The 576716-nt window shown below is 47.7% G+C and overlaps 6 protein-coding genes and 2 long non-coding RNA genes across 11 annotated transcripts; 3 read left to right on the top strand and 5 right to left on the bottom strand.

Annotated features, from left to right (window-relative positions):
- Positions 1-119765: 119765 nt before the first annotated feature.
- COL4A1 (collagen type IV alpha 1 chain) lies at positions 119766-258356 on the bottom strand. The gene is made up of 52 exons (XM_041731386.1): positions 258138-258356; positions 197903-197962; positions 174421-174510; positions 174288-174332; positions 173158-173202; positions 172988-173050; positions 172436-172489; positions 172255-172281; positions 171272-171355; positions 171128-171190; positions 169887-169922; positions 168999-169040; positions 167721-167807; positions 167229-167255; positions 167020-167070; positions 166295-166339; positions 166160-166213; positions 164136-164177; positions 162630-162714; positions 162224-162259; positions 160095-160259; positions 157704-157799; positions 155580-155663; positions 155030-155100; positions 150689-150880; positions 149952-150120; positions 147058-147150; positions 146865-146969; positions 144995-145092; positions 143902-144052; positions 143350-143463; positions 142531-142698; positions 142353-142442; positions 141362-141514; positions 141133-141231; positions 140935-141024; positions 139783-139922; positions 139232-139358; positions 139057-139137; positions 138548-138646; positions 137506-137556; positions 135992-136177; positions 135315-135448; positions 133992-134064; positions 132953-133024; positions 131711-131839; positions 130635-130733; positions 129474-129686; positions 128432-128609; positions 124465-124579; positions 122884-123056; positions 119766-121121 (listed from the first exon to the last, which is right to left on the bottom strand). The coding sequence occupies exons 1-52, from the start codon at positions 258219-258221 to the stop codon at positions 121040-121042; spliced, it is 5010 nt and encodes a 1669-aa protein (XP_041587320.1). The 5' UTR covers positions 258222-258356; the 3' UTR covers positions 119766-121039.
- A 187-nt stretch (positions 258357-258543) lies between these two features.
- COL4A2 (collagen type IV alpha 2 chain) lies at positions 258544-428461 on the top strand. Its single transcript, XM_041731385.1, has 48 exons — positions 258544-258694; positions 258989-259076; positions 259180-259234; positions 305238-305318; positions 360676-360810; positions 360897-360941; positions 363934-364050; positions 365442-365513; positions 365879-365914; positions 366022-366084; positions 367560-367595; positions 369860-369901; positions 371691-371789; positions 373652-373687; positions 374185-374235; positions 375176-375220; positions 380128-380181; positions 381027-381093; positions 384380-384490; positions 384971-385120; positions 390068-390160; positions 391172-391335; positions 394139-394211; positions 394303-394409; positions 396040-396241; positions 396600-396659; positions 398181-398237; positions 401090-401197; positions 403916-404137; positions 408302-408463; positions 409207-409377; positions 410120-410263; positions 411758-411880; positions 412174-412355; positions 414298-414361; positions 414766-414840; positions 415536-415643; positions 416288-416395; positions 417120-417191; positions 417508-417633; positions 420396-420512; positions 421287-421448; positions 421562-421660; positions 421988-422134; positions 422281-422397; positions 423618-423809; positions 424884-425170; positions 427433-428461. The coding sequence occupies exons 2-48, from the start codon at positions 259033-259035 to the stop codon at positions 427688-427690; spliced, it is 5139 nt and encodes a 1712-aa protein (XP_041587319.1). The 5' UTR covers positions 258544-258694; positions 258989-259032; the 3' UTR covers positions 427691-428461.
- LOC121477153 lies at positions 314795-331475 on the bottom strand. 2 transcript variants are annotated; one of them, XR_005984112.1, is made up of 4 exons: positions 329958-331475; positions 329381-329584; positions 324334-324485; positions 314795-318765 (listed from the first exon to the last, which is right to left on the bottom strand). It is a non-coding gene; the product is annotated as an uncharacterized LOC121477153 (long non-coding RNA). The 2 variants fall into 2 exon arrangements; XR_005984111.1 differs by lacking the exon at positions 329381-329584.
- Positions 428462-432901: 4440 nt separating the features above from the next.
- RAB20 (RAB20, member RAS oncogene family) lies at positions 432902-461646 on the bottom strand. Its single transcript, XM_041731197.1, has 2 exons — positions 461181-461646; positions 432902-433958 (listed from the first exon to the last, which is right to left on the bottom strand). Exons 1-2 carry the CDS (start codon positions 461350-461352, stop codon positions 433423-433425), a joined length of 708 nt encoding a protein of 235 aa, XP_041587131.1. The 5' UTR covers positions 461353-461646; the 3' UTR covers positions 432902-433422.
- A 27668-nt stretch (positions 461647-489314) lies between these two features.
- Positions 489315-510816, top strand: NAXD (NAD(P)HX dehydratase). Its single transcript, XM_041731165.1, is given in 11 exon segments — positions 489315-489446; positions 493128-493278; positions 497588-497633; positions 498430-498518; positions 500565-500673; positions 506420-506470; positions 506556-506660; positions 507341-507461; positions 508574-508694; positions 509580-509601; positions 509603-510816. Coding segments are annotated over 11 exon segments (1044 nt in total). The 5' UTR covers positions 489315-489346; the 3' UTR covers positions 509732-510816.
- LOC121476992 lies at positions 496042-497574 on the bottom strand. Its single transcript, XR_005984067.1, has 3 exons — positions 497064-497574; positions 496838-496974; positions 496042-496189 (listed from the first exon to the last, which is right to left on the bottom strand). It is a non-coding gene; the product is annotated as an uncharacterized LOC121476992 (long non-coding RNA).
- Positions 510817-511875: 1059 nt separating the features above from the next.
- On the bottom strand, positions 511876-556201 carry CARS2 (cysteinyl-tRNA synthetase 2, mitochondrial). 2 transcript variants are annotated; one of them, XM_041731173.1, is made up of 15 exons: positions 555649-556201; positions 555382-555432; positions 552476-552593; positions 543418-543489; positions 543196-543301; positions 541235-541318; positions 539021-539150; positions 528075-528208; positions 526083-526150; positions 517140-517206; positions 516385-516523; positions 514723-514846; positions 514111-514209; positions 512325-512531; positions 511876-512038 (listed from the first exon to the last, which is right to left on the bottom strand). In XM_041731173.1, the coding sequence occupies exons 1-15, from the start codon at positions 555858-555860 to the stop codon at positions 511949-511951; spliced, it is 1701 nt and encodes a 566-aa protein (XP_041587107.1). In that variant the 5' UTR covers positions 555861-556201; the 3' UTR covers positions 511876-511948. The 2 variants fall into 2 exon arrangements, with proteins under 2 accessions (XP_041587107.1, XP_041587106.1); XM_041731172.1 differs by having other exon boundaries at positions 511876-512043; positions 555649-555900.
- A 4897-nt stretch (positions 556202-561098) lies between these two features.
- On the top strand, positions 561099-566651 carry ING1 (inhibitor of growth family member 1). 2 transcript variants are annotated; one of them, XM_041731357.1, is made up of 2 exons: positions 561099-561385; positions 565699-566651. In XM_041731357.1, exons 1-2 carry the CDS (start codon positions 561250-561252, stop codon positions 566400-566402), a joined length of 840 nt encoding a protein of 279 aa, XP_041587291.1. In that variant the 5' UTR covers positions 561099-561249; the 3' UTR covers positions 566403-566651. The 2 variants fall into 2 exon arrangements, with proteins under 2 accessions (XP_041587291.1, XP_041587290.1); XM_041731356.1 differs by lacking the exon at positions 561099-561385 and adding an exon at positions 562922-563212.
- Positions 566652-576716: the final 10065 nt, after the last annotated feature.

The following is a 576716-nucleotide window of genomic DNA, read 5'->3' as shown; positions in this document are numbered from 1 at the left end:
TGGCAGGACAGTCCTTGGAAATGTATTCTTAGCACAGACCCCCATGGTGGAACTGAAGCGTGACCCCGGGCGAATACAGAGGCTGGGGTACAGCATGAGCAACTGGCCCAGCACGTTGTCTGCGACAGATCGTGGGTCCTAACCCCAGCGTGCGTTAGGGGCACATACTGCAGCAGGGAGCTCTGGGAGCCAGAGCATCAGGACACCAGGGCCACCCCATCCAGGGCGGGGACAGTAGAGATATCTACGCCCTGGTTCCTGAGTCACTGGCTGGTTGTCCCCACCAAGCTCTGGTCTGACGCCCCAGATCTCAGCAGTGTCTGCTTCCCCTAAAGAGGAGATGTTCTCAGACTCACAGCATCCACTCAAATTACCCAAATAATTGGACAAAGGATCCTGGTACTGGGAGAATCAAAATGACTTTGGTTTCAGGATTGCTATAAAATAGTCCAAATTTCCCAGATAGGAGTTGGCCTCTGTGTGCACCATGAACTACTACAAAGAAAACACACACTGATGCCCTTTTGCAGAACATTCCATGGAAATTAAATCAGATAAGCCCCTCAAGGGATCTGGGGCCTGAGTTCTGCATTGGCTGTTGGGTTTGAAGACAGGGGAACGTGTCCTCTTAGCCTCCATCGGGGCGAGGAACCTGAGGCCTTTTCGAGCAATCGGATCTGGGAACAAAAGTCAGTGGTGGACACCACAAAGTTCCCTGCACTTGTGGAGAGAGAAGAGGTGGCCACTGAGGAAGAGAAGCCATGAAAATTCTAGAGAAAAGTAGAGAAGGTGGTCCCAATGGTAGAAGAATGAGGACTTTGTTTAAGTCTGGCAAGCCAAGAGCCAGAGCACCCATGACCTAAAGACACGACGCCCCACGTGCCGTCCAAAGACAGAGATGAAGGAGGAGGTGTGTGTGCCGGGGTGACCGCAGTCGTGCCCACCAGGCTGCAGGTCCTGTACCCGAGGGCCACACAACCGAGAGAACAGGTTTCACGGAAGAGCAGCTGCCCGCCCCCCCGACCCCAGTCACAGGCCTCATCCTGCAAAGTGAAACCCACTTACATTCTCCTTTCTCCCAGGCATGATAGAACTTTTGATTTCAGAGCCGAAGTTTGCATTTGCAGTAAGCTCTGACTCCCACATCCACAAGCTTTCAAAATAGCTGCAAGTCCCACGTGGGCAAGAAGTATGTGCTCAGAAATGGTAACAAGGAGGTCCAGGCTATCCAGTCCCCTGTGCGCTCAGATCCCACAGCCTCTGTACAATTTTACTATCTATTTGACACAAAAATAATGTTTGCTCATGTATATCATTCCTGTAAAAGTCCACCAGAGCAGTTTCCCAACAATTACAATCTGTACCTGCATGTACAAATTGGAGTATTAAAGCATCATATTTTTGTTCCTTCCAGCATCCATAAAATCTCAGAAGCATATCATAACCACCAAAGTGTTCTCTGCTCTCATAATAATTCATTAGGATATTAGTAGGCTGGAGCTCTCTGCAAATGTACAGCAGAAGGCAGAATGTCAGTGTCCCACAGAACGTGATCTTTGATTTTCTTCCGATTTTCCTCAGAGAATCGGTAACAAGAAAGAGTCCTTTCCTTACATATCTGCTGCACAGGAGTGGGGCTCAGTGGGTCTAACTCAATAATTCCACCTAGTTCCCATCCAGGACAGATTTTCCGATGAGAACTTTCTCTTTGTTTGAACACAAAGGCAGCATGTATGTGTGATTCTACTGCTAATAAGAGTCACAGAAGAACCCCTCCCACGTCTAGAGAATATACTACCAAGATAAGTCTGCCATTTTCATGAGCATGCCATCTGTCCATTTGAAAAACACCATGGTCGTCCCAAAGGTGATGCTTTCTTAGTTGCCATGACAATTTAAGACTAGACAAAGTGATTTGGGCCTGAAGTAACTCACCTCAGGAATGTGAGGGCACAGAGGTGCCAGGTGAAGAACTAAAGAGCATGTGACATCCAGTCCATTCTAAGCCATGATACCCAGATATTTGGCCAAAGACGGATGTGAATGTATTTTTTTACATGAGATTAACATGTAAATCAGTACACTTCAAGCAAAATAGATTATCTTATTTGGGTGGGCCTCATCTAATCACTTGAAAGTTTAAAAAAATGACTGACCTTTCATGAAGAAGGAAAGGGACTTCTGGCAACAGTTACCCTTCAAATCTGAACTGTGACATTGGCTCTTCCTTGGCTCTTCAGGTTGCCAGCCCACGTTGCAGATTTTAGACTCGCCAGACCCCACCTACAATCCTGTGAGCTACATGAGCCAATTCCTCAAAATCTCTCTCTCTCTCTCCCCTCTCCCTCTCCTTTTCTCTCCCTCTCTTTCCATATATATGCCAGAACTCCATGGCTTCTCATATATTCGGGGCGAGTAGAGTGTCTTTCGCCAATGGCAGCCATGCCTCTCAGCCTTGGGGGTGAACAAAATGCTGAAGGGTCTGTGGGAGAGAGTTTGAGGTTATTGTAGTTCTGGCTCATGCCCTGTAAGAATGTGGCCAGCTCATTCTGCAAGCCAGCTTATTTTGGACCCTCTTCCCTCACTGGGCAGCGAGGGGTGGAGGGGGGTATGAAATTCTCTTGCCCTGTGCCATCAGCCAACTTCTCATGGAAGGAGCCTTCCCACTAAGTCAAGGTACACCCCACTTATTTGATGGCTTCAGGAGTTACAAGGGGGCAGGGGACGGGGACCCAAGTCCATCTCCAGGTGATCAGAGAAACACGGTCCCCAGAGGCGAGCTGCAGGCATTAGGCTCCCACAGCTGCCACCACAGAAGCGTACATGGGTTTTCTAAGAGGAAGACATTAAGAGGCACCGTAATACTTGCTGATGCTGACTGAAGGTGCCCACGGGCCAGGTGCTCTTCTGCTGGCTCTACTGTCACACTCAGCATAACTCCCCAGTAGCCCCCGAGGCACATATTTATTAGGGTCTCCACTTTGCACATGGGGAAAGCAAGGCACAGAGCCATTAGATAACTTCTCCAAGTCACAAACAATAAGTGGTGAAACCAGAAGTCTGGGGACCCCACCCTCCCCTCAGGCCAAGAGTAGGTGACATTAGAGACCCAAACAGGTGTGGAAAACAGGGCTGCTTATCAGTAAACTCACAGACACTGCCTGTGCTAAAGGAAGGTAGGGCCCCATTTCCATGAATGAGTACGGTAATGGAGAAACAGGAAAAGGCCCTGTCCCAGAGCCAGCCACCAACCAGGGACAGAAAGGATTTATACCCCAGCTCCCCTGCTATTAGCTGTGAGACTTGGAGCAACTTTCCAAACCTCTGAGCTTCATCTGAATATTAAGGATAATATTTGCCACCTCACCTGGCTACTGGAAGGATTACGTGTAAAACTAGACTGGTTTCAGGGAAAATGGGTACTTGGGATTATGCCAGGAACAAAATATAATCGTGGTTACGATGCACGTGGCATGCAGTCACTGGCAGACACACACTGAGTCTCAGAACCACACTAGGAATCAGAGCATGGCTGGGGCTAGGGAGAGGAGGGGGAGGTGTCCAGGACGGGCAAGTATGGGGTCGGCACCGGAGAGTGAGTGCTCCTTCTCTAGACCTCTCTGTACCCCGTGCCTGGACTAGCCAGGCAGCAGTGAGGCTGTGCCTGATGGGGTCGGGGGAGGACACCCGCAGGGAGGAACATTCAGTAGACAGAAGTAACAGGGCATGCAGGACCCAGGCCCAGTCCAAGGATTCAGACAACTTCCCTGTGATTAAAATCCAGTCATGCCTCAAAGCAGAATTTTTGGCTTAATCATTTAGGTGGTTATCTGTACTGCCTTAATAAATCAGCCATCTATTCAGATTTATGCTACAACATTACCAGGTTGACTTGACCTAGGAATTGATCTATTGGTATAATAAAGCACAGTATCTTAACTAGAGCATGGGAACATCCTTTGAGATTTGGATTTGGGTATTATATGCTGACCCACTGGGTAACTTGCTAACATGAATAAATCTTATACACTATACACTCACATGGAGAAAACATCTTAAAACCCAGGGATGAATACAAAACAGACTGTCAACTAGCACACACATTAGTAGACATTATTTCCAGCCACCGTTAAATGCCAGTAAGAAATCTCAGGTTTAAGCAGGGGCCCTTTATACCACACTCTAAATTTTCCCCACTCCACTTCCACAGCACTAAGTTGCTTTAAAACACAAGGAATTTTTTACTACCAGGAAAGTTTGACCAAGCTTTAGTTAAAGGAGAGTTGAAGTGTCTGAGGTAAATGAGGTTGTACAGTGGGATAACTAATAGATCCTAAAATGAGAATAGTGCTGCCAATCTCAGCCATAATGGGTTCTATTGTAATCACTCTGGACGTGCTCCATAACACACGTAATGACTCAACAGCTCCATGCTGGCAGCACCTGAAGGAGGCGTTCTCCCTGCCAGAAAGACTGTGAATGAAGTATTATGTCTGGTCTAGCCAAGGGGATGATATGTCTTTCCTCGTTTTTGAGCAAATTGATTTCTTTGTGTCTCTGACACAGTCAGAGGAACACAGTCTCAAGCCTTCTCCAAAGTATTGATATGCGTCACCCATGGAGCCCTCAGCATTCTGCCTCTGGATTCCGCTCCTTCCATCACGACCCAACCACATCCTCACAAGATGGAACAGATACACCATCCAACCTCTTCTCAACTCCCTGGAGACTGCTACCCACCAGATCTAACTTAGACCAGTGAGCCCATGAGATGTGTAGCTCGAGAGACCTCAGATCAAAACAGAAGAGCTCAACTGTAACTACTCTAAAAGGGTGGCTAGCGCCTGTATGCTCCACATAGTCTTAAACATCTTATTCAAGCAATCATTTTACTTTTAAGTCATGAATAACTAGTGCTTCTTGAATTTTAAAATTGAATGCACATATACCAAATAATCATTATTAAACTCATAAAGGCTCTGATTATACATGAACTGCATCTGCCACAACAAGATTGAATAATGAAGTGAGTGGGGTCCACAAAATTGCCACAAGTGCTAAATTTATAAAATGAGAACAATTTGAAAATTGTAGACTTATTAGATTGCTCACTGACTAGTTTCCCAAGATTTATACAAGAGTTTGAGAGAAGAAATAAAGAGATCCTGTGGGAATAGGGCCTTTGATTGGGTCGATGGTTGTGACTTTCATAAGAACTGTTCATTTATTTGCGCTTTTTCTAAAATTTACTCTTGAATTTTACAGTGATGAGAAATGCAGTCTTATCAGCAAGTCTAGAAACCAGCAAAGTGTGGAGAGCAGAGGACAATAAAATTTTTGGAGAAGGGGACTTGGGTGGCTCAGTTGGTTGATTGTCCAACCCTTGGTTTCAGCTCAGGTCATTATCTCATGGGTTGTGAGATCAAGTCCCAAGTCAGGCTCTACTCTCAGCAGGGAGTCGGCTTGTGGATTCTCTCCCTCTGCCCCATCCCTGCTCTCTCGCTCTCTTTCTCAAACAAATAAATCTTTAAAAAAAATTTTTTTTGGAGGACACATGTCCATGGGAAGTTGGTCCATTTGTTTTGACCTGTATTATATTAAGTCCAATTTATTGAGCACCTACTAAGGTACAGAGACTCCAGGTGTTTTATATTACCTTACAAAGTAGACACTGTGTCTATCATACAGATGAATTAACTAAGGTTTAGATAAGCAAAATAGCTTGCTCAATCACAGTCAGAGGCAGAGCCTTGATGTGAAGATAATTCTGCTGTGTTTCACTTTAAAAAAAATTAGATGTCTGGGTAAGTGGGAGCCAATCTGCTATATCTCCGGATTACATTCTATAGGATGATTCTCTTTATGGATATTGCAAATAAAACCTGCCAGTAGTCCTCAGAGAAAAAGAGTAAATTAACAATGGTAATCCATATATTTAAATCAACCAAATATTCTTTTTTTTCTTAATTTGAGAGAGAAAGAGAGACAAAGAGCATGTAAGCAGGGAGAGGTGCAGAGGGAGAGAATCTCAAGTAGACTCCCCACTGAGCAGGCACCCTGATGCAGGGCTCCATCCCAGGACCCTGAGATCATGACCTGAGCTGAAACCAAGAGTCAGATGCTTAACAAACTGAGCCACCCAGGCACCCCAAAATTCTATTTTATCATGAACCTTGGCTCCTATAAAAAATGACACAAATTTTAAATATCATCACAGCTACTTTTCTATTGCTCTTTTTTCCTTCCATTAGCCAAATGAGAATGAGTAGTAGGGTGAGGGAGAGTGGCCTCACATCACCCACTGAATGAGTTATTTAATTGTATGAGACAGTGTGACAAAGTAATTGTCCTAGAGAACTATTACCACAGAGACAGTGCTTAGAGAGTACATGGTGCACTCTCCGGTTTATTCCTAGGAGGTAACATCTTATGTGTTTTCTAGGACCTTCTCATTTTATTCGACAAACATTATAAGAGGTCAGAGGCACAAAAATGTGGGTCCATCCAAACAGTAAACCAAATAAGGTGAAAATAGCCTGGTTGCTAAGAATCTTTTAAATTCCATAGCCTAAACCTCTGATAAAAGTCTAACACCTCAAAAGAGATGACATCAACTTGTATGATATTAATTTAAATTATTTGGGGGGGCAAGATGGCGGAAGAGTAGGGCCCCAAGTCACCTGTCCCCACCAACTTACCTAGATAACTTTCAAATCATCCTGAAAACCTATGTATTCGACCTGAGATTTAAAGAGAACACAGCTGGAATGCTACAGAGAGAAGAGTTTGCACTTCTAGCAATTACAACTCGTTTTTAGCCACTCTGCACTGAACAAAATGACTAGAAAGAAGAACTCACCACAAAAGAAAGAATCAAAAACCATACTCTATCCCACAGAGTTACAAAATTTGGATTACAATTCAATGTCAGAAAGCCAATTCAGAAGCACAATTATAAAGCTACTGCTGGCTGTGGAAAAAAGCATAAAGGATTCAAGAGACTTCATGACTGCAGAATTTAGATCTAATCAGGTGAAAATTAAAAACCAATTCAATGAGATGCAATCCAAACTGGAGGTCCTAATGACGAGGGTTAACGAGGTAGAAGAAAGAGTGAGTGACATAGAAGACAAGTTGATGGCAAGGAAGGAAACTGAGGAAAAAAGAGAAAAACAATGAAAACATCATGAGGATAGGTTAAGGGAAATAAATGACAGCCTCAGAAGGAAAAATCTATGCCTAATTGAAGTTCCAAAGGCGCCGAAATGGAGAGAGGTCCAGAAAGTGTATTTGAAGAAATCATAGCTGAGAACTTCCCTAACTTGGGGAAACAGGCATTCAGATCCAGGAGATAGAAAGATCCCCCCCCCAAAAAAATCAATAAAAACCACTCAACACCTCGACACTTAATAGTGAAGATCTTTAATAGAGAAGATCTTTAAAGCAGAAAGAGACAAGAAATCCCTAACCTTTATGGGGAGAAGTATTAGCATAACAGCAGACCTCTCCACAGAGACCTGGCAGGCCAGAAAGGGCTGGCAGGAGATATTCAGGGTCCTAAATGAGAAGAGCATGCACCAAGAATACTTTATCCAGCAAGGCTCTCATTCAGAATAGAAGGAGAAATAAAGAGCTTCCAAGATAGGCAGAGACTGAAAGAATATGTGACCACCAAACCAGCTCTGCAAGAAATATTAAGGGGGACTCTAAAAGAAAGAGGAAGTCCAAGGAAACAATCCACAAAAACAGGGACTGAATAGGTATTATGATGACACTAAATTCATATCTTTCAATAGTAACTCTGAACATGAATGGGCTTAATGACCCCATCAAAAGACGCAGGGTTTCAGACTGGATAAAAAAGCAAGACCTATCTATTTGCTGTCTACAAGAGACTCATTTTAGACCTAAGGACACCTACAGCCTGAAAATAAAAGGTTGGAGAACCATTTACCATTCAAATGGTCCTCAAAAGAAAGCAGGGGTAGCCATCCTTATATCAGATAAATTAAAGTTTATCCGAAAGACTGTAGTAAGAGATGAAGAGGGGCACTATATCGTACTGAAAGGATCTATGCAACAAGAGGACCTAACAATCATGAATATTTATGCCCCGAATGTGGGAGCTGCCAAGTATATCAATCAATAACCAAAGTTAAGACATACTTAGATAATAATACACTTATACTGGGAGGCTTCAACACAGCGCTTTCTGCAAATGACAGATATTCTAAGCACAACATCCCCCAAGAAACAAGAGCTGTAAATGATACACTGGACCAGATGGATTTCACAGATATTTACAGCACTTTACATCCAAACGCAACTGAATACACATTCTTCTCAAGTGCACATGGAAGTTTCTCCAGAAGAGACAACATACTGGGTCACAAATCAGGTCTTAACCTATACCAAAATATTGGGATTGTCCCCTGCATATTTTCAGGCCATAATGCTTTGACACTAGAACTTAATCACAAGAAGAAGTTTGGAAGGATTTCAAACACGTGGAGGTTAAGGACCATCCTGCTAAAAGATGAAAGGGTCAACCAGGAAATTAGGGAAGAATTAAAAAGATTCATGGAAACTAATAGAATGAAAATCTATTTTCATTTCTATTTTATCTAGTCCTGAGGGGGAAATACATCGCAATACAAGCATGCATCCAAAAACTGGAAAGAACTCAAATACACAAGCTAACCTTGCACCTAAAGGAGCTGGAGAAAAAACAGCAAATAGATCCTACACCCAGCAGAAGAAGAGAGTTAATAAAGATTTGAGCAGAACTCATTGAAATAGAGACCAGAAGAACTGTGGAACAGATCAACAAAAGCAGGAGTTGGTTCTCTGAAAGAATTAATAAGATAGATAAAACATTAGCCAGCCTTATTAAAAACAAAAGAGAAGAGACTCAAATTAATAAAATCATGAATGAGAAGGGAGAGATCACCACCAATACCAAGGAAATACAAATAATTTTAAAAACTTATTATGAACAGCCATACGCCAATAAATTAGGCAATCTAGAAGAAATGAGCGCATTTCTGGAAAACCACAAACTACCAAAACTGGAACAGGAAGAAATAGAAAACCTGAACAGGCCAATAACCAGGGAGGTAATTGAAGCAGTCATCAAAAACCTCCCAAAACACAAAAGTCCAGGGCCAGATGGCTTCCCAAGGGAATTCTATCAAATGTCTAAAGAAGAAACCATACCTATTCTACTAAAGCTGTTCAGTAAGATAGAAAGAGATGGAGTACTTCCAAACTCATTCTATGAGGCCAGCATCACCTTAATTCCAAAACCAAAGACCCCACCAAAAACGAGAATTATAGACCAATATCCCTGATGAACACGGATGCAAAAATTCTCAACAAGATACTAGCCAATAGGATCCAACAGTACATTAAGAGGATTCTTCACCATGACCAAGTGGGATTTATCCCCGGAATGCAAGGCTGGCTCAACACTCGGTAAAGCAATCAACGTGACTGATCATATCAGCAAGAGAAAAAACAAGAACTATATGATCCTCTCAGTAGATGCAGAGAAAGCATTTGACAAAATACAGCATCCATTCCTGATCAAAACTCTTCAGAGTGTAGGGATAGAGGGAACAATCCTCAGCATCTTAAAAACCATTTATGAAAAACCCACAGCAAATACCATTCTCAATGGGGAAGCACTGGGAGCCTTTCCCCTAAGATCAGGAACGCGACAGGGATGTCCACTCTCACCACTGTTATTCAACATAGTACTAGAAGTCCTAACCTCAGCAATCAGGCAACAAAAAGAAATAAAAGGCATTCAAATTGGCAAAGAAGAAGTCAAACTCTCCCTCTTTGCAGATGACATGATACTGTACCTAGAAAACCCAAAAGACTCCACCCCAAGATCGCTAGAACTCATACAGCAATTCGGCAGTGTGGCAGGATACAAAATCAATGCCCAGAAGTCAGTGGCATTTCTGTACACTAACAATGAGACTGACGCAGGGGAAATTAAGGAGTCAAGCCCATTTACAATTGCACCCCAAAGCATAAGATACCTAGGAATAAACCTAACTAAAGAGGTAAAGGATCTATACCCTAAAAACTACAGAACGCTTCTGAATGAAATTGAGGAAGACACAAAGAGATGGAAAAATAGTCCATGCTCATGGATTAGAAGAATTAATATTGTGAAAATGTCAATGTTATCCAGGGCAATGTACACATTTAATGCAATCCCTATCAAAATACCATGGACTTTCTTCAGAGAGTTGTAACAAATAATCTTAAGGTTTGTGTGGAATCAGAAAAGACCCCGAATAGCCAGGGGAATATTAAGAGAAAAAAAAAAAAACAGAGCTGGGGGCGTCACAATGCCAGATTTCAGGTTGTACTACAAAGCTGTGGTCATCAAGACAGTGTGGTACTGGCACAAAAACAGACACCTAGATCAATGGAACAGAATAGAGAACCCAGAAATGGGCCCTCAACTCTATGGTCAACTAATATTCGACAAAGCAGGAAAGACTATCCACTGGAAAAAAGGACAGTCTCTTCAATAAACGGTGCTGGGAAAATTGGACATCCACGGGCAGAAGAATGAAACTAAACTATTCTCTTACTCCATACACAAAAGATTAACTCAAAATGGATGAAAGATCTAAATCCATTCTTGGAGACAAGAATCCATCAAAATCCTAGAGGAGAACACAGGCAGCACCCTTTTTGAACTTGGCCACAGCAACTTCAAGATACATCTATGAAGGCAAGGGAAAGAAAAGCAAAAATGAATTATTGGGACTTAATGAAGATAAAAAGCTTCTGCACAGCAAAAGAAACAGTCAACAAAACGAAAAGACAACCTACAGAATGGGAGAAGATATTTGCAAATGACCTATCAGATAAAGGGCTAGTATCCAAGATCTATAAAGAACTTATTGAACTCAACAGCAAAGAAACAAACAATCCCATCATGAAATGGGCAAAAGACATGAACAGAAATCTCACAGAGGAAGACATGGACATGGCCAACAAGCACATGAGAAAATGCTCCGCTCACTTGCCATCAGGGAAATACAAATCATAACTCCCATGAGATACCACCTGACACCAATGAGAATGGGGAAAATTAACCAGACAAGAAACCACAAATATTGGCGAGGATGTGGAGAAAGGGGAATCCTCCTGCACTGTTGGTGGGAATGTGAGCCGGTGCAGCCACTCTGGAGAACTGTGTGGAGGTTCTTCAAAGAGTTTAAAATAGACCTGCCCTATGACCCAGCAATTGCGCTGCTGGGGATTTACCCCAAAGATACAGATGCAGTGAAGTGCCGGAACACCTGCACCCCAATGTTTATAGCAGGAGTGTCCTCAATAGCCAAACTGTGGAAGGAGCCTGGGTGTCCATGGAAAGATGAATGGATAAAAACGGTGTGGTCTATGCATACAGTGGAATATTCCTCAGCCATCAGAAGTGACGAATGCCCACCATTTGCTTCAACGTGGAGGGACCTGGAGGGTATTATGCTGAGTGAGATAAGTCAATCGGAGAAGGACAAACATTATATGGTCTCATTCATTTGGGGAATATAAAAATTAGTGAAAGGGAATAAAGGGAAAGGAGATAAAATGAGTGGGAAATATCAGTGCGGGGACAAACCATGAGAGACACATAACTCTGGGAAACGAACAAGAGGTAGTGGAAAGGGAGGTGGATGGGACGTTGGGGTGACTGAGTGATGGACACTGAGGGGGGGGGGCAGTTGATGGGATGAGCACTGGGTGATATGCTTTTGTTGGCAAATTGAACTCCAAAATTTTTTTTTTAATTTAAAGTATTCAGTTATACTATTAATTAGTTACAGAAATCATCCCAATTAGATGTGATAATGGAATTGAGAATGGAATGATTTTAGCTAATTACTAAAATGCCTTTTCAAATACACACAAAAAAATAGTTTCATTTCTTCTTACTTCTATTTCTCATGAGCAAGTATGGCAAGTTACATACCTGCATTTTCCACTTCATAACTAACAAGGAATGCCACTTCATAGAACAAAAATGAAACGATGAAGACCTGGTGAGAAGTCCCAGAACATCCTGCTCAACAGCTAATATGAATCAGGAAAGAGTAAATGCATAACGGGTGACACAGGATGCAACAGTACTTTTTCCTTTCAGAAGCAGTGGGTGGAAAGTTTCAATGAAAAATTACTGGGGTTATATTATACTGTAACATTTTGTTCTAAGCAGTCTGTTTTCAAAGCACATTCTTATTCCAGGGCTCATTGCTCATGGAATTTCAGACTGATTTGTGGCTTTTCTTTATGCCTGAAACACAGGTAATACTTTGAATTTTTAAAATACATTTCATTCTTACATTCTTAGAGGGGGCATTGTATCAGGATCTTTAGCACACTCAGTTAACGATCCATAATAAAACCCCATTATCACTCAAGGCTGTCTGTGTTCAACTTCATAAACAACTGATAGAAATCTTTGTTAGCAGAAAATCCAGTGCTGGGTTTAGTCATGTATAGTAGCTGATAAAGGAAGAAATAGCTAGTCCTGGCCCTTGGATAAGGAAATACAGCTCTAGAAATCCCAAGAAGGTGTATATGCTACTAAACATAACCCATCCATCAACATTGTCTAATTGGGAATTTCTCCATGGCCTCATGAGAGTCTGTGTTTCAGCCTCTTCTTAAGAGCCATAGATCAAAAAGCTACTTGCCAGTCATTTCCATTGTTAAGTTATTGTGTTTTATCTCCACTGTATTATTTATGTGTCAACCCAGTCCCAGAGTGGCCTCTGAGGACTTTTGGAATTGGAATGTTGCTCAGAGTGATCAGGCTTGAGATGAAGTGTAGATAAAGCTACTTCTTAATTCAGATGTCTTTTGCCATCACTCATCTTATGCTTCTGCCACCAGCGCAAGTTCTACCATGAGGTTATGTTGTCCTAAGATCAAGAGAATATGCCTTGGTTCCAATTAGATTCTTCTAACATTCTGGTGACTTTGTGCCAACAGGTCATTATTCTATGGACATATCACCCTAATGAAGAAAGAAAAGAATAAAGACATCTCGAATGTGGATGATATAAACTCAAACACAGTATCACTTTATCAGTCAATACAAAGTCAGAGCTATGAAAATCAGCTTATGAATTACTAAAAAGAAAGTGGATAGATTCTTTTTTTATTTTAAAAACTTGAAGCTACATCGTCTTATGAACTTGGGACTTTATTTAAAGATAAATTTGGCAGTATTTATAACTTGAGGACATAACTGAGGTTGAGCTGTAAAAGCCATATAATTAAGAGAGGTCCACAGGGCAATCTTCACTTCCTTAGGAAGCAGGAATATCGGAAAGAGGTTTTCAGCCCTCAGAGATTTCCATCATGGAATCTGAAACCACCACATCCTACTCCTATTTGCTGGAGACTTCCTGGTGATAGTCACTGGTCCTCACCACTTCAAGTCCTTCAAGAAGAAAGTTCCATAATGCTTATAGGAATTCAGTTCTGTTTGTTTCCAGGTGCTCGACAGGACTTCTCCCCACTTCAGTTGTGGGAATTAAAGTAAGAAGCTGCCACCAAAGGACCAGCACCAGCCTGCTAGAGGACACGCCTATTAGGAGAGTGCCAGGTTCACAAAGGGATTTGGAAAACTTTCCCTGACATGATTTCTGGTATTTCCAGTTATTAATCTCCTGCTTTGAAAATAACCCATTTATTTCAGTTTTTTCCTAACCCTTTTACTGCTGCTCCTTAAGGATGCTGAAACTACCTTGATTTACTGTGTTCATCCATCAAAAGAATAGCAACAATATGCTCCTTCAGCTTTTGGTCTGAGGCCGAAGATATCAACTCACGAGGATGAGGACTCCAGCTACATCCCTAATATAGGAAGCACCTGTTTATAAGGTGTTTAAAAGATGTCACTGCATCCACACACCACAATCCTCATATAAGCATTTTTAGGAGTATCAGAATCGCTTGTCAATAAGTGAAAGGAAGTGTGTTCAGCTCCCAAAACAAGTGGAAGGCATGTGCCTTTAAAACTCACTCAAGAACATTTTCAACAGCACCAACCAAATTGCTTAACAAGGCAGTAGACAGGAGGCAGGAGGCATTGTAAAACCAATTTACTGGAAACCCAAATAAGACCATCAAAGAGGAGAGTCTGGTCCAAGCTTCTAAGTAAAAGAAAATAGGTACTTACTCCGTCTCCACTCACAATGGAGGCTGTTTCATACACTCAGTGATGATCTGTATGCAAATGGTTCCAAGATTTAAACTGTTGTGCTCTTTTTTCCTCACTGGGATCCTTGCTTAAATCAATGGGAATGCAATTGACTAAAGCAGTTCATTCTCTTAGAAATCTTGTCTTCATCTTGAATTGGTTGGTCCAAAAAACATTGTGAGGACAGACTGTCCTGATTTTATTCCTCATGTTCAGGAATAAGTCATTTGAAGGAGCAGATTTTTTTTCCTAAGTAGTAAAATATCAGTACACTGAGGGAGGTAATGAAATAAAATGTGGCTGAAAAAATCTCTTACTCTTAGGGCTAACATTTGGAGGGTAATCTTCACGAGAGGTCTGGAAATGTTTAGTTGATTTACAAATGAGACACTGGTATTGTTACAAAATTTGGTAATAGGGATAAAACCATTTAAATATGTCACAGTGCCAGTTTTTAAAAACTATATGGGATAGAAGTGATTTTAGGGAGAATGTATTTGCCTATGATAAAAGTGGTTTTGGTCAATCTTTGATCAATTAAGACTGTACACTCAGGAACATGATGTGGCCATGGCATTCCACTGACATTGACAATAAAGAGGTAGTTAGCACCAAGAAAGTCATAAGAAAAATTAAAATATATCAAAATGTCATGGAATCATTGAGTTTTAATGTGAACAACAGGTTTATCTAGGTGGTTAAAAAGATGAGCTTCTAGGACCAAGAGACAATAGGGTTAACACGGTCATCCTTGGAAATGGGCTGGGATTGGACCTCTCCAAGAAACTACAGGCTAAATCCTCATCTCTTGCCCTCTTGGCAAGCAGTTCCACTAATAGACAATGTGCTTCTCAGGCATTTCCAAGAAGCACATCCAGAGGCTATGACTGTCACTGGGGATGAATTAGCTCCTATGTTACCAGTAGCACTCACTCTGCAGCTTGTCTGTCCCAAGCCTTTGGTCTTGGACAGCCTATAAGAAGTAAGGAAGAGTAGGGGAAAGAGAACCATAGGTCCACAAGATAAGCCACTAAATGGTGGCAGGGAAAGAAATCTTAAAGAAGAGATTCTTCTCAAAGAAGAAATCTCTTCTGTGGTTGAAATGATGGGGCAAGTCAAGAACAAGGGTCATAAGTCCTCTCTTCTTAGACCAGAGTTTTTAATCACGACTTGAAACCTTTGGCTCAGCCCTGTACTTTCTTAATGCAGATAATGAATTCTAATGTTTGAAGCCTATGAAATTCATTGTTTCATATTTTTAAAACATTTTTTTGGAGTTCAAATTGCCAACAAAAGCATATCACCCAGTGCTCATCCCATCAACTGCCCCCCCCCTCAGTGTCCATCACTCAGTCACCCCAACGTCCCATCCACCTCCCTTTCCACTACCTCTTGTTCGTTTCTCAGAGTTATGTGTCTCTCATGGTTTGTCCCCGCACTGATATTTCCCACTCATTTTATCTCCTTTCCCTTTATTCCCTTTCACTAATTTTTATATTCCCCAAATGAATGAGACCATATAATGTTTGTCCTTCTCCGATTGACTTATCTCACTCAGCATAATACCCTCCAGGTCCCTCCACGTTGAAGCAAATGGTGGGCATTCGTCACTTCTGATGGCTGAGGAATATTCCACTGTATGCATAGACCACACCGTTTTTATCCATTCATCTTTCCATGGACACCCAGGCTCCTTCCACAGTTTGGCTATTGAGGACACTCCTGCTATAAACATTGGGGTGCAGGTGTTCCGGCACTTCACTGCATCTGTATCTTTGGGGTAAATCCCCAGCAGCGCAATTGCTGGGTCATAGGGCAGGTCTATTTTAAACTCTTTGAAGAACCTCCACACAGTTCTCCAGAGTGGCTGCACCGGCTCACATTCCCACCAACAGTGCAGGAGGATTCCCCTTTCTCCACATCCTCGCCAATATTTGTGGTTTCTTGTCTGGTTAATTTTCCCCATTCTCATTGGTGTCAGGTGGTATCTCATGGGAGTTATGATTTGTATTTCCCTGATGGCAAGTGAGCGGAGCATTTTCTCATGTGCTTGTTGGCCATGTCCATGTCTTCCTCTGTGAGATTTCTGTTCATGTCTTTTGCCCATTTCATGATGGGATTGTTTGTTTCTTTGCTGTTGAGTTCAATAAGTTCTTTATAGATCTTGGATACTAGCCCTTTATCTGATAGGTCATTTGCAAATATCTTCTCCCATTCTGTAGGTTGTCTTTTCGTTTTGTTGACTGTTTCTTTTGCTGTGCAGAAGCTTTTTATCTTCATTAAGTCCCAATAATTCATTTTTGCTTTTCTTTCCCTTGCCTTCATAGATGTATCTTGAAGTTGCTGTGGCCAAGTTCAAAAAGGGTGCTGCCTGTGTTCTCCTCTAGGATTTTGATGGATTCTTGTCTCCAAGAATGGATTTAGATCTTTCATCCATTTTGAGTTAATCTTTTGTGTATGGAGTAAGAGAATAGTTTAGTTTCATTCTTCTGCCCGTGGATGTCCAATTTTCCCAGCACCGTTTATTGAAGAGACTGTCCTTTTTTCCAGTGGATAGTCTTTCCTGCTTTGTCGAATATTAGTTGACCATAGAGTTGAGGGCCCATTTCTGGGTTCTCTATTCTGTTCCATTGATCTAGGTGTCTGTTTTTGTGCCAGTACCACACTGTCTTGATGACCACAGCTTTGTAGTACAACCTGAAATCTGGCATTGTGACGCCCCCAGCTCTGTTTTTTTTTTTTTTCTCTTAATATTCCCCTGGCTATTCGGGGTCTTTTCTGATTCCACACAAACCTTAAGATTATTTGTTACAACTCTCTGAAGAAAGTCCATGGTATTTTGATAGGGATTGCATTAAATGTGTACATTGCCCTGGGTAACATTGACATTTTCACAATATTAATTCTTCTAATCCATGAGCATGGACTATTTTTCCATCTCTTTGTGTCTTCCTCAATTTCATTCAGAAGCGTTCTGTAGTTTTTAGGGTATAGATCCTTTACCTCTTTAGTTAGGTTTATTCCTAGGTATCTTATGCTTTGGGGTGCAATTGTAAATGGGCTTGACTCCTTAATTTCCCCTGCGTCAGTCTCATTGTTAGTGTACAGAAATGCCACTGACTTCTGGGCATTGATTTTGTATCCTGCCACACTGCCGAATTGCTGTATGAGTTCTAGCGATCTTGGGGTGGAGTCTTTTGGGTTTTCTAGGTACAGTATCATGTCATCTGCAAAGAGGGAGAGTTTGACTTCTTCTTTGCCAATTTGAATGCCTTTTATTTCTTTTTGTTGCCTGATTGCTGAGGTTAGGACTTCTAGTACTATGTTGAATAACAGTGGTGAGAGTGGACATCCCTGTCGCGTTCCTGATCTTAGGGGAAAGGCTCCCAGTGCTTCCCCATTGAGAATGGTATTTGCTGTGGGTTTTTCATAAATGGTTTTTAAGATGCTGAGGATTGTTCCCTCTATCCCTACACTCTGAAGAGTTTTGATCAGGAATGGATGCTGTATTTTGTCAAATGCTTTCTCTGCATCTACTGAGAGGATCATATAGTTCTTGTTTTTTCTCTTGCTGATATGATCAGTCACGTTGATTGCTTTACCGAGTGTTGAGCCAGCCTTGCATTCCGGGGATAAATCCCACTTGGTCATGGTGAAGAATCCTCTTAATGTACTGTTGGATCCTATTGGCTAGTATCTTGTTGAGAATTTTTGCATCCGTGTTCATCAGGGATATTGGTCTATAATTCTCGTTTTTGGTGGGGTCTTTGGTTTTGGAATTAAGGTGATGCTGGCCTCATAGAATGAGTTTGGAAGTACTCCATCTCTTTCTATCTTACTGAACAGCTTTAGTAGAATAGGTATGGTTTCTTCTTTAGACATTTGATAGAATTCCCTTGGGAAGCCATCTGGCCCTGGACTTTTGTGTTTTGGGAGGTTTTTGATGACTGCTTCAATTACCTCCCTGGTTATTGGCCTGTTCAGGTTTTCTATTTCTTCCTGTTCCAGTTTTGGTAGTTTGTGGTTTTCCAGAAATGCGCTCATTTCTTCTAGATTGCCTAATTTATTGGCGTATGGCTGTTCATAATAAGTTTTTAAAATTATTTGTATTTCCTTGGTATTGGTGGTGATCTCTCCCTTCTCATTCATGATTTTATTAATTTGAGTCTCTTCTCTTTTGTTTTTAATAAGGCTGGCTAATGTTTTATCTATCTTATTAATTCTTTCAGAGAACCAACTCCTGCTTTTGTTGATCTGTTCCACAGTTCTTCTGGTCTCTATTTCAATGAGTTCTGCTCAAATCTTTATTAACTCTCTTCTTCTGCTGGGTGTAGGATCTATTTGCTGTTTTTTCTCCAGCTCCTTTAGGTGCAAGGTTAGCTTGTGTATTTGAGTTCTTTCCAGTTTTTGGATGCATGCTTGTATTGCGATGTATTTCCCCCTCAGGACTAGATAAAATAGAAATGAAAATAGATTTTCATTCTATTAGTTTCCATGAATCTTTTTAATTCTTCCCTAATTTCCTGGTTGACCCTTTCATCTTTTAGCAGGATGGTCCTTAACCTCCACGTGTTTGAAATCCTTCCAAACTTCTTCTTGTGATTAAGTTCTAGTGTCAAAGCATTATGGCCTGAAAATATGCAGGGGACAATCCCAATATTTTGGTATAGGTTAAGACCTGATTTGTGACCCAGTATGTTGTCTCTTCTGGAGAAACTTCCATGTGCACTTGAGAAGAATGTGTATTCAGTTGCGTTTGGATGTAAAGTGCTGTAAATATCTGTGAAATCCATCTGGTCCAGTGTATCATTTACAGCTCTTGTTTCTTGGGGGATGTTGTGCTTAGAATATCTGTCATTTGCAGAAAGCGCTGTGTTGAAGCCTCCCAGTATAAGTGTATTATTATCTAAGTATGTCTTAACTTTGGTTATTGATTGATATACTTGGCAGCTCCCACATTCGGGGCATAAATATTCATGATTGTTAGGTCCTCTTGTTGCATAGATCCTTTCAGTACGATATAGTGCCCCTCTTCATCTCTTACTACAGTCTTTCGGATAAACTTTAATTTATCTGATATAAGGATGGCTACCCCTGCTTTCTTTTGAGGACCATTTGAATGGTAAATGGTTCTCCAACCTTTTATTTTCAGGCTGTAGGTGTCCTTAGGTCTAAAATGAGTCTCTTGTAGACAGCAAATAGATAGGTCTTGCTTTTTTATCCAGTCTGAAACCCTGCGTCTTTTGATGGGGTCATTAAGCCCATTCATGTTCAGAGTTACTATTGAAAGATATGAATTTAGTGTCATCATAATACCTATTCAGTCCCTGTTTTTGTGGATTGTTTCCTTGGACTTCCTCTTTCTTTTAGAGTCCCCCTTAATATTTCTTGCAGAGCTGGTTTGGTGGTCACATATTCTTTCAGTCTCTGCCTATCTTGGAAGCTCTTTATTTCTCCTTCTATTCTGAATGAGAGCCTTGCTGGATAAAGTATTCTTGGTGCATGCTCTTCTCATTTAGGACCCTGAATATCTCCTGCCAGCCCTTTCTGGCCTGCCAGGTCTCTGTGGAGAGGTCTGCTGTTATGCTAATACTTCTCCCCATAAAGGTTAGGGATTTCTTGTCTCTTTCTGCTTTAAAGATCTTCTCTATTAAAGATCTTCACTATTAAGTGTCGAGGTGTTGAGTGGTTTTTATTGATTTTTTTGGGGGGGGGATCTTTCTATCTCCTGGATCTGAATGCCTGTTTCCCCAAGTTAGGGAAGTTCTCAGCTATGATTTCTTCAAATACACTTTCTGGACCTCTCTCCATTTCGGCGCCTTTGGAACTTCAATTTGGCATAGATTTTTCCTTCTGAGGCTGTCATTTATTTCCCTTAACCTATCCTCATGATGTTTTCATTGTTTTTCTCTTTTTTCCTCAGTTTCCTTCCTTGCCATCAACTTGTCTTCTATGTCACTCACTCTTTCTTCTACCTCGTTAACCCTCGTCATTAGGACCTCCAGTTTGGATTGCATCTCATTGAATTGGTTTTTAATTTTCACCTGATTAGATCTAAATTCTGCAGTCATGAAGTCTCTTGAATCCTTTATGCTTTTTTCCACAGCCAGCAGTAGCTTTATGATTGTGCTTCTGAGTTGGCTTTATGACATTGAATTGTAATCCAAATTTTGTAACTCTGTGGGATAGAGTATGGTTTTTGATTCTTTCTTTTGTGGTGAGTTTTTCCTTCTAGTCATTTTTCTCAGTGCAGAGTTGCCAAAAACAAGTTGTACTGGTAGAAGTGAAAACTCTTTTCACTGTAGCATTCCAGCTGTTTTCTCTTTAAATCTCAGGTCGAATTCATAGGTTTTCAGGATGATTTGAAAGTTATATAGGTAAGTTGGTGGGGACAGGTGACTTGGGGACCTACTCTTCTGCCATCCTGCCCCGCCTCCTTGTTTAATTTTTTGGTATAAAATGAACACATCTCAGTAGAATCCATGACAAATGTGACCTCATAGTAATGCTCAGGGACACTTTTTTAAGGGATTAAATGTAGCTTTATTTTCAACATAAAGCTTTCCATCTGTGTATAGTAGGGATTTTTAAAGGGAAGAAAGCCAATCTCATTATAGCTCTCCTTCCCCTGGTCAGAACTTATTGTCTAATTTTTCCCCACGTGTCTTTTTGAGTTTTTCCTGTCTCATAAATAACTCTTTGTAGGGTTTGGCACTGGGTAAGAGTATTTGCACCCTCCTTTCTAAAAAGATTAAAATAAAACCTAATCCTCATTTTTACTACTGTGTTCAAGTAAGAGGATTGCTTCTTTTCTACTTTTTGGGTAGGAGAGCTGAATGAAGATGACAATCACCTACACACAAATAGCACCTGAAGAAGTACTGCATTTCTTGATTTCTAATACAGTGACAGGCAGCTCTTGCCCACCATCATGGGGCTGATCTGAGGCCTACATTTAGCATGTTTACTGTTCAAGAGATTATGTGAAGGACAAGTGGAATCTGTGTGGTTTGCCATCAGGACAAGAACAATCTCTGTTCTCCAAATGACAACATGAAACTTTTTGGAAATAGAACACTGTTTTCATTCACTCAGTGCTATAGTCTTATGGAAGATTAAAGAGGATAAAAATAAGCATAGGTGACCCCACCTATGATGTCATTTGTCTTCACAACAAACCTATGAGATAAATCTAGAAGGCTTGAGATAAATTAAAAGGCAGCCCTTATTCACAACCAAAGATCATCCACTCTTGGCAGGATGGGCTTTGAAGACTCCATGTTACAGTACTAAATGTTGAAAGATCTAACCAGTTGGGATAAACACACATCTGTCAAACAATGGTTTGGGGAGAAGCAGCTCTAGTTTGTGGTCATGAAACTGAGTGAAATGGGAACACATTTCACAATCCCAGCAAATCTGATCCAAAGTAAAATAATATTTTTTGGATTACTAGATGAATGAATGATGGAGTGTTTGAATTAATTTTAGTAAGATAATATATATAAGAGTTTTGTGTAAACTATTTTAATAACTAGCTTGTAAATTATACTTATTGCTATAATAGCTATAGTGTAGAATTTTTCAATGCACTTTTATTCTGGATACTACCAAGGACACACTGGACTGAGATCTTTCCTAAGCAGGACTATGATAAGACTATTCACTGTCTTCCATCCCCATATACTTCTCTCTATGCCAATACTTTAGGGGCCCTTTTGTTATTTTCTTTGAATTTCATCTGCTATCTTGCCAAAACGACCATCAAAATGATCTCATCATCTTTCAGCCTTTCTAGAATGTTGGTGTCCTGCTCCCCACAGACCCTTTGCCTTGCTCTCCCCTCAGCCTGGGGTTCTCCTCCCCAGATTTTATCATCCCTGGCCACATCCTGTTGTAAACTTCTCTGCCTAAATGTCATGTCTGCCAGACACTGACTCTACCCAATCCTGCTAGAGCTAGCACTCACTCCCTGCACTCCTCTGTCTACCCTAGTGCCTTCTGTGCTCTACCACCCTTCTTGGAAAGTGAAATCACCTTATTTTGTTTCTGCTTCTCCCTGCCACATCCTAGATGCATGAGCTGGGGGAGGAACGCTTTATCTGCCTTGCATGCCCACATCCTGGAAGTGCTCACAATTATTTACTGGACAAATGAATCTTGAACTTCAAAGCCAGTGTTCTATCCCCTGCCTCCCCTAAAATAAGATTTTTATGCCTCTGTTTCATGCCTCTCTCAGCTAATAAAGGCAGCCTGGATACAGAGGTTGTCTCATTTTGGGACATCAATCAAACCTTTCATCTTCCTGTATGTCATATGGTCACTTTCCCTTTTGTGTCCCACAAGTACAACGAGGAATGAGATGGGGTGATAAATACTGTAATTGAAAAATGAAGTGAATGAAAATCAGCCCAATGTGGTTTACAGGCATTTAACTAGGAAAGTTTCACCCTTTTCACTTTTGCTTCTTAACCTGTGAAATGGACAACAGTTTCCTAGACTACTTGGGACCCTAGAGTGAGTTTTCACTCTGCTATTGTATGTACTGGATAAGCAGCCCAGGCACTCAGGACAGAGAAGGGATCTCTTGTTTTGGTGCCAGGACTATTTGCTCAATGAGAGGACTGCATTCGAAAGTGAATGCACACAGACTCAGCAGCACCTGTTAGACCCTGTATGAGATGGTCGCTTTCAACATGATGTTAGTAACACCTTAAAATGATTCAAACAGAAGAGCTCCAGCTGGTCATGGAGCTATAGGATGCCCTATTAGGAGGTGCATGATGCAAATATAGATGTGTACATCACACAAATATAGATCCCCATACAGCATACTCTGTGCTGTGTTCTCTGCACAGGGAGAAAAAGCTCACTCATTTTAGTAAAGAGGATGCCTACCAGCCCCCTCACTTTTGAAGTTTCAGTTACAGTTGCAAAGGAAAAGGTCTCAAATGAAAAGTTAAAAGAGGAAAACTTCATTTCATAAGAAACAATACAATTTAATGCTAAATGCATAGTAGCACTCTGTTTCTTTTTATTTAACCATGTTTTTAAAATTAATAAATAATTTCAATGAGACATGACAGTAAAACTAAATAAAAAACAAACCAGAGCACATTCACTTTCATCTGTTTACCTGTCCAGAAAGCAAATGTGGGGATTTGAGAACATATGGAAGGAAGCCATGTGATTGCTTTCTACAAATAAGGCCCAAACTTCTTGAATATAAACTGTCCAAATCCAGAGACCACCTTTCTGTTACTTTGGCCCAATTCCATGAAACGACTCATTTCCTTGGGACTCCTTCAGGAAAAGTTAAATTCAGTCCTTTTTTTTTTCTCATAGCTTTTTTAATTTTTAGATGACAAAAGTAGTATCTGTTCAATGCTGAAAGCTTGGAAAACTCATAAGAACACGAAGATATTTTTATAATCATCTGACACTCATAATACTCCACACCTCACCATTGTAATCACCTTTAGCATTGGTACATCTTTCTAGTTATTTCTCTGGGCTCCATATACATATCAAATTTTCTGTCCCTGATGGTATCTTTCCATACACCATTAAGGTGGTCTAGTTTTCCCTGAATAGTACTTTGTAAAGTTTTGCCAAGTTTGGAGTATCTCTCTCTGGCCTGATGTTTATTGATTTCATGGTGCTCCATTGGATGGATCATTAACACTTCTCTGAGCCACACTCTTAATTTTGGAGTCTTTTAGTTGCTTCCCACTTCTGTCTATCTATCTATCCATCCATCCGTCATCTGTCTATCATCTAACTACTTATCGCATAAATGTTATGTACATTATATATACAGTACATGTAAAATATTTGTGCAATCTTTAGTAATTACTGTCAAAGATACTAACTTGCCTACCTGACGTGTATTTTCTCTTCTTTGCTAACAAGATTTTGATTTTGTTCAATGTGATAATATCCCTCGCTAATTGTTTCATCTCCCATGTGACAAAGTCTGGTCCATACAGTGTGAACAGGAAATGCTAAGTGATACTTCCAGGGCAGCCCTTTCATGAGGGTCACATGTGGCTCCCATTATTTGCATGGTTTTGTGCATTTGCTTTGTCTTCTCCTATTTTCTTGCCTGGGAAGCAGATGCAACGAGTGGAGATGGGTAGCCATTTAGCGACCATGATAACCACCTACTTAGGCGGGAGTGGTGGGAAACAGGAAGAAAATTGGATTTCGATGGCATCATGGGGCCACCAGTCTAACGTTGGCTCCTCGCCTCCAAATTTCATGTTAAAGGACAAAAATAAGCTTCTATTTGAATAAACCCACTGCTTTCTTTGACTTTCTATTATACAAAACAGAACACAATACTGTCCATGGTATTATTAATAATACTACCCATTTAGAGTTCCTAAATGTGAAATCTTCCAAATGGAATAGCAAGATCTCAGGTGTGCAATTCTATAAGTTTTAGATTCTTATCATCAATTTGCTTCCTAGAAAGTTTTTATCAATATTATCTCTGACCAGCTGTGCACATTAGCCATGACCACCATTGGGTATCATCTTCCCCATCACAATTCCATAGGTATAAATGTCCTTCCTTATTGCTTTCATTTCGATTTTTTGTGTACTGATGAATTCAAACATGTTTTGGTTCCAAATGTCTTCTTGAGCTTTTATTTCTTCTGTGAATTTATCGTTTGTATTCTCTCTTCTATTATTTTTCAACGAAAGATGAATCTGGAGCTTACTATTGTAAGAATCATTAGGAGAAAACATGGAGACCATTGCTAAGCACCCAGTAGATGCGTGTGGCTGCTGGAAATCTCTATCCTGGGTGAGAGAACATCACACTAAAACAGGGTGATAGGCAGCTGAAATTGGTATCTTATCCCAAGTGAATCCAGACATCTCAGGTGGAAATGTGGGAGGCTTGCTACAGAGGGAAGTGTCTCAGGATGCCTCTGGGTCAAGCTGAGGTTGCTGGTGGCCATGTAATGTTTATGATCCTTCTTCAGGGAAGTGGGGACATTTCCCTGAGGATTTAGAGATAAGAAGCAGAATCACCACACTTTTCCAGTACCTCATTCCTGAGGTTCCAAGTGCTTCTGCTCCCCTCACACTCCTGTCTTGAAGTGTTTGCATCATCCTGCACAACGGTGATCATTCCTCCTCCAGGGATATTGAGACAGCTGTGTGGCTTTCCCCTTACCTTCTGAATGTACAGGGAGGTGTAATAAGCCAATGTCAGCAAAAGTTCTTTTGGATTCTTGCAGATTAGAAAGTGAGATCATAGATACTAGCCAATAGGATCCAACAACACATTAAGAAAATTATTCACCATGACCAAGTAGGATTTATCCCTGGGACACAAGGCTGGTTCAACACTCGTAAAACCATCAATGTGATTCATCATATCAGCAAGAGAAAAACCAAGAACCATATGATACTCTCATTAGATGCAGAGAAAGCATTTGACAAAATACAGCATCCATTCCTGATCAAAACCCTTCAGAGTGTTGGGATAGAGGGAACTTTCCTCGACATCTTAAAAGCCATCTACGAAAAGCCCACAGCAAATATCATTCTCAATGGGGAAGCACTGGGAGCCTTTCCCCTAAGATCAGGAACAAGACAGGGATGTCCACTCTCACCACTGCTGTTCAACATAGTTCTGGAAGTCCTCGCCTTAGCAATCAGACAACAAAAAGACATTAAAGGCATTCAAATTGGCAAAGAAGAAGTCAAACTCTCCCTCTTCGCCGATGACATGATACTCTACATAGAAAACCCAAAAGCCTCCACCCCCAGATTGCTAGAACTCATACAGCAATTTGGTAGCGTGGCAGGATACAAAATCAATGCCCAGAAATCAATGGCATTTCTATACACTAACAATGAGACTGAAGAAAGAGAAATTAAGGAGTCAATCCCATTTACAATTGCACCCAAAAGCATAAGATACCTAGGAATAAACCTAACCAAAGAGGTAAAAGATCTATACCCTAAAAACTATAGAACACTTCTGAAAGAAATTGAGGAAGACACAAAGAGATGGAAAAATATTCCATGCTCATGGATTGGCAGAATTAATATTGTAAAAATGTCAATGTTACCCAGGGCAATTTATACGTTTAATGCAATCCCTATCAAAATACCATGGACTTTCTTCAGAGAGTTAGAACAAATTATTTTAAGATTTGTGTGGAATCAGAAAAGACCCCGAATAGCCAGGGGAATTTTAAAAAAGAAAACCTTAGCTGGGGGCATCACAATGCCAGATTTCAGGTTGTACTACAATGCTGTGGTCATCAAGACAGTGTGGTACTGGCACAAAAACAGACACATAGATCAATGGAACAGAATAGAGAACCCAGAAGTGGACCCTGAAATGTACGGCCATCTAATATTCGATAAAGGAGGAAAGACTATCCATTGGAAGAAAGACAGTCTCTTCAATAAATGGTGCTGGGAAAATTGGACATCCACATGCAGAAGAATGAAACTGGACCACTCTCTTTCACCATACACAAAGATAAACTCAAAATGGATCAGAGATCTAAATGTGAGACAAGATTCCATCAAAATCCTAGAGGAGAACACAGGCAACACCCTTTTTGAACTTGGCCACAGTAACTTCTTGCAAGATACATCCACGAAGGCAAAAGAAACAAAAGCAAAAATGAACTATTGGGACTTCATCAAGATAAGAAGCTTTTGCACAGCAAAGGATACAGTCAACAAAACTAAAAGACAACCTACAGAATGGGAGAAGATATTTGCAAATGACATATCAGATAAAGGGCTAGTTTCCAAAATCTATAAAGAACTCATTAAACTCAACACCAAAGAAACAAACAATCCAATCATGAAATGGGCAAAAGACATGAAGAGAAATCTCACAGAGGAAGACATGGACATGGCCAACATGCACATGAGAAAATGCTCTGCATCACTTGCCATCAGGGAAATACAAATCAAAACCACAATGAGATACCACCTCACACCAGTGAGAATGGGGAAAATTAACAAGGCAGGAAACAACAAATGTTGGAGAGGATGCGGAGAAAAGGGAACCCTCTTACACTGTTGGTGGGAATGTGAACTGGTGCAGCCACTCTGGAAAACTGTCTGGAGGTTCCTCAAAGAGTTAAAAATAGACCTGCCCTACGACCCAGCAATTGCACTGTTGGGGATTTACCCCAAAGATTCAGATGCAATGAAACGTCGGGACACCTGCACCCCGATGTTTCTATCAGCAATGGCCACAATAGCCAAACTGTGGAAGGAGCCTCGGTGTCCATCGAAAGATGAATGGATAAAGAAGATGTGGTTTATGTATACAATGGAATATTACTCAGCAATTAGAAACGACAAATACCCACCATTTGCTTCAACGTGGATGGAACTGGAGGGTATTATGCTGAGTGAAATAAGTCAATCGGAGAAGGACAAACAGTGTATGTTCTCATTCATTTGGGGAATATGAATAATAGTGAAAGGGAATATAAAGGAAGGGAAAAGAAATGTTGGGAAATATCAGGAAGGGAGACAGAACATAAAGACTCCTAACTCGGGGAAACGAACTAGGGGTGGTGGAAGGGGAGGAGGGCGGGTGTTGGAGGGGAATGGGTGACGGGCACTGAGGTGGACACTTGACGGGATGAGCACTGGGTGTTTTTCTGTATGTTGGTAAATTAAACACCAATAAAAGTTAATTAAAAAAAAAAAATAAAAAAAAGAAAATAAAAAAAAAAAAAGAAAAAAAAAAAGAAAGTGAGATCATACTCCAGAACTTCATTCTAGTATGGTCAAAGAAGTTTTGCTGCAAATGTTAAGGAAAGCATAAAGGATCCTTTCTATTATACAGATGGAGACAAAATGCCTGTTGCATAACAACACAGAGAGTCAAATTACATTATTTCTCTTACTTTTTTCAACAGTTCCTAAGTAAGGTGATTTGAGAAAACATCCCAAACAGCAGAAACCCAAGTGCTCAGGTATTCCTAACCATACAATTAGGTATGGGGCTCAGCAAGACCTGGGAACACCTAGGGATTGTAATTACATTGAGTGCCATGTGTGGTGGTTCCTGGACTGGTGCATTCCATTATTTATATGGCACTCATCACACCAGCAGTTAAGCATTTTCTCAGCATCAGCCTTTACACTGGTGGACAACAGAAGGGACTGAAAGTTCTATGGTTTCTCAACATCATCAGCTTGGACTGAACACCTACTCTGAGCCCAGAGTCAATCACATACGAGTGACCACATGCGAGCCAGCAGCTTCTGACCCAGAAGCTTTTGGGTCTGTGGCTTTTGGTTCTGTTTTTCTCTCTCTCTTCCTTCTCAACCAGGCTCTTGCCATCTAGTATATAAATTACTGCGGTGCATACCCTCTGCCCCCACCCCAACCGCAACAACCTTCACTATTCTCTTTAGTTTTATTTCTTTAGCACTGCACCCTTATCATTGGAAGCCACCCCCTAGCAACAAAAGAGCGAGTAAAATCAAAGGTGGTGAGCTTCTTCTTTTTTTTTTTATTGGAGTTCAACTTGCCAACATATAGCATATCACCCAGTGCTGATCCCGTCAAGTGCCCCCCTCAGTGCCCATCACCCAGTCACTCCAACCCCCCTGCCCACCTCCCCTTCCACTACCCCTTGTTCATTTCCCAGAGTTAGGTGTCTCTCGTGTTTTGTCACCTCACTGATATTTTCACTCATTTTCTCTCCTTTCCCTTTATTCCCTTTCACTATTTTTATATTCCCAAAATGAATGAGACCATATAATGTTTGTCCTTCTCCAATTGACTTACTTCACTCAGCATAATACCCTCCAGGTCCATCCACGTCGAAGTAAATGGTGGCTATTCATTGTTTCTAATGGCTGAGGAATATTCCATTGTATATATAGACCCTTCTTTATCCATTCATCTTTCCATAGACACTGAGGCTCCTTCCACAGTTTCGCTATTGTGGACATTGCTGCTATAAACATTGGGGTTCAGGTGTCCCGGCGTTTCACTGCATCTGTATCTTTGGGGTAAGTCCCCAGCAATTGCTGGGTATTAGGGCAGGTCTATTTTTACCTCTTTGAAGAACCTCCACACAGTTTACCAGAGTGGCTGCACCAGTTCACATTCCCACCAACAGTGCAAGAGGGTTCCCCCTTCTCCGTATCCTCTCCAACATTTGTTATTTCCTGCCTTGTTAATTTTCCCCATTCTCACTGGTGTGAGGTGGTATCTCATTGGGGTTTTGATTTGTATTTCCCTGATGGCAAGTGATGCAGAGCATTTTCTCATGTGCTTGTTGGCCATGTCTATGTCTTCCTCTCTGAAAACAATCATCTTAAGATTTGTGTGGAATCAGAAAAGACACCGAATAGTCAGGGGAATATTAAAAAAGAAAACCAGAGCTGGGGGCATCACAATGCCAGATTTCAGGTTGTACTACAGAGCTGTGATCATCAAGACAGTGTGGTACTGGCACAAAAACAGACACCTAGATCAATGGAACAGAATAGAGAATCCCAACGAATTATTGGGACTTAGTGAAGATAAAAAGCTTCTGCACAGCAAAAGAAACAGTACAGTCAACAAAACCAAAAGACAACCTACAGAATGGAAAACTAAAAGACAACCTACAGAATGGGAGAAGATATCTGCAAATGACGTATCAGATAAAGGGCTAGTATCCAAGATCTATAAAGAACTTATTAAACTCAACAGCAAAGAAAAAAACAATCCAATCATGAAATGGGCAAAAGACATGGACAGGTGGTGAGCTTCTAATGCAGAGATGGAAGGCTGTCTGCTTTGCTTCATTTCTCACCAACCAATCCTCCCTTCCTTCCAAATTCAGTTAAGAATCCACCTCCAAAAAAAAAAAAAAAAAAAGAATCCACCTCCAAGAAGCCTTTGAAAGTAAAGCCAGTCAAGTGTCTGTCATTTTAGAAGTGTGTATTTCCACCAAACTGCATTTCCTACACCTGTGTTGCTTTAGAATAATTACATATTGGCCCCTTGCTTTTGTCAGAGACAATCTCCATCCCCTCATTCATTCAGGCTCAGTATTTCTAAATTGCAGTTGGTTTTTCCTTCAACCTTGTCCTCAACATCTATCTCTGCAATCACAAAAATATGGAATGGACTTCTGGATTGGGAAGGTTTGTAGGCCCTGCTAAAGCTGTAGCTCAATACAGATCAGAAACAAAAGTCTGGAGGAGATGGAGAGCCTTGTTATAGCATCACTGCTGGAAGAGAAGAGAATTGTCTCTGCAGAGAAGCTCATGGATTTCATTCCTGGTACCCTTCTTATTGTATCCCCCTTGCTTCCTGATTGAAACAGTGCTGACACCATCATTGTGCTCTGTCCCCAAAATATCCTTGATCCCAGAGTGGCCTACTGGTTGATACCAAATCTTTGTAACAAGCACTTTGGTTATGAGACCTTTAGTAGCTATTGAACTAGGGTAGAATTAAGCCCAAGCTTTATGTTTTAGGTCCTATACTACCTCGCAAGATATATCCCAAGCTTTCGTTCTGGTCAAATTAGCACACTCACCTTTCATTTTCTCCCCTGATGACACATGTCACTCTCTTTGTTTGCATTTGTCTAAAATACTTTGCATGCCATAGATGAGAGCCTTTCTCTGAGCACTTCATTTGCAGGTTTACCTTGCGTCACATTTCATTCCTGTCTTTAGAGAATTTAATGTATGTGTTACCTATTGTGGTGCTCAAGGAACTCAGACCATTAACTCCATTAATGGCGATGATGATGGTGAGAAGTAATCACCGTCTTTATGGAAAAGAAATGAAGGGAGATAATATCTCTAAAGCTCACCCTCAATGTCTGCCAACTTGTATTTTCTGCTTGTCCAAGACAGTTTTCTTTTCTCACTCTCACTTCAATCTGCCACTAGGACATAGTGTGAGGTGCAAAAAATTGTTCCATTCCCAGCAACTGTATTCATTGAAGATGCTAAAGGGCAACTTTCCTTTAAAAAGAAATCTTGGAATAAAGAGGATGATCCCTTCTTTCTCCTTTTTTGTTTGTCCAGCTCTGGGCAGAATGGTTCTCCTACCTCCAGTCCTCCTATCCAGGAGCCCATAGTCACAACTCATACTCACTCAATACACAACTCAATACACAACTCACTCAATACACAACTCATTAAGAAGTGAGATTTTTCCAGACTTGTGCCCAGCACCAGGGAAATAAATATGAATGAACAAATGGCTTCTGCCCTCAGGAGTTCTCAGTACCTAGAAGCAGAAATGTACACACATTATTGCAATGTAGCGTAATAAATGCCCTGAGAATTAGACCAAATTCCAGCATGGCCACAAAAGAATTGCAATAAACCCCCTCTGGGAAAGTAAGGGGACTTCCTGAAACAGTGGACGTATGGCCGGGCATGGAGGGTAAGCAAGCATTCATTCGTTGAGTATAAGGAAAAAGACACAAAGGAAGGGTCTTTATATGTTACAGGGATGGTGGGGGGCTACACATGGATGTAGGCACCATAGCTGGAGTGTCAAACACAGATGAGGGCAGTGAGAACCTTGAGGTGCCAGAGAGTCAGTGTCCAAAGAGTAGGCAAAGGAGTTCAGATCTCAGCCTCTGGACAAGAGGAGACATTGAAATATTTTAAGTGGAAGGAGGAGGAGGATATCTGTATTACTTAAAAACTCTCCCAGCCACAGAATGAAAGATGATTCCAGGAAGCAGGATAGTGAGCCTGAAGACCATTGTGTGATCAGCACAAGAAGAAATAAGAGGTAGAAGCATGCACAGAAACATTTAGAATAGGAACCAAGTGGTGCTTTAAGGCAGTATCTTATACATATTATGAGTTGATTGAATACTTGAAGGTAGTACAAACATTTATGGCAAGAAATTTGAGAGAGAAACTAATTTACATTTGTTTTTCTCTGTTATGGGTATACATTTAAGATTTTTTCCCTCTCTTAAGGCATCCCTGGCCTAAGGGGTGTCAATAATAATTGTGCTTTAAGGTCAGGTGGGACTTACCCAAAAGACCCTCACCCTTCACTCAGGCATGGGATTTGGAAGTATATGCTGCTTGTGGAGAGCTGGGATCAGAGCAGTGTTGGCCCCAACAAAGAAGTAGGGAGCAATGGTAGAAGATTCCAGAATGCTTGAGATCTGTGTCCCACTCCCACCTAGCAGCCTAGGAAAGGCAGATCATCTGATGATTTGGCTATAAGCAGAGAGAGGGAGTGGGATACTGAAGAATGATGGCCTCGGGAACGCCAGAAAGACAGCCCCTCACCAAGGTGTGGTGCCCAGGAAACAGAACCCTCTGCCTCTCCTGCATAATGCCAAGCAACTCCATTCCCACCTTGAGGAGCTGAGATAAAGGCCACGACAGTCCCTAAGCCTAACATGGGTCACTTTGGAAACCAAATCCATATCATTTCTCTTCTGTTTAACTTTGTGTTCCTCACCCCTCAGCAGTCTTCCAACTGTTGAGTGAGGCAGAGAGAAGCATTCTGGGAACAGAAGGCTGTGTGGGTATGACCACAAATGACTTGGTAATCATTATTGACTTCTCCATTCTGGATTCTCTGCCCTTTGTACTGTTCTAAGTAATGATGCTCATTTTGCTCTACATTTTGGAAATGGCTAAGGATGCAACCTCTGCACATTCTCTAGACATTTCACCTTGGGCTTCTTTCCTCCTGGCTTTTTCCAGTGTCCCTATGGAGAAGTTCAGCCCCCAGGGACTGAAAATGCAATGCAACACTGTGGGGCATTTAGCAAGGCCCGCAGACTATGTACATTGGAAACCTGGCCATGTCGATTACTAGCATATCGTCTCAGGTAAGTTACTCCATCCCTTTTGCCTTACTTTTTTCCATACAAGCTGGATAAAATACTAGTTCTTCCTTCCTCGGCTGCTTGTTAGGAAAAAGGACATAATGCAAGACTTCATGACGAGCTCTTCCCCCCAACACCTGCCCAAGGTTATAGGAAATGTAAGGAAGCAGTTCTCCATAATGAGAGCGCCCTGCCCCAGTCAGTGAGGACTTGTGCCCTTGGGGTTCTCTGGTGTATCGCTTCCCCTACTGGGAACGAATTCCCCTGCCAGTCATAGTACAAGCTCAGTGCCTTTCCTGGGAAAACTGATGAGAAGGGACAGAGCAAAATCCCACAGTATTTTCAGCTCCTGGATTCCAGTCAGCACAAAGGCAGCATCTACAGTTAGGACCCTAAGACTCCCTATAGCTGACCAAGAGAGCTGAGAAGGTATGTTGAGTGCTAGTTCCAGAATCTACCAGAAATAGCTGAGAACTCTCTTAGGCAACACTCAGTGATGCGGGGGACCTGCCTCTCTGATGGCTGGTCCTTTCTCACTTCGTTCCTTGGGACAGTGTGTGTTTCCTTTGCAGTTCCCTATTTTGTGGGCCAGGGGCTCTGCCACAGATTTTTTGAGAAGGGAAGTGAATGCTCTTTCTGTGGATCTGAAATTATTTGGTGGGGAGGTTATTTCCCTCCCCTCTTTGCTCCTTTTCCTCTTTATTAAACCTGACAAATGGGGAAGAAAATGAAAAAGTAAAGAACAAACCCAGTATCACAGGATGCTGGGAAAGTGGCTTCTATTTTTAGCCTGGTACATTTTCAGACACGTAAACACCTCTGTTAATCGCCGCCCTGCAGCTAGACTCTGGGGATTATTGAGCTGCCCTGGAAAGCTGGCCACCATATATGGCAGAGCAGGGAAAGGCTTGACAGGGCTAATTGTGCTCCAAGTTGTTTTCAGAAACAGTGGGGAAGAAGGTCTGTGTCCCACCCGCCCGGCCCAACAGCAATAGGCCACGTGGGCCTCAGGCACCTCTCAGGGAAAGCAGAATGTTGGCACACACGAAGGCTTTGGCAAGGTATAATCAAGAACACCCTGGCCAACGCACCTCTAATGGGCAGATCTAGTTGACAATGTAATAGCCGAAATCCCCACGCTGAGTGGCAGCTCCAGCACAGACCAGCTGTGTGAGGTCGGACAGTCACTCTGTCCAGTGGGAGGCTCAGTCTGCTCATCAGTGATCTAGAACAATGGCTGCCACCTCACCAGGTAAGTATGAGAACTCGATAGAAATAGTCAGGTGTTGTGTGGCACCAGGAGAAGCTGTGACCTTGGCGTCCAGGGGTCTGGAACGGCTCCGTAGAGAAAGTAACACCTAGGTTCAGACTTGAACACTTCGAAGAAACCAGCAGGCAAAAGACATAGTTCTTCCCATCAACTTACTCCATGGACAAAATCGAAACACATAGAAATATTATCTTTTTACAGGTGATGTAGGACATATTTTCTGCTATCCTTTCCAACCAGTGAAAGAAGTTCATCTGTCATACTTTTTGGATGCACCACAGGAAAATATCTGAGCCACTTTCGACGCTGAGTGTAAATGCAATAATGAGAGAATTATAAAATATTATGGATCCAGAGTTAAAACCACAGTTTTCCAAATGTCCTATTTATACAGAAAAAAATAAACATTTGTTTAATTTATTTTTGGTCCAAGAAATAGAAACATGATTTGGGCATAGATAAATCTGGTATTTGATACGGCCAACAGGAGCAGTAATGTGCTCATTTTAAGGCATCAATGTGTAGAATAACATTCTTATTCTCATGGAATCGCTTCTGACTTGATTCCAATCATTCTTTTTAAAAAATCACTACAAAAAGTGGCAGGACTTAATTGTTGATTCAAAGACAGTAGGACTATCTCAAAATTCCACCTCCTTTCCCGGCTGCAGCCCCAAAGTTCAAACATCATGTTTCCAGAATTTATCCCAAGGATTTGAATCTCTTAATAGGCAAAATCTCCAAAAAAGAATAATGCTTTAAAACTCCACATGTTATGATAATGCAATTTCAAAGAACATATTCCCAAAAGGGGAATCGAGAGAACAGAGTGCGAGCTCCCCAGAGGAATGCAGGAAGTTGAGGCTGGGGGTCAGGAAGGTAGCTCTCTTCTTTCCAACATCTTCCTTCTGTCCCCCCCAGAATTGAGCCGGCTCAGTTCGGGGAGCCTCTGGTCTGGGTGTGGACAACAACATCCACCTTCTGGCCCCCTTCACTTGACTAGGTTGGCCTTCATACCGTACTTCACCCTTCTTTGCACTGTATTCTCATCTCAAAATGGAAATATTAGTATATAGTGATATATTAGGAATGGGAATTGAGAACAGGAGAAACTGTGGAATACCCCCAGAAAGCCTCTCATGTCTAAGCTGCTACAAAGGACTCAAGCTCTCATCAGAGGAAACCCTTAATAAGTAACACTGGCATTTGGATGATTTGGCCCCTGTCCCAATAAAGAGTGTAAGTAAGTGGTTCACAAAAGAATAAATATAAATGACTGACCAACATATAGGAAAATGACCTCTCTGTACCTTAAGAATAAGTGAACTATCAACTTTTACCTGTAACATCAGAAAAGCTCTCTCTCATGGGGAGAGAGATTGCCAACCGTCAAGAACCTGTACAATGGTGTATACATCCCATTCACTAAACCACACTCTGAATGTGCTTTCTAAAGCCTCAGAAGTGTTGTTTATGAGGTTTCCTAGAAAATGAGGAGATATTTGTCTTATGTAAATGTATATTTGAACAGACCAAAAAAACCAGTAGAGCTACAACAAGATGTCAGTGTGGGTTATCTCTGACTCTTGAGATTATACATTTTTTTCTTTCCTTGGGTCTTACTCTATTTTCCCAATTTGCTATAAATAGCATATGTTTGTACTCAGAGGGAAAATGAAATGGTTTCAGTGGCATAGTTCTAAGTGTTCGAGCCTCCTTGTTTGTCTGTTGCAGAGCTTCTGTGGGATTCCATCTCTGAGCTTCATCAGAGTCTATGAACCAGTTTCTGTGCTTATCAGTGAAACAGTCTAGAAAACATTATCCACAGTTTAAAATAATCAAGAGCACTATTTTCACTTTTTTGTTTTATCAGATGATGTTTTCCACCATTGCTTTGCCAACATTTAGAGATTTGTAAAGTTGATTTAGGAGGTGAGGCTCACTTGGTATTTTAAATGTATTAATGCAGATTTATGTGCAATTGTAAGAAATGATAGGGAAAGAGCCCATCAGGTACCCTTCATCCAATGGCTCCAGTGATAACATTTTCAAAACTATAGTACAGAACCACAACGAGGGTGTTGATACTGATACAACCCACCAAATGTCCTCCACTTCACTTGTACATGTGTGTGTTCTCAGTTCTACACAATTTATCACACGAGCATGTTAGTGCATGCACCACAGTCTGGACACAGAGTCCCCATCATTGTCACAAGAACTCTCCTGCTGCCCCCTAGAGAACATGGTTTTGCACTCTCAATTGTTGGTCATATGACCTACCACTGCCCAGCTTGGGCACTCACCTTTGGGGTTCCTATTTTATATTACTCATTTGAATTTTACAGTCATAGCTTGTCAGGTGAATAAAGCCCTGGTGTACAGCACCCTAAAACACTGAAATTACTATTACAGAAAAGGATCATGAAGGGGGGATAGTGAGGGGGGTCCGCATCCTACCATGGCTGTAACCACATACAGTGGAATAGACTCTGAATTTATGAAGGCACCAGAAAATGGTGCTTTAGCTCAGGACATTCTCCCTCTCAAAGATGCTGGAAGAATTTTTTTAATGTCCATTAATTAGGCCAAGTTTTATAATATTATCTATGCAGAATAAATAGGCTCTGCAGTACTCAGAATCAGTTCAACCAGGAGTCCATTGGTTCACACCAATGCTAGTACTTCCTGAGATGGAAAGAATGATCTCCAGGAAGGAAGAGGATGTACACCCTCAACTTTCTTTAAAGCTCCCAAAAACTTTGAACCAGGAGCATGCTATCCACAATGTGCAGGAAAGACAGCTACTGGACAGAAGACATCACCCAGAACTTCCTGAGCTACCTGTAAGTAGCAGGTGTGTACCCCCTGGGTGGAAAGCCCAAGAGAAGGGCGGCCAGAGGGCAAAACTTTCTTGGAAGTCATTGAGCCAGGAGCTGAGCCAGATATGTCCCTATCCCATGCGGTGAGCAGAAGAGGGGCAAGTGTCATTAGTGATCTTCATTATCCAAGGACAGTCAATCCTGCCAATTCTGGACTTTCTGACTCATCTATGAATCCAGAAACCCCTATCCATGGGTCAAGAGTGAGTCACTTAATTGAACATTGTTGACCATGACTGTTGTAATGAGCACACACAGCTATAGGGAAATGCCAAATGGAAGAGCTTCAACCAAACACAATGTAGCAGCCTAACAGTCTTTAATGTATATTAAGCTAATCATCACTTTTTAAAACATAGTAAAAATAATTGTTAGAAATAATGGTGCAACATCTAAAGCTCCATAAGTGGTTATCTCCCACAGAGCACCCCTAGGTGCCAGAAAATGCCCAGTGTGGGAAACTAAGGTATCCTGCTATTCCCTTTCATGCTGGAGGTCTGTTCCAGTGGTGTATCAGTCAGCTAGAGCTGCCATAACAGAACACCATCCACAGTGGCTTAAACAACAAGTTCTGGAGGCTGGAAGTCTAAGACCAAGGTGCTGGTGAGGTATGTCTCTGCTGAGAAACCTCCTTGATTCTAGATGGCTACCTTCTCCTACATCCTCATATGGCCTTTCCTCTGTGCATGTACATCAAGAGAGGACTGTGGTGTTTCTCCCGCTTTTAAGGGCCCCAGCCCTATGGGATCAGGGCTGCATCCTTACAACCTCATTTAATTACCTCCTTAAAGACCTATCTCCAAATACAGTCACACTGGACATTAGGTTTGAACATCTGGATTCCAGAGGGAGACTCATAAGAGATGGCTGGGATATTATAGGTACTGACCAGCTTAGAAGAATTGCCCATGTATCATTTTTAAAAATAAAAAAAGATTTATGTTTATTTGAGAGAGAGTGTGTGTGTGTGAGCAGAGGAGGAGCTGACGGAGAGAGAGAATCCTCAAGCAGACTCCCCACTGAGTGTGGAGTCAGATGCAGAGCTCGATCTCATGAAAATGAGATCGTGACCTGAGCTGAAATCAAGAGTTGGATGCTTAACCAACTGAGCTACCCAGGTACCTGCCCCCAACGCCCACTGCCATGCATCATTTTAAAACATCCAACACGTTTCTCACTCCCAGAGGTCTGGCTTCTGGAGGAAAAGCCAAATATTCAGAGGGATGTTGAAAATAGCAAATCCTAGGGATGCTTCCACACTTAATAAAGGGATGAAGGTAAGCAGGAACTTAAAGATGAGTCCCTGAGACCCCCTTCCCTCCCAGTGCCCCTGCCCATGTCCAAACTCCCCAAAAGCAAGACTAGAGAGGTGGTGTCAAGGTGTTGTTACAGCTGTACATGTTACATTGATAAAGTATGCAAATATGCATTTAACCTCTCCCGCCCTGTCACCACAAGAATACTGTTAGGATTTTTATTTCTTTCAGCTTTGTTTCCTTGGAATACCCAGAATCTGCAGCTGTGTGTGCCTGCCTTATCCATGACTTCCGGTTTCTGCAACTCTTTTCCTTTTAGACTTTAGGGAATCAGGAAGGGGGGATGTGAACCAAATGGCAATCTATTTTGGGTGAAAAGCAGATAAAATCAGATCAAATATCTACTGAGTTTGATGTCAGAACTTAAGGGGGCTCCCTCTTCTCCCTCCCCACTGCCCCCACAACCAAAAACAAAGATCTACTGTGGCACTTTCTGCGTTGTTTTTTAAGTTTCTTTCCTTATCTGTGGCCATCACAACTCTGTGAGCTTCTTTACAGCAAGAACTGGATCTAGACTATTTTTCTAGCATCTTACATATCTCTACCACCTACAATAGCTCAGGCCGTATAGTCACCATACAACCAAAAATTTACCAAATTAGAATTAAGTAAATTCTTGAAGAGCTAACATAAGCTTTCCTCTAAGAGTGTCAGTCAAAAATTGGAAAACACAATCCAAGACACTTTTGTAGCTTCAGATGATTATAAAATAGGTCTCAGGGGATCCCTGGGTGGCGCAGCGGTTTGGTGCCTGCCTTTGGCCCAGGGCGCGATCCTGGAGACCTGGGATCGAATCCCACGTTGGGTTCCCGGTGCATGGAGCCTGCTTCTCCCTCTGCCTATGTCTCTGCCTCTCTCTCTCTCTCTCTCTCTCTCTCTCTGTGTGTGTGTGTGTGTGTGTGACTATCATAAATAAATAAAAATATTTTTAAAAATAGGTCTCAATGTATTAGTACAATAAGCAGTTATTAGCATCTGCAATATGCAAAGCATTACACTAAATACCATGAAAGATACCAACAAAAATAAGAAAAGATCTCTGTTTCCAAAGCACTTAAGAAAAGGATGAGAGAGGACATTTGCATGGGTATTTGTGCTCCAAAACTTCAAAATTACTACTAGATGGAATGTTCCCAGGGGTTCTGAGCATGCATGACACCCATCAGCAGTGGTCCACCAAAAGGTGTAGCATGAGCAAGCTAAAGTCTTAAAAAGTCTTCATCCTTTCCTCCAAATGGGGAAGATTGAAATTCTAGTGTTGAAGATTTGGTGCCAAAACCAGGACAGCCAGGCTTTGATGTGTGTAGGATTTAACACTGGATGGGCATTGCCAGTTTACCCTCCTTTGCCCACTTCCCACGCTTCTGTTTCTTCTTAAGGATGCTACACAGCTTTTCACCCCATTATGCACCCCTGCTCCACACAACCCATGACCTCTGGAAAGGCCGAGTCTTCTCCATGTTTGAGGGTAGTCAGTCAGTGCTTGTTCTTCCCTCACCACGCATCTGCTCATTTGATGGGCAGTCACTAGGGATGACTACCGGGAGTGTCCTTTGGAACTACAGGATGGAAATGCCTTCTGTCTGTAGGTTGTCCTGTGCCATTTCCAGAAAACAAGGGAACCACCTTCCAAATGAAGTGTCAACCCCAGACAGTGGAGCTTAATCCGAATCTCAGTGGTGTTATCTGACATCTCAGTCAACCAATACTGAACCTCACCCTCCTCTCTGCTTTCAACCTCCTGAATGCTAAACAAGAATCACCTCCAATGCTTAACCACTTTGATTTGGCTTCTCTGTTACTTGTAAACCTAAAGAGTCTTGCCTGATATGTACTCTATGGGAAGAAAGTCCCAAGAGATTCATGCCATTTCGTATCATTTCCTTCAAATACCTAGTCTTTGGAAGGACAATGGTGCTGAGAAGCCTCCACTTGAAGCCTCTGTGCCAGTGAAGAATGGAGAGGGCTTGACATCTGAAGAATTTAATTGTTTGGCACTTATTGTTAGGAGACTTAGTCCTGAAGATTTGCTTATCAATTTTGAGCTTCAGATTCATAAGCTGCAAAGTTGGGGTATGATAGAGGGCTCTACTCAACAATGAATATGGTTGGCTTGGATAAAGCATGGGATAGAAGGGAGATGTTAACAACATGGGCCAATATTCACTTAAGTGGAATTCACTTTGATGGAAGATAAAACCAACTTATCCATTTACTTAAAATTTTTGCTGTATTTGGCAGGTCATTAATAACCTCAAAAATTGTTCCACACAAAAAAAAATGTTCCACATAAGCTAGAGCTATGGCTGCCATGCAAGTTCACATCTTACTCCTCAACACAAGCAGCAAGATGCAAGACCTCCCAGGGGAACCACTTTCAGAAAGGTGGTTGAACGGCCCCAGCCTCTGCGACTTCCCCTTTCTGTGTATTTCTTAAATCTCAAATAAATCAAAGTTCAAGGTTACAACTACATTATTCAGTCTGACATCTAAGTAAGGCAGGAAGCAGTGAAAACTTGGAATTGTCCTTTTATGGACGTACGTTTCCACTTGGTAAACATTTTTGGACATGGAAGCCACAGAGTTCATAGAGAAGAATGTAGAAGATGTGAATTTGCTTTGACTGTGTTTTCTGTGTTCTTGGCATTCAATGTCTCTCGTCCTGAATGTTCAATCTTATTTCACCACTGATGCCAAACAATTAACTCAGAAAGATAAGATTCAAGAAGATGATGAGGATTGTTTCGTCCTCCCTACATGTGTACATTTCTTTTTGCTTTAAAGGGGATTAAAGCACACACGGAAAGGGGCGAATGTGCTCCTTGGTGTCCCAAGTAAGATTACATACAACTAAATCACAAAGACTTAAAGTAATAAATCTTCCTTTGTGTGGAAACCAAACCAATCACACAGCTGAGCTCCCCAGAGAACGCAGGGTGGGTGGAAGGGAGGATGAAGGGAGAAAGGAGAGGTTTGATGGAGGACATTAATTTTTTCCCTTCACCAAGAAAAAAAAGCCATAAACCTGCTGTTTCCTCTATTGCTCATTCATTGCTGACCATTAAATTCTATTGCAAAAGTGTGTCCCTTGGGCAAAGCTGCCTCAAAACTAAAAAATTGCACGGATGAGATGATGCAAATTCAGAGTTTAAAAGATAAACCTCTCAAAATGAGATCTCAAAATTATTGATGACAACCATCCACAAAAGTGAAAATGTAATGAGCATAGGGAAGAATTTTAATTACTTCATGTACAGTTTATACCTTTGTAAAAAGATGCATGTTTGCTTTCAGGTGTTGTCATAGAGAAAAGGAAAAGTCTTCCTTATTGTAGAAACCTACTCATATCATATCCTTTTACTAAAAAAAAAAAAAAAAGAAAAGACAAAATAAATAAATGGAGGTAGAAAATTTCAACAATCACATCCCAGATATTAACCCAGATGGAACCATGGCAACATTAGAACGTAAATCATGTGGAATAAGTGGCAGCCTCTCTCCTAGAACACTTAAAACATCTTCCGACAGATCAAGGCAGTGGGGAGGACAGAACTGTGCACCCTTTGAAGCCAGCACCAGCCTGCCAGGAGCTTGGCCACACCCCAGCTTCACATGGGATGCATCCGAGGGCGTCCCAACAGCAAGGAAGTCGGAGAAAGCTGCCCTCTGCCCACATCACCAGTGTGCAGTGTTTTGAGTAATAACTACATTCTCCCAGTTGTTAGCAGCTAGAACTTCTGGAGCACACATCTCCAGTGTATTCACTTACCATTCATCATTGCAAATGCATGTTGATGCTAAGCAAAATAAAGTACAAACACGAAGCCAATGTATCCCTCCCCTCAAGTAAATTCTGAAGGCAAAAATGTTCTCCTGATGATTATTCACTCTCTTTATTCTTTATTTTTATTCTTTAAACACAAATAAAGAGAAATTAGGTTTCTAAGTACATGCTATGTCAAGAAAAGGAGCTTATTTAGAACTTAAAAAAAAAAAAAGGAAAGGAAAGAAACAACAAACAGCTAGTGTCTGAGACCTTGCTGGTATTCAAAATGAAAAGATGTTAGAACCCTGCTTAATAATAGTGAGACACTCCGGTTTTGTGAGTTCAAGTCACATAATTTGACATTGGCGCTTTGGGGATATTAATATTCACAATGTGCCAAGAAATGTGATATGTGGTGTCCCCTGACTGCTTTTAAGGGAACAGATTTTTATATATATATATATTCATTCATATGTAACCTAGCTGTGTATTTAAGGCCTCAATAAATTCAACTCCATGCTTTGATACATGAACCACATTCATCTAAGTTTTCTAGGAATTGAATTTAAATCAAATATTGCATAAAAAATGGCGGACTTCCACTTCAAACCCTTCTCTTATGAAGCTTTATTTTTACGAAATCGAGTGTGAATATTTACTATGTTTTATAAAGTTCAAAGGATCTTGAGTCAACAGAGCCTTTGGATAAACAGCTTTTTTTTTTAATTTTTATTTATTTATGATAGTCACAGAGAGAGAGAGAGAGAGGCAGAGACACAGGCAGAGGGAGAAGCAGGCTCCATGCACCGGGAGCCCGACATGGGATTCGATCCCGGGTCTCCAGGATCGCGCCCTGGGCCAAAGGCAGGCGCCAAACCTTTGCGCCACCCAGGGATCCCTAAACAGCTTTTTTTTACCTCACTCAGTTCCACTAGAAATTCTGAGTCCCTTCAAGGGACATTCCTGTTGGTCAATTAACTGTTTCAGTCATTAAACTCCACTTAAAGTACAATTTACAGACTCCTAAAGATAGGGTGACCACATATGCCAGGTAGTGCTCTTTTCTGAGCATCGGTTGGGCCCTGCATCCCAGAAGTGTGCTAGTTTGGAAGATAAATGTGCACATTACTCTAGCCCGTCTATTCAGTGGGACACAGACAAGATGGAGAAAAGGCTCAGCAGAGGCAAAAGCTCAGAATTCACGGAGCAATCCCTGAAGAATGCCCAGGGCCCGTCCACTGAAGCAGGTACGTACAGGAGCGCAGGAAGAAAGACTGGATGCAGGTATGCACAGACTGCCTGAGAGAGATGTAGATAAGTTCTACAGGGCTGAGCAATATAACAAATTTGCAGCTAATTTTGATCCAAGTAATGCTATGAAATTGGGTCAAGCCACATTAAGGTACCACTACCTGCCATACTTCCACCCACTGATCCACACACAGACGATTCCAGGGCCTGAGTGCCCAGGTGGCTCAGTGGGTGAAGTGTCTGACTTTTTATTTCAGCTCAGGTCATGATGTCGGGATCATGGGGTCGAGCCCCGTGTCAGGCATTGAGCTCAGGGTGGAATCTGCTTGAGATTTTCTCTCTCTCTCTCTCTTGCCTCAGCCACTCCTCCTTCAAAAAAAAAAAAAAAAAAAAAAGGATTCCAAGGCCTTCTGACCACACACACTATGTGTCTGGCATCACTAAGCCACAGACAAGTTCAGGCACACGGACATTTGGAGAATTGAGTGGAAATCATGATGTCCTGGTCAGAGTGATCTGGACAGTATTAGACGACAATGGTTATTGGATGACAATATCTATTTTGAGGCTTTTCCAAGGGTTGACGTAGACAGATTTTTTCTAAATAATATGTAAATAAAATTGACAGTTGACCCTGTAGCTCACATTGACCCTCACATGTGCACACACTCTACTAAAGCAGGCTAACTCTCTAAGAAGACAAACAGGGATCCCTGGGTGGCTCAGGGGTTTAGCGCCTGCCTTTGGCCCAGGGCATGATCTTGGAGACCTGGGATCGAGTCTCACATCAGGCTTCCTGCATGGAGCCCGCTTCTCCTTCTGCCTGTGTCTCTGCCTCTCTCTCTCTCTCTCTCTCTCTCTCTCTCTCTCTCTCTCTGTCTCTCATGAATAAATAAATAAAATCTTAAAAAACAAAAAAGACAGACAAAAAGGTCCGTAGTTTTCACTTACGGGGAATAGTAATGGACTTACAAATAATTGAGGGGATAATTTAAGGAGGTGACATGAGAAAATCAAATGTCTTCCCTGAAATATATTTGCCTTGTATGCGTGTATGAGGATGACCAGGTGGCAGGAAGTACCTGGTTTGAGTGGAACAGGAAACCCAAATAGCTCACCTAGTAAAAACTGACATAGCACTTCTTTCTCAATTCAAAGAGCACCAAATCCATCACTAGCATACGTGTGTGTGAATGCATGCACACACACTTCCTGTGTTTAAGTGTCCACTACAATCTTGGCTCAAACGTGCGTGTGCTCCTCACTAGACACAGTAGTCCCGATGATTCAGGGTAAGTGGGGGGCTCTCCGTGGGCAAAGACATTGTGCTAGATTTTAAAATAGGGAAATAACACCTCCATGATCAACCCCATAAATATGCTCCTTTCTTGAGTCATTGGGTGAGTCAAGTACCATCTAAATTCTCCAGCGGAGTTAAAAAATAAGCTGGCCCACCTTCTGTTCTACAAAAGAACTGTAAGATTCCCCAAATAGAATAAAGTATCACTAAGTGAGCCACAGAGCTTCTGTGCACTTGCAGCTGTGTCGCTAAGTTTGAGAGGAACGAAGAAAAGCCAATAATACTCAAAAATCCTGTTCGGTTCTCAAGTTTCATAAGAATTTAGATTTTTAAAACATTGAGTTGCCACAAACAGTAGTTCTTCATACACATGAATACAAATATGTGTCCAGTTCCCATGATCTGTACTTGTAAAAAATAACTATAGAAACAGAAAAGTCTCAGTGGGATGACATAGGGAGCAGTGCTGAGAAGCAGAATATTTCTTAACACCCTTGTTTATAACAGCACCAAAAGCCAGAACATTCATGTTTCACTAGCTCAGTCCTACTATTTTTAAAACAAGGTGCTGGGGACGCCTGGGTGGCTCAGCGGTTGGGCATCTGCCTTTGGCTCAGGGCATGATCCTGGATTCCTGGGGTCAAGTCCTGCACCGGGCTCCCTGCAGGGAGCCTGCTTCTCCCTCTGCCTGTGTCTCTGCCTCTCTCTGTGTCTCTCATGAATAAATAAATAAAATCTATAAATAAATAAATAAATAAATAAATAAATAAATAAATAAATAACAAGGTGCTGGAGCTGCAGCTGGTGAGGTGATGGCTCTGCTGTTGCCCCTGAGAAATCAGTGTAGAGAGCAGAGGACTCAGCTGGGAGCCCCAAGTCCTGGCCTGGCCAGGCTCAGAGTCTGGGCCCCACCACGTCCAGCACTGCTGCAGTGCTCACTGTAACAGCACAGCAGTGAGCAGCTCCCACTGAAACACCTGGGTACCCCGTACCATGAATCCAGGAATGGGGCACCTTGTTATCCTCATCCCCAGCTCCAGAGACAAGCAGGAAGCCTGGCAGCCCGACCCCCACAACCCAGAGGCCCCGGTTCCAGTTCTGCAGAGCAGAGCACGCAGGGTGCCACTCCTTCCACTCGATAGGACAATGAAGGTCGGTCGGGAAGCTGACTCTGGAACACACGTCCAAGGAGGAGACGTGATTTTTTTTTTGTAATTTTTTATTTAAATTCAATTTAGTTAACATATAGTGTATTATTAGTCTCAGGGGGTACAATTCAGTGATTCATCAGTTGCATATAACACCAGTGCTCATCCCATCAGGTGCTCTCTGTCATTCCCATCCAGTTACCCCTCCAGCGACCCTCAGTTTGTTTCCCAGAGTTAAGAGTCTCTTAAGGGTTGAGACGTGTGATTTTAAACCCCTCCCAGCCTAAGAAAGCTTTCATTCACCTGCTTTTGGCCTCTGCCTCCCAAATCAGGCAAATGAAGTTCCCCTGGATTCCCTCACGTCCTGTGCCCCTGGGGGTACTTTGCATCCTTCACGTCTGTCTCGGAAAGAAAGGGAGCACGTTCAGCAGGAACATAACTCTGGGGTCAGACCAAAGGCTTAGCTAGTGTGGCCCCGGGAGCCCCCGGGACCTGCAGCCTGGGCCACTCGCCCACCCCACTCACCCAGTGCTCCTGCAGCCTAGACACATGCCTCCCAGTCTGTGAGGACAGGAGCCAGGGCCTGCGCTGCTCCCCAGACTGGCCCACAGGAGACCACACTGGGCTGCTGCCCAGAGGGTGGATTCCCCACAGCCTCAGGAGGTATCCAAGGACATTTCTCCTCAGTATGAGCAGTCCCCCCTTAAAGGTCATTTCTCGGCTAGCCAGGGGAGTATAGCAGCCCCTAAAAGACTTCCAACACTGTACTTGGGACCATTGGCCCCAGGTAGACCAGGACAGCCTCTTGTTCCACTGGCTCTGCTGCTTCACAAACATTCTGGAATGGCCCATCCATTTGCACTTGCACACAATGTTGTTTGCATTTTTACAGGACAAGCAAGTCACGTTCTCTACAGAGGGGGGCATGTGCTACCATAGACATCATAGGTGAACTGTAAATGTACACAGAATCCTAAAAATGATGTGTGATAAAGAGTAGAAAATGTCCATTTGTAAATAAAACTGAGGCTTCTCCCCTATCAGCAGGCCCTCTGTCATCCACAGGTCATCCTCAGGTCATCCACAGAGCCTCAGGTCATCCACAGAGTGGGAGCAAAATTTTAGGGCTCCCCTTCTATTCATCAGCATCAAAAGAGTGAACCCCACGTCCTCCCTGAGGGAAGGACTTCTGTACTAAATGCATACAAAAGGCCATCTCATTAATTCTTACTTTTTTAGCAGGATTTTTTTAATCAAGTTTTTGTCTGAGCACAGTGATCATGGACTTTTTCATTTTGTATGTTTAAGAAAATTAAAAATACAATTCTCTTTGCAGTCCCTGCCATGTCCCCTCCTTGCTAATCATTGTGAACTCTGAGGGGTGGTTTCCTTTAAAGTTGCTAAGCCTTTAAAAAATGCAATTATGGATGTAGCGGTTGGGGACACTTGAGAAGTCAATCACATATCATCCAGAGGCCTCACCCCCGGGAACTAGTCACTCTGTGGGTGTGACAGTGGGAGGCACCATTATGTCAGTGCAGACCAGCCCAGGGCTGGATTCCAGCCTCCCCACCTCCCGCTGCAGCCCACCCAGCAGAAAACTTCCCAGGAGCATTCATACCACCAGAGAACTTAACTCACAAGCAAACACCAGTTTCATTAAGTATTTAACCTATTTTAAGATTTCATTTCCACGTGCAATCCAAAAAACAAACAACGAAATAGGTTGTCAGAGGGGAGGGTTGGAGTAGGTGAAGGGGATTGAGAGGTACAAACTTCCAGTTATAAATAAGTTACGAGGATGGACAGCACAGCATGTGACACCGATGACAGATGGTGACCACACTTACTGCAGTGAGCATAGCCTACTGGGTACGACCGTGGAATCACTGTGCCATGCACCTGAAACTAATATAACTTTGCATGTCAGTGATACATCAACATAAATAAGTGAATAAATTAATGAATGAATAATTACTTACTTTATGAACCTAATAGAACTGTTTGTGTTGGTTTAAATCGAAGCAAAAACAATTTCACTTAAAATTCTCAGCTCACTCACTGCCATTTCAGTGGGACATTCAGACCGCGTACCTCCTAAAACCATGGGACAGTTTCCTCCATCACATCACAAATTAATGCAATGTTGGAAGTAGGTGACATTTGAGACTTGCACTGGGTTCTGTATTCCGATGCCACCATTGGTCTAATTATGCCCAGGTGACTGCTGAGTGACACTTGCTCTGGCCTCAAGCACTCCTGTGATGTGCAGTAATTAAAGACGCAACATATTTGTCGCTCACACCAGATACCACAGCTGATTTCTCCGGGTCTCTGAGCCCAAGGAAGAGAGTGAAAACAAAATAAAAAATCTGACCTGAGCTGCAAGGACACTTCTTAAGTGTCCTGATGGGATTACAGCCTGCCCCGCTCTGAAAGGAGGGTTGCAGGAAGAATTCCTGACCTCAGCCTTCCTGATGAGAGGGTGATTGCATGATTGTTAGTGTCAGGTTTAGGGGCATGTGCTCACATCTTCTGGACCGCGTTACTGTGCTGGCACGCTGCAACAATATAGTAACCACGGGCAGGGCAGAGCGGCTCCAGCCCAGCCAGAGAGCCGGCCCAGGAGTCTCAGCTGTGCCGGCGGTCCCCACCTGATCCCATGCACTCTCCCTAAGGCCTGTCCTGCAACATCCGTAGCATTAACCTGGCTTCATTGTATGCACTGGGTGCTCACTGCTTTCTAGGAATCCATGGATGACTCCAGAATCCCTCTACACCAATGCAGGGTGCATTTTACTCGTGTCACTGTTTAAGGAGTAAATTAAATAAATAGTAGCGCCATAAATGGTCAAAATCAGTTTGCAGCTCAGACAGCCACAGAGATGGAAGGAGAAGCCCGGAAGAGCCATTTCCAACGACGGAGCTAACCTCCATCTCAGCCAGCTCCTGATGCCCTAGAACTGCTGGAGGTGCCCTGGCAGAAGGTCCGGGAGAAAAAGGTCAGGAGCCAAAAGAAGGGCAGCTGTAGTGCGAGGCTGACAGCTCCGTGGGGATGCTGAGCCCTGGTGGATTTTCCTCAGATCTCTCGCCTCATCTTCAGCACACCTCCTTCCTTCACCGCCACTCCTCCTCCGAGGCATCAGATTCCCTCTCAGCCCCGAATCTGCCCCCCACGGGGGTTCCACTGAGCTCCACAGAAGCAGGAGCTCTGACTTCTCAGTTCAAAACTTACTTCTGTTTGTTGAAAGTAGTCAGAGAGTGGCATCGATGACAGATGAGTATTTGTGATTCTAGAGGATTTACTTGATGTGAGGAGCTCTCATGATCACCTACCACCAGCAAGGAGCAGCCTTGCGATTCCAGGATGATATCTTCAAGTGAAATGTCAGGTATCCGTCCTGTAGAGACGGAGGTCAGGGTGTTGGTTGGGCACAGCTGGAATGTCGTTCAGGAATGAGCCCACCTTCTCCTGTGAGGCTGGTGGCTGCCCCATCACACACAAGCTGATGTCAGCATCAGATGCACCAGTCTTCAGGGATAGTCTTCATTTTGACCAAGGACAGACAGACAAATAACCTTAGATTTTAAATGATTATAGAGATTCTAGACATTATTTGGCCACTTCCCCCAACAGCACTGTGTTGTTGGACTAAGTCCTTGGAAAGTATTTGCCAATAAGAAGAGCCATATAGAAGGAAGAATGATGAATCTTATGTTACATATTTAATTAAACTGTTGGCTTAGAGAAACTCACACTTGGAAATAAAGCCATTCGTTTAGTAAGGTACCTCCACTTGTATCCCCATGTCACCCCATACTGACCTATCATACAAAACATACAGCACATACCACCCAGAAAAACATGTGAGTAGAAACATCACCTCTAAATTTCTTTCAAAATATGTGTATCTACCTAGGAATATTTTTGAGCAATATCTTATGTTATGGTCTCTACAAAAAAAAAAAAAAAAAAAAGGAAGAACATAGCTACATAGCTTCTCCTCCTTAACCAAGTGAGCCCTGCCCACCCTGCAAAAAAGGAAATATTCAAACAAGGCTTCCAAGAACTCCTGGCCTAACAGAGCAAGCTTCGGCATTGAAATGCTTTTGTACCACGTGGGTTGAAAGTATGAGAGGTGCCGGTCATGGCTCCATGCTGGTCCTGGAACCTCTGCTTAGGAGGCAGTGACCTGGACTCTGCCTAATACCCAGAATTGTAAACTCGACCCAAGTGGCCACATTCTCAAACAGCTTCTGAGTGATAGAAGCTGGCCAAAGCCGACCACACATGACAAACACATATTGATTACGCACAACTCAACTGACATGTACCCCAAAGCAGTCATAAATATCATAAACAATCTCATTTGTGTCATAGTGATTTATTTCCGAGCTATCAAATGAAAAAACTCTGACTTTTCAGGCCTTCTTGAATGATTTTGTGTCTTACCTTCCTCCCTGTTGTGGAAATGAATGTGGATCACAAACAGGTACACTACCACACCGCCGTGCACGCCCAATCAGAGGACCCTTTCTGCAGGCTCTCCACAGCAATCACACAACTACTTTGATTTAAAAAGTCATTGGAAAGCTTTATACTTGTGGTCTTGAGGTTTTAAGGTAAAAATCTTACACACACACACACACACACACACACACACACAGAATCCATAAATACAAGCCTTAGAAATACCATACAGACAGAAGTGCATAAGACCATAGCAGATGAAAACTCGGGGGCAGCCCGGGTGGCTCAGCAGTTTAGCGCCACCTTCAGCCCAGGGCGTGATCCTAGAGGCCTGGGATCGAGTCCCACGTCAGGCTCCCTGCATGGAGCCTGCTTCTCCCTCTGCCTGTGTCTCTGCTTCTCTCTCTCTCTCTGTCTCTCATGAATAAATAAATAAAATTAAAAAAAAAAAAAGAAAACTCGGGCCTTCAGACAGGTCTCCTGGAAACACAGTTGTCATGGGAATGGTTTCCACCCCCCAGCACAGCATGGTCCCTGGCCCCTGATGTGGATGGAGCCGACAGCCTTCTGCTCCTTCTCCAATCTGTGACCTACTCCTGCTAACGCCCAGTCCACAGCCCTGACTGCAAATGCCCTCTGGCCTCTCTCCCTTCTGGTCCCAACCATTCCTTCCTTTTCTAAAGATTTATTTATTTATTTATTTATTTATTTATTTATTTATTTGAGAGAGAGAACAAGCAAGAGGGGCAAAGGGAGAGAGAATCCAAACTGACTCTGTGCTGAGCATAGAGCTCCATGTGGTGCCTGATGGACTCTGGATCACGATCCAAGCAGAAATCAAGAGTCAGCCACTCAGCAGACTGTGTCCGCCCAAGTGCCCCCAACCAGTGCTGCTCCACCAGTCAACATGGTCTCACCCACTGAGCCATGGGGCACCTCCCTGTGTGCAGCTATGTCACAACAATGTACCTTAATATGATAATGAGGAGCCACTGGGGTCTCTCACACAGGCACCAATGACACACTGCAGAGCCCCTACATCAGCTAGTGGTGTTGAGTGCTTCTCCTTACAAACATTGGCCATTCATATATCTGCCTTCATGAATTGTGTTTTTCACCTGTCATTTGATTTCTATTGTCACCATCCTACTTTACATCCCTATCTGTGATGATCAGATATTCCTTAGCCTTCATGCTGAATCTGTTGAACAACTGCATGGATACTGGTCTAAGCTTTGCACCAAAAGCACTTTGCTCATGTGTCTACCAATATGAGAATCCTGTGAGAGCTCCTCGGCTTGACTTGTGTTGTGTCTTCTGCAAGGCCCAGCACAACACCCTCTGCAAGGCAGGCAGACAGGAAATATAACACCCTCTGCAAGGCAGGCAGACAGGAAATATCTATTCAAGGCACTGCTGTGATGGGGCAGACTTTAGATGAAAACCTTGGCTTAGTAAGAAAACCACAGTCTCACCAAAATGGAGTTGAGTGAGCTTGCTCCATGTCAGCCAGGCTGCTCACCTCTGTTCAAGGATGGGGAGGGATAAATCAGTGCCCTGATCTCCAAGTGGAAACCTCAGCAAACAGTGTGGCACAGGGGACCCGCCACAGAAGAAAGGCCACAGTGGAGGGAAGTGCTTCTTGCAGTTGTACCTGCCTACTGAAATTCTGGGCCAGAAGTCTCAACCCTGGTTACTGGGATTGGCCACTGAAGAGATTTGCTCAAGGTATGAACTGTGATATTTGCCCCTTCTGCAGATTCAGGCCATTTTTCTCTTGCAATGACAGACTTTAATATAGATTCAGGAGTGGTTAAGATCCCAACAGTACTTTTTTTTTCTCTGAGCTTATAAACTAGTGAGTAACTATGAAGGTAGAATAGTTTCTCTGAGGAAGGGAATCAACTGGCTGGTAACAAAGATTTGAGCAAGAAATAGGAGACATGTTTTTGTGTCAGTATTGAAAGTCATTCCCAAGCCCTTGTGTTTGCAGCAGACTTCAGGTGCCATGGAACTGCTGACCCTTGACCATAACCCTGTCAGTTAGGTTCTCCACAGAAAATAGAGCCAATAGGAGATGATAAATAGATGACACATATATAGATACATAGATAGATACATAGATTGATAGATACATAGATGTAGGGATGGATGGATGGATGACAGATCAGTCAATAGACAGATGATAGATTGATTCATAGATTTTAAAGAATTCACTGACTTGGCTGTAGGGGCTGGCAAATCTGAAATTCATAGGGCAGGTCAATAGGCTGGAAGTAAGCAAGAATTAATACTGTTGTCTTAAGGCAGAATTTCTTCCTCTGGCTGCTTGCTTTGACACTACATATACTAAAGTTGGAATGATACACCCCTGAGTGAGGATGACATGCAAATGCATGAAGTGTTCCACATTAAAAAAAAAAAAAAAAAAAAAAAAAAGCATTTCTTCTGGTGGGGAAATCTCAGTTTTTGCTCTTAAGGCCTTCAACTAGTTGGCCGAGGCCCACCCACATTATGGAAGGTACTCTCTTTGCTGAAAGGAAACTGATTGTAGATATTAAGCACATCTACAAAATGCCTACACAGTAATACCTACAGTAGTGTTTGATTAAATAACTCTATTCTATAACCTAGACAAATTGACACGTACAATTAACCATCACAGAGATCTTGTAATCTATAGAAGTAACAAAAAGGGGTGGCACCTAATAAAATAAGTCCTAGAACTATCCTATTAAGAAACACCAGGAAACTTAATTAAGTTTTCCTTCAGTCAGTAGCATCTACTTAAATTGTGAGGCCTGCACACGAAGACAATCCAAAGAGAAAAATCCATTTAGAAAGGCTCTTATTGGCATGGGGTAGCCTTGAGCTTCATCCTGAGAAGACTCAAGAATTCAGAGTGAAGTTTCAAGACCCTTCCTTCAGAAAAGCTGGAGTCTAAAATCAGCATGGTGACATGGCCCAGGAACAGGAATTTGGATTCTGAGTCAGTGGGAATGGAAAAGATTGTGTAAGGATACTACCTATTTGACATCACCATTAATTTCAACATGAAGATATTGATTATGTTTTCCAGCTGCATTTCATTTCATCAATGCATTCCTCACAAGTTCAACAAGATTTCCAAGCCTGTGATCACTTCTATTCCTCAGTAAAGCCTTGCAAGAACATAGGAGGCATGTCATGGGAGCCACTACATACGTGAAGAGGTTCCCATCACCATGTAGATGGCAGCAGGTGCGATGGGGATTGAAGCCTTCCGATCTGCACACACACCCTCTCCTGTCCTTGCCCAGTGCCCTATGTACCACCAAAGTGGTGGAAGGAGATTAACTAAAGGAGTGTCCATAGCACAAATTTGGTTTTTTTAATGATAAATTTATTTTTTATTGGTGTTCAATTTACCAACATACAGAATAACACCCAGTGCTCATCCCATCAAGTGACCCCCTCAGTGCCCGTCACCTATTCACCCCCACCCTCCGCCCTCCTCCCCTTCCACCACCCCTAGTTCATTTCCCAGAGTTAGGAGTCTTTATGTTCTGTCTCCCTTTCTGATATTTCCCACACATTTCTTCTCCCTTTCCTTCTATTCCCTTTCACTATTATTTATATTCCCCAAATGAATGAGAACATACAATGTTTGTCCTTACTTCATTCAGCATAATACCCTCCAGTTCCATCCACATTGAAGCAAATGGTGGGTATTTGTCATTTCTAATGGCTGAGGAATATTCCATTGTATGCATAGACCACAGCTTCTTTATCCATTCATCTTTCGATGGGCACTGAGGCTCCTTCCCAGTTTGGCTACTGTGGACATTGCTGCTAGAAACATCGGGGTGCAGGTGTCCCGACGTTTCATTGCATCTGAATCTTTGGGGTAAATCCCCAACAGTGCAATTGCTGGGTCGTAGGGCAGGTCTATTTTTAACTCTTTGAGGAACCTCCACACAGTTTTCCAGAGTGGCTGCACCAGTTCACATTCCCACCAACAGTGTAAGAGGGTTCCCTTTCTCCACATCCTCTCCAACATTTGTGGTTTCCTGCCTTGTTAATGTTCCCTATTCTCACTGGTGTGAGGTTGTATCTCATTGTGGTTTTGGTTTGTATTTCCCTGATGGCAAGTGATGCGGAGCATTTTCTCATGTGCATGTTGGCCATGTCTATGTCTTCCTCTGTGAGATTTCTCTTCATGTCTTTTGCCCATTTCATGATTGGATTGTTTGTTTCTTTGGTGTTGAGTTTAATAAGTTCTTTTTTTAATAATAAATTTATTTTTTTATTGGTGTTCAATTTACCAACATACAGAATAACACCCAGTGCTCATCCCGTCAAGTCCCCCCCTCAGTGCCCGTCACCCACTCACCCTCACCCCCCACCCTCCTCCTCTTCCATCACCCCTAGTGAAAGGGAATATAAGGCAAGGGAGAAGAAATGTGTGGGAAATATCAGAAAGAGAGACAGAACATAGCACAAGTTTTAAGGGAATTGGTTTTAAGTTTCAGCAAGAGATACAAAAAGGCCATTAACATATAAAAATGGCTCAACTTTGCAAGTCATCAAAGAAATGCAAATTAAAACAAAATCCCACTGTTCACTCTTCCAGTTGGCTCAGATATTGTTGTTCATCTGGTGTTTTTAGGACCCAGGACTGCCTCAAAAGTCCCATTCAGGGACAGTCTTCGGGGGAGGCTGTGGCCTCCTTAGAGGGCAATTTAACAGTAGCAATCAAGAACTCTCCATAATAGCATCCATCCAAAGCTTCTCACCCATGCCTTGATTAGGTGTCAAACAGCTCATTCTTGCATTGGAATCCATCTAAAAAGGCAAGGAATGATTTCTGCCATCTAGGCTGACAAAGAACCAGCTAAGCAAGCATGGGTATAACGCCCTGGAGTCCACGGAGAAGCATCCTCAGAAGCAGGGTGCTGCTGCAGGGTTGTGTCTGAGTACAGACAAGTAGGACACAAGGCGGCAAAAATGGAGTCCTTCTCCTCACCCTACTGATTTCTAAGGCTGCTCTGGTTGGACTACTCCCCTAGAAAGAATACTTGAAAACATTAAATTATGAGCTGCAAGCGTAAAATGCCAACCTGAAATTTATGAATCTTGCTGGGTCTCCTCTTGGCTTCCTTTTGACCCCTATGGATGCTGCCGCCTCCCTGATCTGGAGACACTAATTTGAGGGTCCCAATAAGGTGAAGCACTGTACCATACAGAGCGGCACTACTGTGCTCCTTAAAATCAGCCGTGGAGGATAAAGAATAAACAAAAAATGGGCCACAAAGTTGGATTTGTTTGTTTGCTTGCAAGTAACATAATACAACCTAACTATGTGCAAAATTTGTGCAGGAGAAAAGGGTGGGAGACTACAATCAAATTAACCTTAAAAATATATTATCTCCTAGGAATGCCCAAGTGGCTCAGTGGTTGAGCACCTGCCTTTGGCCTGGGATGTGATCCTGGCGACCTGGAATCAAGTCCCATGTCGGGCTCCCTGCATGGAGCCTGCTTCTCCCTCTGCCTGTGTCTCTGCCTCTTTCTCTGTGTCTCTCATAAATAAATAAATAAAAATCTTTTAAAAAATTATATATATATATATATAATCTCCTAGAAGCCAGACGTCAGGAGGAAAGTGAAGAAATAATCAGTATATATGATCTCTCTCTCTCTCTCTCTCCCTCTCTCTTTCTCTCTCACACACACACACAAAGAACTAATGCATGACTTAAAAAATGCCATAGACAAACTAAAAATTCCATTAAAAAAAACATTTTCTTTTTTTTTAATACAGATGGATTTGGTGCAGGTAGAGACTTTTAATAGACTCCACTTTTTTTTGAGATTTTATTTATTTATTCATGAGACACAGAGAGAGAGAGAGAGAGAGAGCCAGAGACACAGGCAGAAGGAGAAAGCAGGCTCTATGCAGGGAACCTGACATAGGACTCGATCCCAGGTCGCCAGGATCACACCCTAGGCCAAAGGCAGTGCTAAACCGCTGAGCCACCCGGGCTGCCCTTAAGAAAAATATTTTCAACGTAAACAGTATATCAAGGCCTAATTTCTCTCCTACACAAATGCTTCTCACAGATCAGCAAAGAGAAATGTAAAGCACCTTGTATAAAATAGGTAAAGGTAAAGTTAAAATATAGACATTATAAAATATATAAAGATATTCAACATCATGTTTACCTAAATTTAAATCACTACCAGATTAAAGAAAATAAAGAGCTTGGTAAACCCAATTTTTAGCAAGGCTGGGAAGAAACAAACAGCCTGGAGGACAGTTTGACAGCATTGAAGAACTAATGATGCACATCTCCTCTGTCCTGGCAAACCCACTTCCAAAAACATAACCCCTGCTTACATATGCATGCAGACCTATCTTCTATAACATCCGTTCAGCCTTCTTTGGAACTGGGGAGCCCACTGGAAACAAGATAGGTGTGTCAGATTTCTTGTAGAATATCCTCCCCAAGAGTGACATGTAATCTTTCAAAAAGAGAGAGAGCCAAGACATGAGGATGGTCTAAATGATATTAAATGGGAAGGGGGCAAATTGCAGAAGAGAATGCACAATATAATAGTACTTGGGTAAAAATTTCTGGAGTAATGCACCCCAAAAATGTTCACAGGGGTTGCAGAAAGGGGGGACTTCACTTTTTTACTTTGGGCCATTTTGTAACTTTTAAAATTTAAAATATATATACACATATAACTGAAAAATTAGAAAAGTTACATGAAAGTGCTAAGATAGCCCTTCTATACTGATACATGTTAGTGATCTGAATTTACAGGGATGATTTGGCTTGGAAAAGGTATGGGGTGAAAGAGCCCAGCTGACATGACAATTTGATAGGCTCTCTTGTTAAACGGGGTTCCCCACTACTCTTAATGAGGATATACAGCTAAGGCATGCTACTGCCCTCGCTTGCACGTCACACCACATTAGTAAGGCTTGTTTCCCGCCCACAGTATAGCTCCCCACTCCCAAAGGAAGAGACCTGTCATAGTTACTTACTCATGGTAAATAGTCAAGAATTCATTCTATCGCCTCACCTGAAATTTGACATTACCTTTCCCTCTTTGAAAACGGTACATACTCTTCACATTTCTATCGTTTCACCAAATGCCCGCCTTTTATCCAAAGCAAAATTAGAAGGCAGTCCATTTTTCTTCTGTGCAGAATATCTTCATGCCTTTTGGGCATCTATGTTGAGTCCTATGGTGATGAGACTCATTTGTTGCTCCCAGACATAAAGGACCTTTCCTAATCTGGACAGTCCACAGCATTGCACTTCTTAATAAGTAAGAAGCAGCTTTCAAGGGGCGACTGTGGTCCTTTGCAGGAGTCTATGAAGAAGCCTCCTTCAGGTAGATATCTTCTCTTGCATTTCCTGCATGTAGCCAGAGTTTAATCTGCAGTCCACCCACAACTCCCAAACTTGGAATCATTAATTAATTTCTTTTCTTGGTTGGCCACTTCTTTATTTCTTCTATTGCAAGACTAGAAAATAGTTTAAAGTGGAGTAGATAGAAAATAGTAGAAATATCTCCACCTATGACACAATTCATCCCTTATAAGAATCCCAGAGAATATTCTGAGTGGAGCCTATTTAAATGCCCACCACCCTACCCCTGGGGAAAAACATGTGTCCTGGAAAGGGACCCAGAAATGGGCCCCTCTGCCAGCCTACTCCCATCCCCAGGCTGAGAACCACAATCATTGGCAGTAGAACATTAAGAGTAACATTTGTTTTAAAAGCTATGGATATCTCATAAGCTAGTCTTAATTATAGGCTTAAGAGGATTTTTGGCCTTAATTTTTTCTCCAGTGATATGTTCTTCCCTTTGGCAGAGTTTGCTAGAAGAACTCACAGTGTGAAATGAGGGGTAGATGCTATAATATTTGAGATTCGTTTGCTTGGGAAGCCATAGATAAGAAAGAATGGACGTGATCATGTGCCCCACACCAGAGGAACATGCAGTGACTCAAAAGCAGTTGCAGGGTGTCCCCACACAAGTCCACTGATCTGAATGAAGTCCAAGGAGAGGTGAGGTGGGACACATTCTCTCACTATTCCCCACTGTATGAAAAACATTATTGACTTTTTACAACAAGGAAAGATGCTTCAACCTACATTAAATTGCAAATTTTTCACAATGTTAAAAAATACTAATGAAAGTCATGAACACTTTGTCCTAACTCAGGGATGCCAACCCGATGGGCAAGCTTATCTGTCCACGTCAGCACCCGTTCTTTCTAAACCACCTCGTGCATTGGTTTCTGACTCTCCTTTTGTCCTTCAAAGTTTTGGTCATGGTGCATGATGTTTGCTTTCTCAATAACAAGTTCTAAAGCAATCATGAAAGGGGTCCTTCATTTCTCTTTTCCTGGGGCCTTTCAGGGCTCTGTTTCTCCAGTTGGCTTGGCTATTTCCCTTTCTTTCATCCTTCCATTCTCTTCCAACGCTGTCTTTTTAAAAAACAAAAAACAAAAAAAAAAACAAGTAGACTTTATTAAGTAAAAAGTACAACCTTCTCCCAGCAGGAAGTAATTTCATCCTTTGAAAGTAAAAGAGGGTTAAAAGAGAGTCTGGAATAGTTTCCTAGCTTCTGTCACAAACACAAGTAGGCAGTTGGACTCAGGTGCGTGAGGCTGTCCACGCAGGCTCTGAAGGGGCACAAAGGGCCACTAAAGCCGGGGGAGGGAGGCGGGGGGCTGGACAGAGCTGACGGGATGGCCTCCTGTGACAGGGACACACACGGGGGGGCAGAGATGGCTCTGACACCAGAAAAGACCACTTCTCTGTTCAGAATCCTTGGGAGAGTCTACAGAAGATTTTGAGCATCCTGGATTTCTACAAGCCAGCTCTGTGCTAGCCCAGAGCAATGGTTCAGGACCACGAACAGTTACCCATGTGCCTGGGGCAGCGCCTCCCCACACAGCTTCCTGCTCTTGCCCCTGTGCCAGCGAAAGCCATGTTTCTGAGGTGCGGCCCCATGGAACAAAAAATGCTTGGGGATTAGATAAGTTTGGGAAACATTGCACATTCCACCCACCAACTTTATATGTAGAAGTTGTGAGAGGTCCTGCTGGGAAGAACCTGTAATCCTTCATGCAGCTTTTCCTAATGTTATTTGACATTTTGTCAAAAACAGATCAGAAGAGATAGCCAAGGAATGGGAAAGTACCTTAATAAATAAGCCATGGGTAAGCCAAGTCACTGACAGCTGTTGTATACTAGAGCAAATGAGCTCATCAGGTCACCCCTCCTCAGAGCTGCTGAGTGGGCTCAGTGATCTGGGGATGTCTTCACTCAAGAAGTCAGGAGAAAACAGAAAGTCTCAGTGTTCTTACATCTGTGAGTGACAGAGCCCCGCAGAGGCAAGGGTGTGGCCCCAACAATCTGCTTGGGGAAGAGGCTCCAGGGTCAGGAAGCATGCCAGCAGTGCCGGGGAGCTGGACTTCCTGGGTAGCAGAGACCTTGTGCAGCAGGGTGTGCTATGAAGGCACCTACCACAGAGGCCCTCGGGTCTCCCAGAACAATGGCTCCAGTGGGAGCAGCATTGGCTTTGGGAGGTGGCAGCAGGGGTGCACACACTCAAGTGAGCATCCGAGTCCCTGGGAACTTTGTGGAACACAGGTAACTGGCCCTGGCTGAGTTTCTCACTCAGGATGTCTGGGATAAGGAAGAGAATGTGCACTTCTTACAAGTGCCCAAGATGCTGGGCCTGCTGGTCCAGGGACCCTACTTGGGTGCCACTAGTGGGCAACCCTCAGACTAGGTCATCACTCGTGTCCTTCATATTTGCCATGCTCACCCCCTCCAGCCTGGCACTTGCCCCCACTCCACTCCACCCCCATCCTTCAACTTGCTATGCACTCACCTCTCATTCCTGGGCTCACTATGTATGCTGTCTGTCTCCTGGAAAGCCTTTCCTGACACCACAGGTCTGGAGTAAGGGCCCCTCTTATGCCTGAAAATACATGGCTTCTACTCCCAGGACACCAGTGCGTTTGTGGGTCTGCTGCACGCTTGGCCATCAGACCCCACTTAGCCATTCTTTGCAGGATCTCCTGATTTGGGCAGTGTCTGCCAACTGTGATGGATTCAATAAATATTGGCCAAATCAATGAGGGGATTCATCTAGCTTAAGGCCCTCCCTTACAAGAGGACATTTGATGGGCCCCACTAGATGTGACTCTTCGGCTTTTTCAGACTTGCCCTGGTGTCTCTTCCAGTGATAGCTCTCTTGACTCCCTCCCTGTGTCACCCTTCAAACTTTATAAACCTCACAATTCAGCCAAATGCCCAGCAGTGGAGGTAGGGTGACCACCGTCTGAACTGGAACACTTCTGGGTGTGAAAAGGACAGTCTTCACAACTAATTCAGGGGGAGAAGATGCACATTTGGGCTGTCCTAGGAAGAGCAACACACAGGGTCAGCCCAAGTGTGACCCTTCTTTGTGGGGCTGCTCTCTTGTGCTTATAAGGCTGTCTATGGAGGGCCCCTCTGGGACTCATGTCCATCCTCAGCCCAGTCAGCTGTGGCCAAGTTGACAGACCCACATAGCATAAAACCTAGCAGCCTATGATTAGGTGAGCACATGGTCGGAGGTCCGGGGACACTTAGCCATTGACAATATAACTGACAGGCATTTGGCACAGTCTGTCCCTTAAAATATACAGAGGCTTGCTAACAAAAAGACTGTGGAAACCAGGGGCACCTGACTGGCTCAGTGTTTGAGCATCTACCTTTGTCTCAGTCGTGATCCCAGGGTCCTGGGATCAAGTCCCGCATTGGGCTCCCTGCAAGGAGCCTACTTCTCCCTCTGCCTGTGTCTCTGCCTCTCTCTGTGTGTCTCTCATGAATAAATAAATAAAATATTAAAAAAAAAAGATTGCAGAGACCACACAAGTCCCATCCAACAAATCTCCTCAGAATATTGGTGTCTGAGTCTATTTGGCCTGCTATAACAAAATACCACAGGCTGCATGCCTTATAAACCAGAGAAATTTTGATATCACAGTCCTGGAGTCTGGAAGTCTGAAGTCACCTGTTTCTCTCTTCTGCAGGAAATGGCCTCTGTTTCCAGATCCCAGCACTTAGATCAGGACCGTTCAAATACACTGCAAAAAGCGGCCCAGGGATCAAATCATCTTTTATTACCTTGTTTGTCTGGGGGAATCTTCCAAATTCCAAACAACAGACTTGAATGTGAACTGTGGGACATAACCCACTTACAAGTTGGAGCTGTCTGGAAAGGAGAGTACTGATCTGACCTCAGTGAAGAAAACAATCTGGTCGAGTTCTTTCTGGCAGTGATGGGAATTGTTAGTGTTTTAAATAAGACAGGAACACGAATGACTACATGCAAGACTTTAGAGGGAAAACAAATGTTTCTTTTTGAGAAACAACTATATGCAATAATAAGCAATGCTTACTGATCATTCAATGGGGAAAAAAAAATAAAGACTAGGAAAGGGAGCCCAGAGTTCCCAAGGAACACTAATTATAAAGATTTTAAGCGAATGAACTCCAGATCAAAGCCCAGAGTCCTCTGATAAGATCATGTACTCGTTAATGGAACACAGTGTCATCAACTTATTTTTAACTCAGGAAACAGAAGACTCTCGGTGTCACATGATCATAGTATGACACAGGTGGCCCAAAATCAGGACAGGTTTTGTTTTTTCTCTCCTTGGGAGCAAAGTACTAGGTCTGTTTTTAAAAACTAGAATTCCTCCTATTCAGCAATGATTTTTTTCCACCTCTGAGGCCATGTTTTTTTTACTGTATATAAATAGTTGTATGTGATTAAGCAGCTCCTTCTATGCTTAAAAACATAGAGTTCCTTCACATATGTATTCAAACATAAACTAAGAATACAAATGTCATCACACTACATGTTTTAAAAAGCCACTTAGTAGTTTATTATTGTAACAAATTACTATCAACTTAAATAATACAAAATTATTGTGTTACTATTCTGGATATCAGACCTTCAAACTGGAGATCAACATTCAGACTGGGCTCCAGTCACGTGGGAGCAGGACCACAGTCTTCTGGAGGCTCTAGGGAGGAGTCCAGTTTCTCAAGGCCACCCCCTTCCTTGGCTCACAGCCCCTAACCCATCCTCAGAGCAGCTGCATGCTGGCGGGCCGGACCCCTCTCGCCCCGCCATCTCCCTGGTCCTCTGCCAGTGGGGAAGGTTCTCAGATCTTAAGGCATCCTGCAATTACCTTGGACCCACCTGGATAACCCAAAGTGACCCCCCCCAATCGAAGGTCCTTAACCTTAATCATATCCACAAAGTCCCTTTGCCACGCAAGGTGGCACACTCACAGGGACTAGGAATCAGGGTTTGAACATCTTGAGGTGCCATTATTCTGCCTACAATAGGCACTATAAAATTTCTACTAATTCCCCCCTCTTCAGTCTAACATGGGCTTTCTTTCATATTAAGGCAATAGTCAAGTTGCCTATGATCTTTGCCCTTAATTCTTTTTCTCCCTGGATCTCCACACTGAAGCTACCGTATATGTACCCTCCAGCCATATATGTCTCCAGCCATATGTGTACCCCGATAGCCGTCAAGTTCTCACTTTTTATATCCAAATGGGACTTTCTCTCTACTCCTTACTCAAAAAAAATCATTTTAACTTTTGTGTTCTCAAGCCTGGCTAGAAATATCATCATCACACACCAAATATGAGAGCCTTGCTGTCAACCCAGATTCTTCTCTCTCCTAAAATAAACACTTTTAATAAGTTTTCAAAATCTGCTTGTTCTATCTGAGAGATGTCTTTCAAATCCAGTCTTTCATTTCCTTGAAAAGACATAAGATGTTAAAAATGGACACATAGAAAAGCAAAACACTCATTGCTTCCCAGGTAACAGTCAAGGGCACCTGTCCAAATGTTTAAGGGTGGAAGTCCTTATGGTCTTATCATGCAATGACTTACCATACTTACAAAGTTCCACAAAATAAAAGTTCCCAAGATAAATCAAGAGGAACATGCTATCAGAATGTCATTTCTATTTGCTATGGTGTTTTTATGTCGGCAGGGATTATTTTTAGAGCACAGAATGTTTTTAAGTGGGAACTTTGGAAAAATCCATTGTAAATGCAGCAGAAGTGCAACTATAATGGTGTTGCCAATATAATTTCTGCCACCAAAATAGCTGATGACTTGGGGTTGGGGTGAGGGATATTGCAAAAATATCCTTTTGATATTGTGAAACTTTAGCAGTCATAACTCTGCTTTTACAAACCACCATGCATTTCATAGCCATCCAACAATTAAATGTCACTAGGCACTTAGCATTTTGATCACTAAATCTTGTTTTGCTCCAGGCACTACCTGAACGTGACATTGTGCATGTTGAGCCTTGGCACTTCCTCCTCACAGTGTGCTGCAACCCTGTCAGAATTTCCATTTGTGTCTCTGGCACAACCCTTGGTCCTGGGACCCATTGCATGGGTTTCAACCAGGATATGCAACAAACAGGTGTTTACAGTTTCATGTAAATTGGCCACAGCTATCTCTTCAAGGCTGACAAACCCAAGAATATCTCACTAATTAAGACAGATTTTGACATTCTCTGCTCACATCACACACAAATTGACAGTCTTTCATCAGAGCTATTAGTTATCTTACTGCCCTCATTTCAGTGTAGGGACTAAACTGATAAAATGCTAATTTTATTCTGAGGTCTTATGATATTTTGTTCTTAATGTCACATTTATTTCATTTTGAATTGACATGTTTTTGTAGAAATTACTTTGAAGTATCTTACAATGTAATTCCCAAGAATTTTAGAAATTATGATTATTTGATGATGTAATAGACTAGTCCTGCCTTCCTAATGACATTTTTCCAATTAGTAAAAGATTTCCAACTATATATTTCATTTTTTCTAGTTTCTTTTACCTCTTTTGAGATTTAACAGCAACTCTGTTCCACAAAACATTGCAAAGTTAAAGTGGTTTTGAGTGCATTTTATTTCATTTTTTTTAAATCAGGGCTTTTTCACAATTAAAAAAATGCCTGTCTTTTTAAAATTATACTTTTCTACTAAAGAGCATTCAAATGTTAATTCATTTTTATTTAATCATAAAAATAATGCATTCATATGGTTTTAAAAGTACACATTTTTATCTTTCATTTCTCTCTATTATAATTTTTTAAACCACACATTCAACTACATTGCTTTAGGCAATGTCAACTGAATCACACTTTTGATGTTAAAGTAAATTTATGTTACTGTATAACAATTACATTCTATTCTGTAACCCTCAATAAATCATCCACACTTTATCTAAAGGACTGTCTTAAAACTAAAATACTATAAATAGCATTTATAATATTAGGATTCTAGAAATATTGCCACTGCAGAAATGAGTGGTGCAGTCAGACTCTTGAACAGGAAATGTCATCAGACAGTACATGCATACATCATACATACTCATATATCATGTGAACACATCATACATCACATGCATACATCATACACACATCACACTATACATCATATATACATTACATAAGTCATGCATCACGTGCGTCATACATCACATCATGAAGACATCATACATGCACCATGCATCACAGTATATGTGCACCATTCATCACTTCATGCATGTACTATGCATCCTATCATACATCATGTATCATTGCCAGAGAATGACCCACCCATCAAACATTTGTGGGACTAGCATTAGTTTAATTTATCTTCTTACTTTTTTGGCTGGTTTTTTTGTTTTTGTTTCTGAGTTTGTCTTTCGCCTCCTTCTGAGCCAACTTCAGCTGTCATTATTCCTTTATTCCAGGTCATGTTCTCTCCTGCACTGTTTCATGTCACACAAATGTATCTGGATAAGTTTTTACATACACGTGTGAGGATGGAAAACTCCCCCAGCATTGGCATGTGTAAAATAGTGTTCTTATTTTTATTCTGGGTATTAATTGGCTCAGCATGGATTTCTCAGTTCAAAACTATTTGCCACAGAGCTAGATAGACAAGCCCCTGCTTTCCAGCCTCATGGCAGATGTCTCTGCCAAGAATGTTCATGCTCCAGAAGCCACATGCCTGCCTCCTTACATCTTTGGGACCTTTACTGGAAAGGAGCTTCTGAGGGAGGCTTTGCCCTGTCGCTTCTGTATACCACCACCCCTCTCCCCAGTCAGCATCTCCAACCCCTTTCCTTGCTTCTTTTTCTCTCTTTTAAGCCTTTAATGCCATCGCATAATCAATGTATTTTACTTGTCCATCTCTACATTGTCGGTCTGAACTATCTGTCCAGACACTTGGCACATAGAAAACACTATATGAATATTTATTGGATGAATAAGGAAACGAAGAAGCCACAGTCCTCCTGTCTTCCAACGTCCCCTAAAAATAAGACCTCTGATGTTGGTCTGTCACCCTTGTTATGTCCTAGATGACAGGCATGTGTACTTTGCTCCCTGTAAGTGTTCAGGCTTTTGTCTTCACCCTCTATCTTCCAAACCACAAGTCATACTCCAGGTTGGCTCATTGTTTGTAAATCATTCTCCTTAGCGTCCCCAGCTGAAAACTGAAATCTTTTTCAGCTCAAGCACATCTTTCCCGTTTGCTCTCCTTGATCTACCTACCCTTTCCTTCCCGTGAACTTAGCTCTCCTCTTGGAAAGTCCTGAATCTATTGCCCACCTCTCAAAACATAGCTACCCTACTTTTGTTTGATGAGCTGAAATCTCAGCATTCTTTTCCAGATCACAGTTGGCTCATTGGCCAAATCCATTCTACTGTTTAGCCCATCCAGAAATCTTTCATTTCAACAACCATATTTAATAAGGACTCTTGTTCTCCTATATTTCCACTTTCAAAGCCACCTATTCACATTTTAGGAAGGAGTTATCCTCTCATTGCTCACTAAACATTAATTAGAAAGTTTTATGTTCTTTTCTGTTCCGTGAAATGTCTCTGCTTCCTCAAGGGTTGACTGTTTTGCTTGATGGTCATGACTGCTTTTTCGAGCTCTTGAGTTCTTCGGCTAGCTGGTGATCCTTGGAGTGCTTGCATGTGTTACGGGAAGGCTTGTGCCATCTAGAGCAGACATCTGGCACGTGTGGCTTCTGTGGTTATATTGTTTCTGTTCCTCCAGGGTGCCTGGCCGCTCACCATGAATCTCGGCAGGTGAGCTCAGCTTATGGACAGCGGGCAGATAGCTCCCCGGGAATCCTCGGTGGCTGCCTCAAGCCCCAGGTGACTCTAGGGTATGACAGTCCCCTGTATTTCTGGCTTAGATGGAGCTGCTTCTCTTTTATTTAATTTCCTCTCTTCTCTGTCTTCGGCAGGGACTGGGCTAACTGTAATGGTGGCTCTCCGTCTTTCGGCCTTTCCAGGCTTGGGGTCTGCTTTCTCCAGACAGCTGTGTGCCAGCACCAGCTGAGATAAGTTCCTAAGGACCAGCTGTGCTAAGCATATCTAAACTAATCACCTCTGTTATTCAATGTCCAATTCTCACCCTGAAACTTCTCTGAGGATCTCCCGGGAAGGCCTGTGCTACCCTCTCCTGTTGTAGAGAACGGTAGTTCTCTGCTTCTAGGTCCCTGCCCCTGATCCCAAATGTTTTCCCTTTCGTGCAAGAATGTCTCAACATTTCTCGCCTACTGAAGATCTGTCTTATCTCCTAGTATGCTGTTATGGTTTTCTCCATTTGAGGAAGTTTTTTTAAGGTGTTTTTTTTTTATCATTTCAACTAGATATTGATGAGGAGACAAAGTAACCCAGTTCCTCCATTTCTGAACAACAAAAAAACAAAAAACAAAAACAAAAACAAACAAACAAACAAAAAACAGCCTGAGAGCAAGTGCCATGGTTATATTGGAGCCATCAAAATCTCAATACTAAAGGACTCTAAAACCTAACAATTTTCCTTAAAATTTTAAAAATTTTATTTTGATATATTTTTCATTATTGCAGACTGTTAGTACATTGTGGTCTATATAGCCTGACATCAGGTGCTCAGTGATTAATGACACATAAAGAGAACTCCTAGTCAGGCTACACAGTTCAATTAATAATATCGCTTGATTTTTAGATGAACACTTAATATTTTTGCTTGAAAAAAGAAAATAACACAAAATTTGTTTTGACTTTATTTCTAAATAATGATACTTAGCAAGAAGAAACTATAACACTTCCAACAGAAATATCAAAAGACAGAAGAAGATGGAGAAATGTGCTTCCCAGGTGATGCTAAGCTATTCCAGAGCTGAGGTCTACAAATAAGTCAGGGAAAGAACATCAGCCAGGCAAGAATTATGTCACTCCTAAACAACTTATATCCACAGGCTTTTAAAAGAATAGAAACATGATTTCCATTTCTCAAGTTAAATCTGATTTCATGTATTTTTGACAGGTAATGCATATTTAGAAGAGTGGTTTTATTGCTCTAAAAATTTGCTTCCTCTCTCCAAACCTCTTTCAACCCCAAATTGCTAATTATTTGCTTCATTTCATCCTATAAAGACAGCTAACAATCTTTCTCCAACTCTAAAGTGTTCCTGTATTTTATGTGATATTAGCCATTTAAACTAAGAAATTGTAAAGCACAATAGTTGTCCTTTAGATTACTAGTTTAAAAATCATTCATGTGGGAGTGGCTCACTTGGTTAAAGCTTCTGTCTTCAGCTCAGGTCATGATCCCAGCAACGTTAACCTTCTGAGAGTCCATCTTAGCCTAGTAAAATCCACCATCTCTTTGCCCTTCCTGCTTCCAAAAATGGAAGAAGACTCAACATCCATTAAAGTAGTGAAAATAAAGGAGAATAAAAAAGCCAAGGGATTGTCCCCAAGATGGGGACACTAACCAGGGTGACATAAAAAATAAGGAAATCTCTAACAGATATTAAATTGTGCTGTCCTTGCTGATATTACATATTTATCTGTTTTTTAGAAAACCAACATTAAAAATATTTTTGTGAAAATAAACAGAAATTTAAGGTATCTGAAGCTTCTCATTATGCAGGATTATAAATGTCAGATTACTTAAAGATAAGTACAAAAGTTCTAGGATCTTGAGAATACTCTGATAAAAATATTGTCTAAAGATATTACAGACTTCACAGTCTTTAGTGGAAACTGAACTTTGATAGATCCTTGTTCACAGAGATGAAAAAGACACACAGGGAATTCTAATAGGGCCCTGCAAACTGCCTAAAATACCAGAGAAGACCCAGCACAGCCCCTGTCCCACCTCTCACCACACATGCCAATTACAAGGGCACCCATCTTTGTCCTTACTCTTGACAGCTCAATTCCAAAAGCCAAGTCAAACCCTGAAGCTACTGTGGGGAAGAATAAATGGTGTGGAAGAACATCGCAACCCTCCATGCAGAAAAGCCACCAGATCAGGGTCTAATCTTTGCATGGACTCAGGTAGGATTCACATCCTTCTGGCAGAGCACTGTAGTTCAGAGACTGTCAACCATTATTCATTCTGTGGCTCCTGGCCTCCCACATGCTTTAACAGAGCTGTTATTATTTCCAAAGACAGTAGGAGATGAATCCAAAAGGACTGGCTCTCTCTAAACCCTAGAGATTCAAGCAAACCTTTGGAAAGTGCCAGTAGTCTTCAAGCCCTGGTGCCCAGATGCCAGCAGGGTCATGGGGCTCTTTCCACCTCCTAGACATTCCCACTCATCCCTGGTCCTCCATAAAACCCCACCCACAGATCGTTCCCTGGTCCCTTTGCACCCTCCAGTGAGGAGGGGAGCCTCCAGCAGGCAGTGGCTGCCAAGGGGATAGGGATGCGTCTGAATGGTAGGAAGGGCAGACTCTTTAAGAAATAGCAATGCATCTTAAAAAGCATGATATAGGAACTTGACATGCTTTGCACATGAAGCAGCTGGCACAGAGTCGCTGTGAACTCCACACGTGAGTGGTGGAGACGGGGTACTGAGACGGGGTAGACCAGCTGACCACACTCTGCCCAGGCTGAGAGCTCAAGGTCAAGCAGGGGAGCCAGTGCCCTGAGCTTGCAACAGCTGCTCGCCCTCCACTCCAACCACAATGGGTTCACACAGAACACCAGAAAACATAAAAGATGGTGCTTCTATTGACTTATTTTTAAAAATAAAACATAATATCTTCTCCTCTGACAGCTGACAAGGCTTCCAAACCTCAGAAGAATTAGAACCCCGCCCACTACAGCACATCATCTTTGGTCGGGGTCTCAGGACACGTCGGCCACTTGCACCCGTTCTCTGCACTCACTAGGCAATGCTCACCCCTCTAGAGTTCTGATGGCCCCCTCTCCCAACACAAAGAGCGAAGGAACCTTAGAACACATGGACTCTATCCCTGGGCTTGCAGAAAAATCAGCAAAATAAGGATCCATCTTAGTTCATGCTGACAGAGTCTAGTATTTTCTGTTTTATTTTCCTAAGTATGGTCAATGACTAATTGCATTTTTATAATAATACTTTATGGTTTAATTGTGCACATCCTAAAGAATGTTTTCTATTTTGAATGTCCTGAGCTACAGAGCTGCAGGCCTGATTTTCAGAACTTCCTCCTTTTTTATTTTTGTTGAACAAGTATATATATTAACTCAGAGTAACTTCTTAACTCAGATAGAAGATAACACTGTGCATATGACCTTGTGTGTGTGTGTGTGTGTGTGTGTGTGTGTGTGTGTGTATGCGTGCATGTGCGTACACAGTGTGATGAGGACTCTACACACACTGATGCAGTTGAGAAGCCTGGGTCTCAGGCAGGTTCTAACCAAAGGTCTTCAGGACCCAGCATGATCTTACAGGTCAGATGGCTTGCCACAACCCATCCACACCTTTGAGGAAGAGCCAAGGCCACCTTTCTGGGGTTTCCTTCCTCATTCATTTCTGGCCTAGAGTCATCCAAAGAGAGATCCTAAGCAAGTGGATGAGAGGCCTCCTTCTCCAGTGGACACATTTGCCGCTTACCAACTGTTCCCCAGCACCAAATTAGTCCTTGGACCCTCCCTCTTGGGACACTTTCCAAAGATGTGTCCTGGTTATGAGAGTTGCAGCTAGAACCCCAGAAATGCACAAAACAGGGCTAGCAGAGAAGTGATGCAGGGTAGGAGATAGAGGTGGGGAAGAAGGTGGCCAAGCCAGGAGCCTGGTTGCTGTCTCACAGGTAGGCAGTATAATCCTGCTTCATAGATGGAAAAGCTGAGTCCATGCAATCAGCCCAAGGCCACCCACTTACAAATGTCAGAGCAGAAATCCAACCAATCCCACAGTCCCTGACCTCATACTCTGTGCTCCTTGGCCCTAGGAATCTGCCACTCTAGAGAAGGGACTGGGGCAGGTCACTATGTAGAGGTGAGAAAGATTGCGGTAGGATTTCAGGGTGAGATCGTGCTGGGTGTGCATGGGAAAAGTCATTTGCCAGAAGGACAGTAAAGGGAAGAATGCAAGCCTGCAAAGGAGACATTTGTTGGTGTTCACAAAGAACGTCTAAGGCAACAGTAGAAGCAACATGAACTAGGTACGAGGTCTGGGGCACTCCGACCTGAAACACTCCAACACCGCCTGGGGGTGAGCAGCAGAAAGGTCTGAGCAGGAGGGCCAGACCCCAGAACGGCTTGGCACCCAAGGGGCAGTATTAGAGGAGCGTGCTCTAGGAGATCCGGCCAGCCATGTGCTCTTTTGTTCTTCACTCTTCATATTTGTATTTCTGTAATGAGGTGAGTTTTTCACCTGTAGAACAAGCTCCTGAGTCATTTACTACCGCCGGCTGATGCCACACCACTTACTGACTCCCGCCTCTCAAAACGGAGCAGGTGCCAACAGGGAGGAGCCTGCTTCTCAGGCAGGTTCTAACCAAAGGACTTCAGGACCCAGCATCTCTCAAATCATGAAAAGGCAGCCTGATATTCAAAGTCGCAGCATCCAGAAGACAGAAGATAGGGTGACATGCCTGCATGGGCTCCCCTGACCAAGAGTCTGAGTGCAAGGAGGCCCCTGCACACCGGTCTGCCTGCACGCCACATTGCCTCTGCTTGACCTTCCATCTGTGCTCCTGTACTTTGGTCTGCCTCCATGTCTCATGTTTGAGACTTGTCCTTACCTTTTATCAGATCATATTATATAACTACAGTATATTTTTTATTAATTTTAGCTTGGTCTTTGTTCCATATTCTTGATTTAAATTTATGGTGACTAGAACACTTAATTTGCTTTATAAAAAGGAAACAAAAGGATGTAGCTTTTTATTACAAGCACTAATTGACTTCTCCTGCAGTGTGCTTGGTAGGCAAGAAACTCCCTCATCTCTGACATGTGGTCCACAAGGAAGAGGACCCATCCCACTGTCACTTCTGTCTCTGCACAATGTGACAGGGTAAGGAGTAGGGGTGTCTTTCCCAGGAGGAGCCCCTTGGCGTCATTCCAAGGCATTGGAACTTCCAGCAAAAGGAAGAGCTGGTGCCATGGCCCAGATAACACATGGGAACCCAGACAACTGGGGTTTGTGAAGAAGATCGAAGGAGAAACCTGGTTTCTGATATTATCATCTAGTAAAAGACACTTCCAAGCTCTGTGTGCAAAAACAGTCGTCTCTTCCAGTGGCATTTAAAAAACTACAAGCCAATTTAATAAGATTCCCTGAGGCCACTGGCAATGCTGAGAGATGAAGAATCAATAGATTTCCTCATGATTATACATCTTCTAAGAATCTCGTTACACATAAACTCATAGGTAAAAATCCACAAAGCATTCACCTGGTAAATCTGCTCATGTATTTGGCCTCAATTAACAATTTATGATAATGTTTTCAAATAGGACGCTGACTCCAAAAACCAGCCACGGGTATACTCCCAAGGAAGGGGATCAAGAACACATTATTTCATTTCAAATTGTGCTTCTTTTCAGCAGGAAACTACAAAACTCTCAAACCTTAGTGGTCGGTAACAGGGCATATGGTCCTCAATGCCTTAAAGACAAGCATGGGGCAGCTTTCTGAAACATCTGAGGGGAAACTTTATCTTATATTTTAAAAACCTGGATATGTTATGCTGTAGAAAACATCATCCCAGATATAAGATAGAGCACCAGATTTCAAATGCCCCCTATTCACCATGGCGTATTACGGACGGTGCCCGTGGTTCTCAGGACCCTCTCGCCTCAGCTGGGAAGGCCCGTGGGCAGCTGTGTTCTTTCCTCCTTCCCTGTTTCTAACACAAATACCTGTCCTCTTGACCTGTCTTCAGCTTTGTGTGCTTTCTTCTGGTTACTTGCTATGTCTCTGTGCCTCACTGTATAGCCATTGAATCTCCGACCTGGAAAGATCTTGGGAATCAGTGTGATGCCGTCACCTTCCAGTAGAGCAGTACACCTGAGTACCTGAGATGCTGTGGTCGATCAAGGCCACATGGCTGGTTAAGCCAGGGTAGGGTCAGCAATAAAATGTCCCTATCCCCATGCCTCTCAAATACTTGCTCTCTGGGATTGTTTTCAGAGATGCTCAAAAGTTCTCCTAACTCATAAGAAATTGAGGTTCTCCACCCACATGTGGAATACACATCTCAGAGCAATGGGGTTACTTGAAGTAATGTTAATACTACACCAGAAAGGCTCCCAGAAGCAAACCTTTCATGTAGATAAGGAGTCCCTCTGCCCAAAGAAGCCTGGGGCAGCTGACAAGAAGTTGCCCAGTGCCAGGGCTGGAGAGCTTGCTGCCCACCAGCAGGTGGCTGCCTCCGAGGCCAGAGACCACTGATTGCTTCTCCAGGTCCTCCAGAATGGACGCCCTGGCTTCCATATTCTCTTTATTTGGGTTTTCATTCAATAAACACAGCCTGGAGGGAGATCGGGTCTTTGAAGGGCAGGGAGAACCCTGGTTTCTGCTCCTTTAGATGGGGTCCCAACAACTTACATCCCACTTTCCTGTTGACAGGATTTCTGCACATGACATTCCCACGGGGGTCACCTTCCCAGAGTGTGCAACCATCCCTGAATAACGTGCCCGCAGATACTCGATCGTGGGCAGCAGCCCCAGGGAGGACATTCTAACAGTGGGCTCTTGCCTGACTACGTGCAGATGAGAAACCATGGGCTTTGCATGGAGCATGTGCTTGCTTTCACTCAGCACAGCTCCAGACCTTTCCCTCTCGCTGCCCACACGCTGGACACCTGCCTGCCTGTGCCTTACATGGGGACTTAGCTGTGGGACCAGCGAGCATTGTCTGTGCTTCCCATTAATAAAATAGGCTTAGTCTGAAGAGGAGACAATGCAATTCACCAACGTGTCACTTTGTTTGTGTCCTCATGGACGTGATGTTTCATTTTAGATGCATAACTGCCCGTTAGAAGGAAAATTTATTTCACTTGTAATGCTGATGATGAACAGGTTCTAAATATGTGCAAAAAAACAATGCATCAACACCAGTTATGCCCTCTCAGGGGGTGTTTGCTGCATGTTAGCAATGGTGAGGATGACCGGGGACTCCTGGGAGCTGGACTCTGTCCCTCCACCAGATTCATAGACTGATGTCCCTACCCCCAGCACCTCATTGTGACTGTGTTTGGAGGTAAGGTTCCCAAGGAGACAATTAATGTAACATGAGTTCCCACGGGCTGGCCTGAACCCAGGATGACTGGTGTCCTCATAAGCAAAGCAGAGGAGGGCACAAATACGCAGAGAGGGACAGCCTCGTGAGCATACCAGGAGAAGGCAGCCGTCTGCAAACCCAGGACTCAGGCCTTAGCATGAAACAAGCCCGGCCATGCAGGACGCTGGTCCTTTACCCAGGACACTGTGGGATCAAAGGCTGCAGGCTGCTGGCTGCCCCCATGGCCAGCAGGTCTTCTCCCTCCAGGACAGTGGCCCTGTCCTCCACCCACCCCATAGCCAGCCGGTCCTCTCCTTCCAGGATGGTGCCCCTGCCCTCCACCAGCCCCACCTCCTCAGTGCTGGTCAGATTACATGGGTCTCATCTGCTGAGCCCTCTGCAGGACGAGCCAGGTCTGCTAGAAATGGTGCACATAGCCCAGTTCTACATAATAGCAACATGTATATCCGTTGTGCTCTTTCTCAGAACCTTCCAGTGCACCAGGAACTCGGAGCTGCCTAAGAGCTCTAACATGAGCCCGGGGCTCCCAGGAACAAGGTGTGGTTGTGTTGGACCAAGACCAAAGCTCCTGGCCCTCCTCATGCTGGCCTGTCTGCGGGACAGCCACCTCCACTGTCACCCTCCTTCCTGCCCTGTCCGGGGCTCTGGAATCTGGGGTCTGTTCAAAGCCGGGACCCTCCAAGCAATTGCCACCCTGACAGAGGATGGCACAAGGAGAGAGAGCGGACACCATCCTGCACACAGGACTGGAACACCTCCCTAGACCTGCCAGCTACGATGCTTCTATTTTGCAGCCTGCCATGTATGATAAATGACAGCTCAGAAGTTCCACGGCCTCCCAGAGAAACAGCAGCCCCAGAGCCGGGAGCTGCGGGCTGCTCTAACCCTCAGCTTTGTGGGATGCGTCCTGTCCCCTCCTATGCCCCCACCTTTCCTCTGATCCATGAACAGTCCCTGTCGACACTACTCATTTCCCAAGGTCTTACCATGGAAGCTCTCAGAAAAACGGAAGGGCCATGGGTGGTGGACAGTCATATACTCATCGCCAGGGATCAGCAAGTCATAATTTCTCACCAGCTATGATCCAGCTGTCCCCTCTCTAGCGATGCATCCACCTGGTTTAATTTTTATGCATTTCAGAATAAGTTTCGGACATCAGCACACTTTGCTCCTTAACACTTTAACGCGCGTATCCTTAACTAGAGTTCAACAATGCTTTACGGTTCTCTTTCCCAAACCCTATCTTTTAAATTTAGTAATGTATGGGGTGATTTTTTTCCGTAGAATTTCACAATACTTCTAAGGGGAGCTGGAAGGGCTCCCGTGAGGAGCAAAAACAAAGTTGGAAACTTCAGTCGATGGCAGGAACCCTTCCTGCTCGGCATTTACAGAAACGAGGGTTAGAACTGAATCAGACTCGTTGGATTCAACTCCTTATTATATGTGAGGTAAAGAAAACAGGATCCAGAAAGCCCAGAGGATTGGTTCAGGGCACACAAGAAGCTCCTTCTTGCAGGCTTTCCCGCCCAGCCCTGATGGCCTCTGTTGCTCTACATCTCCCCTCCCTGCCTCCCTGCCTCCATGGCTCTCTGTGGCTCTATGGGTCTCTCCTTCCCTCTGTCTTTCTCTGTGTCTCTGTCTCTCTCTCCTCCTCCTCCCCCATCTCCTCAGTGTCTCCTTCTCTGTATTTCTATCTCTCTCTGTCTCCACATCTCTCTTGCTGCATCTCTATCTCTCTCTTCCTCCCCACACCCTCGTCTTCAGTGACCCAGTGTGACCCATGGCAGGTGCTGGGTGCATGCTGGGGGGCCCTTGCCCTGTCCCAGACCCTCACACCTGAAAGCCTGGCACCTGACACCTCAAGACTAACATAAAAACAGGAATCGTACCAAGACAAGAACACAGACGTGAGAATTGCCACAGATAATGGTCTGGTTGTCTGGGCTTTCTTGTTATTTTAACTCAAAGTAAATGGGGGATTTCTGGGCAAATTTAAAATTGGCACTAGAAACAATAAAATCTGAGAAAGTGACTTCATTGAATAGTAATTTTGCTTTAGGAAAACCGCAACAGCAACAGAGTGAGGCCTTGTAAAATCCACTTTCTGCCTCAGCCGGCATCATTACGGATAGCTGTGTGTGGTGACCCCCTCACGTCAGGGTGCTAACGAAGCAGCGAACACAGTGGCAGTGAGACAGTGGACCCTGTGTGTGGGCTCCCCAGGCTCATGACGGACGTCCCCCACCTCATAACGGCTGATTCTAGGAGGAAGCTCCTACTGAGCCACAGGGAACCTCCATCCCTCTGTCCCCTCCCTGCTGGACAGGCCCTCTGGGACAGACATGTGTGTCGGGAGGGGGTGGCTTCCAGAACCTTCATGGGGCAGAGCTGGGCCTGTGGCCCACACCCCACAGCGGGGGTTTCCTGCTCCCTCTCCTTCCTGCCTCTTGGGGGCACTGCGTGGCCGTGGGGCTCTGGCCTCCCTCTGGGGCATCGCAGGGCTCCTGGGAAGCCTCAGCCTCAGCCCCCTCAGCACGAGCCATCGACAGCCTGGTCACTTGGCACCTCTTCCCTCATCACCACCCCTCGCCCCTGCACCTCCTAACTCTGCTACCATGCTGGTACGCTGTGCCCCAGACATCAGGAATTGCCACACAGGAACCTTCCCCTCTGGGCACCGGGTGGCCCAGTTGGTGGAGCGTGGAACTCCTGATTTCTGCTCAGGTCATGATCTCAGGGTCTGGGGATCGAGCCCTGCATCAGGCTCCCTGCTCAGCACAGAGTCTTCTTGGGACTCTCCCTCTCCCTCTGCCTCTCCCACTGCTCCAAATAAATACATGCATAAATAAATAAAATCTTTAAAAAAAAGAAAGAAAGAAAGCTCTGTCTCCCATCACAATCTCCTTCATTAGTCCTGTTCTTCCGCATCCTGGGAGCGTCTGGTATGCAAAGACCCTCTTCCCGCCGCCCCGCCCCGCCCCCCCCCTCGCCCTTGGTAGCTTGTCTGCTTGTCTGTAGGTTCGCCTCTCTCTTGGGGCCATCAGGCCCACTCCACATCCAGGCAACCCCTCAACGCCCCATCCTCGGCCATCCCCCCCTGCGCCCCACAGAATCCCAGTGAGCTAAGCACCCAGCCTCTGAATGTGTGTGTGTGTGTGTGTGTGTGTGCCCCCTGCCATAAGCTGAAGCAGGTGTGCTCCCCAAAAATTCATGGCCACCAGTATCAATTGGAAGCTGGAATGTGACGGGCAGCTCAGAGGACCTCCCACACAGGCTGTAGCTTAGGGAGTTGAAAGGTTTAAGGACATGCGGGAGAGGTCACACTGCAGGACGGAAACTACTTTAACAGGCATTAGAGCTCCTCGCTGCTCAGTACCCTTTGGCACCTCACCTTGCTGCCCTTCCTTCCTAGCAGTGAGGCTGCCACGTCTCGGGCAGAGCAGCTAACCACCTGCAGCCCTGCAGTCATCCAGGGAGCCTGCTTTCACCAAGTCTGGGAGGCTCCCTTGCCAGGGAGAGGGACTGCCCACTTGGCTCTCGCATTGCAGAAAGACCCCACCGTCCCCACCCTGGTCAGACACAATCCTGTAGGCATTCACATAGTTCTGTACTTTCTATTTCTCTTCCTTCTATCTGTTCAATTTCTATACACAGGCTTCGGGGCAGAGGAGGGATGTCATCCATGCCCGTCTCACCTGTACCTTCCCTAGCACTGGCATAGCACTTATCCCTGGCAGGCACTTGGGAAAAACGTGTTGGATAAACAGAGAGATGGATGGACAGATGGATGTGCAAACAGTAAGTGATGCAGTGAAGGGAGCATCTCATGGAGGCTGCAGGGTTTAACCACACTCATTTTTCCATGCCCCTCCTTCCAAAGGGAAGCCCCAAACCCTTCCCTGCTGAGTGTGGACTGCATGGGAAACCCCACGAGGCATGGCCTCTGGGATTCGGACCTAAAAGGCCATTGCTTCATCCTTCCTCTGTTTCAGGTCACTCACCCTGGGGGAAGCCATGTGATAAGGACACACAAGTAGCCCTGGAGAAAGCCCTGTAGGGCCAGGAACCGAGCCTCCCACCAGCAGCCATGGGTGTGAGCCTCGCCCAAGCCTTCCACAGAGGACCACAGCCCCTGACTGTCACTCCACGGGTCACCCTGAGACAAAACCAAATCCCAAGCCATACGGAGTGTGATGCAGTAACTGCATATGGCTTGGGCTGCTGCTCTGGAGCTGCTTCGTTTTGCAGCATTAGCTAGCTGACATGGAAACCAAGATAGGATAATGCAGAGAGGAACAGGCCTGCACACAGGGGAATGTGGCCTCAACCATGAGTGGTGAAAAGCCCGAGCATCCCCAGGCCCTGGATGCAATCCTGATCCACACTCGCTCCATGTGACCAAAGCTGGTTGGGAGCCATCGGGATGCCATGGTGCCCAGGTACCCCGCCACTCCTTCATCCCAGCGAAAAAAGCCCCATTCAGATGCCATGCTGCATCACATGCCAATCTCCCTGCCATGCACGGGATCCAAAAGAACACTGCCCTTGGTTCCTTGGTTTGGATATTTCCAGGGAAACTGGCTCCTTTCTTCATGGTCCTTCTTTTTCCCGAGTAAAATGAGCAAATACATGTTTTAAGATAAGAGAACTTAGGAAAGAATGGCAAAAAGAAAGAAAGAAAGAAAGAAAGAAAGAAAGAAAGAAAGAAAGAAAGAAAGAAGAAAGAAAGAAAGAGAAAGAAAGAAAGAAAGAAAGAAAGAAAGAAAGAAAGAAAGAAAAAGAAAAAGAAAAAGAAAAAGAAAAAGAAAAAGAAAAAGAAAAAGAAAAAGAAAACCAGCAATGCTAATCACCGTTGGATTTGGGGAATGACTGCACCCCTCAGTCTCTGACCCCCGGGCACGGCACGCAGTGGGCCTGCCCTGCAGCTTGTCTTTTCTGGCACAGGAGGTCCCTTCTCTAGGTCTTCTGGCAGTATCAGAAACTGCGGAATCATGGTCCCCCTGTGCCAGCTGCTGTCCCCGTGGGGGCTTGGCAGTCCCCACAGCCAGAAATGAACAGAAGCACGGCTGGGGAATGTCAGGCACCATCTCAGGGCCAAGGGCTGATGGGTAAGATCCCTGCATTCACTTCCCTCTGTCCCTTCATCTTTCTGTCTTAATTTCTCACACTCTATCATTCAAGCCATATTTTTTAATTTATTTTTTTATCTATCAATCGAATATCACCCTCAGCCAATGATTACCAAGAGTGCTGCAATGGTTATTAACCACCGACTCACAACCTCCTTAATAAAGTGAACGTGTCTGGGGACGGCAATGATGCGCTAGCCTGACACCTCCAAATTGGCACAACTATAGACAGCTCTGGAGAAGAACCTCAGATGACTCAGGTTTTCTGAGGAGAAATTAGAAAGAGATTAAACTATTTAGTCTGAAAATAAATGCTATGAAGCGGCTTAATATCTCCAAGCATCATGAAGCCTTATGACTTGGTTACCATGGAAGACAGACACGAGGAAATGAGCTTATATGTCAGCATGATGAGGACAGCGGGAGCCGCCGGGACAGGCAGACATGGGCCAGGGCCCAGACAATGCCATGGGTGCTCTCTCTGTCTCTCTCTGTCTCTCCCTCTCTCTTTCTCGTGTAATTTTTGGGTTTTATTTCTCTTCACTGAGTTACTTTAAAATTACTAAATACACACCCATGTTGTATATTTTCCAGACACAAATTGATGAGCGTGTTTGGGTGTACACCTGTTCCCTCCATCTACAAATGCAAACGAGACTGCATTCTACACTGTTGTGCAGCTGGCTTCCTGCCTTTAACCACGTCTGTTAGATGCCTTTACACACCAGTACACATCACACTACCTCATTATTAGACAGTGTAGACTGCCACGTGTGGGCATTTCCTTCACCCTGGCCCTTTTGAACACAGCTTCATGTTATTTCCATTTTTTATAGAAGTCATGCTCATATCTTTGCACACTTCTGTGAGTGTGTCCATAGAATAAGTTTCTAGAAATGAAAATAAATTCCTAAAGAGGGAATAACTGGATAAAAGAGAAGTTTATTTTTAACTCCCGTAGCTTTGAGTGAATATTTGGCTTCAACCTGATATTTAAATGAAGCAGAGTTTCTCTCGTGCCAACCATCCAAAACCCTTGCTTAAAATGGTTGCTGGGACATCCTTGGAGATGCTCATCTGGAAGATCAGGGTTGTGGCTCTGGAACCCATATTGGTGACAAGATCCCCGCTGATGCTCTGCTGGTCCAGGGACCACACCTGGCACACCATTGTGTTGGACCCTCTGCTTCCTTTTGGCACATAAGTGACACTGATGTGAGCAGTGGAGGAAGTAATGTCTGTCCTCTGGGAGCCAGACTTGGAGTCCTCTCCCTTCTCAAGGCACTGGGTTTCCTGGCCCTGTTCCCACGAGGGTGAGCTGGAAGGCAGGTCCCTGGGAGGAGCCCACCGTCCCCTGCACCATGACCCTGACCTCTTGCATTTCAAGCCCCCTGCATGGTGCATGCTCCTTCTCAGAAGCTATCCTGGGCCTTGCAGATTCCAGTGATATTTAGCAAGCCATCTGTGAATTTCTCTTCATGCCTTTTTAATGATGCTCAAGTTTGATCATTACCACTACCGCCACCACGAAAAGTCCTGCATTCCTCACACACAGTTCCCACAATACTTTAGGAAAAAAGTCTTCCCCCACAATATGGCAGGAATACTACACATGGTGCCCTTTTCAACTTTATGTGGAAAGCTATCACAGCCTACCAAGGCTATGGCCAGTATGAGATTAGGCGCCATGACCTACCAGCTTGTTTGCATTCCAACATGCCACATTTTAAAGCACGGGACAGGAGCCATAGGTGGGAGGGATAAGGACACAAGCCTGCTGGGGGATTTGGCCCTTTAAACACTCACAAGAGGGCCCAGAGGAGGTCAGCCCCAAGTCTCTCCATGCACAGGGCACAGCTACTCATTGTACACTTGCTTGAAAAGAATGAGCCACTCCAACTCAAGTCCTAAGTCCCAAGTCTCGGCCAGCCTCTGAGCCTCTTCAGGACCCTCCTACCAGCTGGCTGGGACCACCCCTACTCAGCTTCCCCAGTCAGGAACCTTCTTGCGGCCTTACTTATGACACGTACAGCTTGGCACACGACAGCCTCATTCATTCTATTTCCCATGGACATAGTAGATGTCAACTTTCTTTCATTATAAGCAATATCGGAACAAGATTTGCATGTCTTCTTACTGACTGGAAGCTCATGGCACTGAGCGAGGACTGTCACCATTGTCCCATGTGAGGGACGCCATGGCTGAGGTTGGGAGCAGTTGTACAAACCCTTCTGAGGAAATCCAGTGGGAGGGTGACAGACTCCATTCCAAACCCTGGGCTTTCTACCATTTTGTCTCACAGTTTGTCTCCACAGTTTCTGTGAATGCCTATATGCCTAGGGTTATTTGTATCCAGTAGCTTCCACGCAGCAGGTAACGGGTAAGAAACCAGACACAGGTTCCCACAGGGCACGCTCAGGAGACAGGTCCTCCCAGTACCCCAGTGGACGCGTGGTCAGACAGGGCCTGGTGGTGGCACGCCGGCCCTTCGCCGCAGAGCTGGTGGGTGACCGGGCCAGTCTCCATGCCCAGCAGCCTGCCCTCGGAGCCCCGTTCACTGTGGCCTCAGGTCCTGGGGCTGTTAGCTTTACGCCAAGTACTTCTGATTCATTAACGGCTCCTCTCATTCCTTCCAAATGTGAGGCCAGCTTTGACAGAAATTGGCATTAATACTGGCATGATGTTCATGTTGGTCCACGGACGTGGCCTTGTTAGGTAGTTGCGGGCTAACCTGTCCCCACGACAGCAGCTGGGGCACATAAGTGGCACTGATGTGAGCAATGAGGCCCAGGTTAAGAAGAAAGTGCAGAAACAACAGATGTTCTGTGGAATGGTCACGTAAGAGGACAGGCTGGGGACGCCGGGGTGGCTCAGCAGTTGAGCATCTGCCTCTGGCCCAGGGCATGATCCTGGAGACCAGGGATCATGGAGCTTGCTTCTCCCTCTGCCTGTGTCTCTGCCTCTGTGTGTGTGTGTGTGTGTGTGTGTCTCTCATGAATAAATAAATAAAATCTTAAAAGAGAGAGAGAGAGAGAGAGAGAGAGAGGATGGGCTGCCTGTGAGGCTGCAGGGCAGCTGCTCTCTCACATAGGCAAGGGAGCTTCACCTGCGGTGGGCGGTGCTGGGAAGCAACTGAGATGGCGTGGGCTCGGCCGTGCGGGTGGCAAGCCTCCTTCACGGAGCCCCACAGGCTCTCCAGGACACCACACTGACTCTGTGGGCAGTCTCTGCATTTCAGGGAGCCAAGGCTGGGACAAGACCACCGACCATGTTCTGGAAGGCCCTGGTGCCAGGAGCTCTGCAGCAAGCGCTTGCAGCTGGATCTGGGTCGGGGGCTGAGCCGTGGCCCCCAGGAAGGAAGCCCTCTATCCACACCTTCTTCAGGGCCCTGGCCCTCCTGAAGGCATATCAGACCTCTGAGGGTCCCTGGGGAATAGGAGCCAAGCAGACCCCGAGCAGCAGGAGACCAGAGAAGTGCTGGGCTGCCCCTCACGGGGCTTCCAGGCAGCTCAGGCACATCCTCCAGGCCTCGGGATGCGGGCTGGTGGGCAGCTCCCAAAGCTGTACTTCCTTCATTTACACCATTGATTTTAAAGTTATGGGACAGCAGGATTGTTGGTTAGCAGCTCAGTAATAACCTCCAATGATGCATGATCTGCAGGCCTCACAATCTTGTTGACTGAGGTCCCAAAAGGGGGAGGTCCACGACCCGACCCTGGGACCTGCAGGTGAGGCTGTTTGGAAACTGGGTCTTTGCAGATGCCACCACATTCAGATGGGGCCGTACTGGAGTAGAGGGGCTCTAACCTGGTGACCAGGGTCCCGGCACAGACGTGGGCAGAGGTCATGTGAGCAGAGGCCCAGGAGGACTGAGGCCACCAGTAGCCCAAGAGTGAAAGAGGCCCAAGGTCTCAGCACCTTCAGACAGCACCTGTCCCAGCCAACACCTTCAGACTTCCCACCTTCGGGACTGAGACAGTCAGCTTCTCTTATCCTAGGGCCACCCCTAGGAATCAGAGACAGTTGTGACCTTGGTTTTCTAGTGAGGACAGTGGGGCCCAGAACACTGTCACTCCACACAGAGGCAGCACCGGCCCTCCCAGCCACCCAGGAAGTGCCAGGCTCATCGGGCCCTGCTGGCATCTGGTCTCCAAGGCTCACTCCTGGCCCTGCACTAACGGATCACTTTGTCACAAGCCTGGCAGCCGCCCAACAAGAGGCTGTAGGAATTAGGATCCAGAGGCCTGTGGTCACATGCTTTGGGTGTTTGCAAGTCCAGAGGGTGGTGCCAAGGCCCTGACGGACTCGTTAGCATTTCTGGCATCCCTGGTCACTCTCTGTGGATGCCGGGTGAGTCACCCACGAGGCGTCCCCCCAGCGAATGTCAGGGGCAGGCCCGGGGGTGGGGCAGCATGCCACAGCACCGCAGAGTCCCCTAATATAGACCTGGTGTGGGGCTGGAGGCAGGCGGCCCCAGTCAGCACCTCCCTGTCACTCCGACAAGCTGGAGCCCTCTGGTCTGGGGATCACTCAGGGAAGCAAGTGCAGGCCCCTGTCACTTAATATGCTCAAAGGTCATTAATGAGATGTTGACCAACAGTGAGACTGACCCAAGGACAGGGCAGCCATAGCCACCATCTCCCTGACCTTCAGAGTGACCAGCACAGCATGGTCTAAGGGGGATGCTGGCAGGGGGAGTGTGCCCACACCCCCATGTATGAGTGAGTCTATGGGTGTGCACGTGTGTGTGCCCCATGAGTACCCAGCCCATTCTGACTGCTGGAACGAGGGTTCACAGACAGGACGGCTTGTAAACAACAAGATGTATTTCTCATGGTCCTGGGGGCTGGCAACCAGGATGGGAGTCGGCACTGCCCAGGAGGGCCTCCTCCAGCCACAGCCTTCTCACTGTGTCCGCACACTGTGGAAGGGCCCCGGGGGCTCTCCAGGGTCTCCCTTACAGAAATGCTGATTCTATCATGGGGGCCTCCCCCTCAAAACCCCACCCGACCTGAATCACCTCCCAAAACCCCACTGCAAATACCGTCACACTGAGGGTGGGGACTCCAACATGTGACCTTTCAGAGAACACATGCATTCAGACCATCACAGGGTGTACACGCATGTGTATACATCTGTGTGTGCAAACACCTATGCACTACTGTGTGTGCACGTGTGTGTGTGCTTGTGTGTTTCTGTGTGTGTGTGTGTGTGTGTGTGCACATTCGAGCATGGGAGCCGGCCGTGGCAGTGGCCAGGCGGGAGCACCACAGAGGGCGGCGGAGGCCAGGCCTTCCCTCTGCAGAGCCGCCCTCCCGGGGAAGGGCACTAGGTTGGGGGGGCCTCCACCCGCTTTTCACGGAGTGTGCTGCCACCTAGTGGGAGGGCGACCGGCGGGCCGTGCTGGAGAAGGCCGGTGGTCTCCGCCCTGGTCGGGGGATGCCCATGCAGCCTCTGGCGTGGGGCAGGGAAGGACGCATGGGGCCATGGTGGTGGACAGGAGCCAGGAGCCTGAGGCCGCACTCAGAAGCACCGCTGGCTTATCCATCCCCATGCAGTGACGCAAGTGAGGGGCTTGCTGCCCCCGTGTCCAGAGGGCCGGGTGATGTGGCCTGCTCCCCACTCTGTGGCTTCTCACGGCCACACTGCGCCGTCCTAGGACGTGGATCCTCCTCCAGCTGTGCACCAGGCAGCAAGAATGGAGCCAGCGCCCTGAATGCATGTGAAGCCCCAACCAGTGGTCCTGTCTGCTGCAGCCGTGTCACATCCCTGCACCGTGGACCTCGCTGGAACCTTCAGGGGCATCAGGAAGCCCACTAGGGCCTCTCCGGAGGCCTCCTGGTCTGCTCAGGGCCTTGGGCTCTGCCAGAGAGACCAGTCGGCCAACCTCACATTTCTATCTTCCTCTGAGTCCAAGAAAATGGCTTTATGCTGTTTCTAAGTCCAGTCGGTTCTAGAAGCATACTTCTCCCTGCCTCATCATGGTACTTACACCATCCGCTGGTGGTCTGTGGTTATTATTACCCAACCGATCTGCTCCGGTCCCTTCTCACAGGCTACAGCATAGGAGTTCAGTTAGGAGTGTGCAGGCGGCACCCTCAGATGGGAGCGGCCGCGCCGTGATGCCCAGACTGTTAGTGCTTGAGCCATCCTGGGGCCGGCCCTCCCGCCCACTCCTCCTGCTGCGGGGATACCCACCGGGCCCAGCCTGTGCTCCAGAGGGATGCCTCCGGGACACAGGAAGGGGCTGCCAGCTTGGCCCCGCACCTCATCTTCCCAGTGCAGGGAACACGCCCCCCCAACACACACACACACACACACACACACACACACACACACATTTTTAGCGCTGACCCTCAGGTCAGGCCTTCTCATGTCACTAAACTAAAATAAGGCAAAAGCCACAGGGAAGGAAAAAAATCACAAGGTGTTTGGACTCTTCAGAGTGATTGGGGAAAATCAGGTGAGAAAGGACACTTGCCAACACCGGGTCTTTGTTGGGATGGCCCTCCAAGGGAAGTGTCACCGTAAGAGGCATTGCCGAGACAGAATGCTTTGGAGGGTTGCAAATAAAATAAGTCAACCACTCCTTACGTTCTTTTCAAAGTTATAGACTTAGGCCACAGGGTTCAGAGGTCTTATTAACAAGATAACGGGCCAGACCTGCCATGTGGGTCTGTGGGTCTGGCAGGTGCGCCCTCTCCTACCGTCTCCGACAACTGCCAGAGGTGCCGTTTCTAACAGAAATGCAGAACGTTGTTCTCCTTAAAACCCCTAGCATGCCCCTAACTTCTAAACCTGTAGGCCTTCACAAGTATCCGCTACCCGCTGCTGACAGCATATGGCCACAAAACTCACTGCTTCCGACAACAAACACGTATCATCTCACGGTTTCCAGGGCACAGGAATTTGAGAAGAGGTAAGCTGGGGATGTTTCAGATGCAGGTTTTATTTTTGTTCAGGTGTGCTGAGGCCCACAGATCAGAGGACAACAATCGCCATTGGAAAGTTCTGCTCAGAGACCCCCGAGAGGGGGGCACCATGCCTGTCATACGGGGCCGCAGAGGAAGTGCCAGAAAGAGGCTCTCACCCAACACAGAATCTGCCAGAATGCTGATCCCTGACTTCCCAGTCTCCGGAACCTCGAGAAATGCATTCTGCTCTTTCTAAGCCCCTGTTGGCAGTATTCTAGTTGTAGCTGCCTGAATGAACCTTTTAGGAAATGGCCAGCCCTGGCGGGGTGGGGGTCAGTCTTTCCAGGGTCAGCAGGACCCCCAATGTCAGACATCAGAAAATACAGAAAATGCAGTATATGATGAATATAGGGTGTTTCTGGCTCATGGCCTGAGAGAGCCAAGGACCTGCCTTGAACATTGTTCCCACAGCTGGTGGCTGGAGCACTCAAGTCCTCATCACACGGTCTCTCCAGAGGGCCACCTGAGTGTCTGTGTGGCATGCACCTGGCTTCCTGCAGCGTGCGTGACCCCAGAGAGACTGCCAAGCAGAACCGTGGGGGACTTCCTATGACTATGTCTCTGAAATCACACATCATCCCCTCCACCTGTTTCTCTGTGTTAGAAGCACATCACTGAGTCCAGCCCACCCTCAGAGGGAGGGTAATTGAGATCCACCTCTTAAAGGGGGGAGAAAGAATTTGTGGATGTATTTTTTTATAGATTGTATTTATTCATTCATGAGAGACATTCACAGAGACAGAGGCAGAGGGACAAGCAGGCTCCTCTCAGGGAGCCCGATGCAGGACTCAATCCCAGGACCCCAGGATCATGCCCTGAGCTGAAGGCAGATGCTCAACCACTGAGCCAGCCAAGTGCCCCTGTGGATGTGTTCTAAAGCCACCATATGGTCTGTGCCAGGCTCTATTTCCACTCCTCCCTTGCCCAAAACCCACAGCCCCATCCCTTGCTCTCTAACCAAAGGCTTAGAGCAGAAGCACCAAGGAAGGTAGCTCTCAATCTACACGCCAGGGATGCACTTTCTGATGGTGAAAACCACCCTGGAGCCACATCCAAGTCTGCCACTGCCCCCAGAGACTGTACGTGGCATCTCCACGGGCTTCGTAGGTAGCTTTCTTGGTCTGTCATGCCCTCTGTCCGCATTATCTCGGGAACACTTTATATCCATCCTCAGCCAGCTTCAATGCCACCTGCTAGGTGGACCCCTCTCAGAGCCCTTGTTTGGCATGGGGAACTGCTTCCTGTCGGTATCCCAGGATCACTCTGGACATACCTCCAATGAGGCCCAGAACACGTGATGATAAAATCAGAGAGAGGGTGCTTTTTATTTATAGCTAGACCGGGAGCTCCTCAAAGGGAGACACGGACACATTTACACTGGTGTCCCCCGCATCTGTCCCTTGGGGGTTGGTGAAATTATTCTGGTTAAATGAATGACCGAGGGAAAAGTAAGTGTTCAATGTCTGAAAACAACTCTAGGAGACATTTGGGGAAAGGGCAAGTTTCCCTTCCCAGGCTGAGCTAAATCCTCCAAACATCCAACTTCCTGCAACTGTGCGCTGCTGTAAAGACCTCACATGAACTAGCCTCCTATTCAAGGAACTAACCTGGCACTAGCCTCTTCTCATTCAAGGTCTCTGTCCCCTGTCCTACTATGGGCCAGTCCCATTTCTCTCAGGAAGTTGACCATTTTGTGTCTGTCAGCTTGCCTCGCCGCCACCAGGCCTGCGTTCCCTGGATGACCCATCCATGGGTAACATCTCACACTGGTGTCTCATCTCACGTGCTGACCTCTCAATTGTTCGGTCAACTCTGGAGAGCAGGACTGTGCCTTCTACCCATCTGGTCTTCCACCTACCTGGTCATTGTTGCTTTGACACAGAGCATTCAGCAACAGGATGGATGTTTCCAGCAGGTTCACCCCTCAGAGCAACATATTCTATCTGCTGTACAAAGATTGATTCCAGCTTCATAAAATTCTTGCCATTTTTCAAAAAAAATACATGTGGGACATCCTACGTGTGAAGAGTACTGTTCTGCTATATTCTGAACAGCAGCACCTCATGAATGTAATGAGCTTAGTCGTGGGTGCTCTTAGGAACAATGCAAGAGCCTGGGAGATCCCAGGTCAAGATCCCAGGTCCTGGCTCACATTCCTCTTAGAATAAGGACTCCGTGTTTCATGCCTGTCCCCCCGGTCAGTGATGCCCCTCTATGAGTTAGGCAGGGCAGGACCGTTCCTTTGGTCACAAATGAATTGAGGGTCTTGCTCAGGCCATAATTGGACTCTCTTCTTTCCTTCACTACATGGTGGCCTCTGGCCTGAGAAAAAGCAGTCAAAGGGAAGACATTTGCACTGTCTACACATATGGGGAGGATGTCGTAGTAATCTGTGAGGAGTAGATGCCCTCTGTGCTCTGCAGGGCATGACCAGTACTAAAAAGACACAGGAAGGGCAAGACTGGCCAACAGAAAAAAAAAAATCCTAGAAACATGATCTGACTAGTGATGAAGTAGGCTGCCTAGTACCAAGGGATGGTACCTGACGTGTTCCTTAGCATTTAGGTAGATGCTACCTGAAGATCATCTGTCAGAAGACCTACAGATGCAGCCCAGGAGAAGCAACTGGATCTGATCAAAATTTTCAGGTTTGTGCAAGTGGCAGAGTGCATGAAACTTTATAGAACACCGTGGAGGGCTGAGATAGTACATAGTCTACATGAGGGTAAAGTATGCCTACATGTATGTGCTGGTGCGTGCCTGTACATGGCAGGTACATATGTGTACATGTGCCTCTACACATATGTCTGTGATAAGTAAAGTTGTGGAAAGTGCTGTGCTTGATAGAAGAGAAAAAGCAGGCACCAAAGATTTAAGGGAAAATGGAGAAACTTTTAATGAAAATCTTGTATCCATCCTTCCTTTCTTCATGTGTTTTGCTGCCATTGCTTGATGGTTGCCAGCTGAATGCAGGCTCTGGTGGGGCTCAGCTGAAGGGCTCTTGGAGCAGGTGCACTCTTAGTTCTCATCCATGACTTAAATTCTACAGTTTTATGGTTTGAGTCCTTTCTAAAAGGTGTCCACAGTCCACCTATGGGCAAAAATGTCTTCCTTCCTGCAAAGCCAAGAACTAATCATTTCCTCAGTGGCTCCAGCGAACCATGCACACATATGTAGATACTCAATAACTGACCAAGAGCCAGTCACCAGTAATCTGAGGAGAGAAAACAGTCACTTCAAGTGGAAATTTGTAAAGATTCCACCTCTCCGAGTGCCCCGAAGATGCTACTTCAGCACCTAACTAAAAACTCTGGTTCTAACGTCCTGTTTGACATGTCCTAGAGTTCAGGCAAATGTTGGTCTCCTGTCACAGGTCGAACAATTGCTATGAGCAATTCCTTTGTGCTATTCCTGCTTTCACATGATCATGTTTCACCTACTTATAAATGTGTTTGTGAGGAACTTTTTAAACTCTACGGTGGTTAGTGATTCAAAGTTGCACGAACAATATTTTTAGTGTATAGTTTTCCGATGTGGACACGACAAATTCATTTCTTTCAGTTCATACAAGCTGCATCCACTGTCTTGTTTCTCGAATAGTTTAATAATTCATCGCACTTCCCCACCACCAACAACAATAGAAAAAACAAACAATGCAACACTCTCTTATTAACTCAGTAGTTTTCTTCTGGAAAATGGGGATCTGGGGAGGTGAACTGTGCCAAGTTTTTTGAGAGCTGCTGTTCAAGGGCTACAGCCAGGGTTCCCAGCTCTAATTCTACTTCAAAACTTCGTGAGGACATTGCTGTGTTCTTGAATTCCATGGTTCTGTGGCAATGCACAGGAGGATATACCACAGTGAAGAGTGGTTCTATCACTGGAACTCACTGCCCTCCCAAATTCCTACCACATGCCTGTGTGTAAGGCTTGCCCAGGTGCCCAGCCACACAAGGTGATGCCCTCTGGCCATGCTGGCACACCTCCTGCGTGTTCTCTTGCTTTGCCAAATGCAGCAAGCCACATCTGCGGGCTCTGCGGTTAACAGAGCAATGACCCCCTAAAGATGTCCACGTGCTAGTCCCAGGGACCCCTGAATATATTCCCTTACCTACCAAAGGACCACCAAGGTTTAAAAACGGAATTAAGGAGGCTCATCGGTTGACCTTAGAATAGAGAGGTTATCCTGGCCTATCCTGCATGGACCCATGATAAAGCCATATGGTCTTCAAAAGTGGAAGTGGGAGATGGGAGAGGCAGATGTGACTACAGAGACAGAGTCAGTGTGGAGAGTGTCAAAGGAACCCGACCAGCCCTTGCTCACATGGAAGACAAAGGGAATGGGTCACGGCCAAGGAAGATGGCAGCCTCTGGACGCTGGAACAGGCAAGGACACCAATTCCCCACCGAAGCCTGTAGGAGGAGGCAGCCCAGCTGACAACTTGATTTCCATTCAGACTTCAAACCTAAAGAGCCATAAGATGACAAACATGCATTTGTTCAAGCCCCTGACTTGGCACCGATCTCTTACAGCAGCAATAGGAACCTAATGCCAGCCAGCCTTATCTCTGGGGAATATGTTTTCTTGAGATCCTAGGGAGACACAGAGCTCGAAAGATAGGGAGGAAGACGCAGTGAAAGACCAAACAGTTTTATCAGCGTTACCTCAAATTTTTAAATAAAGAAAATTTGCGAGATGTCTGGGTGGCTCAGTGGTTGAGCGTCTGCCTTCAGCCTGGGGTGTAATCCCGGGGTCCGGGGATCGAGTCCCTCATTGGGCTCCCTGCATGGAGCCTGCTTCTCTCTCTGCCTGTGTCCCTCTCTTTCTGTGTGTCTCTCATGAATAAGTAAATAAAATATTTAATTAATTAATTAATTAATTAATTAATTAAATTTTGCAGCAAATTAATTCCTCTTCTTTCTATTTTCTCCCTGGCTAGCAAAGGTCATCTGTGCGTGCATGTGTTCATGTATTCACTCAATTAGCTAACATTCATTTACAGTGTTTTATGTACACTAGGCTAAAATCAAAGGAAATTTTTAAAAACAAAACAAAAATTTTTTTCTTAATTTTCACCCATCCTCAAGAAGTTGATAATATAATAGCAGAGGGAAATGTGACATCCATGGTGAGTGTGCAACACGGCACGATTGGTGAGTGATGCAACATGACATGATTGTTGAGTGTTGCAGCAGGATGTTATTGTTGAATATGCAACATGACCTGCTTGGTGAGTATCGCAGTAAGACATAATTGGTGAGTGTTGTAGCACAACCTGACTGGTAAATGTAGCAGCAGGACGTGACTGGTGAGTGTTGCCGTAGGACATTATCACTGAATATGCAATATGATGTGATTAGTGAGTGTTGCAGCAGGACGTGATTGGTGGGTTTTGCAGCACCAGTGATTGGTGAGTGCTGCAGTAGGACATTATTACTGAATATGCTACATGATTTGATTGGTGAGTGTTGCAGCAGGACGTGATTGGTGCTCTCAGGGAGGTGAACAAAGGTGCAGTCGGTGTTGTGCTGAGAAAGAGCCCAACAACTTAGAAGGCTGGGTGGGGAATGGGTGCTGCAATGACAGGATGTGTGTTCAGACTGGCAGACGAGCAAGAGTCTCCAGGTGGATGGAGAGGATGACAAGAAGAAAAGCACAGAGGCATGAGAGGCCAAGCTGGGTGCCTCAGGGTCCAGCAGTGTCTGGAATGTTTGGGGCTCTTGTAGGAAAGTTCCTATAGTGTCTAACATGTTTTCCAGGTGAAGAAAGGAAAGAATTTAAAGAGAGAAAATGCTTTTTGTGTTTGAGCCCAAGTAAAAGGCCATTTTTATGAGAACTACCTGATTCAAAAAATAAATCTTGCTGAGGACAGGCACCTGAATGGCTTAGTTAGTTCAGCCTCCAACTCTTGGTTTCGGCTCAGGTCATGATCTCAGGGTCCTGGGATCAACCCCATGTCTTTGGGCACCCCGTTCTTGGGGGAGCCTGCTTAAGGCTCTCTCTCACATACCCTACCCCCACTTTCTCTCTCTCAAATAAATAAATAAGTCTTTTAAAAATTTTTTGCTGTAGTGACAACTCCACCTAGGGCCATTGCTACAGGAGTTCAGGATCCCTAAAACACCACTGACTGCCTCCACCGAGCATGTGTTCATGAAGGAATTCAGCTTAAACGGAATATGAAGAAAACCATCACAGCTGGGCAATCCATGGTGAGCTTGAGAAAGAAGGGGAAGGGCATCCCTGCCCTGTCACCCCTATGGACAAGCAAGAGGGGAAAGGGAGCCTCCAGGAGCCAACACTTGTGAATGCTTCTCACTCGGATGCCTCTCTGGTCCCTACTTGCCTGAATGTCAAGGAAAAATGAGGCATTCCTCAAAGTAGGATAAAGTAGGATGTGAAAAAATCCAATAGCTGGTCATACTCTAAGGTCAACCTTTCTTCCACCATGTTTCATTCGAACACATTCTGTGCTGCCCCCCACAGACACCCACTGAGCCCGGATGTCCCACGGACGTGCGTGAGGAGCTGGCTTCCTCACTGCCCTGCAGTGTGGGTAAGCCTGAGCAGTCCCTCCAGGGTCTGCATGGTGGGGCTGCAAGGGTGGCCCACTGTGTGGGTGGCAGGTGTCAATGACAACAGAGATGGCCCTTGCTGGCACCTTCACTGTGCTGGCTGCAAGCCATTGACTGCCTCCTGCCCTAGATGAGGTCATTACCCTAAAGTGGTCAAGTACATTATTTGTTTAAAAATCTAAATAGATTAGGGGATACCTGGGTGGCGCAGTGGTTTGGGGCCTGCCTTTGGCCCAGGGCGCGATCCTGGAGACCCGGGATCGAATCCCACGTAGGGCTCCCGGTGCATGGAGCCTGCTTCTCCCTCTGCCTATGTCTCTGCCTCTCTCTCTCTCTCTCTCTCTCTGATGACTATCATAAATAAATTAAAAAAATTAAAAAAAAATCTAAGTAGATTAAAGGCAGTGGTGGATTCCCAAACACTTTACTAACTGCCTCTCAAAAAAAAAAAAAAATTGTTGCGAAGTCGTGATTATGCAGCATGGCCAATTTCCACACTGTAAACCAGTCTGCTGCTGATATCAAGCCTTCGCAAGCTGGTGGGAGCTGGCCCCACCACATCCTGGCCTAAGCATTCAAAGATGAGGAATGCAACCATGAAAGTTTCAGGAGAAAACAGAGGGGAGTCCTCCATCATCTTGTGACAGAGAAGAACTATCAACGTAATGACTGAATATACTGAAGCCATTTTTAAAAGATGAAAAAATTGAATCCAAGTAAAAAATTCTATTTTTACAAATTACATTTAAATTAAAATTACATTCAAAATTTTAAAACCATGAGAAAAAAACAAAGTTAAACTAATAAAAAATATTTGCAGTTTTATCATGGAACTTCTCAAAATCACTTTCATAGAACCAACAACCTAATAGAAAGTTACAAAATGATGTGAACCATAGTTTCAAGAAAAAAGTAAAGTCAAAGAATCCTTTATTATATTAAATGATGCTCAACCTCACTTACCATAAGAGAAACAAAAATAGGTATTTTTGACCTACAGGCATTTATGTAAAATAATATACACTGTGTTTTGAAGGCTAAGAAGTCATCTGTGTGCACTGCTGGTGGGATGTAGGCTGGACCCCTCATGGAGGGAACATCTGTCAGAACATCTATCAGGGGCATCTGGGTGGCTCAGTAGGTGAGGCATCTGCCTTCGGCTCAGGTCATGATCCCGTGCTCCTGGGACGGAGTCCCACGTCGAGCTCTGGGCTCCGTGGGGAGTCTGCTTCTCCCCCTCTCCCCCTGCTTGTGCTCTCTCTCTCTCTCTCTCATATAAACAAATAAAATATTTTTTAAATGAAAGGATAAGGAGCTCTGTGTGGTGGTATTTTAAAATCTCCAAAGTAGATCAAATTCATAATTTTTAAAAAGCAACATACAGAAGTGAGCATATTATACAAACTTTTATCTAAAAGAACAAGACGGGGAAATTAAAATGTATATTTTCAATTTTCTGTTTTGTGCACTGATAGGTGTTTTTGGGGTGGCGTGGGGGACATATGAGCAGGGAATGGTGCAAGAGAGATTTCTCAATGTTTCTCTTTATAGATATTTGTAGACAAAGCGAATATGTTACTTATTCATAAATACACATTAAATATTTTTTAATAACTAGCTAAATAAGTTTCTCTGGACTCTGCTGGTAAGCACTCCCGACCTGGTATGCAGCCACCCTGCCACATGCAACGTCTGTGAAGATAGAAATAACACTTGGTAGCTAAGAGCCGATTCCTTCCTGTTCGTTCCCTGAAGATACTAAAATAGCAAAGGAAGTATTGATCGACCAGGCAGTGTCTGTGGAGCACAAGTTACATACGGGGCCTGGGGCTGGGCAGTTTGCACATCACATACTCCAGGGTTTTATTATGTTGCAAGCCCATTTCAGGGAGGAATTTCCTGAGGTGTAGAAAGGCAGAGACAATAACTCAAGTTCACACACTTGGTCAGGGCAGAGCAGGTGTTCAGATCCAACTACAGGTCTCTCCCAGGCCAAGGTGTCCAGGGGCTGCCACGCTGCCAGGATGCCCCCACCTTCCCCAGGGCACATGGTCCACCCCAGAGACCCCAGCCCTCATGGCTGTGAGACCTATCACGGTAGGAGCAGTGTGTGTTTTGAGGAGACGCTGGGGTTTGGAGATCCAGAAGCAGGCATCCACTCCACTCAGCTTCTCCGACAGACTCCGGGTGACCATGTGTGAGGCTGTGTCCACGCGTACAACAGAAAGCCATCCGACTCGGGCAGGTCATCCCAGGATGCTGCTGCCCGATCGCGCTCCTTGGAAACAGGTCCCGTCTTTCCACACGCTGTGCGCACCTTCAGCCTCTCTGGTCTTCCTTCTGCATGGCCACCTCTGTCCTGGACCCCGGCTGGCTCCAGTGAGGAGGGAGGGCAGGCTTCTGCGGGGGCAGGGGCAGCCACCCCTCCTTCTCAGTCCCCACAGCCTCACACAGAGTTGAGTGTGGACTCAGGGGCACGTGCACCTGTTCCTGATGAACAGAAGTCCTAAGATGCTCCCCAAACCCGTGTTGCTTTCTAGCTACAGCTCCCGTAATATTTGATTTACATGGAATGGAGGTGACTATTGGTGAAATCCAGCAAGAACATTCTGTATTGAAGCAAACACAGTGTATCAGCACATAGAGTTTGGCCTAGTAGCCTGGCCTGCCAAGGACTGCTGTGACTGCCTCGTGGCCGTGAGCACAGGGTGTGCTCGACCCGTGTGTGCACGTGGCTGCAGGTCGGCCACCTGCCAAGGCCTACGCACCACATGTGACTCTGTCCTGTTGCTAAACCACATCTACAGGGAGGGCAGGAGCACCAAGCGTGCCCTCGTGCCCATGCGCTTCACAGATCCCTTCATGAACAGCTTCTCTGTTGCTTATAAAGTCCGTTGTGCCTTGACCCAGGATTTCACCCCTAGATATTTACCCAAGAGAAAAGAAACAATATCCTCAAGGCTACACAAATCCTTACAGCAGCTTTAATTAGAATGGCCGCAAGCTGGAAACCGCCCAAGTGTCCACCATCGGGAGGATGGATGAAGACGTGGTGACTCGCCACTAGCCACAGCAAGGAGCCCAGCCACTGACACGCCTAGTGGCATGGGGGGCTCCAAAACGCACGCAGAACAGAAGACAAGACAGCAAGAGTACCTCCTCGACGAAGTTCCAGAACTCGTAGGTAGTGACAGAATCAGGCGGCAGGGGTAGGCGAGTGGGAGCGGCTGGAACCCACCGGGAAGGGGACCGAGGGGACCCTCTGAGTGATGGAATGTTCCATATTGTGATGTGATTGGAGATACACTGACGTCTTCACTCGTTCAAACTCAATACGTAATGTCTGCAAAATATGCCTCAAGACGTTTGTTTATCATTTTGTGATTGTTTCCCTCACAACCTGGAAACATGGTATCTTTCAACAATCAGAAAACAACGCAAAACCAAGAAATCAGAATGATGGCAAACAGCCCAAGTACCAGTTCTGCTCGAGACACAAGCTGTGTGACATCAGAGAGATGCACGACCTGTCTGAGGCCGCTGTTTCCTCTGCCCGATGGGACAACAGCCTACCCAGCAGGGTCAGTGTGTTCAGTAAACCATGTGTTGGAGTCCTGGGGCTGATGTAACAATGCAACACGAACCAGGGGCCTTAAGACAACAGGCATGTATTCTCCCATGGTTTTGGAGCAAGTAGTCAGCAAGCCAGGTGTCTGGGGGCAGCTGTCCTCTGACGTTCCAGGTAGGATCCTTCCCGCCCCTGGTGGTGATCCTCGATCCTTCAGGCTCCTTGCCTGGCAGCAGCACGGCTCCAATCTCCACCTGCATCATCACATGGCATTCTCCACATGCCCTGTCTTCACACAGTGTGTCAACCCCAGACATGTCGGATTCGGGCCACCCTCCCGCAACATGACCTCGTCTTATCTAATTACATCTGCAACAACCTTATTGCCAAAGAAGATCGCATCCACAGGCAACCAGATCGAGGATGTAAATCTCTCCTTGGGAGACACGACTGAATCCCTAACAGAACATAATAGGGGGGCTAGCAGTTTTGTGTTGTCTGATTCAGATAAGAACCTGTGGGACTGAGTCATTAAATTACCCTTGGACTAATCTATAATGCTAACTTCAAAAAACATATAAACCAGGAGAGGAATCTGACAAGAAGCCTTCGGGCATGCACTAGGCAGGACAAGGGTTTGGACTTTCCCCACAGAAGCGGAAAGAGTCACTGAACTGTAAGCTGGATGGAATTACCCGTGGAGAGCAGAGCCCAGGTGAGGCTAAGTCCAGCGGGTTCCAAGAAGCCTGGGTCTCCCCGCCACCACCGTGGGATGGCCCAGCAGGGCATGCTTCCAGGGGCTGTCCTGACTCCTGGGAGATGACATTTTCTAAGAAAACTGAAAGGCCAGGGTAAACGGACTGGTCACAAAGACTCTGCAGGGAAGCTGGCCTCCCACACCCACGCTGGCCTATCCCGTGGACTCATGGCTGGGTCTCAGAAAAAAATGAAAAGTGTGAGTAGTAACTGCAAGACCTCTTCCAGGAAAGAATTTGTAAAGCCAGGGCACGATTCACACTGCTTGGGGGCCCCCCGTAAGGGAGCACTTGGCTCCAGGAGGCCTCGCAGACTTTGCATGGGTCCCAGCTATGTCAACTCTCCAACAGAGGGCTGATGACTTCAGGTCTGCAGTGTTTCTCGCCATCCCCAGATTCCCCTCAGTGAACAGCTACTGGCAAAACCCATAACCATGCAATCCCACTTCTGGGAAAGCACCTGCCAACACGGGAGAGAAGGGGGAACGCTTCCTACTGCCAGGTGTGGCCTGCGATTTCAGACAGTTGGAACCTCAGTCCCATAGGCCATCCTGGAGTCCTCAGTCCCTATCTCTGTGGACAGAACAGTTGCCAACTGTACAGCTGGTTTCTGCAGGACTGGGGGCATCCTATGCCAGCACTGTGCCTCCCCCAGCCTGTTGTCAGGAGTCTTGGGATGGAAAACCCTTCCTGTCTACAAAGGGAGTGCCTCACTTCCTGAGTTCTGAAACACTGACTTACCAAAGCAGATTTGAAACACAACTCATCTGTATGGTTTCTTTGTGTGTGTTGATGTGTTAAATACAAGTGCTTATAGGTTCCCCAACATTAGAATAAGGCCTACAAGGATGGACACCTACACCCCCTGGGAAGCATCTGCTTTGCACCAAAGGGGAGGGCCCTGTGGCATGATGGCATGATGGCATTACAAGGCCGGTATATGCCACACAGCAACAGAGGTCCACTAGATCCCCGGGAGTCTCAGGACTTGCAGTCCAGTGTGTGCGCACGAAAGTCCGTGAGGTCTGTGATCACAAGGGCTGCCTCCCTGGAAACTGAAAACCATTCCAGCCCCCGAGGGTTTTTCACTTAATGGACTTTGCCTCCCATAATTCAGGAAAATGTCTTTTGTCGTGCAGATGGAGGCTGATTGCTACAGAGAATGTGGGTCTGACAAAGGGCCTGGCGGGCCTGCTCCCAGGCCCCCCCCCCACTTCTGGAGGTAGCTCTCAGTACAGATTAATGATGGGGTGCCAGGAAGCAGTGCGGTCCACCCATCTTGTGGAGGAGCTGAGCTAATCTTCTTAAACCTTTTTACAATAGCTTAGCCAATCACCCAAATGATGCTGTCAATTTGCTTTTAAAACCCCACTTCAAAGAGAGAGATCCAAAGGAGATCATTGAAAGGGACAGCGATGTGGGGAGGTTACTCAGATTCAACTGGATGATTAATATTAATAGGGCGCATACCACCCAAATGACACTAGGGCTGTGCGCGGCGGTAGCTCCTTCAGGAGGAGCTCCCCAAGAATGATGCAGTGTGTATGTGTGTGCGTGTGCCTGTGTGTGTGCACCCTCTTTTCACCAGGCTTAAAGAAGAATGTGATTCTCCAGGAGCTGACCCTGGGCTCCTGGCCCTCTAGGGAGAGCACTCTCCTCCGGGGCCCGCAGTCTCTGCAGCCAGAGCCCTGCTCTTCTCAAGCCCAGCCCTGAGTGCTGTATTCCCTTTGTGCCATCCCAGCCGCCCAGGCTCACTCTGCATCCAACCATCCTGAAATCAGCAGTTTGTGCTGCATAATCAAAGGAGTTCTAAACACCATAGGCTCCTTCATCCTTGTTTCTCATGCTCAGGGGCCCGTGGGGGCCAGAGCAATTCCACCTTGAGATGGGTCACCTGGGAGGGATTCAGTCTGCCTCCCTGACCTGTAGCTACTTGAGCCACACTCTTCTCTGGGCCAAAATCAGAAGGGCAAGAGAAGGGGACAGAAGCATGTAGTGGAATTAATGTGGCATGGGGCCAGTCCCAGCAGCAGCGGCTGCCTACCTCTGAGGATAGGGTTAGGATGTTCCAGGGAGGGCATGAGGACCTAGGAGCAGCAATGGAATCTGCTCCAGACCCTCTACCTCTTACAACAGGACCACTGAACGCACAGGACATAAATCCAGCAGAAGTAAGGCCGAGAGCCACAGACAGCAGTGGGTTGCTTAGCCTTAGGGACAGTCGCCTCTCTAAGCCAACCGCCTGCCTTCAAGAGCTCGGCACCTTGATTCGGCTTGGTCAAAACACTCAGATGCCACTGTTAGGGTCAGATGTCATCCTCAGAACATCTGTGCTGGCCCCTTACCTGACTCTCTAACACCCCAAAATAAGGGACTGTTAAACTCCCTCCAGACACCACATTCCCTGGACACACCCTTGGCACATCTCAGGCCTTCTGCAAGGATCCTCGGCACCTGTACCTGCCCCTGGGAGTTTGGAGTCCAAAGCCAAGGTCCTTCCTATGTTGGCACGCTGTGGCATCTGACCCGGAAGGTAATCCCACACCCTGACTCCTGGACACACAAAGAAATCTCTTCTCCATTGAAAACGCAAATACAGGGGCACCAGGGTGGCTCAGCGGTTGAGCATCTGCTCAGGACATGATCCCGGGTCTGGGGATTGAGTCCAAGATCCGGCTCCCCACAGGGAGCCTGCTTCTGCCTCTGCCTATGTCTCTGCCTCTCTCTGTCTCTCATGAATAAATAAATAAAATCTTTTTAAAGAAAAGAAAATGCAAACACAAACACCCAAACTCAGCTGGAAGCCACAGTCACACAAGAAAATCTTGCTTCCACTGTTCTCCACATTTTGACAATAAAACACAGAAAGCACCCAAAAAAACATAGATGATAAGAACATATTTTCTTCTTCTCTTTGTTTCCTTTCCTTTTTCTCCCTTACAAAAGCAGCTACTTGTTTGGACCAATGGGTCATAAGGACAGGCAGGAATGAGTCACATCTGAGTCACAAAAGTGGTTAAGCCTTTTAAAAATCTCCATGTAAAACCAGCCTCGCCATTCAGATTTGCCACGTGGCAGGAATCTCTGTGACAGGATGGCAGTGAATTATGTGCCCAAGCTCCCAAAGGCACCAGCCTTGGGTTAGAGAACCCCTTCTTAGGTTGTCATGCCTTCAACAAGTGTACCTGGAGGAGGCTGGCATGCTGGGAGGGGCACATTACCCTCTTCACTAGAGCAGCTCACGAGCATCCCTCACAGAGGGAGACTTTCCCTCAGGGACCTCTTTCCTCATCAGCCTGCTCCTTCCTGGGTGTTCAGTTCTCATCAGCAGAGCCAGCCGAGAATAGAAACCGTGCAGTGACTCTTTTGTTTTGCTGGGACACTTCAGCAGATTCTCATGGATCTTTCAAAGCAACGCAATTATCTGATCATTCTTGGAAGCAGTTAAAATGTGGAAGGGCACATCCTGCTTCATCCCCAGAGTCTATCTTTCCAAATCACATGAGCAATCATTACAACATAAACTCCGCATTGCCCTCCCAGGAGGGGCTGTGCCCTGTGTGGGGCGGGATGGGGTGGGACAAGACACGGTTCCTCCAGCAGGATCCGAGGCTGCAGTCATGCCCGTCGAGAAGGGATGTTTAAAGATGCATTTCAGAGAGTCTGAGTGGCTCAGTGGGTTAAGCATCTGCCTTCAGCTCAGGTCATGATCTCAGGGTCCTAGGATTGAGCCCCACATTGGGCTCCCTGCTCATCAGTGAGTCTGCTTCTCCTTCTCCCTCTGCCCCTTCCCCTGCTTGTGCTCTCTCTCTCTCTCTCTCTCTCTCACTCACTCTCTGTGTCAAATAAATAAAATCTTTTAAAAATAAAGGGAAAAAATAAAGATGCATTTCTAGTTGCAAGCCCTGGAGCAGGGCAGGCCATCCACCCTGGGTTATTCTCAAGTCTGGGGAGCAGAGAGCAGCAGAGAAGCTAAAACAAGAAAAGAGGATTAGTGGGTCCCCTGAATTGATCTTCAGTTCTGGTGATGATTGATGTTCCTGAATATGGGAAGTGAGCTCACTGGGAGCTGCTCCAGGCATCGGCATCGTGGGGGGGAAAAAAAGAGGAAAGCTGGAGTTCTAATAGTCCAAGCTGTGGGTCCTTCCAGGAAGCCCAAGGAATAACGCAGTTTCTTCACCTGTGCCCATGCAAAGAGGCAGATCCTTAGATCCTCAGCACAGAGGTTTGTTGACAGTCTCAGGGCAATCTCTTGGCCTCTCTGTAGAGGTGATTCAGAGACCACCATCTACCTCACCCAGTTGTTGTAAGGGTACACAACATGGTGTGTGCAAAACCCGTAATACGCTCCTGGCACACAGTAGGCACTCAGCAAAGTGGCTACCTGGCACGCAGTAGGCACTCAGTAAATAGCAGCCATCAAGGATATAGTGAATCTGAGCACTTCCCTTACTGACTTGGAAGGTTGAGGTATTCACAACTATCACTCAAAACGGAGCAGAAAGAAATCTAGGATACTTGTTTAAACTACTTAACTTTGGTCTAGAGAAAAATGCAACCTTGTCCTCAGTCCACCATTTCTTAAATATTATTTTTACAGGAGGCTATAGTCTTGGTTTGGGGAGTGAGAGTGTTTTAGGGTGTTCATTCAGATAGCTTTTAAAGAAGAGAATGGGGAAACAGACCTTATTCAGAGATGCATTTCTCAAGACAATGGTACCAAGACGGGCTGGGGAACAATCGCCGGTTGCCCTGCCGGCCGTCACTGTCTAGGCTTCCTGGTCCTCACCCCCCTCACCATGGAGCTAGGGTGGGACTGCCTTGCTGTCTTCTGAAACACCGACCATCTTATTGCCAGCTTTAAATAGAAGAGGACCAAGGGCAGGATCCTCTTTTTCAGAACCAAAATGCCCCAAATCATAGACCCCCATTCTAAGACAATAGAAAACAGGCAAGATCTTGATTGAACCATTCTCTTCCCACTCAAAGAACTGGATGCTTAGCTTCAGCAGACTGGAATGGTGCTGGTCCCATGCGGGCCCAAAACATGGCACTCCTGTATCTCTTATTTTTCACTCTATAGCTCACTTGTGTGGACATGCTGCCTTCAGTTCAAGCCTAGGGTATGAAAACCTCTCGAACTTTCATCAAAAGGCAAATAAAAGGCAGTAGGGATGTTATCAAGTCATGAATAATAAAGAGAAGCATTATTTGGAGGCTTTCAAATTCTAATGAGCAGAAAGGGTGTTTTGGAAAATCTGTTGCAGGGAGTAGTATACTTATAACTCAGACTTGTGTGGCATTCAGCCCAAACTCACTCCCAAACCTAATGTGGTGTTTGAACAGCACGCTCCTCTGGGAGAAGTGTGTGCGGTAGATGCATTTCCCATCCACTTAATATAAATTATAAACTTGCCAACATTTGAGAGCAGCACAGAGTCCTTCCTTCTTAAGGATAAAAACAAACTCACCATGTCGTCAGGCCATGGCTTTGACATTTTTAAAATCAATACAGTGAAAAATAAGCTCAACCTCTAACATGAACTAGCATTGGAAATCCTTTGAGAAGGATGCCTCAGAGAAAGAGCTCTAGGGCCCAATGCTCAAAACACTTTACTTAGGCATCATCATGGTTTGGATTGTGTCCCCCAAACAGGACAGGTTGTAGTCCTAACTCCAGCACCTGAGAATGTGACCTTATATGGAAAGAGGGTCATTGCAGATGTGATTAGTTAAGATGAAGTTACAGTATAGGGTGGCCCTGATCCCATAGGGCTGGTGTCCTCGTTAGAACAGGAGAGCATCATGTGATGATGGAAGCAGAGATTGGATCAAGGCTTCTACAAGCTAAGGAAGGCTACAGATGCAGAGCCACCACCAGGGGTGGGAAGACGGAAGGAAAGAAGGACTCCACTCAGAGCCTCAGAGGGGGCACAGCCTGGCAGATGCCTTGATTTCAGAATTCTGGCCTCCAGCTCAGTGAGACAATAATTTCCAGGTGTTTTCAGCCCAAGGGAACCAAGGCAGACACACACACGACATCACTATCATGGAAGGTTTTGGTCTCCAGGTGCGGATGTGAACCGGCTCTCAGACATTGACAGATGTGTGCTGGGTGCTCCTGAACTGGGGCACTATTAGGGGTGAGCAGGTGCTCCTGCTTCTGCTGTCCCCAGAGTGGCTCTTTCTACAATATCCTCGGCACCTCGGTGGATCCCTGCTGCCTTCCTTCTAGGCCTTGAGCACAGTGGGCTGGCGCAGTTGACATATCCAGCACTGCTTGTCTGCGTACCTGGGCATCCCAAGTCCCCAGCAGACCTGGATTTCCATTCAGTTGACCCTGAACTACCCACAGAGGTGCCATTTCTGCCCATCCAGTTTTCATTTCCCCAGATGGTCAGCACCCTGAAAACTTGATCTCCCTCTGCCCTCCTTCCCTCCAACACTCTCCTGGGGCAATCTGGCTACACCTGGCAATGTGCTTGGGGTGCCCACCAGCACCTCCAGGGAGAAGTACATCAGCAGAAGTGATGGCCCTGCCCTCCCCTCCCCTCTGCTGCTTCCAAAGGCATTTCAGATTTGCTTCTTTCCATTTGTATGGAATGTTGTCCAAGCTACATACATGTGGATGTGTCCTTTCCTTAATTAGATGTATTTCTACTCCACTATTTTCTTATTAGACAGGCTCTGGCTGCAAGCAACCTTGGCCCATCTATGCTTAGTCTTTTTTTTTTTTTTTTTGCTTAGTCTTTTTTTTTTTTTTAAGAGTTTATTTATTTACTTGAGAGAGAGCACTAGCAGGGTGAGGGACAAAGGGAGAAGCAGACTCCCCACTGAGCAGGGAACCCTCAGACCTGGGACTCTGGGATCATGACCTGAGCCAAAAGCAGACACCCAACCGACTGAGCCACCCAGGCACCCCTCTATGCTGTGTCTTAACCATTCAACCTGGTGTTATGTATGTAACAGGTGATATGTATGTAACAGGTGATGGGTATATAAATGAAAACAACAGGTTAAGAGGATGTTCCAAGAAGCATTACCATACACACACGTACACATACACATACACACACACACACACACACACACACACACACATTCTCTCTCTCTCCATTGAAGATAATTTAGTGGGAACACAGAGGCACTTAAGAATTACTTTGCAAGGTAACTATAGTAAAAAAAAATCTATAATAAATCCTGTATTCCATTTCCTCTAGAACCTTGGAGTCAAATTCGTGGCCCACCTTGGGGACCCGTTTGGAAGTGGGGGGGATTTTAGCTTGGGCTGCTGTAACAAAGGACCACAGTCTGGGGCTTAAATCACGGAAATCTGTTTCTCACGGTTCTGGGGCTGGAGGTTCAAGATAGGGGTGCCCACACAGTCTGGTTCTGATGAGATCCTGGCTTGAGACGGCCACCTGTCACTGTGTCCCCACACAGCCACTCCTCAAACCCTGTGCACACACATTCTTTTCCTCAAAAGGCACCTGCCCTATCAGATTAGGATCCATCCCATGACCTCATCAAATCCAATGACCTCCTCAAACCGCACCTCCAACTGCAATCACTCTGGGGCTTAGGGCTTCCACACAGGAACTTGAGAGGGGACCCATGTCAGCTCACACACAGCAGAGGATACCTAATGTTTTGTGCAAATCATCACTGTGGTCTTTTAAACCACTGTTGCTTGTTTCTGACTCACCCTTGTCTTCGCTTTAGGCTCTGGTCTCCAATTTGTATCAGGCAGGGCCCAGCAGGACCCAAGAGGCACAGGTGAGCAGGTGACGTGGAGGAGGATTTACCCAAGAAACTGGCGGCCAAGATGAAGCTGGGTTGAGGGAGCAGCAACATTCAGAGCAAGAGTGGGGCCGCCAGGCTTGGGGCTGGGACACAGGGGAGACACAGCACCCAAGGTCCCAGAAACGGGAGCTGCAGCCTTCAGAGGATCAGCACAGCACTCCCACCTCCTCCCCTCCCCCCCAGTCTTCCATCTCCTGTGACAGAGCCAGGCAGAGGGCAATGTGTCCATGGAGCCGGCTGGAATGGGCCCCCTGGTCACTGAGCAGGGTGGGAGGCTGGGTTGCAGGGGCAAAGAGAGGAATCCTCTGGTCCTCTGCAGAATGAGGGGACAGCTAGCAAACCGAAATGTAGCAGGGATTCACGGTGTGGCTTTCACTTCCTTTGGGAATTTTAAGCATCTAGGAAAGCCTACAGTTCATCACCCTGAAGACCACTCCGGGAACCACAGGCCTCCAGGAAACCACGTAAGCATTCCAGCTGCTGAAAGGGAGCCATCACAGCCAGCAGTGGATGTAGGCCAGATGCAGGCTCACAGGGTCAGGGCTGCCAGCCAAGAAGGGACAGGCAAAGGGGTGTCCCCTTGGGGCCTCATGGAACAGGTTGCCGAGCCATCACCTGGGGCAGGACTGCACAGGGCCCCCGACAGCGGGCAGGTTGCTAATCACAGAGGAACAGACAGGAGTAGGGCACAGAGGGACCCCCACTTATAGCCACAATCCTGCCAATCAGGGCCCAGAAGTGTGTCCCCTCTGTCCCACTGCTGGCATGACCCTCTTGATATTGCTCATCTGCCTTCCCGACTCTGTGCTCGGTAAGAGTTCACTCACAGTGGGTGTCACCCCTTTGCTCAATTGCTTTGCTTTTCTAAAGATGAGCCCTCCATTCAGAAAAAGAGCGGATACATGCGGCTCATCTGTGAGGAGGGCTGGACACCTAGCTGGGAAGTGTGCAGGAACTTCCTGAAGGGGCCACCCCCAGTCCCCCATCCCAGAGACCCCAGGCTCATGCATGCACACTTCCCACTGGAGCAGCAGGGCCCTGGGGGAGCCAGCCTGCAGTGGGGCCACCTCCTGACCACGGCCACGTCCATGCAAAAACTTGAAAGCCATGAGTCTGCCCAGCAGCCAGAAGGGGAAGGGCCTTCAGTGGAGGTGGCAGATCCTACTGTGCCTCTTCTTTTCCTGTTTGCAAGCTCATGGCAAGATGGCTTTTTAAGCAGATGCCATGATGATGAGAAACCCAGCAGCACACATGTAACTGATCCCTTTGACATGGGCCCTGATGACCAAGAACCCTGCCTTCCCAGAATTCCTTGGGAACGCCTCATTTCTTCTTTATGTTTCTAAAAGTTCAATAATTTTGTTAGTAAAGACGAGGGGAGTCAGAGGGAAAACTAGCCAAAAAAAGAATTTTAAATAATGGGGAAAACTCTTGGGGAATAAGAGTTTGGTTTTATGTCTAGAAACTTAAAGTATTTACAGTAAGACTGTAAAAAGATGAGGATCCGGGATCCCTGGGTGGCGCAGCGGTTTGGCGCCTGCCTTTGGCCCAGGGCACGATCCTGGAGACCCGGGATCGAATCCCATGTCGGGCTCCCGGTGCATGGAGCCTGCTTCTCCCTCTGCCTGTGTCTCTGCCTCTCTCTCTGTCTGTGACTATCATAAATAAAAAAAAAAAAAAAAAAAAAAAAAGATGAGGATCCTATAACCCGATTTCTCTGTTAGGATTCTACGATCCATCTTTGACATCATACAATGGAAGAATCTATGGCAAACAAAAATGCCACACACCCTTCTGCACCCACACTCACCCCCTCGCTGTGTGACACCACACACCCTCCTCCCTGGTAGCTGTTCCAAACCGCCATAGGTTGGCTTATAAACAGGAAACGTGAAGTTCTCACAGTTCTGGAGGCCGGAAGTCCAGGATCAAGATGGCAGCAGCTCCGGTGTCTGGCGAGGGCCTCTTCCTGGTCCGTTCAGCACTTCTAATGGAGCATTCACACAGTGGGAGGCGTGAGGCAGCTCCACTGCTGCTAAGGCACTACCCCCAGTCCTGAGGGCTCCATGCTCATGACCTAAGCACCTCCCCAAGGCTCCGTCTCCTAACACCACCAGGAGTGGGTGACTGCAGTTTGGTTCCAACATACAGATTTCGGGGGGACACAAATAGTGTAGAACAATCAGCAAGTACAGCATCAGCAGAGGCTCACAAAGTTCTCCTGCACTGGGGCCTCCCTCTACTGGGGCCCCGGGGAGCTCTGACTGTGCCGTAGAACATGCCAAGGGGAACCTTCAGGATGACGAGTGACACATGTCTCCAACCCCAGCCAACACTGCTGGCTGCAGATGTGTGAAGGAGCCACATGAGGGAGCCCAGCCTAAACTACCTGCCCCCGAGGATGCGCTAGCCAATATGTGGGCAGAAGTCATGTTTGGAGTGCTTTGTTATTCGGCCACCTCTAACAGATACACATATCCCTTCCCACGCTTTTCTTGGTGATGGAGCACAACAGAAAGGTCAGGTGACAGACACAAAGTCTGAAGAGGGCCATGAAACTCTATACACAAAATTTGCCTCTTCATTTCCCATGAGAGTGCAGGGCGCAGGGGGCACGAGCACGGGTCATGAGCTGTGGTTGGGTTTGGGAGGTCAGGAAGGGTGGGTCTTACTTCCCAAATAAGTTTCGAGATGATTGAAAAGCAGACTATCTGGAATTGCCTTTTCAATTTTTCAGAAGCAAAAAACTCCTTTTCCTATACAATTGTGTTTGGTTAATACGACTGTCCCATTGGGAAAGATGGAGGGAAACACCAACGTGGGACAGGAGGGTCTATCATTGCAACAACTAAAGGGACCTGAAACAGAACGAATGGTTCTGTATTTGGTAAGGGTCTTATACTAGAGGTAGATGTGTCTGTATTTGCCATCACTGTGCTCTTGCATGAACACCAGAGGGAGTGTGAACAGACCAGCAAGCACGTGGGCCTTTGTATTTTAAGAGGGATGTCCTTTAGCACAATTCATCTAAGACAATTGGGAAAATTGAAAGACCATGAAAGTTTATTGTCATTTTCCTATAAATCTGATATTATAAAGCAGGACATTAAGGGATTTAAAATGGGTGGTTTCTGTGCTGATTATGTTTGAATCGTAGCACACTCAGCTCCCAGTCCTACCTGATAAAGCATGCCTTATCCTACAGAATGTATTAGATACATGATGGTGTCCGCCGGCCTGTTAGGAGGTTACTTTGCGGTGACAAAGGCTGGCCTCCCTGGGACACTGTGTCATGTGAGCCATCCGGGGCTCACACGGCAGTGAGAGGACTGCACGCACACGCATTTCTATTTATAGCCAGTTTGTTAGCAACTGCTGAGTGAAGAGAAATGGATCATGGAATGTGCTGGAAAGGTCTAGGATCGTTTTGATTCTTCTCTAAACCCACAGATGGATGAGAGGTGAGGATCGGGTACCACCTAGGGAAGCACAAAGGAAAGACCCATGAGATGTCCGAGCATCTGCCACAGGCCACATTCTGTTCTAAGCTCTTCACACAGATAAGCCAACTTCCCTGTAGATCAGGAAACAAGCTGGGGTGCGGAGTGATGTTCGAGAATCTGAAGCCAGGCAGTCTCGTCTCAAAGCCTGTACATTCCTCTTGGACACAATGCACAACAAAGAAATTCACAATGAAATAAAAGTCCAGTATTTCACAGTGGACTGTACAGAGAACATACTTGAGAAGTGTTCTATTTCCTCCAGATGGTCCAAACGGTGCCTGGGTGAGGTGACCTGTCCCTCCATAGTAACTTGCCTGACATGGGACCTTCATGCTCCCTCCAGTGACAAAGGGAAGTCTGTCCTGCAGGATAAACACTGGCTGTACAGTTGCCCACCCGCTCTGTGGCCCGGGGCAGGGTGGCCGTCCTTCCTTCCAGAGATCCTTCCATCTGGCTCCATGGAATTCAGAATTCATGAACTTAGAGAGGAAAATAAGCACGCATTTGTTTTTTTACCAATCTCTCCTTGAAACATAGCCTTTCTCCCAGTTATGACTACTGTCCACAAACCACTACAGGATGAGGGAATCTGTGATTTGATCAGCAAAAGTAAAAATGGATATTATCACGCTCCAGTATGATAACGTTAGATATTAACAAACATCCCTTGTGTTCATCCGTACTTTAAGATGTGATTATACCAGCCTCTAGATTGTTTATTTAATGTATTTACAAAGCAGTACATGGGGTGCCTGGGGGGCTCTGTCAGTTAGGCCTCCGACTCTTGATTTCGGCTAGGGTCATGATGTCAGGGTTCTGGGATGGAGCCCCACATCTGGCTCTGCACTCAGCGGGGCATCTGCTTGTCCCTCTCTCTGTCCCTCAGCCCATCCCCCAGCTCTCTCTCTCTTTCTCAAATAAATAAATAAATCTTTAAAAAACATATGTGTGTTACTATATTAATTTTTAAAAATCGTTTGATAAATTCATTTAATTAGTAAGTTTCTGTATAATGCTCTCTACGTATTCTGCTTTATACATTTTTTGAATAAACCATTTTTCCTGGGAAGAGTTCTGCGGACGTCGTTGAGGCACCCAAGGTCCATAGCACAGAGCAAACAACAAATGAAAATGGGTCTGGGAGTACATGAAGGGCTGCAGACAGGGTCTTCCCTTCTCTGTCCTGGTCCTGGGTCTCAGGGATGGGGCCAGAGCCTCCCACTCAGCCCTGCTTGTGCTCTGAGCCTTCTAAGGCCCCCAGGTGGGCTGCCAAAGGGCCCATGAATGAGTTTCCGTACCTCTCTGTTCTCAACCCGGAAAGCCAGCTCTGGCTGGAAAGATCCAGAACAACTCAAACCAGCCCTTCCCCCTCAGTCCCCTAGATGGAGCTCACACCTCCAGGCACAACTGTCACATCCTGCTGCTCCTGCCCCAAGCCCCACGGTGCCTCCTCTCCCAACCATGGCTGAGATGTCATGCTCTACCTCTGGGGGGCATCTATCAAGTCTGGAAAGGGCCCTTGGCATCCAGGCTTGAGGGGCAGGCCTCGCTGAGATGAGGGCAAAGCAGAGCACCACCCCTCAGACTGATGGCTCACACTCCTTTGGCTCTCCTCCTCCCCTCCTCCTGGAAGGGGGGCCAGCAGGTGTCGGGGTAGGGGTGCAGCAGGGGAGGGCTGAGGGAGCTGGGCTGTTTCAGCTGGATGGGCTTCTGCCCCCCTGATTGTTGGCAGCCACCTTCAGAATACGTGACGCTGGATGCCTCTTTCCTTGGTGGGTCCTGGTTCCTACGGAGGGTGGCAGGGAAGGTCCCACTCCCTCCGCATCCTGCTGCTGCAGCTCAGGCTCCCAGCAGCTCAGAGGAGGAGCCTTTTGCCACGCTGCTCCTGGAGGCAATGCTTCCCCCCCCCCCCCCCCCCCCCCCCCCCCCACCGATGCTCCAGCCTTAGGAAAGCCCTCCAAGAACTTCATCTGCCGCTCCTACAGGTAGGAGCACAGAGACAGCCTGGGCCAGTGACAGCAGGAAGACGTAGGCATCAGGGGCGGCAGTTCTTTAAGTACGGAGGAAGGAAGTCACGCATCAACAGATGCCCGCAGTGAGAGCAACGCCCAGTCGTGATTCTTTAAAGATGGATGTTTTCACTACATTTCACTATTCCAAATGATACTCACAAACTCTGGTAAGAGACTTCATGCTGAATAATTGGAATCATTCTCCATCCACTTTCTTATTCAGTTGCATTAAAAAAAAAAATGAACGGACTTGGCCATGGAGTCTAGTTGGCATCTAGCGATTTGCTTCCAAGTCACCTCGTTAAATGCTGCATGAAAAGGCACAGTGCTGCCACGGAGGGTAGCAAACCCTTCCTACCTGAGGAGCTCAGGAAATCGGAGGGTCGAGTGCCATCTGCAGTCTGTTCTGGAAATCTCCCCTGCATCAGAAGAGATCTGATGTGCACACATACCATTCACTGAACAGGCCAGCAGAGGCACTTCCAGAGCAGTCTGCGGCAATTTCTCATTTGCATCAGAGAAACAAATATCCCTGGAGGCAGAGTGCCTGGGCATCTCTTGTGTGAAACCTTCCCCAAGCAGCAAGGACAGGAAATCATGTGGGAGAGTTTTCTGCTGAAAGCAAGCAAGGACTGTCGGGGGGAGAGGGGGTGGGCTGGAAAGGATTGATGAAATGCAGAATGGAATCTTGGATCTGGATCTCGGAAGTCACCTGCTGCTCTGCTTTAAACAGAAGGCTAGAAAAGGCATTTCCTGACAGTGGCTGGGTGACTCAGGTTCTCGGTGACTCAGCGCGGCTCCTGGTGGCTGGGGCGGGCAGGAGGGAGGCCAGATGCTGCAGCAGCCGGAGGCGAGGTCCTGGGAGCGCGCAGCTATTTCGGGCCAGGAAAGGGGACGGGAGCTCAGGAAGTACAAATAGGGCATTAATGACAGGAAACACTCCACACACGGAGCGTGGGGACGATTCAGAAGTGCCAGGACCAACCTTTCCCGGCACCCAGCACGCATGCAGGGGGAGGAGGGGGGGGGCGGCCAAGCCCTCCTGCAGGGATGCAGCAAGCCAGCTCTGGGAGGGCTGCGTCAGCCCTCCAGCCCTGCCCCCAGCCTGCAGGCATGGGTGCTTGCTGGTCAGGTGGCCCCCGGGAGCCCCACCACTGCGGGGACAAGCCTCCCTCTAGCATCCACTGAGCTCCTCAAGCACATTTATCTGTAAAACTTGGCTAGTTTGTTTCCCTGATTCCAAAGCTTCATTTTTAGCCTGGAGAGAAAATGATAAGTTTTTGACTAATAAATTACAAATAAATGTGAAATAGCTGAATAGCACAGAAACAATGCCCTTGAGGCTGAGTGATCCAGAGGTGTGCTGGGCGGGGCAGGGCACAGAGGGGGCATGTCTGTGTCCTCGGAGCAGTGCCCAGGGAGGAACCCAGGGGTGTCCCCTCCCCGTCCTACCTCTACAGCCAGGTGTCCCCACCCAGTGCCAAAGTGTAAGCACAACACAGAGACAGTTCGGTAATGGACACGGGAGGAAAGGGTACTGGAATCAGAATCATTTCAAAACGTGTTCTGAGAAGAACCGGCTGGATGGTGGGTAACAAATGCAAAGCTTTAAATGCAGCAATGGACCATCTCTGTTCCTATATCCAGAGAGCTGGGAGAGGACTTGGCAGGACAGGAGGAGAAAGCCCCTTCGGGCAGCCCCAAGAAAGATGGAGCATAAACAGAAAAATGTGTATTCCAGAAGTTACTGAATAGGCTTGCAAAATATTTTTCCCTTGATATCTTTAAGAGTTACTCTCCTATCTTTGGCATGAGAGATGCACATGTGATTTGCAAGTGAGAGAGGAGGGGCTCGAAGTCTGGAAGCTCACTGCCAACTTGTCATCCTTCAGGGCCCTAATTATTGACTATTTCCTGCATCCAGGGCTTCCCTTCCAGGTGATCTGAATTTGTAAGAGGAGATGGGTTTTACTGTTTTGTCTCCTCTGGGACTCAAGAGAGGACCTGAAGAGTAGGGGTGCTTAATAAACGTTTGCTTGGTTACCTCCATGGGACACATCATTTCCATTTGTGAAGCCTACAGAGGACAAAGTGAAATGAGATAGACATAACTCACATGGTGGGAAGGACAAAGCACTTCTTAAAATGTGACTTGAAGACACCTCCAATCTAGAATAACAAAGGTTGGAGAGGCTGGCTGGGTCCTACCCATAAAAGGTAGGATGTTCACAAAATCCTAGATATCTAAAAGTGGCTCCAGGAGGCACCTTTTCATTCTGCTGAGTGATCACCTTAGATCTAATGAAACTAAGTGCTTTTTGCATTGTGGGGATTAAGTTTAGGGAAGACCGTCATCCAGGTGGAAATGATACTGAAAGGAGAAGGTCCTCAAAATGATTTAGACAAAAATGTGGGTGGAAGACACAGATAGAGGGAGGAAATGGTCTCCAGCCTGCACTCCTCGAGGCAGGAGGGTGTGCTGTGACTCTGTGCCCAGCCTCGCTCAGGGACTGGATGAATGAAGATCTTGCCTCTGCACTTCCCTGGACATATTTCTCATTTACTCTCATCTCTCATTTCACCTTCAAGGGCACATTCTCAAGTAGGCAACTCTCATGATGCCCACTTGTCGTCTGACCCTCATCCCACACTCATCTTTTGCATGACTGTGGTTTTCAGATCTATAACCTCATTTTACATACCAGAAAAGTTACAGGTTTCTCCCAGAATGATTTTTTAACAGAAGAGTTCTTAAGAGGTTGATATTGTTCATTTCTATTTATCCTATTCCTAACCCGGTAGCTGGGAAACAGTAAGCACAGTATATAAATGATGGAGAGGTGGAAAGATGGGTGGATGGATGAATGGATGGATGCAGCAAAACAGGTTTTTCCTTTTCCTATAAATTCCTCCCAGCCTAGGATTCTGGTTCAAAAGAACTGCAACATAAAAATGACTTAGGTTATGCAGATCTCTGTGAGATTATATATCTTGCCCAAGGTTGTGAGTTTGTAAGTGGCAGGGTCAGAATCTGAATTCACATCTGTCTAGTTCCATGAGTACAATAGAATGACCTTTGGATCAAATACAGATTATCAAAGACAGACCCACCATCTGAGCCCTAGGACACAAGAGGTCTCATAGGAAGATAATGGTCCCAAAATGAGCATAAGCCAATGGGTACTATTTTTTAAAGATTTTTATTTATTTATTTATTCATGAGAGACACACAGAGAGGCAGAGACATAGGCAGAGGGAGAAGCAGGTTCCCTGCAGGGAGCCCGATGCAGGACTCAATCCCAGGACCTTGGGATCATGCCCTGAGCCAAGGGCAGACGTTCAACCACTGAGCCACCTGGTGCCCCAAGCCAGTGGATATTATTGACAGCACAGTAAGTTAAAACCAAAAAAGTGTTTGGGAAGAGCTAGCACATATCTATTAACAAAGAAAAGCCCCTGTGTAATAATTAACTAAACCAATGAATTACAACACATTCGAGCGCTAGAAACAAGAGTGAAAAAATGTTAAAGTCAAGCAAAGTCCAATCATTTGTTCCTCTTCTGTGCATCACCATCATACTCACCACCATCAAAACTAGTACTCTACGTTTCTAAACTGTGATCACATTGGTACTGGTACCAGGTGAGATTGAGTAAGCGCACCTTGGCCTGTCTCTCCCACCATGGAGCAGCTATCAGAGGAATGGTAGCAGACAGACTGGTGAAGAAAACCGGGTTTTCTTCATACTGGGTTTAGACATACCACTGGGTTTAGACATACCCAAACCGGTGGGGGAGTTTACTATATTTCTCCTTTGCTCCTGTCCTCCTGTCCAGGTGTGGCTGTAGTCACAGGAAGAGTGCAGAGAGTGACGTAAGTAAAGACCATGATTTTTTAGACAATCAAAAAGAGGAAACTCCAAAAACTGGAAAATAATGGGGAGATTACATGGAGGATAGGCCTTGACAAGAAGCCTGCAAAGTAGTGTATAAATGCTTAGACTTGTCTTGGTTCTGTGCAGACAAAGCTCTGACGCCAAGGAGCATGCCAACGACATTGAGGACCGACCATACCACTCACACCCCAAGAGGCACAGGGTGGCACTGACGTGGGACAGATCCAAGTGGCACTGCAGAAACAGATCTGACCTGGAACCACAGACCATGGGAGCTAAGCTGGAACCTGGAGTCTTGAACCTGACCAGATCAATGTCTTGCCAAATATATCAATATTTCCCATAGGAGAAAGACATAAATCCACAGGTTCAAAAGGTTCTGAGAATCCAATTCATGACCAGACATGTCATAATCAATAATATGAAAATTGAAGACAATGAGAAATCTTAAAAGTAGCCAGAGAACAACACATTATTTATAGGGAAGTAATGATTCAAGTGGCTGAGGATTTATTATACCATGACCAGTGTGCTATATCCTGGAAATGTGAGACTAGCCCAACTTTTGATCATCACTCTTGTCCACAATATTAACAGTCTAAAGAAAAAACCTCTCATAACCATAACAGTTGATGCAGGAAAAGACTTTGACAAAATTTAACATCCACTTATGATAAAAACTCTGAAGTATAAAGGCATCTATATAAAAACCTACAGTTAACATCAAACTTGATGGTAAAAGACTAAATGCTTTTTCCTTAGGGTCAAAAACATGGGAAATATGTCCGTGCTTACCATTCCTATCCAACATTGGACTAGAAGTGCTAGCCAGTGCAAAAAAAGCAAGGCAAAAAACAAAATGGGCACTAGAGTAGGGAAAGGAAAGAACAGAACTGTCCCTATTCATAGGGAACATGATTGTCTATGTAGAAAATCCTAATAAAGCTACCAAAAAATCCTCCTGGAACTATAAATTAAACTTGGGAATGTCACGGGATCCAAATCAATATACACACAAAAAACCAATCATATTTCTACATACTATATATGTACAATTGGAAATAAAAAAATTTTAAAATAATTCTACCTGCAATGGCTCTTAAAAAAATAAACATTCAAGTACAAATCTAACTAAAATGTACAGTCTGTATGCTTAAAACTATGAAATGATAATTAAAATACCAAAGAAGATCTAAATCAATGAGAAGACATACCATGTTGTTGAAATGTAAGATTTCAGTCAAATTGACAATTCTTCCCAAACTGATGAATAGATTTAATAAAATTCCGATCAAATTCCCAGAAGGATTTTTCCATAGCAAATCTCAAATGTATATAGAAAAGCAAAGAAATTAGAATTGCTAATACAATTTTGAAAAGGAAGCACAAAGTAGAGGAATCACACCAACCAATGTAAAGACTTACTTTAAAACTAAATTAATCAAGCTTTACTTTAAAGCTAAATTTAACCAATTAAAGCTTAATTAATCACTGCCTTGGTGAAGGGCGTCACAGAGATTAATGAAACAAACTAGAGTCCAAGAAATAGACCCACACAGAGCATTGGCCATTAGTTTTGACAAAGATGTAAAATCAATTAAGTGAAGAAGTGGTAGCCATTTTCAATAACTAAACAATTGGATACCTGTACACGAAATAATAAACCTTAAACTAAAACTTACATTCATTTAAAAAACTAGTCAAAATGGATCATAGAACACATGTATCTATGGCCAGCTGATTTTTGGCAAAGTGTCAAGACTATCCAATGGGGAAAATATTGTTTCTTTAATAAATGGTGTAAGACAACAGGATATACACAAGCAAAAGAGTGAAATTGGTCCCCAATGCCATATACAAAAATCAACTCAAAGTGGACCAATGACCTAATATAAGAGCTAAAATCATAAAACACAGAAGAACGAACATACAGGTAAATGTTCACAGCCTTGGATTTGGCAATTCATTCTTTGATATAAGCATGAGCGACAAAAGAAAAATAGATAAATTGTACTTAATCAAAATTGCAAAATTTTGTGCATCAAAGGACATTATCAAGAAAGTAAAAATACAACCCACAGGATCGAAGAATATATTTGCAAATCATGACTGTGAGAAGGATGTAGTATACAGAATAAAGAACGCTTACGAAAAAAAAATTTTTTTTCCAGTGGACACAGAACCTGAAACTCTTCAAAGAAGATAAATACGTGGCCAATAAGCACATGAAAATATGCTCAATATTATTAAGGATTAGGGAAATGCAAATCAAAACCACAGTGAGAACCACCTCACACCCGGGAGTAGGGTTATAACCAAACACCAGAAAATAGTAAGGATTGGTGAGGATGCAAAAAACTGGAGCTGTGGCATATTGTTGGTGGGGGTGGAGAATGAATTGTCCAGCTTCTGCAGAAATAATCTGAAGTCTCCTCAAAAAGTTAAACATAGAGTAACCATAGGATTCGCCAATTCCACTCCTCAATACATACTCCAAAGATCTGAGAACAAGGATTTAATACACATGCACACACGTTCAGAGCAGCACTATTCACAATAGCCAGAAGGTCCCAACAGTCCACACCCAGCACTGGGTGAATGGGTAAACTGTGTACATCCACCCAATGGAAAATTTTCAGCCATAAAGATGAATGAAGTACTGCCACGTACTACAGTGTGGATGAACGTCAGAAACATTAGGCCAGGTGAAAGAAGTCGGACACAGCAGTCACACACTGAATTACCCAGAGTAGGAAAATCCATAATCAAAGAGCAGACCGGGGATTGACAGGGGTTGGGAATCATTGCTGAATGGGCTCTGGATTTGAGATGATGAAAATACACCCAGTTTGGGAAATGGATGTAGTAAATTCCCATTGTAAATGTACTAAATGCCATTGAATTGTTGACTGGTGGTGAGTTTTAAGTTATGTGAATTTCATCAATTAAAGACATTTGAAAATGGATCACGGATCTAAATATACTCAGTAAAACCATAAAGCTTTTAGAAGAAAACAGGAGAAAATCTTAGTGACCAAGGGGTAATCAAAAAGTTCTTAAACATAATACCAAAAGCATGTCCCGCAGAAAAGATACTGATAAACTGGACACCATAAAAATGAAAAATTCTTACTCTGTGAAAGATACTGTTAAGAGAATGAATCTGCAAATCACTGATCTAGCAGATGACTTGTAAGCAGAATATCAAAGAATTTTCAAAACTCAACAGTAGGAAGAGAAACAATTTTTTAAATGAGCAAAGCTTCATAGATACTTCAAAGAAGAGGAATTGTTGATGGCCAAAAAAATTCATGGAGATCGTCAACATCCTTGGGCATTTGGGAAATGCAAATTGAAAGCATGGCTAAATGTCACTACATGTTACAATGACTAGCAAAAAAATACTGACAATCCCAAACATCGGGAAGAATGTGGTGCAATTGGAGCTCTCGTACATTGCTGGAGTAAATGTAAAATGGTACAGCCCCTCTGGAAAACAGTCTGGCAGTTTACATACTGTCAAACATACAATTACCCTGTGACCTGGCAATCCTAGTCCTGAGTATTTACCCTGAAGAAATAAAAACTTATGTTCACATGAAAACCTGAACATGAATAAACATTCATAATCAACAAAAACTGGAAAGAGCCCAAATGTCCTTTGACAGGTAAATAGACAATGCGCAGCACATTTATATAATCCCACTCAGTGGGGCACCTGGGTGGCTCAGTCAAGTATCTACCTTTGGCTAAGGTCATGATCTCAGGGTCCTGAGATCGAACCTCACCGTTAGGCTCCCTCCTCAGAGGGGAGGGGGGGGCTGCTTCTCCCTCTCCCTCTGCCCCTCCCCTTTGACTCATGCTCTTTTTTTCTCAAATAAAATCTAAAAAAAACAAAAAACAAAAAATCTCACTCAGCAATAAAAGGGAATAAACCACAGATGCCACAATATTTTTGGAGGACTGTCAAATGCATCAAATTGAATGGAGGATGGTCTCAAAGGTTACACACTCTGTTATTCTGTTCTTGAAGAGACAAGTCATAGTGATGGAGTTCGGTGGTCAGGCTTCCACAGGGTAAGAGCTCAAGGGGGGCATTTCAGTATGAACAGATTCTGATTTTGCTTACATGAACCTATACATGTTACAATTCATAGTGGTGTCCATCAACATAAGTCAATTTTACTGTAGGAGAATTTAAAAAATTAAACATAAAACCTGCTCTCAGAATTACAGATATAAAATGCACAGGATGTAAAGGTTGGGATTCAAGGTGTCATCACCTTCTTTGCACTTTCCTAGGTACACCAACCTGTATCTAGTAACTAATGACTTATAATAAATTAGTTTTATACATAGAAACAAAATGCTCCCAAATGGCTTCCATATGGAGGTGCTGCGTTATCTGTGACTTCACAGTAGGAGCCAAGCCTGATGATTCAGTGTTCTCTCCTGTCCCCTCCTATATATTAATGAAAGCAAATGAACCCTTTTCCTGTTTCATCACAGATGGGTGGGAGTGACCAAAACTAGACCTTAAGTGAGATTTCCTGATCAAGCACGTGAGGTCATGTTCATCCACTGTCCCATTCCATCCCACTACAGCTCTGTCAGGTGTGATAACCAAGAACATTGCAATATTTAGATCTTTTTCCTCAATACGCAGGGTCACACTCATTCCCCAGGGATAATGTCTTGATCAAGTGTAAACTGAAACTTCGAGCACCAGAGAAAAAGAATCTGCCACGTAATACTTGGAATCCAATGCTCCACCTAACACCCATCCATCCCATAGCCATCATCTCGGTTCTAACTTCCAACACCCCATTGAGTCTGCTCTTATTTATTTATTTATTTATTTATTTATTCACTCATAACATTATATTTATTTATTTGAGAGAGAGAGAGAATATGAGTTGGGGGGGAGGTGCAGAGGTAGAGGGAGAAAAAGGCTCCCCACTGAGCAGGGACCTCCAATGTGGGGCCCCATTCCAGGACCCTGGAATCATGACCTGAGCTGAAGGTAGACACTTAACCAACTGAGCCACCCAGGTGCCCCTGAATATGCTTTGAATATAGCTGGATATATATGTTGTTCACCTCTGTTTATCTATGTTGTTCATCTCTAATTATCTTATATCCAACCAGGATTTGAAAAGTGGCAAATCCTTGGTCTACATACAATGGATGCATGTATGATGGATGGATGCATGATGGATGGACGATGGATGATGGTTGCCTGGATGGACAGAGGGGAGGGAGGGAGGAAGGGCAGAAGAAGAAGACCATTCTTTTTTGCAGTAGTTTCTGTAAATTATGACCAGTCTAGCTGTCATTTGGAAGAACTGCAAACTATATATAATCTAAGGTAGGCACGGCTTACCAATTTATCATAGGCCTGTGCAGTGACTTTTAATGTTTCTGTGGCAATACTGGCAACAAATTAATAAAAGCTTAATTTTTATACAAATAATTTTATTACAAATTTGAATTTTTAAGAAATACACATTTAAGGAAATTACATAAAAGGCCCTAGTAGTCTTAGAAACGTTTTGGAGACTTTTGGTGAAATGTCATTTCAGGCATAGTGGTCAATCCATCCGTTCCCTGCTGACGTTTGCACAGCGCTTGCCATAATGAGGAAGCCCCTCAAAGGAGCTTCCACTGGGATACTGACACTAAGATTCTACAGAGCTGCTTTCCACACCAGGCTGCAGAATGAGGAATACGAATAAAACGAAGGCCTTTTACGGTTGCTGGTTTTTGAAGTCAAGTCATTCAGTTGTGATTAGTGTTTAAAACCCTGAAGATATTTAATACAGTATAAAAACAAAAAGCTCAAAATACATGTTTCATGGTAATAGACACGCTCATGAACCCGGGTTTGGCTTTGGCGATACACGAGTTTTGGTTTGGAGGTGAACAGTAAGAACAGATGTTTCCATTCAACACCCGTGTGTTTAAAAATCTATGTGAAAGGACAACACAGTCTTTTCAAAGAAGAAACTATGTAAGCTTTATTTTAACAGTGGAAATGAAACGAAAACTTGACCTGCCTAATTGCTGACATCTATATAAATTACTAAAATATATATATATTTAATTTCTGCCTACTTTTGGACCATCTTTATTCCACAGGAAATTCGTGATTTCTGCAAAAGCAGCTGCATAGTACCACACAGAGCAGAAAGACCTAAATTTATATTTGGGGGTTGGAAGATACAGCCGCTGAGCCCGCCGTGCCGTGGGCAGGTCCAAAACACTGCTGTTACATGACCGCTGTTTGTACAGACCCAGCTCGACAGTGACACAAACAAACATCCCGACTGGGAGTTGAAAATGCACCTGTTATAATACAAGAGTGAAAACGGGCATCCGCACAGAATGGAAGGCCCCGCACACCTCCTAGCACCCTTTGGTTTTCTGATGGAGTTCTCACTTTACACATCAGCGCACCGGATTGTAGAACAGACTTACACTTTTATTTCATCAAAAGTGCCATTTGGTATGTCACTATGACAGCTTATCATGGTCTTTGTTTCTCCTTCAGCAAGTAGAGGCCACCGAAGCAGGGTATGTTAGTTACGCAAATTCCTATAAGGCACTTTACGGTTTTCATACTGGACAGTGAGGTACACAGGATATATTTCTAGGGTTCGTTGCTGTTAAAAAAAAGAAGGGGAAGAGGAGGGAGTAGCACCATGTTGTTCGTTAGCTGAGGGCCGGGTTTCATTACGTTCTTCTCATACAGACTTGGCAGCGACTGACGTGTGTGCGTAGCTCTCCTGCCTTCAAGGTGGATGGCGTGGGCTTCCTACAGGGCAGAAACCAGCCGTCAGCCCCACAGCTCAGCAAGGCAGGGGAGTTCCTGGGGCCCCCCCATCTCCCAGAGATCTCCCAGGGGCTGGGGTCGGGGGGCTAGCCGGTGACGAGCAGCAGACAGCATGCTGGGTGCCACCTGCCCTCACAGTGATCGACAATCACGTGTGATTGCCCTACCCTCTGCCCCACCCTACCCCATCCAGACCGTGAGGCTGGTGGCAGCCTCATGTGCATGCCAGGGAGGGCACAGATACAGCCACCCCACATCTGCTCCATCCAAAGTCTGAGCCACTCTGAGCCACTCCCACTGTGCCCCTGCCTCCTTGGGCTGTGACTTCCCCCTCCATCCTCTCTCCTCAACCACATCATAAACTCTTCTGGGGGAAGAAGCTACTCTTCTCTGTGACCCTTCACACACAGACTAAGTGCTCATGAAATACTGGCTGAATGGTGTGATGAGCAATGAATCTGGAATAATTAACTAGACCTTGAAATACTTATATAAGCTTTTGCTGGATTCTATGCAGGTAATCTGACTGGAGGCCAGAGGGGAAGACGTTTAGTGTCCCAAATGCTCCCTTGATCCTAGAAATTCTACCTGAATTCGACTGTGAGAGAGCTGAAGTCTGATTCTAATAAAATTAAAGCAGCCATTTAATAAAAGTAACTTGTCCTAAAATTAAGGCTGCTTATTTGCAACTTCTGTGAAAATCTTATTGCCCCCAAATTAATTATTTAAATTATTGGGATCTCATCTAATCTTTAGTTCATTATGCCAGGCTGCTGATTCCAAAAAAAATAAAACCAAAAAAAAAAAACAACAACCCATTATGAACCCTATAACAGAAGCCCCAGGACCTGATACACCCACCAAGTGCTCAATTAGGTAGCTGATGTGTAAGCGCTATCCCGAGAGTTGATGTCGACCTTCCAGTTGCTTGAAAAGTCTCGTGTGAGCTACTGACTAGGCACCTGGTACTTTTTTGGTGCTTAAAATATTACAAGTAGAGACACTCTTGCTTTGCCTTTTATGACCTAACTTAGGAAGAGTCAGGCTCACAGAAGAGTTCCACAACATTCTCTCTGAAAAGGCAGACAGAGAGGAGTGTTTCCAGGGGGCAGCAGTCCTTATTTCAGGGTCCCTGCACCTGCCCCAGCAGGGCTGCACGGACAGGAGGTGTGTGGGTGCTCCATCCACCCCCACGGTGGGCGCTGGGCTCCGCTCTGCCTTCAGCAAGCTCAGCAGCCCTCAGGGCCATTGTCTCGGTGGCAAAGTGCAACCGTAATGGGAAAGAAAGGGAAAGTCTCCCCTGTCGCATTCAGAGCGCTTGGGCTGAAATTAGTTTTTATTAGCATGAGTCTACCAAACAGTCTGCTTACATCCCCCAGAGCTCGGCCAACACACACACTAGAGTCAGCATGACAGCTGCCAGGGGAGCAAACGTGGCTCTTTCCTTGCTCACTCACTGGTAAAAGCGTATTTTTAAACGCTCTGTTTGAAGAGGCCAAGGGCTCCAGCTACACTGTGGTGAATCCCCCTGCAATGGATTCACAACCCTCTCGCCAATGAAAGAAGGGAATCTGTCACCTAGGCTCTGCCCTAGATGTGCATCTGGGCTCCTGCGCGCAGAACAGAAGCGAATACTCTCTGCTGCTGGTGGAAGGTGCATTCCTAATTACTGGTTGACAACCCTCTTTAAGGCTCTGTAGGAGAGGGGACATGTGTCCTGAAGCTGCACAGGGGCCCGACTTACTTGAACATCTCGCTTCTCTCGATAGTGGCGAGCCAGAAGCTGTAAGCATTGGCGTAGTAGTTGCAGGTCCCACGGCCGTGGCACTCGATGAATGGCGCACTTCGAAACTCTTCCAGGCAAGACCCAGGAGACGCAAGGGCTTGGCCAGAACCTTCGGCGCCGGCGCTGGTGTGCTGTGGGGTGGCCGTGAGCCGGGAGTCAGGCCCCTGCCTGCCAGCCACACGGGGCCTCACGACGCCCGGGGAGGAGCCAGGGTGCCCCATCCCCAACCGCAGGGAAGCCTCGCACGGGTCATCGTAAAACACACTCGTGCCCACACTGCCCTCTGCCCACAGGCGGTTCCTGCGCAGAACACCGTGACCCAGAGCCAGGACTCCACCGCTGCTCCTCCCCTAACAGGATGCAGCCAGCCCAGGTTCATTAGGATTTAAAGAAATGCTGTCCTCACTATTTATTAGGTTTGAAACACTGAAACCTCCTCTAACCTGGGACGGAAGAAAGAGCCAAAATGTGTAAATGATTTTTGGAACCAATAGATGTGAAAGCACACTTTCTAATCAAAGGTATACAGAATAATTAAAACCCTGTATTTGCTGCATTAGATGCTAAGTGTCCTTTTCTAAGGTACAGAACAATCATCTCCTGCTCTTGTTTGAAAAGAGAAAATTTAAACAAGAGAAAGAAAAGAGTAACAGCTATTGTAACTGTTAAAAAGCACTTGTGTCTAATGGGTTCAAGCAGGAGCGACCTGTGCTCTGAAACCAGGCCTGTCAGATGAACGACCCAAAATGAGATAAGACATCCCCAAACCCGCCATGACTGTTGTTTCAGACAAGAACATTTCAGAGCCACAAAGCTCTGAGGACTAAGCTAACACCCTCCATTCCCACCTGAGGACTGAAGGATGCTACAACATTCTGGGTCTGACCACGGTTCCGGTTTCAAGGCAAAGCACCCAGGCCAGAGCCCCTGCACTTCCTCACAGGCCCCCAATGGCTGGGAAGGGATAGAGAACTTGTTTTCTCAAACACCACTATTTTGGTGGGGCTTGTAGAGAGGTGAAAGGAGCCTCAGGGGCCATGTATGATGGGGGGGGGAGGGGCTCTGCTACAAGCTGACCTTATGGGTTCAGAGCTTTTGTACATGCAACCACTACTTTAAATGGTGCAATAAAGTCAGACTGGTGTTTCGGGGGTGGTACATCGGGACTGGTGATCAGGCCAGCCCAATGACAGGGAAGCAGTATCCCCCTGCATGAAGGGTTTCCCCACAATGCCCCTCGCACTCCACCGCTTCTGCTTCAGGTGTGTGCAAGCTGTGTACTGTCTCCTTTCCTCCTGGGGAGACACTCATTGTGGTGTCTCCACCACCTGGTCCGAGAGTAGCCACTCAAGAGGCAGGAAACAGCTCTGGCCAGGTGCTGGGATGCCTGCTGTCCGCAGCAGGGCAGGCCAGGCCACAGGGGAGGCTCTGGACTGGACTAGCCAAGCCTGAGGACTGAGGATAGGGCTGCAGAGGGAGGAGGCGGGGTTATTAGTGGGCAGCTTTGCTGGGATGGAGGGGGTTTCCCAAAATGCTCACCATCACGAAGGAATAGCCGATCCAGAGGGAGGACCAGCCGCTAGGGCACTGCGGGATCTGAATGGTCTGGCTGTGCACAGCCATCACCATGGCTGGCGCCTCACACACCGCGCACCTGGAAGGCACAGAGCATAGAACCTGAGCACGGCCGCGGGGACTGTGGGGACGACGCAGGACGAAGTCTCTTCCCTGTGCTCTCACCCAGCCTCTTGGCTCATACTCTCCGATCCAGCTTCATGCTGATGACATGGCAAACGTGCCCAAAGCTCAGACTCTGCAGTGGGGAGCCCTCACTGGTTTTACAAGCCCCTCCTGTTGCTAGAACATCCACACCCAACAGGTGTTTGACCACCTGGTTTGTGGGAAGGGGGACATCTGAAGGCCAGGCTGTAAAGTGGCCATCTCCCAAAAGGACTGGGGGCCGCGGACATGTATTTTCTCCTTTGCACATTCCAGTGTTCTTCAATTTTTCAAAAGTGAGCATGGATTTCGGCAAGCACAATGAACACTTCAGACACAAGAGTTGGTGAAACTCAAGTGCTACCACTTCCAGAAGTCAGCTGAGAATCACCTTCAACAGAAGTCCACGGTGACAGAGTCATTGACAAATCCTGCATCTGAGCCTGGATCCAGGCATCCTGGATCTGGGAGCCCCGGGAGCTTCGGACTCATTCCAGCCTCACAGCCAGCAGAGCGGCCGGGAGACCCTGTCCCAGGCTGGGACACTGCAGCTGGAGCGCCTCCCCTGGAACCTGCTCCTGGGAAGATGCTTCTGAGCTTGACTGGCTGACACCTGGCCACTGGCACGGCACCCAGGAACCCAAAAGTAAAGCAACACAGGCTTTCCTGACTCAGACCTGCCCAGGTTAGGAAACTCTTCGGGGGCAAGATAACGTTTTGTGAGAGAAAAAAAAGTTAAAACACCCATAGTCACGTAATTACATTCAAGTCACAAAACTAACAGAGTGTTAGCAATGCTGATAAATGACTATAAATGGTGTTAATAATTACACCTAGTTATGCTGGAACATTTGCATGAAAATGGATGGAGAGGGGGTAGAGGCCTAAATTAGTCATTTGATTTTCCATGGATGTGTGTGTGTGTGTGTGTGTGTGTGTGTGTGTATGCACGCAATTTTCTATTTTATTCGCACAAGTGCAGATGAATTAAAAGGCTCAGTTAAACAACAGTTACTGAAATTGGCCTTATACATCTGCTACCATCTGTCTGCCAGACACAGAAGCCAGAAATAGAGTGTGGCGGACCGAGCTTGGTGTCAAGCTCTCTCTGGGCTGGGCGGCTCATCGAGGAGGGGACCCTGGCACCATCCGGTCAGATGGACAAGAGAACAGAGTCACAACAGGAAGAGCTGGAGGGTGCCTTGAAATTCAGACGGTCCATTCCCCCGTGTTATTCCTGAAAAGGCTGAGGCCACAGAGGGGCGTGTGAGAGCCAGGGCTAGAGCGCCGCTCCCTTGCTCTCACGGCAGAGGCCTTGCCACCAGGACAATTAAACAATCAGCGGCTCGCGATGACTCATGTGTGCGGGGAGCCAGAAATGTCTGTTCTGTTCTCAGGACAAAGGGAGAGAAGTTGCCAGCTTTTCTGCTTAACACGAAAGGATTTTGTGTTATTAACTCTTTCTAAAAGAGCTTTAGGAGCTCCCCCCAAAGTAAGCCCAAAGTCCTGAGACCTCAGGCAACCTCTCAGTGACAGTAACCATGGAAACCACGGGCTCAGAGACCAGAAGTGGGCAGCACCATTCCAAAGGGAAGGAGAGTCTTCCATGTTCTGTCTCCCTTTCTGATATTTCCTACCCATTTCTTCTCCTAACTCTGGGAAACGAACTAGGGGTGGTGGAAGGGGAGGAGGGCGAGGGGTGGGGGTGACTGGGTGATGGGCACTGAGGGGGGCACCTGATGGGGATGAGCACTGGGTGTTATTCTGTATGTTGGCAAATTGAACATCAATAAAAAATAAATTTATTATTAAAAAAAAACAAAGGGAAGGAGAGACAGGGTGGCTTCGGGGGCAGGGGCTCGAGGGCATGACTGGTAACGTCCCTCCGCACTGAGCTACTGTGGGTTCCCTAACAGGTGTAAGAAGCTGAAATGCATGATGCTGACATTTACGAAGTTCATGCTTCCGGGTGGGGGTCTTCCTGAGAGTCAGTAAGGGGTCCGCAGGGAACAGCAAATCTCAGACACGCGCTTCTCGTGGACCTGACTTGGGAATACTGCAAACGCATGCCACAGCCCCTCCCTCAACCAAATCAAGGTCAGAGGTCAGTTTTATCAAGGAGGTAAATAACAAACAAACATGAATAATCGTTTTCTACCTGTGATCCAAGGCAAGCTAAATAAAAACACAAAGGTGGTTAGTTTCCCTCCTGGTGCAGGCGGCAAGGTTCTGCACGAGGACGGTCTCAGCAGAGCAAGTCACAGACACTCAGTGGCACATGTGCACAACCGTCTGTTTTGAAAGGTGCCACTCAAAAGTGTAGTGAACCATTTTTTCCATTTTAAGACCCATAAAGGGAGCTTTCTTACAGCTCAAAAGAAAAATCAAAGAAAGCTATCAGGAGATATTTTAATGTAAGTCATTCAAAAACCTATGGTTTTCCTAATCTCATAGGGCATCTTCGGCCCTTCTGCCCCCGGGTCCTCGCCTGTGGTCCAGCTCCCCCAGATCGTCATCTGCCAGGACCTATTGCCCCCCCATGCCCTTGCAGAGCCAGAGGAGCCAGAAGGGGCTGTCCTCCACCAAGACCCAAACTGGCCTCGGGGCTCCCAGGACCAGCTCCAGCACACTTCCTGCTCACTCTTCCTCTGAACACAGGACCTTGGCATATCTTTCTTCCTGGTCAAAAGCTGCTTGGTTCTTTAGAGGGAATGTAGAAAGGCTAAGGTTAGTCCTTACTCTCACTGCCCTAGGGCAAAACTATCTTGCCTAGTTACTCTGCTCATCCTTTATTATCTTAGTTTGTTACAAAATAAAACTAGAGAATAGCTTCTTAGTCAGATGGAGTCAAACCTTTGCCACTTTTCTATGACTTCTGCTTAGAGCTAAGGAATCAGCTTTTAATTAGAAGGGATGAAGCAAAAATAGGATGATCATGTACTTCTCAGTCATAATAACTTCCATTTCCCACCTTATTTCCTACCAGGCAGACTCTGGGACACCCGAAAACCTACTCCAGACATTAATTAGTGTGGAAAGCACGTAACTGGGAGGCTCCTCAGTCAAACAAATAAATTGTCAGTGGGAATTCACCCTAAGGGAGCAAAAGCTGGTGGGATGGAAGAACATGAAAGAACCTTAATACTACACATCTGTACGTATACAGTGAAGCTGTATGATCTTCCTGGGTATAAACGACAGATACACAGTGTGTCTGTGGTATTACATAGACACCTCAGACCCATATTTGAGTTCCTGCACTGAATGCCACTGAACTGTGCATTAAGAAATGGTTAATGCCACTGAACTGTATATTAATTTCACATGGTGTCTCTTTTACCACAATTAAAAATAACAAAAAAAGTTTTTTTGATTTTATGGGGTTGGGGCAATTCAGAAGAAAAAAACCTGAAAAGGCTCCTTAAAGAGACAATTATTTAACAAAACAAAGTTGAGAGTGCTGTTTCTGTGGCTGCCGAGGACGCCAGGGGCATCACTTCGAGGGAGGAAAGGTGGCCACCCCTTTGCCTTGCACGAACAGGAATTCTCCCCCAAAGCTGGGCATCGCCTCTCCAAGGCAGCACAACATCATTTTGAAGAGGAGAGCTAACTCTTATATCAGATGCTTTTATGGCTGACTTGTGTTATAGATCTGATTTCACAATCAATACACTGAACGGCAGTGGGTCGAACGTTTTTGGGGGAAAATTTTTTAAAAACCATAAACAATCTCTGCCTAGTGTACGAGTGGTTTTTCTTCTCCAATCCTAAAGCCATTCGGACTCACCTGCTAATAAATGGCCTGATGTTGTCCCCGGCGATGGGTGCCATGGACATGGGCATGGGCTCTGGCGTGGATAGCCAGTAGGAGTAGTCGTTTCGGGAGGCGAAGTTACACACGTTGTTGATGTTGCAGAAAAGGAAGGGCATCGTACTGAACTTTCGCAAACAGCTCCCCGCCGTGCCTAGAGCCGTGGGGAGAGACAGCATCAAGGGCTGGCTTTATCATCAGTCCAACTACATGCAATGTAACCATCACAATGGAAATGACAGTGTTTTAAATTGTAAACAGGAGGAAGTAAATACACACACAGACTAAGGTGATTGTAAAGGAGCATTAGATTAAAGTGATCAAGGGAAAAAGAAAACTACAAAGAATTATGTAGGATATTTTAATTAAAGGAGAGAAATCTTTTTATAAACCGGAATTCCAAAAGAAATTTAACAGGTGGCTCCTTGTTCGATGGACAGTAACAACCTCGATGATGCCTTCGACAACAGTTTTGCCAAAAATGTAGGTTCCCTTTACAGGGCTGCTTGTTTCGGAACTCCATAAAAGTCAGAGGTGTGTGTGTCATTAAACCTAACTTGGGGAAGGGTGTCCAGAGGGGACTAGAGAAGTGACAGCCAATGGGCAGCCTTCTGAGTGAAACGAACAAGAGGGATGGGGCTTGGGGTGTGCAGAGCAGTTCTGGGCAGGGGAACATGCACATTATTTAGAATGGGCACCAGCAAAGCTACCCTATTTTAAGACTCTCAACACTAAATGTGAAGTATATGCTCCAGAAATCTTGACCTACTTGATAATTTGAAGAAGAAATGGAAAGCTGCATTAATTTAAAAGGTTCAAAGATTCAACCTTTACATTTGCTTGGCTTCCCTTTGTAACGTGGTAGCTGCTGAACTGGTGGTTTGTTTTGTATGGAAGGAGGGAAACAGAATCAGGCCCCATGCCACTAACTGCATCTTTGTGATGCCCTGAAGCACAGGACACCTGGGCATGCCATGACTCTACGTCAGATGAACACCCTTGTCTCCACCGTTCTCACCCAAGTCCTGGCCATGGGCCCGTTCGTTGCCTTGCACGTAGAGCAAGGAGTACCCGTGGTAAAGAATTTTGGTCCCAGGTGGACACTGTGGGTCGTCTGTTGTTTGACTGTGCCTAGTCACGAGGAAGCCATGGTCCACAGATGGGGTGCCCGGGGGACCCATGGATCCTGGCAACCCATCAGGGCCTGGTGGGCCTGGAAACCCTCTTGGACCTGAAAGAGAGAGAGCAATGAGCTTCTCTGGCTACGAGCAGGCACCCCTGAGAGAGGCTTCAAGGAGGCCTAAGTACAACCACCTCCATGCTGCCCCAGTTTCTCCTTTCTACAGACCACCCAAGATGTTCTATAGACAGTGCTGGGTGCAAAGCAGATGCTCAGAAAATGGAGTCCAATGGGTAAGAGTAACATGTGAAAAGGAACATAGGAGTAAGTAAAATAAATGCCAGGACCCAATGCATGTCACTTAGATAACATTTTGGGGCTCCTCTGAAGAAAGATCACAGAAATTATCAGAGCAAAACTTCCTTCCTTTTAAGCTGGCTTCCCTCCCACGGCAGCCCAGCAATGCACATGGGAATAGGGCAGTAAGGGCCTGGGGCTGGCACTGTGTCCTTCTGTCCCCTGGGTCCCTAAGCTCCCTGCAGAGCTGCTCAAGGACCTTTTGCTGGGCTGGACCCCGTGGCCAATGCCCTCAGCTTGCAGCATCCCAGTCACGATGGGGTAGCTGAGTGTTGGCTTCCTCGGGAAGCAGATCCACTGTGTCCTGTGCTGGACAGTGGCCTCGTGGTCAGCACTGACATTACCATCTATTTCCACTTGTCTATTGCCCAAATGGAGTTTCTGTAGCTACAGCCTGCGCCCCCCTGAGGAAACTGCAGGCATCCCTGCTGGCCATCTTTCAACAACATCTGGGAAACTCCCGTGCTGGTGGATCAACATCTATCTCTCCACACAGAAAAAAGGATGACAACCCTTTAGCTCCTCTGTAAGACCTTATTTCCTCTTGAAAAACAAAAAACAAACAAACAACAAACTTGTTTAGAAACCTGTCAAGTAACGTTTCCAATTCCATTGTGCAGATCTGTGCACACCTGAGCTTCCCTGCTTCTAACCTTAGGATGGGTGGAGGGTGGCTGGGACGGGGGGCCGCAGTGAACCTACCAGGGGGGCCGAAGGGTCCAGTCTCTCCTTTCTGGCCAGGTGCACCGTCAAAACCAGGAATACCTGGTGGTCCAGGTAAGCCCACGGATCCTGTCACACCTGTAGGAAAGGGAAAGGAACTCGAGACCCAGTCCTGGAAGGCAGCAGGCTACATCTTTCCCTTCCCTTCTGGAATGTGTCCTTAGCCTCCCCCAACCCCCACAGGCGGCCGTGAGCAGCATTGAGAGCACTCTCCTGGGCAGCCAGGGGCCCCTCCCGCAAAGCTGTGTCTACACCACCCGGGGCCTCAGCCCAACTGGCGTCCTCCGGCCATGAGCTCCACCATCCAATCTGAAGTCCTCTGGCTGCTCGCTGCTACTATGTGGTGCACAGTTTGGGGAGAGGTGGTTTCATGGGGGAGAGGTAAGGCTGTGACACATCTTTGTGTTCTCGAGCATCTCCCCCAGGCCACATTTCTGTGCCTCAAGTAATTCCTATGCAATGGGTATACCCGCTTGGATAGATTTTTGTTTTCAGGTGCACCCTTTACCTGCAGGTGGTTTAAAGTTAGATTTCCATGGCTGCCCCCTCTCAGCTGGAGAGCTTTCCTTCCCCTTTATCTTCCACCCGCCCTCTGGCTCCTGTAGTAGGAAGTGTTCGGCCTAACCAGGCAGGATGTTCTGGGTCAGGTGTCGGGGACCCTGGGCACGAGCACGAGCCACTCGCTGTCAGCTGGCTGGGACTCCTAGGCCGCTGTCAGGGCCTGTTCTCACGGTTCTAGACCCTCGTCTCCCCCAACCCTGATCTTCTTGCTGGAAAAGCAGCCTCTCTGCCTGCAGCCCAGGTTTCCTGAGTGAGCACAGAGGTGCTGAACCACACATTCCTCCAGCTTCTCCTGAACTTTGTTTTGGCCTCTTTAGTTCCCTCAAAAACTTCATTAGGTTCTGATATCCACTGAAGGAAAACAAGAAAGTCCTATTCCAATATGTGTCTGTACAGTCCCTACCCGGAGACCCTGATGAGACACACACATGCGGAGGAGAGCCTGCGGGTCCCCCAGCCCCCACACCTCCCCTTCACAGTTCGGCTAGTCTTACCTTGCTGTCCTTTGGGGCCTGGAGGTCCCGGGAGCCCCTTCAGACCTGCAGGACCCTCTGGACCAGGAAGCCCTGGCTCGCCTTTGACGATGTCATAGGGCCCTGGGGGGCCCGGGGGACCAGGAAGGCCTGTGGAAATCAAAGGTGCCAGTGATCACTATTGTCAACATTCACAGGAGAAGCGCCCCACATGAAACCCAATCCAAACACAAGGTTTATCAGAATCCGATCAGTATCAAAAACACAAGTCACAGATCCTCATAAGACATACACGTATCTGCACACTTCTGTTATTTCACATAAAATCCTGAATCTCGGGCCTGGAACTGACTGACATGGGGGTCATTAGGATAAACTGGCCGCTGGGTTTTGGAATCCCCAACAACGGCCATGCAGCCCTCAGCTGTACAGACATAGCCGGTGAAGCTCTGTCCCTCCTGGGATCCTACTGGGACCCGGAAGGCTGCGATGTTGTGAGATCAGAAGGCTTCTTCTTCCACTTCTCTGAAATCTGCCTTACGTACGTTACAACCACTCCAATGACACATAAACTTAATCCTTCTGCATGACAGCTCTTGAGAGATGAGTAGCAGCCAGAGTCTGCAAAGGCTCTGTGTCTGCCCCAGTCCTGCCTCTTTAAGACAAACATTCCCCATCCTCTCCTGCCCTCCACACACATCTTTCCCATGTCTTTTGTTCCTGACATCACACTGCTCACTGAGTCTCTTGAAACGTGATTCTGAAAATTAGACACAGCCCTAGAAATACAGTCGGCCAGGCAGAAACTAGAATGGGATGCCTGCTGTACTTAAACTCTTTCCACCAGAGACCTCCTTGGAGTGTGGGAGCCGTCGCATGTCATGATGGTGGAGAAGCCAAGGAAGAGTCTTCTCTGTGTACAGCTACTTGCTGCCCAGCCCCCACTCGGCCCATCCATGCCAGACTGAGCTTCTCTCCACAACAGCCAGGGGGTTGGGCTCCCGAGCCTGTGCTGTGAATCCTGAGTCTGTCCTGCTCCCTCCACTGGATCTACCTCCTAGATCTAATGAGTGTGACTTTCAAGACATGTCACTGGTGAGAAGGTCGACCAGATTAGCCAAACACAGCAGTCCAAAGAATTTTTAATCAACTGTTTACTGTCTCCTAGTAAAACACAAGCCTTTCACATCTGTAAAACCAAACACCCTAATCCATGAGCTCAAACCATCAGGAAGGCCCCACCCTCACAGCAAGAGCTCCTACCTTTACTTCCAGGGAAGCCCTGGTCACCTTGATCGCCCTTGGCTCCCTGCAGGCCAGGGAGACCTTTCTGACCTGGAGGAAAGAAGAATGTTGTCAGCACAGAATTCCCAACTATATGTGGGCACGGGCACACACATGCATGTAGGCACACATACCCATCACAAGTATGTCCACATACACGCATACCTGGTACCTGTGTGCCCATATATACACACAAACAAACACACACAGTGAAAATAGCTCTGGTTAGTTCTCGGGGAAGAAAAGAACATTACTTCTGGTCATAATGAAACACTTTAATGAAACCCTTCTTTCTAGAACCTAGAAGTCACATTTTTCCAAACATGCAACAAAACATACAATGATCACAAACAGTGGGGGCCGGGGTATGTGAATCTGTTTTTGGACAGAACAATCCAGTTCCCACATGTCCCCAGATAGACCCCAAGACACCTGCAGGCTGAGAACTTGTCTTATTCACCCATCATTCATATGTATCCCGTTCAGCAGTGAAACTCAGAGTGCCTGGAGCCTGGGAGGCACCCAATCAATGCGCTGAATATGTTAATAAATTAATGAGTGCCCCAAATCCATGATTTCTTACTAATACACAAATGACTGAGATGCAAATTATCCACGGATTCTTTTTTTTTTTTTAAGATTTTATTTATTTATTCAGGAGAGACACACACACACAGAGAGATAGAGAGAGAGGCAGAGACATAGGCAGAGGGAGAAGCTGGCTCCCTGCAGGGAGCCTGACGTGGGACTCTATCCAGGGTCTCTAGGATCACACCCTGGGCTGAAGGCAGCGCTAAACTGCTGAGCCACACTGGCTGCCCTCACTGATTCTTAATAAGAAGATCAGAGCTTCTTCACACAGCCATTCACTGGGTGATAAAATCAGGGTGCCACAGCATGAAATAGCATTTCAACCGAGAGAGAACACCAATTTGTACCATAATCAGGCCGGCCTATCAGCATGAGAGGCCCAGTGGTTAGGTTATGCCTCTAAGCAGCACCTCCTCTACTGTCTTACCTTGAAATCCTGGAACTCCAGGAGGTCCCATATCCCCCTTCGAGCCAGTGATGCCTGGAGAGCCTCCAATCCCCTAGACAAGCAAAGAGAATGTCAGGCAGGAACTGCTCAGGAAATGGCAAGTCTCTCAAGTACTCTGGTGGTAGGGAGGCTGGGGCAGGCCTTCGGCGTTCTGCAAAGTAGTCTGGTGAACAAATGGTGCCTTGTGCTTTCTTGAGTGACATGAAGGATGACAAAATCTCCATGTGCGTTTACGCTAGGAAGCCGGAAGTCCTAACACCTTGCCTCATTCACTGTGCCCCACTCCTTGTCCATCTACATGGTAAACTCCACACAGCACATCTGCCGTCCCCAGCCCACAGCACAGCAGGCGCAGTGATCAGATCTGGGACCCCCTGAACATGTGTTACCGCGACATACCAATCTTTCAGCACCAAAATACCTTCTGGAAACTTTCCTCCAAACACTCAGGCATAATGCACTTTCTTTAGCATTAGCTTGCTATCTTATCTGAAAAGTGATTTTATTTAATTTTTAAAAAAGATTTTATTTATTCATGACAGACACAGAGAGAGAGGCAGAGACCCAGGCAGAGGGAGAAGCAGGCTCCATGCAGGGAGCCTGATGTGGGACTCATTCCTGGGTCTCCAGGATCACACCCTGGGCTGAAGGTGGCACTAAACCACTGAGCCACCCAGGGATCCCCTGAAAAGTGATTTCAAATATGGAGAGAAGAAAACAGCCAGGGGAGGATTATGTTTCTTTATAGATGTGGCATCATTCATGTATTTTACACATATTATCTCATTTTCTGGCTATTTCAAAAATACTTCCTCCTCTAGCTCCTCTCTCAGTATATATACTAAATTGTGCTGTTTCTTACCTGTATTTGTTTCTTTGCTTTACCTTATTTTAAAAAGCATCACAATGAAAACATGCACAAATACAGATATGTGCGTGCACACACACACACACATACACACACACACACACAGCCACTAACAACACCGAAATACTGAGTGTACTTCTCTTACTGAGGCTTGCTGTTTGGATCAGGAGTGCCAACAGATTTCCTCACCCAGGCACTGAGCTGCAATCCCCAGTACTATAACATCCCCTGTAACGGTTCTTATATAACCAGACCGGAAAAAGTGTTGTGCTCGCAGGCTACGATGTCAGGAAAGATGGCCCAAGACCAGCAACAAGCAGGAGCCCCTCCGGAGAGGATTTAAGAGTGTCACACCCATGTACACACACATATGCACATACATGAATTGTGCTGTGACCCTATTCACACACAAGACCGACACACGGACGACTCACAGGCAGGCCCTGGAATCCTGGCTCTCCCTTGGGCCCTGGAGCTCCGGGAGCCCCCGGCCACCCTGGGTTTCCTTTGTCACCTTTGAGTCCATCAAGCCCAGGGAGCCCTGGAGGTCCCACAGGTCCCGGAAGCCCTAACGGGAGACAAAAAGTCACACATGTGAGGTTAGAGGGTGATCTAATGTACAGGTGTCTTCACCTCCACCTACCTGCCGCCACCAGGAGCAACCACCCCGTACAAGCCATGTGAGCCCCACAAAAATCCCACAGGTCCTAGAAGGGATCCTCCTATCGACAGGCAGAGACTCTGATGTGGATATCCCAACCTCAGCATCCAGTCCCACCATCAGATGGGGAGTGAGATGTGCCAGGATGCCCACCGGGTGGAAAGCCATCACGGTGGCATCTGTGTTCCTGTCGTTCCCCGTAACGGCTCATCTTCCTCTGATCACCTGTCATATATACCAAATCCCTTGACAGGAAGGACGCTGGGGAGCAGTGACCCAGTGGAGGCCAAACAACAAGGGTCCCCGAATATCAGAAGCAGTTTCTAGCTGCAGTCAACGCTGCAAAAATCTATGTTAAAAAGTCCGTTGAGGATTTAAGGGTTTCCATTTGTCACATCTGTGCCTTGTGCTGGTGCTGAACCTGGCTCTGACCCCATCAGACACCCTTACCTGGCAGGCCGGGTTGACCCTGTGGGCCTCGGTCTCCCTTGGGTCCCTCCACAGCGTGGCCTGGGGCTCCAGGCAAGCCTGGCTGTCCTTGCGGCCCCGGGGGGCCCAGGAATCCTGGCTCTCCTTTGGATCCGGGAATGCCTGGACTCCCGGCTTGTCCCGGGAATCCCACATCACCCTTTGAGCCTAAATAACAACAACAACAATTTGAGAAGGTGGCAAAAGGCAGGGGAGAAGAGGAACCATGGCACAGGGACAAGGAGGGAGCAGCTTCCGGGAGGCATCAGGGTGGTGGGGGGACGGGGATGGGAGGTGGACAACTAGAGCTGCGTGCCCTCTCCCTGTGTTACTAAGTGACATGCTAGACCCTGACCACAGTCTATCTACGATCTTCCCAGCTGTCATTCTTTATACTTCTTTAAAAAAGATTTTATTTATTTACTTGAGAGAGAGAGAACATGAGCAGGGGGAGCGGCAGGCAGAGGGAGAGGGAGAAGCAGATTCCCCGCTGAGCAGAGAGCCCGATGCAGGACTCGATCCCAGGACCCCAGGATCACTACCTGATCGGAAGGCAGACTCTCAACCGCTGAGCCACCCAAGTGCCCTCTTTACACTTTTTAGAGGAAGTGTTTAGCCACAAAGCCACTGGACCATAAGCTTAGAGGAGTCTGCAAGCAACCACACTGCTAACCTAAGGGCTTCTTCCCCCTACAGGTGAATGAATAAAGAAGCTACAGTACAGCCACAGCATGGAGAGCTGCTTGGCAAGAAACAGGAGGGAATGACTGGCACAAGCCGCCACACCCATGAATCTCAAACTAATTATGCTGTGGGGGAAAAGGCAAGCTAAACAGAGTGAAATACAGAGGATTCTGCTGATATAAAATCTACAAAATGCAAGCTCATCTACGGTGCCAGGAGACAGACCAAAAGGTGGTTGGGGATGGCAGTGGTGGGCAGCAAGAGCAAGACGGGATGGCAAAGCAGTCTAGGAAGCTTGTGGGGTGATGGATGTGTTGACCTTCTTGATTGTGGTGACACTCTCACACGTGTGCATATTCACCAAAGACTTCCCAAATGGCACCCTCTACATACGTGTACTTTATTGTATGCCAATGATAGAAACACAATAATAAACTGCTTCAAAGTTTTTAAGGTAAGAACTTATAGGGGAAAAAAATCCCTGCATGTGAAGTTTCTAACGTATTACTCCAAAGTTGCTAATTATTAAATACCAAAATTCTAGAATTATTTCAATGAAACAGAATCATTGCCAAAACTGGCCACAGGGTCCCTCCTTGTGATTCTTGTCTTGCTTTTTCAGAAGACAATGAATTGAAGACAATGCACTGGACAGTGGTTAGTCAGGGGCCAGGAGCAGGCACAAAGGAGACCATCCCAGAGCCATCTGTCACCCCCGCCCACTGCTTCCTCGCACCCACTACACTTGCTCTGCTGGTGCCATGTGCATCAGCTGTTAGCGGGAAAGGACGAATGTGTCTCGCAGACCTTACCTTTCTCTCCTTTGGCCCCTGGAAACCCTGGGAATCCTCTTCCGGGCAGCCCTGAAAAAGAAGGGTAAAAAAAAAAAGCAGGTGATCTGCAAGTACAGCACAAAACACTGTCTCAACTCTGCCAATACCACGTGCTCTTTGTAGGATACACGTAATCAGCTCATCATACTTCCTAGGACAATCCTATCCCATGGCTATTCTAAGATGCCCTGGATCATTCAGCACTTCTCTTAACTGTCAGCAAAGAACCATGATGGGATTAGTAGAGACAATCTTACAAATAGGTGTGTATTTTCTACAACTGTCTAGAGACTCACAAATTGGCTTTTGTCAGATGACCATCCAACCAACAGCCTTTCTCAAGGGAGGCGGGGGAGCCAGAAGCATTTGGGGGCAGTAAACACTGGAAAGCCCACTCATGTGAGCAAGGGGCTTGTGGGAAGATGACATGGGGAAAGGACATGTGGGGGATTTAATGAACTGTTTTTATAAGAAAAGGAATGTATGCAATATAAACATAAGGTGTACGGAAGCAAACGATGAACTTCAGAAAGCGGTGGACCCTGACTGCAATCTCCTGGATGCTCCTTTCCGTGATGCGGGGTCATGGATCTCAGATTGTGTCACCCCCCCGCTACACACGAAGTCTACCACGTACACGATTCTCACCATCAGAGCTTGTAGCCCCCAAGGTGACAGGAGCAGATTTGGGGGATGAGAAATGTTCCCAGGACCCTTTCTCGAATGGGGAAAGGCCAGCAGAAGAGGAACAGCCTGGGCTCTTTCTGTGTGTCTCTCTCACATGCCACTGGGAATTCAGGGCAGGTGCCCCCAAGTGCTGGAGGCATTACTGAATGCCCCCACCCCTCTTCTGACCCCAGCCTCTCCCCTTGTCCACATCAGTGTTCAAACAGCCATTAGGACACATGGGGCAGATGTCACTTTGCACCCAGCCCCAGTCACTAGGCATGGACTGAGAGTCTGAGCAATGTGGACCCTAGAGGAGCATCTCGTCCTGCAAGGGAGCAGGAGCTGGGCATACCTGGTTCACCTTTCTCTCCCACTGACCCTGGGATTCCGTCACTGCCGGGCTCCCCTTTCTGGCCGGCTGGGCCCGTGGGGCCAGGCTGCCCAGGAAGACCTTGGAGAGAAAAGCCACATTAGTCAGGCAGAGACACTCTCACAGCACCTGCTCTGCATGCAAGATGCTCCTTACTGACATTCCCCCAGGGAGCTGCTACCCCCAGCACACCTGGACCTCCAAGGAACATACATCAAGCTCCCACAACACACAACCTACTTCTGGAACCTACTGGAGCTAGCTACACAGCCAGCTCAGCAACTTTGGTTCTAGCTCCTAACTGGTGGCTAGGCCTCCAAAAGACCATGGAAGCCCCCAGATGTGGTGGTTTCATCTGAGATGTGGAGGGCTGGGCCCCCTGGGGACATTATGAGGTCCATGACTCGCCACCTTGAGGGAAACTCTCAGCCTCGATAGCCCTGGCTTCGTGTCCACAGGCCCTCATCTGCGTTCTAAAAAGTGGTCTCTACCTGCTTCTCCTTTGATGCCAGGAATTCCATCTGATCCTGGGAGGCCTTTGTCACCTTTTTCTCCGGGCAGTCCAGGGCTTCCTGATGTGAAAAATAAGACACCAGAAGGCCATCAGTTTGGATCTTTGTCTGTCATCCTAAAACCCAAGTTCGGGAGGAGGCCCGGCTGACCTACCTGGATAGCCGACAGTCCCTGGCAATCCTTTGGGGCCTGGAGAGCCGGGTATCCCTGGAACGCCAGCGCTGCCTTTCTCTCCCTTCTCTCCAGGACTTCCCGGAAAACCCGAGATCCCTTGCTCTCCCTGTGAGTAGACATTGGCTCATTATTTTTATATCTGTTCCTGGATATGTGTTTGTGGGCGCTCTCTGGATAACAGTACACACTTTGGTGAAATCAGTGCTGCACTGGAGATTTCCATTTCCAGCTTTCTAACATACAATCTAAAGTCCATGTGTGAAAAACAAGGACAAATAGGAAACCAGAACGAAAGAACCAGCTTTCCGTTTCTACTGTTCACAGTCCTCTTCACCCCTGAGAACTTGCTACTCACTCTGCCTCTCTCCCAACAGCCTCTAGATTCTTCCCAAAGAAGGCGTGGTGGACAGGAGGGGGCAGGAGGGGTAATTTACAGTAAATTGGGGAACCTGTTCTGTGTTATGAGTGACTTAACGTGCTGAGACTCTCAGATGGCCGGGACAGGAGGCTTCCAAGCAGGAGGCTGTTACCTTGTCCCCGGGCCGGCCCGGGATTCCAATGCCAGGTAGGCCAGCCTGCCCCTTCTCTCCTTTTGCTCCTTTCTCCCCAGGTAAGCCAGGGACACCCTGTGGGCCAGGGATTCCAGGCACACCTTTTTCTCCAGGCGTTCCTATAAACAGACAATGAAACGTGAATGTGTGCTTAGAGGGTACTAATATTAAAAATAAAACAGCACCTTGACAGTCGTCAAGAATGAGGTAAAAGAACACATATCCCTTCATTCATCAATCTCCTAGTTATGCAGACAGATGCCAGTCACCACAGCATAGTAGTGCCACACTAGGAAGCGCCTGTCCTCTTTTAGAAACCATCATTTAATAAAGAGAGAGAAGAAATATATTAACCCCTTAGCATATTTATTTTCACAGCAATATGACAAAGGGCTTTTATGTTCTTTATTCTACAATTGTAGCCCACTATCCAGAAGAATCTGAGGGGTTGTGAGGCAGGCCACCAAGAGTAAATGCATACCTGGTTTCATTATGTTATGTTGTTACCCAGACCTATTTACAAACAGGTGTAAACAGCAAGCCTGATGTTTCTATGTCAAATGGGAGTGATCAGATGCCTCTTAAAGGCATAGGGAGGGCCAGCAAGGCTGGCTCCCCCCTTGGCTTTCCCTTCCCACCCAGTTCTGAGAGGCACTAGCCCCGGACCCACTCGAGGCCAGCACTCTCCACCTCTCACCAGCCTCCTGGGAGCAAACGCTGCTGGCAGAGCTGGAGCCAGTTCAGGTTTGGGGCAGAGGAGCCCAGAGATTCTTCTGGGCTGATACCAAAGGGTGCTAGCAGCTGGCCCACACGTGGGGAACCAGACTGCACTGGGGAGATTGTGGCCAGGTGGACAGTCACTTGGAGGTAATCAAAGGTGACAGTAGGCAGCCCATGTTCTATTTTATTGAATTGTGATTTTTTTTTTAAGCAATGGTCACTCTGTCAGCCAAGTGCCACTGATCCCAAAGCAGGAGAACACAGAGAACTGAAGATGTGCATTTGTGTAAAAGACACGCGTGCCAGGATTATCCCCTCAGGGCAATACTCATCACCCTACACACCTGTCTCAAGCAGCATAGGCACATTCTTTTCTTTAGAAAGAAGATACTTTATCTAAATCTGACATACCTGGTAGGCCCATTCCACCAACTGATCCTTTGGGCCCAGGGAGTCCAGGAGCACCCGGGGTTCCGCCAATGCCTGGGTCACCTTTAGGTCCTAGGAAAACAGAGAAATACCTACCAGGTTAAGGCCTATGAAAAGTGTTGACTGACACTTCCTTAGCATGAGCTCCTACTGTGGAGTGAACCTGAACTTCACTCGTACCTGGCTGCCCGGGATGCCCTGCCTGCCCATCCTTTCCAGGCACTCCTGGGGTTCCAGGATCTCCCCGGGATCCTTTATCACCAGTTGGTCCAATTTGTCCTGCATATCACAGAAAAAAGTCATAATGAGCCACATGTGCTTTAAAGGTTGGTTTGCAATCATCAGTGGAGAGCTGGTGGTCAGACCTGTATTTCCAGCCCCACTGCCACTGGACCCTCTGGACACTTACCTTTCTCTCCTTGGTCTCCCTTCTGACCCTTCATGCTGCCCATGTCCACCTTGTCCATGGAGCCAGGCTTGCCGGGCAGACCCACGTCACCTTTGTCCCCCTTGAAGCCAGGGTCTCCCCTGGGTCCCGAGGAGCCTGGGAAGCCGTGGTCTCCTGCAGAGGAAAGAGAGGACACCGCTGAAACTGGCCAGGGGTCTTGGAGGCAGTGACAGGTGTGGCGCTCCTTCTGCCTGGGAGAAGCCACTGCTGAGGGAGGAATGAGGAGCTCACAGCCTGTCCAAAAAGCAGCACAAAGGCATCACATAGCAGGTGTCTAAGCTACCCAGAAGAATCTGGCCCGGGGCAAATGACCAGGAAAAACATTTTTCAGTATTCATTATTTGCTGATAACTATAAAATATATGTGACTCTGCTTATTATCAGTTTAAAACTTTTACACTTACCCTGTTTCCTAAGGACTTTTATTATGCTTGTTCACAGCTCCCCTCAAGTCTATACAAAACCATCAAAATGTGAATTTCCTTGTTCTACTAACAAAATGACTATTTTTATATCTCACAAAGTCAATTTGTTAAAAAAAAAACTTATTTTTGGACCAATTTTAAATAAAAGGTAAGGAATAAAAATTAAGACTTCTAAATTTGCCCAGTTTGCTAATTTGATTCTAAGGACTCAGTTTCTATGACCTCATACAACTGAAGATCCCACCAATTCTAAAAAAACAAAACAAAAACCCCTCAAGTGTGCCAATAAGGAGCACCTGAAAGCCTGCCTTCTCTCTGGTTTTGCAGAGCACAGCCCCTGCCCACACATGCACCGTTCACCATGAGTTCCCACGGGAGGAGTTCCCACTTCCCAACCCTTGTCTGACCTTCTGGACATCTTTCCTCTGTCTCTTGCAATGAAATATGACCTACACCCATTTAGGATTTTCCAAGAGACATGGAGACACAGACATAAGATGGGCTCCTCTGGAGTGCTGGCTCCCTACCTTTTTCTCCTGGCAATCCTGGCAGGCCTGCTGGTCCTGGGGAGCCAGGCTGCCCTGGGGTCCCCATGACGCCCATCTCTCCCTTGGGACCTGTGGCCAGATGGAAGGAGTGTAAACACTGATTGCAGATGCTATGGGTCCATGGACAGACAGGGGCAGGAGTGCACAAATCATTTACCTGGAAACCCTGGAACTCCTGGTGTGCCCTGCTGTCCAGGAAGACCAGGGAGTCCCGACTGTCCTGTCAGGCCAGGCAGCCCTTGGGACCCTTTATCTCCTTTGGGGCCCGGCATGTCCAGGCCTGGAAATCCGGGGAAGCCCTTCTCTCCTTTCACTCCAGGAGGGCCTGAGGTGAGCAAAGAGCAAGCACAGTTAGCAGGATCTGTGGGGAGCTCTGCGGGGCACCCTTCTGGGCTTAGCTGGAGCTTTCTGAGGGCCATATGAGTGTGCATACCCATGCTGGGGGCCAAGGGGCTCCCAATGTCCCGGGTAGCAGCGTTGGAAGCCAAGGTCTGGGTCTGAGACCATGCCCTCCTTTCTGCCATCAGCAGGGAGCAGTCACCCCTGCTAGCACCCCCAGGCCTCTCTGCAGCATTCGCTCGAAACACTAGCTGCCTTTCATCCGTGTTCAGGATCGTCTTGTCAGCCCACCAGCACTGACTTAGCTCCAGGACTAGTCACTAAAGGCAGCTCCTAGCCATGCACCAACTAGTTTACACATTATCCACAACTTACTAACCCCCCACAGAAAGGTAAGATGGAGACGCCAGTCATCTTAAAGGAGATAAAAGTGTCACTAAATAAGGGGAGGCTCTCTTGCACATGAACCAAGCCCAGTGGGAGGAAAAGACACTCACAACTCTTCCTTTAAGTGAACAATCAGACTTGTTGTCACAAAGTGCCTCTTATTCACGAGGGGGCACTAATCCTGAGCCAATCCCTTCCCCTCCGTGAGCATGCCCTGGGGAGGAATAATTCTGGAAGGATGTCCCATCACCTGAGGACCCTGGTGGTCCCTGTCCTCCAGGGGGGCCCATTGCTCCAGGGGGGCCGATTCCAGGAACTCCCGGAGCTCCTTTGGGACCTTGTAATCCAGGTGGTCCTGGGTCACCTGAATGGGAAGAAATTGTCAATAAACTGCACATAGATCACAGCATGTTTCATAGCACGGGCTACCCACCCACATAATAAACCACAACACAAGACCATAAGCTCTAGCCTTTTACGATTTCCATCATTCATTCAACAGACATTGGCAGAGCACCTAATAGGTGCTCCGCAGACACCAAATACACAGGCCCAGCCCCTGCCGCCATCTAGATTTGTCTGTAAGAAGTCACCTTGGGGCACTCAGGTGGCTCTTTGGTTGAGCATCCAATTCTGGATTTTAGCTCAGGTCATGATCTCAGGGTTGTAAGACACAGAGTCTGCTTGAAAGCCCCATTCTCTCGCTGCCCCTCCCCTTGCTCAAGCTTGTGCATGCTCTTTCCCTCTCTGTCTTGCTAAAATCTTAAAAAAAAAAAAAAAAAAAAAAAAAAAAGGAAGTTACCTCTGATTCCCTGAAGGCCTGGGGGGCCAATAGCACCATGCTCTCCTGGAACGCCTGGTCCTCCAATGTTCCCCTTTTCCCCGGGTGTGCCAGGAATGCCAGGAAGACCAGGTAATCCTTTGAGTCCTGGCAGACCAATTCCTGGCTCTCCCTGGAAATTCCCAAAGCACAGAGAAGCCAACTCACCAGCATGTTCCATGATCTCATCAAGTCAAGGGCGTAAGTGCAGATGGTTAATAAGAACACATGTGCCCCTGCCCAAACCACACAGCCTCTACCTGCCTGTGTGCACACCTGCTCCATCCCAACAGTCTCTACCTGCCCGTGTGCACACCTACTCCATCCCCACAGCCTCTACCTGCCTTCCTAATAGAACAGGCCAGGCTAACTCTTTCATTGGCAAGGTGAAACTACTACCCTTTCTCCTATTTCACATGAAGCCTTCCAGCAATTTCACTTCCCTTCCTTTATAATCAGAACAGGAAGAGATGTAACCTTTGATCAGCTACACATGCCGAGCAGAATTTTCAAGTATCAGCAAAAGGCAGGGGATGTGTGAGGTAAGGAGAGTCCCGAAGTCATGCTAGCCCATGGGTCTCCAATCAAGGCCATATTTTTTCCTGGGTGACATTCGATAATGCCCAGAGATAGTTTTGGTTGTCACAGCTGGGGGTGAATGCAGGGTATTCCTCTAGTGTCTGTGGTAGAGGCCACGGGGGAGGTGGCTAAAGACCCCACCATGTCCAAGGCAGCCCCCCAACAAAGAATTACTGGACCAGAATGTCAGTAAAACTAGACCGTCCTGGATGGCTTTCCCACAGCCTTCTCCTGCCACTCCCAGTAAGACACACATGTACCCCGAGACGCGGCACACACATAGGCAAGCACAAACTCCTAAAGCCAGAAGAACTGATTCTCCCACAAACACCAACTACCACGCACCATGCACTTCCTTCTTTTCTATCCTGTGCTATTTCTTTAATAAACAAAGCACGCAGGTGCAATGTGTCCCGATATTAATAAACCACAATCTATGCGTCTAATTCATAACAAGGATAAAGGAACAGCAATCCAGACAATACTCAGTACCCACCTTTTGGCCAGGCACACCTGGGTTGCCAGGTAAGCCATTAAATCCCGGGCGACCTGGACTCCCAGGAGGTCCCACGTCTCCGGGTAAGCCATCAACACCTGTAATGAAGAGTCAAAAAAGTCATTGATGTACTAATGCTATTACCCACTTTCTTCACTTCCTTCATTCTTGCTCAGACGCCCCTGAACCAACTAGACTGGCCAACAACACGGAACCCTATTGAGGTGGTTCTAAGAGGAACATGAGGTCACCCTGGCCATTGGAGGAGCCATCTGCGCCAGCTGGGGCAGCCTGGGTGCCATGGACCTCATGCAGCACCAGCCATCCTTCCCGTCTCTCTCCCACCTGTCCCCTCTTCCTTTCCTTCCTCTCAGTTTCTCCTCCTGTCCCACCTCCCGAACAAATCAAAGACCACCACAGCATGTGCAGCCTAGGGTGGCACTCACACTCTGCAGCTGTATGTGTGGCCATGGTTGGGGCAGCACAACCACCTTGTTCGAGAGCACCACTCAGATCCATGGGAGCAGACCCGCATTTTCACGAGATGCCTTGGGATTCCCAGAAATGCTCCAGTTCGAACAGCACTGCTATAGACCATGGGTCCTTGAACGTGGCCACACCGCAATGGATGTGCATGGTGCATTTATTGAGAGTCTGGGCCCCAACCCTACAGGGCCTGATGGGCTAATAGCTCCCCCATGGCTCTATTGTGCACGAAGTTTCCCCTGTAGGTATGTGCAGGTCCATGGACCACAGTGATTTGCAAGTGTGACCAGGTGCAAACCCGATCACACATGCTGTGGGGCTGTGGAACAAGGGTCTTGACAGAGTGGACCTAACCGCCCACCAGCATCCACACTGCCAACCCACTTTGTGCAAGTAGGCAGCCAGCCTCCAATTAGGAGACCTTACCCGCTAACCTCTCCCCCTTGCGACGGCGGTGTGGCGCTCCCAGGAAAGCAGGTAGGGCTTGGGAACAGGCAAAAGGCCTGGCACTATCCCCGGGAACCTGGAGGGTTGCTGAGGGCCTTCTGCTGTGTAAGCCCGACGGAAGTGGTCATGATCATATGTGTGGGCGTGACGCAGTGCCCAGAGGAGTGTGAGGCCTGCAGGCCAGCCGGCAGGTGTGACAAGCTAGGAGAGCTCTTTCCACTGGGTTTGCTCACATGGCCAGTAAGACTAGGGTCAGGACACCGGCCCAAACAGGAAAGAGATGTTTCTTACTGTGCACAGCGCCTGCTCAGCCCTGGACCGAGGTCTGAGACGGCAAGTCTATGTCTGGGCCCATGGCCCACCCGCAGGATTGACAGACCCACAACCCAGGAAAGCAACAGAAATGGAGAAACTGTCCTTCTTACTGTCTTACTGTTTCCAAAAAGAAGTTGTGGTTCTAACACGTCAGTGCCCCACGTGGACCCAGGCTCTGTGGTGTGGGGACCTTCTCCCCTGAGAGCAAAGCCCCCTCCCCATGGCCCCCAGCTCCCCACCCTCTGATCCAAATCCAGCCTGGCACAGCTCCAGCTGCTCTGTGCATCCCCTGCACCAAGGAGGAGGCCCAGCTCCCCCCGCCGGTGGCTGCGGGTCACAACCCGCCGCCAGCCAACCCGCGCCACTGGGAGGCGCTGCTTCCCCCACTACCTCAGTAACTGAATTCATTGTCCTCTGGACTTTGGCAAGCTCCCCTGAAGGGCAAGTTGCTAACCGGTGTGCTCATATCCATGCCTCCCTCCTCTCCCCTAGAATTCCCACGACAGTGAACAGAACGGCCACCAGCCAGGGACCGGATGCTACGGTGGGGCCTGAGTGGGCTGTGGGCACAGCAGTGGCCCCGTCCCAGGCCCCGCCCCAGGGGCTTGTCCTGCAGGCTTACCTTTGGGGCCGGGAGGCCCTGGAAATCCGATTCCCGGCTGGCCGATAGTTCCCTTCTCTCCCGGGAGGCCCGGCCTTCCTGGGGTTCCAGGAAAACCTCGGTCACCTGTCATGAGCAAGACCGACAGGCAGTGTGAGAAAAACCTGTGAATGTTCCAAGTGTACCTCCGGGCAAAAGAGAACGCTAAAAGTACCTTGCGGCCCTTGGAAACCTGGGGATCCTGGAAGTCCCTGTGCTCCAGGGGGACCAGGTAGGGGCACAACTTTTCCTGCTTCACCCTTGGGACCTGGGGGAAGAGCAAAGACACCATATGAGAGCCTGCATCCTGTCCTCAGTGAGGACTCCATGTGAGAGAGCCTGCATTGTGTCCCTAACACACTATGTACCTGCAAAGCAGCCCCACCTGCATGCCTCCACTTCCTGCTTCTACCTTTCTAGAATCCTTCACAGAGAGCTCTTCCTCTTTTCCCCAAAATTTATATCCACAAGGACCTAGATGTTTGATACATGTATTCCCTAAGAGCCCAACATAAGAGTCACAAAAAAACAGAAAATCTATAGTAATAACAAGAGGTGAGATGACCCCAAGTAATTTCTTAATTAGCCTGTCTCAAAAAAGTCAAAACACTTTTACTGTTCTCTTTCAATTTATCAGAAAAGGCCAATTCTAAGTTGCTTTGAGGCAGACCTAAATCATGTTCATCTGGTGGCAAATTATCTTCAGGATGTGCTAAGTGGGTGACTCAGCATGATCTGCAAGCACGCAGCTGGGCGGCTGTGTGCCATGTGGAGCAGCAGGGGCAGGAGGTCCAGCCCAGCCCTGGGCGCTTGTGCCTGGGAGATCCACTGGGGGTCAGGATTTAGCTGATAGGAGAGGACCACAGGGGTCACCTCCAAGACCTGTCCATGGACTCTTCACACACCCTATATGGATGCAAGACACGTGGGGCCTCCCAGGAAAAGCCAACACATTCTTTAGCTATAGACTCAGAGAAATGTCAACCGACTGACCCCAACAGATACTTGCTATCAGTTCCAGTCTGGGAACAAGCCTTTAATGTCACCAGAGTAAACAGGACTGGCAGATCAAAGAAGACAAGGTTTCTCATCCCATAGATTCCTAGGTCTGGATGGCCAAGCAGGCTGCAGAATGCAGACAGCTGACCAACAGTGTGTTAGCACCTCCATCAGGAACCTTCCTCCTCCCCTTCCTGCTAGGATGCATCTGTGCCCTAGTTGGTTTTTCCAATGGTAGTTTCTGGCCAAGAAGGGTCTGATGCTTTTTTATAGCTCTGCAAGTTTTCAGATTCAAAGAACACCTGAGAGGCTGATTTTGGAGTCAGGCTCTCGCTCTGGGGAAAGAGATCTGAGGTCCCTTTTCTAAGACGAGGGTGTTCCAAGGTCAAACCCAGGATTTCTCAGCCCCCAAGAGGGTCACAGAAGAAACATTTCTGAGATCCTTGCTAAACCCAGAACAATTACCAAGGGAGACGGTGTTTGGTATTCATTAACCACACAAACAATGAGAATGACAATGAGAAATACGTTAGGGTGCTAGGCTTGCACATCCAACAGACAGGCCAACATGCCCTGCGCTGGAGGACATGTTGAATTTTACACTATGACATAATGAGAAAGAGTTGCCAGCGGGATAGGACCTGATAAAACTCAGATAGACTGGCTAGGTATATGGCTTGTGACAGAAGTGGCACATAGGTGAGCATGAAGGCTATACAGTCGTCTCCCCTTATCAACAGTTTTACTTTGTGTGTCTGGTTCCCCGCCATCAACCACAGCGTGGAATCAGATGACGCGGCTCAGAATCTGTACGGTAACCTGACGCTGCATATGTGCCCGTGTCATTCACCTCGCACTACCTCGCCACTAGGGCACGCTGTCACGTCCCCTCATCACAAGAAAAGGGGTGAACGCAGGACAGGAAGGGATGTTGAGAGACAGAGAGACATGCACACTATGTTCATTATGCTGCGTGGTCTTCAGTGCTCTCTCTCAGTCCTGGTTACTGCTGGTCATCTCTTCCTGGGCCTAACTTAATACTAAACTTCGTCACAGGTCTGTACGTGCAGCAGAAACATAGTGTGTGCGGGTTCAGTACTATCCCAGGTTCAGGTCTCCAGAGGGGCCCTAGAATGTGTCCCCCCAAATACAGGGGAGCACCTGTCATCTAATTCCTCCTGCAGAGTCCTCGTGGGTGCTTTGGTCATGCAGCTACTTAGTTACTACTTAGTTACTACGCTGTTCAAGCTTTCCTTACCTTGAATCACCCGAAGCCCTTGAAGCCCTTAATTCATTTTTACAACTAGGATATTTCTTAATACTGGACTCTTCCCTCCCTCCCTGTGCCCACGCCCTTCCCAGCCTCTGTCAGCCTGGGATGCTCTAGGCGACAGGACAGCTCTCAGGAGCCTGCCATGTGCCTAGTCTGGGGTCACCCCTTTACCACCTCTGTCCCCATAACATAAAGGGCATGAGGGTGGGCTGAGTGTGTCGGCCTTGCTCCACATGCTCCTCCAAGCCCCAGACAGTGAGCACCAGGAGGGCAGGCCCACACCTCTCTGGCCACCGATGCCTCTCCAGTCAGTGTAGTGCTTGGCACACACACCCACGTGAGACACAGTGTGCAAGTGGCTGAAACCAGCACAGCATCCAACAGCAATGGTGAGGCTGAAACCACTCAGAATCAGTCAACAGGCACCCACCCATCAGGAGAGATATGAGACTACCTGGCTTGGAACATACAGAAGCCCAAATGGACAGTTCGCCAGGGAGATACAGAGCATAGGTAAAGAGAAAAAAAAAAAAAAAAAAAAAACAGGCTCTTGTTGGTATCCCTTCCTCGGAAAAGCCCAACTTGACCTGGAAGTACTGTACACTTATCATAAGAAAAGGCATCTATAAATTCAAATGCTTTACAGCCAGGGTCTACACATTACTTGGCTCATTTTCTACGTGAGTGAACAAGGTACAGTATGGCTATAGTAGGGTGGGATCTGCCCACCTCCTTGAAGAAGTGACACCAGACTCCCATCCCCAGAGCTCTGTGTACCTGAGGTCCTCAGGCCTCACCTGGCTGGCCTGGGGACCCAGGGATCCCCGGAAAACCTGCTTGTCCTTTGTCACCAACGGGGCCAATGGGGCCAAACCCTGGAGGCCCAGGAGGGCCGATGTCACCGCGACTACCGGGGAATCCAACTCCCCCAGGAGGTCCACGCTCTCCTTTCAATCCTACTGAACCCTGACAAGCAGAGAGAAAAAGACACGTTATCAGCAGACATACCAATGCATGTTCATCTCACATTCTTCCACCATCTGTAGTAAATAAGTATCAGAGTTTAACTGGCTTATGGTGTTTATTGACTTCTACTCTCCTACAAAGGTCAACTGGCAGTTAATAAATAACACCAGCATTCCTGTCTAAGCTGGGCAGGCACCCTCCCTCCCCACACATGGACACACTTCAAAGACTGCAGCATTTGGATCTGGAACTGTCTTTTCAAGTATAACTTGCATGCCACTAACTTGAAACGTCACTATCTGACATCCAAACACCCAACATACAGACGCCTTTCTGATGGCCCAAAATGCGTCAGAGACACCCGTGCACTGCCCCCACACTGTTCCCATCAACAGCATCAACGCCAACGTCTGCAGACTTAAGTGTCTCTGAGAACCACTGAACCAATTCATGTGTTATAATCACCATCCAAGTGAAAATATATAGATAACAATTAAAATAATCCATTTCTTCATTCTTTGCAGATCCGCTCATAAAGTACATGTTTCCAGTCTGGAAATAAACATACCGGGGAGCCTTTGGGGCCTGGCAGCCCCGGATGGCCATCTCTCCCAGGAGACCCTGCTCTGCCTGGCATCCCAGGCTGTCCTGGAAAGCCCGGGTCTCCCTTGTCTCCTTTGAGTCGGGCGTCGAAGTAAATCTCGCCAGGCTCTCCCTTGGCTCCTGGCTGGCCCATCAGCCCCGGTACACCCTGCGGACCCTACAAGCACAAAGAGGAAGACATCAGTCCAAAAAATGAGCCACCATGCTTGTTACATAGCCAACAATGATATTAAGAAGCCACCTCCTTGAAAAATGGCAATATGTTTAATCTTACATATTTTCTATAAGCAGGCCAATAGTTCTGTGACAAAGCCATGATCTGACCTCTCACTTCTGTTTCTCTTAAAAATACCTAAAAAAGGGTCTTTACTAGGTATTGCAAACAGAGACTAGGCTAGGGCACCAGGCACCCAGCCTGGGTAACTTGCATGTCCCTTACAACCGTTGACGTTCAAAAGAACATTCGAGAAAGAGTTGGAAGCTGCAGAGTGTGTGACTTGTTGAGCCCAGGAACTAGAGAAAGGACTTTCGGATGCAGATGGGTGAAGCATCCAAGGGCAGGATGGTAAGAGAGGAAAGTCTGGGGAGTGAGCACCAGCCAGCTCCATCCCCGCTGTTTTGAAGAGTCAGCAGAATAGAACGGACTTTCCCAGGAGACACACCCTAGCACATTTTTCAGTTCCTGGAAAGTTAAATCTTCAAGGAACGCCCACACCCACAGATGGTCTCTCTTCCAGCCACTCTGAGAATTGGGGTTCATAAGGTTTCAAGTAATTGTCTCAAGTACTTGTTCCCTTCGGCCTCCCTGCTGACTTGGCAGGATTCAGACTCTTGGACAATTCACTTAATTTGAATTCTTTCTCACACACTCCCTCTGCAATGGCTCTTGGATGCATTCGAGTCACATGTGCACATGCACTTCTGTGTGGGTGAGCAACACAGAGAGGAAGGAGCTGGCGACAAGGGATAGACCAAAACTCACACAATCTTTGGATTTTAGAGTGGGCAGGATTTATCATGAGCCCACTGTGTGTCACAGCCCCTGGCCCACCACTCCTGACTCTGAACTCAGCTGTGCCAGCAAAATATTGAAAGCACTACCTGGCAGGTGAGGGAGCAGACACTCAAAGAACCTTGGTGAGGGTCATGGAAAATTCATCATTTAATTAAAATTTATTTGTGGTGGGCGCCTGGGTGGCTCAGTGGGTTATGTGTCTTTGCCTTTATCTCAGGTCATGATCTCGGGGTCCTGAGATTGAGCCCCAACTCAGCTCCCTGTTCAGCAGGGAGTCTGCTTCTCTCTCTCTCTGCTTCTGCACTCTCTCTGTCTCCCTCAAATAAATAAAATCTTTTTTTTTAAAAGGTATTGTCATATTTTGTAGCTTTTAATCTGGAGGTAAAATCCCAGCTAAACATAGACCCCTCTGCGAAGTCTTCCTGATGGGTGTCTTGGGTTTCTACAGGACAGTGTATGGTCCACATCACAGGAAACTGTTCTGTTTTCTTAACAATATCTGTTTGCATGTCCCTCTCTGTCCACCGGTCTTTCAGGGGGTTGAGGGTCGGCCTAAGGCCTTCTAAGTCTGCGTCCTTTGTGTCTGCAGTTAGGGAGGTGCTGGTTGAAGTAGGAGTTGAACTGGCAATTTCACCATAAAAAATACACACCAATATAAGAAATTACAACCAATGTATATTTTTCTCAACCTGGAAGAATCAGTGTTACTTTATGGTGATTATTCACAGCCTAGAAATACAGTTTTCCAGGACTGTGAGCATACAGCAAGGAAATATACTTTTTTTAAAGATTTTATTTATTCATGAGAGATGGGGCTGGGGGCAGAAGCAGGGGTAGAAGCAGACTCCCCACTGAGCAGGGAGCCTGATGCAGGACTCGATCCCAGGACCCTGGGATCATGACCTGAGCAGAAGGCAGATGCTTAGCAACTGAGTCACCCAGGCCTCCCAGAAATATAATTTTTTATCTTAATAATGGTGACCTTGATGGCTATTACTCAAGGAAGAAATCTAGATTTTTTTTGGGGGGGGGGGGTAAAGGTGACATTTTGACCCTAGGACATCTCCTGTGGCTTCTCTGCCACAGAACATCTTCATCTTATGCAATTCAAAGGTCTTTGGATCTACATCTCTTGACATAAATGATGAGGAATCAAACGCTGCCTTGAACACTTCACCGTGGCTCCATAAATTGGGAGGAGATCCAATGACAACGTGATCTGCTTCTATAAAGTGCTGCCACTGTGGGGTGTCACAGTTCCTTTCAACTTGTCCCGACAGCCCCAAAACCCGCTCAGGTCCCTGTCAGGAGCCAGCCTCTTCTGCCTGTCTTTCCAAAATCCAACCCTCGGCCTTCAAAAGGACATGTTACAGAAATGCTATCTAAATCAAATAGGAAATCAGAGCATTTATCTCTTCTCATCATCTACTTTCCTGCTCCACTGGTTCACAGGCACCTCTTGTAGCCCCAGCCTCATTCGAAATGAGAGGGTCCCAATCTGTGAGCTAGTTACAGCTTCAAATATGACAAAAATTACACTACCTCCTCAATTAAAGTATTTACCCAAAAAAACAGTTTTTAGAAACCTTGGCCATCTGCCGAGAAAGGAGCTCCTGATGGGGAAGGCAGGGTGTTAGAAGTTATGTAGCACCTTTGCTTTATTTTCTTTTTCATCAGGACTTTTCCCTCTTATCCCATTTTTATAAGATGTGGGGCTGGGGGGCTGGTATCTGGATGGGGTTTCAGGCAGAGTCGAGGCAGGAAGTCTCCAGGAAGGCCAAGTAGATAAAGACCATGTCCAGAGGTTAAAAGCATCCTCTTCTGCTTCTTCAAAGCTCTTCTGTCTTTGATCCCCACCAGAGTCAGGGCTTCCCAGTTATGTGAACTTCTCATTTATTTAGAACTATTTTAAACAATTGCAACTTGTAACTTAGCTCCCCAGGCACCAGAAAGGTTCTGGAAGCAGAATCCCAAGATCTAACTTCAAAAGGAGGAGGTGATTGCTCAATCCCAGCTGCTCTGCTGCCATTTCAACTCACTTCTGCCCTGACCCGCTTTTATAGATGCTGCCAGTAATAGTTTTAAAAATTGCAAATGTTAAAGAGCTACAACTAAAAGGAATAATGTGAAAGATTTGACTTTCAATCTGTGACAGAAGAAGAAAGAAAGGCAAAAGGGAAAGCAGTAATGAAAGAAAGTGTCTCTCATGAATAAATAAAATCTTAAAAAAAAAAAAAGTGCAGAAACTCATTGAGGCTTAGAGCTTAGAAGAACAAAGAAAATACAAGAACCAGACCCTAAGGTTCATGCACTTTAGAGACAGAGCTGATTATGGGCAGTAAAATGCCCTTCAGTGGCTGGGATTATGGCAATTCTCTTCTATTCAATGGTTTCTTTTTTAAACAAACTAGGAAAGTTAAGGAGCTGATTTTCATTTAACTTAAAGGTTTCACGTCGATGTGAGAGAGATTAGTTAATTTACAGATTTGGAAAAGCATCTTCACAATAGATATTGGTGATAGGAATTTTCAAAATACGCCTCTGTGAGAGAAGAATTAAAAAATGTTGAATTCCTCCAAGGAAACAGGCCTGTGTTCCTCCATCTCCCCACCGAAAATGCTGGCGCTGAACTTACTAACATGGTTGTAAGTTACGGGCGTGATGCGCAATGAAGCGGAGCTGCTTACAGGTGGCACCGTTTGTTTCAAGAGCCCCCAGAGCCCCAGCGGGAAGGTGACACATAGCTGCACCTGGACACAGGTGCAGGGGTCAGATAGGACCCCTGACGTGGTTTTGGGGGCAGTCTCCTGGTCACTCTACTCTGTAGCTGTTAAGAGACACACCAATAAGGGGCTGTCCAAGGTGTATAACATGTTCAGATAGGACCCCTGATGTGGTGAGAACCCGCTGTTGCACGACAATGAGAGGAGGATGTGTCCTGGGCTGGTGTCAGAGCAAACACGGGAAAACAGTCATGATAATGCTGAAGCCGAAGGGGCAAGAGGGTGGCCCCAGGGCAGCTGATCTGTTCACACTGATTATTGGAACAGAACAGGTACAGGGCAGGTGAGGAGAGAGGCAACTGAGATGTGCCTTCTGGACTCAACAGTCCTGCTCATCCTTGGGTGAGGGACACAGGGAGTAATTCTAGACTGCTCCACAAAGCCATACTGAACCTGTGCCCAAACCATACAGCAGGAGCTGTATTTGCCAAAGCAACAATATGCGCCGTTCTTAGTCGGTGTGTAGGCAACTTCTAGTAAGCACGCAAACTCAGACAGGTTTACTCACAGGCAATCCTTCCAGACCATCTCTGCCGGGCAAGCCTCTGTCACCCTTGGCCCCTGGCTGCCCCGGGAAACCTTTTGGAAGACAAGGAGATGCAGCACATCACAGATGAGACACATCCTCAAACGCCCCAAACTGTAATTTTCAAGATTCAAGGGCGCAGAGATCTTCACACAAGTGGACGATGTCTGAGGAACCTCCACAGAGTAAGTGGGCCTCAGAGGGGAAGCAGGGGCCCCAGGCTCAGACAAGCACCACTCAAGCAACTGCTGATGAGCCCCCCCATGGGTACACATACCCAGGGACCACTTCAACCACACACATCCCCTTCACTTTGTTTGAGGGAACTGTACACTATTGTCCTTTTACTAAGAAATCTTCATGGTGCTAATTTTTAAGTCTGCTTGATGATTTTCCACAAAGTGGACAAACTCCTGGAAGTATGACTTAAAATCCTCATTATTAGGCTTTAGTTTTGAATGTAGAAACTGAGGTCCCTCGTGGTGCAAAATTTGTTTCACTGTGAGGGTCCCATTCAGCTCTGGGGTCTTACCTATCTCTCCCGGGGGGCCCTGTGGCCCAGGGGGCCCCCGAAGTCCTGCCATGTCACAGATGAGGCAGCTGTCTCCTTTCTGACCTACAAAGGGAACACAGGGGTACACATATGTGCACATGACCATTAGCATCTGCAGTGGCAGAACACAGTGAGAACAAGCTGCCATTAACCGTGTTGACATGCGCCCTGGCACCCCTGCTGGCTGGCCGTGTGCACTTGTCCCGGGGCACACCCTTTGCCCACCCCGCCCCCCCCAAACACCACACACCCACAGGTCCTGCAGGTACCCTCGGAACCTCCGCCCTGCAAAAGGATGGGAACCGCCTCACCAAAAAGTGGCCTGGAAATGCAGCTTGCCCAACCACCTGGAAAGCTCTGATCACTCTAGTTTTATCTTTGTCTCTAAAACATCCCACAGCTTTTCTCCTAGATTGAGCATTTTTCAGCAAACTGAGCACAGAAGCCCTGGCCCTCACACCTGGGTTACAGGCTGAGGGGTGACCCATGGGAGTGAGAAGTCAGGAGAGCAGGAACACACCCCTGCCCTGATCCTGAGGATGGAGAGGAAGAGAGGCTGTAGCATAGAACTCAGGGGAGGAAATTCTGACTAGGGAAATTGTCACATCTCACATCTCGATTTTCAAGCTAAGCTATAAGGCCATGTAGTGTCTCAGATAAACCTGTGTCCTAAGCCTTAAAATGCCTGCCTTCTAGGTACACACCAGGCCTAAGTCAGAGTGCCCCGCACAAGGAGCAACCCTGGCCCAGCGGGCACACCTCAGCCCCAGGCCCTGGTCCTGCACACTACCCACCCCTCACTCCCGTGGGATGGAGACAGTGCAGGTCAGCTGGCAGCCAGCTGAGTACTGGGCCCCACGGCTTTGCTTGTGGGGAGATGCCCCACTGACCAAGGACTGGGCAGGCTGGTGGTTCTAGGGCAGGATGGACGTCTCAAAGGTCCCGTGTCATTAAGTGAGACGGCCCATCTCAGGGAGCACCGAGCAGCTGGTAACTGGAAGGATTCATTAAAAACCAAGTATGTGGGATGCCTGGGTGGCTCAGCAATTGAGCATCTGCCTTCAGCCTAGAGCATGATTCTGGTCCTGGGATCGAGTCCCACATCGGGCTTCCCACGAGGAGTCTGCTTCTCCCTCTGCCTGTGTCTCTGCCTCTCTCTGTGTCTCTCATGAATAAATAAATAAAATTAAAACAACAAGTATGGGTTGGTTTTTACCAACACTGAATGCTCAGTGGCACTCCCTGACAACTCCTGAGACCACTTCCACCGGGGCCTCTGAAATTTAGAGTTCTAAGGTGTTAGCTGCAGCTGTTTTCATGTAGGTTTGTGCTATAGACTTTGGAAAAGGAAGAATCCTTTGCAATCCAAAGCCAGCAATGGTGCCCAGTGGGGTTGGTTTTGGGGGCAGTCTCCTGGTCACTCTACTCTGTAGCTGTTAAGAGACACACCAATAAGGGGCTGTCCAAGGTGTATAACATGTTCAGATAGGACCCCTGACGTGGTGAGAACCCGCTGTTGCACGACAATGAGAGGAGGATGTGTCCTGGGCTGGTGTCAGAGCAAACACGGGAAAACAGTCATGATAATGCTGAAGCCGAAGGGGCAAGAGGGCGGCCCCAGGGCAGCTGATCTGTTCACACTGATTATTGGAACAGAACTTGGAGAGATGGTGAGTGTTCCAGCACACATCTGTGATTTGGCTCGAAAGAAAGATGTTTACCCTTTGAATGTGGTACTCTCAAACTCTGAACCCAAAGGTCACACTAAGATACCAGTCTGAGGGATTAATCTGCTGGCCATGTAGACAGTCAAGAGCATTAACATGACAAGGCCACAGCTCCCTGTTGCCTCCCAGGTGGCGGCTAGCTCTCTATCCTTCTCTCATTCCCCCCCTCTCTCTCCTCCTCCTCTCCTCCTCTCTTTCTCTCTCCCTTTCCCCCCACCTTGGAAGCCCAACAATAGGACATCCCAGCAGCTGGAAGGAGACACATCCTAGGAATGGACTTGGACAAGGTTCCAAGAAGAAAGACCACACTCCTGCCCACCCACAGGCAGAATACACACCACCCCCCAACCAGCCTGGCACAGTCAGCATCTCTCACCTTTTTCTCCGACTTCGCCCGTCAGCCCTGGCTGCCCTGGATTTCCGGGGGGACCCTGATCCCCTGGTGGTCCAGGCTGGCATTCCACAATGCCGTCTGAAATGGATTTTTAAAAGTGACAGGATCATTCTCACCAAACCAAAGCAGACTTGCACGTTCTCTTATTCAATCTCTACTGTAAAACAAACTGCTTTCAGGGGATTTGCTAAGTGCTAGAAACCCAGCTCTAGCTTGCTTTAAAACAGTCCTAGAATGTTAACTTGGAGAGAGGACCCACACAGCACCCATCCGGCCATGTGCCACCGCAAGTTGGCCCTGCTGAAACACCTGCATGACAACCCTAAAGCACATGTCAGCTCATGAGCCCTGTTTTGGATCTTCCTTCATTTCCATCTTGCCAAGTACACGCCACCATCCTTATTTTACCAATTAAATAACTAGGCCGAAAAATGTAAGCCATACACACATGAACTCAAAGAACTTTATTCCTTTTTCTTCTCCTAAGCAAACTTAGAGCAAAGTCATTGTTATTTTGGAGATGCAGACTGTCTGTGGGGACACACCTCTCATGGTTCCGACTCAACTCTGAGCACCACGGAGGTAAAGCAGCACAAAAATGAACTGCGGTAATGCAAACACCATCTGTTGTGGGTTCTGGTAGAAAAAGCAGGGTTTCATAGCTCAGACACACACAGTGAGGGAGCTCCTATTTCCTTTTCCAGTATCTCTGAAGAGAAATGATGCAGTGAACAATTTAACCTACAGCTCCTGCCCAGACGTTCCTCTCCTGACGGTGGCCCAGATGCTGTGCATGAACTGTGTCCCAGCAGGACAGACAGAGGGCCAGCCAAGAGGCCATGCCCAGCCCTGAATGCCGCCGGCCCCCACACTCTGCCCTTGTGCCCTCCCTCTGACCTGATGCAGCGGCTGCAATCTATCTTTCCAGCCCCCTGCTCAGCTCTCTCTGGGTCACCAGGTACCAGAGAGGCAAGAATGGTGGCTTTTCTCTCTCGAAAAGAATGCCAGATGTAAGGCGCAAACCTTCCTGTTTGATGACTTTGCTCTAAGCCCAGAGGAGAAAGTGAGTTTCAAGTGTTTACAAACTGAAGGCCGAGGGAGAGACTATTCGTGCTGTGTTTGTGGGTGTGTGGCTCATGTTTTCCCAAGAGCCCCTGGAGGTCAAGTGCAGGTGGTCAGGAGGCCTGCAATGGCAATCGCTTCACTACTTGAGCTTCACTCCCCACATTTCACAGAACCATGAGAAAAGGGGAGGACATCGCTGGGAAGTCATGGATGATCCACCACCATCAGAAACTCGACAAAGGAAATTCATGCTGGGGGCGGCTGGGTGGCTCAGTGGATGAGCATCTGCCTTCAGCTTAGGTCATGATCTCAGGGTCCTGGCATAAAGTCCTGCATGGGGCTCCCTGCTCAGGGGGAGCCTGCTTCTCCCTCCCTCTGCCCTTCCCCTCCCTCGTGTTCTCTCTGTCTCTCAAATGGATAAATTAAAAAAAATCTTTAAAAAAGTAAAAAGAAAAGAAAATTCATGCTGATCCTGTGCCAGTGAAGCTTCAACCCTGGAATGCACTGCTCCCTCCAGTCTGCACCTGGCCTCTGTGGAGCCTCATCCATGACAACTCCCTTTCTTAATGATGTGTTTTAATTCTAGCAAATAGACTGCCCAGTACTCGCCACAGATGGACCCCCTTCTGTCAGCCCCACAAAAGACGAGGGTCTCAGGTGTTCAGAGGGCACACCCTGCTAATGACACGGCAGGATCTGCCTTGAAAACCTAAGCCTATTCCCACTGGAATTAACTCATCTGAGATTCACTCACATTTTGCACTGACCTTACTCTGGGACCACAGGACCCTGGGAACTGGAGCAAGAGTTTAATATGCTGTGCTTGGCCATGGTGGTGGGCAGGCCAGGCCCATCTCCATCGCACAGTACCCTCATCTCTGAATTCAGTCATCCGTCTGTCACCACATAGACCGTCCCCTGCAGCCCCTTCGTTCATGTGTGTGTGTATGTGTGTCTGTGTGTCTGTGTCCTGGCACTAGTTTGTGTCTCCAGATGAATAAGAGCATGTTTTCAGTAAGAACATAAAACTTGACTGCCTTGCTCCTTCACTTTGATGCTAGGAGACTCAGAGCTGCTTATCATAGTTCTCATTCCTTTAACCACTTCTATTGTTTTTATTTTTATTATTCCTTTCTGCAGCATGACTCATTTTGCAAAGATACCTCAGTGGGATAACTCACAAGTCCTCGGACACCTGGTCTTCTGTGGCACGCGAACTCTGGAATGCCCTCCCCACCCCCTGTGAGCTCTGCCCTGACACCTGCCCTACACGGGACACCACATGCAATGGTCCCAGAGAGAACTTACTTGTGTGGCCTGGCTGTCCAGGGGGCCCAGGAGGCCCAGGGGGGCCTGGGAGTCCATCCCGTCCGCTTGGTCCTGGCAATGATACACCTGGAAACCCCTGGTCACCTTTCTCTCCTCTCTCACCAGGGAAGCCAGGAGCACCAGCCTGTCCTGGAACTGGGAAGCCTGAAACCAAAATTGAACCTCATGGACGTAACCACAGCACAAGTTCCACATCTGCAGCGCAAACGAACCTTTTTAACTGTTCCAAGTGAAATGACCAGTGACTGTCCCTGGAAGAAAGACTGCTCTACAGAAGGACAAACAGGCTTCTCACCCCATAAAGGATGGCGGTCAAACACCTCCTACAAGTTAACTTTAAAGAAAAAAGACTCACAACTTGGACATGAAAAAAATCTGCGAATTTCTCTTGGTGCAAACAGCATTCCCACCACACGAATGAGAACACTAGGGATCAATTTTACCTCCACTTAGTGGTCAGGGCATTAAAATGTCACCGAACACAGGCAAGTGGGCACGAGCCCTAGGGGGTGGGAGCTTGGTTGATAATCCAAATGGAACAGCCATAAAGTAAAAGACAATAAGACATTCTGGGAGGAGCATGATGTCAGGTCTAAACATGAAGAACTGAGTTCAAGTTCGGGGACAAGACGACAGGACCCCTGTGGTGGGCACAGAGAGGGGCCCCCACTAACGCTGGGGAGCACCAGCCTGGGCTGCTCTGGGGGCGCCACCTCTGCTATTCACCCCCACCAGGAGCCAGACTGTGTCTGCAGCCTGGGACAGAGAGCAGAGCTCAGAGGATGCAGGAGTGCCCAGGAAGATGACCAATGCCAGAGCAGGAACTGCAGCTGTGGCTGAAGAAACTCTATTCCACTAAATCTCACGCACACTTGTCAGTGCATGCAGGACTGAGGGCAGACCGGGGGCTCCGGCTGAAGACCCCACAGGGAGCAGAAGCGGGGAAGCACCCAGCTCGGCCCCAGGAGGGGACCCCATGGCCCGGGGAGTGGCCAGGCTTTGACCGGGGGGGAGCAGATAAGGTCAGAGCAACTTCACAGGAGGTTGTCAACACTGCAAGAGGCAGTTGGACAGATAAAAAGGAAATGTGGCACATGCCCAGGAGAGACTCAGAGGAACGTGTCCACTAGGATAGCAGACAGGTCAGCGTGTTCACAGCCACAGAGAAGGAAGTGGATAGAAACAGAGAAGGGCGATTTGAAAGGCAGATCCATAAGCTTTAGCAGGAAGACAGGCAGTGAGGTGCCCGTGGCTGGAGTAGTCCTCAATGCAGGACAAAGCTGGGGGACAGTCTGTGGCAGCAAAAGGAATGAGCTCTGGGAGAGATTACAGCTGAAGAGCTGTCAGAAAGAGAAGGTGAAATAATTAAAAAGAATAAAACACAAAAATAAATAAAAAACATATAAAACCAAAAGAATACAGATTGCAGGTGCTCAGCTGTGGTGCGGATTCTGGGGCACATGTGGGTTTCCCTCATGGCCTTTATGATCCGCTCCAAGGACTGGGAGAGCACATGCAAACACGTGCATAGACGTTAGGACACAGACATTTACACACGCAAGCATTTGCACACACACAGGAATCCCACTACTAACCAAGCAGCAGGTGTGATACAATCACACACTAAGTACAAGCAAGCCATGTGGGAATCCACTGAGAGGCTGGGTCAGAGGTAATTAGACAGGGAGGGAGGTTTCAGCTGAGTGTGGTTCCAAGGGAGAAACAAAGACACCCTGGAGACATGGGCACTGACACCAAGGGGGCTGCGGACATGCAGGGCCTGCAGACACAGGGGGCCAGGGGGCTGGGGGATGCCTGCGTCCTTGAGCGGGGGGCCAGGGGCTGGGGGGATGCCAGGGGCAGGTCAAAGCCAGGGAGTGAAGGTGCGACTTGAGAACCCCCAGGGACATCCATAACCTCATGATCTCCTATGACTTTCAGAGCAAACAACAGCTGTGAATGCACCTCGCTGTCTTAACTAGAAAAACGTGCATCAGAATGGGTGGTCACTTCTTGTGAATCGCCAACATACACGACAAACATGTTCAGGGTATAAACCACACAGATGTTGTACAGCTATTCTAAGCCAATCAGCCAAGGATGCTCACCTGGAGGGCCTGGCTGGCCTTGCAATCCTGGGAAACCTTAAAAGAGAAGGAGAGAGTCAGACAAATGGAACGTGTGTGTTGGTGCCCAGGAGGCCCAGGGTCAGGGGGGCGTGGGACACTGCCCCACAGAGCTGGATGGAGATGGGCTCTGGGAGCCCCCAGTGCCAGGAGTCTGAGAGCCTCAGTCACCACACAATCTTTCAAGGCCCACCAGGGCTACCAAAGCATGAGCATGCAGGTGGAGTATGGAAGAAAGGTAAAGGATAAAAGGAGAGAAGGAAGGAGGGAGGAAGAGTAGGAGAGGGAGGGAAAAGGGAGAAAGAGGAGGAGGGAGGATACAGAGGGAAGGAAGACAGAGGAGTGGAGAGGGAGGGGGAGGGAGGGAAGGGGGAAGTGGTGGACATACCTTTGGGGCCTGGCTCTCCTCTCAACCCTGGGGCACCTGGGTACCCACGCTCTCCTTTCTCTCCCAAGGGTCCAGGGCCGATGGCCTGAATGACAGGAGAGAAGATCACCGTGGGGGCCGGGGCAGGGGCGTGCAGTGCAGGCAGGGGCGTGCAGTGCAGACGAAGACACTAACACCCCTCCAAATTCTTTCAAGAAAGGTGAGAGTAAAGAATAGCGGGGGGAGGGGGGGTTGTGAGCACACAGAAAGTGGGGACAAACACACATACCCCCACCCTGCTCCCTCCTGTAAGGAGCGGCCAGGTAGGAGCTCCACCAGTGACACAACATTAGAACCATATGAATTGTGAGGTTTGGGTTTGGAATTTCTAACTGTCCATATAAACCGTAAACTGAACAGTCTACTCGAAAGAATACTCTCACGGCACCCTCCTATTTCCCCTGGCGAGAAGGAACAGGAACATGCAAATTTTTTACTGGAAGAGGTTTTCTGTTGTGCTGAGTTTTGTTTTTTAATTTTTTTTAATTTTTAAAAATTTTTTTTAAATGGTCCATAGTGTGAACTTCCTCAAGGATGTAGGGACACAGGCCAGGAGGAACACATTACAAAGTTGTGAACTAGGTCACCATGACTCTAAATCAGAGAAATTCAAGGAAAATGACAAAGTCAAACATTGCACAGTGTCCTTAAAATAGTCTGCAGCAATTAAGACAGGTGTTATTAAGATCTGATGAGGTGACTATACAAACAGGTGGCTCAGCTGTGGCTGCGGATCACAGCTATGGAAAGGGGGCCCTGCGACCCCCGGGAAGGAGGTTCTGGCCTCACCCACAGCCATCGGGGTCCTGGGAGTGCAGCCCAAGGAGACACCATTCACGGGCCACGCACGCACATTGGGTGCAGGCGAGAAAGACCACCGGGCTCCGTGCCACCGGCAGCAGCCCCTGCTCCGCAGCAAATGACACAACATTTCCATCATTCCAAAGAAGATTGAGGACAGAATGGGCCAGCAGGCTCCAGCAGCCCTCTCTGACAGGTGACCGGAGATGGTCATTCCAAGGTAATGTGCAAACACGAAGGTTTATTTGTTAAAAAAAAAAAAAATCACTGCATACACTGATGGCCCGCATGTAAAAATATGCACATGGTTAAGAAGGAAAATGCTCTTGGTGGACATAAAAATGTTTTGCTAGGGAGAGCCCAATTATGGAGGATTGGTTTCTTCTAACATCTTCCTTAATGGACCATTTAAAAAAAAAAAAAGTTTCAAAATGTTCTGCTCCTATCGTTATCTACGGGCAAGTCTTGTCATTGTCCGTGGTCGAGGAAATGCAGAAACTATCAAGATATAATAAGAAGTAAGTACCAGACTCCGCACAATACAGAATATAAGCTTATTATCTTAAATAGCGTGTGCCCTCCTTCCACACAGACATCATTCTAGGAATGCCGTGGGGGCACGCAGCCCCAGCTCCTCGGGGACCACCAAACATGACTCTTACTCACAATGCCGGGTGGGCCTGGAGGACCTGCTTCACCTTTGTCTCCCTACAAAAGAAAACACACTAGCGTTTTTTGACCATACAGACTGTCTTGCAGAAAGCAGGGTTCAACTTCCTTTCCTGCAAAAAAAAAAGACTGTGCTCACGGTATTTTCTTTCCTCTCCGAAACACCCCTCACAGTGAAGAGCTTAAAGTGCTGCATACCCATTAGAACAAACATGAATGCATGTCACTCTGCTTTGCATAGGCATGGAAATAAAGATTTCTGCAATTCATAACGGGGAGTCTGATTATTCACATGACAGAGGAGCTCACAGTACTGTGTTTGGTTGCATGCTCCCTCGGGTAACATGAACAGAATCAGTCCTAGGCTGAATTAGTATCTGGTGGCTTTTCAATAAAATGAAAATAAATGAAGTGACAACCTTTGATTCCTAAATATATTCCCTTAAAGGAATCATTTTACTAGAGGTTTTTAGGTATAAGATTCTCTAAACCTGCACTGGAAGTCATAATAAAGGGATATTTATGGTTTCATCGTTCCCCTTAAAATCCAGCATTACCTGAAAACATCGGGTGGGTAAGTTCTAATCACTCTGAGGTTTAATTTCATTCATATTAGGAAAAAAAAAAAAAACAAAGAAATTAATCCCTTTAGTAATGCCTGGATGGCTCAGTAGTTGAGTGTCTGTCTTTGGCTCAGGTTGTGATCCCGGGGTCCTGGGATTGAGTCCCACATCAGGGTCCCTCAGGGAGCCTGCTTCTCCTTCTGCCTATGTCTCTGCCTCTGTGTGTGTGTGTGTCTCTCATGAATAAATAAATAAAATCTTATAAAAAAATGAAATTCATCCTGTTATATGTAATGGTCTTATATAAGTCATCACAGTAATCTCTATAAAAGTCCTAAAATCTGCACAGATTCCATGAATATAGTTCCCCACCTTTAAGCCAGGGTAATAAACTTAGCAGTAAACCAGAATTAGCTGTTTGGATTTTTCTTTTTCTTTTTCTTTCTTTTTTTTTTTTTTTGGATTTTTCTTATTTGAATATGAGACTTAAGAAATATCAATGGGACTTAAATATCTTAGCTAATAAATTCTAAACATTTTTATCTTTTAAAATCTACTGAGATTTGACTTTCCCAAAACAGTTACAGTATCAGTAAAGGATCCTTCCTTTTGTCCCTGGCTTTCATGAACAAGCTCTGAGGTCCACTCCCTGAGTCACTGCTGGGGATGCTATTCCAAAGCTATTGCTTATGTCAGCAAAGATTTACATTACCTAGTCTCATGATTACAAGAGAAAAGTAAAGCATCAATGAGTTTTTTGCTGCCTATCACATTGACAGACATTTTGTAAAGTTTGATAACAAGCAGTTGTCAAAAAAAGGGACCCCCCGACAGAAGAATGTTCTTTTCCAGGGGCAATTTGGTGGCATACAGTGAAAATCTCAATACAAAAGAGTTTAAACATTGACTCCAAAAGGACACTTGTAACAATCCAGGACGTGGACATGATCGGACAAGTAAACAAATACTTGTGCTCACAAGCGTGTGGGTGTGACCCACACATCACACAGCACAAGGCATGGACGCAGGGTGGCCCCAGTGACTGTGTGCGGGCATTCAAATGCATCCACGCCATGTCATTAAGTGAGGAGGCAGGATGCACCACAATCCGCCCTGTGTTAGAGGGGCATGTGCCCGTGCACAGACAGGAGGGTTGCACATTCTGACCACTTCTGAGCGGGTAATGGAAAAATTAGACAAGCTTGCTTTTCTCCACTCTATCTACATTTTTTATTGATTCTTAACCAGGTACCATTCATCTACTACAAAAAAGACATAAAAACTTGAAAGAGCGGAACATTTTCTGTTCCCCTTTTTAAAACATCACGCATAACTAAAACCATGAAATTAAATTGTGCATTGTTCATATGGACGTCAATAATTTCTATTATGTGAGTCCACAGCGCCTTAGGAAACTAACAGACTGAAGGGGAAAGCTTCCACAGCGTCTCGCCTTACCTTGAAACCTTCACGGCCTGGGAGTCCCGGATACCCCGAGTCGCCTGGAAAGCCCTGCAGTGGGACACGGAAAGCACCCATTGTAAGCTGGCCAAGGCAACTGTCTCTTCTTAAAAATTACAGAGAAATACTTACTGGACTCCCTTTTTCTCCCTTTTCACCATCTTTTCCAGGTTTTCCCTGTACAACAAATATGGAGACATCAGTATTTCACAAAAGAAAAAACAAGCACGCCCCAACACCCAGGCTGGGAACCTCTCCGCATGAGCCCACGATACCAGAGGAGTGCATACGCATCTACACAGAGCAACCACAGAAAGGGATAGCAGGAAAGGACTTTTTGACTTTTAAACAACGGAACCTGGTGAGCCCCAAATCTCCCAAGGCCAGCATTCTATCTGCCCACATAGTGAACAATGCAAAAGTTTTCCGAATGGCCAGGGTCTGGTAGCTGGCAGGCAGAGGATTCGTTTTAATAGAAGTTTCTTCCACATCCCTGCAGGGTGGAGGCTGGAACCCTCAGGAGGGGCTCTGGTCACCAGGTTGCAGGGGTGGGAGGCACCAGAGCATCTCAGCTCTTGGCCACTCAGAAAGCAGCGGGAAAGGGTATCAAGTGCTCTGAGCAAGAAGATGGGGACCTTCAACGAGGAGCTGGCAGGTGGGCAGGCTGACTCTGAAATGCAGGCAGCCCCAGCATTCCTGCTCACAGGGCTCAGGAGAGCCCTCCAAGAGAGGACAGGGAGAAACCAGAAGAGCCCTACAAGCCTCTTCCACTCCTGTCTCTGTAAATCTGGGGCCCAAGGAACAGTGGGAACACAATTTTACAGTAAAAGGAGCAAAAAGACTTTGAAGGCACTTACTCGGGGCCCTGGTTTGCCAGGTTCACCTTTCTCTCCAACCCCTGGCATCCCCTTGAAAGAACAAAGAGAGGTTCATTAGGATAGTTAAGTAAAATATTAAATATTGAATGAAGTAAATATTACATGGAAAGTAAGTAAGCTTTTAACCTTAAGCCAATTCTTTATGAACGTTCATTCAAAATAATGATAAACAAGAATGTAGTGCTTACCTGAAATCCAGGTTCACCTTTTTGACCCTACAAGAATTTTTTTTAAAAAGAGCAAGAGAGTGAGCTGTCAGTACTCATGGCAATATTGATTTTTCTATGCTACATTGAACACATACAAGGAAAAAAATCCCTTCGCCTAATATATTAACAGGCAATTCTCTTTAGTGTCCAGTAGTCACGTCCCAACACTGACATGGTTGTGGGTTAATTATGCTGGGTCCATGGCCACTGTGACTCACCCCTCAACCTGTCTCCTTGCTGCTGCCCCCGCACAGCCCCAACCCATGGGGGCGGGGCGTCAGCGCTCCTCCAACCCAGCTGCCTCTGCTCTCAAGATGCTTGTATTTTGTGGGATGGGTAGTCTATAAACCTGTTTTGCATGCCATTGGGGAATGTAACCGGAGAAACTGAATTTTGACCCAGTTTCTCTCTATCCCTTCAATTTGTGCAAAATTAGAAAGCCAGCCTTCACTGGTCAAACCCATCTTGTACCTTCTCTCCTTTAGTGGCAAAGTCTCCTTTTTCTTGAACTTGAGCTTGTCCTGGCACTCCTGGTGGCCCACTGACCCCTTGGTCACCCTGTTGATGCAAACAATGGGAACAAATCAGACATAAACATAAGTACGCAAAGAAGAAAATGCAGAGGTGGGAAAACTCTGAAACAAAACATCTATTTTAAAGAATGAAAATTATACTCTAAGTTTCAGGAGGAAGATGGCACAGTAAGGGCATGAAGCCAGAGACTTTCACCTCTGAGGAGTCAGGAAAATCCCTACACCTCAACTAGTAACAGAACTGAACACCCATTAGACACATCTCTGCATGTGTGTATGTCCGGACCGTGCCTATATTTACACAGTATATGGTCCACAGCAGGACGCATATGCTGTCCTATCGCACTTGGACGGCACGGAGGACGGGGGCCAATAGAGCCTGGGGAGAAAGAAGGTATCTTAGGTACCCCAAAAGGAAGAGAACCATCCAGAACTTTCTTCCTCGGGCATCCTAACTGCTAGGTACAACCAGAAGTACAGAAGAATCCCAGCTACAAATCAATGAGTGAGATCCACAAAATTCAATGGCATGATTTGCAGGGTCACTTTACAGTGAGGTTAATGGAAAGATTGGACCAAATTTGGACATTTTGGCCAATAGTGGGTCCAGACCTGCCCAGGCCTCAGCTGCACCTGGCACCTGCCATTGGTGGTCTCTACACCAGCGTAGACAACAATGGAGAACATGGGCCCTATGGTGGATGTGGCCGTGATCCCCAGAATCCCCACTGGGCTCAGGCCAGTTTCTGTGGTCTGATCCAGGGAACTGGTGGAGACATCATCAGAGGTTCAGCGCTGGCCTCACTTCTGCTCTGCTCCAGGCTGCACATCCTTGCTTCTTTGGCTCCCTCCCTCCCAATTTAGGTAAAATGGCCTTCCATCTTTGCAGAGTTTAGTAGTTATGCTACTAAGAGCCAACTAACTTTTATAATAAAGTCTAGGTCTGGCTTTATCATTGTCTGAGAACATTCTGATTGAACTTGATGTACAAAGAACTAGAATTAATGACCTCATTGTCTTCTCTGCTGGTCAGATGACAGGTAGAAAATGTCAGCGAATTCTAGCTGTACGTTTTAGGGAAAACACTAATAAAGAATATACAGAGAAAGGTAATTATGATGAGAAGGGTCCAAGAGGAGGTCCAGAGGCTGAAACTCCATCATACTTAGAACTGTGATTTCAAACATGAAAACACTCCAGAGCCATGTATACCCACCTTGTCACCTTTTGGCCCTTGAAAACTTAAGCCCATTTGTCCCTGTCAAAGAAAAATTAGGCTTCCGTTATTAGAGTTGTCTACCTTGCTCAAAATCACCTAATAAACATCACATAAAATATCACATAAAATGTAATAAGAGGGTACAGTTAAGGCAAGAGCTTCTAACAATTACCATAAAATTTTTTCAACAAAGGTGTGATTGCATTATATTCAGTATATTTTTTAAAGTTTCTAAAAGTATTATTGAAAAATCTATTTAAAAATTTTTTTAATTTAAGGCTTTTAAAATCTGACCATAGAAAACTAAGGGAAAGATTAGTGATATCAAAATAATAAGGAAGGGGTCAATGGAAGGAAAGGTGGATGGATGGATGGAGATGGAAAGGAATGGATGGATGGATGAGAACAGATGGACAGAAATGGATGGATGGGGCAGCCCCAGTGGCTCAGCAGTTTAGTGCTGCCTTCAGCCCAGGGTGTGATCCTGGAGATCTGGGATCCAGTCCCGTGTCGGGCTCCCTGCATGGAGCCTGCTTCTCCCTCTGCCTGTGTCTCTGCCTCTCTCTCTCTGTGTCTCTCATAAATAAATAAATAAAACCTTTTTTTAAAAAAAAAAAATGAAGCCCTTTAAAAAAAAAAAAAGAAATGGATGGATGGATGGATGGATGGATGATGGATGGATGGATGGATGGATGGGAATGGGTGGATGGATGGATGAGATGGATGGATGGGTGGAGACAGGTGGGTGGACAGAGTTAAACGGAGACAGATAATGAAATTATAATTTTTCAAAACTCTTTAAATAGACTTTAAAGAGTAAGCTATGGTGATTTCGGGGTAGTCTTATACAAATGCCAAAGAAAGTTAAATGAAAAACATCTTTACCTTTTCACCTGGAGGGCCAGGAGGGCCTGGGGGACCCTGTAAGAAAGAGCATTTTAGTTAAATATCACTCACAACCCTGGTAAGCTTTACACACTTCTTTTTACTGGGGTTATCTTACAGTTCCCATGACTGATCCAGTAATATATTTGTTAAATATTTAAATTTTATTTCTGTGCTTTGGATCTATACAATTTGGAAAGTAACTGGGAATTAGTCCAGGACAACAATTAACAGGGATGAAACACCTCAAAGTCTCAGGCACTGCCCTGTGAAATCCAATGATCCAAGAATGTGCCAGGAGCACAGACGCTGAATGCAATTCTCAGCCAAACTCTCCAAGGACCCTAGAGTTTCCAGCCCAGAACAGTGTTCGTCCACATTGGATATAACCATTTATCAAAAAAGTTGAGTGAGCTCTTCAAATTGGTAGGTTTTAGTGAAGTAAAAACCTTCCTGTGTTTGCAACAAAATTTCAGAGTGCTTGTCAACCATTAAAAGCAAAAAATTACTCATTCTTTCCTCATAAAAATGAGTCCATTTGTTCACAAGAATATAAGAGGTTACAAGTGCAAGAATGGGCAGAAGAATTGCTGGATTTGATAGGGAGGGAAGAGGGGAGGGAGAGGAAGGTAGGCAGGCCTGAAAATCTCTCGGACCATGAGGCTAATCCGAGGATGCCACAGTCTGGGGTATCTCGTTCACTGCCAGTAAACAAGGCCCTTGACAAATAGGTGAGTCTCGTTAATATTAACTCTCTTGTGCTCTCAAAATGTGCAAGTGGGAGGGTGGAGCCTGGGTGTGGGGGTGGATTATCTCTGGGTGCTCAGTCCTCATTACAAATGCAGCACAGCTTCCCACTGCTGTCTGGTCTGTGTCCATAGCCCCTAACAGAGCCAGGCCTCTGGGGTGACTGTTCCTACAAGTCCATCTCCAGGGCACAGCTGGCCTGTCCACCTCTGAGCTTGGCCTCCTCAGGCCACAGGATCGCTGGCAGCCGCCCAGCCCCTGTCTGTGTGGGATGTCTTGGCATGTGCTGCCATTGCTAGCCTTCCCCCGCCACGGCTCTGGAATTGGTGCATCTTAAGTGCCAAACACTTGCTCAAGAAAGCAGCTCATCCTCCCAATCCGGATGAAGAGAGATCATAGCGACATAAAGCCGTCATCACACTGGATTTATTTTCATGCCTCAACAGTCGTTCTTTCAATGAGAGATTCCATGAGGTCTCCCCCCCAAAACTTACTGGTGGTCCAGTAAATCCTGGAGGGCCAACAGGACCTTGCAACCCCGGCAGTCCCGGCGAGCCCTGTAAATCATTGAAAACAGAAGAATTAAACAGGAACAAGGAGAGACTGCATGTGCTTATAGTTACTTAGCAAATGCTTACTGGTGTTCCTGGGGGTCCAGGAAATCCTCTTTCGCCTTTCAGCAGGGTCCCAGGCACATGGCCAATGATTTCACCTGGATCTCCCTATGGGATGAAAAAAGGAAAGAAAAGAAAGTCACAAATACTGATATTTCTGTAAAGAAACTGAGAACCTGTTGAATGAGAGGTGTGCATTACAGGTATGATGGAACCTGGGATTTAGGCTCTGTCTACCCTTGGAATACACACACTGCCCACCTCCTATTCACTGCCACTGTATCGCTGACTGGCATTAGGTGCTGCAGGCTCGACTCCGCTGGACTGGGGTGGAGGTGCTAGTGAAGGGAGCTACAGCACCTGCGCGTGGCCATCCCACATACATGGGGAGAGCGTGCAGATCAGGGCCATAGGCTCCATGCCTTGCCTTCTCATGTAAAAAGGATTATCTTTCACAAAAAGACCTGGGATGAGCATTTTTATAAAAGCAGGTTGTGATAGAAAAGTGTCTACTTGGCCAGGCCACAGTTCCCAGATATCTGGTTAAGCCCCAGTCTGGATGTCACCATGAAGGTATTTTTAAGCTAAGATAAACATTAAAATCAGTAGCCTCTACTCAGAATAGCTTATTCTCTGTAATGTGGGTGAGCCTCATCCAATCAGCAGAGGGCCTCAAGAAAGGGGGGAAACCCCTGACTGCCCTCACGGAAGAGAGAATTCTGCCTCCAGGCAGCCTTTGAACTGGGTCTCTGGCTCTTCCCTGGGTCTCTAGCCTGCCACCCTGCCCTGGAGATCCTGGACATGCCAGCCCCCATAATCACACAGAAATTACACCCAGTGTCTCAAGTGTACATCCTAAAATTTGAATTTGTGCACATGACTGAGACACTCTTTCAACAGAGCAGAATTTAGAAGAATATACGAACAGGCCATCAGTCAATCAAGATGACCTGGCACCTGCTTTACATAGACTCCTGCAAGGAACCTAGCCAAGCATAAGTACATACCTTCATTCCTGGTAACCCCGGTGGTCCCTGGAAAAGACAAGGTTGGCATCAGTTTTGTTTCTCCCAAAACATCATTAGCATTAAGACAGAAGTGCAAGAAACAGAAAGGAAAGGAAATGGAACAGAAGAGAGGAATTACAACAGAAGAGGGAAATTCTGATGCAGACAGCGCTATACTCACAGGATTTCCAGCGAATCCAGGCAAACCCGGGGGCCCTAGAGGCCCTGGCTCACCCTGAGGAGACAGCAAAGAGTCAGTCGGGTGCAAGGCACACAGGCCTCATGTCAGGTGTCCTCACCAGTTACTCTGTCCTCCCCTTCGGAGAGACTTCACTTGCTGCTCAAAATCATTTTCTAAGAATTATCTGTTACCAGCCATATTGCTCATTTCTACTTCGTGATAGAAGAACTCTATTCGAGAATATAATTCATGGGGACAAGGATTAATAATAGCATTTTCTTATTTGCTTTCGTAACAGATGATTGATGAGAAATTTACTGTTTAAAGCAACTGCAGGATAAGAGTCCACAAAAAAGCAAGGCATGATTACGTCTTTCTTGAATGTTAAATATGAGGAAACTATATCTCCTCCTCAAATAAAGAGCGCTCCGAGGCAAGTAACTTTCTAACTGGGACAACTAAAACCATGCTCACAGGACAACACTGTCTGCTTCTCAACATGGGATGCTGGGCAGTCTGAACATGGGGGAGGGGTGTTTGTCCCAAATTTACCTTTGTTCCATTGCACCCAGGGATACCTGGAGGACCGGGGGGGCCGTCTTGGCCAGGAATGCCCTGCAATTAATAAAGTGAAAAGGTAGCCAACACAGAGGATCACTCAATGGTGCTGTCACTCCAGTCAAATGTCTCATTAAGGAAGTACACGCATTTTAGATACATACAGGCAGTCCTGGGTTTCCAGGGTAACCCGATGCTCCTGGGGGTCCCTGTAAGGATAGAAATGAGAGAACGCACTGAGTGCTGGGCACCCTCACATACTCCCACTGCACCCACCCAGCTAAGGGTGCCAGAGCTGCTGCCTGCAGCACCCCCACTCAGCACACAGGGCATTCAGCAGGGCAGGCAGCTGAGGTTCACAGCCCACAAGGCAGCAGTCCTACATCCGAAGCTGACTCTAACTACTTCTGAAGTCAAGGCTGCACCCTCACAGAATAACTGTCCTCACTTCACACTTTGTGATTTCTAGGTAAAATACGTTTATTTTATTTTATATATATAATATATATTAATATATGCACATATATATTAAATATGTATGCAAAATATATATGCGGAAACTATATACATATAAATAAATATAAGTTACATAAATATACATAATTTACATTAAAATGTCAAATTGGTGGAGAGAAGTGTTTCTAAGATGAATCATGATTATTCCTAGTTATTCCCAGTGGAACTCTGGGTCTTCCCCACCAAAGAGAGCTCGGGGCCGTGTCCACTAACTGCCGCCCAACAATGGCTCAGGCATGCCAGCAACGTCCCTCCCAACTGGGTAACGACAGCAGAGTGAGACGTTCACAACGTCTTTCTGCTTTTCCACTTTCAAAACGTGCTTTCAAAGGTCTTCATCTCTACATTTCCCATGAACAGAAGTAGCAAAACCAAAGTAGAAGGTGAAGAAGGCAGAGCAAGGCAGGCTGTAGAAATGTCATCGCTTCTCATAGTAAGTGATGCCCTTTCCTTCAATGACTTGTGGACACATCTTCTTCCCTCCCCAAATTAGAAAGCACCCATGAGAACCCCTGAGGAAGAACAAATGGGAGAAGCAGGGGCAAGAGCAGCAGCCACAAGGGTGGGGGTAGAGCCATGGCTAATGCTCTCATCAGTGGTCACGGTCACACAGGCCACGGGTGCACAGAGCTCCAGGCAGAGAGGCAGGGGACAGAGGGGCACAGAGAAGGGATGGTGAGGGACGCCCCCCAGGACTACTGGGAGAGCCCTCTCCCAGAGGCATCACCGCATCATGCCTCATCATACTGTCATCCACCCAAGTGATGACTGTACTCACCCTTGTCCCTTTCGTTCCAGGCAGTCCGGGTTCTCCAGTATCACCCTGGAACCAAACAGAAATGCCACCATGACACAAATGTAGATCACCTTAAACCCACGCCTGTCTCCCCCGAATGACACGGCAAGCTTACCTTTTGTCCTGGTGGCCCATGTGGTCCCTCGGGTCCTTGCATCCCAGGAAACCCGATGACACCTTGCAGCCCTGGGAGTCCTCTTTCACCCTGCAGAGGAGCAGCAGCAGGTCAGACAGAAGGCAGGCTGGATCGGAGGAAATGAATTGGTACTCACCCCTCCAGTGCCAACCAGCACCGTGCAAATCTATACGGGCATCTGAACACCAGTGCGGCAAACTAACTCCTATTTCGGGAGGCTTTTCTCTACTGCATTCCAAGCTCTCTAAGGACAGGAGTGTTCATATCAACACCTGGCACAATGCTTCCTACATACTACATGCTAAATGCTAAACAGTTTATTGGGTAAATAAAATAATGAATACTTGTTTTTTTTTTTTCACTGAATTGATGGAGCTCTCATTCAACGAATGGGATCTTACTACCAGCAGGCACAGCACTAAGACTCGGTAAGCAGATGGACAGTCAAGTTTCTCCTTTGGACCCCGGAAGGTGTGTAGAGAGAGCTCAAGGGGCAAGCTTGAGCATGAGATGCAGACAATACGCAATCTGATGACGGGCTCAAAAGCGTCCTTTAAGTGTTTCTTGCAAAGGTATGATCCAAGTTTAATTGTAGTCTCTACCCTCATGGAGCAAAAAACATAAGGAACATTATTTTTAAAATATTTCTATTCAGGTGGCTGTACACCTGAATACACACGCATGGCTGTAATACACTCAAAAAGGAAAAAGGGATAGTCCAAAAAGGCTCAGTCCTGAGCCCCAACCTAGATGGCAATGAGGTTGATCGAGGCTCTGTGAGCCCAAGAAACTAAGCAACAATTCAATAAGCATGAGAGCATGGAGAAAAGTGGTGTCCACTGACCCTGAAAACAGAATTTCTCCCAGAGGCATTGGAGAGCCTGTGACCTGATTATGCGGTATCTCAGGAAGGCCACCATAGTTTGACTGCCAACATAAAATCACCCACCATCACAATACAAAATCAGGAAAACCTATTTTCTTTACAGCATGTGGACTTAACTCCAACCTTAGATACGAAGGGCCAGATGAAGTAGCCATCGCCAGCTGACTCTGAGAAGCATAAGGTCCTTCGGATAACATAGCGCCCAGGACTTCCTCAGTTATGTTAGCTCAAAGGAAAAATAAACTGACAAGCTATACATGACATAACACCCACATTTGCCCCCCCCCCAAGAAAGCAGACCACCAAGGGTGACTGAGAAGCATTGCACTGTGGCACAGATGGAAGGAGATAGGGCAAGGACTAGAAGCTGCCCTGCTTTCCGAACCACTCAGCCAGTCCTGGCATTTGCTGGCAAATTCACTGCTTGTTACATTTTCAAAAACGCAGAAGAATATGGTTCTGCGCTTGAGACTCCAACTGCTGTGCTTGCATGGACTGCAGGACTCATTGCAGGTGAAGTCAAGAGCCCAGAAACAGCGTGTAAGTAAATGTGGAGGAGATTATTACAAACTCCAGGGGGTATAATAAAATAGTAAATGGATTACAGAAAATTAATCCCTGCAGCTTGGCACACCCCCTTGGACAGCAGTATCCAGAAAATCTACAGAGAAGAGCAGAGGCTGACAGCCCCAGAGCCCTCGGCATAGGATTTGACACGGAATGCTGGCTCCCTCACCCCAAGGCCTGAGACACCTGGGAAGAAAAGGACTCTCAGAGACTTGTTCAACTGGAAAGCTACTCAAATATATTCATTCTTGACCTTAAATAGTAAGAGTGTATTACATCCACAGAACGCGGAGAACATAGAGATACACCACACTCCATCATTGTGTGACCTCCTCCCTAATACTCGGATGTGAGAAAATTCTACCCAAAACAGAATAGATGTGAACTGCAAACAGCTGGTTAAAAAAATTAAATGAGCACTGAACTGCGTCTCCCTAACATGACAAATGTAAGGGGCACATCAATGTAAGAGTTTCCAGTGCATTTGGTGTCATATTTTTAGTACTTAATTAGTACTTGGCTCTATCACTATGAGACCCAGTGCAGATAAGACTTTATAATTCTCATTTTAACCATGGAATGCATGGAGGCTGAGAGCCAGATTAGCTGATTTCTACAAGTTTCTCATTGAGTCAGCGCTAAAACCAAAAATAGAAATGAGGTCAGCCTGCACCACAGTCCATGGTTTTCTAGGTCACTAGAGCAAGCTGGTTCCCAGCAAACTGTTAAACAGTTCGCCAACATTCACTTATCCCTTTTATGTCCATTTCACAGATAGGGGCATTCAGATTCTGACGCTTCACTGACTTTGTCGTATGTCACCGGGTGACCCCCGCATGTTGCTGGGAACAGAACTCAGAAATCTGATTCCCAGTCCTCACTTGCACACAAGAACACATTCTTTCCCAAATGTCACCGGAACACTTAAGCAATCCATATATCCCAAGAGTTTAGAGTTTTGAAATTAAGTAGCTAAAAAGGAAGTGACTCCTCCACCAACATGGTTCTTGTTATCTCCTACATATTTTTTTAATTTTCCCACTCTTCGGTTCAGCCAGAAGTGCACATGAATAATCTAATATCCCATGCCCCGTCCAAGGGTATGATGGGCACCAGAGCAGAGCCAGCAGTCAGGATAAACATTCAAACAGCTATACGGCTAGCTGGCAAACAGTGTACACTGCATGCAAGCCAAATTACTCCTCTGAGCTTTCAGCAAATCTCCACTGCCGCCACAGGAAGAGCAGAGCTGGCCGTACTCATCATGTCCAAACCAGACTATGCAGCTGCAACAAGCAAGACCACCACTGTGGCCACCCAGACACTGGTGCTTAAGGCAGGATGTGCGGAGTCCAAATCCCTAAGAAACAGGACCCTGAGTCATCAGGTTCCCATGGTGTGTTAAAGGCAAGGTCCAGAAGGACATGGGGGCCACATAATCGTGCCAGGCAGAAATGGAACCATAGCCAGTGTTCATCACAGTCATGCACGTTTACAATAGAGGAAAGAAAAGACAAGTTGGTAAAATATTACACAAAAGTTTTGATGCCATTGCACATAACAGCTTTATTCTTCAACATCAGTGCACTGTATTATACTAATTCAAAAAGAAAAGTTTATATACCAACAACAGAAGTGATTACCACTATATCCTCAAATGATGGAATTCAGAGTTTGAAGAGGAAGACCAAACTGCCATCATTAAAAAGACGAAAGAATATAGCCATAGAGAATAATCTTGGCATCAAAATTAGCCATTCTAAATTAGGCATGAAATAGAGTTTCATGGATGGAGTAACTTAAATTTTTTACATAAAATGTGTGTTATCTGAAGCAAGGACATACTTTTTAAAAAAACCCATAAAATACGAGAACAAAAGATTCTAATACCAATTATTCCCTTTCCTCTTAAAATGCTTAAGGAAACAAGTTCATAATGGAAATCAAATGCTAGACCATTAGCCTTTCCTGTCTGTATCAGAAATCCAAATACAGATGAAGCTCCCAGGATGGCTGAAATTGAAATAATATGAAGCTTCCAACTTTGAAGCTTCAATAATTACCAACAACAAACACTGAAGTTAACAAAAAATATATCTAGACTAAGCAGTCATCAAGTCTTACTATTAGAGACCATATTATGCCTATTTCAACGGCCAGCATGGGATCCCATTTTTTTAGTTAAATTTTAAATTAATTTTTCATATCTAAAATATTTCCATGGCTCTTTACTATGGACAGAAGCACAAGCAAAAATGTTTCCAGAGCACTGGGTTTCCCTGCCTCAGGGCAACGTGACTGTAGAGCAAAGAGTCATCTATGTGTGCTTGGGTTCATCCATTACAAAGCAGAACAGACTCAACAAGCGATGTTAACTGGAGAGATTTTGTGGCTGGGTAGCCACCACTTAGAAGTAAATACTTTAAAGGCAGGGATATAGTTTTATTCATTCACAGTGTTTGGCACAATCTTTGAATTCAATAAAATTGGTGTGTGGATGGATGAACTAAGCAGTAGGGTACAGGACAGCTGGCATGAAGCAGGGCTGTGCGTAGGCATCCCGGAAACTTAAAAGTGTGGTACATTTGGTGCCTGGGCATTTGGGGCCCCTTTCCCGGTCTAAAGCCCCGTGGGTACCACTGGAACCTGACTGGCATATGCCTGTGGCCAAAGCAGCAACAGGGAGAGCAAGCCATGGTTAGGACATAACACTGGATCAACTGTTTTTTCTGTCATTGGTGCCTGGAGATTTCGATTTCCAAGCAAAGCTGCAAATGATTGAAGGAATGAAGGAATTTGCTTCTGGAGCCAGAGCTCACCAAGAATTCAGTGATGGGGAAATGATCTCAAATGATGGGTCACAGTCAGTCAATGGGTGATGTGGGGACTCGGCCAAAAATTCCACAAGAGCAATTCTTTGAGCCCAACAACCATCAAGCATCTGCAGGACCATTTCCTGAATGCCGACACTGCTGGGAAAGTGGTGGGAAGTGTCATGGGGTCCTGGAAAAACTGTGTGATGAGGCCCCGCTGGGAGCTCCATCCACACCAAGAAGCCTGACATCATGGCAGCACTGACGGTCCACCGCCGAGGAGAGGCAGGAGGGGGAAAACGCAGCTGGAGCCCTGAACACGCTCTCCTAAGAGGAGGATGTGTACACTGATTCTCTTTTGCACTACCAGACATGTACCCAGGTTCCTAAAAGAACGTACCTATGTCAATTTAAAGTATGCCACGTTTCTTTGAATTAAATATAATACGAAGATTGTTTCATGTAACCACTCTATCACAGATACAGCACTTAACACAGAACCTTCTCCAAGTCTCCATGTCCAAGGACAGATGTCCTTTGGCTAAATCCCAATATTGAGACACTCGAGCCCATAGTAAATTCTAGCACAACTCTTGGAATTTCAGTTTTGCCATGAAGCTGGCTCCCATCATGCATACTATGAAACTAGCAGGGGGACCTTGCGGAGCAAGCAGGCACGCAACACATACATCTGATTGAGGGACATTTGCAAAGTATAGAACCCTAGATACTTCCTGACCTACAAAACTCCACTTTGTACATCAGCCTGTGAGAAAAAAAGAATTGCCAAGAGTTCTTCACAAAATACTAAAGGACTGCCGCTCAACACAAGAACCTGAAAGAGAAGAGCGGCCCGGGTGGCTCAGCGGTTTAGCACCACGTTCGGTCCAGGGCCTGACCCTGGAGACCCGGGATCGAGTCCCACGTCGGGCTCCCTGCATGGAGCCTGCTTCTCCCTCTGCCTGTGTCTCTGCCTCTCTCTCTCTCTCTGTGTCTCTCATGAACGAATAAATAAAATCTTAAAAAAAAGAACCTGAAAGAGATGTAAGTGCTATAAAGTTGCTATAAATCTAAAACTGTTCCCCTAAAGCCACCTGAGAGCAAAGTGTTCAATGTCATCGAGCTGGTGGAAAAAACTTTCTAAAGTGAAAGGCACACTTGAGTGCTGACAAATTGTTGGCAGGAGGAAAAGAAAAATCCCACCTGAAAATCTTCCAAAGGTCCTCAGGACTTAGAGAAAGTTCCTGACACCTCTCCCTCGTCGGAGCCGAGTACCGCAGGCGTCGGCAGCAAGTGTTCCCATCAGTCACGTGTCTTACGCTCTTTCTGAAAAACCAGCCTCACGTGCTTTCATTCACTCTTCCTCTGAAGCAGTAATTTTCTCAACATATTTCTTTTTTTTTTTAAGATTTTATTTATTTATTCATGAGAGACACAGAGAGAGAGAGAGAGAGGGTGGGGGTAGAGACACAGGCAGAGGGAGAAGCAGGCTCCATGCAGGGAGCCCGATGTGGGACTCGATCCCGGGTCTCCAGGATCAGGCCCTGGGCCGAAGGCGTGCTAAACCACTGAGCTACCTGGGCTGCCCAACATATTTCTAAGTATAAAAATTTTAAGTCACTCCCCTGAAGGAGTCAGCTTCCCAAATCAGGAATAAAAATATGGCGGTAACGTGTTTCCAAGTCTCGTGGATCCTGTGTATACGTTTCCTGATAAAGGCAATCTAATCCATAGCTTATTTCCATTTTCCCATCAAACCACAACCTAATGCAGCTTGTTCTCTGGAAGCATTTGTACTTTCTGGCCTCACGCTCTATTACACACAGTCAAATTTCAATGAAAAGGTGCACATTTTTGATGGGTTTTCCGCAAACCCCCCTCTATCTGCTCCTCCCTATGCCGCAGCTGTCCCCCACCTCCTGGGCCAGGGTCCCACCTCGGGGCATCACTCAGCCCGGCTCACAGAGGGATGCTCCCACCTGAAATGTTTGTAGACTGCCCCTGCCATCCCCTAGCACCCAGGCACAGCCGTTTAACTGGGATGTCAGTTAAACATCCTTCCTTGGGGAAGACCCTCCTAGACATAGGTGATTTGGAGAAAACGATTACGTCTAACTGATGAAGGGGCAATAAATACAGGGCGAACGGGCTTTTAGAGGCTCCTGGAAGGAAAGCCCTCCACGGCTGTGGCCTCTCACCACCAGGCGGCGCGAGAGGACTACTTTTTCAAATTAAACCCTGTGGACTCTGAATCTGAAGACTTTAGCCTTTTTTTCTTAAACATTCATTCCATTAATATATAAATATTAACTGTTCAATGCCATTGAAGATATTAGCATGGGCACAGCTCAGAGAGGTTTCATAAGGTCTAAAAGATAACACCAAGGGAAAGAAAGAATTTTAATTAGTATTTAAAATGTAATTAAAATTACATATGAACCTAGCAACCTGAATATCAAGGCTACTGAGTGGCAGGTGAAAGCCGATGACCTCACCAGTAATATGAATTATGCCTATTTCTCAGATTGCTTTTTTCTATTCATTTTATAAACAGAGTATTTGAATCTACAATAACACAGAAGAAAATGGTTTTCTAAATGACCGCACAGAAATACTACATACTGGAAAAAAACTTAAGTCCTACAAAATGGTCATGAAATAGGTTCAGGCAGGACAGCAGGGAGGTCTCTAAGAAAGTACTACTAAATACCCAACTGCCAGGAGTATTTATTTAAAGGCTTCTCTTTGGTCCTTTCTACTACAAGTCTGTAGGAAATATACATAAGGAAATTTACCCATTCTCCTGACTTTTGTCATCTATGAAAAAACAAAAAAACAACCATCTGATTTTTAATGGCTTCCAAAAGAGACGATTAACATCTCCCTTGCTAAAAAAAAAAAAAAAAAAGCATTAATTTAATGACATGGAGTTCTCATGAAAGTCAGAATCAGAAATACTTCTACCTAATCCAATTACCTTACATTCTGCTTCTCATAAGTAGACTTAAAGGGGCATCTGGGTGGCTCAGTTGTTGAGCATCTGCCTTTGGTTCAGGTCATGATCCCGGGGTCCTGGGATCAAGTTCCACATCAGCCTCCCCGCAGGGAGCCTGCTTCTCCCTCTGCCTATCTCCCTGCCTCTCTCTGTGTCTCTCATGAATAAATAAATAAAATCTTTTCTTAAAAGTAGACTTAAAAATGTGTTTTAAAGCAGAAAAACCATACAGACATAAAAGTGCTATACTATAGCTTGGGCCCTTACTGTGACTGTGGCAGATTATGCATGTCACACACTGCAGTAACTAGGAGGCAAAATCCAGAGGCAGCTCAGCACTGGCCCAGCGGGAAGGGGGGCATGCAACTAACATGCACAGGCCTGAGCAAAATGCAGTAGCAGCAAAACCACCCAGCCTGACCCAGACCCTACAAAGGGGGTCTATTTATGCATGAATGTTTATAAAGTTGCACTTGGGGGAGAAGGGATGACCACGCCTGAGAAAAGGCAGGAGTGCTTCCACTCACCAGCACAAAAGCTTTTCTTTGTCTTAAAGTTCCATGAGATTTACCAAAACTCTATGCCATAACTTACAGATCTAGGGGAAGGGGAGGGATTGCAGGGAAATAACTAACGGACAACAAAATAACAAGGTCATTAACAAAGAGCAGGAGGTGAGCAGCTCTCTGAATTTGGACAGAAAAAAGACATCTTTTTCTCAAAAAGACACTTTGCTGTGTTTTCACTATCGCCAACAACCTTGAGGTATAAAGAGATGGTTTTATGTTATCAGCCAACTTGAGAAACAGCAATCAGTGCACAGCACCTAAACAGACTTAGAGGGCTTTCATATTATCATCACTGAGGATGTTATTCACCTGAACTTGGAAGTGTATGTGGGTGTGTGACAAGGTCCTGGAAGTGCGTGCATCCTGAAAAGAATTAGGACACATAAAAGTCAGGAAGTGCCACAATGTAGGTCAGGAATTTGGGGGGAGGGGGTCTGTGTTAACAGTAAGTATGAAAAATGTAAAAAGAAATATCCTGAAAATAATAATCATAATTAATAATACAAAAAGCATGCAAGATAGGCTTCAGATTTAACCTTGAGAAAAACTGCCTATTGGCAATTAAGAGAAAAACTTTTTTCTTTTTTTTTTCCTAAGAAAATGTGGGTTGAATGCAACTATCCATCAAAATTAGGTTTTATGGGTGTCCTGCCAGGGGGCATTCCCTGCTCACCAGCACCTAGCACAGTCAGCACACGGTAGATGCTCACTAAATATTTTGAGGAGTGAATCAGGAAACACAAAGTGTTAAAGATTCCGAGGAAATAATATGAGCCTACCAAGAGGCACAGAGTTGGGGATCCTATTTTCAAAATGGACTGCAAAAACAGGCATCTTTGCTCTGGGTTTGCAAATGGAGGGGGTCTTCCTTCCTACCATCATGATGCTATGTGGTGGGGAGAACCTAGAAACTCAGAAAATGTCTGTAGCTCCAGCACCAAGGCACTGAGAATCTCTGAGGATCAAGTTTGCTGTCTGGAGGATGGGACACCGCTATCTGCCTCATACTGGATGTGGTGAAGGATCAAACCTGGTTGATCCTACTTTGCTCCACATCCAACACCAAGCACATGATCACAGACCACACTGGTCTGGCTCTCAAGTATTTACATACAAACAGTTTGCATTCACTACCAAGATTTCTCAATCCATCAAATCAATTGCATTTCTTCAAAGCCACAGAATATCTTAAAGGAGAAAGAAAATGCAGTGTTGCCTTTTCTCCTTCCAAGCCGTCATGACCTATGACTTATCTCATTCTTGTTTTTGAGACTAAATTTGACAACAGAAAATAAGGATTTCTTGGGTACTGAAAAGACAGGACAGGTTTTCTTTTTTAAAGAAATTCCTCATTTATCTTATGCACAAGGTGTTTTTTTTTCTTCTTCTTAGTAAATACATCGGATACTAATTATTTTCACAGCTCAGAATATTGTTTTTCCCTCCCACATGAGCCTGAGTCTATGCAGCCACATGGTCACCAATTTGTCCCTGTCCACAGCCCCGGGGCCCTGCTCTTTTTGTAGCCCAAAGGTGTCCGATGACAAAAAGCATGTTTTGTTTCCTCTCCCTCCAACAAAGTGCCTTGGCCACACTGCTTTGCTAACAACGTTCTCCCTCAGTGCTTGGCAATACTGTCAAGACATCGTTCGTTAATCATGCTCAGAACCCAAAAGATAAGAACAGTTCCAAAGAGGCTGAAATATGACGAATCAACTTTGCCCATATAACACAATGCAATACTGGGTGGTTTTACAAAACCCATACTTCATTTAAACATATACAGTCACTCGAGGAAAGAAATTAAGCAAGATAGTGAAGGGGTTTCTTGGGCCTAGATTTTGATTTTACACCTGAATAGCTAAGAAAAGAGTACAATGGCACAATCAATACAAAATCATAGTGCATAATGAACACCAAAAATAACTACCGCTTAAATGCTTAAAAGCAGCCTTCCCTTAGAGGGTAGGTCCCCTTCCCCGCAACATCATTCACAGAATTAGCAAGCCTGTGTCCAAAAGATGACATGGAGATATATTTTAACCTAATATACGGCCAGATTCTTTTAAAAATTTAAGTTAGTCAGATCTTACTTAATGCCATTTTTACTCTATATGTCGGAAGTTTTAAAGGTTCAATTTACAAGATAGTTTTTTGCCTTTTTTTCTTAATTACTTAATGCCAATAGACTAAAATACTTTGTTCCTTAACTAGGAGATAAGATGCAGAAATCTGCTTAAATTGCATCTCAGTGTGTAAAATGGAGAAATTACTGTTCTCATTAAAAAAAAAAAAAGATTGCAGACTGTAGAGTTCAACGTGTGACACTTTTCCTTGTAGTCTGTACCCAATTTAAAAAAAAAATCATTTAGAGGATAGATGACCCTACGTGCAGATGTGTTAGGAAGAGGGAGAGAGGGGATGCAGGAAGAGGAAAGTCAGGCCACCTCTGCTGCCTGTGTCTCTCTGCTCCCCACTCTGGGGACATGGGGCATCCCACTCCCACACAATCACCAAGGTGATTTGCCTTTGGCAAAAGGAGGCTGATCAGCCAAATACCCCAAAGTAGCTTTCCCTTGTCCCCTGCCCCAGATATAAAATTGTTAATTTCCCAAGATTCTTTAGCTCCCCCAGGAATTGCAAACCAGTGGGACCCACCAGGCATCTCTGCAAGAACAAGTAGGCTCCAAACTCAATGCTTGTTCATAAGAAGAATGAGCACCTCTGCTTTAGAAACAGACAAGGAATCATCTAAGAGCCGTTTGATACTCCACATAAACACACTGTGGTTGGTTATATGGGTCCAGAGTTTCAGAATAACAAATCCAGTAATGACAAGTTGTTCACTCGCCCTCCCAGGCCCCTAAATCCACTCTTGAAGGGCAGAGCCACCTGGGCCTCCTGGCACCCACCCATGTGAAGTCATAAATCAGGAAGCAGACACTGCTTCTGATGGAGCCACACCATCACAGCTGGAGAGAATAATTGCTAAGTAAAGGACAAACTGCACTTCTGAAATAAGATTTCCCTCGCTCTCCCAGAACCTCTACTTAACTGTGTGATGGGACATAGAGGGTGCTGTGCCAGGAACCAAAGAGCTGACAGGCCTGCACAATGACACGTGTACACTCGTACTGCTCACTGAGCAGAGCAAATTCCTTTTAAACAACAGAACCCTAAACCTCACCCACTGAGTAGGGATCCCTGTGTGAAGCATCACTTGACCTGGACCATGGTTCTTAGGTTCCCACCATGAAGACATCCATTCCACCACGTGGCACTCTGTGTCCCCCAGGGGGTTCCTACCACGAAGACACCCATTCCACCACACGGCACTCTGTCCCCAAGGAGGTGGGAGCCTGGAAGGGATGCTGTCCCCAAGGGTGGGGATCATTCATGCTATGTTTGCACAGATCAACACTTCCATGCTTGGTGCTCACACAGGACTGAGAGGCCACACCTGAGGCAGGCAGGTCACTTCACAGTCGACCATCCTCCAGCCCCCAGGGAAGTCTCAGGGAGGAAATAACTGAATGCGTGAGCAAACGGGAGAGACAGCCAGGGAGAAAGTCATGGCAGCATTTCTGGGCCATGGGTACTCAAGGGGGATCCCAAAGCAGAAAGCCAACAGAAGCATCAGAGGGCAGAGGGGGCTCAGAGCAGGCTGCAGGAGGCGGTGCTGCAGGCGGGTCGGGGCAGCCGTGGTGAGCGCTGGGACAGCCACATCCCATCCTGGGCCTGACCTTCCCCAACCAGGTCAGCACAGTGCTCCGACAGCTCCCCGGGACACCACAGTGTCCCCTGCCCCGGAGGTCAGGACCTCCCAGCACTCGGGGACTGCCTGGCCTTGACCCAGAAGTGCTCTCAGGCCCCGCGCAGGGCCTTCCCCTGGAAGATTTCAACTCTGAATCCGAGTGACCATCGGACTGAGGAATGCGCGCCGGCTCTGGGAACACAGGACAGACACGGGTGCTGAGGGTCTCCAGCCTTGCAGGGTGGGCGAGTGTGTGTGTGTGTGCATGTGCTTGTGTGTGCGTGCAAGTGTGCATGCGTGTGCTATGTGTGTGTGTGCGGGCACGTGTGCTTGTGTGTCCATGTACAAGTGTTGCATGTGTATTGCATGTACATGTTTGTGCACGTGTGTGCATATGTGCTCACCTGTGTGTCCATGTGCTTGTGTGTGTATATGTGTATGTGCATGTGTATGCTCCCCCGTGTGTTCGTGCACATGTGCATTCACATGCACGCGAACACAGACAGGAGGCGAGTTGTCAGGCTGGGGAACATGTGTGAGGTGCACCTGTACAGGGAGCAGAAAGGAAGCCAGTGAGCATCAGGAAAGGAAGAAAACTCGAGGTGGGAGGGAGGGGAGAAGCCACCTTGTGCCCACACAGCCAAGCTGTGAAATCTAGCCCCCAACACTGTTGCATATCCAGAGCTCCCCCACATGCAGGAAGCGGGACACCCTCCAGAGCTTTGGCTCCTGTCCCCATAGACCTGGACCCACAGGGGCCCTCGGCACAGGTCAGCAATCTCAGCTCCACTTCATGACTGCAAATCATACTGTAGAATGTTATTTTTAGCTTTGGCTGGAAGTGTCTGCCCCGGCCACAGATTAGATCTGCCCTGGCAGACAAGGCCATTTAGTTAGCTGTCAGGTCACCGTCTCTTGTAAAGAATTGTGTGTCCTACGTCCAGAGCGGATGCAGGGCCTAGGAACCAGAATGCCCCCACCAGGCCCTCCTGAGACTGGGGGTCACAGTCTCCCCACTGGGCTCCCAGGGCTCAGCCTGTGTGGTCTCGAATCAGAGAAGGGACCACTCTTCACCAAGTGCTGCTGTATTTGGACTGAGACACCAAACCTCTGGTGCTCCAGCTCTGTAGAAGGGAGGCATCACCAAGCCCTCACCAGCCACCCCAGCAGAGTGGGAGGGTTTCTGCACCAACCAGGAGAAAAGGTACTGTGTCCCGATGCAGGAGAAAATATAGCATCCCCTGGCCCCTGGGATAGCAGGCAGACTATCTTGGTATCTTCCACCCTGGTCCAGGAGACACTGACCAGACCAGGGGCAGGAGACCCGGCCACAGAAACAGCAAGGCCCAAGGGCTTTGCAGAAGTACACACACTCTGAATTTTGCCAAACAACTTCACTTTCACAAAACTGTCCTACAATGATTTGTGGGGGACAAATCCCCCCCTACTCATATGGGGAAGTGAGACTGAGGGGAGGGGTACAGGGGTTCAGTCATCCACAGCAGTTTCCCAAAGTGTCCACGTTTCCACCTCACATCTCACATCGGGGCAAACATCACAATAAACAGGGAAACAAAATTGGGGAGAGGTCTAACTCATGTGCCCTGAGTGTGCTGCCTGGATTTTAGGTGCCTGCTAGTGACAAGTCCCACTTGCCTTTCCCTGGCCTGAGACCCCAGCTCAACTCTGGGCCGTACAGGGCTCACTCTCACCACACTGCCTCCCTCTGAGCTGGTGGCAGATGTCCGGTCTGGGGTTTATTGGTGCCGTCACTCTTTTAATGCTTTCTTCTGCCATGAGATCACAAGAGCCATGTGGCCAGGTGTCCCACCCGTCCTGCTAACCACTGCCTATGGCCATCGGCACCCTGCCACAAAGAGCATAAGTGCAGTGAGACCCCTAGAATGATGGGCAGATGGGCAGATGGTTCACTGGATCTACCACGGAGAGACTTAGTTCCTTCATCAATCTTCTGTGGAAAGGCATTAGCCAAGTACTCAGGGTCTCAGAATTCACCTCAGCTTACAGTGAGGATTTCTTTAGAATCAGTGAATCACAGGTGGCCCATGTGCTACGATGGGACATCCATCAAACAGCGCTTGGAGAGAACTTCACGATCAAACAAGATCTGTATCTATCCTTCTTTACCAGAAGCACATTTTAGCTCTTTGTGGGCTTGTCTGTAAGCCCATGGGCTGACACAACCTCATGCTAAGGAAGGAGAACACCCTACAGAAGGACTTTAAGCCAGGAACAGTTTCATGGTGGCATCGTAGCAGCTGGCAGAAAACCATTCATTGTCAGCTCCTCACATTCTCCTGTGAAGAAGTGGGGGGGGGATGGGGGGGCATTTAACCTGGGACCAGATAAGGATCGTACTTTTATAAAACTCTGTGGTCAACCCGTGGAGGCAGGCTCAGCCCCCATGGAGACCAGATCGTGTTCAAGTGCACCTTTAACATTTCTAATGGATTTGCCAAAGGGGGAAGAAGACAGGGGCACCACTTCCCACCATCGTCTGGTTTGCTCGTTACCGCTGACTAATTCTTCCTTTGTTTGATTGCACATTCTGCTGAACCACTTCACAAGGAAGAGGGTTCTGTTAATATCATTTTTGTGGGGGCAGCTCTCCACGCCCACACAGCATAATTACTCTGCCTCATTACGTGCCGTCTGGAAACGTATTTTCAATGTTCGTGATACTTGACCGACCACCAGCAGGAAAACCCAAATGCACCGTTTTCATTTGTCAGGGTCTGTTTTATGCTATCTTTGATCTTGAATTAAAACACACAGTCTCATTTTGCTACTTCGAAAAGAAAACTATATTCCTGACAAGCAATGTTTTCTCAGGATCCTATTTACAAAAGAAAAAAGAAAAATTTCCCATGCATCGTCAAGACGAGGGCTGTCAGGGCCAGCATCGTGATGACAGCTCCACTCACATGAGGTGTTCTGGGCTTTAAAAGTCACAGAACATGATATTCCATTCAGGAAATTTAATTTTCTGCTACTCTTTCTAAACATGGAAACAAAATCAAATCACTATTTTTAAAGCTGTGCTGGATGAGGTGTGTTCCAAATACAGCTGCAAATCAAAAAATGTGGGTTTTTTAAAAAAATATGATTGTAGTATATCATGAGTTTAAGATGTCTCAGAAGCATATGACAAGGGGCAGATGTTATGCAGTGCAGAGAAACTGGGAGAGGGACAGCAGTGGGACGGCACAGCCTACAGTCCCTTCTTTGCTAGGGGACAGCTGGTATCACCGTGGTAGTGTCCAAAGCCTAAGTGAGACATCCACACGGGGCTTGTGTGCAGAAGATAAACCTACTTAACATGGACCTGTTTTTAGTGACTTCCCTGTGGCATATTCTTAGCATTGGAACCCTTGGGTTCAAGCACATTTTTAAACATTCTTTGTTTTCAAAGAACTATTCAAAAAGACAAAAGTAGGTGAATGTGGGAACCCATGTTGATTCCCATGAGGACTCTGCCAGATGATGAGTCATGTGTAATATGTGGAAATAGGAAATAGGAGACATCTGGAAAAAATCTTGGCATTACAAGACACCAGAAAAAACATGGAAAAGGAAAAGAGGGTGGATTAGCCAAGATCTGCCAACAGGAAGAGAAGGATCATGCCACCAGACCCTGCAATGAAGACCAATTGCTCCCAACATGATTAGAGTAGGCACTTGGGGTGCTTGATCCCTCACATGGCAAAAATAAAGGATATTTCTCAGAGGTTCCCCTTTAATAATCTCCACAACAGGGACAGCTGGCTGGGGGAGGAGAGGGGCTCAGACAACGCCTGTAATTACACGCATGTCAGGAAAAGCAGCTCACAAAACCCTGAAGGGGTATTTGGAATGCATAAAGGGAAAGCTAGTTCCCCTTATATTTTAAGGGAAAAGGTTCTGGAAATGGATGATAAAATCACAGGACTGACTAGAAATTGGATGGTGTTTCCAGACAGACCTCCCAAGTGAGAGCATCTCATTTGTCCTGCACTAAAAGCACCCAAAAGCTATAAACATGCTTCCTAACAATGGTCTATGGTTGTGAAAACATCCTCACGTCTCTTTAATTGAGGTTCTGAGAGAGCTGCTGGCACAGGTGTAACCAGTCAGCATCTCTGGTCTCGCAGACTTCACATGGGAACTGGGACGCCCCTACCAGGTGAGGGCTACACCTCTGCGTTTATGTCCAGGAACCCGCCCACAGCTGGACCAGCCAGCAGTCTGTCCCCGAATTCACGCAACTTTAAAATACAGCTACTGCTCCACCAACACGTACCCGTATATGACATTGTCAATTTCCTGAGTGCTTTTGGGCACAATGCCTTCCACTTGACTCTTTTAGCAGCTCTAGGAAGCTGCAGGCCAAAGGCCACCTTCCTCTTTCTTAGGGTAACTGGTTGACGTGACTTGATGAGACATCCTCAGCTGGTAGACAGTAGAGCTCACAGGATAATCAAGGCTTTGATCCAACAAGACATTCTTTCCTAAAGGCTCTCACTGATCTGAGAGATAAAAGATCTATGACCAAATGTATCCGGGGAACAGTACATGCTATGCCACCCCTTAAACACTCAGAAGCTTATTTAAGATTCTGAGATGCCCCAGCATGGAAACAACAACCACTGAACCATAACTCAGTGTTCCCCAAACTCATTTGTCCTTGGAACACTCTTCCTTATTCTGGCCCAAAGGAAACATCTACTAACATCTCAAGATGCTCCTATGATCACTGTTCGGTGAACTACACACGACTGCCTTTCAGAAAAGCTCAAAACACTCATAAAAATAAAGATATCCAATAAGTCTCAAAAATAGCAGAAGTAATTTCAAATATGCTAAACAAATCTTAATTTTATTAAATAAAGCTCTTAATTATTTTGTAGTAAGTAATACTTTCTTCTGCAGTTTGACTTTATATACATCAAATCTTACTGGTAGAAAAATGGAATTTATTTTTAAGTATACTAGATTTTGATATTCTCATTGACTCAAATGTGGTGCAGTGCCTCTCACAAAGTGCTTAGTAAATAAATTGTTATTATCAATGATATATGATTATTAGTCCAAATCAGTTAATTTGCCCAAAGTATCAAATAATTTTCACAAAAAAATGTTTATTTCCATTTACTTGAGAAAAATATTAACTTCTAGGGATAAATATGACCTTTAACACTTAGAACAATGGTTAATATAATTTATGGGAAAGAGATTTTCAATACCCTGATAAAAAATAATAAAAAGATAGTATGTATATATAATTCTATACTAAGAGTGAAAAGCGAGCAACTAGTCATTATACAGAGTATAACATACAAAGCACTCTAGTATTTTTTATTTCATAATGAAATCATGGCTAAGAACATTTCTATTATTAGCCATGAGTAAATTAAAAGAAAGATCAATGAAATAAATACATGAATACATTGAAGACTATTTAATTCTCAAAAAATATCCATTCAATGTAGTCCCTGAATTCCACTGAATATTGAAAGACTAGTATGAGAATACTAGAAAAAAAGAATTTTTTCTGAATATTGAGAGACTAGTATGAGTGTGCTCTGTATTGATGTTCCTAGGAGAAAGTGAGATTCTTTATGGTTACAGTGATGTTAGATCCTAAGGCACTCCTGAGTGCCGTTAGAAATCTCTAGCCGATGCCCACACTCCTCATCCAGCAGATTTGGCAAGAGCAGCTAGTGGAAAATTGCCAAAGTCAAATGGCACACAGAATTAGAAAGAGGGGAAGTTTTGCCTCTTCTCTTGTCTTTAGATAAGATTAGATTTACAGCATTCTTGGCACTTTTTTTTTATCCCTCACCCTTGAGAGGAAGATCCTAAAAATACCTGTTTGTAAGTACCTGGCAAAGTAACAACAGAGAAGTGCATGTGGACGGACTCACGACCACACAACAACTCTGAGCAGACTGTGGAAAGAGAGGATGTATCTTCCCAGGTGTAGATGAGGCTGATGAGCAAGCTGATGACCCAAGCCTCTGGCCATGTTCAGAACACATATGGAATGTGGCCATATTCACCTCCTGGAAAATCGAGGAGGTATGCCCAATACATAAGTAACGGAGTTACTCCCTCTTGACCACAGTGATGGATTTCCTACAGGACAGAGAATGTGCCAGGACTTCCTGAAGGAAGGGGTGGGGGTGCCACGTTCTCCACTCTTGTGGGGCTCTTGCATCTTCTGACAGTGGCTTGAGAAACCCTCCCCTTGTAGTTTTATTCTGAATGCTGTATGGAACAAACACCCCTGAACATTAGCAAACGTGGATTCTTGGGGCTGGGCATCCCCTAACTGCTCAGACGTGGGCACATGACCTCTGACCTGCCCTGTGTCACAGACAAGGTGCCTCCCTGTGGTTATTTGTTGAACCTAGTGGACGCTCATCTGGAACAGAACTGGGAGGTCTGCCCATGGCCCCAAAGGAATGGGTTCCTTTCTCTGTGTTCCTCCAGCAATCCTTTCCATCAATACCCATTTAGAGAAACGCTTTGTTTTCCTTGACAAGTGGCCAGCAGAGTGGTGTATACCCTGTGGATTTGGTTTTAGAGCAACGGGAGCTGGCCCAAGGCTTTAGGATATTCTGAACCATGAGTTCATCCGCTTGGGCTCTCCCAAATCAAGATATTCTTGTCCTTAATAATGGGAGCTGACTAGTGCTTGATTCCTGTTGCTGACCTCATATTCCCTATAAGAGATGGAGCTACTTCAGTGGCTCTCAATCCAGGTCCCCCATCTCTTCCACCACCCCAGGAGACAACATCTGGCCAAATTTGCAGACATGCTGGTTGCCACAAATGGGGGAGAAGGTGCTACTGGCCTCTGGTGGGCAGAAGCCAGGGATGCCACTAAGCATCCTGCAATGCATAGGAACTCCCCACAACAAAAAACTAGCCTACTCAAAATGTCCATAGTACCGAAACTCAGAAACCCTGGACTAGCTGGTTTCTTCAACCATAAAATGGGTATAATAATAATATGCATTAAAAACACTGTGCCTGGGGATCCCTGGGTGGCGCAGCGGTTTGGCGCCTGCCTTTGGCCCAGGGCGCGATCCTGGAGACCCGGGATCGAATCCCACGTCAGGCTCCCGGTGCATGGAGCCTGCTTCTCCCTCTGCCTATGTCTCTGCCTTTCTCTCTCTGTGTGACTATCATAAATAAATAAAAAAATTTAAAAAAAAAAAAACACTGTGCCTAACCCAAAGCAGATGTTCAATTCACATCATCATATCAACCTTCTTCTCTTTCTTGCTCTGACACCCCAAAGTCAGGATTTTCCTGTCCTGCTAAGATCTGTTGTGAATTAGCAGAGGCTACAATTTAATGTTAAGATGCAAGCAGACAGGTTTATACAGAGGTCTGCTGTGGGATATTTATTGATTGTGGCAAATGTATATGGGAACCAACTGGCTGGTAAAGCTCCAAACCATCTACTGTAATAAGAGAAAAGAGTATCCCACATAAAGAATGACATTCACTTCTTCCCAGATTTCCAGGGCCCAGAACAGAACCACTTCCAGATTGGCCAGACTTCCCCACCCTTTCATATCAGATAAGGCACACATTTTAGACAAAAACAAATTCCACTTTCAAAGTTCTCTGCTTTGCAAGTGATCTGGGACTGGCCTCTCTGATAACCTGAGCACCACCATGCAGACTCCACATGTGGAGCAGGGCCTCAGTTTGCAGACAATCTACTCAGCAATAACAAGAGAGTGTGCTTCTTCCCCAAGGCACTGGCAAGGATTGAGGTACCAGCGGGTTCAAGTACACTGAGAAGTCATGAGATACCCACACAGTTCTCGTTATGTAAGAGAAATACTGTAATTCTGTCTAATGGAGACTCTGCTCCCAAAACTATGGCTGCAAATGTCCTTTTCCAGAGTCATTTTATCAGGAACCACCAAGCCTTTTCTACAATCCGTTATCAACTGGCCACAAGAGCTGTGTTCTTGGATTAGTGTGGTGAAATTCTGTGTCTTTCTTTATGCCTGTGAGTAACAGGTGACCCTACTCTATATCCAGGCAAGTCAGGGGCATTAGCTGACACATAATCCACCTGCACCCTTCCATCCAGGAAGCCATCCCTTTCTTTTTATGGCTCTGGGCCATGTCAGGGACGTGTCAGAGCCACTCCTTTCTCAGAACAACTGTACCATTTGTTTTTTTCTACCGTTTCTCCTGAAATGCGATCATTTGCTCCTAATTAACTTTATTTACTTCATAGGCATACCTTGCACCTCTCTGGTTTAATTTGGAGTTCCTGGTTTTGAATACTGCAGGGCCACAGAATAGAATGCTACCTTTTCATAAACGTGAGTTCCCCTGGTGAAAATATCTGAAAAACCTCTTACATAAACTCTGTTCTGGCAAAATATAAATGGCTAATTCCCAAGCATATAGCAGTAACTCTTGGGAATGCGTTGCCATTCCTACTATCTCACATCGCTGAGAAAATCAGGTTATCAAGCAAAAGAAGAACTTAACTTTTGGCTATTTCTGCATAAACAAGCATTCAAAATGCTAATCAGTTTAAACAGATAACATTCCCCCACTGCTGAGGTCTCTGGAAGAAAACAAAGCCATTGTGTACAAACCCAGATTAATGACCTAAGACAAAACACCTGAAGACATGAGTGCCGCCACGAAAGTGGGAAAAACACCAATTCTGCCAAACCCCAAAGTCTTATGAAAGCCTCATGAATTCAGTTGTTGAAGTCACAGCAAGGTACCTACTGTTCAATCAATAGCTACGGGATTATGACACGACCACAGATCTACTGCATTAACACTACTTATGGGATTTGGAGAATATAAGACATTCTGCCAATTAATGACATCTCCATGGAAGACAGGACTTAGCCAAAAAAGATTTGGCAATTGATACTGGACACATTCCAATGTCCGTCAGTGGATTCCAAATAGCCAATCTGAGAAAGGGTCCCTCAAGGAGATGTGGAAAAGATGGATCTTAGAAACCACAATTTCCACATCTCTAAGGCTGCTGACACTCTGTCCTACTTAGGTAACTTCTCTCTTTCTGAGTTATGTGGCTTCTGTTATCCTACTTTTAAAAAGAGGTCAAAATTCATTTAACTTGTAGACATTTGAGAACAGCAAAATAACTCCTAGGAGAATTGAAGACTTCCAGCAGGAGCTCGAAAGCAGGCCCATGACTTGAACCATCAGGTTTATGTTCTGTGATTCTAAACCCTTGGTTCATTTTGCATTTACACCTGATTAGCATGCCCAGGACTCACTCTGAGAATGGGTGGCAGTTAAGAAGGACCAATTTATCTCACTGATGTGCTGGCCAAGAATAAATGTCTCTGTTGTCTGACCTTCGCATGAGACAGGGGTGGCCTGCATCTGAAATCCCAGCTCAGCCGTGCTCCAGTATCTCAGGCCAATACACTGATTATTTTAACATCGATTCCAACACAATTAGTGGAAGTTTAAAATGTCCTCTTTGCATGAGGGGAAAGGACTTCTTCCTTGGTCATACATGCTATGCAAACCATGGGACCTGAAATATTTCTGCCCAAGAGGAGAGGACAGATCTTCAATTTTTGTTGAAAGGACATAATACTAAACATTTGGCTATTCCCCTAGATTTCAAGAGGCCCTCTGAATTCATTTGACCACTACAGTCTTTTAAAACACAAATTCAGAATGGTTTAGCCTACAACTAGCAGGCAGTTTATTTTAAATAGTCTTTCTGTCAAAAAAACATAAAAAATCCAAAGTGGGTGGAGACTGAGTGCTGAGGGAGCAAGGGTCAGCTAGTGGAAAGGTCACAGAGGCCCTGGATTCCGGATGTCTGATCCACTTGCTGGGAAATTTGGAGGCTTAGCAAGGGGGAGAGTAGAATTCTACTCTGTCCACCCAACCCCAACAGGAGTGCTGGGGCTTTCTAATTTCAAAGCTCAGGTGGATTGGTCACACTGCCAGGCTGGCCTGAGCCCTCATCACAAGGAGGGAGCACAGTCTAATGGCAGGTCTTCACCCTCAACACTTCTTCCCCTAAACCTTCCAGCACCCAAGAGGGAGACTGGCCCTACTGCACGTCTCCTTGTCAAGATAAACACAGACCTGGACTCCCCTGAGCATACCCTCAATGCTCAATTTTGACAAGAAATGTTTCAAGACCCTTTCCCTGTGGGGTTGGGTGTAGATGCTGTCCATGACTTAGACATGGCCCTGCCTCTTTTAATGATGTTTAATGAACTTTGAACTAAAGTGTTGGTTCACTAGCTATCCTCAAGTCATGGAAAACTCAGCCAAAAAAACCTGGAAAGCTTCACCTAGATAAATCTACCTGGTTACATATTAATAGGTGGAATTTTGGTAAAAATGAAAATAAATCAGGCTAGAGAGTATATGTACAGAATAGGAAGTCTGAAAAACCAGACCCATGGGAGTGTGCCACCAGGGTCTGCAGCTGCTGGATGGGGCAAGGGGGGGTAGGAGGGAATCCTGAAAGTCTTTGGAATGGACCCTGTTCTCATTGAGAGTGAGCACAACTGCCAGCCTTCCAACCCCTAATGCTTTAAGTTACAAGAAAAACACAACAATGTTGATACAGCCCTTCAATTCCCATTTGTTAACACAGGAAAGTTCTACTTTTTATAGTTTTAAGAATCTCTTTGTTAGTTCAGTGTGCCTATGTGTATAATTCAAGTTAGACCAAAAAGAAAAAAAAAAGATTCTTTGTTATGAACATACTTGCCTCTACCATAAAATAACACTTATGAAAGCACACTGGAACTAGCCAGAAAAATGCACAGAATATGCACAGAATATGAAGGTGAATTGCAGTTGATATGGTTGATAATGAAAGCTATAAATATATTTTCACATACTGCATTTATTCCAAAACTATCCAGGTAATACTGATGTCACCAACTATGAACATATCTTTTTAAAAAATAATGTTGGTACTTTAGCAAGTGGCTAAAAAGAAGCAAAACCATTTTCCATACAAAATTGCTGGTTTCAAGAGTGTGAGTCTGACCCAGTAAGCCTCCAGCAGGCCATGAGCAAGAGAAGGGGCATCCTGGCCAGCTGACACCCTCTGTGCCTGGAGACCAGGGCTCTCCCCTGCCTTCCCCTGCCTCAGGCCCCCACCTGTCACAAGCTGACTGGCCATTCCTCTCACTGTCACACCTAGTTTCCAGGGCCACCCCAGACAATTTCACGATTCTTCACTGTCCCTGGGGAAAACCAAGCAGGCACCCTCTCTCACAACAACTAACATGCACAGATCGACGCCCTCCAGAGAAAATGATTTATCCAGATCTGTGATTCTCAAATGGGAGGTCGGAGCACTTACTTAGAAAAAAAGATATTTTAATTTTACATTTGGGGAACAATAAATATTTACTATTTTTGTAAGTAAATCTGGACAAATGTGTTATAAATTAAAAATTGGTTAACTATACTAATTTGAATAAAGGCCCTCAGGTGCCATAGAAACTTTCTCTTTTTTGAGAAAAATGCTAAGTTTTGTCTTTAGACATGGGTTCAAAAGAATACTAATGGCCCAGCAGATTTTCTGCCAATGAACCCTTCCTTTCTTGAGTCAAAAATGGAAATAAATCAAATCCCTTTTTCTACATTAATTGCTGCTAATTATCAGTCTTTGGGGAACTGCTATTGAGATTTCATAGACACCATGTTCAGCCTGATTTTGCTTCATTCTGGGGAAATTATTAAAATAGTAATAAGGCTTTAACACGAATTGCTGATTATTTGGTTAGGTTTAATATAGTTTTTAATGACTTCCATATTGGTGGCAATCCAAAATGAACTGTTATGACGTAAGCTTTGGCCACTTACCTTCTGTCCTTTCACTCCATGGCAGTCACACTTCCCACATCCAGAGCCAGCACAACCACCCTGGAAGGAAGAGAAAACGTCTTTAAATAGGAGAACTCTTGCAAATTGAGGTCACTTTTGAATTGAAATGATTTTAGCATCTTCACCTATTTATGGGAAACGTCCTACCCCGTTATTTTGAGCATGACCTTAAAACATGAGATCTGGATTTGCTCTAACGGGGTTATCACATACCTCTCTTGCCCTAAGAAATGAAACAGCAAGCCTGGAGTAGAGAAAATTGAAGCATTACTTGGTCCACAAAGTGAAGGCTATCATTTTTACTTTTTGAAATTGCCTCCCCAGGGATGATTTTAACAGGACATCACCCATATTTGCAAACCTATGTTTGTGACTTAGGAATTTTCAAATTCATTCTATGAGGCCAGCATCACCCTGATACCAAAACCACATAAATACATCTCAAAAAAAAAAAAGAGAGAGAGAGAACTATAGACCAACATCCATAATGAACATGGATGCAAAAATCTCAACAAAATATTAGAAAACCAAATCCAACAATACATTTTTTAAAAAATCATTTACCACAATCAGTGGGATTTGTTCTCAGGATGAGAGGGTGGTTTAATACTTGCAAATCAATCCACATGATATATCACATCAACAAGAGAAAAGATGAAAACCATATGATCATTTCAACAGCTGCAGAAAAGCATTTGACAAAGTACAACATCCATTCATGATAAAAACTCTGCACAGTAGATCTAGAGGGACCATACCTCAACATAATAAATACCATATATGGAAAACCCACAGCCAATATCATATTCAATAGGCCAATATCAAACTGAGAGCTTTACCCCCACGGTCAGGAAGAAGACAAAGATGTTCACTCTCACCACTTTTATTAAACATGGTACCGAAATCCCTAGCCACAACAATCAGATAATGTAAAGAAATAAAAACATCCAAATTGCTAAGGAAGAAATAAAACTCTATTTGCAGATGACATGATACTATATATAGGAAATCTTAAAGACTCCACCAAAAAACTACTAGAACCAATAAATGAATTCAGTGAAGTCCCAGGATACAAAAATCAATTTATAGAAATCTGTTGAATTCCTTTTTTTTTTTTTTGTTGAATTCCTATACACCAATAATGAAGCAGCAGAAGAAAACTAAGAAAACAATCTCACTTAAAATTAACTTCAAATTATGCTAAAAACAATACTGTATCTCTGAATAAGCTTAACCAAAGAGGTGAAAGATCTATACTCCGAAAACTGTAAACACTGAAGAAAGGGGGGGGGGGGGAACCACTAATGAAAGAAATTCAAAATGACACAAGAAATGGAAAGACATGCTCATGGATTGGAAAAAGAAATACTGTTAAAACACCCATACTACCCAAAGCAATCTATACATTCAATGCAATCCCTATCAAAATACCAACAGCATTTTTCACAGAACTAGAACAAACAATTCTAAAATTTAGATGTAACTAACAAAAGACCACAAATAACCAAAGCAATATTGAAAAACAAAAAACAAAACAAAAAAGAAACTAGGGACGCCTTGGTGGCTCAGCGGTTAAGTGTCTACCTTTGGCTCAGGGCATGATCCTGGAGTCCCAGGATCGAGTCCCACATCGGGCTCCCTGCATGAAGCCTGCTTCTCCCTCTGCCTATGTCTCTGCCTCTCTCTCTCTCTCTCTCTGTGTCTATCATGAATAATAAATAAAATCTTTAAAAAAAAAAAAGAAAAACCAACTGGAGGTATCACAATTCCAGACTTCAAGTTATATTACAAAGCAGTAGTAATCAAAACAGTATGGTATACAAATAGACACATAGGCCAATGGAATAGAATAGAAAGCCTAGAAATAAACCCACAATTATATGGTCAATTATTCTTTGACAAAGGAGAAATGAATATATAATGGGAAAAAATCTATTTAACAAATGATGTTGGGAAAACTGGACAGCCAAATGCAAAAGAATGAAACTAGACCACACTTTCCTACACCATACACAAAAATAAACTCAAAATGGATTAAGGACCTAAAGGTGAGACCTGAAACCATAAAAATCCTAGTAGAGAGCACAGGCAGACAGTTCTCTGACATTGATCATAGCAACATCTTTCTAGATATGTTTCCTTAAGCAAGTGAAACAAAAGCAAAAATAAACTACTGGGACTTAATGAAAATAAAAAACTTCTGCACAATGGAGGAAACAGTCAATAAAACTAAAAGGCAGTCTACCGAATGGGAGAAGATATTTGCAAATGACATTTCCGATAAAGGGTTAGTATCCAAAATATATAAAGAACTGATACAACTCAACACCCAAAAAACAAATAACCCAATTAAAAAATGGGTGGAAGACATGAACAGAAAGACTTCCAGATGGCCAAAGACATATGTAAAGATGCTCAGTACCACTTATCATCAGGGAAAGACAAATCAAAACAATAATGAGATATCACTTCACACCTGTCAGAATGGCTAAAATCAAAACACAAGAAACAAAAGGCTTTGGGAAGATGTGGAGAAAAAGTAACCTTCACGCACTGTTGGTAGGGTGCCAACTTTAGAAGACAGTATGGAGGGTCCTCAGAAAGTTAAAATAGAACTACCCCATAACCAACCAATCGCACTTCTGGGTATTTATCCAAAAGAATACAAAAACTCTAATTCAAAAGGATACACACTCCTGTTTGCATCATTATTTACAATAGCCAAACTATGGAAGCAGCCTCAGTGTCACTGATAGATGAATGGATAAAGAAGACGTGGTATATACATACAATGGAATAGCACTTAGACATTAAAAAGAATGAAATCTTGTCATTTGGAACAACATAGATGGAACTAGGAAGCATAATGTAAAGTGAAATAAGTCAGTCAGAGAAAGACAAATACCATATGATTTCATTCATATGTGGAATTTAAGGTACAAAACAAACAAGCAAAGGAAAAAAAGGCAAGAGACAACCCAAAAAACAGACTCTCAACTATAGAGAACACACTAATGGTCACCGAATTAAGGTGGGTGGGGGGTGGGGACTTAGAATTGCATTTATCATTATGAAGAAAATAAATAAAATAAATCAAGTAGCATCCTGTAAAAAAAAATATCTGGAGAGGAAGGAAACTAATGTGTTAGAAAAGCTCACCAGTTGTTACAATCACCTACCATGTTGTTTGATCAGCTGTCATTTTGAAGTAAGTGTTACCATCCCATTTTACAGACTGAAATCTGACTTTGGAGGTTCAATATAATATGCTAAGACAAGGTTGAAACCAACTTCAATATAACATGCCAAGACAAGGTTGACACCAACTTTCATTATGTAAAACTGCCAACACGTTAAAAGATAAAAGTATGATGGTGCCTACCTACATTTGTAATTTTCTTAGTCAAACCCAACTAATTTTTATTTATTTATGATAGTCACACAGAGAGAGAGAGAGAGAGGCAGAGACACAGGCAGAGGAAGAAGCAGGCTCCATGCACCAGGAGCCCGATGTGGGATTCGATCCCGGGTCTCCAGGATCGCGCCCTGGGCCAAAGGCAGGCGCCAAACCGCTGCACCACCCAGGGATCCCCAAACCCAACCTTTAAACCAAGATAGACGCAGGTGTTGTAGACAGAATCTAAGGACATGTGACAAGAAAAAGTTTAGTTAATAAGCTTTATTAGAGGCTGTGTCTTAGGTCTAGGACGAAATGTGTATTTAAATTTTGCTTCAAGCGTAAGAGCTTCTCAAACATAAGACAATACTATGAATAGTACTGTGATCATGTGAAGTCTATTTTTTTAAACAATATACTCAAGGCTTTGCCCCGTTGCCATGGAGATCCTCTGCCTAAAACAACTGCATCTGGAGATATTTATTTCATAAAGTGAAATCTGAACTAGCGCCTCCAAGACAGTAAGCTGTTATTAATTTTATATTTTGGAAATGGGGACAATTGACAACAGTCCAAACAGGCTCCAGAGATAATGGGTCTGCTTCTTTCCTTGGCTCACATTTGGGGCAACTTTCAGCATGCAATCTCACAACCTCCTAACATTCTAAATGAAGCCATGTGCACAGTTTTGCTTCACGACCTGGGTTTTGGTGACCACTCAGAATCTTCCAATGAGAGGTCAAAATCTTAAGCCTGTGCTCCAGAAGGTTCAGCCAAAACGCCCACAGCCAAGAACTCAGAGACCCATGAGACATGTCCCACAGTATCACCACCTCCTGCCTCAGCCCCACCTTAGGGCTGCCTGCGCCCCACCCGGGGCTCCCACAAGGGTGGGTGCCACACCTCTATGGCAACACCTGTCCCATGCTCCTCACAGCCAATACTTGTACACCCCACACACACACCTGGGACCCTGAGAGCACTTGGGGCCAGTCCAGAGTCACAACCAGGCTTGATATGGACCGTATTTCCTCTGACACAGCAGAAGCTATAAGACTTGCATTGGGAAATAAAGTAGAGCACTGATGAAACAATGATTCATCCTCAACTGTGAAGATATACAGGAACTTTAGAGTTGTTCAACCATTAATAAATGGGCATCTCAGAACAGAGGAAACAGAGCAGAGGCTACCCGGCCACTGGTGGTCTGCTGCTAGAGGCACTGGCAGCCGTTTCACCAACCTTAAGTAACAGGTGTACACAACAATCCAGGAACACGGGTAGGTAGCTCCCAACAGATGACTGCCTCACTAACAGCACCGTGGATGAACACTCCAGAGAGGAGACCATGTGCCGGCTGTGAGCCTGGCCAGGGAAGTTGGGGGGGGGGGCTCCCAGTGCTGCTGGGTGGGCCCCCAGACCAGGAAATCCCAGCAGGAGAGGTGTCTCAGTCACTGGGCATCCAGGTCAGCCTTCCCCACACCGACCCAGCCCACAGCTCTCCTCCTGCTCCTGAGCCAGGCTTAGGAACATGCCTCTGCTCTTTAAACTCTTCTAAACCCCATCCCACTCCTACAGATGCCAGAAGAAAAACTCAACAAGGCTAAGACTCATTTATCTGGTAGGAAAGAGACTAATTTATTTATCTGGTGGCCCACTATTTGGCCACCTATCACCAGGCTTAGTTGGCCAAAACCCAAGAACAGCCTGAAGCAGGATGGGCTTTTCTACTTTACAGGTCAATACGGTTTCTTCAGAGTAAGCATAGTATCACCTAACTGAAGTTCAAAATGGCTGTTTGGTGATTCTGGGTTCTCTTCTAAAATGCTGATAAAATCTCAGAAGCTTATCTCCATTCAATTTGAGGGAAGTTATAAAAATGAATTTCCTGGAACTGTTCCCTTAAGCTCTCAGCAAATGGTTTCATTGCAAGGGACACCAGATAAGAGGTTACAGGGCCATGGCTGTCGATGCTGCGGTCAAGTTGCTTCTTGTGCCTTTGCTACAGAAACACACCCTGTGTGTGTCCATAACCAATAGCCAGTTTTATCTTGGGCAAGGCTGCAGGTCACGGTAAACTTTCGGAGTAATCTGAGATGAGAAATAAAGGACCAGAGCCTTTATTATAGGAATAAAAGATCCTCATCCTGCCCCCCCCCCCACCAGCTTATACTGTACATCAAGCAAAATTTAAAAAAAAAAAAATCTCAGGCAAAAGACATTCATGGCTCCTTATCTGTTTTATTTTTGTGGGAAATTTTATTAGCAATTCTGGCTCTAAAAGACAATTCCAAAGAATTGATCATTCTAATAACTCCTAAATTATGGTCAGCTTTTCAGAACTCAGGGCATTTTTAGACCATGATTTTCGTTTCACATTCTGGGTGGCCCAGCATTTTACGTAAATGGTCTTATAAAAAAAATTAATTTTTAGACTAACAAAAATCATAAGATGCATGTTTACTTTGCTAAAAAGATCTCTTTTGCTTTAAAAGTTTCTATTTATGGGATCCCTGGGTGGCGCAGCGGTTTAGTGCCTGCCTTTGGCCCAGGGCGCAATCCTGGAGACCCGGGATCGAATCCCATGTCGGGCTCCTGGTGCATGGAGCCTGCTTCTCCCTCTGCCTGTGTCTCTGCCTCTCTCTCTCTCTCTCTCTCTCTCTCTCTCTCTCTGTGACTATCATAAATAAATTAAAAAAATTTTTTTAAAAAAGATGGAGTTTAAAAAAAAAGTTTCTATTTATTTAAGTAATCTCTACACCCAACATGAGACTTGAACTCACGACCCCGAAATCAAGGGTCACATGTTCCTCCAACTGAGCCAGCCTGGAGCCCTAAAATCTATTCTAAAGTATTTAAACTATTCTGGTCCTTAGCATTGCTGTCATATAATGGCCCATGCTGGATATCACCCTGGTACACAGAAGTATTTTGGTTGTGATTCAAGGGTACACTGTTAAAAAGAATAAGGATCCCTCTTCAAGCAGGTATAATGCACGATCTTGAAATAGCTAATTAAACTAAGAGCCTTATGTTATGCACATGTCAACTCTCTGCCATGAATTACTAAGTGTAAAAGGCAAATGAACCATATCAGATTCAAAATTTAATTGGTGACCTCACGTGTTAAAGACCATGTCACAAATCCCAAGATTTCCTAAGAAATTACATTTTGCATCTGGACCTCTCAGCAAAATCAAAAGATGTGCAGGGTCTCACAGACTCAAGCAGCTCCCTACTGGCCACACATCTAAGGGAGTTTACGAGGGCTGCTCACTTTTCCCAGCATCTGGAACATATTGGGCCCCAACAACTAGTGCCCATCCAGCTGTTCCAGATTCTAGAACGGGAAGAATTTGTACATTGTATGAATTGCTCATACTTCGTTCTCCTGCCTTTTCCCTCACTGGAGTGCAAGCATCAAGTCAATTAGCTCCAAGTTCCCAAAGCAAAGTCTGTGCTTTCTTCCCGAGCAGCACATTCTTAAACCAAAAGGTCCTAGCTGAGGAAGCTGGTCAAAAAGACATCCTGCACTTTGAAAATGGGTATGTGGCTGAAGACCCCAAAGGTCAGAAAGTTGTGAGGCTTGGTCTCTCTTGTAGAAGTGGGCTATCCATGGTCAACACTAGAGAGGTCACCCAGATCATGGGGAGAAGAGAGCCCCAGACAGCTCTCGGGCGGCACAGACATCACATCTATATCCCCAACGGTGAAGAACAACCTAACAAAAACCATGTCACTCTTGACAGTCATTCTCGCCTCTTCCCAGCAGGCCCTACAGCCAATAACCTACCACGAGCATATAAGACGCTACCTCCAACAGAAGCAGAACAGAGAAAGATACCTTAGCTCTCAGTGAAGAGGCACATGCCCACACACAACTTCTATAGCCACTTTAAATTAAAACTAATAATACAATTTGAAAGGAATGCATAAAGTATAACAAAGTGACCCCTAAAACAAATATCTTTTCTAGTCTGTTGGGAGTCTCTTTGTACTTTTGAGGACGTGATGAAATAATTAATTTTATAGACATTTTCTTCCATGCCCCAATTAGAGATTTCCAGAGAGTCAAACCATCAGCATGAATGCTACAAAGTATATTAAGCTCTAAAAATTCCCAAAGATTGATGATATGCAGAACTAGTGCCAAAGAAGGAAGAGGAATGATAGAGGTCAGGGACTGTAGCTTGAAATGAAGCCTATTTCCGGCCTTCCTCTGATCTTCAGACCAACAGGGAGCTCTTCTCAACATTAAAGTGAGCTCCATGGGGGAATGCAGGAAGGGGGAAGGCTGGCTAATTCTGTTTAGAGAGCGCTTTTTACTTATCCAAAGGATGCCAAGCGTGGTGTTACTCTGCGTGCGTGTGCATGCGTGGGTGTACAAGAGGGTGTGGGTGTGTGGGAGTGAGAGAGACAGAGATAGAGACAGAGCACAAGCCCATACAGACGCTCTGTTATGCTAATTTGCTAACAGCGACATATCTTCTCTAGAAAGGCATATTTGGAATGAGTTTAACAGTGAAGTCCACAATTTTCTGACATTTTTCCTGCTTCTGATGGAAGGTAGACCTTTAACATCACCGCTTTAACAATTTTTATGTGTTTCACATCCCACCAAATAGGGACATGTGGAGATCTGCCAAGTCTAAATAGCTTATCTTTCAAATTCCTTTGTACATTCCCCATGCTGTGCAAAATGTCAAAATAGTTTTCTGGTGATCTTACCATCCCAATTTTCTTCCTGGTTGTAGGACTTCTTCAGGGAATCTTTGGAATAATTATTCAACTAAAGAAATATGTGGAGACAAAGGAATGTGTTTCAGTACTTGGGTAGAAATTACAAAGGCATGGAAACTAAAAGTGGAGCTTTCAGGTGTGCTTCCCCCCATGGGTCTGACAATTGGGACAGACGCTGGACAACCACTGGGGAGCAACTTGGGAGCTGAGCATACACACGTGGCTTTCCTGGCCAATTCCACACCTGCTGTGCGCCCCACAGGTGTGTGTGTGTGCATGTGCATCACAGGGATATCATGGGAGACACCCTCATGCACTGTCACCACTGAGACCATTCTATTTAAACACCGTGTTTCTGTATCACATGCCACAAGAATTTGATCTCTCCAATTCTATTGTTTTTCATTTTATTTTATTACCTGAGAAGTGTTGATGTGGTAAATCAAAAATAACCACCCAAAGAAAAGCACCATCCATGATGTCACATTCTTTCTGGATGTTAAAACATCAAAAAGAGCACCTGGGGGGCTCAGTTGGTGAAGCATCTGCCTTAGGCTCAGGTCATGATCCCAGGGTCCTGGGATCGAGTCCAATGTCAGGATCCCTGCACAGTGGGGAGTCTGCTTCTCCCTCTGTGCTCTTTCTCTCAAATAAATAAAATCATTTTAAAAGTTTAAAAAGCTGTAGTAGAAAGAATATTGACTTGGAGTCTTAGGAAAATATTTTTTAAAACATCATAAAGAAATACAGAATATGATTAATATTAAAATTTCCTAACTTCCATCCTGTTTGTGGTTTTAACTGGTACATGCTATTTTTGGTAATTCTTATTTTAACTGTGTGCTTACTGCCATGAGGTTCTGCAAAATGGCTCTCCACACCTCCACACCCCATTACCCGGAGAGGACCGCCCTGAAAGAGGATCTTAAAACTTAAAGCTGAAAAACACCCACTGTCTGGTCCCACTGCACTGACTCCAAGAACAGGTGTCATTATCCAGGGTGAAAGAAGCCAGAAGGGTGGCATTGACTAATAAGGGGGTGGGAGAGAAGTTTCTGGGTACCGGTCTCTGCTTGACAACAGGGGTGGTTACATGGATGGGTGGTTCCATCTGCAAAAACTCACTGAGCTGTGAACTTACCAATTTTGCACTTTGTTGTACCCCAAGAAAATAATAAATAAAATAAAATAAAATAAAATAAAATACAATACAATAAAATAAAATAATAAAATAAAATAAAGCATCTTCAAGAAGGTTCCTAGCAACACTACACACAGTGGCCCAAATGGCACACAGAGGAACAGACAGATCCACAACGGTGCATTCACAGAGCGGAGCCCTCTGCACACTTTGAGTAAAGGCGGCCACAACGTGGTTGAGTCTCACACACACAATACTGACTGAGCAAACCAAAGCCAGCCACAGCAGCCCAAGCTGGGTGACTCTGTTTATGCAAAGCTGAAAACTGTTGATTGGCTACCCTTGGGGGCTGTTTGTGAGGGGAAAAGGGTGCAGGGGGCAGGAGGTCCAGGCTTCTGCTTGGTTGGTGTGTTCTGTTTGTGCAAGATGCACTGAACTGTGTCCCTATAGTTTTACACATTTCTTCAATAAAATGTACCCCCCAGTAAGTGTGCAGTGAATTTAAAAATTATTAGCAAAACAGAGAGCAAAATAGAGGCCAGATGTTACAATACAAATAATAACTTCTTAAAAGCTTACATTTGTGCAGCATTTTTGAACTTCCTAAACTACACTTGGCATCATGGGTGTAAGGATGATTAATCTCCAAGGAGCCTACCATCCATGGGCTTTTGTCTGTGTTTACTTAGTTAATATTATCATTGTCTTATATTGATAAATGTTAGAGATGTGAAACTAATTCTTCACCTTTAATCCAATGGAAAGGAGAATTGAGCTAAATAAAATAACATTTCTCTTCCATTCAGTCATGGAAAACATGGAAACCAAATATCCTTACTACTCTCTGGACTTAAAAAAATATTTCTGTTCTCATTTGAAAACAACCACAAGTGTTGATACATTCTTGGCAAGAAAACAAATTAGCATGAAACCTTTGAGAAACTGGGCACATGAGCATCTCTGACTAAGTGCGGTCTGTGGGCGGCAGGGCCAGAGCCTGCGGGCCCGCAGGGGGCTCCCCGCAAACCACATGTGCCCAGGAAATGAGGGTGTCTATCCCAGGGCCCGCCTGCCTGGCAGCATGGTCTCCTTGCACCCACTGCCTAATTTGGGTGGACTCGTTTTCATGACTCTTCTGCCCTTTCCCCTCACTTGGTGGGGGCGGACGTTCAATGTCCCTGCTTGGGGAACGGAATGGGCCAGAGGGAACGGCTGAGGCCGCCACTTCACCTCCAGGTCACTGTCTTGTCCAGCTGCAAGCAGATGTGACTATAATTAGCTGCCCCGTGACAGTGGCTCAGATGTCTCTGTGTGAAATGAGTTGGTGGGCCGCATGGGTGGAGTGAGGCTGGAAGGGACCATGGGGAGGCCAGGGGCTCCCCTGGTGCTGCCCACTTCCTGTCTGATGCACGAGTGCTTGGGAGTCGATCTGGGCATGTGTCCAACCCCAGGGCCCTCCCATTGAATCGCTCCCCAAATGTTCTTCCAGAGTAAGAAGCTGGCCTGGGAGAAGGCATGGACGCAGGGGCTCTTTAGCCCCAGATGAAACACATTTCCCAATTTCAGAGGGGAAACCTTCCACAATAAAATCCTTGGCCTCCACAAGTTCCCGGAACCCTCTGTGCATTGGGCGTCCCACCTGCCACCGCAGCCTCTCCTTCCCCTCTGGGGGCCCCTCCACACCCAGCGGCCTCCTCGGATGCTCCTCAGTGCCACAAGCAGAGATGCTTTTCCAGCCACTCTTTAAAGAACAGCACATTTTAGCCAGCCAGGCAGGAAGGAAAAAAAAAAAGTTGGTCTATTTTCTCCAACTTTGGAAAAATGTGCAAGCCTCTTTTGGGTTGGACTCCACAAAGCAATCCTGGTTATTTTTGTTTTTCGTCTTTCCTCTCTCTATGGCTCCAAAGTACAACCCAACCCAGACTTTACTGCTTCCACATCCCTGTCTGGCCACAGCCTGTCAGATATCTGCCTTCATTTCTGCCTTCTGCACCCCAGGACTTGCCCACACGGCAGGGAGTCAGGAGGAGTGGAAGCAGCCCCATGTGGGCCTGAGCCATCCACTCATTCACACTTGGTCTCGGTACCCCGAGTGACTTATCTTCTGCCGGGTGGGTGATGGTAGGTGAGCACCTGCTGTGCACCTGATGCAGGCCAGGCATGCCCCTGATGCCGAGAGTGCAGCGTTGAGCATGTGAGCCAGCAGGAGGAGCAAGTGAGAGGTCACGAGGTAATGCCTCCTACAACAGAAGTGAGCGGTGTCCCACAGACGCAGAGGAGGGAGCCCTGCGCTCTGTCCAAGTACACAGGGATCTGCAGAGCAGGTCCGATGGATGCTGGCCTGCTGGGGGAAGGCGGGACATGGGGAGGAAGTGTTACTGTAAAGAAGGAGGCAGACACAAAATGAAGCAGAGCAAAGAGGCGCTCAGCCAGGGGTGTGGAACGAGCACCGAACCACAGAAGAGACCACCAGTCGTCAGGACAAAGCCAAGAAAACACACTGCAAAAGGAAGTTACAGGGGAGATGTACTCTCCTAGGAAGAAAGCAGAATGAGGGAGAGCTGTCATGGGACACTGGTCAGGAGGCAGGCACATGTGCCAGGTGGGAAGGTGACAAGTGAGACTGCACACTCCTGAGGTAGGGAGCCAGATCTTGAGGTCTTGGCCACGTAGCCTGAGCCTAAGTAGATGACTCCCTGCAGAACCACGGTCTCTTGTTTCTAACTTTTTTTTAAGATTTTATTTATTTATTCATGAGAGACACAGAGAGGCAGGGATATAGAGGGAGAAGCAGGCTCCCTGCAGGAGCCCGATGCGGGACTCGATCCCAGGACCCCTGGATCACAACCTGAACCAAAGGTAGACACTCAACCACTGAGCCACCCAGGCGTCCCCTGTTCCTAACTTCTGTGTTCACTCCTATACGCCAGTAACTCTGACACCAATCCGTGAATCTCTAATTGCTATCTTCAAGTGAGAACACATTTCCTGGAAGACATAAGTTTCTGACAACTGGCTGTAACCGGTCTTCTTTATTAATCCCTGGTCATAAACACAATGTAGCTTAATCTACTGTACGTGCAGGCTCAGAGCTTCATTTAATTCAGAAGCGTGTTCTAAAGTTGAAGTGCTATGTGCTTTCTGAGAACCCCTGGACCATGCTGCTGCCTGTCTCTCACGCTCACCCTGAATCTGAATCCCAGATTCACATCGTTTCCTCCACACCTTGTGTCACCATGTTGGCAACATCACACTAACACATTACCTTCCAACTACTGTGGCAACAGCACCACCCCTCTCCGCAGGAGGATGGATGGATGGATGGACGGCTGAGGTGAGAGGAGGAGCTCCAGCTGAGGCCACTCCCGCCCTCACCCCCTGCACCTGCCCCAGCACCTTCCCGGCACTACAGCTTCAGAAAAATGCCTAACAGGCTCTACATTTGAAATCAGAAGAACGCTTAGTGAACTTAGGAAACTTTTCCTTTCATGACCCAGAAAAGGCACTCACCTACCATCACCCAGCGGGCAGAAGATAAGTCACTCAGGGTACCCAGACCAAGTGTGAATGAGTGGATGGCTCAGGCCCACATGGGGCTGCTTCCACTCCTGCCGACTCCCCCCCATGTGGGCAACTAAATAAATAAAAATTCCAAACAAGCCGGGGTCAAACACCACACTGCGTGTCCACGGGGCAGCTATCAAGAGGGGTTTGTGCTGAGCAGTCTTCCCAGTGGAAGAGTGCTTCGCGAAGGTGTCCTGAGGGCTCTACACATTCTAGGGAAGTGACAGGGAGCCAGCACCCGGGCGCCAAGACTCACACTACTGGAGCATCGAAAGATGGAGTCGACTTTCTGCGTACCCCATCGTGCTCCACGCCCTAATCCTTTGGGGAACCCCCCAGTTTGAAACACACTTAAAAAGGACTTGTGACCTAAGGGACCAGCGAAATACTACAAGTATTACTAACGTGCAGCTTAACTAAACCCGTGGCCACAAGATCACCACTTTTCCTGCAACAATTAAACATTTTAAATCACAGCGAATATCTTCTCAGATTAACACCATCACCAACCTCCTCAGATGTTGGTTTGAAACGCTACCCCTGCCCCCACCATCACTCTCTGTTTCTGTCCTGAGGATATGCTCTCCTTCTACAAAGAAGACAGTAAGCACTGCCCTTCTGTGGAATTCAGGATCCGCGGTGGCCTGCTGCACCTGCTGCCCAGGCTGATACGCCCTCTCCCCATAAGGACTGACGGGCACGCGCTCTGCTGGGCACCGTCCTCCGGCTTCCAAGGAGAGAAGAGTGGCTTGGACAGGACTGTGCTCTCGAGCCGTCATACCAGGAGGTGACCAGGCACTCAGGCGTGAACCTGATCTCAGCAGAGGAAAGATCAGGTGCACGGAGAACAGCCATGGCTTCAGCACCGCCATAAGGAAGTAAGGGTAGCAGGGCAGAGCACGTTGGGCGGGTGGGGAAAGCAAGCTACGTGAGCCTTGGATGGCAGGCAAAGGGACTTCTACTTCACTCTCCAATAGGCCACTGGGGGCATTTCTGAACAAATTCCCTCCCTGCTAGCCAGTGAGGTTAGTGTGCAGATGGAGGGAGCTCAGTAAGAGGGCACAGGGGTGGGGGAGGGGAGAGGAGGGGTAGGAGACTGAGGGTCACAGGAGCTGCCATTCCACTGATGTGGAGTAGGGAATTGGATGCTCTCCAGTGAGCCTGATGGCAAGGACGGTGGTCCCATCTGAGCACTGGGAAGTGGAAGGAAGGGAGGGGAGGTGGGAAGGGGGGGATGGGAAGGGAAGAGGAGGGAAAGGGGAGGAGAGAGAAGTGGATGAGGAGAAGGAAGCAAGTTAGAAAGAATATGTCTCATTTTATGACAGGACGTGGTAATGGATTTTATTTTCTTGGTTGGCGGTTCTGTCAATTGGACCAATTTCGTGTGAGATTTCTATTCTCTGCCAAGCTGTGTATCTCATACCTTCTTTTTTTTAAGATTTTATTTATTTATTCATGAGAGACACAGAGAAGAGCAGAGACATGGGCAGAGGGAGAAGCAGGCTCCCCATGGGGAGCCCAATACAGGACTCGATCCCAGGACCCTGGGATCACCACCTGAGCCAAAGGGAGACGCTCAAGCACTGAACCACCCACATGCCCCTATCTCATACCTTCTTACTAAAATTAATTTAACTCATAATCATACTCACATTCCCTGATGCAAGAAATCATGTAGTCCTTACCAAGAAGGAAGTAATATAGACCCAACAGACGATCCTCAAACATCATCTCAGCCAGTGGCCCATGAAATGTCCACCTAGCGGGACTGACATGAACATAAGCTTGCATGCTCTTCACATACCAGCCACGGTGAGAAGCGAGGCCATGCACAGGGCACAGCTTCTTCCTGCAAGTGTATTCCAGGTTAGAAGGAGAAAAACATACAAAGCTAAATGAGTCAGGAACATGGCTGTTGTGTGTTGGAGAACAGAAGAAGGAGAAATTATTGGGGGCTGGGCTGATCGAGCGAGCAGGAAGGCGATGGGCTTCACGGAGGAGCACTGCCTGGTCGGGGTAGGCTTCATGGAGGCAGCAGGCCAACAGCATGCAGGTAAGACGGCAGAGCCTGGGCGGGTGGTAGTGGACATTCCAGGAGGAAGCAGAGTGAACCACATGCAGAGGTGAAAGCTCAGAGGCAATGGAAGAACTCTGAGCAACCAGAGGACTGGACCCCAGCAGCACACACCAGGACGGTGGTAGACACGGCTTCCGGCCTCCTGGGGAAGGTCTGCACACTCCAGCACAGCCAGACCCCATGTGCCATGACAGGGAAGCCAGGTGACATCGTCAGCAGCAAGGGAACGGGCAGACGGTCTTTCCTGGGGGGGCAGAATGGAGCCACACAGCATGCATCCGACAAGAGTGATGCTATGATATCAGCTAATTTACTGCTACTCCCCTTTCACAGACAAACTAAAATGTCCTGTTAGGATAGAGCAGTCATAGCTGTTTGCCTTCCTTGTGAGATATGGGACACAAGTTAGAACAATAGGCCTGTTGGGACCCATCCTAGCCAAAATGGAGCTACAGAGTCATTTTCACAACTGCACTCAGACTCATTTGCAAAGTCACTTTGCAAATGCAGATTCATACTCTTTATAATAAAAACGACGAGTCTAAAATGCTGCAGCTCCATCCTCCAAATCCAGAGGGAACATCACCCCTAAGGATACCATTCCTTTATTTGTATCTTTTCAACGAGGTCTGAAAACTCAAATGCAACATAAACAGAAATTTCAGGTAAGCAACCCTGTGGGGTAAATGGATGCGTCGCAGTGCAGCCAGCGCTCCCTGCACCTGACAGAAGGTCAGGCAGGGATGCATCTGGGGGATTTCTCCATGACATCCTTCCAGGTGACATGCAAGTTTTCACAGGGCCTCACCTAAAACCTTCAACAAGTCTGTGGGCTTTTAAGGAACACAACAGATGGGAGACCAACACGGCTACTTTGCCAGCCATAGTGGCACTTTCAGAGGACCTACCTAAACACACAAGCACAGCACTTATGGTGAAAGAAGAGAAGTTGTGGCAAACCCCAGGACAAAGCTAAAGTGCTGGTGGTCAGAGCCGCGGTTTCTCAAAGACAAGCTCTGGTATTTACTCTGTGGCCATGAGGCGATGCCCAGAGACACCTCAGAGGTCCGTGTATGGCTCTGAGGTCAGCTGTATATGTTTGCTCTGTGGAGAGGCATCATTTCCAAACCACACCTCCCACTCTCTCCCTCAACAGAATCCTACTCCCAAACTGAAAAAAAAAAAAATCAGTGCTCCAGTTTGCCAGCACCCACTGAAACCACACAAGCGAACCCACAGACATATGTACGCAGCCCACAGGATGTGTGATGACTTCAGAAAACCTTATCTTTTCCGTGAGAGTTAAGTAAAGTATTGAGCTGATTTAAACCATTCATAGTTTATTATAAAAATGAAATAAGTAAAATATGGAAACTAGAACTCAATCTATTTCCCTGATCCTTCCATTGGAAAGATACACATTTTGCCCTCATTTCTATGTTTTCTCATGTGTAATCATTACTTATTTCCTCATAACAGTTACTGTGCAACAGAGCTTAGGGAGATCTGTGGAAATCGAGTGTGGCATGCTTTTTTTTTAAGATTTTATTTATTTATTCACGAGAGACACACACACACACAGAGAGAGAGAAAGAGAGAGGCAGAGACACAGGCAGAGGGAGAAGCAGGCTCTATGCAGGGAGCCCGATGTGGGACTCGATCCTGGGACTCCAGGACCATGCCCTGGGCTGAAGGCAAGCACTAAACTGCTGAGCCATCCAGGGATCCTGAATAGTGGCTTTTAAAAATGCTTATTCTCCCTTTTGCAGAAAATTCCAGAGGTGGGCAGCCCAAGATCTGTGAGGTGGCTCTGATCAATAAAATCCTTAGAGGCCAAGTCTCTTCTGTCTTGATGGCCTTCATCTCAGTCCCCTCAAGCTTCAAGATGACGGCTGGGATCCCAACCACCACATCTGTATTCCAGTTGCGGCCCTATGTCTGGCCCTCTACAGAAAAAGTTGGCCCACCCCTGTTTGAGGCTGTTGGCTCCTCAAGCTTAGGGAGATCTGTGGAAATCGTAAGGCACGCTTATCAAGTATGTTAACATCTAGAAAATTCTAGGAAAGTTTTCATTTGCGGAGTTAAAAAGAATCCATGTTGAGTCAGGGTAAACTGGATTGTGAACACCATTCAAAGCAAATACTTTCAGGGGGTGTGGGGGTAGCGCATTGGAAACCAAGACCACCCTTGTGCTTTTAATAACGGTATTTTCACATTTCTATGGACATCTTCATGTGCTGGAGGGCAGCTAATCCCTTCTTTGAAAACCTTGAGTCTCCTTGCCATAAACTACTAATTCTACAGTTCAAAACTATAATTCTAAGGAAAGGTTCCCTCTGAGAGGAGCCCATTGTCATTTCTGTACGTGGAAGAACAAAGCATTAGCCAATGGAGAAAACTAATGAGGCAGAAGCAGAAGACCTGGAGGGAGGAACACGGCTCCTGGGATGTGGGGGAGATGCTCTGGATGCAGCAAGCGGAGCCAGTTCACGGAGAAATTAAAAATGGATAAACCAAAAGCTCATAAAAATATCCGAAGGGAGAACCTGACCAACAATGCACAAAAACTGGAATCTGTAGGACATTAAAATATGATGCAATCAGCCGAATTCATGACCAACTGGCAGCCGCTGGGTTTTTCCCTCTGGATGGTGAAACTGGCACTTAAGAGCATCAGCATGGAGTTCTGCATTAAAATACCGGACTCAACTCAACACAGTGGCAAAACTGGCCTCCATGCCAATCCACTTTGTCACCTGCAGATAAAATACCAGGTGAGAATCCAATTCTTTTGAGTTGCTTCTCCTTTACTCATTTCTGGTTGTTGGATCCCAACACACAAGTCCCTCACGTATGCAGAAAGCCACTGTTCTCTCATTGTCAAAGTGATTTCGAGTTGTAAATTATTATCACGTTAAGAATCAACAGTATCCTGATGAATATGTGCATCACAATGTCTCCAGGCCAATGACACATCTTCTAGTGAATCAGTGCTTCAGGGTGAACTCTGTGGTTGCTCCCGACCCTGTTTTCACAGAGAAATATGAACATTGCATGCCCCTTCCTGATGACATGTTCCTTCCTGATGAGCAAATTACTGAGATGTCTTATTAACCTCTTTTAATCAATTCACAAGGGGCAGCCCGGGTGGCTCAGCGGTTTAGCTCCTGCCTTCAGCCCAGGGCGTGATCCTGGAGACCTGGGATCGAGTCGCACATCAGGCTCCCTGCATGGAGCCTGCTTCTCCCTCTGCCTGTGTCTCTGCCTCTCTCTCTCTCTCTCTCTCTCTCTCTCTCTCTCTCTCATGAATAAATAAATAAAATCTTAAAAAAAATAATCAATTCACAGTGTCCTTCCACAGAATGTAGAAATACACTTCTGAAATGCAACAAAGCCAGTTGGTTTTGCCATTAAATGAAGTGGAGTCGTCTGGATTGGGCTGGAGACTGAAATTCCTCTCCATTGTCTTACACAGACTGAAAACAAATTCCTGATGGTCTGGGCTGTGCTTCCTCAAAGCTTACATGTATGCCGTCTGCACATTTCCTCCACCACCTCGTGCATCAGCCATGCAGCCCATGAGAGAGAAGGCTGCTGGTTTCAACAGTGTGCGAATTATGGCTTAACATCCTTTTGTTCCTGTCCAACACATAAAAATACCCAAAATCCAATAGCTTCACTTATAGATGATGACATACGCTTTGAATTCTTTACTTCAGTCTATGTACCCCAACCATGAGCCTTCTGTCCGTTAAAAACACGGTCTGGGATTAGCAGGTGACATTAACAGTAAGGTAATAAAGAAGCTAATAAGTGATACTGGCATAATCTGTAGATTTCCATTTTCCTAACCTTTTGCTAATCTTAACCATACAAAGAAACCTGATCCACAGCAGTTCCCCAAATACATATTTTCTAAACCCTTACAATTATTAAATATTTTCCAAAAAGTAGGAGATGTTCAGTATTGTTTCAGGGAAGATGTATTTCATAGCATTTCATGGCATTAAAATCGGAAAATACATGAAGGACCTATGCAGCCTCGATCAATCAGCCAAAATACTGGTTTCCCAGGAACTGGCAATGCTGAGCAAGCCAGAGGGCTGCCCTGTAACCATCCAAGCTTAGAGTGACGTTGTGCCTGCCAGCACGGCCTGGGGTCCCAGGCACCACACCTGACGGTCCATCCTCACGTATGCACTTTACCCAGCCTCCTGTCTTACCTTTTTAAGGCAATACTCTCCAGACTCTGTTTTTCTTTCAACAAACCACCATTCCTTCCTCCCCCAGGCGCCCAGCCTTAATTATTTCATATTGCTCTTAGCTCCCTGACCCTAATTGGGTGGTTCCATCAGTGACCGACTGCGTGACTCAGCTTCCAGTCTGACATGACACGTTCATTCTGAACTTTGTGCAAATCTAAAACAAACCGTTTGAAAGTGTTTCATCAACAATGATGCTTTTCTAAAAAGTCTTGTCTACAAAACTAGGTGGAGCAAAACATGTCATGGGAAATCTTACTTTAGCCTCAGGAGCTGAAGGAACCAAACTGTCCATCTTTCCTCTTTTGTTTTATTCCGTCGACTAGACAGGAAACTGGAAGAACACAAGTTTCCCCCTCGAAAGCGTTCACAGCGCCAATTGGAGGGGAAAGGCGCTGTCCAGTCATCTGTGAATGGTTTTCATACTTTTTGGTTCATAAAAAAGGTGAAAACAAGAGTTTATTCTCACGGATGTGTTTAGAATGTGGTAAAACACTACCATTTGAAATCAAAACAAGCTCGTCATTCCAATCTAGTTCTGCTCCTCCCAGAGCCACAGAAACCAGAGGTCAGCACTGTGCGCGGGCACACATGGCACAGGGGGGGCCGGAGGCGGAAACCCTACGTGCCAGGCGACACCTTCTTCTCTGTGTGTGGGATACGCAGCTGGGTCCAGTTGTTCGGGTGCCAGCACCTCACCACGCAGACCAACCTGGCTCTGCACGCCGCCTATGCCTGGGATCACAGAGGACTGGCCCAGAACTGACCCCCTCCCCCATCCTTAGTGTTAACACCTGATGGAAACAAGCACCAGCACGGAGAATACAAGACAACACCCTCCTTCCCAGGCACCCTAGAGATGAGCATAGCACGTGGACCTCTCAGACTGACAAGGCTTTGACTTCCTTCTGCTTAACGGGTACCAAGTCTGAAGAGATGGAAAGTTCTGGAGATGGAAGGTGGTGCTGGCTGCACAATGCTTCCTCCTCTGATGCAGGTTCACTCCACCCTGAACTGAACACTTAACATGGTTAAGGTGGTAAATTCTGTGTGATGCATGTTTGGCCCCAACTGAAAAAAAAAAAAAAAAGTGAAAAAAGTTTCCATAAACCTGGCTAACTGTCCCCCAGGCGTCAATGTCCTATCAGCAGTCCTTGGGGCTGGTGAACCCATAGTCACAGGAGATACCCCATCCTCCTGGGATGGCAGTGAGCCCCACATGAGTGCCTCTGGCTCACTGGGCCCCACACCCCTGTCTTCCCACAGAACCCACTGTCTCCACTGGAAATCCACAGCCAAGCTCTTCACTGTTCATTCTAATTTTAGATTCTCTGGAAGAAAATGTTGATGTTTGCTCTCTTTCCACCTATCAGATTTGGGGGCCTGCTGGCATGTTTAACTGGGGCTACATTCTTCTGAAACTCCACCAATTTGTTGTGTTTAGGGAAAGAAAGCCCACAACTTCTTCCTTAATTTCCAGCAGCCCAAGAACTCCAAGCCTTTAAATCAAGTGTCTCCTCAAATTCCACCAAATGTATTTAAGGCACAACTTTGACAAACCAAGAAGGAAGACATGAATGTAGACTTAAATACTCCTAGAAAGTGCTGCTAGGCCACGGCTCCCCAGGGAATCTGCCCACAGAGGATTGCTCAAGGAATTCATGTGCATCCAGAATCTGTCCCAGGCGCAGGGACCCTGGCATCTGGCTGGAGTCTTATCACTGTGAGAAATACTATTTGAAACTGCGTCACCACTTCCTATGAGATTGGCCACCAGAGGCTGGCGTGGGGGACACAGGCACAGTAGCCTCCGGGCCCTGGCCATCACCTCCCAGCAGCACGCATGCTGTCTGAGCAGACGGCCAACCTTCCCTGGGGACAGAGATGACTAACTAAGGTTGGCAGGGACGTGACCCATTTCAGGACCACCAGATGGTGGGCTTACAGGCCAGCTAAGAAAAGGTGGGAATCCGATGAAGGGAATTTCCAAAACATACATGGAACCAGGGCTATTCCGGGGCGGGCCTGTGCTACTCTGACCCCCGAGTGCTCTTCCACCGCACTTTCAACAGGATGCAATGAGCTCGCATCAGAGGAGGAAGGGGAAGGAGGCCAGTGTCTTCTGAGCACCTACTATGTGCTCCCCAGGCTTTGAAAACAGATTGTCAGATTCCCAGTCAGTGTTGCCAAACCATGAGTGGTGCTCAGTTTACAGATCTGCAGAACCCAGTATGGATCGCCCAGCCAGAGAGTCAAGGCTCTGAGGTCCAAACTGGGACCTAACTCCATGGTAAGACTCACTCTTTTCATGATGAGCTGCCTCTGCAAAAGCACCTGTACAACCAATGATCCTGATGGCCCACATCCTGATGGACTTCAAAATAGGGTTGCCCCCGCCCCCGGCCGGGAACTGGTAGACAAACCATCCAGTCGGCAAATGGATTGTACTTATGATCAGAAAACAAAAGTAATTTTCAGAAGTTTCCTGCATGTGGGGATTCAATATGGGATCTCATTCAGTATGGGATCTTAAAGCCACTTTCTTCCTCTCACTCTGAATCCTAGCCTGTATTTGGTTAAGACTGCTCCGTTGCCCCTGAGATGCTGCTTGGCCCCTAGTCCTGCTACCGTATTAGGAAGAGGAAATATGGGGCACTTGACCCCAGGGGTCTGGAGTTCACACAATGGGGAGTTAAGTATAAACAACACATTTTCAGGGGAAACACATGTCTTCTGATTCAGCTGTGCTAATTAATATCCCCTACCTGGAATTTCCAGGCTAAGAGTCTGTATTTCCAGCTGCCCCAATCAACTGCCCTTCTAAATTTTCCACTTCCTAACAATTTCCTCCTGAGGAGTCTGTCTTCCTCATGATACCTCCTCTGTCAAGGACTGGGTTATAAAATCAATATTTCATTTCAAGCGCCACAAAGTCTATCAACACCTCCCGCCCAAAGGCGTGCTCCACACCCCATAGACTTCACCAGCAGGAAGGCACTCTTGATGTGGAAAGGGCAGGTTCGAGTCTGCACTCAAAGTTGTGAATCTGAACTTGAATCAAATGAGTTCAACTTCTCCCCAATAGGTAATGTTAGCCAGCTGAACCCTATACGCTCTTCAAACCTTCCAGGAGAATGTCCATGCATTTGGTGAAGGAGCCAAAGAAAATGTGCTGGGTCCTCCTCTGCTCTAAACCAGAGAGGAAACCACCTAGGCCAAAGACAGTCAAAAGCTCCCGTGAATCCAGGGTGAGCTCTGACCTCCGGCAATGACATTACACCCCCAATCTGGCACTTCCAAATCTGGAATTTGGGTTCATCCAGAATTTGGGAGCACTGTGCCATCAGTAACTGCTGGAGAACCACCCGCCCAACAGTGGGCCCAGAGCAGATTATTAACAGAAACTGAAGCACATGGCCCCTTCAAAATCCATTCTGAAGCCTGCACTAAAATGAGCAACTCTGGATTATTCTCATGATCATCCAAATGGGACTGAAGTCATTTTTTAAATGAATGAAAAGTTTTGTCTGTTGTGTGGGATAATAAAATTCTCATCGATTGCATATTTAGTGAAAATGTAAACTTAATAGTTGAACTGGTGTATTATTTCACAGATCATTTCTCGCAAATGCTTATTACGGTTGCTTTATAAACTGCAAAGAAAGACAAGTTTGGGCTATCTATGTGATGATTAGTAAAACTAAATTCCTAGTTATAAATCTAAAATCCAAAATTAAACAGTTAAATTTTTATATTGTTTTTAAAAAAAAAAGTAGGGCAGAAGTTTTTTCAGAGCCAAGACATCTGTAAAATTTGTATCAAAAGACAAAGTTCAGAACATCCTCATCCCTAATACTGCTTGGCAGCAATGTCCATGCAGCAGCTGTATTCCCAGTTTGCTCTCTAAGATGACTTTCCCAACAGAATCCTGGTGAATGTGGCCCCCACCCTCTCCCCATCAGGAATTCCACATGAGCTCCGCATTGGCATTAAAGCCACAATTCTCATGAGTCTGGATTAATTCATTTCTGAGGCTGAGGCACAGACTCTGGTCCTCATCCATGGAGGAACATTGAAAACCATTAAAGAGCTGCGAACCACAAATGTTTGCCCTCAGTGACACGTTTGCCATTCCGAGGAGAATCCCTGACTCTGTTCCTGGGAGGTGACTGCACCAACTGCCCATGCTTCTCGGTCTCCGCTGAGGCTGAGGCAATTATCTCCGCTCATCTAACACAAACGTGTCCCAACCCAAATGCCTGGGAGGGACAGAGCCAGGGAGGAGAGAGAGGTCAACGATTCTAGCAACGTCTTCTAAGGGATGAGGTCGTTCCTCACTTTTCTGAATGAATCAAGAGATGGAAATTCCATAAATTAAGTCTTAAATGCAAAAGTTCATTCATTTCTAGAAGGAAACTGTTCTGAAACAGCACTTTGCTGGGGCTGTCCTCTGGGGCTGTGCACTAACGGGGCCGCTGGTGCCAGGGCCAGATGGGCTAGGGAATAAGGGATCCCAGCTCCGGGAGGCCCTTTCACTGTGTCACTTTCCTTTTCTCCTACTATGTCCTGAATAACCCATGTGTGCAGGAACACTGGCACGGCCAAGCAAAGTGAGGTGCCGGTGAGGAAGGCTCTGTGTCATTGTGTCACCAGCATCCACCTCCCGGGCTCAGGGAACCCTGCTCTTCCTTCTTATCCTCATGTGCAGGCTGAAGAATCTGGGAGTGGGTGAAGCCTGATCTCATTTCCATTCAACAAGATGAAAGTCAGGATAAAGAAAGAAAGGAGCCAGGTAGAAAATCAGAGAAAGACGCAGGATGGAGAGTGTACTGCAACACACACTGGCCTGATTTCCCATGTGCAGACTGCATAGCACTGTGCACACACCAGAGGACATCAACAATGCCAGACAAGACCAAGGAGCACTTTCAGATAACTCAGAGGATGAACGCAGCTCGAAACAGAAGGCTGAATGAGGACAGCCACGGTCCCAAACAGTGGTGGGACATTGGGGCATCCTCGTCTAGTGTCATACACAGTTATAGTTCATACTGTCAACTCAGAAGTTTCTGACAGCCCACTCTCACCAGAAAGAGATCACAGCACCCACCACGTGGGCACCACACACCCAGACAAGACAGACGTTGTTGCTGGGGGCCAGCGGAGCCAGCTCTACGAGCAGGGGCACAGTTCAGCCAATGGCTATAACCAAGGTGACCTCAGGCAGTAGCAGGGACAGCGTGCCATCCCTGGCTTCCAGGACAGGGAACACCCACTCCCCCCCCGCATGGTGTCTGCCTCCTTGCCCACTGATGAGGAACATGGTGAACAAAAAGATTAATTTTCTGAATTCCCGTGCGCATTCCTGTGGCACTCTGTCATGTAGGCAATCTTGTCTGGGTGCTGCCCACAGTTGCCAAGTGAACCCGTCATTCTAATTCCATCGCAGCCGGGCCATGTGCTTCCTCATCAGGGGGTAGATTCAGACAGAAGCCCAGGTTCAGCAGACCTCCCGGGAATTCCTGCAGATCAACCCAGAGACCAACATGCCCCTTAGGACTCCAGGTAAGGAGCAGAAATGCTTCCTGCTCACCCATCTGCCCATGGGACTGTTGACAGTCTCGATACCCATGACACGGGGGGACAGAGGAGGACGTGTGGGTTCCGAGCATGCACACAGCAAGCGCGGGAGCGGGCTGTAGCCAGAGCGGGGCGGGAGGGGGGGGGGGCTGCTGCATACTCTAAAGAATGAAGTCATGCACCGGCCTGCACTAGGGAAATCCTACACAGCAAAAGATCGCCACCGTGATAAAGAGCTGAAAGCAATTCCCCAATTCAGCTCTTTCAGCAGCAGAGTCTGGAAATGAGCTGACACACAGCCGCGTGCACGCGGCATCAAGCTCCGGGCAACGCCCAAGGACCAGGGGTGGAGCAACTTCCTCTGCGATGTGGGATGGCCATGTCATGACCAGCTTTCTGAGCATGTCCATCACTGTCACCTTGGATCTCACTGCAAGAGAAGAAGAGAGACAAGGACCCCAAACCCAAGACCTTCCACACCAGCCTCACGGTTGTGCTAAGGGAAAGGAGCTCCCTGAGCCGGATACGGATAAGAAAACATTAAATTGCATCTCACAGAAGCGTGGAGGCCTCAAGGAAGACAGGCCAACAGGGCAGCTATGTGCAGGTGTCATCGCGCACTGGACGCTGGCGCCGGAAATATGCAAAGAAGGGCAGTAATGGTTAATGGATTAATTTGAAAATGGACTGTGTGCTGAATATAGAATTGCAACCACGTTAAGTTTCCTCAATTTAATAAATATCCCATGCTTCGGTGAAACAATATCCTCATTCACAGATGGGAGGCTGGCATGCTTCGGGGCCAAGGGGGAGACAGTCTACAACTTACCCAAACGGTCCTGCAAAAACGATAATTTGGAGAGAGAAAACATAAAGGTGGCAAAATGTAAATAACTGATGCATCTAGCTGGAGAGTATTCGGGAGTTAATTCTATCATTCTTGCAACTTTTCTATACGTTTACGTGTTTTGTTTTTTTGTATTTTTTAAAAAAGGTTTTTCAAGGGACGCCTGGATGGCTCAGTCAGGGCGTGATCCCACGGTCTTGGGATCGAGTCCCACATTGGGCTCCCTGCAGGGAGCCTGCTTCTCCTTCTGCCTGTGTCTCTGTGTCTCTCTCTGTGTGTCTCTCATGAATAAATAAAATCTTTTAAAAAGGTGGGGGGCTTAAGTAGGGTAAGGAAATATTAAAACATTGGAAAAGACACAAAGTGAGAAAAGGGTGTGAGGCAGCAGAGCTGTATTCTGCGGCGAACGGCAGCGCCGGGGAAAACAGAAAGCAAGGCCTTTAGAGCAGCCGAGGGTCAGCCACAAAGCAAGCCTCCGGGCGAGGACAGCAGCTGCTGACGAAGGCACAAATGACACAAAGCACCCCGAGAGAAAGGACCTGCAGTCCCCCACGGATGCGGCGGCTCCCCTACATCCACATTGCCTGCATCTGGGGCCTCATCCACCTCATGCTCACTGAGCCCCTTCCTGGCTGGTCAGCCCTGGAGCGCGTGCCCTGCCCAAGGAAACCTGAGACCAGATGCGGGGGCACCTTGCACACCGCCATCCCCTTGGTTGTCACAGGACCCACCTCCTGGACCACAGCGCAGGTGCGGCTTCCCCACAAGACCCTGAGTCATTCAGAGATGTTTTGCTTATAGACCATGTGCTCCACTGAGAACCATAATTTGGGATTATGAAGATAGCAGTTAGTTACTTTATTTTATACTTAGCCTCTATATTTATGACAACCAGTGTCAGAAACAATAAAGAAATACTAAAAGTCCATAGCTTCTGGAGCTTGCAAGACACACAGCAATATCTATCCAAACTGAATTTGCAAGAGCTGGCCATAATTCCTGCACACAGATGATCACACAGATGATCACAACTGGACATCTGTCGGGACGTGCACACACATTACTGAGCCCAGCCAGGTGGGCCCTAGCTAAGCACAGGTCACAGCGTGTCCCAGGCATCTTGCCCCCATGACACCAACTTTGAGAGGACCTTGAGGGAGTTTCTGAAGTGAATACCCCAGGAAGATCTTATTTCAGATCTTCTAACAGAAAGGAAGAACCACCTGAGGTTGTTTGCCTGGGTGAAGGGTCCTAACACCTGACACATGCAGTGAAATACCTAACATACCAGTGGGGAACTGGCATTATGAAGCCAGAAACACAGAAAGGCTCTGATAGCCAGAATGCTTGTGACCTAATTCTGGGAGATGCCAAAATGAAACCAGAGCTGCAAGGTGACAATGCATTCCTCCCCCAACCCCCCCCCCCCGCCCCCACTGCCTCCTGCCTCGGGCGTGAAACTCTCAATCTGGATAGGCCAAATGCTGTGGCATTGGCATTCGAGGCTAGCTTCCCCACTGCTGTAAAGGCAAATGCCATCATTCAGGAGCTGAAACTGGTCCCTCCTCTTCACAGAGATGGCAAAGATAAAGACGAGGTAGAAAGATTAACCTGCCAGAAACTGATCTGTGATCATCCTACCACACTTGCTACAAGTACAGTATTTCCTCTTTAAAATTGTTTTTAATAGCAATGCAATTTTTCTCTTAAAACTTCCTCATCAGATTATGAGAAAGAAAAAAGGAAAAGAAGGATGAAGAAGATAATACCAACACTGGCCAAACCAGGTTGGAAGCATCGGCTACAAGGATCTGATGCACACACACTAGATGGGGAAAGTTGTGTTATTTCCTCCAATGTCCACCCATGACCCTGCGAGGGTCACCTCAAGGCCCCTGAGGCTCAGGGTGGGTAAGAGGTGAGGCCAGGCTACTCTGACATCCACACCCAGGATTTCTGCCACTCCACAAGGCTTTCTGTGAGGCAGTGCACAAGACACAGCTGGTGACCTGGCCAAAATTCTGCCCGTATTAGAGATGTCCTCTTTCTGGCAAACATTAACCACACCACTGGGAGTCTAAAAGCCATGGCACCACGGCAGCCACGAGGACACTCACCTCCCACATCTTGGTCTCTAAACACCATTCATCAGTAGAAGGAACCAGAACTCTCAGGAGGAAGGCTGCTTTGGGGTTGGGGTAGGGAGGATCATGTGAGCCTAAGACATCCATCCTATGTTCAACTACAACGACAGCAAAATGTTAACTGTGCCTTTTCTGAAAAGGCATTTGACAATTACATACTGAACTGTAAAGTTTTGAAACAAAACCCCTCTCCAAACTCAGAGCACTAATCATGCACTCTTTCTAAGAAATGCCTCCACCTACAGAGCAATCCCCAGACACTGAGTACATGTGTGCTTGCTCTGATCAACTGTGGCATGTCGTGTGTGCTGCCTGTCTGTGTGTCCCTGGGTCCTCCCCCAAGCCCACCTCCACTGCAAGCTCTCTCTCAAACATGCCAACAGCTCTGCATTGTACACACAGATGTTCAGCTATGTGACACTGCAGCAGAAGGAGAGAGGAAGGGGCCAGGGAGACTGGTGCCTAACATGAATGGCCACCTGCCCCAGGCCCCTTTCTTACCAATACAAGAGTGAACATTAACAATGAGATGAGGAAGAAGTTGATTTCCCCTTACCCTGAACAATTAAAAGGGAAATCATATTGTAATGTGGCTTTGCTATGCAAATGTAACATAGTTGAGATCAGAATCCCTTATCCCATGTCTCCCACCAAGAAGACAGCCCATGGGAATGATGAGGGGGTACTGGACCCCATAGTCATTGCTCTGGGCTGACAAGGCATAAAGGAGAATCTAAAGCAAAGTGAAATATCTCTTTTCTCCTTCCATCAAGGAAAAAAAGTCATGTTGTATGTGTGCACACGTGTGCATACTGGCAAATTTTAAGTAAGCATAGTTAAAATTTTCAAAATCTTAAATAAGTGTATTATAAACAGTAAATGAATGCCTGAACTTGTCCCAGAGAACAAACGTTTTGAGATCCAGACCACCTTTGAGGTCTTTTTGGCATTACTGGCTGGGTTAATCACTCACTTATTTATGAACTCAACAAATGTCTATTTAACCCCTATTATTGCCAGCCACGGTTCTCAGTACTGGAATGAAGAAGTTGACAAGGTCCCAAGCCATCAGGGGACATATACTTAGAAAGACCTAAAAGTCTGTTATGAGTTTGTCCTGACAGTCAGTTGACATGACACACACGTTTAAAAATGCTTCCCTGACTGCTGAGCGTCTTCCAATCCTATCCACAACAGAGAACAAGCTTTTTCACCTTTGTGAAATCCCTGATGGGTGCTCCATAAACAGCTATTGAATAATTAAGAGAATCAGCAAGCAAAACATGTTTTAAACCCCCTTTTTCTTATTTACCTCAAGGTTTAATTTTTTTTTAATTTTATTTATTTATTCATGAGAGACACACAGAGAGGCAGAGACACAGGCAGACAGAGAAGCAGGCTCCATGCAGGGAGCCCGAAGCAGGACTCGATCCCCGGGCTCCAGGGATCTCCTGAGCCAAAGGCAGAGTTCAACTGCTGAGCCACCCAGGCGTCCCAAGGTTTCATTTTAAAGACAAAATAAAAATAAATAAATAAATAAAGACAAAATCATAAACTCTGAAAGCTTCAAATGGTAATATTCTTTATGATAAAGTCTGTAAACCAAACCTGTGTTTGCTTTATCTCAGAGTTAAATGCTTCATTCGGAAAATGGTTTTAAACTATAAATAAATAAATAAATAAATAAATAAATAAATAAATAAATAAACAAACAAACAAACAGACTATCTAATACACCTGAGTAACAAAGGAAAGCTAAAGAACCACCATTTTTCTTCCTCTTTTTCTAAAATCACAGACACAAGGGATTCAAAGTGGATGTGAAGTCTGTCAAACCACACCTTACAGTTGCGAGGTCAGAATGATCCTTCAAACTGCCCCCAATGTCCATCAGCACTGCCTAGACGTGGATCGTGAGTATTGTCTTTAATGAGTATCGGTGGAACAGAAAGTCATCGGTTCAAGTCTGGATATTCTGAATGCACTTTCATTGCAGTGTAATCACTAAATGACCCCATTTCCCTTCATTTTCCAATAAACTTAAAAATTCTTATATTGAAAAGCAAAAAGACCAATAAGATTTGGGCCAGACAAAATTAAAAACTAATTTTTATTTAAACATTTGCTCTTACAATTGTTTTAATTATGCATTTGCAAACTCAATAATATCAAGTAAAATATTATTCTACGAGGCTAGGATAAATAGAAGGAAATACTAATAAGGCTCCATCTTCAATGAACATAATCATCAATAGGGAGATGACAGTGTCATAAAAATGACAGTATCATGGGCTACTTGCTATAATAAGGCATGGACGCAATGGGAGAGACGTCTACACCTTTCTTCTCTAATGCACACAGCTCAAATTTACCTCATCGAAATCTGCAAGGTAGACTGTGAAGTATGCATCAGGGCATATCAAGTGGCTCTGCCTTAAGAAGCCTTTTCTCCCCAGGGGTCCCTGAGTGGCTCAGTCTGTTAGGTGACCAACTCTTGGTATCAGCCCAGGTCATGATCTCAGGGTAGTGAGATGGAGCCCCCATTAGGCTCCACACTCAGCATAGAGTCTACTTGGGATTCTTTCTCCCTCTCTCTCTCCCTCTGTCCCTACTCCCAACCTCTCACACACTCTGAAAGAATAGGTTTTTTTTTAAGCCTTTTTTCCCCATTAGTTATTAGATGCTCTGCTCTGAAGAATACACCATCCACCGTGAGTGAGGCGATCAAAGGAATACTCGAAGTCCTTTGGTGAGGCAGACCTGAATCTGGATCCAGCCACTCTCCCTCCCTGCTTTATGGCTTAGAGCAAGTCACTCAACCCCCGACTCCCCTTTCCTCTGGAAAACTAGGGGCACAACATCTAACCTGCTGAGTTGAAATGATCAACATATCCTGGTGTGAGGCTATGGGGATGATCCACATGCTGGCAGTGCCTCCAACATCATGAAACCAGCCCTTCCAGTTCCCGGGGTTTTCAGACTCAGACCTGGACCTATGCCCTCCAGCCCCCTGGACCTCAGGGTTCAACCCCAGCTGAACTTCACACCAGCTTTCCTGGTTCTCCAGCCTGCACTTGGTAGATCGTGGGACTTCCCAGGCTCCATCACACTGTGGGCTGGCTAACTGAAATTTCCTCTATACATCTCTCTCCATATCCTACTGGCTCTGTGTCTCTGAAGAATGCTGACACAATCACCGAGAAGACAGGAAACTCTGAATCCTTCAGAGTGCAGATGTGTGCACCTGTTTCAGATGTCACTGTAAATGTGTGCACGTGTGTGTATGCATGTACATGTGGAACATGAGCTAAAATTATTCAAGAACGTTTTAAGCATTTTTTAATTCTAAAACATCTTCAAGTAGATGTAAAACCTTTTTCCTTAAGGATGAATTGCATTACATGCTTTACCTTTCCTATTTGTTCATTTTTATGCCAGAGCTCCATAAAAGCCCACACTGACATACAACCCTAACTTGAGAAACTGTCCAACAGAGCAGAGTAAAACATCTGCATTGTTGTTTCATTGTTGACCCAAACATTTTGTCGTTCTCTTCAATAATTCAATAAACTTCAACTCCACAGATGTTGCCCAGTCTTCTGTGGGGCCCCTGAGGAGTACATCCTCACCTCTGAGGCCAATCTTCCTTGTCCTGCCAAGTGCCTCCGCTCTGCCAGGGGCCATTACACCCTGAGAGGTTTTATCCAGGTTGTTTGGGAGGACTCACAATTTTTGCATAATGCTTAGTACAAGATAACTCTCAACATTATGCCCAGCAATCAATTAGTATATTAGTTATACTATGTATGATCTGGAATTCATTATACACTAATAACTAATTTCTCAAATTTAACAGTATGCATCATATTGGGTATAAACATGCAATTAAAGGCAGAATAACAGTCAAAAATATCAGACCAGCACTATGGTATTCCCTACCAGCCAAACAGAACAGATGCTGGCCCTCAAGATCCAGTCCTCCTACCACTGTGTGCCAGCCCTAACTATAATGTTTTATGTAATGGGGATCCCTGGGTGGCTCAGCGGTCTGGCACCTGCCTTCGGCTCAGGGCATGATCCTGGAGACCCGGGTTCGAGTCCCACGTCGAGCTCCCTGCGTGGAGCCTGCTTCTCCCTCTGCCTGTGTCTCTGCCTCTCTCTCTCTCTCTCTCTCTCTGTGTGTGTGTGTGTCTCATGAATAAATAAATAAAAATCTTCAAAAAAATAATAATGTTTTATGTAATGAATATAACACAGCATGAGACATGGCAATATGAAGATCCCGGGGCTTTCAACTTGAAGGCGAGATAACAAAGTGGTGGCCCATGGACTGGAATCAGCCTACAGGTGCCTCGTTTGGCCTGAACCATATTCTAGAATTTTTAGAATGAATATTGTAACATTAAGACCCTAGGATTCTTACTCTTCCCTAGACTTTTAAAAGCTGGACCATCCTGGGCTCCATCTGCTGGGACACGGGCTCTGTCACGGAGCTGGCTGTATACTGAATGACCTCCAGGTCAGCTCACCAGTGTACAGTGGACTTGTTGACCTTAAATAATTGAAACTTGCATTCCAGTAAGTCCAAACATACATTTATAGGAATGGTCCTCTGGAGCCACATTCCAGGGCAGCAGAGCCCTCTCTATAGTAGTTGTAGTCTCATTTCCCTTTATTATCGATCCTAACAACACATTTCATTATTGACAAATCGGCCATTTCTCTGAAATATATCACAGAACAAATGCATCATTTAAAAATTAGCCCCTGATGTCAAATTTTATTTTCCACATCATTCCTTTTGCTTCTGATAGGATGATTCATCTTTTCTCACTGTCTTCTATCAGGGATTTCAAATTAATTTATATACTAATCCCTCCTGTGGAGCAACTGGGTGATGTGATGGCCAAGACACCAGCAACAGACGCATGATGCCTGTGCCCACCCCGCCGTGTCCCAGAGTCTGCTCTTTCGTCAGCTCTCTCCTCACCCCGGCCTTCCTGCTCCTTCCTAGTGCTGGGGGAATCACGCCATCCTTTGCACATTTGGCCCTCACACAGACTTTGTCCTTTTTGTCCTCAAATCTTCCTTGACCTAAATCTTGCCTGTTGAGCAAGTTAGAGTTCACCCTCACTTAACCCAACGATTTTATTTTCTTGAGATTTCTCAATACCCACTCAGTTTCATTTCCCCTTAATTCCCGTATCATCTCTTCACATTGTTAGCACTCACTCTCGCTTTTCATAATAATCTCCTTTTTTGAACTTTAAACATTATTCCTATCTTCCTTTATTAATATGATAACCCATCCTAACACCACATTTGATGGAAATTTTTTTAAATTTCCTCCATGCTAACCTCTGCTTTTCTTTTTCTTTTAAAACTATTGCAAATGGACTTCTAGTTTTCTTGTTTCCAGCCCCCTCCCCTGAGAAGTATATATGTTAACTAAATGTAAATAATATTTTTCCCTGATAATTCAGATCTTTAAAATAAGTTCCAGGAGCCACTTACAAACATGGTGGCAGGCTATAGTGATGGTGCCATGAAGAAGAGGTATGTTACATTTTGTGAAAAGGTAAAGTGCTTTGCCATGAGACAGCACCCAGGCTGGCAAGGATTTCTCCTGCCCTGTTCTCCTCACCTTCTCTCTGACCCTATTCTCCACTGAGATCTTCCCAGATCTCATTCACAGAATTTTTATGAGCCCATTTAAGACCCTCATTCCTTTTACACATTCTCTGTCCCCTCTCCCCTCCTATCCTTATCATCCTGATTTTATTTTTATGATCTGGACTCTACCTATTTGTTGACTGTTTGAAAGTCCTAGACTTCAAGGAATATCCTGGAGTCTCTCAAGTGGTTTTCTGAAACCACTCTGCACACTTTCCCTTGTGTGTGTTCTCATTTGATTAATCGATTCTCTCACCCCTCTAGTGGACGCCTACAAAGCATGAGGCCCTGGGCTTCAAAGTCTTTTGCTGTATCCAAAAAAAAACATTTTCTTCCTAAATGATATCCATTTTCTGCACATGGCGAATGTTCAACAAGTAACACCTCTGATGGGTATCATAATTGACTCCTCCTGCCACTTCCTCTGCTGTACTTTCCATGCAATGCTTGGAATTTAAGTAAGCTGCATTTCTTAGTGGAAGAAGGTTATCCAAGCGTGGAATGGGGTTCCAACTCATGGAAACTGTGTTGTTCCCAGCCATGACTCAACGCTACCATGCTTTCAATCTGCCCATCTACTATCGAATGCTGGTTACACATTTCCTGCGTTACATGTTTCAGAAGCTCCAAGGCATCCTGCCTTTTTTTTCTCCTCATTTTTTCAAACCAAAAAGCATGTCTTGTCCTGTAAAATGCCTTCTATAAATCCAGGACTATGCTGGAAGCCTCCCCCACCCGTCCCCTTCTGCCTGTGATCTCTGTCGGACAGCTTCAACTCTCCTATCAAGCAAAGGTCTTTGAAATGCACATATTCCTCTATTATTTCTTGTTGTCATGTTCCACAAATGTATCATTATCTGGCTTCAATGATGATAACATTCCAATAAAAGGTTTCCAAGTCTTCAAAACATAAATTATTTAATAAAATTGCTAGACTAAATGCTCATGCCCCTTCCCCAAAACTTTGATGTTGAAAGCCTATCCCCCAGTGTGACGGTCGCAGGAGGTGACCCTTGGGAGGTGAGCAGCTCCTGAGGTGCAGCCCTCGTGAGTGGGATCAGTGCCCTTAAAAAGGAGACTCCCCCCCGGAGCCCCTGACCCCCAACCCCCACCACAGGGCAAGAAGATGGGCGTCCATGAACCAGGCAGCAGGCTCTCTCCACACAGGGGAACTGCTGGTACCTTGATCTTGGACTCCAAGCCTCAGTACTGTGAGAAATACACTTCTGTTGCCTGTAAGCCCTTCAGTCTATAGTGGTTTGTTAGCCTGAACTAAGGCAAAGATCAACTAGCCAATCCTTCTTGTACCAAGAAAGGAAAATTTTTGTTCACCAAGACACATATCACTCCTTCTGGCCCTCCGATGAGTATTTTGGTTTCCGAATTCCATGTCACTCTATTTCCCATCTGTGCTGTGTCTGGAATTACTTCTTCTGCTCTACTTTACCTTGATTTTCTTCTACTAGCACCCAACCTAGTCCAGTAACTGCCTCCCCCTCTGTTGGTGTGTTCAATCTAACTGGCTTCAGCTCATGCCTGACCGCCCATTTGCACGAGGTTGGATCAGGTGAGGATCTGCAATATCACCAACATAACTCTCATCTCTAGGTAGTTCCTCGGGTGTGCAAATCATGCAACCAAAGTATGCCAAACTCTTCCTGTGTGGATCCTCTCTTGCCAGAGAAAACTTCCTAGCATCAAAAACTCAAGAAAGTGTTCAGCATGATTTCCTTCAGATAGTTCTCCCCAGCCTCCCTCAAGACTTCATGTATTTAATTTTGCTATTGTCCAATTTTCTAACCATTTCAGACTTTTGGGCCAGCGGGATCAAGGGGGATCAGGAGGCACCAACAAAATGGCAGCGGACCCCCCACCTTGTTGCCCCCACCTCAGAACTTTGCCACCACCAGAGACCAGCAGAGGACACGTCATCAGGGGGAGCCTGGACCTATGCAGGAAACCTGAACCCTACTTTACCCAGACCCCATATAAGGGCATGGGCAGTTATTGCCCCAGGCTGATTCCACCAGTAATATACCCTAATACCTATCACCCCATACAGACACCCCACCCCTCACCCCTCCCCCCTTAAAAAGCCCACTTGCCCTCCCCTGCGCACGACTTCCCCTGCAGGCTACAGAACCTCCCCGGAGAGCACATCCCATTAAAAGCTTGTTTTGATCAACTTTTGCCGGCCTCTCTATTCCATTTCACAACCGATCAGATTAAACCTGACACAGACCATTCTTCCGTCCACAACCACAACTTCTTTTGCATGCATGGAAAGGGCAGTACTGCCCTCACTGGCACTACCCACTGCTTTGCCTGCGCTCCGCCACCACCTGCCATGTTCCCCTAAAGAGCTCCCACCTTGCACCTGCTTTAGCAGACCTAATATCCTCACGTTTCTTAGTTCTTTCTGGGTCTCCCTGCCTAACCTCCCTTTCCTGTATGTGTCTTCTTTAATAACATTTTCTGTTCCTAGTGGCATATTCCCGCCTTTTAATTTGGAGCCCATTTTTATTGATGAGTCCATTACTAAATGGTAACATTTGCCAGGTATAAATAGTTCCATGGTTTTTAAAGCAAGATTCTAAAAGAACTGAACTACTAGGTGTTAATTTGTTCAGTGAACAAATAGGAGGCAAAGGACCATTCTAATTTTGCTATGTGTTTATCCCGTGCCGTTCTGTGCAATCCATCCAAATCTTCAGATGCAACAAAGAACATATACTTGATGCCCCCTACCCAGCCATAGTCGACCACAACTTCATATAAAGGTCAAAATGCCTTTAGGAGTTCCCTCAAAATCTTAAAATAAAAGTCACATTCCAAACTTCATAATTCTCATGAATACTTCACAAAGTCACCATTATACTATTGAGAAGGAAAACAATTGTGTGCTTGTATTACAAGGGAAAATATTCTAAAAATGAATTATATAGTAAACCCAGGAATCTTCAAGTTCTTGCTCACAAATCATGCATTTGCTTTGGCTTCATCATTTTACATGGCATGGTCTTTACACATCACACCTCTGTAGACGCAGACCAGGGCACTCCCCCATCTGCAGAACTAAATCTGGTGTGTCAGCTTTAAGAGAAAGTTGCCTCTGGACATGCCTTCCAGCAATCCTGCTAGGCTTCCCTTGTTATTCTAACAATTTGTAATCACCCTGGTAATACTGAACATATATCTGTAGGCGAATTTCCTTCCTTTTTATGACTTAAAGCCTTTCCCATATGCTTTGTTAAATATTCTGTATAAAATTTATCTGAATGAGGGATCCCTGGGTGGCACAGCAGTTTGGCGCCTGCCTTTGGCCCAGAGCGCGATCCTGGAGACCCGGGATCGAATCCCACATTGGGCTCCCGGTGCATGGAGCCTGCTTCTGTCTCTGCCTCTCTCTCTCTCTCTCTGTGACTATCATAAATAAATAAAAATTCAAAAATAAATAAAATAAAAATAAAAATAAAATTTATCTGAATGATAGGAAACAAACTGAGGGTCACCAGAGGGGAAGGGGGGAGATGGGGTGACCGGGTGATGGGCACTGAGGGCACATGATGGAACGAGCACTGGGCATTATATGCAACAGATGAATCACTGATCTCTACCTCTGAAACTAATAATACATTATATGCTAATTAATTGAATTTAAATTTTAAAAACTTATCTGAATATCTGGCTGAGGTTTCTCTGTCATTCTGTCTGCCTATATGTATGTGTGCACACGTGTGCTCAGTACATTTACTTATCTATTCGGATGGCCATATTAAATTTTGTTTGCTTCAAGAGTTACCCAATTCTTTTGGATCAGTGAAAGAGACAGGCTTCTTCTCACACCCCCACCATGTGTTCCATTTTTTTAGCTACTTGGACATAAAAACAATTCTACAGCTCCAAGCTTTTTCAGTAAACAAACATCCACTGGCAAGGGACCTCAACATCTTTGACACCATCCATTGGTTTATGCAGCCACCAAACATGTAAGATACTCTCCAATTTTCTTCTCTTGGGATAACAGCTGTAAGAAGCGGCATTGTTATGTGATGACAAGTCTTTAGAAAGGGTTACCCCCATCTCCTACAGCTGGAATTACTATTTCTCAAAACCAAACGTGAGAAACAGAAATACTGAGCATTTTTCAACTTTCCCAAAAGTACTCTGAGCTCCTTGAAGCACATCTTATGACTCTATTTCAAAATATTTTATTAACATCCTTAGCCCCTTGGGAATGACCAGAGGAAAAAGCAAAGAGCAGGAGGCTGAAAACAACCAGACCGCTCCAAAGTTACCATGAAGTATGAGGGGCTCATGGCGCCGAGTCCAACCTCAGGAATGGAGGAAGAGACCCACATTCTGACACGTGGGTTTACACAGAAACTCAGGCTCGGCCAAAAGCTATAAGTGCAATAATCACGGCAACTAGAGATTAGGATTGGGTCAGGCCACATCACTGCGCTCTCTGTCCAGGAGCGATGTGCAACCCACAGACCCACTCCTTTCTGGAACATTCCATTAACTCTCGGCCAAAGACTTTTTGTATGATAAGGGCCTTTTTTTTTTTTTTAGAAGGCTGGGATACAGGGTAGGTCCCCATGTCTGGGCAAGGCTCAACCAGGCCCAGACTGCCCTCGGGGTGTGCACCAGGAAAGGCTGGCCCACATAGAATGTGCCAGAAGAAAAATACATTATGTCTACTGATGTGGGGTCCCTGGGCAGCCTCCCTGAGGCCATGAGCCTAAGTCCACACTCTCACAAACTGGGAGAGCAATCGCCACCCACGCCCCCCCCCCCACCAACACCCCCTGCCGTGAAGCCCAAGGCTATGTGGTTTCTTCTTCACAACTTGGTTCTATTCTCTTTAAACACGAAGGCTTTGTCCACCTCCATTGCTTCTGCACCTCTCGGCGTTTCCAATCCCAAGGCTGAGACGCAGGGACCCTGACCACCTCCACAGGTCACTCACCTCCAGGCCAAAAGGTGTGACTGACTTAAAGGAGCTCAATGGTATCTTTCCCTCTCTTTACTTTGTCTATGGTTCAAAGGCCCTGTTTTATCTGGCTATTGTTTTCAGTTTGAGAGACATTCTTCTTCTTAAGAAAGGGAAAGGCTGAGGTAGTTACAGGATTCTTCCCAAAATCTAGTAATAGGGTATGTTCAGAAAAGTCATCAAATTAGAGATCTGGAGGAGAGACAGGAGAAAACGAAGAACACTATAAGCCAGCAAATGTTATGCCAGCAGCCAGTTTTCAAATCATGTATTTATCTGTTTTTGGTATTTCATAGAAATAGCTAATTCACCAAAAGTGAAATATGTTTCTACTGATGAGAGAGGGGATGAGAACGTGTACTATGGCCAAGGGATGAGGCGAAGCATTCAGAATCAGCTAGAAAAGTGCAAAGGGAAGGGCCAGGGTATCTGGGCCCTCAACCCTCTCCACGTGTGCATGGACAATGTAACTGCACAGGGAAGCACACACACACACACACACACACACACACAGGATCCCCCCCCCCCCAAGATGTCTCGCCACCCAGGCACTCACCAGATGACCCCACACACATTTCCCAAGACAGATGCTGAGCCCCGAGCCAGGATCCGGCTGGGCAGGCCACCCTAGACAGTAGTGCAGGGTGGCATCTGTGGGGCAGGTGTTACCCTTCCCAGCCCCAAAGTCTGTAGGTCTACAGCTGGCTCCCAAAGGCTGGCACTGGCAGGGGGTGAGCTGGGAGGGCAGCCTGGAGGCAGTGACCATGGCAACCCCAACACAGAACAGAGCCCATTGAGGGGGACCCAGTCTAGCCTGCGGGGCTGAATCTATCCCAAGGGAAAGCTTTTCCTCCCACCTCTCAGTCATGGGTTGCCCTGCGGGGCAAAGAGAATTCTGGAGACACCTTTGTCCTGAGCACACCATCTCTCCCTCACATGGGCACAAGGGAGAGGGAGAGATGGGCCACAGGGAAGCAGTAACCCAAGCCTGTAGGTCCCTGGGGGTAGGGCACGCATAGCGCCAGACCGAACCCAGACACAGCATGCTCCCTGTCTGGGAGAAACCTCTGGAAAGGGGTCGTGGAATTTTACCAGTGGTCCCCTTTGAGTGCTCTCTTAATTGTCTCCTATTTAAACATCTGCCACACGCCAAGCCCATGTGCGAAGGAGGCCAGCATTCCGGTGTTCAGGACCCGAAGCGACAGCCCTGCCTCTAATGTCTAATATACGAATGTGGCGACCCAGCGTCCGCTGGCCCTCCGTAAGTTATGTGCCAGCCCAAGTCAACAAGTATAATGTGGCAGTCGCACGGATCTTCTGGTCTAACCTCCTGGAGAATCAATGTGATCTCCTGATCTGAGCCCCTGAGCCCTTAAAGAAGAGGAAAATAGCATGCACGCTCCTCAACACAGCAGACATGGAAGCCCACCTTTGCCGGGACGGTGCCAATTCCATTCAGCAGATAGGGTCACACGGACACAACACACTCTCCACAGCTGTCTCCTGTCTGTAAGAGGCCTTCTTCGTGAACACAAAGAAGTATTGCTCTTGGGACGCTGGGGTGGCTCAGCGGTTGAGCGTCTGCTTTCAGCCCAGGGCGTGATCCCGGGGTCCTGGGACCAAGTCCCGCATCGGGCTCCCTGCAGGGAGCCTGCTTCTCCCTCTGCGTGTGTCTCTGCCTCTCTCTGAGTCTCTCATGAATAAATAAATAAAATCATTTTTAAAAAAATATTGTTCTGTCCTCCTCTTGATATGAAAAAGAGCACTCTGTGGTTCTTCAGGGGCTGCTTGCTGTGCCCACCCATCGGGGCAGCAGGGCCGATGCTGGCGAATGGGACCAGTCCCCGACGTCAGAGAAAACACACCCCGGGCCTGTGGCTAACGCGGTCCGCCGAGTCCTCCTCCCCGGGCACTCCGCAGCCGCACCTGCCAGGCACCGCCCCCGTCGCTGAGAAAGGCCGTGTCAGCATCACCCTCCAGGCCCCGACCCAGCCCTTCGGAGCGCGGGCCGCACGGTGTGGGCAGGGCAAGGGCGACCTGCCCGGGATGCAGAGCCAGAGTGAAGGGCCTCGGGGACGCAGGAGGCCGCCTCCCGGGAGAATGCTACCGCTGGTACTGCTCGCACATCGCCGAGACAGCAGCAATGCGGCTGCCCGTGTCACTGCTGTCCCTAATGCTGCTGCTGCTGAGGCTACTGCTGCTATTATTACTGCCACTAGCAGGCAGCTAGTAAGGCTGCTGCTACCACTACTACTCATATATCTAATAATAACAATACTGCTTATACTATCATCACTATTACTAATGCTGCTACTAATGCTCCTACTACAATTAATGCATCTACTAATACCACTGCTAATGCTACTACTAATACTATGGGTAACGCTGCTGCCTACTAACTCTGCTGCTAATGTTGCTGTTGATACTACTTCTACTACTAGACCTACCAATGTTGCTGCTAGTGCTACCACTACTAACGCATCTACAAATAATACTAATACTACTATTAATGCTACTGTCAATGCTACTATTAATACATCCACTAATACTACTGCTAATACTTCCGCTAATGTTACTGCAGATACTGATGCTACAAATACTACTGCTGGTATTATTAATGCATCTAGGTGATGCTACAGCTACTGCTAATGCTGCTGCAAATACAACTAATACCACTGCTACTGCTATTATTACTAGTGCTAGTGTCGATACTACTACCATTACTAATACTGCTGCTAATACCACCACCACTAATACATCTACTAATGCTACTGCTACCACTCATATTGCTAGTGTGGCAACTCCTGAAACATCTACTAATACTAGTGCTAATACTGTTGCTAACAATGCTGCGGATACTAATGCTAAGAATACTACTGCTGATACTATCAATGCACCTACTGATGTTACAGCTAATGCTAATGCTACTGGAAATACAACTAATACTCTGCTACTGCTACTATTCCTGGTGCTCATGTTAATAACACCACTAATATTACTAATACTGGTGCTAATACTACCACCATTAATACACCTCCTAATGCTCCTGTTAACACAACTGTCGCTGCTGCTAACAGTGCTGCTGGCATCATTCCTGGCACTACTGCTAATAACCATTACTAACAACGGGCTGCCATGTGAAGCTGTCATTTGATGGTCACATCCTCTGTCCCTGGTCTTGTTCTGGATCCTCTATCACTGGGACCCTCGATCCTCCCAGCACAGAGGGCAAAGGTGCCAACATCAACCCCCAGTGCGTGTGAGAAATGAGTCTCGGGAGGCTGTGAAAGGAGGGAAAGGCCTGAATACAGGGCCTTGAACGACCCAACAAGAAAGGTTCACAGAGCAGGACGCTGACAAAGCTGAGAATGACACTGTACTGTGAGCGACTCAAGGCCCTGTCGGCACATGCTGAGGAAAGTGACCTAACTCCAGAGGACAGACAGGAGCTCAGGGCCAAGAGAACTGTCTGGCTTATTGGCAGGAGGGTGTCTGAAGAGCCGGCAGCTCCTAGGAGGGGCGGGAAGGCAGGCCCGGGGGTCCAGGAAGGCACAGGCGTCACAGCTACACCAGGAATGGCTGACCGGCAGTGCTCAGGCCAGACAAGGGCCTCTTCAGGCAGAGCTCCTGCACCGTGGACGGGGATGGTGAGACACGGGCAGTGCAGGGCAGCAGCGGAGAGGGCGGGGACAGGCAGCAGTGGGTCATTCCAGGACATCCATCCTGAGGGAGGCAGGGAGGGGGAGACAGCTGCAGAAAAATGAGGCTGTGACTATAAGTCAAAAAAGCAGGCCACAGCCAGCCTGGGACACACAGCAGAGGCCACTGGGGACAGGGACATGTCAGGTACTCGAGAGTGCCACACAGGCAGCCTGGTGACCCCACTCCCCTCCCAAGCCCCAGATGTGAATGGGCCACAGCGACAGTTCTGTGGGCCTGCTGGCCTCTCCATGTGGCAGGACAAGTGCAGAGCAGGCCACAGAAAACCAGGTACTGGGTGGGCACCGCTGGCGTCCAGCCTGGACCAGGGCAAGACCAACAATATCTCAAACGTTCACTTTTTCCAAGTTTGCATGCTAAAGGGTGAGTGTGTGCTTCCCACCGTGTCTCAAGCCATCAGACCCCTGACCTACACTCCATCATGAACCAGTTCCACGGAATTTGTTTCTGGAAAGAATTCCACTTTACACCCTACAGCAGTTCAAAGCTCTCCTTCAAAATGAGTCTGGAAGCAACACAAAACCGCAGAAAATTCAGGAGTGGCATTTGGAGGAACTAAAGCTGAGGGTGGGGAGGGCGTACCAAGGGGCTCCTTATTCCACATCTTCCTTCACCAGAGGCCACCCACCTAGGGAGAGGAAAGCGGGGACCCTGGTACCCCCTGGGTACATGTCAGGATCACAAGGCCAAAGAATTCAGCAGTGGACAAAAAACAAGGTGTTCTTTTTCCTACCAAGCATCTAGAAGGAAAGCATAAGCCCACTGGTTCCCGTCCCGCCTTTCACCAATAAGAGACGAAATTCCTCTCAGCACCTGTGACATGTCAACAGCAAGCCAGACAACACGTGGTCCCCACCCCAGGGCCCAAGGCCAGCCACTATGGCTGTCTTATCTAGGTTGTTACATGTAGCTGCATATCTACATGTTCCCCCTACCCCATGTCACAAAGGACCCAGTCCTATTAATACCTTATCTTTGTGAAGTTCCCAGAGTCATGGCTCAGTCTTTCAATGTGCAAATGGAACAAAACAAAGTGAATTTACATTTGGGGTTCTTGCGCTCACTAAGCTTTTCTCCCGAGACCAGATGGCTGCAAACTGTGCACTGTCACCTGTGCAGGAAGCTCATCCCACCGTAATAGGCAGAATGAGGTCAGCACATCCTTGGGCGCCGCACACCCAGGCGGCCTTGCACAGCAGCGGCTGGCTGGAGCTCAAGGACGTGGCCGTATCAGGGGGCTTCCGAGCTATTTACAAGTAGGAAGTGCCTTCGGACACCACCCAGCTGCTTCCAAGAGAAAGGTTTCCTGTAAGGGCCCAGTGTAGGAGCTGAGCATCCGCAGGCCACCGTGTGCAAACCACCTCCAGACTCGGGGAGCACTACAGGGACCCAGGCAGCCTGCTCCAGCCTGAGAGCCTGAGGATGCCTCACACTCACTTAGGACACCCATGAAGTAGGCAAAGGTGCCCAAGGAGAGAGGCCTGTCGCCATTTCTGGAAAGAACACATGGTTTCAGAGATAAGAATTTTATCTCTTGCAACCAAACTCTGTTTAAGGATGATCTAACCATGGGGAGAGCAAGTGACAGAACTGTTCCCACCTCACTGTATTGATTTTAATTATGTAGTTGGAGTATTTTCTTTGCACAAACATTTTTTAAAAAATCATGAAAACCGGAGTTTGTTTAACGTAGTTTGAAAGAAATGAAAGATGGAGCTAAGTCCATGATTGCATGGAGAATATGCACAGCTCCTTGCCAAATACTAGTGCCTCTGGCTCCTTCTGCGTGGAAAATTCAAGAAGTGAAGGAGCATGAGCTACACGTGATGTCACAGGTTGTCCCTCACAGAGCAGACTCATCACTGTGACCTCCTCTTGCCAAATCTTGCAGCGGAGAGGCTGCTCTGCCTGTGGACAGGGCAGACCGCAGACTGGGGCTGGGGACCATGAACACTGTTTCTACATCCTCGTGGAAGACGAGCAGGTTGGTTTTCAGGCCCCTGACATGGTAAGAGAGGGCCTGGCTTGAACATGCGGGAAGGAGACAGAGCTGCTGCTGAGCACCAACACTCCGGCAGCTGTCGGCTCTTCTCGAAGGCAATTTGGTGTTTTCCTAAGTGGAAGGGTTCTGTCTCACATTCAGTAAGCTTACGTGCTGCTGTGTACACCTTGCAATATTTTCCCCTCCCACTTAAAGCCTAGTTACGGGCCTTTCAAAGTTTATTTTCCCAGCCATGCAGTGCATATGCACACACTTCTCCATGCAAGCACGCATGAGTACACCGAAAAGTAAAATGTGCCAAATGAAGAGCTTTAGGATTCTGGTCTCCAGGCTCCCCAGGAGAAAGCCAATCTGTGTAGCTTTCATTTTATCATGAAACTGTCATTGTGCTGTTTAAATTTTATGTCCAAGACTTAATTTCTTTTATGATTTACCCTCTTAATCGGTACATCTAATGACCCACAACATGTTTATATTACACTAGAGTTGTCCTTAAAAGGCAGCATAACCCGTAACATTCCTTTTACAGGCTCCCCTGGCTTCTGAGATCCTTTGTTCTCCTCAGACTCAGCTTCACTCCCAAGCTGTCTGCTCCGGCTTCCACCCACCGTCCCCGGGACAGTGCCAGCGGCTGCAGGAGCCCCGCCGCACTCCTCCCCTGAGGAGCGATCTCCCCTGGCATCACCTCCAGCTCACCAACCCCACCCACGTCTCAAACCTCATCTCCCCGTGGCACCCTCACCCCCTACACCCCACCATTTTCTGACATCACCTTCAGCTTTAGCTTCATCCTGCCTGTGACCGTGGGCTCTCGTCTCCAATGGGGCTGGTCAGGGAATAGCTAAAGGGGTCACCAGGCAGCAGAGGAACCTGACAGTTACTGGGCCTGTGCCCAGGCATCGGGGCTCTACACTCTCAGACCAACACAGAAGTGGGTAAATCGGTGGGAAGAGGGGCTCCGGGCTTGGAGCAAGCATGCAGAGAAGTAAACGCATTTGCCTTTCGCCCCAGGCCCATGGCCAACGCCAATGTGACCAAGAATACTGGTGGCAGCCCCTCCTGACCTTAAATTTGTGTATCTAAACCCCTGCCTCCACACTCTGCCTCCAGGAAGAGCTCTTCTGACTCCAAGTACCTGCAGGAGTTAAAGTCACTCATCTCTGACCATCTTTCCCTTGTACACCGAATTCTTCCAAACTCTCAACTCTAACTTTTCATTCCTTCAGCACCTCTGAGCACCAAAGAATGTGCTTTAGTCTCCAAGACCAGGCAGAAAGCTCTCACATGCAAACTCCTAATCAGGCTGCCATACACCTTATTTGCCAGATCAGGACGCTGCTGGGGGTGAATGGGAGCACCATTAATGATTAACAAGCACACCAGGGTCACTGGCGTGGACCGGGCTGACCCTCTGCACACTCGCTTCTGCACCTTATGTGGCTGACGGGCAGGACCAGACCTTGTAGACTCTGCCTCCCCCACCAAAGCAGGTGCTTTGGGCACAGTGGTCTTCAACAGACGTGTAGCGTTTCGCCCTGGCTTGAAGCCACCACATGGCTCCATAAGGACACGTTGCATTGTGTTTCCTCAGAAACATCTCCCCTGTGGCTCAGTCTATTCAGTGGCCCTCTTGCTTCACCCCACTTCGAGAGCTCTGACTTGGGTTTTTGAAGTCATTACCCATTTCCACCATCTGCAGACAGACAAATTCTAGATTCCTATCCAATTTCACCTTCTCCAGCATGGCTTTGCCCATCAACAGACATCGGCTGGGTGTCTGTCCTGTACAGGGATATCCAGAGACTGTGCAAGAGGTGGTGGGAAATCCAAGCAGTTGAAACACAGCTGAGGAGGTAAGGTTTGCACACATGCAGAGAAATCAGTGGTTCCAGGAAGAGATGAACTCCCAACATGTGACATAGACAGTAAGGTTAACATTTGCCAGAACCACTTTCCTTACCAGCCCTCGCAGCACCCTTACAAGGGTCTGTGTCCTGCCTCCTTTTATAAGCCAATTCTTTAGAGGCATTATCAAATGCCTCTGTTCTTCCGTGCTGCCAAATTCAAGGGCCTTTTCCCCAGGACATCCTTTTCAATGGATCTTATTTAAAAAATCAGCTACCAAATCCCTTTAAACCAGTGGTTTGTGGTTTGTAGCTCTTCAAGCATCTGATGAGTCCTCCAGGTATTACTTCCTTAAAAACGCACTACACACAGACTCATTAGATGTACACAGGATTCCCACAGGTTCATGGACCATCCCCCAACCGAAGAGAACGTGATGTGGTCTGGACAATTTTCTTTCACTTGTACACTTATTTTTTTATTTAATTTGGATGTTATGTTTTCCAGGTTTGATATATAACTGATATACATAGTTGCATGAGTTTGAGATGCATCACATGTTGTTCTGAAACATGTATGACAAAATGGCTACTAGATTGCTATTTCTTGAATCTAATCTTTCCAGGGACTCTAATTTGGAAAGGGGTACCCCAAGCCACATTTTATCCTTCATTTATTTTAACTAAAAAGAGAGAGAGAAAGAGAGAGAGAGAGAGAGAGAGATCAAACATCAGGAAGACCTCTGTGTGGTTCTCTCGCTAGGGCTCCACACCTCCCGCTGCAACAGTCCCACCGCCTGGCCCTGGTACAGAACAGACAGGAGCTTGGTGTGGTTTCTGGTAGGGAGGCAGGTAGGATCAACAGGCCATCAAAGACAGGTACTTCCATGTGGAGGATTAGGAGAGGCGCAACTGTCTAGGGCTGTTACGAGTATGCAGAGGTAACAGCTGGGCAATCTCAGGTAGAAACCAAAGACAACACAGCTCATAGGCACAGGCAGACTCTGCAATCATGAGAAAAGAAATCTCTGGTACTACAAGTCTCACTCCCCATCTAGACCTCTTCCCCAGGGCTATTCCTAAAAGTATTTGTGGTCACTTTCCTTCCACTGGTGCTAAACGCTGGATTCCATTCAAGAGTGCCCTACACGAATGCTTCATCCAGCCCGGGTCACACACAAGGGGACCAAGCAGACAAGTGTAGAGCCCAGGTCTGGTGACTCGCTGTGACACTCACCACCCAGTGCCATACTGCACGCCTGTAGTGCCATACTGCATGCCTGCAAGTGCACTGGTTTACTTCACTTTGAGAATTGCCAATTAAGGAATTAAGCTTATTTAGGATCTTTTCTGTAATGATTTTTCCCCAAAAGAGCTCTGCGACATCACACATTTCATCACTGATTTTTATATTACATCTTTCCCCTGCGTTAATAGCACTTCCCAGTTGCAAGATAATATGGGACGGGTACTACCAATTGCCAGGGACAGTTTGCCAACATCTTTTGCCAAGTATTCTGATCTCCATTTTCTTTTCTTAAGCTACTCGATATTTTTACAGAGACAGTCTCTGTGTTTCTGATTCACTTATCCCTAAAGCACACATTCGATTGGTTTTGCCCAGGAAACCTTGTAAACCTTGGTCCTTAGAGCAGGATTTCAATTTTGCCAAGCAGCATAAATCCCAGAAAAGAGCTCAAGTGCCAACTGTAATGTGAACTCCAAGTCCAAGGATGTGTTGGGCGGAGAACACCAGCTCTTCGTTTCTTGGCAGTCCTGCACTTTGCAGCAGCCTGCCCCAAGTGGTTTGCTGTGGGGGATGGGAGAGGGCATAACTGCTGTGTCTTTTGGAACTAGAGGTCTTTGGGGTGTGTCCCTGTGAATTACGAAAGCATCCCTCCTTCTGTTTGCATCAAACCTCTTCACATAGGTTGCTGCTGACTTGGCCACAGGCCAATACAATTTTAAGGCAAAGGACAATATCCTTGCATCATCGCCGTTGTGACATATGCCATTCTCATCAAAACGCCTGGAGTGAACACTGTAGAAACATATTTGCTGTCTGAAGTTCTCATTCTTACATCTGGTATTTCCACATTTGCTGCCTCTGTCCTCTCTAAATGCGAAGCATTCCCCCCTGGCTAGCTTTGCACAACTCCCAGAGCGAGAGGAGAACCAGGCTAACTCATTCCCTACTTTAGAGATATTTTTAAATTCTTCTTTTCTAAATAAGCGGAACAAACCTGAAGGTCTATTAGAGATACAAAGCTGATAATACTTCCTACGAAGGACCTTGGTTCTCTTTCTTATATTTATAGCTCTTTTAACAAAGTTGAATTTCTGAAGCTGAGGCATTCCTAAAAGAGCAAAGAGGGGCATCTTTTAAAATATTTTCTAGTTCAGCACGATGCAGGGTCAAAATTATCTGATTGTATTGATTCCATAAACAATCTTTGAGGGCAGCAATTCTTGTCTGTTTTGTTCTCCAGCCTAGGCTAACATCCAGCACATAGTGAGGGTAAAATACTTACTGTATGAATGATGCATGAATGAATGACCAAGTATCATTAATTATGTCTATATATATATATAACATATTCAAGTTTTGCATATGTATGATATGTGTATGCATGTTTATACCAACATATATATATATACATATGTGCATACATATTCATTAAAGTACTTAATAGACAAAAGCCTTAACATCCTATAAATGATCATTAATGGAGACCGTACAAACAAGACTCATTTCCCTAAGACATGTACAGACCTCTGCAGAAAAACTCTCTATCAAGATATATGGGGCTCTCTCATTTTTAGGCTTTTTAATGGATAAACATGCTCAATCTGTCAGCATGTTTGGATTTTCTTCATATGTTCTCCCACTCTGTGGCTTCCTGACCCTGACCTAAGGTGAATTCTCAAATGGATCTCAGCAGCAGATGTTTATGTGGCTGGAAGACCCACCTCTGGTGCCCCATGGACACTGTCTCTCACAGAAAACATCAGGCCCAAGGCAGAGAGAAACACAGCCCCTCCATGCAGGATCGAACCTGGTGATCATGAGATCTTAGCAGTGAGTGGGCCACCACTTGGATCTGTCTCCACATCTACTCTTTGGCCAAAATGGCTCACCGAGCTCCATGACTGGCTCATTCCAGAAGAATTTATCACTAAAAGATAGGGTTGTTGTCTTTAGGGAAATCCATCAACTCTGGACTCAGTGGATATGATAATTACCAGAGTCAATGATCAGACTCTGAGAGCCCACATGTATTTGGGAAGTTGAGGAAACAAAACTCTGAGAACCCTCCATTTCTCAGGCTAAGGAAAAGATGCCCTTTCTCATTTGAACAAGGTCAGGGAGAAAGTTCTGGAAAGTGGCTCCCACCTTTGCAGAACATTCTGTCCAACCATGCTCACTTCACACTAGCCATGCCTAGGAAGAAACCTAGGGAAGACACCCTCTTCAGAGTGGCCCTCAAAGACCAAGTCAGGGCATCTCGTGAGAATTTGAAATTGTGTGAATGTGGTCACTTCCTAACATGAAATCAGGACAATGCATTTCATCTCAATGTGCTCATCGTGTTAGTTTTGTCTTCAACGTCCAGTTTTCCACCTTGGAATGCTCTAGGTGCAGAACTATCCCCTTCCAATTAGGCAATAAAAACTTAATTAAAGCATGTATGTGAATATCATTATAATCCTAGTATCTATATATTATCCAAGAATTTTAAAGAATGATGTAGAGGTCAAAGAAAGATATTTTTTAAGCCTGCACAGTTTTAGTTACAGGTGAATATCATATAATAATGAAACCAATAAGAGCTAATGTGTCCAGGACTCATGATAGGGCAGTCCTTCATTTATGTGCTTCAAACATGTTATCACGTGAGTCCTATCTTCACAACAACACTGTAAAGGAGTATAGTAGCATCGCTCCTACTTTCAGATGAGAAAACCAGCACACAGGGAGACTGAGCAGGCTGCCCACAGTCAAGCAGCTCATTATTGGTGAACCAAGAATTTAAACCCGTGTGGTCTGGCCCCACATCATCTTTCACTCTGGTGATCTTTCTAGAGTTTCAGAACCTAAGTGAAAATTCTGGAGGAAAAAAGGAAAACAGTGAAGGTTTAAATTTTTCAGTGTAACACCTCTCACGCCATTATTAAAATTATTCTTATCTTGGGCATATATCAAAATACAAAGCATAAGAAAAATTCTAGCTGCTGGCATATTTTCTGACCTCAAGTGAGACTCAACACACATTTATTGAACAGATTTTGAATGCCAAAAGCAAGATTCTGAGTTATGAACCTATTAATTTGTGCTAGGCTGGCACCTGGGCAACTCAGTGGTTGAATGTCTACCTTCGGCTCAGGTCATGATCCCAAGGTCCTGGGATCAAGTCCCACATCGGGCTCCTGTGGGGAGTCTGCTTCTCCCTCTGTAGTCTCTGCCTATCTCTCTCTGTGTCTCCCATGAATACGTGAATAAATCTTAAAAAAAAAGATAGCCCTATGATATGTGCTTAAGTGAATTCTCAGCCTTATTTACTTTCATTGATGTAAAAGGCAGGGGGCTTTGATTACAAATCTGCCTTCTAGCCTAAAACAATGCCCGAAGTTCTGTGTGTTTTAAATGAATTATCCAGGCAAAAGAAAAACATGTGTCTCTATAATATACTCATGCATGGTAACTCCATGGAAGACAAAAAGATTTCTAGGGTCAAGAAGGAATAATAATAAATGGCTAATTGTAAATTTTTTTTAAGTTTTAAAAGCCCAAATTCCAGAATAAAGAAATACAATCTTATTATTTACAGTATTTGGAAAAACAAAATCTAATTATTACTGAGGTACCCAAAGCTATTTGTTTGGAGCTGCTTTAAGGAACTGATAAAAAGCATCTGTTGTTGTGTCATGTTTCCAAGGCAAAAATGTGTGTGAAAGATAAGGTATGGATAAGGGTTGAGCCAAGAACACAGCCTGCTACACACCCTCTATAATAAATAGTATGTACTACCTAGTTCATCAGTGAACAGAACTATGCCTGGACCAGGTTTGTATTCTTATCCAAAATACACCCGACCGAGAGGCTCAATTATCCACGTTGTAGTATTTATCCCATCATCCTGCTTTGGCAAGTTTATCTTAATTTTATAGGCCATTTCCTGACCAAAATTTAGGAGTTATTTTAAACCACTAACCCCAAAAGGTTTTTAAGATCCAGGAAATAGTTTTAGCCATAATAAGATACAGAACAGAAATGCCTCATGGGGAGGCCAAGCAGCAGAGGCCCCCCTGGGTGGTGGCATGGGTGCTACAAGACGTGGTGGTCACACGCTGGGGGGCCAGTCCCACCACTTGCCTGCGTTCTGGCTGGCCAGCCCCTAAGCAAACCACCTGTGCACATTCTCAGCAGGCGTACGGGCATGAACAGAGCCATAAGGATGGCAAAAGCTCTGACTTAACATGGATAATCATGGGAAAACTCATGTCCCATGCCCTGAGGAGAAGAGGACCAGAAGGGACCAGCATCTTCTGTAGGCACCAGCTGCCCCCAATTCCCACCAGCCAAACCTTCTGCAAATGAACTCTCAAGCATCCTGACACTCCACATACATGCTTCTAGAACCTTCTTCCTGCTTCCCCCTATCCAGGTGGCACCGCAGGGCTAGAACTGAGATCACCAGTGGCAACAAAAACCAATATGAAAAGAAGAAAAGGAGAATTGTAAGAGTCATTTTTAATACAATGGTTCAGATTCTATTTATTTATTTTTGAGAGAGAAAGAAAGATAGGGCATGGGTGGGGGTGGGAAGGGGAGGGAGACAGAGAAGCAGACTCCCCGCAGAGTAGAGAGCCCAACATGGGGCTCTGTCCCAGGACTCTGAGATCATGATCTGAGCCGAAGGAGACGCTTAACCCACTAAGCCACCCAGGTGCCCAATGGTTCAGCTTCTCTTGGAAGGCAAACCAATGTCCCAGAACAGCAGGATTACCGCTCACCTGCATCAAGCAGCTGCCCCTGTAAGAAGAGAACAGACAAAACCTAAGGTCTCCAGAGTAGCCGCGGCCGCATCTCCTGTTAGAAATGCAGTTCTCAGGTGCACACCGCACCCACTGCTTCAGAAACTCTAGGAGGGGGGCCTGGCATCTCTGCTTCTCCAATTCCTCCAGGAGATTATGCTGTGGGCTCAAGAGCCAGGACTACTGGGAGAGGTGACCTTCTGTGGTCTCCAGCCCCAACAGCCTTCCTTGATGATAGAGCTACTTTGCTACTTATTCCTCAGAATTCGTTTTTAATTTAACCAAGAGAAGAGTGCCTGTCACTGCATAAATGCTTTCTAAACATTAACTCGTGTAATCTTCACATGTGTCCCCCCAAGCAAGACACTACTGCTATCCCCACTGCACAGATGATGAAATGTGAGTGAAGAGAGGGAGGTCACTGGCACAAGGTCACACAGCTTCAGAAGAGGCACAGCAAGAGATGCAAACCAGCACCCTTGTGTTCAACGACAGTGCCTGCAACCCCATCCAGAGCTTCTCTCCAGATTCTTTCCAAAAAGTTGTGTGAATGTGTATCCCTCTGGCCAAGCCTCCTACAGATTTAGACACTTCTTTTGCGTGGCTAAGTTTAGAGTTCTTGGAAGTCAGCTGACCTCTTAATATACAATTACTTCTATTTAAGATATAAAGTATTTTCCAAATGGACATTACCAAAAAAAATGAGCCAAATTTAAGGTTCTGTGACCTTTTCTTTTCCTACTAAAACCTTGCATGTTATAGGTAAAAAAGACAGTGATACACCTTCACTCAAGCTTTTATCCAAGCTTTTAAAATGTTACTATATTCTCTAAAAAAAATTCTAAAATGCAACTTGAAAGTTAAAGCTAATTAGGAAAAGGGATACTTACATTTTAAAATGACATTTTAAAGCTGATGCAATTGGATGATATAGAAATAAGTACTCCTGTGCTCAAAATTGCTGACTAGTTACATAAAAGGATAATTATGGGGTTTTAGAATAAACTGTGATTGTTTTCTTCATATTACAAAAATATGAAATTTACTTTATAAAAAATTGTTAGAGATGTAAGTCAATGTTCCACTGATTAAAATATACATTAATATTTCTTTAATAGAAACAAAGAAATAATAACAAAAGAGTTATCCTTGGGTTTATTTGTAACATTCTGAGGCCTGCAGAATGCCCCCCATGCTATGCCACACATTAGGAATGTTCACTTCTCCAAAGTGAAGACACACCACTACTCACTACTCCAGCGGCTCTGAACCTCCTTCATCTCCAGGTGTGAGTGGCTGCTGTGAAAAACTTGAGCAAGCAGCTCTGGAAACACTGAGAGTTACAACCAGAAATCCCTGAGTTTTGTTCATGATGAAGGAATATGTTCGTTTTTCTAAAGCAGAAACTCAATAAAATTCTAACAATTTTCACGAAATGTCAAATACAGGAATACTGTGCCTCCAAATATTGCGCTGAGCTGGAAAACATTATTTAAATAGCTAACCCCTCTCTGAGAGCATGTGCAAATGGCTTTTCCTGTGGTCAGTATATTTGGTAAGATGAGAACAGAGCTACTGACATCGTATTGACTTCATCCAGTTCACAGGCAGTATCTCTTGCTGTTATCTGAGCACGAAAGAAATACCTACAGTACACATAGGTATTTATTCGGGAACGAACAATAGTAATTCCAAAGCTCTGAACTAAGTATTGATTCTAAGAGCAGTAAAAGATGAAGAGATTGAAGAATTGTCCTTTATCAGCAAGAGATAAAACCAACATATTTGCAAAAGCCTCGCGGTATGGGAAATATCCCTTTCGTATCTGATCGGGCACTTTGCATTTATCTTTATCTTTTCTTTTACCACAAATCTAGCAAGCCTTAAAACTCAGATGACTAAAATGCTCTTATAGTGTGTGGATTAAACATTAAAAATAGGAAAGCTAGGAATATTACTAAACCACGGGATAAACTATTTACATAAAGAATTCAGCACTGTGTATATTTCCAAGTCATGTTTAGTCTGTCGTGCAATAACTACTCCAAATTCCAAACGAAGAGGAAACACCTTCATTTGGCACTAATTCTCTTTCTGTTCCTAACACTGCCAGGGGGACGGCACAGCACTCACGTGAGCCAGCACACAATCGCACTGGGGCTCTTGCAGGGCTGGTGAGTGAACGCTCGCCAGAAACACTAGCACCAATTACTAGTCATTAGTGATCTCCCTCCATGAGTCAAGTGCTCCTCCACACAGTGGGGAATTTTAGAAAGAAGCTCTGTCCCGTGGTGTCTCAGAAGCCTCAGACATAAGACAATGAGGTCCCAGCCACTTGGCAGTGATAACAACCAACATCACTTAAGTGCTGAACCTGCTTCGGCTTCGGGCGCAGGACCGCACAGAGGAAGGTGAAGGTTTTCACAGACATTGTATGACTGGTTAGGGACCCGAGGCTCAAAGAGATGACATCATCCCATGGAACACAAAGATTGGTCCTTCATGACAATCATCCAGCTTATGGGTTGGGGAGTGATGAAGAATCGGGCCAGATAAACTCCACGGATCCAGGTCATGAAGGCACGCAAACAAAGTCCAAATTAAAGCAGCACAGAGATAGCACTACTATGGAGGGTGGCCCCAACCCAACACTGCCCACAGCCAATGCTGGTGAGGATGGGGAAAGGAACTCTCCCCCACTGCTGGTGGGAATGCAAACGGTGCGGCCACTTTGGGGTACAGCCTGGCAGTCACTCACAAGACTAAACATACTCTTGCCATACTGACCAGCAGTCAATCAGGTATTACCCACAGGAGTCGAGCACTTATGTCCACCTGAAATTCTGCAGCAGCTTTATTCATAATTGCCAGAACCTGGAAGCAGCTAAGATGCCCCTCAGCAGGTGCATGGACAAATAAACCGCAGTCCATCCAGCAAGTGCAACATTACTTAGTGCTAACGAGACAGTAGTTATGAAGTCACAAAAAGACACACTAGAACCTGAAAGGAACATTACTCCGTGAAAGAAGCCACTGTGAGAAGGCCACATCCCACATGATTCCAACTCTATGACACTTCAGAAGAGATCAGAGTAGATGAGGGGTTGCCAGCAAGATGGGGAGGGGTGACCAGGAAGAGCACAGGGGGTTCTGGGGGGCAGTGAAGATACTCTGTGTAATGCCACAGGGATGGTGGCGTGTCACTGCACCTCTGTCCACACCCAGGGAATGCACAACACCAAGAGTCACCCTCATGTAAACTACAGACTCTGGGTGATGCTGATGTGTCATCGTAGGTCATCCATTTGGTGATAAATGTCCCGCTCTGGTGGGCAACATCAATAGAAGGGGAGGCAGTGTTTGCATCAGCAAAGGGGGGATATGGGCAAATCTTGGCACCTTCCTCTCAACCTGAAACTGCTCTATAGAAAATCAAGCAGGAAAAGACAAACAAAAACCAGCCCACCACAAAGGAGAGCTTTGGTTAGACGGTATGCAGCCACCGTCAGAGGCTGCCCGTGACCATCAGTGGGACCCCCGAAGACCACCAGCCGCAGGACAACACGAGGAACTGGCTGGAGGGAGCCTGAGGCTGGAGGAAGCATGGGAGCCAGGAGGGTTTTGTGGCAAAACCCAGGCCGAAGGTGAATAGACCCGAAAGGGGGCCATAGCCTTGGGAGGAGAAAGCAGGTGGGGACGCTGAGAAGCGCACAGAAAGACATGGCAGCCTTGGTGACCGAGTGACACAGCGGTTAAAAAGAGACAGAGTGGAGCCCTGAGGTAAAGCCACCATGTCTAAGCTGGGTGTCAGGAGATACTGGGGTGTCGACGACCAAACGGCAGGACTGGGGATGGGCAGTCAGTATGGGTAAGAAATTAAGTTCAGTTTGGAACACATTTACTAAGTCTGAGACCAAAGCCAAGGTGACATGTCCCATGGGAATGTTGAAGATCCTAGGCTGGAGTTCAAGAAAAAGGTCTGGAACCCCCTTCATGGAATAAGGAATCATGAGAGCAGATCTCCTCAGCTAGAGAAGGAGAGAGGAGCCCACTGGCCGGACCCCACAGCATACCCGCACGAAGGATCTGGGCAGAGCAAGAAGGGAGAAACAGAAGGAAAGCTAGGAGAGACACATGTCACTGGATTAAGACCAGGAGAACAATAGAGGGAAACACAGGATGCAACCAGTTCACCATGTACCAGACTATAAAAATATTAACCCCAAGTAATTCTTACAGCGTTCAATGCCTCAAAAGAAATTAACCATTGAAACGTGTCCTGGTTTATATCCTCTTTCATTGTACGCCTAAGAATGGTAGGAATATGTCTTTTGTATTGTTCTACAGTCAACATTTTTTAGTGGTTGTTTAATAATAGCAGGAAGAACAATGCTCTAATGATATTATTTTCGGCATCCTATTGTTGCTTTTGCTTACTCTATCTCAAGAATTCAAAATACTCAATCTGCTTGAGAGGTATTTTAATGAGGTTAATCCTTTTTAAATTTCTGGAACAAATGTTCTAACAAACACTGTCTATACTTCTTCAAAACAAGTATTATAACTTAATTCTTGATGCCCTCCGGATTTCTACAACACAACGATTTGTTCTAGAGAGTCACTTGTGGGTTCAATTTGTCTGCAAAAGCTTTACCAGCTCTTAACTAAGTAACTGAATTTATAAAGTCATGGCCATCCTTACTGGTCCCAAGACATTGCCCACAGTCTTGTTAATGAATAATGCAGGGTTTTGTGAATTCCCTCATGTCCTTGCCCAACTGAGGGTAGGTTTTCTGGGTCAGTTCCTAAAGGCACTCCAGCATAGAATCAGCCATCCATGTGGCAACCTTCCAAACATCCCAATGTACCTGCAGCCTCAGGAAAGGGCTCTCTGGCTGGGAGCTGGGTGCTTCTTACCACTGGTCACCTAGACCAGTCTCTCAATGTCTCTACCCCTCGGGGGGGGGGGGGGGAGTTCAGCTACCGCGATTGATAAGAGAAGCCATGGCATCTTGGTATCTCCAAGGAGGGAGCCTTAGGGTCATTTTTAAATGCAAAGACCTGTAGGTCTATGAAAGGACAGGTAGATTCATCATACTTCTGAGTACAATGCACCATAACTACTCATGAAAGCAATACGCTGAGCTCATAGTTCCTATTTCCCCCTCACATTTGGAGGCGGATGTCCTCTTAGAAGTTCCTCTGAGTTTCGCAAAGCTGATTAGGTGCTCACAGTGCCCCTGATTTACCTTGCCTTGTTTGCCTGTGGCTCAGCATTTGTTGCCAAACTGCAAGCTTCCTGGAGGCAGAGTGGGTCCCATTCACTGTTGCCTGGCCAGGGCCTGGCAGAGTGCAGGGTATGCAAGAAGGCCCAGGGTGCATGTGTGGAACAAAGGAAGGAAAGGATGGCCCCCTGGAAGAAGGGACAGATCTGCCAAGGGATCAGAGGCACTTCCCTTCTGGTCCAATTCTATACATAATGAACATAATGGTTTGGGTTACATCTTCACCAGTATCACTCCTGACATATTGAGCTGATGTTCATTGTCACTGGGCCCAGAGGAGAGACCAACCTTCTCATTTAAATGACATTTGCCACAGAACAGAGTCCATACTCACACGGGAACTAAATGTCACTTCCCTTGGGTTCTGGGTAACTGAGCTCCATGAGAGTGAGTAATGGTGTGAACATGCCAATACCAGTGGGCAGGCATCACCGCACTTCTAGGCAAGTTCACACTTCTGATCCTGAGAAATCCTCTGTTGACAGGGGGGTCATACAGACTGAGAGAGAGGAGTCTAAGGCTGCATGCCATAGAGACAATTCCCTCCAATCTGACTGCATAACTCAGAACACAGGGCATCCCCAACCCTAACACTCTGAGCACACTTCTATCTCAGGCTTGAACTCCTGTCCTCCTTTCTTGCTTCAGAAACATAAGTTGGGGAAGAGAGTCAGAATAGACTGGGCATGGGGAAAAAAATCACTGGCTCAGAAAATCCATCTAGTAAATGAACAATATGACCATGGCAGATACGGTCAAATATAAAATCAAATAGGCTTTCATTGGGGGGGGGGGGGCGCGCACAATTTTTGCCGAGCACAGGTGATGTTTGGACAGGTACACATGTAGGTGAATTGTGATTCAGATTCTCTTTCAAAGGCATAGGGTAATCCAAGAATCCCTCTTATCATTCAAACGTATTTTTAATGTATTTTAAAATGCATTTTGCTAGGATCAATATTGGAGCTATTTCAACTTTTGGGTTCCAAACAGGTAATTTTGGGAAGTGGTAAGCAAAAAAAAATGTTCTTGATGGCATAAAAAGTGAAATGGTTTTAAAAATTAGATAAATTATTACATTTAAATGGATTTCTTGCATATCCATAGGTTATACCCATATCTCTCTACTTAAGCCAGGAAAAACAAAGTGTAAAGATAACTCCTGCTGAGTCAGTTGGTGACTGATCAGAGGGTGTCACCCATGTGCCAGGTATCTGAAAACACTATAGGACACCCTGAGGTTTAGAGCCAAGCCAGTGGACAGGAATGTGCTTGGGCCTCAGAGAATAATTAAAGGGAAGTAAAATAATCCCAAACAACAGCAATGAGTTTGACTTCCCAGGCAAGAGCAGTCCCCATAAGCATGTGGCTTGTTCTTTAAAGTCCTAGCTGTTTGAAAAGCGAGTTCTTTTAATCAGCTTTGCTTTGCTAGTATTATCAACCAGAAAATCTAAGTCCAAACAGAGGTTCGTATTTCCAAATAGAGAACTTTCTCTCATTTTCTCATCATCAAGTTTAGCAACTTCTCCTTGGAAGTACTAAATCTTTTGGTCACTATTTCTACACCCAAATAAAGACTCCTCTTTTGAAAGTATTTTGTCATCTTTACTGGAGAGCGTTTAAACAACTGAGTATGGTGCTTGGCTGGACTCAGGGCTGGAAGAAACTGTCTGAAGTTAATTGCTGCTGTGATCTCTAGTCCTTTCAACAGCCAATGAAGGAGCTGCCAGTAAAGAGTCAACCTTGCCCTGGGATGAGATGTGTGCGCATACTCCTGGCTCATTCTGGCATGTAACAGTTAATACATTTTATATGCAGTGGAGTCTGAATATCATTCCTCCAGGAGAGAAGGGAAAACAAACAAACAAACAAAACCTAAGAGCAAGATTAGGATCTGAAACGGTAAAACAATAAGTAGGAAATGTGGCAAAGTAGCAAAGTAATTTTTAAACCTCGTGGGGGTGGGGGGAGAATGCAAAATGCCTTTAGAAGCCACACTTCCTAGGGGTTTTGTCTCCAAGGCTTTCACACCGGGGACCAGCGGAGGTCTTTATTCTGTCTAAGAGGAGGAAAAAAAAGAAAGAACAACAGTACATCAAGGACGGTCCAGAGCTGGAAGCCTGTACTCCTGCAAGTCCAGCTCCCAGATCCTTTCCGGGCAAGCACACAGCCGGAGGAAATGAAAACTAGGAAAACAGTTTGTGCTTAGAACAATAAGATGGAGTTTCATTTTGGTTTCACGCTCAAATATAATGTGGTCATAATTTTTTTTTAATGTGCATTAACACAAGGCAACGAGTCGAGTTTGGTTAAGTTTTTGAAAGTGCACTACACGAGAGCCCCACTTCTGCTCTCGAGCGTGCTTCAGCCACAGAACAGTCGTGGGAAAGCACAGATACAGCTGTTTCCAGGCGAGCGGCCCAGCACTGCTCGGCATCACCCAGCACAGTCCCCAAGCACGGCAGAAACACGTCCAAAGCGACTCCCCGGCACGAGTGCGGGTTCGCAGCGGCGTGGGGCGCGCGTGCCCCCCCGCCCGCACCCCCGCACCCCCGCACCCCCCCCGGGCGCCCGGGGCCGCTGAGGCCCCCGCAGCGCGAGTCCAAGGCCCGCAGGCTCCCGGGCGCGCTCGCCGCACCGTGCGCACCGGCTCGGTCCGCTGGCCCAGGGCCCCGGGGACGGTCTCCACCTCTCCCGACCCGGCCCACAACAAAGGAGGCTCCCCAGTGGATGCGGGATGCAGCCCACCGGGTCGGGGCCGGCGGCGCGGGGAGGGCTCCCGGGGCGGGCGGGCGGCTCGGTCCGGGACAAAGGGGCCGCGCGGGGCTCCCGGGGCGCGGGGCGCGGGGCGCGGGGCGCGGGGCGCGGGGCGGGACGCCGGGGAGCGGAGCCGGCTGGGGACTCACCTTGGCGGCGGCCCGGCTGCGCTCCTCGTGGAGCAGGAGGGCGGCGGGCAGCAGCAGCAGCCACACGCCGAGCCGGGGCCCCATGGTGGCGCGCCCGGGGCGGCGGGGGCCGGCGGGGGCCGGGGGGGCCGGGGGGGCCGGCGGCCGGCGCTCGGGGGCCGCGGCGGGCGGCTGGAGGGCGGAGGGCCGGGGCGCGAGCGCTGCGCACCGTCCCGGGCGCGGCCGCTCGCAGCGGAGACCTGAGCGCGGCCCGGCGAGCTCCCCAATTTGTTGGCGCTGCCCCCTCCCCTGCGCGGCGCGCGGGCGGCGTCTCAAAGGGGAGGACCCTGCGGCGCGGGTAAGAGGCGGCGGGAGCGCGCGGCCCGGGGACTGTGGCCGCCGCCGCCGGGACGCCAGGGCTCCGCGCTCCGCACCCCGCGCCCCGCGCCCCGCGCCCCCGCCCCGCGCCCCCGCCCCGCGCCCCGCGCCCCCGCCCAGGCGCCCCCGAGGGCCGAGGCGCAGCGGGCGGCTCCCGGAGCGCCGGATGCGAGCCGACGGCCCCTGACGCCGGGCCCGAGGTGAGGGCGGCCGCGGGGACGCCGGGCCCGGGCCGAGGCTGTGGCTGGGACGGGGCCCCCCGCGCAGGCCGGGGCCGCGCTGTGCCGAGGGGGCGGGGGGCGGGGGCGGGGCGGGGGGCCCCGAGCGGGGCCTAAGTGCGGGCTCCCTCTCCTCCTCCGGTCCCCGCGCGGCCCCGGGTCGGCCCTGCGGGGATGGGGGCGCACCCGCCTGGCCGCCCCCCGCGGAAGGAGGCCCGCGGCGAGGATGCTCCCGCCCCAGCCTCTGCTAAGCCCGCTTTGTGCCTCGCCCCGCAGGCGAGGAGGGACCGCGCGGAGCCCGGAGCGGCCGGGTCAGGAGCATGGACCGACCCCGGTGCTCGGCGTCCAGCCCTGCCCTGCGGCGGTAAGCGACCTGCCTGCGGGGGACGGGGAGGGGGCCCGGCGCGGACTCGGACCGCCGAGCCGAGGCCACAGGCTCATGGCGCTCTCTCCGCTCTCTCACCCAGGTGGCTGCTGCTGGGGGCTGTGACAGTGGGGCTCCTGGCCCAGAGCGTCCTGGCGGTGAGTCGTGGGCCCCGGGCGTGGGCTCTGACTGGTGCTGGGGAGAGTGGAAGGGACCCCGAGTGGCCTTGCCAGGAGGCAGCGCAGGCGTGCTCACCTGAGTGTGCATGTGTGAGCTCACCTCTGTGTGCAGCCCTGACCCTGTCCAGGTTCGGACAGAGCTGCTTTGCCCAGAGAACTTCTCAAGTTTGCTTGCCGTGGGCTCCCCCACTCGAGACCTGTGTGTTACAGGCCATGCCCCCCACACACACACACACACACAGCCAGTAATTTAAAGCATAGCCTGTGGCATCCCCTGCTAAGCTAAAGTGAAACCCTGGCTTCCTAGACAGAAGACTGTCAATCGCATGGCAATGAGGGGCCAGGGTACCCAGAAGAAACACGTTTGTGGTGCTGGGAAGCGGGTGTCTAGATTCCATCCTTGGCAGAGAGTTTTCTGGTGCTTTTAAATGAGAGGCTTTTGGGGAATGGGCAGAGCAGGAGGAGACCAAGACAGCAGTGTACTGTGTTTTAACCCATGTGAGTGAAGAATGGCAGAAACCCTGTGTTTTCTCCCAAGTCTTAGCCAGGGTGGAAGGTGCTAAGGTGCATTCAGGGCTGCTCTGCCCTGTTGTCTGTGTGCTTGGGATTGCACTGTAGAATTTCGTGAATTGTGTTTAAATAGTTGGAGCCACTTTCATTGAGCTTGACATAAGGAGGCTGACAAGCCACAGGTTTGGCCATCCCTTCAGTCTCAGACACAGATGTTTAAACTGGGACCAAAAATGGAAGGAATGCATGGTGTCCCCCACTGCACCCCCCCCCCATCCCCACTCTAACCCAGTACCTGATTTCCCAGGTGGCTCTTGAAGGTTCCCTGTGGGGGTAGAGTGCAAACACAGGACCATGGGAAGCCGCATTTGTGGTTTGATTGAAATTCTGTTATTTTCATTGTTCTGTCCTCATGTGAAACAAACAAGGATTTTCAAGGCAGTGATTGAAAAAGAGCTACTCTAGCTTGGAAAGGACCCTTAGCCTTACTTTTCTGCCTTCTGCTCCAGTTCCTGGCACAGACTGGGAAGTCAGAAGAGGAGTCCATAGAATTTTACCAGAACAGACCAGGCCAAAGCTTTCAGAAAGCTCAGATCTGACTCTTTCCTTTTCACATGTCCTGATTTAAGAAGATAGCACCTACACACTGTAATCACTGACTCTCGTGGTCCTTATGCACATGCACAACATATAGGACTTGGCCCAGTGTAGGAGTCAGAGCAGCACACGTGCTCCCAAAGGAGGAGGATAGAGAGGACAGCTCTGCGACATGCTGAGAGTGTATGCACTGGTTGCACTGACTCCACCCACGCCCCCTTGGCCCCTAGAACCACTTTTGTAATACCGTGTTTTCATTCCTGGGCATGGTGAAAGTCTGATGAATTATATCTGGGACTGATCCTAAAACTGCTAGAAAGGGCTTGTGGGAGGAAGACTGGGGTATACACAGAGCTCTGGCCTGGTCTCCCAAATCCTGAATCCCAGTATTTGAACCTAGAACAGGAAGAGAATATTCACCTGTGTGTTAGAGGCAGGTGCCTACCTCTGTGCCTTCCTCCCAAACCCCTTCCAAGCTACAGACTCACCTGAGTCTCTGCTCTCTGATTCTTGGGCGGGACCGAGAACATTTTTGGTCTGGCAGTGCTTCTCAGAGACCTCACCTTGGAGCCTTGTGCCCAACTGGGGAGACTGGTTAAAACTTCAGATCTCTGCTCTGAACCTATATGAACTTCTTTTTCTTTTTTTCTTCCTCCAAATCTAGATTTTATGATCAGATTCTCTGGGGTGGAGCCTGGGAGTCTGCATTCTACTAGATACCAAAGTTCGGGAACCACTGAATTAGAGTATTGAGTTGGGAGACAGTTGGAGTCACTTGCCATTTTGAGTCATTTTACTAGAGACATGGGTTATATATTCTTCAACAGAGGCACCATTTGTTATATTCAACCATGAATCTTCTACTTACTAACTTTTTATTGATTACTGGCTTTAATAACTATTACTCATGAAATAATTCCTTGATCCTTCACTCTATCCATTGAGAAATCTGTCTTATTCATGGCAAGTTCATCTCCTCCCCTACATGTTTGCCATGCTCAAGAACCCTGTCTCCTTGCCCATTTGTCCCAAGGACTCTTCTCCATAGGTAGGTCAAGCCAGTAAAAAAAAAAAAAAAAAAAAAGGCGTGGGGGCTACTCCTTGTGGTTTGGAGTGCTTTGTAGCAGAAGCAGCCAAAAATGGTTATCAAAAAGAATAGCCAATTATTTTTTTAAATTAATTTATTTTTAAAAAATTACTAGTTTCAGATGTAAAGTTCAGTGATTCATCAGTCTTCTATAACACCCAGTGCTCATCCCATCATGTGCCCTCCTTCATGCATGCCATCACCCAGGTACCCCCTCTCCTCACTCCACTCCCCTCCCCTCCAACAAACCTCAGTTTGTTTTCTATGATTAAGAGTCTCTTATGGGGGATCCCTGGGTGGCGCAGCGGTTTGGCGCCTGCCTTTGGCCCAGGGCGCGATCCTGGAGACCCGGGATCAAATCCCACGTCAGGCTCCCACTGCATGGAGCCTGCTTCTCCCTCTGCCTGTGTCTCTGCCTCTCTCTCTCTCTCTCTACGTCAGGCTCCCACTGCATGGAGCCTGCTTCTCCCTCTGCCTGTGTCTCTGCCTCTCTCTCTGTATGACTATCAAAAATAAATTAAAAAAAAAAAAAATGAAGTACCTGGCTCTGGTGATCACTAGGGCTTCAGCCCTTTAAAAAAAAAAAAAAAAAAAGAGTCTCTTATGGTTTCTCTACCTCTCTTATTTTATCTTGTTTTATTTTTTCCTCTCTTCCACTATGATCCTTTGTTTCATTTCTTAAATTTCACATATGAGTGAGATCATATAATTGTCTTTCTCTGATTAACTTATGTCACTCAGCATAGACAATTATTTTTTTAAAGGCTTTATTTTTAAGTAATCTCTACATCCAATGCAAGGCTTCATCTCACAACCCTGAGATCAAGAGTCACTCATTCTATCAACTAAGGCAGCCAGGCGCCCCTTTTTTTTTCTTTCAAAGAGAAAGTAGACAGTTATTCAATGAATATTTCCTATCAGCCAATCTGTGTGCCATCCAGGCCTCATGGGAAACACATCTACCTGAGTGGATAACTGTTGTTACCCCCATTAGCAGATGAGAAAACAGAGGCACACAGTGTTTACACAGCTTGCTCACAGGCTCTCTCTTTGTAAGTGCAGATGTGGGATTTGAACCAGCACCTGCCTGCTAAGTTACTGAGGATCACTACTACTGGAAGTCAGTAGTGAGGATGCTGCTGAGTTTTAGTCTTTGAGTCTTCTGGTTCTGCTTTCTCTTTGCTCTTGACCGTGACTAACAGAGCAAAGCCCACACCCTGGATTGTAGAAAGGGAAATATGGCTCCTCCTCCCATGCAGCTCTGCTCTGAAGAGTAGGAGCCCAGAGCAAGGTTGAAGTGATATAATCGGATGTCCAAAGGGAGAGAAGGGAGCAGAAGCCCTGCTGGTCAGCCTGAGGTCAGGGCCCAACATGGACATGCATGCTCTGTGCAAGTTGCCCTTCCTGAAGGCACCCTGCCTTGGGTACAGTGCCAGGGCGCTGAGCACTTACACAAATGGCATGTCCTACGAGGCCTGTTGCCAAGGGGTCACCGTGCAGGACGCTGAAGGCAGATCCCCAGGGACCACAATGAGTAGCTGTATTACAGCACCAGCACTCACCAGACCCCTCCGCCCTGGCCAGCCCCCCACCCCCACCCCACAGTGGGCCTGTGAGTAGGGACACGCACCTTCAGAGTGGGGCTATTGGATGAGTGGACACACAGGCCCCAGCCCAGAGCTTGGCAGGGAGTGAGCGCACCAGGGTCTACTGGGCCTGTGTGAGGGAAGGTTCCTGAGGCCGAGCCACCATGGGGACTTGAAAGCTCTCTTTGCAGCCTGTGTAGAGGATTGTTGTTTATCTCTAGAGATGGGGCAACAGCCTTGAAGATTTGTGAGACCAGTCAGCTGTGATTCTGGGAGGAAGAGAATGCCAGAGAACAAAGATTCTCTGAGATCAAATACGCTGTGGGCTGGGCTGACCTCATGACCTCAAGGGGAGATTGGCCACACACTCCAGATTCCCACAGGTGTTAGGATACGTCCAGGAGACCTGGAATGCAGGTGCCGTGTACCCAAGGAAATGCTGGGCCCTACTTTGCCTTCAGCATCAGCTGCAATTTCCGGGCCTCTCCCAGGGTTCCATGCCCTGAAAAATTCACTAATTCACTTGATGCTCCTGCGAGCAGCCACACCTTTCCCTCCCCCTAGCCAAAAAAAAAGGACAATCTATTCTGAGGTTTTCTCTTCTCCTCTTGGCTTATTGATCAGTTGTTAAGAATGTGTTGTACTAAGATGCTCCTGTGCTCTGTGAAGGAATCCATGAGACCATGTCTCTCCCCAATTTCTGAGAGCACAAGGAATCCATGAGACCATGTCTCTCCCCAATTTCTGAGAGCACTAGTCCTATTGTTCACAATTAGGGCTCCTAACAATAGGGGAAGTATCACAGGGTTCCTCCTCTGTTAATGGAAAAACAAGCATGAAGCATGTGTCCAGCTCTGGAGGCCAGGAAAGCTCCCTAGGTGGCCAGCATGACTTGGCCATAGTAAATAACATGAGGAATTTCTCATAACCTCACATAACTAAATGTGGCTGCAGAGGGTGGACAGAAGGGACACAGCCCTTGAACTGTCCTTGGGAATATTTGGAGCCAGAGAGAGAGGGAAAAAGTGAAAAGTTCTAGAATAGAAAACAAAGACTTTGCTAAAATAGTAAATCAAAGGATTATCTTTCTGGGGAGAGGATTAAGAATGGGTGACTGGCTTCCCTTAATAACAGAGACGATATGAGGGAAAAGCAGAGGTGCAGTGTGGAGACACCTTCAACATTATGTTTGATGATGATGTAACGGAGCCTTCATGACACAGAAGGCAGTTTTGGATCATCTTATTCTTTCACTCTGAGAGCTTTAGTGAAAGGTCTGGAATTGGCCTCTTGCTGTGTCTTCTGGGGTCGATGGGCGTCATCACTACTGCCAAGGTGATAGGTGAAGTCTGGATTCCCGGCCTTGGCTGATTAGGCTGGTAAACCAGGCAGCCTGTGCAGTGGCTTGTGGCCTCTGGGGCCACTGACTACACAAAGCCCTACTAACTGGCTGTGTGACCCTAGGTCAAGTCACTTAACTCCTTGGCTCTGGGACATGGAGACATGAGACGTTGTGCTGTATGGGATCACCTGGCTCTAGGACATGGGGAAAGGTGAAACATTGTGTTGTATGGGATCACTTGACTCTGGGACATGGGGAAGGTGGATTGTTGTGTTGTATGAGATCACTTGACTCTGGGACTTGGGGAAGGTGGAACGTTGTGTTGTATGGTATCCATGCTGGGGTGCTCCAGGTGGTCAGGGCACCCACACCCGCTGTAGGTGCTCCCCTGTGTGGTGAGCTGGCCCCCACCCTTCCCAATTGTGACACTGGGATGGAAATACTTTTCCAGGTAAGCATGTGTGCTGCTGCAGGATGTGACTTAAAAATAAATATGCTGCAGTAGGCATTTTATCTTCAGGATGTGAGAAGCTTCTCTGCCCCATGAGTGAGGCTGCCTCTTGAAGTCTTGAGTTCTTTTGTAAATCCTGCCCCTCTAAGTGCAGTGTGGTTGGTATCCTGGATTGGATTCTAGAAGAGAGAAAGAACGTTAACGGGAAAACTGGCAAAATTCTAATAGAGTCTGTAGTTTATTATTGTACTCATGTGAATTTCTGGTTCTGATGAAATGCACCAAGGTTATATGAGGTTGATGTAGTCATCATTCTGGGTGAAGGGTGTTCAGGGACCCTCTGCGCTACCTATGCAGCTTTCTTGCAAATCTAGATTATTTCCAAGCAAACACCTGCTCCTAGAAGCCACTGACCAGCCCCATTAGGTGTGCAGTAAACCAGGCGAGTGAGTGTAAGAGAAAGCTGAGAAGCAGTGGGTCTTACACTAGTGAACAGCTGATGTGACCAGCAAGAGTGAAATATGGTTCCATCTTTTCTGTAATAGACTAAGTAACAAAGGGCACTTCTGTGTGCCTAGAAATACAGCAGCAGTGGCCTCTGCCTGGCGAAGGAGCTTTTGTCCTCCTAACTTGGGTGGAGTGCTTTATGGAAACAGTGCAGGAAAGGCATCCTGATGGAGTTTCCACAGCTCAGCCTGTTTAGGGGGTCCAGGGGTGAGCTACAGTAGCCTCCCTCTTCTTGACTGCCTGACCGGGAAGGAAACATCGCAGACCTTGTGATGCATGACAGGTTTGCACGATGGTGTCGCTTTCAGACAGACGTTAAATGTTGCTTGCTCACACCCTAGTTCTTACTAATATGGGACACCAGCATCCATAGGTCCACGGGCACTGCATTAAAAGGAGAGCCCACCCCTTCCTCCTCACCTATAAAACCCTGTGAACAGCAGGGATGGGAAGGTGGCTCTACCTGGATGTCCAGGGTCCAGGAGCCTCACCTCTGTGTGCTCCTTGCATTACTAATAGCCCCATTGTGGAGTTTAGAGTGCCATGGGCCACATCTCCAATTGGCCACAACCTCCACTCCAGTAATGAGCTAGGGAAAGGGCCAAGAACAAGGATGGCTGCTGGCCAGTGGCTGTCACCTCACACATTTGCCTGTATCACCACCTGCAGGAATAGAGAAGCCTCTGGCCCCTAGCCCTGGCCAGTTCTGTTCTGTAGCTTCTCACACACCCTGTGTCCTCACTGTAGCCCACAGCCCCAGGCACATGAAGGACACCCTGCCCCCTCACTATCAGAGAGCCCAGATGTCAGAGGCCAGTGCCCTGCTAGAGCTTCTGTCCCTTGGAATGGAGACCCATTTAAGAGTCTGAAGTGTCTGTCCTCTCATATTGCTGGGACTTTTAAATTATCATTAGATATTAATGATTTTAAATCATCATCCGTAACATGCATAGACATTAAACATTTGTCTTCACTCATCCTCTACGTAATTGCTGCTCTCACAAATCAAAGTGGAGGGCATGTTTGATCTTCCCTCTGGGATTTGTGCGATGCTGGGTCCTATGCCCCAGGCCCTGGGATGCAGTGAGCCCTCAGTAAAGTGTCTGTTCTAGCAGTGAGCAAGGATGTAGTTAGCTGAAAGTATTCAAACAGATCCTTTGGATGAGGAATACAGTCATGGAACAAGTAATAAAAGATTGAACTGTAGCTTTTCTCACTGTGTTTTTTTGTTGTTGTTGGGTTGGGGTTTTTTTTGGTTTTTCTTTTTTTTTTTTTCCAAATTAAATGCTGCCCCCACTGGACACAGCTAACCGTGCATGATGATAGAGGAAGCGTTGATCTCTCTGTGAAAGATTTGCATTTTTTCCTAAGAATTGTTTCAACTCCACCCATAAAATTCCTATTTTGCTGCTTTTGCCCAGTTCAGTGATCTCCCACGTGGGAGCTGAAGAAGAATGTGTGTTACGGAACACCACAGACCAATTTTCTGGTACCTGGTAGAAATTACATAACAAGATGTTTTTTCTGCATGTCGAGCACTTTTAGATCTGTGACTGTGTTTGCAGAGTGCTGGGGTGCACGAGGACAGAGGACATCTCCCTGGGATGCCTTCAAGGCTCCAGCCTGTCCATCAGGAGAGATGCTGGTTAGCAGTGGCCAGGCAGTAACAACACAGTGCTGTGGGGAAGTAGGGATGCAGGAAACCAGCCAGTGCCACGGCCCCTCTGGGCAGACCCCTCCCCATACCCACATTTGTGGGCAATTGTTCCAAGCTGGGGAAAAGGGAGAGGCTCCTGGGAGGGCTTGTGAAGTCTCCTGAAATCTACATCAGAAGGAGTAACCCCAAAAGGTGCTTCTAGAGTACCAGAACACCGAGGAACAGCTAAAGTATCCCAGAGGAGAAACATGACAGCTCCTGCCTGCAGATCACGTTGGTACCGGGAACAGAGCTAAGCTACCATCACACATTACCCACTAAATGCCCACTGCACTGCAGTCACCCCACTCTATAGGCGTGCAGACTGAGGCATGCACAGGTTAGGGCACTTGTTACAGACTGTAAGGAATGAGGTTGGGAGTGAAGCCCAGGACTTGGTTATTCCAAAATTTCTGCTCTTAACCACTGTGCCAGGCTGACAAATCTCCAGCCGTAGAATATGAACGCATGTTCAAAGTATGTGAAGTGTGGGGTATGTAAAATGTACATGTGTATATTATGTCTAAAATATATGTATGTTATTTATGTGTGTGGAGTATGGCTGGGTGATAGATGTAGATGGTAGCTAGAAAGATGTAGATGGACGATAGACTGGTGGATGGATTATGGGTGTAGGTGGTGATAGATTATAGAGAAACAGAGAGATGGATAGATAGGTAGATAAGCAGGTGGCTAGACGGTGGGTAGAGACAGGCCAACGGCCAGACAGGTGATAGATGGTGATGATTATAGATAGACATCCAGAGGAGCCAGAAACAGGACATAGAGCTGGCCTGTGCCCCCACATAGACACCCGGCCCCGGATGCTCCTGGTTCCTTCCTCCATGAGGGCCACCCAGGTGGAAAATGGGGGTGTCAGGCATACCTGTTCTCTTCCACGGCCCCTCTGCCTGTGTGTGTAGGTGACCAAGTGGCTCGGGGACCCTGAGAGACACAGCGGACAGGCTGCACTCCAGCCCGGCCCTCACAGGACGACCCGGGAAGGCCTGAGTGGGCAGGGGGATCTCCATCCAGGGACAGTTCCTGGAAATCTCCTCCAGGTCCTGATTGAAATCCCAGGCTGTGGAGGTGTAGGGACAACAGCTTTGTAAGGTGGGGAGGGCCCTGCGAGCCGGAGTGATTTCGAGCAGATGAGGAGGCTGTTGGAAAAGCGTTAGTCCTAACTTGGGGTCAGGTTTACTGGAAGGGTCTGGGGAGTGAGAAGCCTTCCTCAAGGCAGCTGTGCAGGAGCGCCCATGGACGGCTGTGGGGCGATGACAGAGCCCACTTGTCCCAGGCGATGCCAACTCCCTTCTGTTGGGGGTCTGCTTTCCTTGCTTTGCCTCTGTTCTGATGTTTTGTGTTGAGTGTCCCAATGCCAACAGGCAGGCAACTGTGGCCTGACCCACAGCGGGAGCATCTGGGTTTGAGGCCCACAACCAAGAGACGTTACTTCCCCTCTCTGAGCCTTCTTTCTTACGTGGGTGAAACAGGAGTGCTAGTAACCATGCTGCCAGTTCATGGTGAGGTGGTTTATGTGAAAGTCCTTCACTGCATGAACATGTTTGCTTCTCCTGGAAATAGTTATGTATGTGAATCCTCCCAGGGGCTCAGGTCTGGGTCCCAGAGTGAGACAGGCCAGGAACAGTGGGTGGGAGTGTTCTGAGTGCACGTGTGGGGTTGGAGTTTTCCAACTGTCTGACTGAATTTCTGAAGTTGAATATGCCACCTGGGATCATCCATGTTTAGAGAGCAACCTGTAGAAGCTCACCATGGGAGACAAACTTCCTCTCTCCTTTGACTAGTAGTACACTTCACAGTACATCAGATCGCACATGCGATTGTGCTTATGAGCAAACCCGGTAGGAGCCCCACTCAAGATTCAGAGCGACACTCTGTTCTACAGATCATAGAAGAAAGGACAGAACTGTGACATGGGTTTTCACGGAGTAAGACCAGCTGGGGTCTCAGGTTTGAAATGTGCTTTTGCTACTTCCTGGCTGCATGACTTTGGATAAGCTACTTCGCTTTTAAGCTTTAGTTGCAGCTCTAGAACTGGAATAAAAATCCTTTTGCCTCGTTAGTGTGCTCAGGAAAAAAAAAAAAAGAAGAAATTGCTTATAAAGATCTTAGCAATCTTAGCCTTTAGGGCTTGATAAATGCTAGCCAATGGCTACTTGGTCTTAGGATTTTTTTAATTGAATATGGGTTTTCATCCTCAAAACTTAAAAACCTGAAGCCACAGAGAAGTTCAAGCATAACCAGAATTTGGGGAGAAAACAGCTGTCACAGTACTAGCTGCCCCAATGGGGCGTTCTCTGAGGGGAGCCGGGCCAGGGGGGCCACAGCATAGGGGAGGCATCATGGGGAGTGAGGTGCGTGCCCTCTGTGCTGGGGCCCCACCATCTCCGCACACAGAGGAGCACCTGTGAGGCCAGGAATTAAGCTGTGGACACCACGGAGTTCTTGGGAGAGACAGAGCATTGGGGCATCTTCCCAATGTCTTTGGACAGTTGTTCCATTTTGTTGAGTCGGAGAAATGTCCACAAAGAAAAGAATTTAAATTTTAATTAAAGTTAGGTCACTAAATTATTTCCAGAACAAATGGGAAGATTTACAAAGAACAGTTTGTTCAAATACTTCTGAGACCGACGTATAATTTAACAAAGCGAGAAAACTCCACAGATTTTTGGTTTGGCAAAGCGACATAGAAAATGCACAGTAGAATCTGAGGATCGAATTTCTTTCCTAAAAGAGCAGAAAGATCCCCCTGCCGTACCTGAGCAGGGCCTTGGCGGTCCTCGGGGTCGGCCGTGGCTCCATGGTCAGGATGGGCAAGACACACAGACCAACCTGTTTCCTCCTTGGGCCCAGGTGAGGAAGACCGGTGGGTGAAAGGTTCCAGTTGGGAATTCCAGGGAGGAAAACCACCCCCTTCCCTTTCTTCCTTACTTGGTCATCTCCCAACTGTGACAACCGTGCAAGTTACAATGTAGCGCCAGATTCCGCTGAGATCCTCTCCTTCCTATCTCAAAACCACCTTCGCTTCCTGCTGATTCCTACCAGGTTACAAGGCTCCCCCAGCTCCCACCAAGACAATCTTAGTTCAGACAGGATTTCCTTCGTCTTAGTCACCAGCTTTTATGGTCCAGCCTCCCCTTCCCGTTGCAAAACAAGGAGTGTTAACAGCAAAGAGTCTGCAATGATTTGTCGATCTTAGGCCAATACGTGTAGACATCAGTTTCTGTGTGTGCTAACCAACACCAAGTTGCCAGAGGTTGGAAAAATAAATGTTCCTCGTTGGGTCACATGCTACCGTGAGTCTTCAGCTGCCAGCCTTGGCTGTTGTTAAATTGCAGAAGAGTAAACACGTTTGTTTTAATTGACTCTCTTAAAAGCTGCAAAGTTCAAACAAAAATGACAATTGTACCAAAAGTCATTCCTGTTTAAAATGAAGGCTTGTAAATGCTGACATTTCCTGCTGGTAATGGGTCCGGTTCCCAACATCATGTTAAACACGCCTGTAAGGCATGATGTGAAGCATTTCCTGGAGCTTTGAAGGAAAACACAGTCCTCATATCCTCCCCGATGATTCTGGGAGGAACCATAGCAGCCCAGTTATAGGCATGATGCATGAAGTGGTCAGATCCACTCTTGATTAAAATGGTACCTCGCCCAAGGCACTGGGCTTTGGCTGCCTGTGCAGGGTAGAAAGTATGCACAGAACAAGCCACTGTCATCCTTCACATGCCTGGCCCCTGTTCTGAGTGCTTGTCTCCCTGTCTCTCCTAGTACTAGTCACAGTAGTACTTGTGGTGGTAGTAGTACTTGTTGCAGCGGTACCAGTGGTAATAGCAGTACTAGTGGCAGTAGTAGTGCCAGTGGTATAGTACTCTTAACGGTGGCAGCAGACTGCTCTACTTTTCATTGAATTGCTCTTGCCAGGAGATGAGAGACAAAAATTTTCCTCTCCTAATTCACATCAGTAGTGTCCCATCAGGGAGAAAAAAAAAAAAAGTAAATTTTATCTTTAGAGATTCTAATTTACTTTTTCATCTTTGTTCCAAAATTTCCCCACCAAGACCCTCTGCTCTTCTAGATCTCAACTTGGTTCAGAGTGGCATCAGTTATTTGCATGCACAATTGGCCTCTGGTTTCCTGTGAAAGCAGGGACCTGGGCCTGGCAGGGTGTTAGGGTCCCCAAGGGAACATGTACAGCTTCCACACTCCAAATGAGCTTCTCTGGGTGGGGGCCAGACCTTCAAGTGTCCCCTTCTGGATTAAGCAGCACTTGTCCACCTGGACTGGGGAATGTTCCAGAATGCTAGATTCCATCCCTGGAGACAGTGGGATTTACACAAGGCCCTAAGAAGACAATAAGGGCATTTCAGGGCCCATGCAGAGACTGATTTTCCCCTTTAAGACCAAGACAATCTGCTGTGCGCACAGGAGGTTCTGGTCCTCCCATCCTGGGCTCCCCACCAGCTCCCCACTGGCTCCCCACCAGCTGAAGGTGGCCTCCATCCTGAGGACAGCACACCCAGTGTGAGGCACAGCTCTGTCCACCGCCTGACAGGTGCAAGTCACGCTTCATCTGAGCTGTAATCTGGGGGTGATTTCTTCACTCTCCAGCTGGGGTAGTTTGTTATCTGTCTCTCACCTGATTGGAATTCAATGTACCAGGAATAAATGATTCATTTTACTACAGAGAGGAGGATGTAAGATTAGTCAGGCTCACTCCTGGCTTTTCTTACATCCAGAAATTCCTTACCTAAGATGTAAAAGCAGATAAGAGCGGTATTAACTCCTCTCTAGAGGTTCTAGAACAGAGAGTGGGTAGACAACACTGATATTTCACATAACTGGAAAGTTTGGTTTTCCTAAAACAAAATCTAACCTGGAGCCATCTGCTTCTATTTATAGAAAAACAAGAGACCAAAGCCAGAGCAATGTCTCAAAGGAAAATATATTTATTTAAATGAATCTATATGTATATTTCATCCATGTTTAAAGGTGCCTCTTTCTCAAATTCTTTACCTTTAACAAAATTTTTCTTCTTCTCGTTCTTGAGTTAAGGACAAAAGAATGTTTATTCAGGGAACATTTCTGCCTTTGTAGTGGTTTTTCTTCCTCATTGGGTTTAATTAACTAAAGTCCGTAAGAATAAACATAGAAAAAAAAAAAGCAGACTTTACAAGATGTTTTTCTTAATTCTTCACATTTAAAAAATTATGTTTGATCTTTATCCTAAGCATTTCATATATTAAAAATTAGGTAAATTTCCTGAAATAAAAAATAAGATCTTGATAATCAATTCACCCATCACATAAGTTACAAACATACAGTGTTTGCAAACTAACCATTTGAAAACAACCTTATTAACATCACCTTAGATCTCTGGTATGGACAGTACAAACCTGTGTTGATTTTTTCACACTCTTTATTGTGTTAGGTGTGATAAAAATACACAGAACCTAAGATTTACCATCTTAGCCATTTTCAAGTGGTACAGTCCGGGGCATTCAGCACGTTCCTGGGATCCAGAACTTTCTCACCTTCCCAAAGCAGAGCTCTGTCCCCATCAAACAGTAGTAACCCCTTATCTCCCTCCCTTAACCCCTGGTGACCTCCTGTGAGTTTAGTTTGCCTGTTTCAGGGACCTCCTGTGAGTGTGCTCCCATGACATCTGTCCTTCTGAGTCGGGCTTAGCTCGCTCAGCAAAATGTCTTCGCGATTCATCCACAGTGTAGCCTGTGTCAGGACGTCCCTCCAGTTTGAGGCTGAATAAGACTCCAGGACCCTTTAACTTACTCTTTTAATGTTCAGTTGTGTTCTCGTGGTTGACAGGGTTCCAGCAGTTGATGTTGGGTTCAGGGGAAGTGACTCACAGCTCAAAACAAAGGGGCAAGTGGGCCAGTTGGCCACGGGGCTCTGGCACCTCCATTTCCCAGACGTGGTCTTCCCACATGGCCTACCTGGCTCCCTGGCAGCCCCTATTCCCTAGATGTGTATCTCACCCTCTGACACATGTTGACCACACATTGACAGAGCAGGTTCCAGGGGCATCCTGGCCTGAGTTTGCTTTGGGACGAGCATGGATGTGCTGGCATGATGCTCATGAGTAAGGCCTGGCCTGGAGGGCAGATCCAGTGCAGCTCCTGAGCCCTTGGGGTAGAGTCTATCCAGACAGGGGATGAAGGCCAGCCAGGGGCTGGGGAGGAGGCCCCAGAGCAGCTGCCAGCCAGCAGCCCTGAGCAGTGGTGATCTCCAGGGGCCAGTGATCAACCCATCAGATGCCACCAAGGCTAAGATCTTGCCTGTGGGTTTCCCCGACTGGAGGTGCCTAGGCCTTCTCTCCACGTGGTGCTGGGTCCCGATGTGGTGGCTAGGGGAGACCCCAGGGGAAGTGGAGACAGTGAGCCTGAACCCCTCTTACCTACATCCATCTTGGGTCACTGCAGTGGACTTTGGGCTCCCCAAGGGCACACATGTGCATCCTCCCCACGCAGGACCTGCACAGACCTGCATGCAGATTTTATCAAATAAATGTGGCATTTAACCATTCTGTAGGAAGGCTGAAGATATTGAAGATTTCAAAACAAAAGAGCCTAACGACGTGATCCTGGCCACCCCAAGAAGGTCAGCTGAGTGGGAGGGAGGAGCCCCAGAGACAGATATGTTCATGAGGGGAGAACACACAGAGTTGCTCTAAGGACATCCTGAAGGAAAGAGGGCTTCCTCTTCCTCCTTGAACCTGGGCATGGCCCCATGAGCTCCATGAGGGCAAGGCCCAGGTCATGGGCATGCTGACTCTCCCCTGTCCAGGGCAGGGTTGAGCATGGTGGCTGGGCTCTGGCCCAAGGACAGAGAGGCGGAAGAAAGTGGGAGAGACAGGAGTCCTGGTCAGAACGGACACTACGTGTTTGGGGAACTTTTTGTTCAGAATCAAGGCACAAATTATTATGTTCAGTGCCAAAGGCACATCCCTCAGAAATAGGCAGCTGCAGTCGAATGACAGGGAGTTCCTCTCTCGTTGGCTTCACTGGATTCAAATCACTGTATAAAAAGCTACTGGGGTGGACAGACGTTGGCTTATCTGCAGAGTCAAACTAATGAAAAATATGCTTCCACTGCAAAACAGAGTGCCAGCCTGCTCCATGGCATGGTGTTTCTTTTCTTGAGCTTCAGACCCAAAGGGAAGTCAGGCATGCAGCCAATGCGCAGTCTGTGGGCCAAGGTGAACTTGTTCTTCGGGGCAGAAGAGGTCGGCCAGTGGCCTCCTTTGTGCTTCCAGAAACTTGGCTTCATGATCCATCGAGGGTAAGAATGCAGAAAGTGGACCAGTGACCAAACCACATAGTCCAATGGAACAGTCAGGGGCCATCATCCAAAGCCATCTGCTTACCAGCCTAAGTCAAGAGTCTCTCCCTACTGGGCCCGTGATAGTGAGGTAGCAGCTGAGAGGAAGGGGTCTTGCCTGCGCGGTTACCATCTCCTATAAATGCTGATCCCCGACGAGGAGTCCAGCAAGGATGATGCTGCCACACCAGGTGTACCAGAGAGCACATGGGACCTAGCTCCTCCATCCTGGCTGGACCTGAAGAGCCGGCCCAGGGTCCCTTGTGCAGACTCTGAACTTGATCCGGCATATTCAGACCCAGCAGGTTGGGGGGACCTGAGGCCCCATGCTTCTAACCCCCTCCCAGCTGGTCCCAGGACCACAGCTTAGGTGACAAGTCCTGGAAGATGTGATTCTGCCTCCCCTTTGAATAATGGCTTCCTGAAGAGCACTAGGATATATAGTGAAGGCTTGCCTATCCGCGATGGGTACCCAACTTCTGAAATGTTACAAGAAATATGCTATGCTCACTCGCTTGCGTAGGCAAGTTTGGAAAGTCATGGATTTGAGAAAAATCATTCCCATCTGCTGTCCTACAGAAGGATTAGAGAATTTCTGTCTTTGCAGAGCATTTTATCTTTTGACCCATGGGCCCAGAGCACCTGCAGTCATACTCTGATGGGGAGCAAGTCTGCCCTTGAGCATCTCAGAAACAGCCCCTGGGGGGAGAGGACATAAAAGGGGCATCGTGGCCCATTTGGTGAAAACACACCCATCTCCAGAAAAGCGGGTCTTGTGAGTCCAGCCAGCCTGGGCCCTCGTTGGAGACTTTAACCAAAGGTGTACGTTTGGACCAGAACCCCACATGTTCCTGAAGGGCTGTTTAGTGACAGCTGTTGGAAACAGAAAACAACACTCCCACTTCATGGAGAGCTTACACGAAGCCTATTTCCTTTTGAAATGAAGCCAAAAACACAGGGCCCCAGCCACACCCCACCCCTGCTATCTTTCTAGGTTGTTAAAGGCAGCTCTGCTTCTTGTGCAGTGACACTTGACTTTCCCCAGCGATGGTCACTCTTGTATTTGGCTGTCTCTCATTAGAGCATCCCTGAAACAGAGTCCTTTGTAAAATTCCATATAAGACAACCACATATTCAAGAGAAAAGCAAAGATTAAGTAGGCAGATATTTCACGGAAATGTCTGCAGGGGAAATCGTTTTGGGAAGATTAGCAACTCGAGGTAGAGAACGCTTGGGATGATGACTAAGGCAAGGCAGCCATGTGGCACGTCCTTATCACCATCCTGGCATGCCTGTCGCCCCCTCCCCTTGAAGGCACAGAACCCATACTTGGTGTGCATGTGGGCGTCTGTCCCCAAACTTCATCTGAGATCATTTGCTACTTTTTTTTTAAATTATGTATTTATTCATGAGAGACACAGAGAGAGAGGCAGAGACATAGGGAGAGGGAGAAGCAGGCTCCCTGCAGGAAGCCTAATGCGGGACTTGATCCCAGGACCCCAGGATCACGACCTGAGCTAAAGGCAGACACTCAACCACTGAGCCACCCAGGATCCCCAGACCATTTGCTTCTAACTTGGGTTATAGCTGCCTGTCACCCAAGGTGAGGACCTGTGACCTCACAGTCCTGATCCTGTCCCCTCCCTGCATCTCCCCCTGGTGACAGCCCGCCCCCCACCCCAGCCCCTCTGCATCTCTGGGTCACGGAGCCCTGGCCTGAAGTTCCAGAAGGTTTTCTGTGTCCCTTCCTTTGAGGAACCATAGGCCACAGGAAGTGTCCCTGATGGTCGTTGGGGTCTGCACTGAGCTGGGTGTGCATGGGCCCTTCCTTGGGCACCTGTGGCTCTCAAGACAGAGGGTACACAGAGAGGGCGGCATATGCCAGACTCAGACTCTTCCTTGGGCCTGGACACTCCCACTGCCTCGTTGGTGATTCTTACTGTGTCAGGTCGGCCTGGTGGTGTTCATTGGGCTCCGGGTTCCTCCTCTCCTCCAGTTTGTCAGCCTGTGAATGGCAACATGAGAATAACATTGTCCTAGCTTGAATGCTGAGTTCCTGCTCAGAAACCCACGAAACTCACAGGCACAGATGGCAGCTCCTAAGTAATTGGAAAACTTGACCAGTTTGTGACCAAGGAATCTTGACCATGAGGAATAATAAGCTTGGCTTCACAGTGAATCACTGTGCGGTGTATGCTGCCCCCGCCCTCAGAAGTCTGCAGCTGCATGCACCTGACACCTCGTAGCATCTCAGCTCAGATGCCCCTGGCCTGTCCCCCCAGTCCACATGAGCTGCTCTCCCAGCCTTGGTGGCCCTCACCTACAGGATCCCGTTTTGGCCACCTCTGTGGGGGGCGGTCAGGGGGATCCTGGCGGTCCACATCATGGCCTCCCCAGCTGCGGTGCTTGGGCAGTTCACTTCTGTCCGCTGGCTGGCCTGCTGCCCTGCTCAGAGCCGCACCCACCCCGGGGCGCAGCACCGATCCAAGATAGGCTTCTCCCCACATCGCTGACCACAGTGAATTCCAACCAGAAACAACTGCCATGTCACACTGCCACCCGGCCACCTGGCCCTGGCCTGGCACATCCCTCTTGAGGTCCATTTGAGCCTGCCTTTTATGTGCAATTCTTGTCACTAAAAGACAAGGAATTGAGAGTGCTTCAGAGTGACCCCTTTAATGCTCTGGGTGATTTTTATGTGTCTGTCTTTTCACACTGGAGAGCTGGTGTTGGGGTGTTGGATGGAAAACAGGGAAGTCCAGCTTGCAGCTAATGCTGATCGGAGAGACATGTCGCTTTAGAGGGGTCACCAAAGCACTGAAACTTGCCCCACAGAGAAGTGGCTCCTGCGGGGACCCACACCCCGCTAATTTTGATTTCAGGGTTAGTTAAGGCCCTTGTTTCAGGTGAAGTTTTAGTGCGTGGCCATCATCTTTTTTAAATTACCCTGTAAAACAAAATTGTGGGGATGCCTAGGTGGCTTATTGGTTGAGCATCTGCCTTCAGCTCAGGTCATCATCTCGGGGTCCTGGGATTGGAGTCCCACATTGGGTTCCCCGTAGAGAGACTGCTTCTCCCTCTGCCTATTTCTCTGCCATTCTCTGTGTCTCTCATGAATACATAAATGAAATTATAAATAAATAATAAATAAAACAAAATTGTGACTTGGTCACATACACAACATGATTAACTTCCCAGAGACTTAGTGATGTCTAAATAGATCTTTAGAATATTTTCCTGAAATTTTTTATGTGGAACAGTCAGTATTTTAAGTGATTGTTGGATGATAAAGAGAGCTATAAAGTATAAATCGTGTACTATCAACCTTCTTAATCTATACAAATCATTATGATTTCATCTTCAATAAACTACGGGCCAGAAGGAGTCTTCAGTTACTATGAATAGTTTCCAGGGGCGCCTGGATGGCTCAGTTGGCTAAGAATCTGAGTCTGGATCTCAGCTCAGGTCTTGATCTCAGGTTTGTGAGTTCAAGCCCCATATTAAAATATATATTACATATATTTTTATGTATTTATTATATATTTAGATGTGTGTGTGTATATATATATACATATATATATACATATATATATATATAAATAGTCTTAAAAAGTCAATTAGGAAGATGCTTAATCTGCTTATAAAAACAAATCTCCTGAAGACACATCTGAAGCTCAACTATTGACATGTCACTTGAACAATCAGTAACATTTTCTTTCTCTCTGTAAAATTCCCCAACTCAGATTTTTTTTTTTCTTGTTCAATCTGTCCTTCCACAATTGAATGAAATTAGCCCCATTTTTCACTCATTTGACATTGAGGAAGAGCCAAACTAGGCCTATCAAGTTTGCTGAAGTAGATGTGTTAGAAGCAAAGATTAGATTCGCCTATTAAACATTTTACCATCTTTCTCTGTGACATTCCTATCTTTCATGAAAACAGAATCCTGGACTTTCAGAAGAAACAGGAGGTGTGGATATGTTGGGCTCAATGTGCTGACGGCTTATTTAATTTGATGATCATACTTATAAAGGATGATACGTTAGGACATTCGTCTGGGGAGGGTTTCCCCTAGTTGGACCTTAGGGACCAACCAGTCCAAACTTCTCTTGAAGATGAGGAGCCTGCAGCCTGGGGGAGTGCAGACCCCCAAGACCAAGACCACACCACTGGCATCTGCTGGTATTGAGAGCCCCAGCTCTGGCCCTGTGTCAGCCTTGATGAACAAATGCTGTCATCTAATTTCAGTAATTAAGTCATTTTGCATCTTAGATCATTTTTTGGAGTGAATTACATGATTCACTGTTTTTAAAGGCTTATTTTGGAAATGGGGAAAGGAACATCTTACCGAGCCAGAACCCATTGATCTTCACAGAATTACATCACGGAACAAAGTTCATGCTATGGCAAAAGTGAATTCTTCTGGTTTAGCACAATGCGTTTAAAGCCCATAAACCAGGCAAAGATATGGGGAATGTGCTAATCTGAACAAAACGCAGGAATAAATGAAATGGAGAAGCTTAGACCTTTAAACAAGTCACTTATTACTTTAGTCCCTGGGTTATCAGATTTTTTTTTTAATGCTAACATTTTAAAAGATACACTCAATTTAAAATAATAGAAATCTCCACCTCGTTTAATCTTTTATGGCTCCGTACACATCTAAGAACAATGCCCCCAACTGACGTCACCTTGGGTCAACCTGAGTTGTTTTTTTTTTTTTTAAGATTTTATTTATTTATTCATGAGAGAGACAGAGAGAGAGAGAGAGGCAGAGACACAGGCAGAGGGAGAAGCAGGCTCCATATAAGGAGCCTAATGTGGGACTCGATCCCGGGACTCCAGGATAATGCCCTGGGTCAAAGGCAGGTTCTAAACCGCTGAGCCACCCAGGGATCCTTCAACCTGAGTTTTGATTTCTTAAACTAGAAAGCCTAAATTCCTCACAGTACCTCATTTTGAGAGTCCAGAAAGCTGAGATGTGACTCATGACACATTGAGGCTTTCTCAGAAGTCCTAGACAATGGTGACGACATGAGGAAGGGGTAGTGTTGGGATGGGTGATACCAAGAGGGTAGATCAGCCAATAAGAGGCATCACTGTGGTATTGGGAGGGTGGAGGGGTCAAAATGGCCCTACATATAATGGAAAAGCCAGCCCTCTAAGCCCTGTGACATTTGTCATAGTTCTTTGTACTGTTTCTAGGAGAGGGTCATGGACACTATCTCACTTAATCCTGATAGCAGCCTTGTCTGTATGTGGGACAAGTGCATTCATCCCTCTTTACAGCCAAGGAAGAAAGGGGCACAGAAGAATTCAGTGACATGCCAGGGTCACTAGGTTGAGAAAGAGCTGGTGTTGGAATCCTTCTATTTCTTGAAAGGTCTGTCCCAAAAAAACTATTCCAAATTCACGGAGCTCTGTGACATTCCCACTTGATATTCTCAGTCACCCCAGGAGAGAAATGGAGGACTGTTATAACATTGGCAGGAAACAAGAGAAGCATCCAGTGACTTCCCCAGGTACACCCAGTACCCAGTGGAGGGCATTGTTCCATATTGAGAGCAAGAGTCTGTAAGAGTACTGTGCTCTGAAGCCACCTTGTCATCTTTCAGTGGCAAAACCAAATGTGACAGAGTCAATAAGTATATAGCTTCAAGTTGCAAAACCAACATTGGGTTGTATTTTGTTTTTTTTATGCATGTGAATGACTTTTTAAATTCAAGAGCTCTGTAATCATTTTTAATGGAATAAGGTGGCTAATAAGTTTTTGCCATTGACGATTTCAAGACTTTCCATGGTCCCTTTAACTGAGAATGGAACTTGACTTTGTTTTGCAAGTCACTCTTATAGCTGCATGACTTCATCTCAAGCAAGCTAAATAAAGGAATTTTTGGTATTATAACGGTCACTAAGCAGAAAACTGACGTGTCAGCGTTTAGAAAGGGTAAGGTTTCAGGGCGAGGATGGAAAGATACTGCTGTAACACGATGTTTTACTTGGGTGGCTTCATTGTGTAGGTGGGTGGCGAGTTGGAAGGAAGCTGGGAGGTGTTGGGGGGGAAGGCAGGACTATGCCAGAGCCTTCCCAGGCAGAATGTCAGCTCGATTGGGGCAAATCCCCTGAAATCTATTGAGACTCCTTATCTGCTTGTTCACAGTTCATCTAAGCAACTCTGAAAATTGGCTAAAATCTCCTCAGGCCAGTATTTCTGAGATTCTCTTATGGTTCAAAGCAAAGTTACATCTCTTGTTTGTCAAGTGTTCCCATCATCGGCCATCCACCTTCCTCCTGAAATGCTTCTCGGGGGCATGTGGTACTCTGAACTGCTGTAGGGTGCCTCCCAGGCTCTACCATGTAGGGACCATACAGGGAGAGGGCTTGGCCCTGCTTCTCTGAATTAAAGACCTCCTGTTAGATGCTTCTGCTAAGACCAATTAGTTCCCCAAACAGCAATTAAGGAGAGTTTTCTCCCAGCTACTGGCAGCGGGATTGCCTGTCTTGACCTATTTTGGCTGACTGATTCCTCTCTGCATACTTCAGTAATCAGGCTATTAGGGTGTTTGGAGTCTTCGCTGCCTACATTCCTCTATGGTGTGTCTCACATCTTCTCAACTTCTACGTAAAATAGCTCCTCATCAAATACTATTTAATTCCTGGGCATTCAGCTTCTCTTGAGGTCAGTAATATATTTTTCTTTCCATAGAACTTTTTACAAAACTAAATGTACTGAAGCTCTTTTCTTCTAAAAGACCCCAAAGCTCTTAAATCATCCTCCAAAGATAAGCTTGAATATTTTACACTGGACATAAAATATACCAATACTAAAATACCCTCTATGTCACGGCAAGGTACAAGTTGCCAGTATGAGGCAGTATCTATCTCGTATCTCCATGATGAGTTTTCTGCATCAACCCTCCATCTCGTTCATCCCAGAGATTTGCATGCTTTTGGAGACAGGGAGAAGCCATAATTTCCCCTGCTTGTCAGTTGTGGTCTGGTGCATACAGAACTGGAGCCATGAGGCAATCCGCCTGCACTCAGCTGCCCTGACCCACGAAACTCACGCCTGACCCTCGTTCATCAGACCCCGACTGTCACGGTGATGAGACAGGACAGGAAGATGTGCCAGCAGACCCCAGACAGTTCTCACATTCAAACCACTCACAACCATGGAGCCAAGTTTCTCAGACCAAGGGTAGTAGGAAGGTTGAGGCAATATTCCAAAAACTGGCTCAAAACCACCAACAGAAGTTAGTATCTTATATTTATTCTCACGATATTTGTATTTCCCCATTACTAATGAGTTCAAGCACAATTTGTGTATATTTATTGGCCATTTGGATATTCTCTCCTGTAATCTGCTGGTTTGGGTCTCATGCCCATTTTTCTCTTCCATGTCTATGTTCATAATGATTTGGGAGCTCTTTATTCTAAATGCAAGCCCCTATTGGGTTACATGTGTTACAAATAATTTGTTCTACTTAGTAAGTCAACTTTTCTCTCTGTTATTGATGTCCTTTTATGAGCTGATGCCCAAAGTGTTAATGTAGTCCAGCTTATGAATTATTTTATGGTTAGAGATTTCTCAAATTCATTCATTAATTCTAAAAGTTTACTATAGATTTATATTTTCTGTAAATGCAATCATTAGATCTTCAAAATAGGGCTTTATATTTTCCTTTTTAGTCTTGATACCTTCTATTTCTTTTTTTCTTGCCTTCACACATGTATTCCTGGAATACATTAGCAATATTAAACCAGGAAATGCTTATTAATACCTTTTCCTGCATATTATGTACAATCCATCAGTAGGCTTCGAAGTGGATGTCAGAACATACACAAGCTATTTTCAGCACCCAGGCTCACCTTTCAAACGATATGATCCCAAAAATAGCTTTTGGGACCATCTTCCAGTAGAAAGTGCCATTGGAAACCATACTGCAGTCCTTCCTCATCTTTAATTAGGTTTAGAATAGAGTCAAATATGGAGTAAACCAGAAGTATGGGCAACAATACAAACTAATGCTTTTCCTGTGGCTCCCTCTCCACAGCCTTTCTCACATGGCATGTTTCCCTTCTTTCCTCCTCCTCTGTCCTGAGTCTGAATGTTGGCTGAATGTGGAAGGTTGGACATCAGTGGTGGTCCTAAGAAGGCAGGTGCTGGCAGACACAAGGCAAGGAAAGGTGGGCTCACGGGATACAGATCTATCCAAGTCTTCTAACATGTTCACCTATAGTGGAAGAATCCGTTGCAATGCTTATACCATGGCTTGCCATCCTTGAGAGCTCTGTTCTGAGAGCTGGGCAGTGGCTCCTCCTTCCAGGATCGCCAGGGTTCCTGTGTACCTGGCCCGGAGCATGCTTCTCACATCAGCAGTATCCTCAGATGTGTATTGACTCCTGTAACGGGAAGTCTGCTCTTGGGCTCGGTCTTCACAACCTCCACAGTGATATTTCCAGTAGCCCAAATGCCAGTGGTAGCCATGTGAGCCATAGCATAGTGAGCAGGTGTGTGGGTGTGAGAGGCATCACACCTGCTGGGTGCTCCCAGGGGCCAAGAAGGCTTCTGCAAAGGGTGTATTCCACCCACTGAGAGAGGCATCAGGTGAAAGGATATTGTAGCTGTGCCTGTGGTCTACCCATCACCCTGAGAAAACATTCCTGTGAGTCCTATTCTGGATCAGCTGTTCCCCACCCCACCCCACCCCTGGTTCACCTCTGATTCATGACCTCAGAGGTGTGGTTGCCATTTGACTGTCTCAGATGCTGTAATTTGGAGGGACATCTGTATGGCAACCCTTAAGGTCATTCTGCCTTGGCCCCATCTCAGGCAGAAATGTACTTCATGTCTTTACAGTAAGATAGCTACTTACATTTCATTAATAAAATCCTCTCTGCACTTTGGAACCTTAAGGATTCTCCGTTCCACCTTGCAGCCTGAAGTCCCAGGACCTAACGTCTATCCCATATCCAGCCTGCTTGACTGAGCCCAGCTCCTTCTGCTCTGCTCGTGCTTAGTCACGAGCTCCTTCCCTCTCTGCAACCAAGGGTGCATTCCTGGACCTGCACACCTGCTGGGTACCTTACCCTCACCCACCTCTTATCTACATCTCTTTATAGTGGACAATGTTTGGAAGCATGTTTCTTTTACAAGCATCTCCTAACTTCTCTAGGATGGCCTATGGCTGGGGTATCCCAAACCAACATGCCCTCTGGTTGCCTGAGCACAGGGAGGCTGGCCGCATCCTGCAGCCCTGTTTGGCATTCCAGTAGTAGGCCATTCCCTGAAACATCTGCTCCCATGGGACCATCAGCATGTCCCTTCTTATCTTCATACTCCTCAAAGTGGAGGCTCAGCATCATGACTCCAAGACCCCGGGGCACCCCCCCTCCTGGATAACCTTGCACACACCAGCAAACTGAAGACTCCCCAGCCCCTGGTGCTCCTCTCAACCACCAGTGATCCCTTCTACACATGAACATCACCCTCCTCACAGCCACATCCCCTGGCAGGATTCCCGCCTGCCCTTTGAAGAGTCGCCGATATGGCACCTTACCAACTTTTCCCACTGGGACAGTCTCTCCCATGGCTGACTCCCTTTGCCAGTTTTCTGCACTTTTGTCGTGGCCTTTCCAGAGTCTCGTCCCACTTGGCGTGGTATACTATAGTCACAAATAGTTCACAAGAGCTGATGTCACGAGGCCTCAGAGGCCAGGTGCTTTCCATACTTTCCCTCCAGGTACCTTCACGATAACAAATAACCCCATGACTCTAACTAACTCTGCGAGGTAGGAACTAATATTATCCTCATTGTACGGATGAGAAAACTGGGATCCAGAGAGTTCAGTTAGTGCTGTGGTCAAGCACCATGCCGGTGGCCCTGAAGCTGTGCCTCACCGCTGCGGCACATCTGAGCTCCCCCGTTACAGTGTTAGCTTTCAGAGCGTGGGAATGTGGTGTAGGCGCCTAGCCCCAAAGTGCCTAGTCCACTGCCTGAATGTGGGGAAGTGTGATAAATGCCAGTGACGTGAATGCATAGTTTCTCATTTTGGAGTCGAGCACCATAAGCCATTAGGTTTGGCTGTAAAGTCAATCAGCAGCCGTCACTTCAGACTTTGACATTCCAAAAGAGTGACCTAGCTTTTGAAGAACGTCTTAGTTAGTTAGTTTATTTGTCAGTGTGTTAGTTGTTTGCTTCTTCGTCTGGCAAGGAGGAACACAAGACGTTGCCTGCATTTAACCATTAATGAGTATTACTGCCAGGGGCGTATCTGAATGTACTTGCATTATGTCCAGATAATTCTGTCCCGAGGTCTTTAGACGACAGAATAAGGCCATGCAGATGTGAGCAGGTTCATGACTACTCATGTGGAGGGTGTCCACATATACCTCCAGGCTGAGTGAAACCCAGGTTTCCATTTGGAAGCTGAGGAGCGTTCCATTTCCTTCGTGCTCATCATGCTCATAGCACACACATTTGAAATGTTTATTAGCCAAACGAATTTGTTCTTTGCAGTGTAGATTTGTAATTTGAGAAACATGGAAAATACCTCTGTGCATAATATCATGGCAATGATAAGGAAGATCCTGGTATGTCTCTTAAGAAATACACAGTCAACATATTATAAATGTTTTTGTTTATGAAGGGTATATGGGGGAATGTTTTGGTGTATGGGGGAATGTTTAATGTTAAGAAAAAATAAGGGTGTATAATTTTATATAAAATATCATCTCAATTATGTAGAAAAAAGTACGGGAGAGAAGACCAGAGGGAAGACCGTACAGTGTCATTTTGCCCAGCACTGCCCCCAGGGTCCTCCTTGGGCCAATTCAGTCCGATGTAGTTCTTAAGCCCAGTGCCCAGCTGAGACAGAAGGAAGCTAGCAGGCACCTGGGCCATCTGCCTCTCCATCCCTTGCCTATGCCCATTTACACTGTTCTTTGCAAAAGTAAGAATATTATGAAGTCCTGTTAGTGATACATTTCATTCCAAGCTCACTTTACACCATCATTCAGTTACTTTTAAATGACTTTTCTACCTAGAGCTGATATAATGAAAATAAAAATTAGAGAAGTCCACACTGATGTTTTTCAGAGTTTAAAAACAAAAACAAAACAAAGCAATTTTTTTTTGTCTTTTTTGTCTCTCAGCGATTCCAAATTATTTTGTCCACCATTCTGGTGCATTAGTATAAAGAATTAAATTTTGACTATTTCCTCTTTTCCTGGAAAATATTCTAACAACTCTCTTTGATGACATGTCTGATTGTATGTCTTGAGTATAACCAATCTTTTATGAACCCGTACGGGATTTTAGTGGTGCTGCACTTGTTGAGTATAATGGCACTATTCATGAAAACAGATGAATTCAGAAAAAAATGGGGAATGAATATCAACATGAAGTTGAACAGTAGGTTTTTATAGGATCCTTAAAATAAAATGCATTCTGGAGGGCTGCAGAGAAAGCTGGGCTGGTCATGGGCCTCCCGGGTACGGCCCCCCCCCCCTATTTCTGATCCTACTGCAAGCCAGCCAAATGGGCCTCATCTTATCTACAAAGAACTATTTCGAGAGGAGAAAAGCTAAACACACACTCGATCTCTATCCTGGGGAAAATGGATCCCTTGCTGAGTGTATTGGGCTTTGCTGGGGTCAGAGGTGAGGTCTGGGGGTCACCAGCAGCGTCACCTGCAAACAGCTCACCGGTGAGCTTCCTTCCCGAGGATGTTTGAACATTTTATACACAGAGCCTCGACCCCAAGCACCGCCTTCCTGAAACTTAGAATCTCCGCACGCGAGGCTTTGAATGCCTCATGTGAGGGCGGTCTGTCTTCTCCGCCTGAGATGTCGTGGGGAAGGGGTTTGCATCAGGCCGTGGGCTGGCTTCTCAGAAGGTCACTTCCCAGCTGGCAGTATGTGCCTTCCCAGGATGGTCACCCCAGCTCCAGCAGGGGTTACAGCACAGGCTCCCAGGGGTGCTGAGTCCTGGCAGAGGTCAGCAGTGACTTTTCAGTTGGCCAAGGGGAAATGAGGGATACACAGACCATACCTGTATGTGTCTCCATATGACACATGGTGGGTGCTCACAAGATTCTGTACACATAGGACTATAATATACGTTCACTACACATGCATGCGCAAGTTTCTGGGACAGTGATGAAGCAGCCCCAGAGCTTCTGATTCCATAGATTCGGACGGGGATGTGAGTACTGTGAGGCTTGTAATTGCAAATTCCTGGTCTGGTACAGACAACACTGCTCTATGATTTGGAATCATAAAAATGACATTTAAAACAGGGTGTCCCAACCCTTTTAAAAGAGCCAGTGAGGGCCCACAACTAGTGGGCAGCGCAGCCAGGCATGCCAGACATGCCCGGATAGTGGTCCAGCTGCATCTGCCCTGGCCAGGAGCCGACCACCGGCCCCAAGCCAAGAGGATAGCAGGCGAGAGTGCCAGGGCAAAAAGCAGAAGTGGATCACAGTCAGGAGGTAGACCCGTTTACAGCAGGTCAGAGAGACACAAGAGGCAAGCCCCGGTGCTTTGGAAGGCATGGGCAATGACATTCTGCACGGAGCCTCACCCTTGGATCCTAAAGCTCCCTGGCTGACCACTGTGGCCCTCTGGCACCAGCCCCAGTGTGTGTTCATGAGAATTTGAGATACTCATGTTCCAGAAGGTTCCAGAAAGTTCTTGTGCTTTGCTGTGTGTTCCCATGTTCCCAAGACGCTTTTCAAGACAGCTCAGGATAAAGCAAACACTTTAACTGTTAAAAATAAAGCATTGGTACTCACAAAGGTTAAACATGACCCACTCGACAAGAACACTTTGAAAGTAAACAGCACAATACCAACAACTTGAAGTGACAGTTGGTATTGCTCTGCTGTCTCATGAGGCCAGTGGCACAGTTTTACAGTACTCCAAAACCACAAGCAAAAAAATTTCCAAATGGGCCACCCACCCCTCTAAGGGCTGTTTATTGCTAACTTATATCCTAAGCTGATTTTTAAGTTCAAATTTTTTTTCATGAATGCTGTTGAATCAACTTTATATGTTTTATAAACACTTCATTAGTTAATTCTAATAATTAGAGGAAAAGAGTCTTCCATAATTTAAGGGAGGAGAGAGTGTTCAGGCAGTGAAGGCCAGATAGATAGTCCACAGTAAGAGCTCAAGCTGAGAGTCTTAGGAAGGCACTGACGGGCACCTATTACCATGAGCTGATGCAGAGGGTGGAAATGGAGAACAGTGTGTGTGTGTGTGTGTGTGTGTGTGTGTGTGTGTGTACACGAGAGACAGACAGACAGGATTGATTCCTAAAGGCACCACTGCTGAGACAAGATGCTAATATTCTAAGACCATGGAAGAGGTGTGGAAGAGGTGGTGTGAGTTGGTTAAATGTTCCCCAAGGAGGAGACTGCCTGGCCTCCCACTGGATGAAAACAACAGGCATCTGCTGAGAAACTGAAGCTGAGACCCAAGGGATGGCTTATCTGAAAAGTGCAGAGTAGCCAAGGAAATCCACACACTTTGCGGTGTGGAGAGGAGTGATTTGCTTTCCTGAATTGCTAGCCTGGCTTTCGCAAGAGAAAGAAAGCCTTGGGTTGCCATCTCCTGAAGACAAGAGCTAAGAAAACATCTGGCGGCCCTCCCCATCCTTCCCCAGGTCTGGCCCAACCAGCAAAGAGCTTCAGGTTGCTGTGCCCTAGCTGGGAGGTTACGTTGCACATTGAGTAAGAAGTTAAGGTTTTTTGTTTAGGGCTTTGTTTTGTTTTTTCAAATATCTGCAGGACAATTTTTGGAAGACTGCATGCCCCATAAAAGGAAGAAAATGGTGTTTGGCTTCTAAGCTGTGACTTGTGGCTGGCAGTTATAAATATTGCACAAGGCTGTAGTCAGGTCCTGTGACACTCCTTCCTGACGTTATTGATAGAGGTGATGGGGCTGCTTCTCTCTGACCTTTTTTCACATTACTACTTTGTGAAAGCATCATGGGGCTCAAAGAAAATTCAGTTACTGGTGTTTCAGTGGGTCAGAGAGTTGGGATTTTTTTCCTCTACTTTTATGCAGAGAATCATTGTATACAGAAAAGAAGGCCAGATTCAGTCATTGAAAGAGGATGCAGGAGAGGCAACATTGTTACCATGCCAACGAGCATGGCAAGGTTTCCTGTGTTGGGAGGGAACCTAAATGCAGGCGTTCCAGAGGTTTGCACATTGTGTTTAATTGTGGGGAGTCACCTAAGGTCTCCGTAGTGCCCGTTCTCATGAGAAATGCAGATGGAGCAGGTGTTTTCATGCATCTAAAACCTGACTGGCTCGCCCTGACACCCATTAGCTATTCCAGACCCTGCATGAGGGGATGCTGCCAACCCTTAGTCTCCACCAGCACCACATCCTCTTCATCTATAAGCCTAAGACTTGAAAACAAAAAATGCAATCAAAAGTTGGTCTTCAGTAAAAAGAGGCTGGGATATGCTAGAGTTCATCATCTTCTCAGTCTTTTCCAGTTCCAAAAATTTGATGTTTGAGCTTGGCACCATAACAGGTAGTCAGTAGACTGGGTGGAAAGACATCCCTGAGGCACACGGGGTGGGCTGCCCTGGGTTACCCAAAGTAAGGGGGGAGGTCCGCAGCATTTGAAAAGTATTACAGAAGTTGAACACTTTCATATGGTGAGGTAAGAACACATGTAAGCTAAGAACACATCACATTTCTTTGCTTTTGTGGGAACTCTGCTTAGTACAGAGCACTGGCGCTATTGATGCCAATTGGAAGAGGGTCCACCTGACCGTTTATGATACCATAAGCATGGCTTGAGCCCTTGAAGGTGGCTGAAAAGGGGACACATAGCGTAAATGGCCTCCATGGTTTAAAGTCTGAGAACCTCTGGTCCTAGCCCAGTGCCACAGCCCCCCAGCCTAAAGGAGTGTTTCCACACAGCCACAGATCAAGCCACCATCCTCGAATAAGGGGTCTCCTGAGTCTAGCAAATCAAATCTTTCAAAAAACTTTTCATTCTAAAGATGTAAAAGAAAGATAAGTGCTAAAGACGAAGGACAAGACACAGGGTCGTGGTCATGTAAAAGGAAAATATTCAGTCTCATGACTCTTCTAGTGGAAGTTCAGGTCTGGCCCACCCCCTAACCCTACTTTTGGCATAAGGTCTGAGTTCTGTGGGCAACATCTCCTGAAGGGTAGTTCTGTGAGCCCCAGGGCCCAAAAGCCCTGCAAGCCCATTCTGGGAAAAAGCAGTTACACAGGAGTGTAACTCATGAGGATATTTTGAAATACAAAGAATTGTCAATGGACAGAGAATATTTAAAAGTATCTCAGGGTCACCCTGCCCTCGACTCTTAAGTGGTGTCAAGGCAAGCCCCAGCCTCTGCTTCTCCGGGCTGGTGGGTGTACACACAACCTCAGATCATCTTGGGCCTTTCTTTGGCTATTTTCTGCCAAGTGACCTTAGGGGCACCACTGGCTGGGACTTCAAAGGGCCGCATCCCTTCCTGAATCTGTGAGACATTTATGGGTGGCTACCAGGGAGAGCAGTATTGTCTATTAAGGGCAAAGACTTCAGTGAACTAGTGGGAGGAAAGGCTGCCCTTCGCATCAGGGCTTGACTGTTTATGGTATGTGAGGGAGCTGTAGCTCCTGGCAGCAGTCTCCCCCTGAGGGTGGTGTGTTGGGTGAAAGGAAGCTCTGAATCATGACAAAGTTGGGAAAGAAGCACAGCTGGTCTACTTCATGTGTGTTTGTCGAGAGGGAAACTATGGCAGGTACGACCTTGGAATCGGACCCCAACTTAATGATGTCTGCATCCCTGCTTTCTCCACTCCCTCCTGAAGCTCCAAACTCCTGCTTCATCTAACTTTTCCACCTGTAGTCAGGAAATCTGTCTGCCAAGAACCAGTCACTGTGGAGGTGGGTGTCAGGATAGATGGACAGTCCACACTGGCAGGTAGAAAGGACTGGAAACATGCTTTACATCAGTAAGGCAAGTTCATTTAAACAATGCTGATAAGCAATCAAAATTCAAGGTGAAAACACAATAATTCGGGTAAGAACTATTTCCCCTGTGTTCCTGCTCCTTTGCATGTAATTTCAATAGCACATGTGTTGTCTTGTGAAGTATTTACTGTCATGACTGATGAACTTACAATCTCCCAAGGGAAAGGGGCCTGCCAGTTCACCTCTGGACCCCAGGTACTTGAGTATGAGACAGGTGGTAGGCGCTGAAAGACGTTTTCTAGAAGACATTTGAGGGGAGTGTCTCCGTTGATTAAAAAAAAAAAAATCAGTTAATGCATTTTCCAAGTAGCAGACCGAAAGTGTTAGTTGGGAACTTGGGTCTCACCCGGGCCAGAACAGACTGCTGTGTCAGTACCAGTTCTTTTCTTCTCCTCTGGAGGTGTTTGTACTTTATCATTCTGTCCTGGTTTCCAGGTCTGTCCCACTGCCATAGTACTGACACTTCCTGGCCTTTGTTGTACTGTGGCACAGACTCTGTTTTGAAAGGACAGGAGCATAATAAAAGCGGATATGGAAGAAGGGCCAGATGACATCACTGAAAGTATTTGAGGAAGTCCACTCTTTTGGATGTTTACAATCTCAGCATGTTAGTTGTTTGTAATATGATAAGAGCACTTTTGATACATTGGGGGAATTACAAGCCTTGTTGCTCAGACAGTATTCATGACTTTTTATCTTAGATTCATAGTGACGGAAAGAGAATAGGAGGTATTGGCTTGAGTCCCAAGTGACCTTGGCTCATTGGTTGACCTTGGGTACAACATTCAGCATAGTTGAGATGCTTCAATTATGCTGATGCCAGCTATTCACTGATTTTTTTAAAAGAATTCCACTATTAAAGATGAATTAGCATACTCAAATTTCCCTCTCAAAATCTTAATTCAGAGAAATCGTTAGTACATGGAGGTATAGCCTTTCCAAGGTTAATTCCATAAGCTCTATATAGATTTAACCTTGTACATACGCATGCTTGTAGAACGAAAACCATAAAACATTCAAATGTCTCTATAAACAACAGTCTCCCTAAACAATGAAAATGTTGACACTTGCTATATATCACTGGATCTGAACTGTGAGTGAGGAGAGACTGGCATTTCTTCCTCTGGATGAAACAAAAGAAAAGTCAAGATCATAAGTAGTAAACCTGTCCTACCTTGTGCCAGGCGCAGTGGCTAAGCACATCCCATGGGTTCGTTTAGTTTCCTCCTGACAACAACAGGACAGGTAGGGCTGGTGGATGCTACCCAGTTTGCAAATGAGGAGACCAAAGGACATATGGGATAGGCGTGACTCCCAGGCCCACAATGCTAGGGTGCCCGCCTGGAGCCCAAGTTTGTCCCTCCAAACATGGCACCATGGAGACCAACACCAGGTGGGACATAGTGCAGATGTGCACACCTGACAGAAGACTGGGAATCAGGACTGCAACACCCTGTAGACTCAGGAAGACCCCATCCTCTTGCAGATGCTCCAGATGCAGGATAAAAAGCTGGATCAACTATCTTCATCCACTAGTATGAGTATGACATAACTGGCCCTTCATCCTTAAAATGTGTGCATGCTGATTCTGGTGTTGCCTTCTCAGTGGAGATAAGCTCCAAAACTTGGTCTGAACCTAGTCCAGGGGGAATTATTATTTGGTAAGTCAGTAGAGCAATTACTGTTGTATATGGTCCCTGAGTGTACAGCACCAAACCCAAGAATTAAAAGCCCAATAGCCTACTGAGGAACAAAGAGAAGCATGGGATTAGAAACTCACGGTTGGAATATCCAAACAGATAGATATCCACATGGATAATCTGCACACAAGTAACAGTGCTGCTTGCACCAATCCGGACTCTGAGACGGAGCTGCTGGCCCCAGAATATGTGTCTGCTGTGACTTAGGGTAGATATGACTCACGGACCTTCTCCCAGTGCAATGATAAAACTGCTAAACTCACAGCAAGGGAATCCTCAACCACTGCTAATAGGCAAAGGCAAATGTAGATACCTTCTGAAAGCTGTCTGACGCGTTAGGTTGGCTGGATATGTGGGGGAGAAAGAACCAAGCAGAAATGCAGAAATTCTACCCTAGAAGCCAGGCCAGCAGATATGTAAAGTGACTGTGGCTCTGGTATGGACTTTCTGCCGGCACCAGAGTCCCTATGATTTGACTCAGATTGCTGTCAGGTTTGCAAAGATGAAGCTTCTCAGGTCTGGACTCGAGCCTGCCCAGGCAGACTGCTTGTATTCCTTGCATGCCAACACAAACCAGTATCTGCCTTGCCTGGGCCAGTCCTCCCTAAACCCAAACAGAAATCTTATTGTATTATAAAAGAGTGTTACTAAGTCGCTCTCATTCACGTTCTCCTTGGATTTTGCCCCCAAATTTAGCATGTGACGGGGGGCAGGGTTTAGATATAGCTCTTCACTGGACATACGTTCCTGGAATAAATAGCTTCAGTCCATTTCTGAAGAGCAATGTTAAATATTCACTTTAGATTCCTATGCCAACACTAACAACATACACTTATTTATACACTGCCAGAGAATACCAAGAACTGACATGCTGTATAAGTAAATAAGGAGGAATATAGGTAATGTGTGAGGTAATGCATATCCTAAGTGATGTGGGCTGTCTCTCACTGCACAGAGAATAATCGTTCACAAATATTTCAGGGCATTTATTCTAAATAGAACATTAGGAACTTTACCACATGTGCACCATACGGATGCTCCTTCCTAGCCATAATAACAGGGGGGGCCTCTGGAACAAGAGTCTAAAGCTCCCAATAAGTTGGTCTCCTCAACACTGAGAACTGTATCCCTAAGGCTATAAAAGTGACTGGATTACGGTAGCCTTCATCAAAAATAGTCTTTAATGTGGCCAATTTCTTCCTTATTTGGTGAGAACAATGCCACCGGAATGAGCAACAGATAAGAGAATATTGAAGTACAGTCTATTCTGCTGCATGCGTTTTCTGTAACTCAGACCTGCTGAGATAGGCCATCGCTGCTCAACAGCAGAATGAAGTCAGTACAGAATGGAAGTCATGTGAGCTCATGCATGGTGCTCTCCCCAGGCATGTTGTTTGCACACTGGGTAAAAGCGTAGCTAAGGGCAAAGTAGATTAAGACTGAACACCGCAAGCTGTCGAAGAATTTAACTCTATACAGGATGCCCAAGTGGCGGCCTTCCCTCCCTGGGCTCCATGTGGCCACACCCCTCCCCCAACTCACCTGCTGCGTTCTTCTTCCCAGTCTTGGCCACATGACCTCTCTGCAGCCTAGCAGTCTTACCACTTCTATACATCTTCTGTCAAACGACTGCCTTCACTCTTCTTTAAGATGAAACACTACGGTTATTATAGTATTTCTTTACTCTTCGGGAATTTTAGGTATTTGTTCAACTGTGCTATTATTTTCCTGGGATGAGGACTAATTTATTAGTGCCCTGGTTACAAAGTCGTGCAGGTTTCGAGTGGTCTGCCTCTGAACACTCTTTTTCCCATAGATCTTGTTGGTTTGGCATGTGATGTTACAGAATGTGAAGGTTTTTCAGAAATGGTCATATCTTGTGTTGCAGCAGAAACACCCATACTTAAAAAGAATGAATAGGAACAAGTTGGGAAGTCAACACAGGTTTGACTTCGCTGTTCCCGAGGTGAGGCTGTTGCGTTTGAGTGTTTTGAGTGGGTCTCAGCTCTGTGGCTGGGGAAGGCAAGGGAGGAGGGAACGCACATTCCAGGCTGAAGGCACAGCTTGTACAAAGGTGCGTTCCTTGAGGAGGACGGGACCCAGAGGTGTTCATGTTTGGTGCATTTAAAATCCTTTACATTCCGCCCTTGTGGGAAAATATTTTATTAAGCACTTGGTTGCAGTTGAAATAGAGGGAAACCTTGACAGCCCAGGAACAGTGGACAGACAGGAACAGAGCCCAGTTTGGCAGCTGTCAGGAGAAGCAAGGCATGCTAGTCCAGAGAAGCAGTGGGGCACTGGGACCAGAGGAGGTGTAAATACAAAGTATATTGTATCTCGTGAGCCTGGCATGGGCTCTAACCTACAATGCTAACACCAAAAGGATATAATTACCCACCTAGCCAGGTGCTTGACCTGAATGTTTATGTCCTTCCCAAATTTATGTTGAAATTCTAGCCCCAAAGGTGATGTGACTAGGAGGTGGGCCTTTGGAAGATGATTAGGTCGTGAGGGTAGAGCCCCCATGATGGGATTAATAACCTTATAAAGAGGCCCGCAGAACTCTCAGGCCCTCTCTACCACACATGAAGACATGGCAAGAAGATGCTGCCTGTAAATCAAGTGCAGCCCTCAACTGGACCACAAATCTGCTGGTCCCTGATCCTAGACTTCCAGCACAGGAGAAATGAATCCCTGCTGTTCCTAAGTCCCCTCAGTCTATGATATTCCAGCCAAATGGACTGAGACACCAGGCATTAGTGATTAACAAAAACAGGAATGGTGACAATCTACATTAAGGATGGAGAGATGGAGAGAGGGGAGGGAGTGACTTCCAGAAATTGATCTATTGACAGACCCACCAAAGATGTCTGGTTGGCAGTCAGATGCCTCCAAATAGAAGCATTCAGTATGTGATCTCATTCCATCCGTGCGTATATGTGTGTCAGATACAACAGCCCCAGCAAGATTGCCAACGTGCACATTGGCTCTCAAATTAAGCTCTTTGTGAGGCACTTGATATCATGACGACATCAAGATGAGTGGCTCTAGGGGAGCCTGGGTGGCTCAGTCTGTGAAGCACCTACCTTCAGCTCAGGTCATGATCCCAAGATCCTGGGATCCAGTCCTGCTTGGGGATCTCTGCTCAGTGGGGAGTCTGCTTCTCCCTCTTCACTGCCCCTCCTCCTGCTTGTGCTGTCTTCTCTCTCTCTCTGTCAAATAAATGAATAAAATCTTAAGAAGAAGAAGAAGGGTTCTAGCAGTCAAAGAGCAGCCCGCCTCCCGGAGAGAACCCCAATGAGCTGAGGCATACCCTGCCTGGGTCTTGCACTGGCATGTTGGTCAGCCCAGCAGCGCCCTGGCCTTAGTGAGCCTGGGTCCGGGTGGCCAAGGAGCCATCACAGGAGAGTGAGAAGGAATGGTAAGAAGCTGTTTCAGGTACTTGAAAGGAAAAAGAACTCATTCTCATTTGATACTTGGGAGACTGTTTCATTTGGAAGTCAAGACTTAGGGAATCCTCGTCAGGAAGAGGTTCAAGATCAGCCTTTGGAGTCAAGCTTTCATAAGCTCCAATTGAAAATAGATCCACAGATATAATCTAAATTGCTGGGAGAATAAACCTTCAGATGTCTCAGGAGCCCAGAACATGCTGCCGTAGATGTTGCAAGCAGCTGTACATGTGATGGGAATAATGAATAGATTATGAGAAGTCGACTGCAATTAGAAGTAAAAGGTACCAGAACTCCAGTGATCTGGGTTGTAGGTGACAGAGAAATCACCCGAAAATGGAGACAGTTTGTGCTTCAGACAGGACATCTTTCATGCTTCCAGGTGGAGGTTACCTGCATTTCTAGGCATCCTCACTCGGTGCTTTGCCTCTTCTGAAGGCTGCCTGTGGAGTCCACTCACAGCTGACCTCTGGCCCCACAGTCCCTGACTTGGGCCTCCTGACATCAGCTGCATACCCATGTCCCTAAGCCCTCGCCGTCTAGGTGACTCAAGACAAGACAACTCGCAGTCCCCACCTAGAACCTCATAAGGGACCCGGCAGTAAGGCCTCAACACTTCCTGGGTGAAGGCCAGGTAGCTCCAGAGAAAGGATGTGGTGAAAGAAGCAGGAGGGGTGCTTCTAGATGGAACACGTGCACCCTGCACTCCACACCTGGTTATCAGTGTCAGCACCTGCGCCAGCCCCTACCCAGGCCCGAGTGTCCAGGGCAGCCTGCCTTCCTCACTGGAGATTCTGCGAGTCAGCGCAGGAGGGGAGCAGGGTGGCCAGGGCAGAGCATGTGCAACAGGAACCGCCCCGCCCACCTTTTTCTCCCTCAGCCAGGAAAGCCGCCTGTCCTCACCTGCAGGCAGGCCCACCCACACTCTGAGATCATTCCTAGCCTGGGGCAAGGTATTTCTAAGGAAGCACTGCTCCTACAGCCTACAGCCTTGGCTGGGTCTTAGGCCTCATTCCTGGGTCTGGGGCTCCATGCCAGCGAGCCGGGCCTGCACCCAATAGCACTGCCCCTGGGGTCTGGATGGAGTGGAAGGCCTCATGCAGTATGTCATTGAATAATGCCCCCAACAGTCCTGGGGGAAGGCCATTAGGATCCTCATTTTGTGCGGAACGTGCAGTGGAGCAGAGCAAGTTTGTTTCCCTGCCTGGACGTTGCCCCGAGTTCCTGATTCCTCTGATCGACCTCATCACTCAGGGTCAGAGGTCCCTCCCGGGGCCCCTCATCCTTGAATTCGGCATGCACTCCACCATTTGGCCTCCTTTAAATGTCTTAAGTGTAAATGAGGTAACTTGGGGAAGCGTCTGGCCCCGGCCTTGGGCCTGCCGCACTGTCCACGCCTGCCAGCAGCCAGTCGCATCTTGTCGGACTCCCTCGTTAGGGGTTTCTAGCCCATCCTGTGTGCAGGTTGGCACCCAGGCCAGGCATCTGAGTGAGGTTGTCCTTGGCTATCTTGTCAACAGCAATTCTGTTTGGAGAACAGCCCCAGGGGCGCCTGGGCGGCTCTGTTGGTAAAGCGTCTGCCTTCAGCTCAGGTCATGATCTCAGGGTCCTGAGATCGAGTCCCATATCAGGCTCCCTGCACAGCAAGGAGTCTGCTTTCCCTCTTAAATAAATAGATCTTTTTAAAGAGAGAGAGTGAGAGACCCTAGTCTTTCCCCAAGTAGGGACCCTAATAATTAACATCATAGCTTAATGGAGAGAGAGAGAGAAAGAGAGAGAGAGAGAGAGAGAGAGAGAAAGAAAAAGAAAGAAAGAAAGAAAGAAAGAAAGAAAGAAAGAAAGAAAGAAAGAAAGAAAGAAAGAAAGAAAGAAAGAAAAGGAAAGAAAGAAAAGGAAAGAAAGAAAAGGAAAGCACCGCAGACCTCAGACTGTCAGAGGAGAGAGGGTGGAGATGCTGGCTGTTGTTGCTCATAAAAACATGTAAGTATGCAAGTGTAAAGTCACGTGGCTTATAGCCATGGCCCGGGGAAGCTCGGAACGCAGCACCTCCCGGTAACGTCTGCAGGGAATCCAGCCAGCCAGCAGGAGTGACACAGTCCCTCAGGTGTTTACCTGGCTAGAAGTCAGCGAGGTCCTGGGGCACGTGAAGACAGTCTCCCTGAGAGCCTCTCCGCAGCTCATAGTCTGCACTCTGAACTTGTCATCCCTGCTGGTTCCCACTCCCAGCACAGCACCCTGCTTTCCTCCTCCGTCCCCCAGACTCCCGGCCTCGTGAGGACAGGCGGGAGCTCAAGCATCGTACCAGCCAACTGCACATGTTCACTTCAAACAGGCCCGCGCGTCTGTCCATCAGTTACTTCACTGCCTCTACCTGTGGCATCCTAGGACCACTCGAGTGCCCTTGATGTGCCTTCAACAGAGGAAGCTGGATTGGCGGGGTTTCACATCCAGTTTGTGGGGAAGAGGGTTTTGTTCTGTGTGGCATGGCCCTGCTCTGCGTTTCCACTGCCATATGCTTTGTCTTGCTAATACCATGTTGGAATTATTTCCTTAATGTTTAAAGCTGCATGTACGGAAATGGCTTATATTTCCTGTTTTGATAAACTAATAGAATTTTTACTGGGAACTTTGTTCCCAAGTTGGCTTTCTCCTTTGTTAGCCTCTTTTTGGACTAAAAGAATAATTCTAAAAAGTCGGGCTTGACTGGACTTGTGAAAAAGACAAAGACTTGTATAGATTTTTTTTACCTAACTATGAAAGATTACTTTTTTTGCAAGAAGGGATGTCTGTCTTCTGTGTCTCTTAGAATGGGTTATTCAGTATCCCTCTCTACAGGAAGCTGGGGGGAGTCCAATGGTAAAATATCTGTAAATTCCCTACAGAGACTTGCTCTTTTTTTGGCTGGAGGTATATTGGCCTAGAAAGACTTTCTTGGACAAGATGTTTCTTGGAACATGTGGAGGACAAAATATTCTTTGTTTTAGGACAAATGAGTTTTGTTCTTGCATCTTCATATAAATTTGGTTAATATTCATTTCTTATGTGCGATTTGAGAACAATGCTGAGAATTTTTTTTTCTGTCATTTGTAAATATTGTATCAACTTTGAACAAGACTCACATCTGCAGAAAGCTGAGTCTATGTCTGTGGATTTGCTCCCTTAACAGATATGGACCATCCACACTGGTAACTTACAGAAATAGCTTGTCGTAGAGTCTAAATCTTTTGTGAGTTTTATTTTCTGGCATTTGGGTTGTTATTTAAACCTATTTTTAAATGTCCTAAATATGAGGACAAGTCTGCTGCTGGGAGAAGTGAGAAAAGCAGTTTTCTTGATGTTTTGAAGGGGGCCACTCCTCAGACAGCTACAGAGGAGCATGCCCCTGTGCGCTGGGCGGCAGGGCAAAGCCTTTCTTTCCTCTGCCTGATGCTACGTGATACCCAATGAAGGCAGCATGATTTTTGGCTCCCCCAGTGCCAGGGGATTGCTCACATAAGAGGCACATGGGACCGGATGTTCCCTTAATCTTGCAGCTGCTCCCAGTGATGTCCATTCTGACTAGACTGGATTCCATTTATAGATGGCAGAGCAGTCTCTGCTGGCAGCCAGAGAGCCAGTGGCTCAAGGCAAGAAACTCTGTGCTTGAACCTGACAGATACTTGATTAGGGAACCTGAAAACTGGCTGGTTTTTTAGAATCTTATGTGATCTTGGCATCATCACATTTTGAAAGGTTTAAAAATACATATCTTTGCGTGGACATTCAGTTCAGCCTAGACACACCCAAACCACCCTACATGCGTGATCTACATTCCTCAGCAAGTCTTGTCTCTGGGAGAACAGAGGTCACGGAATGTAGATCACGCATTCTAAAAAAGAGAATTCCCACATAAAAAGGTGACCCCCCCCCCCTCAAAAATCTCTTGCTCAAAGATCTCCAGTTTGACTCTGGAAAACAATGTCTCTTGCATTTCACTTGTGTAAAATATCCAAGGTTTCTAGAAAAATATATCTATGCCTTTGCATTGCCAGTTGGGTCTTCGGCGATCCAGGTCATTCTTAATTTCTAGAATTTCTAATTAGCACAGCAATGCTGGCTGCCAGTTCAAGGCAGGGTAAAATTCAGAAGAGAAGAGCCTAAAAGGATGTTCTGAATAAGGACATTCTTTTGACACCGTGACTGGTGAGATGCTCAGCTACCGAGCCTCCCTGAACTGCCACAGGTGGCAGGGGTCAAAGGGAGTCTGGGGGCCTGCACTCTTCCAGAACAACATGTCGTGTCCCCTTGACACGCGGAATGCAGGGAACCCGTAGGGAATGTACTTTCTTCCTCCACTGAAGGACATGGCTTCACAGGAAGCCATAGCAACGTGTCTACGTGGAGAGCCTGTTAGAAAGCGTGTCCTGATGCAGGAAATGTGGGGCCTGCATTCCTAAGTAGCGCCCGGTGACACAGGCGCTGCATCCAAGTGCCACGCTGGGTGTGTCTAGGGCCCAGACGAGGCCACAGCATTGTAAGCTTAGATCAAGTGCCTCTGGGACGTTGCATCTGAGGCAAGAGGCACAAACCCCTGCCTCCCACCTGTCCACCCTTTCCTGCCGCCCAGCTCCTTTGGGACACTGTGTCCAGGCACATCCTGCTCAGACTCTGTGCTCACCGTCTTCACTGAGAGCTCCCCCACGCGACCCTGCCCTTCCCAATATGGCTTTTGTTCTTACTCATCATTTTACAAGAAGTACCCACTTCATATCTTCCTGGTGCAGCTCAAAAGCATTCTAATTTACTACACTTCTGTTTAAGCCATTTTCTGTTTGATTTCCCAAAACCTAGAATTCGCATTTCTTTTTCAAAACCACTCCTGTTGGCTCCAGTACACTTGGTAAGATGTCAAACGCTTACAATGAGAGCAGAAGTACCACCCTTTGCCTATGTCTGCAGCAGCTCCCCAGGCCTCTTTGCGTCCTCTTTCCTTCCTAGAGGGAGCAGCTGAGCCCAGCAGGGCAGAGCCCTAGATGAGGCAGCTCCCAGGATATGGGCACCCATGGACAGTTGCTGAAGGAATCAGTGATTAAGCCCCCTGCCAAGCCAACTCAGGCCCCCTCTAACAGTTGGGAAGTTAGATTCACAGTTCCAGGTGGTTACACATCTTGGTAGCAACTGAGGTAGTTTTTGTTGAGCAAGGAGGATGGAAGATGGTCCCTGCACACCCATCCCAGAACCATAAAGCCACAATGGGCTTAAATTGAGCCTTGGCTGGAAGCTGGGGGATCCTGGGGGTCCTGTGAAGAAGAGTTTCAAATTCATTCCAATCCAAGATGCCCTGGATTCCCTGAAGATGATAACCCAGAGGTCTTCCTTTCTAGGCCTGGAGACTGGCAGCTCTCTGTTCCCTGGGTTGTAGCAGTGAGGGCCTCAGGTGTGAAGGCAAGGAGATCAGTCTCTTCAGGGAGGCCAGTAAAGGATAATGGAGGACAGTACAGCCTGAGGGAGAGGGCCCAGCTAAGTTAGTCCTCTCTGTGACCGGCCTCCTTGAGTCTCCCTCTCATCTTTAAATTGTATAGGTTTCATGGCTTGTGTATTTAGTTTTCTTATCAACTTGTGTACATTCTCTGATCCCCACTTTATAGCCATGGCCCAGCACAGTGCTCGGCCTGCAGTAAACACCAGGTGGAAAATGAAAGAAGGAACAAATGAGTGAATTTGCAAGGGGAGAGAGTGGGTCAGGTGTCTCCAAGAGCCCTGCAGCTGTCATGTGTGGGGGAACTGGGGCGTTAGGAGCTCTCTCACAGGTGCAGCTGAGGGAAAGGCTTTCCCTGATCACTCTAAGCTGGGAAGCAAGTGGCACAGATACCTTCGTTGTTCTGGAGCCAGGGAGGGAGCAGTTTCTGCATGAATACTAGGACAGATGAGCACATGCATATCAGATTCAGGCATTCTCAAGGGGGTGGAAGCCCTTACCAGTTTGCATGGATCTTTACCATAATTGGTCTCGTTCGGCTGTGAGTCCTCCACCTAGAGATGAAGAGCATCCAGACAAGCTCAACTGAGTGGATACAGCATGCATGGTCCATGATGGTAGACACATTCCATATACCTCAAGCTGGGTCTGCAGGAGCCTCCTGGCCCTGGGAGCAGCCTGCCCTCTGTGGATGTTGGGATGGTGAGCACAGTGACGGGCATTGCTGCAGGGGGCCCTAGGGAGAGCAGGGGGCAGGAATATTGTTCTACAGAATGGTACTGATGGGTATTCAGACTTGGCATGAAACACTAGTGGAGAATTGAACTGATGCTCCTGATGGAGTTTTGGTTAGAAAGCATGCCCTCTAAATAAATTTTAAAAAAAATTAAAAAGGGATCCCTGGGTGGCGCAATGGTTTGGCGCCTACCTTTGGCCCAGGGCACAATCCTGGAGACCCGGGATCGAATCCCACGTCGGGCTCCCGGTGCATGGAGCCTGCTTCTCCCTCTGCCTGTGTCTCTGCCTCTCTCTTTCTCACTGTGTGCCTATCATAAATAAATAAATAAATAAATAAATAAATAAATAAATAAATAAATAAAAATTAAAAAAAAAAAAAAGCATGCCCTCCTAGAGGCACTGTAGTTGAAGGTCTAGACCCGGGCCAGGTGCTGGGCAGACTCTTGAGGTGGATGTACAGTGGGAGGAAACCAGTCGTCTTTACTAAGGAGTTGAGGAGAAGGATCAAGGTTCGTCTCTGAGTTGTGTCTAGCAATAAAACAAGGGCAGACCCAAGGACTTGGAGCATGGGCAATGGCTGGTGGAGGCTGTTAGTATTCTACTCTTCAGCGGACAGAGAGTTCATGTACTCCTCATCCGAGATCCTCAGGAGGGCATTTGTATCTTGAGAATGTCCCAGAGCTAACATCCCATCAGGGGAATACTGAAGCTCAGGTCTGAGATTTGTATAGTCTCTAAGAGAAGTCTGGAACACATGCTCTGCCCTAATAAAGTAAATTCTTCTGTTCATCCTGGAGATCTGACATTCCAATTTGTGGTACTTAGAGCTCTTGTAGATGTTGGAATTCATAGGAATCCCTCTGTAGGATATGCAAGATGTAAGATGCTGATGGGAAAATACACACACACACACACACACACACACACACCCCACATCCCATCCCATCACACACACATACGCCACATCACACACACACATGCACACAGGCTGGAGTCTCCATGATGGAAATTGACTCTGGCTTGTAGAGGGAGGCCTGCCTCTCAATGATGTATTTCTACCTCCTGAGATGAGGTCCCCAAGCCATGGCACATGGTTGAGGAAGTGTCAAGATTGGAAGTTATCAGACCTACAAGCCCCAACTCCAAAAGCAAAACAGCACTGTTAAATTTTAAGCAGGTTATGAAGGCTTCTAAAACTAAGTCTAGTGCATATCCTAAACATAGGATAGAAGGTCTGTTAGATCAATTTAAGATCATTTCAACCATTGATTTATATCCAGGGATTTGGCAAGTGCCTTTAAAATCAAAACTAAAAATAGCCTATGCAACATCAGATGGAGAATGTGAGTTTATGCTTTACCCTATTGTCTATAGACTGAGGAGCCCCCTTACCTTTTCCAGACAACTGGCAAATGAATTATTGTGTGAACCAGGGAAACCTGCCAAGCCACCTATTCACATCCCAGTCGTACATCATACAAAGTATAAATGTGGCTGCCCATCTAGACACCTCCCTTCAGCATTCAGGGTAACCCATAAAACAAATGGCTTTGTATGAAGCTGGATTTATAAAGACTAAATATTCAAAATCATGGGACTCTAAATGAGCCCCACTATAGATAAACATTGCAGCTGTAAAAAAAAAAACTGGCAAATATCTAAAAACATATTTTGAAGGCATGAAAGAATTTTAAACATGTTTACTTTTTATACTATGGAACTCCCAGTGTCTCACAGAAAGATAACCAAGATATCCAAAAGGCTTCGAGGTGTTGGTTTGAAATTTTCAGATTTTTTTGAATTCTTCAAAATCTAGTGACATGCATTAGGTACTAGAGTAGGTAAAGGGCTATTGTCAGGACACAAGTAATGTGGCACTCCAATGATCCCTCTTGTAGAAAGTTGTTAGCACAGGAAAGGAATTTATCATCTCTACAAAAAGAACATGGCATAGTTATTGTGGTCTTAGGTAAACTCTGGCCAGATAGTTTTGAGTCAGACTTCACTTGTGTGCCTGTCCAAGACTGAACGTCCAGGAAGGCTAGCAGGCATCACAGCAATGGCCACGCAACACTATATCCATTTACACATGACCATCAGTAGCATGCTAGGAACAGGGAAGATTCTGGCTGACATGCTAGCACAAACAAACAGAAAGCTTAACAGAGGGTGACCAGCCTGTTTAGTCACTGAGACTTAACTTAGAAGAGAATGGAACAGATTATGGTGAAATGAACTTTTGTGTAAATTTGGAATGGTCTGTTATCTGGGGAGTGTTGCTTGCATGGTAAGGTTTGGCTCAGCACACACCAGAAGCTAACCATGTCCAGGTTATCAGTGCCAGCCAGCTAGGCAGTCTGGTCTGCCGGGCGGGCTGGCCAAGGATGACGAGCCACATAGGGATTCCCCTGCACTGCTGCACTGAGTCACCTGTTGTGCAGATGGGGGAGGCGGGGCTGATCCGGAAGAGCAAAGAAGAAGGTCCATCTGATATCACTTCCTACTCAAAACATTTCATGCCATGAACAGTCGGAAAGGAAGATCTCCTGGTCCAAAGTCCAAGTCCATCTTTTACTTAAAATACTGAGATCAAGGGAAAGTGAGAAATGCCTTGGAACCCATTGGAATTGTCTGGGTAGAGAACTCCCTCACTTAGCCACTCAATTCATTAAAGAGTCCACCTAATAGAGACTTGGGAAAGCCTCTTCCTTCCATCCCCTCCTCCTTCTGTGAAGCACTGGGTCCCTCAGAGGGAAGGAAAGGAGTGTCCTCTGCTGGCACCACCGGGGATGTTGAGAACCTCTGTGGTGGTGGTGAGAGGTGTCGAGAACCTGGCAGATGTGTTCACAGGGTTCTCTGTCCCCCATTGGAAGCCCCTCCCCCTTTAGCTCACGAGGATCCATGTTGTATGATGAACCTAACCCAGTCCTGCTCACTTGGAACAACCTCTCCTTGGGGCTGCATCCCCCACATTTCCAGGAGAATGAAGAGCTGCTTCCTACACATTTGGAGTCTCTCCTTCATGCTGAAGTACTTAACACAGAGTGTCCTCGTGGGCTCACTTCACACAGAATCCCTGGATTCAGGGAACGTTTTCCCTGACTTTCGAGACCAGGACCTAGCATGGCATCTGATGTTGAGCAGGAACCTTTAAAAGGCATATTGACCGTACAAAGTTCATTGCCAAGAGTGACTGTAATGTAAACTCTGGGTGACCGTGCCTCATCAGGGTAGGCTCATCAACTGTGACACATGTGCCACTCTGCTGGGGGACGTTGGTGGTGGGGACAGCTGCGTGTGTAGGTGGGTAGGGGGTACATGAGAGCTCTCTGTATCCTTTGCTATGAGCCAAAGCTGCTCTAAAAATTAAAGTTTGTGCTTTGAATAAAAAGCTAGTTGCTGGAGCTGGACGTGCTCTCAGCAGATGATGTTGTGCTACCTGTTGTAGCTGACGGTGTTTGCGATAACGTGTTTTGTGCTTGCTTTTGCAGGGCGTGAAGAAGTTTGACGTGCCCTGTGGAGGCAGAGACTGCAGCGGAGGCTGCCAGTGCTACCCCGAGAAGGGAGGAAGGGTGAGTCACCGAGTCAGGGAAATGACTGTCTTCCTTAGCCTTCTGTTTAAGGCAAAAGTGCCTTGAATCACCTGAGTGAGTAAACTGCATATCTTCCTGACAAATTTAATACAGACATGTCCCTCTGTATTGGAACAAACAATGATATAATGCAAAATTTGGTCAATTTATACCACTTTCTGAAATAGATTGAGAACAGTGTTATCTTTCTTACACATCTTTTCTCTTGATCATTGTTATGAATAGATATGTATATATAATGCAACTGTATCTTAGGCCTATGATTTTATACATAAACATCTATTCTGTAGAAATATTACATAAAAAAAGAACATGGTTGTGTCTACCCCCCAGTGTAGACATTCAAACAAGAGGGCACAAGCATCCTGCCATAGAGAATCAGTCTCATACTCAAAAGTAGTCTACTTATCCCCTGAATGTCCTTTATATAGCAAATTTTATCAGGTAAGTCAGAGATAAAAGGTCATTCCACATCATTGCCAGGATACATGGCAGCGCCCGAATTATGGTCTGATACTGGGTTTAATATGTTCAAAGTGACTGGCCTTCCTGTTGCCATTTAAAGCTGACGTTTGGGTCTTGGCATTTCTGATTTTTAAAACGTATTATTTATATTTATCTGTTTAAGCCCATTTTCTTGTGGGGAGCAGTATTTGTTTTATGACACAGAGTCTTTTGAGTCTTCATGCCTTGGGATCACCCTTCCCTGGGGGGACTCTTGCTGGACCAGGGCCAGGTTGGGAGAGGTAGTTGGGAGGTGTGGCCTGTCTCCCCTGTCACTGCCAATTACAGCACCCCATTGGTGTTCTCAACACGTCCCACCACCCTGAATCCTGCCATCGATGTTTATCGACCCCATTCCCACCTCCCAGGAGGAGGACTCGTCTCAGTGGAGCTTGGCCTCTGCAGCCAGGTGTTATGCCACACACTTTCTCCTACATGAGTTTCCTCCAGAAGCCAAATGAGTAAAATTTGTGACAAGGAACCCCTTTACAGTTATGGTGGTCTGTGACTGACCAACCCTCCTCTCCATGCCCAAGATCCTCGCCGAGGAGACTTCTCTCCAGGCACCCAAGGCTGCTGTCCCCACATGCTGTGTCCTCTCAGAGCTGCAATCCTCAGGACAGCTGTTGCTGTTGATGGAACAGTGGTCCCTCTGCTTGGAACAGGGACGTTAGGCTTTAAGAATTGCTAATTGAAGGTTCTGCATCAGCATTTAAGAAGGATGGAGTATTTTTTCAAATATACACAAAAGCCATTTGGTGAGATTTAAAATCCCCCTGGGTCCCTTGCTATATAGACTTTCCCAGCGATGCTTCTGGAGCAAGGGATGACAATGCCTCACTGCAGAGCTCTCCCCTCCCTAAGCGCTGGGCAGCCTGGCCTTATATGGGCATGAGGAAGACAAATTAGTGGTTTACAAATATCTGTGGGCCTCGCCTGGGTCGGAGAGAATTCAGCTCCAGAGAGATTGTACATTCTTCTCCATGTGATCAGCCAAACAGAACCCAAACAGAGCACAAGTTTACTAGGTCTATTCTTTTTCACTTTTTTGTGATTGTTTAATGCAGAACCGATATGTTAACATTTCCCGTAATGGTTTCATGTGAATTTTGTTCTTTAGGAAAGATAGTTCATTCTGATTATTTTTTTTTAATTCAAGGATAATTAATATACAGTGTTATGTTAGTTTTGGGTCAACAGTATAATGACTCAACAGTTGTGTACATTCCTCTGTGCTCATCAAGATAAGTGCGCACTCAATCCCCTTTATCTGTCTCATCCCCCTCCCCCCGCCCACTTATCTGGCAACCACCAGTTTGTTCTCTGTATTTAAGAGTCTGGCTTTTTGTTTATCTTTTTTCTTTTTTGTTTGTTCGTTTGTTTTGCTTCTTAATTTCCACATATGAGTGAGGTCATATGTTATTTGTCTTTCTCTGTCTGACTTATCTCACTTAGCATTATATTTTATTTTAATATGTAATGCCATCTACATAGCTATGTACTCTTAAAATGCTAGAGGTCTTCTCAGAGCAGTTATTAAGAGGGAGATTTCTAAAGATCCCTAGGTCATTCTAATTCAGTAAATTTGCATGAAGAGCTTTGTATTTCCCATCAGCCCTCATTAACAAAGTAGCCTAAGACCATTTCTCGACCTTGCTAGGTAAAGCAGATACTGGACGCCTTCCTGTGAATTTGGTTAATACAAGTAATCCAGAACCCCATGTGGGTTTGACTTGCCTCTAATTGTTCAGCCAGGTAATGATGACATTAAGCTGAGATGTGGCAGCTGTCTGAGTGGTTGGTTCAGGGACAGAGCCACACAGGGACTCAGGTGTGCCATTGATTATCAGTCACCAAGATGACAGAAATGGTGATGGTAAGTGGTAAGAAAACCGCTCCTGAGGAGAGAGAAGCAACACCGTGGGGATATCTGTTGTTGGAACACTTGCGTCTACTTCATCAAAATGCTTATTGAGATATAGCTCCTTAAGCCTGGTATATGTACATCAAATATATGTTAATTAACAAGTTTACCCAGATGTGTTTCTGTAGACAGCAGGGCTATTTCCGTCCTACTCTTGGATTGATATTTTTTAAAAGTAATGTAATGCATAAAAATAGCAGCTGGACAGATTCCGCCGTTAGAGAACTGAGTGCATACTTCGTTCTTTCCCACAGCTGCCCCTGGGTCCCTTGCCATATATTTCCCCACGGTGCTTCTGAAGGGGGGATAACAATGCCTCACTGCAGAGCTCCCGGCTTCCCGAGCACTGGGCAGCCCGGCCTTATATGGACACGGGGTAGAGTTCACTGGCTCCTCACCATGGTGACAGCCAACAGCAGAAACCATGTTACTGGATAACTTTTGGACTCGCGGCAGAAATCACAAATGTACTATGGATTCTGATTCCAAAGGAATTCTCATGTTACAGAATGAACAAGCTCAGTGTCAAACGCATTCCCCCAGCCCTGAGTGGGAGGTTGTTGCGGCAGCGGCCGGGGTGGGGGGGGGCGGGGGGGGCATGGATTCTCATAGGCACAGCATCCAGCCTTTGGGGCGAGTGTTCCAACAGCCAGGACATGCAAGGCGGGAGCTGGGGCCCGGCTGTCAGTACCCTTCTCACTCCCAGGTTAGAGCTGGAAGGTGCAAAGGAGGGAAGGAGGATGACACAGAGCCTGCTCCAATTTGGTCCAGAACAAAACTCAAGTTTTCAGACTTTTAGATGAGTTCTTTTCCCAGTGCCATCATCTTTTGTGCCTGTACTCTTCCTCCTCTAGAGGGGAGATCCTCCAGAGGTAGAGGGAAGGGCCACAGCCCAGACAAAAGGAGGTCTGGCCCTCTTTCCTCAAAGTTTTACTCCCTGGCCAGTTCTCCAACCTTTTCTTCAGTTGTTCAATGAATTAAACATAACTTTAGGAAATGAATTAATAGGGGGCACCTGGATGGCTCAGTAAGTTATGTTTCTGACTCTTGGTTTTGGCTCAGGTCATGCTCTCAGGGTCCTGGGATCCACCCCCACATTGGGCTCCCAGCTCAGCAGCGAGTCTGCTTGGGATTCTCTCTGTCTCTCCTCCTCATGTGTACACCGCCCCCCCCCCCTCTCTCTCTCTCTCTCTCTCTCAAATAGACAAGTAAAAATTTTTTTTAAAAAAAGAGAAAGAAATGGATGAATACTTGATTGCTATTTGAGGGTCTGCATTTAAAATAAACTATTGTGGGGGCACCCGGGTGGCTCCGTGGTTAAGCATCTGCCTTTGGCTCAGGTCATGATCCCATCTGCATCAGTGAGATATGGTCCCCCACAGGGAATCTGCTTCTCCCTCTGCCTGTGTCTCTGCCTCTCTCTGTGTGTCTCTCATAATAAATAAATCAAATCAAAAAAAAAAGAGAGAGAGAGAGAGAGAGAGAGAGAGAAAAAACTATTGTGTATATATTGGAATAATTAAAATTCATAAGTTCTAATTTACCAATATTCCACAGGGTGATAGGCACAAAGAAAGCTGGCTAACTGACTTCTTAGCTTTCTCCACAACTAATGGTCCTGTCATCCCCGGCACCAGACAGAGCTGTGTGGCCCTCTTACCTGTCTCTATTCGTTTTACTCTTTCTTTATTTATATATTTAATATTTTTTCCTTCTTCTGTGGAAGTGACAGCACATTGTATGGAAAGCATAAGAGTGCATTTCCATTACAGAACAACTGTGGAAGCAGAGTGATACGCCAAGTGACACAAAGATAAATAGTATGGAAGACTATAAGGAGGGCGTGCAAGGCACCTGGTTCAACAAATAAAGACACTTTTGTCTTTGCTCATTAACTTACCTAAAAGGTCATGAAATTCTCAGGTTTTTCCAACTGAGGTCAGTTTTAATTCATTATTTCAGTTCCCTGAGCAGATTCACATTCCCCCAACCCTTTGGCTATTCACTCTAGACTCAGAACAAATAGGTTATTCCAACTTTTTAATGGTATCAGCGTTCACAGGGCACCCGTTTCCCTGGGCAGTCAGGTATTTTAGAAATTGATAAATACTAGACACTACTTAAATCCAAATTGTTGGGAATTATTGAGATGGTCAGGCTACAGTGGGAGAAAGGGAACCCACAGCTTCGGCTGGTTCCCAGAGCTCTATCCTCAGCCCGTATGTCAGTGAATGGGCATCTCTCCCATCACTCAGTGCTCAGCCACCCACGCTTGCCCACCGTGGCCCTGACAGCACCAGACACAGGACCAAAGACAAGCACCTCACGTGTGCAGAGGCCACAGCCCATGACAAGCTGTGTGTAGCTGTTGTGTTCTTTCATGCAGCTAACAGTTTCCCACAGTCTGTGGGTCCCTGGACTTGAGTCAAAGTATGAGTAAATAATTCTTAACCTCACAAGATTCCTTAAATTCAACAACGTAAATCAAAGTGAAAGAAACCAGAGAGACGCTGAGTGAAAAGGGAAGCAGAGAAGAGTGGACAGAGGACTCTCAGAGGTGGGTGGAGGCAGGTGAATGGGCATGCAGAGAGATTCATCATCTTTGGCACTTGCTGTCAGCTCAGAAGGGCAGTGCCCAAGAGATGAAAGAAAGAAGCTGAGGCCTGTGTCACAGAAAGGGATAGAGGGGCCCAGAAGAGCTAGGAACACTCGCAGTTGGCGAGATCACTCTACAGTGAGAGTGGGGAGCCTGATGAGTTTCTTGTTTTGGTGATCATTCCACTGGGGTCTAATTCTAATCAAAGAAAATGCCGTGAAACTTACACACAGCCATAGTTAGCGACTAGAATTTGAAAACAAATTTATTTGACACACGCTGATTATACATCTACCACGTGTTAGCTCCCATCTCAGCATCAGGAGTACAGAAGTAAAAAAAGCAGTCAATATCCCTAATCTTTTAGAGCTTTCTAACCCTGTTCTCTCCAAAAGAATTTACCACAAAGATGGAAATGTTCCATATCTATGCTGTCCATCAGAACTACTTGAGCATTTGAAATGTCATTAGTGAAATTTTAAATTTTACTTCATTTTAGTTAACAAAAAATCAAATTAAATAGCCCTGTGGCTACCATATTGAAGATCACAGTTCTAGCGAGTGTAAGGGTGGAGAGTAGCAGATAAGGAGCTCATCATCAATCTGTAAGAATGTTCTGGATGCCAAATCCTAGACAATAATAAAGCACAATATAAAGTCAGGATTTTGTAAAAGTAAGACCTGGTTTTGCAACCTGCTTGCTTATATCTTTACAAAAAAGGATGTTATCTCAAAAATATAGAGAGCCCCAGGAGCAGGGCACATTGGACATGGTATCTATGCCAAATGTGATTCATCACACCTTCCACGTTGCCCACAGCCTCTTGGGGAAATTTGCATTTTCAACATGAGCTCTGATCAGGGCCTCTCCCGGAAACTCCTTGTCTGGTTGGTTTGGTGCAGGAGACCTTTGGTCATCCAGGCCTCAGCTTTGGAACAGCAAGCTATTCTCACTCTCTTTCTAGCAAGATCAAGTAAGCATTTTCTTAAAGCAAGGCTTTCAGGACAGTGTTGTAGAAATGCATTAATGGCACAGCTGGAGAAGAGAGAAATAATGCAGAAGCTCTGGCCCACTCTCCACTCTCGCCAGCCCAGTATGGTAATCGTTTCATTTCAGAGGGACCATCATGACAGTAGTGAGGACTTGATAGAAAACGGGCCAAGTTGGAGCTCATCCAAATGGAAGAATACATGATTAAAACCCTAAAAAGACAAAATTATAATACTGCCTCACTGAATGGACTCAAAGAACATCATTCTGGAGAGAATCTGATGGTTAAAGTCAATGCTTAGAAAATGTGTTTTCATTGCCATTAAAATCACCGTGTTCTTTACTCCCCAGGACAAACTACCCTGGGTTGTTTCCTACCAGTGAAACACTTGCTTAAATAATAAGAGCCATGAAAGTCACTGGTGAAAATAAATCATAGTGGTTGTGGCCTAGCATTTATCAGCCTCCACAGAACGGCCCATGACACAGCTGCTGAGGGCAAGCAGCTATTTGACAAATAAAGCAGTTAGCAGAGAACATGTTTCCAACGGGAACAATGTTCACGGACAAGGAATGAAGCATTGGCACATTGGCTGTCTTAGTACCTGAGTGCAGAGGAAGAATTTTAAATGTTTTCCTATTTGATTTATCCGTTTCTCCCTCTTCTCATGAACACTACACACAAACACACCCAAACAGTTGCTTTGGCAGCCTGCACCACATTCCATCATAATGAAGAAATCCTTCCTCTTGATTCCAGGTGTTGCTAATGGAAGATGGTTGCTTTGGTGCTGCAGACACCCTCAATCTTTCTCGAAGTGTCTGTTACTCTGGAAATACTGGGTGGATGGGGATAGGGCACCCACTATCTCGCTCTGAGAGAACCGTGCATCCAAACATTCCCCTCAAAATTTACACCAAAAACAGACTAGGCGTAGAGTAGACATTGACAGAGCTCAAGCAGAAGAGTGAGCCATGTTGAGAGAAAAAGCTTTTTATTTGTACTGAGGTAGATCTGTGCCCCCAAGCCCTTGACCATAAATTGTGACCAGATTGTTGCTGGGGGGGGGGGCGAGGGAGGACCGAGCCACTGGTGAGAGTATGGTTTTCACAGAAGCACAAAATTGGCCCTGTGAGGCCAGCTGGCCAGTCAGAGTGGGTGGAGGAGCCCCCGGGAGCTCTCCATGTATTCTGGGTGGTGGCCCGTGCCAGCAGAACCTCAGGGACACAGGCCATCCATGCCAGCCTCTGGCCCTGAGGGTGGTGCCAAATGATTAAGTGGGCTCTGGTACAGAGCTAACAGTTGTAGGGAAATGGCCTTTCATGGCTTTATGGAAAACAGAATGTCAGTCCATGGCCAGGATAATGGTGATAGCAATGATTTCATGTCTTGATTGAAAATCTCAACACCAACTCCAGTAGACTGCTAATAAAGCCGGGAAAGAGAGGTGAGCATTTCTACTGTTCTCCAAACCAAACCAAATCTCTGCCTTTAGAAATCCTCCGTTTTTCCTACCTCCTGATGGAATGTTTTGACAAGTATAGCATTAAAGCTTTTCCCCTTTCTGTTACAGAAAGAACACCAGTCTTCAAAGACCTTTGTTTTGTTTTATTCACTTCCAATTCATTCTTAGTAAACAATTGCAGGATTTCTAAAAAGACCAGAGCAAGGTTGTTACTAAACATGATACACTTTCTAAAAGCGACTCTGAAAATAGAAATGTTTGCTCTGAGTTCGTCTTCTCTCACACTTGGGAAGAGAGTGTCTCAAACAGGTGGGTCTGCCTATGGATCACGTGGGAGTACCCCACCTGCCCGTGCAGCTCATCTCAAAGCGCTTCCAAGGTGGGCAGTCTTAAAAAGTGCTGGATGCACTTGCGTCTGCCTACTCTTCCATCAGACTGCTTCCATCATAAAGAGAAAACCAGTAGATTGTGTGGCAAAGTCTTGAAAAGTCTTTGAAATCCAGAGATAGTAACTAGAGAAAAGTGGCAGAAATGACCAGACCAACTGTGTGCACACGTTTTCCACGCCGAGGGGCCTTTTGAACTTGCCACCTTAGTTAACACACCCTGGGGATACCTTGGGAAGAAGGGCGTCAGTGTTCTCTCATCTCTGCTTTATGCTCTTTCCCCCTTAAGTTGGAGGGAACCTCCCTTGCCCTTAATAGTCACAGACAGAGGTGCTACATACATCACTGGCATATGTAGAGTGAGCATAAAACAAATTTATTTCTAACTGCTTTAGGCATTTCAAAATTTTCTTAAGAAGCTGCCTGACCTGAGATCCTGAGCAGCCTGTGATTCTGAGCCCTCAGGCATCCCATCCAAACTAGTCCATTGTGGTGTAGACAACTAAATCATTCAAGCCGTCCGATGTCTGACTCATATGGGAAGTACAAAGGAGGCCTTCAAAAAGGCATATGTCCCCACAGATGGGAAAGGTCAAAACATCCCTGTCGTTTCCCTCTGTGTCCAGCCTAAAAGTTTGAATATTAGAATAATGGGAGTAGGAACCGCCATCTGAGTAACCCAATACAGACCATGTGTTGATGACCATTTCCTTCTGAGCTACAGTGAGGATCTTAAAGTTCCCACCACCAGAGCAAAAGTTTTTGTATCCTAAACATGGCTGGGATGGGTAACTTTGAAAGGACGGGAATCAGAAGTAGGGGGGTGGATAGGCAAAACAGTGGAAATGAAATGGAAGTCATTAATCCTGGGTAAATAATATCTTTGGCCTCATACTCCTCAGCCGCCTTGTCAGCATTGGTGTTTTTTATTAAATTGCTGTCTTTGTGAGGCACTATAACTATTTTTCAAACTTAAAGTCTGTTTTAAATAAAGACACAGAAGGACGAATGAATTCTATGGTGAGCTTGGGCTCTGTAATAAAAATTAGAGTGCTGGCACGTTTTAGCCCTGCATGGTAGTAATTATATATTTTTTAAAATAAACTTCAAGTGGCAGTAATGACGTTTTTAAAGCCTTGTGAAGATAATGGTCATATTTCAAAAGAACCCTAAATGTCCAGATCAGTTGGTACATTTGTGCCCATGTTTAGCATCTGTCAACAAAACTAGCATTTCTCAGATTTGGTTGAAGACAGATCCAGGGCCTCTGAGGATGCCCAAGTCTGCAACGGGATGGGACAAAATTGACAGAATTCTGTAATTATCTGGGAAGGAGTTCTCTTCTGTTTACGTTGCTTTTGACATCCTGCTCACCAGCCTGGGCCAGAGAAGGGGCAGATCTCATGCCCCAGCAGCCAGCAGGAAGGAAGACTGAAAGGGAGCCCAGACAGTTCAAGCAGAACCCTGAAACATGAGGCCAGGCTTCCTGCATTTGGAGGCCTCGGGGTGAATTCCTCCTATGTAGCACCTGATATTTTACAAATATTTGTGTTTCTCTCCATAGAATAGTGGAGTATGGATCTAGTACGTTGACAAGTCTTTCCCATGTCTCACCCAGGAAGAAGGAAAGAAGACACAAGACTAAAAAATAAAAAATAAAAAATAAAAAAAAGAAGACACAAGACTGGCAAGAGTCTTTTCTGTCTTGGAGGGCTTTCCCAGTAAAATAGACAAAACTCAGGGCTGATTTTTGGATGTCCAGAGTAAGATTCACCTTCAAAACTCCACTAATGAAAAGTGTAGTATATTATTACATAAGAAAATAATCTAACTCCTAACTAAACGTTGAACCAAAAAAGGTCAGCTCTCCCTCAGAATCAGAATTTTCCTCTGAGACTTACAGATAACACTGAGGCCCACTTAAAATTTCAAGACAGTAAGATTCATTCCACAGGCTTCACTTAAAAGAAACCCAGCGGTAAACATGCCATTGACAAGAATTTAAATAAGCCTAGTTGAGCCCCTAGGATATTCCTTTCTGCTCCCCTTATCAGCTTCACATTTTTCTTAGAATTGATTTCTCCTTTATTTTTTTTAAGATTTTATCTATTTGTGAGAGACACACAGAGAGAGGCAGAGACATATGCAGAGGGAGAAGCATGCTCCCTGTGGGTATGTCTGGTGCAGGACTCGATCCCAGGATCCCGGGATCACAACTTGAACCAAAGGCAGACGTTCAACCACTGAGCCACCCAGGTTCCCCTTGATTTCTTCTTTAGCTGATGTTTTTATGAGCTTACTTCACCTTGAAAGAGTGTATTTTGAAAGCAAGGGATGCCAGGGCAGTGACATCAGCTTGTTTCTTAAGTGTTCTATAGGAGGGAAACTAAAGAACGTCCTGGAAATGTAGAAGTAGCCTCCATAAGTCACAGAAGAAAGTTCTATCAGGACCGTAAGTGTATTACATGTAAATGGTCATTTTTTAAACAGTCAAACTAGAAGCAAGGAGAAATAGGATGAACTAAATTATGGCATGAGGTTGTTTAATTTGGAATCCAAGAAGGCTAAGGTAACACATGTAGCTACAGTATAGCTGTATGGATAGCTTCACATGAGTATTAGCCATCATCAGGCCACTAAAATTTGTCCCATCAAAGAGAGCACTGTTGGACACTACTGACAGGTGGTTTGTCGACCAGAACCGCCACCACGGCACACGAGAGATGGCCCCACGCCACAGCACGTGCCGTGGCTGCTCTCACCAGAGCTCTCAAGGAAACTGCCCACTGGGAACAGCTCAGCTTTGACACATGCCTGCTTCCTGCAGGAGGGAGCCCTGCCCCATTGCACCCACCAGTACACGCGAGCATGGATGCCCTAGATGTTGGTGCTCACATGCCACTCTGGTCCAAGTCCCTCCACCCCCAGTGAGCTTTTCCTTCACTCATTCCTCTGCCAGCCCTCAATCAAAGCTTCTTCTCCACATTTACTGATCTTATCAATTTAAAATTTAGGAGAGCACACAATCTCCTAACCTTTTGCATATTAAACTATCATATGTTGCTTTAACTGGGCTGCTGACTTCCTGACCCATCACTCATATGAAGACTGTCACCTTATCTTCATCACCTTCTTCTGAGTTTCACCCTTTCCTCCTTCAGTCCTGGTCAACTTAGCTTTCCAACAGCTGCCTGACAAGCATGGAGTGCACGGAGCTGTTTCATCCCTGGATCTGGATTCTATGCTTCTGAATCCTATCATAAAATCCTGTCACCCCTTTTCTACTAAACACACTATTGCATTGGCTCACATGGGATGTACTTCCACCCAAAAATCCATTTTTTTCAGTATGTTTTTTGTTGTATTCCTTTCTAGTTTTGTTTTTTGACTATTGGTCTTCCGTGCATACATTTAATTTTTGAACCCCAATTCAGTAGTTTACTTTGATTGCTGTGAGGTTGCTGAAAGATGTAGCCAGTGTTTTTGACCTGCAGATGGGGGACATGTGGGTGTTCTTCTGCCCTGAGTCTCTCTCTCTCTCTCTCTCTCTCTCTTGCTTGTCCAGTACTGAGCTAATTCAAACACAGACATTCCATGAAAATGGCTAGTAACCAAAAAGGAGATTTCTAAATGTTAATTGCCACTGGTATTTTTAGGACTTTATTTTGAGGATAGCATTGATGAAAAGGGGTATGTGGACATCTGCATACCCTTGAGTAGCATAATCAGAATAAGGAAGTAAACAAAAAGAACTTTGTGGATGAAAACGAACTCCTTAATTCCAGAAGATTTAAAAGACTTCTTTAGTAGAAGGAAATAAAATCTAACAAAATGAATGCCCTTCAAAAATGTCAATTATCTGGGAAGGAAAGATGAGTAATGGAAATCCCATGTTGATCAGAAAGATGAATAGATGAGTCCCATGAAACTGGCATTGACAGAAGCTTAGAGCCCTGGACTGCCATCCCACATCCCATCTCGGCAGTTCCGGGAGTGGTCTGAGAAAGTTTCCCAGATAAGATCATTCTTCTTAGAATTAAGATATATAAGATACAATAAATAACCTCAGGATTTTGAAATGTGTGATATACATATATATATGTATATTAATGGATTTTCATTTTGTGTATTTTAGGTGTATTAAATATTATATCTTTTATGTGAGTGTATTTCCAGGAGAATTGCACTTTGCTGTCATAGAAAACACTTTATCACATGCCCAACATGGGATTTTAGTTATTTTTAGCATTTAATCTTACCTTAGAAATTAAAATGAAGCCTCATGTGTATTTTGAATGCCCTAAAACTTTATTAGAATACACTAGTGCCTTTTTACATTTGTCAAGTCTTTTTTTTTTTTTAATTTTTATTTATTTATGATAGTCACAGAGAGAGAGAGAGAGAGAGAGGCAGAGACACAGGCAGAGGGAGAAGCAGGCTCCATGCACCGGGAGCCCGATGTGGGATTCGATCCCGGGTCTCCAGGATCGCTCCCTGGGCCAAAGACAAGCGCCAAACCGCTGCGCCACCCAGGGATCCCTTGTCAAGTCTTTATATCAAATCTAGTCCAGATATTTCTAAACACTTTGCACAAGAATCGATTAGACAACATCAGGTGTTCTACATCTACTTCTTCTTTGGGCATGAATATCCCCCATTCTTTAGGAAATGTGAGGAGGTGTCGCTGTCATAGGAGAGAACTCTAGAATCAAACTTTTCTCCCCTGATCTGATGTTGGCTATTCCAGGAATTCAGTGTCCTTCTCATTTCCACTCATATGCCCCAGTGATCTCTATATTCTGCTGGCCTTGCGTCAACAGGAACTCCCAGAATAAACCAGCAGGGAGTTGGCTCGCAGATAGGAAGGGAGGCAGGGGCTGCAGGCACCCGCCAGGACCACACTCCTACCCCGAGTAGCTGGGGGAATTCCCTCACCTTTGCTTTGTTTCTAGACGAGGATGCTACATCCCACGCTGGGAGTTTCCAAATGTCCTTACTGTATTTCACGGAAATTTAGAACATGAAAGAAACACATAGAGTTGGATCTTTCAAGAAGTTGTTGACAAAGGTAACATTGATTTCCCTGAGCCAGACACCCTGGGGCCCCACGGAGCACCAGGGAGGTGGTTCCTTTGGAAGCAGGGTCACTGGTCCTTACACGGGGCGGGGTCGCACACAAAGAAAAACACTTTCCCAAAACCGCTCAACAGACATTTTTGTCCTAGAGAAAAATGGCATTTCTGTCTCTGAAGTCCAAATCAAACTGACCCATTTTCTCTCCCTGTGACTTGTAAGCTATTTCAGAATCTGTGAGTCTCCTTCCAACAGGTCAGGGCGAAGAAGGGATAGGTGCCATTCCATGCAGTTCGCTGGTGGGGAATTTACCACGTTATCGTTTCAATCAAGGTCATCATTGTTCCGCTGTTGTTTCAAATTCAGAGGCATCTTACTGTTTGGATAGAACTGTGATTCATTCTTAACAGGAGCTATTTCTGGAAGGCAAGTAAGGTTTTTTTTTCCATCTATATTGATCTCTTGTCTTCTTGCCACTAGAGAAACCTGGAAAGACAAAATTTCCTATTTAAACTGTGGTGTTTCTTGCACTGATATTTTCCTGAAGTGCTTTAAATCCCATCTTGTGGTCACTATAGCAAAGCGTATATAATTTTAAAACCTTCATATGAAATAATCATTAGTATCTTGTTCCATTTTTTAAACATAGCAGGTGTTTCCTATGCCTTCCTGGCAGGTTTTGTTTGTCTTTTGTTTATGAAAGTCTAAATTTCCCATTGTCTGGCGTGTGCACAATGCCTGTTATGGAAGATTATTGTTCTGGTTCACATGGTTTTATTGCCAAAATTTGGTGTGGGTTCTGTTGTATGTTGACCACTATGGAACCATCTGCCCCATTTTTGAATAACCATATGGTTTAGTGACTAAACATTTATTTTTGGACACATAGTATTTCTCAGAGGTGGGATGTCCACTACCTGTTTTTCTAATTAATAAAAAATCATAATGATCTAACTGTAGGTTCTTCCTACCAATGCTCTTACTCATTTGGGGGACGTATTCTGCTTCAGTAGCTCACTTGGGCTACAGACTACTCAGATGGATTCAGGATTCCTCTCACACATGCTGCCCACCCAACACCAATATGTTGCAAAAGCATCTTGTCAATGGGAAAATGTTCCACACGTGGTAGCCTTCTTGACCTTCTTTGATGTTTAATCAGACTTTTGGTAGCTAGTACATTTTCAAGAACACATTTTATCTTACCTTCATGGAGTGTCCATTGTAAAGGGTTCCAGGTAATAATATATTAGACTTCTTTGCTTTAAAAGAGTAAGAATCAAAAAGGCTCATAGAACACTCCTCCCAATGGGATCAGCTTATAACAGATTTGAGACAGCTATTTCAGTCAAAGCACTATACTAAGAAATTCTGTAACGTGTAGGATTTAAACAAAAGGCTTCAGTCCTATTTCTGTGTGTGTTTTTTTATACCCTGAGGGAGTTTCCCATGCTGAGGAACATGTCTTCTGATAGAGCCACGGCTCACAGATACTGGGCTGAGCACACAGAACAGAAATACACCAGTAGCAGAGCTTGAGGACTCTGGGAATCTGGGATACCCTTGAAATTATATCTAACTGCTGAATTTTGTATGAAACTCTGTCGTGTCTTAATACCACCATCTTTGAGCATCTGTTAAATTGACTTCGTCCTATCTCTGTGAATTTTTTTACTACTTCTTAACTGTAAGTTGATGAGACACCTGCTAAGGTAAGCATCTATTCTATTTTTACTCTTTTCTCAGATTCTGCACCTCTTCAAGGAGATAACGTAGTATTTAACAGTCATAGTTAGATTTTGTGTGTCTACAGCATAGACTAAGAAACCTGGAATAACTCCTCAAATTATCCAGCTTGAGAATTTTCAACTGAGCCAAAGCCTTATTAATAAAATAGTTGTACCATGTTCCATCTTAGCCCTTACTGTGAATTAAAGGGAAACAGAAGACGATGCCCAGCTGGGTCACCATGCACCATGATGGTGCCCAGCACTTCCTAGTGGTGAACCACTATGTGCAAGGTGCTTGCCAGTGCTTTGCATTCATTAATTCTCAGTCCTCACAAGAACCTGTGATGTGGCCCCTAGTGTACACTGAGGAAATCACAACGAGAAGAAGAAAGTGTTTCCAAACTTACATTATTGACACTGATGAAATCAAATCAGACCCTGGCCCCAGAGCCCACACTCTTGAGTTCTCCTTCAGGGCCCCCTTTAAAATCTGACTATGATGTTGCACATTTGAAACTCCATTGTTCCTAATTTTTTTTTCTTTCTCAACTCCTAATTTCTGCATCAGCGATTTCTTTTCTCTAAACAAAACCACTAAGCCAGAGAAGAAACAAAGATATATAAAGCCAAAATTTTGTAAATTAAAAATCCATCCTTTCCCCATCTGCTTGTATTTATCCTCTCTCTCTTCTCCTCTGGAGGCAGCTCTGTTCCATGAATTGGCAGATCTCCTATTTGAAAACCAGAAGGCTCTCCAAATATGGCAAAGGTTCTCCTCATTTCACTCAACACCAACTGCTCTGCTCCCCCTCAGCTCCACCTTCCTACTCATCTGTGTCTTCATCACCTGACCCCTGTAATCTGTAATCTTGTCCTGATTATACCTCCAGAATTTCATTAAATACATGCTTTTCTGCCCTCTTCAGAAGCATTTCCGAAGAACCCCCTGAATAGACTGGACAAGACATTCTTGGTATATTAAGGGGTGATAGAGTAGCTCTGGCAATAAACCTCCTCAGAGGCTTGTTCAGTCCCAGAATTAATTCTTATAATCCCTGGTGTCAATCCCCATTCTTTCTAAGGCCCTTTCACTTTAGAACCTACCTACTCACAAGGGAAATATGGAAGACATCCCACAGTACAAGAAATGTGGTGTCGATGAGCTGTGGAATTCATTCTAAGATGTAACGTGGTCTTGATCTGTGGGAGTAAGAGCTGCAGGTAAAAATCTTCACTTTGGAGTGAAGCTCTTTGGATTCCAGCTCTACCACTTATGTCTATCACATATGTTCCTTAACCTTCAGTTTCTTCCTCTGTGAAATAGAGTAGTAGTGCATATCTGAAGTAGAGCCAGTGAGGTAATATTCTTAAATGCCTGGTTCAGTGTCTGGCATGCTCTTGGTGTTCGACAAAAGGTGAATATTATCATGGGAAATATTTTTCCCTGAAGCTTCCACAGCTGGCATCCTCATTATCACATAAAATGTAAGTCAGCCTGACATTTCGGAGGATGTCTGGGTTTATGGGTGAACATCCCTACAGTTAAGAATGTGCCATCAGGAAAGTGGGACTGGTGGTGCCACTGAAATTATGTGACCATAGGAGGTTTTTCAAAATAAGCATGGGGGTGCCTCTTCAGAGAATCACTGACACACAAACACCTTTTTCTGCTTTGATATGGAGAGATTCATGAAGTTTAGCTAATAACCTTGGTGAAACAATACTAAAAATTCAAGTAAGAGAAAAACATTTTCAAGAAGTAAAATCATCTGAACACAAGCTTCATAAAAATTAGCCTAATTTATAACTGTTGGTTTTATTCAGACATAATTTAAACATACTGCAATGTATTTTGACAAAGCTTTCCTTTGCAGAACTTTTTTTGGTTGAAAAAATATGTATTGTCAAAATGCTTTTCTTGTTAGCCATCAAAACCCAGACTGGAATAGAGAAGGGTTTGCTCTACAAAAGAACAAACAGGGCTTGTGGGAGCCCGTCAGAGGCCTAAGCACATAAGAACGTTCAACTGCTGTCACATTTTAGATGACTCTGGCAGAGGGGATGGCCCAGGTGTCTGGAATCAAACTATAGTATGAAATAGAGTATTTCAACAGGCCCCATCAGGCCTCTGCTTCTTGGAAATAGTGTTTTCTGTTTTCTCTAAGAAAGATGCATGCATCTTTAATTTTACCTCCCTTTATACTGGCTTTTACTCTTGTAAGGATAAGTATCAGAGATTTGCTCATCAGAGTTTGCAAGTAAAACCTAGACATAGGGAAATATAGCAAAGAGAGAAAAGGTATTGTCCAAAGGAAAATAGATATGGACCAAATTCTGAAACTTTGGGGTATAGAAAGGACCTCATCTCACTACAAAAGGTCATCCACGAGTGAGGAAACAAAAGGCCCTCGTCGTCTAGAGAGCTGGCACCCCTGGGGCTCCTGCAACCCAGGAGCTTCCCCAGAGAGAACAAGATTGTAGAATCACGACAAATGAGGCAGGCTTTCAGAGGTGATTTAAAGAGATGAGAGGAAGTAATAATTGAAGCCAACTGATCACAAGAAATCAGTAAAATCTGTTTTATAAGGCAATCGTTGATGCAGATTCCATCTGTGACAAAATTCATGTTAAAAGCTGCCCCATGGGATGTCTGGGTGGCTTAGTGGTTGGGCATCTGCCTTTGGCTCAGGTCATGATTCTGGGGTCCTGGGATAGAGTTCCACATCAGGCTCCTCACGAGGACCCTGCTTCTCCCTCTGCCTGTGTCTCTGCTTCTCTGTGTCTCATGAATAAATAAATAAAATCTTAAAAAAAAAAAAAAAAACTGCCCCAGTAGGTACTTTCTGAGTGCAGTGTTCTCTCCAGGCAGATTTTGGATGCTATTCAGGAGGCAAAATCTCTCGCTAAAAGACTAGGAAAAATATTTCTGTTCAGATCTACCCTGTCCTTAGGCAAGTAATTTAATCCTCTGGCACCTTTCCTTGTCCCCAACATGGTGACAAGAGTGCCTGTCTCACACGACCACAGTGGAGAGCCATGTGTCCATATCAGTAGGATAAAATCACGAGTGAGAGTTGATGCGTGTCCCTGTGTCCCAGGGAGGACTTTCCTGATTGGCTCCCCAAAGCTTGTGGGGGAGATCATGGAACTGGCAGCAGCAAGCCCATTTGTGCCTGGCGGTGATTCAGATGAGCTCACCTGTTCCACAGGCACAGTGGGGACCCTCCTTGTGATCTTGCGTGGCTGCACCCAGGCTTCCCAACCAGGGCAGTTTTGCCCCGCCCTGGGGGACACCAGGCAAAGTCTGGAGACACTTTTGGTTGTCATAACCAGTTGTCATAACTAGGGACACCGGTACCTAGGGGCCAGAGGCTGGAGATACCGGAAGCACTCTGCCACGTTGGGTGGCCCATGGAGGTTCCTCAAAGAGTTAAAAATAGAACTACCCTATGACCCAGCAACCGCACTACCGGGGATTTACCCCAAAGATACAGATGCAGTGAAAAGCCAAGAAACCTGCACCCCAATGTTTATAGTGGCAATGTCCAAAATAGCCAAACTGTGGAAGGAGCCTCGGTGTCCATCGAAAGATGATGGATAAAGAAGGTGTGGTTTATGTATACAATGGAATATTCCTCAGCCATTAGAAACGACAAATACCCACCATTTGCTTCAACGTGGATGGAACTGGAGGGTATTATGCTGAGTGAAGTAAGTCAATCGGAGAAGGACAAACATTATATGGTTTCACTCATACAGGGAAGTATAAGATAAGAAATAGAGAAATGGATTATAGGGGAAAGGAGGGAAAATGAGTGGAAAAAATTAGAGAGGGTGACAAAACATGAGAGACTCCTAACTCTGGGAAACGAACAAGGGGAGGTGGGCGGGGGGATGGGCACTGGGAAGGGCACTTGACAGGATGAGCACTGGGTATTACAGTATATGTTGGCAAATCAAATTCCAATAAAAGATATACAAAAAAAAAGAATGTGGCCCAAGCGCAGTGTGGTGGAGCCCAGAGGAGAGAAACATATGCATGCACTGGAGGAGCTCAGGAAAGCCCCTGCAGAATTCCTCTGGCGACCTTCCTGTCTTGCTACTCATTTCTGTGCTTCTTTCAGCAAATGTTTGAATTCCTACTGTGTGCCGGGTGCCAGGCCAGGAGGTAAAGAACCAGGCAGGGTGAGGGACACAGGTGGGCTTGCAGACTTCCCACTGCAACAGCAGCTGCACGATGCCGCCCTCCTGATGCGCCCCCAGATCCAGGTCTGGAGGGGCCAGGGACCCTAGAGCCAGGGCATTTTCAAATGCTGGTGCTTACATGCATGATGAGGGACACCTGGTTTCGTTTCTCAGCATCTTTTCTCACGTCTAGAACGGTGGTGCTGGAGGCACATGTGCAGGGTGCGGACCCGGTGTGCTTGCTCCAGGGTCAGAGGTCCTGGTTATGCGGGAGATGTGGCACTGCATTTGCTGGAAGGAATGAGTTGCATATTAACCTTGTCTGCCTGCAGGAGCCTAGTGTCCATCTGCTCATCCCCCTGTGCTCCTCCTCCCCCTTCCCTGGCCTCAGTGGCACTCCTCCCTTGTCACCCTGCTTCCCTCTGTGCCCCAAATGAGCCCTGAGCAGGCCAGCCCTCCTGTCATCCAGTTTGGAAAATATACATGGACCTAAGCCTGCAGGAGACGGCAGGTGGGAAGGGGGTGGAATCTGCATTCAGTAAGAGCTTATTAACCTGATGAGCTTCTTAAAAGGCAGATTTTGAAAGGAATCTTCCAAGGCGGTTGAGGGAAAGCAGTTAATTCTTATTACTCAGGTCTTTTGTTTTTGCAACAGCTTGGAGATCCTGTGTTAGTATCACACAGAGTTCTGGAGACTTCTCTGCCTTTGCGCAACCCACAGTGATTATAGTTTCTCGTCTATACAGCTTTAAGATGTTTTTTAAGATTTTATTTAATTATTCATGAGAGACACAAAGAAAGAAGCAAAGACATAGGCAGAGGGAGAAGCAGGCTCCCTCCAGGGAGCCTGATGCAGGACTCAATCCCAGGACCCGGGCAGAAGGCAGACACTCAACCACTGAGCCACCGAGGTGCCCCTAAGATTTCTTATTAAATATTAATTTTTTTAATGTCAGTATGCTCATGTTTGCACACGTGCTAACTCATTGGATTCTCGCACCACCTTAGAGGGAAGACCATCACCCGCACCTCCCCACGCACACACATGGGCAGAATGTAATTTCAGAATGTAGGGATAGTTACCAGGACTTCTGGTGCCCCCTCCCTTGAGGTGCCCACACCTGCAGAACCAAAGCCCAATCCCAGCCTTGCTCACATAGATATCTGAATAAATGGATTCTTTAGAGAAACTAAGTACTGTTTAAAATGAAAATGCCATCGTTCCTAAGGGGAAATAAACAATGGTTAAGCCAATTCATCAAGGGCCATGAGCTGTCGACTCTTATCACGTATCTTACTGACCAGCAAGTCCTTGGAACAAGTGATCCCACCCACAACTGAACACGATTGCACCGAACACCCGCTAGGGCTTAGTTTCAAGGACAGGTCAGAAAATGGGTCTGTTAATCAAGTACTTCTTAATCCACTTGGGATTTGCATCCAGGAATCCACCTGTTTGTCCAAAGGTCAGATCTTGGACCCGGCTTGGGCTGGAATCTATGTCAACCACCATCAGCTGTGAGATGCAGGCAGGTGTGTACCTTCCAGGGCCCCGGCATGCCCAGTGGTAGAACAGAGATAATAGTAGGCACCCAGAGGAGTATGGGGGATAAATGGGATGAGGTGTGTGATCCACAGAGCCAAGGGCCAGCACATCATCATCAACTTACCAAACAATTTTTTTTCAAGGAGGTCAAAAATAGTTGCACATTTTTCCTATTTAAAATGTACACTTTGAATAACAAATGATCTGCAGATAATTTTTTAAAGATTCATACTCAGTTCAGTGGTAATAGATTTCTGTTTATGTTAACCCCAAAAGACAGGGTTCAGAATGGGAGTTGAGTGGCAGCTTCACTGTGAATTATAGATATTATTGTTTAAAATATGTACACAAAATTCCACCAGTGATTTTATCTAATATCAACCATAACATTCTGGCAGAGAATCAACTTCACTGGGTTTTTCTTATAAACATCACTTTTGATACATCACATTTCAGAAAGAAAAAAAAAACTATTTAAGAAACTGTTTGCTCAAACTTTGGGGTAATAATGCTGTGCTCCTGGCATCCGTGCTAGGATGCTGGCCTGCTCCAGCTATGAAAGGTAATGTCAAAACAAGATCCAGGAAGAAAAAAAATAATCAAACTCATTGTTTTCTTGTTGCTTGGTTTTCTTTGCCATATCTGCTATTTACAGTGCTCTTGGGGGACGGCAGGAAGAGAGGGGATCTCTGTATCCTGAAACCTAATGCTTTTCAGAGTTTCACTCCAAGAGTATGTGGATTCAGAAACTATTTACACTTCCAGTTTGTAGATGTTAGTATGCGACAGTTCATGTGGGTCATGAGGACAACAGTAATATAAGGTCCAGAGTAGATATTGTTCCTCTTGGCTCTCTTTAAAAAAAAAATATATATATATATATATAATTTATTCATTTATTTTAGAGAGAGAGAAAGAGTGAGAGAAGGAGCAAGGGGAGGAGCAAAGGGAGAGGGAGAAGCAGACTTCCTGCTGAGCAGGGAGCCTGATGTGGGACTCGACCCCAGGACCCTGGGATCATGACCTTAGCCAAAGGCAGATGCTTCACCAACTGAGCCACCCATGTGCCCCCCTCTTGGCTTTTTAGATTGTAGAAGGCTCTATAAACGTAATACACCAAGCAGTGAATAGAGGAAAAATCCCATGATTACTTTAAGCTCTTTATAAACTATGCCGCCATGCAAACTAATGCACAGTCACCAAGAAAGGAAGGGGGAGTGCTGCCATGAATATGTGCCTAGACTCTAAGGACAAAGCATCCCATCTCTTGCAGTAGTGCAGATAAGATGATCCCAAGAACAGAGCATGCCTGCCCCAGCAGCTCACTTGTATAAAGGAAAAGAAAATTAGAAAACCATGTAAAAGGGGCCAGGTTGCCCTGCAAACATGCAAATTAGGTGAAACACATAAGGAACAAGGAGTACAAGGAAGGCAGGGCATCAGGAGGATCCTGGGAACAGCGAATTGTTGACAATTCACCTGTTCTCAACTCCATCCGGGAGTTTGGCCACCTTAGTAAGACAAGGGAGACACAGGGATGAGCTTTTGGCAAGACCCCAGTTCCGTGATTTTATGTGTCAGGATACGTCCTTTGTCCTCAGGGACTTTTATCGGCAACCTCACCCCTTGAGAGGTGGCCAGATGCCAGTGTTCTCAGGTGGTGCCTGAGATCATCACTTACTCCTCCAGCAAGGTCACCTGCCAGCTGGAGGCTGGGGATTCAGGGAATCAGAAGTTACTTCTGATTTCCCTGATCACTTCCCAAACGGCTTCCTCCTGCCACCCTCCCTCCCTGACCATCTCCAACCCATGCTTAAAGACTTGGCCCCATTTCACCTTCTTGAGTGTGCCGCCTTAAGAAGTGGCTTGACCAGCTGCCTGCCCCGCCAAGCTAGATGCCCACCTCGTGTCCCAGAGGCCTCTGTGGTTAGTCACCAACTCCCGCGCCCCCGCAGGACCTGGGTTCCCAGGCACAAAGTGGGTGCTTAGCACTGGTCTTCAAGGAGGGCGAGATGCCAGACGACCAAGGCAGGCTTAGTTATCCATTTCCCCAGCAAACATGAGATTAGAAGGAATTAAGAAGAAAGGAGGAGATGGAATGTCTCTGGAGGGAAGCAAGAAGTAATACTTACAACATGATAGCAAAGAACAAAAAAGATAAATATTTTTTAAAAGCAAAGAACTAAAAGGGCTTAGAAATCGGGGCCCATCTATCTCATGGAGGGGAGGCCCACAGTGTTGTAGACTCAGTATTCACTGAGTAAAGCAGGGCCATGCTGGTAACGGGTGGTCATGGTTAAGTGCAGTGCTGAGAACTGTGGAGCTACGTTCAGTATTCATTCAGGTCTCATCCTGGGACCAGCTGGGTCTGAAACCCTGCATGCTCTCGTGAGAACAACGCCAGTATTCACTTTCCAAGAAGACTGCAGTGTGTTGCTTTGTGTGAAACAGTACAGTGGATGAAGAACGGGTTCTAGGGACAGCCACACTCAAATCTCAGCACCGTCATTTCTACCCACGTGATCTGGGTAGCTTTGAGCCCTTCTTCATCTGTAAAAGTGGATTTTAAAATAATTACCCTGGAAGGTTTGATACAGAGATTAGAAATGAAGTTTATAAGGCAACCAGCGTGCCATGTGGGGTGGCTAAGTGTTGTAGTATTTGTCTGCTTTTTCATCCAGCCCGCAAACATGAACTGAGCACCTTCTGTGTAGAGGACCCCAAGCAAAAGAGATGGGTAGGATTCTCACCCTCAAGATCACTGTCTAGGGAAGAGATGGAAAGGAGAACAGATCATATAAATAATCAGAAAAGATTGACGCCTGGAGGCTCAGTGGTTGAGCATCTGCCTTCAGCTCAGGTTGTGATCCTGGGGTCCTAGGATCGAGTCCCACATTGGGCTTCCTGCATGGAGCCTGCTTTTCCCTCTGCCTGTGTCTCTGCCTCTGTGTGTGTGTGTGTGTGTCTTATGAATAAATACATAAACTCTTTTTTAAAATAAATAAATAAATAATCAGAAAAGAATGACCAATACCCTCCATGCAGGCCATCTGGATCGAGGGCCTTCAGAAAGGAAGGTCTAGTGAAGTCAGCCCAAGGTCGAGGGTTAAATAGACAAATGTTCCTCCAGAAAACTCACTGAAATAAGCCTTCTTAATACTCATGGATAACAGGTGCACAACTATAATGAGTATTTTTTAAACTTCGGAAGCCAGGCTCCTTGGTAGCCAAGACCAAGCTGCCTCCAGTCCTGACAATTGCCCCTAAAATCCATTTGATAAGAGAAACAACGTATTGGCAGGCTTTGTGCTTTTGTTATGGCTGTTCCTCGACATCAGGAGAGCCTCTCAGATCTGGGCAGGGGAACAGCACCCTTGCAGGCAAGCCGATTATCAGCCAAACTCTCCACCTGTCCACCAGCAGTCCCACACCGGCCCAGAGGATGCTGCTGGCCATTTAGTGGCTTCGAGCTACAAAGAGCAGCTCCCGGCCAGCCAAAGCCCAGACAGAGCCCTGCACTTGTTTCTAAGAATAGATGCCTTCTGGGACTTCAGCTTTGTTTTTTCAAACACATCTCAGCCCATGAGGCTCAGGGGCAAGTAATGGAGCCAAATAACTAGCCTCGTGGCGGTGAACTCACAATGTCTTCTTCTAAGGCACGGTCCTGAGGCTTTGTCCTTCCTGGGCCCTGGCTTTGAAAGTGCAGCCAGCACGCTGTGCATGCAGAGCCAGCACGCCATGCTCTCTGCAGGCCCCTAAGCTCACTCCTTGCTTGGTTCTGGGCTCAGTTCAGTGTTGTTTGATGTTTATTCAAGAAGCAGTGCTTTCTGTTGCAAAGAGTTACCTGCAATTAAAATATATGCACCTCAGGAACGTTTATAAAGCTTCCATGTTGATTGCATGACCAGAAATAGACTTTTTGGGTATTCCTTGATTTATGTTAAGGAAACCTGATGGTACCAGCTTTATAGTAAAATACCAAAAATGGTTAAGGAGAAAACCCAGGACCAGGTCCTATGTAAGCTGGACTTGAATAAAATTGCTCAGACTGTGCCCTAGGAGGCCAGATATAGGCCGTAAGTGAAGATTGATAGACAGTGTGAAACCTGGGAGTGGGACTTGATAACAGACAAGATGGCCCGCCAGTGCTCTGTGCCTTGGGTCAGTGCTCCTGACTTCAGGTCTGTGCTCCTACAGCTACAGCCAGTGCTCCTTACCTCCAGCCAGCGCTCCTGATCTCAGGCCAGTGCTCCTGACCTCCGGCTGGTGCTCCTGCGCCTCAGGCAGCCGGGAAGCACTGGCGGCCGCCACCCCTTAGGGAGGAGGGGGAGTGCCGACACTGGACTTTTCCTGGCTCCCGAGTGCCGGGCGTGTCTCAGGGCTCCAGACACTACTTGAAAAGGGAAGGTTTCTACTCCTGGCACAGTGGCCTTTCCTCTGCCCAAAATCCAGTTTATTTTTACTCGTTGAATGAGAAGGAGAGCAAGCCCTGTGCTCTGTCATGCTCCCTGCCACTGCCACACAGGAGGCCATAGATCAAGATGAATGCTGTCGGAAGGAATGTGTTTATTGAAGGGGCAGTTTTATCCCTAAGAGAGCAGGGCTTTTTGACTTTAAACATGGCATAAAGCTTCTATGTGGTAAGTCAGCAAAAAAAAAAAAAAAAAATGCTCTCTTTCATACAAATGAGGGTTAGATTGGCTCATTTGTTGTAGTGGGCTCTCCCCTGACTTCAGACTTGGTGCCTGATAAAGCATGTCGCTCCAGCTTGAGGCCTGGTCTCCGTGGCTCCTGGGACCTCCTGTGGCCTCCCTGTGGGTCTTTCCGGCCAGCTCTCCCACACTTCCTTCATCCTGGGCCCTCTGGCCTGCGTGCTCCTGCCTCCCCTTTCCAGGTGCGTGCTCAGCCCACCTGCAGATGAGGTGCAAGCCTCATGACCAGGGACTCCTGCCGCCCTGCCTTCCCAGCTCCCCATGTTCTGGGGCATGGGAGCCTGGGCACTCCCCCCACTGCCCCCAGTCTTGACATCTCCAGCCTGTTGCACAGGCAGGACACTGCCCCCAGATGGTTCCCTGCTGATCAGCATCTTCAGGAAGGTGTGGCTAAGTCCAAGAATGAGACCAATGCCCCTGGCCAGCATGAGAGGCACAGTGGACACCACCACCCCCTAATGTCCAAATTAGGAGATCCTATCACTTGTTTCCTGTAAAGCAGTATGTCATCTGGGAGGCGTTCACCATCTCTAAAACACCACCAGCCTTTAGCAGACGTCATGCTGTATCACTGGCACCCACACGTACATCTACTCACAGACTTGCACATGGTTTGGAGTGAGGCCACCCGTCCTAACTTCACTGAGTCATACCACAGGGAGCAGCAGCATCAAAGCTGGGCATCAGAGCCACACTGAGAGCTGGTGGCATGGGCGGCATCGCCTCACACATACACCCATCTCAGGGAGCATGACGTGTGGTTGCCCAGAGTTCCAGGAATCAAGCCCGACCCCAGCTAACAGGCTTCTGCTCTGGGATACTGCTTCTTCACCCAGTACCTTTCATGCCAGCCCACCGAAATGAGGATTCAGGTAACATGTGGGTCACACTCCCTACCTTCTTTTTGCCCTAAACATCCTTTAAAAAAAATTTTTAATAGCTCACCTCCTACTGATGCAATCCCCTCGTAAAAAAAAAAAGTTTGATAAATGCATTTATTGGGGCACCTGGGTGGTTCAGCGATTGAGCCTCTGCCTTCAGCCCAGGGCGTGATCCTGGGGTCCTGGGATCAAGTCCTGCATAGGGCTCCTTACGGGGAGCCTGCTTCTCCATCTGCCTGTGTCTCTGCCTCTCTCTGTGTATCTCTCATGAATAAATAAATGAAATCTTTTAATAAAATAAATAAAAGCATTTAGTCAACTATACTATGTACTTTGTCAAACCAACTCCATTTTATTAAATGCCTATTTTACTTGGCACAGAGTAATTTGAAGACAACTTTGTCAGGTTACAATCTCTTCCATTTATTCACAGTGCATACTAAGTATGTACTAAGTCCCCAGCATGCGTGAGGTGGAAGGATGCCAGTGTTCATAAGACACAACCCTGGAGACTCATACAGTCTGCTTGAACTTGGGGGAATCCCAGGGAGACATTCCCAAAGGTTACATAATAACCTCGGACAAGAACCTTGAAACCTTGGACGTCAGAGCCAGGGGGACCCCTTACCAACCTTCTAGCCGGCACTGAGGCTCCACGAGCCAGTGCCTGGCAGCCACATGCTGCCCCCATGCTGGTGCCACAGGTAAGACACAGAGCCTGGTCCAGACTCACAGCCGCAGACCAATGCCCCACGAAGTCACGTTTCAAAACTTTCACATTCAGATTTCCAGTTTTACACTAAGTCCCCTTATAAACTCAGAGGCTGCTATTCCATAGGGTGGTTGCAAACCATTCTTTAGGGATTGGAAAGCCTATTTTCATGCCCTTTGATTGCATTGATGTTCATTCCGGATGACACATTCTCGGGATGCTTTCACCAGAGGCATCCTATATGGCAGGGCTGGGTGTGGGGGCCTGAGAAACCACAGAGCAGCCTGTCGTTGGACCTGAGTGAGTAATCCCCTTGCTGGAGGGCCTGGTGCACAAGTCCTGTTCCCATGGCATCCTAGACGTTGCAATTATTGCCAAATCCAAGTGAAACTCTTAGTTCTTATACCGATATCTGTTTTCTAAACTGATAGTTAATCAAGTAGAAGCTACTTTATTTGTATCTGATAGTATCTTTTCAAACTCTTTATTCAATCATTTGGGTCACAATTGAATTAGGAATTGACCAATTTAGGCAAGAAAATGTGGAGTTAAGACTTCTTTCTGTGATTCTTCCTCGTTCACAAAAAAAAAAAAAAAGTATTCGTTTTTAGTAGTGCTTTGGGATTGTTTTTGTTGCTTTTGTTTTGTTTTGTTAGCATTTTGAAGAGTCTTGTTGGAAACTCGGCTTCCAGAATGCTGGCTTGGCTGCCTTCTGTGCTATAATGCTCCTACTTTATGAAAATAGTTACAATATCTGCAGAGCCTCTGAGAGCCCCTCCTGCCACTGAGCAGCAGTGTGACCTTGGTAACAAAAGAACTAGAGGCATACATTTCCAAATCAGCACCGTGGTGACAATTAGAAAACCTTACCAGGTAGAGGTCAGCAGACCTGGTCATTCTTGAGGTGCCTTGATGTTATTGGTGCAAACTGTTTAATAAAATGCTGATGATCCACTGAGTTAAAAGAATTTCCAGAGACCTAATGTGTCCCTTGTCTGCATCACTCAGAATGCTTATGAAGGAGAAACTGGCTGTACCACTCACTGGCTCAGTGGCCTTGAGGAACTCCTCCACCTCTGTCAACCCCACATTTTTGTTCTGCAGAATGGAATAATAATGTTGTTATAGGTGTTAGAAGTAGATGGCCTCGTCTCCAGTATCTGGCAAATAATAGCTGTGGCCGGCACTTGTAATGCATGACCTCCGCCATCCCCATTGTGGCCCATTTTACCCTCCATGGACAGTGTTCATGGGTGTGATGTGGTGGTTCTTTCTCTGGGGTGGTCTCATTTAGCTATTCCTCCATATTTTACCTGTGTTTCTCAGGGCTCCTGATACCTCCTTATGTGGTGCGCATTCTTGTGTGCGTTTCTTCAAGAAGCTTCTCTGTTCTGGCCACCACCATTCCACTCCCTCCCAGGGTCAATTTGAAGGGGATGGAAACAAACATTTGAGTTTTCCATAGTTAAGCGTGGGAGGTGAAGACCTTCAGGTTTGGGATTCTAGAATGTGGAAGAGGTTGAACTCAGCACTGAAAATCAGGATCAAAAATTGTAAGAATTTGCATAAAAAGAATCAGGAAGAAAACAAGTCAGCCAGCACCTCAGCGAAGAAGGAGCACTCCTAGAAGCCAAGTGGAAGAGCCCAAAGAATGAGCCTATTCATGCTCCCAGCCATGTTCCAAACCCCAGTAAACAAAGTATGGCGCTTCCGATGAAGGATAAACATGTCTGGGCCGGCCCTCATTTCCCAGGTGTAGGGGAGGTGGGTTCTGGCGGGAGGTGGGCCAGGGCTAGGAATTCAGGGTCCGAGAGAATGGGGAATGAAGAGTAACTCAGGGGACAGGAGCAGAGGGGCCACTGGCAAGGCCCTGGATCTGCAGGGCTGGGAGCCATCTGCGCCTGCATCGCCTCGTATGTGAGAAGTACTCGTGACGCTTCCCCACAGACATGAATTGTGCGGCAGATGTCTCCCACCCCGTGCAGAGGAAAGACCAAGCTACACATTCCTGTTTCCTCGTGGGATGCCTGAGAATCCCTCACCACAGCGTGTCCTCTCCCCCTCCCTTGTCTCATTGTGGTCAGAGATAATTATTGGATATTTCCTGCCCTGCAAGCCATCTGGTCTTCTGTGGTGTCCTTCGTACTCTCTGTTTCTCTGACTACGATTGAAGGCCTAGAATATACAAGTGGAGGCGCTGAGACAGTTTAGCACCAAGAAAGTCAAGCCGAGGAGTGATCGTGTGTGTCCACGAGTCCTGGAGGGGCTGTAAGCACAGGCTCCATGCTGATCGTCACCCCACCTGCACCCCATGTAGAGAATGAGGGGAGAAGAATCCCCATCAGAGTAAGGGAAGGATGCCGTGAACCCCCTCGTCCCAGCCTGGTCCCCGCCTGGAGACAGGTGGGGCTGCAGGCACCCTCAGTATAAGTTCATGAGAAACAGGGAATAAAGTTCATCTCCCATGATTCTCTTTGGTAATGTAAAATTAAACTTTCTCATTTCTCCAAGGAGCTCATTTAAAATACCACTCAAAGGAAAAGGAAAATTAAAATCTCACACACACCTTCCACTGGCTTAGCTTCTTCATGGTCAGTCGCTGTCCCAGCCAAGAGTGATTTCCAAAAATGTAGAGTTTCTAAATGGCAATACAAGGATGTGGAAATTATGTTAGGATTATAACTTTATGACGGTAATGCCATATGACGCAAGCCTTATGTAAAAATGAAATGATATTTCTATTGAAATGCATTTCAGTTCTCTGGGAAACAAGGTTTTTAAGACCGGATTTTAATTACTGCATTTCAGCTAGGCTTCATGCCATAGTTCTAGACAATTTCAAGACAATCTTGCTATTAAAAGTTTTTAGAAAATAAACCCTGACTGCATGACTCAGATATAATGAGAGTCAAAATGTCTTTTCTGAAAACATGACTACAGGACCCATGGTGGGTGAAGACCTTCCTGCAGAACGCAGTGCTGGGTGAGCCCCATGCTCCCGCGTTCAGGGTGTCCTCCCTGCCTTTATCCACAACAGTTCAAGCAGGCATTGAAAGCATGAGGGAGGAATTAACACTAGAATTGCCTATGCTTTATGTTGATTCATTTATCTTGTTAACTTGGATTTCTTGCGTACCTCCAGTTGAGGATCTTATAACCCCCTTGACAAGGTGGCATGTGGGTATTATCTCACAGTCATCACAAAACAACAAGCCTACAGTGTGTGCTTTGTACCAGGCACTGTTTCACACTTTATGTATATTTGCTCCACTGTTACAATAACCCAATGAGGCAGGTCGCTCTATTCTCCTTTCTAGACGAGGAAGGTAAAGCACAGAGAGGTCCACTTGCCTGGTCAACCAGTTCTGACCCAGGCATTCCAACTCCAGAATCCATGCTGCGGACTGTTGTCTTCTGCTGCTGCTAAGCTAACCAACTGTCAACTACATACTCACTTTCTCCTCCCACCCTATCTCCAGCCATATCAGGCACCACAGAGAAATGCAAATGCAAGAAATAGGTTTCCTGCTCCTCAAAACATTCAACATACAATCATGATAGGACCCAGCAATCCCACTCCCATGTGAGTACCCAAGTGAATTAAAAACAGACATGCAGCAGCTGTTCGTAAAACCATATTCCTGGCAGCACCCTTCACAATCCTCAAAAGGTGGGAGCAACCTGGGTGTCTGTCAGCATGAACAGGAAGCAGAACGTGGTGTGGCCACACATTGGAAGAGTATTCAGCTCTGCAAAGGAGCGAAGTGCTGGCACACGCTACGGCGAGGGTGCACGGTGAAAACGGTATGCTCAGCAGACGCCAGTCACAGGGGGGCATTGAGTGTGTGTCTTACAGGAAATGTCTAGAACAGACCCATTCTCGAGGGAGAAAGCAAATTCCAGGTTACAGGGCCTGAAAGAGGGAAGAAATGAGAGGTATTGCCTAACGGGGCCTGTTTCAGTTTAGGATGATGACAGTGTTGGTACAACATTGTGAATGTGCTTAATACCAGTCAGTGGTATCCTTAAAACAGTTGAAAGGGTACATTTTTTAGAACACGTATTTTGCTATGATAAAAAATAATAATAATAAAGCTAAAGGAAGCAACTAAAGAGGGGCTGGGAGGCTCAATTGGTGAAGCATCTGACTTTTTTAAGATTTTTTATTTATTTATTCATGAGAGACACAGAATGAGAGAAGCAGAGGGAGAAGTAGGCTCCATGCAGGAAGCCCAATGTGGGACTCGATCCCAGGACCCCAGGATCATGCCCTGGGCCGAAGGCAGGCTCTAAACCGCTGAGCCACCCAGGTGTCTGCAGTGTCCGATTCTTGATTTCAGCTCACGTCATGATCTCAGGGTCATGGGATCAAGCCCCATGTCGGGCTCCATGCTGCATATGGAGTCTGCTGGAGATTCTCTTGCTCTTTAAAATAAATAGATCTTTTTTTTAAATTTTTTTTTAATTTTTATTTATTTATGATAGTCACAGAGAGAGAGAGAGAGGCAGAGACACAGGCAGAGGGAGAAGCAGGCTCCATGCACCGGGAGCCCGACGTGGGATTCGATCCCGGGTCTCCAGGATCGCGCCCTGGGCCAAAGGCAGGCGCCAAACTGCTGCGCCACCCAGGGATCCCTAAAATAAATAGATCTTAGGAAGAGAGAGAGAGAGAGGGAGAGAAAGGGAGGGGGGGAGGAAGGAAGGGAGGAAGGAAGGAAAGGAAGGAAGGAAGGAAAAATTTATTCCTGTCCTGAGGAGCTTATACTCCAGTTAAATACAGAAAGTTAACACGTAAAAAATGAGTGAGGACACAGTTATCTGCAAAGCTGAGCAACACGAATGGCAGAGCAGCAGACGTGAGAGTGCTCCGTGCGGCCACAGCACTGCGGGGCTGGGCCTCGAGCAGCAGAATACACTCCCGCAGTGATGCATCCTGAGCAAAAGGCCAGCGGCCGGACAGAGAGCAGGCCACGTCCAGATAGAGCACTTTCCCGCCGTCGGGTGGGCCCCACCACACAGGGCAGTTGGGGCCGCGGCGGGCCTGGAGCCCCGCTGGACGTGCTGGAAACAGCGTGAGAAAGCCAGTGCGGCCATGGGAAGGCTGGTGGCAGAGGCTGAAACAGGGCAGGGAAGCGTCAGCCAGCCAGCCAGGAGAGCTGGCCTGGACAGTATGGGCCGTTGCCCGAAGGCAAGGAAGAGGAACCAAGGAGGCTGGTGGCAGGAAGGCAGGAGAAGTGGGGTGGGGAGTCGGCCAAACAAGAGGAATGTCGCGCATCACAAAAAAGCAGTGGTCTGGATGAGGTGGTGGCTGATGACCTGTGTGCCGGACAGTTTGAACTCTGGGGCAAAAAGCAGGCGGAGGGGGGCTGGCTGCACAGGCGGAGTGGAGTCCTCTTGTTTTCTAGATGCTTCTAAGGGCCAGCGGGCATGTGAGGTGGCCTGGGGGCTTGCTGGCTGCTGGTAGTGGGAAGCAGAGCCCTGGCTGTGGAGGCTCTTTCTCTCTCCTTCGCTCTCCCTCTCTCTCCCCCCCATCTTTCTCTCTCTCACTATCTCTTCCGCTCTCCCTCTCTCCATCACCCTCCCCTTCTCCCTCACTCTCTCCCTCTCTCCTCTCTCCATCTCTCTCCCTCTCTCCTGTCTCTCTCCATCCCTCTCCCTGTTTCCTTCTGTCTCTCTCCATCTCTCTCCCTCTCTCCTTCTCTCTCTCTCCATCTCCATCTCCCTCTCTCTTTCTCTCTCTGTCTCCCTCCCACCTCATCGCCAGCCCTCAGTCTGCAAAGTTACATGACAATGTGACACATTTCTCCGGTAATTCTTACAGTCACCTTTCTAGACATGGTCATCTTATCAACTAAATATAAAACTGTTTCTAATTAAAATGTTTCCCCAACAGAATGTTTCACTACTGATGCCTTAGATCCAAATCTTTAGTTCCACTTGAGGGATATAGAATAAAATAGATAATAAGTAAGAACCCAGAAAAAGTAAAAGGCCTGAATGAAAATGAGACTAAAATAAATGAGATGTGCTCTTTTCTACTATTTTAAATAGACATTAGCAGGGTAGTTTTAGATTTACAGAAAAACTGCTCAGAAGGTAGAGAGACTTCCCACATCCTTGCCCCTTCTCACTCCCTGCTCCCCCAGTCGCTAACATCTTTCATTCAGGCAGTACATTTATTACAAGTGATGAACCAATATGGACCCTCCAATATTCTTTTTTTTCATGGGAATCTGTCTTTGGGGATTTGTGCAATTGAATAATGCGGATTGAAAGGAATTTTTAGAAACCAACCCAGGACTTGTGACAACGCGTGTGAGTTTCTCTCACTCTGTAAATGGAGGATCAGATGGTTCTTCCACAAGCAGGGATCCCCAGAGTATCTGTCTATAAGGAATTACCCTTGACTTCAGTGGGTGAGCTCTGTGCTTGGACAGGCTCCAAGAGTGATGGGATTTAGCCAGCAAGAAGTTCTAGAAAATGGAATCATTCTGTTTTCTCTGGAACATGCCTTCATGACTCCAGTTTGCATTAACAAACCATCAGACACACTCACCCACCCTTTTTCCTTTTAAAGGAAAGTGATCTCCAAAAGATAAAGACTGGACAATTTGTAATTAAACTCCATGACTATCTAAAACTAAGCCATTCGAATTTTTAATAGAAAGGACAAGGTTGACCCTTCTATCCTGTAAGGAAGGAAGGAATTAAACATGATTGCCAATCCCTAATGATAAAATAAAATCAACATTGATATTTAAGTAGTTATGGCTTCTTTATTCCAAACAGCAAACATTTGTCTTCCATCCTATGTTTAAACCATTGAACGTGTCAAACTGTATGCATGGAGAGGTTTTAGGGAAAAGGTCTAGGAAGTATGCAAATGTTCTGTGATTTTATTTCATGTTTCAGCTGGAGCACAGAATTCTACAGGTCCTGAGCCTGCACTCCCCTCTGAGAGCCCGGCTTCCTGGGACATGACTAATGCAGGGTTATTCACAGCCTTACCATCCTTGGTCATAACGTTGCTCAGGGCCAGAGTGGGGCTGCCAGGACCACAATGCAGCCCTGTTAATATTACATGACAGTCGGAGATTTTTTGGAAAACTTCCTCTGGTCCACTGTTTATACACCCCATTGATATTTGTCCGAAGATAATTTTACAGTCCGTTTACTTACAAATGCGTCAGAAGAGTCTTGGGCTGCTTCTTCCAGAGTGTCTGCCAAATACAACTGTAACAGGAAGTGGGCTGTGTAGACCTAGAACCCAACAGCCCCTGCTAGCATCCCAGACCACCACGTGGTCTCCCTGGCCTGTGCCCATCATCCAAATGTTCAGGTTATCAACATTTAGGAGCTTGATTAGGAGGAAGAAAACACCAGAAGAGAACTTTACACAATGAATTTCTCCTTTCTCATTTCCAATTGGTTATGGGTATGTATTTTTATAGTAGGAGAGGGGTGAACTACTTGCCTCTGTAACTACAGAAACCTGCTGTGGGTGGCATGTCCCACCACCTTTGGTAATCACCACAAGGAAAGCAGACATTTTTGGAGTAAATAACTGGAAATATTGTCTCTGCATGGGACTGCCACATACAAAGTGATGTTGCACAAGGCATGGTGGATCATGTGGCCTGAGACCCCAAATCCTTATACCAACACCGAGTCCTTCGTGGACACAGAGGAGACATACTCAGTTCTGTCCTCAGGGGTGCATGGCACTCAAAAGGAGGCTCACACACCAGGTTTTCGTATGTGACAATTTGTTCTTTTGAGTCCCATGAAAGATTTCCTAAGGTCACATGTTAACAGCCCTTCAGTTTGAAAAGATGGGCTGGTATTTACTGAAAGCAACCAGGTGGGAACTGGGAAAATACAGAGCAAAGGCGGACCCCCACGGGAGACTGCTTACCCAGGCTATATGCATTCTGAGGGCTTTGATGTTATTTTTAGGAAAGCACAAAAATCAGCTTTCTTTCTCCACTCCTGCTTCCTTTTCCTTTTCTCGTCCCTCCTCCATGGTGGCTGTTTCCATGACTGTTTTTATATGCCACGTTAGGGTGAAAAAAGGCAGTATGAAGTATATTTCTTTTTTTTTTTTTTTAAAGGCATTGGCTCCTTTATTTTATTTATTTTTTTTAAATTTTTTTTATTTATTTATGATAGTCACACAGAGAGAGAGAGAGGCAGAGATGCAGGCAGAGGGAGAAGCAGGCTCCATGCACCGGGAGCCCGATGTGGGACTCGATCCCGGGTCTCCAGGATCGCTCCCTGGGCCAAAGGCAGGCGCTAAACCGCTGCGCCACCCAGGGATCCCCTGAAGTATATTTCTTTAAGTGCAACTGAAAATCATAAAATGCACCTCTGTTATGAGAATTCATAGCTAGAATTCATAGCCCATTGAAAGAATAGCAGCAAATACAAATCAGCCAAAGATGAGACACACAATTTAGAGCCATCACTGGCCTCAGAAATTGAGTCAGGAAGAGCACAGTCCACTTGGTATCACACTGCCTGTCCCAGCCCAGATGCAGGTCAGAGTGGGAAATCATCCAGCTGGTTGGGGGGCCACCAACCAAATTCATTTAGATTGATTTTTTAAAATCACTTTATTTGGGCCAAATCCATTTAAAAAGTTTTTTTTTTTCTTCCTTGACTGTCTAACTGTATTTGTCTTGGCTTGCTCAGGCCATTTTATCAAAAGAGATCAACTGCAAATTCCTGCCAGTTTTTAGTTGAAAGAACCTTCCTCATTGGCAGGAAAATCAAGAGAACACATACGTTGTAAAGCAGCCACTGTACACGAGTATTCTGGTAGCTCTTGCAAAGAGTGTTGTAGAAACAGGTGGAAGGAAAGAGAAGTGGGAGAGAGAAGCCATGAATATCACACGCTCACACTCACAGAACAGCCAGAAGATCCTGCCAGTCATTTTAGGTCAGTGACAAACTGATGCTGGCATTTGGGACAAACCTGAACTGTCCCAGCTCAGCATGGCTGGGAGTGAAGGAAGTAATCTAGCTTCAACCAGAATGGGTTTTAAAGTGACTCTGCGAGTGTTTTGGGCCCCCAGACCTGAAGTCTTGGATATCTGACCCATTTTACTCATTTTCTTTCCCACAAATTGACAAATAACAAGTGCCGGTTTCAGCTTAGGTCTTTTGAAACCTTTCATTCTCCAGATGCCTGTCATTCCCCGGGCGATGCAATCTACTCTTGTGAAATATATGGAAATATTGGAACTTTTGGAAAATGGTTTAAATTGGGAGGGATTTGTCATGACAATGTTTTAAACTGTAAATTCCCACACAACTCTTCTAATTTGCTTTAATCTAATTATATTTGCAATCCGTGGTCCCCCTGGCAGGAAGAAGAGAGGCCACCTGCTCCCTTCAGAGGGAAAAACAGTGCTTCCAGGCTTAGGCAGGAGGGCTGGAGTGAGGCTTGCTTCGGTCATGGCTTCTGTAGTTGATAATTGCGCAAGTTCCTTCTGTAAGATGCTTGATTAAAATTCTTGATGACTTTGGTAATCACCACAAGGCTAAGAGAATCTAGTGTTCTTTAATTTGTTCCGTATTTATAATATATCCAGTAACTATGTGTAGTAACCAGACAAACTCTCCCAAACACGCGGCCAGCTGCGGTTTTAACCTCTACTCGGGTTTGCATGCTGGCTGTTCCTACAGCCTCATTAACCAGCCAGCCAGGATAGGGACTTCCATTTTAATTCATTCAGTTAGTACAAGTTCCTTGTATAACCTGATCATTTATAAACACTTGGGAGACCAATTCATATGAGCAAGAAATGTGGAAGAGTTTCTGAGCTGACAAAATACTGAAATAAGACATTAGATGTTTGGGGGATGTTAATTCACTCTGTGAATTTTGAAACTTTGGTCAAAAGGAAACTCCTATCACTTTCCTGCTGATATCAGACAAAATGGAACTGGGTGAAGAGGCACAGAGCAGCTTTTCTAGCCCAAAGTCAAGGACAAAACAGTGACAATAAGAGAATTATCATTTCATAGGTATTCAAACATACATTCAAAATTATAACTAGAGAGCAAAAGTCTCAGTGTTTTAGATATTCTTCACTAATTTGATTTCTGGGTCCTTGAATGTGATCCCCATTTATCAATGTTTCTATCACAAACACACACACACAAACAGTACAATTTTATGATCTATTCTCTCGTCTTCCAAAGGAGGAAAATATGGTCACCTCTCAACCTGCACAATACTACTTATGATAGGTTAGATTTTTAAAAATGCCCTAATCTGCTTCAGTAAATAAGTACAAAGGGCTAATCAGAAAATGAAGTGTTTAAGATGATTGACCTAGATTTCTGACTCCTGTAAGGATTCTCACATTCATATGCACACATTCTGAGTTGCTCCCTAAAGCCTGATGAGTTCAACACATTGGCCAGCGTTCCATTTTGTAAGTTTTGCAGAGAACTATTTAAAAGGAAAAACCTAGCCTCACAAATAAACTTATATTTTAAGAAAAAAAAAAAAAAGATGTAGCTCTTGGGGCTTCCAATGCCTCTTAACAGAAAACATCTGCTGGACTTCCTGAATTTTTCTAAGACCTTGAGAACACACCCACACATTTCCAACTTCTGTCCTAACCATTGGGTTGGTTCAGCAACACTCAGTTTTGTAACCGACTGTTCCATCCACAGTTGTTTGGTTTTGCTCTTTATTATATATTTGTACCCATTTGTTTATTCCATCAATACAGTACTGATTAGCTCATTAGTCTGGGAAGAGAACAAGTTTACCTAGGCTCTACACGAGGGTGGGTTGGGTGGTGTTTAGTGCTGGTTTTGGCTTTGCTCAAAGGAACCCACCAACTCATTTTGGTATGATCCGTGTCCTTTATAATGAAAAACAAAGTAAACTAACCGGAACTATACAGCATATGCCATTCCACGAAGGCATAAACTCAAGGGGACCTAATGTGATGTGTTGAGAAAAGGGAGCAGGGTTTTGTTGGCAGGTTTGCCTACCTGGGGAGCTAAAAGAAACAAAACTTTTTTTCTAAAAAAGCTTCTTCAAAGTCCACCTTTTGTTTTAGGAAAACGTTCAGCTCTGTTACATTCTAAGCAGCTCTGTTTCAGAGCGGACTGGACTTTGACTTCTCGTCTCACTGACCTGATATTACTTCACCCCGTTCATAGCCACTCACACTGTGAGAGCTTCTTGGTCTAAAAGCTCTTAAACTGAGTTTCTGTGAATCAGTTACTGTTCAAAGCAAAAAAAGTAAAAGGTAGCAAAACATATAATGATGTATTTTGATTCCTCTTATTTCATTTAACTGCATTTTTAAGGTAAACTTTCTGGGTCAATGGATCTCTTCAGGTCTGACACATATTTGAAGGTTCTGTTCTTCCTGCAAAATGGAAGACTCATGAAACTCAATTTATTATAATTGTTCACATATTCAACAAGCCCACGTCTAGGACTCCCATGTAAGTAGGAGATGCAGATTTGCAGAGGCATGGCAGCCGCCCCTCACCGGTGCACCTCTCATGGGAGAGGACGGGATGCTCTCCTAGCCCAGAAGTGAGGTATCACTAGGCATGCCCTGGGTGGGGGGTGATACTCAGAGTGACATCACATGGACAGATCCCAGATGGACTCACCAGTGGAAAAAAAAGCGGGCACCAAGGGTGGAGGTCTGAAAGGCAGTTCCTTGTAAGGAGCAGAGAAAGAAACTCCTGGAAAGAAAGTGGAAAACAAGCAGCAGAGAAGAGGGGCAGTCAGCAAGGATGACTGGCCAATGGTGTCACATGCCTCAGGGAGGAAGGATGGAATGAAGACCATCTTTAAAGCAAGGGGCCAAGAAGAGAAAGGGGGAGGAGGGTGGGAGCTGGTGGACTGGAGGAATTAAACAATTCCTATAAAATCCAAACACCGCAGATCATTTCAGAGACCAAGCAGGTGGGCTGTGGTTAGAAAATGGGCTTTGCCCTCTGTCTGTGTCTCTGCCTCTCTCTATCTCTCTCTGTCTCTCATGAATAAATAAATAAAATATTTTTTTAAAAATGGGCTTTGCTCAGAGGGCCGGCAGGGCATCAATGCTGCCAGGTGCACTGGAGGTGCTCAGGAGGGTAGGCTGGGTGCTGGAGCCTCTCGAGGACCAGGCACTGTGGATGCCTGGGTCTCGTGTGTGTGTGTCGGGAAACACCTGCTCGCTGGGGCAGGGCGGGATTGGGATTCCCAGCCCTCCGCACTGCCCGGCCTGCATGCTGCAGCCCCAGCATGTACCCCTGCTCCACGCCCTCCACAGGCGGGAGAATTTAGCAAGTTCCAGTTGAATTATTTTAGACCATTTGAAATCACCTCATTTTACCCCTTGGTTTTTGGTTTCTGGGTATTGTTAAGAGGGAGAGAGACTGATGTCTCTGCCCATCAGCCAGTGGCCTTTGGCTTTTCATGCCAATCAGTGTGTCCCCAGGAAACTCCCCAGGGACAAGCAAGTGTCGGGTCCATGCCTTGTTGTGGGTGTGAGCTTGGGAGGATGAGCTGAAAAGCCATTAAGAAATGGAAGTCCATTCATAGTTGGAAATCATTTTCCAGTGAATCACTGTCAGAGAGAGAAGCCATGCCAGCCTCTGCCTCCTTGACCCTTCCTGCATGTCAGATGGTGGCTTCCAAGAATGTGCTGTTGCTTCAGTTGACAAAGAAATCACTGCTGGTGACTCTGTAACAGCGCTGACCACAAGTCCCAGATGTGAAGCAGGTAGTGAATGTGTTTATCACCAGCAGCGTGTCTGAAATCAGAGAAATGGGGGAGAGGCGGGCAGAAGCTCTGCCTGGTCCACGCAGGTGCTGTGGCTTCCCCCACCTGCGCACAGGTAGGGAAAAGTGGTGTGGTCACTGGGCCTTCAGCAACAGCAGGACACCGCCCACCTGGAAATGCATGTCGAGAGTGGCCCTACGCTCGCTCGGTCTTCAGGAAGTGCTGCTGCCACCAGAGCATGCCAGTAAATGAGCAGAGGTGGTCTGCATACAACCCCACTGTCGCACAACCTGCTCTAACAGGAATCCAGGCCCATCTCGGGGCACGTTCCAGGCAGGGTTAAGTTCCAGGGGGGCGAGCGCGTGAGGTTATCACAGCCTAGTTACAGACTGAGACATGCATAGTTGTTCATTAATGTATTAATAAGCCAAGCTGATTTATTTCCCTCCTGTGCTGCTAGAAGATGACTTCTCATAGCCAATATCCCGTTTACTCTGGTGTGTTCTTTTCCTTTCTGTATTTTTCTATCTTTCTGTGTGTATATATATGCTTTTCTCACCTCAGCAGTACTTCTAGCTCTGTTTAGGATCGATGCACACACGGGGGTCAGCAAACTGCTTCATTAAGACCTGCTCCCTGAAAGGTGCAGGAGCTGGCAGGGCTCCTGCCGCTGGCGCTGGTCAGAGACATTGGTCCCATGAGGCTGCTGTGGCCCACACGCACCCGGCGGCCCATCTCCCTCTGCCCGGAGATAGGCTGCGTGGAGGGCAGAGCCTCTCCAGGACACAGGGACCCTCTTCCTGGAAACCAGATGGGGATGGACAGGGCCCCCTCCCTGGCCCACATGCAGCTTGGGACTTGGAGACAGGCTAGATGCACACACAAGTGACAACCACAGGTGAAGGGCGGTGTGACCACAAAGGAGTGGCATTGGGTTTCACCAGAAGAAAGGAGCAAAGGCCATTCCAGAGAGAAGGAGAACGCCAGCCAGTCCTGGAGATGTGAAGGAACCCAGTTTAGACTGAGGAGAAGGGAGACCCAGCCACTGCAAGGCGGGGTTAGGAGATGACCCCAGACAGACAGGCAGAGGCCAGAGCGCCATGCTCCCACACTCATCGTGGGCAGACGGGACTGTTGGGAAGACAGACGCCAGCAGTGTCCCCACCATGGTAGGTGTGGTGGCGTCTAGATTGATGTGCTGCTCTGAGCTGAGTGACGGACAGAAGGAGAAGGATACTCGCTGTTCCTGAGTTCTTGCCGGGAGCAGGACTGTAGGAAACTAAGTAGCAAGTTCACTTGTAGGTCTAGAGTGTCTGTGGGTCCAGAGACAGAGGCGCCAGCAGCAGGGTGGGAGCCGCCTCCTCCAGGCTGCCCTGGCGCAGGGAGAGTGGACCAGGGTCCTCACCTGGAGCAAAAGGAAAGGAAGGGTCGTGGCAGAGCCCAGTCCTTTACAGAATGGAAACCAGGAAAGGGGAGCAAACAAGAAAGGTCAAGGGCACAGAGAAAGCCCAACATGAGCTGATGTCCACAGTAGGTGCTCCAAGGATCCAGAAGGCTGAGAAAGGCCTGCGGCAGCCATCACACCAGTGTGTCCCTTCCAGGAGAGTGTGTCTAGTGGCTGCCTCTGGCTGGGCAGAAAGCAGCTCGCACGGGTTCGAGGTGTGGATGGGAGACAGGAACGTGTTGGTTCCGTCTGAATTCAGGAAAGCCGCTTGCAATCCTGATCCTTCCCAGAGTGAAGCCACACTCTGAGGGGTGAGGTCAGGGCAGCCAGAGGCTCACCCCAAGGGGTCTCCTGAGTCCCACCAGAGGGCCTCCACGTGGTTCAGACAGCAGCAGCCTGGCCAGGTGCCATCTCCGTCCGGCCACTGTCGGACCACATGCACACTCTGAAAGGCCATGCACAGGTGCAGAGAGAGACTTCAGCCCCACCCAGTGCTGCCACAACCTGCTGCACACCACACGTCTGGCAGGGCCAACTCAGCGGCTATGCTGATGATGGACAGACAACACAGAAGGGACATCTCCCTAAGACATAAGAACCAGGCCTTTCTGGGGGCATCTCATGAAGATGCTGCACTCCAGTGGTGTGGTGGTTAAACTACCAGGACACCAGGTGTCTGCCTTGGAAATGGAGCTGTATTGCATTGTCACCTTCCATTTTTACGGATGAAAATTGCTTCTTCTTTTTTTCGAACAAATGCCTTTGAGAAGAGTGAATGTTCTGGAGGTTGTTTTTGCTCTGTGTTATGAGAACAGTGCACCAGCTGAGTCACTTCTCTGGAATGGATGTTAATGTCATTTGGTTTCCTCCCGCCCAGGACCCCGGGTTTCATGTCTGGACAAATGAGCCATCCATTATCTTTCCACCAGACTGAAAAAAGATCAATTTCTCGTGGTTTGTTGTTCTTTTTTTAATTGCGGATGTGTGTTCAGTGTCCGTCCAAATAATCACTCTAGACCGGGGAGTCTTCGGAGGGAAGTCCAGGAAGGCCAGGATGTCCAGATAACCATCTGCAGTGTCAGATGCGATCGTGAGCGCCAGCCCTTGGTTGGCAGGATGGAACCCTGATGGCAGGCTCAGATCTTCAGCTCCCTCACTCACCCTGCGGCCAATGACCATTGTCGTCATGTGGCCCTGACTGGCCAGCAGCTCCGGGGCCTCCACTACGGCACAAACGTGTTATCACTGATAACATCTTTCTAAAAACTTTGCGGCACTATTTCCAAAATATTTGACACTTTTAAAGATGTAAATAAGGAAGACTGAACTTTGAGCTGGCTTACTGTCTGCCATCAAAACTTCCCCGACACCAAATTTCAAGGACAGTGTGGAATGTGAAAAATTAGCGGATGAGAAGGTGGCAGGCCACTCCCCCACCAACCAGCCGTTTACCTGGTCCAGACCACTTGGGGCCCAAAGTTAGGTAACGAGTTTCTCTAGGAGATGTTTGTAAGCTTGTAATTCCACGTGTCCATGGATAAACATGTGTGGAGGTGCCCTAACGTGCTCCTGACATCCTGGGCATCCTCCAGCTCTCACACATATAACCTGGCCAGTTGATAGACTACCTCCTGCCTGGACAGCCCCTCATGGTTAGGGACCATGGAAGCTCCCACACACTTGATGCATAGACTTCTGCCTCTGGTGCTGACATCCGGTCCTCCTGTTTCCAGAAGCCTGCCTCCGGTCGTGAGTCTCTGCCCATGTCTCCCTGTGTCTCCTTCAGCACCTCTCCCATCTTTCAGGGGTTCCTTCCTCTCACGCTTGCTCTTAGAAACAGTTACCATTCTCTCTGCAACATCCGATTAGAAGTCACTTTCATACCTTTTTATTTTGTAGCCACCAGCTGTGATGTGGTCTCCTCCTCCATCCAGAGGAGCCTGCCACCCATCAGAAACAGTGGTGGCAGTGCATGGCCTGGTTTTCCTGGTTTGGGTTCCGTGAAGTCACCCAGTCTTTGTGGCCATGACAGCCTTCTCCTCAAGGAAACTGCTCTTGCAAGAGGAGTACACTTGATTTTCCAGCAACTTCACTGTATCTGAAAACTCATTCTCAAAGGTCCAGCTAACCCTTTATCTGGGAAATGCTTAATGATTTAGTCTTCTTACCATAAGAAAACCTCCTCATCCATTGAGAAGCCCACTGGCATGGTCTTCCCCCAATAGCAGATCTGTCCAAGGACGCTGAAGAGAGTACGGTCTTGAGATCCATCCACCTGCCCCACTCAGGGGTCCTGATGTCCTGACATTGCCACCCAGCATCCTGCAGTCCCCAGCCCCCCTTGCATACCTTTTGACCAGAGTTGCTAAAAAGTAACAGAAGTGATTTGTTTGAGTTTCACCTTCTCTTTCTGCCCAGGTCACTTTCTAGCAGGAGGGGGATTAATGAGCCATGAAATGGCCACAATTGAGCAGCATTGGGTTACAGAGAGGAGCAGGTTCTTAGATCATCACCCCAGGCTTGTGACTGGCTCTGTTTTGTTGGGTCGGCATGAACCCCAGGCACCCATCTGCTTATTTCTATCAATTTGTCCGTTGCCTTTGGCTTAACTGTAGTCTCGTGCAGATCCATGAAAGAGACGTGTTCAGAGTCCAAAGTCATATCTGTTACTCCAGGGGAGTTCATAGGTGCAGCTATAGGCCCGGTCCCTCCTCAAGCCAGCCGAGCGGCCCGCCCACCCCTTGCCTCACCCTCACCCTCAAGACTGCCATGGGAGCACTACCTGCCCCACTGAGGGTTTGTGGGCATGCAGTCCCTTTGCTGTGGGAGGATGCTCCACGCTGTGAACACTCTCAGGTCTAAAAGTGTCAGGATCCACCTCTTGGAACTCTGCCCTGGGTCTGGGTCTGTTGGGTCCTCCAGAATCTCTATCTTCTTAGGATACCTTCCTCTGGGCAAGTCAAAAGGGAAGGGAATTATGAAACAATTAATTGCTGTTAGCTCAGCTACCCTGTGAAAAGAAAAACAGAATTTGATACATCTTTAGACACCATTGGAATTCTGCGATGAAAATTTTCATCAGAATTGTCCCCATAGGAAGTTCGCTCCCCGTGACAAACGAGGGACCTGCCCTTTGTTCCAAGGAGGGGGGTCATGGTAACCTAAAACAGTCACAGAATCTGGGAAGCAGCAAGTCTGAGGTCGGAAGTGGGGCGGGGTCTGGCTCCCCAGGAGCGCAAGTGAGCGCCACCCCGTGCTGGCCATGAGAACCGCAGGGGCCCCTGGCCTGCTGGTACAAAAGGCAATGAGGTGTCTCCTGCTCATGTAAAGTTAAATTTTTATTCTAAAACAGAAATGTTCAGTAAGCGTTGAAAACCTTCCTCTTACAGCTTTTCACAGACCCGCATTGGCAAACTCACCCTTTCCCCCCATAACCTTTACTAATCCTGAGTCACAGCCCTTGTGCAAAATGGTTTGAGCATATTCAGCTTATCACCCACGGCTGTCCTTAGACGGCCTGGCTCAAAAATGACCAGAGCTGAACCCCTGGAGGAGGGAGTCCTGGCATTCCAAATCCCTGGCCTGTGTCCTAGCTCTTGACTCCAACAGATGACATTCTTTATCTGTCAGATCCTGCAGTTTTGACCAGGCTGCTGCCCCTTCCCACCAGCCTGGGTGGTCTCCATTTGGGATCCATGCTAGAGGCCTGGGCAGTACCCTCCCTGACCCTGCAGACAGGTAAAACCAGATCACCCAGCAGGACCTGTAATCAGTGATCTGCCAAGGGCCGGTGTGGAGCAAGGCAAAGATCTAAGGCCAGAGGTGACATGCTTTGGCATGCTGGGACTCAGAACCAGACAGTGACAGCTCTCCACAGTATAACCCTCTGGTGCTGTGCTTCACAAGTGCCCCAGAAATCATGAACTCCTTATAATGACCCAAAAAGGGTCTAAAAGCAAAAGGCCAGGGCACCTGGGTGGCTCAGTGGTTGAGCATCTGCCTTTGTTTCTGTATACTCAGATCATGATCCTGGGATCCTGGGATCGAGTCCTGCATCAGACTCCCCACAGGGGAGCTTCTCCCTCTGCCTGTGTCTCTGCCTCTGTGTGTGTGTCTCTCATGACTAAATAAATAATTTTTTAAAAAAAAATAAAAACATAAAATAGAAGAAGGCCCTTTCCCAACACCCATAGGTAAAGGCCGTTGGCGTTGGGAATGTCGGTCATGCCTCTTGGCAGGCAGTATCCTACGTCACTCCTCACTCAGGCGCCCTGCCCGTGTGACTCGAGTGACGAATCAGATGAAGCAGCTGCCTTTCAGGCTTACTCAGGCCTCTGGATGGGACACTGCTCACAGCGGTGATGCAAGCCCAGCATCCAATGGTACCACTTGCAACTTCTCCTCACAAAATACACATGAAACATAGTTGCTTCTCTTAAAGCTTCTGAAGACTTAGCTCAGGTAGGTTAGCTGGGCTTTAAAAGGTGAGGGATGTCATTTTGTTAGAATGAAATGATTTTTTTTTCAGAAAAGAAACTGTGACAAGAAGTAAAAAGAAGTGGCCCAAACTGTGCCGTGCCCTGTGGAGCTGTCAGCTCTGGCACTCTCTGAGCCTAACTCCTCTGAAAGGAGCAGCAGGGCTTTCAGGACAGGATCCGAGGCGTCTCTGAGGACTGGATGTAGGAGTTCCGTCAGACCCAAAGCAACCCAAGTGAGCCTGCTGTGGGTTTTTTTAAGTCACTGGAATAAGATTCCTGGCCTTCAGGGATTTGCTTCTCTAACGACCCTGGAAGTGAAAATATAAAGGCTGAAAATACAGGAAGATTTCATCCTAAGGCACCTTGCTGGGCTGCAGTTGCCATCTACCATGAGGAGCTTCACTCAGTCCTCTTACAAGGGGGCCAGGGAGCAAGCCTTGGGTCTTAAAACTAAAGATCTTAGAAGCCTTGTACATTCAGTTGACAAACATAAGCAAGGCCTCCAAGGGTCAGTAGTGGGAGTCCCCTGGCCACAGCAGGAACCCCGAGAGCACCATCACAAGGATGCTGTGAAGCGCTACTGGGTGGAGGGTCCACAGAGCTGTGGGTAAGACCCTTCACCTCCCTGGGCTGCTACCTCTCCAGTCCTGTGTGGGAATTAGATTTGTTCCCTGGATCCCAACCCTGGCTGTGCATCTGAGTTGCTTGGGGACATTGTCAAAGATATGGATTTCCAGACTCTTCCTCCCCACCCCAAAACTGCTAGACTAGAAATGCTTGAGGTTTGAGACTTCCCTTAACTGATGCTTTGGCAGCCAGCCAAGACCGGTCCTGGGGCAGAGACCACACCCAGGGTGATTTTCTCAAGCTCCAAAGCACACCCCAATCACTGGATCCTGTGGAGATGCCAATTCAATTCAATGGGTCTGGGGCGGCCTGAGGACCCTGCGTGCTAATGAGCTCCAGGTGCCAGAATGCAGCCTCCCTGAGGACCTGCTCCAGATGCTTTCTGCGGGGCCTTCTGAATTGGATATTTTATGAAGCCTTCAGGAAAACAATAGGTGGTAATTGGTGGAGAAACAGAGATGCAAGTCTGGAAAGTGACATGTTGCTGGTCTAACCTGAAATGACTGTCGCTTCCTAGGAGAATCTTCCAAGAGAATGAGGCCAATGCTCCTGGACCCGAAAGACAGACATTTTGTACAATATCTTTTACCCAAAATAAAATGAAATCCATACCATAGGTGGGAACTTTGGAGCTGAGTTTCTCTTGCGTTTCTGTATACTCACGTTTCTGTGTTTTTACTAACTTTCTCCCTGCCTCTGCAGAGGCTCAAGCATGGGCCGGCCACATCAGATGTTACCCCTTGGAGTCCCTGCTTGTGAGCCGTGTTGGCTCCTAGTGTTCCAGCCAGTCTGGAAAACAGTTCTGCAACTTGCTGATAGAATTAAACAGACTCTTACCGTCTGACCCGGTAATCCTGTTCTTGGGTATTTACAAAAATGTGCCTGGACCAAAAAACCATACTTGAGTGTTTATAGTGGCCCAATACACATGCCCATAAACCAGAGGTAATCCAGGTGTCCTGCAGTGAGCGAATGGGTAAAGAAATCGTGGTAGTGGGCTGGGACACAACACTCGCCGGTGACCAGAAGGAGCAACTGGGTGAACAGCAGGGTGGGCGAGCCACCAATGAGACATGTGGCTGAAAGAAGCCAGATTTGCCGCAGGACATGCCACTGTGGGGTCCCACTTGCACGATCATCTGAAAGAGGCAGAAGCAAGCTGGAGGGGGAGCTGAGGCTGCCTGAGGCCAAGGAGGAATACAGGGGGCCCTGGCAAGGGGCTCTGAGTGCGTAGAACTCACACAACCTTGCACCGAAACCACGGGCTGTACTGTAAATGTATAAATAAACTTTTAAAGAAATGGAAATGGTATATCACCTCACAAAAACAAAATAACAGGCAAGTAGGTCAAAGCCAGGGAATGAGGAGGAGGTGAAAGGGGAGGTATCACCCCTTCTGAGGACAGAAAGTGTGGAGCTCTCTTTCAAACTTGTCCTATTTGGGGACATTTCAAATAAAGATTAACAGGAAATTTTTTTTTAAAAAACCGTGTGCCACACCAAGTTGAAACCCTCCCTTACTTTTAACCTCTTTCCCTTTGTTGGCCAAATTTTTTTTTTCCTAACAGACCAGCTCAGTATAATGCCAACCTCAAGAATAGTTTTCTTTCATGTGACTGTTTAGTCTAAATGCAAAGTGGATATAACTGCTGGTTCTGTTCCTGGTCTGTGCCAATGACTCCAAAAAGGCGCTGTGCACGCCTGCTGGCCTGGTTAATAACCTCAGCGGAGAGCTGGGCATCTGAAGGCCCCAGACATGTGTGTTTCCTGCGGCTCCCCCATCTTCAGGCAGCATTCCGGGGGCTGGTGGTCCATCACGGGGCAAGGACAGAAACTCACAGGGCCTACATACATCACTAGGAGTGTAATCGGAGGAGACTAGTGAGGGATTGGCAGGTGCAGATGACACACGCAGATGAGTGGCCTGCCACCAACGGGGCATGTGTGCACAGCTAACCGTTTTAATTACCTATGGTTGCATGATTTGGTAACTCCAGAATCGCCTCCTTCTCTGGCTGTCGCTTTCTGATCTGTAAGTGTAGCTGGAAGCCCTTGTGTCACAAACTCGTGAGGATAGAAAGGCCACTTGGTGAGGATACTCTGAGCATTAATATTGTATTCTGTGCCAGTTAGAAAGAGAGTTTGCTGCCTCTGGGAAGCCGATCCCCCTAGAACCTGCTCCTCCAGCCCGTCCTCGGCTGCCGTCCATGCTCCCCCGGGCCCTCGGCTCAACCACACATGCTCTGTGTCTTCTTGGAAGACCAGAGCCTTGGGAAATCATGTCCGTGTGTTGGGCAAGCAATCGCGTTTAGACAAATGAAATGTATTCATTGCTGCAAGCAGGGGAAGACTTTCCCAGAAGATCGACTTTTCCAACATATGCCAGGCAAAATCACACTCAGACCATAAAAAGCATGGCCTCACATTGGGGTAAAAGCCCTCAAGTGTGATGGCCCATGTGCTGCCTATTTTTAGAATAAGGAACAGAGTTTCCAGAAGTTTTGCTCCTATGGGTCGGGAACAAGAGATGATCCAGCGTTTCTCCACTTTAAAATGTGTATCCAAAAAAAAAATAAATAAAAATAAAATGTGTATCCGTCTAAGTCAAATCATTTCAGGTAAAACAGCACGGCAGTGTCTTACAAGTACCGGTGGGGACTCTGGTTTTGTTCTTTATGAAGACTGTGTGTTCTGGAAGCCAGGGACATCCTGGACTTGTCTTTGACTCCTGAACCTCATTTCAGCCTGACCAGCTTCTGGTTCTGCAGCTGGGTGGGCTGAGCGCTGGACGGCTCTCTTTCTGTCCACCCCGCGCTCCACAGACCAGATTCCAGACACAGACTCCAGACGAGGCCTTAGTTTCTGTGGGTTTTTTTTTTTTTTTTCATTTCCCTAGCAGACATTTTTAAATGGCATTTGGCTAAGTTTTTCTAATAAGGCATTTTAAGTGTCCACTCTTCTTCCTTTGCAAATTATCTGTCTTGTAAATTCACTTATAAGGATGTACCAGAAGGACTTGGTCAAATGCGACATGCCTGTGAACACCAGGCCTTGTCTTCTTAATCTCTGCCTTTATCAGACTCCTTTTCTGTTTGTTCATTTGTTTTTAGGTTAATATTATCATGTATTTTTTACATGGAACTCAGTGAATACTGACAAATGAGTACAGCTATGTAACAACCACCAGAATCGAGATATAAAACAGATTTGTGGCCCCCACAAAGCCTCCATCTGTCCCCTCCCTCCACCTCTACCCCTGGCCACCACTGCTCTAGGTCCCGTCCTTGGTTTTGCCTTCTCGAGAATGTTGCATAAGTCAGATAGTGTAATAGCATCCTCTCAACAGGACAGGCGGTATGTGCTTCCCTCCAGACCTGTCCTCACTATTGTGTACATGGGGTTAGGGTTGGGTATTGCTAAGTGGCGTTCCACTTTATGAACATACCAGTTTGTCCACTCATCAGCCAATGGACATTCAGATTCTTTCTGGGTTTTAGCTAAAATAAATCGAGCCATTATGAACAGTTACCTATAGGACATATGTTTAACTTTATAAAAAACGATCACGCTTTTCCAGAAGGGCTGCCCCACTCTGCATCTGCACCAGCAGACTCCTCTGAACCCCCCCGCAGGACCCCGCAGGACCCAGGGTGGTCTGCCTGTGTGACCCACCACCCCAGGGCTGCGGTTGTCTTACCTCAGACCTACCTGGTGACCAGCAGTGCAGACCAGCTTCTGTGCACTTGGTTTCCATCTGCTCACCTTCTCTGAGCAAGGGTCTCTTGAGATCTCATTTGGGTTTTCTCTCATTCTTGATTTCTAGGCATTATGTCTGTATTCTGGATAAAAATCATGTATCGGTTATGTGTTCTAGAAATATGCTCCCCAATCAGAGGCCTGCTCCTTATTTCTTGACAGTATCTTTAAGATCAAACCCTCCTGTGTTTTCAGTTTTTTTTCTTTCATGGCTCGTGATCTTTGTGTCTCATCTGGAAATGTTGGCCTAACCCAAAGTCACCAAGACTCTTCCCTGTGTTTTCCTTTAGAAACATCAGATTTTAGCTCATAGGTCCAGGCACAGGACCCATTGTGACCACACTTTTGTACCTGGAGTAAGGCAAGGGTCAAGGTTTGTTTCCTTACACATGGATGTGTTCCCTTTGCATAGATGCTGGTGCTACAGTCTATGGCAAATAATTTTGGAAAGCAGGAATTCTAAAGCCAGTATGATTCTACCCCAGATAGGTGGAACCCTTCTTTTGGAACAGTACTCGTGGCAAGGCTGATGTTATGTTATATTAAATAAGAAGCTATAGACAAAAGGTGGCAGATTTAGCAGGAGCTCTGTGTGGATTAGGCAGCTGCCCATTGCTAGCTGTGTGTTACTGTACAGGTTGGGGACTGTGAAAATAAGTCCACGTTATTATTAGCTTGGAATACAATGTCCGTTCATCCTGCCAGGCTCATCCAAAAAAAAAAAAAAATGCTCACAAATGGTAATGATTGTCCCCCTAAGAACAGTAGATTCCAAGTTTTAGTGAAGGAATTGGTTTTTTTGGATCCGAAAAAGTAGTCCTTCCCAGCTTCTGGGCCATTTTTATGTATTTTCTAACGAGCTGGGACTTGGGCTGGAATCCCCAGAGGGTCACCAAGAAGGGCAGCCTCTGGAGGGCCGAGAAGGCCTGGAATCCACTGCCAAAAGCCGAGGAAGGGAGGGGCTGCCCAGGGGACTGGAGAGGATATGGGGTGTCTGCTGGGACCCACTGCCCATAAAAGGCAAGACAGGAAGAGCAAACTTCAGAAAGAGAAGGGATTTCCTACTATTCACATGTTGGCCAGTAAGTCATGAAAGGTTTATTCTTATTTTACCAGGAAAATACTGTACTGTAAATTTAAAATCCTGATGTGCAGTGAAGCAGGTTTTATCCTTGGAAACACTTCTCTTTATCCGTCCCTGGAAAAGGAAGCTCTTCTGGCGCTCCTGCCCACCGAGAACTGTACGGATAATAAGCTCTGGATGGAAACAGGCACTCCTTGGGGTGGTGGGATGGGAGGTGACCCTTGTGGGGCCCCCACTGCTCACCAGTCCCGCTCCTTCATGTCAGTGTCTGAAGGCCCAGAGTTATCCACTGGTGCTCCCAGTTGATGCAATCCTACCTTTTCTCAGAAGTGAAACTTCCAAGTTCAGGAAAACTAGTAAGTGTGTCAGGACTTTAAGAGCATTCTGTCCACCGCTGTGGTATTTAAGCAATGTGTATTCAAGTCTGGACTCATTCTATCCGCCTTTTCAGGCTTGAGGTTCCAAAGCTGATCCTGGATCCCATACATACTTCACCAGTGATTTGAAGAAGGGAGAGACAGGGAGCAGCCATCCATCCTCACAGGGATCAAAGTTTACTCTGGCCTGTTGCAGACAGCACTGGAGCATAAGACCATGAACATTTAGTTAGGAATAGTCCTTAGCAAACATAACTATTAGATTTTCCTTTGCCTGATGCCGTAAGCTCAACCTTTCTTCTAAAATCCTCCTTCATGCTTGAGATTTTTATTAAAAGATACCAGTCCTGGGCAGCCCAGGTGGCTCAGCAGTTTAGTGCTGCTTTCGGCCCAGGGCCTGATCCTGGAGACCTGGGATCGAGTCCCACATCAGGCTTCTTGCATGGAGCCTACTTCTCCCTCTGCCCGTGTCTCTGCCTCTCTGTGTGTGTCTCTCATGAATAAACAAATAAAATCTTTAAAAAAAAAAAAAAAAAAGATACCAGTCCTGCTATGGGAACATCAGGAAGGGAAGGAGGGTGGTATGGGGCAGTGAGCCTCACACTCTGCTGCACAGAGTAACTCCTGGAGATGGTGTTCACTACACCTCGGCAGGGGTGGGTCTGGGCCAGCCTAAGACTCTGCATTTCTCATGGGCTCCCAGGTGTTGCTGACACAGCTACCGGACCTCACTCTGAACAGCAGCAGTGTAATGGCAGGTGGAAGGCTTTGGGATCACCCTATCCCAGATCTAACTGCATGACAGTTGGCTTTTTGGGGGTGATAGTCAGTCATGCATTCAGCAGGGGGTATGAAATGAGATAAGCAGTTTTTGAAAACCTGTAACAGTGCTTCATCCCAGAAGATGCACAGTTAAATGATGCTTATCTTTGTCCTGTTTCTCAGCAAGGAACACATGGATATGAATCAGATTGTCTGGTGGGTGGGGATCACATACTCTCTCCTCAGTGTCTGCTGGCTTTTAACAAATATTTTGTGGAAATACATTTATCAAGTAAATTGCAAGAATCTTAGGAGCTTTTGAGATTTGTGCAAAGTCATCCAAACTAAAATCCAACTCTGTCTGGGGTAATTTTTGTTTTCAATATCACTTCCAATAGAAGGACGGGAAGATATGGAAACAAGTTTTCCTACTGTGACTTTTCCACCAAGGATGGAAGTTGAAGGTCATTAGCACAAAGGAAGATCCTTTTCATTACCTGGTCATTCCAGCCTCTCATTACAATCACACTAGATGCCCTGGCGGACAGGATATCCTCGGGGAAATCTCAGGGCTGACTGCTGAAACACAGCCAGGTCTTAGACCTTGACGTCAATGCCCATCTAGCCCTAGCAGCGCGGGGCGTGCCCCGTGGGCAAGAGCGAGGGTCTAGTCCCTGGGGACTAAGGGCTAATTCAGAGTCTCTCCAGACTCTTCCTGGCCCTCCCCAGGGCGGAAGCTGGATGGAATTTGTGAAATGTTCCATCTGTGAGAAGCTCAAGATAATCTCTTCAGAATGACACCACCCTCACACCCACTACGAGGGCTGTAATTTTTAAAAAATGGAAAATAACAAGTGCTAGCAAGGTTGTGGAGAAATCAGGAACTCCCACACATTGCTGCTGGGAAGGCACATGGTGAGGCCACCGTGGAAACCAACATGGCGGCTCCTCAAAGAGTTAAACAGAATTGCCCAAAGAGATGGCAATTCCATTCCTAAGTTTATACCCAGGAGAGTTGAGAAGAGGTACTCAATTCAACAGGTGTGTGCGTATCCACCGTGGCACTATTCACAGCAACGCTATGGTGCAAACACCCCCAGTGTTCATTAATGGATGGATGGACAAATTGTGGTCATGCATCCACCGAATGTGGTCCAGACATGAAAGTGAATCAAGTACTGTTTGGTGCTACCACACAGGAGAACCTCAAAAATGTTGTGTGAAGTGGAAGAAGTCAGGCACCACAGGTCACATAACCTACATATGACTCCAGATGCTTGAAATACCCAGAATGGATAGATCCCATCAACACCCAGAGCAGATACCAGTCTGGTTAAGGGACCAGGGGCTAGGGCAGGGTGGTAGGGAGTGACTGCTCAGTGGGTATGGGGCGATGGAAATGTTTCAGAACCAGAGAGAGCTGGTGGATAGCACATTGTGAATGTGCTGGGAGCCACTTTAAAATGGCTGGTTTTATGGGAACTTCGCAGTGACAGCCTGCTCCAGAAAAGGAAAGACTCGTTTTATTCCCAAAGCCAGACTTCCCATCCAAGAAACAAAGACTAAAAAGAAGTCCACTGACAATGGCAGGAAAGTGAGTACATGATGTCGTGATCACTTTTCCCATCAAAGGGAATCAAGGAAAAGCTCCAGGAGGGCACAAGGAGACTGTGGGTTTCCATCACAAAGATACACACGTTCTGCTTTGATTGAAAGCAGATGCACCCTCCTCCTCGGCTGCATGCGGTAACCCCCCAGATGGAGACGCCACTTATAGACAGTAGAAATGATGGTGCTAATGAACAGCATTTATCCCCCAAAGGCTGCTCACTGTAAACACGGACAAGCTGCAGGCCTCACTACGATTAGGAGCAGTTGAAGGCTTAGGGGCTTGCCACGTTGTCACAAGACAGTGACATTCTACTAGCCACAGACAAAACTGAGTACAACCGGGGGAAATCCACAAAAGTCAGAATCAAACTCACAGCAAATGTTGCGTGCTGAGGCCCCTGAGCACTAGCCTGGGGTGAGTGGAGGATTCGTGTGTCCGAGGTCGGGCTGCCCACCTTCCGACACAGCCGTCCTGGAGGAAGAGGAGGCGAGCGAGGGGCCACAGTCCCCTTTTACCACGTTCTTCAAAGACTGCATACCATGCTTGTGCTCCGACTCAGTATTTGGTGATTTCTGCCTTGACTAGACCCTCTGGAACATGTAGAGGGTAGAGCTGGAGAAGCCAGTGACTCCAGAACTGGCCTTGGCCCAGAGGAAGCCCCAAGGGGACCTCTCAAATCTCCCCTTTGTTGGAGGACAGGGGTCCCCCGCTTCGGGGTAGATCCCATCCATCAACGGCACCTTAATCTCCATTGTGTATCTTCCACCCCAGAGAAATTCTTCACCTCTTCCCCCACATCCAAAAGTAGAGGACAACGTAAGAATGGTAACAAAGCCCAGAGGTGAGGCCCCTACGGCCCTCGGCCAGGTGAAAAATAGTCCCTGGCACAGACAGACCCTGTCTTGTTTATCCATCATCCTCCAGCGAGCACTGTGCTTCCACTCTTTGGCTGTTGGGGAAGACGCTGCAGCAAACACAGGTGTACAGACACCAGTTCATGTCTCTGCTTTCAGCTTGTTGGAGTAGGAGGACCCCCAGAATGAATTTACTGGATCATCGGGCAGTTCTCTGTCTCATTCTTGGAGGAACTGCCATATGCCCCCCCATCAGCTGCACCATCTCACGTTCCCACGCACAGGGCTCAGGGCCTCGATTTGTCAACATCCTTGCCGGTTCAGCATTTTGTCTTTTTACTTTTTAATAATAACCGTCCATGTCCAATGACTATGGGCATAGATGTTTATAGGCTGCAGAAACCTGTAATTCTCCTGTGTACGTAAGTAGTGTGTGTGGAGACAGGGGAGATCACTTAAACATCTGGGGATCATTTGATACCGGGGTGCAGTCCACATTTCTATATGTGTTACATGCATTATATTGAGATAGAGATAAAATCTTAGAAACTTGTGTGAAATTTTCTTTTTAGCTGAAAACACTTTAAAAAAAACAAAAAGCCAAATAAAGTGGATCTTTTCATCCCAGCCCAATACTAGCATTTTACAATAACATCACTTGAGTTTGGGATGACTTTTCCTCACATTTAATTTTGTTTTTTAAAAAAAACTCTAGGACTTCTTTAAGCCAGAAATCACTGTTGCAACTGTGGCAGGAGATGAAAGTTTATATGTAATGTTCTCGGAACATAGCTCTTTGAGAATGAAAAGTGTGGTTTCAAAAGCAGCGCGATGAAAAATGCTCATCTGTCGTTACCAATCGTAATTGAACTCTGTTGTTTCTGCAGGGCCAACCAGGGCCAGTGGGCCCCCAGGGATACACTGGGCCTCCGGGCCTGCAGGGATTCCCAGGACTGCAGGGCCGCAAAGGTGACAAGGGTGAAAGAGGGTCACCCGGGATCACAGGACCGAAAGGAGACGTGGTACGGTGACTGCTGGTTCTCCCTCCACTTTTGCAATGGGCAGTGGGTGTCCTGGCCTTCAGTAAGTTTGTTTGCCTTCTTTACAGGGAGCGAGAGGTGTTTCTGGATTCCCAGGTGCCGACGGCATTCCCGTAAGTGTTTTTATACAGTTAGGATTTTTAAAACAGTGTATGCATGCAAAGCAATAGGCTTATGACTTACAGAAACATCTCTAACTAGACCTCCTGTTTTGTTTATATCATGAGCCTGGTAAGGCTATATTGTGCATACTTTTGCCCCTGGAGTCCAGTCAAATATTGGACAGATTGTTTCCTTTGTAAACGTTCTTCTGGCCTTGGCTTCAGAATCCAGGCTACTTTGCTGAAGCCGGACATTGTTTTGTAATAAAAAGCTCAAGTGTTACTCAGATATGCTCAATAAGAGCTGATCTGGAAATTTCGGTGGAACCTGAATATAGAGCAGTGCAGCTGAGAACATGGATGTGACCAAGCCCTGCCAAACATTGGTGCAACTTCCCAAATTCTCTGAAGTCAACTACATGTAAATGCAAAGAAGAAAAGACAGGGTTTGTCTATGAGAAAATCTCCAAATGCAATAAAATGTGTTTTTCTAACCTAGTTTACTTTACTTCTTGTGGCATACAAAAATAAACAGAGCGCCTGACTCACAGCCTTCTTCACAAGGACCCGTGAGCAGATTTCCCAGGGTCTGCTTCCTGCAGATCCTGGCCATGGGGATAGATGTGTTTATCACACATGCGGTTGACCGTTGCTGAAGTCTGAGGAGGACATCTGCTTTAGGAACCTCACCCAAATGCACATGTCTGGGCCCTTCACATACCCATGCCCTGTGTCAGCCTGTTAGCGCACACATGGGTGTGCACACAGACACACACATACACACAGATACATTCCCAGGGCTCCATGAGCAGGACCCCTGCCTTGTAGGGGAGCGAGGGAGGGAGCGCCTGAGACCCATCACCAAGAGGCCATGATTGATCTCCAGAGCCCGTCTCTCATCCAGGAGAAGGAAGCTCTCAGCTAAAGAGAGGAAGCCACCCACAGAGACCTAAGGCCTGGGTGGCGGTGACCCCGAGCATCACCTGGATGGGGGAGGCTCACACGCACCAGTTACAACATACAGCTGTGGACGAGGGAGTCACTTTCCCATCAGTCAGGATCTCGAGAAATTGGCAGAGGTGAAGAATCCGTAGATTTCCAAGGGTAAACAAGGCAAATATTTTCCTACCAACTGCCTCAAACTAAATCGCCCGTTTTTAAACTGCTCTTTTGAGCTCTTTGGGCCATCCACTGGTTTTGTCTTCTGGAAGCTGAAATCTGAGTTTAAATGGAGTGATCTCATGGAAAAATATTGTAACTAATCTGAGTCATATTTTAATTTGTTTTTCCACTTGATACCCATTTAACAAGAGGAGCAAATATTTTGCAAGTTAGAGAGGAAGTATCATCACATGAGGGAGTGATCCTAGTGAGCATGGAACCAACAGGTTTCTGCAGAATCTCCATGCAACACAGCCTCGCTCGCTACCCACAGAGCTCTAGAACTGCACAAAAGTGAGCTAAAGTGCCACCCGCCACCTCGAAGCAGCTCAGGAATGTAAAGTTGAAGGACCAGGCTAATTTTAGCCGTTTAGAAATTGTACATAAAACGTGAAATACAGTCAGATCTTAGAGTTGTATTTAACCAGGTGTTGAGCCAAAATGAGCCATCAGCTCCATATAATTAAAATTTTTCTTTGAAGAACCATCTCAAACTAACATCAGGTTGATATATAACTTCAAATGACTTAGATCAATTCTAAGAGAGCAAGAAAGACCAGCAGCAGACAAATAATTCAGGAGAAGAGTGAAGACCTCAGTGTAAGAAAAGCATCACAGAACACCACAGATTGTGAGCAGAACATCTACTGAACATGTTTTCTCCTGCCGAATTTGAAGGATCAGCTTTCAGGACCCCTTAAAAGCAAGCCTTTACTTGCTGCTACCAGGCAGCTATCTACACTGCCGGCTGGAGTGCTTGTGCCTCATCATTTACAGGGTAGTCAGGATTTCTCTTGTCCCCTCAGAGGGCCAAATGGAAGTCTGTTGGATCTCTTCTTATCTGACAGCGCCAGTTAAAGCAATACCTTTGGATATCTAAAGCAAAGAAACATACAACAAAAGAAAAATGCTACTTTTCTCATCTTTCTTAATATTATTCAGAGTGCAGGCCCTCTGTGTAGGATTTGTTCATTTATTTTGAAATGTCCCAGATTTTTCAAAGTAAATCTGAAAGGCATCTGACATGGCCTCAGAAAATCACTCTGGAACATATGTTTGGTCTGTTGTCAACAAAATCAAAATTTTAAAGAAGCTAGTAAGATAGCCTATATCTGCACATCTGCTGTGGAAGAAATAGCACGATGAGCTGTGGTCTTATGGCACACAAACCCAGCCCCTGGATGTCTCAGGAACCAGATGAACGCAGGTGGGATGCCCACAGACTCAGCCTGACTCTGTTTATTCCAAAGACACTTGATCACAATGCCCTCCCTCCCCCAACCCCAACATCTCAGAACATCTGACCTGCTTTCTCTTTGAGTTTAAAATCTAAAAAGGAGTGTTCCCCCCCATGAAAGCAAATGAGAGGAAGTCCGTTCTTCTACATTTGGCTCAGTCACATGAAATCCTGTCAAGGGTGCGTGAATCTCTTACCGTGTAGGATATGGGTCCATCAAACCCACTTTCTAAAATTCAGTTGGGCACAAAGATAAAGGCATTCTTGTTGTCTAGTCTGCTCTTTGCAGGACCTAGCTGCTTCTAGAATGATTTCTAGAATTTTTAAGCCTACTGTGTCCTGTCCCTGCGAACAGACCCCCCAGTAGACCGACAATTTACTGCTTTACCAGAGCCCATGGGAAACACACCTTTGTCTTGAGAGCCTTTCTCCTGCTGAGGACTGTGCCCGTGTGCTTCTGTTTACTTAAATCTTTCATTCGTCTGTTGGGGGTTCTCTCTCCCCTTCGGTTCGTGCAGGGTGAGAGGGTTTAGAGCTTTTGTATCACAGTGCGCATGAGAACTGCAGTGCGTATGCTGGAAGGCTTACTTACTTGTCTCCTCTCAGGGACACCCTGGGCAAGGTGGGCCCAGAGGACCACCTGGCTACGACGGCTGCAACGGGACCAGAGGAGACGTGGGCCGGCAGGGACCCGAGGGTCCTGCGGGCTTCCTCGGCCCTCCTGTAAGTACCAGCACAGGCACAGGGCAGGCCACAGGTCCTTCTTTCCAGGCGCTAGCTGGCTGGGGCTTGTCAGCAGAGGCATGGGGGATGTCGTGTGCCTTTCGAGGGCCCATCCAGAAGGCCCTTTGAGACATGGTCGCAGAGAGACTTTCTGAGGAGGGTGGGTTGTCCCCTGTTGCCCCCACGGCCCGCCTCTCACGCTGCCCCCCATCACTCCCCTGTCCTCAGCTGGCACCCCGCCGACAGCTGCAGGCAGCTCTGCATGCCTCCCCTGGGTCCAAAGAACTTCATTTTCCTTAGCCATTCTGTAAACGAGATAGGAAATAATTGATTTGGTTGATATTGTGTAGTTTTACCAATGTCAGCACGGTCTGCCCCGTGCTGCATTTCAAGTAACAGCAAATAGTGGGAATAGCAAAACTAAACTAAAAAGGCTTAAAGCTTGACAGAATGCCCTATTAGGCACCATTTTGTTAGATTCTAAAGTCCTCTGGGACATGAGAAACATTCTACAGCTCTGACAGGTAGAAGTGAGCTCTTTTTCATGAAAGACTTTTTCGTTTTCACCAATTTTGTAGACTCCGTTTTCAAGTCCATGCGGAGAATCTTGAAGTGGTCTGCAGGACTGTATTGCTACCCTCGTACCAGCAAAATAGTGCCCCGTCAGGGTTATACCAACATCTTATTTGGTAAAACTTTTTATCTAGAAGAGCATTTTTAAGGTTGGGGAAGAGCAGTCACACCTTCCTCCCTGTGTTTCCTGCTGAAGCTAGTGGATTTCTCGCCCCCGCCTGCAGATCCTCCTCCCTCAGCTGTGTCATTTACATGTGTTTCAACTTCTCAGTGAGGACCATCACTTCCTAGTCTGCTCTAATGTCATGAAACTTTCATCATCAACAAATATATCCATTAGCTTAAAATACTGATGTCATATACAGGCATTAAAAGACACTTATATACATATGTATGTGTACACGTACCACATATATTTGTCAGGATTCCAGTTTTACAGAATTATCCGTATCTCTCCCCAAAATGGTGCTTCAATGCATGTGTGTTAATATTTGTAGCACCCTAATGCCAAAACTAGACAAAAATATTATTATGAAGAAAAATAACACGTTGATATCCTAAAGGGTTAATTTACTGAGCATTAATTTGGGTTTCTGAAGATCACATAAGTGATTAACATTTTAATTTTGAAGGAAAATATTGGGTAACTAAAAGCAAAAATCTCACCTCTGTGACTGGTACTCAGAGTAACCTAAATGAGCCATAAGGACAATAGACATTGCCCATAAGGTCAGTATTTAATCACCTCGATGGCTACAGCTGCACTGACTATTAACGGGTCTTTCTGTGTTTTCTCTGCCACGTGCATGCTACCCTAGGGGCCCCAAGGACCCAAAGGGCAGAAAGGCGAGCCATATGCGCTATCCAGTGTGGACCGCGACAAATACAGGGTACGTTTGCTAGATATGGGACTTGAGACTAAGCAATCAGTGTAAATACCTGAATAATAATGATGTTTTCCAAGTATGGTTGAGTTGTGAGGATGTGAGAATGAGGGGACGCCTGGGGTGGTGAAACAACCCAACACCACGATGTTAAAAATCATTGATTTCCCATTGGGGTGACATTCAACTATGGGTGCACACCTTTCCGGTATTCACAATGCCCCAGAGAGGAGGTAACATTACCAAGTCCCCGGGGGTGGGGGGGGGGGCTGATATAATGTATATGTTTGTTTCCAAAGTTGTGATAAAATGTAACAAAATCTAAAAATGATTAAGAACCAGAACTCTTAACATTATGTCTTCTCAACTAGGGTGAACCTGGAGAGCCTGGATTGGTTGGTTTCCAGGTAAGCTCTGTTTTTATTAGATAATGTCCCAAGCAGAACTTTAAGGACTTGGGACTCCAAATACCAGCCTGCCTTTCTTAATAGCTGACTGTGTTGCCTCTCCTTAGGGTCCTCCTGGCCGCCCTGGGCCTATAGGACAGATGGGTCCAGTTGGAGCTCCAGGAAGACCAGTAAGTACCGGGTGTGTGGGTACTTGGACCGCTATCAAGGCGGATCTAAAGATCCAGCTTCTTCAGTGCTGATGCAAGTGGAAGCTTCACAGTACAGCTAGGATGCTTGTGGTCACTCTAGAAAGTGTCCAGATGAAATAGGTCATCCTTTGCATACATTTTGCTACTATTAAGATTGAAGAATGAGGACTTGAAATTTGTGGGCACCAGATCACCACCGACTACGTCAAATTTTGACTTGGTGCTAGCTGGGTGCCCTTCCAGTCATACAGAAGCTCTCTCAGCCCCACACTCAGCCTGCTGGTGAGGGGCCTGTCATCCCTGGGCCAAGGAGATCAAAGTTCAGTAGGTGGATAAGGGGGTGGTAGACTCTGCCTGGGCATGGCCTCATGGCAGGTGTACTGCACCTGGGTGTGACTATCACCGCCAGTGAGATATTAGACATCAGTTAACAAAGTGGCCCTAGTGCCCCACCCAAGTGGCAATCTACATGTGTTCTCTACCTTTGCAACTGAATGACATGGTGAGTTGCAGCAGGACAGATGCCTGGGTGAAGGAGGGCTTTCCATGGGGAGGGAAAGGACCAGAAGGGAGAAGCCACTGCCCCCACCACCCCCACTGGGCCTCTGACTCTCATTCCCCAAAAGTATAGCAGTAAGACACACGGGCCTCAAACAACATAGGAGAGATCTGGCTCCAGGTTGAGAGAGACCGTCTTGCAGAAAACCAGTGAGATGAGGCTTATGTGATCACAGGTACTTTGCTCTCCTCTACACAGCTGCCAACTGGCTCACAGCTCACATACCAGCAATGAGGGACTTCATCTTTAAATACACAGTTCAGGAAAGTCTAGAACAACAGATTGTACCTGCCGTGTCCTGAGCTGATTAGACAGCTACAGATTCTTCTATAGGTCGTAAAATTGCCCATACTTCTTTGTACTTAAACACTAACTGTTCTTCTCAGGTGTGTTCAAAACCTCATCCTAAGCATAGTGTTGACACTGAAAGCTTTGCAGAAAGACAGTGATGTTTGCAGATGGATTTTCAACCCTGCCATTTGAGCCTGTACATTACTTGTGTCCATGCACATTTGCTGACCCACTAGCAACAAGTGCTACACAGTGTCCTGGGGGGAACCCTGCAGAGGAAGTCTCTGCAGTGACATGACCTGGGACCTTGCAGGGGATCCGAGCAAGCAGGAGTAGGACATGGGTGAAGTCAGAAGCCTGACCTCAGAAAAGCAAGCCCAGAAGAGCTATACATGGCCAGCGGGCAGGTTCGGAGAGCCAGGCCTGACCCAGCCCTCCGCCTCCAGCCCTTCCTCCCTGCCCGGACTAATGTACCAGAAACCTCTATACATACTACACAGGCTTCTAAACATACTGTGGATGGCTTTCCCAGAGCTTTCTAGCAGATGTTATCTAGGTCCTGGGATAAAGAAAACAGTTTACAAATTTCTTTGTATTTATGCAGGGCCCGCCTGGACCCCCCGGACCAAAAGGACAGCCAGTAAGTTGGTTATGGGGGCAGGAGGGGGTGCTTCCATCCTTGTATGTACCTTTCCTGACCATAGAACTACTTGGTTGACAACAGTGTTATCATTTATTTCATGATGAGAATGATTTTGTAGGCTTTTGAGACTTAATGTTGTAAATGCCAAAGATAAATCCAAAGGTATGCCTGAGGTAGCCAGCACATCAAATAAGTGAACATGTTGAATGATTCGTTGTTTGCAAATCATGTAACACCTGCCATTGTGTGAAAATCACACTGATGAGTGTTTGATTGGAAATGCAGATCTAAGAACTGCTCGTGTTTATCTGTACATGTTAATGCCCAAGAAGGGACAACATGTGGCTGTATCTGTGTTGGGGAGCCAGTGGCATCCTTCCTACTCAGACATAAGCAGGCTGTAGCAGAGGGTGACGTCAGCCTCTGGGGATCCATTAGTGATTTTCAAGTCAAGCTTGAGCCCAGAGCTGTACTGTTTCCATCAGAGAAAGGTCACTAAGTTGGATGGAGCACCAGAAGGTAGGTAGCCTGTAGACAGAGCTAGGATACAGGAGGTTGGCAAGGGGAGTCTGTGATCAAGACGTGACATGACTGAGAAGTGCTGGGCTGTGGTCACCAACATTTAAAGACCATCCCATGGCCTGCACGAGACTGAGGACATCCCTGAGCCCACACACTCACATGTCTGCTCTACAGAAATCTCATCTCTGTGACCTCCAGGGAACCCTGGCTGCCACCGCCCCCGCCCCCTTTCCCATCACCTCTGACATGGCTTCCGGCTGGGGCTGGAGCTCGTTAAGGCAGCTGCCCCCACCACTGGGCTCCCCACTGTCTTGCAGCCACGAGCAGGGTGGGAACGGCCCAGAGCCAAGAGAAGCGGATGTAGGACCGGGCGGCCGAGCCCCAGGGTCGCCTCAGATCCCCACTTGGCTGCAACACAAACAGCCCTCACCCTGCACCAGGTCACTTCCTGGGGACTTGGACGACCAGCTCAGGGGGCAGAGGGACGGCAGGGGCCTCAGCAAATCGCATTCTCATCTAGCCTGGCTGCCTTTCTGTGCTTTGATTTCAGCTCCCAGCCAGGTGGGAAAGGAGCAAAAAAGCAAAACTTAATTAAACGCTTTGTTTTTATTTTCGGAGACTCTCCGGGCATGGGAGGGGGCGGATGGTATACTGCTGAGAGAAAGACCAGATAGTGCCCCACGTGATTCTCTGTCATGGTGGGAATGTGGAGACCCTGGGGAGGAAGCAGAGTCGTTTGCAGGCCAAAGAAAAGAGCACCGTTTCTATAATATGCGTGAGCGTGGCGGGCAGCTTCTTGTCGGGCTCTTCTTGGACACTGGGGTCAGTTCAACACATGTCCACCCCACTCGTGAATCTACTGAACACTTGCTAAGTCGGCCACCCTACACCGAGGCTCACCATCCCCTACAATCATTAAAAGGGTTGGAAGTGTTTGTGAATGTAGGGTTATCTTGCCAAAATGAGAAACAGCTGAGGCAGAAGGGACACTGAATCGTGATCCTCGCTATGGGATCCCAGGGAAGACGGCTGCTTCCTGGGTCTGTCACCCGAAGACCCCCATCTCTGTAGACAGCAGTGTACTAACGAGTCCGAGGGACCCGGGAGCAGGTCTGAGCTCAGCCCCGCACCGTCGGTGAGGCCTCTGTCAGGGGACACAAGCTCCCAGAGGGTCGCGGGGTCACGGAGCGCCAGCTCAGACGGCAGGTGCAAAATTAAGGACTCAGCCAACGTCCCGATCCCCAGGATGGTGAACAACAAACTCTGAAACATTCCCAAGGGTAACAGAATAACTGCTGTTAGAATATTTTCGAGGTTTTGCTTAAAGTATAAAATACAGACTTCCTAAAAGCACATTGTATTAAAGAACAGCTCGGTGTTTTTCTCGATCCCCATGGTTTCCATCACTCAGACCTCGTCTTGGCGAATGTGCAGGAGACACTGGGAAGTGCCACTTCCAACTCCGTGTGGTCCCAGCCAGCTCCCGTTCACCTTATGTGCTACCTGGGCTCAGACTTTTATTAGGTTTATATGTGGAACTCGCAAAAGAAAGGAGGATATTAATCTTTTGTGTCCAATAGCTTTGGGGAGGAGACTCCAGAATACTCTGCAAGGATAATTGTTCAGTATGCTGCAAATAGATCTTATGTTTATTTTTCTAAAAAATATATATATTATTATTATTATTTCACTGTGATTAATGACTTTTAAAAACTTAGAAAAATTGTTTCTCTTTTCAGGGCAACAGAGGACTTGGCTTTTATGGAGAGAAAGGAGAAAAAGTGAGGAAACAATACTGGAACGTGGAGGCTTTCTTAGTTAGTGGTTAGGAAGTAAATCATTTTAACGACTGCTTTTCATGCAGTTATCTTTTGACCATTTGCATAGGAAATAATCACTGTAAAGTGCCAGGCTTTGGAAGAGGCTCCAACCATAGTGATGGCTCGCTGAGACTGTGAAAGCCAACAGTGTAGGTTAGCCCCGACCAGACCTCTGGTATAGACATGACCTTGGCTATCTGCAGCACCCACAAAGTAAAGGCATTGCCTGAGGTGTCCCAACGAGGGGAACCCCAGTGATTGAGCAGACTGAGGTGATACCCACAGGCCCACTCAGGGACCAGGCGGCCGGGCCCAGCAGGAAAACCCCGTGGGTGCCTGTAAATCACTGCGCTGCCAACACAAAAGGACTGCAGGCCCTCAAGAGCATCACTTGAGGCCATGTGTGTGAAAAGCTCAACAAGCAAAGCCTCACCAACACGTAATCCATCGTGTACACCACAAAGCCACCTGCCCACCATGAAATATGTTTGTTCTGTGGCCTCACCATTTGCCGATTCTCATTTTGTTTTCTGCTGTGCTTTTTGATCAAACAGCACACTAAGTGGAACCCAGTACTGCTCAGATCTAGAGGGAAAGACTTCTTCTTTGTGTTATTACTGTAGAAAAAAATTTTAAAAGCATGCCATTGAAAGATCCAAACACATAAAGATGTAAACACCTATATGATGAAATATGATGGAACAGTAAAATAACATAAAAAGAAGAAAAATATAGGAAGAAATCACTGGGTGGAAGGGAGATTAGACATGTCAAGCAGAATGAAAATGAAGTGAATGTCTATAATCTCCAAAGAGTTGATTCAAAATTTTTTTTAAGATTTAGTTTATTTTATTTAAATTCACTTTGCAAATAGAGTATAACACCCAGTGCTCATCTCATCATGTGCCCTCCTTGTGATTCAAATATTAATAAGAAAATATCAATGCCCTAATAGGTAAAGGGGAGGTGAGCAAGCAGTTCCAGGCATTTTTTAGATGTGATGTTAGTGGACTCTGAGAATACACCACAGAGTCCTCCTTTTTATAGCTGGTAGGTCCTGTCACTTCACCCCTGGTCATACTATGCGACATCTGGGCCCAAATTTGTAATATATAGTTTACCTATGGCAGTACCAAAGAAAAGACAGTAAGTTTCTCTTTGTGTCAATTAGTTCCTGGGAGGTGAAGCCACGTATCAGGCAGGAAACCTTGTCTAATAATGTTCCAGATTGATAGGCTCCTCTTGGTCTGTGCATCACATGGAAAGTGTTTCTTGCTAATGTTAAAAATGCAAACTTAAGATACATTTTATTGAAGATGCTACCTTTTATAATATAAAAACACCTTAACTGGTGAAACAGTGGTGAAACTGGTCTCATCTTTCATATTTTAGGCATTTCTTATACCTTAGCCCCAATCTTGGAAAGCAATAGAGTAATACGTTGATATGAAGACATTTAGCTTGTGTACAGAAATTCATCCTAAGGAGATAACACCGCAGAAGCGAAGGCAGCACAAACTTGCGAACAACTTAAACTTTTATGAATAAATTATAAATGACTATTAATGCAGAGAGGACACAAATAATTTTCCATTGTGACCATTTCATTTTACACTGTGATCATAATATTACAAAATAGATATACTTGTGGTAAATAATATGCAAAAATAGAAAGCAGTTAGTGATGATGATGAAGCTTGATATTGTCTTTCCAAGATAAAGATTACTGCTTCTCCTAAACCATTCACAGGGCGACATGGGGCTGCCAGGACCCAATGGGATTCCATCAGACACCCACCATGCCATCATAGGACCCATGAAGGAAATGTTCCACCCAGATCAATATAAGGTAAAGAAGCTTCAACAAAATTGACTATATTACTGGTAAAACTAAAATAAGGAGAAGAAAAAAAAGGAACTTTCTTCCATCTTTTAAAACAATAACAAAGTGGAAGGGTCCTCACCATCTAACTGGTACATCATGTGTGAAAACACTGCCCATGATCACATAGGTGCACTGGTCTGTTGTCTTAAAAAATTGTAACAAATTTGAGACAATACGAGAATTCATAAGACAAACTCAAATGTATCCTTAGTGTGCAGATCTCCTGTGTAGGCATAGGTCAATGGTCAGAGCATAATTCAAAGCCAGGATATGGAGCTATCTGAGCAAAATGTTGTATTTGGCAAAAATGAACCTACTTTTACTTTTTGTTAACGTGGAGCATCGGTTGTGGGTATTTTGCATCAAAGTCCATTTTCTGATTTTTATAATTTCCATGAATATTTTTGTCTGATTAAAAGTGTGTACTCTTGGAATCTAAATAAAAATTAACACTCACTTTGCCAAACTCACTCGCTCGAACGGGCCACTTAACCTTTCTAATGTCCCAGCTCCCTTGTGCTAATTGAAGATGGTAACACTCAACCTCATATTGCTGCTGAGTGGAGACCACGTGAAAACCTCAGATTAGGTCGGGCACAGGCGGTGCCTGGGAACCAAAGTAAAAACCCCAAACATAGAATCTGATTCCAGATCCCAAGTGTCTGTCCCGATGTGGTTCGGGTGGGAGAAGGCAGGCTTAGGGAGGAATCAGTCTGGGTGGCTGTGCCTGACTTCAAGGGGACAGGGTGGCATGGCCATGATGGTGTGAAGCAGAATGCAGGGGAGAGTGCAGCAGGCACAGGTGGCAGTGAGCCAGCTAGTTTAGGGCAGGACGTCGCTGGACAACCAGGCAGGGGGGCCGCCCCGTCCAGTCATCAGGTGGGATCCAGGCGGGACTCGGGCTCCTGGTGGGGCCTCAACCATCAGCCAGATGATGGAGCTCTGTCCCGTCTCAGGACAGGAGCCAGGGGCACAGTGAGGCCAGAGCAGGTTCAACCCATGCCGAGGGGTTCAAGCTTGGGCATCAGATTTCCTTCATCTTCTGCCACCAGGATGGGCTAGGGCTGGGGCCACAGGAGGCCACTGCACGCAACAGGGGTCCTGGGTGCTGTCCCAGCAGAAATGGAAAAAGAACCCAGCCAGTCACTACATTTCTTTAACCCTTTTAGACCAAAAGGAGTGGGGAAAATATACCATATAAAATTGACACTGCTTTCCAAATAAAGTCTCTTTTACCTGGGGTTTTATTTTTTTTTAAAGATTTTATTTATTTATTCATGAGAAATACACAGAGAGAGAGAGAGAGAGAGCGCAGAGATACAGGCAGAAGGAGAATCAGGCTCCATGCAGGGAGCCCGACGTGGGACTTGAACCTGGGTCTCCAGGATCAGGCCCTGGGCTGAAGGCAGGTGCTAAACCGCTGAGCCACCGGGCTTCCCTACTTAGGGTTTTAGTATATTCCAGTGTGTCTCTGCCTCAGAAGACCCTCCTAAGACTATTTTATTCAAATATTATCATCGGGGGCTCATCCCAGGGCGTGTGCTGCAGCAGAGCCTGCAGCTGGGAGACCACCCTCATGCAGAGCAGACAGGCAGCCTTGCAATTGTATGAAATGGAACACATGACTTAACTGATGATGTGAAAATCCAGAAGAAATCACACCTTTTTTCTCTTGAATTTTGAAGCTGCAAAATGTAGGACTTGTTTATTCTGATGCATTTATAATCAGTATTTACAGTTTCCATAAATACTTTTCAGCGATCACAAACCCTGCTCCATCGTTTCCGTCCTTGAGTTACTGGTCTCACATTTCATTGTCTTCACAGGGCGAAAAAGGAAGTGAGGGGGAGCCGGGAAGAAAAGTAAGTGAAGTAGTAGCGCGGTTTTTCCACTGGGCACCCCTGCAACAATGGGGCGCAGGCCTCTAGCGGCATCCACCTGTTAGACCAGGTGGCGTTCACTTGGATGCTTCTTTTCAAAAAATGGCTTTAGAGTATCTTCACTTTTGCATCACAGACACCAGCAAATCAACATTTTCTGGGGTTTGGGAATGCACCTAAGTGTGTTAAGAGAGCAAGTGTGTGGGCATAGGCTCCAGCACATTTGGCGGCAGCTTCAGTTCCAGGTCCCTGTCACACCTGCCCCGTATTCCCAGCCCTCCCAGCCATCACCGGCTGTGTGACATCAGGGGTATCCTGGATCAGTGGTAATCCAGGCCGCCTGGCCAACTTTGTGTGACCCCAGCTCACACTGGGATGGACCGGGAACCCCGGGAGGCAGGCTGGCCAGTCGAGGGGCTGGAACCCCGAGCGGGTGAAGCAGGATGGGCCAGCCACCTGACGTCTCTGCTCTCTCCTAGGGCATCTCCTTGAAGGGAGAAGAAGGAATCATGGGCTTTTCTGGCACACGGGTAAGCCATGCATGCATGCTGTAACTGCAGTTTGTTTTGTTTTGTGTTTTACATAGACTGCATTTTCCAGAGCAGTTTCAGATTCCCTGTGAGGTTGAGCTAAAGGTACAGAGATGTCCCAGATGCCGTCCCTCAGCCAGCATGCACAGCCTCCCTCACTCCTAGCGCCCCGACCAGAGCGGCCCCCCTGGCCCTTCACGCTCCCCGAGTCACTGGTGTTTGAGACTGTGAGCCTCTGTTGGAGGAGGGCAGGAGCAGACATCAATGTTTCTGTCAGGCTAACTTAACCTGCAGTGACAACAGTGTAGACTGTCTCCAACACAAGAAGTTGATTCTTGTTTCTTGGAGAATCCAACAGAAGTGTCCCTAGCAGGACAGTGAGAGGAGGGGCCAGGGGTGTCTCTCCCAAGGAGATTCAGCACCTCTGGCTCCTGTTCCCGAGTGCAGGCCTCTATCTTCAGCATGTGGCCTACAAGGACACCTGACGCTTCTGTCCTTCCTGTCAGCTGGAGCTCGGTCACCTGCCGAACCTAGCAGCAAGTGAGCTGGGAGGTGTGGCCAGAGCTCCAGGCCAGAACACACAGAAAGGGCCTGGCAGTGACTCTCTGGTAGCCACTACCACGAAAAAGACATGTTTGAATCTTCGGAAATAAGAAGAGACTCCTGAGAATGTTGGGGTGCAAGCCTTGTTAGATTTCTCCCCATTGAACCACAATGTCCTTATTCATTCTCCATATTTCTTTAAGGGCTAGATATAATGCAGTACATGAAAGTGTCGCTAAAACAATTCGCTTCTTTAGAAAATAAAAGGGGTCCTCAGATGACTTTGCTATTTCATAGTGAAGTATTCTATGTTAGCCTGTCAGGTGCCAAAACAGTGCCTTCTGGAAAGTGTTGCTGCATATCCTGAGCAGGTGCTTCTGTTTTCTCTTCCACCCAGGGTGCTCCTGGCTACGATGGTGAAAAAGGGTCACCGGGACAAAAAGTAAGTTGGGTGCATGAGACGGGATCTGCTCTGGGGCTGAAACACCTTCTGAGGGTCAACTGTGAAGGACTGTGCTCTTCCAGGAAAAGAAGTTGTCCCCAGAAAACCACATTTAAAGCCCTGCATGTGCAGTAGCATAAATCATCTTTCCTCCAACTCTTCTGCGATGCCTGAGGCGGACCACTCACCTTTTCCCTCACTTTTGCACACCAGCACATTGGCTGTGTCCTTTGGCACCCTTCTTCATCATCATGTGCCTCTCTTAGGGAAGTCGTCGGTGGAGTGGCTGAGTGGCTACCTGCATTCTTCGTATGTTGATCTCATAATTTTGATGCTTGATCTTCAGTGATGCCCCAACTAGCTATTTTTATTCTGTGTTCTGTGGACAGGTTTTTGGCAATTTTTTAAAAGGAATTATGAGAGAAATGTGTCATGAATCTGGATCAGATTTAGAATTGTCTGAGCACAGGTCATGTGACAGAGTACATGCAGAAATGGTTCTTTGAATTAGTGATTTAATTATGTTCCCTATTTATCATTTTTGGTCATTCGATCGCAGAATATCTAGCCCACTTCCTTCCCGTTGTGGACGCCGGTGCTGTCCTAGCTCTGTGGGCATCGTTTCAGTTGCCCAAGTGCACAGGGAGCAGGTGCATCTGCACGTGAATATAATTTCACAGGAAAGAGCACACCTCTTCATTCTGCCATCTGTCTTCTTTCACCACCATGCCTTGGAGATGACTCCATGTTAGCATGGACACACCCATGTGGTTCTGTCAACAAGCTGTCCAGAACTGCAGGCCAGAGAAGATGTCACGTAGGTGCCTACAACCCCTCGCGGAGATTCCCAGCTGCATGCTGTGTACCACCATTACACAGTCAGCATTATGGCTCCTGCCTGTTGGGCCCATGGCCTGCTATTTTTATCATTAAGTCCTAGTAGGTGCCTAGAAATAGACTTTTCAAAAATCAATTCAGCCTCTGAATCGGGACTCCATTGAATCGTGCTCATGGCTCCATCGGGGATTGATGGTGGGGCATCAGGAGAACCAGAAGGACGTGGGCTCATCAGTGTCCCGTGGAGGCTCCCCCTTGTTTGCTTGGAGTCTGCAGATAGACTTGGCCTTCCAGGCTCAGTGTCCAACCTCCACAGGCAGAGCCCTGAGCCCAGGCTCTGGCCACTCCCAATAGGACCAGCCTTGACTCCTTCCTGCAACCTTGGCGGCTCCTACTCTTCCCGTTCCTGTCCTTTTATCCCAGGGATAAACAGGGATAGCCAGGGAGCTAACACCAGGGTTTCCCCAATGACATCAATCTTCTCATGACATTACTAACTGAGGGGTGTCCCCAAAGGCATCATACCTAGAGGACAGCTGTCCAGGCTCTACTCCAACCAAAGGCCAAAAGGCCAAATTCCAGTTCAAGGATTTCAGTAATCAAGTGAAGAGACAGGCATGAGGCCGACACGAACATCTCCAAGTACTCCATCCCCACCTGCCCACGTAACCCAAGTGCTGTTGTTAATATTTTCATTGTTAGCCATGTGCTAGTGAAATGACGATTATGATTTTTTTCTACACCCATCACTAATGAGTTATAGGCTTTTGAAATACAGTTGGACACAGCTGCCCCCTGGACTCCTTGTTTATGTGAGACAAGATGCTCGCAGACGCCACCTGGGGCCTCTCATTGCCGTGGCCAGATGTTGGGACCGAAGGCCCACATTGTCCAGGGGAAGACAGGGATGCTTCCGGCCAGCCAGGCATCTCTGTGGGGAGACAGTTTACTCAACTCTCCAAATAGGAAATGCCCGGGACACACACAAAGGACGGAGTCACCTGCTTGCTAGACTGCACTACACCTTGGACATGACAGCTGACTGTAATCATATGGGACAAACTGGCACCATTCCTGACTGACAGTCCAGTTACTAATCTAGTCCCCAGATAACTCCTCCTTGACCACACATCCCTGGCTTCCCCTGCCCCTGTTGTCATGCCTGCACCTAGAAACACAAAGAGAAGCCTTGAAATGGCTGTGTTGATTCTTGCTGTGCCAAATTATTGGGCTTCCAGCTGCCAGAGATCTCAGATGAACTGCGAGTGCAAATTCTTCCCTTTACTCTGCAGACTTCTACATAATACCTGGCCCACCCCTACCCTCAGTCAATCCACCTGCAGATGAGAATGCACAGGGAAACTTTTAGGTCATTATTTTGGCTTTGGGGGGTTCCAACTGTTAAAAGTCTCAGCGAGAGAAATCCTGCGTGCTCTTTCATTTGTGTCGTGGGTTTTCTGTAATACCTGCTTCATTGCAAAGCACTCAGACATAGTTCAGAAGTGTTGGTGGTGTTTTGGCTTATTCAACATGGGTGGTGAGCATGTAGTCCTGGGGGTGCTGGCTACTGCTCGGTGATGACATCCTGCCCAGTGGACAATGCTCAGGCGCTCAGGCCCACGGGCACGTTTCGCAGCGTCCAGTGCTTTATCGGGGCTGGATTGTTATGCTGGGCCGCACACAACTCAGACTGAATACCTAGTTGCCGGCTCCCATCACTGGCAAGCTCTTCTAGTATTCCTGGCCTTCTCGGGAGATGGCCTCAAAGTAGATCAATTTAGCGTCAAAGGAATTTGCCTTCACTTCTGAATCTTCAGCTCCACCTAGTGTGAAAGGGAAGCTGTCTAAATCAAAGGTCCACCACGAAAAACACGACACCAACCCCGTCAGTGTTCATTCTAAACAGCAGGACTTGGAGCACACGGCTCTGGCATTTCACAAAATCTTGTAAAATAATCAGAAGGTGGCACCTGGCATTCTGAATGTGAGCCCTCACTGTCCATATTCTTTAGCAAGAGGGAATGAATTTCTAGATTTTTGTAAAGGCTTCACGTATATGTCCAGCTACAATGCAGCTCATGAGGGCAAATGTTCTCTTTCAGTGAACGCTCGAGGGAATTAGAAAGTAGCACTTTGCACTTTTTAATTGAAGAGAAAAATTCTAAAGTAAGAGGCGTTACTGCTTCTGTTTGGTGTTCACTAAAATTTTTCAAAGCCCCTCTTGCGGGAAGGTTTTAGTAGATGGATCCATCCTAATATCGCTGACATGGGGCCTCTGGGCTTCCCGAAGTAACTTAGCAGAATGGATGCAGCCCCCCTTGTGAGCAGGTGAACCTGAGCAAGCGAGCTGCTCCAGAGGAAGTGCTCAGGGCAGAGGAGCTCCAGGAGGAAGAGGTGGTTGCTGCCACCATGGGGACACCTGCTGAACCGGCAGCCCCGTGTCTTGGACGGCAACAATGGCAAAGTGATGGGGAAAGTAGAAGGCAGGACGGAACAAGTATGAATTATGACATTCAAGGGACATAGCAGCCCAATGTCGTCATGTCTGGACTTTGCATCCTGATCTGAACAAAACAACTTTTTTTTAATAAATTTATTGTTTATTGGTGTTCAATTTGCCAACATATAGAATAACACCCAGTGCTCATCCCATCAAGTGCCCCCCTCAGTGCCCGTCACCCAGTCACCCCCACCCCCTACCCACCTCCCTTTCCACCACCCCTAGTTCATTTCCCAGAGTTAGGAGGGTCTCATGTTCTGTCTCCCTTTCTGATATTTCCCACTCATTTTTTCTCTTTTCCCCTTTATTCCATTTCACTATTTTTTATATTCCCCAAGTGAATGAGACCATATAATGTTTGTCCTTCTCCGATTGACTTATTTCACTCAGCGTAATACCCTCCAGTTCCATCCACGTCGAAGCAAATGGTGGGTATTTGTCGTTTCTAATGGCTGAGGAATATTCCATTGTATACCTAGACCACAGCTTCATTATCCATTCGTCTGTCGATGGACACCGAGGCTCCTTCCACGGTTTGGCTATTGTGGACATTGCTGCTATAAACACCGGGGTGCAGGTGTCCCAGCTTTTCACTGCATCTGTATCTTTGGGGTAAATCCCCAGCAGTGCAATTGCTGGGTCTAGGGCAGGTCTATTTTTAACTCTTTGAGGAACCTCCACACAGTTTTTCAGAGTGGCTGCACCAGTTCACATTCCCACCAACAGTGTAAGAGGGTTCCCTTTCCTCCGCATCCTCTCCAACATTTGTGGTTTCCTGCCTTGTTAATTTTCCCCATTCTCACTGGGGTGACGTGGTATCTCATTGGGGTTTTGCTTTGTATTTCCCTGATGGCCAGTGATGTGGAGCATTTTCTCATGTGCATGTTGGCCATGTCCATGTCTTCCTCTGTGAGATTTCTGTTCATGTCTTTTGCCCATTTCATGATTGGATTGTTTGTTTCTTTGGTGTTGAGTTTAATAAGTTCTTTATAGATCTTGGATACTAGCCCTTTATCTGATAGGTCATTTGCAAATATCTTCTCCCATTCTGTAGGGTGTCTTGTAGTTTTGTTGACTGCTTCTTTTGCTGTGCAAAAGCTTCTTATCTTGATGAAGTCCCAATAATTCATTTTTGCTTTTGTTTCTCTTGCCTTCATAGATGTATCTTGCAAGAAGTTACTGTGGCCAAGTTCAGAAAGGGTGTTGCCTGTGTTCTCCTCTAGGATTTTGATGGAATCTTGTCTCACATTTAGATCTTTCATCCATTTTGAGTTTATCTTTGTGTATGGTGCAAGAGAGTGGTCTAGTTTCATTCTTCTGCATGTGGATGTCCAATTTTCCCAGCACCATTCATTGAAGAGACTGTCTTTTTTCCAGTGGATAGTCTTTCCTCCTTTGAACAAAACAACTTTAAAAAAATTTTTTTTGAGACCAAAATCAGGGAACCTTGGGCACAGAGTGGATAACAGGTCATTTTAACAAATAGTGTTATTATATATAATAATGGTATTGAGGTCACTTCTTTAAATCCTGTTAGAGTACAAATAAGCACTGAGCATCTTTCCTGCAGGGGAGCAAAGGACTGGATGGCTATCAAGGCCCTGACGGACCCCCAGGACCCAAGGTGAGCTCGGTCTTCCCCTAGCTGGCATTCGGATCACCTGCCATTCACTCTGGGGGAGGAGGCATCCACCGTCCTGTGCAATACAAGATAAGCAAACACACGACACCCAGGCCTGGACAGATGAGGTGGACAGGGATTATTAGTCACAGGTGTTGGGGCCTCACACTGCTGCCCACCTTGCAGAGGCACGTGGAAGTCACACCCAGGAGCAGAGCCACCCACTGGGGCTATAGGAGCAGGCGTTGTAGTAACAAGAGGGTGGGGTACCTCTATTCCCAGGGAGAATATGATTATCTTGTTTGAATAATCTCACAGGCTGGCAGGGGGCTGCTGCCTAGTTGTTCAAGGTCAGATGATGGGGATCCAGCCAGGTGGGGAGACTTTCCTGCTGGGTGAGGGCATGCAGCTGGGGAGGACAGGGGTACTCAGTGGTTAGACCTTTGGGGTCCTGAAAGGCTCAAGAAAGTTTAGGTCTTACAATCCAGATGGTAGGATATCGGGGTACAATGGCATTGTACCCCGCCCACCTTGTGGGTAGCTCAGACACTGTCACCAGTAATGGAATAGTCTGGCACTATAGAAAGTAATAACCTGAGCACTTCTGGTGCTTGAAAAAGGGATTTCAATGTGGGATTAATACCTGCCCACTTTGTTGAGTCTTGGTGGGTCCGGCTAGTGGCTGGGACACCAGGACCACAGCACAGTGGGGGCCGTACCACAGCACAGTGGGGGCCGTACCACAGCTCATTTTCCACATTCAGCTTTATTCCCTACAAATATGCATGGTATCCAAAATCCTGAAGGCAGATCTCACATCCTTCTGTTTTCCTCTTTTCTTCGTGCAGGGAGAAGCAGGTGACCGTGGGCCTCCAGGTGCCCCTGCATACTTCCCTCATCCCTCCCAAGTTAAAGGTTCGTACATGGTTTCTCCTGCATGTCTCTATCACACATGTGTCCTCTTCTGTTTTGGACATGGTCATGAACTTGCAAGAAAGGTTTTCTAAGCAAAACAAAAAAGATGTTTAGAGCATAACCTCTGGAGAACATCGGGTTCATGGACAACTCCCCTCGTTGCTTGAATATGGTGTCACAGAGAGATCTCCATTTCATCTCTGCATTCTGGGTGCGACCCCTTCACTGGGAAATGGCTTCATTTCTGCCTGCCTGGTGCAGGTTCTGGCTTTGCCATCTGTAATATCACTAAAGAGATCTGGTCCTCCTGCACACAGTCTTCATGGCAGCCACCGAGCCACCCTCAGTGCCTTCTGCCCCAAGTGTACCGAGGTGCTTCTGCCCTCTGCTTGCCAATCCGAAACCCTGAACTGGCCACAATCCATAATCTGTAAAAGGCCACATCCTTTTAACCTTTGAGGAATCCCCACGTATCTGCCCAGATGTTCCCACCATCCCAGAGGACCCCTGACTGTAAGTGAAGGGGTCTTGCATGTGTTGTAGTGAATGCCCATCTCGTTATTTTACTCAGCCTTCCAGACTGACAGGATCATATGGAAACATTCTAATTCTGTGATAAGAGCAGTGGTCTTTGAACCTTTTTGAATGTGTATCCTTCTAGGTCAAGAAAAAAAATGTTTTCAGCACCCTCTGAACAATCGTATGCGTATTTACTTATGGAGGATCCTCATTGTACAGAGCTCCACGAGGACAGGGTTTTAGCTGCTGTGGCTCATTGCTGCATCCCTGATTTCTAGAACAGTACCAGGCAGGTAGTAGGCTACCTGAATGGACTGAAAAGTCTATGTCCTACCTCATACAAATCAGAAAGGGATTTTAAAGGGTGAGTTCGTTGGTTTTTTTTTTTTAATAAAGACAGTCTAATATTTACTTCCCTGTACCTAGTAGATGGCCTGGCTCTCCCTACCATATGTGTCCAGGGGTCATACACTTGGTGTGAACCACCTGTCCATCTAAGAACAACCTTTGCATGTGTTCACCCAACGTTAATGAGAACATAGATTAGCACAGGGCTGAGGACAAAGCCCAGTGAAGCCCCCGAGAGATTTCCCTCCAGGGTGGCCTTGAAGGAAAAACGCCATCAGGTCCCCTACACAAAGATAGCTGGGTTTCATGTGTTCTTGCAAATTAACACATACGGATAAGTGAGTATATTTGGAATCCATGCTCAAGACCTCGGATGGCCCTCCCCGGGCAGCTGGCACTCACCCTCGCCCTCCTGACTGTGGAGTCCAGATGTGCCTGCCAAGCCAGAAGCCCCAAGAAAAGGAACATGAGGTCCGCTTTCTGTTAGTGATTTGGTTGAAATTGAAAGACTGCCTTTGAGGCTTTGGGAACATAATTTTTTTTAAATTAATGTTGGCCATTTTTCAAAAACATCACTGACTGAGAGCCCAGAATTCATCTATTTCCCGTTTTCACCACCTCATATTTCTGAAACCACACTGGGAAGGTGATGGTTTTAAATTGGTGAGTTGGCAGGCGAGGGCTCCTGAGCACAACAGGCTGATAATGAGCGGATTCCCTCATGGAAGAGAATATTCGTATCTGCACAAAGTAGCCTTGTAGGAGCTTGTCAAAACCCGCACGGCTGGAGGAGACTTGTATTTTTTTTTTAATTATTACATGGTAACTAAAGCAATTAATCTTGCTCTTCTTCCTAACGAATGAGAGGATCTGTGGTTTTCACTTTTATTTTGTCTCTGCCTACCCATTCCTGAGGGCTAGCATTCACACAGTGCTCCCTGGGGCCCAGGCCCCCTTAGTTGCTCTCATCACATTGTTTTACTGGTGGAGATATTGAGGTATAGAATTTCTATGATTCACCCAAGGTCACATGTGTAATGAATGAACCCAAGGTCACTCAGGTCCCCTGTGTCCAGAGCCCAGCACCCCACGCCCGCCCCTCTCCACAGGGCATAAGCACCCATACAGCAGACTCCCCGCTTTCCACACCTTGCGTGTACAACTCAAGGATGATGCTGGCACATCCTCTCCTTAATTTAAGGACTTGCTTCTGAGATGAGAAAATTAAAGATCCCATTGAGATCCCATACAGAGTGATGGCTTTCCTAATAATTAGTAATACGTACACAGTAAAACATCATAGTGTCTTTTCTCTCATTTTTCCCAATTATAGTCCAGAAAAATGTGTCCTACAGTAAAGCTTTGCTGTTTACACTGCGAGAGAACACCTCGAAGCCACTCTCTGTTTGTTTAGGGATAAGGTCTGTAAGAGCCCCCACCTGTGTTCTTCATCCGTCACACAGCTATGGAGCTATGGAAAGCAGCTCTGGGCTGGAGTTGGGCCTGAGGAAGTGGGGCTTCAAACAGGAACCAGCCCTCCTCACCTCCCGCGCTGAGCGCCATGAACACAGGGATCCCTAGTCCTGCCATTCCCTTCGTTATTCCCATTTAGACTCAGCTGTTTATCCCACCTGATACCCACCACAGCTGTTCACCATTCCCCACACCCCCGTCTGTCTCCCACCTGCATCACAGTGTACCCGTATCCAGTGGTCAGGCTGCTGTGTCCTGAAGCCTCATGGTGCCCATGAGCACCATGCCTCACCTGTCCATAAACCTGGGGCCATGGCACCATTTGCCCCCATTTGACTTGGTGGGAATCAGATGAACATGAAGTATTAAACACTGAGCCTAGAGCACACAGCAAGAGCTCCCAAATGTTACTATCACTGTTATGTTTATGCTCTGTGTTCTCAATGTCAGATTTCTCCCCAAAATAATCTTTCCCCTTTTTGAAACCGAGGTCTGTAACTTTTTGGCATTGTCTACCTCTCCAGTCTTTTATGATATTTATGGGAATCTTTTATTGCTCCTATTTGATTAGGAATGAGCTCCCTGGGGTGCCTGGGTGGCTCAGTTGGTGAAACATACGCCTTCAGCTCAGGTCATGATCTCAGGGTCCTGGGATCGAGTCCTGCATCAGGCTCCCTGCTCAGTGGGGACTCTGCTTCTCCCTCTGCCCCCTCCCCCCCGTTCGTTCTCTCTCTCTCTTTCAAGTAAATAAATTTTTTTTAAAAAAGGAATGAGCTCCTTAAAAGTAGAGACTGCCATATATTAACCATTTAGAGCCCCACCACCCTTCACTGCATGTACAAGACATACAACAAATAAATAAATACACATTTGGTGGAAAAGTGCGCACTTCAAGTGGGTCCTGGAAGCAGTCCTGTTCTTACCATGGGGCCCTTCTCGGTTGCAGGTGCCAGAGGTGACCCAGGATTCCCAGGGACCCACGGGGATCCAGGAAGCCGAGGTGAACCAGGAGACCCGGGCCCACCAGGTCTCCCCGGCCCATCCATCAGAGATGAAGGTAATCAGCTCCATGGTATCAGAAGTGTGTCCCCCTCAACAGGTGTTTACAGAGAGCCCTGGGCCCTTACCGACCACTTGGCTCTGCAGCTGGCCTCTCATGCAGAGGAGGCTCAGCAGCTCTAACCAGTTAGGGGGCCTGTGCCACAGGTCTTCTGGGGAGCAGTTGACCTGCAATGTGCAATACACACAGGGCTGGATTGTGCCGCTGACAAGCAACGAGCATGATGCTGTCGACTGACCGGGATGAGTGTGGGCAGTGGCCAGTCCTCGTGGCCAGGGTTACAATTCTCACACCATTGTTGGGGAGTTTCCTTGAAGTGGAAATATGGTGAAGAAATCTAGTGAGAGCATCTATCCTTAAGCTACTGATTGGACTGTGAACTCATAGGTTCCTGGTGGCCTCTGGGATGGGAATGCCAACACAGATGTTAAATGTCCCAAGTCTCATGCTGCTTATGGTCACTGTTGGATTTTTCAGATGGAAAGAGAGGCTTACCGGGTGAAATGGGCCCCAAAGGGTTCATAGGAGACCCAGGCATCCCTGCACTGTACCCCGGCCCACCAGGCACTGATGGAAAGCCAGGACTCCGAGGACCCCCAGGGGCTGCTGGACCACCTGGACCGGATGGTAAGTGGAAGGATACTCAGGTGCGGACAAGAGGCCCAGCCCCTGTCAGATTCTTACCGGGGTTTTCCTGCTAAATAATTCCATGAACCAATGCAGTAGGCATTGCAGTAGGGTGTGGCAGGTGCCCTGGGACACAAACAGAAAAGCCAGTGATGAGGGAATCTGCTGAGTATCAGCAGGCCCGTGGACGTGACCCAGGGTTTGGCTGACTGTGGCTCCAGGGGTGTCAGCTCTGCAGTGGCACATCTGAGCAGTGCAGTTGGGAAGCAGGTGCAAGCTGAAATCCGTCGAGTGTCGATGTGATCTGCTCCGTCACCTTCTTCCAGGGTGGAGGCCTCCTGCCTTGGCTTGTAGCCTCTCCCCTGTTTCACAGTGATCTTTAGCAGAGTTGATCATCTGCCTTCTCAGCCCATGCCAGCAGAGCTGTGTAACTGAACAGGTGACAGCAGTCAACAGGAAGAGGTGACTGCATTGGCCGAGGCTGAGATGAGAGACAATGAGGGTCTGTAAACAAGATGAGCATGAGCTTCTGGGCCCCACGCCGCCTGGGCGGGGGGGGGGGGCAGCGTGGAGTACTAGTGCAGAGTGTATTGCCAAGGTCCCATGTTTCCTTGGCTCCTCTATCAGTGGAGAACGCTCCGAGGATGCAGGGAGACGTGCGGTCTGTCTTTGAGCTCACCACCAAAAACACTGATCTTTTCGGCTTCCACATTTAAAGGGTAGTTCTAGATTTTGTAAAATCTCCTCGTGGGAACATTTCATCCCTTCAGGAATTTGCATAAATGAAGCTTTGGAAGAAAACATGAGGTCACAATTTCTTTCTATGTGATAAGGTCCATGGTCTATCAGCCAGTATTTGAAATATTAGACTTTAACTTTCCTGGTATCCTGCCTCCCCACCCCCAGCAATCTCTTAGAGTTTCCTATCTCCAGGCGGGGAAAGCTTCCCATTGCTAACAGGTAGTGTTTGGTTTCATGTAAAGGTCAGGTTCTGGTCTGTGCTTTTGCTGCTTTGGGATGTCTGCTTCTCTCTGCCACCTTGAGAGGAATGATTGTGAGGGTAGTAGAAGCATGTGCGCACCTACTTCTTCCATTGAGAAATCAGCAATCCCTTCTCTGATTCCCTTTTGTCTTCTACAGTAAATGTCTAAGTTAACATGGCCCTACTGTTCCAATTTCCCTTCAACTGGCAAAGCCAGATTCTTAACATTCCTCTGAAAAATTTTAGGTGTAGATAACTCCTTGGAATTTACCAGAGTTTGAGCTGTGTTATCTGTCATATATTTTTATCCTGGAAGTCATATTTATTGTGATGACATCAGTGATTACGGCCAAGTTTCTATGGGCATTATGTTTCCTGACTAAATGTTATCTCATAAGTTTTCCTTTTTGGCAAAAGAACATGATGTGTTAAAAAAAATTTTTTAAAGCATAAAAATTTGCCTCTAGAGGGAGTGTGATGGAAGGCTGACCTTGCCATTATCCCAGTAACTATATTCTGCTTCGTTAAAGATACAGACACCATCTTGCTTTATAAATCTTGCTTATTAGTAAGTTTATGATTTACTAATATATCTGCAGATGGATCAGTTTCTTGTGCATATTTTATTCGTAAAATGCATGGAAGAGAATCCAATAAATTTTATCAACCTAAGGTATGAAAACCGTACAACTTAAATTCTCCTTGAAATATTTATTTTACCCCATGAACACATTGTTTCCAAATCACTTTTTCAAAAAAGCAATCTCTTAGACAAAAGGTAGCCAACCATAATGGCCTTTTAAAACATTGTTGTGCATAGTCAGAATTTAATACCAGTGACCTGGATTCCGGCAGAGTGCTTTAGCTTTTCGCCTGGAATGAAATCGTTGGATTCCTTTCTTGCTAACTGCCCTTCCTCCTGTTTTGTGTGTTGGTTACTAATGAAAACCAGAATTTTTAGTTTTTTGCAGTTCCCACAGAACCAAACTGTGAAGTCAGTTTTCTTTCTGAGCTAAATATTTTACTAACTCTTGGTTCTAGCTGAGTTAACTGAATCAAGTGTCAGGGCAGTTTCTTTTTTTTTTTTTTTTTTTTTTTTTTAGAATAAGTCAGAATCCTGCCAGCATTGTGATGGCCCTTGGCCTTTTAGGGAAAATCATCTTGAAAACGTCTGAGAGGTGCACTGCTATGCTGTAGGACTTGTCTGGAATTACTAGTTTATTAGATAAAGAAAGCACAGAGGACAGAGGAAGGATGGCCGCTGGAGTCTCCAACCACACAAGGAACACCCACAGTCTGTGTCAAACTTAAAATGCCGACATCTCTGAAATATCTGAAACCAAATGCCTACCTGTCTGCTGCACTTCTCACAACATTGGGAGAACTTGGAGGCATAAAAAAAAAAGCCCACAAAGTCCACCAGGGCCTGAATGCCCTTGACCTGGTAGCCAAGGAGCTGAGAGCACATCGCAGGGGCAACATCCCGCTCAGTGGTCACTGGTGCAGCTGGCAGCCCTCTACACTCACTGGCCTTCCGTGGTGCCCTCTCATCCCACTGCCTGTTCTCCCTGAGAGCCTTTGTTGGTACTTCCTTGTCCCTCCTGCACTATCCGGAAGTGAGTTCAAGCCCCACATTGGGCTCCATGCTGGAGTATAGAGCCTACATTTATTTTTTCTTAAAGATTTTATTTATTTATTTATGAGAGACACAGAGAGAGAGGCAGAGACACAGGCAGAGTGAGAAGCAGGCTCCAATGCAGGGATCCAGGATCCAGGATCCAGGATCATGCCCTGGACTGAAGGCAGATGCCTAACCGCTGAGCCACCCAGGGATCCCTGAAGACTACTTTTAGAAAGAAATCTCTTGAATGGCTCCCTGATGCCCTTGGGCTGAAATCCAAGCCCCTCAATGGCCCTTTTACCACTCTTCGGATTCCTGGATTTCCTCGTCTTTCAGGGGCTTTCAGACACGCTCCTGCTCTCTCTGGAACCGTCCCTGTCGCCCTCTCTCGGCTACTATCGGCTTCTTTAGGTCCTGGGCACCAGGTCTTAGAGCTTTCCTGACACCCCATTTTAAATGGCCTTCCTCTGGGGCGCCTGGGTGGCTCAGCGGTTAAGTGTCTGCCTTCAGCTCAGGGTGTGACCCCGGGTCTGGGGATCTAGTCCCACGTCGGGCTCCCTGCAGGAAGCCTGCTTCTCCCTCTGCCTGTGTCTCTGCCTCTCTCTGTGTCTCTCTTGAATAAAATCTTTTAAAATAAATAAATAAATAAATAAATAGTCTTCTTCTGTTACTCTCTCTGAAAGCCCTTGTTTGCACAGCCCTGGCTGTCGTTGAAATTCTGTGTTGGTTTGTTGACTGGTGGCCTCAGGTGTAGTAAGCAGGTGAGGATGTGCGATGTTCTCTGTATGCACAACTCTGGGTGCGCTGCTGGGCTGGCACAGGTGCACCGGTGCATAAGTGAGAGAGATTGTCGCAAATGTGGTGAAACTGAACTGCCAGCTGCCCTTCCATACATACAGTGACCTAGGAGCTTTCTGACCTTCAAATTCTGGTGTCGCTTTTCCAAACAGCAAATGCCCTTTAAGTCAGCGTTTCCTCTCCTCCCAGCTTCCTTGGTGCCTCTTTCTCGCTCCCCCCAGGTACTGTGAGGTGGGTATGGCAGCAGGTATTTCAGTGTGTTGGGGGGTTCTAGATCTGGGCTGCAAGCACCGTAGGGTTTGGCAGCAAGGACAGACTGGGGGACGTTCCCAACCTGACCCAGGGGCGCTGGGGGGTTGCTCATTCCCACCACCAGGTGGCGCTGCTGTCGAGAAGATGCGGAGAGTGTTGGCCTGAGAGCCTGGTTTTGAGGCTTCCTGGAACCCCTGCTCAGGACTATGGATGGGAGCCTGCAGCCCGGATACTTCTTTTCTTTTCTTTTCTTTTCTTTTCTTTTCTTTTCTTTTCTTTTCTTTTCTTTTCTTTTCTTTTCTTTCTTTTCTTTTCTTTTCTTTTTTTTTTTTTGTATGTTTTTTTATTGGAGTTTGATTAGCCAACATATAGCATAACACCCAGTGCTCATCCCACCAAGTGCCCCCTCAGTGCCGGTCACCCAGTCACCCCATCCCCCGCCCACCTCCCCTTCCACTACCCTTTGTTCGTCTCCCAGAGTTAGGAGTCTTTTATGTTCCGGACAGGACTTCTGAGGGGCCCTGATCCTGTCATGGGGGTGAGGGTGGAGAAAGGGGAAGTGGCGCGCTGGAGCCAGGTGGCCCCATGCTGTCTGCATGAACCATGCAAACCCGTGTGTGCACCTGCTCCAGGGGAGCCCGATGGGGAACCAAAGTCATGTCAATACCTTGGTTTGTTTTGCTTTAGTTTGGTTTTGGTTTTGGTTTGGTTTGGTTTGGTTTGGGTTTTTTTGTTTTGTTTCGTTTTTGTCTTTTGGGGAACCCAAGTTGTGTTGGTCTTAGAATATGAGTCTTACCACATAAAATATGTGGTTGATTATACAGAGATATTGTAAAGATGTCACTTGGTCACTTGTCCCCTCAATATATAAATGTCTGGTTTTTGACATGAAAATATATTTTTTAATTATTATAAAATAATTTGTTTACTATTCAGAGTTTTAGACTATATGGGAACCTAAAAACAAGAAAGCACAATTAGTAAAAATGAAATCTTAAGAGAAAAAATAGTAATAGAATAAAATATGTGGCTGAAATGTGAAAAACCTTTCTTTGGACTCCATGTTTCCTGAAAGCAAAGATTGTTATCTCTAGACTTCATTAGAAAAACCCATAATAGGTTCCTGCCTTTCCTTCCATCAATGGGTGGTGGGAGCTGTGGCCACAAAAGGGGGTCCCAGAAAGGGATTGCACACTCTGTTGGGAGACCGGGCGGTGACCCTTCCAACCCTGGGTCCGGGGAGGAGGGTCTCCAGGTTGCACTCAACAACCATCCTTGTGGATTTTCTCCTTAGGTTTCCTTTTCGGCTTGAAGGGAACAGAAGGGAGCGCAGGGTTCCCTGGACCTTCTGGCTTCCCTGGAGCTCGCGGACAGAAAGGATGGAAAGGTAAGGAGTGTCGTCGGAAATGCTGGAGGAAGGGCGGGCAGCCAGGCTCCCAGCCCTGTGTTTGCCCTCCTTTCTCCCATCTCTGTCACTGCCTTCATCACTGAACTTTCAGGGATGCAGAGCCTGGGGGGCACAAAGCAGAAGAGCTGTGACCTCTTGGGCTGAATCAGATGGTTCTGTCAAGCACTCAGCTCGAAGGCAGCAGAACTAGCACTGAGAGCTCGTCCACTGCAGAGACCCGTAGAGTAGTTGTCACAGCTGATCCTACCCATGTTCCCCTGAGTTAGGGCTTAGTCACCAGCCAGGCAGGACGGGGCAGGTCCCCAGCAGCTTCCCCCCAGGTGGTGGGAGAGATGCAGTCGAATGAGCAGGAAGAGGGAGTTTCTAGGTGAGAAATATGCTGCACCCCTTCCATTCTGGGGAAGGTAGCCCCAGGCCGTGCACCCCAACCTTTGTGGCACACGTGGGATGTGTGGGCGTGCGGGTACCCCCACAATGGACGGGGCCAACTGCAGGAGTCAGACCCCACGGAGGGCTGTGTAGCACTTGTCCCCATGAGCCACCACCAGTCACCTGTGCCACCAGCAGTGGGTTCCCTAGGCACCACTGTAGCAACACTGAGAAGGGAGGCCAAGTATTTCCTGCCTCCCACCCAGGAGCTTGGCCTCTAAGCCCGGAGTGCCAGCCAGGCCCCCTCCCCAAGTCTCCTCCTATCCCCCAGACTCTGGAACACCATCTCCCCCAAGCTGCACACCCACCTCTGTCAGTGGCCTGCTGTTCACCGTGCTGGGGAAACGTGGCAGCATTGCATTCTGCATCCCGAGCAGGTACCCCTGCTCCTCATCCAGGAAACGGTACTGGTCCCCAGCAAGCTCAGGAGTAAACAAGGCCCCAGAGTGCTTCGTTGTCACCCCAGCCCCCACTGCCCTGGACTTCTGTCCCCTGCAAAGCCAGGAGGAGTGTTCAGCACACGCTTCACAAGGAAATAACAAGTCTTTCCTCACATTGCAGGTGACGCTGGGGACTGTAAATGCGCGGAAGGCGATCAGTTCATCGGGGGTCTCCCGGGGCTGCCAGGACCCAAGGGCTTCCCGGGCATCAATGGGGAGCCAGGGAGGAAAGGGAGCCAGGGTGACCCTGGCCAGCATGGCATCCCGGGGTTCCCAGGTTTCAAGGTGAGACACCAGTTCTCTCAAAGCTGACAGGACGTCCTTGACAGCTTCTGTTTAAGCAAACATAGATTTAGACCAGCAATGCCGTGCACCCAGTGCTCCATTCAAACAACCCCATGCTCCGAGAGGAACTGTAAAACAGTTATTGGTGACAAGGTGAGCGTCACAGCTGCTCTGGAAAGTGGTTTGAGATTTCCTCAGAAAGTCAGAGGTAGAGCTGCCAGGTGTCCGGGACCCACACACCCCTGGCTGGGCACCTCGGAGGATCCAAAACACACGCCCACGCAGAACCTTGTACACAGGTGTTCAAAGCACATTGATGATAAAAGCCAAAAGGTAGAAACAACTTAAAAGTCCAAGAGGTGTCGTGTGATGCCATTCCTAGGAAGTGTCCAGGACCACCAGATCTAGAGACAGAAGACAGGTCGGGGCCTCCAGGGGCTGGCGGAGAGGGAAATGGCAGTGAGTGTGTCATGGCTGTGGGGTCTTCTCCGGGGCGGTGATGAAAATGTTCTGCAATTAGAGATTGGTGATGCTTGCACAATCTTGTGAAAAAACACCAAATCGTATGCTTCAAAATGGTGAATTTTACCGCATATGAATCAGATCTAAAAAAAACAAAAACAGAACCCGGCATCTTGAATGTAAAACATTCCACTGAATATTCATCTTTTCAAATTTAGTACAGAAATGATTAAGCATTTTATGATGTCTCCCTTAACCAGCTAAGTGAGACCTCCCAGTGAACCATGAATGTCCAGGGATATCTGAACTTCCCTGCCCGTGGATTCCCCGTGTGTATCAACTCAACAGACTTTATTTCACATCTATGAAAAGAGCATCTAGAGATCTTTCTTTGGCAAGAGGTTTTAACCAATGATTTCAAAGCCAATTTCAGATAAAGGCAAAATATGCCTTGTTATTTCTTATTTTACTCAAAAAGAGAGTTTCAAGAGATTTACAATGTGAAAAGTCTATTATTTTACTTATTCAGCAAGAGAGGAAAAAATGCTCAGGGCACCGGGCCAAGAGCGACCTGGCTCCGTGAGCTGGTACTGGGGATGAGCAGCCACACGGAGCTGCTACACCAAGGCTGTCACTCCTCACTGCTTTGTGGCACCGGAGCTTTGTAGGTGAAATGAGATCCACAGCCCCCTCCATGGCGTGCCTCAGAGATTTCTCAAGCACAAACGGTTTTATCCAACTAAAAATGGCAGGCACTATGTTTTATCATGATTCTGTCTCCAAATCATGGCCGTCTTAGCACTTGAACACATTTGTAGTGAGGGTTGTGAACTTACGAGGAGCAAAACTAGTAGGATCTTTGTTTGTTTATAAAATTATCAAATATTTCCTAGAAGCCAAATGGACCCCATTTTGTGCACCTGGAATGTCTACAATCTTCCAAGGACCCATGCTCCCTCCACCAACTGTATGACACACATGCCCACACCATCTTTGTTCACAGGCCTCTGGCATTGTGTCTGTTGTCTTGCGTATAATGATATGTTTATGTGTCTGGCAACCCTGCTCCAGTGCGAAGGCCTGGGATGGTTTTTGTTTTGTTTTGTTTTGTTTTGTTTTTTAATGTTTGTACCAATAGAGTTTGGGAGAACATTTGAAGTGTGGGAGCCAGTCAGTAAATGAATTCATCCAGCCATCAGTTTGCCCAGCACCTACGTACTGAGCCCCATCTGTGTGTGTCACTCTCCTGAGCATTGAAAGAATGTTGCCCTGTTCTGCAAAGAACTGAATCAATAAATCAAGTAGCTGTGGAATTTTTCAGAACATTCCCTGTTTAATTAGACCAACACTGAAAGTTCCCATATTCTTGCAAATAATAACAACCAAGATTTCCCGAAAATGAGCACATCACACATTAACATCCTGACCCACTAACCTGCTCATTTCTTTTTTTTTTTTTAATTTTTTTATTTATTTATGATAGTCACAGAGAGATAGAGAGAGGCAGAGACACAGGCAGAGGGAGAAGCAGGCTCCATGCACCGGGGGCCCGATGTGGGATTCGATCCCGGGTCTCCAGGATCGTGCCCTGGGCCAAAGGCAGGCGCCAAACCGCTGCGCCACCCAGGGATCCCTCATTTCTATTCATTAAAAGACCTACACTAGATTTCACAACCTAAAATATGAGTGTCCCTGCGATGAGCTTGTCTCTATAATATGAAGGTGTTTTTTTTTCCAACCTTAATTTCAGTCCAGAAGACAAGCTGTTACTCTCAATATTGAGTGGACACAAATTTCCATCCCTTGTACCTGGAGTACTTGCTCAGATTCTAAATAATGTCATTAAGAGTTGTTGATCTTGTATTTTAGATCATTGCTTCCCAAAAGTTCATGACTATGTGGCTCCCTAGGAGTTGGTTGAAATACAGATTCTAGGTCAGTGGCAGTGGGGAGGGATGGGGGACTGCTGAGATACTGCATTTCTAACAAGCTCCCTGAAGAGGCCAAGGCTGCTGGTCTATGGACCACACTGAGCAGTGAGGTTCTGGTTTTTACTATCGAGCCAAGTATGGCTACTTACATGAAACATGAAGTTTTAATTATTTGAAATTTAAAAGTCAGTTGCACAGGCCATATTCAAGGGCTCAGTGGCCATTTGTATTTGGGGACCACTGAGGTGGACAGCCGGCTACAGAGCATCTCTCCTACAGCAAAGAGTTGTTTGGGGCAGCACTGGGCTTGATGAGGGGAACAGGCTCCCAAGTTGTGTACCATGAAACTCGTCATCTTCCCAGCTGTCCTTAACAGAATGGAGGAAGACACTGTGTGTTTGTTCCCACAGGGCGCCCCTGGCACCGTTGGACCTCCCGGGCCGAAAGGAATGAAGGGGGATTCTAGAGCAATCACCACCAAAGGTCAGTCTTTGGGGGCCAGGAGTCCCTGGACCCACAGCCATTCTGTGGCTGCTCTTGTATGAGAAGCATCACACGGCAAATCCTTTCCCAGGTGAGAGAGGACAGCCAGGTGTCCCAGGTGTGCCTGGGCTGAAAGGTGATGATGGTGTCCCCGGGCGTGACGGGCTGGATGGATTCCCAGGCCTCCCAGGCCCTCCTGTGAGTAACACAAGTGTGGGGCTGGCGCGGCCCTGGTCCTGATAGGTCTCGGCCTCAATTACCCCAGGGCCCAAGTGCTGGCACTGCGCTGAATCCAGCCAGCACAGCCAGGCTGTTTGAACCAGCAGAAACCTTGTTTGTTAGGGCACGGGGCGGCGGGGTGGGGGGAGCCCCCAGAGGGCACATGGAAGATTAGAGAGTCCGCGGAGATTCCTCCTGGTGGAGCACAGAAGGCAAGCCCAGAATGGGGCCCTGAGGCAGAACCCACTGCAGGCTCTCCCCCAGGCTCTGGTGGCCTCAGATGTCCCTTGGCTTGTAGCTGGCAGTGTCCTGCCTGTGTCTTCACCTCATCTTCCCTGCATGCATGCTGCATGCAAATCTCCCCGTCTGCAGCCTCACCTTACCCTGATGGGCCCACAGACCCTGTTTCCAGAGCAGCCACATCCTCAGGTGGGGGGTCAGGACTCCAGCATCTTGTGGGGGACGTGGTTCAGCCCGCCACATGTCCCTAGCAGAGGTTTACACCACAGTTCCCCAAGCCGGCCTGCTCGCTTCATTCCAAAGCCAGGCCTCTCTGCTCCACATGGGTCCTTCCTACCACAACACAGTCAGGTTTTCAGAGCACTTCTCTTGGGCTCATGGAAAACACCTGGATTATTACTACCCTAGTATTGCTTTTTTAGTTACCACCCTGAAAATCATTTTCAAAAAGAGTTTGCTTGGCACCGCTGTCCTAGCACACCGCTGCCTCCAGCCGTGCACGAGTCTTCCAGCCTGCACACACAGGCCACTCCTGAAGCTCATCGGCATGGCATGTGGGTCCCTGTCTGCGGTCCTCAGGTCTCAGCGGGGCTGGGAGCCTCAGGAGGGTCAGAGAGGTGGGGACGCTCAGGAGCACAGATGGGCCGCAGCCTGTGCTGGAGCATCCCAGCCTCATGCGCAGCTCTCAGGAGGACACCCTGGGACTTGCCCACATGGCTGTCCCACTGGCTCGTTCAGATATGCTCAGCATGAAGCCAGCTGCATGTTTACCCCTGCCAACATCAATCCCCTGACCCGCATGCCCACAGCCCCCTCTTATCCCTTCACCACCCCACCACCTTCTGCATCTGCTGGGCAGTGTCATCCCCAGGGAGCACCCTGTTTTTTCCATACTGTCTTGTCTCCTTGTGTCCAGTGAGCATGCTGCTCTTTCTGGCCCAAACCAAAGACTCCTCTCCTTTAACAATGGATCGCCCCTGTGAATGGGGGATACGTCCCAATGCCTGCTCAGAGCAGTAGAAATGACATGTTCCTGCTCCCATTAGTCTGAGCCTGTGCCTGACTGCCCCTGTCAGAATCCTTCCCGGGAACGAAGGTTCCAACTGAGGAGGGTGGCTTGGGTGAGGACAGCAAACACTCCGATTTGTGTGCCTCCTGGGACCATCTCCCATTTGTCACTGTGATTGTTATAAAACCTGCCTTGATTCCTGTGCTTGGTTTGATGGTGACAGCAGGTGCCTGTCCATGTCTGCTCTCCTTCCGCTCTGCATCCATCACAAAGAACTTGGGGGAATGGGAAGGAGAGCTGAGCTATGGCTGCCTTTGAGGTTTATGTGTGTTTTAAGACATAAACATAATTTCCACACAGGGTGATGGTATCAAAGGCCCCCCGGGGGACTCGGGTTACCCAGGAGCACCCGGTACTAAGGGCGCTCCAGGAGAAAGGGGCCCCCCCGGACTGGGCCTGCCTGGCCCCAAAGGCGAGCGTGGTTTCCCCGGAGATGCCGGATTACCTGGACCCCCAGGCTTTCCCGGCCCCCCCGGACCCCCAGGCACTCCAGGACAAATAGGTATGGAGAAACCCCCTCTCCTATCTTTCAGTCATGGGACATGGGCTCCAACACCCTCTCTATCTTTGGCAATGTGCAAATTCCCTGGGGGCCCCGTGAGGATGCATGTTGTGCTATCAGTTCTTGGTATGTTCAAACATCCCTGACTGTGGGGCTTTCCAGGCCCACCAGACTCAGTCTCACTTGGGTGGGCCTCTCCCTCGGGTGCTGGGGTCACAGGGGCTCTGTGCAGAAGCCAGAAATGAGCCTGGGTTCCCTGCCAGCGCAGTCCCCCGCCAGCTCACAGCCATGGGGAGGTCTCTAGCTGCCAGCTAGCTGCTGCAGAGCCATCTCACTCCTGCCTGTGTCTTGTCCCCAGACTGTGACACAGGCGTGAAAAGGCCCATCGGAGGTGACGGACAGGAGGCTGTGCAGCCAGGTACTGTAATGAGGACCAGGACACTTTGGAACACGTTAAAGCTTTTGGTTTATAAAATATGTGACCAAATCAGCAATTGCTGTGAGTTCCTGCAGCATGCATGGAGCTGAGTAAGAAATGCAAATATGTGCAAAGCTTGGAGCTGGCGCCCTTCTGCTTCAGCTTGTAATCAAAGGCAAGGCAGGTGTAATAAAGCAGAGTATTGCCTGGTTCTCCCACTAATATGAAGCATCAAGCTACAATATTGGTAAGAACTCAACAGATCGGTACTGTCACACTTAAGTTCTATGCATATATTTGTCTCTCTGCCCCTACGTGTGAATTGTATGAAGAGTGGTCCAGTATCTGTCAAAAGAGAATTGGGTTTAGCCATGAATAATGCTAGAAAGAACAAGGGCTGACAGATCAGAGGGGACATGTGGTGACCCTGAGCCAAGGCCCAGAGCTAGCAAAGTGGACAGAAGACACTCCCACTAAGGCTGACACACCCGGCGCTGAGGGCAGGAGCCTCTGGATTCCACCGAGGAATCCCATTGGGAACCCAAGATGAATCCAGGGTACAAAGGGAACGCCAGCCTCCCTCGGTCTGGATTTTGAAGAGATATGCACAGAGTGTAGGGTGTCGCAGAACATGTGGATGCAGCAGGTCCCAAGTGTGGTGCAAAAGTTTGGGTGTGACTCTCAGGATCAAGGTCAGAATGGAGAAGTGGCCTCAGGATCTGTGGGTCCCCTGCATGAAGTCGGGGCAGATATTTGGGGACAGATCAAGCATGTGGGATGAGGGTGCAGAGTGGGCATCCTGCAGAGCCTTCAGAGCTGGGGAGGGGGTCCCTGAATGTGCATCTGTGCAGGCTGGAGGCTGTACCCCCCCGGAGACTCCCACTTCCTTTATCCTGATGGCCTGGGCTGGCCAGTGTGCACCCAGAGACCTGTAATGCGGCAGAGGAGGCCACATCCCAGGCAGACAGACAAAGCACAGCTCGAAGAGCTGCTGTGCCTCCAGGGTCTCTATCAGGCAGAGGCTGTGCCCACTGCCCTCTGCCATGCCAACTGGAAGTGGCTGCAGCCGGGTTTCAGTTCTCATGGCTCTAAGGAGCTCAGTGCCCTGGCTAATTCTGGAAGTATTCAGAGTCACAAAGGAGAAGTCAAAGATTTCCTATGGCATCACACGCTGTCTGCATCACCAGGAAACATCTGTCACATTGGCAGACAAGGATGAGCCCGGAGCAACTTGGCTGGGCCCCCGTGTTGCCCTTGATGGGGGGAGAACGTGTCACCAGCACGGTGCTGTTTATTGACTGGGCTGACATCACTGGCATTTATGCTAAAAACTCTGATCCATTACATGATGAAATTTAACCTTTAGTTACACTGGAATCAAGATTAAATCATTAAATTACTCTAATCATAGAATGGTGGCCAGGTTCCACCACTGCTGTTTCTACCCTTGGCAATACCCAACACCATGGGAGTGGGTGTGACAGGTTGCCCCAGCTCACCTCTTTTCCTCTCTCTTTTCAGATTGTGTCAGAGGGCCCATGGGATCGCCAGGCCTGCCAGGACCCCCAGGACCCACAGGTAAATGGGAGGGGTCTCCCAGGCTCCTCCTCTTGCATCTCTACTGTCCCCCACCCCCCTTTGCTCCACTTCCCTCTGCCCCTGCCCTCCTCTCCACCCTGGATGTCACCATGCTCCACCACCTTGGTACCTGGGTAGGGAAGCAGGCTCTTCCTCCACACTGTGGATGGCGCATGGTCACCAACCCCTCATAGAACCCCAGGCTGTAGGAGAGAATGCCCGCCACACAGAGCTCAGCCTCTGCCAGGGCACAGGCATCAGGGGACACCAATGGGGGTGGCACGCCACTCTGGGATGGGAAAGGAAGCCCCCTCGACATGCAGCTTTTCTCCCTACATGTCCCAGCATTGTGGGAAGGACCTGCGGGACACGATTGTTTCTTCTGGATTTTGATGGAGGATAACAGGAATGAACAGGGCTAGCATTGTGTCCCTACGGTCCCACCTTTGTGAGCTGGTGCAAGCGGTCACCCGCCCAAAGCACCCACATGATGGAGTCAGGTTCCAGGTGGCTGAGCCCAGTGTCGGGAGCCACCCACGCACCTGCTCACGAATGGCTTTTCAGATAAGGGGCAGGGTCTGGGCAACCTGGATGACACCCAGAGGTCTGTGTCTGTCAGCCTGGGACAGACAGACACACTTTTGCACCCTGGCCCCTGCAGGGCAAGGGAATGCACCTCGATTGCTCCCTGGCAGCTGACTTTGGGCTAAGAGTGTGTGGCAAGTGGCCAGCAGCTGGCCGTGGGATCTGCTGCTCCGCTCATTGTCCAGGAGGCCTTGGGCATCCTTCTCATTCCTTGTGGGACTTGGTCTTCTTAGCTAAATAGGAAGACTAATGCAGGCATTCTGGACTCCTCCAGCTTTGCAAATAATGCCCTTAATACTGCATGTCATATGCTGTGAGTGAGGTCCTATATAAACTGTGAAGTGCCAAGGAGGTGTGAGACAGCCCTCATGACTGGAGAAGTCCGTTGCCTTACAGTCTACATTCCAGACCATAAGGGCTCTCCCTAGGCTCAGAGTAGTCACAGGATCTGGGGACAGCAGGATGAAATGCAGAAGGATGCACATGACGCAGGGTTGTGTTCTGAGGACTCAGCATGAGTCTGTCTATCCACAGACACCACAGCCACTAACTGCAGGGCCCCAGGCACAGCAGCCAGCAGATGGTGGGTTTTCAGCAGTGACTGGGTGGAAGCAAGTCCAAAAGTACACATGAATTGAGTGCGAGGGGAGGATTTGGATCATGTTTTGACACCATGAAGCTCAGCGAGTGCATAGATTCCACATCTCTGTTGCAGACTAATTCTCCATCCAGAAGGTGATGGTGGGCTTGCAGAAATGCTCTGTGCTGCTTCCCGCACACACAGGCCCCCTGGAAGGGCCCGGGCCCCTGACCCAGAGGCAGCAGGAGAACTGGAGGCAGCATGTCCAAGGCTCTGTATCCTATCTTCATTTTGGGTGCACCTGCCCTGAGGCCCCACTGGGATTTCCTTTCAGAGACTGACAAGTTGAGCTCCTCAAATACATCTTCACTTCAGACAACTTGAAAAATTCTATCCTTAGTCTATGGAACCTTATACTCACATAGGACATCCTCCACACAAAGCCCTTTTATTCTCTTCTCTGCCACATCCACACTACAGACTCACAGACATCCTAGAATTCTGAACGAGTACATTCCTGCACCTGTGGGTCTGACTCCATCCCTGTGTCTCCATCAGAGCAACAGTGTTGAGCAGCAGGGTCGTGTGTTACTGAGAATGTCATTTGTGGGCACTTCTGGTTCCAACTGCTCCTTCCCCATCTCCACAGTCAAGTATAGGGCTTTGTTTAAAATCACTTGGTTACACTGGGGAGAGACGGTCTAAGGGCATCATTTCATCAGTGGGGAATTTTGGATAATCTGTGCATTTATGAAGAGTGAGTAGGGCTGAGCTTATGTTCCCACACTGTTTTCCCAAATCCAGCCTCCCCTCAACAGGAACCTCAGGAAATGGGGCCCTCTGGGAGAGCTGGTGGATCCCGCACAAACCCCCCCCCCCCCCCCCCGCTCTCTCCAGCCCAAGGGAAGGATCCCACCCCTCTCTGTCCCCAGCTCCAAGATGCTGGCTTTGACCCCTCCTACATGATGGCAAAGCGCCAGCCCACCCTCCTGGCCTGCAGGGACATCTTGAAGGGGACAGGAGCCCAGAAAGGCTGGGACCCACAGTGAACCTGCACCCCTGTCCACCTGTCGCCTTGCCAGCACCTGCGTGCACGCTGCCTCACACACTGTAGAGAGGAGGCTGCTGTTCTCACTGCTGGTATTTGCAGGAGGTCTCGGTGGTTCCTAAAGTGCCTAGCGCCTAGCCGCCTGCAGTAGGCAGGTGCACTGACTGGTTTCCAAGAGCCTCAGGCCAGACAGGCGTGGAGACCCCCAGAAAAAAATATCCTGAGTTTGCTTCCCATATGAAAAGGTTAAGATCAAAGATGCCCAGTGGTAAAGAATCAGTTTGTTTAGCGGGTCCGAGGTTTCATCTGCTCTTCAGTCACAGGTGTTGGTTACAAGGAATACAAGTTCAGCATTTCTCAAGTCTGGGTAGACTGGCCTGGGTGCAGGTTAGGGCCAACATCTGGAGGGAAGACTTCCTACCAGTGCATCTGGCAAGGGGTGGAGGGATACTGCTGGGTCGGTGGGTTTGCGGTAGGTGTGGCCAGCTGTCAGGAGCGCCATTTCTGGTTGACATCCCCCAGCCTCATTTCCCAGGATCATAAGGACCATGTTAGGTCGGTTCTGAACTCCCACCCTGTCATTTCGGGGGTTTGCTTGTGGGGCTCTGACGTGTGTCGTGCTTTCTTCGGGTTGTTTAGGTGCCAAGGGCCTCCAAGGAATACCAGGACTGTCAGGAGCTGACGGAACACCGGGTCTCAGGGGTCTCCCAGGAGACCCAGGTCGCGAAGGATTCCCAGGACCCCCAGGTAAGGCAGGGTTGAACCCACACACACACCCCTTATGCTCGGGAGGTGACTGCATGCAACGTTGGTGCCCCCACGCTCTTGGCTTTGGACACTCAGAAACAGGCTTGATGAGCACTTTCTTCTTGTGGTTGGGAATGTAAAAATTCTCGACCTTTCCATCATTAATGTTATGCTGGAGTTTTGCATAAGATCCCTACAGCACCTGCAGGAAAGAAAGAGACAGGTACAGAACGATTTCTCTGGTGGATGTCAGACACTCCAAAGGCCACATGATGCTGTCCTCTAATGAGGCTGTCCCCAAAGGCACAATGCCCTCAGGTCATAGATTCCAGCCTGCTGACCACTCACCAAACAGCAAAGGGCACCTGTGTTCCACTTTCCACGGCACTGCCTGCTTACTCTTTAGCTTGCACTTTTCTGAGCAAGCCGTTACCTCTGCATTCAACACAGCAAAGAATTTCCAGAAGCCATGACTGGGTAAAAGAGCGTAAGCCTTTTTCCTGGAACTGGAGGGAAATGAATGTGTCACCAGCAATGAACTGTGGGAGACCTACAGAGACATGTCGGCCTGCCCGCTGATACCTGTCTCCAAACACACTTGCCCCAGGCAGCTCCAGCTCCAGTGGCATGAGCGGTCATGGCTGTCACTTGGTGTGTAGAGGCACACACGATGCAGAATTGTGTTGTTGACACAGGACTAACAAGGTCCCTGAGGCCACCCAAGACCAAACATCCGAGTGTCCTGGTCGGTGGTTTCCCCAGCCTGTAGTGGAGTCGCTCTTGTCATCCAGCACTTGTGAAATGTTGAAACTCGTTGCTACAAAGTCCTTTGTCAGTGGGAATGAAATCTTGCTTGCGGTGAGTTCTGGCTGCCTGTCCCCTGAGCCAACTACTCTGCTTCTGCACGAGCACCCCTCACATGGGGAGCCCACGGCTGCATCACCCCCTTTGCCACAGAACGAATGGACGGAGCAGCCCCCCAGAGTGCAGATCTCCATGCTCTCGGCATCGTGACCTCTGGCTGGTCCACATTCCTTACAAACCAGGCTCCAGAAACTAAAGAGAACGCTCCTGACATCTACACTGTCACACAGATCAGAGACCCTTAGCCAGTACTTGCGGCAAAGACTGACTAAATTTTGCCTCCTGCTTGTCTCACAGTGTGGCAGCTGGTTTAACCCTAACCACAAGCCCAGGTCACCCCGGTGGACTTTCTCCCTGGAGTCAGTGCTCCAGCCCATGAGACTGCCCACAGCTTTCATCCTGTCGCCTCCAATGCCACGTATGTCTCCATGTCTTGCAAGATCTGGAGGCGTGCTCCCTGTGTATCAAGGCGCTGGCAAAAACCTGCTCTGCAGGGAAACACGGGACAGTTTTCATACCACCACCACAGTAGATACCGCCTATATCGCTTTGTTGCCCTGCTTGGAGCGCTCAGACACCTAGGAGATAAGGCTTTGTCCCTCCAGGGATGTCACACACACTAGAGCAAAGTGTGAAGTTCTTGGGAGGATAATGATCCGTTAGTACCTGCCTGCCTTGAATGGGAAGGGTACCTGGTCCTCCACTGTGGTGCCAGCCATGGGGGCGCAAACTGTCCAGACTATGCACCTGCCGTAGAGGAGTGTGGGGGGTGCCTGTCACCGGGAGACTCTGGGACAGTATTTGTAGGAAGCCTGTTCTGTACTGAAACGTGAGCCTTTACTTGAAGAGGGAGATTGGGGTAGAACAGAGGAAAGAGGTTAACAAGGAACTGGCCTATTATTCAGTTTTGGAGCATGTGTCACTTTTGATAATACGGAATATCCGGTACTACTACCACATGTGCAGAAGAAAGGAAATGCCCAGCTGCAGAGGCTATCTCTGGTGTTCATGAAAAAAACACACCACTGAAACTCTGGCATAGGGGCCAGCTCAGGAATACTCCCAAGAGGTCCAGATCCTCTGTTCTGTGTTCCAGCCATGGCCTTTGGGATCAACCTGTCTTCCAGACAGGGTGTGGCGAGCTTTGTTGTCCTAGGAAAAGCCTGGGACCCCACGCCCGCCGTCTTGTTTGTCAGGCCCACCACACAAAATGGACAGGCAGTGCCTTCCTTCCCGGCATGCCTCGGCCCAGGCAGCAGTGGCCTCGGAAAGCTGTCCTTCTGAGCTGACATGAGATGGCCCTCTCTTGGAGTTTAGTCTGAGGTCACATCAGAGGGTAAGGGCGCAGACAGGGGAAGTCACCCAGGAAAGGCTCAAGCATGTGACAGCCACCATCCTTCCGTCTGATGCAGACACCTGACAGTTCAACAGAGGGCTCTTGGTCTCCCTTTAGAGCATTTCCAAATGGCCTGACAGCCAGGGAGGTAGAGCCCAGGCTCCAAAGGATCTGATTGTTCCACCCCTGGGTTTCTGTTCTCACTTGCACACAGAGCCTGGAAGGTCCATTTGTGAACCATTTGTGGGGATCATCTATACAACAGGGAGCCCATGAATCATGAAGATCCATGTCTAAGACACAGATGGTTCTAACGCCTCCATGTTAGCTGAATTGTAGGGCTGGGGGCCAGATGGTGGGGGGGACCAGGATGCTGTGGGTCCCAAGGTGGGAGACAGTCAGGGCATGATCGGAGGCCCTCACACAAACCTTGCTGTTTCCAGCCTCTACCTGATACCTCTCTAGGACCATCATGATACTAACCTGCAGTTACGGGGATGACCTGTGTGTTCTTTCAGGGTTCGTGGGGCCCCGAGGATCCAAAGGCGCAGTGGGCCTTCCTGGCCCAGATGGACACCCAGGTCCCACTGGTCTGCCAGGCCCTGTCGGGCCCCCAGGGGACAGAGGCCTTCCTGGAGAAGTTCTGGGAGCCCAGCCCGGGCCCCGAGGAGATGCTGGACTGCCTGGACACCCCGGGCTGAAGGGCCCTCCTGGAGAGAGAGGTCCACCTGGATTCAGGGGTAAGTCCTCATGGCAGCAGGGGAGCGGGAAGCCCAGTCCCGCTGAGCAGTGGCTCCCAAGGGCACGTCCCAAGTCCCTCCTAGGAATTTGGTAAAAAGCCACAGGCTGTGTGGACAGTGTGGTTGCCTTCTGTTCCCCACACTCAGTACCAGTATTCCTTCAGAGTGTTTTAGGACAAAAATCACCATCCTGCGTTTACGTTCAGTAGCCAGGAAAGGATGGCCCTTGGAGACTTTTACAAGTAGAGACTAACCATGCGCACTCCCCCTTCTGAAGCTGGGTGTGAACTGGGGTGGGGGGCCTCACCTGAGCCTCCAGCAGAATGTGTGCCGTTGGTGTGAAGAGCAGAGACCATGCTTAGGGAGAGGGCTAGGCGAGAATGACATGAGCACAGCTTAACAGGCTGGTGTAAAACATTTCAATGTCCACAGTATCGTCAGTGTATGTGTACAAGGTAGAAAGATGGCTCACTGTTTGATGAGTGAACAGGGCGTCAGATGGCTCTGTGTTTCCAGTTCATGCAAAACTGACGTCCAAACCCCAAACATCCTCGTTCTGATGAAGACGGTGTCACTGAGGAGCAAGCGTTTACGTTCGGTGCAACACACACTGGAGAGCACCAGACCCTGAGTGTTCCCGATCAGACAGGAAGATGCAGAAAGAACTGAGACTTTAAGAAGCAGCTGCTTGTCTGTTGACGGCATGGTTGTCAGTCCCCTCCCCAAGCCCAGGCACAGGGGCCTCCTCTGTGGTGGAGGAGACAGGTGCCACTCCCTCCAGTGCCATCGGACCTTGCCCCACAGCCTTTACATGGGAGTACTCCAGCAGATGAAGCCTGGCTCTGGACAAGCTCAGGAGCGCCGGTTGGTTTTCAGATGAGCCAGTCAGTTTCCAGAAGTTCCTGCACATACATCCGCACGCTTATACATACACGCACGTGCAGCTTGTGCAAGCGTGATGGCAGACCCATGTGCATGCACACGGAGCCCCATGCGTGTGCCCACACGTTCACACTCCTGCACACACTCACATGCCCACTCTCACACACTCACGTCCACACATCCACAGTCACACTCTTAGACACACACACACACATCAACCCCATGAGGCACACAGGCCCGTGGATGCAGCCATCCAGCAGTGAAGACCCACTGCCAGGACAACTGGGTCTGTCCCTGCCAAAGTGGTTACAGCCTGGGGAGCTTCAGAGCAGCAGGCGTGGTGGTGGACAGCTGGCCGCACTGGTGGGACAGCTTCATGAGCAGCAGCTCCCCTGTGGCTATTGAAATGAGTGGTGGGCCCCATGTCCTCAACAATCAGCATTGCTATCTGGTTGCAAAAACCACCACAGGCTCTTCACAGAGGACCCTTCAGATAGATTTTTTTTTTTAAGGTTTTATTTATCTAATCATGAAAGACACACAGAGAGAGAGAGGCACAGATAGAGGGAGAAGCAGGCTCCACGCAGGGAGCCCGATGTGGGACTCGATCCCCAGTGTCCAGGATCATGCCCTGAGCCGAAGGCAGTGTTAAACCGCTGAGCCACCGGGGCTGCCCCAGATAGATTTTTTTATTTTTATTTTTTAATTTTTATTTATTTATGATAGTCACAGAGAGAGAGAGAGAGAGAGGCAGAGACACAGGCAGAGGGAGAAGGCAGGCTCCATGCACCGGGAGCCTGATGTGGGATTCGATCCCGGGTCTCCAGGATCGCGCCCTGGGCCAAAGGCAGGCGCCAAACCGCTGCGCCACCCAGGGATCCCGATTTTTTTAAATCTAACTATTCCCCGCAGACTTTTGCTGTTTGAGTAGAACAGCAAACGGCAACGGGTTGACTCTGGTGCCTGTGGAAGTTTCCCGCCATCGATGTCCCATCAGGGACCAGCTTGCTCAGGCAAACTTTTGTTCAGTAGAAGTTCTGACTTCAGAGCATCAAAGCTTTAAGAACCTGTTTCCATGTCAGTCCAGCCCAGCTGGGCAGGGGAGCCATGGGTGGGGGGAGGGGCGGGGGGGGCCTCACAAGGCCGCAGGCGCCCAGATGCAGCCTGTGTGCTGGCAAAGAGCCTCCATGTGAAGCAGGGACCCAGGTCCCCGAGTTAGAGTCATTTTGCTGAGAGAAGCAGACTTTTTGTAGGTGTTCCTTTTTAGTAGATGTTCCAAAAATGGAAATTGGCTTAAAATATTGAGTTCTAATGTCACAATAGACAGCTGAAGGAGCAAGCCTCCAATGCCTGAGGTTTTTAAGGACGCTGAAGTAGCCTTGTTCGGTTTGGACTCCGCGTGCCACCTGTCCTGCCCACCACCTGCCCCTTTGAGGGAGGTGCTCCAGAAACCGAGCTGGCAGCCTCAGCTCCCGTGACCTTCCTGGCCCAGCTCTCTCAGGTCAGCAGCCTGGAGGGCTCCTGGTGGTAAAGCTCCATCCATTCTCTTGGAGGAGCCTGGTTGGTGGCAGGAGCCTGATTCTCCAGCTAGACTTGATGCCTCCAGCACTGCCTGCTGCCCAGACTGTCAGCACCACACACACGATGCCCTCTCTGGAGCTTATAACTCCAGAGGCAGAAGCCAAGCCATAAAAATGCCCTCGTATACTGAAATAAAACTGGAGAACGTAAGGACTTGCAACCGTGCGTCTCTGAGAATCTCTTTGCAGACCTTTCTCTCCCATTCTGCCTTGCATTATATAACTGGGACACACGCTTCCAAGGCAGATTCTGGGTTGGTCCAAGACTGGCCTGGTTCCCTTTGGTGATGACCCTCCCCTCTGCCCCCCCAACTTGTCCGCCCCTCTGCTCAGGTCAGCCACACACTCCGTAGGATGGTCATGAGCTAAATGAGCAGGTGTGCTTCAGAGTCACTGGAGAGGACTGTGAAACGGGCATCACCCCTCCTATCGGTATTAACTGGAGGAACATATGAACTTTAAAGTCTAAGAAAAGAAAGACCCAGGAATTCAGTAGTAAAAAAACGAACAAACAAAAAAGCTAGAAGAAAATCTATGCTTATGTGATAGGGCAGGATGTTATAAACATAAAAGCAAGTGAAGAAATTGCATGTGCACACACATATATACAGAGTGCATAATATTTGCACATGAATACTAATCTTCCCGTCAAAAACAAAATGAAAATTTGGGCAGCAAAATAGAGTAGACCTTATAAGAGCTATGGAGGAAATTAGTCAATGTATATGAGGAACACTAACATCCATAAGAAAAATACCAAGATCCTCAAAGGAAGATAGTAGCAGGGAACAAAAATTTCATTAAAAACCAAACAGTAGGAGAAAGAAATGTAACTCACAGTCCACCCCACCTGTGACACAGCTGCTCTCCGGCACTTCCTGCCTCCCATCCCCATCCTGCCTGCCAGACTCCCAGTTCTGTGTCAGCATCAGCCCACGGCTGAGGGAGCCCCGCAGGAAGACAGGCATGTGCAGATGCTGGAGCACACGGCCATAGTGTAAACTAGCATCGCTCTGCCCCACAAAGTCAGTGTCTGGGCACCTTCCTGAAGAAACAGCCTACAATCCAGACACCGATGTGGGCACCAAACACCGCTCCCTCGGTTGCTATTTGTAAGGACAGAGACAGGTGGTGATGAATATGTCCCTGATGTGGTACTGCTACGCACAGAGCCATGTAAAGTGTAAAGTACAGGGTGCCAGTGGCTGAGTCAGTGAAGCATTTGCCTTCGGCTCAGGTCATGATCCCTGGTCCTGGGATCGAATTCCGAATTGGGCTCCCTGCTCAGTTAGGAGTCTGCTTCTCCCTTTCCTTCTGCCCCTCCTCCAACTCTTCTCTCTTTCTCAAATAAAATCTTTAAATAAAATGTAAAGAATATTTTTAAATGTAGCAAAATGCTCAAAATATAACAAATGAAGAAAAGCCAAAAACTGAACACACGGCAAGTTGTCAGGTCTGCCAATGTCTGTTCCTCAGTGCATTGTGTGACGAGAAGCCAGAAGGAAGAGTATGGGGGCATTATTGGTCATTGTCCCTGGGTGGTGGCTGGAGTCCCTGTGATCTTGTACTTCTGTGGATGCTCCAGGTTTCTCACTGCCCAGAACATAATGAAACCCCGTGTGTATAGAATGAGCCTGAGAGGTAGATGTTGGCAGTGAACTGTGTAGGGTTGGCCTCATGGCGCTTGTCTTGATCCCCACAGGAAGCCAGGGCATGCCAGGAATGCCAGGCCTGAAGGGCCAGCCAGGCTTCCCAGGACCCTCGGGCCAGCCGGGCCTGCCCGGGCCACCAGGACAGCATGGCTTCCCAGGAGCTCCCGGCCGGGAGGGGCCCTTGGGGCTGCCAGGAGCCTCAGGTCATGGAGGTAAGGATCCCTTCCCCCAGGGAGTTCTCAAACTGGGCTCCAAGGCACCCCCAAAAGCCATAGGGTTTCCAAAAGTATCCCACATGAGCAACTTAAGAGACATTTATTCTCTCACAGACATCGAGGCTGGACGTCTGCCATCAAGATGCCAGCAGGGCAGGTCTCTTCTGAGGCCTCTTTCTTTGGCTTGCAGATGGCCATCTTGTCCCCAGGGTCCTTCCCTGAGGGTGTCTAGGTCCTGATCTCTTATACAGACACCAGTCACATCTGATTAGGACCCATTTCTCTGTAATCACCCCTTTAAGGACCCAGGTACTGGGGCTTAGGATTTCCACACATGAAGGTACGGGGACGACACAGCTCAGCCTGTAACAGGTTTCACAAACAGGGCATGGATTTTGCCAAACAAGAACTCAAACCGCTGAGAAACCCATTCATCCGCTTGTATATTGAGGTTCTGGCTAGGATTTCAGTAGGAAACAAAATGAAATTTCCAACAGAACTTCAAAAACACTGCTCTGCTTCAAGGAGGAGGACCTAACTTGTTTTCTGAAAGTGGCAGATGTGAGGAAGAAAGGATGGTGCTTCCTGCTGGGGGAGGCGAGTGGGGGCAAGACACGTGGAGATGAAGCCATCCCAGAGCCCTCCACGTGGAAGCTGGTTCAGGGTGACCAGCCCCCGGAACATGTAGCTCTTCCAAGTTTGTTCATCTTTTTCTACTTTCCTCCTCCTCTGCTTTTCAGGTCTGCCTGGAGACAGAGGGGACCCAGGGGACACAGGTGTCCCTGGCCCTGTGGGCATGAAGGGTCTGTCTGGTGACAGAGGTGACCCCGGTTTGCTGGGTGAACGAGGCCCTCCAGGAAGTCCTGGATTTAAAGGAATGAGTGGAATGCCTGGTATCCCTGGGCAGAAAGGTAACGGTGGGCAGATGGGGCACTCCCTGAGGTGGGTGCCGGGTTAGTCTGGGACTCAGGATGGCCATGCCAGGAGAGCCTAGCCCCACTCAGTAGCAGGCCAGGGCCCCTGGGAGGCATCCTGCCTCAGAGAATAGGCCAGTGCTGCTAGGCTGGCTGTGGCTAGCTGTGGCTGGCATGTCCCCAAATGCCGATTTACTCATGTAATGAGAATGAGGGAGCAGGACCTTGTCTCTGCATGGGAGATTTGTAGAGAGGCCTCTCTGGACCCTGGTGTCAGATCAGGAGGCTGGTTGGTTATGACAAACCCAAAACTGAGGAAAATGCCTGGTGGCTGGGACAGATTTATTTGCACAGAAACCAAGGCCAAGTAGCTGTGGGGCCACACAGGGATCTCTCTCTCCAGTGTCCTTTCTGGGATTCCTGCACTGGGTGCAGGGTTAACCTCCACAGACACAAGTTACCATCCATCTTCCTTGCATCTTTCCTACGACCACCGTACATTTACCTCATGTCTTGTCCCCACGGCGAGTTGTCAGGCAGGCTGACTCTGCTGTGGCTCAGTCTGTTTGCAGGCAGCAGACAAACCCCTTAGGGATGGTGTCCCGAAAATCCTTATTTTAGGCTAGGGATCTGAGCATCTCCTGTGAGTCACGCTGCAAGAATGTCATGGATAAGCAAGACGAAAGACCCCGTGTGCTTATCCATGGCTAACCCAGCACTTCTTTCCTTCCCTCTGAAGGTGGGAGAGGCTCGCCCGGGATGGATGGCTTCCAAGGCATGGTAGGGCTCAAAGGAAGACCCGGGCTTCCAGGAAATAAAGGAGAGGCCGGATTTTTTGGAATTCCAGGACTGAAGGGTCTGGCTGGTGAGCCGGGTGTGAAAGGTATGTGCACCTCTTTGAATGCCTTTCTGGAGGGTGGGGACTCCCTTTTGTGGGGTGTTGCACTCCTGAAAGCGAATCCTCCAGGAACCCAAAAGCTAGGCACAATCAGAAAGAAGGAAACTAACAAAAATTAGAAGACTATCCCGGCCTCAGCCCACCAGCTGTCCTAAGGGAAGAATCCAACCAAAGGAAGTATTTGGGTTTGTATTCAACAAAAGGTTTTATCCAGGTGTCATTGAAGGCAACCCCAATTTCAAGCCCACAACATGATGGGTATTTGTATGATGTGCTGACATGGTCACCATGTAAGTCTAATTTGCGCCTGTCACCACAGAGTCACAGAACTTTTCTGTGATGACAAGGACCTTTCAGATCCACAGTTATAGCGACTCTCGGATATGCAGTTCAGTATTAACAGCTGTCGTCGCCCTGCTGTATGTCATATCCCCGTGGCCTGTTGATTTTATACAGAGGAAACTTTTAAGAACAAAATGGCAGCTCCATTAAGGACATCCTAATAGTTGTAAGAAACCTCCCACTCTGATTATTCCTGGTGGACATGAGGCCAGGGGAAGCCAAGGGAAGAGCAAGAGGTCAGTCCTATAGGAGAAGAGTGCCGTCTGACAAGCCAGGGACACGGCGTCCCAGGTTGGGACACCACAGACATGAGGCTGGGCAAGCCCTGGCGCAGGCAGGCATCTCAAGACCTGGTGGGAGACCTGCATTCAGAGGGTGTGTGGCAACAAGCCACAGTTTCACGACTTTTGTTCAAACACCCTTGCTCTGAAAGTTTCACCGTGGCCTCTAAAATCGTAACCACCGATAGCAAGTGTTGATGCAGGCGTGCTCACCTCACGCTGCTGGTGGGGATCCGGGTAGACGTCCGGAAAGTGAAAGCACACGGATGTCCATAGCCACATTATTTCTAAGAGCTGACCCCAGAAACACCGTGGATGAGCCCCATGTGGCGTCGGCATGTGATGGCACTCTGGCTGGTGGGAAGGAGGAACCCGGGTCGGACACACGCTGCACGTGCTTCAGACTTGAGAGCATTTTGCCACATGTTGTCTGCTTCCCTTTACATGAAAGATCCAGAATAGGCAAATCGAGAGAGACAGTACATGGATTCGTGGCCTCCTGGGGTGGCAGTAGGGAACAGTTGGGGCGACTGCTGGTGGGCATGGGGCTCCTTTCTGGGGTTAGGAAGATGTCCTAGAGTTCCAGAGTGGTTGGGGGCACAGTTCCTCACTTGGCTCACGAGGAGAAGGGCCTGTGGGAAAGGACAGGCATTAGCCATTGGCCTCAGCCTCTCTCAGAGACCCTTGCCCCCTCACTTGGGCCCCATCGGGGCTGGAGGGAGGGGAGAATGGGCCGCCCCAGGGCTCAGAGCCCCTTGGGACTCGCTGGCCTAGACAGCCGTGGCTAAGGGGACTCCTCCAGGCTGTTCCGCTGGGCCCAGAGGCTAGGGGACAGACGCATCCTGTTTCCCCGCAGGCAGCCGCGGGGACCCTGGGCCCCCAGGACCTCCTCCCATCATCCAGCCAGGAATGAAAGACATCAAAGGAGAGAAAGGAGACGAAGGGCCCATGGGGCTGAAAGGGTACCTGGGCCTGAAAGGTGAGCATCTCCCCCTCCCTGCCCAGCCCCCTGAGCCGGACACAGCAGCTTGGGTGCCAGATGGCCCTCCGCCCAGGACAGGCCTCGCCATGCCCCAGCTCCTTTGACCCCGACATCTCGACAAGGGGAGCCCTGGTTCTCGGTGGCCGGGAAGCCTCACTTTCCTGTTTTAAGATTTACCGCCCTCGGGGCTGCAGAGCCAGACACTGGGGGAGGGTGGTGCTGCGTCCTCCAGGGGGGCAAGGTGCTCCCACCACCACCAGTGCTGATCCACACCTGGGCTCCTCCTGCAGGTCTTCCCGGGATGCCGGGGATCCCCGGGCTGTCCGGAGTGCCTGGGCTGCCGGGGAAGCCGGGCCACATCAAAGGCGTCAAAGGAGACATCGGCGTTCCTGGCATGCCCGGTTTACCAGGATTTCCTGGCGTGCCCGGCCCCCCCGGAATCATCGGGTTTCCTGGGTTCACAGGAAGTAGGGTGAGTGGACATCTCTCATTCCACATCTTCTTGCGATTGCGCCTCTCCCCCTGCTTCTGCCCAGGGTGCTGTGCTCCAGCATTCGCTGTGCTACAAGTGGTCAAGGGCCGGCTTCAGAATTGGGGCCTGGGGCTGTCCTGGGCCCCCGCGTCAGGGTAAGGAGACGCTGTACTCACGCCACCAGCAGCGGTGATACAAGTGCCTCCCATGCCACTGCTGCCCTCCTGTTGGATGAAGCCTGGTGTCTGCACTTTTCCATGGGGGCTTCTGGAAGGCTAAACTCCAATGTCTGGCCCTCCAAATGCTGGACTTGAGTGTGTGTGACATCAGGACTGAGGACCCATTACTGGATCACAGCAAGGTTGACATCCAGCCTGCCTTTCACTCCTTCACTCGGCATACCTGCTCTGAGCACCTGCTGCGTGCAGGGCACTATATTGTCATGGTGAGGGGGATGTGCCCTGACCCCTGAGGGGGTGCCCATCCCTCCACACCAGTGGTCTCCCCTCTGCTAAATCCCATGGTTTCACAGAGTGTGCTGGACATGGTGCACAGAACACGGCACAGAGCGGCTCTCCATCAACTGTGTTTCGTGGAAGTCTTTTTATCCTCTTTTGTTTAAAAACATTATATGCTCACTGTCCTCAGCATGTGACGGATGCATTTCTGGGATTCACGCTGGGGTCAGCACACTTTGGGCCAGTCGGAAAGTCTGGCCACCCCGTGGTGGACCATTAATAGCAGCCTGGGAGGCATCCATCTGGCCCACCTTGACGATGCCCTCCACAGCCCTCAGTGTCTTCCTCCTGTCGCTCCCATCACTGCCTCCTGATGTAGTCAATGCGATCTTATGTGCAGCTTGTCGGATGACTTAAAATGGACAAAAAGACACAATGGCAGTGCTCCCAGTAGCTTTGTCTGTCATAGCCAAACACTGGGAGAGCCCGAATGCCCACCACCAGGAGGAGGAGTGTGGAGACGGGCACATTCCGGCTGTGGGCTACATGGCCGGAGAGAGAATTACTGAGAAGGACAACAGTGACTCTCACGTACTTCCTGATGAAAAAAAAAATGATGCAGAAACTAAGTACGAGTGAGGCAACCCCAACTGTAAAGATCAGGAACCAACAAGAGCCAGTGATGGGGTCAGTCAGAGAGTGGCTGTCTTGGGCAAGATTAGGAACCAGGAGAGAACTTTCTGCAATGCTGAAGTTGTTGTGTGTCTTTATGTGGCTAGTACACGAGTGAAGCTCATGGTACAGCCTCCCCGCTCTCCACAAAACAGAGCTGTGCTGTGCTGGGAGAGGTCACTTTGTGGAAGGCCCCACAGTACTGCCATGTAGACCAGCACACCACCCTCCTTCAGAGGATGAGGAAAACCGTGCTCTCCGTGGTCACAGAGCCACCCAGACACCATCCCAGCATCATCATCAGTGACCAGTCTTGATTCAGGAAGTCCAACCGTCCACAGATGGAGGGCATGGCCGTGCAACATCACAGCAAGCTTGGGAATCAGGGGTCCAACTCAGATCCCAATTCTGCCGGTTACTTGGGCAAATCACTCGGCCTCTATGTGCCTCAACTTCCTCATCTGTCAAACAGGACATCACAAAATATCTATGTCATAGGGTCGTTGTGAAGTTTAAATGAAGCTTTTGAATGGGGCAAGGTGGGATGGGTCAGCCGTGAGTGTCACCACCACTGTCATGCTGGCGACATCCACCATCTGTGTTCTCAGCTTCAGTAAAGCTTCCCCGTCCAGTAAGAACGAGGAAGCAAACCATCTGCTGTTATGTGGAAAAACCTGAGGGGTTGACTACAAATTGATGAGATAAACTTTGAGTGTTGGTTTTAGCCCAAGAGCCAGGCATGTTAAACCCTTTAGAATGATAAACGTATCTTGGGAACAGCCTTCTGAGATGTTTTCGTGTCTGACCTCTAGGGTGACAAGGGAGCTCCAGGGAGAGCAGGCCTTTACGGCGAGGTGGGCCCCACAGGGGACTTTGGTGAGTATTGCTTGGATCATGACTGTAGGGCATCCACAATCCAGAGCATTCCAGCAGGTGTGGTGGTCAGACACTGAGATGCTGTTAGGAATTTCAAAGCAAATTATTTTTATTAGGAATGTAACAGAACAGGGGCACCTGAGTGTCTCAGTTGATTAGGCATCTGCCTTGGGCTCAGGTCATGATCTCAGGGTCTGGGGATCGAGTCCTATGTGGGGATCCCGGCTCAGCGAGGAGTCTGCTTCTCCCTCTCCCTCTGTACCTCCTCCCACTCATGCTCTCCTTCTCTCTCTCTCAAATTAATTAATTAATTAATTATTAAAAGAAAAAAAGAGTGTAACACAGCAAAGTTGCAAACTGACCACCTACCAGTAGGTGTCAGCTGTCTTTTCTGCCCACTGCAGGTGACAGTGGAGACATCATAAACCTGCCAGGAAGCCCAGGCCTGAAGGGTGAGCGGGGCATCGCTGGAGCACCAGGTACGTCAGTCACTCTGGCCTCATCGCCTCAGCCCTGAGCCCTGCGTGCGTCTCCCTCAGGCACCAACTTGCCAGATATATCACAACCTGTATCACTGAGTCACGTTTCAGGGAATGGTTTGAGGTCTTCAAGCCTTTGGGCAAACAGAACTCTGGAATTTCTTGTTAAATTGAACCTGAAGACAAAGTCAGGAAAGCTCTGTCTGTCTGAAACACAGCGGCTTGGGATGTCCCCAAGCAGGGACCATGTCCTAGCATGTAAGGGTGGGGAATTAGGGTGCAGGGCTGTTCCGACTCTGAGGCCACACCATCGCAGGCTGGTCTGGGGCGGGAGGGTCAGCCCCTTGCCTCTGGCAGCACTGCTGGGTGTCCCCACGGCATGGCAGCTGGCTTTCTCCAGAGGTGACAAAGGGAAAGCCATGATGCATTTTATGGCCATGCCGTGGAATGACACACCAGCATTTCCACAGTGCCCTGGGGGTCGCCTGGGTCAGCCCCACCCGTGCACAAGGGCATGGATGCCAGGACATGGGGCTACTGAATTAGGGAAAATGTTAGAGAAGGAACATGCTGAGATCCTCAGCCCGTTCACAGCAGAAGCACCGATGTGGAATGACAAGACCCTCAACTGCGTCTCCCTGAGCCCCCTGGGCTCCATGTCTGCTCTGCTCCTAGCAGGGATTCTGTGCTTACAGGTCTAAAGGGATTCTTCGGGGAAAAGGGAACAGAGGGTGAAGTTGGCTTCCCTGGGATAACAGGCGTGCCAGGCGTCCAAGGCCCTCCCGGACCTAAAGGGCAAACAGGTATGATCTCGTGCTGTCACGTAGCCCCACGTGCACCTTCCCCCGCACAGCTGAGCCCCCAAACCTCCAGGCCCCCAGCACAGGGGCAGCTGGGGGCCCATATCCTTGAGCCATGACCACACTCTACTGCATGAGGCTGGCTCTTGCATGTTGCCCATGACCCAGCTCTGTCTTAGGACCAAGGCCACCGGCCTTGAGGAGACACACAGGGGGCAGACACATGTGCATATGTGGCCCTGGGTCCATCTTCTTATAAATGCAGACTGAGTCCTGGTCCCAGGGCCCCTTCCTTGCATCTGAATGTGCAGAAACATGTTTGTGGATCCGGAGTCAAGAGGGAAAGCCAACAGGGGACTGGTTTCTAACTTTTTTCTGCCTTTGCTGTGCTTTGTGTGGGACCTGGGAACCCTGACACCAATCCTCCAGGTCTCCAGGCTCTCTCTGCACCCCTGCCTGGATGACAGTACCCGAATGGTAGAACACCAGCTGCTATCTCTGGCAAGGCTGAGCCTGAAAGTGGGGCACATTCCAGCTGGTTCTTTCCCACGAAGTTCCTCCTCCTCCAGGCAGGACCCGAACTGCAGGTGGCCAGGCCTCAGGGTTCCAGTCCCACTCATGGAGGTATTTGTCCCCCCCACCCCCAGGCTTCCCAGGACTGACAGGGCTGCAGGGGCCACAGGGAGATCCGGGCCGGGCAGGTGTGCCTGGCGACAAAGGAGACTACGGCTGGCCAGGGATTCCAGGCTCCCCAGGTAAGAGCATCTCTCCCTCTGTAGACACAAGTGCACAGATTTGCTCAGAGCCAGATGGGCCGGTGGAGGAGAGGCGGTCAGCCGGGCTGTCCTCTCTGGTCAGCGCACAGCCAGTGAGAAGGACCAGAGGGACGGAGGCCAGCGTCCCCCTTCTGTCCAGGGCTCCCGGCTGCCACTGAGCCAGGGCTGGTGGAGCTGGGGCCAGGGTACTGCCCGGCCTGGATGGGCCCTGGTCAGGGGACAGGCACCTGGAAGCTGTCCTGCTCAGAACTAAGGGGGCCCATCCCAGCCCACACTCACTGCCGCATCGGAGGGAGAGTCGCTGCCTGCCTCCCGGGTGCTACTTTAGAAATGTTTGTCCTGGGGAATCTGGAGGGACTAGAATAGTGACTGCCACAGCATCGTTGCAGAGCACAGTTCTTACAAAGCACCTGTACGTAGTGACTTCGGCATCAGGAGGAAAGACACCACTGCCAGCTCCCCCACAGCTCTAAGGAGCCTTCAGCACGGTTCCATGAGAACGGTCTTTTGTGAGCTGCTTCTCCTGGATGATGCAGACAGGATTCGTTTATAAGTCACACTGTGCAGAAGTGCTTCCTGTTTGCCGGGCTCTTGAGTAAAGTGGACAGGTGGCCGTATAATAGCAAACAAGAACAGGTTAAACTGATTTAAAAGCCGCTTTGCTCTCCAATGCACGGAATAACTATGAGTGAAATCCACACAGGCTTTCCCGGCATCCGAGGCATCAGCGGATTACACGGTTTGCCAGGCACCAAAGGCCTTCCTGGATCCCCAGGTACCTGGCACGCCCCGGCCATGTGGCCACACCCACCAATGGGGGAGGGGGTGCTGGGGGCATCCCGGAGTTGTGTGGTCATCCCCAAGGCCACGTGGACTGGGTCCCCCCGACCCAGTGGTTCTGCAGACCGAGGAGGGTTCGGCCAAGATGCGATCTGGGACACTGAAGCCACATGGCTAGCCGAAATCTCCACAGCTGAGTTCTGGCTCTATTTCCGAGTCCCACTGCACAGCGTGGCCATCCTTCTGCTTCTGAAGACCAGCCTGACGTGGGTGAGGATGCTAACATCCCTGCTGTGCGGCCCCTGCCACAGGTGCGGACATCCACGGAGACCCTGGCTTCCCCGGTCCTGCTGGGGACAGGGGCGACCCTGGAGAGGCCAACATCCGCCCAGGACCCATCGGGGCCCCAGGACAGAAAGGGGAGCGAGGAGATCCAGGTGAGGCTATGCACTGCCCAGTGGCAGCACTGCACAACCAGACCCAGGATGTCCATGAGTCCAGGAGATGAGCATGTAGTGGATCCTGGCAGCACTGGTTGCTCTGCAAAACTTCTCAGCCAGCCCCCCACCATCCTACTCTGTTATGACCCATCGGGGTTGTTACTGACCACCTCTTCTGTGGTCAGGAAAGCTCCCAGGCCCTAGGGACCACTGTCCATCTCCACTATGCCCCCGCAGCACCTGGCATGGCAGTTACCAATAACAAGCACTTAGTATTGGATGACGAGTCCATACAAACCCTACAATCACTGAGAGGAGTCCCGGGGCAGGCCTGGGATGTGGTAGGAGCAAATCAGGGAAAGGTGGTCTCACCTACTGAGGAGACCCACACCCCCAGCCCACCCACCCACCAGCACACATGCTCAAGCCTAAACCAAGATGGGAAACATTTCCACATAAAACTATAATCAATATATAGGAGTGGAGTGTGTGTGGAAAGCATTGTAGTTTCACTGAGTGTACAGCACCAGCTTTCTGATGATCCTGCCCCCACCATGCCCAACTCATCCAGTCACTGCGCCCACAACGGCAGCCTTGCACCAGAGGCTGGCTGTGCCACGGCACGTGGGCACAGGCCTGTCACACATTGGGCTTCCGTGCACTGGGGCCTGGGTGCAAGTGCTCAGGTCAAAATACCCTCCTAAGCTAGAGCCCAGAGACCCCACAAAGAAGCCAGTACCCAAGGAGGCCAGTGACTTGATCCCCCATGGTGGCCTTGGGTGTTCCAAGGCTCACAGACCACATCATCTGATTCTCCAAGGTCCGTCACTTTCTCTTTCCCCTTTCAAATAGCTGGAAACTCCAGAATTCCCTGGTATTGGAGCCCCATGTCATTGATCTGAGGCAGGAGAATGAGCAGAGGTGCAGCCAGCTGGGGTCTCACTGTGAGCCCTGAGTGGCTACAATGTGTTCACACAGCCCCAGTCAGGGCCATCCCCACTCAAGGGTGAGGATCTAGGGTCAGTCCACTAGCATGTCCCCACTCATTGCACATGAGTGGTGCTGAACAGCCCTCATCAGACCTTCATTAGTCAGGGGGTTTATTTCAGTACTGAGGAAGATCTGTGGGGGCCACAGAGAGAATGGGCTTGTTTGGATCCTGATTCCAGCACACTGAACCTGAGTCAGTGTCTCAACCATGCGGTTGGTCCCTTGCATTGTCAGGGGAATGTGGCCAATCTGGATCCTGTAACTCAGGAGTTTTTGCCACCGACACTCACAATCTGTTTGAGTTACTTTGTGACAATAGCTAGATGCAGCTCAGTGGTGTCATTTCCGATCAAGCTAGAGATGGCAGCTGGCCAATCCCCACAGGCCTGGTGAATCCACCTGCTTGTTGCCTGTAAGTAGCAGGGCAAAGACCACACCTTTCTAAATGTTTCTCTTGGTGTGTTCTTCGTACACTCAGAAGCACACACCATGACAGGTATGAGGATCCCCTGGGGTTGCCGGGGAGCCCAGGTCAGTCAGGAGGCTGCAGGGGGGGCACAGGAGGTGACTCTTAGTCTTAGGTCACCCGTGTGTGCCCCGTGCTGCCCACTCAATCCTTCCCCTGGAGCAGAGACCGCTGTCCCAGGACGCTAGGGTATCTTGGCTGCGGGCAGTGTCCTTGTACTGACCTCAGGCCTCCACACTCCAGAGAACAAGCACTAGTCTGGCAGTCAGGACAGAAACCAGCCCCTGCCCCCGACATTCAGCTCGCCCACCCAGCACGTCATGTTGGCTGAAGCTCAGGGGGGAGCAGGTAGGGAATGCCCTCCAGGGTCTGTGTGTGGGCACTGCCCGAGGAGCCAGCCTTTGACTCGGACCCGGGCCAGTCCTGTCGCCTCCCACGCACACCAAGTTCTCGGATACTGAGCCAGCATGTCTAGCAGTTCTAGTGAGCCCCTGGTCACATTCTCATCAATCGATCAATTGTAACTTGGCTTTTTGTGTGTTTCTGTCTAAAGACACCATATTTAGTATCTCTTGTTGGTACATTAACGTGGAACTCATCGGCTCTGTATCTTACCTGAAGGAAGCCTATCTAGCACATTTTCTCTGACAGTATGCCACTGCGCCTCTGAGTTCAGGAATGCCAGACAGCACCTCAGCATGGTGTGCAGGGGGCAATATAAACAGTGAACTCACCAATAAAAAGCACAGAAATGTAAAAAAAAGGGGGGGCGGAGGAGGCACTAAACAGACACAGAAAGGACCCCTGTTGACACCCTGAGCTGAAACGGGGCCCTCAGTGGGGACTCCAGGAATCCGCCCCCTCTGCCCATCCAGTGTGCTGCTAGTATTGATTTAGGGTCACCAGCAGATCATAGTGGGTAGGCGAATTGGCAAGTACAGGCTCTATGAGCAGGGAGGACCCACCGTAGAGCTGGGACCCAAGCCACCGAAGGGCAGCTGCAAGGAGTATTGAAAGCATCAGTGTGCTTGTCCTGCCAAGACAAGAACCTCCTGTCCCAACACAAGTGCTCACAAGCAACAGAGCCAACCTCTGGGGGCCAGGTGCCGTCCACAAGTACCATAGCCACATGGCCTGAGCCAGAAGCATGGCACCCCCGGACGTTCCCTGGCCTCAGGCATCTCCCATCGCTGCCTCTCCTTGGTGGCTCTGCTCCTGGACAGGAAGCGGCATAGAAGGGAAACCATAGATCAAAAAGTTGGATGCCGATCCTAAACCTGACTTCTTCTGTTTCCATCCTAAGGTGGACGAGGCCCAACTGGGAGTCCAGGACTTCAAGGCTTCCCAGGCATCACCCCCCCTTCCAACGTGTCTGGGTTACCTGGTGACAAAGGGGCACCAGGGATATTTGGCCTGGAAGGTAAGTAGGATTCACATTACTGTGCATTGGAATCTCTGGGGGCAGGAGCTGGCAGTGACGAGGTTCCTTTGGGGATGAAACAGACTTTCGTTTCCACCTCAAGGACACTGCAAAGTAACATAAGCCACACATGAAAGGACGAGCACTGTGTGATGTCCCTGGTACAAGGTCCTAAGAGCGCTCAAATCCACAGACAAGGGAGAAAAGGGGTCCAGGGACTGGGGAGGCAGTGCAGTCGTGACCAATGCAGACAGAGCTGCAGTGTGGGAAGACAAGAAAGCTCTGAGGTGCACGGTGGTGACAGCCACTCAACACTATGGATGGACTTAGCACCCCTGAAACCACACACTTAGAAATGGTTAAAACAAGAGGCACCTGGGTGGTTCAGTTGGTTAAGCACCTGCCTTCAGCTGGGGTCGTGATCCTGACCGAGCCCCGACTGAGCCCCATGTCGCGTCAGGCACACTGCTCGGCGGGGCAGGGAGACTGCTTCTCCCTCTGCCTGCTGCTCCCCCTGCTTGTGCAAGTGCATGAGCTCTCTCTTTCTCTCAAATAAATAAAATCTAAAATAAAAAATTTTAATGGTTAAAATGGTAAGTTTTAGCTTAGGTATATTTTGCCACAACATGAAAAAAGCCGTCCAGCATTAGACCTGCCAAAGACTCCCCCCAAACAGGCGACTTTTGTCTGGCCCCCTGAGCACATTCTGGCACTGTGTGGCCCTGCCCGCCCCTTCCTCCCATGTAACATCGTCCTTGTGATGCACATCGACAGGTTATCGTGGGCCCCCGGGACCACCTGGGCCTGCGGCTCTTCCTGGAAGCAAAGGAGATGAGGGGAACCCAGGAGCTCCAGGAACCCCCGGGACTAAAGGATGGGGCGGGGACCCTGGGCCCCAGGGCCGGCCTGGCGTGTTCGGTCTCCCCGGAGAAAAAGGTAATGGTGCCCGGAGGGCTCCTCTTGTCGGGGAGGCTGGCAGCTCCAGTCAGAGATGGCTGGAGCCCCCTCACCCAGACAGGCGAGGCCTCCACATCCTGCTTGTCTTGAAGGGCCCAGAGGTGAGCCCGGATTCATGGGCAACACAGGAGCCACCGGGAGTGTGGGCGACCGAGGCCCCAAGGGACCCAAGGGAGACCGAGGACTCCCAGGTAAGTGGCTACTCACACACCTGCAGAACCACGTCAGGCAGGCTGCCAGCCTTGGACGGTCCTTGCGCCTCCAGGCCTGGGGGCCCCTCTCTGGGTGCCGTTTCTCATGGAGACCTGCCAGCACCCCCACTGGGACACGCTGAATCACACTAACTGTCAAAAGGGCTGAACAACGTCTCCAGTAAGTTATTATCCATCTTGTCTTGAGAGCAAGTCAGGTCTGGGAAGCTCACAATGGGTGTCAGCAGATAGAAAAATTGAACACAGGTCAGAGCAAGAAAACCGAGGGATTCTTCTTTTCAACTGGGCTTTCTTTTCCCTTTCCAGGTGCCCCTGGCTCTGTGGGATCCCCCGGGATCGCAGGAATCCCCCAGAAGATTACCATCCAGCCAGGGCCAGTGGGACCACAGGGAAGGAGAGGCCCTCCGGGGATGCAGGGAGAGATGGGACCACAGGGACCGCCGGGGGATCCAGGTAGGAGCAAAGCCTCCTTCTCCTGTTTGCTTTCTTTTCACTGTGGTTTTCTTGCTGAAAACGCTTTGTTGAGCAGCAGTGACACTGAGCATTGTCACTAGTCAATGACAATGCTAGTCACGCTCGCTCATTTCTCGGCTCTGCAGGTTTCCGTGGAGCTCCAGGAAAGGCAGGGCCCCAGGGCAGAGGTGGTGTGTCTGCTGTTCCCGGATTCCGAGGAGACCAGGGGCCTATGGGACACCAGGGGCCAGTGGGCCAGGAAGGTGAGTGATGAACGGCAAATGGGAACAGAAGGCAAGGTGGCTCTTCTGGGTCCGCTGAGGGACTGACAGATGGATTGTGGTCCTTGGGGAGGGAAGCACACATACCAAGGTGAGCACAGATGAAAGGCTGCCCTCCTTCCAGCCTTGGGGCTGGGTGCGCTTCTAACACCTGCACCTGACTAGAGCACCTGTGCCCGGCCAGAGCACCTGTGCCCTGCGAGAGCACCTGCGCACACCTGGCACAGTGTCCCCAGGCCGGCTGGCTCCCTTCCTTCCTCTGACACATCTGCAGGTACCTCAGAGAAGGAAGCAATTAACAGACTTTGAGAAAGAGGATTTGTAAAAATCTTGATGGTCTCAGACGATGAGCTGAAAAAAAAAAAACAATTACGTTAGCAGGAGCCATTGTAAAGTCTCGTATTACTGATTTCTTGAAATCACTTGGACATGTGCAGGATGAACAGGATAGGCAGGAAATACTAGCAATTTATGCAAAGAGAAATAGATTTGTTTTAATCCCCCTGAGCACATGAGGAGCAGGAGGGGAACAGCCATGTGACAAGTTAAAGGGCTGCACAGTGTCCCAGTCACGGGGATGAGCAATCTGCTGTCCTCCCAACAGACTGACCCATGGTCTGGAGGTTAGGGGTTACCTGGGGGATGCACAGTCACGGACACACAGGGACAGAGGGGAGTCATCCAGGCCGGGAGACCCAGGCAACAGTGTGGAGGGGACATCCCATGAGGAAGTGATGACAAGTAAAAGTGTCCTGGGAGGGAAGGCGTAGGGAGAGGCAAGATCAACCAGGACAGTGAATTCCCAGTGTTTGATGGGTCATGTTGCTGGAAGTAGACTGGACATCCTGCTGTGCTCTGGGGGCAGAATCACCCCTGGGCAGACGTCATGGGAGGCAGGTTTCTGTCCCAGAAATGGCCCATGTGTGCGATGAGCTCCCTGTCCCCAAGAGATCTAGCAGAGGAGGCCCATGTGTTGGGTGGGCCCTGGACTGCAGTCCTCTGGGCTTTCCCAACTCTGAGTGTCAGAAAGATCAGGTCCTGCCCAGGAGGCTGTTGGTCTGCCAGGTGCAGAGCCCGCGAGGGCCAGGCTTCAGGGAGAAAGCAGGCAGGGGCGGCAAGAGCTGAGCGATGTCAGCCCCACACTGTGGGCTGAGGTCCACGCAGCAGCAGCTGCAAGGTGACCACTTTCTCTCGGGTTCTAGGGGAGCCGGGCCGCCCAGGGACCCCCGGGCTGCCAGGCATGCCCGGCCGCAGCGTCAGCATCGGCTACCTCCTGGTGAAGCACAGTCAGACGGATCAGGAACCCATGTGCCCCGTGGGCATGAACAAGCTCTGGAGTGGATACAGCCTGCTGTACTTCGAAGGCCAGGAGAAAGCCCACAACCAGGACCTGGGTAGGTAGGACCTGCGGAGCCAGGCCAGCTCAGCTCCTGGGCTGCTGCTGACTGAGGGCCCCGGGCCTGTCCACATCCTGGTGCTTCAGAATAGATTATAGCGGCCTGTGAAAGCTCTCAACCTCGGGTCAGGACCCCAGAGACTGCCTTCTCACCTGGCAGCGGCCTCCACAAGCTCAAGAGGCCCCTCGGGTGGCGGCCACGCTCCCTCCGAATGCGGGCTGGGGCTGGGAGGGCCTGGGCACCACACAGACGCCCCGGGAAAGCGCATGCAGACATATACACATAGACATTGAAGGAAGCCTGGGTGCCAGGAGGAACTAAAATGGCTTTAAATACACAGAAGAAATGTAGCAAGCACACACTGAAAGCAGGGGTGTGCAGGTGGGTGCCTACGTCGTGATATCCGTGGTGGGGAATCCGTCAGGCCGAACCCTGATTGTTTGTGCACGATCCCATCAATGCGGTCGACTTCCAAAATCAGTCTAACAGGAACGAACGCCGGGCAAAGGCCAACAAGGACGGGACCAACCCTGCAGCGGTGGGAACGGGCATGGGGGCAAGCCCCGGGGCTGGGCGGGCTTCCTGTAAGGGCCCTGCACAGAGGCCCTGGGCTCTGGACTCCGGCTCTGGACCTGCCACGAGATAAAATCGACCTTTGTGCCAGGAGCAGTGGAGTCATCTGGGGGTGGGCACAGCCGGCGCTCCTTCTGGGAGAGCCTCTCAGGATGTGGTAGGCCAGGCCCTCTCTGGGATCCCATCAGGGATCTTGGGGCTGGTGCTTGCAGAGCCCCCGACACTGGCCCCAGACAGGGCACAAATTCATGAAGACCCCACTCCCGCTGCTGACCCAGCCTCGTGGAAAGGGCTATGTGAGAACTTCTAGAAGGGCAGGGCTAAAATACCCCAGTGCTGTCCTCTGAAACATGGAACTGGAAAGCCTGGCTCGGTCCCCCGTGCAGGTCTGAGCCCCAGCAGGCAGCTGCTGGACGGCTCCCTGACATGGGGCCTCGGGGCTTCGCCAGGCCTCCGGGAAATCTTCCCGGCATGCTCAGTGGTGACCCTTTTCCACAGGGCTGGCCGGCTCCTGCCTGGCTCGGTTCAGCACCATGCCCTTCTTGTACTGCAACCCTGGTGATGTGTGCTACTATGCCAGCCGGAACGACAAGTCCTACTGGCTGTCCACCACTGCCCCGCTGCCCATGATGCCGGTGGCCGAGGATGACATCAAGCCCTACATTAGCCGCTGTTCCGTGTGCGAGGCCCCAGCCGTCGCCATTGCGGTCCACAGTCAAGATGTCTCCATCCCCCACTGCCCAGCTGGATGGCGGAGTCTCTGGATTGGATATTCCTTCCTCATGGTACGTGGTACTTGCCCTCTTTCTCTCTGAGCATAGAACTGAGGAAAAATCTAGTTCCTCTCCCCAACCACACCCTGCCTGGGGAAGCATGAACAGCTAGCTGCCTTTGTGAGAATAATCAGACAGGGCAGTTGTTCGGGTTGTGCACTACACAAGGGCATCTGGCCCAGGGGATGAGAGCTGGAATACAGCCTGCACTTTTGCCTGCACTTTGCTAACTGAGCCATGTTAGGCATGGGGTGACCCCACCCAGAAGAGGCCCATTAATTTGCCACCAGACCTTTGTGCAGTGGGTAATTGGGATAAACTTGGTTGCCAAACAGCAACCCTAAAGTTTTCCTGCTTCCTCTGTCACTGTAGGGAGAAAGGAAAGTCCAGCCGAGATGATGGGTCTTCTGCTGCATTTATAATTATTATAACTGTCATAACTCCAACATTGACTAGATGCCCAACATGTTAAATATTTCATGTAGTATATAAATAACCTAACATATAAATTATAGGAAGAGATAAGTAAGTAGGGTATCTTAATATTTTTAGAGGTATTAGTGCTGCAGTCATTTGAGGCACCAGAATCTTAAGTTCTGTGCAAAGGCAGGCACACTGTGTACTTTTCAGGAAGCTGACCCTGTAAGGTGACTTCTGAGGACAGACACATGGTTGCACGTGGCCATCAGGGTGCTTCTGTGGTCCCTCTTCTCTCGTAATTTCCACTGGAAATTCAAAAATAAAACTGAGCTACTCCCTTGCAAAGGGAGTGATTTGACTATGTCCCAAAATGAGGGAGGCAGTACTTCTCTTGTGAGTAGTACATCTCCCTCTTGTGTCCGTGGACAAGTACGCAGGGTGCTCTCCAGCTTCTGGGCACTGGGCGTCTGCCAAAGGCAGGGTGATGTGGGGAGCCAGGGCTTAGGGCCACCGGGCTGCACCCACGCCGGGTCTCAGAGCCACAGAAACGCCTACTGGCTTGGACAGTGGGCCAGCGAGCAAGGCCCTGCCCCCTCCATGTGCCCCATCGGCCTGTCTAGGAGGCTGGCCCAAACCCCAGGACTGGCGAGTGTCTGGTCTGCACATGACGACCCCTCTCGTCCATCCCTGTCGGCAGCAAGAAAACCATCATGCCTCACCTCTGTCATTTCTCGCGAAGCCTCTCTGGTGGCAGCTCTAAGGCCAAGGCCTTTGGTTTAGTTTTCCTTTGTGATTCAGACTATGAGGTGCTTCCCACAGGGCACTGACCCCCACCCGACAGCTCTCTCCTGCTTGTCCACTCCCAGCGTGGCCTCAGCACCTTTACACCAAGCGGGTCCCGAGGCACCTGCTTACACCAGACCGAGTGTGGTGGCTCTGGGCTGGGGAGGCTCCTGTGTTCTGTGTGAGCAGAAGACTTCAAAGCTGGTGTCTATGCCTGTGGTTTTGTGTAGAGAGGCTAACCTGGCTTCCCTGCCTCGTTCTTCGCACCCACTGTAGCTGAGCCCACTCCCGTGGCACAACCACAGCCAAGCCAAACGGCACGTTTCTGCCTGAGATCTGGGACCCAGGGCCTCCCGGGGCCCTAACAGGAGCTACAACATAAATGAGACTGACACAGGCCCACGCCCTGGGAGTAGCCACAGGATCATCTCAAGTGACTAGTTGCTCGATTAGCAGCCCTCTGATGGAAACAGTAATTGACACACAAGTTACATGTGGGTTATAGACAAACCAGCAAGTAAAGACATTCTAGACCACCCCACCCCCTCTTCATAAGCGCAGGAGGGGAGGGGTTGGAGGGGCCACCTTCTCTGGTCCTCTGACCTTTGCCTTACCAAACCTCACATACTGACCCACACATCGACTTTATTTGTCCTTTAAAAAAGGTTCACGTTTTAGTGTCTCTCATGCCAGGCAAATTCATTCTTTGAGTGGGTCATTCGGGCGGGAGACAGTATTTTTCCCCAGATGAAGTCAGCCACACCCACCAGAGATCCCCTGCTTCTGCTGTTGTTCTGGTTGTCGCTGAACCACACATCACAGACGTTGGCGCAGGTCCCTGGACCCGCACCTGCAGCATGCCCGTGCCCAAGGCTGCCCTCTGTGGGCCTGCCCTGCTTCAGTTAGCCAAGCCCCAAGCATTAAAGAGCGTGTTGCAGGCATCGTGTGTTGGCAAGGATAGATGCTCTGGGTCAGATGTTCAGTTAGGGGAAAAGCGCATCCAAGCCGCTGGCCCCGGGCTGTCCCTGGAGGGTGCGCTCACAGCCCTGCCCTGTCTCCCTCTCTGCGCAGCACACAGCAGCCGGCGATGAAGGTGGTGGCCAGTCGCTGGTGTCGCCGGGCAGCTGTCTGGAGGACTTCCGTGCCACGCCCTTCATCGAGTGCAATGGAGGCCGTGGCACTTGCCACTACTACGCCAACAAGTACAGCTTTTGGCTCACCACCATCCCCGAGCAGAGCTTCCAGGGCTCGCCCTCCGCCGACACCCTCAAGGCGGGGCTCATCCGGACGCACATCAGCCGCTGCCAGGTGTGCATGAAGAACCTGTGAGGGGATGTGCTTCCCTCTAGGTCCACACTCAGCCGGGTGGGGGGGGCCACTTTGGTGCTTACTCTTAACTTATTACCTCAGAGGACGCCCCCAAGACGGATCTCACTTCTCTCTTTCAACACCAAATGGAAAGGCTACCAAAGGAACTCAGCGCCAGCACTTATACCAAATAGCCCCTGGTCCTCCACAGGCGCTGGCCCTGTCCGTCTGCAGGGAACTGCGACGCCCCAGCACCCTACAGCCATACTAGACTATCGTGCACTAGACGTAGCTAACCTCCTAATCTGTACCCGAACAGTCACTGTGCTTCGAGTGCCGCAGACCCTGCATTCCTGAGCTTAATGGGGCGGTGTGGATAACAGAAGCCACGCAGCCCAGGGTGCTGGACTCACGTGGCAGTCCCCATGGGCGGGTCTCCCGGCTTCTGTGCTGGCAGCTCTGTTCTCTCCCTGAGACCACTGATCAAGAATTTTCACCCCCTCAGGAAAGCCAGGCGTGCGTGCCTTTTATTTTAAAAGCTTTTGATCATCCCACACGAGCTCTCTTTCCCCCGTGTCCTTGCAGACCATCGGGTTTGGCCAAAAGTGTAGAAGCAGAGACCTTTTCAGCTTCTGTTGTCAGCCACGCCTCTGGCGGCCACCTTGTAGGGTCCCCGGCCCCAGGTGGCCCGGGGATCCGCCCTCCGTTCTCAGTGACTCATACGCCTATGCCTTATCTAACCTCTGTAATGACCACAGAATAAAAGTTGGTTTTGAGCTTTTTATACCCTAAGTTATGGGCTGTCTTCATTCATATCTGTAGAGCGCCGTTTGTTGGCACGAACCCCAGGGGCTGCCTCTGGGGCCACGCACCAGCCCTGGCAGAGCTCGCCCCCCGGCCCCCCCCTCCGCGCATGAGCCCAGGTCTACGGGCGCTGCCATCCGCTTCTCAGGGAGCCGCGTTTGTTCACAGAAGACACCCCAGCGACCGCCCCTGGGAGCTGGGAGGCCGGGCCCTTCGCCCGCAATCCTCAGAGTCAGTCAGTTCTGACCTCACAGCCCAGATCAGATCTCCCTATTTCTGAGAAACACGTTTCTGGCTTGAGTTTCTCTGGAACCTGGCTGATCTCGGGGAGCCCAGCTCAATTTATCTTTATCCTTTACTATTCAATCTCACGTTAACCTTTTCTAAGAACAGTTCTCATGTAACTAAATAAGTATTTGCCTAATAATGTTGTTGGAAAGGTCCCAGCAACCACTTTGACTTGCATTCCCCCAGAAGCTGACCAGGACAGGACTCTCACAGGACGGTTATTTGGGGATGTGAGTCCCAATCAGAGAGCGGAGGGGGTCTGGCAGAGTGAGCCCAGGAAGGAGGACGCTTTCCTAAGGGGGTGACCACCCGGGCAGCTGGGGGCTCTGTGCTGTGGAAGCCCACGGAAGGAGGCCACACTCTGCGTGTGCAGCCAAGGGCAGAACAGGGACTGCTCCCTTCACCAGCAATTGCCCTGGTGGTCAGGGGTTACCTGCTACCATCACTTCCCTTGTGCTCCTTGGCATGTGGTGGCCGAGCAGCATCCCGGGTGCAGGTAGTGGAGAGGCAGCAAAGCTGATGTAAGGTGCCGTGGGTTACACCTGTACGTAGATGGTTTCCATAGCAACAGCCACAGCACCCCCGTGGGAGGCAAGGCTGTGGGGCCAGGGCTTGAAAGATGCCCAGCACAGCGCCAACCACCCCCCCACCGAAACTCATGGAGGCAGCTATTTATTCTGGACTCTACTTCCCACGATCATGGAGCAGTCTTGAATGTGTCCCAGTCCTGAAGATTGTAGCTTGACTTGGCTTAGGTGTGATGCCATGAAGGACGAGGCCATGGGGACCCACATCCTCCTTAGCGGGACATACTCCACAGTGGCCTCTGATACCCTCCCCATCTGCAGACTGACTCTTGCGAGGGGTGGGGTGGGGGGGAGTTGCAGAACACAGGCCAATTCACAGGAGCCTTGCCTCCCTTCCATAGCTCAAGTTCAAGAGCAAAGGGCAGCTGGGGTGGGGGCCCGCTCCAAAGGTGTGGGTTGTGTGATGGCATGAACTCGCCCTGATTGCAGCTATTCCCAAAGGTCACCAGAACACAGGGACCAAAGTCCAGCCTCTCCGTGGTGGGAGCGGGGTGGGGGGGAAGGGGGACCCATGCTCTTCCTGGAGCCAACTTACCCCTAATGCTACACTTAGGAGAAGGGGATTCTTGCATCCAGATTATGGGGACTCTGTGTGGGGGTCTCCCTGCACCTCCCTCCCACCTCAAGGCACAGGACTCCTGCCCCACACAGAGGTGTGAATGCACCAGTGAAGCCGCCAGAGGGCAAGGCCGAGAGAAGGGTGGGAAGTGCGCCGCCCCCCACCGCCCCCCGCCACCGCCCCCCTGAGGATGATGGTGGCCCTTCCCCAGGCCAACCACCCAGGTGATCAGCCCCCAGGCACTGCCTCTAGGCTTCCAGGACTTTCCAGTGCAAACCACCAGATGGGGGACACGCGGGGTGCTCCTCTTGTCATGGGCAGCAGGTGAACAAACCGACCCTAAAAGGGAGAACACAACAGCACCCCCAAACAAAGCAGGTGAAGCAAAGTTGAGTCTGTAGGGAGACCCGGTGCTGGAAGTGGAGGGGCCACTAGGCACCCGTGTGAGCTTTTCCTGGCACGGTGGCAGCTCTGTTTAAAACAAGTTCAGAAATGACAAAGTTGTCAGGACCCCTGGGTGGCTCAGTGGTTGAGCATCTGCCTTCAGCTCAGGTCATGATCCTAGGGTCCTGGGATCGAATCCCTCATCAGGCTCCCTACAGGGAGCCTGCTTCTCCCTCTGCCTGTGTCTCTGCCTCTCTCTCTCTCTCTCTCTCTCTCTGTGTGTGTGTGTGTGTGTGTGCGCCTCTCATGAATAAATAAATAAAATCTTTTAAAAAAAAGAGAGAGAGACAAAGTCGTACTTTAAAAAAAACCAGCCTAGCAGCCTGTGAAGTGGGGGAAATAGAGATCCCAACACACAGATTACGACTTTCCAGCCCAAAGCATCCCTGCCACCCGCTGCTGCCCAGCACGGTAGGATGTTGTTGAGAAAGAGGCTTCCGTCTGTGCGAGGACACAGTGGAGCCAGGGGTGAAAACCTGCAGTGGTGGCTCTGAGATCAGGCACAGCAGGTTGGCGGGTGGGTTAGCAGGCTGTCCGTGGCCTCCCCACCCCCGCAAAGGGCCACATTTGTACAAAGGAAAAGAGGGACCATTCGAGGTCACCAGCTAAAATCCACATCCAGCAAAGAAATCCCATGTCCATCGGCTGGCTCACCCACCCAACCAACCTGACCTTCCCAAGTGCTGACCTGGCTCCCTTGGTGCAAACCGCACCCACACAGTCAGAGCAGGAACCTGCAACAAGGCTCAGACCTCAAAACTGGACTGGCATCTGAGATCCACTTGGCTCAGAGCCCTGCATGAAGCCTATTTTTAGGGCAACAATCAAGGGTGCAATGCTTCCGTGTGGTTGATGGAGAACGTGCCATCGCTGGGCACCCCCCAAAAGAACATCTGGCCGTTCAGGGACACAAGCTGGGGGAGCTCAGGGCACATGGGCAAGAGAAACAAAGAACATTCAGGGGAGAAAGGGCCGTGGGAACTCAGCCAGCCTTCAGGCATGAACCACAGGACCCTTCCTTCTGCACAGGCTGCAGATAAACCCTAGGCCTCCCTGGGTGATGGCAGGTTTCAGGGACCAGTCACTGGTAGAGCTGTAATGAAACTTTTGATGATTCACAGATTCATTTTCACTTTCCATTGGGCTCCACTGTGGGATTCACAAGTCTAGGCCCCTGGCTGGGCTTCAGGAACGGGGTATCCTCCCAGGAGAGCCCCAGGCACAGACAGGAGGCTGCACCTCGCTTTGTCCTGTAGGCTGGCTCACACTGGCACCTGGACAACACACACCACACAGGAGCAGAGGAGGCCAGCCTGGAGGGACCCACAAGCAGGTGGTGGGCACACAACACAATCACTGACCCCCTGACCTCCACAACGTAATGACTCACAAAACACTCCGCTTTCTTGCTAGCCTCTGCCTCACTGTGCACTCCGTTATGCACTGAACGCTTGACTCTCCCCAGATCCTTCTGTCGGAGCCCAGACCCCGAGTGGGACAGTGTTTGGAGGTGGGGCCTTGGGAGGTCATGGGGCTGGGTCCTCATGATGGAATTAGTGCCTTCCAAGGAAAGACAGACCAGAGCTCACTCTGTCCACCATGTGGTATCCGCAGGCAGGAAGGGGCTGGACCGGAAATCAGATCTGCCAGCACATGAACCTCTGCTTCAGACCTCCAGAGCTGCGAGAAAAACTTGTCCCGCCTGCATTTGGTTACAGCAGCCCAAGTTGGTTGAGATACCCATGAAAGTTAAATTTCTCAGAAACAAAAACTGCTGCCTCACAGACTCCTTGTCTTATAATCTTCTCCTGACAAAGCAGCCCACCCACCAACCACCACAAAACGGGGTTTCTGAGTTAGTAACTACACGGGTGACCCCAGACAGACCTGAGCAAAGACAGACCTCCTAGGTTTCTATTACTGGAGCTCATGTCATCAAGACAACCAGACAGGGTACCTGGGGGGCTCAGTGGTTGAGCATCTGCCTTCGGCTCAGGTCATGATCCCAGGGTCCTGGGATGGAGTCCGGAGTCAGGCTCCCTGCTCAGCAGGGAACCTGCTTCTCCCTCTCCTTCTGCCCCTCTGCCCCTAGCTTGTGTGCTCTCTCTCAAATGAATAAATAGAAATCTTTAAAAAAAAAAAAAAAAAGAAAGAAAGAAAGAGAAAAAGACAAGCAGACAAATGGACCAGTCTAAATATTCTGAAATTTCTGAGGATTCAATAATAGCTTTTAAAGACAGAAGTACGTGGGCACCGGGGTGGCTCAGTCGGTGAAGCATCTGCCTTCAGCTCAGATCATGGTCTCAGGGGCCTGGGATTGAGCCTCACATCGGACTCCCTGCTCATTAGGGAGTCTGCTTCTCCCTATCACTCCCCCAGCTTGTGCTCTCTTTATCTTTTCCTCTCTTGCTCTCAAATAAATAAATAAGTAAACCTTAAAAAATAAAAAAAGAAACACATTAATCTCACAGCCACTTCCCAGGCACCCCAGCAACAAGTCCACCAGGAGTGAAAATAAGGTCTAAATCAACACAGACCCCACACCAGGAATCTCCTCATAATCCTTTTTAATAATATGCATAGCTCACATGGCTGCAACCAGTATAAAAGCAGTGATTCTGGATGTTGTATAAATTAACACACCAAGAATCATTGTGACGCATCAAGACACAGATACCAAATGGTAGGACCAGGGAGAAACCACAGTGAAGAAAATGTCTGAGAAAACAGTGGGGCAGGTACTCAGGCCAGGGGCCCACACACAGGCCAGGTGCCGAGAAAGTCCAGCCGCACACTTCGGCGAGGCCAGGATGTTAGGAAAAGGAGCGGTCCCTGGAAGTCTTGGCTCAGAAGAGTGTTTTCTGCAGGTGATTCACTTGCCCCCGCCTCCCAACACAGCCACGTGGGAACCACGCCCGTGGACCGCCCAACAGCCAGCTGTGGTTTGCACACGGACCACCTCCTGTGTGTGCAGCCCCTGTAAGAAGCCGCTGGACTCGCACGCTCCTGTGCGCAGCACACTCGGTCATTCCCTGGCCAATCGTGTACACTGGGGCTCAGGCCTCTCTGAGTCAGGCACAGCACCCGGATCTGGTCCGTCTGGGCGTCTTATAACTGGTGATGTCCACTGTCTGTGGTGGCCCCTGGGCTCTCTGCCGCAGGATCACGGGCACCACCATGTCAAACAGGGTTTCAAACAGCAGGTCCACGTTGTACCCAGTTTTTGCACTGGTCTCGAAGCACATCTGCTCAGCTGCTGGCACGTCCTTCTCGTCCAGCATCTTGTACTTCAGGATCTTTTTATAAAACGCCACCGCGTCCTCTGGCTGCACCTGCTTGGGCACTTTGGGCGATCCGCTGCTGCCGCCCCCAGCCACCCCGGGGCCAACCCCTTCCTTCTCCTGGCTGTCTGCGGTCCCGTCCTCGAGCAGGTCCACCTTGTTCCCCACAATGGCGAAGAGGCAGTCAGTGTTGGCAGTGTCTGTGAGGCCCAGGAACCGATCCTCCAGCTCCACCAGGCTCTGCGGGTGGTTCACATCGTAGGTGAGGATGACGGCAGCTGCGCCCCGGCAGTACATGGAGCCCAGGCCGTGGAACTGCTCCCGCCCTGGCCGGGAAGAGGGAAAGAAAGATGCAGGTTATCTCTCCTCCGAGGACACACCCACCGACCACACCACCTGGCAACCCCAGAGACAGCGGAACCGGCCCCCAAGTGCAGGTGTGGCTGGAGCCAGGCCTGAGGGAGACACTAGCATGCACAAAGGAGTGGCCCAGACCCCACGGGACCCACGGGCAGCACCCATCTGCTCTGGGAGACTGCATAACTGCCTGGTTTCCAGGTAAACCCTTACTGCATGTAAACCCAATATTCAGGGGCGCCTGCGGGGCTCCGTTGGTGAAGCATCTGCCTTCAGCTCAGGTCATGATCTCAGGGTCCTGGGATCCAACCCCATGTCAGGCTCCCTGCTCAGCAGGGAGTCTGCTTCTCCCTCTGCCTCTGTCTCTGTGATCTCTCTCACTGTTGCTCTCTCTCAAATAAGTTATTTAAAAAAAAAAAGTCGACCAATCCAGTATTCAGAGAAAGGGTCATGGGCTCATACTACTTGGGTAGAAAGGGATCCCTGATGAAAAAGAAATGAAGAACCTTTGGTCTGTGGATCTTAGGAGCACAGACCAAACGCATGTTACCTACACACATATATTTATTTAAAATGTGTGTCCTTTGCCAATAAACCAGTTTTCAGCCAAATGACTAAAGAAACACAAGCAATTTCTACCTCAACTCCCAATCATTCTGCAACAGCGCTGACGTAAGCCAGGCTGTGCTGCCTCTTTTTGGAGCTGGCTGGCGGCCCTCGTGCCCGGCCCTAGGGAGAGCAGTTTGCTGAGAAAGATGGCCTGATCCTACCCTGACCGCTGACTTCCCCCTTGCACGGAGCCAGACCCAAAGCCAGGGTGTGCCCTGCATGTCCAACAAAGCCCCAGGTGTTTCCCCAAACGATGTGGAGGAGAAGGGGAGCTGAGAAGGTGCCGCCTGCACCAGGTCTGGCAGGGGCTCCGCCTGCTGAGGTGCTGAACATGTAGTGCCTGAGTGCAAGTATCCGAGGGCCACCTGCTGACCAGCAGCATGCACTGTGGGGCTCAGCACCCCCAGAACGGCGATCCTGCCCTTCCACACCACCAGCAGGGCAGTCCTGGGACAAATCACTTCATTACAAGTTCACATCCAATTGCATGCGTGCCAACAGGCAGAAAGGCAGCAGTGCTCCCCCGTGGTTTCTGGACCCACCCTGGGAGGCAATGGTCAAGAAGTCTCTAAAAACAAATTTAAGAACTGGCAACAGCAAAGCATTAGCTGTGAAGAAAAGCAAGACACGTGTCCCCACCAACAGCCATGAGCTAGGCCTCTTCTGTCGGACCCTCATCTATCTCAAGCGCTCTCTCTCAAGCGAGTGATCTGGGCATCATGAGGTTTTCCAAGAGGAAACTTGCTTCCGGCCTCCCCCCGTCGCGTTCCTGAGGCAGTGAGGGCAGAAGGAGAAGCGGCATTCCAGCTATCCCCGGGGAGCACTGGCAAGGCGGCCCCACGGTTCCCTGAAGACAAACCGGCTACTGTGTGCAAGCCCATGCCCACACACTCTTCCTGTCCAGATAAAAATGTCTGATTTGCCTTTCAGAAACTAAAAAAGTACATATATTGATACAACAAGAAAAAAGTCCCAGTAACTAAGGAAGTAGGAAGTGAAGAATCCCAGCCTCAGGCGCCACACACTGACTCAAAGCCGAAGCCCCGGGAATTCTGGTCGTCTGCACTCCCTGGCCTCACTGAGGATCTCAGCAGCCTTGTGGTCCAATTCTGGGGGTGCCAGGGCACCAGGCTGACCCACACCGGGCCTCAGAGGCCCAGGAGAAAAATCATGAGCTGTTTCAAGTTTAATCAATGCATCTGAGGGTTGGCAGGTGCCAAACCGAGGCCAGGTGACCACAGCCAGGCTGCTGGGCTTGGTGTGTCCCTGCTGTGCGGCCTGCTAGTGACCCGGGGGCAGGAGTCCAGGGGAGGGACCCGGGGTCCTCCGCCTCCAGGAAGCCACCTGGGCTCCCCCCAGTCGTGGGTGGCCTGCAGGCCTGCAGATCAGAAGCATGTGTGATTGTCCAAGAATTCTAGCTTGTCCAGGAAGCAAATCAAGAAGTGACCCGTTTCACTGAGCTTTGCCCACATACTCACATTTGTAGGACCTCTTTCTTTTATAAGACTGAATAATCTCCCACTGTATGCATGTGACACACTTTCTTTATCCACTCATCTGTCAAAGGACATTTAGGGTGTTCCCATACCTTGGCCACTATGAATAATGCTTCGAGGAACACAGACGTGCCAGTAAGCCAGTCTCGGAGAACAAATCGTGCAGGATGCCACTTATCTGAGGCATCTAAAATAGCCACATCGGAGACGCAAAGACTGGAATGGTGGTAGCCGGGCCTGGGGGTAGGGGTGGGGGAGGAGAGAGGAGGAGGAGCACTTGGGCCAGTGACCGGGAGAGGCTGGGTCAGCATGAGGACAGTGGACACATGCTCATAGCCTCCCCAGCAACCACACAAAGGGGGCCTGCCCCTTCCCACATTGGACAGAGGGAGGACCTGAGACCAGAAGGCCCAGCAAGGGGCCCAGAGACACAGGAGGGATGGAGGCTAGCACTGGGACCCTGGCCCGGGCACCAGGCAGTCAGTGGTCGAACCACCAATGGGAGAGCCCTGACTCTGGGCACAGACTCTGCGTTCAAATCTCCACAGTGTGACTCGGGCAAGTAACTCTGAGACTCCATCCCAGGGGCCAAATTGTGGACCGTTCCACCAGAGGGAGGCCATGAAAGTACAAGTAACAGAGCCGGGTAAGCTTGTTACATAAGCAGTGAGTCAGACTCCTCCCCTGTCGGAGGATGAACACCTTCTCAGGACCACATGTCCTGGGCTTTCACCAGCACGTCTACACACTGTGTCCTGGGGCCTGTTGGCCACTCTTGCCACTGACCAATCCACTCCGTCTGTCTTACTTTCAGAGAATGGCCTTCTCCCCAGTTTCGGGGCACGTCTCGTAGCTGCCGCGCTGCATCAGTGGCACTGAGAACACCCGGCAGGCGGCATGGGGTGGGGGTGTGGAACACAAGGCAGCAGACCACAGCGACTCCAGGCAGCTGCCAGACGACCAGAAATAAACTGCTGGCTTGCCTCCCCCTTCATTCTCAGCCATCCTCAGCCAGAGGACCACCGACCTTTTTTTTTTTTTTTTTAATTTTTTAAAGATTTTATTTATTCATTCATGAGAGACACAGACAGAGAGAGGCAGAGACACAGGCAGAGGGAGAAGCAGCCTCCTTGCAGGGATCCTGGTCTCTAGGATCAGGCCCTGGGCCGAAGGTGCTGCTAAACCGCTGAGCCACCCAAGCTGCCCAGGACCACTGACCTTTACCCCAAGCATGGTGTCATTTCCACTTGAACAGTCTACAGTAACACACGGATGGTGTGGCCATCGGAAATCACAAGGCTGGCAGCACATTCCAAACATGTGCATGTTGTGTTTCACTATTTCCAAAATAACAGTAATGCCCAGACCCCCACCCTAGAGCACATGAACCAGGATGTGACAGGGGCATGCGTGCCAGTATCACTTGAGAAGCTTCCTGGAGAATGGACTGTGTGGCCAGGCCTGAAGGTCATCACCTCGCTTGGTGCAAGTGGGAAATAAAAAGCCACTTATTAACGTGAGAATCAGAAAACTGCTGGTTTCCATTCAGTTGAACAGTATGGTCTGCCAGGAAACATAAGACACAAACACAAAAGGAGAAACTTTGGGGGACGGGCAGAGGAAGAGAGAGAGAAACTCCAGCAGAATCCACACTGAGTGTGGAGCTGAACGTGGGACTTGATCCCAGGACTCTGAGGTCATGGCCTGAGCAGAAACCAAAAGTTGGATGCTCGACCAACTGAGCCACCAAAGGAGCTTTTCAACAGGTGCCCCAAAGGAGCTTTTAAACTCCCTGCAAGGTCTGGAACACTCACTGGACAGGACTTCACAAAAACACTGACATGACCACATGAGGAAGATAAAGAACTCTGATCACAGAACCAGAGACGGGATTGGGGAGGAAGTGAGGGCAGAGCAGAAATGGCACAGAGGAGCCCAGTCTAGGCCGAGCTGCACCACACATCCCTTGAGAGATTTTGTAGAAATAAAATCCTTTTACCACGCTCTCAAGTTCCACCATGGTGCTATAAATACAACCTCTGTGGTCTCTTTCCTAGAATTGGATGTGTTTCGACTTGAGTGTACTGTCACGGGCCAAATCTAGAACATTCCCACCTCTCTGCCTCTGAACTGATGGTGAGCCTGCTCAGAGAACAGCCCGTGGAAACAATATTCCCAGGAATGTTCAGAAAGGACAAACGTGTAAAGCTCTTTTCATGCGGTAAGAGAAAGGAAGCACCTGTCCTCCCAGCGTGATGAAAGGACTGGCTGTCCAGGGCCAGCGCTGGGTGCAGCTGCCTCTCCCAGTGTCCACACACTGCAAAGGCAAGGACAGGGCCTACGAGGATCCACTGCCCACGTGTGGTGAGTCCGCCACCTGTGTGTTGGTTACCCCACCAGGCTGTGCCCCCAGTAATGTGCTCTAGTGTTAGGATAGACATTGCCATGAAGGTTATTTTTTGAGATCCACAATCAACTGACTCTGAGGAAGTAGATCACCTTCCATGGTGTGGGTGGGCCCTATCCAATCAGTTGAAGGCCCGAAGAGCCTGAGATGTCCTGGAGAAAAGGGCAGTCTGTCTCAAGATCATAGCCTGAGTTATAAAAACTCTCAGCCTGCTGCCCTGCCGATGTGGAGCTCAAGACTGCAACACCGGCTCCCCCCGGGTCTCCAGCCTGCCAGCCTGCTCTGCAGAATTCAGACTTGGGAGTCTCGCAGTCAGGGGAGCCCACCCCTTCCCCTCCCCCCCCTTTCCTCCTTCCCTCTTTATATACCTTATATATTTATTTATTTGGAAATTCATATATTTACATGTAATAAAAATTATATATTTTATATAATTTTATGACTTTTATATATTAAAATATATTTTATATATTATTTTACATAAGTTTATCTATATTTCTACATCCTGCTGGTTCCCTGCCTCTAGGGAAGCCTGAGGGTCACACTAGGAACCACCCACCTGTTGCTCTGGGACACGTCCCCTCAGGCAAGTGGCTGCTAAAAGCCAGTGCCCCAGACGGTGGCACTGTCTCAGCGGCCCGTCTCCCCTCCCGCTGCCCCGTCTCCAGACTGTCCCCAGGGAGGCCCCGATTCCCTCCTGGAACAGAGTGTCCTGCTGGCCGCTCGCCATGGTGACCTGGGCTCCATAGCAGCACACTTTCTGTGCGGGCAGTCCACGGTGGCCCCAACTGGTTTGCACCCCCAGACCCACTGGGCTCCGCTGTCAGCAGAAGGCCACGTCTCTTAGTCACCACTGGCCACTTGTCTACAGGAAGGAGAAGTCCTGGGGGTGCTTCCAGCAGCTGCACAGATTGCCGTGACCCAGACTGGCCACGTCTTCACCGAGGACTGCCTGCCCTGCTCCCGGGACCCCCACCCCGCCCCCGGGGAAGCCTCTGGCCACAGGCTTCTGGGGACTCCCCCGAAACACACCAGCCTCCCTGCCGGGGCTCCAGCTCCTCAACAAGACACACGGGAAAGCTCAGATTTGCAAATTCGAGACCTAGAACGTTTACTATGGACGGACAAGCAGAGGGGAGGGGATGGAGCGGGAGCTAGAGGGGGCACTCTCCTGGGGTTGGAAGCAATCTCCTGCCTTCCAGCTTTCACTCTTGCTTTCTCTCGTCCAAAAGAGGGAACTGCAGGCGGAGTGGTGAGCCCCACATGCACGCAGGCCCCCAATGGCGATCCATGGCGTGCCGGGGAGGGGGCAAGTCCAGAGGCCGCCGCGCACCGAGGGACCACGACGTGGAGGCCAAGGCAGAGCCTGGGGGGGTGACGGGCCTCCTGATAAAGCGGCTGACCCCAAAGCCCACGGGCAGCACAGGGGCGGCCGCCGCCCCAGACCCTCCTGAACTGAATCATCCCTGTGGTCGGAGCGCCCCGGGTGCGGCTCCAGGGCTCACAGTCTTCAGAAGGGGCCCGAGGCCTGGCCGCCACAGACGCCAGAGGCCACAAGCCCACAAGAGCGGGTGCACGTGCAGGGGTGGCTGGTGGAGGCGCCTCTGCACGCACCCCCCCCCCCCCCCGCCCCGGCCCTCCGCCTCTCCACACGCAGGGAGCAAACCGGCCGTCTATGGCCCGCGCTGACCCACAGAACCAGAAGCTGACGGGTTCGCTCAGATGGCCCTGACCTCCAGTGCCCCAGCCCCTGGGGACAAAGTCTGTGTCGTCTCCTGAGCCAAGCCAGCAAATCTGCTAACTTCCCCAAAACTAGCGAAGTCCCTGTGGACAGCAGTGTCTAAAATTGCTTCACCGCTTCCCCTCGACCTGGCACGCCCAGAGGGAGGACTCTGCCCTCTAATCTGATCTACCCGATAAGGAACAATCCACCCAAGGCTGGTTTGCTGCCTTTCCTGAGAAATGAAAGAGGGAGGAGGTGCTAAAAAACTAACAAGTTAGCCAGCAGGGAGGCAGCAGCCCGGCGGCACCACGAGGGAAGCTGTCCCAAGACCAGGCGTAAAAAGTACAGGGGTTGGCTCGGTGACAGGGCAGGGACGGGTCGGGGGACAGAGTCCCCTTGAGTAAGGCGCTCCTCCTTGCCAAGCGGGGCGAGCAGGGAGGAGGAGCCAGTGCTGGTCTGGCCATCAGCTCTTCTGGCTCCTTTGTGAGTGTACGGGGTATTCACGCCCCCCCCCACCACCACCACCAGCAGCACTGTCACGGCACCTCCTGCTTCTGGGCACTGTGCCAGACCTGACACCTGCAGTCACCTTGGGGGTGGTGCAGGGCTGCACACAGCCAGGCATGCAGGGCAGGAGTGGACCCCGGCCACCAGAGTCCAGAGGCCCCGAGCCCAAGTGCCAGCTCCAAATCCTACTGGAGCATGCGTTAGGGGGAGACCCGGGTTCGAGACAAGAATGCCAGTATTCCAAACTCTAGACGAAATAGGAACTGGATGGTGTCTGCCCTACCTCTGTTATCAGAAATTGAACAAACCCAAGCAAGCCAGATAAGCACAACAAGCAAAAAGCCGGAGTCTAGTGGAACCAGCTCCCACACGGACAGCCACTTCCTCCCAGCAAGGCAGCAGTGTGGATGAGTCTGAATGAACCGTTCATTGTTCTCACACAGATGGGTCTACTGCTCATGGTGTGTCCGCAGCCCTATCCTGAGGCCAGGCCCTTCCCACCACACCAGCCAGGCGAAGCCCCCACATCCCACACGGGCCACCCTCCTGAACGCTGCGCAGGGCAAGACCTGAGCCAACAGCCATCAGCCAGATGGTAAAGAGCAGGAGTTTAAAAGGGAAAAAACCCTAACCCACAATATTAATGGGGTTGTTTTTCTGCCAAAAGGACGAACTAAAACCCAACAAGTAATGAACTACACCAATAAGAGAGGATCAAATAATATTTTAAAGAGATGTTAATAATTACAACCCAATAGTCCAATTTTACTGCTTGCCTTCAGAGTTCCTTACATTTTGTTCTTAAAAGCCTGACACCATTATAAAGTCTTCAAGAACATGCCCACATGGTGACACAGGAAACTTCCCATTCTTGGGGCCAAAGGAGGCCATGTGCCTCCGCAGGACAGAGGAGAGCAGGGCCGTAGGCCCCACCAGCACATCCGTCAGTGGGCAGGTGTGGGGGCTGCAGGCCTGTGATGAGGCCTGTGACAGGCCTGTGACGCCTCCTCCTGTAAGAGAAGACGTTCTCCTCGTACAAATATTGAAGCCCAAGCCCAATGGTGATTGGTGATTTCCAATTCCTGGAACCACCACCTCTGGGACCCAGAGAGAAGACTGCTTCGGGAAAATGAACTCGGTTTCACATTGAAATATACTCTGCTTTTACCCAAACCAGCACACGTGTCATTTCTACTGTTTGTTTGGTAATTTGAAGACTAAACCAAAAACAAAAGAATGTGTCATATGCCAAGTGAATCAAATAATGAGCTGCACATAAAGTAATCTCTTGCTTGTGACTCACCGGCCCAGCTTTCTGAAATAACCACTAAGGTTATATAACGCCTGGGGCTTAATTCTCAAAGTACTTTACTCTGCACAGACACGAGTGGACTAAAAATAATTCAGTAATAAAACCAAATAATTCAAATAAGTATAAGATCTCTAGCCATTTCATATTAAGAAAAAGAGGCAGATCCAAAGAAAATACACTTACATAACAGACTTAACTTTTTTAAAAAAGAAACCTCTCACATACCAGCATATTCGATGCAATCTCCTTCATCTCTAACAGATCCTCTGTTGTCCAGTGATAATTAACTTTTCGAATGAGATTATCACAGAAAACTTCAATGATTTGCTAAATGCTCTACTTTGTAAAGCCAGAAACTAAAATCATTTCAGGTTTTTTTTTGGGAGGGGGGTAAGTTTTTATTTGTTTCAAAGCTGAGACTCAATTGCAAACACCATGGGAAGAAAGCTCTTTAACTTTTTTTTAAAAATATTTTATTTATGAGAAACACAGAGACGAGAGGGAGAGAGAGAGGTGGAGACACAGGCAGAGGGAGAAGCAGGCGCCCCTGCAGGGAGCCCAACGTGGGACTCGATCCCAGGTCTCCAGGATCGCGCCCTGGGCTGCAGGCAGCGCTAAACCACTAGGGCTGCCCAAAAGCTCTCTAACTTTATAGAGAGCTTTCTCGAAATACCACGTTATCTACAATGGACTCTAATCTGGAGGACCCCATTCAGTAAATATCCCAGTTATTTCTAACAGCTTTGCTGTCCAGAGCAGCGCTTTATTCTTCTCCGTGATACAAAGTCTTCTGAGAAATATTTGGCAGAGAATAAACATTTTCCTGTTCTTTCTGTCCCGGGGGAGGCACATTAAACTTTTTCTGAACAATCCTAAGGAATCAAAGGATACCACAGATGTTGACGATGTCTAGTGATCTCTTGCTCACCAGATTGGCTATGTTCTCAGAAAATTCCCCGGAAAGGGGCACCTGGGAGGCTCAGTGGTTGAGCATCTGCCTTCAGCTCAGGGTGTGATCCCTGGGTCCCGAGATCGAGTCCCACATCAGGCTCCCTGCAGGGAGCCTACTTCTCCCTCTGCCTGTGTGTCTCTGCCTCTCTCTGTCATGAATAAAAAGGAAAGAAAGAAAGGAAAGAAAGAAAAAGAAAGAAAGAAAGAAAGAAAGAAAGAAAGAAAGAAAGAAAGAAAGAAAGAAAGAAAGAAAGAAGGGAAAGAAAGAAAGAAAGAAAGAAAGAAAGAAAGAAAGAAAGAAAGAAAGAAAAAGAAAATTCCCTGGAAAGTACTTTATCCACTGACCCTGTACAACCAGGGCTGCCTTCTGGGGATAGCAGGGGCCACAGCGATGTACTGGGGTATAATATCATCGATTTAACAGTGCAAAAATCCTTGTAAGTCAATCATTAAAGTATTTTGTTAGAACTCATTTTTCTTTAAGATCTATTTATTCATTTTGGAGAGAGAGAGAGAGAGAACAAGCGAGCCAGTGCGTGTCCCAGGAGCACGGGGGAGGGAAGGGGCAGGGGAGGGGCTGGGAAGGGGAAGGGGCAGAAAGACAGAATCTCAAGCAACACCCCACCCAACACAAAACCTGATGCGGAGCTCTGAGATCAATCCCAGGACCCTGAGAACCTGAGCAGAAATCAAGAGTCAGCTGCTTAACTGATTGAGTCACCCAGGTGCCCCTTGTTAGAACTGATTTAATCATATTTTTATTTTTTTTAATTTTTTCAAAGATTTTTAATTTATTTATTCATGAGAGGCAGAGAGAGAAGCAGAGACACAGGCAGAGGGAGAAGCAGGCTCCCTGCGGGGAGCCCGTTGTGAGACTCCATCTCTGGACCCTGGGATCACAACCTGAGCTGAAGGCAGACGCTCAACCACTGAGCCACCCAGGTGCCCCTAATTATATATTTTTTAAGTTTTTATTTTTATTTATTTGACACAGAGAGAGTGCACATACAAGCAAGGGGAGAGATAGAGGGAAAGGGACATTCAGACTCCCCGCTGAGCAGGGAGCCCAAAGTAAGATTTGATTCCAGAACCCTGTGATCATGACCTGAGTCGAAGGCAGACACTTTACCGACTGAGCCACCCAGGCATTCCTAATCATATTTAAATATAACAATATTATGCTGTGCATAAAAGTAAAATTTTAAAATAATTACTTAGAATAGTCCAATTTATCATAGAGACAGCAGAATGGCGGCCCCCAGGGCGAGGAGCCTGGGGGGTGGTGTTTAATGGTCACTGAGCCACAGCTGGGAAGGGGAGAAAGTTCTGGAGATGGTGCTGATGGTCACACGACGTGAATGTACTTAATGCCACTAAGCTGTACACTTAGAAATTATTAAAATGGTAAATTTTGTTATGTGTATTTTATCACGATAGAAAAATTATATATTTAGAAAGATGATAGGTAGAAAGGTAGCCAGGAGACGACAGATAGATGGGATAGATGGATAGAGACACAGGAAGAAACAGAACTGCATGTGGAAAACAGCATCTGCTAAGAACACCAAAAAAACCCAAAAGGCCTCACCCCTGCCCATCTCACCCCTGCCTGTCTTGCCCGTGCAGCGGCTGCAGCAGGCCCAGAGCACTGCCCATGCACCTGGCCATCTGATTCAGGAGGTCCAGGGGGGCCTGGGTTCTCCATCCCACGGAGCTCCCTTTGGGAAGTGAGGCTGTAAAGCCACAAGCAGTCTAGGGGCAGCTCTCATCAACCCGGGCTGAGACGCAGTGTGAACACGGGTAACTGCCACCCCAGCCTGGGTGTGCCGTTCTTGCCCTTCACCCCTGTCGAGCTCCTGCTGAGGCTCTGAGCCTGGTCCCGGTGCCCAGGCCGGGGTGCATGTGGCTCAGGCTGAGAGGCGCCACCTCTCTTGAGCGCAGGGACCTGTGGCTACACAGTAACCAGCCAGAGTTAATCAGATTGGAAATTAATCAGGTTTGGAATGTGCTTTTGCAGTTGCTGTAGAAAAGGTCCCTAGCTAAGCAAACAATCTGCAGACAAGCTCTGAAAAGTGGGAACAAAGTGTCCTCAGACATGATACAATTACCGAGCACCATGCTGCTGCTTCCATGCTCCGGGATGCACCAATCATACCGTCCTTATCTATCCTTATCTATTGGAAGGCAAGGTCCTCAGAGAAGAGGTCAAACGTCCTCCATTCCATGTGGCTTTTCACGTTGTAGGACACACAGCCAGTCTGAAAGGACAAACTCTGCCTCTGCTCTTGGTTACGGGCAGGTGTCCCTGGCCTCAGCTTCCTCACCACAGCCCTGGACTCCACTAACCAGTGCAGTCAGTGCTCCCTCTCAGACCTGCCCTGAGAGCCAACTCTGATTGACATCCCACTTCAGAGGCCGGGCCATACGCCAGGATAGACATGCATGCACACACCCACGAATGTGCACACACGTCCACACGTGCACCTCGCCCTCCCCCACTGTATGGGGCACATCTCAGATCTGGAAGCAGAGGTCCAGAGAGCTCACGCTGCGGCTCAAGGACCCCCAAGAAGTAAGCAGCTCCTACTTCTGTGGAAGTGGAATAGTCTGCGTAGGGAATGCCAGACTATAAGGGTTTTAGGAGCTGTGGAGGAGGGTACATGGGTGGCTCAGTCAGTTGAGCATCTGCCTTTGGCTCAGGTCATGATCTCAGGGTCCTGGGATCAAGCCCTGCACCTGGCTCCCTGCTCAGTGCGGAGTCTACTTCTGCCTTTCCCTTGCCCCGCTCATGCTCTCTCTGTCTCTCTCAAATAAGTAAACACAATCATTTAAACAAATAATAAAAATAAAAGCAATGGAGGGCCTTTAAATTCTATTAGGAAAAGAACGAGATTTGGTCAAACACTGTTTTGAGCAATTCTACTCTGAAATATGTTAAAAGGCAATTTTCAAGAGAGGGCAAAATCATGTCTCCCAAACAGATATAAAAAGTAAGTATCGAGGCACCTGGCGGCTCAATCAGTAAAGTTACCGAAAGACACAAAGGACAAGGAAGTTAATGTGGCAAAAAGAGGCAGAACTGTCTTTTCCACGGGGAAAATGAGCCACCACAACCACACCCTCAAATGCAAACAAGGCCAATCCCACCACCCACACTTTTGCTTCACAGCCCAAGGGGATCACACCAGCCCTGGGTGTGCCGTCACCTCTCCACCCGAATGAGGCCCCAGGAGGAAAGACGCTGCCTCGTTCACCGCTAGTCCCTAAGATCCGCACAGACTCTGATGCGTGGCAGGTATGCAGCGTTGACAAGTGAGCGAGTGACAGGATTCCCACCCACTGAGCGTTCGCCCTGGACACAGAACAAGAGTGAAACCAGAGGAAACATGGAGGTGGCCACACAAGACTCTGCGAGCTCAGACCCGCACAAAACTGAAGAGTTAGCACAAAGCAGGGAAGATAACAAAACCCTCACACCAAGAACAGGTACAAAGCAGAAAAGTGGAAAGGGCACAGTAAGAGACTATAGAATATGCCCTTTATTTTAGGGGGCCTCTTTATATCCAGCACTCCTCGTGGTTAAGCAATTAATGATTACCATACCTGGACTTTGGCCAACATGCTACCACTTTACTTTTAAATAGAATCTTTATTCCAGGGCACCTGGGTGGCTCAGTAGTTGAGCGTCTGCCTTCAGCTCAGGTCATGATCCTGGGGTCCTGGGATCGGGTCCCACATCAGGCTCCTTATGGGGAGCCTGCTTCTGCCTCTCTCTGTGTCTCTCATGAATAAATAAATAAATAAAATCTTTTTAAAAATAAATAAATTCTTTATTCCTATTGGATAATCTCACAAACGCTGAGGGTCCCTGCTGGGTCCCAGGGGAAGGAAGAAAGCATATGGGTGGGTCTAGTGAGTCACACAGGCCTGCCACGCCCACCATCCTAATTGAGCTTCAGAATGAATCCTGTAAATTAGGTTCCCTCTGACAATTTGAGGATGAGGTAGCTGAGACTCAGAGAGAAAGGACAAAATCCTCACAGTAAACAGTCCCAACTGATTCAGCTAAAAAATAATAACAATAATAAAAAAATTTTTTAATCCACTGACTCTCAAACTCAGCTGTGAGTTGAAAGATGGCATCGCAAAATCTGTCAGTGGCAGAAGTTACTTCAAGAAATGACCCAAGACAACAGCCTTCCACAAGACGCACAGTCACACATAAGCCTTCTATTTCTTTTTTTTTTTTTTAAGATCTTATTTAGTTATTTATGAGACACAGAGAGAGAGGCAGAGATACAGGCAGAGGGAGAAGCAGGCTCCCTGTGGGGAGCCCAACGTGGGACTCGATCCCAGGACCCTGGGATCATGATTTGAGCCAAAGGCAGGAGCTCAACTGCTGAGCCACCCAGGCACCCCAGGCTTCCGTTTCTGAGTAGAAACCCCACCTTTGGCAAGACCACAAACAACTCACAGGCCACTTGTTTACCCCACGATCTCTCTTGATGCCCATGAAGGCTACTAAACAATGAAAGTAAGACCTTTCAAAGAATAAATAGGGAAACAGATTGGCTGCATTCTTTGGGCATGACAAATTTTTTTTTATTTTGAATAATTCAAGGCAGAATAATCTTTTTTCAAATATTTATTTTCGGGAGAGACAGAGAGAGCAGAGAGAGGGCGGAGGGAGAGGGAAAGAGAATCCTCAAGCAGACTCCCTGCGAGCCCAACACGGGGCTCGATTCCAGGACCCTGAGAACATGACCTGAGATGAAATCAAGAATCAGACACTTAACCAACTCAGGCAGTCCCATCATTCTAATCTTTGAGTATTATTTGATGTACTAGCACTAGAATTAAATTAAAAAACTCTGAAGAGCTGTATTTCATTACCTATTTAATTCTACTTTGGCCACAAATCTTTCAAGAAAATGCCTTATTTTACCCAAAGCAACCTACACATTCAATGATATCCCTATCAAAATAACACCAGCATTTTTCACAGAGCTAGCACACACAATCCTAAAATTTGTATGGAACCTGAAAAGACCCCAAATAGTCAAACTAATGTTTAAAAAGAAAACCAACACTAGAGGCATCACAGTTCCAGACTTCGAGCTCTATTACAAAGCTGTGATCATTAAGACAGTGTGGTACTGGCATAAAAATAATCACACAGATCAATGAAACAGAACAGAGAATGCAGAAATAGACCCTCAACTATGTGATCAACTCATCTTAAAGCAGGAAAGAACAACCAATGGAAAATAGTCTCTTCAACAAATGGTGTTGGGAAAACTGGACAGCCACATGCAGAAGAACCTGGACTACTTTCTTACACCACACACGAAAATAAACTCAAGGGGCGCCTGGGTGGCTCAGCCCTTAAGCGTCAGCCTTCGGTTCAGGTCCTGGGATCCAGCTGTGCATCAGGCTCTGTGCTCAGTGAGGAGTCTGCTTGGGATTCTCTCTCTCCCTCTGCCCTTCCCATAAAAATAAAAAATTTAAAATAATTATTAATTTTTTAAAAGAATAAGAGAAAATGTCTTATTTGGAAATTTTTCAGGGCTTAGGATTTTTATTTATTTTTGAAGATTTTATGTTTTTCAAGGTTTTATTTATTTATTTGAGAGAGAATGTATGGGCAGGGGAGGGGCAGAGGGAGACAGAGAAGCTCCCCACTGAGCAGGGAGCCCCATGCAGGACTCAACCCCAGAACCCTGAGATCATGACCTGAGCAGAAGGCAGACACTTAACCAAATGAGCCACTCAGGGTGCCCCTAAAGATTTTATTTCTGAGAAATCTCCACACCCAATGTGGGGCTCAAGCTCACAACCCCAAGATTAAGAATCACATACTCCTCCAAAAGAGCCTGCCAGGCACCCCAGGGCTTAGAATTTTTAACAAAATTCTGACAATTTAACATTCAGTCACTGAGCATTTGGCCAAAATATGTAATAAGGAACCCTCTAATTTTTAGAAATAAAGATAAAAACAAACGTAGGGCAATTTTCCCATGTTTTCCATGTTCCCCAGCAAAATATAAATTTTGCATGTGTGCTTGAGGAGAGAAAAGCCATCGCTGAGACTAAGGAGCTCTTGGAGAGCCTGGAGTCCGACACACCAGCCCAGCCGCTACAGGACTCGTAATGCTGAGAGCTCCAGGCTCCAGGGAATCTCGCAGAACCGTCCAGCTCCTCTCCTGGATCTTCCCAGTGCTGGTGGAAAGCAGCAACCGTGGCTGACGTCCAAAGAAGGATGTTCTTTTAAGAGGACACCGGGGGATCCCTGGGTGGCGCAGCGGTTTAGCGCCTGCCTTTGGCCCAGGGCGCGATCCTGGAGACCTGGGATCGAGTCCCACGTCAGGCTCCCGGTGCATGGAGCCTGCTTCTCCCTCTGCCTATGTCTCTGCCTCTGTGTGTGTGTGTATGACTATCATAAATAAATAAAAATTTAAAAAAAAAAGAGGACGCCGGGTTTCTCGTTATAACAAAGGACATGCACAACACAGTCGTGGGAGAAGGAAGGAGAGTGTCCACAACCCAAATCCGTGCTGATGCCTCAGTGGGCAGGTGTGAGCCAGGAGGAGGCTTGCCCACCCCTGCCGCCCCCTCCCAGAGGGCCACTACTACAGGATGGTAGTTTTACAAATAAACGGAGCAGGGGATCCCTGGGTGGCTCAGTGGTTTAGTGCCTGCCTCTGGCCCAGGGCGTGATCCTGGAGTCCTGGGATCAAATCCCACATCAGGCTCCCTGCATGGAGCCTGCTTCTCCCTCTGCCTGTGTCTCTGCCTCTCTCTGTGTGTCTCTCATGAATAAATGAATAAAATCTTAAAAAAAAAAAAAAAAAAAAACCCTAGGAGCAGCTGAGAGAGAAAAGGTCTTTTGTCACCTTCCCAAAAAAAAGAGAAAAGAACAACAAAGCGCTTTCCTCCCAAGCAGCCCCCTTAGCACAGGCTGAGGCCACAGTGAGGCCGAGCTGGGTGCTCCAGGCCCAGGCGGCCTTCCCCCAGGCCTGCCCTCTGGCCTCAGCCCACACACCCCTAGGTGCACAGAGCCAGGCAAGCGTGGAGGCCAAAGAGGAAGGCGCCAATGCAGAGCCCGTACTCCCCAGCAGGGGCCCTGGAAACCACACGCGTGGGCCCAAATGCCACTCAGCCACCGTCCTAGAAGGCTCCCATCTCAGGCACCGGCCAGGCCTTACCGCAAGGCGGCCCTGTGCCTGCCCAGGGTCACGTGGCCTGGGCTGGCGAGCAGTGGCAGATGGACTCGGCTCGGCCTCGCCTCGACCTCCGCTCACTCGGCCTCCGCTCGGCCTCCCCTTGGCCTCCGCCTCCACTCAGCTTCTGCTCGGCCTCCCCTCGGCCTCCGCTCGCTTGGCCTCTGCTCACTCGGCCTCCGCTCGGCCTCCCTTCGACCTCCACTCGCTCGGCCTCCCCTCGGCCTCCGCTCGGCCTCCGATCAGCCCTGCTCGATCGTTCCTGCCGTGCGCGGACCCACGGAGCACCAGCTGCGGGCCGGAGTTGCGAGGAGACCTGTCCTTCTGATGAAAGCCGACCTCCGATCCCGCCCAGCACCCGGGGTGGCCTGAGCCAGCTCCCACCCGGCGCCCCGCAGAAGGGAGGCCTGGACGGGCCACAGCGGGAGCCCAGGCGGGCCCTGCTGCTCACACGGCTGCGGCCTCCGGGCTGCAGGGGCCGCGCCTTAGCAACCGGGCGGCCTCAGGGACCCCGCGGGGCGGCTTTCCAGGAGCAGCTCCCTGACCTCCCAGCACAGGAGGCAGCTGTGGCACAGGGCGCCTCTGAGATTGCACCAAGGGGACAGCGGGCCTCTGCTCCGCCACCCACTGGCCGAGGGACAAGCGACAGTTACTTCCAGAGTCTGTCCCTTCATCTGAAAGAGGAAGAGGCGGAGAAGGTGGTCGTCCAGAATCACCCCAGCCCCTGCCATTTCAACCTGGGCCCGTCACACAGACGGACAGTGAATGACGCCCGCCGGGCCAGGGCAGAAGACGGTCTGCAGCAGCTCCAAAGCGGAATCACGGCTTCCGCGGGGGTCAGCCAACCCACGGAGGTCAAAGCCAAGCTCCTCTGTGCCCACGGGTCCAAGGCCATCTGACCCACGTTAAAAAGGAGGGGGCAAGGGGGTGCTAGCTGAGCTGCTTTGGAAGCCCGAGCCCAGCACACCAAGAGAGGCCAGGCCAGCGTGAGGGCGGGAGCCATCCATGTACCCCAACCCCCTTCGGACCCACAGGACAGATCAACAAGCGCTTGCGAAAGGCTCCGTAGGAGATATGAGCTCAGCTTGGCTTGGACTGAAGTGCAAATACCGGAGCAGGTGCGTGCATTCCGGTCAGCTCGCGCGGAGCACAAAGCCAAAGCTCAAGGAAGGGCTGCATTTTGAATGCTGGCTGGAAATAATTTATCACTGGGAAACCAAGGGATTTGTGGCCACAGCAGCTCCCACCAAGCTCCACAAGTGAACTTCTTTCTAAGAAAAGCTCTGCTGAGACAGAGCAAACTACAAAATTTGCATTTTATGGCCAAAAAGAAAAATGAAGACTAAAGTATTCCAATACTCAGACCTCTTCTAGTCCCAGTCTGCAAACACCATGCCTCGTTCCAGCCACACATTTATACCAGCCCAGAAATACGCGAACCTGCATCAAAGAATTACCCACACACACTTGCATCAAGTCAGCCGAGAAAACCAAGAAGCAGACTATTTCCCTCATGACAGTGGCTAAGGATTAACCACCCACGTAATAAAGTCTCCAAGTCTATACGTGAAAATGGAAGTATCACAAACACGATTCAATAAATAAAGGCTAAAACAAACACTGCCTTCTTTTTTCTTAAGATTTTATTTTTTCATGAGAGACAAAGAGGCAGACATAGGCAGAGAAGCTGGCTCCCTGTGGGGAGCCCAAGGTGGGACTCAATCCCAGGACCCCAGGATCATGACCTGAGCCAAAAGCAGATGCTTAACCACTGAGCTACCCAGGCATCCTTGAAACCAAACTTTTTAAAATTCATGTAGAAAAAATCCTCCCCAGTCTCCCTAAATAGTGTATTCAGTATGAAACAGCATTCCACTATGTGTAATTTAAAGAATGGGAGTGAAAAGTCCTGAGTCCACACTGAGACACATGCAACAGGAGCATGTTTCTCGGGAGCCACATGTTGGGACTGATGATAGGCGAGAATTAGGTACCAGTGTTCTTCACCTTTGCGTTCAGTACTTGAAGAAGATGCCACTTCTTTCTGCCCACCGTCCCACCGTTCCCTGCTCTGTCTTCCCAAGCACCATTCCTCCACCTGACTGGTGAGTCCATCCACTGAGCCTTTTGTTTTTGTTATTGTACTTTTTCATCCAGAAACTTCCATCTGGGTCTTCTTTAAATCTGTTTTGGCTGAGGCTATTTTTTTTTTCATTAGTTTAAGCATTGGCAATGGTTCACTTGCTTAGGATGGCTGCTTCAAAGTCCTTGTTAGGTAATGCTACCACCTCGGTCAGCTCAGGGTTGGCATCTCAAGATTGTCTTTTTTGACTCAGTTGGAAGTATGATGAGTGGTTTTGTTTTTTTTTAATTGAAACCTGGACATTTGCATCCTGTGCTATGACGCACTGGATCTTAACCTACATCTTCCTTTTGAGCTGGCTCCTTTATCCAAGCAGGGGCTGGGGGACTGTGGCAGGTCCCTTCTCTTTCGTGACAGGTGAAGGCAGAAGTCCAGACGTCCCATGCAGCCTCCACAGACACCAGCAGGGATGAGAAGCCCAGCTCCTCCAAGACCTTGATGGTGGGATGGGGGTGCCCCAGTTTTTTCTCAGTGTTTGGCTGAAGTACAGAAGTTGTTGTCTAAAAGGTTTACCAGGGCACCTGGGTGGCTCAGACGGTTGAGCATCCAACTCTTTTTTTTTTTTAAGACTTTACTTATTTATTCACGAGAGACACAGAGAGAGAGGCAGAGACACAGGCAGAGGGAGAAGCAGGCTCCACACAGGGAGCCCAATGTGGGACTCAATCCCGGGACCCCAGGATCACGCCCTGAGCCAAAGGCGGTGCTAAACCACTGAGCCACCCGGGCTGCCCTTTGAGGATCCAATTCTTGACTTCTGCTCAGGTCATGATCTTAGAATCGTGGAATCGAGCCCGGCTCCGAGGGGAGTCTGCCTGAGATTCTTTCCCTCTGCCCGTCCCCCTCCTTCCACACAATGCTCTCTCTCTCTCTCTCTCTCTAAAAACAAAATAAATAAATCCATTAAAAAATAATAAAAATAGTAAATAAATACATACGTGCATACATACATACATACCTAAACAGTTTGTCTTACTAGGCTACCTACTTCCTGATCCTTTGGTGAAAGAAGACTTTTCATTTTGTTTTGTTTTGTCTGTACCCTTTGGCAGTTCTGGATTACTGGCTTCTTCAGCCCCAACTCTGGGATAAATGAAGCAAAAAGAAAGCCCGGGGGCTCACCACTGTCTCACTCTGTGGCAGAAATCCCCAGCTGGCCTGCCTTCTCTTCACCTTTGAAATGAGTGCTGGAACCTTCTGGGCCAGTGGGCACAGGACAGCAGGACCAGGAAAATCTGTCATCACAGTGATGAAGCCATTCCTCTAAGAACAGTCATTTCAATGTGTGCGTATGTACATGTGCATACAACTGTGTCTAAAACATTTCTTACAGAAAAGGAAATTATGTGAACTCTCAACAAAGCAAGAGGGGGCGAGTCCAAGCTGAAACTACGAAGCCTGGAATTTTCTTCCAGAGACACTGAATGGGATTCAGGCATTAGTTAACAAGTATGGTTGACCTTAATTAGTTAAATTCCCCTGAATCAGCACCACAGTGGTGAGCCCCAAATACCTCTTCCCGCCCCCAGAATCCTCCGGCCCCCTCCAGGGGCACTCTGGGCTGACCTCCCAGTGCATGCACTGTTCAGAGGCATCCTTTGTCCTCGGACGTCTCGCAGTATAATGGTGCTTTGTTTGCCCTGGCTAAACCCAGAACCTTCAGTTTCCTTCCACCTGTCTTGACACCCACACTCCTATTCAGACCACTCTTTCTGATCACGAAAGTGGAGGAATTCTGCAAATGCGGCCTAGCACCCAGAGGGCACCCACTCAAAGTCCACAGTAGCGATTCAGACCGGGGACCCACCTCCAAAGATGTGGGTTCACCTAAAACACAGGCTCTGCAGGTTTAGCTTCCAGATCTTAAGTGTAAAATGAGATTTTTTTTCCCAAGGTCTTTTTTTAATGGGGGCTCACGTGAATGTTAAGTCCAAGCCGCACCCTCACCCCAGTCCTGCCCAGAGTGAACCCACACAGCAGGAGCTCCCGCACACTTGTTGACTGTAACCGATCATGGGCTCCTGCAATCACTGGATGCTGGACTCCCTGGAGGAGTTTCTGTAATTACAGAAAGGACTTTCAGAGATAGCATTCTCCCTCTACATGACCCAAACCAGGGTCATGCAAACTGTCTGCAATGGGGTTGGATAGTAAATGTTTTTCTCTTTCTGCGCTATATGGTCTCTGCTACCACAGCTCAGCTCTACCACTGCAGTGTGAAAGCTGCCACAGACAGACAGTCTGTAAATGCATTAGCATGGACATGTGTCAATAAAACCTCATTTTGGTAATCAGGGAGGGTCCAGGTCAGTCTGCTGATCTACAGGAAGGGGATGTAGTCTACCAGATGCTCTCCCATCACACAAAAACTAACTGTTGGGCTGAGGGCCACCCTATTAGGACCTCCGAAACTGCTCTGCAGCCTCATTAACATAATGAGAGAGCCAATGAAGATCTGAGTCCTCCACCCTCAGCTCCACATTTTGCATACGCTGTCCACCCACTTGTGCACCAATCTCTTTTTAAACTACATGGTCCTCCCAGGCCAGTCCAAAGTATCAGTGATAAGTAACTGTGTGGTCCCTGTCAAAGAGAGCTACTCACCAGCTCACCCACAACACCACCATCTTTTCCAACCTGAACTAACCTCTCTTTGGACAAATAGCCCTGTCATTCCCTGGATCCAGGAGCAATTGCCTACATGTGGAGCTGGGGCCGTGGCTTCTATGCAGAGTGGAAGGAGAATGATGGGGGCTCATGGTCCTTAAGGATGGTCCATCTCATCTGGCATCTTCAGTTGTGTGCCACCTCATCCTTCAGACGCTTACAGGGCTGAGGCCCTCGGCTCTGCCACAGGTGCCAAGACTTCTCAGCTAACTTCACAGGCGCCATGATTTCATAACCCAGAACTGCAGCATTTTCTCCTGGGTTGCACTAAAGTTATTCGAGAGAAAGGTCTTAAACCAATTGTCACTTCTGGGCAAGGATGGTTCAACATTCACAAATCAATGGGATATGTCCCACCAATACAATGAAAGAAAGGAATCATATGACAATCTCTGCAGAAGTAGCAAAAGCATTTGACAAAATTCAACATCCATTCGTGATAAAAATCCTTAATAAATTAGGCATAGAAAGAACATATCTCAGGGCACCTGGGTGGCTCAGTTGGTTAGGCGGTTGCTTTCAGTTTGGGGCATAGTCTCCAGATCAAGCACCACCTCAGGCTCCCTGCTCAGCGAGGAATCTGCTTTTCTTTCTCTCTCTGCCTCTGCCCCCTACTTGTGTGCACTCTCTCTCTCTCTCTCTCTCCCTCTCAAATAAATAAACAAAAGAACATATCTTAACATAATAAAGGCCTTATATGCATATATGACAAGCCCACAGGTAACATCATACATTCTGGTGAAAAGTTGAAAGCTTATCTTCTAAGATCAGGAGCAAGACAAGGGTGCCTGCTACCACCTCTCCTATTCAAGACAGTTCAGGAAGCCCCAGCCAGTGCAATCAGGCAAGAAAAAGAAATAAAATGTATCAGAAAGGAAGCAGTAAAATGGTGTCTGTTTGGATGTGACATAATTTTAGAGAAATTCCTAAAGACTCAACCAAAAAAACCATGATATCTAATCAATGATTTCAGAAAAGCTGCACGATACAAAATTAACATATAAAAATCCGTAGTATTTCCACAGACTAACAACAAAATTTCTGAAAAAGAAATAAATCGATCCCATTTACAACAGTATCAAAAACAATAAAATACTTAGGGATAAATTTAACTAAGGAGGTAAAAGATCTGTGTGCTGAAAACCACAAGACATTGATGGAAGAAATTGAAAAAGGCACAAGAAAATGGAAAGGCATTCTGTGTTCATGGACTAGAAGAATTAATATTGTTCAAATGTCAATATTTCCAAAGCCTCTATCTATAGATCTATATCTGCAGATTCAATGCTATCCCTTTTAAGATTCCAACAGCATTTTTTATAGAGGTAGAAAAAACACTTTAAAACTTATATGGACACACAAAAGACCCCCACTAGCCAAGCAAACCTGGACAGAGAAGAACAAAGCAGAGGCATCACACTCCCTGATTCCCAACTACAGTATGAAGCTACAGTCATCCCACCAACCATTCTGAATCTCCCTCTCTCTGATCTTGCCATTTATTGCAGAATTACTTACGAGGGGCCCACTCAAACTTTTCTTGAGCTGTAACGTACTTGCTGGTGGTAATCAGGGTCACAAGCACCCAGGGCCAGGAGACGAGTGTTTCTTCATCAAACACTAACACAGAGCTTCCTCGTTCCAAGTACTGTTCAAGCACTTTGCCAAGATTAACCTACTGATTCCCAACAACACTTCAGGCAGGTGCTAGAACTGTCCCCATTTTACAGATGAGGAAAACAAAGTGGAGACACATGACAGCCACAAAATCATGCATGTGGTCAGTAGCTGTGGCTGGCAGAATGACACATACCACTCCCTACCCCGACCGCTGCAAAGTCCAAAACCCTGGAGCCTGTGAATATGTTATGTTATATGGCAAGGGAGAATTAATGTTGCAGGTACATTGAAATTGCTAACCAGCTGACCAGTGTAATCACAAGGGTCCTTTAAATGTGGGAGGGGTGGATATGAGAGTCAGGGTCCGAGGGACATGAGGAGAGACACCACTGGCCTTGAGGATGAGGATGAAGAAGCCACGGAATGCGGGCAGGCTCCAGAAGGTAGAAAAGGCAAGGAAACTGATTCTCCCCTGGAGCCTCAAGAAAGGAACGCAGATTGCTGACACCTTGATTTTACCCTGGAAAGACCCATTTCGGACTTCAAGTTTTTTTAAGCCACCAAGTTTGTGGTAATTTGTTAGAGCAGCAGCAGAATCCTGGAACAGATTTTGGTTCTGGGCGCAGGGGCTGCTGTGACAAAGCTGGAAGTGGCTTTGGAACTGGGTGATGAGCAGATTGGAAGAATTTGAGATGCAGAATAGAAAGAGCCTGCACTGCCTTGCAGACCACTAGAAATACGGATTCTTTTTTCTTTTTTAAAGATCTTATTTATTTATCCATAAGACACACAGAGAGACAGAGACAGAGGCAGAGACATAGGCAGAGGGAGAAGCAGGCTCTCTGTGGGAGACCGATGCAGGACTTGATCATGGGACTCCAGGGATCTGGGATCATGACCTGCAACCTGCGTCGAAGGCAGATGCTCAACCACTGAGTCATCCAGGCGCCCCTAGAAACATGGGTTCTAACAGCCCTGCCAGGGAGGGCTCAGGAGGGAATAGGGAGCATAGAAGAGAACACCTGTACTGTCTTTAGAGGATGCCTAAGCTGGCGGGAAGGGTTTAAGTGGAAAAATGGACTTAGGGTGCCAGAGTGAGCTCAGCAGGAAACAGGGAATGTGTGACTGGAGGTAAGGAGACTTAGTGTCCCAAAGCTGTCTTCGAGGGACAGGTACAGGGGATGCAGAAGTAAGTCATAGGGCCACACCCTCCGGGGGCTGCAGCCTCGACAGAAGAGGAATAACGAGGGGGCAGCTAGCCTCCCAGGGCTCTAGTGATGGAGTTTCCTTGGGCACACCAGTCACTTCCTCATTCTCTTGCTGTGTTTTCTTCAAAACAATGCTCAAGTGTGAAATGGTGCCACTTCTTTCCTTGCTGCCTCTCCCCCTCCCCTGCAGTCAAAAGCCCACGGGGCGGCACGTAGGACGGGCTGGGTTCACTCTGCTGAATGATGGGCCACATCTTTTCGGGCAGTTCGGACCAACCAAAGCAATGACACAGGAGGGTGGTGGCGGATTCTCCTGGGGCCCCATCTCGTCTCTGGGCAACTGCCTTTTGCTTCCAGGACCTACCAAACCTTCACGGTGAATGCCCCACACCTGTGTGCCCGACTAGGCAAGGGTTGGAGTGAAGAAGGCATGATGAACAGATCTGCACCTGCACAGATCAAAGTCTGACTCCCTCCTCGCTTCTGCCAGCCTCCACTGCCCTGTCCCTAACGTGGAAGTGATCTTACCTCCCTCGGAGGGCCCCTTGGGTCACTGAATAAGACACCTATTAACCAGCCTAGCAAACCTCTCCTCCCCTCGCCAGCTGCAAAGAGCCAGGACTCCTTCGTTGGAAAAAACAAGAGTGAGGCTCTCAGAGCCCCACTTTCATCTTCATTACCAAACATCTGGGCACCCTGCACACCCCCACGCTCCCACCCACCCACCTCCTCTGACCAAGGGCAGCACTAAAAACAATCCTCCAGCAGGTCCTCATCCTCTGCCTTGGTTACAAAGAGTAAAATGAAACAGCTTAAAAAGCAATGTCTGGAAAAAAAAAAAAAAAACAATGTCTGTGGAACGGGAAAAAAAATCCCCTCCAAAGTTAAACTTCTGAATTTCCAACAAAGATGAAGGAAAGGTGTCTATTCATAGCTGTCTGGGTATCTACTCATACTTCCAAGTTGCCCATAACCCCACAGTTATCAGGATGCCAGGCACAGTGATGGCCTATGTCCCTGCTAACTCCAAGCCACAGTCACCCTGCACTTGTGTCCATAGGTCAGCAATGTGGAGACACTGCCCTGGCCTCCCCTGCAGCCCGGGCAGCCTTACCCAACTCACATGAAGGGTTCCAGGAACAAGAAGGCAGCAGACAGGAAATGAGTCGCTACCCCCACCCCCGCCCCCAGCCCACTCGGGAGCCTGGCAAGATGTCTAGGACATGTCATCTGCCGTATTACAAAACACTCTGGTGATCAAGATTCCAGCTGCATCATGCCCTTGTCACTGAAGAAAGTGGCCAGTCAAAATTACCTTGCTACTTCACACTCTTGATGCCAGAGACACCTGCCCGGACACCAAAGGTCAACTCCTATTCCAGAAACACCACATCCCATGGTGAAGGTCAGCTTCCGCGGGCAGCCGCTACAGGGTCTCTCCGTGTGGGACCCCAACACCAATCCTGCATCATCCCCTTGTAAACCAAGGATCGCAGTGAAGCCCAGCTGGTCTACCAAAGGATCAAAAGAGTCAACCCTGGACTAAACAGGCAGCCTAGTCACTTCAATTTGATTTGACTTCTAGAGCCTGTGTCCCCTCCCCACCAAATGTTTAGTGCTAGAAATTCAGCTTAAGGAAAGGATCTGGGAACCTCACTCCCCAAAGAAAAGAGCAGGGATGGGTACATTTGTACGTGGGAGACGCTGTTTTCATAGCATGATTGCAGACATTATTACAGACGTAATAACCCGGCCGGGTTATTAAGTAATAATAATATTACTTAATAAGTAATAAGACAGCCCGGCTGTAATAAGACAGCCACAAAGAAAGCAGGATGGAGGGGGAGGATCCATGTGCATCGTGAACTTCATTAACTCCATTTTAAACAGAGAACTAGGGCAGCCCAGGTGGCTCAGCGGTTTAGAGCTCCCTTCAGCCCAGGGTGTGGTCCTGGAGACCTGGGATCGAGTCCCGTGTCAGGTTCCCTGCATGGAGCCTGCTTCTCCTTCTGCCTGTGTCTCTGCTTCTTTCTCTCTGTATCTCTCATGAATAAATAAATAAAACCTTTAAAATAAAAATAAACAGAGAACTAGGGGCCCTGGGGGGCTCAGTCAGTGAAGAGTCTGCCTTCAGCTCAGGTCATGATCTCAGGGTCCGGTGATCAACTCCCATGTTGGGCTCCCTGCTCAGTGGGGAGTCTGCTTCTCCCTCTACCTCTGTGCTTGCTCTCAAGAGCTGTCTCACTCTCTGGCTCTTTCACTCTCTCTCAAATAAATAAATAAAATATTTTTAAAAATAAAATAAAAATGAACAGGACTAGTTCTAATTTTGTTTACTTAGCAGACCAGTGTGCCCAAGTTGAGAATTTAAAATTTCCAGACAGGGCCTTCGGGTATATAGGTCATTTCTCAAAGTGCTGGCCTAAAAAAAAAAAAAGTCAGACCTTCAAGTTTCAGGCTTCTAAAAGTCATGCTCATTGAAAACGTGCCATACGATGCACAATGTCTGTATTTACTACAAGCATCTTATTCCTGTTCATGGAGAAGGAAGTAAATTCTAGATAACACTGCCGTTGCCGGTGTACTTTTGCGGAGTTAACAAACTGAAAGCCTGAATCAAGATCCTCTGATTTGTACTTTGGAAAACTCACAAATACTACATGTACTAAAAATAATTCATTAGTATCTTAAACATGTTTCTACAAAGAACCACTTCAAAGCCCAACACAGATAGGAGCTGAGCCCAAGCAGGTGATGAGTGAAGTGGGAAATGCAGATGTGCTCAGGAAGGAGAGGAGAGAGGCCAGAGCTCCCCACCAGCTCTCCAGGCTACACCCTCAGGGAACGCTCTGCACTCCAGCTTCCTCTTCGGTAAAGAAGGGGTAATCGTCCAGCTTGGCCCCCCTCCAGGTTGGTGGGGATATCGAATGAGATCACGTCCATTGGCGGAGGTGCGGGGGGGGGGGGGGTAGGGTCCCGTTAGCAGGCTCAGCACAGGACCGTGGGGCCCGGAGCAAAGCCACCGCAGGCTGCACAAGACACCAGGAGCTTCTCTCTTAGGAGCCAGGGGTGCTTTTCAAGTGTCACCTGTATGGTCCCTAAGACCCAGCCAGGGGCTGACGGTTTCCCAACCAGCAAAGGGCAGCGGACCACGCAGAGACGGTAAGGGGCCAAGGGGCCTCGCAGAGCCACGAGGCCCGACCCCGAGACAGGGTCCCGCAGCGCGAAGGCGGAACCCAGCGCAGCAGGACCTGCAGGGACACCCCGAGTCTGGAGATGCTCGGTCCGCAGGGCCTCAGGACGGGGCCCGGGCTGTGCGCGCCCTCACCTGCCGTGTCCCAGATGGAGATGTTGTAGGAGCGCCACTGCTTCAGGTAGAAAGCGCCGCCCACCGTGCTCACGGTGTCCGGGAAACGCCGCTCCATGTACCTCTGCAGCAGCGACGTCTTGCCCACGTTCATGTCCCCCAGAAGCACGATCTTCCCGTCGGGCTTCCTCATCTTCCCGCGCGAAGGCCCCCTCGTGCTCCCCGCGCCCCGCGGGCAGGTGCCCCCAGGGCGCCGCCGCCGCCGCCGCAGCCGCCGCCGCCCCCAGGGCGCTCGGACCCGGGACTCGCGAGGATCCGGATTCGCGGAGACCCGCGCCCGCAGGCCCCTCGCACTTGCGGGGACCCGCACGAACCCTCCGGCTCGGACGCCTGGGAGCGAGGAAGAGGAAGCGCGTCTCGGAGCCGGGGCACCGGCGCGAAACCCAGCCCAGCGCCCACGTGGGGCGTCCGGAAAGTGGCGACCAGCCCGTCCCGGGCGCCCCGGCCCCGCCCACGGGCCCGCCCCGGCCCCGCCCACGGGCCCGCCCACGGCCCCGCCCACGGCCCCGCCCACGGCCCCGCCCCGGGCCCGCCCCCAGGCCCCGCCTCCGGCCCCGCCCCCGGCGCCCCGGCCCCGCCCACGCCCCGCCCCCCGGCGCCCCGGCCCCGCCCCGGCCGGCCGTGGGTCTAGCGGGCGCGGCTGGGTGTGCGCGGGCGGAGGCCCTCGGGGCGGCTCCGGCCCTGCGCGGGGGTGGGGGGCGCGTCCGGCGCAGCGGCGCCCCCCAGGCCCGCCGGCCGCTTCCCTGCGGGTGCACTAAGGCAGCCGCCAGCCGAGGCCGTTGTGAGAAGTGACCCTCGAGGAGCGTCTGTGCAAACCCTTCCTCGCGGTCCGCGATCAGAGGCTGGAAGGCGGGGAGGCTGCGGCGGGGGCGCGGGAGCTGACAGTGTCGCTTTTGTTTCGTGTTCTTCACTTCTGCAAGGAATCCTTCGGCTGTTTTACATCTGAAAGGTGGACGGCGGGGACCCCTTAAAACTTCGGAGTGAGGGCAGCCGGGTGGCTCCGGGTTTAGCGCCGCCTTCAGCCCAGGGCGCGGTCCTGGAGTCCCGGGATCGAGCCCCGCGTCGGGCTCCCTGCATGGAGCCTGCTTCTCCCTCTCTCTGTGTCTCTTATGATTAAATAAATAAAATCTTAAAAAAAAAAAAAAAAAGGAGTGAAAATTTGCCTACTACTAGCAAAAGCTTTCCTCCTTCCCTTTTTGAGTAGACCTTGAAATGCTTCTCAATTGTGCAGCGCGTGGGATTTAGTATTTTAGGGAAAATGCTGAGGCAGAACTCGGTGCTCTAGCTTTAATCCCGGTAGGTGGTGTGCTGAGATCACCGTGTGTGCTGGCGGGTCCCTGCAAAAGGGGAATGGATGGGACCTGGCCCACTTAGGTGCTGTGAGAACAGGAGGGCAGAGGTGTGAGAGCATCTCCCGCCCTGTGAGTCTCAGGATGGGGAGGTCACCGCCAGACCCACCTTTCCTAATTCCAGCTTTCGCTTTCCAGGGACCTGCATGCTCCCCACTCCACAAGTCTAAACTCTGCACTTCATGTGCCCCCACTCGCTGCCCACAGCTTTTAGGAGAGTTCTGCTACCCGTTCCCCTCTGCGGCCCTATCCTGCTCTGCTTACTTATCTCTATCTAAAATCGTATTGCTTATTCACCCATCGAACTGCAGCCTCCCTCTCCAGAATGTGAGCTAAGAGGCCTGCAGAATAAAGGCAGAAGGAAGTATAGATAAAATTAAACTTCCTTATAACCTGCAGCCCATTGACAAACTTGAGGCAGGCAGAGTAGAACCTTCCTCCAGGAACTCCCACTCTCCATGTGAATGCCTCATTTGAAAGAAAAACAACCTTGGTGGTTTTTTTTTTGTTCTTTTTTTTAAGATTTTATTTATTTATTCATGAGAGACACAGAGACAGAGAAAGAGGTGAGACGCAGGCAGAGGGAGAAGCAGGCTCCAAGCAGGGAGCCCGACGTGGGACTCCATCCTGGGTCTCCAGGATCAAACCCTGGGCGAAAGGTGATGCTAAACCGCTGAGCCACCTGGGCTGCCCTTTAAATATTTTATTTATTAAAAAAAAAAGATTTTATTTATTTATTCATCAGAGACACACACACATACACACAGAGAAAGAAAGAGAGAGAGGCAGAGACACAGGCAGAGGGAGAAGCAGGCTCCATGCAGGGAGCCCGATGTGGGACTCAATTCCCAGACTCGATCCCCAGACTCGATCCCCAGACTCCAGGATCACGCCCTGGGCCAAAGGCAGGCGCTGAACCACTGAGCCACCCAGGGATCCCCACAACCTTGGTTTGATGATAGCCTGGCTTCCAGGATTCTGAGTCTTCTTTAGCATACGAAAATCATTTTGGAAACTTCTTTGTCTCTACCTCTCCCAGTTCCGAAGTGTATAATCAGCTGATCCTCCCGACTCTACTGCAGCTCATTCTGTCCACAGGTCCTGTCACCATGCTATAATAAAACCACCTTTTTGCACCCAAGGCATCTTAAGGATTCCTTCTTGACCCTCAGCTCCAGACCCCAAGATTTCCACAGTATAAGGAAGGGATTTTTTTGTGTGCTGCTCACCAGTGGGACTGGTGAAGCATATCTTTCACACAATAGTTGCTAAAAAAAAAAAAAAAGCTTTGAGTCAGGGGCACCTGGATGGCTCCGTTGGGTAGATGTCCAACTCTTGATTTTGGCTCAGGTCATGATCTCAGGGTCGTGGGATCAAGCCCCGGGTCTGGCTCTGCACTGGGCATGGATCCTACTTAAGATTTCCTCTCTCCCTCTTGCTCTGTCCCTCCCCAGCTTTCGTGAAGAAAGAAAGAAAGAAGGAAAGAAAGAAAGAAAGAAAGAAAGAAAGAAAGAAAGAAAGAAAGAAAGAAGAAAGAAAGAAAGAAAGAAAGAAAAGAAGGAAGGAAGAAAGCTTTGAGTTAGTTGAGTTCACCATCCTGGTGAGACCGGAGCTGTGTCCTACAAACACATGGTGACCCGCTATCCACACCCTCTGGGTTTGCCTCACCTGGGCAGCCCGCCAGTCCCCATCAGTGTGGGCAGGGCCCCCCTCCGGTGAGTCCTGTCACACTCCTTTCTCTGGATGTCCCCAACCCTCCCAGTCCTTCCATGCAGTTAAACCCCTGGCGCTTCCTAACCAGCTCGTTATATTCACTATCATTTCATTCTTAACTCCAATAGTAATTTTAAAATTCCCTAGGGACAGGGAGTATGTTTTAAAGGAGTTTTGTCAGCTCTAAAGAAGCTCTTCAAAAAAAAAAAAAAAAAAGAAGAAGCTCTTCATCATTCACTAAACATGGGGCTATAAGCCCATGAGGGTCCTCGGGTTTTGTTGTCTGGTGTCGCCCTCCAACTGGGACATGGTCTGTGCTCAATTAATGTGTATTTGAAGACATTTCGTTAACCGAATGTTGTTTCCCCTGGAAAAACTGTGGCTCTCAGAGCAGGTTTGCAGGGGAGAGACTGTCCCAGCACCTCGCCCAGTGCCTGGCATATAGCATTCACTCAGTGAGTTTGTGAAAGAATTTAAATTGTCCAGCACTTCAAAAGACAAAATTCAACCAAGAAAAAGTCTCCATATCAAATTTCAACTACTCCTAAAAAATGCCTTAAGACTGCCTATTTCTATTTGGGAGGCCATATGGAGGAAGGAGGCAGATGTTGGGTATGTCTGTGTAAGGGGCTACTCACCTGCCAAAGATGATGTTTACTCTGCCTGGATTTAAACCACAGGCCTAACAGGCTGATTCTTTTTCCGATTGCTAGATGAAACATTCCCAAGGCCAAGAAAAATATGTAGTTTCCTTTAAAAAGAGATGTCAACTAAGCAACTCTGGGCCTGTCTACAGTGAAAATCCAAGAAATAAGAAAATGTAGTTGCTTTCATTGGATTTTGCAGAGTAACTTGGGAGTGTTTCTAGGTACCTTTGATGTAGTTCTTGGAGGGGTGCTGCTGGTGGTGAGGCCTGGGGCCAACAGCCAAGAAAGAATTCTTGATGTGTCTTTGGTGCAAGATGGTGGTTTTACCAAAGCACAGGGACAGGTCTCATGGGCAAGAAGACCTGCTGCTGCTCTGGGATTGGGAGGGGGGACTTTTATATACTCTGGGGTTAGGAGAAGTAAAGATAAGGGAAGTTCCAAAAGGACTTTCATATGCTAAAGAAGACTCACAGGATATAGGGGGCCCTGCTGTTGTCAAGCTAAGATGGTTTTCCCCTCTTGCAAGGCATTCACATGAAGACAGTTGGGAGCTCCCTGGAGGAGTCTTATACTCTCCCTGCCTCAAGTACTTGTCAATGGACTGCAGGTTATATGGACATTTAATTTTATCTGCATTTCCTTTCACTTTTGTTTCCCCCCATCAGATCGTTGAGGAACAGTTTTATCTCTTAAAGTGCTTTCCTCCTTTTTAAAAAGCAATGGAAAGCAAAATGACTAAACCTGGCCCTGCCTCTATCATACATCCATTCAGTGGGTAGGAATTGCAGTAGTAAGCACGAAGCCCCGACCTAGGAGTAGAGCAATGAGAAAGACAGCCAACAAAATAAATAAGCAAAATATATAGTGTAATCGTTGGACAATGATTAAATATTAGATGGAGAAAAATAAAACAAGGATGGAACATAGAGAATGAGGCCTGATGGTGGATGTAGGGGGTTCCATCTTATACAGGATATCTTCAAGATTAAGTTTTCATAAGCCTTAAGAGGTAAGAGGTTGAACGTGCATTTATCTGTAGGAAGAAGGGTTCACATAGAGGGGAGTGAGAGCAAAGGCCCTGATGCAAAAGCCCACCTGGTGGACCGTGGGAGATCAGAGCAGCTAGAGTGGCAGAGAGAAGGTGAGTTAGACATTAGGTCTGTGAGGGGGAGTTTAGGTGCGGCAGAGCCTAGAGGTCATCTTAAGGGCTGTGGCTTATACTCTGAATGAGATAAAAGGATACCAGAGGATTCTGAGCAGAGGAGAGACAGGATCTGTCCTACACAGGGTCACCTGCCTGCTGTGTTGAGGCGGCTATGGCAGATGCAGAGACCTCAGGGAGAGACAAGACTGGTTGGGATTAGGGTGATAACAGAGGAATGTTCAAAGTTGTACACAGTCTGAGGTAGAACCTACAGGACTTGCTGTGGATTGGATGGGGAATAAAATTGAGGGGCAGGCGATGCCTGGGTAGCTCAGTGGTTGGGTGTCTGCCTTTGACTCAGGCCTGGGGTCCTGGGATAGAGTCCCACATTGGGCTTCCTGCATGGAGCCTCCTTCTCCCTCTGCCTATGTCTCTGCCTCTCTTTCTCTGTGTCTCTCATGAATAAATAAATAAAATCTTTTTTAAAAATTGGGGGGCAGGAGGGGGGATGAGGGAAAAGAGGAAAGGGAGGGAAGGATAGAGAGAAGAGCCGAAGACAAGCATCTGGAAAGATGGGATGCCACATGCATCTATTAGCCCTAGAGTGACAGCAGTCCTCTCTAGAGCAGGGCTGCCCAACTCAGCACAGCAACGGGCACTGTACTCAGATATCTCTCAGTGGTGGTGGTGGTGACGTCCTGTGATGTTCAGCAGCACCCTGAACTCTAACTACTGGGTAGGAGTAACACGCCTTCCATTGTGACAACCAATAATGTGTTCAGATCTTGCCCTCTATCCCCTAGGGGCAGGATCACCTTTGGTTGAGAACCACTGCCATAGAATAATACAGATGAACTTTAAAATTTATCTTTAAATTTTGTAGAAGTGAACATCACTCGTACTTTATTCTCACACATACTTTACAAGGTATTTATAAATATTGTGGAAATCCCCTATTTGTCCCACATAAAAATTGCAATGACTATTAGTCACCTACTAAATAGTATTGGGTTCATTCTGTATGTAACCTCTCATGCTCATAGCATCCTTAGACTCCTTACAAGGGCAACCAGAGCCGAGTGTGAGCAAGCAAGTTTCTCAGGGTCACACGGCTGGGCTTGCAGCAAAGGATGTGTCTAACCCTGAAGTCCCTTTCTCTGCACCACGCCAGCTGGGCAAGGACTCCAACATTTACATCCATAAAATACCGATTTCCTTCTCTGCTTTTCACACCACAGGACCCACATCTATAAGGTGTTCTCTTAATGAACCCCGGCCACTGAAGATGCTACCTCATTAGGGTGGGCATGATGGGTTGAGCTGTCACATCCTAAGGTGGAAGACGTTTTTGCCCGTGTGTCCAGGCATTTCTTTCATCTCATCTCTTACTGGTGGGATTGCCAGGTCAAGTATATCTACATTATGCCAGTTAGAATCAGGTTCTCACTGACAAGGATAGAAAGCCTCACATAACTGGAGTTTCAAAGAGACATTTATTTCTCTCACAAAAAAAGTTAGACCGTCTGAGGCTGGCCTCAAAGTCCTCGGGACTCCTTCCAGCACACAGCTCTGCCAGCCAAGAGGTGACTCCCACCCTCCTCCTTCTGGTTGGAGCTCCAGCCAGCACACCCAGGTTCCTAGCAGCAGGAGTGAGGGAGGGCCAGAGTGTCAAGTGGCTGACACATGACACTCTTGCTTATATCCCATTGGCCAGAAGTTAGTCACATGGCCATACCTAACTGCAAGGATGGCTGGGAAATGTAGTCTTTACTCAGAGTCCTTGTGCACCCGGATAAAAATTCTGTAATTAGGAAGGGGAGAAGGGGTAATGGGGGAGGGGAGACAACCAGCAATTTCTGACGCTCACAAGAACAAACTCAACTGATACTGTTCAAAATGCCTCAAAGCCACAAATACTATGTCGTTATATACTTCCATTAATACTGAATTTCAGTATTCTCTTCTCCTGGGTGGCAAATAAGCTTTCAGTTATGTGTCAAATCTAAATGATAATCTCATTGGGGCTTGGTGGACAGATGCATTGAGAGTAGTGACTTCGGCAAGGGACTCCAAAGAGAAGAGTGCAATGCACATGCTGAATACTTGCCCTGCTTGTCCAACACCCTCCCAACACCAGGTGATAAAGCTCCCTCTTTACCGATGTGGTAGGTATAAATAGGTCTCCATTCCGTCTGTGTTTATTTGATCATCAGGAAGGTCAAAGTCTTTATTTAAAAAGTCTACTGGTCATTAATGCATTTTTTTGTGAATTGCCCGTTAAAACCTGTTCCAAAAAAAACATTTTTTTGGAACACTTTTGAATTATGGTGCTACTATAGATTTGACATTCTTCAAAATAAAAAATTGGGATTCATATCTGTGCCATATGTAAATAAATTTCAAACATATAAATATAACATGTAAATTAAAAACATGTAAATAAATTTCTATGATATATAACATACAAAAGCTTGTATATATTTGTTTACTCAACCTTGCTTATGGTGATTTAAAGAAAAAATTTAGGGGATCCCTGGGTGGCTCAGCAGTTTCGTGCCTGCCTTTGGCCCAGGGCGCAATCCTGGAGTCCCGGGATCAAGTCCCGCATCGGGCTCCCAGCGTGGAGCCTGCTTCTCCCTCTGCCTGTGTGCCTCTCTCTCTCTCTCTCCATGTCTATCATAAATAAATAAAAATAAATCTTTAAAAAAATAAAGAAAAAATTTAAAAGATTTTATTTATTTATTTGAGAGAGAGAGAATACGAGTGGTGGAGTGTGGCAGAGGGAGGAGTAGTCTCCCCACTAAGCCGGGAGCCCCATGCAGGACTCAATCCCAGGATCCTGAGATTACGACCTTAGCTAAAGGCAGATGCTTCACCAACTGAGCCACCCAGATACCCCTATTTTTTTAAAGAAACAGATTGTGGGGGGCACCTGGGTGGCTTAGTGGTTGAGCATCCACCTTTGGGTCAGGTCATGATCCTGGGGTTCTGGTATCAAGTCCCGCATCAGGCTCCACACAGGGGGAGCCTGCTTCTCGCTCTGCCTATGTCTCTGCCTCTTTCTCTGTGTCTCTCATGAAAAAATAAATAAAATCTTTTTAAAAGAAAGGAAGGAAGGAAGGAAGGAAGGAAGGAAGGAAGGAAGGAAGGAAGGAAGGAGAAAGAAAGAAAGAAAGAAAGAAAGAAAGAAAGAAAGAAAGAAAGAAAGAAAGAAAGAGAGAGAGAAAGAGATTGTGTCCACTCCTGCATAGTGGGGAGGGGGCAAAGGGAGAGGGAGAGAGAATCCCAAGCAGACTCCCTGCTCAGTGTGGAGCCCCACATGGGACTTGAACGCACAATTCTGAGATCAGGACCTGATCCAAAATGAAGAGTCAGACACTCAACAGACTGAGCTATGGAGGCACCTCAGTGATTTTTTTTAACGTGCAAGTACTTTTTATTTGTATATAACCAAATCTACCTACTTTTCCTGCATAGTTTCCAGCCATTTCAATACCTACTGTGATCCCTTCAACTGACTGCTGAGTATATGGAAAGATCTGCAGAGAACTGGATTTGGAGCCCAGATTCACCAGGGTTTTAAATGAGTGACTGTGGGCAAGTGTTCCTAATGGTGGTACCCTCTGTGCCCTCATCTACCAATTGTAGATGATACTGCCCCATCAGTGCTGTGGGCAAGCGATCCTCTAAACAGGGGCACACAGTAGGCACCAGTTCTCTTATTTCCTCCTGTTAGGGGAGCCCTGAATTCAACCAGCATCCCCTCAACCAGCACCACCAGCGCTCAGTAGGATGAATCAGACCCTTGGAGACAGCAACCACACCGCAACCAGGGCAAGAAATTGTGGGTGTTTATCCAGTCGGTTTTACTTTTCGATTTCAGAACCCCACCCCACCCCCAGTTTCTTGTCTTCTTCCTCTTAGAATTCCCTGCATCATCTTCCTTCTCTGATCAGCTGATGACCCAGGGCTGGATTCCCAGGTACGCTGCCATGGGTGCACCTGCCAGAAGGCTGGCACTGCGTCATTCCAGGACTAGGGTATCAACACCTCGGGACCTTTTACACAGCTGCTGGGCAAACCACATTCACAGAAAGACTGTTCAGCCTAAATCTAAACACAGATTAGGGGGTGGGAAGGAAACCTAAGTGAGAACATCTGAAAACTCCTTTCCCTGCTTAAAAACAGTGAAACAAAATATCCAAAGCTGCAATGTTGTCACTACTGCCTTACAGGCTGCTATCGTAGATGGACAATCAGCCACATCCATTTCTTCTTAGATTTCAAAACATACCTTCATTTGATTTGACATCAATGCCTTCCCTCAGCTCATTTTCTATTTTTCATAAAAACTATCCCAAAACCTCAAACCAAATTTAAGGAATTTTGTAGGAATGGAAACAAAGTCAATATGAACTCCAAAAATGGTAGATGTCTAGTAAAAAGAGAATCTTCCAAAATAAAAAGTATGGGGTGTCACGCAGTACAGGTCGGGGGCACAGCTCCTGCCTTCTGCTCCATCAGGACATCTTCCTCCCAGGCTGCCTTGCACCAGCCCTTAGTCACACACATGCCAGGCAACCTTAGGACGAGAACTGCCCACGCATCACACAGCTGGTCTGGGGTCAGCCCTACAGCATCCTCCATGGTGGTGTCTTCCAAAGCATCCATTCTTTCTATCCCAAGCTCAGCTCCATCCAAAGCTGGGTGATTCCACAGGTGGGCCCCCTATGTGTGGGCCATCTGTTCTTTTCTAACGCTGCTTCAAGCATCTCTCGACACCCTTCTCTGTCTTGTGATGGACACACCGGTCTTTGTTTCTTTCCCCCAAACAGACCACTATGTCCTCGGGTTAAGGATGTTGACATATGGTCCCTGCTGTGTTCATCTGCTCGGGCTGCTGGTTGGCTTAAGCAACAGACATTTATTTCTTCGAAGTCCTGGAGGTCAGAGATTAAGGCAGCCCGGCTCCGTCGGGCGTGGCTGGGGGCTGCCCCATCCCTTGCTGGCAGCATTGGGTAGGAGTCAAGATGCAGGGATGAGACACCTTCCTTTCCTCTGTGTGACGGGTCAGCTTGGCCTGTACCTGGCCCTCTGACCGACCTCAAGTTGGTTGCAGAGGACATGTGTTTGTGGGGAGGAGGGTGAGAGGGCAGTGCTACTGTGGGGCCCTGGGGCAGTCAGTTCCCCGCTCTGCTTCCCATGGCCCCCTGCCACTGTAGCCTGCCACCTCCCCTCTATCTCTGACCCTGGCAGAGACACCCCTTTCCTCTCTGGACTCCTGATCTTTTCAGGGTCCCCCTAAGTGAGGACGCCTCTCCTGCTTTCTGCTAAGACTTGGGGTCCTCGGCATCTGGCCATTCCCTGCAGCCCTGTTCAGTTCTGAGAACCCTGTCAGGGATCATCTTCCTTGGGCCAGGCTAGCCAAAACCCAAAATTCCCTGGCCCCACTCCCCACGAATATGCAGTCAGCATCTCTGTGTGGGGTCCGGCCCTCCACGTGGGTCTGAGCAGCTCAGGCTGAGGTTGCTGCTCTCAGCAGCCCCGGAGCTGACCTCCCTAGCCTCCTTGGCCTCTCCCCAGCAGGCCCAGAGCCTCATGGACACCGTGGGAATCCCCTTCCTTTGCTCAGAAGCAGAGCAGGGTGTGCTCTGCAAACCCACTCAGCCAGGCCTGCCCTTGGCCTCGGCTGCACCTTTCTAGCTACTGTGTGTAGTTATGGGGACAGAGATACCCAGAGCTCGGAGGCTGTTGGAGGCCCATTGTGTTGCTGCCTCTTTTGCACAAGGTCCCTAGCAAAGCTCCTCCAGCGGGCCAGGCTTGGCCACCCCCCACCCCTGCCCCAGGCCCCAGGGTCTCCATGGTGAAGTCACACACACCACCAGCTTAGGAGAGGGGTCCTCCCTGCACACTTTGCCTTCAGATTTTGGTGATCGATCTGTGACTTATTATTTTTTTTAAGATTTTATTTAGTCATGAGAGACACAGAGGGAGGGGCAGAGACGTAGGCAGAGGGAGAAACAGGCTCCCTGCAGGGAGCCCGATATGGGACTTGATCCCAGAACCCCGGGATCATGCCCTGAGCCAAAGACAGATGCTCAACCCCTGAGCCACCCATGTGCCCACAATCTGTGACTTAACTACCGCTAAGAAGGCTTTGTAAAGGTCTGTATTTGGGGGTTTTCTGTCCTTTCACCTCCCCTGAAATGTAAGCAGTTCTTCCTTCATCTTCCCCTTAGTCTAATGCTTTGGGTTTGGGTTTTTCTTTAATAGCTCAACTTACTCTTGCAAAACAGTGAACTTCCCTGTGCAGATAGAACAAGGAACTCTAATTGCTTTCAATTTTTCAGTAACTGATTGCATGGATTTTGAATGTTTTTTAATCATTGTGTAAGCAAGTCTTCTACAACCTCTTCAGCCTGGACAGAGAATGTGAGGGCTTCTGAGGCAGTGGGTGGGATATTTAGTGGGCCTTAAAAGAATTCCTTTTCCAGGTCTTTTATGGATATGCCCGCTTTCAAAGATTCCACTTCTCATCTCATACAGTTCTTCTCTTATTCCTCACTGATTCTTTAGAATTTGCAGCGATGATGAGCAGGTGTATGAGCAGGCGGCTTCCTCCCATAGGCAGCTGCCACTCCTTCATTCTCCATAACACTCACGGGCACCAGCTGTGCCACTTCCTCCAGGGAGCCTGCCCCCCACGCACCCTGCAACTGCTCTCACCCACGTCACCCGGGATCAACCTAACAGTCACTTCAGCCTTTCAACCCATTTGTGGGCTTTGACCCTGTTTCCCACTTCCTTCTTGAAAGTCTGTGGTTTCACGGGGCATGCTTCTCTTTGCCCCCGTCCCAGGACTCGAACCTCATCACGTGGGTTTGCTTTTGGAATAAACTCACCACATATTCTTTAAGTATACTGTAAGTCTTTATCTGTGCCCTGAAACCCTGTATGTGCAATATGAGCTAGATTTCCTTGGAATGGAAGTTTGGCCCCTCTGGAAGGAAACCTGAATCCTGCCATGACTAGACTTGTAAAAACAGGTCTTCTTAAAGACTCCAGAATTTCTGAAGATCTCAAAAAATAAACTTGCAACAACGAAGCTAATGCTAAAAAAAGATCGTGATGCTTATCTCAGGATGTTAGTGCTGTAACCTGTATCCTTAAGCTACCATTTGGTCTGATCTGAGGATTTCTGGTTCTGGGAAATTTCCCGAATTGCCTCACTATGAAGCTTGGACCTCACGGGGAAGAGATGATCAGAACATCCCACACGTGGGCAGAGGTGGGGCAGCAGACAGCTGTCTTCAGGGTACAGTGTGTTGTCAACCCCAGAATGCCCCCCCCCCCGCCCCTGCTGAAATTTGTATCATGGTGGAGAGAACGCTTTCCCTCTACCAATGCAGCCTCAGTGCTGTGGGCCTGGAAATCTAACAACAGGCAGATGAACAGGAGAAAAGAGAGCAAGTGTATTCACACCCATGTGAGGATGCTCAGATGAAGCGGCCCCTGAACAGAGAGATACCGGGGTTCATATACCAATCTAATAGTGCGAGGCAGAATAGGCTGCTATGGGGAGACACATGAACTTTTAGGGGAAATGGGAGGTGTAGCCATTGTGCTGATGTTTGTTTATGTGATTTCTCATCCTGGTGCCAGTTGCCAGTCTCCCTCCCATCTAGGGCTGAAGCTCTGCTTTCATTAGATGAAGGAAGCTCTAAAAACGCTTCTTTCTGCATCCACTGTGTGTCAAGTGTTTTCAGTTTCAAATAATCTTCACACCAGCTCTGTGGGGCCAAGTGGGTCCCTCTGGGACCAATAGCACTCTTGCTTAGAATTTCACCAGAAGGATCCTTCTTGGGGTCCTGGATGGAGGCCAGAGCACATTGCTTGGGCTCCCTGAGTCCTGCCAAACACAATCCCTGTGCCCTCCAGGAAGGCCACAGCCCAGCATTCCCAGCAGAAAACGGGCAAGATTCCTGCACTTCACTGTGCAATTTTGGTTTCATCTTTAAGATGAAAGATACGTACTTGCTGTGGCCTGGATGTCTGTGTCCTTCAAAATGCCTGCGGTGAGACCCTAAACCCCCAAGCTGATGGCATTAGGAGGTGGAGACTGGGTCGGAGGAGACTGGGTCCTGCAGTAGAGCCCTCACAAAGAGGATTAGCGCCCTTAGGAAGGAGACCCCAGGAGATCCCTGCCTCTTCCTCCATAGGAGGACACTGAGAGCAGCCGCCCTGGACCTGGATCTCCCAGCACCCTGACCTGTGACACCCGGCCTGCAGAACAATGGAAATACACTCTGTGGCCTGGAAACCACCAGTGCATGGGATTCTCTTATAGCTGCCTGGACGCACTAGGATTGTTTACTATTTCTTAGACTACCCATGGGGAATAAATGTGTTTTCATTTCCCAAATGTTCCCTCTAGCATTTGTCTGTAATATGGACAGACAGGAATCTGAAGACAGCAGTGTCCCTCTCTGCAGTAACCCACCAGAGCCAGGAGGAGGACCCAGGATTGGCTCCTCTTTAAAGAAAGGGACCGTGCCACTAGAACTCCAGTTTGAGATTTTCATCATATATGTTCACTCATCTGTTCAGTGTGGTTCTGAAATATTTTCAGATATTAGCTCATCAGATTTCCTGTCCACCCCCAGACAGCCCTACTTACCTCCTCTCCTCCCCGTCATTTGAGCCAGGGAGGATGCTCAGATCTATGTTCAAATCACTTTTTATTCTTTAGAGCCAGTTGTTTTTACTGCATCACTTGACAAACACTTCCACAAAAGATCTAGTTTTTTTTAAAGATATTTATTTATTTGTTTATTTGGGAGAGACAGTGCATGAGCAAGAGAGCATGAGTGGGCAGAAAGGCAGAGGGAGAGGGAGAAGCAGACTCCCCTCTGAGCAGGAAGCCCCACGCAGGACTCAATCCTTGGACCCCAGGTTGGCGACCTGAGCCGAAGGCAGATGCTTAACCAACCGAGCCACCCAGGAGCTCCAAAAGAGCCATTTGATGATTAAGGAGCTAATCTAAACTTCAAGCCATCTGAATAAGTATTAACGTGGGTCTCAAATCATTTATCAAAGCAATAAAGACCTGTTTATAACCCAAAGTTAATTTTCAGGAAGTACCAATGCTGAGCTAATCCTAGGTTTTCAGATATGGACAACGAACACAGTGGGGCGTGATCAGCTTGCCGTGTCTTCATTGCTTTTTTCCTCCATTTCCACATCTTCTACGATAAATATATGTTACTTCTGAAAAGAGAAAAGAAATATATGTTACAGGACACCTGGGGGGCTCAGCAGTTAAGCGTCTGCCTTTGGCTCAGAGCGTGATCCTGGAGTCCCCAGATGGAGTCCCACATCGGGCTCCCTGCATGGAGCCTGCTTCTCCCTCTCCCTATGTCTCTGTCTCTCTCATGAATAAATAAATAAAATCATTTAAAAAAAGAAATATATGTTACTTCTGAAAAGAGAAAATTTCATTTGAATCTGGGAAAGTGGGGTGGAAGTTTATGGAAAGGACAAAAGGAAAGCTTAAAATTTATCCTGTTTACTTTTAAAATTTAAACTTTAGGGATGCCTGGGTGCCTCAATGGTTGAGCATCTGCCTTTGGCTCAGGGCGTGATCCTGGGGTCCTGGGATCGAGTCCCACATTAGGCTCCCCTAAGGGAGCCTACTTCTCCCTCTGCCTATGTCTCTGCCTCTCTCTCTCTCTCTCTCTCTCTCTCATGAATAAATAAATAAATAAAATCTTTAAAATTGAAATTTAATTGAAAATTGAAATCGTATCTCCTTGCACCATGCAAGATTTACTGGCTTTCTGGGGATACAGGAGGAAGTGTGGTTCAGAAAGCATGCTCAAATGGCCAGATTGTGGCTCTAAGATTCTGAGGTGATGTCATTAGTGACATCATAGTGGCACTTGGTCCAGCTCTCCTATGATAGTTTGGAACAACTACTGTTTGATGAAGGTGAAACTACGGAAAATAAATGTTACCATATAAAACTGCAGGCACCTGAGCTTTGGTGACCTAAAAATGGTGATTTCATATGATTCAACCATCAACTTGGTGAATTTAACTATTTCCCTAGATGATGTTCATTGGGTTGGTTTAAACATATTTTCTCTCAGCCACTGAAGTTAAAAGAGCTTAGGCTTAGCCTGTTATCTCACATGTCAACATCCCCCCAGAAATGACAAGGGCCAGTGATCGCACTCAGCTGCACGTTAGGAGTAGTTTCGTAAAAGCACCAACCCTGTTGGCCCCTGAAAACAAAGAATCTCTGGAGACTGGGGCTTGGACAGCAGGTCTTTTGTTGTCGTTGTTATCAACTTTATTAAGGTATAATTGGCAGACAGCAAACTGTTCGTTTTTAAAGTGCTCAGCTGGAGAAGTTTGACAAATGTGTTCACTTGTGGGACCATCACAACACTCAAGGTAAGGAACCTATCACCCCAGAAGCCTCCTTGTGCCCCTTTGTCATCTGTCCCTTCTGCTAGTCCTACTCACTGTATCCTCAGGGAATCCCTGATCTTCTATCACTGTAGATCTGTGTATGGTTTCCAAAATTTTATACACATAGAATGATGCATTGTGTATGCATTTTGTCTGCCTTCTCCCACTCACTCAGCAGAAGTTGTTTGTGTTATTGTATGTATAAATAAATTGCTTTTTCTTATTGCTGTGTAGCAGTCCACTGCATGGATATACCAGTTTATTTATCCACTCATGTGTTGGAAATTTGGGTTATCACCACTCTTTGGCTGTTAACAAGTCAAGCCATCATGACCATTCAAGCACAAGTCTCAGTGTGGACATGTGCTTTAATTTCTGTTGGGTAAATACCCAGAAATCAAATATCTGGGTCACCTGGTAGGTATGTTTAACTTTGTAAGAAACTGTCAAGCTGGGACACCTGGGTGGCTCAGCAGTTGAGCGCCTACCTTGGGCTCAGGGCATGATCCTGGGATCCAGGATTGAGTCCCGCTTTGGGCTCCCTGTGGGAAGCCTGCTTTTCCCTCTGCTTATGTCTCTGCCTCTCTCTCTGTGTCTCTCATGAATAAATAAATAAAATCTTAAAAAAAAATATCAATTGCTTTCCAAAGTGTGTGTTTCACAATATGTTCCCATGAGCAGGATACAAGAGTTCTAGTTTCTTCACATCCTTGCCAATCCTGAGTATGGCGGTCTTCGTGATTTTAGTTCTCTTCATGGGTAGGTAGTGGTATCCCACTCTGGATTAGATTTGCATTTCCCTAAAGGCTTATGCTGTTGAGCAGCTATTCAAATCTTTGCACAGGTGGTGGTATCTTAGAAAAGCACACCCCCCAACCCCCAGATGGTTCTACTGTGCAGCAATGGTTGACAGCCACCAAGACTCCTCCATTACTGTGATGCCCAGCCTGTCTCCCTCCTGGTGAGGGTAGTAACGGGTTTATGGAGAGGGTGAATCCTCATCCAGAGTCCTGAGGACCTTTCTTGGGCTAACTTCAGCACAGATCCTTTGAGGGTTTTAAGTGTGGATTCCACAAAGATTCTTTTTTTTTTCTCTAAGATTTATTTATTTGAGAGAGAGAGGTGGGGGCAAGGGGCAGAGGGAGAGGGAGAGGGAGAGAGAGTATCTCAAGCAGACTGCATAGACGCCCAGCACAGAGCCCAACATGGGGCTCGATCTCATGACCCTGAGATCATGACCTGAGCCAAAATCAAGAGTTGGACGCTTAGGTAACAGAGCCCCCCAGGCGCCTCTCCCCTGAGATTCTTTAAGGGGACTCTGCAGTGAGGGTTCCAACACAAGCCTTTCCCCCTGATAGGCATTTGGAGGCTGTGTGCTCTGGGTCAGCTCTGGGCTTGAGTTCATGAGGACTGCAGCTCTGTCCTAGACCTGCCCAGAGGAGAAGCTGAGGCCTGCAGTGTGTGGAAGTGGGGCCAGTTGGAGGAAGAAGGAGAGGGACTGTGGGGTCAGCTTCTCATCCCTGCCCCTCCTGACACAAGGCTCAGGATGTGAAGCTAAGCTGCCTGTTATGGGTTCAATTGTTCCCCCCAAAAAGATATATTGAAGTCCTAGCTCCTAGGACCTCAGAATAGGACCCTTAGTTCTTTGCGGATGTGATTATTTGAGATGAGAGGAGTCCACAGCAACCCCGGGCTGAAGGACTGTGTGCAAACAGGCCCCTTAGGGACCCACCTTGTAGTATCCATAAGCCATAAGCTGTATACTTATACTGGATACTATACTTATACTGTGGATACTAAGCTGTAGTATCCATAAGCTGACCAAGGGCTCTATACACCCCGACACAGGTACCTGTACCTCCTCCCTTCCCCAATAGCTACAGCCCCCACCACCCCTCCGGGTGGATGGCCTCTGCCCTGCTGCCCTAGTGCCCTACTGCCCTGTCCACGCTGCCTGCCCTGCTGCCCTACCCACTGCTCACTGCACTGTCCTCAGTAAACTTTTATCTCCATCATGCTGCCTCAGCTGAGTTCTTCCACCACCATCCCGCCAGCCCCCTGGATGTCCCACAGAGAATGAGGAAGACGGGGAGTGTCAGTCACCAGCCAGGGAGTGCCAAGGAGTGCCAGCCACAGCAGAGCCCAGACAGGCAAGGAGTGAGTCTCCTGGGGTCTCTGAGGAGCTGAGCCCTACAGACCCCTTGATCTCACACCTCCAGCCTCCAGAGCCCTGGGCAGACAAACTTCTCTGTCATTTCAGGTCACCACCCTGTGGCCCTTCACCAGGGCAGCCTGAGGACACACAGCCATGGATGGCCTCAGGCCTCGTGGCTCCAGCCTGGGGCGCAGGCCTAGGTCAATGGGCTCCTGGACCCTGGGTGAGGAGGGTGTGGGCCAGAAGAGTCTGGGCCCAGGTGGCTCCTTCCAGGCTGATGCCTCACTAGCCTTCTCTTTATAAGTCTTCATTGTTTCCAGAACTGGTTTAAATACAAGGTACGGTTTCAAACATCAACCATTATTTAAAACATAATGAAGCAAAAATAAAAAATACTTTAGATTGCATTACCCAGAAAGAAACTGGTGTTACTTAATGTACTAGAAAGATCTTTCCAGATATTTCCTGAGTGCATGCCAATACGTTTGCAGGAAGTCTTAGAGGCAGCGCCCACCCCCACCCTCACCAGCCGCCTTAGTGGTACTGGGGTGTGAGTGTTGCGTTATTTGGCTACGTTGTTAGAATGAGCGTCCTTGTGTATATTTCTTTTGATTCTGTGGGAATAAGCCCTCAAATACCGGGAAGTGGGATTGCCTAACCTCTGCCCCATTTTCATTGTTTTCTATAAAATTGCAAAACCAATGCATGCTCATTTTTTTAAATCAAATATTGCATAAGGAGGCAAAGTAAAAATGAAACCCATTCCATGCTATTCCCAGGGGTGATTCCTGTAAACAGTGGAGAAGAGTTTTAATGAAGCAAGTTTGGATTTCAATCTTTGTTCTCCGGACACCTGGGCAGCTCAGCGGTTGAGCATCTGCCTTTGGCTCAGGGTGTGATCCCAGGATCCTGGATCGAGTCCCACATCCCGCTCTTTGCAGGAAGTCTGCTTCTCCCTCTGCCTATGTCTCTGACTCTCTCTCTCTCTCTCTCTCTCTCTCTCTCTCTCTCTGTGCCTCTCAGGAATAAGTAAATAAAATCTTAAAAACAAAATCTTTTTTCTCTCTCACTAAATCTGTGACCACGGGAAGGCTCTTACTGTGTTTAGTGCTCAATTTCCTCATCCAAGATGAAGCTCGTGCCTGCTCTCCTCTTCTCATGGGGTTTAGGACATCTAAATAAAATATATGTGAAATGAAGATTCATAAAAAAGTATGTGCCACAGGTCATGATGGGCATCGACGACTATAGAAGATCTGAAACCTTCATAGCACCCCTTCCAGAGAGAAGACAATTGGTTTGAAAATAAACAACAAATGGAGGTTAGAGAACCCCTGTGACTGTATGTTTGTACTGAATTCCTCCCAGATTAAGGAGGAAGGTTGGTGGAAGCAGCAGTTAGCAGCACAGAACTGAAGGTCAGCGAGTAGGGAGCGAGATCCCCTGGGGGGTGATGCCCCAGGGGCCAGACCCTGAGGGGAGTCAGACTTTCCCCAGCCTTGATTTAAAAGGAAGAAATACTAAACAGAACTAATATAAGAGTTTATTTTTAGGGGCACCTGGCGGGCTCAGTCAGTAAAGTGTTCAACTCTTGGGGCAGCCCCAGTGGCGCAGCGGTTTGGCGCTGGCTGCAGCCTGGGGTGTGATCCTGGAGACCCGGGATCAAGTCCCACGTCGGGCTCCCTGCTTGGAGCCTGCTTCTCCCTCTGCCTGTGTCTCTGCCTCTCTCTGTCTCTATGAATAAATAAATTAAAAAATCTTTTTAAAAAAAGTGTTCAACTTTTGATTTCAGGGTTGTCAGTCCAAGCCCCACACTGGGTGCAGTGCTTACTAAGAAAAAAAATGTAATAATTGATCAATAAAAATGCCTGCTTCAATACAACCTGGATAGGGATCCCTGGGTAGCTCAGTGGTTTAGCGCCTGCCTTTGGCTCAGGGCATGATACTGGGGACCTGGGATTGAGTCCCACATCAGGCTCCCTGCAGGGAGCCTGCTTCTCCCTCTGCCTGTGTCTCTGCCTCTCTCTCTCTGTGTGTCTCATGGATAAATAGAACATGAAAGACTCCTAACTCTGGGAAACGAACTAGGGGTGGTGGAAGGGGAGGTGGGCGGGGGGTGGGGGTGACTGGGTGACGGGCACTGAGGTGGGCTCTTGATGGATGAGCACTGGATGTTATTCTATACGTTGGCAAATTGAACACCAATAAAAAATAAATTTATAAAAAATATTTTCAAAATTATTTATTTATTTATTTTAAAAGATTTTATTTATTTATCCATGAGACACACAGACACACACACACACACACACACACACACACACACAGAGAGGCAGAGACATAGGCAGCAGAAGAAGCAGTTTCCTTGCAGGGAGCCCAATGTGGAACTTGATCCTGGGACCCCAGAATCACACCCTGAACCGAAGACAGACACTCAACCATTGAGCCACCCAGGTGCCCCCAACAAAGTCTATTTAAATAAAGCACAAGGAAATATCAAAATAACAAAACTTGATTAAAAAAAAAGAAGAAGAAACAAGGATGAACAAAATCAAAACCACTTGGGAAAACAGCTGGAGAAAGGCAGTGCTACGAAACCACATGAGAACCATCTCCTCCTCTCTGGTTGGCATAGATGGGATCCTGCACTTGAGTCAGGAAGGTTGGCTCTTGCCCCGGGTCTGGAGGTAACCTACAGAGGACGGTTCCATTCTGCTTGATGATTTTGTAAGTGATGTAATCCTGGCCTCTAAGCTGTGAGACAGACTTCTGAGAACAGGTTCTCTGCTCTGAGAGAGATGCCAGTGGGGGTAGGCCAGCCAGTACGCGACCCCCAGAGCTGCAGAAGCCTTGGGAGCCTGAGGATATCTTGCCGGAACAGAGCCTACACATTGAGAAGGGCAGGGTGGAGAGATGGAGAGAACCCAAGTCTTCACGATGCTGTGTGGGCTGACACTAGATGGCCCAGTGGGGTGAGCAATGGTCCAGTTTTCTTCGGGCTCTTTGAGTTATACCAGAGCTCCCCAGCTCTGCACTCGGCATTGTACCAAGGGTTGTACATCTCCTGTTTGCTCTCCTCCTCACAATGATTTTTTTCTTAAACTTTTTATTTTGAGATGGTTGTGGATTCACATGTAGTTGAGAGGAGTAATACAGAAAAATCCTATATACTCTTTGCCCAATTTTCCCCAATGGTGACATCATATGAGACTACAGTGAGACATCACAACCAAGATAGTGATGCTGAGACAGTCAAGTATAGGATACTCCCTTCCTTGCCCTTGGACAGATACCCCACCTCCGATCCTCCCAACCCTCCTGAACCCCTGGCGACAGCTGATCTGTCCTCCATCAGTGGCTATCATCAAGCTACTTTAAGCAGGTTACAGAAATGAAATCCATAGCATGTAACCTTTTGGGATTGGTTTTTTCCACCCCCAGGTTAATTTCCTGGAGACTCATCTAGGTTGTTGCCCGTATCAACAATGTAACTCTCTTTACTGCTGATTGTTATTCTGTGGTGTGGATGGGTTGGGATTTGTGTGTCCATTCCCTTGCCAAAGCACATCCAGCTCTTTCTCGCTTTTGGCCACTAGGACTAAGGCTGATATGAACGTCCGTGTGCAGACAATCATTTCATTTCCCGATAAGGGACTCTGAATGCAGCTGTTGAAATGAGGTAGCTGCAGAGTTAGGCAGGTTAGTCTTCATTTCTTTGCTGAGAAGGCCTACACTCATGGGAAAAATTAAAGTATCAACAGTAAGTGAACCATGTCTGCTTTTTCTCGGGTGAATCGGTGTTTTGCAAATTTGATTGGAGAAGGCAGAGGAAGACTGTTATCCACCAAAGATAACAGATACAGGGGCTGGTTGAGCAGAGGGGCTTAGATCCTACGGCGGATGAGTCTGCACATCTTAAGCACAGAGGATATCCGTGGCATGAGGTCACCTGGCTTCTGATCAGGGGATATCATCTAGCCATTCTTCAGGTGGAGAAAAACATCAATTAAAGAAAGAAGAGGGTATTTTTCAAAAAGAGAGTCAGAGAGATACTGGTTTGAATATCATTTGGGACTTGCTCTATATAAATTTTTGATTACTTTCAACCCCCAACCACATTACTGCTCCTCTTAGAGGACACTAAAATGGTTATTTTATTTTTTAAAAGATTTTATTTATTCACTGGACAAAGAGAGAGACAGACAAGCAGGGGGGAGGGGCAGAGGGGGAAACAGACTCCCCACTGAGCAAGAAGCCTGATGTGGGGCTTGAACCCAGGACTCTGGGATTATGACCTAAGCCGAAGGCAGATGCTTAACGCACTGAGTCACCCAAGTGCCCCTAATATGTTATTTTAAAGTAACAAAGGAGGAGTAACCTGGGTGGCTCAGTGGTTGAGTGCCTTTGGCTCAGGGTTGTGATCCCAGAGTCTCAGGATCGAGTCCCACATCAGGCTTCTTGCAGGAAGCCTGCTTCTCCCTCTGCCTATGTCTCTGCCTCCCTCTCTCTGTGTCTGTCATGAATAAATACATAAAATCTTTTTTTAAAAAAGTAACAAAGGAAACATAAGCAAGTGTATTACTAGATCAAATATATGTTTTTTGACAAAAATTTCAAAAGTTATTTAACTTCATCTTTTGGTGATAAAAACTCTGTGATCCAAAAAGTTTAGGGTGGCTCTCCCAAATGCTTAAGACTATTGCTTAGGACTAGAACTTTTATATCCAGACTCAAGCTAATATTTTTTCCTTTGTGTTATGATTATATGAGATGTTTTTATTAAAAATGTGGGCCTTCTAAAGTCTTTCACTGAGATTAGCACTATTAAGAAGAGCCAATTGGAGGCACCTGGGTGGCTCAGTTGGTTAAGCATCTGCCTACAGCTCAGGTCATGATCGCAGGGTCCTGGGATTGAGCCCCACATCGGGCTCCATGCTCAGTGAGGAGTTTGTTTCTCCTTCTGCCTTTCGCTCTCTTTCTCAAATAAATAAGTAAATAAGTAAATAAATAAGTAAATAAGTAAGTAAATAAATAAATAAATAAATAAAATCTTTAAAAAAAAGAGAGAGAGAGGAGTCAATCACTTCCCTTATTTGTGGCTGATACCTAATACAGAAGTGCTCTCAGATGCACTTCCTCTTAGCCTCACCTTCTGAACAGGGATCAGTAAGGTGGATTTCATGATCTCAGATTCAGTGCAGTGTGCCTCCGTTTGTTGAATACAGGGAGAAAGGATGGAGAAATAGTCTCTTGAGTTATATGTAGGAGAAAGTAAGAATACCCAATTAAAAAAAAAAAAGAATACCCAATACAGGGCCATCTGCAAATGTGACAAATATGAGAAGTGCATTCATCATTTGAGTTTTTGATAAAGATTTTGTTCACCAGCCCCATCAAACTGACCTACGAGAAGAGGTTGTGGTGAAATTACAGGGTGAAGTACAACATTGGACAATGGCCTCTCCCGGGGTCACCATGGCAACCCTCCCACTGATGCTGTGCCAGAGGACAGAGGAGAGTGTTCTCTGCACTGGCTAAGCAAATCAACATTTCAATTGATTATTTTTTTAAAAGATTTTATTTATTTGACAGAGAGAGAGAGCACAAGCAGGGGGAATGGCAGGCAGATGGAGAAGAAGAAGCAGACTCCCCACTAAACAGGGAGCCTGACATGGGACTTGATCAGAGGACCCTGGGATCATGACCTGAGCTGAAGGCAGATGCTTAATTGACTGAGCCACCCAGGCGCCCCCTTGTGTTTTTAAGAAAGACACTGAACCGGGATCCCTGGGTGGCACAGTGGTTTGGTGCCTGCCTTTGGCCTAGGGTGCGATCCTGGAGATCTGGGATCAAGTCCCACGTCGGGCTCCCGGTGCATGGAGCCTGCTTCTCTCTCTGACTCTCTCTCTCTCTCTCTCTGTGACTATCATTAAAAAAAAACCAAAAAACAAAAACACTGAATCATAGCAATCTAAAATTTAAAACAGATGACTTAATTTTTATGGACATGATAGAAACCTTTATGCTTCTGCATTTCAAACAAGCCCCCAGAGAAGCCAAACCTACCTGAGCCTGACTGTCTTTTTCTTAAGTCTGAAAATAAAGATTTGCTGATCCTGGAAAAACATTTTACTTTTCCTTCTGGCTATATCCCTTAATCATATTCCTCTTCGTTGCAAAGCTAAAAATAATAGGTAAGATATCACAAGAGATAGTTTTCAAAAGGAAGGATGATCTACCAGTTACCACTGGGTGTGCTAAGCAGCTGCTCCCACTACGGTAATTAATAGGAATGCAAATCCCTTGTCAGTGTTCTATTAATTGCGGTCCCCTCTGCTCACTAAAAAAATTGGATTATTTCAGCTTTAATGATTTTTCAGATTTTGTGGGTGAATGTTAAAAAATGTACTTACAGGTCTTCTGTAATATTATCCAATGTGCTGTTTCACCTTTGGACCAGTGAAAGATCTGGGTTCCAATTGTTCTCTCTTGGATCTATTTCTGAGCCTGGCTAATGAGGACAGCAGCCTGCAGGCCAGGAGCCCAGGAAGGACAGCTGGAATGTGAAGGTCACCCCTCAACTTTGCCAGAGAGATGGGCCAAACGTGTTCTATTTCAGAGGTGATGTTTGGAAACGAAGTGGGTGCCGCATCTCAGACTGCTTACCTTTCCCTCCTTGTGGTGTTGGCTTTGGAGGAACAATCATAATAATGCCATGAAGCAGGTCAGTGTCCAGTGACCCCCACACTCTCTCCCTTCCTCCCCACCTCCAGGCTGGGGCAGTGCCAACGCCCACTTCACAGCTCCACAGCTGAGTAGGGAATAGTCCTGTTAATTGATCTGCACAACTTCTCTAAGTTTGCACAGATCTCCCCTCCCCCGCCCCCCTCAGGAGAAGGAACTCGCATCCTGCATGCAGTGGGAAGGATTATACCTGAGTATCAGAGATGGCTCTGACTGGGGCCCCTAGATGAGCCACTGAAATGTAAATACTTAAATAGGTTTGCATTTAAAATATAAAAACGGGGGCACCTGGGTGGCTCAGGGGCTGAGCGTCTGCCTTTGGCTCAGGTCCTGATCCCCGGGTCCTGGGATCCAGTCCCACATTGGGCTCCCCATGGGGAGCTCCCTACAGGGAGCCTGCTTCTCCCTCTGCCTCTCTCTCTCTCTCTGTATCTCTCATGAATAAATAAAATCTTCAAAAGTATAAAAAAGGGTAAGATGAAAATAAATGAAATAAAATAAAAATTCATGAATTCATATTGGTAATAAATAACTTGGTGGTTAACAAATTTTAAAATTCTGAATAAAATAAAAATTTATCAATTTTTGCTGAGTAAAATTAAAATTCAGGAGTTCATACTGGTGAAAGATAACCTGTTGGCTACCACCTTAGCAAGTGATGGAAGTTAATGAAGTTAATGTCACCAAAACCTGGGCAAACTGACACTGCTTATACAGAAGATCCCAAGTAATCTCAAAGTGTCTGCTAGAACAAATGAGTGAGTTTGGCATGGTCAAAGGATATAATGTCTATATATGCAAATCAATCCTATTGCCATATATGAGGAATGAACAATTACAAATTAAGAAAATAACATTTATAATAGGAAAATAAAAAGCCTAATTGAAGTAGGTTGACAGATTCTAAATCACAAATGTGGTGGCGATTGATGTAGGAAATGTTAGAGTCCAGGAGAAATGGTCAAGAAAGGGGCAGCCCCGGTGGCACAGCGGTTTAGCGCTGCCTTCAGTCTAGGGCGTGATCCTGGAGACCCTGGATGAGTCCCACCACATCAGGCTCCCTGCATGGTGCCTGCTTCTCCCTCTGCCTGTGTCTCTGCCCCCCTCTCTCTCTGTGTATCTCTCGTGAATAAATATCTTAAAAAAAAAAAAATGGTCAAGAAAGAATTCTTGAGACATCTGTGGTGCAAAAAGCTGGTTTTATTACAGCATGGGGACAGGACCCATGGGCAGAAAGAGCTACAAGGGGATCATGAGGGTGACTGATTCCGTACTCTTAAGTTGGAGGGGGTAAGGGAGAGCACAAGCCTCCAAGGCATTGTATTTTGGAAACACGGTTTCCAGGACCCAAGGGGACTAGCTCGTGTTAGAAGGCCATTCACTGCTATCTAGCAAAGCCTCAGTCATGAGACCCTTCAGATGTGTGTCACTGGGCTGTGTCTGGAGGGTGATCGCTGACATCTATCTCAGGGGGAGTAGAGATAAAGGAAGTTTCCAAAGGAATTTCTGTAAGTTAAGGTAGACTCACAGGGTCCTGAAAGATTGGGCTTGCCCTGAGCAAAGTGTCAACGTGAGGCAGCTGAGCTCCTAGATGAAGGTCATTCTGCCTGTTTCAAGGACCTCTCAGTGGTCTGGAAGTAGTAAGGAAGTGTAATGTTTCTTTTGCCTTTGTTTCCCACATCAGTGATTACATGATTATATACCTTTGTTCAAACTCATGGAAGTGCACACTTAATCAGTGAATTGTTATGTAAATTATGCCTCAGTAAAGAGAAAGAGAGTACCTACCATGTGCCACGTTCCATGCTCTGAGCATATGGTACAGAACAAAACAGACATTTTCCATTGGAGCTAATCTCTATAGTCACGGTGATATAGATGACAACGAATGAATAAATGAGAGAAGACGTCACATAGTGAAAAGTCCTAAGGAGAAAAAAAAGGCAGGAAGTGGGAGAGAAGGGGTGTGGATCTGTTCAGGAATGGCTTGGCACTGATAAAGCTAATGCTGCAGGTGTGTGCCACTTCACTGTCAGGAGGAGCAGGGACATGTTGGGCTGGTTATGCGAAGGGCAAAGAAGTTGGAGTTGAGAGAGAAGGAGCAGTGACAGGAGACTGAGGTGCACGGGCCACAGGGGTGCTGGAAGGCTCCAATACAGAAAGTCTCTGGAGGGCTCAGGGTGGTGAAGGAACAGCAGGCGAGCTGACACCCTAGGCCCCCGCCCCTCCTGGGTGGGGTGCATGTGACGGTCCTGAGACTCTGCAGGTCGCCCTAAGGCTGAGGGAAGGGAAGACAAAGGGTTAACTTATAGAGATCACAGTCCTGGCAAGACAGGAGATTCCCTGTTGACCAGTGTCTCAGTGATTTATAAGAAACAAGCATTCTTAACAGCCTAACTTCCAGAAGGAGACTCCCAACTGTCTTCATGCTAATGCTTTACTAGAGGGAAAGACAACCTTAACTGGGCGATGGCAAGGCCTCAAAGATCCCGCAGGTCCTCTTGAGCACCGAGTTCTTTCCCTGACCTCCCGCAGCTCCCAGTATACAATCAGCCGCCCACCCCCCTGTCTTAATGGAACCACCATCTGGCACCAGAGATGTCTCAGGAATTTTCTCTTGGTGGTGGGCTCTGGACCCGAAACTGCCTCAGGAGTGACAGGATCTTTCTGTGTCTGTAGGCAGCAGGGAGGTGCATTCAGAAGGTGCTGGTGAGTCGTGTCCCCCGAGACAGGTGTGGGTCCGCACTCCCAGAACTTGTCAGTGTCACCACATGCGGAAGTAGGGTCCTTGCAGATGACCAAGTCAGGGTAAGGGAATCGGGGGCGGTACCGCTGCTGGGCACAGGCTCGTGGCAAGAACGCCCTGCGAGGACGCCGAAGCACCGCAGGGAAGGGATGCCCCGGGCTGGGGCCCCCGCAGCTGCAGACGCGAAGCTGCAGAGGGCGAGGCCCCGCCTGCCTGCCCTTCTAGCCTGTGCGCCTGGAAGCAGCCTCCGCCAGGCAGGCCCTCGGGAAGAGCTTGCGGGAGGGGAAGACAGAGGAGAGGCTGCCCTCCGGCTTCCGACTGGAGTCACTGGGACGGCGGAGCCCGCTCACCGCGCCGGGGGCCTGGCGGGGGTCGCCCGGCCTCACCGACCAGCTCGGAGTCGGGGCCGGGGGCCTGGCGGGGCCGCTCAGCCGCACAGAGCAGCTCGGAGTCGGGGCCGGGGGCCTGGCGGGGGTCGCCCGGCCTCACCGACCAGCTCGGAGTCGGGGCCGGGGGCCTGGCGGGGCCGCTCAGCCGCACAGAGCAGCTCGGAGTCGGGGCCGGGGGCCTGGCGGGGGTCGCCCGGCCTCACCGACCAGCTCGGAGTCGGGGCCGGGGGCCTGGCGGGGGTCGCCCGGCCTCAGAGCAGCGCCGCGTCCAGCGCGTGGGCCCAGACGGGGTCGGGCTGCGCTAAGGGGCTGCTCCAGATTCTCCAGCTGCTCCCCGACAGCAACCTGCTCGTTAGCTGCGCAGCGCCCGCCCCGTTTCCTATAACGCCCCAACCCCAAAACGGGAACAACGAAAACAACCCGAACCCTACTACCCTAAAACGCCTCTGGAGGCTGGAACCTGTTTCCCTGCCAAGTCCAGGGCCCCGGAGCTGGGCCCCCGCCAGGTTGGGCCCCGAGCTCGTCCATCACCAGAGACCGTTTAAGACTGGCGGAGGCCCGTCTGTGGGTGGGGCGAGCCCGGGTGAGGGCCCGCTTCCGGCGACGGCGCAAGGGCCGCCGGGAGCCGGAAGTCCACCCAGAGTCGGGTTCCGCCGCGGCCGCGCGGGGGTGTCTGGGAGTCCGGAAGTCGGCCGATGGCTGCGGGTTCCGTCTGGGAGGCCGCCGGGGCCTGCCGGCGAGGTAAGGTACCCGCCGCCCTTGCCCGCATGGCCGCTCGGGCGGGGCCCAGGGCTGCGCTCGCCGGCGCGGCGGCCGTGGCGCTGCTGTCCGCCGCGCTCGTGCTCTACGAGCTGTCGCCGGGTGCAGGTACCGGCCGCGGGGGCACGGGAGGCGCGGCGGAAGGCCGCTGGCGTGCGGAGCTGTGCGGCCCGTGCGGCCCGGCCTGTGCGCGGCCACGGGGCCGAGGGGCGGCGTCGGAGGTCCGGGGGGCCGCGGGGGGCCGCGGGGGGCCGGGAAGGGACGGGCTTGGCCGGCCGCCCGCAGCACCGCGCCTCCGCCGGCGGGGCTGGGAGCGCGCCTGGGGCACCCGAGCGACCCCCGAGGACCCCGGCCGGTGTCAGACGGGGCGCGCTGTGTAGGAAGGTTGGAGGCGTGCGGGGAACAGGGAGGGCCTGATCCGAGCCCCGTAACCCGTCGTGAGGTGCCTTCCTCGTTCTGTTTGCCCGGTGGACGTGTATTCACATAAAATACAGGAATGCGCTTTAGAGCGTTAAGGAGCTGGCGGGTTGCGTTACACGTTTCTCACACTCGGTGGAGAGACTTGTTTGCCGACCTTTGTGTGGACGGGAGGGACGGGCTCTGAGAACATAGAATGACTCCACCTGTGGTTGCCCAGCCAGTAAGTAGCCGAGATGGTGACGCTCTCGTGCTGTGATAGCGGAGAGATTCCGCTACGGACGCGTGTATAGTGCTGCAGGGCGGAGACTGTTGGGGATGTTTGGCTTTTTGTTTCTCTGCACGATGGTTCCAAATGCTTTTGTTTTTTCTCCATTGAAGTAAAGCTGACACGCAGCATTGCGTGAGTTCAGGTGCCAGTTGCTTTGAGAGGCATGGAAGGCTTCCTTAGCTTCACCTCACGCCGGCAGCAGAGAGGCTTCTGGTCAGTTTGCTCAGAGACTTTATTGGTAGCCCTTTGTCTTAAATTTGCACACTGTGGTTAGTCGGTGGTATTTCTTTAGCGAGTTTGTTCGAGGTTTTATTATCAGGCTGATTTGCTGAACTTTTACCAAAAAGCAGGTGGAGTTGTAGAGCACTGACTTGCCAGGATGGGAAGTCCTCAGGGCATCTCCGTTACTGTGAGGATTGCTGTTAGGTGCTCCAGGTGAGCGAGGGTTCTTTGTTTAAAGCACAGCTGGCACAAAGGTGTTATCCTAGAGGGTTGTAGGAGGTGAGTAATTCTAGAAAACAGCCCAGGCTTAAGAAATCCATGGACTTCTCCAGACTGCCTCAGCCACTTTCGTAACACAAGAATCAGACGGGTCTGACCTGTCCTTCCAGACTCAGAATCATCCTGAGGATAAAGTTACTTAGTGGGATAAACTTTAAATCACCTCTCGGCAAGGCCTCTTTATCCTTGAGAACGTTGGTGTTCATATTTAATATTTCTGTGGGTAAGTGCAAATGGTGCATGCCAGTAAGCCAGCTGACCCTGAGGAAGTGTGAAGTGTAGGGGAATGTCACGGACCTTCATTTGGCCCTTTGCTAACAGAAGGCATTGGTCTCAGATGGATGGGACAGAGGCTGGTGAACCGTGTGGATTTACTTTACATCTCTACACTTCTGGTCAAAGAGTGAAAATCCTATACTTCTCAAGTGATTTTATTCCACCACTCCCAAATGATTAGGGGGCAGTTGAGAGGGATTTGGTCGTCGTCTTGTCTTTTGGTTGGTGTGGTGACTATTTGGTTAAAGAAAAATGATTTGCCTTAAAATGGCAGCATTTTGGTAAAATGATGTTTTTTTGTTCCGGCTTATCCATTACTGCCCCCGGCATCTTCACAGGCCTGCCTCTCTGGGCTCCAGTTCCCTTGTCTGTAAAAGGGTAAACTGACTGCTAACAAGGAGAATAAACCAAGATGCTTTTAGTTCATCAAACGCTTGTCCAGTTCTGTGCCGGACTCCGAGGTGACTGAGAGTGGGGAAGCACCTATCCTAAAGCTGGAGATGGGAGCTGTACCATGTCCTGTGTAGGCGAAGTGTAGTGGGGTGGTCTTAGGGTATACCCTGTATGTGACTAAGTACTGGAACCTGATAAACCCATGACATTGTAAGAAACCCAGAGCAACCCTTGTGTGACTGGTTAAGTTCCGACTCTACTTTTATAGTTTCTAGACTTTAAAAAGCAACTGTATGTCATGATGTGGGTTTGGTATTGACCAATCATGTTATGCTAGACGTGATAAAGTTGGGGACAGATGCACAGCCTGCGTTTCCATGACTGCAGAGATGCTCTTCAGTCAGTGATTTGTCACCGTATCTGATGGCAGCCACTCTGATTCCCTTCCTGCAGCTCATCAGTGAGTGCCCAGTGATGGCATGAGAAGACCGTGTGCAGTCTGGGAATTGGGAGTGTGGACAGGCACCAGGGAGGAGGAGGGAGAGCAAGGTCTCTGGTAGCTCGGTGGCTCTGGGGCAGGACTGTAGACAGGTCACTGGACTTTGGAAGCACAGGCATCCGCCCGCTGTCGCCATCGCTGAGCAAACCCAGTTGTGCCTTTTCTTGGCCAAAGGTTTGCAGTGATTCTGTTTTGAGTTTTAGTCTTGTGTTGGTTTGGGAGAAGGTGCAGAGTGTTGAGGTTGAGAGTAGTTAATATTCTCACATGGGGGTGGGGGTCTCAGCACCTGGCATGTCAACTAAGGAAGCATTTATACCTACTCATTAAAGAAAACTACTTGGATAAATTTGTTGAATAAAAAGTGAAACTGTAAGAGTAATTAAAGATAAAGCTGTTTACCTTATGGAGCTGGGGCAGCTTTGGTCTTCATTCCAACTGTGACACCTGCCTGGTTTTTCTCTGCTGCTGAGATGACTGGAAGGAAACAAATGTTGGTGCCTTGTGTGAGAGTATTGTATGTATCTACAAAGACCCTTTAATTCTAGAGAAAACAGGTGCTTTATTATCTATTCAAACATTGAATATACAACATGTTACAGAACATGGCATTTCTCTCACAGATGAGCTGGGTTTAAATATCAAGGCAGCAAAATACATGATGAGGAAGTTTCAAGAAAGACAATTAAAATCTAGCTGTTTAGAGACAAAATCATGTTATTGTTTTAAAATGCCACTTTGGGGATCCCGGGGTGGCTCAGCGGTTTAGCGCCTGCCTTTGACCTAGGGCATGATCCTGGAGACCCGAGATCGAGTCCCACATCGGGCTCCTGGCATGGGGCCTGCTTCTCTCTCTGCCTGTGTCTCTGCCTCTCTCTCTCTCTCTCTCTCTCTCTCTCTCTCTCTGTCTTTCATGAATTAATAAAGAAATTTTAAAAAGATCTTAAAAAACAAAATAAAATGCCACTTTGAACCCAGTGTAAGCTATGTTCTCCATTTAGAATACCATTTCTAGGTTATTTAATTAGTAATTAATTGAGTGTCAGAAACGTGACTAGAAGGTTGGGAGTATGAAGATGATCAAGGAAGGTAACAAATGGGAGGTTGCTTTTTAGCAACCTGAAGAGACCCGATAAACTTGATGGAAGATTGAACTGGAGTATGTGTGGTTTATTAAGTAGTAATGCATTAGAAACATCTTCTGAAAGATTAGTCTTCTGGAATGTCTAATACATTTCAGAAACAAACTTGGTATGTATAGCTTGTGTGTTGTAATTTCTAAGCATCATTTGGTTAGAGAAATAAAATAGTGAAACCATTGGATAAAAATCTGTAGCATTCACATTAAGTCAACTTTGGGAAGTGTTTTGGTTAATAGGCTGTTTTTCATGTGTGCTAATATTTTTCTAAATGATTTCATTTTCCTGTTTTTCAGTTTTACAAAGAGCATTTTCACTGCATAAAGCACGTTCAATAGAGGATATGGAAAATACTTTGCAGCTGGTGAGAAATATTATACCTCCTCTAACTACCAAGAAGCACAAAGGCCAAGATGGAAGAATAGGCATAGTCGGAGGCTGCCAAGAGTAAGTGACTTGGAAAATGTGGGTGTTTAGGCCGTCTCTGTCGTCTCACTGTCTGCCTGCTTACCAGCTGGCTGTTTGTCTAGTTAGACCCCAGTAATCATTTCTCCGTGTAGTCGGATGTTCTGACACCGGTATTTGTCAGTGATGAACTTTGTGACTGAATAGGAGAAAACAGTAAGGGTCCCAAGTGAGCTGTTAGTGTAGAGATTGCACCTGCGGTGGGGGCTGGGATGGGACTCTTTCTTGTTTTAGGCTTTACTGACCAGGCTACATACTTTAAATATGTATTACTTTGTGGATTTTTTTTTTAAGATTTTATTTGAGAGAGAGAGTGAGCACTTGTGGACAAGCGGGGGGAGCAACAGGGGAAGAGGGACAAGCCAGCTCTGCACTGAGTAGGGAGTCTGATGCGGAACTCAGTCCCAGGACTCAAGGACCATGACCTGAGCTGAAGGCAGCAGACGCTTCACTGACTGAGCCACCCAGAGGCCCCTAAACCTGTTACTTTGTAATCAGAAGAAAAACTGTGTGTTTGGTTTACTTTGTCAATTTGAAGATGTTCTTCGAAGTCATTCATGAAATTTGACAGATCTAGCCTTTTATTCAAGGCTTGTTTTCTAATTCTGTATATTTTGCTGCTGTGCAGTTTGACACAGTTTTATAATTTGTCCTTGTTTATAAAAACAACTTTGACTTAATCAACCTTGGTTACCATTTCAGCTACCGCTTACTCTTCATATCATGTGCTGTCTTTGCCTGGCTGTATATTTTCAGTTTATCACATGGTTAGGTGTCTTATAAATATAATACATAGCTTGGTTTGTTTCCTAACCTCATGTGACTTTTAATTGCTTTTAATTTCCTAACCTCATGTGACTTTTAATTGCTTTTAATTTTAATTGCTTTTAATTGCTTTTTTATTTTTTTTTTTTTTAAGATTTTATTTATTTATTCATGAGAGGCACAGAGAGGGAGAGAGAGAGGCAGAGACACAGGCAGAGGGAGAAGCAGGCTCCATGCACCGGGAGCCCGACGTGGGACTCGATCCCGGGTCTCCAGGATCGCGCCCTGGGCCAAAGGCAGGCGCCAAACTGCTGCGCCACCCAGGGATCCCAGTAATTGCTTTTTTAATACTGCAAATCAGCCTGTTCATGTTTAGAGTCTACTTCATGTACTCTCTAAGACCTGTTATGTTTTCTCTTTATTTTACTTTGTGTTTCCATTTTTTTATTATTTTTGCTAGGTTTTCCCTTATATTAATTTGGAAATTGTATTATGCTTTCAAATTTAGGTGTTGCCTTTTCTGACTATTATGGTGAATTACAAATGCCACTCAGGAGAGAGAGTTAACACTTGATCTAAGAATTCCTAGGGAATTCCTAGCCCAACCCCTAACTGCTACGTGGAACTTTGTATACAATACTGCCAGGTAGATCCTGTGTTATTTCCTACCTGGCCTAGAAGTCTGCACTTTGGCTCTTCTGGCATATTCTTTGACAACGTGATGGGGGGGTTGTTGCTGGGGGGGCACTTGTACACCTGCTGTGTCTTGCTGTGGTCGGTGGGCTGCTTGGTGCTTTGGCTGAGTTGGGGATGCTCGGGTAGCAGGATTTTCTGTGGTAACCTATATATGATCACATAGTCCTCTAGCCTGTATTTTGCACTACAAAAAAAAGTTTGCCTTGATTTATAAGTAACTTGTTCTTGCTTAGATGTTTGTAAGATTTTTTTTCTTTAGAATTTTGCAGTTTCCTCCAGATATGTCTGGAATGTGTCTTACTTTCACTAATTTTATTGAGACTTGGTGAGCTCTTTCCATCTGTAGACGTGGTCCCTTTGGATGAGGGAAATTTGCCTGTTACTGGCTCCCACTTCTCATCTGTTTTCTTCTCCTCCTACTGCATGTTGGGCTCTTGGATCCTTAGTTCTTAGCTGCTTTTCTTCCTTTAGTCCCTGGTTAAAGGACAGTCCTCCTCCAGCCTCTGGGATGGAGGCCAGCAGGTGGCCTCTGCTGGGTGGTTGGGTCCTTCATCCTTTGAGAGAATTGAAGAAGTCAGGGGTTTTAGTCCTCACATTCCCTCCATCTCCTGCCTTATATTTTGGGACATCTACATGAGAACTGGATGTCAGATTTTCTTTTCAGATAAGTTTGGTAGTGTAGCATGCTAGGGATGATTATCTAACTTAAAGTATGTCAGTTAGCTTTAGGAACTAACCTTGAAAATAGGATCATTGTTATTGTGATTATAAAAGTATTATCTGCTTGTTATAAAAATTCAAATGGTCCAGAAATGTATGAAGTGAAAGCCTCAGAGTATCTCAAATAATAATTCAGTGTGGACACATTATTAGTCTTCTGGACTTTGTGCATGCAACTATTTATTTATTTTACAAAACTGGGACCATGTCACTGTTTTGTGCCAGTCTCAGCTTATCAATAACCAGTGTTATGGGACCTGCCCCTGAGTTCTTACGATCACAAGATGCCCTCTAGCCACAACTACCAGGAAATTTTGAAAAAATAAAGCTGTTTTACTTATAGGACTTGGAAATGACACAGCACCCCTGGGGCCTCACAACTGAGGGCTGCAAGTAGACAGAGCATGTAGGTTTGGGATTCTCCTTTTATTGGGGTTGAGGGCAAGGGCTTAGGTTTCAAAGATTCACTCTTTATTGGTGAATTTATTTATTTTTTTAAATATTTTATTTATTTATTCATGAGAGACACAGAGAGAGAGGCTGAGACACAGGCAGAGGGAGAAGCAGGCTTCATGCAGGATGCCCGATGCAGGACCTGATCCCGGGACTCCAAGATCACACCCTGGGCCAAAGGCAGGCGCCAAACCACTGAGCCACCCAGGGATCCCCCTTTATTGGTGAATTTAAAGCACAAGTGTGGGAAATTAAAACCCTGGAAGAGAAAAAGACAAGTGGCCCAGATGGTCAGTTACTGAAATCAACCAAAATCTTTAAAGGAGCCTCAAGGAGGCAAGGGTGGACTGGCTCTCCGCCTAGTCTTGGGCTGGTAATGCATTTGAAATGGCGGTCTTTGAAGTGGATGGTTTTGTAGTCAAAGCTTACATCAGATATTATTACAAAACAGAAGAAAGAACAACTGTCAGAGCTTTGCATTATGTTAATGCAGTGTTCTGGGTGTCCATCATTCCATGTTGGTAAGTGGGGTGTAGTATTCTTTGTAAAGATGGACCTTGACTTATTTAACCAATTCCTATTGATAGGCAAGTGGTCACCTGCTCTTTTTCCCCAACTAAACAGTATGGTTGTAGACATCCCTGTATGTTTTTCTACTTATATGTGCATCTGGTTTTTTTCCAGGGGATCAGTTCCTAGAATTTCTACTGGAGCAGAACACATAGACATCTTAAATGTTGTTGCATGCTGCAAATTGCCACCCCCCCCCCCCCACACACACACGCACTGGTGTGTACTGCCACCTATAAGCATCTCCCCCTCCTTCCACCCCTCACACCTTTTGCTGGATAAATAGGCAAGCTAGTTTTTATGGTTTTAGTGCATCTTCTTTGTTGGGCTAGCATACCTGTTGCGGGGTGGAGCAGAGACAGCCTGTGTGTGGCATGTCCTGTCTTGTGTTCCTGGCCCGTTGGTGGCCTTGCTGTGCAGGAGAGGGTTGTGTGTAGAGTGTACTCAGTCTTTTTCCTGGGTTTTCTTCACTGCCTGGGATTGACATAAAGGTTACAGTCATTCATCTGATGACAAGTTCAAGCATTTTTTTCTCTGCTTCAGGCAATATTAACATTACTCACAGGCGCTCTGGAAGGTGGGATGGGAACAGGAGGGACTTGTGTGAGTCTCAGTACCAGACTGTGTGCTGCTGTCCTCGCTATCGTCCTCTTACAGCGTTCTGAGCTGTGCTCACCTGTGTCACCCCTCCCCCCCCACCCGGGGTTAGGGACGTCTTCAGTGAACTCTTGCAGCCTCCTCAAGCCTCTAGTTTGAACACAGTGCTGCAGAGAGCCAGTGGTCCTAACCCCGGGTGGCTCAGTTGGTTGAGCGTCCGACTTATATCGGCTCATGGTCTCAGAGTGGAAGGTTCAGACCTGGCATTGGGCTCCATGCCTAGCATGGAGCCTACTTAAACAAAACCAAAGGTCTTAAATGACAAACGGACTTGTCACAATCCATGTTTGTTGATGTTTATTAAACATTTACTGAACACCTATGAAGTGCTGGGTCCTGGGCTCTGTGATTCATGTCTGTGAAACCTGATAAACCTGGTGTGTTTGCCTCTTTCTCAGAAGTTGATGACTGTCAATATCTTCCTTTTTAGGTATACCGGAGCACCTTACTTCGCAGCAATCTCAGCTCTCAAAGTGGTAGGTCTGTTTACAACTTTTCTAGTTAAGAGTTGGATTCTTTAAATATGATTAGGGAAGTGTTTTCTTTTCTTTTTTCTTTTCTTTCTTTCTTTCTTTCTTTCTTTCTTTCTTTCTTTCTTTCTTTCTTTCTTCCTTCCTTCCTTCCTTCCTTCCTTCCTTCCTTCCTTCCTTCCTTTCTTTTTCTTCCTTTCCTTCCTTTTCCCTTTCCTTTCCTTTTCTTTCCTTTCTTTCCTTTCTTGATTTATTTAGAGAGAGAGTACGAGCAGGGGAGGGGGCAGAGGGAGAAGCAGGCTGCCTGCTGAGCAGGGAGCCCCATGTGGGGCTCAGTCCTGGGATTCTGGAATCATGACCTGAGCTGAAGGCAGATGCTGTACCGACTGAGCCCCACCTCCCCACCCAGGCACCCCCATGGAATTTTGTTAACTGAAGTTTTATCAGAACTATCCTTCACCAGCATGATCCTGGGATGCTGCTTCAGTTCTCACTTAAGCAGTTGGCATCTTTACAACCTTGGTGATTTCCCAGGCCTTTGATCAAGTCCTAATGGCTCAGTTAAGATAAAATGTGTTCCCCATGGCCCCCACGGGTGCGGCAGCCTGAGCTGGTCTGGGTTGACCTGCCTCTTGGGTGGCAGCAGAAGTCTGCTTTCTGTTCCAGCCCTTTTCTTAGTTTCTGGCCTCCTCTGAGCCACCTAGCTATAGTGTAAGAGCTGTGGTGAGGGGCTTGGCTGAGGCCACCTAGGTGTCTGTTGGCGGGCCCGGCTCTGAGTCAGCCTCTTGTGCTCATTTTTCAGGGTGCAGACTTATCCCACGTGTTCTGCACCCGGGAGGCCGCACCTGTGATCAAGTCGTACAGCCCGGAGCTGATCGTTCACCCAGTTCTGTGAGTGGGGCCTCACGGGGGTGCGTTACTCGCAGTGCTCCTCAGGTGTGGGGCCTTCTTGTGGGCTCCCAGAGCCTCTGTTGAGGGGCTGCCATACTGGGAAGTGGTAGGTAGGTGCTGTGGGAAGGAAGGAGAAGTTGTGAAGAGCCCACTGTCTGCAGTCAGAAGATAAGCAGCCGTGTGTGTACAGCATGGGATGAGATTTGAGCCACCAGGGTGCCGTGCCCCAGGTTGACCCATGGTCCATCAGAAATGGTTGAGGCTTCCTAGGAGAGGTCTGGGCCTTGCCTGTGGTCAAGCTTCCCACACAGTAATGAGGGGCCCATCAGGCAGGAACAGGGTCCTTCCCTCATGCAGCAGATGCTTCCAGTGCCGGTCCTTGCCCTGGCTTCCACAGGGACAGCATCAAACCAAGCAGACAAAACAGCTGTTCCTGGCCCTTGGGCTTTGCAGTGGTGAAAATGTTCTTGGTGCCCTCCAGAACTGGGGCTGCTGATCATGTATGGCTAAGGAGCACCTGAAATGTGGCTGGGGGACCTCAGAAGCTGAGTTTTTACTTTAACTAAAATAGCCCCATGTGGCTGGTGTCTGCCATACTGGGCTGCAGAGCTCTGGAGACAGACATGCAAGGCAACAGTGTGTCGGAGAACCTAACCAGGGCCTGTACATGCATGTGGCATGTGTGTGGTTTTCTCTAGGGTGATTGTGGGCAGGGGCCCAGAGAGTAGTATTCAGGTAGGGACCTGCAGACACAGGGAAGAGTTGGTACGACTTGAGCCAAGGAGTGTCAGGGAGCACAAGGGGCTCAGGATGGGGCAGGTGACCAGGGGGGTGCAGGGTCAAGCCCTGAGGTTGTGGGGGTTATCCTAAGGGGTTTGGCTTTCAGGTAAATGAGGAAGAGGGAGAAGAGGGCCACTGGAACACTTGAGCAGGGAGGGACAGGGTCTAGTGTACATTTATTTAAAAGATGTGACCTGGCTACTGTGTTGAGAATGAGCTTTTGGGGCCCAGGATGGAAGCAGGGATTGCATGAGAAAAGTGTTGTAAGGATGCTGGGGTGAGTAAGTGATGAGGGAGAAATAAGAGAAGGGTCAGATTTGAGGTGCACTTGAAAGTACAGCCCCAGGATTTGCTGACAGGGGGACATAGGGCAGAGGGAAAAGATGAGAGTCATGAAGGCCACTCTGGATTTGGTCTGCGCTAGTTGTTGTCAAGGTGAGGAACCTGAGAGAGCAGGTTTTGGTCGGGGTGACCATCAGGGGCTGGCTTTTGGATATTTTCATTTGCCTGCAGGATATCTAAGCAGTGTTGCTGTTAGACCTTGGACGGACGCTCAGGGAAGGTATAGACCTGGGGGCTGATGTGGGGGAGGTGTGTAAAGCCAGGAGGCAAGGGTAAGGCTAACCAGGAGTGCGTGTCAGCAGGGCCAGCCCAGCATCCAACAGCTGGGAGCAGAGGGTGGGTGGCAGTGCGGGAGGAGGGCTGTTCTGGAGAACTGTTGGCACTCGCCTGGAAGGCCCATGTCCCTGCATCTGTCGGACACAGGGGCTAAGTACAAGTCCTTGGATGCTTGGATTTTGCCATGGGGTAGTTGGGGGGCAGAGGCTTGCAGAGTGGGTTCTAAGAGTCCAAGGAGCAAGATGGTAAGCGGGAAGCTGCTGTGGAGGAACAACAAAATCCAGACAGCCATCAGGTCCTACTCCTACTGACAAGGTCCCCAGATGCCCCTTCGAGTTCCTAAAGTACCCTGTGTGGCGGGAAACAACCTGGTTCATCCTAGAAGACCAAGATGATTTTGAAAGTAGCTGGAATGTCTCAGTGTAGCTCAGTGTAGATGCTGAAAGCTGGATTCGTACATTGGGGAATGAAAGATGAGCCCATCTATGGGGATAAGAGGGGAGACATGGCTGGATGCAGGCTGGAGTCCTGGCCTGAGTCCTGCAACAGAAGGAACCAGCGAGATCCAGAAAAATGTGGTCTCCCTAATAAGGTAAGTCAGTGAGTGCAAATGGTACTAAATTGTCTGGCCTCCTTTTCCCAATGCAGCGACAGCCCCAGCGCTGTTCACGATGTGGAGGAGTGGCTGCCCCGGCTGCATGCCCTGGTCGTGGGACCTGGCCTGGGTCGAGACAATATTCTTCTTGAAAACGTTAAGGTAAATGTAGAGAATTACTGAACATGCCTTATCTCATAGACTTGACTCAGCTTGTGGAGTTAAAAGAGAAGCACTTTCTTGGAGTTTCTGTTGTTCATTGTTCACAAGTCTCTTGATGGAATAATGAAGATGGTTTAAGGGAGGGGGAAACACTAGGCAAAGAGCTAGGAATGAACCTAAAATAGACCAGGTGGAATAAGTCTCTTGCTCTCGGGGCAGTAGCTTTTATACTGCAGCAGGGAAGTCCCTGGGACTGCCCCGTGTTTGGGTGTCCACTTTGAATGAGAAGCATAGTGATAGGCACCTGGGGTAGGAGGGACAGCCACTCCATCCTCTTACAAAGAGCTGAGAAAACAGGGGTGTCAAATGAACCAGCAGTTGTACATTTGGGACAAATAATCTGAAAACCAGTCCCATACAGTCAAGCAGTGGCTCTAGGTAACACGCCGCAAATGAGGCCTCTGGGCTGTCCTGGTCTGGAGCCACCTGGAGCTGGCATGGGGCACGTCACATGTCAGGCAGCATTGTCCAATCCTTTTTTTTTTTTTTTTAAGATTTTATTTATTTATCCATGATAGACACACAGAGGCAGAGACATAGGCAGAGGGAGAAGCAGGCTCCATGCAGGGAGCCCGATGTGGGACCCGATCCCAGGACTCTGGGATCATGCCCAGAGCTGAAGGCAGACACTCAACTGCTGAGCCACCCAGGCGTCCCAAGCATCGTCTAATCTTGAAAATTCTTGACTGCTTGCTGAAAAGTAGAAATAAATCATAGCTGAGGAATGCTAGCTCCTTTGATTCATGTGAGCTGAGGGGGAGACCTGAATGGGGAACCCTGTGTGTAGCCTGTGGTCTCCTGTGCACTTGTATCCTGAGATGGTGGCTCTCTGCACAGGGTGGGTGGGAGATGGGCTGTGACAGCCTCTCTGCCAGGTGGTTTGTCTTTGGGAAGAGAGGCAAGTGAGAGCTCCTGCCAGAATGGGGATGACCCTCAGGATGATGGGGTTTGTGACCTTTTGTGACTTGTCCACCGCCTGGATGCATGTGTCCCCTCAGATTCACATGCTGGAATCCTGACCCCCGAGGTAGGGTGTCAGGAGGTGAGGCCTTTGGGGAGTGATTAGGTTGTGGGGATGGAGGAGCCTTCTGAATGGAATTCGTGCCCGTATAAAGGGGCCCCCGGGAGCTCCCCTCCACTTCCACCAGCTAAGGACACAGCACGGCCTGTGACCTGTAGGAGGCCCTCAGCCAGCACCCACATCCTGGACTTGAAGCTTCCAGAACTGTGAGCAGTACATCTCTGTTGTTTCCAAGCCACCCAGCCTGTGGCATCTGTCACAGCAGCCTGAGTGGACTCAGCACAGTCTGACTGATTTGCTTCAAGAAGCCACCTGTCAGGGTGTCTCCTGAACCAAACCTGGAACAGAGACACCCTCTTGTGTACTGTTGTGATCAGCAGGTCCCAGGCCTGCCCATCCTGGCAGTGTGGCTTTCTGTGCTGGTCACCTGGCCTGTATCTGTGCTGTTCACCTCTGAGGAGCTGCCATGCCGGACATCACCTCACCCTTTCCCATGTCTCTCAGGACTTCTTCCTCAGCAGGGCATTTTCTGCACAGAGATTTAAGCTCTCTGATAAGAAATGAACTTATTTTTGAAATAGTTTAAACGAGTGGGGAAAATATGCTTGGATTTTACCAGAATTCCTCCTAAATATTTTTTCCCTGGGGACACGTGTGCAGGGGCTACCCCTAGCACTGGCCTGGGGACCCGGGATGGCTGGGGACCGTCAGGGACCATGGGTTTCCTCATGTTTTACTTGGTTACAGAGCTCAGTACCGTCTGTGACTTGTATACTCACAGTGGGTGTGTTCCGTGTGCTGCTCTCACTGTGCTGTGTTCCTGCACACACTTACTAAATGTTTCCTGGGCGAATTTGTTATCTAGTGTAATCCTGAAAACAGCCCTGTTGGATAGATTTCTCTTAGCCTTGTTTGTTTTTTTCTTTTTCTTTCTTTTCTTCCTTTTCTTTCTTTCCTTCCTTCCTTCATTTTCTTCCTTCTTCCTTATTTATTTGGGAGACAGCATGCATAAGCAGGAGGAGTGGCAGGCTCTCTGCTGAGCAGGGAGTCTGAATCAGGGACTTAGGGCTCCATCCCAGGACCCTGGGATCATGACCTGAGCCAAAGGCAGACGCTTCACCGACTGAGCCCCCCCAGACACCCCCATATCCTCGTTTTTCTGATGACAAAAATTGAATCTTGGAGAAATTAAATTACACCCCCAAAGTGGCCATGTAATAAGTTGCTGAGTTCTTAACTTCATCAAGAATTTTTGCATGCCACGCAATTCATGCATTTAAAGCATACAATTCCGAGGTTTCTGAGTATCTTCACAGTTGTACAGCCACTACCATGAGAACACTCTGATCATCCCGAAAAGAAATCCTGCATCTGTTAGCAGCTGCTCCCTTTTCCTCTCAAACTCCCCAGCCCCTGGCAGCCACAGTCTCTACCTGCGGCCTGTGTATTTGTATCTTCCGGACCTTTTGTAGCAACACGGTCTTACAGGACTGGTGTTTGTGACCAGCTGTGTTCACTCAGCAGCATCTCTGGGCTCACGTGCATGTGGTGTGGGTCAGTGTTCCACTCCTTTCCTTGCTGGTGGATATTCTCGTGTGGACCACATTTTGTTTATCCATCCCTTGATGGACGATTAGGTGGCTTCTGCGTTGGACTGTTGAAAGTAGTGCCACTATGAATCTTTGTGTACAGATTTTTGTGACAACCCTATTTCATGTTTGGAGGAACTCCTCTGTTTGCTGCGCTTTTTTTCTCGCATGGATTTTTAATTCTTAAGTTTATTTTCTTTGAAGAGCTTTATTGTTTTAGCTCTTATATGTAGGTCTATGGTGCATCTTGAATACATTTTATGTCTGGTGTAGGGAGTGGATACTTAGTTCCAGCACCACTCTGCTCAAGTGAATTGTCTGTTCATCCTTGTTGAAAGTCTGGACATCAGTGCAGGGGTTTATTTCTGGGCTCTCATCTCTGCTCATTGATTTGTACAGCTGTCCTTGCACTGGGAGCACTCCGTCCTGACAGTGGTGGCAGTGTGATCCTGCCAACTTTGTTCATTTTGGGAGTATTTTGGCTGTTCTGGGTTGTGTGCATCTTCACAGGAGCTTTAGGATCAGAAGAGGAAGCAGGGATTCTGACAGGAAACATGCTGAATGTGTAACTCAGCTTGGCGGTGCTGCTGCCCTACAGTATTCAGTCTTCCACGTCATATGCTAGTTATGAACCAGAGTTTTCTGGATCTAGGACCTAGGCTCTTGACTAGAGCTCATACTATTTATGCTCCTTTGTAGCTTGCTCTTAATGATAGGTCCTGGCGGCTTTTCCTGATAGAATAGCTACATGTTCCTCATTATTTAGCTATATCACGATATACTATATTTAGCTAGTTCATTTAGGTGGTTTACAGCTTTTTCTTATGTTAGTGATGTCTTGAACATTTTTGCATATGTATTTGTCTGTTTCTTTTAGGTGTGTCCTAAATGTCTACGAGCTGTATGGCCAGATGGTGTTGGCTGCAGCAGCTCCCTCTCCCACCAGAGGGCTGCCCTCGCAGGGCTTCTGCTGGGGGGGGGGGGGGGGGGCATTCCTTCTCCCCTGGGCGCCACCTCCCGTGCAGGAGTGCTCCCCTTTGACTGTGGCTGTGTCTTACTGTCAGACACATGGGGCTGCTGCTCATCCAGCATCCAGCCTCTTCTGACCGGTGGGTGTGCAGCTCCTTCCCTTCTCTGCTATCCTCCCCGTGGGTTAGATTTTGGCTAGACGGTGGGGCCACGGCAGTGTCATCAAGTGGCCTCCCTTGGAGCTGCTGTCACCTTCGCTGTGTGTCCAGGCCCTGACGGCAGTGTGACAGACAAGGACAGGGTTAAATGCACAGCACACTTCATACAAATACCCCAAGTGATGGAGCAAACCTGTCCTAATATGAGTGATGATGCCCAACTCTGTGTGTGCCAGGAGACCTGAATGTGATGCGACATGATTCACACCTGCCCAATCATGTCGATTTGGCTTTCCTGGTGTTTGAACCTTCACCCCAATGTTCGTCAGGATTGGCAGAGGAAAGCACAGAGATGGAAGTGTCGTTGCTGTGGCCCAGCACTGCCGCCCAAAAGCAGAGATTGAGGGAAGCTGAATCTGTTTTCGCAGCAAAGCCAAAACTCAAAGCAGCAGGCAGAGTGTTTTCATTGTTAAGTGAGGAAATATGCTTTGATGAGGCTCTCGTACCCTGACCCTCCTTTGAAGGGGCTTTGCAACCTCTCTGAAGCCTCAAACCCATGTCCACAAAATACAACAGGGTAGGGCAAGGAGGGCAGGGTAGGGCAAGCCCTCACCTCGTGGGGTCTCCCATTTCATTTTCGGAATAACTTCTAGTTAAATATGTCTGGGTTTATCTTTTAGTATTTCAGGTTATTTCTACTTACCATCTATTTTGTTTTACTATTTCTTTTTTTTAACGTATGTTAAGGCCCTTGGACTCACAGATACTCCAGGAAGGAGCAGGGTAATAGATGTTGGGCCTAAGCAGGTGTCTGGCTCAGCGCTGGACTGCTTGTGCAAAGTAACAGTTACTGCAGCTGCCCTTCAGGGGCTGCCAGCCCCCTTGCTGAGGACTGGGTGAATCTTTAGAGGTGGGTAAACCTGGAGAGTATTGAGGCATTACTTTGATCTTACCAGGAAACTGAGGTTCAGAGACTGGGCTGACTTTACTCAAGTTCACCCAACTCCGAGCGGCAGAGCTAGGATTTCGGAGGTGGTGTTGAGGCTCAGCCTGCGGCAGCTCCACTGGGATACAAGTTGCGTGCTGCAGTGCCCCAGGCGCTGTCGGAATCTGGGCTCTTCTTTGACATAGAGCCTGAGTCAGAGGCCATCCCACGAAGAGGTTGGCGCTCCCTTGGGCTCAGGGCCATGAGAGTAGCTGTCCATCATCCAGGGTTTCCTCACTGCTTCCTTTGCTACCACCCCCCCCCACACACACACACCTGGAGGGCCAGAAGGGACTTCCTAGGAAGTCCACGCTGCTTAGGAGGGCAGCCTCCTGGGCAGCCACAGCAGGACACTGCAGGCGGGGCTTTACAGCAGACGGTCTCTCCCAGTCCCTGAGGGCGTCTGCAAGCTGTGTGGCAGATTAGGTTTTTTCTGAGGCCTCTGTCTTTGGCGGGCGAGCCCACCCACCATGTGCTCACCCGCTTGTCTCCGTGCTGTGTGCTGGACACTGGGCATCCTGGAGTGCGGCTGTCGTCTCACTGTTCTCTTAATGTTTTCTACTGTCAAGTGTGTGTTCTGGGTAGAGATGGGTGTCACGTGGTATTGCAGCGTGTCAATTACTGCGCATGTATTTGGGGGAATTCTGAAGACTTCAGATTTTTCATCTGGGAACCCTGAGATGAGTGCTGACGGGACACTTGGAGCTTCTAGCTTGGGGTCAGCCTCCATGGGCTCGCCTGCCCCAGTGCTGGGTATTGTGCTTCCCACAGACTCCTGTCTAGGGTTTGTGGTGCCCTGCCTTACAGAGGGGCTACTGCCCATTTATTTGAGTTTTCTTCTGTTTCTTGTCTTGCATTTACATTTTCTGTGTATTTGTTGAATTCTTCATCATGGAACTGCTTGCTTGGTGTTAATTCCACTGGGGGTGATGGGCTTGTTCAGCATAGCTTTCTTTTCTTGCAGGGCATTTTAGAAGCATCCAAGGCCAGGGACATCCCTGTCATCATTGATGCAGTGAGTGTGGCCTCTCCTCTCCTGCCCCTTCTCACAGCCAGGCCCGCCCCTAAGACTGTGCATACATACCTGTCCCTGTCTATAGGATGGGCTGTGGCTGATAGCTCAGCACCCAGCCCTCATCCAGAGCTACCGGAAGGCTGTTCTCACTCCCAACCATGTGGAATTCAACAGACTCTCTGAAGCTGTGGTGAGTTCACTGACCACCCAAAAGGTGTAAACCCTCCCCTTCCTGAGGAGGGGTGAGGGATGGCTCTGGTGCCCCGACCTTTCCCTGCAGGGGCATATTTGCAGATGGCCAGCAAGTAGATGCATGTTTCCACATGCTAACAGTGCTATTCTTTCTTGGTGGTGCACGGAATCTTGGGGCATCCTGTCACCAGCAAATCTGTGACTAGGTGAGAGGCGGGGCAGTGGGCTCTGGGCCGCTCACTCCATCCCTTCCTGCATTGCCTCACCTGTGAAATGTGGGACATGAGAACATCGCCTCATAGAGTCTAAGGATGAAATGAATGTAAACCCACAGGTTCTACATATGAAGTGTCCCATAGATGTTAGCATGTTATCATTCAGAGTTGTGTCACTTCTGCAAACCTGTAAAACTCCAGCCTTGGGCATTGTTCCCTTAACTTTGATCCAAAAGTCCGGGGAGGGTAAGAACAGTGTTTCCACATCCACCTGAGGACTTGCTGTCCAGCTCTTCTGGGTCCACTTCCCCCTGGTGCACGGGTTGTACACATCTGTGTGGGGGGCCAGAGCTCCTGGAGGCTTCCTATGTTTGAGATCAGGGTGGATGGGCAGGATGTATCTGTGATTGTGGGTTCCTTCCATGTGTTTAACAATGGCCTGTCTGTGCTGTCCCACTCGCAGCTAAGCCACCCGGTCGATGGTAGTGATCATCATGAAGCCGTACGGAGGCTCAGTCAGGCCCTGGGGAATGTGACCGTGGTACAGAAAGGAGAGCGGGACGTGATCTCTGACGGCGAACAGGGTAGGTACCTGTAGGCTTCACGCAGGTCGGTTGGTGTGGCTGTGCTGGGCACCAGCCCCTGGGAAACTGTGGTCACACACAGCACATGCGGTCCCTCGTGTCACACATGTTCCACACATAGACTTCCCAGTGAGCTTGCATTTCTCACTGTTTTCACAAAGGGAAATGACCTTGCTGAGTGTTTGGATGTCAGGTGCAGTGGCTACGGTTCTGTCCATGATCTGTGGCAGCCCTGTCAGAGGTGGTGCCCAGGGTCCTGGGCCTGCTGCCTCCAGCTTACCTGCAGCATTAGAAAAAGTTATATGAATATTTCCTGGCATTTTATTGTTAAGAAGGGCTAGAAAGGAAACACTGGGAGTGGATACCAGTGGAGGGGCTTGCCACGTGCTGGACATGGCAGCTTCCACCTCGTTCTGTCTCTAGGGCCTGCTGGCTGCCTAGTGGGAAGAACGGGGAGGTTATGGTGTGTGCCGGAGACCTGCCATCAATGACAGTGAGGGTCAGAGTCTCCCCAGTGCACCCAGAACAGGTCCTCCCCTCACATGACGGGACTGGGCAGCAGGGAGCGCTTTGGTTCTGTACTACAGGATGGGCTGCCTTGGCATAGAGCTGCTGACCAGGTGGTGGGAGGCACACTGGGGCCCCAGAGAGTGCTGCTTGCGTGCTCCCCCACACTGGATAGGCAAAACCAAGGGTATGTTCTCTGAGGGACCTTGAAACCTTTTTGTTGCTGGGAAGTGCTCTAGAGTCTGACATTCAGAAGATACAACCATCCATTTTCCAAAGTGGCTGCTGGGTTACACAGCATAAATGGGAGAGCGGCCACTGGCTGGGTCCATGCAGGGGTGCTAGTGTGGCTTGCACCTCCTTGGCCTGAAGATCCCCGGTACCTGTGCTCTGCTCCCGTGTCTGCTCCAGCAGGCCCAAGTTGGATGAGTCTGTTTGCCGCCTGTGTTGTGCTACGCAGGTGCTTCTGGGCTGGCCTGGGTCTGCTCTTCTGTAAACCAGGCTGCCTCGTACAGAACAGATGGGAAGAGCTGCTGCTGATCGAGATCGTGCCTCAGGCCCAGGTGAGCTCGTCCTCTGATGGCTGTGTCCCTCTCGCCCTACAGTACTTGAGTGCACCCAGGAGGGCAGCAGCCGCAGGTGTGGCGGCCAGGGAGATCTGCTGTCAGGCACTCTGGGTGTCCTGGTGCACTGGGCACTGCACGCCGCTCCTGAAAAGACTAATGGGTATGTGACATCTTCACTTGTCTTCCCCTTGAGAGCTTTGAATCGTGTGAACCATTTTAGTTGCCCATGTTTAATAAGTAGCCACATGAAATCTTGGTGTTCTGTGGAAGCGATCCCAGGATGGGGATGTGATCCCAGAACGGTCACCTGGTTGGCTCTTGCTCAGTGTAAGGTTGATGCCCTGGCCTGTTGCTCAGTGCCAATGGCTCTGGAGTGTCTGTGGTTTGTGAAGCTCCCCAAGTTTGAGACCGTGTTCCGGGGGGTGCGATGTGAACCCCTGTAAAGCAGAACAGTAGACCAGAAATAGAGCAGAGGTGAGCCGGCCTTGACTGCTGTCCTGAAGTGGGAGCTTTCTCTAAGAGGCAGAACTCTGAACTGCAGGCTTGGCCCACGTCCACTGCTGTGAGCACAGGCAGGTTCCGTCTTCCGTGACTTGTTCTCTATACCTGTCATATGACGGTGGGGCCATATGTGCTGGGGTGGGGTGTCCTGGGTCTGGAGGGTGCCCCACCTGTGAAGCCTGTGAGGCCTGTAGGGTGGTAGCACAACAGAAGTAGGGAGCACCTGCTAAGGGCATGTACATGGAGAAACAAGATTGTACGGGGGCCTGTTGATGATGGTGGGAACCCGCATTCTCAGATCTTCAACATTTCTCCCTGGCGCTGATGCATATGGGTCTAGTTATCATTGGGGGTAGAACTGCCATCCTGTCCTCTGGGTGAGTGGGTATTGATGGGCCCTATCTCCCTGGTCTTGAGGCTGCCTTCTATCTCAGAAGGCTAGCAGACTTGCCTGCTAGGCCTGTTTGGGGTCCCAGGTGGGAAAGGAAGGTCAGGTCAGGCCTACAGTGAGTGTAGGCACCTGCTGACCATCCTCCCCTTCCAGGTCCAGCCCTCTCCTCCTGGCCTGCCTTGGGTGCATGCTCACTCACGAGGCAGTGCAGCCTCCAGGCCTTCCAGAAGCACGGACGTTCCACCACCACCACCGACATGATTGCTGAAATTGGGCCTGCATTCAGCAGACTCTTTGAAACCTGAGCCACGACAGCAAGAAGCAAGCGTGCTGATGGGGGAGGCTGCCTTTGTCCTGGGAATCCACGTCAGGTATTGATTTTGGGCTACATGCATAGTTGATTTAGTGTCCCTGTAGCACCTCCAAGTATTCCTGAACTTTTCTTAGCTGCTCAGTAGTAAGGGACAGATGAGCTGTGCACAGGGCCAGCAGCTGAGCTTTGTGCGCTTGCTGTAAGACCATGGACCCGCTCCTGGTCTGCGCTCCTTCCTCCTCACTGCCCATGTTTCCTGTGTGCGCCTATGCATGCACAAGAAATTCCCTGTGTCAGATGCTACTCACGAGACTCCCACTGGTCCTGTTAAAGTATCTACAGGATGAGGAGTTGTGCTCTTTAAATTGAGGTCCACCAAGCGGCATCGCATGTGTGGTCTTCGGCGTGTTTGCTTTTTAAACACGGATTTGGTTGGAATTGGCAGAAATAGTAAGCATGAGTGGTTAAGGTTAATTGGTTGAAGTATTATCAGTGATCAGCTTTCAGAGGAAACACTCCTCCTACGTGTGTGTGCAGTGATGGCGGTGGGCAGCATGCCCTTGGAGTCGTGGAGCCCTCGTCTGTGATGTGACCCATTCACAGGCTCTCAGGAGGAACAGACGAAGTTGGACGTTTGGGAGCACCCAGGAGGCCCTAAGTGCAGGGACTGACTGCTATCATTAAAAGTGGGTGTTGTCAGGAAGAGATTCCATTAGAGGTGCCCTGTTAGCCTCTGGTTGGCGCTCTAGGTGGATGGTTTTCTCTGTGGCCTGAGAGCTGCTTCTCTGGTGTCTTTCTCTGTGGGGTTGGTTTCCATGCCTGTGAATACTTCCCGTAGGTTTCAGGGTCTTTCTACAAGGACAGGAGTTGTGTGGATCCTTTACACGTCTGTTTGCCCTGATGGTTATCATTGGCTGATGTTCTCTGATTGAGACCCCAATCTCTGATTGATCACCCCAAATGGATCTTAATGTTTCCCCACTCTTGTTTCACATGTAATTTGAGAAATGTCACTGTTTTTCCCTTTGGGGAATTACATCTAAATCCTGGTAACTATTAAAAAGCATATCTGGTTTATTTCAGTGTGGAGTTGTGTACTTTTTTCTTAGAAAGCCCAAACCCACCTTTCAACTCTCCTCAGTGAGGGCACTGTCAGCAGGGGGCCAAAAATGGAAAAGCCTACCAACGTTGTTAAAACGAAGTAGTCCTGGGCAGCCTGGTGGCTCAGCAGTTTAGTGCTGCCTTCAGCCCAGGGTGTGATCCTGGAGACCCGGGATCGAGTCCCATGTCAGGCTCCCTGCATGGAGCCTGCTTCTCCTCTGCCTGGGTCTCTGCCTCTCTCTCTCATGAAAAAATAAAATCTTTATTTAAAAAAAAAGGAAGTAGTCCTTTCATTCCACAGAAAGTAAAATTAAAGAGTCACAGAAATATTCTTATATTTTTGCTCTGAGTATGTATGGCAATGAGGAGTGTATCCAAGTAGCCAGTGGCTAATATACACACCTGTGTGGACCTACTAGCTCCAGCTAAGGACAAGCATTTACCTCAAGACCAAGAGAGCAGCATGGAAGCACCTCCTAGTGGTCAGGTTTGGCATCTGGCCATCAGGGAACAGCGTGATCCCCATGTACTGAGGGGGACCCTCATAAGTGGGTCACTGTTGGCAAGGCCGCTTCTGAATGGGTTTCCTCAGCTGTAGACAAGACACCACTGCCTTTTGGGGTCATGAAGGTCAGTGACCAGTGAATGTGGCTGTTGAGCATCAGCACTCTATCCACCACGGTGCCTAGTATGTGCTTCCCCCTGCGCCCACAGGACCGGTGAAGGCCAACTTGACAGTACTGGACCGTAGGCTGGCCTGGCTGGGGACAGAGCGGGGTGTGGGCTGCACAGTGCTGGTGCTGGTTTCCACCTCCTGCTCGTGGTCTGCTGTCAGACCTGTGTCTTGCATCTACGAGAACTAGGGGTTAAAACAAGATTAGATGCAGCACAAAGACGAAACCAGTGTCAGTGAACACGGGGTTGTGTCACGTGGTTTTCTATGATTTTCTGTGACATTATCCATGGCTGAGGTCTTGTTAGAATAGCCCCTGTCTGTGGCCATTGGTACCACGAAGAATCCACTTTGCAGGCACATGGAATCAGTTTGACTTTAATGTTGACCAATCAGGCACAATGGGAAAGTTGGATGTAAAGCTGTTACCGTGACTTAAGCACAGAATGTGCTGGAAGTCCTCAGCTCCCTGGTTTGTGGTCTTGGGTCCTGTGATCCAGCAGCTCCCACGTGGATGTGCTGCTCCTATCCTGGGGAGGGAGCAGACTCTCTCAGCTCAGGGCTGGTCTGGGCTGCTTGGGCCCACTCCCGTGTGTGTCCTCCGCCGTAGTGGCCCTTCCTGGGTCCCTCCTCCCGCGGGTGCCCCCTGAAGTCACTGGGGCAAGGGGGTGGGACTCTCTCTTCACAGGCAGCATCAGCACTGTGCCTATCTGGGGCTTTGACCACTCTGCGTTTGTGGGATGCCTTCCGGTCTACACAGCACCTGGGGGTGATGGTGCCCAGTCACCAGGCCATAGCGGCAATGGCTCACCTTAATGCTGATGCCATGGGCAGCAAGGTCCTGGCGCAAAGTGTCACACGCCTCTAGCAGGGGCCGCCTGTCCAGGAGCTGCTGCCGTCCAGCCTCCTGGGTGGCCGCTTCTGTGGCCAGGGCGAACTGCCGGACCTTGAGCCGGAACCGGACCAGCTCCTCCACCACGCTGTGTAGAGTAGCCCGACTGCTGTCCTCTGAAACCAACTACACCGGGTGGAATGGTACAATCAGCGAGGCCCTGGCAGATACCCAGATGGCTGAGCCCAGCTGACAGGGTGCTGGGGCTTCTGTGCTAATAAGCCCAATCGGTGCATGTCCTCCCCAGGGCTCTCTTCACTGGGCCTGGGCTGCTGGCCAGTCCCCGCTCCCCTGGCTTGCACGCCTTGGTCACCAGAGGGAGCTCCCCAACACTGCTAGGAGGTTCAGCCCTAGGGTTCCTGCCCACATCCTTGGGAGCAGTGTCCCTGCACCCAGGCGTGTGGGCAGCCCTCCTCCCATCCTGCACTCCTGCCAGCAGGCCAGGAGCTACTCTTCCACAGATGTGCTAACATCTGAGCTTGTACCTGTCGATTGGTCCCCGGGCAAAGTCTGAAAGTGCAAGCCATGCTCATGAAACCAAACCAGTTCATTCTGATCAAATACTTAAAACAGGGCAGCCCAGGTGGCTCAGCAGTTTAGCGCCGCCTTCAGCCCAGGGTGTGATCCTGGAGACCTAGGATCGAGTCCCACATCGGGCTCCCTGCATGGAGCCTGCTTCTCCCTCTGCTTGTGTCTCTGCCTCTCTCTCTCTCTCTTTCTGTGTCTCTCATGAATAAATAAATTAAAAAAAAATACTTAACGTACACCTTGCATATGGTTCGCACACATGGTACGCTGTCACTACTTGGTCACAGTCTCCTTGCCTGGCTGCAGAGTTCAGTGGGTCAAGTAGGATTTGAAGTCACTGGAAGTCCTCTCCCACCTACAGGACATCTCCTTACAGGGAGGAGACCCTAGCAGCTGGCTGTGCTCATGGGTGTGAAAGAAACAGTTTACAGCTCGGGTCAAACGTCTCAAACCTACAGAATCCTCAGTTACTGCTTCCATAATAAAAGGGCCCAAAGCAGGATCCAGTGTCCACTGCTGAGAAGGAAGTGAAGCCAAGGACAACTGGGCCTGATCTGCCTCCCCTTACCCCACAGCACAGCCTGGGAGGATGAGCGGTCCCAGCATACGTGTGATGGTCACTCTCCATGTTTAGAGTCTGGCCACACAGTTTTGCAAGTGGCCACTTGAGCCCTTGGCTCTCCTGTCTCAGTGAAGCAGGCAGGGCCTCCCCCCAGGGGGTGGGGACAGCACCCATCCCTGCTACAGGACACCAAGGGGCTCAGCCAGAAGCGTGTCATCTTACTGTGCACCTAACTGCATCTAGAGAGTCTCAAAATAACGCCAGCTCTGCTCAGAATCACTGCAGGTCAGGTAAACGTTTACTTTTTACAGAACGTATTTTAAGCACATAAATTCAGCATAATTATCCATTAAAATAACATTTTTAAAAGGGGAGCAGGGATGCCTGGGCAGCTTAGTGGTTGAGCGTCTGCTTTCAGCTCAGGTCGTGATCCCAGGGTCCTGGGATCGAGTCCCACATTAGGCTCTTTGCAGGGAGCCTGCTTCTCCCTCTGCCTACATCTCTGCCTCTGTCTCTCATGAATAAATAAAATCTTTTAAAAAAATAAAAAGGAGAACAAACAGTTGTTAGTGCACATAGACAACCTCACAGGAGGACTAGAAGGGCAGGGCATACCTGTCTGTCCGCCAGAGAAATCCCAACAGTCTCAAAGAACTGTTTGATGTAGGACACGATGGAGCCAAACACGGCAGGACTCCTGGGACCGCCGGGTTCCTGTGACATCACCCAAAGGAGGCGCTTTAAGAGCCAGGAAAATGGTGTAAAAGCACTCCTGTCGCTGCATCTGCTCCTCATGCAGTGAGGATGGCCCTGGCAGGGCACACTCTGTACTCAACCCTGGAGTAGCCCCTCAAGGGCACACTGCACGACTGCGGGGAAGCCACGGAACCCCTGCACCTCAGTTTGCCCATCTGTGACATGGGGATCTGCTAGGGTCTGCGTGCTGTGTCCCCCAAATCCATACGCTGACACCTAAACCCCAGGGTGACAATGTTAACAGATGGGTCTCTGGGAGGTCAGTGGCCCCACAGACAGCTTCCATTGAGTTCCTCTGAGCAAACAGGAGGATGACGTGCTTCCCATGTGAGCAAACACCTGTCCGTGTGTGGGGCCTCCCTGCTCTGAAGGGGTGGCCCCGTGCAGGCTGAAGCAGCTTTTGGGGGGAAGGAGGGTAAGGGAACCAACCACACCCAAACCCCACCCCAGCAGCCACGTCTTGGGACATACCTTCGTGCGCACCTTCAGTTGTCTGTTCCCGTGGTGGATGAGGTCCATGATGGCATCCACCGCTGCGGGCGTGTCGAAGTCGTCTGCCAAGGCGGCCCTCACAGCTTCCTGGGTGTGGCAGAGCCTGGGAGAGAAACAGGCACGCCTCAGCCCCTGGACTGGCCCAGCAGAAGGAACAGGGTGTGCCCCAGTCCCTCAGCAGCACAGACGCCCTCCTGAGTCGTGACCGTGACTTTGCTGCTGGCCCTTTCTAGGCCATGCTCACACCTGTGAGTGCTAACAGTCCTAACCGGGTAAGATCAATTACCCAAGATTCAGACTGAGAAAACCTCTAAAACCTGGGTTTGAACAAGCCCTGTGTCTCCTAACAGTTTAAAAATGCAGCGGTGAGAAAGTAAGGTTCAAACGACATCACGGTATATTGTCAGCCGTCTGCATCATGCAGACCTGTCATGTGCAGGCTTGGAGGGAAGGATGGCATGATGCAAACCCCCTCCCCAGGAGCCTGTAGGCAGGACCCCCCTGAGGGTGGAGGGTGGTCCCAGCCATCCCTCTCAGGGTCACACGGTCCTGGCAGGTGGTGGCCGCTCCCAGCCTGGCCCTGAGGGACCAGGAAGGGAGAGACAGGCCACTATCAGGGCTGTTTGTCACAAAGCTGAATGTGACCTCCCGAGTGGCAGTCTCTACCTTCCCCCTCTACCATGCCTGTCGCCGAGGAATGCCAGAGAAAAAGACGAGTGTCCACCTGTCCCTCCCTTGGGGCCTCCATCTAGATGGCTGCCCAGTCCTGCTGGCAGCACCAAGCCACACAACACCCTCAAACACCCTGCCCCAATGCTCTAGGCTTTGTCCCCTGGACACCCATGGCTGTGACCAACAGACTCAGCGCCAGCCTGTTCCAGCCCAGCACCCTCCCTCCTCCCCAGGCTGACTCCAGATGTGTCCAGGGACTTTCCTAACCTCCTAGGGACTCCTCCAGGATGAGGACCCATCCCATGATGGTGCAGGCACCTGCAGCACCCGATAAACACCCGATAGACCCACTGGGAGCTTTGCCTCCTAACCGCACAAACATTTCCCAGTCTTCCGCAGTTTCTCACATCCCGGATGCCAGCCCCACATCTTCCACACCATTTCACAAGTGACAAAACAAAGATGAACAAGTTTAACCATTCAACAAACGGAACTAGAAACATGATTTCCGCATGTAACATTCCCCACCCTCCCCACCCTTCCTGCTACTCTACTCCTGCCACTCCTGGGGGCTGCTCCACTGTCACAGCCTTCTGCCACCATCCTATGGCCAGACACTGGTGTGCATGGCTCTCAGGCAATGGCAGGACATGCACTTGACTTGTGCAGACTTGCTGGTCAATTCCCGATCAAGCCTGGACTGAGCCACTGAAGCCACCCTCCCGTGCTCTTCAGGGGTCCAGTTCGGCCACGCACCTGCCAGGCTCCTACCCAGGGGACCAGAACCTCTCTGCATCACTCACAAACACCAGTGAGCAAACTCACAAACATCAGTCTGGGTGCAGGGGTGACTCACCCCAGCAGGACCACTGACATGCCCAAGGCACCTTATGTACCAGCACTCCCGGAGGACCACAGCCCCACGGATGGCGCCCAGGACACTCGGGTGGATATGGGGAGGGCACCTACCTCTCCCACAGCACATCGTCCCTGATGGGGCCGCACACCAGCTGCCCCTTCATGTAGGCCCGGGCGTCCTCCACAAACGCTGCCACCACCAGGAGGAGGTGCTTGGCTTCCAGCATGGTGCCGTCGCTGTAGTCAATGGCTGTGGATGGGACGCATGAGGTCAACCGGGTGCTGCTGCCCATGCCCATACCCCGCGCACTTGGCGCTTGTCGGCCAGAAGCCAAGCAGCGGATGTGGGTCTCCCTGCCCCGGGGCTCCCTGACGCCTGCCCTGCTCAGACCAAGAGGCTCCGTCCTGACCCCAGCCTCCCTGCCTTGGAAGAAACATGGAAAACTACTCCCAACAGGTTTTGGCCAGGAGTCCATTCGTGCTGAGACAGGTGACTCTGGGAATGCAGAGACCTGGGCTCTGAACCACCTCTCGGGAGACCAGCCAACACAGGGGACTCTGGGCTCCAATTTTAGGCCCAGGACTGAGGCCAGGCCCCTAAATTCTGATGTTGCAGTGTGTGAGGACATGCCCTCCACGGGGCTTCATGCCCAGCCCACACCCAGGAGAGCCAGGGCCGGTGGAAAACCCATGGCCTCCAAAGACAAGCTTCTGGAACCTTCTGGCCAGGAGGTGGGATGCTTTCCAGCCATGCCTCCACAGCTTGTTTTCAGGCAGAAAGTAGCTGCACCGCTGAGACTGCTTGGGATGTAGCCCATGTTCAGCCACCCGCCTGAGCGCAACCCGTGGCCTCACGTGTCATTCACCTGCCCGGTAGCTGCTCCGCATGCAGAAGAGCCGGAAGACATCGGGGGAAAACGTCTTCAGAAAGTCCTAAGAGAGATCAGGGAAAAATGGGAAATTAGGGCGCCTACGACACTTGTGCGAGCTGATCTCGCTTATCAAGCAATCAGGAAGTTTTACGAAATCTGGTTTTGTTCCAGACTCATTACTAGCACGCCCCCACCCCGTGTTGCCCACAGCGTCCTCCCTGTTCAGTGTCACCAGGAAAGCCAGGTGGGGGCAGCCCTGGCTCTGCGTTGACACCTGACCTGGGGGCAGGGTGTGTGTGTGTATCTGCACTGCTGCTGCTGCCCTCAGGAGCCCCTGCCCATGACGTGGTTCCCTGGGCTGTGTCACCAGGGGATGGACGCAGCCTAGCAAAGGGCCAGGCAAGGGAAGGGGTGCAGGAGGAGGGGCAGTGGGGAATGTGACGGTGGGGCTCAGGGGCAGAGGCCACCTGCCCTCCCACTGGCCATGCGAGCTGTGTCGCAACAGGATGAAGCTGGCCCCAAGCTCAGGTTTCTTGAACACAGCACCGCCTTGGATTAAATAGTAAAACTGAGAAGCTGTTGTTTTAGTTCACTTCCAAAACATCCACACAAAGTGGACAGGTCTCTACTAGGAGGGATAACCTGGGGAAACTCAGCAGAACTTGCTGGAACATCACAAAGTTCAACAAAACCTGTGTGTGGTGGCGGTGGAAAGTGCTCAGGGGCCTTATGGGGTGGGGGCAGGGGGAGGGAGGACAAATTTGGCCTCCATGGGGGCACCGGGGCACCGCTGGGCCTGCCACGGACGTGCTCATGGTGACCACGCCCCCCCCCCCCCCAACCAGGGATAAGCTGGCTCTGACAGGACCTTCTGACATCATGGAATTTGGGTCAAAACCCAAAACTATCCTGTCCTTCACTGTGGATTCTCTGTGAGTAAAAGGAGACATGTTCAGCCCTACTCTTGTGAACCTGATCCATGTCTGGTGGTTATTTCTGCACATATTCCCCCACAAACACACACAACAGTGACCCAGCATGTGACAGCTGGGAGGACAGTGGCCAGGAGCCACACCAAGATCGGCAGGTGCCCCCCTGTGAGCAGTGACAGAGCCCGTCCCCTGGGTGAAGCTGACCCTTGGCCTCACAGAGCTGGTATAGCAGGAACAGGACCCCCGGGAGCAGGTGCCCTGCCTCAGTCTCCCTGGGGGAACCACTTCAAATGCAGTGTAGTCACTATGCCACAAACAGTGTCACCAGGTGGAAAACTAACCTTGTGTACAAGACTTCATCATTCGCACGCTGTTCTCTATGTCACTCCATTTAAACTCCCTTTAAAGTCCTAAATGGCTTTTAGGGCTTTATTTTTTCATTTTCTTTTTATTTTTTTTCTTTCTTTTTTTTTTTAGGGTTTTATTTATTTTTAAATATTTTATTTATTTATCCATGAGAGACACACAGAGAGAGAGAGAGAGAGAGAGAAGCAGAGACATAGGCAGAGGGAGAAGCAGGCTCCATGCAGGGAGCCTGATGCGGGGCCGGATCCCAGGACTCCAGGATCACGCCCTGGGCCAAAGGCAGATGCTCAACTGCTGAGCCACCCAGGTGTCCCACAGGGTTTTATTTTAAAGAGTTTCTCCTCCCACTCAGACCATGGGCTCATTCAGATTGCCCTCAATGTGTGTTCAGAGCCCAGCATCAGGACAAGTGTTTATTCTCACCACGTTGGGGGCTCCTGTGGAGGAGTCCTGGTAACTGCAAAGAGAATTCTGTGATGGAGTGTTTCCGCAGCATTCAGGCCCTGGGGGCTAATCCCTGATAATAACAGAATGAAAGGACAACCACAGGAACTAACAAGGAAAGGAAACCAGCAACAGAGCAGAAAGGTGGCCTGGAAGGGGAGAAAGCATGAGTAACCATGTATCTGATAAGAGGTGAGTCTCCAAGATAAGCAACTCCTACAACTCAACAGGAGAAGACAACCTGATGCAAAAGTGGGCATAAGACGTGAACAGACGGGAACCCTGGGTGGCGTAGCAGTTTGGCGCCTGCATTTGGCACAGGGCACAATCCTGGAGACCCGGGATCGAATCCCACGTCGGGCTCCCGGTGCATGGAGCCTGCTTCTCCCTCTGCCTGTGTCTCTGCCTCTCTCTCTCTCTCTCTGTCACTATCATAAGTAAATTAAAAAAATGAAAAATAATAAAAAAAAGACGTGAACAGACATTTCTCCAAAGAGGATCAACAGATGCTCAACATCACTCACCACTGGGAAATGCAAATCAAAACCATAATGAGATTATAACCTCACACCTGTCAAAATGGCCAGAATCAAAAACAGAAGAAACAGCAGGTGTTGGTGAGGATGTGGAGAAAGGGGAGCCCTCGTGCACTGTTGGTGGGGAATGAGAACTGGTGTGGTCACCGTGGAAAACAGTGTGGAGGGTCTTCAAAATGTTACAAATAGAACTATCCTACCATTCAGGAATTGCACTTCTGGGTATTTACCTGAAGAAAATCCATCTCTTGAAGAGACATCCACACACCCATGTTTAGTGCATCACTATTCACAAGAGCCAGGATAAGAAAGCAACCCCAGTGTCTGTGAATGGATGAATGGATTAAAAAAAACTGTGATAGGCAGACATAGAATATACAGTGGAATATTATTGAGTATTATTCAGCCATCAGAAAAGAAGGATCCTGCCATTTGTGACACAGGGATAAACCCGGAGGACATTATACTAAGTAAATAAAGAGACAAATCCTGTAGGATCCACCTGTGGCTGAAGGGAGAAAGAGTCACAGTCCCAGAAACTGAGCAGATGGCGGCTGCCGGGGCTCCGGCGCGGGGAAGACGGGGACATGCTGGTCAAGGGGCGCGCTCTCAGCTGTACAACGACCGAGCTCCGGGCCTCTCGGACAGCACGGCGGCCACAGTGACGAGGGCTGTGTCCTGCACTAGGAACGTGCTGAGGCAGATGGCAAGTGTTCTCACCACACGCCCCGAGGGGACTCTGCCAACGACTGGGGAAGCCGCTCACCGCGCATACGCGTATCAGATCGTCCGTGGCGCCCTCTAAACCCGGCCACTTGTACCTGTGGGCAACACCTCAGTGACGTGCAGGGAGGCCTCCAGGCCGGGCGGAAGCGCTCTGCTTTCCTCACCGCCCCGAATGCCTGACGGTGACGCGGCCTGGGTCCCTGCTGTGCTGTGACCAGCTGCCACCGCCGGGGGCAGCTCCGACTGGTGAAACGGGTGCCGGAAGGGCAGAAGGTGGCTCATGACCTCCGGGGCATGCGGCCATCACCCGGTGACCGTGGGGACAGCTCTGGAGCCAAGGAGGTGCGGCCGGCAGGAAGCCGGTGCGGCTTCCCCTCCCCCAGGGAGCCTCCCTGACTCTCTCGGGGTGGGCGCCCTCACGTCACGTTCAGAGGGAAAAACTGAGGCTTTGAGAGTAAAGTAACTGGTCCTAAATCACAACCTAGAGATGAAAAGAGGCCAGTTCTGAGCCGTTATCTGAGCTGTAAAGGTCAACCTCTCACCGCGTGGACTCGGGTCTCGTCAAGCAGAAAGAATCAAGTTTTCCTGCAGACCATAACCAAAGTCTGCCAGCGGCCTCCAAAATAATGAGGTCTGGCGGGGAGACCTTCTTCTGCCTGAAACCAGGAAACAGACACCTTTTTTCCACTACAATATGGCTGAACGCCCCCACGACTGCCCAAAATACAAAGTAACGAGACCGTAAGTACACACTCTCACATGCACCTGGGAAAGAAAGGGAAATTTAAAGCCTGGCTGTCAGTTTTCAAGTTAACAAGGAAAATGTTAACCTGATTCAGATCTTATTTAGTAGTTCATGCTGACAAGGAAACCGACACTTTGATACCCTGTTGGCAAGAATATCAAGAACACTTACTGCTTCGCTAGCAGAGGCTTCATCCAGAACATTCTGCATGCACACATCCTCTGATGGCCTTTATCCTACACTCTCATCACTGTCTTGTAGAGCATGCAGACTCCCATCACACCCAGTCGCAGGAATCGGGCCCGTCATGGTCCCGCAGCCCAGGGCCCCTAAGTAATGCAGACTCTGTAATATCTATGCAAATTTAACTACACACTCTCTCATAGAAAATCTGACATAATTTAAAATAACCATCAACAGGGCACTGTTTAATTAGGGTACAATGACAACCCAGCCATTCACAGGAATTAACTCCATATGGAAGAAAGTGACCCCAAAGATGCATTAAGTGAATAAAGCAAGTGCAAAACAGTGCAACCACTTGTGTGGAAAGAAAACCCCGAGAAACGTATTTATACATGCGCGCTTTGCTAAGCTGGCAACAGCTGCTCTGGGAGAGAACGCAGGGCAGCCAGGGAGCGTGTGCTCCCCACTCTCTGGGCTCCACATTTCCCACTGCGGGCTCTTCTGTCTTGTCTGCAACTGTCAGACTTCCCGCACTGACATACATTCCTTCTAAAACCAAACGCAGGGGATCCCTGGGTGGCGCAGCGGTTTGGCGCCTGCCTTTGGCCCAGGGCGCGATCCTGGAGACCCGGGATCGAGTCCCACATCAGGCTCCCGGTGCATGGAGCCTGCTTCTCCCTCTGCCTCTGTCTCTTGCCTCTCTCTCTCTCTCACTGTGTGCCTATCATAAAAAAAAAAAAAAAAAAAAAAAAAAACCCCGCAAACATTACAGTTTGCTGCTGGGGGTGGCGGGGGGTAGGGGATGGCGGGGGGTAGGGGGTGGCAAAGTGCGTTCTGGGACACGTGGTACCTTGTGTAAGAAAGGGAAAATCAAGGTTCCTGTAGGGATGGCTTCCTTCTGTCACACCAAACACTGGGAGGACAACCTGGCAACAAGCCAAAGAGCAGAGCCACACTGGGGACAGCATAACTCTGCTAAACTCCAACAACACCTCATGCTCTTGGAAAACAGAGGGAAAGGGGAAAGACATGGCCTCCAGCTGGAAACAAACCTAACAAATGAGCCTGCTGTGCAGCTGAGGGGGATGCTACACAGCAAATAATTACACTCTGCACGGATGTACGCCAACTGCGTGACCTCCATGCCAGAGGCCAAGAGTAACAGGAAATGCAAGCCCAGCACCAGCAAATCGATAAGGTCAGACACCAGAGGGCACAGGGGGCAGGGATGAGCATGTCATGGGCATGTGGTTTCCTTCTGGGTGGTGAGCGTGTCAAGTAGATAGTAAGGACTGTTGCCCAATTCTTTAAAGATGCTAAGAACACTGAGTAATACAATGTAAAGGGTGAAGCCTCTGATCTGTGAATTGTGTCTCAGTAAAGTTGTTATTAAAACAAGAACTGTTTTAATGGAAATCTTTAAAGGCAATCTTTAAAAAAATAAAAAAAATAAAGGCAATCTTTACTCAACAGTTTTAGTGTTAATAGGAATACTGGTATTAAATTTTAAAACATGTCACTTTTAAGATAAAGCATGAAGCATATACACTGTTGTAAGGAAGCAAGACTTTTAGCAAAAGTGGGAAAAGAGCTAAAAGGGATCCCTGGGTGGCTCAGCGGTTTGGTGCCTGCCTTCGGCCCAGGGCGTAATCCTGGAGTCCCGGGATCGAGTCCCACGTCGGGCTCTCTGCATGGAGCCTGCTTCTCCCTCTGCCTGTGTCTCTGCCTCTCTCTGTGTGTCTCTTGTGAATAAATAAATAAAATCTTTAAAAAGAAAAAAAAAAAAGGGATAAAACCAGCAAGTCCTGTAGTGTTAGACGGGACAGCTCACAGTGAACTCCAGTGACCACTTTATGCATGCGGGTCCATCTCCTCCGCCAGCTCTGTGCCCTGAAGAGGCCTGGAAACAAGGCCACTCCAACAGCAGTAAACACACCAGATCTTGGCTCAAAATTCCCTGTCCCTGCGAAGGCAGAGAGTCTCTGTGGAGAAGTGGCAGCTCTGGGGCTGAAAGCAAGGATGCAGCCAGGGCATCTCCCTGGGACACAGAGGCCAATTAAGGAAGCCTCCTCCTGCTCTCCCTAGACCAAATCTGAGATAATTTCAGCACAAAAAGAATAAAGACTGAATTGATAATACACAAAATAAATACAAAAGCTAATTCCTAGCAATACTGCAAAGAGACGGAACAACAGGTGAACCCTCTTTCTTGAAGATGAGGGCCAGGGATCCCTGGGTGGCTCAGCAGTTTAGTGCCTATCTTTGGCCCAGGGCGCGACCCTGGAGTCCCGGGATCGAGTCGCACATCGGGCTCCCTGCAGGGAGCCTGTTTCTCCCTCTGCCTGTGTCTCTGTGCCTCTCTGTCTCTCAGGAATAAATAAATAAAATCTTAGAAAAAAAAAAAAGAGGCGGTCTGGCCAGGCAACAGCACGAGAGCACGCTCTGCAAGGGCCACTGATGCACATGCAGGATGGGGCAGTCACCAGTGGATACCAACCCCAGAGGCAGCAGGTTGCCTGGGGACAGGAAGCCCCATGGCAGATAACCTTGCTGGCTGTCCACGTACACAAATGGAGACAAGAATCTCCACATCAGGACAAGCTGGTGGCCGTCCCTTACCAGACGGTCAAACACAACATCAGTAATGGTAGGCCAGCTGGACCCTGTGGCCCTAGACGGCTTCCACTGTGGGGCCATAGCACCACGGATCATGTGTTCCACCTGATTGAGCCTGAGCTGAGTCAAGCCTTGAGGCCTAACCTCCAGCTACGGCGAAGACAGGAGACAGAAGACCAAGTTACATGACACCAAAGAGAAACTAGTACAGAACATGGGCTGTTCAACAAAATTGGCCTTGTGTCTTCAAAGAGTCAACACCACATGGAAAATAGAAGCAGAGAGACCGCTGTAGATGGGAAGCCAAAAACACCTACCCAATCAAACCACAAGAAGAAAGTATTATTCAGCCTTAAAGCAGGAGGCGCTCCTATCACCTGCTCCAGCCCAGATGGACCTAGAGACGTCCTGCTTAGTGAAACAGGCCAGTCACAAAAGGACAGACACTGCACATCTGTGCTTCCATGAGGTCACTGGAGTACCCACCATCATGGAAACAGAAAGGAGAATGGTGCATGCCAGGGGCTGGGGAGGGCAAGACAGGGACTTGTCATTGGGGGAGAGTTTCAGGTTTGCAAGAGGAGAAAGTTCTGGAGCTCTCTTGCACAACGATGTAAACACTAATGTATCATAACAACAGTGACAATAGTGAATTTTATGTTATGTGTGTTTTACCACTATTAAAAAATATCTTCTAAAAAGTCTAAGAAGACATGGTATATACATGCAACACGTGAACTTTCAATGGATTCTGGTTTTAAAAAAGCAAAGCTAGACACTAGACACGTGGAAAAATTAGAATACGGACTGGGTAACTGATAGTAAGAAATTACTGCTGATGTTTTTGGTGTCTGGGTTACCCAGGAAAGCATCTTTGTTTTGGGGAGTGGCTCACAGAATGGGGAAGTGTCATGGTGTCGTATGGCTCAGCAATCTTGGTGATTACATACCGGCACATGTGGCTATGCCAACCACTGCCATAAATACAGAAACAGCAGTAAATGTAGCAAAGTGATAACTCTCAAACATATGTGGTGAGAACGTAAGTTTAACTTTTCTGTAGGAAAATATATCTAACAATGAACATTTCTACTTAAGTATATAAGGAGTATTTTACGAGCATCCCCATCCACAGGACATATGTTCCACAGCACCTGTGGACACCTGCACATGCCATAGTACCAACCCCTCTACACAAACATGCCTGTGATAATGTCTAATGCTAATTCAGGCACAGGAAGAGAGTAGGGACAACGGGACAGTGACAGCAGCCATGGCATCTGAATGTGGGCTCCCTCTCCCAACACCACATGCCCCAGTGCCAAGGGGAGGTGAGGTAAATGACACAGGCATGTGACGCAGCATGAGGCTGGTGCTCACTGCCTCTGGACCACACAAGTGAGGCCGCACGTAAGGGGAGGACTGTATGGAAACCTGGTGGGAACAGCTTTAGTGGTCGGGTATTCAGGGGGTGAAGGTCTGATACTCTCCTGGTCATTTTAATATTTGCAATTAAAACTGCACTTGGGGCAGCCTGGGTGGCTCAGCGGTTTAGCGCCGCCTTCAGTCCAGGGTATGACCCTGGAGATCTGGGATCGAATCCCACGTCGAGCTCCCTGCATGGAGCCTGCTTCTCCCTCTGCCTGTGTCTCTGCCTCTCTCTGCGTGTGTCTCTATGAATAAATGAATAAAATCTTTAAAAATAAATTAATTAATTAAATTAAAAAAAATAAAACTGCATTTGGCAGGGATGCCTGGGTGACTCAGCGGTTGAGTGTCTGCCTTCAGCTCAGGTTGTGATCCTGGGGTCCTGGGATCGAGTCCCACATTGGGCTCCCCACAGGGAGCCTGTTTCTTCTCCCTCTTCCTATGTCTCTGCCTCTGTCTGCAGGTCTCTCATGAATAGATAAAGTCTTTTTAAAAAATAAATAAATAAAACTACATTTGGCTTCATGGGCCCAAGGACAAAGAGCAAACTGTTGAAGTGCCCCCGTGAGTTCACATGGTTTCCATTCCTGTGGATGCTCACAGGCCATCCCTCGTCCCTGGGGCCCAGAGAAGCCACGGGACGGCAGACCAGCAGTAGGACAGGAAGAGGGGTAAATGGGACTCAGGGGAACTGCGTGGGGAATGGGCCAGGGAAGATGGTGGCCATCTGCAGGGAAGCCAGGCCACAGAGGGCGGGGGGGACATGGCGGAGAACCAGAGTGCCAGATTATTGCCACGCTTTTACCATGAGAAACTGCGAGTCACACCCAGGCATAGGAGAAGCCTGTGAGGCTGCGGGACTAGGCCGGGAGCACGGGGGATCTGAGACTTAGGCTCGCCCACGCAGCAGCCTTCAGGACTGGTCAGCAGCAGCAGCAGCAGCAGCGCAGTAGGTTACCTTAATAGTAATGTAATTTTTCAGTGATTTGGACATTTTTTCTTCTTTGCCTTTCACATGCAAATGCCCTGAAACAGAAACAGTAATTAGTTCTGAACTGGGTGGGAGATGGGGGAGCGGGCTGGAACTGCGGGCCAGCCTCAGATGCCAGGAACACCCTGCACACGCTGTACTTGTTCTGCCATAAGCAAATACCCACATCTGTGCTGATACTGGGCAGTGCCCCCCAGGGGGGAAGCCACAGCTGCACCTGCTGGAGGGCGTGGGGTCTGCCCTGCCCACTGTGGGCAGCCCCGTACCGCCCATCCTGCACCCTGGAAACACCAACCTAATAGACTCCGCACCCTGGGAAAGGTCGGAGCTCTGGTTCTGCAAAATGGGCACCCAGCAATACCTGCTGAGTTTTGGATGTTCCAAACCGTAGGTCTGACAAGGACTCATTCCACTTCCCGGTGCAGTCCGTTTTCACAGGCTTCTTGAGAGCCTGGCAGTCCCTCACCCCAAGTATGGCAGTTAGGAGGATGGCCAAGCCCGTGTGTAGAGCTGCTCAGTCCCAGCCGGGGTGCCCTGGGCCAGGCTTTATCAAGGTGCACTCCCAGGGGGGGCCTCTCCTCTCCTGACACCATAGGACTTCAAGTACAATGGTGCTTCAAGGCCAAGTTTTCTGAGAACTGGTTAAAATGTGGCTTCCAAATAGAAAAAATATAACCTCAAACACGTAATTTGATGTAACACGTATATACCAAACACAGTTAAACATTTTTTAAATTGACGATCTTTGGAAAATGAAACACATCAAACTCCTTATCTTCCATCCGTTTCCTTCAGAAAAGGAATATGATGAATCTTCCTGTGCGCTAGGAGCCACAGATGTTTCTCCAGCACAGGGTGACAGTAGGGTGAAGGAGATCCTACCATCCTAACAGCGTGTAACGGTCACAACCAGCCAGCAGCACGGTGCCGGCATAAAGGGGGTGGGCACTGGCGCCGCTGGCACCTGCTGATCCCCAGGCCCACATGCACTGATGGGCACATGGCACGTCCCGGCAAGGGAGAAAACCACTGTGTCAACAAGACCACGCCTATGACAGGTGTGTGGGCATCAGGCTCCAGCCACCCAGATGGCCCATCTGGGTGCCGTGTTCCCGAGTCTGAGTGGGGATGGGACACAGAGCTTCAGTCCTTGGGGGGGCTCCCTGCCCCACAGGCTCTGTGCACATTTATTCTGCGTATGTCTTCCTCTTACGCTCTTAGGCCAAAGGGAGACTATGGAATGTTCCAGGCCCTGGAGGTCATCTCGGAGGCACTGGGCAGTGCCCACTCTGCTGGTCCTGGAGGTATGAGTTGCAGGTGGAACCAGGATCATCAGGTTTTCATCCTGTTTAGGAAATCTGCCAGCAAGTCGCACTGCTGGCAGAAACAGAGAGTTTTAGCCACTGCTGGGCTCTACCCAGGAAATGAAGTGGAATACCAGACGGCAGTTCAGATGCTGTAAGCAGCCACTCGGCCCCCGATGCTTCTGCATCCCAGACTCCTTCAGGCAGCACAGAGATGGGCCTGGCGTCTCAGGGAACTGAGGGCTGTTCCAGGACATAGCGGTAGCCATGGGAACGACTCCCGGCAGGGCTCAAGGAAGGGAAACGTGGTAGTGGGTGCACTTCAGGCCAAGCAGCCTCTGGCTTCCAGTCCCGGGAACCTGAGTGAAGTGGAACGTCAAGCAGCCCACTGCCCATCAGATGGCAGAGCACCTCTGATACCAGCCCCAGCACGGAGAACATTCCCCACATTGTGGTCAGCCCATACTTCATTCCAAAAACGTACTCATAACTCCAATGCAAGGAAGCTCACATCAGCGGACTCTGACTCAAACACGTGGAGACAAGTCTATTTCCTCACCTGTTCACTGAGCTATGCATTTGCAAATGCAGCTGTTTTACCAGTCAGGAGAATCAACAGAACTGAAATACAAGTTAATTTGAAGTCATGACTTACCAGAATGCAGAAAATAATTTCCCCACTGCTTGCACTGATGGAAGGCCTCGCACTGGGCAATCTCGTTCTCGTGATGCGGAAAAGCTAAATCGACCCCACCCGAGTGGATGTCCAGCTGGCTTCCAAACACCAAGCTGCAGGACAGCACAGAGGTGGTAGTTAGTCCAAACAGAACATTTCTCCAAACCTCCAAACCACACTTCCGGTTAATCCTCTAGCCTTTATGCAATGAACAAATGGATCTTGATTTAAAATCAATAAGCATGGCAATTTAACTAATGTAAATGGAAACTGAAATTATGTTTTTACGTCACAAATCTCTAACTCATAGCTCCACCTTCTAACATAGTTAATTCTCTTTGTTCTGGATATAGCATATGCTTTGAAAAATATACAAAAATTTTTAAAAAGCATACAAAAAAAAAGCATGCAAAATTACCTTCTCTTACTTTCAATACGTAGGGTTTAGTGGTTTTCCAACTTTAACAAAAGAGAACTATAAAACTAAGAGAATTCTTACTATGGCTTTTGAAAATATAAGTATTTAGAGATCACATACAAATAACAAGGTAAAACTAAGTTCAAAGCATCACAGTCCAGCTGCTGGCATTTCTGCTTTAATGCTATGTTGTGCATTCCTGAAAAACCTCACATCCCACAAAACTGTACCCTGAAACTAGTAGGGCTGCTGGGTACCATGGAGCTGGCCAGACCCTCAAAGCCTGTGTAACTGTCCCCAGAGCATCTGCTGCCTATGGGCCAGGCTGACTGGCACTGCTTCAGACAATGTGAGAACAACCATCAACAGGGTGAGAAAGTGGGCCTATGGGTGCTCTGGGCAGATGTGGAGCTCCCCAGGCTGCCACAGATCTCAGTGGGGCTGGGGATGCAGATACTTGAGAATTCTCTAAACGTGGTTAAAAAGAGACATTTCCTTTTTTAAAAATTCATTTTTTTTTGTTTGTTTTTATTAAATAAACTATCCCCAACATGGGGCTTGAACTCACGACCCCCAGAGAGTTCTAGGATTTACCAACCGACCAGCCAGGTGTCCCCAAAATAGACATTTCCAAAGGTGCCACAGCCTCATTGCGATCCCTTCCTACTGACCTTTCTCCCACAGGCCTGGCAAGACCACTTCGCACGGGCCACATGCTGGTGGCAGACCTGCACCAGGCTGCTCCTGTACGCCCCGGTCACGGGCTTTAAAAGATCTGAGTCCTGGAAATTCACACGGCACGAGGGAGCATGAGATGGATGGGTAGGACTAAAGAGGAGGGCAAAAAGCCTCGTTTCTATTTGTAACGAGGGATCCATTTTTATAAAGATCTGCAACAAAGTGGACACCGTGAGGACTTAACAAAGCTGAGCGGTGGGGGCACCTGGCTGCCTCAGTCTGTGACTCTTGATCTTGGGTTGCGAGTCCCAACCCCATGGTGGACACAGAGGTTATCCGAAAAAATAATGCTAAACCATGGGTCCATGCTCATTATATTAGTCTCTATTCTTGTCTGTGTGTTAGAGCTGTTTGAAAATAAGGGAGAAGAGTCTCTTCTCATTAAAGTTCAACAGAAACATGTAACGGTAACATTACATTTGAAATGCACTAAATCTTTTCTATCTACTTTAGAGAAATTATTTGAATCTATAAAATAAATATATTTTATGACCCAATACATATCCCACATTGCTCTTAAATCAGAAGTATTTATTTTTAAAAAAGATTCTTATTTGAGAGCAAGTGAGAGAGCAAAAGTATTTTTAAGTACATATAAGTGGTACAGTCGGATGGAAGGCTGGACACAATTTTTTAATGAAAAGCTGGGCCGTGCTTCACAGTGTCTCAGGAATTCTTGGATGCGTTTCCAGAAGGGCTGTATCAACATCACCTCAGCTGAGAGCAGCAGGGGAGGCATGTGAAACAAGTAGCACCCCTCCTGGTTTTCAGGAGGACCAACAGGTCGTGGAGCATCAGGCCCTCCCACCTGGTGGAAGGGGAAGAAGGTCCACGGACAAGAGACCAGTCTGGGGTCAGTACTCTCCTAGGACAGTCATGCCTCCTGACGCGTATGCTCAGACTCAGCCAGCAAACAGCACCACTCACAATGACCAACTTACAGGACCTGGGTTTGCTGATCTCCAGGTTTTGGTGTAGCCAGTAGCATGAAATGTTCACCTTAATTATATTTTCTGTAAGTTTCTAATCTTTCAAGCTGCTCATTACAATAAATGTCTGCAATGAGCCAAAACACATCAGATCGTGAAAATTATGGGTTACTACTACCGATACTAAAGACCCCTCACCTCCACAAACAGGAACTAAATACACAACGTTATTCACTGCAGGTATTTATGAGAGTGAAATACTGGGAACTACACGTTCACCTGCAGTGCCCGAGCTAAATGAAGGACGGTCCATGCACCCAGCACAGCACCACGAAGCTTAGGCACAGAGGCGGGTAAACCACTACAGACAGTTCCCGGGACACACGCCGAGTGAGAAGAGATCTGACAGGCATGCCTCCGAGACCCCATGACAATGGGCTCAGTTCCAGAACACCACAATAACGTGAATGTCACAATAAAGACAGACAAACTTTCTGGGTTCCCAGTGCATCTGGAAGTTATGTTTACACTGCACTATAATCCATTATGTATGCAGCAGCACCGTCTAAAAACAATGTAGGTACCCTGATCAGAAGATACTTTATTGCTAAAAAATGCTAACCATCTTGTGAGCTTTCAGAGAACTATAGTCTTTTTTTGCTGGTGGAGGTCTTGCCTGGTGGTGACAGCTGCTGACCCGTCAACAGTGGTGGCTGCTGAAGGTGGGGGTGGCTGTGGCAAGCTCCTAAAATAAGCAATCAAGTTTGCCACATCGATGGACTCTTCTTTTCATGAATGGTTTATTTCACATGATGCTGCTTGATAGCATTTTACCCACAGACCTACTTTTGAAACTGTGGAGTCAATCCTCCCAAGCCCTGCCACTGCTTAATCAACTCAGTTTATGTTATACTCTAAATCCTTTGCTGCCATTTCAACAGTCTTCACAGCATCTTCACCAGGAGTACATTCCACCTCAAGAAACCATGTTCTTTGCTCATCCATAAGAAGCAACTCCTTAACTGTTCAAGTTTTATCCAGAGATCATAGTGAATCCGTCCTATCTTCATGAACTTCAGCCAGCAAACAGGCCCTACTTGTGATTCTGGTTCTCCTACCCTTTTCAGCACATCTCCAGTGACTTCCTTCACTGACATCTTGAACCCCTCAAAGTCATGCAAGAGGGTTGGATCAACACCTTCCAACTTCTGCTCATGTTGATACTTGACCTCTTCCCACCAATAACAAATGTTCTCAGTGGCATCTAGATTAGTATGGATCCTTTCCAGAAGGTTTTCAGTTTACTTCCCCCAGTCCATCAGAGGAATCACTTTCTATGGCGGCTATAGCCTTACAAAATGCACTTTTTAAATACTCCTTGATCCATGGGCTACAGAATGTATGCTGAGTTAAGGAGGCATGAACACAACATTAATCTTGTCCATCTCCATCCAGTAGCCAGGTGCATTGTCAATGCGCAGTAGGGTTTTGAAAGGAATCTTTTTTTTTTCTAAGCAGGTCTCAACAGTAGGCTTACAATATTCAATAAACCACGTTGTAATCGGAAGTGCTGTCATCCAGGCTTTATTCCTCCATTTACAGAGCACAGAATAGGTTTAGCAGAATTCTTAAGGGCCCTAGGATTTTTTGGAATGGTAAATGAACATCAGCTTTAACTTAAAGTCACCAGCTGCATTAGCAGGAAGTCAGCCTGTCCTTTGAAGCTTTGAAGCCAGGCACTGACTTCTTTCCATCTATGAACATCCAACAAGGTAACTTCTTCCAATAGAACAGAGTTCTGTCTACCCTGAAAATCTGTTGTTTAGCGTAGCCCCCTTCATTCACTGTCCTAGCTAGATCTCTGGATAACTTACTGCACCTTCTGTATCAGCACTGGGTGCTCCACCTTGTACTTTTATAGAGACAGCTTCTCTCCTAAAAGCTCATGAACCAACCTCTGCGAGCTTCAGACTTTCCTTCTGGGGCTCCGTTACCTCCCTCAGCCTTCAGAAAATTGAAGAGAGTCAGAGCCTTGCTCTTAATCAGGTTTGGTTTCACGGGATGTTATGGCTGGTTTGATCTTCTATGCAGGTGACAAAAACTTTCTACACATCAGCAATAAAGCTGTTTCACTTCATCATTTGTGTGCTCCCTGGAGTAGCACTTTTCATTTCCAAGAATATTTCCTCTACATCCACAATGTGGCAAACTGTTCAGCACAAGAGGCCTAGCTTTCAGCTTGTCTTGGCTTTCCCGCTGAGCTTAATAATTTCTAGCTTTCGATTTAAAGCAAGAGATGTGTCTCTTCCTTTTATTTGAACACTTAGAGTTGACTGTAGGCTTATTAACTGGCCCAATTTCAGTACTGTTGTGTCTCAGGGAAGAGGCCCAAAGAGAGCGACAGATGGGGGAACAGCCAGTTCTGGAGCAGTCAGAGCACAGACAACATTTATTAAGTTCACCATCTCACAAGGCGTGGTTCATGTGCTCCTGAAACAATCACAATAGTAAGAGCTGATACCACAGATCAGCATACTAAATATAATAATAATGAAAAAGTTTGAAATATTGTGAAAATTACACAAATGTGACACAGAGACACAAAGTGAGCAAATGCAATGGACGCCAACTGACTTGCTCTACACTGGGCTGCCACAAATCTTCCATTTATAAAAACACAGTATCTACAAAGCACAATAAAATGAGGTGTGCCTGTACAGAGGAGCACATGCGGTATGCTACCTTCTGTCCTCCCACCACATGCACACACAAGAAAGGGGGCATCCGCCCACCTGCAGAACCATGCGAAATACCAAAGAACAGTCTACAAAGGAGGTCTAAAAGGTGGTGGTGGCCCCAGCAGAGACATGAAGATCAAAGAAAGCTGCTTTTCAGAAGCCAAGGGGAGAGCAGGTACATCGGCCGCCAGTCACTGGCCAGCTGGCAGTGGGGGTCACCAGTGACCTCAGGAAACCAGAGTCAGTAGGGATGCCTAGCAGGCAAAAACAGGTCACACACAAAAGACAGGAAGAGAAACAGGAAAAAAAGAAGGGTCGCTAGAAGGAATCGAGATCACAGAAGCATCAGTTTATGGAGATTCTCAAGACAGAAGCATCCAGTGCATGATGCTGCTCCAAAAGAAGAGCTGAAAGGATGGGCAGACTGAAGACTGGGAGCTAGGAAAGTGGAAGCTGGGGGTGCTGCTTGATGGGTCTGATCCAGAACCATCTCTGGGGTAGCAGATTGAGGAAGGTGGTTCAGGGAGAGACTGAGAAGATGGCGGAGTAGGAGGACCCTAAGCCAGCCTCGTCCCACAGATACAACTAGAAAATACTCACATCTATATAAATAACCCAAAGACTCACAAAACAAACTCCACAGCTAAACGTAGAGAACCAGACCACACCAAAGAAAAAATTTGAAGACAGCACAAATATACAGAGGTTAAATAACATGCTACTAAACAATGAACAGGTCAACCAAGAAATCAAGGACATTACATGGAAACAAATGAAAATGAAAATACACACACACGGGGAAAAAAATGAAAACACAAAGGTCCAAAACTTTTGGGATGCAGCAGAAGTGGATCTAAGAGGGAAGTTTATAAACAATACAGGCCTACCTCAAGAAGCAAGAAAAATCGCAATAAACAATCTAACCTTCCACCTAAAGAAGCTAGAAAAAGAACAAGAACCCAAACCGCAAATCAACAGAAAGAAGGAAACAATAAAGATTAGAGCAGAAATAAATGATATAGAAACTAAAAAAAAAAAAGAACGGATCAATGAAACCAGGAGCTGATTCTCTGAAAAGATAAGAAAATTGTTAAGCCAGACTCATCAAAAAAAGGGGAGGAGGGTGCTGCGGTGCCTGGCTTGCAACTCCTGATTTTGGGGTTGTCAGTCCAAGCCCTATGATGAGCACAGAACTTATTTAAAAAAAAAGAGAGGGCTAAAATTAAAATCACAAATGAAAAAGAAGAAACAATAACCCAACATTACAGAATACAACAATTTTAAGGGAAAATTATGAGAAATTATATGCCAAGAAATTGGACAACTTACAAGAAATGGATAGATGCCTAAGAACACATAATCTACCAAAACTAAAGCAGGAAGAAATAGAAAATTTGAACGGACTGATTATTAGCAATGAAACTGAATCAGTAATCAAACTCCCAACAAACAAAAGTCCAGGACCAGATGGCTTTACAGGGGAATTCTACCAAACATTTAAAGAGTTAATACTTGTTCTTCTCAAACTATTCCAAAAAATATTAGAGGGAGGAAAACTTCCAAACTCACTCTATGAGGCCAGCATCACCCTGATACCAAAAGTAGATAAAGACACCACTGAAAAAGAGAACTACAGGCCAGTATCTCCGAAAACAGAGATACAAACATCCTCAACAAAATATTAGCAAGCCAAATCCAATATGTTAAAAAAAAAATCATTCACTACCATCAAGTGGGATTCATTCCAGAATGCAAGAGTGGTTCAATATTTACAAATTCATCAGTGTGATACATATTAATTTTTTTAAAAAGGAGAAAAACCGTATCTGTTAGTTTAGATGTGATAAAATCCTCAACAAAGTAGTTTTAGAAGAAACATAACCTAGGGGATCCCTGGGTGGCGCAGCGGTTTAGCGCCTGCCTTTGGCCCAGGGCACGATCCTGGAGACCTGGAATCGAATCCCACGTCAGGCTCCCGGTGCATGGAGCCTGCTTGTGTCTCTGCCTCTCTCTCTCTTTCTCTCTCTCTCTCTCTCTCTCTGTGACTATCATAAATAAATAAAAATTAAAAAAAAAAGAAACATAACCTAAACATAATAAACACACATATGAAAAACCCACAGCTAAACCATATTCACTAGGGAAAAACTCAGAGCTTTCCCCCTAAGGGCAGGAACAAGACAGGGATATCCACTCTCACCCCTTTTACTCAACACAGTACTGGAAGTCCCAGCCTCAGCAATCAGATAACATAAAGAAATAACAGGCATCTGAATTTATAAAGAAGTAAAACTCTCACTATTTGAAGAAGACATGATATTATATATAGAAATCCTAGAGATTCCACTAAAAAATTGTTAGAATTGATAAATTAATTCAGTAAGGTCACAGGATACAAAATCAATGTACAGAAATCTGTTGCATTTCTATACAAATAATGAAGCAGCAGAAAGTGAAATTAAGAAAATAATCTCATTTACAATTACACCAAAAATAATAAGATACCTAGGAATAAACCTAACCAAAGAGGTAAAAGACCTGTACTCTGAAAACTGTATAACACTGGTGAAAGAAATTCAAGATGACACAAAGAAATGGAAGATATTCAATGCTCATGAATTATAAGAACAAATACTGTTAAAGTGTCCACACTATCCAAAGCAATCTACACATTTAATGCAATCCCTATCATGATACGAACAACATTTTTCAGCCACAAAAGGCCCCAAATAATCAAAGTAATCTTGAAAAAGAAAACCTGGAGGTATCACAATTCTAGAGTTCAAGTTATAATATTCATAGTAATCAAAACAGTAAGGTACTGGCACAAATAGACACCATATATCAACAGAACAGAATGGAAAACCTAGAAATAAACCCACAATTATATGGCCAATCTCTGACAAAGCAGGAAGGAATATCCATTGGGAAAAAGTCTCTTCAACAAATGGTGTTGGGAAAACTGGACAGCAACACGTAAAAGAATGAAACTGGACCACTTTCTTACAGCTTACATAAAAATAAACTCAAAATGGATTGAAGACCTAAATGTGAGACAGAAATCCATCAAAATCCTCGAAAAGAACACAGGCAGTAATTTCTCTGACATTGTCTATAACAACATCTTTCTAGATATGTCTTCTGAGGCAAGGGAAACAAAAACAAAAAAAAAATCAACTATCAGGAGTTCATCAAAATAAAAAGTTTCTGCGCAGCAAAGGAAACAAGCAACAAAACTAACAGATAACCTATTGAATGGGAGAAGATATTTGCAAACAACATACTTGATAAAGGGCTAGTATCCAAAACATATAAAGAACTGTTACAACCCAACACCAAATAATCCATTTAAAAAATGGGCAGAGACACATAGATCAATGGAACAGAATAGAGAATTCAAGTAGACCCTCAACTTTATGGTCAACTAATATTCAACAAAGCAGGAAAGACTATCCACTGGAAAAAAGACAGTCTCTTCAATAAATGGTGTTGAGAAAATTGGACATCCACATGCAGAAGAATGAAACTAGATCATTCTCTTGCACCATACACAAAGATAAACTCAAAATGGATGAAAGATCTAAATGTGAGACAAGATTCCATCAAAATCCTAGAGGAGAACACAGGCAACACCCTTTTTGAACTTGGCCATAGTAACTTCTTGCAAGATACATCCATGAAGGCAAAAGAAACAAAAGCAAAAATGAATTATTGGGACTTCATCAAGATAAAAAGCTTTTGCACAGCAAAAGAAGCAGTCAACAAAACTAAAAGACAACCTACAGAATGGGAGAAGATATTTGCAAATGACCTATCAGATAAAGGGCTAGTTTCCAAGATCTACAAAGAACTTATTAGACTCAACAGCAAAGAAAAAAACAATCCAATCATGAAATGGGCAAAAGACATGAACAGAAATCTCACAGAGGAAGACATGGACATGGCCAACAAGCACATGAGAAAATGCTCCACATCACTGGCCATCAGGGAAATACAAATCAAAACCCCAATGAGATACCACCTCACACCAGTGAGAATGGGGAAAATTAACAAGACAGGAAACAACAAATGTTGGAGAGGATGTGGAGAAGGGGAACCCTCTTGCACTGTTGGTGGGAATGTGAACTGGTGCAGCCACTCTGGAAAACTGTGTGGAGGTTCCTCAAAGAGTTAAAAATAGATCTGCCCTAGACCCAGCAATTGCACTGCTGGGGATTTACCCCAAAGATACAGATGCAGTGAAACGCCAGGACACCCGCACCCCGATATTTATAGCAGCAATGTCCACAATAGCCAAACTGTGGAAGGAGCCTCGGTGTCCACTGAAAGATGAATGGATAAAGATGATGTGGTATGTGTATGCAATGGAATATTACTCAGCCATTAGAAACTACAAATACCCACCATTTGCTTCAACGTGGATGGAACTGGAAGGTATTATGCTGAGTGAAATAAGTCAATCAGAAAAGGACAAACAGGGACTCCTGGGTGGCTCAGCAGTTGAGCATCTGCCTTTGGCTGAGGGCATGATCCCGGGTCCAGGGATCGAGTCCCACATCAGGCTCCCTGCAAGGAACCTGCTTCTCTCTCTGCCTGTGTCTCTGCCTCTCTCTGTGTGTCTCTCAAGAATAAATAAATCTTTAAAAAAAAAGAAAAAAGAAAAGAACAAACATTATATGGTCTCATTCATTTGAGGAATATAAAAATTAGTGAAAGGGAACAAAGGGAAAGGAGAAAAAAAATTAAAAGTAAAAATAAATAAATAAAAATAAAAATGGGCAGAAGACATGAACAGACATTTCTCCAAAGACATACAGATGGCAACAGACATGAAAAGATGCTCAATGTCATTTATCATTAGGGAAATGCACCTGTCAGAATGGCTAAAATCAAAACCACGAGAAACAAGTGTTGGTGAGGATGTGGAAAAAGGGGAACCCTCCTGCACTGTTGGTGGGAATGCAAGCTGGTGTGGTCACTGTAGAAAACAGTATGGAGGGTGCTCAAAAAGTTAAAAATAGAACTACCCTAGGATCCAGCAATTACACTTTTGGGTATTTACCCAAACAATACAAAAACACTAATTCAGAGGGATATGTGTACCCTATTTACTGCAGCATTATTTACAATAGCCAAGATATGGAAGCAACCCAACTGTCCATCGATAGATGGATGGATAAAGAAGATTTGTATATATACAGTGGAATAGTATTCAGCCTTAAATATGAAAGAAATCTTGCCATTTGCAACAACATGGATGGAGCTAGCATATAATGTTAACCAAAATAAGTCAGTAAGAGAAAGACAAATACCATGAGATTTCACTCCTATGAGGAAATTAAGAAATAAAGCAAACAAAGGGGCAGCCCAGGTGGCTCAGCAGTTTAGTGCTGCCTTCAGCCCAGGGCGTAATCCTGGAGACCCAGGATCGAGTCCCATGTCAGGCTCCCTGCAGGGAGCCTGCTTCTTCCTCTGCCCATATCTCTGCTTCTCTCTCTCTGTGTCTCTCATGAATAAATAAATAAATAAAATCTTAAAAAAAAAAAAAAAAAAAAGGAAACGAGAAAGACAAATGAAGACAGAGACTCTTAACTACAGAGAACACCCTGAAGTCACCAGAGGGGAAGAGGGCTGGGGGCTGGGGGTAATTAGGGATGGGGAGGATGGAGGGGACAGGCACTGAGCAATGTACAGAGTTGCTGAATCACTATACGGTACACCTGAAAGTAACATAACACTGTATGTTAACTACTACTGCAAGTAAAATAAGAAACTTTGATGAAAAACAAGAAAAAAAGAGGAAGGTGGTCCAGCATCTTGTCCCAGAGGGGTCCCACCCTATACCCACCACAGAGGAAAGCCGAAGGCACACCTGGACCTCTCCCCAGTGAGACTGGAAGTCAAGCACTGAACTATAAAGCAGGCTTTTCTACTAAAAAGGACAGGCACTGATGTGAGGAAGGTGAGCAGGTTGGAAAGCATCTGGTCCCTAGGGAGCCTGCAGCCTTCCTCCCAACCCTCTGCCTCATCACCAGGGCTCACACCGCCCCCTCTGCTGGCCAAGTCAGGCACTGCGTGAGCTTACACAAAACAAAACCTTACCTTGAGATGGTGGAACATTCTATGTGCCAGCCAGGTCTTCCGTTTCCCCAAGGAGAGGCCCAGAATACCTCCTGGGGTTTGGCTGCCTTCCACAGGGCAAAGTCGCTGGCATGCCGCTTGTCGGAATCAACTGCCAACAACAAACAATCAATCAGGGCGAGGATCTAAGGCAAACCCACACAGCATGGACACAACATCTCAAAGATGCTGCTGCTTCCTATAGGTGGCCTCAGATGTGTCTCATTTCCCCACATGTCAGCTGGAAGGACCACCCCACACTGTCACATGTCAATGACATGCTGGAGTATGCGGTCTCACTGCTGCAGTGGAGATTTCAAATAGCAATCACTGATGCCTCTTCCCAGCGATGCACTGAGCTGAGCTATCTGCCTTCCTCCTTCCTCATTCTTCTCGTGAGAAAGCTGTGTGCCAGCAAATGAGTTTGAATAACTTCTCCCCCCAAAAAGACAATTATAGGGATAAAAAGAGTTACCAGAATACCAATCACACTAGAACAAGAAACCTCGGAAGAAGAGGGCTGGGTGACAGGATACGGGTGTACAAGCCAGTGTTGGGCTCTCTGTTCCAACACCTGAAGCAGCCAAGATGCCCTCCGACAGGTGAGTGGGTAAACAAACCATTCTATATCCAGACAAGGGAATGCTCTTCAGCACTAAAAACAAATGAGCTATCAAGCCATGAAGAGACACAGAAGATGGCTGAGTTCCGTCCCCAAGGGGCTCTGCCCTTGCCCAGGTCCTGGTGGGAACTGGGGGCTTAAATGCACATTTTCACTGAAATGCATATTAAGTGAAAAAAGATGTCTGAAAAGGCCACGTACTATATGATTCTAACTTCACAGCATTCTAGAAAAGGCAAAACTATGCAGACAGTAAGAGATCACTGGTTGCCACGGGTTAGGAGGGAGTAAGGGAGGATGGGCAGCTGAAACACAGCGCATGTCAGAGGGCAGTGAAGTGACCATGGGACACTATTGTAGTGGACATGTGTCATTACACATTTATCCAACCCACAGAATATACACCAAGAGTGAACCCTGATATAAACCATGGACTCGCGTAATTATGTGTCCAGACAGGTTCATCCACTGGGGCAAGCATCCTATTCTGGCAGGTGACGTTCATACAGGGAAAGCTGTGCCTGAGTAGCATCAGGGGAACATGGAAAATCTCTGTTCCTTTCCGTCAATTTTACTATGAACCTAAAAGCGCCCTAAAATAAAGACTAATTCTTTTTAAAGATTTATTTGAGAGAGGGAAGGGGCAGAGGGGGAGAGAGAAATAGAGTAGAGAGAGAAAGAACCCCAAGCAGACTTCCTGCTGAGTGTGGAGCCCCACATGGGACTCAATCCCACAAACCTGGAAGCAGACCTGAACCAAAACCAAGAGTTAGCTGATTAACTGATTTGGCCGCCCAGGGGAACCCTAAACACAGAAGCATTGCTGATGCTAGAAACGTGTCTCAGAAACACATCCTCTGCTTCCCCAGGGCATGCTGGCATGTGGGCGGTCTAGCGGTTCTCGGTTCTGGCCTTTCAGGAGGGGAGCCAGACATGCATTGAGTAAGAGTAACAGACACCATTTCTGAGGAGTCAAATACTACTGTTAGCAGTTAAATGTAAATGGTATAGTTTGTAGAGCACAGGATAATGACTACAGTCAAAAATTACTTGGAGAATTTGTCTTTTGGGTTTTGCTTGTCTTTATTTGGTTCTCTTAAATAGTATCCTTCTAAAATTATTTTAAATTTACTTCTACACATGTATTTCTTCTCCATAAAAATAACGCCAATCAATAATCACTGGAACAGTGTGAGGATAAATTAAAATATTCCCGAGAATGTGATATATGGTAAAATACCTACTGGGATTTGATATATGGCAATATATATATGGAACCGAGTATGATAGCAGATGGAGAAGAGCGTGAAAATGTGACAGCATGATGAGTGTTCCTGCGGGAAGCCCGCGGACGGGCAAACGTGCCTCCCAGGGAGAAGAGCCAGAGGGCTCTCACAACCTGCCCAGTGAACCTCACACTCTCTAAATTTCCTTTCTTGGAAACAATGAATTAAATTTAAAACACAGCAGGGACGGATGGTCTGGCGCCAGCACCACATCTGAGAGGGAGGAGGGAGGGCCAGGCCTGTGCCCCACACCCCTGTGCCCGAAGTGGGAGGCTGGGGTCCACCCACCTGGCTCTCCGAGTGGACCGGGGACCACACCAACTAGCTTGCCGTACTTGTCTCCTCTCGACTGCAGATCGAAGTAGACATTGCCTATTTTACAAAGGTAATTGAGATTCCATCATTTCTCTGCATCACTGAATTCTATCCAGAAACCAACATTGCACTATATGTTAACTAAGTAAAATTTAAATAATAAAAAAGAAAAATCAGTTCAAAAAAGAATATGAACAATTATTGAAAATTTTTAAAAAAGAATTCATCATTTCTCAATCTTAAATATCAGCATCTATCTAGGCATATTAGCTAACAAGTAATTAGCATATTAGTAACAAGTAATACAGCATCTGGCCTTCACGTGGCCCCTTTATTCTGGCCCCAGATCAGAACAAACACCAGCACCGCTATTTTATAAAAGCACATGTTTGGACACGTCATGAAATGTCCAGAGGTGGAAATGAAAACCCAAGTGTAAGATCTGGTGTCAAATGTTCAGATGGTTTTTTAGTGAGAAGGAAGAGTGAGTGTCACCACAGGCGTGCATCAAGCTCCCAGCTTTTCGCGACGCACCTGCTACCAGGGGAACCCTGTCGAACCCGGATATGTCTACTTAGATCCCAAACACCTCCACACCCGAGCAGATGACGGAGGAGTGGTAGCCCCAGGGGGCTGTGTCCCCGCAGCCACACCATCAGATCTCTATCCTGAACTGGGGGGGTTGGGGAGCAGCTCGGCACAAGGACCCCAGGTGGGTCAGTCCTCTCCACCTAGAGCCTACACCCGAGCTCCAACCACGCTGGGGACGAGCCAGAGGGCTACAGTGCGAGCGGCTATCCAGGAAGCCAGAACACAAACAGCACTCCGACAAGGCTTTATAAGAAACTGCTCTTTCACGGAGGACACATTTCTTGTTATCAATTTGCTGAACAAACAGTTCTTCACAAAGGTTCAAAATTCAAATTACAACCCAGTTTTTGTGGAATTGTCACAAAGTCCAAATTAATGGAGTCTGAGTTAATGGCATCTTATTTTAATTATTTTATTATTATTTTAATAATGCTATCGTTATTAAAAACGCACAATAAGGCTTTGTAATTAAGTGATAAAACAAGCAGCATCTCTTGCTAAGGCACGTTTGGACCTCTGCTCCTCTGGGCTGCTTGTCCCAAGTCATGTTTTGCAGCAGTGGGAAGACTACGTCTGTATTTTCCGGGGCAAACTCAGGTTCAGTCACCCAAGCCCCTTAAAAACAAGTTTTTCTTGGAGACAAAATCTCAATATAGCAAATGAGGTAAAGTAAAAACACTGTTCTGATGTAAGCATCAGTAATTGAGACAGGCAGCACCCGTGTCTGGGGCCCCAGGGGCCCTGCGTGTGTATCTGTGCTTGCAGGTAGGACCGCTGTAAGAAGGGTTCTTACAGAACCTGCAGAAACTGTGTCTAGTGTTATGCTTTATACTTTGTTATTTACTTGCAACAAACATTGCAAGACCCACATGTCCCAGCTCTGGGCTGGGCATGCTAGTGGGTCACTAGAAGCAAAAGTTTTTCTGATCCCAGAAGTGACAAAATATGAGTGCGTTAATGGCACGCTGAGGCAGACAATGCCGGGCAACCAGTGGGCACAGCACAGGTGCCAGAGTGGGGGTGGAGGTCTGCAAGAAGAGATATCCTGGGAGACAGCTCTGGTCAGGTGCACAGGATGCGTGGGATTTGGGTCGAGAAGGGCTGGAAGGGGGAGGTGAGGCTGAGGGTGACGGTGAGCCCTGGGGCAGCGGACAGTGGGCAGCATGGCCAGGGGTCAGCAGTGGGTAGCGGAGGCTGGAGGGGCAGCTCCATGCAGGGGGATGCAGGGAGGCCCAGGTGCATTTGGGGACACAGCAAATCAGTAAAGACAATAAATCGCGTCTACTTTCTCAAAATCCAACGGGTATTCACCCAATGATCCATTTCAATAGCACAACCCCTACCTTGTGCTGTTGAATAAGCGTGCCCGTTAGCAATGATGCCCTCGATGAAAGAAATGATCTGGGGGATGGTTTCGGTTACCCTCACGTACACCGTGGGGGGCAGGACCTGGCAGGAAGCAAAGGAGAAACGACGATCCCTGGGTGAGACACATTGGTCAGCCACAGGGCTCCCATAGTTCACTCTCCCCACTCGCGACAGGCAGACGCCACAACACACGCTACCTTCAAGGCTGCCATGTCTTGTTTAAATTCCTCTTCATAGAGGTTGGCGAGAGAAGCAGGTGACATGTTCATCTGCAGAGAGACGAGGCGGGCTGGTCAGCAGGTTGGGCTCCCCACCCCTGCGGCTGGCCTCCGTGGGCCCTGTGTGCTCCCAAAGGGGCCTTGGTTTTAGGTCCCAAACTCCTTCTAGTATCTCACCTAATCACAAAGTCACCCCGTCCTCTGGTCAGAGAGAAAACAGGAATAAACAATATCATGATTTCTGTTACATAATTCAAAACAAAACCCCAAAACACACAACAAAGCTTCCACTTTTCTAGGGCAAGGGCAAGTTCGATTAATCTATTCTACGTAATAACCAGAAACTTGAGTTTCTATCTTATCCCTTATGCCTTGGGGAGCAAGAAAACACGTCAAAAATACATGAAAGAGGAACTCTCTAAGAAGTGTTTTGAAAGCAACAGAGCACCTGAACATAGGGCAGCAGGCGGGTGGCCGGGCTGGTGGTGGCTGGGGGAGCAGTGGGCCAGTGGCTGGGAGGAGGGGACATGGTGGCAGTGGGGGGTGGCCAGGGTGGGGGGTGGCAGGGGGCAGTGGACAAGTGGCTGGGCTGGGTGGTGGCAGGGGGAGCAGCGGGCCAAGGGCTGGGCTAGGGGGTAGCAGGGGGAACAGCGGGCCAGTGGCTGGGAGGAGGGGACACGGTGGCAGCGGGGGGTGGCCAGGCTGGAGGGTGGCAGGGGGCAGCAGGCGGGTGGCCAGGCTGGGGGGTGGCTGAGGGCAGTGAGCGGATGGCCAGGCTGGGGGGTGGCAGGGGGAGCAGCGGGCCGGTGGCAGGGAGGAGGGGACATGGTGGCAGCGGGGGGTGGCTGGGCTGGGGGGTGGCAGGAGGCAGCAGGCGGGTGGCCGGGCTGGGGGGTGGCTAGGGGCAGTGGGCAGGTGGCCAGGCTGGAGGGTGGCAGGGGGAGCAGCGGGCCGGTGGCTGGGAGGAGGGGACACGGTAGCAATGGGGGGTGGCCAGGCTGGGGGGAGGGGCAGCAGGTGGGTGGCCGGGCTGGTAGGGGTGCAAGAAGTACAGGCAAACCCCATAGACAATTCTTGATTCTCAATTTCTGAGCGCAGGGCATTCAGGGGCACGGCCCTCCAGTCCCAAGGGCTCCGAAGGCACTGGCACACAGAACTGGGCTTCCTGAAGCATTTTTTACTTTTCAGCAGAAAAAAAAGCTCTAAGACCAAAAGCATGAAAGGACCAGAAGCCGCTCCCCCCCTCAACCAGCATCTGCAGCTCTTGCTCCTCCGGCCCCTACCAGGGCTCCCCATCCTGCCGAACACACTGCAGGTCCAGGACCGCAAGAAACTTTCTCAAGTGAGATGCCACCTCCAGCCCTGTCACTCTGCAGTCACATTCTTCCCTGCCCAATGCCCCAGAAAGGCAATCATCCTAGAAACTTCAACCACCAAACATTTACTGAATAAATAAATCTGGTGAGCAAAGTGACTTTTCAGCTGTGTGGCCGTGGCCAAGGCAATGAACTTCTGTGCCTTCAGTTTTTTTTTTGTTTAAGATTTTATTTATTTATTCATGAGGGACACAGAGAGAGGCAGAGACACAGGCAGAGGCAGAAGCAGAAACCTGATGTGGGACTGATATCAGGACCCCGGGATCACGACCTGAGCCAAAGGCAAATGCTCAACCACTGAGCCACCCAGGTGTCCCAGCCTTTGGCTTTCTTTCCAACACAGAGATGATCCCACCTAACAACCCCCAAGATTGCTACAAGGATTCTGTGCACATCTGGGAAAGACAACCAGGCTCCCAGACACATGTCTGCATCCCCTCCTGGAACTGTAGCACCTTGCACACACCGCCTGCACCCAGCTCCCTCTCTCCGCTACCACCACCATCCCACCCTGGCCGTGCACTCGGAGCTGCTAGCTCCCCAGGCCCCCTCCTCACACCCTCTTCTGCTGGGACACATGCAGGTTCACTTCTAAGCTACAGACCCAGACACCAGACTGCTGGTTGGGGGGCAGGTGCACGCAAAAAATAAAAAATGTCTCCTGACCCCACGGAGGGTGCACGGGTCTGAAACCTGAGCGAGCCCTGAATGCACAAGGGGCATATTTGGGGACCTAAGCAACGTGACTGCTAACAAATGCCTTCTCGCTGTAAGTAACATGTACTCTGAACGTCTCGTGTTCAGGAGCCGCTTATGTTAAATGATCTATAATCACCATACCCATTTCTCCACTGGCTCATGGCACTCTTCTTGTTCATTTGTAGGAAGTGTTTTTACATGAAAGAAATTAACCTTTTATCTCTGATATGAATTTCAATTATCTTCAGTCTTTCAACTCTGTGGTTATTTTATGTCACACAGAAAATGTCACTTCTATATTTAGCCATCCTTTGTATTTCTCAATCTTTTCCCACAAATGGCTCCTGGGTTTGATAACAGATTTAGGAGAGTGTTCCCCAATATGAGGCTATAAATAGGGCATTTAGTAATTCGTAGTTCCATTTCTTTCACATTAGACTCCAATCTTCCTCGATCTGGTTGTGAGGCACACATCCAACCTGGGTTTATTTTTTTTCCCCAGATGCTTAGCTAACTGTCAACACTTTTTTACCAGATAATTTTTCTCTTCTCCACTGATTTGAAATGCCACCTTTATCACAAACAAATTTCCATTATTTACCATGTCTATTTCCAACTTTCCAGTGTGTCCCCTTATCTGTCTGCTCATGGTATCTGTACAATGTACCTGTACAATGATATTTAACTTCTACAACCTTGGGGCCACTGGGTGGCTCAGTCGGTTAAGTATCTGCCTTCGGATCAGGTCAAACTGAGGTCATGATCCCGGGGTCCTAGGATCAAGCTCCACATGGAGCCCCCCATGGGGTCCCCTGCTCTGCAGGGAGCCTGCTTCTCCCTCTCCCTCTGCCTGCCACTCCCCCTGCTTGTGCTCACTCTGTCAAATAAATAAAATCTTTTAAAAAGTAAAAAAATAAAAAATGTCTACAACCTTCAGAAAAGCACACTGGTGAATGCTTGGGGACAGGATGGCAAAGCGGGAAGGATGACAAGGGGCAGAGGCAGCTTCTGGGAGCGATGGACAGAGATGTTCACCCTGACACTGGTGATGGGTTCACAGGTGCACAGGTTTCATCCTGCTGTACACCTCGTGTGTACTCCACGCAATTTATTGTAGGTCTGTTTGACCTCAAAGCTGTGCCCAAAAAAGGAAGGAATATGTGAAAGTAAAAAATTATCTCTAGCTTTATAAGTGTTTTTTGGGTTTTTGTGTATGTTTTTAAAGATTTATTTATTTGAGAGAGAGAGAGAGAGAGAGCATAAGCAAGGTGGGGAGGGGCAGAGGGAGAAGCAGACTCCCACTGAGCAGGGAGCCTGATGCAGGACTCGATCCCAGGACCCTGACATCATGACCTGAGCTGAAGGCAGACGCTTCACCGACTGAGCCACCCAGGTGCCCCGCTTTAAAAGTGTTTTATTTTTTTAAAGATTTTATTTATTTATTCATGAGACAGAGAGAGAGAGAGAGAGAGAGAGAGAGAGGAGAGAGAGAGGCAGAGACACAGGCAGAGGGAGAAGCAGGCTCCATGCAGGGAGCCCAACGTGGTACTCGATCCCGGGATCACACCCGGAGCAAAAGGCAGACGCTCAACCACTGAGCCACCCAGGCGTCCCTAAAAGTGTTTTAATATTAGGCAGGACTACACCCTCCTTAACACGCTTCCTTCACAGACTTCTCCTGGCCCCAGAGGAATGTTAAAATCCATGTGTCTAGTTCTGAAAGGGCGGGGTGGTTGTAAGGACGGGGACACACACACACACACACACACACACTCTCTCTCTCTCTCCTTTGAATGACCTGTCCAACACCACACAGCCCAAGCCAGCAAGCCCTGCTCCACCTGAGGCTCCTCCAGCTCACACGCACGAGCCTGAGGGGCACGGTTCGGAAACGCCAAGCGACGGTGAACTGTAAGTGGGACACCAGTCTATTGCTGGCCTTGCACAGAGGAGTGGAATTGTGTTTTAAAAGAAAGTTTTCAAATTTAATCTTTGGGCAGCTGGTCACACCACGTATCTGGACAGCACTGCTCTCACTCCCCAAAAAACAAACTGCACACGGCAGGTGCCGACAGGCGGTCTCGGCGGTAGATTTCAGGTTACTGCCCAGCTCGCCATGACTGTCAGGAACCGTCTCAAGCTGGGGCCCCGAGCAAGGGCCCCAGGGCTTTGGTCTCAGGCTGTGTCCGGCCCTCTTCCCACAAAGAAGGGCAATAGGGGCTAGTGTCCCGAAACCCAGAAAGAATACCTTTGGCTTGAGTCACTCTGACACATTCGTTCCAATTTCTCCTACAGATGTGCCAATGCCAGTGTACCGCTCCTCTTGTAGCTCTCGCCCCAAAAATCCTCCTGTGGTTTTTACCCCTACAAACCTTAACACTGCACCAAAAATTAAAGTCAAGGGAGTGATTCAGGAAAGTGTAATATTGTAATTTCAAATATTGTAAAAGTGAGTGCTGGAGCAGATGGTGTGAAGAGTATTGCCATCACTTTAAAAAGTTGCATTAGATAAAAAATAGCCTTTTTGCCAGATACTAAAGAACCAGTAGATGCTTTCATAACCCTGTTTCAGACACGTTTTATCATCTTAGAGACATTATCTTGAGAAAAGCTATTCAGTGCCACATTAGTATCTGACACAGAGGGAAATCTCCAGGCATCAAAAATTAAATGCTCTATACATACAGAATTTTTAAGTGAACCTACCCATAGACTATGGATAATACAACTCACAAAAGTAACAAGCGACACCTCCTGTGGCATTTGTGAAATCCTCTAAGTAACCTCCTTCCTGCTGCCTTCACCTGGTGCTGCCGTCCTCCTCCTAAAGTCTGCCCCTCCCCGCCAGATGTCCTCCACAACCCTGCCTGCCCCTCATCTGAGCTCCTCAGCTCCTTTCCTTTTCCTTTTCCCTTTCCTTTCCTTTCCCTCTACCCCTTACCAGGCCTTTCAGGGGCACTTTCACCTCCAATTCTGAAGATTCACAACAGAGCCCAGTTCATCAAGTGCAGAGATCCACACGTGCTGTCTCGGTCCTGAGTGAGGGCAGATCAGACACTCAGTGGGTCACCTTCCTCGGGAACAACTCCTCCTGCTGCCTGGTCCCTTCCAACACCGTGCTCACTATGCCACAGACCACAGCTTTCTTGTTACCAGCTCCCCGCCCTCCCAGCAGGCCTTCCTGACCCTAGATGCTCAGCACCTCTGGGCTCAGCCTTCCCAGTGAAGGCCCTGGGCCCCCTCCTTAGCTCCTTCAGGGACCGTTCTAGCACATCCCAGAGAACAGCACGGCTCCGTGCCCCCACCCCTCCCCAGTCTGTCCTACCCGTGGACCAGACAACGCTCCTTTCCTCCTCCTGTTTGCTCAAAAGCTTCACTCTACAATCCAAAGGCTGTGTCCCCGGCGAGTGGCTAAGCACAAACTGAGGTCAGACAGCCCAGGACAGACACCCCCAAGCTCAGCCCCCTTGCCCTCTACACTCTGAACACAGGGTACTGTGGGGTTGGCCATCTGGTGCCAGCAGTGGGAGCCCCTCGCTCCTCGCTCTGCCTCCCGGCTGTCCCCTCCCATCTCTGCCCCTTACCTGCACTCCCCACAAAGGAATGGCTCACCTGGGCCCCAGGGCCTTGGCTGGACCAAGGGGACACCTGACCCCAGGGGCAGAGAGAGAGCACCAGGGACAGTGATGAACCCCAAGCCTGGCCTGCCCACCCTTCACTTTCGGCCTATGGCATCTTCTGACACCAAATGTGCCTTTCTCACCTCCAGCCACTTGGGCTGTCCACCTGCAGCTGGATGTCCCACCATTCAACCCTCTCCTGACACTAACTCCCCGGGTCAGCACAGACCCCATGGGACTGCCCCCTTAAGACGCCAGGCGCATCGGGTCCTTGGGCCACCCAAACTTCTGCCACAGAGTCTAAAGTTGGGGGTTTGATACGAATCACAGAACTCAGGAAAGCACTCCACTTACTCCAAACAATCCTCAGTTTATCATAAAGGACACAGCTCAGGGGCAGCATGGGACAAGGGCTGGAGCTCCCAGACTCTCTCCAGCGCCACCCTCCCAGCACCACCCGTGTTAATCAGCCTGAAGCGCCGAGCCCCTCTCCCCCATTTCAGGGGTGTTTTTTTGTTTTGTTTTTGTTTTGTTTTTTAAAGATTTTATTTATCTATTAGGGAGAGACACAGAGGCAGAGGCAGAGACACAGCCAGATGGAGAAGGAGAAGCAGGCTCCACGCAGGGAGCCCGATGCAGGACTCGATCCCGTGACTCAGGATCACGCCCTGGGCCAAAGGCAGACGCCCAACCACTGAGCCACCCAGGCGTCCCTCGGGGGTGTTTATTTTATTTTATTTTTATTTTTTTTTTTTTTCCTCGGGGGTGTTTATAGAGGCTTCAGTATATAGGACAGTTGATTAATCACTGGCCACCGGTGATCAGCTCAAGGCAGGAGTGGGGGCGAAAGTTCTCAACACTCTCTGTGGCTGGGTCTCTGGGACCCCAGCCTCCATCCTGAAGCTCTCGAGGGGCCCAACCATGATCTCATGAGCAAACAAAGACACTCTCCCACTCCACAGATTCAATGGATTTTAGGTGCTCTGTGTCAGGAACTAGGACAAAGTCCACCCATATCTTTATTAGACCAAAGCCTTGAGGTGACTGAGCTTCAAATTTCTGTATCCAAGTTTGCGTTTCTTTAGGTACCTCACTCTAAATCTGCTCTCTGGGACACCCCTCTCCTGTGGCAGAGCTCCCACCAACCCTGCCAATGGGCCCATCTCTGGCTATGTCCTCCCCACCCCAGAGTGAGTGGTCTCCACTGGACCAAGAGCAACCCAAGAGTCTACAGGACCAAGTCCAAGTTCCCAGTACATCCCCTGGGCCCAGCCGCCCCCACCTTTCCAGCCTCACCTGCAAGTCCCCCCTACGGCCCATGGGAGCAGGACCACAGGTTCCCACACAGCCCTTCATGCAGGTCTTGGCCCGTTCTCGCACACCCCTCTGCCCAGATGTCCTTCCTGCCCTCACTCCTCACCACCCATCCTCTGCTAATGCTTGATCCTGGGCTAACCTCTTCCAGTGAGTCACTTGGGTGACTCCCAGGGAGCTGTGATGGTCTTCCCTGTACCCCTTTACCTGGACTTGTAAAATGAACATCGCACACAGAGCATCCCTCTGTGGGTTCATCTGCCTCACCTGACACAAGCTCCATGAGCCGGGACCTGGCTTCCCCACCTTTGTCAGCACAAAGCCAGGCACAGGCCTGACCCTGGACAGTTCTGGAAATGGAAACTGAATCTCCTGTAAGGGAGCAGGACTCACTGGCTAAGGTACCCAAACAAGACAAACCCGGGAAGCCCAACCAGGCTGAGGACATGAGGGTGACATCTAAAGATGGGCTCCAGCCCATCTCAGCACCGCCAGTAAACACTCTAAACCACCCCAACTCTAAGAAGAAAAACCTTATCAAATAAACCATTCCTCCTGGATCCAGTAACTCCACTTTAGGAAACATATCTAGTGAAAGAAAAGATATTCACGTAGCCCTGTTTTTTGTTTTTAAGATTTTATTTATTTATTCATGAGAGACACACAGAGAGAGGCAGAGGCACAGGTAGAGGGAGAAGCAGGCTCCCTGTGGGGAGCCCAATGTGGGACTCGATCCCAGGACTCCAGGATCACGCCCTGGGCCGAAGGCAGACACTCAACTGCTGAACCACCCAGGTGTCCCAGCAGCCCTGTTTTTAACAGCTATAAACACCACAGCCAATGACGGGGAACTGCTGAACAGCACCCGGGGTGAACGCTGTCTAGTTGTTTAAAAGGCAAATTAGGGGGTACCTGTGGGCTCTGGTCTGGGGGCGTGGGGAGCGTGCAACTCTTGATCTCAGGCTTGTGAATTCAAGCCCCAGGTCAGGGGCAGAGACTACTTAAATAAAACTTAAAAAAAAAAAAAAAGAAGGCACATTGATAGAAAATAGGGAGATGTGGTTTCTAGAAAATAAGTTTGAGAGAAAGTAGAATATAGAAGTAACTCAAGAGTCCAAAAATAAGAACAGTAAATTAGAGTATCTCCATGCAATAAAATGCTATACAACTATTTAAAAATGGTCAAGGGGCAACTAGGTGGCTCAGTGGTTGAGCATCTGTCTTCAGCTCAGATCCTGATCCCGGAGTCCTAGTATTGAGTTCTGCATTGGGCTCCCTGCAGGGAGATTGCTTCTCCCCCTGCCTAGGTCTCTGCCTCTCTCTCTGTGTCTCATGAATAAATACATAAATAAATCCTTAAAATAAATAAATAAAAAAGATCAAGAGTATTTAAAAACATGAAAAAATACCCAAAATACATTAAGTGGAAAAAGACTATAAAGTATAGACTGGTTTCCTAAAAAATAGTATATACAGTTTCTAGTACATACATCTTCTAAAATAACAGGAATGTAAAGCACTTGGTGTAGGTTTTTGCACAGATTAGATCATCTACCAGTAATATACAGAAGTTTAGAGATCACTGTTAAAGTTGCCAATTATGAAAACCAGAAAGTAGACTTCTTAAAAACTGTAATACTTAACTTCTCAGTTAAAACTTTCCCCCAAAGCTTACCTTAAATACTGAAGGATTATAAGAGAAGTGTCCTGTGCACTCAACCAACAAGAAAATTGAACTTCCATGAGCTGTTTCCCTGGTCTGAAAGTGGGACTTAGCCGCTGGAGGCCACGGGGCGAGGGAAGGGACAGGGTTCAGGGCAGGACACCAGGGCAGGGGGAGAGGACCCATTTGGTGACCAGAATCCAACAGGCCTCCTTTCCCAGGGCAGAGAGTCCCGTGATAACCTGACAGAGTGGACTTGCTGGGCTACGTGTGGATGCAGAGATGCGGAACACCCTGTGGAGCAGCTATTGGGACTGTCATGTTCATCTGTCCAGTTACTGGTCAACATCATTGTCTGCGCTTACCTCGGAGGCTCTGTGAATAATTTTATCGTCCACATCTGTGATTCCCATCACCATGATGACGTTGTATCCAAAAACCCTGGTGAGGATCCTCCGGATGATATCAAACCTAACATATGAGCTGAAAGGAAAGAGGTGTCAGGATGTCTTGAATGCACAAAGTCACCACTGGGATCTTTAAAAAGGAACGCTTTGGGGGATCCCTGGATGGCTCAGCGGTTTGGTGCCTGCCTTCAGCCCAGGGCATGGTCCTGGAGTCTTGGGATCAAGTCCCACATCAGGCTCCCTGCATGGAGCCTGCTTCTCCTTCTGCTTGTGTCTCTGCCTCTCTGTGTGTGTGTGTGTGTCTCTCATGAATAAATAAAATCTTAAAAAATAATAAAAATAAACTTCTTAAAAACAAAACAAAACAAAAAAAAAGGAACGCTTTGCATTGTAACAGGCTACTCTGCACTTTGGGTGTGTGATGGGACTGACGGGTTCCGTGCCGCTAGGAAGAGGACAAGCCTTCCCCCCACTGGCCCACAGAGATCCTCACAAGAAATCAACACAGGCATCACGGCGATGTCAGGCACACGGCTGGCATGTTTCATGCTGCAGCTGTTAAGTGAGTTGACACCCACTTAATGGTATAACAGTTCACTGGTAATACACTCCCACGAGGTAAAGTACTGAGAGCTTTTATCGTTCTTGTTCATTTCTAGAGTATCTAGAACAACTGGAATGCTTCACTATGGCAAAACAGAAGGTGCAGCAAACCAAGGACGAGGCCGTGAGAATTGTGTGGCATTACTCCTGAGAAACGCGCACACCGTCGTGGGAAATTAAAATACCAGCTTACGGGTAGGCCACACTTGGGGTGCTCAGCTGTGTAAAACCAAAAGGGCTCCAGAGCATTTAAAACATCAAGAATCTGGTTTCCCATAAAAAAAAGGCTTAGAACTCAAAGTCAGCTAATCTCATGCTCATCTGTCACCCACCCAGCCTCACAGGTGGAACACTAGCCCATCGTTGCACCCTGCCTGCTTCCCACATTCCCCTTCCCCGAGCACAGCGCTACTGACCAAGCGAGGTTGCTCGGAAACTCCTTGCCAAGATATTTAATCACGGAAGCCTCGGGCTGCTTATTTATAAATTGGGCAGAATCCCAGGAGGCCATGGGGTCGCTGACCATGATCCTGGCGCTTACACAGCACGACATCCTAGAGGCAGGGGCTGTTGTCACCACGGTCATCAGTGTCCTTCATCTGGCCTCCCCCAGGGACCACTCCCCACACACATGACCGGCAAGGTCCCCATCTGACCCTGAGTGACATTAGCAACACCCCTCCACCCCGGTGTCAGAACTACACTGGCTAGTGTTTGTAAAGCATTTAGAAAAGAGCCTGGCATACTGCTCCTGCTGTGTCTGATAACTACGTGTCTTTTTTTTTTTTTTTTTAAGGTAAGCTCTATGGCCAGGGTGGGGTGTGAACTCATGACCCTGAGGCTGAGTCGCATGCTCTACCCACTGAGCCAGCCAAGTGCCCCAAATACCTGTCTTTTTAAAATAGAGGCCAGCGTGGTTACCTGGGGGAGGAGAGTGGGGGGACGTGAACTTGGACGGGAAATTGGTACAGACTTCCAGAACTGTCGCAATGTCTTTAGGATCCCAGGACCCCAGGATCATGACGCAAGCCAAAGGCAGATGCTCAACCACTGAGCCACACAGGCGTCCCGTAAATGGTTTTAATGGCTAAGGAAATACCTTGTAAAGTCCCATGAATCTGGAGAGTCTCAAGGACCTGAGAGCCAGCTTTTTGAAGTGAAGCCATCAGGAAGGTCATGCTCCATCTCTTAACGGAGGGTGGGCCTGACACGTCGCCTGACTGCATGGTGCAAACCCCATCTGATCTCAGAAACTGTATCTACTTGGCTCTATAAAAGAGCCTGATTTCATTCTGTCTTTGTGATCCTTCCCCAACATATTTCATACTTCAATAAAGAGGTCAAAAGATCCCTTTTAAAATCAACGGTAAGTTAGCCACTGATTCTGTTTTAACAAAACACAACTAACACACCAGCCTTCCTGCCTGGTATATGATTTTGTAAAAGGTGTAGCAAATTAACGTAGCTTTTTTTAGTCTGAGACATAACAAGTTTAAAAAGTGAATAAGATAGGCTCCCGGGGGGGGGGGGGGGCTCTGCTGATGAAGTGTCTGCCTTCGCTAGGTCATGATCTCAGTGTTCTGGGATCCAGCCCATGTGGGCTGCCAGCTCAGCCAGGAATCTGTTTCTTCTTTTCACTCTCTCCCAAATAAAGTCTTTAGGAAAAGTGTAATTTTGACAAAGATGGGGTGCCGTGCAGCTGATGGTTAAGAGGTTGAGAAAGTAAGCACCAGATCAGACACACCAGGCCCTGCCGCCCCTGAGTGCATGGCCCCCACCGCAGCCCACAGCAGGTGCTGCGTAAGCCATACTTTAGGGGTGTTGTTCCTTCAAACTGTGAAGGCTCCAACAGATGGATACCATTTTCAACCTCATCTCAAAGATGAAGAAACCAGGACTCCAGGTAACAATAACAAAATGGGCTGTCCAAATTTGGAAAGGAAAAATAAAACACAGAGGCCAGAAACGGCTTCTCACGGCTGACTGCTGCCCCAGGGAACTGCCTCAACTCGCTAGATCCACCAAGAAGCATCTAATTCCCAGGCAGGTTGTTGCCACTGCGCCGCACTGATCCCCTGTGAAACGGGCACAAGAGCTTAGACTTTGCCAGGAGAACCACGTGAGACAACAGGTGTGCTTCCCGCAATATCCTGGGCGTAGCTACTCGGTGTTCTTGGGCTGCCACCGACGCACAGAGCCTGCAAACGGCTGCGTCCAAAATAAATGGCCCCGGAAGCTGAAAACTGAAGGAGCGCACTCACCAGGCGTGGCCGAGGTGCGCGTGATCGTAGACGGTCGGTCCGCAGCTGTACCTGGGGCAGAGGGAGACCCGCCGGGTGAGGCCCGCTTGCAAGGAAGCGCCACCCGGCTCGCCAGGCCCGTGACAAACGCTCAGAGCCGCTCGGCGGGGCTCGCAGCCAAAGCCGGCCCGCCGCCGGGACTACACCGCGATGCCCGACGGCCACCTGCCCCCCGCGACCCCTTTCAGCGCGGCGCCCGCGGGCCGAGCCCCAGTCCCGGGCGGCTACCAGGAGGCGGCGTCCGCGCGGCCCACAATCAAGGGGTCCTTCCTCCGGGTGAGGCTGTTGTACACCCTGACGCCCGTGTCGTGGCCCTCTGGCTGCAGCCAGGCCTGCCCGCGCGCCCCCGACACCGCCCGCGCCCGGCCCCGCGGGGCCCCCAGGCCCAGCGCGACCCCCAGGAGCCGGGGGCCCACACCCGGCCGGCGCGTCGGCAGCATGGCCCGGCCGCCCGCCAGCCTCTCGGGGCCTCGCCACGCCTGCGCGGGGCGGGGCGCGCGCTGGGCCCGCCCACCGGAAGACGGCTCCCCGGCCCCGCCCACCCCGGAAAGGGCCTCCCGCGACCTGCCCAACCCAGGAGGACGGCCTCCCGGGCCCCGCCCAACCCGGAAGAGGATCTCGCTACGCCACGCCCACCCCGGAAGGGGGCTCGGCCGCGCCCGCCCACTGCGGAAGAGGACCTGCCCCGGCCCAGCCAATCCCCCCAGGAGGAGGTCGGGAGCGGCGGCAGCGCCCCCCTCTGGGCTCCCGGGGGCTCGCCGTGGCGCTGGGGGCGGGGAAGAGCCCGCGTCCTAGGCCGAGGAGGGAGGCGCCCCTTCTCGCGGGGAGGAGGGGGCCCTTCTGCTCCTCGGATCCCGCGGTGCGCGGTGTTTGTGCTGAAGCTGGCGAGTCGGGGCCGGGGCGCGGGAGGCCGCTGCCAGCCAGAGTTCACGGTGTGGGCACCTGCCTCCGGCTCCTCGCCTGCTCCGGAAGCACGTCTGCACCCTAGTACAGCACGCTTGCACACTACACAGCGCGTCTGCACCCCCACACAGCAGTGTGCTCCCCAACACTGCACGTCTGCACCCGAGTACAACACGCTTGCACCCCAGCACGGCACGCTTGCACCCCGACACAGCACATCTGCACCCCAGTACGGTACGTCTGCACCCCAACATGGCTCGCTTGCACTCTAACACAGCACGGTGCACCCCAGTGCTCAAACAGCGTATGTGCCACTGACATACCATGTTTGCACCCCAACAAAAACGCCGTACGTCTGCACTCCTATGCATGCACACAGCACATCTCCACTGAACAGCACAGAGCTCACCGGCATCCCAAGATGGCACTGCCTCCGGATGCAATACCAAAGCAAAGCAACCATCCATCCGTCAAGTAGGTGTAGTAGGAAGTGTCTACTTGTAATTCATTAGGGTTAAACATTCTATATCTTTTCTCTTGAGAACAAAAACAATCTGAATTGCGGTTTCAGTGGGACTTTTTAAAGGGAGATTTACTTGAAGTTACTTTCAAATTATCTTGACTAAATTGGCCCTACTGATATCTTGCAAAACAGTGTCTCAAAAAAGAGAAAGAGAAAAAAAGAGAAAGAAAGAAAGGAAAGAGAAAGAAAGAAAATAAAGCCCTTTTATTTTCGCATTCCTCAAAACCTCACAGAGTTCCTCAGTTCTTTTTTTGGTTTGTTTTGATCGTTCTACTGAAAGGCAAATGAACCAGTGTGTTCCTAGAGCACATAAGGTGGTGTTTTTTTTTTTTTTTCTTCTTCTTCAAGATCCCTGGAGTCCAATTCTGCAATTCTGTTTCAAGCTAAATTTTAGTCTAGTGTAAACTATGTTCTAATGCATAAAGCTAAAATGTTAGATCCTATTGCTCAGAATTAGGAGACCTCTCCAGTTCTAAGCACAGGCTCCCTGACTAGTATCCCTCCCTCACTGCCAGCATCCTTATCTTGGTTATTTTGTGTCTCTTGTGTCTAGTACAATATGTATATTTCTCTCCCTGAGTACTTCAGACTGTAAATTCTTTTGAACTCTCTCACTGTTCCCAGCACTACATTCAGAAAAGAGCTGCTGAATTAATCTGTGATGAAATCCACCTGTTGTGCATGTGGGAGGAAATTTGGGCAGTGAAATATCTGATAAAGGTCTGGTCCACATACTAGATGTGCTAGTAAAATAAGAAAATGAACAAAAGGCAATCTGTGTCAACACACAGAATTCAAGGGACAGGCTAGAAGTTTTGAAAACAGACTTAGTAACACTGAAGACCAAATCCTTCAGATGAATCTGGGCAGCTGGCATGTTGGAATAGAAAATTCATGACTTCTAAATTAACAATGGCATCTTCTGTCTTCAGAAAACCAGTCATGTAAGGTGTTCTGCCCTTACGGGCAGCAATTCTACCTTCACTTAAGTCTTTTGGAAATCATCAAAACAATGATAAACATATCCTCTATTTCATTGGGGATTAAAAATATTCCTTTTGCAGATTGAATATTAAGTAAAAATGACTGGGAAGATTTATTAGCAAATATACTCCCAAGAAGAGAATCCTGTTAATTTGAAGTGACTCCTCCCCAATTGAGGCCAGAACAAATAAGTGTATTAAAAGTAATGCTTCCAAAGTATCTTGAATGCCGTTTCCTAGTCCTTAATGACAAAAACATAGTTTTTCAGTAATATACTTTCTTTCAAGGCCAAATCTTGCAAATCCAAAGTAGAGTAGATAAGGTAGTAAACTACTGATAGTATACTTTTGAAGGTATTTCAGGTTTGAGAGAAATGTGTTAGCATTTATTTTTTAAGCACCTCAAAACACAAAAAAATTTTATGTTCAATTCTTCCTTTTTACTCCCATGGGTTGGAGCATCACCAGTTAAACTAGAAATACAATTCTAAAAAAAGAAAAAAAAATAGTATCCCTTTTTGCAACACACTCCAAAGAGCTGAAAAACAACCAAAGTAATTCAGTATATCTTCAAAAATAAAGAATTTTCCTGAGTAGTATACTTAAAACACAGGGTCATAGTTATGTTTTAGCTCATAGATGTTTTAGCTCTTAGCCTTCTAACCTTGTTTAGAAAACCGTGAAGTCATCGTATATATTTTAATAACTTTGCAAAGGTAATAAATAAAACATTTTCTGGCTGTTTAGCTCACAAACGCAAGCTCCTTATTCACGGCTGTATCCCTAGTTTGTGAACAGCAGTGAGCACCTGGTGGGCACTCATGAAATATTTCTTGCTGGTATGATTAAGGTAATAACCTTTTGTTTCTGTTTCTGCGGAGTCCACGGAAACATGAAAGGATTCATTCTGATAACATCGTGATTTTTTAAAAAGATAACCTAGTTCAAACTGGCTTGGTTATCGCTGGAAGGGGTCAGTCATTTCCAACTTCTACGCTTCAATTCAGACAAACCGTACTCCTCTAGAGCCAATCCCTGCGAGATTAAAAGAACCTCTTTCTTGCTATGGTACTTTTAAGTATAGTCTCCGGGAAAGGGAATTATCTTCTTACTCAACTTTGTATCATTTTGTGTTTGGTCCCCGTGACCCCTGCTGCCACACGCCACAGCGCTGCAGGCTCTCGGCGGACTAGCGGCCGGTGCAGCTCGCGGTCCAAAACGAAGCTTCGTTCATCATTTGCTTTCACCTGGGCCGAGGCTGGAAGGAGTGTGAACCCGCAAGCAAAATGACCATTCTCCCCAGCATCAAAGGACAGTTCTTTCGTTGTGGGGAGGGCATGAAAGGGTTTGCGAGTGAAGCTCCGGCGCCCGGGCGGCTCGTGCTGGAAGGAGCCCCGCCTCGGGCTCCCCGCAGGGAGCCTGCTTCTCCCTCTGCCTAGGTCTCTGCCCCTCTCTCGGTGTCTCTGGAATAAATAAATAAAATCTTAAAAGAAAAAAAAAGAGAGTGAAGATCACATCTCCGCCCTTCACAGCGTCAACGTTGGTGGTCGTTCTCTCCGCAGCAGCCGAGCATCCATCTCAGACAGCGGCTCGGTACCGGCATCTGCCGGCATCTGCGCGGCTCGCGGGGGTGGCACCGCCGCCCGAGGGCTACGCACCCTGGGCCGGCTCACACGCCGCACCTCACGTGCTTTGACTTAAAAGACTTAAATCATCTATACATACCCCGCGGCGGGGCCGCAGCCCCAAGTCCGGAGAGGAGCCCCTAACACACGGCGCCGGGACCGGGCGGTCGGAGCCGACAGCCGCTCCCGGGGAGGGACGCTGCGGCCCGGCGCCCCCGCCCCCCGGTCCCTCCAGCCCCCCGGCGCCCCCGCCCCCCGGTCCCTCCAGCCCTCCGGTCCCTCCAGCCCCCCAACCCCCGCAGCCCGTCCCCGCCCCGAGGCCGCCCCGAGGCCGGGCCGGCCGGGCCCGCCGGACAAAGGCGGAGCGCGACCACGCCCACGGGGCGGGGCCACTGCCGGAAGCGGCGGGGCTGCGCGCGGGCCCGTCACCTAGGCAACGGGAGGGTCTGCGTCGGGCCCCTCAGAAAGCCCGAGTGCGGGAGCTTAGGGCGGGGAGACAGGACATGGGGGAGGGGTGGGGGGCCCGGACCCCCGGGACCGGACGCCCGCCCCGCCCCGCTCCGCCCCGCTCTGGGAGGCGGGGGGGGCTTTCGAATGATCCCAGCGCACAGTCGGGAGGGGGTCACCCGCCCTTTGTGGGCGCCCGGCCCGGAAAGCAGCTCCCCTCTAGGGCCCCTTTGTCTCCAAAGCGGCTCAGCACTGGGCTCCGGCCGGCAACACAAAGGGAAGGCGGTGAGGACCGCGCAGGCGCGTGAGCGCCGAGGCTGCTGGGAGTGGTGGTCCGCGGCCTAAGGGTAGGTCTCCTCCTCCCGGGCTTGTGGCCGCCCTGGCGTGCGAGTGCGCGTGCGCCCCCACTTCCGCCCTGCGCGGCCCGGCCTCTCTCCCCGCCCCCCGCAGGACGCGGGTTTCTCCTGGTAGGAGCCCGGGAGGAGTTATCCGCGTTCGCCCCGCCCCCTTCGCCTTGATTGGCGCGCCGAGGTGAGGGCGACCAGGGGATTGGGCTTCGGCCTTGCCAGTCCGCTTCGGGCCTTACTTATGCCCCGCGGGGCGGCTGGGCGCTGGAGAGTGAGGGGTTGGGTGTGGGGAGGGAGGTGTTCCCCCGGGTGGGTGGGGGGGCCTCGGTGGCGGCCGTACCGCGCGGCGGGTCGGGTCCCACCGGGTCTCCGGCGCGGCCGGCTGCCCCCGCGCTCCCCGGCCGTCCTGCATTGCCGCCCCGCAGGCTCTGCCTCCTAGTGCGAAACTCTTAGTAAAGTTTGCGCCTCGCCCGCCGCCCCCTCCCGGGACCCCCGCCCCAGCCCGAGTGACAGACAAAGCCACACCCCCGCTCCGCCGGGTCGGTGAGGGGCGTGATGCGGCGGGGGCGGGGCCGGCGGGCCCGCGGGGCGGGGGGCGCGGGGGGGGGCGGGGCGCATGCGCGGTACGGGGGGCCGAATGTTTCCCAAGTGTTTGAAACTGGTATTTGGGTTCTCCACGTTGGACAAGTGCGGCGCGGCGGGCGGCGCGCGCCCCTTCCCGCGCTCGCTCGGCCCCGGCCCCGGCCCCTGCGCCGGGGTGCGCGCCCGCACGCGCCGCCCGCGCCCGCCCCGCGCCCCAGGCCGCCGACCGCCGGCCCGGCCCGCCAGGCGCCGGGTCCCCGGGCCCAGGCGGCGCGGCTCGCAGATGTAGCGGCGCGGGGCCGGCCGGAGGGGGGGCGCCGGCGGGCGGGAGCTTTGCATTTTGCAGCGCTGGGCTCCGAGGGGGCGGGGGCTGGAGGAAGCGGAAAGCCGCGCCGAGTCGCCGGGGACCTCGGTGAACCATGTTGAGCCCTGCCAACGGGGAGCAGATCCACCTGGTGAACTATGTGGAGGACTACCTGGACTCCATCGAGTCTCTGCCTTTCGACCTGCAGAGAAACGTCTCCCTGATGCGGGAGATCGACGCCAAATACCAAGGTACGGCGGGATGGATGGGCGGGGGCGGCCGCTCCATCCCCGCCGGCCGCGGGCGCCGCGGGGCCCCGGGCCGTCCTGTCCCCCGCCCGGAGGAACCCGGCCGGCCGGGAACAAAAGGTCTGGGGCGCCTCGGGTCCGTCAAGGTCCTTGTGCGCGGAGCCCGGACACGGAGGAGGAAGGAGGAACGGGCGTTCTCCATGCCAGGCTGCGCGAGCAAAGCGCTCTTTGTAGTGAAGTGACGAGGCGGGGTGCTGCGGAGGAGGGGGCTGGGGGGAGCAGGCTGGGGCGCCGGGGGAGGGAGGTGCCGCGGCCGCCGGGGCTGGGGGGCGCAGCGCCGGGGCTGCGCGCAGGGCTGCGGGGAGGGCGCTGCGGGCGGCGGGTCCCGGCCCTCCTCGCCATCCCCGATCCGAGTGTTATGTAAAGTCCGGGGTCGGCCGCCCCCGCCGCCCCCCGGCCTCCCGTGGAGCCGGACCCCACCAGGGCCGGCGTGCGCGGGGCGGCGCGGCCGGGGGCAGGTCGCGGAGGGCCAGGGCTTTATTCCACGCGCGCGGAGGGAAGGGTAGGAGGGAGGGACGGCGAGTCGGGCAGTCGCCCATCCGCGGGGCCCGGGGGGCGCGGGCAGAGCTGCTCGGCTGGCTGGCCGAGGAACATGGCAGGACAGAGGACCTGTGGGTCGTTCTCTGCGGCGCGGCTGCCCCGAGTTCCGGGGACAGGCGGAGGGCTGGCGTCCGCTGGGAATTGCTGGCTGTTGGGGAAACTTTCCTGCGGTGTCAGGCTGGGCGCTGGGGGCCGTGTGCGGGACGCCGACCGTCCCCCGGAGTTTACTCCTGTTTACAGGGCTGCGCAGCAGGGAAACGGAAGCGCGGGGGGAGGCGGGGGCTGCCACGGCCCGAGCGCACGGAGCCCGCGGGGACGGCGCCCTGCGCGCTCTCCCCGGGGTTCGGCTTCGCAGCCACTTTTATAGGGACCTCATTAGCATACTGAGAACGTCCCGCTCTGGCTGCCTCGCGATTGGCCCCGGTGTCCCCCATGGAATGTCCTTATCAGTCCGCCGCGCAGCCACTGGTCGCCGCGCCGGATGAGGGTGGGCATTGCGCAGTGACTGGCACGGGTCTCCGTTTCCGCTGCCTTCTTTTTTCCTCGGGGGGCGGGGAGGAGGAGGGGGGCCCCTTGATTTGAATGTCTTCGGGTCGCCCGGCCTCCGACCTGCGATTGGTCCTGGGCGCCGGCGGGGCGGGCCGCTTCGGCGCTCCTGTGCTCTGATTGGCGCCCCGCTTGGCCTCCGCCCTGCGGCCCGGCCATCCCCGCAGACGGTGGCTCTGGGGGCGGGGCGCGTCGCCCGCTGGCCGCCTCCCCATTGGCTGGGGGCCCGGCCCCGCCCTTGTCCCTCCGGGGCCCGATCCCGGCCACTTCCGGCCGCGGAGCAATGGCGGCCCCCGGGGGCCGGGGCGAGGCTGGCGGGAGCGTAATCCAGGCGTCCCGCCCAGGGCCCGCCCAGGGCCGGGGGCAGCCCTGCGGAGCGGGGGGAGCGTGAGTGTCCCGGGGTGGGGCGGGCGAGGGCGAGGACCCCGAGGGCCCCGGAGTCGGGGGCGAGGATGGCAGGGTTCGCGGTCTCAGGCGCCGTGCCTGAGCGCGCTCGGGAAAGCTGTTCGGGGTGTTTCGGCCCCTGCACCCCCGAGTCCTGTGCTGCTGCTGCTGCTGCTGCTGCTTGGGGGGCACCCGGCCCCCGCGGCGCCTGCAGGGGGGCTGCTGGCCAGCACCTGCCGTGCTGCGGGACGGCGGCTGTCCGATTTGGGGGCCGGCGTCTAGGTCCACCGCGGCCAACAGGTGGGTTACAAACACCTCACCCCTTTCACCCGGTGTCTGAGGGCGTGCTTGGTTACGGACTTCAAAGTGATTTTGCACCATGTTTCAAGCATTTTACAATGCGCGCCCCACCTCGGAAGGCGCTTCCTGAGGAAGGTCAGCGCAGCCTTTCCGTGAAGGTAACAGACGTTTCTAATGGTTGCACAGATCCGACTGGGGTTTGCTGCCGTCCCTGCCCCGCGGGGACGGCGGCGGGCAGCGGTCCAGAGGCCAGGTCAGCCCCGGGCCGAGCCGACGGGTCCTGGCGGGCGCCTGCCCACGGGGCGCTGGTGGGCCTCGGTGGTCGGTACCGCACCTATCGCACCCGCTCTGCTGTAGACAGGGTACTTGTTCTGGGGAGTCTAAGAAATAGATGCCACTGTGCGGGGAAGCAGCAAGATTTCCCGGTGATTTTGTCATGTGCTTCTTTCCCCAGGTGAGGCTTCACATGGATGGAAGCCTGGTGATGTGAAAGAAGCTCTATGTTGTTGGATTCCATAGGAGTGATGTGATAACATTGTTGTCTTTTCAGTGAGAGGCTAACGTTGCCTTTAGAAATTGGGTTACCAATTAAACTAAATTGCGGCTTTGTAATGTGCAATCAACTTAAATAAATTAACATTTATGAAATAGTACTTAGATAACTTGAGCCTGTTTATTTCCAGAATTAATTGCTCTCGGACACTGTGAGACTGTGGCATCCCTCCTTCCTGGGGGCAGATGGTCTACATTGTTCTAGAAGGATCTTCAGAGCGCCTTTTAGAGCCTGGAAAATACTGTTTACATTTATGCAAGCTTCAGTGTTATGTCTAAGTTCTTGTGCTTATCCCAGTGTTAGGTTTATGGTTTATACCTTATACCTGTTTAAAGATAAGATCTAGAAGGGATGAGGGGTACCTATTATACATGCTGCCCTCCACCCAACCCTTCCTACTTGGAGAGTAGAATTGCCTTATTTTAAGATACTGCAGAGGGTTTCAGGAGAAAAATCTGATACTTTTGTTTTTTAGTGATATCTGTACCCAACATGGGGCTTGAACTCAGAATCCCAAGATCAAGAGTTGCATGATCTTCCGACTAAGCCAGTCACTCATCCCTGATACTACTTAGATTTGTTACTATTTGGAGGAAATGACTCTGGGAATTTCTGTTTGTATTTAAATACGTTTTTGGCAAGAATAGTTATTTTCCATATTTCAGTCAAGGTTAACAACTTTTATATCTTGAGAAATTGCCTAATTACACTTTCCAAAATCATATGCACTTCTTTGTTTTAAGATTTTACTTTTTAAGTCCTCTTTACACCCAGCGTGAGGATTAAACTCACAACCCCAAGATCAAGAGTCACATGTCTGGGGACACCTGGGTGGCTCAGCAGTTGACCGTCTGCCTTCAGCTCAGGGTATGATCCTGGGGTCCTTGATTGAGTCCTGCATGAGGCTCCTTGTAGGGAGCCTGCTTCTTCCTCTGCCTGTGTCTCTGCCCCAACCCACCCCCCTCTCTCCCTTCTCTGTCTCATACATTAGTTAAATAATTAAATAATTAAATAAATAAAGAATCTATCTAAGAGTCACATGTCTACTGATTGAGCCAGCTTGTGGGTAGCCTGCTTCTCCTTCTGCCTGTGTATCTGCCTCTCTCTCTCTGTCTCTCGTAAATAAATAAATAAATAAATCTTAAAAAAAATAAAAATAAAAGTCACATGTCTACTGATTGAGCCAGCCAGGTGCCCCCGTATAAGGTTTAAATTTAATACTGAGGGTGTTTTGATTTTGATAATGTTTTCAAATCTGTTTTTACAGATGTGAATGTGTACTGTTTTAGGAAGTAAATGCAAAAATAAAATCTGACACCTTTGTTTTAAGGCAAAGCTAGATTGTCTGGTTTATTGTGACCATTCTTGTTTTCAGTAATACAGAAGAATAACATGGTAGGATGACAGTGACATGACTAAACTGAGGCTCTGGGTCACTAGGTAACATTTATATACATTCTCTGACTTCATAGGGTATTCAACACAGTGGTGCATTAAAGGAAATAAGGGCCTTTAAGTTAGGCGAATATTTGAATAAAACTGGAAATATAGGATATCATTTAATTTTATAGAAAATAAAAGCTGGAGCACTGGCACTTCACCTGAATTTAAACTTTCCCCTTAGTTGCCAATCCCAAGAGTAACGTTACCCATGCTTCTGAATGCACAGAGTCCGTTGAGGAGCTTTGAGTGGCATTTTGCTAAATGGGAACTGTGCTGGCATTTACATTTAGATCCAGATTTGTTTTTTTTTTCAGTAGTAGAGGGGGAAGTCTATTCAAAAGGCCTGCAGCTTCTAGGATTTTCATACTAGAATCTTGAGCATTGATTATTTCTGTCCCTTGCTTTTAGTTTTCTATAGACTAGAGAATTAAATAAAAGGCTCAGGAGTGTTTATAAAAATGGACACATAATGCTTATTTTTCCTTTGCAGAAATCCTGAAGGAACTGGATGAGTATTATGAGAAATTTAAACGTGAGACAGACAGTGTCCAGAAGAGGAGAGTGTTGCATTGCATTCAGAGGGCCCTGATTCGGAGCCAGGAACTGGGTGACGAGAAGATCCAGATCGTGAGTCAGATGGTAGAGCTGGTGGAGAACCGGACCAGGCAGGTAGATAGTCACGTGGAGCTCTTTGAGGCACATCAGGAGGTCAATGACACCACTGGCCACAGCGGCAAAGCTGGCCAGGATAAGTCCAAGAGTGAGACAATCACACAGGCAGAGAAGAGCAACAACAAGAGGTCCCGGCGACAGCGCAACAATGAGAATCGAGAGAACGCAGCTAATAATCACGACCATGATGATATCACCTCAGGAACGCCTAAGGAGAAGAAAGCAAAAGCCTCCAAGAAGAAGAAACGCTCCAAGGCCAAAGCCGAGCGGGAAGCATCCCCCGCAGACCTTCCCATCGACCCAAATGAGCCAACATACTGTCTGTGCAATCAGGTCTCCTATGGAGAAATGATCGGCTGTGACAATGATGAGTGCCCCATTGAGTGGTTCCATTTCTCCTGTGTGGGGCTGAATCACAAACCAAAGGGCAAGTGGTACTGTCCCAAATGTCGAGGGGAGAATGAGAAGACCATGGACAAAGCCCTGGAGAAATCCAAAAAGGAGCGGGCTTATAACAGGTAGTTGGCGGACCTTGAGGAACAGTGAGGAGAACAAGCAAGCCACTGTATTTATTACGTCACCACCTGTGCTGAGGTGCAAGGACCGTACATTGTATATTTTTAAAGAATGTTAGAAAAGGAGCCATTTCTTTTGCAGGGATGGCAGTGATTCTCTGCCTTTTGTTTTCATTGGTACACACATGTAACAAGAAAGTGGTCTGTGGATCAACATTTTAGAAACTACAAATATAGGTTTGAATTAAACACTCAAGTGAGTCTCAGACTGTTTTTTGTTTTGTTTTGTTTTGCTGGGGTGGGGGTGACTTAGAAGCAACCTAATTTGTTTATGTGGAAAGAGATTTCCTTTAACATCATTAGCATTATTTTAATGAAAGTAATGTTACTGCTTTGTGAGCACATTTTTAAAAAATTAGTCAAATTGCCAAAAATTATAGCCCACGACAAGTTTATTTCTTGCTATAATAACATATCCATATAATAATCCAATATAAAAGTTTAATGATTATTTTTTAGAAAGGTAAATGGTTAAATTTTACATGACAAACATATTACTGGCCTGTTCCCCAAATGGCCCTACCCACCCACCCAGGGCCATTTTTAAATGATTGGAGACAGTTTTTATTAAATCACATGGAAGTACTCTAGTCATGGAACTTCAGATCACGCTTTTGCTATCACACATCCCAGTGTGGTCATGTTTCATTGCTACAGGGCGTATAAAGGTACATTTCCAAGTGAAGCATTGTAATCAGATGCCTCTGTAGATAGAACCAAGGTGTGTTTCCTGCTGTGTGCACGAGAGCTGTACAGGTGTGAGGTCAAGGAATAAGTGAAACTTGAACTGTTTGCTCCTCTAGCCATATATTTGGTTGTAAGTAATTTTTAAATTTTTGCTCTAAAAATATATATACCAGCAGTTTAGACAAAGCCTTAAGGCAAATTTTCTAACTCTTCTTAATAGTGAAGTAGAAGTTACTTAATTGCCAGCAAATAAATGTCAAAACAAATGTATATTTAAACCAGGGGTCAGGAAGTTATTGTCCACAAGCCAAATCTAGCCCACCACCTGGTTTTGTAGGGCCTGTGAGCCAAGAAGGAGCTTTACATTGTCGAATTGTGTTTGTTTTTGTTTTTTTGAGAAAGAGCAAGCGAGCAAGCAGGGGAGGGGTGGCGGAAGGGGGGAAAGAGAATCTTAAGCAGACTCCATGCCCTGCACAGAGCCCCACATGGAGTCCCACACAGGGTTGGATCTCATGACCCTGAGATCATGACCTGAGCTGAAATCAAAGAGTTGGACACTCAACCGACTGAACCACCCAGGTGCCCTTCCTGTTAAATGTTTTTTTAAAAAAAATCTAAAGAAGAGTCCTGTTTGATAACATGTGAACAGTATGATAAAATTTAAATTTAGTGTCCATAAATAAAGTGTTACTAGCAAATAGCCATGCTCATTCACTTAAGCATTGTCTGTGGCTGCTTTTGTATGACAGCAGAGTTTGCAGCGGAGATCAAATGACCCACAAAGCTGAAATCACTTATTTTCTGGCTCTGTGCACAAGAGATTTGCTGACCTCTGATTTAGATTAACTTCATTTCTAAGCAATGATACGATTCACGTTTCTAAACGATACACAGTGGAGAGGATTTGTTTCCTCATAGTCTGTTGTGCAGTCTCTTGTGAAGCTGCCCCAAGGAAGCACTGTAACCACATGGCACCTGTAGCTCTATGTGGCATGACTGACCAGAAAACACGTAAGTTGTTTTCTGATTGTTAATTTGTGCCAGACAGAAATTACTCAGTACAGCAAATTTCCATTATAGAAAACTATTTGGTAGAGAAATACAAAGTGCCATTGATTATACATTAAAATGTCCATTTTCTTTTTGCATATCAGTTCCTATAAATAGGCATTTACTTTCTAGCAAAACTTCAAAACCATTTAAGAAACTTTTGAATGTTAAGGTTTACCTAGACAAATAATAAAAGGTTTCTTATATGTAAATAAGGTGCTAAAATACTTGACAGTCCAGTGGCAATAAAAGTGGCTTAAAAGAATCTTTGCAGGGCACCTGGGTGGCTCAATGGCTGCGTGTCTGCCTTCGGCTCAGGTCGTGATCCTGAAATCCTGGGATCGAGTCCCACATTGGGTTCCCCACAGGGAGCCTGCTTCTCCCTCTACCTATCTCCCTGCCTCTCTCTGTCTCCCATGAATAAATAAATAAAATCTTTTTTTAAAATATGAAAAAAATCTTTGCTTATATAAAATTCCATCTGCTAGTTTCTACTATTTGAATTAGAACTAATAATGAAAATTAAGTTACGGGAATGAAGTTTGCAATAGGACACGGTTGCTAGTACTGGATTTCTTCATATTTAACAGTGTCTGTAAATGGTTGTAGTAGAGCCCAGGACAGAGGCTACACTATGCTGGGTTTGAACCCATCTCTGCCCCTTAGCAGTTTGATCTTGAATAAGGAGCTTAACTCTTGATCCATGGTTCAGTTTTAAAATACCTGTTTTATAAAAGGTGCTTCTGAGAAATCAAGTTAAGTGAATAGGAGCCTGGCATGCAGTTAAATCAAATGCTGGGTATTTTTTCCTGACCTTTGATGAAGTTTCTAGTAAGGACAAATGGCCAGGTATTCTTCCTTCTAAACATGTGGGACATCATAAAGGCAGATTTTGTCGGATTTGGTGGCCTTTAAATCACTTTTATTTCCAGCAAACAGTAAAATCACACATGAGTACTCAGAACGTCAGGATTTAGGCTTTTAAATCATGATTAGATACAGTAGTAGAAAAATGCAGGTGGCCCTTGGAAGCACTGAAAGGGGATTGGCTCTGTAGAAATAGATGCGTGCCCAGCTGGCTAAGGTAGAACTGCTGCTTATATTTGTTTATAAAAGAGCTTTTTTAAATTGAAGCGTAATTGACATAGAACATTTTAGTTTCAGATGTACAACACAATAACTGGATATTTGAACCTATTGAGAGATGCTCAAATGAGGAAGTCTAATTAACCTCTGTCACCATAGCTACAAAACCTTTTTATCTTGTGATAAGAACTTTTAAGATTTAGTTTCAGCAACTTTCAGATCTGCCCTGCAGTCACCATGCTATACGTGTCTCCTCGTGGCGGTTATTTTATAGTTGACCCCCTTTCCTGTTTCACCCAACCCCAACCCTGCCCTGGCAACCATCGGTAGGTTGTACTTCATCACTGAGTTATTACATACAGTTCAGAGAAACAGTTTAAAGTGTTTCCGTTAGAATGAGTTTTACTCTGGACCAGGAAACTTGGCTCGTTGGGCTAGTTAGTGTGCATCGAGCAGCCCTGGCATGGCATTCCTGGAGCAGGAGGAGCTGTCCTCCTCCCTGTCCCGAGAAGGAACCCTGTTTTGGCAGGACTCCGGCCGCCCCCACAGCCGTGCCTTTCAGTAACTCGGACTCTGCGGTGTGGTCCTCGAGTCTGTCATGGGTGGCAGGTGCTCAAGTAATAAGCATTTACGAATATGAAAGCCATCCTACTAATACCTACTTATTTTAGAACAGATATTTACTTGACATGTCCTTTTGTATCTCATGTTCATACAGCGTTCCAGGTAAAATGTATTAGGATATTAGACCTTTTCATTAGGCAGAGTTACTCTTTGTCCAGACAGCGTTTAAAGATAACGTGCTTCTGCAGGAAATGAGCTTCTGTCCGTTTCATCTAAAGTGATTTATGATTCCTTGGGATCCCTGCATGTATAGAGTAAGATCTCCCGCTCCGTTTCAGTTTCTAACTACTCCCTCTTAGTCTTGGGGCCCAGGGGGTTAAAACCAGGGGGTTTGGAAGGTAGAACTGTGGATTTGTTTAATCTGGAGAAATCGCTAGTCATCAATGGCTGCTCCTCACCCTCCGTCAGGAAGATAACAGCAGGAGAAGCCAAATAGCCTCTTCAGGGGTTTTGTTGCAGAATATTTATTCAGTTGTTTTCCTTACAGACCAAACACTAGTGTGCCGTGCACCGCCCCTTGCCCAGGGGGTAACAGCAAATAGTTTTAACTGGAGTAAGGAAAAGCAGTAGGTCACTTCTCTTGCCTCAAATACTTTGTGTTACCTGATTTTGTTCATAGATGTTGATGCTTCCTCAACTTAAAAAGAAGTCCCTGCAAACAGTAACTGGTTTAGTCTTCATTTATGCCATTCAATGCTTCATTAAACTAGAATTTTCTCATTAAGAAAATGCTTGAGTTTGAGTCAACTTTGAATAACCTTATACAGCTGATAGATATAGCCACCATTCATCGTCTGCATGTGCCAGCACTGTGTTAGGTACTTGGTATACTTTATGTTAAATCTTCTTAACAGCCTGGCCCAGTCTTTCTAGAGAGGGTGCTGAGACCCACCAGAGGGGCCCTGATTCATGCAAGGCCACACGTCCCACACTTGGCTGCGACAGCTGTGTCCTTTTACTGCCATCCTGCCCACACAGACGTGCTGGGTGGTCAAGACACAGCACTCTTGGCCCAAAACTAACTGATGGCCAGGAATGGAGTGAAGTCTTGTCTGTCCTCCCTTCCCGGGGTGGTAGGGAGTCACCGGGATTTATGACTGAGGAACCAAAGACCTAAGAAACTCGCCTGGCCCGGGAGAAGAGCTGGGCTGCCTCTGTGAATGAAAGACCCATGCTGCCAAGCACAGCACATGTTTTTCCTCAGGTGAACCAGCACCTTGTCTGAGCACACGTCTTGTCTTGCCTTGTCATCATTTCAGGATTGTATTTAACCCCTAAGACGTGAACCAGTGTATCAGGTGCAGAGTGCCATCCCAGAATCAGCATGAGATGTGAGGTCAGGAAGTATGGGTCAGGATAAGTTGAGCAGGACAGCCTAACCTTGGGGAAGTCGCTTTCCTTGTCCAGTGATCTCTCTGGCAAAATAAGGCCAGTGACAGCGTGAGTTCCCCGGGTAGGAGGGTCAGCCCAGCCACTGTGCGAACCTACTGTACAAATGCTGACGATGGCAACAATGATTTTGGTCCACTGTCGATTATTCTAGTTAGCAGATGTGTTCTGAGAAATGGAACTGTGATCCCTTCCAGCTGGAGAGAAATAGTCAAGTCCAGCCATAAAATACAGTGGCCATTTCATCTTCTTCCATTCCATGGGAGGGGCAGGCCTGCAGCTGCTTTTTCCATAAATGATTTTGTTTCTCATCATAGAACACAGAAGTGGAGAAATAGTTATATTTTCAGCAGCAATCAAAGCCTATTAAACTTGTTGACTTACCTCTTGATTGAATTCATTCAGACAGAAAATAATTTCAGTTCCTCCCATGTGTAGGTGAGGAAGTGGAAGCCCAGAAGGATGCAGTCACATGGCAGGTCAGCGGTGGGGCTCCTAGGCCAGGTTCAGGTAGCCTGGTCATTCAGGCCATTGCCCATCCTACTGTGCCGTGCCATCCGAGCCTGGGCTCATGGGACTGTTAGGTGGATCTGCTCTTCACAGAGAGCAGAGGCCTTCAGTAAATATGTGTTAAGTAAATAATCCATGAATTGACATAGAAAATTAAGACATTTTCTTTCCTAACTTCTTCTTTTTTAAATTTTTTTTTCTTTCCTAACTTCTAAATGTTCTATAATCGCACCTAAAATGGAATTTCAGATTTATCTGTGGGAAGGAGATCTTTTGGGGATAGATGTACAGGCCATGAGAAATGCCATATTTCTAAATGATTAATATTTGAGGAATTGAATTTGGTTAGATTTTGATCACCCAGTGCATTCAATATTTTCTATTATAAAAAATTTTAAAAAACAATGTAAATAATTGTTCACTGGGTTTATTAACAATTTATCCACATACAAAGATGCTTGAAATGGTTTGCTGTCTCCCCAATTTCTTTATTTTATGTGAGAAGTTGCTTGTTTTCTCCATCATTGTTTTTTTTTTTTTAATTTTATTTATTTATTCATGAGAGACACAGAAGAGAGGCAGAGACATAGGCAGAGAGAGAAGCAGGCTCTCTTCAGGGAGCCTGATGCGGGACTGGATCCTGGGACTCCAGGATTATGCCCTGAGCCAAAGGCAAGCACTCAACCGCTGAGCCACCCAGGTGTCCCTGTTTTCTCCATCATGGTATTTAAGCATCTTTGTGTCTCGAGAAATAGTAATTGATCGTGTCTTAAGTAAAGATGGAAAAGATAGGAGCCATGCCAGGAGACCCAGGAAGCCGAGCAGCAATGAAGATAGACCACGTGGCCCTGCAGCGCAGATGTGACCTAAGGAACAGCTCTGCCTAGCTGGACACAGACACATATGGTCCTGAGTATGGCCAGGGCCAGACGATTGCTAGACGCTGAGCCACCGCAAGTCTGGCTTGGACAGTCAGGGTACTATGAAGTAAAGTTTTCCATTTTAAAAACCCTTCTTGCCCTGATAGATGCCAGTTTAAAACGGGTAATTACACCGCCACCATGACAACCAGACTGGATTTGGCTTCATTCTTTCCACATTAGTTGGGATGTTCTCAGGGAATGGAAATTAACTTGTATATTTCAAGGTAAGTAAAAATCAGGTGGTATTAAGGATTACCATTATGCCATGGTCAATATACCTGATTTTCAAAATATTTTTTCTCTTTGCATCATTGATCTCCTCCCTAAACATGATTAAAACTTGCTCAACGGTGAAATACTCTCTGGTTCCAAGCTCAGCCATAAAGCATCAGGTGGTCCCAGGCGGTCGAACATAAGGGTGGACACGCCCGGCCTGTTTCACAGCTCATCATGCACTGTCAATGATCAGGAGGGTTCCACTTCGCAAAGCTTGAAACCTAATTTCTAGACTCAAGAACATTAACAAAAGGAGAAATTTGGTCGAGCTTCAGAAGGGAAGGATAAGAACAGAATGCATGAGGACGATCCTGAAACAGTTTGTAGTGTTTATCGCTATTTCTCTATGTTGACATGTCATCTGAACGTGCACTGTCACGCAAGCACATTACTGTCACTTAGTAACCTCTGACAGGACGTAGCCATGTGGCGCAGATCTCAGACAAAGCTGCAGTTCTTGCTGATGAGTTTGCAGTACAACCTACGTTTTGAAAAATTTAAGACAACTGAACAGACCACAGAAGATCAAACTGTACCATATGGGCAAAAACCCAATGTGGCAGGGTTCCTGGAATAATGGGCTGATGTCTTGAGGAAGTGAAGCACACGGATGCATTGGCCTGTTTTATATCTTCTTCTAATTCTTCTCGAAGGTTAGTTTGTTGTGTGACTCTTAGAACAATTTTATTTATATTTTTTAATATCTGGCATAGGGAAGAAGACAACAAATGACATGTGTGGCTTCATGGGGAGGTCATGACCCTGGAGCATGAACGGGTTAAAGACTGTTCCATCACCAAAAGCACTATGTTTCCCCTTGGCAATAGGGCAATGTGGAATCTAACAGTTGAGGGAGCCAGGCCAATATTCCTTAAGTGCAGAAAAAGCAAAAGGTCAATCCCAGAAGTAAAGGTGACAATAAGATCAAACAGAATAGGGATCCCTGGGTGGCGCAGCGGTTTGGCGCCTGCCTTTGGCCCAGGGCGCGATCCTGGAGAACCGGGATCGAATCCCACATCAGGCTCCCGGTGCATGGAGCCTGCTTCTCCCTCCGCCTGTGTCTCTGCCTCTCTCTCTCTCTCTGTGACTATCATAAATAAATAAAAAAAATTAAAAAAAAAAAAGATCAAACAGAATATTGAGAGAGTTCCGCTCAATCCATAGAAGCCATGAGAAACTACTGATCAATATGCTAGACCAAGCCTCACACACGAAAAAACCTGGATATATTTCATATGAGGGAAGGGACAAGTTTTAAGTACGTACCTAAGAGCAAACACAAGAAAGGAGAGTCCCCAAAGCAAAACCAGTCAGAGTAGGACTAGTGCAGAGCTGCTGAAGAAGAATTCAGGCCACCAGGGGTGCCTGCTGCTGGCCCCATGGGAGGGTGGGGATGGGCCAGCCCCCCAAGGCCATTGCTATGCATCTTCCCTGCAGCTTCTTTCTGGAGCTACCAGCACATGACTTTTCTCTTCCGTTGCAACTACTAAGGTGTGAGATTTGGATCTGGGGCTTTTGTGGGTTGCCTTGCCCACCATGTGGAGAAAGTCTACCTGGAAGATGGATATAAGCATGGTCCTTTTTAAAAAATTTTTATTTATGTATTTGATAGAGTGCATGAACATAAGTGGGGGAGAGGCAGAAGGAGAGGGAGAAGCAAACTCGCTGCTGAGCAGGGAGCCCAATGAGGGGCTCGATCCCAGGATCCTGGGATCATGACCTGACCTCAGCTTAACTGACTGAGCCACCCGGGGGCCCCTGTACATGGTCCATGATCCTTTGAGCCCCCGGAATGGCCAGTGATGTGAGTCAAGAAACCCTTTTGTTCTCAAGCTACTTCAAGTTGGGTTTGTATACTAACCAAGTCAACCACCTCCTCCGCTGCCCAGCCCTGCTAACCTCCCCAGCATCACAGCTGTATCTGTCTTCATAGATCTCTTTCTACACACACAGTCCTCTGTGCTGGTTTTGAAACCACAAATTTCTCACTCCTCCCATCAAAGGCGGGGCCTAGTTTCCCTCCCCTGGCTTCTGGATGAACCTTCTGGCTGGTCTGTGCTAAGGAGCAGACTACCATGGCCGGGACGCCCTGCAACTTCCCAGGTGATGATGGACAAGGCAACACAGCTTCTGGCTGCCACCTACCCAGTGATGCTCACCCTTGGGACACAGCCACCCACAAAGTCCAGACATGTTCCTGCTACAACTTCAACCCTGGGCAGACACACAGTCTGTTCCCTGGGCAGTTCCCTGGGCAGACACACAGTGACTGAGCCTGCAGGGGGTTCTAAGTCCCAGTGATGCTGAGTGCATGGAGATGAACTGTCCGCATCCCCACGCCCTTCCCAAATCGCAGACACCTGAGCAAATTAATTTAGGGCCGGTTTGCTACATGGCAATAGGTAACCTATGCAAAGGTACAATTTTGCTTTGCTTTGTACATAAATGGCATCATATCTGATATATTGATCTTACACCAGCTAATTTTTTTCCTAAGTAACTCTGCCTGGAGATCTTTTTTCCATGCCAATACATGTAGATTAATTAGCTTATAATACTGCCAGTAATTTTGTCCTAATTTATTTAAACACTCCTCTGTTAATCGCCATTTAGATTGCTTCAACTTTTTCCTTATTGCAAACCATTCTAAGATAAATATCTTAAGATAAATATCATACACTCTGTATTTCTCTATGATACATAGAAATGAAATTGTTATAGAAAAACCTCACAATTTTATCTTTCTGCTAAATTGCCCCAAAAGCTGTGCCCTTTTACACTTCTACCAGCAGTGTATGAGAACATGTACTCCCCTTATCTTTATCATCACTGGATATTAACAAAATAAATTTTTTTCTATCTTGAGAAAAATAAATAATTATACATGATATATTACATTATAATTATACATTATATTATATATTAACTACTTAAATGTCACATATTTTATATATATTATATAGTATATACATATTATATATTTTATATATAAATATATGTAAAAATAATTTGCTTTCCCTTGTTTGTAGTGATTTTTCTGCAACTCTTCAGTTATATATTGGCCATTTGTATTTATTCTAAGATTATTCATTTTCTTACTGCTTTGTTATGTGGAAATATTTTCTCTCTGTTGTTGTTATATTTATTCGTAGCATCTTATGTCATAAAGAGGCTTTAAATTTTGAGCTTGTATCTCTGAACTATTTTTCCTTATAGGAGTTTATATTATATTTTGATTAAGAAAGTCTTTTTCCACCCTAAGATTAAAAAATATTCTCCTATATTCTTTATATTAAAAGAAAACTCTCCTTTATCCATTTGGAATTTATTTGGTGTTTGGGGCAGAGAGTTCTGAAAACCTTGAGTATGACAAGTATGATGAGCCAGTGGGAGTGCTGCCTCAGGGTGTGGGGAGTGTGGCCCTTCAGCTGAGGCGGGGCAGCACCCTGGGGTGGCCGCCTGTGCCCTTGGGGGGTCGCCAGCCCTGTGACCTGTGAGACATTGTTTCCTGTCTCCAAGTCTTAGTTTTTTTGCTTTGTGAAATGGTAAGAATACATCTCCCTCAGTGTTAATTATGAGGTTCAAGTAAGAGAAGTACGTAAAAGTGCCTGGAACTTCAAATAATCTGGCACATTAACCCACAGCAAGTATATCCCCAAATGGATGATCCATTTACCCAATCACATTATCACCTCATAAGGGCCTGTCCCATGAGG

Source organism: Vulpes lagopus, chromosome 16 (assembly GCF_018345385.1).
Source record: "Vulpes lagopus strain Blue_001 chromosome 16, ASM1834538v1, whole genome shotgun sequence".
NCBI classification, from domain to species: domain Eukaryota; kingdom Metazoa; phylum Chordata; class Mammalia; order Carnivora; family Canidae; genus Vulpes; species Vulpes lagopus.
The sequence above is the reverse complement of the archived record's forward strand: the minus strand, read 5'-3'. Positions and strand labels throughout refer to the sequence as shown.

Bases quoted from the DNA above. Each gene is read 5' to 3' on its own strand.
- COL4A1 (XM_041731386.1), bottom strand. From the start codon at position 258,221: ATGGGGCCCCGGCTCGGCGTGTGGCTGCTGCTGCTGCCCGCCGCCCTC. The intron at 173,203-174,287 runs GTGAGTACAGTC...CTATCCTTACAG, and splicing joins CTGGAACGAAAGGGACAAGG to GGACCCCCAGGAGCATCGGG. The intron at 172,490-172,987 runs GTAAATTTGGGA...CTGTCTCCTCAG, and splicing joins CTGGGTGCAATGGAACAAAG to GGTGAGCCAGGGCCTCTAGG.
- COL4A2 (XM_041731385.1), top strand. From the start codon at position 259,033: ATGGACCGACCCCGGTGCTCGGCGTCCAGCCCTGCCCTGCGGCG. The intron at 374,236-375,175 runs GTAAGCCATGCA...TCTTCCACCCAG, and splicing joins TGGGCTTTTCTGGCACACGG to GGTGCTCCTGGCTACGATGG. The intron at 421,661-421,987 runs GTAAGTGGCTAC...TTCCCTTTCCAG, and splicing joins GGGAGACCGAGGACTCCCAG to GTGCCCCTGGCTCTGTGGGA.
- RAB20 (XM_041731197.1), bottom strand. From the start codon at position 461,352: ATGAGGAAGCCCGACGGGAAGATCGTGCTTCTGGGGGACATGAACGTG. The intron at 433,959-461,180 runs GTGAGGGCGCGC...CTTCCCGGCCAG, and splicing joins CTCCATCTGGGACACGGCAG to GGCGGGAGCAGTTCCACGGC.
- CARS2 (XM_041731173.1), bottom strand. From the start codon at position 555,860: ATGCTGCCGACGCGCCGGCCGGGTGTGGGCCCCCGGCTCCTGGGGGTC. The intron at 543,490-552,475 runs GTAAGCGCAGAC...GTCTCTCTGCAG, and splicing joins TTATTCACAGAGCCTCCGAG to ATGAACATGTCACCTGCTTC. The intron at 516,524-517,139 runs GTGAATGACACG...TCCCATCCACAG, and splicing joins GCGGAGCAGCTACCGGGCAG to CCATTGACTACAGCGACGGC.
- ING1 (XM_041731356.1), top strand. From the start codon at position 562,981: ATGGCAGGGTTCGCGGTCTCAGGCGCCGTGCCTGAGCGCGCTCGGGAA. The intron at 563,213-565,698 runs GTGGGTTACAAA...TTTCCTTTGCAG, and splicing joins AGGTCCACCGCGGCCAACAG to AAATCCTGAAGGAACTGGAT.